This window comes from Cygnus olor, chromosome 1, assembly GCF_009769625.2.
Source record: "Cygnus olor isolate bCygOlo1 chromosome 1, bCygOlo1.pri.v2, whole genome shotgun sequence".
Classification (NCBI taxonomy): domain Eukaryota; kingdom Metazoa; phylum Chordata; class Aves; order Anseriformes; family Anatidae; genus Cygnus; species Cygnus olor.
Genome location: NC_049169.1, coordinates 153,168,600 through 153,745,315, shown reverse-complemented (window position 1 = coordinate 153,745,315; position 576,716 = coordinate 153,168,600). Strand labels below are relative to the sequence as shown.

The following is a 576,716-nucleotide window of genomic DNA, read 5'->3' as shown; positions in this document are numbered from 1 at the left end:
AAAAGAGGTTGGCCAAATCCCTCTGTCTCCCACACCTCAGGTATTTATACACACTGATGAGATCCCCTCTCAGTCTTCTCTTCTCCAGGCTAAACAGACCCAGGTCTCTCAGCCTTTCCTCATAGGAGAGATGCTCCAGGCCCCGTATCATCTTTGTGGCCCTCCGCTGGACTCTTTCCAGGAGATCCCTGTCTTTTTGGTACCAGGGAGTCCAGAACTAGACAGTACTCCAGGTGAGGCCTGACCAGGGCAGAGTAGAGGGGGAGGATCACCTCCCTTGACCTGCTGGCCACGCTCCTTTTAATGCACGCCAGGATCCCATTGGCCCTCTTGGCCACCAGGGCACACTGCTGGCTCATGGTCAACCTGTCGTCCACCAGGACCCCCAGCTCCTTCTCCTCAGAGCTCCTCTCCAGCAGGTCGTCCCCCAACCTGTACTGATACGTCCAGTTGTTCCTTCCCAGGTGCAGGACTCTACACTTGCACTTATTAAACCTCATTTGGTTTCTTCCTGCCCATTTCTCCAGCCGGTCCAGGTCTCGCTGAATGGCGGCACAGCCTTCTGGCGTGTCGGCCATTCCTCCCAGCTTTGTGTCATCGGCGTACTTGCTGAGGGCAGACACTATTCCCTCATCAAGGTCATCGATGAAGATGTTGAACACGAGCGGACCCAGCACTGACCCCTGGGGAATACCGCTAGTCACAGGTCTCCAGCCGGACTCTGTGCCGCTGATCGCCACCCTCTGAGCTCAGTCAGTCAACCAGTTCTCAACCCACCTTACTGTCCACTCCTCTATCCCATACTTTCTCAGCTTTGCTATCACGATGTCATGGGAGACAGTATCGAAAGCCTTGCTAAAGTCAAGGTAGATGACATCCATTGCTCTCCCCCCATCTACCCAGCTGGTGATGCCATAACAGAAGGCAACGAGGTTGGTCGAGCAAGAAAGGAATAATTCAGAGAACTGAAGATGCTCAAGTCAAAAGGACAGATGGGCTGTGCAACTGGAGCAAGGGTCTTTGGTACATTTTCACATTCAGAAAAGGTGCTCTTTGAATAGAGAATAGCAAATGGGGCCTTTTATGCCTCATTTTCTAAGAAAATGAGAAAATATCCTGTTATGGCGGATCATTAGTGTGGTCTCAGTGGTGTATAAGGCTTTAGAATAGCCTTCAAAGGTAAGAACAATGAAAAATGTGAAGAATGAAAAACAAAATTATAAAAAGACAGGTTTATATGAAGTATACACATAATATCTTTCCTTGATGGGACTGATTTTTCAGACAAAGGAAATATATGTATTGCTCTATACAGCCTATGGTACTGTGTTGCATTGGAAACCATTAGTGAAGATTGGCATTGGGACAGGAAATGTGAAGCAGAAGAAAGCAGATAAACATAAGATTAAACCAAAGGAGTGAAAAGAGGACTGCTGGCTGGAGAGAGCTTTTCAATAGAGTTTGTCAAGGTTCAGTCTCAGGACTAAACTTGTTTTCGCTAATGTACTCGCTGCAAAGTCAGAGTGTGCTAATGAAGTGTGCTGAGGACAGTTACATGCAAGGTATTAAATATAATGGGGAAAAAAAATGAATGACTTTGCAGATTCCCATAATAGAAATGGAATTACATGAAAAAGCATGAAAGGTGGGAATAATGGACATCCAGACACATAATGAGATTTTCTGCTATAAACCAATGGTACTATGTAGAAAGGACAAAAGAAGGAAAGGATTTGGAGGTATTTATCATCTTAATTGTGATAAGTTACCAATTTGATGAGGCTGTGAAAAAGGCAAAAGATTGGTATATCTATCAGAAATGGAGAAGTATTAATGCCAACACATTAGGCATCAATGAGATATCATCTCTACTACTGTGTACATTACAAGATATGAGTTCAGGAAAGATGAATGTGAGCTGAAAGATAGACTATTGGGAAGGCAAATAAAATAAAAACTATGTTATAAGTGGAGCTGTTAACACCATTTTTTGCTCAGCCTAAAGAAGACAAGTCTGAGGCTGGGGAGATGTGCTCTGTACAGGAGCAAAGAACCGGGACAGAGAGAGTAGAGAATAAGTGGGGCTAAAGCAGCAAAGAAAAACATGTGGCCTATGATACACGAAGACCAGGCCTGAGAATTTTGATGTTCCCTTTGTCTTATTCACTGCATGTTGTATTTAGTTTGGCCTACTGTGCCAGTGATTGGCTGTGTTCATTGGAGTTGTGCTGCTCCATCTGGCCATAAACAATTAAAACTGCTCTTGCAAACAAACAAACAAAAATTAGACATCACAAAAGCAAGTAAGAAGAGCATTAATGCATGTGGGTCTTTAAAATGTCAGAAGCAGTTCCAGGGAATATATGGACAAATAGATGTGACTGTTTTTCAATGATGAGCTGGGGAACAAGTGATTCTCCTGTAGATGGGATGGGGTCTGTGCAAGAAATCTCATGAGAGATCCAGCATCAGGTACCAGCCAAGAGACACTGAGCAGACCTCAAGGGATCTTGCATTGCGATCTCACCAGTGACCTCAGATAGCAATAAACAGACTTCTCCGCTTACAGAGCTGTGGAGAATCAATTTGGAAGGCCTATGTTGCAGCAGGGCTTAGAGGAGTGGTCGCTGCTAGCTGATGAAAGACCAGGAAAGGCAGAGCAAGGCAGGACAAGACAGGCAAATCCAGCTCTGTAATGCACTCTGGTCTTTGAAGGATGATGTTTTATATGTGGTGTCTGCAATCAGCTATGTTTAAGGCTGGATATATATATATATATATATATATATATATATATTATTTTAAAGAATCAGAAAAAATGCTCTTTTATCTTGTGTTGGTTGAGTAACTGCATGTATCACTGGCACAAATAATATTATTTATCTTTATAGGTAAATAATTAGATATATGAAGAACTATTTTAATGAATTACAGAAAACAAATGCAGGCTATGGAGCTATTTTTTTTGCAGTCACTCTGAAAGGGGAGCTGCCTGTCAGCCCTCCCTTCCTCATGTCAGCATTTCCCTCCACACCCCCTTTAATATGATAGTGTATTGCTGTTTTCCACTGTGCCGTATGTGTGAGGCAGATCCTGCAATACTTCCCCCAGAGTTTTTAGATCCCAGAGCTAAAGGGAGCCCAGAGATCCCAAAATTTGTTTGGCATCTCACTGGAACTGAAAACTAATAGTGCCACAGGAGGAAAACAAAACTGCAACTTACGGGCTTCAAGGATTACAGTTCATTCTGCCTCCAAGGCTGTTTTTAACTATTGTCCCTCTTCAAGTCACATCCCAGCAGCATTTGTTTCTCATTTTTGTATTTACATGTCATGCACAGAATGGGTGCATAGAGAAAAAAATCTTTCTTTGTGGCCTCTTTTCTACAAAGTAAGGCCATGGCACTTCCTCCTGCAAGGAGCTGCAGTGCAAAGGCATAAGGCAAAGAATGGAGAGGGTATCTCTGGGGGTCCTTACCTGTCACTCACCAGTCAAAGAAATAGAGAATTAAGAAGCAAATAAAGCAGCTGAGCTGGGACCAAAAGCAGCCTAACATTTTCTTATTTTAGGAAACGTGGAAAAATAAGAAAAAAAGAGTTAAAATTGTAACAGGGGGAATAAAATCTAGTTCGTTTATAGGTTGCATTTGTCAGTGCTACACTGCATCGACCTGGTTCTGTGCTTTTATGGCTGTTGGGAAGACAGCTGACCACCAAAACCAGAGCTTGCCCAGTGCTGAGTTCAGCCGAGCACTCGCGCATTGCTCAACCCTATCTGATGCACCACAGCTTCTCAGGGTCTGCTTCTGGTGTGCTGTCAAAGACTAATCTGACGAGTAAGCAAAATACTGAATCTCTGAATATAAACTATGAGAATCAATCAACTGCGGAAAAGTCAAGCTAAGTGGGAGGAAAGGGCAGGAAAAAGCATCTGGAGTGTATTTAAAACCCAGAACACTTTAATGTATATAATTGTGGCATGTAATCCACATGGGACAAATCTTGTGGTGATCGTTCAGGGAAAGTTCCCAGTTGCATCATATGTTCCTGTAAGGTCGCAGAGTCTGCTGCCTTCCCAGAGTTCCCAGTTTTTATAAATGTATGCTATATATACACACATATATAGGATGACTTTTCCCAGGGGAGAGCATCTAGAGGTGGTGGGAAAGCTTATGTATTTCAGTGACCCTGAGAGCCGTGCCAGTGGAGGGGGTTAACTCCTCGCAGGGCTGCCCAAGCCTCAGATAGGAAGCTAAATTACAGAAATTTACTCTGTCTAGCTGTTAAGTAGGGATGGCAGATGCCTTGCTCGCACAGCAGGGCTCAGCCTGTTGCATCTAATAATGAATGGGAGAGAAACTTTCTGTCAGTATTAAAAACACAAAGAAAGAGAAAATATGTCCAAGCACCATTTTTCCAGATAACGAACAACAGTACCTTTGTCATATTGGATCAACTCCCATTTCCTTCTCCACCATATTACATGATGAGGACTCTGGAAAAGCACACGTCTTCCTTTTCTTTCCTTCTAGTGATGCCCAAATCTTTGCTGTATACACTGGATCTAAAACCTCCACACACACATATGCACATGGATTGGCATGAAGTTTGTGCAAGTTATTTAGTTGTTAATTACAGCTGGAGGCATGCTTTTATTACATATATCATTGCATAGCTCTGGCTTTGCAATTTCTCTGTTTTCAAACAGTGCATCTGAGCATGTGAAAAAATATGGAAAATTGGTGTGAGTGGATAGACACTAGGAAAGCTTGGCTGATATCTCTTGAGTCTTCGTGCTTGAAAGTGAACAGACAAGTGCAGTGCATCAGGTCGCCATACTATGGAGTAATTCAGGATGAGTTTGTATCCTAAATTAAGTTACAAAGCATTAAGCCAGGAAAGTAGTTTGGGGGTCCAAATTGTTCTCCTTATGTTTTAGAACAATTTGACATGTTCTGTACACCCTGACCGTATAAATATATATGCACACGTGTATATGCACTGTGGGGTTATGAATAGCAGTGGCAGAGACAGGTTTACCAGACATTTATATGAGCCTTAATTGCTGACCGTGAAGCCCTTCAGTTCGATAACTGTGGTCATGGCCAGACTGTGTAAGTGAATGTCCAAAATGTGGCTTTGAGGTCAGCGGGTAAAAAATCACTTAAATAAACTCAGTTTGCTTGGGAGTTTCCTGTAGTCTTGCTGGGAAGCTCTTGGGAGAAGCCCTAAAAAAAGTGAGTAAAACTGACAAGTACGCTGGCGGGGAGGAAAGCTCCCCACTGTTTCAGGCATTTCCGTGGAAGAGAGAGGATGTTGCAACCCGGGAAAACTGGGACAAAATCTGAGGTGGCTGCCGGGCTGAGCCTTCAAAGGGGTTGACCACCAGCAGTGCTGCAGAGCAGCAGGCACTAGAGGCATTTCCAGCCAAAGGCTGGGCTCTGCCTTTCCCCCCGTGTGATGCCCCACATGTGATGCCCCACAAGGATTGCTCCAGAGGCAGAAAGAGTCCTTCACTGTGCAATTGCTCTGTGAGCCCAGGGAATTCAACACCCAAGGCAGCTTCTGGGGGCAGCTACCAGCACATCTTTCGAATCACAGTCTCGTTCCGTTGTTCTCTTCCAGCCACAGACTAGGTTTGATACAAGGGGTTGTAAAGGAAGCAGCTATGGATTTGTTTTGGGCTTATGCCAGCTATCTGCAGATCCGCACGCGAGGACTATCATTATCTCTTTCACAGACCTCCTCTGGCAATAGGGGCGTGTTGTCTCTGTAAGGTCTGCAGGACGCGGCTCCCTGTCATCACACCCCTATCCATATGAATTACTGCCATATCCTCAGGACACCATGACAAAGCCTTTGCACTGGCTGAGTCACTCCCGGGCTCTCCAAGGATTCCGGCTACATATTCAGACTTGAATATACAACGCATGTTATAACAGTGCTGTTCAAAAATATGTGTGCAAGAAGTCTACATGCATGTTTGTTTAGTTAAAGACGAGGGAGGATTCTACCTCTGGGGATGCACAACTCACTGATATCGTTGTGTTTCTGCATTTGGTAAGGTGGGTGCTGCACCAAAGGCAATTAAGTTGACGTGTGTGTTCAATGAAGTCTGTTAGTCAGTCGTCTGAGCAGATGATCTCCTGATGTTCATAGTTTCAAGAAGAAATCCTGTGGTACTAAGGGTCTGGCTGCAAAGTCCCCCACCGTCTCAGAACACCTGCACAACCTCAGCCACTTCATTCAATCCGGCCACATTAAAGTATACTTCTTTTACCAAGGTTAGGTTGCCTCTCTGTGCATTTCCCAATACTCTCACATTCCCAAAGATTACTCAAACTTGGGAAATCAGACCTCACAGCAAAGTAAAGGAAGCATATTCCCGATCAAAAACCACATGATATGGTAGTATATTAGACATGGATGTGCTCTGCTTAAGCTCAGGCATGTGCACATGTGCTGATGTGTGTGTACATGTATAGGTGCGTTTGGTGCCTTACCCATTCATAAAACATGAGCCATCTGCTATGTATCTCAGAGGATGAGAGCAGATTCTCCTCCCCCCACATTGTATAGCTGAGGGAAATGGCTTGGGAGATCTCCTGAATAATAAATAACGTTGATTATGAGGTTGCTGGTTTTAGCATGTGTTCACCACAGCAAAGACAAGCCCTGTGGATTCCTATATGACTTTGCTTGTGTAGCTTCTATACTACCTCCACTGTGTATAGTTGTGGTAGAGTATAAAGCAGCCTCCTGTGGCATGGAGTAAATATATAAAGATGCCATTTACAACAGATCCTGCTCAGACAATAAGATAAAGTAAGAATTGAACTCCGTTTGCAAAAAGAAAGGGACTATTAATAGAAACACAATGTGTATCAGGATGTGTGTACTAGATTGCTGACAACTTATGGGACTCTGGAGCATGGCACTGCCCTGCTGGGGCCAAACACATGGCATTCAAAACCCACACACAGCCCCTTATTGGAGGTGTGCTACCTCCAATAACAGGCCACAAACAAAAGTCAGCTCTCCGTTCCTACAAAGCCCAAACCTCCAACCAACCTGTATCTTCCAGTCTGGGACAGACCTTAAAGCAATCATTTCGCCCTTCATTCCCTTCTCCAGGTGAGTCTGGGGCTTCACTGTGCTGCTCATACAGACTCCACGAAGATCATCCAACTGCTTTTAGTCAGCCCTGTAGTAGACATCCATCCATGCAGTGCTTTGGCAGAGAGCACACAGCCAGTAAAACTCTCATATACTTGTCCTGTTTACAAGCCCTCTCTTTTTTTTACATCCCTTCCTGTTTAATGCTCCCAGCTGCCAGGCATTCCTGTTTTTTGGCCTCTCAGCTGTTTTTCAGGATTGTTGCCCATACTGCTGTTCCTCCTAATGCTGTGGCATCATATCCTGAAGGAAGACTGGTGCAAGACAGTTTCCCATCTGAGTCATCTTTTTGTTTAAGCAGGAAGGATGATTCCTTTCTGTCATCCCTACCAGCTCTCCTCCAGTGACAAAACTGGACCTTTATAGTAATTGTTATAATGACAAATTTTCAAGCAGAGACCATCAGGTAACGTAAATCAATATGGCTTTGCTGGCTTCAGAAAAGCCATGATGGTTTACTTCAACCAATGATGTATTCCTCTCCATCTGCCATAGCAGAGTACTTCTCCCAGAAGCAAATTAAATAGAGTAGGATTTCAGATGGTTGGGTGACTCCTTGGATTGCATCTTTTATTTCTCTTCCTATTATTTTTGTCATTATCCCTGCATTCCCTATAAGGTTTTCTGCCTGACTGAATGCAGTTATGATTCAGGCTTGGTGAAAACTCTTTTAACTTTGACACATACTGCATACCATATCTGTGACTTCTGCACTCCTATTAGTCAGTCACAAAAATTAGCTTTGGAGCCGGTGGTTTCCCACTGACTGCCTCTGAGGAGGCTGGAGATAAGACTTCCTCTCCAGGTCCACCCACTGGGAAATCATTAGAGCAGCTTCCTTGAGGACGTGAGCTCCCTATAACATGCTGTTCCCAGGCACTCCCTTCTCTTGGATTGCCTTGGTATCATGGAAATGTGATCCCCCCCTACCCTCCCATAATTAGTATTTCATTCTCAGGCAAGCTTGTAGGTTGCTGTGGTGTGCTAGAACAGCACATCTTAGTCCTAGACTCCGGAGACTGACCTGACCATAATTCAATCTATATCAAGCCTGCGATTCCTTAACCATACAGCACCACCACTTCTACCATCTGGTGACACGGCTCTGAGAAACAGCAGAGACGAGAAACCTATTTGTCCTTAAGCAGCTATCTGTTTCCTTTTTGAACATTGGCAATAAAACCCCAGCCAAGTGCCAGAGCTGGTCCGTTTTTAATTTTCAATTCAATTAAGCGCCTAAGAAAAAGGATTTGCACTTGGCAGTTGCTGCCTGAAGGTCCTGGTTGAGATAATCACCCCCAGGAGCCACTCGAGTAAGCGAAGGGCAGAAGTTTCATCTGTCTAAAGCCTTCCTTTATTTCCCCCTTGCCTCTCTGTCTGCTCGTTATTTCTCCCTTTGTTTCCCACATCCTCCTGCTGAACCTGTTCTCCAGTCCCTATCCCCAACGGGGATTTCAGCAGCACCCCTTCAGGAAAGCCATCCTCGCCCTGTCCCACCTCCACCCTCCCACTCCTCCACCGACCTTCTCCCCATCGGGCCTCAATCTTGAAATATTTCATCCTAGGTTTCAGATGAAGCAAGGTGCTGGGCTGGAAAGCTCCTCAAGCTTTTATAAGAGCACAGAGTAAGGCTTAACCCTTTTTCTCAGACCCTTTTATTTTTTAACCATACACAATACAGCAGGGCTGTTGGTGACCCTGACACCAGCCCCAGCTCTGCTCATGGGACAGCCCCTGTTGGCAGGACCTGGCCAACCTCGGAGGCCCCACAGAGTCCCGCTCCCCTGCCCCAAAGATGTGGCAAGGGTGGAGATTTGGGGGTTGACAGCCATTTGGTCTCTCTAGATCTTCTTAAAAGTGGAGCCTGTCCAAATTTCCATGCTTAAGTATGTTACTCACACATACCTACAGCTCTAAACAGATTAATAATTAATTGGCACTAGGCACTGATGATCCACAGAAAGCTTTGCAGAGATGTTTGCTCTAAAGAAAAAAAATAAACAACAGATTTTTCCTCATCCTTGAAGGGTCCTCCAGTCTGTTAGAAGCAGTAGAGAAGAGACTGCCCTGTAAGGACAGATAAGGTCAAGAAAGATCATAAGACAAGGGAGGAGCAGGACTCTGCAGCAGAGTGATTCCCATGGGCAGTCTATATATCTCCTGTGACATACAACATATGTAATTGTCACCTCACCTCATACCTACAATTTAAGGGCTCCTGCTATGTGGTTTGTGCTAGCAGCAGTGCAGTATCCTGGTGTCTCCTCTGCAGCAGGACAGGAATCCCTGCATCCTATGGAAAAAAGAAAAAAAAGACAGAAAGACAGAAAAAGAAAGAGAAAGAAAGAAAGAAAGAAAGAAAGAAAGAAAGAAAGAAAGAAAGAAGGAAAGAAAGAAAGAAGGAAAGAAAAGAGAGAGATCAGTGGAAGGACAAATGGACTTATACAGGGAATAAACTATGTGGAAGCCTCTTGTCTCATCCCTGGACTACCAGATGTAAGTCTCAGTTATCTACTCTTCTTTTAAACAAAGCTTCCATATCTGGCATGCAGCTGTGGAGCTGCAGACAATGAATTTACATGAGGAGAGCTCCTAGCAGCTTCCACGCTTCTCTGGCAGATTTGTACAAACTGGATATGACATTACCAGCAGCCAACCACGTCTTGCTCCAATAAACACTGTTATTTACTATTAAACTAAAGGGGACTGGCTCAGCAAGGGCTAGGGGAATGACTAGTGTGTGAAGTAAGTCAAATATGTTGGTTTTACCCAGATATACGCTGTGACTGTAATAAGTTTAAGGTGGGAAAGGACACGAGACAGTTCTGCCTTCAATTCAGAAAGCTGGATTTTGGAACACTAACCCCAAAAGAACAAATACTCTCAATATGCACCTTATACTCGAACAAACTCTACAAAAGTCCTACTCCTGCTATTAGGTTATACTCTACAAGATTTTTCCACATTCTTCCCATTTCCTCACCAAGTAGCAAGACACTGGCTGTGCTTAGGCCCAGGCCTAAGGAACATAACAGCTCTGAACTGTCAGAAAGAGTATCCCAAGTAGGATACTCTCAAAGTAGCCAAGAAGAGGAGCCAAAGGGTTTCTAGATATGTGATTCAAAAGGTGTTTCTCAAGGAGGGGTCAGATAGGGCTGAGTTGCAAGGCCTTACATATGTTGTGGAATACCAGGGAGCTGAGCGCAGTCTTGGGATTAGGAAGCAGATGTTGTGGAGAGTAGCCCATATACACCCGGAAAACTGACCTCACAGGAAGGATAGCCTCATTACTAGCAGGTTTCCCATGAAGAAAATGAGACAAGGTGTTCCCATGTGCCTCAATGAGCCATGCCTAAGCCTGAGACGGGGGATCAGGCAAAGGGGAGGGCTTGGAGGGGGCTTCTCTGGTGGCCACTGAGGCAGTACAGTAGTCCCCATGCCCTTGGCAATTGGGTCCCAGAGTAAACTTTCTGGCCTAGCCTTCACAGAGCTATACATTATTCAAAAGGTGCTTCTTTCTGTAACCGAAAGTTCTCACAATATACAGTACTGTCATTATTCCCAGTCCTTACCTCCCCATATTAAAATCATAATCCCTTCCGTCATCTCACCCTTGGCTCAAACAGGCCATGTGACAAGATATATTTAACTGCGTTTCTATGAAATCTCAAGACCATTGTCCAAAAATTTAGCTCATATCTGCTTTTCAGTGCAGTGGATATTGATGTGCCTGACAGGCAGTGGTTTCATCACAAGCAAGCTCACTATAAATATTTTCAACAATGGCAGGACAGAGCATTCAGAGAGGGAAGACGATAGCAAGCTAGAAAGCTATGACACATGTCTCTAAAGCTTGTACTGAATTTCAGCTTTCCATGTACATTTGGAGAGCAGACTTCAACTCTGAGGCAGAAAAACAGGTTAAGAAAGTAAATGGGCAAAAAGGGATTGAGTGACTCACATGGACCACAGATCTCCTCAAATCATGCTGGGATCCCACTCTCCTTTCCTACTTGTGCTCCCACAGAGCCACCCACTCTTATCCCATGGAAGCACTCCTTTCTGAGATTTTTTGCCTACAAGCAACATTGCCTAATTATCTCCTTTTTTTCCATGAACAAGTCCCAGCTACTTAGTGTATATCTGCAGGGAGATTTTCCTGATTTGAGGGATATCCCCCCCACAAACTCCACAAAGATGCTTCTCTTGAAACTGTTCAAGGTAGAAGATCAAGGCTGGTACCACAGGCCAGTGGGAGGTGATAGTGTACCTTGACGGGCCTTAAATAAGGAGAGTTTCTTCATGGTGTGACATAGTGAAAACAGAAAGTCAATGAAGAAACCCAGAGACTGACAACATCAAAGCATCAGACTGGGAAACCAGACTCTCCCCTTGGAGTCTGGACATAATCCTGGGCAATGTGCTCCAGGTGGTCCTGCTTAAGCAGGAGGGGTTGGGCCAGATGGCCTCCAGAGGTCCCTGCCAACCTCAACCACCCTGTGATTCTGAGATTCTGTGAAATTATCTTAGTAACACTACTTCAGATGAATACCTGGGGTACAAAACACTTGTATTTGTCAAAGCCAGAGAAGTGCTGATTCAGGAATCAAGATGTGATCTAACAAGCCTGTGGCTAAACATTTTAAATAAGTAGATAAGCAAAATGACTAGACTGCAGGCATCTTACTCAGAAAGATCTAGAAAGTGGCTGAAACCAGAGCTGATGACCAGCGAGCAACTCAGTTGCATTTTCCACAACATTGAAGCATGTAAGAAATTCTTTCTGGCCTACTTGACCTTCATCAAATAGCTGAACATCCATAGGAATGTCAAGGAGAAACAGCCTGAGATGTTAGTTTGGACAGGGAAAGAAAGTCTGCTACTGAGAGGGGGTTCTGAGGTGATCCTGGATTTCTGTAGAGAAGGTACTTCAGCTAGCCATGATCACCCATTTTCACAGCAAACTCTTTGCATCTGTTCTTAAAGCAATGCATTTCTGCACATTTCTATGCTACATTTTCTTCCACAGCTGAGTTATCTGGCTTCCATATGAGGATGTCAAATGTAATAGCTCTACAAAAGTCAACAGATGACAGGCACCAATTCTATCTTATCAGCCAGTCCTGTCAGAAAAGATTAGATTGGTTCCACATGAGTTGTTCTTGACAATTTCACCTTAGTTGTACCTTCCAGTTGTTCAACAATAACTTTATAATTTCTTCCAGTAGTTTTTAGGAATTGAAGTTAAGCTGACCTGGCTCTATCTTTTCCCTTTGAAAATTAATTGCAGCATTTTCCTTTTCCCATTTATCTAGGGCATCTTGCACTTTTCCAAAGCTCTCAACTACAGTACTGGCAGGCCCTGAACTGATGGAGGGCTTGAAACACACGTCTGTGAACTTCATCAGACTCCAGAAACTTGAAATCTATCTTATGGACATATTCTCTTTCCCTTTGTTGTCATCTGTCCTTTCTACAAAAAAAGGGAAAAAAGAAGTACCCAGGGAAGTACAGTCTGGTCCACTTTACTTCCATCCCTGCTAAGGTGAAGGAACAAGTAATTCTGGAAATCATTTCTAGGTACATGAAAGACAAGAAGGTGATCAAAAGTAGTCAGCATAAATTCACAAAGGCAGATCATGCTTGACCAACCAGTTAACCTTCTATGATGAAATAACTAGTAGATGAGGGGAGAGCAGCGGGTATTATCTATGTGGATTTCAGTAAGGCTTTCAACATTGTCCAACATTCAACAATGTCAACATTGTCTCCAATAACAACCTCACAGAGAAGCTGAAGAAATATGGGCTGGATGAGGAGTAAGGTGGATTGAAAATCAGATAGAGTCATGCTCAGGGGGCTGTGATCTGTGTTAGCAAGTCCAGTTAGCAGCCCATACCTAGCAGTGTACTCCAAGGTCAATACTGGGTCCAGTACTGTTCAACATCTTCATTAATGACCTGGATGATGAGGCAGAGTGTACCATCAGCAAGTAAAGTCTGGAGGAATGGCTGATACACCAGAGGGTCATGCTGCCACCCAGAAGGACCTGGACAGGCTGGAGAAATAGGCTGACGTGAATACCATGAAATTCAGCAGTGGTTCCCACTGCTGGTTCCCATGCACCAGAATTTGCTGGGGTTCAACAGACTTGGCAGAGAAAAACACAGAATAGTCCCAGAGCAGAAGAAATGCACACAGAGCCTTTACTCAGTCATCCAATACCTGATTTCACACTTCTTTTCCACGGACTCCATGAGTTCAAAAAGGGAAACTAACAGCAGTTATGATGCCACAAGCTTCACAGATTTCTTTGCTGTCCTTTGTATAGTTTCTTCCTTAAAATATTTCCTGCAAAGAGTCTGATAAACTGTTTACTCTCTTCCAGGAGATTCTTTAATCTCTTCCAGGAGATTCTCTTAAAAGGCTCTGACAGTGCTAAGCAGGGTGTTGAATCTAATTTTTTATAATAGGATCCCCTCTTGACTTAAAGACATATACATTATTTGTAAAAGAATCCCAAATGATCAACATACAAAGCCCATAAAGCACATTTTTAAAGCTCTTTTAAGTGTGCAGGTGTTAATGTTGTATTCTACTTTATAAGTTTGAGGTGTTCTCAGGGACTTGTTTCATGCATGCTTCAGGGCAAGAGCACTGCATAAATCTGGTGCCAGGTGTGCAAATACACATAAGAAAATTCAACTCTGAAAACCCTAGAATTGTATAGTTTAAGCCCAGAAAGGCTGAAAGACAGTAAAGGTCCAGTCCCATCCAGTTGAAAGCACTGGTGTGATTTGTGTCTTTCAGCTTCGTGACCACCCAATGGATAGGACTGGTGACTACACTCTTTACAGCTTCAGGCTGTTGAGATGCACAGACTCATGCTCTCAATTATTCCTTTTTGCAGCTGCACACATTATCAATATGGTAATGTCCAGCTGTATGCGAAAATGGACAGTGATATAAGTATACATATAAGAGTTTAACACAGATATCATTTAAAATGGAGCCTGCTTGGCAATATGGTCATCTAGAAGTGAAGGCAAGGAGACAAATAGCTGACTGGAAGCACTGCTCAAATCCCTGGCACTAGCCTGTCTTCTTTATTTGCTTTATTTCAATAGCTAGAAGTATAGCCAGGAGCTTCAGTAGCCAGGAGCTCACCAAGTCTTTGCTGAGACATCTCTTTAAAGGTGATTATCCAAAAATACAAGGGTAGAAAAAATTAAGTGGAGCAGAAAATTCTTGTAAAGTTATAATCAGCTCTGTGAAAGCCTGCTGCAAAAATACAGATCTCCCTCATAAAAGTTTTGCATATCAGATTTACCCACTCTGAGATATCAATATCAGCAGAACTTTGGGTCCAATATATTTTGGAAAACATCCTAGAAACAGGTTTAGGATTTCCCAAGCACTCCATGCCTCAAATATAAAAACCTTAGTGTTTGTGTTCTTTCAAAAATATCTCTTGGATAAAATACCTTATTTTTACAGCAGTTCAATATGCTGTGGCAGTTAATATTTCCTCAATATACCAAACTTATTTCTGATGTAAGCCAAGGTCATAAATTCATGTTTTCTGCATGGATTTGTTGAAAGGTTTTTACAAGTATTTATTAAAGTCCATCTTTCAGTGTCATACACAACTGGTTGAGGCTCTCTGACGTTGCCTCCAAAAATATGGCTAAACAATGACAGATGTAGAGCATGTATCCCAGCAGTCACTCCTGGAAAGGAACCAAGGAAATTAAGGAAGTCTATACTTATCCTGAATCAATTTCTTGCAAAGAATAAAGGCAGTTAAAGCTGATTTGAAGTTTATTTCAGAATGAAATGAACATTGTAGAAAAGCACAGACTGAGCATGACCCTCTGCCATTCTCCTGGGAGCACAGGACCAAAACCAGTCAAGAGCTGTGTCATATGAGATATATCAGCCAGCTACTTATGCACTGCTGATCCATAGCAACTGACCATTCATACACTCTTTAACCTTCACCTGTTGCAAAGGAAAATGCATCCACATAAACCTTCATGAAACAAAGCTACTTATGACAGTTTTGATTATGTGCCCACACCTTTCCTTCTTTCACAGGCATACAATTCATTGAGGCAGCTTCTACTCCTCTGGAAACACTCAAAACTTGCAAGGGACCCTATCGGACTTTTACTGGAGTAGTTTTTTTTTCTTACTTCTGTTTTCCTGACTAAATACCCTCAGGCTCTTGAATGATTGAAACCCACTAAGAAAGACAGATGGCCTTTTGATAATTTCTAATGGAATGTGTAATCTGGGATTCCCTCCTGTGCTGAACTCTGTGACCCAGAATGAATATGTGCAAATTTCAGAATTCTAGTTCAATAATTAAATGGAAATATAATTAAGTAATTGAGCTGTTCTACTGCAAACTTACAGAGAGAGCTACTAGTATTGGAGTAAAATGGATGGTTTTACATGAGCAATGACTTCAGTACAGAATCATGTATAGAACATATGAAAATATATTTATTATTAATATGTTATTAATTATATATTTTTAATATATTCTAGTTTTTAAGACAAAGCTACATGTAAAGTAGTCTCCTTTCCAAAATAGTTAACTAATTGCATAGATTAGCAGGGTCACTGGGATACTCAAATGCATTATGGTCTATTCTTTCACAAGCAATTAGGAGCATTCAATTTAAGAACCAGTCTAAATGGGCTCATTTTACTCCATTATTTCAATCTAGCTAAGAGTAAATCAGTGAATAAATCAACATTTCACCATTAGCTGATTGTTATGGGATTAACAGGAAGCTGATACTACCAAGCAGTTCTTTATAGATTGGCACTCTACTATAATAAGCCTTGTTCTGATTAAGCTGCCAGTGTGCTTTTATATTATTTTATATTTTCAAGTGCTTCTAAAAAGTAATGGTGACTGAAGAGGATACTGTATGTGGCCCACATAAAGCCCATAATGCTTCTTACTGTTCCACACAAGGTATTTGTTGGCTTCTTCAAGCTCCTCTTTACAGTATTTCTACTATGCATGACAAATTGGGCTTACTGGCTGTTTGCAAGTCTTATGAGTCTTTTGGTGCTCAAAACATGACTAGGAGGAATTAGCCACAATAAAGGCTTCAAGCCCCAAAGAGTGGCTTCCTGAGCTAGAAAAAATGAATGCCCTGCATGCTGTGAGCAATAACACTTTTCCCTTTATGTAGATCCACTCATGGAAGAAGAAATAAAACACTTATCCTGCACATTTCACATGTGTAAGCATCTGACAGCATGCTCTAGGCAGGCTCTGACCTGTCACATACAATATAGGTAGGATTCAAGTACAGTCATGGGAATATTTATGGAGGCCTTAAGATGTACTTAATACTTTCAAAGTGTTTGACACTTCAGCAAAGATGCCTCTTGCACAGGAGCCAGATGAGTTAACAAGAATTAGAGTATCAGAGGGCATTATTTGGTTTGCTTTACCTTTTCTGCCCCAATTTCCCCACAAAAGTTACACATAAGCTTTTTTCTGTCAAAAGAGCATCAGATTATGTAAAAAGGCAAAAGGAAATCTTTAGCAAAACCACAAGATGAGCTGCTCAAAAATATTTCAGTCCACAGGTGATGGCACACAGTAATGAACAAAATTACCAAATGTTAACAGCTTTCTTAAGTTTCAGGAACACTATCAGGCCAGTGCAGTAAATGTAAAACCTACCAACAAAATTTCAGAAACATCAGTGAACAAATGTCCCTTAGAACAGGACCATCCTAATCCAAGGGCCTGTGTGCATATACATGTCATCCAATGTCACTGCAAACTATATGAATGAACCCAAATAACCCCCGTAAACCAGAATGAATTCACATACGCAAGAACAGGACTATCTAGTTGCCAGTAACAGTATTTCACAAAACAGCCGCCCCATCTTCAGCCTCTTGGTTTTCAACCTTAAAGAATATCTACAAAATTCCATAAAAAATAAATCCTGGAAACTACTACTCATAACTTCAGTGAGTACTAACAGTCATAAACTCAAAGACATTACTAGTTTTACAATACTTCAGACTCTGGATGGTCCTTCCACAGAAGCTTTCTGGCAGGGCTATTTCTGTATTTCACACTGAAATCTTATTGGGTGCAGATGGGCATCACACCACAACTGCCAATGTGAAAAGAGAGCAACTGCCCAAATTGCAATTTCTGCAGACCTGGATTCTGGGATGAGGGACTGGCCTAGGACCAGGACCTCTGTGGATTTGCACAAGGGAAGCTGAATTACAGATCTGTCTTTGGCTCAGGTGTGAGGCAGGTTATCAAGTGGCTTGGTTCTTTCAAGAAGTGAGCAGATACGGACATCACCAGAGGCACAGCTTAAGAGGCTTTGGAAATTTCAGAAGAAAATACCAAAGTTCTCCTGGGGTTTAGGAATCTTCAAGGCTTACTGATATCCTTCGGCCCAACTGTGGTTCTGAAGGCCAAATCAAACTAACATCCAAGTCATAGAGCCATTTATTGGATCTTGTCCATTACTGCCCAGACTTGCAGCTATGCTACGTGGAAGCTGCCCATAACAATGTGGGCAATGAAAGTGCTCTTTAAAAATAGCACAGACAGGTTGTAGAGAGAGATGTTATCTACACGGGTGTGGTCCCACCTTCAGACGTTCTGAAAATTTGCCACCTCCATCTTCTTCTACAAGGCAGCTGATTCACATGTTTCTTTATCTCCCATATGACACTTTATTGTATCACTATGTAGGATGCAAGGACACTGAATTGCCATTTCTTTATCTATGTTGTGTAATGCAGAGGAAAAAAGCGGTCTGTTTCAAAAACACAACAAAGTGTTCTGAAAGTATTCACTTTCAGAATAGAAATTATTTTGAGGAAAGGCTTGTATGTTTCAGTTTAGAAAGCACTTAGCATATTCATGTTGGCAAGGGAAAGATGGATAGATACCATAGTAACGTAAAATAGAATATACACCCTCCCTAACATGAAACAATTCAAGAGAATATAAAATGCTAAAATAATAGAAATAAGAATATAGTTTATTGTTGCTTTTTCAGTTGGAACAGAATGCTACTTCTCCCAGATCATAAGCTAATTATTACCTTTTTGAAACAATGCAAAAAATAGCAGTTTAGAAACAGATACTGTCTTTAAAGATTAATATAAAAAGGAAAATACTAAGACAGAGGGCAAATATTTGGAATTTAACAAAAATAAGCCAACATAAATGATGCAGTGATTGAGATATACCAGGGAGATTTGTTTGAACCACACTGACCAGGTACACTGCCTTGCCTGCTCTGTCTTCCATAATTAACTATCTTATTAACTAGACAATTGATTCACTACTTTACTGATTGATTGTTGCATTCACTGTCTGTTTCTGCTTTTTGTTTTGCTGTCAAATTTATCAGTTTAATTGCACAACTTTCTCCCTAAGTGATTCATTCCCCAATCAACTCCCTCTCTCCCAGACGAACCGGCTTCTCACCCTGCTCACCGCTCAGCTGCATCCCGAGCCTTCACCTGCCTGATTCCCTTGGCATGTGCGACAAGCTGAGCGGCCCCTCGGGGTTCAGATTACGGGCTCTGTGTGATGTTTTGGACATTAGGAGAAGTGGTATTTATTCTACACGTGCCCGACGCAAAACTCCATTGTAAATTGGCAGCGATCTGCTTTTTGGGGTATGGGGGTGAACTGGAGCTAGGAAAGGCTGCAGTACGGGGGTCATAAAAAGCCAGTGATTCTCTGTTCATATGGATACCTCATTTAAACAACAGGCTTGTGTAGGTGACAACTATGACTGCTGTCATACTGCCCAAGGTAAAACTGCTTTCCAAGTCTTAATTACCAATGACAAGCAAATCTGCTTATTGCAAGTCCAGAGGAGGACACTTTGACAGCCTGGCTAGCTGGCCAGCTAAAAAGGGCAGCAAAAGCCACTTAAAAATTAAATCAGCTTGCTTACAGCCTTGTCCCTTCATGTATCGAATATCTCCACGGAGGGAGGCTCCACCACTGCTCTGGGCAGCCCTCTTCAGCATAATTTATGCCTTATCTCCAGTCAGAGTTTCCTCTGGTACAACTCATGAAGTTGTTCTGCTTTCACTGTGCACTTCCCAGGGGAGCTGGGCTCCACCTTCTCTACAATTCCCCTTCCAGTAGCAGAGGGCAGCGGTTGGATTCCCCCCTTACCCTTCTCCTGTATGCCATGTGTGCCAGCAACATGACAGTAGGAACATTGGCAAGGGGAAGTCCCAGAGGGGATGGAGAATTGACCAAACCTTTCCCATGTGTTCTTTGCCAGGTGCAGGACTTTGTTCTTTCCCCTTTACTATTTGTTATCGCCAACTTTGTGTCCTTTCAGCCGCCCCGTCTCCACTCCACCATCTATATCCACAGTCCTTCAGGTTTTCTTCATTTTCTACATATGGCCTCATCTTCCTCCTCCTCTTTCTATGTAAATTAAATGACAATGTGAGCTATAACAGGTAACCTTTTTCATCCTCTTGTCTACAATAGTCAATACTCCTTATTTCAAAAGAGATAGCTTCAATCACTATATTTTTGTTAGTTTCCTGTCTTAAGAAATTGAGTTTTAGGCAGTTACATTGTTTGCTACTTTTCCCCAACATTCCTTGAACCCACTTGTTTTTTCAAGCAAGTTTGAAGGACAAGTGAATTCCTACAGGTTTTGAGGAAGCCCACAGTCAAGCAAAAACAGGACACAAGTTAGTGCTCCCATTGGCAGAAAAACAGCCCAAGCACACAGATTATATATCATCTGGCAGCCCGAGCCGCAGGCACACTGCTCCCACAGTGCTCCCACAGTGCTCTCTGGTTCCTGCTGAGCAAGAACATCAGAGGGAATACAGAGGAGAGCCGAGTAATTGCAGAGGGGTATCTTAGATGAGAAGGGACACAAGTCTGTGGGAAATTCTGCTGCTTGGAAATGGCTTGGCTTTTAAACCTGTGAAACGCTGCACAAAGATTCAATTGCATGGAATATTTCCAGTGGCAAAGCTACTCCCAGGATTTTACAAATGCCAGATTGGAACTATTTACTTAAAACTTACACTTACACTGTTTCAAATTCATAATTGAATATTTAAAATAATAATAATTTAAAAATGAAGTCTAAAATCATTTAAAACAGCACTACTGTTGATCAAGTGCCTTATGTGAATTTGAGAGAATAGCTACAGGCAAAAGCACTATTGAGTAACACATACATATCTTTACCTGGAGAATATTCTCTCCGAGTTTAGTGGTATTACACTTGGCATTAAAGTTAAGCATGTGGAAATTAGTATGCAGCACCAGAGACTAGTGTTTACTTTTTATTTTAAAACAACCTTTAGAGGCAAAAAACTTAACAGTTTCATTGTGAAGCAGCAGCAAACAAGAACTGCTTAGACAATTCCAACCCACTCAGTCAGTTCAGGTCATGTTGTTTCCAAAAGGCAGCCAAGATCCAAACCAAGCTGTTGTTTTATGCTCATATCTAAGTATCCTAAGGAAGGAGCCCCAAAGGCTCCTCAATGACTTGAGTGCCCCAGCCCCATTGATAGGAGACAGTCAGCGTCCCCTGCACTGGGGGGAGGAACTACTCAGTTTTCCCAGGTGGAGGAAATGCACATACAGTTGGCCTTCTTTGCAAACACTTGCCTCCCATTTTGTTTTGTTTTCCTTTGTTTTCTTTTAGCATAAATGCATGTCTTCCTTATGGCAAGGATGCTGGTGAAACCATGGCATGGACCCAGGCTCTCTTTTTTTACAACATCCGTGAACATTTTAAACTGGAGATTTCCTAGAGCAAAGTCATTTCTCTGTAAAAAGTGAAATTTTAGGAGGTGTTAGGAAACAAACTGAAAATGGAACCACAGGTCTTTCACATTTTAAATTTAAGATGATGGAGTGTGAACATTTACAGACATTTCAACTTACAAATAACTTAATCAGTAAATCACATTTAATTCTTTTACATTTTTTTTTCTGCTCTCTCTACGTTCACACCTGAACCTCCCAGGCACTTCTGAGCTCCTCTTCCAACATCACCCTGCCTTCCCTGGGGAAAACTCCCCAGACCAAACCCTCAGGCCTCTCTCTGAACACAACGCTTCTTCTTTAGCTCCAGCCACCAACTTCAACTTTGGGAACTCAGCAAATTAAAGTGCTTCGAATTACAGTATAAAAGACTACGTGCTTGAAACAGTATCTGGGTGCATATGACTAAAGCAGAGCCCTACCCTTGCTGTACACAGCCACCTCCTTTCTCTAGGTACTGACAGGTTTGCCTTTGGATTACAAACTCTCTGTTTTACGAGGAAGATTTTGAAATCCTAGGGAAGGACCCGAGATCCAGCCACCTCTGCACAATTTCCTCCCAGTGGGGATTTGCCCAGATTTCCCCCAGTTCAGGAGAAACACGGCCGCCCACAGCCCTGGCAGGGGAAGACCTTCCTCCTGCAACCACAGCCCCCAGGCCAGGGGTGTGTGGAAAACATAATGCAGCTCCCAGGATTTATTTTTTAGTAGCAAAAGGGGTCGTTTAAAAGACATTTCTCTGTTGCTTATCTACTCCTTTTGCGAATACAGATCAGTCACTGGAAAACATGTTTACAAGCAAGCTGTAGTGCATCGCAGGCTCTGCAACTTTGGTGGAAAAACTGAGTAAGTACATATGTAACTAATCTTTCTTCTTCCATGGGACCAGCTAATTACCGGAACCAGTAAAAAAGTCATCGTTTTAGGGCCAAGCAATTTTATTTGGTATATTTTGTTTTCCAGACAGAAAACGTATTGTTTCTCTAAAATTAAGGACAGATTGGATGTTGATGCTGTGTGAGGTCTGCACAGGACTGGATGTTAGATCAGATGTGGCTAGGGAAAAAGAGCAATGGGCCTTCTTTGGCTAAGGTGCGCCAGATTATTATTTTTTTTCCTTTTTAATCTCCAGCCCTTCACAAAGCGCATTCGTGTTCAAAAAGAGATGTTTTCATAAGCACGCTTTTTGTGTACGGCAGTGCTTCAGCTGTATACCAGAAATTAACAGTCATCCGTCTGAGATCTGCCTTAATGACTAATTTCCCTACCGTAGAGTTTAAAGTACAAAGAACTGCAACCGAATTGCAGCACCAAGCTTTCAGTTGCTATGCAACACCCCTGTCGCAGGTCTCCCTTCATCTTCCAGCGCTTTTACTCCAGCTCTGTTCTCCACGGATGAAAGTTATGCAATGCTTTCTAGATACTTAGCAGCAGATGTATTAAATTTCTAATCTGATATAAACCAGACTGCAATTTTGTACCGAAAAAGTCACATCGATGAATTTAATAATGTTTTAAATTATAGTCTTTGATAGCAGAGTATCTAGTTTTCAAATTTACATTATGCTGATTTTCCTGGCGTATGAATCAGCAACAACTCCCCTTTGTCTATGTCTTCTTTTAAGTGTACGGGGGATTTTGCCAATGTTTTGTGGGGGGAAAGATCTCACCAAAACTTTGCAAGCCACCTGTTGACATACTAATTGGCAGCAAACGCAAAGCACTTGCCGATGGGGAAGCAGAGAATAACGCCGTGAGTCCTGTAATGATGGAGAGCTGCTGGTCACCCTGTCCCCTTCCTGCTGGCTGGACAGGAGATACGAGCTAATAACTCTCCACTTGAGTTGCCGTAATGATCAGGGGCAATGGGTTTTGCTATCAGCTGAAGTCAGGTTTGAAGCAGCAAAGAAGACATAAATGCTTTGGTAGTGTTCAAAGAAACTGTGAGTCACTGAGTTGTCTATGCTGTTGCCTTTTAGTTCAGAGAATATCTTCCTATTTTGGAACAGAGCAATTTAGCATTATTAGTGAACTGTAACCAAGATTTAGAGTAATCTAGACATGCTAATGCAGCTACGCATTCATGCAAGGCTCCAGAGTAGCTCTGAATTGGCATAGGCAGCCATTTCGAAGCACAACAGACACCAGTCGTCCAGAAAATAGTGCTGTCACATACATAAAGATGATTCCCCTTGCTTCTCCCTATGTGGATGAAAGCATAGGTTCTCTTGTGGTGGTCCTGAAATCTGTTTTGAAAACATGAGTCGAATTCTGTAAACTAGTGGAATTTAAGCAATTTCATGTGGGGTGAAACTGGTGTTAAATTTTGTCTCTGCCATGGTGATGAATATTCATAACTTTTGTTCTGCTGTTTGGGTAATAGAATTGCATACTAGGGGTTTTTTTTTGCAACAAAATACGTTTTTGAAAATAGTCTACTTACAACATTTAAATTATGTTCAGAAATAGTCCAGATATATGCTGCCTACATATTTATTTTCCCTGGTTGTTGACCTGAGATGTATAACAAGTTTTGTGTGGGAATGACGACTCTTTCAAATGAAATTTTAGGCTTTGTAAGGCATAAAGCCTAATAGTCTGAAGCCTTTTTTAAAGGAAATAGCACTTTTAAAAGTTAACATATTATAAAGTGGGATTTGGTTTTTCCCACTGAAAACTTCATTCCGCTGCAGAGGAAAGTGCAGATGAGTCAAGAAAACAGAATAATTTTCATTGCATTCAGAGCTTTTGAGTGAAAGCTAATGTTTTCCCTGGTTCCAAGAAACATCATGTAAATCTTCTCCTGAGCAGGCTTCCACATGAGCCACTTTGTTTTTTCATGAGCAGCTTCTCCTCCTCCTCCTTCCTCCCATCGGTTGCCCAAGACTGGGCCACCCCAAAGCCATCTCTGCGAGCTCCAGCTGCCCCGCAGCCCCACGCGTGTCCCCTCTTTGCCCTTCAGTTCCCATGGAGAAGAAATGTGTTAGGCTCAGAGAGGAGCCCTGCTCAGCCCTGGCAAGGGCGTCATACACAGCTCAGAGCACACCCAACGCTGACTTCAGACCTGGGCTTTGTTGACATTAAATGTTGAGCAGACTGCCCTCAAAGCAATCCAGATCAGAATGGTCCTCTGAGCATTTTGCATCCCATATTTTTCCTCACAACCATTCCTATTTTTTGCATCATTCTTTTTTCGTAGCTAGGCTCTGTAAAAAGTCACAGCTCCCATCTGGGCACATAGGAAAGGTTTCCTCTCTGTTGCTGTGTCATCGCTGCTTTGCTGATCAGTCATGAACCCTGTGCATTATATATTCTTTAAGCAAGTCCAGGGAAGTGCAATCAGTGTTCAGCTGATAAAGTCAGCAAGTCTGAATGTAAAATCTGCAGGAATTCTGACTTCAGTTTGGACTGACAAAATACAGCAGCTAAGAGTATATGACAAGGCAGGCTGAGTATGATACACAGGGGAGAGCGTGATACATAGGCTTTTGTTAAGGACTGTTTAATTTGACAGTGACCACCTATCAGCAGACATTTTCCCTTGCTCTGAAGAAAACCTTTATCCTTACTCTTTTCTTTAGTTTGTTTCCTAAGCCTAGGATTCACTTCTGCAGTTAATAGCCCATTAGGTGGCTCTTAAGCTTCCAGTCTCTGCGAGGGCCACGCCAGGGGTTTTAACTCAGCACCTCCCAAAGCAGCTTTTTGGATGCTGTTTTCCCTGCTCACTCTGTCCGTGGCCCCCCAGGCTTGTGGGACACCTCAGTGCACACCAGGTCTGTGTCCCTCCTGCACTAAAAGAGCCAGGGCAGATGTTTCCACCACAGCGTTCCCCCATGTCCCAGGCCTGGCACATGAACGGGGAGGTGACAGGTATGTCATGCTCGTGTCCTGTTCCAGATAGGAGAAGTACAGCAAAGCACAGCCCCAGGAGCAGCAGGGGCCATCACCTGGATGGATGGGGCCAAACTGGAGCCCATCTTATTGCAAGCAACCCATCGCCTTCATCCTCAATCTAGCTTGCATGAGATCAAATACAATAGCTCTTGGCCCTGTTTTTCCCTGTTTGCACCTACACTAGTGAAAAAGTAGGGGAGGCTATATATGGGCTTTAACACTGACTTTCTGACATCCACAGTTTGTTACCTCCCTTTCCAGCTCCCGTGCAAACCAGCAGTCTCCCAGATGATGCCCAGGTAAGGCTCAAGAGACAGTACGTGCCGTGGAGGCTTTCCATCAGCAGCAGAGACACAGTTTGCCATACGGTTTGACTTCACGGCCAGTGTGAGAGCCCTGGTCTGCCTGGTTCAGGGATGTAAGCAGATCATAAGAAGCTTCTATGCACGGAGCTACCAGGTTTAGAAGCATGCAGCTGCCAACATTTGCTGTTTCCAGGTTGTTAATCTTGACTCAAGAGCTGGCTGCATTCCAGCAATGCACAAAATCTTTTCCTTGCTATATAGCAACGTGACGAGCTGTTGGGCTTTACTGTGGAAAAGGTGCTATCATGTACAACTATGTGCCCCCCCTCAATTAAAAATAGTATTAAAAAAAAAAATCACCGAAAGCCATCATGCCAAAAATATGTACAGCAACCTGGCAGTCATACTGTGCTTCCCATTTGTTTGTGACGCAGAAGCTGTAGTGCAGCACACTGCTTTAAGGATATCTAGGCACCAGTATGTATGTATGTGGAAATATCCACCTGCGTGTGTGCCCATGTGTTAAAGAATAGAGCATCTTGGCAGGCACTGTTGCATATAGTCCTGCCGCTCCTTCCTCTGTCATGCCAATATTGTACCATTTTAAATGCTATATTTCAGCCTACTCTATGCCATTTCTTTCTGGCAGAACCTTAGGAAGAAACAAAATTTCTTGCTCTCTGCTTAATCTCTAACTGGGGCTGGGAAACAAGCATCAGTGTTTCTGCTGAAAATCCTGGCAAAGACAATCACCTATGTGTCATTTAAAACAATCATGTCAGTTTAAACAATTATGGAAAGAAATTAGATCACAGATGTCTCTTCCAGTAGTGAAATAAACATTTAACTTTGGTTAATCTGTTATTGATCAGGTGAGAATTGATTCTGAATGGACAAGCAAGTCCATATTGGCAGTGAATGAGAAACACATCACATGAAGAGATAATAAAATGTGTAGCTTGTGAGACTTTCTAGTGTACATGATGAAGGACTATTTAAGAAAGATGTGTGGATATAATAAAAATATACAATGATTGACAGTACAGAGCCATGTAAGATAATTTTTTTATATAATTATGTTGTGTAAATTAATTATTTTCTTAGTTTGCAGTTACCAGAGCAGACTCAGAGATAAAAAATGATTGTGGATAACTTACTGGAACGCTGTCAAAATTATCCCCAAATCCTGGGAGTCTGAACACCACATATATGCTTGAAGTCTAGTTCAAAGTACCAGTTTTTAAATTTGCTCCAATTATTAACGAAAGACAAGAAGCAATCAGGATTAAGTGGCTAGAATTCCAATTTTATTTTTCTAAATATAGACAAGTAAGAACTAATTTTCTACCTTGGGCACCAAATTAACGCTTCAGTTAAACTATGGTAATGGTGGTAGTCTCTTTACTTAGAATTTTTAAATTTTTGCAATTGACTCATTTATACAAAGTAGTTTTCAGTAGTGACACTGTAACTGAGACAATATAAGTATTTTAATAATGTAATTAATGCAGGCAGTAATAAGGAAGGAAAGCAATTTTTACTTTTCTAGAATGGGCACTGAAATGAAAACTCCTAAGCAAAAATTGACTTTCCTTATTTAAAGAAAAGCACTTCTGATTTCTGGTGAGTGCTCACTTGTTTATTTTCAGCTATAAATATCGAGTTCCAAAACACGCTACATGTCAGTCAAACTATTGTTCCAATGAGTTATATAAATAAATGTAGCAATGTATTATTAAAATTACATACACATATATAACTTTATATGAGGGAAGCATATTTACAGTGCTAGCAATAATCTGACTCATATCAGAGACGGAATACAAACTGGACATGGGATTGCAACACAGGGATTGATTTACATATGCAGAGACACGTCTTTTTTTTGCAAAGATGTTAAGGCCCACCATCCCAGCAATATTACATTTCACTTTGGAAAACACAGTGCCAGGAATTTCCTGGCAAACCACAGAAATCTCATAAATCCCCAAATACTTGTTTTTCCTAGCATGTTTTTTTTTTTTTTTTTCTTCAGAAAGAAATTCAGCTCTGGATGGAGCACAGTCTTCTGATATGGGGCTAACCTTACAAAACTTGCAGTACGGAGAGTCTTGACAACAGACAGCTTCTGCTTTGCTAAATTCAGTGCCTGAAGGTCCTGCTTGCCAGAGACACAAAGGAAGGGTTTTGCCTGTCAAGTTGAGCTTATTTTTGTGGGTCAAAGTAAGAAACAAATGTGCCATGGATAGCTGTTCTTTGTTTATGAATATTATTTTGAAGTAGGAAGTCACAAAAACTGCATATTCTGGTTGAATTATTATTTAAAATATTTCAAAAATGAAGGCCTTGCCTATTCCACAGTTTGGGTGCAGATCAAAAACTTCCTTCCCCAAAGTAGCATCAGTGCCTTCACTGCATGTAATCATAGTGGTACCCAGGCTGTACTGTTTTGGGTCATGGTAACTGTGGTTTGGTTTTTTTGTTGTTGTTGTTTTTTTTTTTTTCTTTTTTTTTTTTTTTTTTTTTTTTTTTTTTTCCGGTGATAGGCGGTCCCAATGTTAGGACCATTGTGGGGCACCTGTAATGGAATACCTTTCAAGCTCTCTCTGTCCTCCAAGGCCCAGCATATTTCATACCATGGCTCCCAGCCTGCTGTCCCACTTGCAAAGTGGCTCACATTGGACAAAACTTTGAGAACTACCAGCCCAGACATGGGCGCAAGAATGTCCCTCACTGCCACAACAGTTTCCAGAGACATTTTTCCTGTATGACCGAAGTCGAAGTCTATTTTGCCTTACTCATGACCTAAAAATGCTAGATGGAGGCACTGAAAAATGTTCTCATTAACACTCAGGCTTGCTGGCTGGAGACAAGCAGGCTCAAGGTTTCTTTGCAGCGTAGTCCAGACTGATCTTTTCTCCACAAATATCTGTGAAGAATAATAATTTCACAGCAGTGGCAGTAGCAGGGTGTGATGAGAGAGCAGGCAGGAACTGGGAGGATGGTTCAAAGGAAGAGGTGAGTGCAGAGCCTTCTGAAACCCTGGTCCTCCCTGTCCACACTGCATATCTACTAGTGCAGGTGATTAGGATTCCCAGAAGTTTGTCTGCCCAGGCAAGCTGCTTAATGACAGTGCAAAAACCGAAGAAAAAATTTCCCATTGCTCTATGTCTCCTCTCTGGGAGCAGATACCCTTGGGCTCTTGGCTTTTGTTGCCAGCTGATTGCATTGCACAAGTTGTAAGCATTTGCTAATACAATATTGGCAACAGCTCCCCAGGGGTATGGACTGAGGCAATTGTTTGATTTATTAGTACCCATAGCCGAGGTGGGCTCTCACAGACACTAAAATCAGACCACTGAAGCTGTCATTCACCCACTGCTGGACATTGCTCCCCCAAGGCAGAGGCATCTGATCTGCTTATGTACCAGCTCCTGAGCTGCCATAGTTTCCAGTCCAGAATTAAGTTAAACTGCTTCATTTTTCCTTATCGTCTGTACCAGAGTAGCGATGTTCCCCTGTGGGCATTCTTCTTTTTCCTCATTGTTCAAAACTTGTAGTTTCTAAGTAAAACTGTTGACAAAATCAAGCAATATTTGGGAGAATCAACCAGGACGGTTGGTTTTCTCTCCTTCTAAACCTACACTGCTACCAGTCCTTGAGTTACCTAAGTGAAAATTAGCTTTGGTATTTCTGCACTACATGATTACACTGGCCAAGTACTCTGACTAATGAGTTCAGGAGCACTTGCTGTGAGTACGAAGCTCAAGACTGGATTGTCTTTTCTGAATGGTGGCTCCCAGGCTCAGCTACTTCTCTTTCCATTGCAACAAAATCTAATGGTATTTTACAATGAATGGCTGATCAGTCCTCTCAAAGGAGGTGCTGCTGTTCATATGTTGAGTACTTCACTTGTTCCTATTTGGTTTTATTTATAACAAATCTAAGAGGCTGCATTCCATTATTTCTAAATTCCTGAAAAAAAATAAAAATCTGCAGTACTAATTAGAGAATAGTTATCCCAGCTGGTAACCTTTTTATCTTTGCTGGATACTTCCATTTACCAGCAAGGCAAAAAAATAGATTACTGCTGTCACTAACATTACAGCAATCAAGTGTTGCAGGCTGCCAAACACCTTTTTTTTTTTCTCCCCGATAAAACTTATTTCCTATAATGAGAATAAATCTTTCCAAAGCACATTTTCTTTCTGATGTGAATAAGTGGTTTGAAACAGAAGCACACACATGCCTATGTGACGTCTTTTTAACATCAGATTTCTGGGCTCCAAGGAAACCAAGCATGCACACAATACACAGAACTGCCGAGGACAAGGTGGTGTGGTGGTTTTTTATTATTGCACTATAGCGACACTCTTTTGTCTATTCTGGGCCGTTAGATACCATTTTGAGATGCCTACTGGTTGCAATAGCTTCACAATGGTCTAAATTTAGGAAAATCATTATGCTGCCATGAGATGTGCTTTCTGAGGTGTCTCAAGGGAGGAAGGCTCACAAGAGGTGTCTCCTTCCATTTGTCACAGGCCATCCAGCTAGAAGGTTAAGAATGGAAGACCACTGTGGACCTGTTCAGGAAGAGTGGTCAACTGTCAGAAAAAATTAATCCAGTTACAAAAATGTTCCCTGAGCAGGTCTGCTACCAGGTTGTTGTCCCAGGACCACAGAGAGGCAGAGACAATCCAAGGCTTCCTGGGCAGGTGGCCGCAGGGCTCCCTGTCCCCCAGGACTGGGGAGGTGACCCCCCTCACTCAGGGGTCCTGCCACAGCATGAACTGGGGTGAAAACCTCCAGAATCACATTTGTTGCACATGGTACCTGCACTGTGAGAGGGTTTTATGAGAGCAAGGACAATGCTCCGGGGGTGCGTAGAGTAGTAGAGGATTTACACCCGAAAAAGCTTTGGGATTGTTGCTTTGCTTTATTTTCTCATCTGGGTGAAGGATAATTTTGAACTCTTTGAGTATGATTCAGGAGCCCAAGTCATTTTCCCTCTGGTTCCACCCATTTGAAAATGGACATTTTTAACCAAGCAACGAGCGCAAGCAGGTCAGCTGCTCCCAACTCCCCCTGCCAGGAGGCAGCTGCCCAGGTTCGAACAAAAGCCTCCTTGCAACTTAAATTCCTAGTGATCGAGAAGAACAGAAGGAGAATGTAAAAGAGGGGTTTTAAAATGAGGAGCCATGCTCAAGCCTGGCCCTACAGCACCCCTGCTAAAGGGCAGCAAGTCATTAATGTGCAGCGCAGGTAGCTGCCCAGAGGTTACCTTTAGCCACCAGTCTAGAGGAAAAAGCTGCAATGGAAATGGAGGGGGGAGGGGGGGAAGCGACACATGCAGAATGTGCGGAGTCAGTTATAAGTATGCCAGGGTACGGAGAGCCAAACAAGGCCTGGTTAGCTCTGTCCAAAGCACAGAAGGGGAAGAAAAAGGGCATTTAAAGATATCGGGTGAAAGTAGTTCCTTAATAAACCCGAGGTGGCAGGCTGCAGGGAGATTCTGCAATGCAAAATATTAATTTCTATATTGGGTGTGTTTTCATCAAGGAAAACAGACATTTAATGCCTCGGCTTAAACGATTTATGATGAGTAAATGAATATACAAATCATACATAATCATTCATTCATTCAAAATAATGAATAAGAAGAATAATGAAGAGAACAGTCTGATCATAGTTATCTGGCCTGATTTCCCATTCAGCACAGTCTGTTAAGCCTTGCTGGAACCGGAGCAGATCGTTAGCTTCTGTATTTAGGGGTCCGACTGCTAGGTGTTTCTTCGTGCACATCTGGAAAAAGTCCTCCTTTCTAGTATCTGGCAACAGAATAGACATACCCTCGTCTTTCCAAAAAAAAACCATAGTCTAGAGAGTGCTTGCTTTGTGAATGCAAACCACTGCACAACCCCTGTAACTCAGTGCTGGTGGGCTCAAAGGTGTGGGGGGAGTCCTTTAGTCCCCAAAGCCTTCCAGGAGCACCCTGGGACATCCCTCGTGCCCCAAGGGACCATGGCAGGAGCTGGGCTGGAGAACATGAATCTTGGCCACATGTTCCCCTGGAAGCAAACATTTCCCTACGAGAAACCCAGTATGAGAGAGCACAGCTCAGATATTCCTGTTAGGCATTTCAAAACACACAGTGCATTGCTGAATGTGGAGCATGTACTCTTCTTTCTTTTCTTGTCTTTCAAGTCTTGTCCGTAATCTTGAGGTTTTTGCATTAAGGAGGCATTTTCTTTGACTCTTTGACAGGAAACAAGTTAGCAGATAATATCTCCTATTTGATCAGTCTGTTCATGTCACGTAGTTGCAGCTGAGGCCCTTCCTTCCAACCCTTCCACAACAGGCCCTGTTTCAATAAGACCAGAAAAATCACATTTCTTCCCAAAAGCCTTTTGGTCTGATTCTCTGACGACCCAAACCAAATACGTTCCTTCAGGATAACTCCAATATGGTGACAAAATATGGTCCTCTATTTGGAGTGAACATCTGAACGCAGTTCAGAAATAGCCTTCCCTGGCACAATGGTCTCTTCTCTGGGGAAGGGAAGGGAAGGGAAGGGAAGGGAAGGGAAGGGAAGGGAAGGGAAGGGAAGGGAAGGGAAGGGAAGGGAAGGGAAGGGAAGGGAAGGGAAGGGAAGGGAAGGGAAGGGAAGGGAAGGGAAGGGAAGGGAAGGGAAGGGAAGGGAAGGGAAGGGAAGGGAAGGGAAGGGAAGGGAAGGGAAGGGAAGGGAAGGGAAGGGAAGGGATCTACTCCATACCCTGCTATCCTTTCCTCCCCAAGTTTGATTGTATTGCAATGGAGTTAAAATCACACCATTACTCTGTAAATATCTAGGTGTGGGTGGGCAAAGCCAGAACCTCCACATTAACAGAATATAGAAATACTACCACACTGACAAGAGGTGTGTGCAAATTTGTTCTCATAATACAGTGAGGGACAAAGGAGTAACAGCAATTTATTAAACACAGACAGTAATGCCTGTCTGAGGCTTACTTTTGTGAACTGCTTATTGTAGGCAAAATGTTAATTAATAGGGTATTTCAAGGGAATAGGCAGGCCTCCAGGAAGCCCTCAAATTTGTCTGACACTAGCTCAGACTTTAGAAGCCAGTATTTGTCATCAGCAGCAACTGCAAATACATTTTCATAGTGGAGTTTCTTGTGCATTAAGTGAATTGTGTTTAATCCCCTGATGACATGCAAAATGACATTAGTCACTATCACTTATATAATGAATCACAAACATATCATTATAGACTCGCCCTCCATGAGCACAGATGCTGGCAGCAAAGAACTACATGCCAGTCTAAATAAAGGGTCATTGCCTGCTGTGATGCGGAAGAGAGAAGAGTTTTGCCATCTTTCATGCTGTCTCACCTTTATAAGAGTTTTCTCAAGGCAGCCAGAACTCCCCAAGAGCTTCTGCCCTTAAACCTTACCACTAAAGCTTTTGTTTCAAAAAAGCTTTTGTTTGATTGTGCCTGGGACCTCTCATGTGCATTTTCTCTCCACATTACAAAGCCTGTGCTGGTGGTACACTGCACATGGGAGCAAGTGCTCTGTACGCACTAGCCCCTCTAGAGCCCCATGGGGACATGGCTGTAACCAGCTTTCTCATGTCTCCTCAGAAGTTCATGTTTTAAGAGCTTGAAGCTTTCTTTTTGTATAGTTCCTGCCTCAGTGTCCCCGACTGATTTTACCCCTGCGTATGGGAAAATGAGACTCCATTTAAAGAAGATAAATGTCAAAGAAATCAGCACATCCGTTAGCTGTCTGACTACCAGCAGCACAACAGCCTCCATCTCACAGATATGTCAACAGCTATAAATTGAACATAGACAACTCCCATATTCTTGCCCAGTGCTCATTACTTTCCCAAGTCACCAGATCAGCTCAGAAATAATTTAGGGATTCAATAAACTCATTAACTACTTCCATTTACAATTTAGGATGCTATAATCTGGTCTTGTTGATTTGCATAAATTAAATCTTTCTGACTCACATTGTACCTGTTTCTTCCAACCTAGATCTTTACTTAGGAGATTTGCATTGCTTCCTAATTGCACATACTCAAGTTTTCTTATTCAAGACAGGTTTTTTGTGAAGTATTAAAATAAGTTTAAAGATATGATTAATGGTTTGCCCTTTCTTATTAATCAGCCAATCTTTCACTTTTTTTCTATTTCTAAGACAAATTTTTAAAGCAAAATAAAAACTTCTTTCATTGCCCTTGGTTAAAGCCCTTGCTGCTGCTGCACTTACACTCTTGCTCGCTGTTAGTAGCTCTGTGCAATGCACCTTCCATCAAAGATGATCGCAGCTCTGGAAGGCTCAAACCTAAAGTGGACAAAGAAATAAAATGAGTACTAAATGAAGGAAAAAATACAGTCAACACAACAACAATTTGCTTCTCTGTAGCCAGGAGGCTGTTTCTGACAGGGGGTCAGTTCCAAAATTCCTCTGTATTCAACAAAGTTCTCAAGCATAGGACGTAGTTTAGCACAGGGTGAGACTTTTATTGAATAAGAATTAACTTGTGCATGTGACTGTCTAATGTGATCTCCTTAATAGAGAACTCCTTAAATAAAGTGTGCAGGATACAACACTTGGAGACTTCAGATACAGAATATCCAAGTCAAGAAACTGGAGATTTGAGGTCTTCACCAGAAACAGGTGAATGCTGACTACCTTTAAAAAAATGAACCAAACAAAGTTCCCATGATGATTAATTAAAGCAGGAAAAATTGGTATCCAAGTTAAGTGGGAACTTGTCTGCACCTTACCTGCACTCAGAGCAGGTATACATGCTCTGAGCTAAGAGCACAGACACTGCCCATCACACTTGAAAAGAACCTAAACATTTTGCTTCAAAGATCATGGGATTTTTAAGCTGCTGCCAAGATTTGGAAGGCTTGAGTCAAGTAGACAGTATATCTGAGACAGGCAGTACAAGAGGAGGAGGTGGGCATAGGCATGAGAGACGCACCTTGGAAGACCAGACTGTGCATCATTGGTCTCCTGTTGGGCCTGGGGACAGACAGAGCACAGTAAAATAGGGCTTCTGCCCTTCTGTTGCTTTCATGGGCACATTCCATGTTTTAAACACCCAGATGTCTATATAGCAAAAAACATAGAGGAGGCTGCAGGCCATAGAGTCTTCTCCCTTAGCTCTTTCAGCTTTGTGGAGAGGATGTGCTCCAAATCTGCTCTGAGTCATGGATCCTTTCCTCTTTGTGCTACGTTATACATAGCTCAAGGGTCCATCACGTGCTTCCGCAGTCTTTTTAGCTCAGGGCTGAATGACACCTTTTTTTTTTTTTTTTTTCTGAAATCCTGATCGTACCCATTCCCTTCCTCTGCAGGGCCTACTCTGGGTCTTCATGAGACTGCAGTCCTTCTAGATATGCAGTTCCCACATATCCTATACACCCCATAAGCTCAACACCTCTGAGCCTTCCCAGTCTCCAGGAGAGGATTATTTCTTGCAGGCTATGCTTCTGGTTCGATATTTGGGTGGGATATCTACCTTTTAGCAGCAGCACATTAGTGCCTAACATCCAGCTTGTCATCTCCAGCAGACCCAAATCTTTTCCTGTAGGATTGTTAACCTCCATTATCCTAAATAATGCTTAAGCCTTCACTGCTAAGTCCTGTTGAAAGGTAATACACAGAACACCCTGCATTATTTGATTTTATGTCACCATTCTATTAAAGTAAAAGCTTGTATAACGTTTGAGGTTTTAAGAAACAATTTCATGGTTTTGTTTTTGTTTTTGTTTTTTGTTTTTGTTTTGTATGAACTTTCTTTTTATCCCTTTTCTCTACAATTTGAATTCAGAAGTTTAAATTTGGTGTACAAAAAGCCATTCCTGTCATAGAGAACAAATTTAGTCCCCCTGAAGAAAACAGAAAACAGGTGCTGCGTTTATTATTTTCCTTTCAGTTCAAGTTCTTTTTCAAATGCCAAAGAAACAGCAAATTAGCATATGGGTGGGCTTGCTGATATAATGGACCCAAGAGCAAATACGCATTTTGCTGCAAGAACTACAGTATGTGTTTTGTCTTCTCCCTCCATTTTTCATGCTGAATTTCACTACCCTTGCACTTAGGGTGGAACCGAGTTATTCAATGGAGCCTTATGTAAGAAGCACGTGGCAGAGCATGCTAGCAGCTCCTGCAAGGACTTTAAAACGAGAGGGCCTCTGCATGAGTAAAACAGTCTGACTGGAAGACCAAACAGAAAGACAAAGATGAGCTTTCAGATGTCTCCTCCTGCATGTGTTGATAATATGTTTATTTTTTGGAATGGGGGTTACCGGCTGTGTCAGGCGTACACAAAGACTGAGGGCAGATCAGCTCCAGTGGGAAAGATTAGCATAGTTTTGCTGAGGTCGGTGTGCTCAGTCAAAAATAAAATGAATAAGAAACACAAATTCGAAGGGTGTCATGAATATATCTTTTGTACTCTCTAGCCCTTAAGCTAATAATGAAAAGCAACTCTAGTTATGACTCATGATATTTCTTTAACAATGAGAATTTATTCTTGATGTCTGCAATGACATTATTTAGTTAGATACTGTGCGGTCTTTAATGTGTGAGACTTTTTTATCTTTTTTTTTTGTAAAGATAAAATTACAGAAATGTACCAAAGGCTATTTAAATCCATTTATTTTGAGATCCATCCATAAACCCATATAAGATACACTGCATTAGCTATTCTAATAAAATGAATTTTCAGGTGCAGTATCAAGACATCAGGGCAGTGTTTCCTTCTACTCAGATTTTCAGCTAGGCTGAGCGAAGCTTAGCAAAGCTAAGTTGTTTGATATTGATTACATAGCACCTTGAATCCATGGCTCAACTGTTTTTAATTTTTTTTTTCCAAGCACTTATCACTATATCATGAAGCTGCCTTAAGACAGAGCATGGAAAGTTTTGGAGGATCTGCACAGTACAGCTGAAGAGGGATAAAACATTAGGACACCTACACATCTGACCCTTTTTCAACAGCCCTTGGCAGATGTGGGTGAGCTGGTTCACGTCAGAAACATAGCGAGGACACTAAATGAGTCGTCATTGTGTGGGAGTAGATGTTGGAAGAGCAGAAACATGACTGAAAAGAAAATGGAAAAGTTTGGTTGCTGGTGAAGGAGGCTTTAATATTTGTGACCTCTGTCAGGCCAATCCAGGTGCATACCTGTTGTCTAGACAGCCCAGCAATGGGTAACTGGTTCAGTCGCCAGGTAGTTCACGCCATTAATAGCAAACATCTATCCAAATTGTACATGTGTATCCCATGCACCTCCCCAGCCCTTTTGGTTACCCTTGCACCTCAGCACATACATTGCTCTACTGCCCATCCTGGTCTGCAGTGGTGATGAAGCCTGCACATCCATAGCAAAAACTTCTCCCTTCTGCCCCACCAGGGGGCCTAATACCTGCCCAAAATGCAAAAGTCCGCTTTAGCTTATCTCCAGCATTTGTGGAAGCAAGCCCGTGCCAGGCTGTGCCATGGCAAACCCAAATCAGCCATTTCTGTCCATTTCAGAGCCACCACCAAGCAGCGGGGACTTGGGGACACTGGGACTTGCTATGACAGCACATCCACTGAGAGTGAGTTCACATGTCATTGGAGCTTGTAGGGTCTTACTGATGACTTCCTGGCTGCCAAAAGCCATGTATGGCTCCATGTACTCTAATATCTAGTAATCCCCTTAGAAATCCCCCAGGATTACGCTGTCCTATGGCTTTACCAGAAAGAAAAAAGTTTGCATGGTGATGTTTTTGATCAAGTTAAGTCATAGCAGACAAGATCTAAAGCCACAAAGGCCTGAAGCTCTTATACCACGGCACAGTAGCTAATGCAAAGAGAGTCCTTGTGTGCTCTGTCAGGGCAGGATGAGGTTTCTCCTCTCAGCTTGTCAGTACAGGAGCTTCACTTGCAGCGAGGGTGACTGCCTGCAGGACAGGCTGGCCGTGAGGTGAGACAGGTAGTTGCTTAAGACAGAAGAGTGCCATGTGTGTAAAAACACAGACCCAGCTACCTGCAGTGTGTAAGAAAACCTACACAGCGTCCTGGAAAGCCTGTCTCTCCTGCAGCCTCACATCGTGAGGCTGGGATGGGAGGGGAAGCCCTTAACCAAACCTACAGCACCTGTCACCTCCATCCTGCAAGCCAGGCTGTCTGTCACAGCTCGCCTCATTCCCTCTGTTTTCCAGAAATAATAAAGCTACAGCCTGATCTCAGCCCCTTAAATCGAGGGAAGTAAAATGTGTGTATTTCTACACAGCTGAGAAGCTCTTTGCTGACTGCACTGAAAGCTTAGAAACAGTTTCCCCAGGTTTCTGCTGAATCACTGAGCCACATGCACCAGGCTGGTGCATCTCCTTTTGGGGCAGAGAACCATGCACATTATTGTCAGGTATTTAAAAGAAAGCTTCTCAATATATTCTGTAACCTCTACAGATGGCAGGTCCTCTTTTGAACAGGCAGCAAAGCAACCATTAAATACCCTGCAGGCATGTGGTTTGGATTTTCATCTTTTACTGTCCAGAAGAATGTGCTTGCCTGTGTCTGTGCTGTGATCTGCAACTGCTCCTGTCAAGAGCTCTTATCACTTAACCGTAGTATAATCAGTTGTCACCTAGTTATGTGTTTATGGCATGTACATTATACCATGTTGGAGATAAGGAATGATTACTGACACACACACCTTCATTAATTCACCGACAAAGGAGTGATAGTGAATACAACTGTCAAGGTACAATGACAGAATATATCAGCATTAGGGTGATCAAACAATGCAGGCAAATACAGTCTATAAACATCAACCTGTTACAACAGCAGTACTTGAAGACTTTTGGCAGCCACAAAGTCATCAATAAGATCCTAAAAGCTCCAGTGACATGTGAACTCACTCTCAATAGATATGTTGTCAGAGCAATTTAATTTGCTTTGTGGTGGTGTCACTCTTTGTTGGAGAAGGACCTTTCTCACCCTCAGAGTTCATTAATGGCAGTGTCAAAAACAGTCTTATTGCCATGACAACAACGAAGAAAGTTGAATGGAGACTACCGGATAGCAGAAAGCAGATATTTCATGTGGATGTACCTGGCAGGCATGCTTATGCCAAGCGAAATGCTGCAGTTTCCAAAATATATTAAGGTGAGTTCAAATGAAATGTGCACAAGCAGCTTCTGCATCTTTGGAATAAGTCTCTCTCTGCAAAAATTTTTAACAGAGACTTTGTTTAATCATTTTCATACCAGAATATTAGGAAAAAACATTCCATGTTTTATGTCTAAAAGCTGCTCAGTTTCACTAGTTAGAGCTGGTAGTAACTTTGGGACCCTTTTATTCCATCTCCTGTTTTCTTTCACAGCAATGATGACCTTGTTTACATTGTTGGGTAGTGGTTTCCGCTGCTCCTTTACTTTGCAGTTTAGTCACACAATCAGCATTTGATAGAGTATAAATGGTAAACACAACTCTGGGTTAATGATTTTTACGGTCTAATTATTTTTTCTGTGGCAACAAGATTCCCTTCTATCACTTTGTAATTTTCTCTCTGTGAGACTCATTGACTGTCACCAATAATGCAACAAGAAATGAAAAAGTAGGTAAGCCCAGATGTTTGGCATCCCAGGCTGGGGCAGTGAATCTAGAAACATACTACATCACCCAAATCAGAAGTGAGCTATTTCCAATTAACTGCATTTCCCTTTGTCTAAACCATTGATTTTCCCTTTTTCTTGTGCTCCCAAGCTCACTTCTCCAGATCATCTGCTGTTTTCCACACTGCTATCATACTCCCACTTCTCCTTGTTTCAAAGGCAAATGATCTCAATCTTGTAAAACACTGTTTCTGTTCAACATTTTTACATGCTCCCAATCTTTCCCATCACCCTGTGCTCAAGCTGACATGGTTCTGCAACATCGCTTAGGAGTGTGAGCACCCAGTCCTGCATGTGGATGTCCCAAGGGAGTCACATCACTGATCAGATAACAGCAACACCTTATTTTTTTTCCCATATGTTCTCCATATCATACCTTTACCATCTATGATCTTGTTTACTTTTAAGGACAGTGGCTATACACAGCCATTCACCACCACATGCAAGTTCCCTTCCTTACTGGATACAGGCAGAACTGAGTAAAGCTAATGAGTAAATCATGTTTTCCCCTCCAACTAGTATTGTTTTGCATTCATTGACATGGAGCTCCACCTGTCATTTTGTTCACCCTAGCTCAGTTCTGTGGAGCTCCAACCAACCTTCCTCACTCATGACTGACTCAGGAAATATTATTCAATAGATCATTGCTCGAGTACTCTACTTGTAACATTTTGCTTTCTTGGAAACGGTTCATCCAATTCTTTATTTGCTATTTCTTGGATTTCGCTCCCAGACAACTCATTGTTTCTCTTAACAGAAACAGGTGATGTTTTTATATCTTCTTCTAAGGAACCTTTCACTCACCTTTTAAAGATTAAAATACGTTATTTTTCTTTTGCTTTTGCTGCTTTACATTTTCACATTGTTTTACTGACAGATTCAAAATATTCTAATAGATTAGTGAGACACAATTTCCCATTGCAGAAATTGGTGGATTGCCTTTTTCCCTTAACACCTCCTTTTTAATATCTTTTTCTTAATGCTTCCTTTTCTAGAGGTATGAGACATGATTGCTAAAGCTATCATTATAATTATCAACAGCAGAAGCCTGAGAGTATTAGAAAAAGAAGAGGTAACTCCAAGCCAGCCTTTGATATCTCACTGAGATGTTATTCTGACACTCTTTGCTGGGTTCATCTATTGCCTGTAAGTTGATTAATTAAATCCCTAAAATATTAAACTGCAATGCAATCCAGTTCTGCTAACTTAGCCTCTATTCAAGCCACATAGTTTAGTCCCTCACACAGGTACACAGGTAGAAAACATTTTCAACATAAAATGCAAAATGAAAAACAAGAAGAAAAATAAGAAACTGCAGGAAAGCATCATTATTGGAAGTGGAGTCATGAGATGGCTTCTAGAACCCAACCAGACCAAGCGGCACAGGTACTTTTTGCATTCATCATCTTCCTGCTTGGACAAAAGCATTTCATCCCTTTTTGCTTTTCTTTACCAACAAAAAGGGAAATAGGCCTGTAAAGCGCAGAAGATACAGCAGCTTGTCTTGCCAGAGACACCGCGTTCACCCCACATTTGCTGTAGGAAGGTTTGTACAACTTGGGTCCCAGTCTCTCAGAATTGTGCTGTAGGGCTCTAAAACTAAAAGCTTACCTTGACTTCTACCAAAATTAGCTCTTCGTTGTTGCAAGCCCTTGGAAAGATTGTCCTCCTGCTGACCCAGTGGTTAAACACCTGTAAGAGACCTATGGTCCTCACTGGCCGCAGTCGTTCATTCCCCATCAATATCCTGCCTTTCAAAGACAAGAATATGATTTTCACTAAATATTAATTGGCCCAGCTAGTGAGATTCAAAAAGCATGATAAATTATTCAGCAGGCTCCTCAGCCACCTTTACTTACTGAAGAGCAGATGCCAAGTGAGCAGCACATGGGGTACCGCTGCTCAGGCCGCCCAGCAGCACACTGGTGGGGCAGGGTGGGCAGGGGGCTTGTGCCCACCGTGCTTGTATGGAATGGGAAAGGAAAAACGTGAGTGTTGGTGTCCCTTCAGCAGAAAATAACAACAGCAAGAGTTCACCTTTTCAACCTGATGAAATTTATTTGCTGTAGGTAGAGAAGCTTGTTTTAGGTTATGGCTGATAATAAATAATGAAGAACTTGTGCTCTGAAACTACCGCGCTCAAGCCACAAAGCCATTGCATTTCCTACTTCTTTGCAGCCAAATATAATCGTGCCCTGTTCGGGGGAATATATTCTGGATTATATGCTTATATATGTACAAATGTCTGAGATCAAAAAGAAACAAAAGACCAGACACCTAGTAATTAATGGTACCGTACCAGTGAAAGGCTCCTTGTGAAATTTTGTAAGACAAAAATTAACACAAATTCCCCTCTACATGGAAAGTCTGCCAAGATGCCTTGCACCCACATTTTGTTGCCTAAAAGGAAAGGTTTTATCGTGGTTTTACCACTTGATTAGATCTGCACCAGGGTGAATGAAGGCACCAGAACAGGTCCAGAGGGCCACAGTCAGGTTGGGGCCAGCAGTGAAGATGTTTCTGTGAAGACATGTTGGGTCAAAGATGAGCCGTTTCAGCTCGCTGTTAGCAAAGAAGGCCCTGTGCCCTATGCACAGCTCTCCCTGCCTTCTGTCCCCATCACTTACACACTTTCTCACACTAAAACCATTTTCAAGCTGGACTATTTTGAGGCAGTGCAAATACATTTGCTGAGCATGGTCCTCTGCCCCCAGAAACTTCCCCTTTGCTACTGAACCACAGCATGGGGTTTCAGGGTCTGTGGAGATGGGAACTTTTATTACAATTTTTAACAGATGGGAGTGGCAAGAGTATTCTGCATGTTCACTTTGCTATGCAACAGCACGTTTTGCTCCGTATCCTCTGTTTGTCTGTACTAATATGGGTAGCAAAAGATGAAAAGATAGCAAAAAGACAAAGAAATGTGACATGAATGTATGAGTGGAGAGATTTAAAAGGTTCTGTGAGGTCAGAGAGGATCATAAGACATGAAGGAGACATTTTTTTCATGCATAATCAAAGTTACGCTCCAAAATTCAGTGAGTGAAGTGTCTGTCACATGTTGCTCACCTTCTGTGTGCAACAGTATATGTGAAGTCCTGTCTGCAACAGAGGATGTACAGGCTCGTGCTTCAGCGAGGCAAATGACTATCAAGCATCTGTATCTGTCTCACTGGGTTTTACAAATGCAAGTCGTTTGGCTTGAGAAATCCTACCAGCTGCCCTCGTATTAAAGTGATACTCCCTGCAATCATTAGCAGGTGGCTCAGACCTGCCATACATCATGGATGCGACTCTCTTCTTTTCTCGTTAAGTATGAACCTCGTTCTAATGATCGGTAGCAGATGGGCCTTTGTGCTAGCCATACAGAGGGAACAGCAAGGCAGGTTTCTCCCCTCTGTCCATACAAGCACACCTACAGGCTCTATGCCTTTTTGTGACCTGATCCAGCAAGCATACACCACCTGGGGTGGGGGTCCATGCACAGGCATCCACGTGTTAGCCTCCAAATGTTTATCTGGAAGGACACAGGTCCCTTGTTGTATCTGTCAGCATAAATCAGACATCTCGGACACCAAAGTGTATCTCAAGTGGCACCAGAAGTCCATACGGGGACAGCTAAACCCAGCCCTCAATCCTGACTGACTCCGATGTGAATTTACACTCCTAGTTCACGTGTAGACACATATACACTGAGGGTAACTTATTGGAGATGTCTGGGTCCCTCTCCTAAGGAGAAACACTTCATTGTTTATTTTAGTTGTGCAACTTGAAATGTTTACTTATTTATTTATTTATTTTTAATCACCAGCCTCTTATGTAAAGGTAATGAAGGTAATGTAGTAGATTTATTCTATTTAGATGTATTCAACACACGTCAGCTGGAGGTTGTAGGAGGGAATACAGGAGCTGCAAGGGCTCTAGAAGGAGATTGAGTGGCTATTTTTTGACAGGGTAAATTTGCATGATTTTTGCACTGTTTTTAATTAGATCCTTGTTTTGGGGTTTCAACAAGTTCCTTGCAGTGGGCAGGAAGATGTTCTTTTCTCTCATTAACATGTAATTTGACTTCTTAGGCTTTTCCTTCTCCCTCGAACACAGAAGACATGGGCTAGCTCCAGAACTGGGATGACAGGCAGGGCATGGTGGTAGCACTGAAAATCTCTAATAAGCTTGTTTATGCATCTTGATGACAGGCTCAGGCTTGAATGGATCACCATCTCCAGGGGTAGGGAGGAATTTCCTACTGAGTCAAAGCAACAGCTCCAATGGGGGAGAGGGTCATTGCTTGTCCCTCCCTGCAACATTGACATAGTCCAATTCTCAGCATCATCTGGGCCTTTACTCCTAACAAATCTACTCCCATTGTAGCAGTCCAAGTCACTGGCTCTTTTCTCTGACCTTTCATTGAATTTCTAGTCCTTCAGCTTTTGTGCTGAAGGCAAGGCTCATTTGCAAGGGGAAAAGGAGCTGTTTCATAGCCTGCAGTATCTGCTCTGTGTGAAATGGGGCATCTGCAGACCCTTATGGATTAAGCAGCTACCAGATAAGAGCTGTTGATGTCAGGGCATCGGACAATGATTTAGGCAGTCCTAGTGCTCTGCACCTGTGAAGACCTACAAAAAAGCACAGTCATAATCCTCCTGTTTGTGGAAGCTGGGAACAAGGGCTTGTACCATGATGCACACAGTAGAAATTGCACAATTAGCTTAAGGCAGATTTTTCCTGAAGTATTTATTAAAATTCTTTCTAAAAAAAATACATGCCTGTAGAAACTTGTTAGGCCAGAGATTTCTCAGCACTGAACAGAGAAAAAATTAGTTTGTCTCAGGCCGAACTTTCTTCACGAGGGTGCCACTGCAGTGTTACATTTACCTTCTTTTATGTCACTGGCAACCCCCATCGGTGATCCTTGGTTGGCTCCTCATGATTTTTTGCTGGAGTTATGAGGCTACAATAACTCTTATCCTCTGCTAACAATCAGAGTGTCACTGAGTTACATGAGTCTAAGATGAGCAGGAGACAAATATGGAGCACACTCGCTCATTAAGTGCGGGGCTCCTTGTAGACAACAAATTTAGGTGTCTACCTAGAGGCCAGGTGCCTGATCAACAGTGTTTGTGCATGTACAGTCAAAGGAGGGTAAAGAGAGTTTGGGCTGATGGGTGCTGGCACTCACGTAAGGTAACTCCACTGCACCAGGCCTCCATGGCCACGCACCTGGTGCAGAGCCAACCGAGATGCCCCACCAGCTGGGACCGGGCAGATATAATTCATGCTTTTCACACATCATGTGGCATCCTTTATGGTACCCCAAATGACACTAGATACCTGCGATGAGGCAGCTGAGCAGTGCTGCAGACTCACACGTCCATACACTGCACTTCTGCTGCGTGATATGTTATACCCTATTGGCCTAAATCCCATCTTAGATGCCTGTGACACATCCAGCTTTCATCAGGCCTGCTACCCTAATAAGCATCAGGAACACAACAAATCTCTGCCTGTTCTTTAGCTAAATGGGGTGTTTCAACACCACACCAGCTGCAGTGCAGAGAAAATACAAAGGAAGGAAACAGGGTAGCTAATAGGTGCCCTGTCCTCCCCGTGTTTCTGGATAAGGAGCACTGGGATATTTTTGTCTCCTCCGTCAGCAAGGATCCATATGGATGCACCAGTTGCTTCAAAAATAATTGTCATCTTTCACCAGCATTCATATGGGCCCTATTTCAGGCCCCACACACGTAGCAAACAAAAGGTGCCATCTAGTGTCTCTGAGCTGCATCCTAAACCCAAAAGGAAATCACTCAAATAATGCTTTAAAGTCTACTTTCTCACTGACAGACAAAAAGCTGATCTTCAAAATGAACAAACATTTCATTTCAGGGAAGTTTAAGCAAGCCAGGGCTTATGTCTTCTTCCTCCCTGCGCTGTCTTCCTCCAAGGTCTGTGCCTGAATTTAGTTGAAGATACAGGTGTCCAGGGACTGGATCCATTGGTTCCTTCGGATTAAACAATTATAAATCGTTATAAACAATAATGATTCATTCATCAACAGGCTGGAGCTTGAAATAAAGTTTTGTAAAATACTAAAAAAAATATGTCCTGAGGGGTTTAATACCATTTAAAGTGGAAAAAATTAGTCACCTCTGAACTGTAAACTCTGAAAATCCACTGAGAACCTAACTACAGCTTGCTGCTGTCTTTGCAGTGCTAAATCCATCAACACAAATGCCAGGCCAAGAGATGCAGAAGGACTTTGCCCACCCTGCTCTGTCCTCAGCCCCCAAAAATTCAGTAGGTCACATCTATCTGGTGCCCTGGATCTCATTACAGGGTTAGAGCAATTCCCCCTATCATGCTACCAATAATAACAATCTGGGCCTGCATTGTCTTTGGTTCACAGTATCTCAGGTAGGAGGAGGACAGGGTGGCACTCTCCAGACATGTTTTTGTGGGATGAAATTGAGGAGGGGAGCTGCAGACTGGCAGGAAGGTAGGTGGGAGTGCTGGGAGGTGGCAGCCAAAGGTTGGGGACAGTGCTGGAGGATGGTGTCCTCTAGCAGAGGTGGCCGGACCCACTGTGGGCAGGTTCATACTGACTTTTGGAACAGACCCTGGCCTGAACCAGCCCCTCCTGGGTCTCATTTCAGAGAGGTTTGGTTTCCTGGGAGTGAGCTGGTTGATATTTGAGAGAGTAAAAACTTCTACCTGCAGCAATAGGTGACATTGCTATATCCAACTACAGAGGACCAACCTGCAGCACCTAAAGGTTTACTCACACATACAAAGGGTAATACAAAGCAAAATTTGACAGCTGTTGCCATCTTTGACTCTGGTTCAACAGTAAGGGACTCTGCCTCTTTTTTTCAACAACAACAACAACAATGGAGAAAACATCATATCAGAGACGTTCTTTGAAAGAAGAGCCATGTATATTGCCTGCCTTCAATTTGCAGGTATCTTTCTGCCTCTTAGACTGAAATAAAGCCACAGAGGATGTGTATCCTATCTGAACATCTAGGAGCTGACATTACTTCTCACCCTTGCAGAGCCTAGGTAAAATAACAATTGCAATAAAACAACAGAAAATGAAAGAAGCCTGCCACAAATTTTACTCCCTTTTTTTTACTCTCATTTTACTCCCTTCAAGATTAACTCCCTTACAAAACCTCTGCCTGCTCTATGTTGTTTGTTGCATAGGCTGTATTCTTAAAGCTAAGTAATCAAGGATTATTCTGTGAGAACAAATGCCATAAATTATACTGATTTTTTTCAAAAGTGTTCATCTTTTTACTTAAGATAAAATCTGAACTACTGGGAGAGCTTACGTGGTTGTTACAGCTCTTTTTCCAAAAGCAAATTATATATAAAGTATTTTACAACACATTTTACTCTGCAGATCTTTTCCTTGATTACTGGGATAGCTGTGTGTATAAATGGAAGCTGCTTGTTTTGCATGCCTGATTCACTCTGCAATGCCACCATCCAGTGTTCACGATGCTTCACTGTCATTGCAATGATTATAAAACCCTAGATATTGAACTGGAATATCACTGAAAATTTCGGAAGAGGCTAGGAGCCGAGAAAATAAAGTTTTGAGAAAGAATGCACCCAAAAGCACATTATAAGGAAAGAAGGTGGTTTTGCACACCAGTGTGAGTCAGATTTACTTGCCTTATTCACAAGCCTAACTCCATAGCAGGAGCCCTGTGGGCTTTCAGCATTCAGTTGCCTTCTTTGGGGAAGTAAAGGTCATGAATATCTATGAATCCCAGAAGGGACTTTCTGGATCTTTGAGCTGAGTCCCCTGGAATCAGAAGGCAAGGTGCAGCAGACCTTCTTAAACTGATCATATTCAGCTTCGAGCCAGTTAGATATGCATTTAATATGGAATACTGTCACTGATGGTTAGAAACTTTCTTCTAAGTCTCAAAATAATTGACACATAGCCAGAATTCACAGGCTCTTTTGTCAATATTTTTCCTTAAAATTATTAATAATTCTTCTTTTCTATACTTTTATAGAGATCAAACATGCAGACTTATAATAATAAAGCTGGAAGAAATTCAAGAACCCATGAGAGCCATTCTGCTGTCCCAAGGTAGGATCATCAGTAACATGTTTGTATCATCCCTGCAAATCCTTGTCTTTTCAGCAACTGAAGGCCTTCAGTAATGGTACATAATAAAACTAATTATGCAACCTATTCCAGACTCTATTCAGAGAGTTTTCTTCTCAATGTCTAATCTGCATTGTCCCTTCCTGAAAAATGAGGTCTTTTCTTCTTGTCCTATCCACAATAGATATGTAAAACTTGCTTTTGCAAGCAGTGTTTGAAGACTGTGAATATGCTTCCTTCTTTTTTAATAAAGTAGGTCATACAAATTATTCCAATCTTTTCTCATTGAGCCACACTTTCTAGACATCTAGCAATTCTGGGCAGCTTCCAGTTGGTCCACATCACTACAAACTGCTGTGTCCAAGAACAGAGGCAGTACTGCAACCAACATCTTACTATGTTGCAGAGTTTGAAATATTCTGCTCTTTTTCATATGTATACTGACATGACACTTGGATTTTTGAATCATGATTACCTTGGGATCCGCTTTGGCTGCTGTATCAATTTCTAAAGAACTGCTATATGGCAATTAGTGCCTATCCTATTCCTTGGGAAGTTACTGCAAATGGAACTGCATCCTATTTTCCACATGATTCCTGAGAAAACAAAACATATACATATAGGCAGTTGCTTTATCTACATGATTCTTTCTCCTATTCCCTTCAATTTTCTCAGAACTCATTTGCCTCTCTATCTGATTTAGTCGGAAAGCCACAAAGGTATTAAGTTCTTTCAAGTTGTGTGAAAATCGATGACTGGATAGAGGAAAAAGATGAAAATTACAGCCCCTACAGAGGGCAAGGCTGCAGTGTGAGCTAACTGGGTATTTATTTTGTCTGGCTGGTAGCACAGAGCAGAGTTGGGGACAAACACATGGTGATGGGAAATGGCACCTTAAAGGGAGGACAAGAGGGGACAAGGAGAAGGGCACGTTCACGCAATGCACAGGGCAGACACAGCTACAGGAAATAAATCCACAGCTCCATAGACTGGCTTGATTTCAAATCATTTCTCCCATCACCAGCATGGCAATTTCTCTCAGGTTTCGGTCACTGGTAAACTTAATAAGCATATCCTATTTCCTCCTCCAAGTCATTAGCAGAAGCACTGAGTCAAAACACACCAAGGACAGATGCTGCTGGGCCCTCGGTGCTGCCCCTTCCCTGCCAGTGGTGTAACAAGCAGAGCACTTCTCCAAATACTATTTTTCAAAACAGTTTTGCTTCTGTTCTCTCTCAGGTTGTTTAAGCAGACCAGGCAAGCGAAGCTTTCTCCATTTCTTGATATGAACCAGGAGATAATGGTCCCGATAGCAATTGCTGCTCATCTTTATTGAGCGTGGGTCATTCAAAACTGTCTTGAACAAGGGTAACCAGAACTGCACACAGAGTGCAAATGAGGTGCCACAGCAATCATCACTGTTGGAAATACTCTGCTTAGCAAGCTCCAAGATCACATTTGCATTTTCACTGTCTCCCTGTTTTCCCATCGCCCTCATACACAACCTGCAAACAACTAATACAGGCAATTATTTCGCAATTCTGCCATTTCTAACTGGTGCATTCATAGTTTACAGGGAGGGGTAATATCAGTTTCCGTTCAGTAAATGACCTGCACTGTTCCACTTTATCACGTTTCTACTGCTGCTTGGGAAGCAATCAGGGAAGTCAGGTTTGGGAACACAAAAGACATTGGCTATTCTAATTTTCCTCTGTAACCAGAATGCCTCTTGCTTTTAAGCCAACAGCAAATTTTGTTTCTATACTACAGACATTTAAAATACTGATAAACTCCCTTCAATCCTCTTTTTTATTTTTAAACAAAGCCTTTTATCATCCTCTGTGTAACTGCTTTGTACACAGCTTTGCAAATGCTCTGCAGAAGCAAAAGGAGAAAAATATTCTCTACTGCCCACCAGCAAGTGATGCCCAGTCATGTCTTGGGAAATAGGGGCTTGATAACATGTAGCAGTTGCTCAGGAAAACCAATGCTTTCAACAAGAGTCCCCCCTTGTCCTTCACCTTCCTCAGCTTTTATTGCTGAGCATGGCAACAAATAAATATATTACTGAGTATCCTATGGTATGAAATATCCGCTAGGTCATCTGCCCTGGAAATGTCCCCTCCCCACCTCTTGCCCACTCAGCCTACCGGCTTTGGGGGGTTTGGAGCAAGACTTGGTGCTGTGCCAGCACTGCTCAGCAATAGACAAAATGGTGATGTGATAGCAGTGCTGCTCTAGCTACAAGTTCGGAGCACAGCCTTGTATGGGCCGCTGTGGAGAAAGTTAACTCCATCCCAGCCAGACCCAGAACAGTTTGTGAGGAGCTGAGTAGGAACTAACTGTATTCCCCATCTTAATTTGCCTCTGAAAAGTCTAATTTTCCTCCTCAACCTGCATTAAACATATATATATTATATATATGTTTTATTTTATTTCTGAATACTATATTTAAATGTTTTACAGAAAAGCAAGTTCATTTATCCACCATGCAATCCTTCTGCATGCAGAAGGTCCTCCCAGGTCCTGTGACGGAGACTTTGCATCATTCCTTTTCACATCAATACATTATGAAAACACTTTTTTTTTCAGGATTTTAAAAATGTCTCTCACAATTGCCACATGGAGAACTGGAGAAACAAACCATTTCATTTAATTATCAAGCCTCCAAAATGTTTTTTCTTCTAAGAAATGCTGGTAGACCTCTCAATCTGTTTTCAAATTGAGACACATCTCCAGTGTATTCACAGAACATATTTCACACCTGCTTTTCATCATTTAAAATTCTTTTTGCTCCAGACAACAAACAGTGTGTAACAGAATTCACTTAACGCATTCACGGGCATGCTGTGTTAGAAACAACAGATCTAAAAGCAGATGCATGAAAATGGAAAGGACACACGCTGCTGCTGGGTTTCATTTTAGGATAAACTTTGGCACCTCTTAACCTGCAGATAAATTCTGCCCCTTTGTTAAAACATGAGTTTCAAATAAAGGAAAGATAACATTCAGTTCTTTTTCCCGGGACCCTGGGAGAAGGTTTGGAGTTCTCCACACCAGACGTGCCCAAAGTCAAGGTGTTCTGCTACCACGGTGCAGAGGGACAATGGCATTCAGTGGAGATTAGATCTGAGACAGAAAGAAGAACAGATGAAAAGGACCTTTCAGGATATACCAGTGTATCTAACAAAAACAGATTCCAAATGTGGAAAAATACATTATGGTTCTGAAATGTGATAATCCCTCCTATGGCAAATTTTTCACATAAAACCTGCATGTTTACTTAAATATGCAAGCTTAGGAAAGGATGTAGAGGGATGGTTCCAAAGGTTCTGCTGCATGAAATGATTTTCTAGAGGTGTACAGATAGCCTCTGCAATCCCACTTTTCTATAGTGCATTGACTTTTCTTTTTATCTTACCAATAATTTCAGTCATTGTGCAAGTGGAGACAATCCTACTGACACAACATAGTCAATTGTTTCAAATAAAGACTTTTTTTCTCTTTCCTATTTCTCCTTTTCTTGGTCTACTTGGAGACAAATGAATATTTGGACTCAGAAATTCATCTGCTTTTCCTTCTTCTCTTGGTGAAATAGATTGTCATCCTTTGAATGCAATATCGTTATTCACTGCAGATAAGTATGATGTCAAGAAGAGAAAAAATTAACTGGAGCAATACTCTGAGGGTAGGAAAGGCATTTTAGGCATCAAATATCCGGTTTTCCTATTTTTAACAATTTAAAAAGCAAAAACATCAGTACACATCTGCATGATGAGAAGCATTTGTAAACAGAATATACATGGCTTAAATCCCTCCAGAGATTCCTTGAGGAATTGTAGATCTCCCTTCTGTTTACTGAACAGCTTGCCTATTAAAATACTAGAAAGCCAATGCCTACAAGCCAAAACTCAGATGCTCTCCTCAGTTGCACTGACTCCACATCTATCTGCACACCCCAAAGAGAATTTAGAAATGCTTTACATTATCTTTTTTGAGAGCTGATATCTGAAATGAACTTAGCTTTCCTAAAATTATAATCTTTTATTTTTTTCAGATGCTTCTATGTGTTATTCAGAATATTTGAGGACTAAGAATTACTGTCCATCCATCTAATAGGATATCTTTTCCTCTCACCTCGCTAACCAAACATTTCAAAGTGAAACTTCAGCGTAACATTTTAGAAAAAGAATGGAATACAATTTTAAAAGGTAAGTATCTTATCTTCAAGGATGTTGATCATTTGAATGGTCCTATCTGTATTGTAATGCCTTGACAAAGTGCATGTTGGGAACATGAGCTAGGTAGAATAAATTACAATCAATGCCTGTGCACTCCGTGGCAAAATCACTGTGAGCTGTACCTCCGAGTATCTGGACTCTCAGAAGTGTGAAGCAGTAGATCTGATATTCTTCTGAGTTCAATAAAAAGAATAGAGGCTTTTAGTGAATACAATACATCAATGAACAATGTCGTTACAGTCTCTTCATTTCATTTATCCTTGATATTAGTTTCGATTAATGAGAAGGCATCTTTAAAACTTCCATTGCTCTGCTGCAGAATCCTGGATAAAAAACTATACTGCAGCATGTGGGAATTAGTTAATTTGTACTTCTGATGTTTCAAAAATATATGAAAGAACCAAAGGCCTAATAAACACACCAAATCTGCATATCTTTAGGGACAACCACAAACTTAGAGTTGTTCAGCCTCACCAGTTGAAGGAACCTCAATATCATTTAAGCTATCCTCTATTATGGGCTATACCAGTATCATCATCTGCTATTAGATTTATGGAATAATTCAGATACTAATGCAAGTAGTGTAGTGTAGTTTGTTCTGGAAAAAGGGTGTGTGGAGGGGGAGGATTACTCTGTGTATCAGTGGTGCTTGTAGGCCCAAACTGCTGAGGGAGAAAGGCTTAACAACCTTTGAACCTTTGGGGAAAAAACAGAAATAACATGCACACTAGCATCAGGAGTTAGGTGACTCTTGGCCACCAAGCTAGATGAGGCCAATGCAATTTTCTGTGAACAACTGCCAGGGTTGCTTGCCGCTGTTCAAGAGTCAGTGTAGTGAAGGTGTTCAATTAACCCAAAACTGTTGGAAAAAGAACACAGCTGCTGCACATAGATCTTGAGATGTTTTGTTTGGTTGGTTGTTTCTGTTTTCCCCAACAGAGGCTAAAAGGAACAGCTAGAGAAAGCTCTTGTAAATTTTATCCTCAGCAGGGGCAGAAAGCATTTGAGAATGAGATATTATTTGTGTAAAGATAACGTTCACATTCCCTAAGAAAGGAAGAGGCTGAACAGGATAATAAAAATGGATTTCAGGAAGGCAGATTTCAATAAGCACAGAGAATTCATAGGTAAAATCTCTCAGGTCACAAATGTAAAGAAAAAAACAAGGCTCTTAGAAGGGCTGTTAAGGGCTCTTAGGAACCTTTTCAGGGTACAAATGCTAGTTGGCAAGTGATAGTTTTCCCAGTGTAGAGGAAGGGAAGAAAATGCAATGAGAAATCAGTTTAGACAAATTTCTGTTGATATCAAATACAGGAAATTAGCATGCACTCATGGAAACTAGGTCAGATTGATTAGGATGTATATAAAATATAGCAATTGCACAAGCAATTAGGAGAAAAATCATGCCCAGGACAAAAAAAAAAAAAAAAAAGAGAGAGAGAGATTCAAGCAGATGAGGGATTTCAAAGCTAACAAGAAATCATTCTGGAGGGATATCAAGTAGCAAGAAGATAACCAAGAAAAATGTTGACCTGTTGCATGATTAAAATGAAAATCTATTGACAGATGTCATCAGGAAGGACTAAACACCTTTCTCGTTTGTCTTTTTGACATTTATCTTCACACTAAATCAGAAATCAATTAGCTAATGAACCAAACAAGAGTGACAAGAAAAAATGTAAGGCCAGTGTTTAGAATAGCGTAAAAACAGATCAGAAAGCATTTAAATCAAAAAGATGTTGTGGTTTGCTGTTGGGTGGGTGTTTTTTTTTTCAGGTCAGCCGGGCCTCATGAATTCTATCCCAATGGAGTAAAAGAACTAACATTAGCACTCTTTGAGCACACTTGGAGGGCAGATGAGTTACTATAAAACATGAAAAGGGAGGCCATGGCACCTGTCTTTAGGAGATAAAAACAAGAGTAAATATGGAAAGACAGCTAGCTGTTTTCAGTTCCCCCAGAACACTGAGACGAACAAATATCTTTAAGCATCTATAAAGCAAGGAGGCATGTAACAGTCAATGCGGATTTGTCAAGGACAAATCATATTAAACTAATTTTTTTTTTCTGTAAGTGGAGGAGAAATAGTGGATGTCATGTAGCTTGACTTGGAAAAGGTTTTGGACACTGACACACATGGAATTCCCATAAGTAAACTATAGATGAAATTACCACAGGGAAAGAGTAAGATTAATTGCAAAACTATTCAAAAAGGAACAACTGGGGACTTCCAGTGAAAGTGAATGAAAATATGTTCCTGCAGGGCTGTTCTAGACCTAGCACTATCCAGTACTGAAGGAATGAAAAGGAAATAATCCTATCAAATCTGCAACTAATAAAAATGAAAATAAAAAATAAAAATATATATTTAAAAAAAAAAAAAAGATAAGGAAGCACAGTAGTTTTAGGGCAGAGTTAGAATTCAAGGTAACTGAAAAACTGAAGAAACTATTCCTAAGTAGTATAAGATTCAGAAAGAACAAATAAAAAAGTCTACATCTGTGCAGAAATAATCAATTGCATGAATAAGGTATGGAAAATAATGGACTAGATAGCAGATCTGAAAAAAAAATACCTGAAGTTTCAGTGTTTCAGTGGATCATGAGCAGAAGAGGAGTCAATGATGTCTAATTCTGTTGCCAAAAATTATATATCCTACTGGGTCATAACAACAGGAGTATAATCCATAAAAACATTAAATGATCCATCTGGACCACCCACAGTGATTAGTTATGACCAGGAGTAATGACTTCTATGTTTAACTCTGCTTTTCAGGAAAAAAATATTGAAGAAAGTCCAGAGAAGATAAATCAGAATGACCAGAGATCTAGAAAGCATGGCCTATGAGGAAAAACTGTACAAACAGAGGTTGTTCAATCTGGAGAGAAGACTGGGGAAGACAACCTCCACTCAGGACAATTCCAAACTGGGGACAGGACTGTCTATAGGGAATACAAGCATGAACGAGCTTCAGCTGCAACAAAGAAAATTCAGATTGGACATTGTGGGGAAAAAAATAAATCTAACACCGAGGATACAGAAGCACAGAGTAAGTCATAGCAGGAATGTGGAAGATCACACCTCTGCAGCATTGAAGAACAAGTCATGTTACTTACTACTTGTCAAGGAATAGTCCTCATAGAGGTGATGCTGCCTTTTGGCAGAGGAATAGACTCTATGACCTCTTGGAGGCCAACAATCAAATTTTATGATTTTTTCCTTCCAAGACAGTATGGGTAATCAAATAAGCTACTTAACATGACTTTCTACATTTTAATTCTAATCTCAGGGTTGCCTCATGTTATTTCTAGAAAAAGAGCTCCAGAAGACTTACCTTGCAACACTAATGCTAGGAATGGTCTGTAATGAAAGCTGATTCTGCAGCACTAGTCTATGCCAATTCTACAGGCAAGTGGTAAGATGCCTACATGGAGGCATAAGGAGATAAGGACCCAAGCAGCCACTGGCAGCTCCAGCCAGCTTGGGATCCTGCAAAAAATTGCTGGTGGAATAGCCCACACTCTATCTAGGCTATCTGAAAGACAACCAAATTGCTACTCACACTTTTTTGTGTACATAACCTGTCATTTTAGAGTCTCATCCTACTATCAGCTGCATACATTAAAAGTGAAAAATAATGTAAAGACATAAAACCCTGGGAAAAAAAAAAAAGTATTAATTTTCTTTTGCATAAAAATAGCCTAGTTACAGGTACAGAATCATGTTTTTGTTTTTCATCAAGTAAATGTGATTCAAACACATTCACTTCTATTTAGAAGTTGTTCATATGTAATTTTTAAGCTGCTCAGAGCTGATCTATGCCACAAGCAAAGCTGCAGTAAAGCCACTCACTCCATGCAGTCATTTCTAGGAATGACAACATGAATTCCTGTAGTCCTTAAAAAAAAAAAAAAAAAAAAAAAAAAAAAAAAAATATTATGGCATGCATGTTGTATTTGCCACTAGGTGGGAGTGGAACATAATCTTCTAGTTGATCTTCATGTAGTAACAATAGAGAAAGTGAAACATAAAGTACAGTTACTCAGCTGGATACTAAAGAATCTTTCTGTCAATAACGAATTGCTTCAGCAATTCATAGGTGTTCACAGGAAGCTACAGGAGCAACAGTGAACTTTTATTTAATAATTTCATAAAGTATTTATAATTCATGAGAAAGTAAATTGACTCCTATTCAAATTTTTTTTTTTTTAGTTGTGTTTTAGTCAACATTAAGAATTGGAAGACTTACTTCTTCTTCTGAAACATATATGCCCAGCTGATGTATTTTCAAGGAGGTAGTACCTTGAATCATATAATAACCACATAATATCACTCAGCCCTATTGCCTATTCTTAATGTTTCGTCTTTTGTTGCTATTGAGAACACTGCTATTCAGATGCATTTGGAAATCAGTATTTATCAGTAATTATATTAAACTACACATGAATCATCAAAAAATAGCTGTATTCAAGAGTTTCAGTCCATTCTTCCTTCTTTAGAAAGCATAAAATTGAAATATATATATATTTTTTTAGGTTTTTACTTAGTTTTCAACTAAAGCTTGGAAAAATATAAAGTTAAAGCCCATGTTAGGAGGAGTACAATGGAGGTTTTTAGCATCACGAATGGTGTAAGGGAGGTGAAGACACAAAGATTTTGCAGTGTCTTTCTCAGTGCAGGAGTTATGGGGCACTCCAGTGAAGTTAGTAAGGAACTGGTTTAAACAAGCAGGGAGCATCTTTTCATGTAACGTGTAGTTAAACCATAGAATAGAGTGTTAAGGACTGTAAAGAAGCCAACATATAATTAATACAAAATTTGATAAGACATATGATTAGTAAAGGTGAATTACTACAAGATGTATTTGTCAGGTTTGGGGGCCTGGGGTGTCTCTTAAGTGTTCATCCTTATTAAAAGCAATTGTTGAGGTGGAAACAACTGTAGCATCTAAACCTGGAACTAGAACAATGTGCAGGAGTATTTGATCCATTTCTTTCGCTTTTTCCCCTTAGCATTAGGAGTGTCTCATTTCTTACGTTTTTGATTGAAGTTTGAAACTCCAGCCATGCTTTGGGGACAGTTCTCCAGTGGCATGCCAGAGGCACGGTGCCAGTAGAGAAAATGTCAGTGCTTTCCTCTGAGGCTAACTAAGTCCAGGGGCTGCTGGGCAGCAGAGGTTTGCTCTCTTCTGAGAGCAAATGCAGAAGTGTATCTCGTTTCACACATATCTGGGGAATCTTTTTGTCATTGTTCAGGGTACAGCCATCTCTCTTGGGGTCATCCCATTCAGCCAACTTTTACCATGTGCAAAGAGGCTCCGCAAGCAAGATATACAGCTTAGCTGGGTATAAACAAAGCAGCCCTTTCTTGGTGAACACACACAAAAGATAGGTGGGATTTAATGAGTTACCAGGCTTTAGGACACTCAGCACCCTGATAAGACCCCTGAGGAACTTTTGCTGGCCCAGCAGACATCAGGCAGATGGGGAAGGCTCAGCCCCCCTGCTCCATGCTGCTGAGCTACCACCTCCTCTCCTCTGGCTTTCCCTTAGGATTTCATACCTAGGTAAAACAACGCTGTGCTCAAACCTTGTGTCTTCTCCAGACAGTTCTAACATAAATTTAGGCATGCTGGGCCACTAGCAGTACTTCTGCAGTCAAAAATAGTAGGGATGACGCACGCTCTGCTGCTCCTCACCTTCCTGACTGCATACCCATGATAGCAGGACTGTGACAAGGGTATATAAAGCTGTTCAGCCAGCTCTGAGTCAAAAAGGGATTCTCTTTGTGATATGGAAATTTCTCTTTATGGTAAAGAAATTCATCTGTGACCATTTCCTCATGTTTTTGAATCCATCTGTCTGCAACGCCGTACAAAATCTGGTGCCACGGAATTGCCTGAGGTGCAAAATCAGTTCCATTTCCAACCAGGAGTCACTAGCAGTAGGTCATCAAAACGGTCTGAGCCCTTTAAAGCAGGTAGACACTTAGTTTACATTAGAAAATGGTTTACACCATTTAGCAGCCAAGCTGCTAAAATACCACCTCTGAGCTCTGAGGACAGCCAGCCCACTGCATAACATTCTGACCGTTACAAATTTTGGCCAAAAATGCTATTAATTTCAATGAAATCAGAAGAAGAGTTTCAAAGCGTGCCCTTAAGAGATACACTGGGTATACTCACGAGCCCATGACTTTCTCCCCGGCACCCTTCACCTCAGGGGTCAGCCCACCCATACGCAGACCCCATACATCCCCCAGCCAGGCAAGTGGCCCAGGATTTTCCTCACCATTTCTCTCCATCCTCTCAAGCAATGCAGGATTTCTCTGGTCTCTTTTCCTTCCCTCCCGCCTTCCCCCTCTCATCCCTTTCTGAGGAAGGATCCAGCATCCCCTCCCCGGCTTTACATCTTAGCCTAATTTTTTTGTGCTTTCTGCTCGCAGCTGTGAGCTAGTGGGAAAAGGGACGCTTCCATAATTAGCAATTTTTAAAGAGCAGGAGCGGCCGCTTCTGGGACGTTGCGACTTCTGTGCAGCAGAGTTCAAAATTATATTCAGGGTGATAGACAGAGAGCCAGGCGTGTCAGGGGACTGCAGAGGACAGTTAGTAGGGCAGAGAATGCAGCGCGTGCTGGCAGGGTCCCAGGGGAAGCTCCTTCTCCAAGGATGTGTTTCATTAGGGGAGGCAGCGTTACTTTGGTGTCAGGAAGTCCAGGTCACGTCAGCGTGGAGCAAGCATACAGGCCTTCGCTAAGAAAAGGCAAGTTCTACCACAAAAGCTTTAAATGCTCATGTTAGCTTATAAAAATATTTTTTTTTTCTGGTCCAGACCAAGAGGCCTGAGTCAACCAACCTAAGGCTAGTTCTCCACTGACATATATTTATACACATTTACCCATATATCAGCCACCTCATCGAACTTACAAGTTGATCTTGCTTTGAGAAGGCTCTGGGACAGGATGGTCTTCAGAGATCCCTCCCAATCTGAACTATTTTCTGACTCTATATCTTAAATAGTTAGGGTTATCATAACTGACCACTTTGCTTTTAATAATAATTTTGTACTTGTAGCTCCTCCTTACAAATGACTCATATGTAGCATAAAGCAGTCCAAAGGTATGCTTTAGTCATTTCATCAGTTTTGACATCTCAGCCGACACCCCGGCAGTTATTTTGGCTGGGTCCATCTGACCGGAGCAAAGGGCAGGATCGGAGGCTGTCATCTCCACAGGGATGACGGCTGCCTCTCGTTTGACCTATCTTCCTCTTTTAACAGCCAAGAGTAACCTGAACTGCATTCCGTCTTGCAGATTCTTTCTGTCAGCTACTTCAAATGAAAAGCAAATGAGGAAGAAAGAAATCTTAATGAACAGTCGAAATATTCTATTTATGGATATGACGTTCATGTGGTGAGCCATCATTCATTTTTAATACTATTTACATTTTTAAAACTTTACTGAGTCTGGTTAGTAATTCCATTTTTGCACTCAGAGGAAATGCCTCTGGTGATGATTCAGCTACCACTAAAGGAAGAATTCAAAGGATTTTTAATATCATAATGCCAGCCAACAAAACACTGATACACATTAGCTTGGAAATTATGGGGTTAGGCACACAATAATTCCCAAGAAGAATAAGCAGAAATTCCAATTAAAAGGAAAATTACAAAATATATCCAACTGAATGATCCAAATGACAGGGAAATAGAATCATATATTTTATCTGACACAGTGACTGCTATAGCTAAAGTGACAGAATAACTTTTCTTTTGACATTTTGAAATAGCTCTGGAGAAAAAAGCTTGTAAGGCTTACTACTTAAAAGGTATTTGGAACAGAGGTGCTTCTGGTGATCAGTGGTTTCAGGGATTTCCATTATTACAAAATAGCAGAGATATAGTGTAAAGAACAATTTAATTTTATTTTATTTTTTACCCATAAAATAAGTGTACACAAGAATCAAACTAGACTAAACAGCAGAAAAGATTATGAACTTTGTGGACTACACATTTCATTTTTATGTTGAAGAAGAGTTTTTTTTACAAGTACAACAGAACACAACAAGAGAAACTTGCCTTGACATTGAGTGGAATAAAGTAAAACTCAGGGGCTGATCTGAAAGCCCGTTGGAAGGATTTGCTAAGTTCCACGTGAGTTTGTATTACATTTTAAGCACTGTTGCAGGTGACTCTTTATATTTAACATCAGAGTGCAAACAAAGTCTGTAATCCTGCCATGGGCAGCACCTCTGTGCTCACAAGGATCCAAGACTTCAATGACTTCAAGGACTTCATCGACCTACAGGGTCAAAACTAGCAAGGAGCATTACATAGTTGAATTTCAGGAAAAACACAAAACAGTTGTGAATGTAAAATTTCCTAATATCTGCACAAGGAACTATTTCAAAAGTATCATTCGGCGTCACAGTTTTTCAGAAACTTTACTGATGTTACACTACTACAGTGTGTCAATGTGACAAGAAAGAAAAAGTATTTTATTTAGAATTTGCTGTTTGAGAATAACTACAAAATTATAAAGAATCTGATGGGATATAGTGTATTTCATAGACAGAATAATAACTCTTCTTGATATTTCCTGCATGGGCCAAAAAAAGTTTTACAGCGAGATGTTTTTTAAAGTTGCCAAGCAGAAGGCAGGCTTGAGTTACTACTATTCTTCTCAATAGAAAAGAGAAATTCCCACAAATCAGAGACAAGAAAGGACATACACACCAGAGGGTTACTGGAGGAGCTAGGTGAAGGCAGACAAAGGAAGGGGAAATCTAACCCTCAGATCAACCAGTGCAATTGTAATGCAGTGGCAGAGCAAGACAGCTTAGCACGGCTGATGTGTACAAAAGACACATACCTTGAGTGTCACGTTTTATCAGCAATGAATGCACGCCTGGCCCTATTCACTCTTCTGTGAGATCGGCCTGCACAGAGTAAATGGCAAAGGTAAGCACACCCCACCCCAAATGAGCCTCACCCGCTGGCAGAGAGCTCCTGCGGTCTGGTCAGCTGCTGTTGCCACCTCTTGCAATGTCCTCCGTATTGCTGCTGCTTTCTCACAGGATTCGATAAAGCTTTAGGAGACGGTGGTGGTTTTTCCACCACTGAAATGACTCCTATAATCCTTGAAAACTGGGAAAGCATCTTTTCCCTGTTTCAGGGCTACCTTTGATAACAAAGAAGGAAGTATCTTTATGGCTCAAATCCTTTCATCTCACACCAACAGAGGGAAAGGGTAAGGACACCCCAGGGAAGTGGCTAAGTCACCATCCCTGGAGGTCTTTAAAAGACGTTTAGATGTAGAGCTTAGTGATACGGTTTAGTGGAGGACTTGTTAGTGTTAGGTCAGAGGTTGGACCAGGTGATCTTGGAGGTCTCTTCCAACCTAGATGATTCTGTGATTCTGTGATTCTGTGATTCTGTGACACAGTTGATTTATTAATGACGTCTCTTCCTCTTGTCCTTTGCCCAGCTATGCACTAAATACCAAGCTCATTGGCTTCCATGGTGATGCTTCTTCCAGGAGACCTGCTTCACAGGAAGAGGGAGAGGAGGCTTTTGCAAAAGGTCCTTAGCATGCGACCACAATGACTGCACCTCAGCCCACAGAGAATCCAGCACGGCCTGTTCAGCAAGACATCCCTCTCCCTTTCTAAGAAGTGGCACTGAAAACCACTGTTGTGCGGACAGAGTTCTTAGCATTTAATTTGGTTATTTCAGTGGAGCCAACTTTACCACCTCAGTTCTCCAACTGATGTCTGAACAGGCACCTCTGCAGCATTTCCTAAATTTGAGCCCCAGCGATGGACTCTGCAAGCTGTATCTGACGTCTACGCATTGATTTCCACAGCAGTGAACCCCTCTGCAGGATATCTGTAATTCTGAGCACATAGACAAGGGTATGGGACTTCAGACTCTCCAGATGCCCAGCCAGAGAAGGAACTTGCCAAATCACACTCGGCATTTCCCAGTCCACCATGGAGCTGGTGACAGTTCTTGGAGGTTGGGTAGGGCCAGCAAGTACAGAGGAAAGCAGCCCTCCTTCTCTCATCTCCCATGCAATTGACAGAGGATCTGGACTCATTCAAGAACCAGCAGTTTCCAGTTCATTGATATTAAATTTGTCTTAGTGCAGATGTGTAGGCTCAATGGCACTGTTTATCTAATCACTAGTTGTTTTCCATTTAATTGCATAGAAATGTGAAGTGGTAGCCATAGTCAAAAGTTTTCTTGAAGTACAACAAAGCAGCAAGCAACCAACACATGCCAGTAAAATCATACCTAATACACCCAAGCTGACAAGCAGGGAGATTTACATACTCTATTTGGCAAATAAAACTGATATTTCATTTGGCATATAAATAAACCATCAGTCAATGCAATCCATAAAGCAAATCTGGCAGAGTATATTTGTGCAGAAGAACAGTCATCACCCCAGGAGCGTCAAACACTTGGCACACCACCAGTTCACCACCAGCATCACCCAAGAGACCCACAGACATATTTCATGCTGTTTGGTTAGCTCCAAAGCACATACACTGGCTGGTAGCTGCTCAGTGCAATTTTCCCATGTGGCATGGATATGTGCACAGCCCATAGTTTTTTACTGGAAGACTTTCCAATTGTGTAAAATCATTTTTGGGGGTTTGATCCATAGGAAAAAAGAAAAAGGGAGGAAAAAGTCTTTGGCTTCAGAAAGGTTTCCTCAAAAAAATCTGGCTAATCTCAAAAGCTGTCTTTGAGGTAAAGACTCTTTTACAGCAGGGAATCATTATGACGGAAAATTAGTCAAGTTTCATAATCTAGAAGCCCAACTAAACAACCCCACAAACTGTTTCAGCCTTGTATTTTTAGCACCTTTATAAGAAAATCCTTTTTTTCTGATCCTTCTCCAAACCTATTTGTGCTGTTTCCCTCTTCTGGGTGTGCTCAGGCATTGCCCAGTTAGAAGCAGGTGTTGTCTGAGCATCCTGAGTGTCCACAGAGCCCAGCACTCCAGGGAGATCATTCAGCTGCTCCATTTGCGATGTCCCCACTCTGCTGTGCAACTGACCCTGGCCATGAAATGTAAGTTGTCTGTGTTTGCCCTGTGTTGCTTGCAAGGCCTCCTCACTCACGGCCCTACTTTTTCATAGCCTTGCTATTGCCTCTTGCTCCTCCAAGTGTAGCATCCCCTGAAGACAACATGGACCCTACGGGTGCTGGGCACCTCCAGGATGATGGAGATCTACTCTTTATGAGCTCCAAAAGCCTGCTGCCAACCCCGAAGGAGGCCGGTTGCCATCAGCCCAGCCAGGCACTGCGAACAACTAGTGGGCTGATAATCAGGCACTTCAAGGAAGGTGGGGACATTGCTGGAGGGAAGAGCGAGCCTGCCGTATGGGCTCTGAGTGGCTTTGACACGGAAATAAATCTCACGTAGCATAAGACATCTAGAAGCAGAGACCAAGCAAGCCAAGCCACAGAGCTGAAGCTGCTGCTGCTGGGTATGAGGCAGGTGTGTGAGAGCCAGTGCTGGTGGCCCTCAGAGCCTCATCATCTGAAGCCAGATGGGTGATGGTTCTGGAGGCCGTGTGTTTCTTACAGGTGGGCTAATGCTCCAGGTGAATCACTGCCAAGCATTTTCATGCCTAAAACATCAAGACGTATGCTTTTAGTCAAAGCAACCACGCCTTGTCTTCAAAGCTGTTTGCTGCTATCACAGAAATTAGGCCGTGTTTTACCTGGAAAACAAACTATTATCTGTCACAAAAATCTTGGCAGACCTAGATTAAACAGGAAAATAATTTTCTTGTGGTTGAATCTTCACACCTTTCTAGATCTAGCCATTTAAAAAGTTCTTGAGACACTCGCTTTACAAGCAGATGCTTTAATCAGACAACTCTCACTGTGGCATGGAAATGACACCTGAGATGTGGGAGCACCACTCCGTGTAACCAAGGCAGAGCTGCTGGTTGCCTGCAGAGCTCTATGTACCAAGCAAGATGCAGTTGTGCCAGCATGCTGATTTCTTGCCTAACATTTCCAAGAATAAGCAGCGATCCATTTTAATTCTTATTCTGTTTTGGCATAAAGAGTGTTTCCTTCAGGAAAATAACTTTAAGGTACCCTCCAGGTGATACTTCCTGTAATTCATAAACAACCAACTCATTATGCTATGCATTTTCTCATTAAGAACCCATTAAGGATTTTCCCATCAAGAAGAAATTGCCATATAGAACTCAGCTTAAAATCCATCTAACCTGACATCCTGCCTGTAATGGGAACAACACCAGACATTTCATGGGAAATCAGGAGAACTTCGTGTTTGGAAGGAACTTTCAGTCATCTACTTTTAGTGGCTGGAGAAAGACTTCTGCCCAAATGCCTCCAGTTTAGAAACTTAGATGCTTTGTTGTCACTCTGTGATGGATATTCCAGATGTGAATGCAGCAGATGCTTGATATTAGAGGGGTTGTGCTCTATGTAAGGAGGCATGCCTTACAACAGAGGAGCAAAGTGTGCTGGGGAGAAGGCAGAAGTGAACGTCTTCGGACTCACATGAAGAATCCAAACACAATTACAGGTTCTTTACCTGCCACCTCTACTTCTGAATTTTCCCAAGGGTACCTCATTATTCTTTTCTTTCTTTTGGATCTTTGTTATTTGAATACCACAGGATTTTCCAAAACAGAATGATATACTCCCAAGGAAAGCACATTCATTCAGGACTATGGCTCCAAGGGAGTCACAATATCGCAAGAGTCAAGAAAATGGCTCAATTCCTGCCCCCTTTTTCCAAACAAGAGACTTTTCAAACTATGCATGGGTTGCTTAGGAAGACTTCTATAATTATAGCACATCCAAGACCTGAAACTTGGATCACAACAGACAAAAAGAGTGACTGTTCATGCCCAGCATACAAATAACAAGCACAGAAAACACAGAGGTAAAACATCACACATCCACTAATTCCATTGATTTTCTCTATACACTATATTGTATGCCTAAGGGGAAAATTCTGGGACAGTTTTCTGATGGTTCAGTGTGTCATTAATTCCCTTAGAGAATTTTTAAGAACAACAGAATGTGCCTGTCGCCACGTTTTTGAAGGATTTGTACCAGCAAGTAAAAAAGTAAAATAAAATAAAATAAAAAGTAATCTCAGGAAACATTGAAAGAAATAATAGGAAGAACCCTGCAGGAGACTTTTCTGCAATTTATCACGCTTTTCTTCAGATTACTTTTATTCAATTTTCCTTCATTAATCTTAAGGAAAAAAAATATGTTCACTCTTTTTTTTTCCCCAAACATTTTATTTGACCATTGTATAGTTGAATTTTAGGGACAGTAGAAATGCTGGAAAATATTAATTTGACTGTATTTACTGAAATGATCAGAATTTAAATACCCTGTCCCATGCAAACTTTCATTAGATAAATATGCTTTTCCCTGAAAGACCTTTATTTACCCATAACCTGATTCTGTCAAAATCAAGAAAATACTGTTCTGTTAAGGACAATCAAAGGTATAGTGATTTCTAAACCTTTTGTTTAGATGGCCATTACTGTTTGTCAGTATTTATTACCTGCAATATGGCTTACTTGAAACAGATAAACCATCTATCAATAGGACATGGCCCTCTGGCAGTTGTTTTATCAACTGTTCCAAGCATCATTCTTTTTCATTAACTGTTTCATCAAACATCTGTCTGTCTTTCATCTTCTTGTTATATATAAAAAAAAAAAAGCTTCACAGTAAACTATGACACATCACCCCCTTTCAAAGGATGATAAGGATGATATTGTGTAAGTTTTTCATAGTTCACATTATTTCTTTCAATCTCTTCCACAAAAAAGAAAACAAGAAAGGGGTAATATGTTTTACGAAAGCATCCCAAGAAAAATCCAACAACTTTTGTGTACTCAGCCCATGAACTGACCAGTAAAAAAAAAATAATTAATAAATAAATAAATCTTTGTATTATTTACATTTATTTACATATGATATTAAAAGAAATATCAGAACAAATGGCTCCTATAACAAGAGAAGACAATTTAAAACATGCTTCTGTTGCTGTAGAAACTAAGCTTGATTTTTTCTGCTACGTCAGTAAGGAAAAATTGACATGCAAACTAAAACCATGGCACCCTGACATTTTAAACTAATTAAGGTGTAAGGCACAACAAAGAGATATTTGAAATGCTTTTCTTAAAAACATAGTCATAAATGTTTACAGGCAGAGCTGGAGGAGGAGAATTTGTTAGAAACTGTAATGGGCAGAAAAAAAAAACAACACATTAGCATAGAGAGAAGAAGTACGCTTCTTCTAAAATAGCAGGTTTGATCCAACAATATATTGCTCTAATTCCAATATTATCTTTTCAGCATGACTGAAGTGACAAATATTGTGCCCTACCCTTGGCATAAAAAAAGAATCACAACTTCAAGTGAATAAACTCAACGGGAAAGCAGAGAATACAGATACCTGTACTACAGATAGCACATGAGAGATTTATTTGATTAAAGAGAGCAAGAGAAATGCAACATTAGAAAGCTAAACAAGACAAGAAGAAAAATAAAGTACTTTCTAGACTTGTAAGATAAGTTTGGTATTCAGGGCAATTAGAACTAAATTAAATCTAAACTAGATTAAACTGAAACTCTTTAGAGCTCAGTATGTCTTGCAGACTGTTCTCGGTCTCCATCCCTGCTAAAGAAAAAAAAAATCTTCTTTTAATTAAACAATTTGACCTTCATTCTTCTTTGGGAACAACTTTCGGTTTCTAAGGGATAATGAAAAGCAAGTGACTGGAACCGATGCCACTTCATACTCTGGGTCTAACAGACACAAGGGCCACAGGCAAGAATGGCATGCAATGGGCAGAAGATGACAGCATTATATGAGATGACATAACTACTTACCTTCTAAACGAAAAGGTAATTAAAGCACGATACAAGCACAGCTGGCACACCTACTAATTTTTTAATTTTATCAGACTCTAAAGCCTATACTAGAATTTTGCATCATTGTATCATCCACATTCGTTAAGATTTCATACAGAAAATGTATGTATACAGAATATATATTGTATGTATATTTTCTGTATGTATACAAAAAATACACAGAGACTTCCTACGATTTTTAAAAGAAAATGTCTTGAAAATGCTGATCATAATGAGAATCCTGTAGCACACAGATGGGCAGGATTTTTGCTCTGCAAAAGCACACCTGAGCTGACTTTGGCCAGGAACAAAGGTCAGCGTCAAATACCCACTCACTAGAAAGCCATGTCAGAGAGAAGACCATACGTTTACAATGGTTTGTCTGAATGTCACATTGTAGATTTTTTTTACTTTTTTTTTTATATAATAGTTTAGAAAATTATCCAAGTTCATAAAGTCATGCACTCAGGATTTGGAAAATACTAAAATTAAGGTTTCCTGTGCAAAGAAATTTCAGATCTTATATCAACATTGCAGCCCAGTTACTTACATACATGACCTCATGTATGGCCAAGGAAGCTCAAGTAAGGTTTTCCCAAAATATAGCCAAATATATATATATACATATTTATTTAATTTGTCCTGTGTGTAAAGATACATAGTATTTCATGAAATTCTCAACAGTGTAATTCGTGTTTGTCATATATACCACAGAAATTGCTGATTGTCTCTTTTAGCTTTTCTTTTTAAATGCATGCTCTCAGTCCCCTAATTCTAGGCTGGAGACTTTACTGTGATAAGCACATTCAATTTTCATCAAAGGGAATGGAAATGCCATATACGCAACCTGCAATCTGTGCTTATATTTACTACTTTCCTGTGATTACAGGAGGTGATGCTTCCACAGCAATGATTGCCTCTGCCCTCAAGCCAGCAACGTTTCTGTTAGAGCAGCCCAAAACTACATTGGCAGTTTCACTACTCTGTCACTTGACAGAATCATACCTAATTTTCCGCCTGTATTGTATGCCTATGTCCTTTCACCTGCTTACCAAAGATTTTGACTCACCAATTGAATTTTAGTTGTTTTTTTTTTTTTTTTTTTTTTTAATGGGTCATTTAATAGCTTTTTTACAGTGGCTCACGCTTTCATGTTTTTCTTAATCTCTTATTAATATTGGTAGTTTTAAATTTTCAATAAATGCTTTCTTTAATTTAATCTGAAGATCTGAAAGTTCTTTCAGAAATATGTTGAAACAGGTTAATGGTAGATCAACTTTACAAATCTGATGAATGTAATATACACAAAAAAAAATAGCAAGAGATGTATGGTATAAAACAGAATAAATGAAATTTTACATTCAAGGCATGTTTAGGGCATGTAAATCTTGGTAATTTGGAAATGCACTGTGTCATAATTATGCACTTACAGAATATGCTTCCTTCCAATAGATTTCCCAATTATAAGTCAGTTAATATGCCAAACCAATTAATTATCTGTCTAATACATAAACAATTGCAAATTTAAGTACTGCTGAAATGTCTGTTCTTCTATCAATATAGCAAAATGGGTTGAATTTTGACTATTTAGCAATCTCTTTTCTCCCACACATAGGGAAGCTGGAAGGAGAAAAGTTGAGCAACACCAAGTCAGAATCAGTTCTGCTGAGCCAAATCTTCAATTCTGGCAAGCCAACCTAAATATAGTAGTAGTGGCTTTTCACAATGTTTTTTATGATTTTGCTTGTTTTCCAAATAATAACTGATAAAATGTCAAACATAAAGCACAGCAGACAGCAAGGAGGCTGTTACAGCCTTAATACAGCATGCAACTTTCACCCTTTTCAGCAGGAAAAGCACAATTTTGGCAGGAGTTCAGCAGGTATTCCACAATATCTTGTTCATTGCCTCAGAAAAATATGTCTTTGTTCTCTGTTTTTATAAAATGTGCTATAAAGTAAAAAGGATAGTGGGTAACTAATAGAAATGTATGAAAATGGCTGTGAATCTGCCTATTCCCATTCAGCATGGCAAGATGCTTTAAGCATAGAGAATTGCCAAATAAGTAAATATGTAATGAGACCTGCCAACATTCACTCATTCAAAACTGCATTCTTCCACATTGAATTAATTTTAAGATTGTCAAACTTTGCCCTGTAGGGATAAAGGACATTTACTGTGGATATTATGAGACATTGACAAAAATCTCACTACTATTTATTCCCTGGAGAGCCTGAATTTGTGACTGAGGAAATAGTGTTTCACCTAATGGCCCACACAATGGTAATGTATTCATTTTGGAGTAATTCTCTTCATCATCATTTCTTGCATCTTAGATCAACGTTCCCTTTCCATGCCAGGAAAATCATCATCCACAGCTCTCCATGTCAAGCACATGGTTCCAGTATTTTACTGTAGTCTGGGCTAACACAGAGAGGGTCAGAAAGTTTCTTTACTCTGCTCAAAGTCTCTTGTGACAAGGCTCTATTCAGACCAACTTGTCAGACCCATGCTTTTGACAAACTGCCTTAATAAAAGCAACAATACCACTGAAGTCATCTACAAATCTTCACGATACTAATTGAATTATATGGTTTTAAACTGAATTCTAAGATAGGAATTCTATGAATGACCTTTTTTTAAAAAATTTATTTTTGGTACAAGCTAATCCCATGTCTTCATCTTAGTCTCTTAGATAATGATGTCTTTCCTTACCACCCCTTGCTATTATCTACTAAAACTGATTTATATTTTAATATTCCATCCTTTTTTTTTCAGTTCAAACCCCATGTTTTTTGCATTTTTCCACACCACTATATTGTCAATGTATTGAATCATGCAGTCCTATAAACACTTGGTTCATAAATGTTGGAAAGGTGCCTCCTAAATTAATGAAATCAGATGGTCTTGTCTTGAACTCAACGGCCTATTTGCATAATGAATACAAACTTCTATCTCTCCAGTGGGATTTGCAAGTGACGTTCAGCTTAGTGACATTCAGCAGGCTATACTACTTGGCAGTGTTCAAGGTGTTCAGTAAAACATCCATCTTGTCTTATGATAAGCCATGCACAGTCTCAGAGTAAAATTTTCTGAAATCCACACAAAAATTTTATCTTCTAGATAAAGTCTAGAGATGTCTCTTCCCAGCTCTACATAATGCTCAAAGCTTCTTGATAAATACTATAGTTTTAAAATCTTTAATGTGTAGGGTCTGCAGTGTAACCTGCTTGTGAAGTCTCTTTAGCTTGTCATTAAGCTCATTAACCATCCCAATGACTCTTGAAGGTTCCCACCCAATAATGTTGGATCTCATTAGTGGTTGATGGCACTTCTCCAGACTCCCAGCACCCTCACCACCCTGGTGCTCCTCTCAGCTCTTGTCTAGGCACAGTGGTATCACCTCCATCAAGCCCAGCCGTGCTTTTTCAATACGGAAAACCAGCAGAAGACCAGGGGTCAGGGCTTCTTGTAATAAAGAGTTGGAAGAGTAGCGTCTCTGTTAGCACCCTTTGTAGTTACACACATCTGCAAGATAGCTTTAAGTGCCCCACTCAGCCTTCCTAGCAAGTCAGTTGGTGACAGGGGAAAGTCACATGCTTTATGCTACCTCTGAAACTCTTAAACAAAACAACCACAAAAAAAGTGCACCATAAAACTGATGACAGAATTTTTCTCACAGAAATGCTGGCAATGCTGGTTTAGCACCCATGACAGCAACAGCAGCATTCCCTGTACCCAAAGCCAAGTCTATTATTGTGAGCAGGAATTCCCCCCAGCCCCGTGCTTTAGGTAAGGGAATCAGACTGCTGTGCCCTTCCTGAGCTCTGAGTGCAAGAAAAAGATGAATGAAGGATCTGTGAAACCTGTAGTCTCATTGCAGACAGTTGTAGTTCTTTATCTTACCCCAAGTTTTGGCCAGCACAATAATCAGATGTCGTGTCCTCTTAGCAGATAGCTCACTCTGTGCCAAGATAGCTTCGGCCAGCCCCCACTAGAGCATAGCTTGCTACTGACATCAGCTTACTCTGTTTGACTGTTGCTGGAAATCTGCCTTCATGAACTTTTCTAATTATTCCCTGGCCCCTCAGGATACCATGACTGCATTTTTTGATATGTGGAGGATTCGGGGTCCATATGGACCATCAACAGGCACTTTACATGAACGGTAGATCTCTTGATACAGAACAACATCTTAAGGACTCTGGACACAGTTGGCCTGTTACTACGCTTAGTAAGTAGGTTTGGATTTATTTTGCTTTACCTTCTTTTCAGGCACATACCTACTCTTCCTTCATCTCATTCTTTGCCTCTGAAAGTTGTAATATATACATGTCAAACCCTTCACATATAAATCAGAATCAGAAAGTGTTTTAAAACAGTCTGAGTCACCTCTCCTCATATTGTCTGTTATTCCACATCTATTACTTTGGCACAAACCTCACGGCATTCTTCAGGTATAATAAAATCTTCCAGCTCTCCCCTTCTTTATAATACATTCATAAACAGAGTTGTGAAGTTGAATGGGCACTCCCCTGAAGTTACCGCATTTTGAAGATTTGAATTTCCAATTTCTTGATCTGTCTGCATAGTTTTAAAACACCAATAAATTTTCTTTGGAATAACTACAATTCAACACATTTCTTGGGACTAAACTGTTAGAAGAGGTCAATGTACTCTGTTTGATTTCTGTTATTTAATGAACACCTTCCTTTCTTTCAAAACAAGGAATAGATTTTGATAGTGGTACTACCTTTTTTCTCAGTTTAATTGAGACAGACTGCAGAAGCTGAGCAACGTCCAGCAGCACCAACACTGCTGCTCAGAGTTTTGTGGCTGTATATGTTTGAGCTCTTCTCAAGTACTTCTTCAAACCATCTTTGGTGCTGATGGCTGCTTCTTTAGCATAGTTTCTGTCTGCTTCCTGTACTTCAGCTTCGAACTTGTCCCATGTGAGAAGGAGCACCTGACTTGGCAGACTCTCATGCTGCATTAGTGACATTTCAAATTCCTTCAGACTCTTTACAATACCTTAGCTACTTCTTACCCAAGTCAAGTTTTTCATCTGCTTTCACCAAACTCTGCAGTATTTAAAGCTGAACAGCACTGATCTGCTGCGTTTACCAGCAAATTCTTCTCAATCCAGTAGCGATTCTCCCTCCTACATTTTGAATATGCAAGAGAAATGTAGTCAAGTGCATCCCCAGGGCATTATACTACCTGACTTTATTGATCATTATATATACTAGCATGGAAGCACATGCACACATGTAGAGAGACCCTCTTGCTAGGCTTATTCTTATAAATCGCATTGGGTTGCTCCTACCTTCATCTTCTAAGGGAGCTCTAACCAACTGACTTGCAACGCTGGCCCTCCAAAGATGATTTGGCAACTGCTTTTTGGCTCTCGGGCAAATTACCAATTTCATTTGCCTAGTTGTTACTCAAAGATGACTGGATAGTTTTTGTGTAACAACCCACTCCCTGCAACCACAGATGGAAAAAAAAAAAAAAACAGAGTGGGTAAGAAAACAGTCAACTGTATTGTACATTTTGCATTCATTCCCCAGTCCCTATCAGATACTGCATTCTTCAGCTAGCAATCCTACCACCTATTTATGGTAAAATCTTGATTAAGACAAGTTAAGATGAAAGCAAATACATTTGTTTGTTTATGTACAGAAAGCTTACAGAAGTGTTAGTAAAGTTTATGAAAAACACAGGTGATAGAAAGACAGGAAAGCCATGCTTATTTCAAGATCAAATCCAAGAGGCCCTTCAGAAACTGACAAGCTGTAAATGCCTAATCCACATAGCAAGGGCCTGAGGAGGTTTACAGAAGAGCACTTCATATTAGAAAGCATGCTTGCTTTCATAATTCATCTTCACTTTGGGTCTTTCTGAGCTTTCAGTCAGCTTAAAGTTATTCTCTAGTTCTGCCCACAATTCTTCCTTAATTCACTCAAGAAGACGTTTCTATCTTTTCCCCACCAGACTGCTGGCTGCTCCCTTTAGATTTTGAAGCCCTCCCATCCCTTGGGCATCGCCCAGCTGCAATGCCTACCCAGATGGCACCAGATCCAGCCAGCAGCTACCTCGCTGCCTGGCGAAACCCCAAACATTTCATTAGTCCACTACCAAGAGCAGAAAGCCCTTTAGCAGCAAGCTGGGCAACATCCAAAGCCTGTAGCGACGCGCATTGTGAAATACACATTCCCTACACACGGGGTTTACCCATTAGGTTTTATTCATCACATACTTAGGATTCATGAGCTACTACTGACCATTGTTTGAGATCAGACGTAACTGATGTCAGTGTAGCAAAATCCATGTGGGGATATGTGAGGGATACTGCGGGTCGTTTGAAGCAGACCTAGCTGAGGGCCTGTATGTGCATATAGCAAGGGCTGCCAAGGGAAGTGGTTGGGTCACCATCCCTGGAGGCCTTTAAAAGACGTGTAGATGTAGAGCTTAGTGATATGGTTTAGTGGAGGACTTGTTAGTGCTAGGTCAGAGGTTGGACTCGGTGATCTTGGAGTAGACCTCCAACCTAGATGATTCTGTGATTCTGTGATGGGCTGATGGTCAGGGTCTGGCACCTTTGTGCCCTGAACCTGCAGTGCAGATGTACGGGTGAAGGTGTTTGTGTACACTCTACAACCGGGCCGAGCCGGGCGCCGGGCTCACCCCAACGCCGAGGCCGCGGCCCGAGCCGGGACTCGAACCCGGGTCCCCGCCGGCCGGCGGTTGAGCGGCCCCAGCGGCTGCGGCCCGCGCGCGTTCAGCCTCGGGGTCGGGCGGGGCCACCCGACGTCACCGAGCGGGCGAGGCGACGCCTGGCGATCTCCCGCGCTTTGCTACCCCTTTAACCCCCCTCCGGCTCCGCCACGGCCCCTCCCTGCCCGCACCGCCCGACCGCGCCTCTGACCAATCCCGAGCGGCCCACCGGAGCGGCCGGCCAATCAGAACGCCGCCCCGCCTCCTCCTCCCGCCCCCGGCCTGGAGACGAACCAATGACAGAAGAGGAGCCAGTATTAATAGCGGGGGGGCGGGGGGCAGTCCCCCCTCCTTCCACCGAGCCGCGGCCGGGACGTCATAAGGGAGGTAAGCCAATGGGAGGCGAGGCCCCGCGTTCCTCAGCCAATAGGAACGCAGCGGGGGCGGCTCCGCCTGCCGGGGCCGTGCTGGCTGCGGGGCCGGCGTCCCCCCGTGCCGTGCCGTCCCCGCCCCCCCCCCTCCCTCTGCCTTTCGCAGCAATGGCGGCGGCGGAGCAGGAGCAGCAGCACTTCTACCTCCTGCTGGGCAACCTGCTCAGCCCGGACAATGCGGTCCGCAAGCAGGCCGAGGTAACGCCGGGCGGGCGGGCGGGCGGGCACCCGGGGGGAGGGAGGGAGGGAGGCAGGCAGGGAGGGAGGGAGGGAGGCGGTTGGTAGCGGGGAGGCGGCCGAGCCCCACGTGTGAGGGGACGGCAACGGACGGACGGTTTGAGGGGGGCGGGGGGGCGGTTGTGGCCGTTGGGCGCCGCGCGCGCCGGCCGTTAGGGCCGTTGGGCTGGGGGCTGTGGCCGTTGGGCGCGTGCCCGGCCGCCTCAGAGCGCCCCCCCCCCCCTTCCTTTTCCCTCAGCCCCCGCTAGCCCCCTTACCCCCGTCAGCGGGGAGGCTTTTAACCAAAGTAAGGTTTTTTTATGACCAAAATAAGGCTGTGGTTTGTTTCCTTTTTTTTTTTTTTTTTTCCCCCCCACCCGGCCGCGCTATCAGCAGAAACTTTGCCGGCGCGTCGCTTGAGCCCCGGCGCTTTGTGAGGGGCTAAGCCGCCTTAATTCCCTCCGCCCTGCCCTGCTCCCGGCTCCCACTGTGGGGCCCCGGGGGGGAATCTCGCCCCCGCTGGATTAAACGCCGGGCGCCCAGCTTTTAGGGCGAGTCCCCCCTCCCGCTGCACGGGGCTCTTATCGCGCTCATCGCTTGGGCGGTCAGCAGAGTTCAGCGCCTCGGCTGACAAAGGATGAAGCGGTTTGTTGGCTCTGGTGCCGCAGTCGGGGTTCCCAAAGTGTGGTTTGGGGAGGAGGATGAACCTCACGGGTTTCCTGAGAGGCACGTTATCGATTACTGCCACCACTTTCCATAGAAGTAGTAGTACTCCCTCATTCCTAAACACAGAATGGAGGCTGTTCCATGGGACCCAAATTTCTTTCATTTTTCCAAGCGCTGGCATGTAATGTAACATTCCTCACAACTTTCTGAACTTTATCATGACAACTGCTACATATGATATGTTAGCTTTCCAAGAAACTTGCTTTGGCTTGTATATGTCATAAAGCCTGTGAAATGAAATGTTCTTGGAAAATGAAGTCTGAAAGTTAGGCTTTTACCGCTGGCTTACTAGAAGCTTGCTTGGAACCAGTTTGGAATTTGTTAAATCTTCATAGATACATACGCACTATACTCAATCAGAGTAAGAGACCTTAACTGTCACAACAGATTACCAAGCCTTGTCAGGTTCATCAGTTTGTATACAAATACAAGCAAGCAGCACAATTTGTACTTATTTAACTGTGCTGTATCTGACACTGGGTTCCACATATTTCCAAGGTGTATTGAAAGTATTTTCATGGCTTAGGATCGCTCAGATCAGAAAGGTCCTCAGGAGGTCTGCAGTGCAATCTCCTGTGCAAAGCAGCATCAACTATCAGGCCAGACCAGGTCACTCAGGGCACATGAGGGCTTTTTAGACAATAGAGAAGTATTGCGTAGGCTTTAGAATATTTGCTTACTGAAATAATATAGGACTCTGATCTTAAACAGAGATAATGCAATCTCATTTTAAAAATCTGCTAACTAGAAAGCAATATTAAATACTGTAGGGATTCAAATAACTGAAGGTAAATGGAATAGCAGGCTTTTATTTCTGTCGAATGGAAAATGACAAGAATGAGAAATGGGTGGGTAGGCAACTGAATGAAACAGACTTGGGCTTTCATTGAATTTAGGACAAGGGGTGTGTTACATAGAAGATGAGTTGGAGATGTAGAGTCATTCCCTGTTTGTTGGGCTGGGGCATAGCAAAAGCTGTTTAAAAAAAAAAGGGCTGGGAGTGAGAAATCTTCACGTATATGCATATGTGTGTGTGTGCATGTACTCTCAACTGATTCTGACCAACTTGCTGAAACATGGTTCCTTCATTTTATCTCTCATTAAAAAATTACTGTAATTTTGTTCATTGACTTAAACAACTATCTTTCTCTTATTTTTATCTTTATTTTCTGATAAAGGTTTTTAATTTTCTTTACCTTGTCTTAGTGATTTTATGCTCTTTTGAATAGGTTTCTCATCTCTGGAAGAACAAGAGTGCTACATGTAGATAAGAGATACTAGTTTGCACGTGTTTTGAAAGTTAGTAATACTGTGTAAGAAACTTGTATCTCAGTCCAAAACTGCTGAGCAGCAGCTACCTTGTCCAGTTTATTCCATCAGGAATGAAAAGAATACCTTGAAGATGTTGCAGTGTCTGGAATACAAGTTAGGGTCTAGCTAAGGCTTGTGGTACGTTGGGCAGAGCCAGGGGAGTGGTCCTCCACCAGCACAGGGGAACAGTTCTGGTTTTGGTCTTGGGTTCCTCTTGCCTGCCTTGCACTGGTGCTCTTGAGCATCCTCTGAATCCACTTTGCTGACTGACAGAATTATTCCAGTGAACAGCCGTATGGGTTGCTGCCATTTCCAGTGAGGTAAAGTAACTCCAGAAAGAACTTCAGGATGATCCGAATTGGCGTGGGGGAAGCCAGCTTTTACAGTATCTATTTTTCAGGTATCTGTGAAACCACAGCCTGAGGTCCACACTGGGCCTGCGTTTAGGGAGCCTTCTTGTTTCTGTATTTCTCTTTAGTTTGTTGTAAATAACAGTGCAATGTAAAATATGTTCATGGAAATGGTTAATGTGAGGAGACCTTCTGTTTTGACCCTCAACCTCATTTAAATTTGCAGTCCCCTAGAGATGATTAGATTAAATGCAATTCATAGGGGATTTGGCCTCATTGATTGTATCTAGAGAGAGTATGAAGTGCGAGTTGTCTCCGTGACTGAGGCCTGCTAGGAAACAGGTAGAGAAAGTGGAGGAAAATGTCTGATATTAAACAGGTGATAAAGAAACAGCATCATTGAAAATAGCAGGTGTAATATCAAGGGCATGCAAATTTACCAGACTATTAGTAAGATCTTGTACAATGGTGAGTATGGGGTAAATAGGCAGGCAGGGAACTGAATGAAATGAACCCGGGTTGTGTGTAGGCTTGCTCACTGAGTTCAGACTAGGGCAGTGGATATTTGGAAAGTGTGGGGTAATTTATCTTAAAACTCACATCCATAAAAAATAGCACTCTGAGTTAACATTCAGAAATAGTTCTGTAGTTGCTTTTCAGCTTGTGGTTCCTTTGCTCTTACCTTACATATATTTAGTATATCAGAAACAAGAATTTACAGTTCTTTAATGCTCACATATGCTGTGCTTCTGGTATCAAAACTTATTTTATGCTCTCACTTTAAGTAACAATCTAACAAAGCCACAGTGCATACAGACAGTGTGCCAGAAGAGTGTAAGACAAGGTAACTGAACTTCTCATTAAACTGCACCTGCTATTAGGGGCATTTCCCTTAAGGGGAGACTAAGTAGTTCCTCTCTGTTGTACTTTGAGAAGGTTATTTTAAAAAGTATGACTTGGATATAGTACATCACTGAAATACAGGGAGGAGTTTTAAAATGAAGAGTACCTGTTCAGTATGCGTAGCCAAGTTGTGCCTTGGCTACCACGTGACATTGTAAAGGCCAAAGAAAAAGATTCAGGAAAAGAACTGAACAAATCTATGGGCTATAGATCGGTCAGTGGTCATTAACCTGTTGTGCCTGGTTTAGTTTCATGCTTCTGAAGTTCTTAATCCTTTGATGTGATGAAAGCTAGGATGGATTCCCAGGAGGATGTGTTCCCTTTATGTTGTTTCTTAACTCGTCTTGTAAGTGGCCAGTAATGCATTATTCCAACATGGCAGGCCTTCTCAAATAATTAATACTTCACTTGTGGCTTTAAAGGAGGCCAGAAATTTTCACTTTGATAGATTTAGTTTTTTTGCAAAATTATTTTCTTATTAACTGGGTGAGTACTGAAGTTGGGTTGTTGAAAAAGAAAAGTCGATTCATACTAAAGCTTTAAACACGTGTTCTAGTAACTGGTTACAATAAATTGCATCTCTTTCCATGCAGGAGACATATGAGAATATTCCAGGTCAATCTAAGATCACATTCCTCCTACAAGCAATCAGGAATACTGCTGCAGCTGAGGAGGTATGTCTCAACAATCTTTGGATTCTGCAGTTTTTCAAGGGAACGTGGAGAAGGACGAGGGAAGACATCAGCGATGGTCATTTTGGGATAAGTTAACAAGTTGGGCATTGAATGAACCATTTTAATTTACTGCACATTTGTAAAGGGACCAAGTTCACTAGCTCAGACTTCTTGATGTAGGATATTCAGTTTCAGAAGTAGTCTTTCATAAGTGACTGCTTAGATCTCCATTGTTTTCTGCTTTTGTATTTTGTTTAATGAATGGGTTCTTTCCTTAAAAAAAAAAAGTGTAATGTATGAGTGTTACTGTGATGTTCCTTTGAGTTATAGTTGAGAAATGCCTTCTGTTCTGAGGTCCTATCCCTAGATGTGTTAAACATTGCTTACATATCATCTGAAACTTCTTGAGCTCCTTAAATTAGAAGGGAGAGATCAGGTAGCAGTTGTTGTATATTTTATTCAGATTACTTTTGCATTTTGCCTGATCTGGAGAAGATATGCTCATTAAATTACCTATCAGTGTTATAGTTTGAAAGAGTAGCAGGCTAAACACTATTTTTTTTGTGGTAGTATAGTAACTGACATTTGGTTATTTGATTTTTGTGAAGGCTCACACTTCAGTGATCAGGTAGTTCTTGCTATGAAACTATTATCCGCTTAGATATGCAGAGTGAAGCACTAAGCTTTCAAGATACTGCAAACTTCAGAGCTACTTAAAAGTAAATACCTTCGACTTTTTCCAAATCTAGAGTTTTACTGAACACCAGAAGGATGTACCATGTAGAATTCCTGAACAATATTGTAAGGAGACTATAACGGCACTGTTCCTTTCTGGATAGCGATCTCTTCTGGTAGATAGTAATCAGTTTAAAGGTAGACGGTGTTTGTGCTTTTTGATGCTCGGAAGGTATCAGCTTACTAATACTGATGCTTGTTTACCTACAAAGCCATATTCTTCTGACAATCCTTCAATATTATACTTGCAACTGGTTGCATAAGAGCTGAGTAGTTTTCCATCGTGCTGCTCTGAGATGTTTCTAATGACAAAGTTGTACAGAGGTCTCTCCTGTATTTAAATTTGCCATGGAAAATAAAACCTACTGCTGCTCCTTTTTCTTCAGAAGGTGGTGTTATGCCCTGAAGTCATGTCTGTATGCACAAGCTTCTGTTTTGTATTGAACACGTTTGATAACAGTCTGAGTTGACAACTGCAAAGTCATGCTTGTGTGAATATATACATGCTCCATATAGTTATTGATATAACTCCCTTATGTCAGCTAAGCAAATAGCTCAAGTCTAAAACTTATTCAGAATCTTGCTGATACCTTGCCTTCCAACTTACTCAAGTGCAAAGTAACTTCTTTTGCCTCTAAAGGGTAACCTCTGCCATCTTTGGTAAAAGGTAACGTTTATAGAATAACTTTGACAATTTAACTCCAATGTACAAACCAAAGAAAGGGTTAGTGTGAGCTTGTACCTGCGTTATACATTAGGTGCTAGACTCAAGAAATCCTGATTAATAAAATCTGCAAACAACTTCTCTTCCCCATAAACCCAAACACCTAACTAATAGTCTAAGTGGAGTCATCACGTTTGATCTAAACATTGCAAATAGACATGCAGGGAAGCATTCTGCGTATGTTTACACAGCATTTCTGTGCATGTTTTCTGTGTATGGTATGAACAGCTAGGCACTTGCGTCTGTACACGTTTTTTGTAGATCCAGATGTTGGGCAGAACAGTGTGTGTCACCGGTGGTTAGGGCCTTGGGCCTAGTGCACCTGCTCTGAGCACACACAACATGCTGGCACCGCTGAGCACAGGCTGCTGGAAGAAGTCTCAAAATCTTGCTTAGGCTACAGGAAGCCTACGTTCAGATCCCTGTGCATCCTAAAGCCTCTGTCTGTATTGCTTTTCCCCATCCCATGAAAAGTGGGTTGAAGAAAATGCTCCATCCAGTTTGCTGGAACTGGGCTGTGCTGTTGCAGGGCAGCAGTTGAGGGTAATCCTGATGGCAACCTAGTCATTTTGGCATTTAGATGGAGCAACAGGGATTCACATCTTAAGGACACCTTGTATCTGACATGGAAAGAAACATTAAACCAGCTCAGAAATAACTCTTACAAACTTGCTGTATAACAGGTTTATCTCCTTCTAACCAAATGCCTACACAGTGGAAACAATCACCTTTTTCCTTCTGTTCTCATATCGTGCTTTCCTGGTAGCAGGGTAACACTGTTCACAGAAGCGGAGTGAAGCACCCAGCATAGCAGTTAGAGTGCTTCTCTGCCAGATGATGAGCGAGGTGGTCCACCTCAGGCGAAGGCACGGCTTGAACCCAGGTCCCTGATGTCCTGAACCTGTAGTCTCACTGTTACAAAGTTAGGATTCTAGAGATGAACAGAAAGGTGCTATATATTCACAGCTTATTTGATGTTTTTTATCCTCAGGATGTGTCTCAAGTGTTAAAGGCTGTTCCTTTTGCAGTTTTGATTTATCACCTAACTCAGAGAGGAGCAGAAGCTCTGCATATTCTTCTGTATTTGTTTTCTTGCTGATTAACTCTAGACTGGCAGTCTTTAATTTTGTCCTAACTTGGAGTTGAGAATTTTCAAGTGCTGTGAAATACTCGAACAAACTCTGTGTGAAGCTGGCTTCTTGCTATACTCACAGCCCTCTTAAAATTTCTGACCTCTCTCTTTTCCATCTCCGTAGTGTCACACACAGCTTGCGTTTCTTAATCTGAAAACTGCTGTGGGCAGCTTCCTCTTCAGTATTTGGAGAAGAAGGCAGGCAGCCTGTAGGCTGTTGATGCACCACAGTTCTCCCTTGGAGTTGTGTGGGAACTTTAGGCACTGTGCACTTTGATTCTACTTGGGGCTGACCCCTCAAATGAAGTTGTGCAAGCCCATTGTCGGATCACATCCTAAATATCAATTGCTTCCATCCATGAGTATTTTTCTCTTTGAGGATGTAAAAGGAACAGTAAAGAAAAAGCAAATCACAGTGCCAGTAGATGCACAAGAGGGTCAGTCTCTTTTATAAAAAGGGCATGGTTACCTACTTTGAATGCCAGTGTAGAACACAGTATCCCAAATCTCTTTGTAGTTCTTCTGCCCTGCTTCAACAAGTTGGCTTGCTCCTTGTGCCGTGGTTCCACCATCTGTAATGTCTTAGAACATCTTTTTTAAATCACCACAGAGTTTGATGAGAAGTAGTGCACTGAAATTTGAATATCAGGACTACATTTTTATGTTAATACCTCTGACATTTCCATTGTATGCGAGCATCTCAGTAATCCAGACATGCAGAAGAATCCAGTTCTAGGAGAGAATTTTCCTATTTGTGCTTCATTGGAAGACACGTTCTTTGGGCATGTAGAGTTTACTGTTCCTCTTCTTATCAAAAGCAATAGTAGCTAAGTTACGCTATTTTGAAATGCTTGTTTGGGTGTACATCTTGTAATACCTAAATATAAAAGGGCCTTCGGTGTGCATTAAAAATATATATCCTTGCTTCTTTAAAGCAAAAGAAACTGTCCCAGAGCTGCCATTGATCCAACCACGTTCATCATAATTAAATTCACAATAGTAGTTTGCATACATAGATGGATGTTTGCTGAGGAAAACTTGCTATTTATTTTTAGAAGTCAGTTGCTTCTGTCACTCCTTCAAAAGTTTGAATTTGCTTTAGGGAATTTGGAATATTTTTTCTAAGCTAGGAACAATAACCAGAAGCTAATTCCCGTAGCACAGATCTTGTGTTCTTCTGTATACCTGATTGCTTGTCTTTTACCTTGCAATCAGTCTGTGTTTGTCTGTCTCCCAGTATTTTAAATTAATGGTTTCTGCCTCTGAAGAATTTATCTTTGAGACTACATGTTTTAAGAAAATGAGCTTTATTCCCTGTCTGGCTACATATGAATTGCTTCAGTAAAGGACTGAATGTAATGTAAGTTCAGTCATTATAAGATGTCAGAATATGCACAGAAACACAATGCTCTGAGAATGGGAAGATGTTGAATCAGAGTTTTTGTGGCCTTGCTTAGTCCCAGCACATTTGCTTCTCAGTCAAGGCTTCTTATATGTAAGTTCACACTACTACTGAGTTGAAGTTACAGTCTTTCACAATATTGATTCTTCTAGGGATGGGAAAAGGGAAGACACTGTTACATTGTAGTACTACTAAAATTGTTGGGCAAGGTGTTAGTGGGATTCACAGTGGCAGCGGGGAAAATCTTTTCCATCACTACCTCATGTCCCTCTGTGTGATTAAATATTAGAGGACCTTGGCTTATGATGGGAGCTACAGCACAGGTAGACACTTTGACCCTCTTTGTTCACCTTCTGTCTTAGATCTAATAAGGAAGATCTACTAATCCTGCATATGTGGTGGCTTTGGTCCTTTCTGATGCTAATGTGGAGGAGATGAGGAAGGATGTAGAGCAAGGTCCAGTTCTGGTCCTTCCCTTCTGCTGGCAAAGAGGCATTTTGGGTGAAATACACATTGACTCTGCAGACTGCAAAGCGCAGCATGAACAGTATCTTCAGTGATTTTTTCCAGCAATACCAACTTTTACATGATACGTTAGAAGTTGAGACTTCGCTCAGTTGAGAGATCTGTTAGAAATCTAACTTCATTAGTTCTGCTACTCAATGTTTTGGAATTCCAAAGGGTGTCACAAGGGAAACTTTTTCATTCAAGTACACATTAAATTAAGAATATTTTAGGAAAAAAAATAGCATGTGTTGCATTAGAGTTCAGTAAATATGAATTTTGTATTTGAAATTTGAAACTAGGGTATTTTTTGTGAGGAATTAACACACAACACTTTGTTACATGAGTTAAACTTCAGAGGCTTGGGGGGTGTTTTTAATTACCTCTTGTCCTTTTAATTACTGCTTGTCCTTCTAGACACACTGGTTAGTGAACAACACATTTAAGTTATTCAGGGTGCTTCATGTATCTTTTGCCTTTACTGCATGTTTTGTTCTATTCATTTGGAATTACTCACCCATACTTCTTGCTTCCAGTTCTTTTATAATTGTAAATAAATACGTAAACGACACTCTTGTGAAATCGCTGTATACAAGCAGGAAGCATAGAGGATTGTAATATGTAGTATTTGAGGTTCCTATGCTCAAATTCAATTTTAAAGAAAAACAGTTTATTATAGATGTGTGAAAGGCTGAAAGCTCTGGCTCTTTTCGGCAAAGTAATCCTGTGCTTTGAACAAAATCTCACTCTAGGTTCTTGAATCTTTAGGGTGAAATTTCCTTGTTTGAGAAAGGGCTTACAGATTAATTTTCTGACAAAACTCTCCCATTAAGTCATCTGTTAATCCAAAAAAACCCTTTTGGATTATAATTATCCCAGTGGGACATTTAAAATAGCAGGAAGATGTGATTTAAACATCTTTTTATAATGCAGCTAAGTTTTTTAACTTGTCACAAAATATGTCCAAGGTTTAGCTCCAGAAAAAGCTTAATACCTTAGAGGATTTCATGGTTATTTCTTTGAATATTTGAATAGCTGTGATAGTTCAGAAACAACAGCTTATAGTAATGTCTCTGACAGTGTTTTTACCTACTATCGTAACTGTCATCTCTTGCTTGAGAGGTATTCCATTCACCAGACAAGTCTATACCGTGAAAACTGATCACTGAAAGCATGATGTCAGTCATCATTCATCAGGAGAACATGATTGTTCTTTTTCATTTCAGTTTGGGGACAGGTGCTACTGAATACAGAAAAAGATTTGAAGCTGTTTGTATGTAGGAACCCTCTAAACAAAATAGGTGCTAAATTTCTGGTGCTTTTGGTAGATTTGGTCAGTGAAATGGTTGCTAGTACTATCTAAATGACACCATAAACCACTTGATTTTAGAAAAGGAACAGAGTGCCACAGTTACTCATGGAAATAGGAGTTTTCTATTCTTTCTTGAATTTTATATCAAAACACTAACGTATGTGCTGTGTCATTCAATAGGCTAGACAAATGGCAGCTGTCCTTCTACGACGTCTTTTGTCTTCTGCCTTTGAAGAAGTTTATCCAGCTCTTTCACCTGATAATCAGACCTCTATCAAAACTGGGCTGCTGTTGATCATTCAGTTGGAAACACAGTCCAGTATGAGGAAGAAGATCTGTGACATTGTTGCTGAGTTGGCCAGGAACTTGATAGGTACTTTATATAAGCTGATATTGTGGCAAAATATTTATGTATTGATAGCAGTTTTATCTCATGTTGTCTAGTGTTGTGTAGACCTCTGTGCATTACTGTACTAACTGATTTCAGGGTTTAAAATAAAATGTAATGTTTGCTTACGTTGTCCTTGACCAGATAAAAATAAGATTCTTTAACTCTGCTTTTTAAATTGCTTGAGTTCAGGTGAGATTGTATGAAGTTCTAGAAATCTAGTTACATTTAAATTCTGATATATGTTACACTGAACATCTGCACCATGTACTCTTTCCAGTACTGGTATATAGCAGTAAATAGAGATCACTGTGTTTCTGAGATGCTGTATCTTATGCTGTGACTTGGATGCATCTTCAGATTAGTTGTTCTGAAATTAGAGTAGTGTGGAACGGTTGCCTTGCATAACTCTTAGTTTGCTTATCCTAAAAACCTTGCGTTTAATCTAGACGAAGATGGAAACAACCAGTGGCCAGAAGTTCTGAAATTCTTATTTGACTCTGTCAGCTCGCAGAATGTTGGACTGCGTGAGGCTGCTCTGCATATCTTCTGGTAAGCTTTCAGACTTTGCCACTTTTTCACAAGTTATCTAAGTAGTAGCCGTAAAAGCGTAACAACACTGTCACTACTTAATTAACAAATGGTCACATACCATAGCTATTTTATTGTATTGTGATTTACTGAATTCTTACATGTACAGTTACAATCTATAGCTAAAACGACGAATAAGGTTAAGACAGTGGTTAAGGTTGAACTGTGGATTTTTGCTAATGTTCTGGTCTTATCTTTTTAGGAATTTTCCTGGGATTTTTGGGAATCAGCAGCAGCACTATCTGGAGGTCATTAAGAGGATGCTGGTTCAGTGTATGCAAGATCAAGAGCATCCATCAGTAAGATCTTTATATTTTTGCTTGTTAACGTTTTTCCCATCCTGAGTATCAAAAAAGTAGCAGCTTCAGACATTAAGGTTAAAACATTAAATTCCAACCCGAGAATTGTGTTACCCAAGAATGATGTATATCTGCAGGAGGTTTGACTATGCCTACAGCAAAACAAAAGAGCCAAACCTTTTCATGGTCCTCAGGCTGGCTGACTGGCTTATACAACACTGCTTTGACCAAGACTCTTCCCTAGAAGTTATGGTTGGAGAAACCTGTACCTGGGGTTGTGGCGATGTAAAGTAGAGCCAGGGGTTTTAGCCAGCAGTGTGGGTGGTCAGAAACACCTTGTTCAGCTCAGTTTCTGGCCCTCCTGTTTAACAGAATAGACACGTTCTGTACTGGTCATGCATACTTAGCTCTGTGGGCATGTGGCAAGCCTCGCTTTTCTGAAAGACTTCAGATTTACTGATTTGTTCAGGGAATTGTACTTTGAGAGTGTTTCTGTTGTTTGGGAGAATACTGGGCAACGATAAGAAACCCTGCTGAGGTATATGGGTTCAGTTTACTGCTCCTCCATGGATTACTTTTTCTGACCTTTGAAACTCAACTAAGTAACATTTTGAAAAGTACCACAAATCATGCCTTTACAGAAGAATGTTTTAAACACTTAAATTACACTTTTTGAAAAATGGGACTTTGACGCTTGCATACATATTTGAAATTGGTAGGGAAATTGAGGACAATAGCTTTTTCTAAAAAAAAAAAAAAAAAATTTGAATAAACTGGAATATTTACCACGTCAGAAGAATAATACGATAAACTTTTTGGTATCGTGGAGGTCATAGGTACTGAGAATCTCATCACTCACTTTGCCTTAATTTGAAGCAAGATGCAAAACTCAATGTTAAAAACTAATTCCTGTGTCTATTAGGAAGATGTGAAAGGGAAATGATAATCCCATGTTAAGTCTCATAATGGGCCTAGTGTTAAAAGAAAACAGACGTTTCATTACCAGTTCTTCATATGTCTCTCTCCAATCTTGCCTTCTAGATCAAGACTCTGTCTGCTAGAGCTGCAGCTGCGTTTGTGCTCGCTAATGAGCACAATCTTCCCCTTCTTAAACATTTTGCAGATTTGCTACCTGGAATCTTGCAGGTAAGAAACCACACAAGTAAGCCTTTGCCATTAGTGTGTCTGTATTGACTGGATCCAAACAGAAATTACTGGTCTGCAAATTTTTGTAATGTATGAATTTTTGAGGAGACCTAGATTGATTATATGTTAGTTAACCTGACATCAGTCACCAGCAAGATGGAAAACAATAAGGAATTTTGTGAACACAAGCTAATTGACAGAGTTTTAAGGAAAATAGTTCAATGCTGATTAAGTTAGTGTTACCTAAATAAGAGTTAAATTTCTTTGTAAGATACTTGACTAAAACTAACTTCTTAATTAACCCTGATATTGAGAAATACCTGAAATCTCAGGGTAGTCCATATTTAAAGTAGTCATTTAGGAAAATCATTTATGCACGATATGCCATACCTCTTCAGTTTAGAGGAAAGCATAGAACTATTCTGCAAAAGATTCTTGAACTAGGAACAATGGTCTGAATAATATGATCTTTGCTGTTTGATAAATTGAACTAGCAAACAGAATGACTTTTTATGCTTCATATTGTGTCTGAGGCTGGATTAGGTCCCTTTTAGGAGGGATACAGTTCAGCAGAAGTCGGTATTGTAATATAAGGTTGTTTACTTTTGGGGAGAACCCTATTGTAAACCAAACCAGAGACAGAAATGATTCAAGCACTGGAGGAATGCTATTTCACAGTCCTGTTCCCTTCCTGTATTAATAAAAAGATGGAAATAACTACGTACCTATGATAAAAGCTGTAGTGAACTTCTTGTGTTTTTTGAATTAGGCTAAGTTTAGGTTAAAGACAGATTTCTTGCTGCAGTTAGTATAGCAGGTTCTTGTTGATAGTGTGAGCTATAAACATTGTTGATGCGGGTATTGTGGCAGCTGAAGAAAAGTTGTGCCAAGTTTACTGTCTTCTGTAAGTATTGGCATTCTGCTTGATCTTAAATGGAAACTGAGAAGAATTTATTAACATGATCTGAATGCTAAACCGTGTACTAGTCTGTACAAGATACGTATTTTGATATTGAGGTCACTATTTGGTGGTTAGTCTTTGTCTCACTTTGGCAATGGCAATTGTATTGTTTAAACATTGTAACTGGCTGAGAGGACCTAGGCTACTGTGTACTGTATGAGTGGGAGCTAGGCAGGATTTGGGGTGGGCATGCCATTTCCCCTGGTGTTCAGCAATTAAATAGTATGCTGTTTTTAGACTACAGACTAATATCACAGAGTGGGCTATAACTCTCAAAGCTACTATTTTAGGTTGTAAAAGCACATGCTAAACACTGTGTTACAGCACTTAGCTTGTATTTTCAAGCTGTTTTGCAACTGTAGAGCACAGAATTATGTTACAAAATCTGTCTTTTAAAATACTTATTGTGAGAAGGACTAGATTCTCTGGCTGTGGTAACACAAGATGGATATGAAAATCCAAGTTTATAAATAGGAGATGGGATGTGTTAGAATAGTGGTGAGTGACCTTTGGAGACAGTTGGATGCTTTTTTGTTGCTGTTGAAGTTCATTTTGCTCAAGTATTGCAGTGGTTTAAAAAAATAAATGAATAAGCTAAAGTTAAAAATCTGACTTTGCAATTCAGTCCTTCTGGTCAAATTCTGTAGTAGTTAAACTCTCAGAACTAATTGTTGAAACTTGTATCCGAGGGACTTAACTCAGTGGTAGTTTTAAAAAAAACAACAGGAAAAAGGCAAAATAAAACACAAAACCCACACCTGGAACTTCAGCTAACTGTAGTTGTTCATGTTCAACACTACTAACAAGTGCATCTGCATTTTAGGTCTCAATTTGATATGTTTCTAACAAGTTTAAACCACAAGTTGAGAAATCTAGCCTTGTTTTAATATAATGTCAAAGTTGTATTGCGTGTAGAGTCCAGAGTTTTAAAGAAACTTCCAGTAAATATGGAATAATTATAAATAAACTTCCAGAGGACAAGTAATATCTACAAGAAAAGATGCAAAGAGTTTTTTCAGAACAGTTTTGATGTTAAAAGATGTTGCTTCTGTGTTGAAAGTGAAGTTGTGGGTTGCTTGAGTGACTTTATCAAAAGTATCGGATTCTAGATTAAAGTATTAAAAAATGCACCTAGCTATTCACTTAGAAAAAAGTTTCTACACTAGTAAGACATCTAATGCTTTGTTAATGAGAATTTCTTTCAAAACCCAGAAGTGTGTCTAAAGACTGCTTTTTCTATAGAGGTCTGGGTTTTTGTGTCCTACTTCTAGAAGAGTTTTAAGCACCATCAAATAACTGTGATCTTTTGGTACTAGAGTATCAACTTGGTCAGTCAAAAGTAAGCTTTAAATTACTTTACAGGATGTGGCTAGGGGATAAGAAAGATCCTTACAAAAACCTTGATTTCTTTTTTTCCTTTCCTGTAATTGAAGACTGAAAGGTCTGCTTTAATTCAGTGGCTCTTCAGAGTTGTCCAGAAAAAATTGAAATTATTAAAACTTGAGATTCCTGGTGTTTAAGTTTAAGCTATTCAAAGCTGTTCTCACATAAATTCAGCCTTTTTTTTAAAAAACTGTTATTTCTCCTTCTGGGCAGAGTTCCTCTGAGGACTCGTTCTTTATATAAAACGCCTTTTTGAACATGTACATGTCAAAGAATAGTGTGGGTTTTTTGTGTGTTGACACCCCTGATTTGTGACCTAAATGTTGCCTGAGCGTCTGTTATGTTAGATTTAAACTAATAATGACAACAATTAATGGTGTGTAACATTGTGAATCATAACTTCCTTACAGAAAGCTTGTTAGGTTTTGGACCCTGTATATGCTTTCTTTATAATCTGTTATACATTGTTTGCTTTTTATTTAATCCTATCTTCATTTTATCTCTTTGTAGGCTGTAAATGATTCCTGCTACCAAAATGATGACTCTGTTCTGAAGTCCCTTGTAGAAATTGCAGATTCTGTTCCCAAGTATTTACGACCACATTTAGAACCTACGTTGCAACTAAGTCTGAGGGTAAAGCTAAGAATTCTTAAGTCACTTTTCTTTTTCTCCCCTTGAAACCTGTGTTCTAACCATTTGCTCTAATCTTCTGGATTGTAGTTGTGTGCAGATGCCAGTCTCAGTAACATGCAGCGTCAATTGGCACTTGAAGTAATTGTGACCTTGTCAGAAACTGCTGCTGCTATGCTGAGGAGGCATACAAACATTGTTGCACAAGCCAGTAAGTATTTTACTCATGTTTTTTGAAATAATTTGTATTCCTTTACGGTATTAAACTGACTTTGCAGGTGTTTAAGTGGCAAAACCATATCTTAACTTTTTTTTTGCTGGTGATGATAACTTTAAGTGACACTGAGTTGGGTTTTATTGAGGAGGAAATGCTTTTTTTTCCTGTTACAACTCTTCATGAATTAATCTGTGCTTATGCCGCCCCCAGCAATTTGTATAAAATTACAGTGGACTCTTCATAAGGTGTTTCCAAAGAAAATACTACTCTCATGCTGCTGGCTTTGGAAATTTGTGCTGTGTTTAAAAAAAAAAAAAAAAAGTTGATGCGTTTAGTTCTGAAGTCCTACGTTTGAAGTTTGGTATGTAGGCCAGATATTCTGTGGTGCTGGCAACTGAATACAGAAGGAATTCAGCATGCATGTTAAGCTTCAGTGTTGAGTTAAAGCTGTGAGTTTGAAAATCAGATGCTTGTATAAGTACTTGGACTAATTAGTCCATTAAACATACAGGTTGTAAATTCTTTGGTGATGCACTTTTTTAATCATGGATTATTATTTGAGATACTAAAAATAACTGTTCTGGACAGGCCCAGCAGCAGTGCTTTTAAATGGATGTACATGCTGGTATTTCTCTGCCTTTTAAACCCTTCTTGTGAGCAGAACAGGGCAGTGACACACCAGTGTGGCCTGTTGTTCAGGAGGAAGTTTCTCACCTGCACTGCCACACTTGTGTGTGTCTAGATTCTTGCTTGGTTTCTGAAACTTCTGCCAAAAGGCAACTTTTTTTTTCCCTCCACTCATATGCTTGGGCCGGGGCAAGTTGTAGATGCCCAGATCTCTAAAGCAATCATAAAACTTCTGGAAAAAAAAAAAGTAAAGTGGATGCGCTATGTGTATAGTTATGGAAAAGCTCTTTAAAGAACAGATTTTAGGATATATTCTAAATTTGATAATGTTTAGAATGCTGTATGTTCACTCCATTCTGTAGTTTGTTGAGAATATTAACTATTAATTAAGAAATTAATATTATATCAATATTGATGCTTGCTGAATGTCCCCCAAATCACTGTCAGTTTCTTATCTGGTCAGGCAGCATAGCAAAGAAGTTGCATCTCGTTAGAGCATATTACTTTTATATTGGGGAGGTAATTGCTGCTTAGGAATGAAACATTTGCATTAAGATACTTTATTAGGATAAGGCACCATGTGGGAATGAAGTACCTTTGGTTTGCAACCCACTGTAAAATCACTGTAGTATTAAATGAATCATTAAGATAAGAAAAAAACATTTGGCAGAGCTCATAAAGCAGTTATGTTCAGAGAATGATAAAGAGGTAGCCAAAAATGATAGCTTTTGTCTTGGTTTTGTGCTTTAGTTTAAAAGGCTTTGTTTTCATTCTACTAAAAAATTGGTAAATTGTTTTTTCACAACTAGAATCAGGTAGGTCTTAGGCAAAACCATCACCTTATGTTGTTTTTGCTGTATGTGATGCTGACTTAGGAGCAAGTCGTGTCCTTTTCACCAATTCTCTGCTCAGAAATTCAACCTGGGTTCAGATTTCCCTCTTTGAGCTCAGTATTTAAGATAACAGCTTTTTATTGCTGCAGCTTTGATTTCTAGAGAAAGTGCCTAGCTTTGGCCATAGTTTTTCCTCAGTCTCCAGGAAATGGCAAGTCATGACATGCTCTAGCAGTAAACCAAGCTCAGTTGTCTCATCCTTAACTTCATTATAAACAAATAATCTATATACTGGCAATAATTAAATTTTGAGGACCTGCTGGGTCAGTGTTGAAACTTTAATGTAGGGTTGTGCATTGAAAAAATAAAGTCTATGTAAAGCTATATTTACCAGCAACCATATTCATTTTAAACATCAAGACTAAACAACTAGCAAGCTTTTGCTGTGTCTAGATATGATAGCTAAACAGCTTTGGGTGACAGTGTGTTCTCAGCCTTACTTGTAAGCAGTAATTAACACTGATGTAAATTTTTGAAATTTCGTAGCAATGGTGGCAGATTATGGTTGACTTCCATCCTTCAGACATGTGACAGTACATCATTTTCATGTGCACCTGATGAGCATCTGTCTGCAACTTCTGGGCTATAACACATTTTTCTTGAGGAAATTACATTCAGTGACTAGTACCTATATATAATTCTGACACATGGATGTCATACTAGAGACTTGATAGAGTTCATTAAATAATTTTTAAAAAGATTAAAAACTTCCTTTTCATTCTTCTGGATTTGAATGTTCTAAAAACTTCTTATGAACTTTCTGCTGATGCAATTTGATGTGTAGACTAGTCTATCTGCTACTAGAAGAGGAGGTCTTTTTCTGTAATGATCTCTGAAGGGAGAGGACTTAGAATTTAGGCTTTTTTGAGAACATTTTAAGAAAATAACCTGAGTTTAAACTTATTTTTTCAGTTCCTCAAATGTTAGCAATGATGGTTGACTTAGAAGAAGATGAAGATTGGGCAAATGCAGATGAGCTTGAAGATGATGATTTTGACAGGTAATTGTGAAACTAGTTGTTTCAATATGCTGTCAAAGTTGCATAGCTTTTAAGTACAGGATGCAAATGACTGCAGTGCATTGCTTTTTCTTAATCAACTCTTCTAATTGTGTTCCCCCAGTCATGAGCAGAATGTAAGACTGTTCAGACACTGGGGGGAGTAAAAATTTTAAAAAGTAATATGAACTGATAACTTGAACAGAAAATGAATGTAGCAGATTTGGAATAACTGCACCTGGTTTCAAGAACAGTTTGTGTAGATTTAGGTACTGTTTAGCAAGTAAATAAATTATTTCAATATTTTCTTATTGCCATAATTTACATCTACAAGTTGCATGTTGTCTTGCTTCCTGTTTTGCAGTGTTTTAACTTTTCAGATTTGTTGTTTCTGTCATTGATGTTAGTTACTCAGTTTGGAATTCACTGCTCTGAACCCTTTAAATTGGGGCTTATCCTGAAATGTGCTGGAACCAAAGCTGAAGGATACCAACCTTTTTTATCACCCGCAACCAATCTGTACATAATTTTCTAGATCTTGAAACGGTACTGATAAAAAGGTGCCTTAGTTTGAAAGGACACTAGATTGCTACTAGATTGCTTAGTGGAATTCCATCCTGGATTCTATCTAGCTCAAAAAATTGTTTTTGCTGTTTTAAATCTTGTCATGGCTAACAGTAGCTTATGTCTTGTCTTAGGTAAGAAAGATCTGCTAAAAATGTCCACTATTTCTAACTTGTTCATTCCTGCATGCTTTGTAGCTTGCTCCAACTTTTCCCTAGAATGCCAGTGGTATGTCTACAGCATCCTCTTACGTCTGCCCTTGTCCAAATACAGGAAGAATGAAGCAGGAGAAAGCAGAAATATGTACAGTGAGATAGTTATCTCCATGCCTTTGTAATGACACTGATGTTCCTTTACCAGGCTAGATGCTTTTTGCAACATCTGACGTTTCCTTCAAAGCTCAAATGTCATTAGTGTTTCCAAACAGTTTGTGACAGAGAACACTAAAATTTTATCATGTGCACAAATGAGGAGAAAACCCTAAAGGAGGAGTAGTGAGGGGAAAATAACTTTTATTGACATGCTCTTACTAGAGCCTCAGTTGTATCAATTATACAACTTGTCCTTCTCTGAAACAGCTTTCCAAACTTGGACGGTTTATGTATAGTAATTTTATATCTTATTCTGGAAATACCTACTGCTGTCATCCAGATCTTTACTCCCTCTCATAAATAAACAGTCTAATTGGAAATCTTCATAGGAAGATGGGCACTAGAAAATATGTTGATTTACTACTGAACTGAATAGCAACTTCTACAAGATACCAGGCATGTCAAGATGCTTGCAAAACCAATCTAAAGGAATTTATGGGAAAGCTTTTCTAATCTTATGCTTAACTTGAATTTTTTTTCTTTCCTCTGGACTATGGAATTGAAAGTAAACTGCCCTCCCCCACCTCCTCCCCTATGACCCTTTTAATTTGTTTCATTTCCTCTACTTTGCAAGTTTTGCCGTACAGGTAGAACTGTCAGATCACTGCATTTGGGTTTGTCAAGTATTCGAATCTTTATTCCATTCAATTTTAAGGGGAAATAGAATACTAGAAAATAAAGCTCAAAACCTTGTCAAATCTCTTAGGGTGTGGAAGTTTATTCAGATGGCCTGTCGTAGGCAGTTTAAGTGCTCTGAATCATCCCCTTGAGGCATGCCAATTTCTTTTTATTGTCAGCAGAGTAACTTAGGTCTTCTCAACACAAGCTATGGATTCTAGTGTGAAATTCCTTCTCTTAACAAGTAGCGAGCAAAGATCTGGAAAACAGGTTGGGCTCAACAAATTTAGCCTGAAGGAGAAACTTAGCTCCTCTAGCCCTCAAAGTAATGGGAGAATTCAAGGCTTTGGTGCAAAACACTGGAAATCAGCTCTGTGGTGATCGTGTTTTTAGTTTTTTCAGCATGTTCACTCATGTTACTATGCATTTCCCACCACTCAAGTTCATCTTTGTAGAGAGCTGTCAATGAGCATGATGTGCATGCTAACCTCTTGTGCTCGAGTCTTTCTAGCTATGTAAGACGGCTGGAATTTCTGTGCCGTCCAAGAAACTGGCTGATGATCACCAGGCCGTAGCCTACTTAGGGTGTGTTCAGATCTGACTAAGGGGGATGTGAGTCAGCCTACGTCAAAGCATCAGGGAATATTTTAGCATTTCCAGGTTTTTTTGTTGCTCTGACTTCATAGAGCAGTGAAATTCTAAAGAAGGAAGATGCAAATCCAACTTCCTCGTTCCCTGGCAAAAGCTTTGCAAATTTTGCAGGGAAGTGTGTGGTCATTTTTATAAGATAACACTATTTCCTCATATTGAATATTATAAATTAATGGTTAAAGGAAAGAACTCAACATCATTTCAGATGAACGTAGCCAATAACTTCAGTGAGTTTGCTCCAATATAAACCTGTATGCCCATGCTCTGTTGACTGGCTGGTGATGCTTCTGTTTGAACATGACTAACCTGGATAAAAACATAGTTTTGTCAGTATCTTTGTGCAAACAGCTTTGTTCACAGCATGTGAATTTCTAGACTGCTTATGGTTTGTAATGAGACTTGGGGATTCAAGCATAACAGTTTGAAGACTTCTGTGTTTCTGACACTGATGGATGATACTTGAAAGAAGAGGGAGATTCATCCTTTTCTGAACCATTGTTCAGTTTTTCCATCAGCACTGGTGTCCAGAAGGTATTGTAATAACCTGGAGTTATTACAGTGCTAGTCATACCCAGACTGTAACAGTAGTTAGCTGTGTCCTGGAAACTTTATTCGCTTTTCCGTAGGGATTAATTCAACTGGGTGGAACAAGTCACTTTACATGGGTAATGTTTGGCTGTTCTCAGTTCTGGAACTTGCTGCAAGTCAGAAATTCCTCACCTGGACTTGGATGTTTTCTGCCTGAGTCGTTGGCCAGGGGATGTGGTACTGTAGTACTGATACTGCAGCCTTGCTGGGAAGTTCTTTTGCATGCTAAAGCTTGAATTCTGCTCATTCACTTGATTTATTGCAAGTCTGAACTGGTTTGTGTTTGTTCTGATGATTTACACAGAAAGATACTGGCCAGTATTTATTAATTCATTGTAAATATAAGTATAGATTTTTAGGTATGTGCAATATTGCAAAATTCAGTGCTAGTAAGGTCCACATTTCTCTGGTAATAGACTGGTTCAGTGGGCTAAAAATAGTAAATGTTAAGTGGAGGATAAATATTTTGTGACTGAAGCATCCGTTATATGTGCTTTTAGATTTGGGTATGCTTTATTTACTTATGGAGGCTCATGGATATTCATATGGCAAAAGTCTGAGAGTAGAACTGCAAGAAAATGCACTTCTCTGCCCTGTTGTACTGTTCATCTTGCTGTAGGTGTCAAACCTTTTGATATTTTTGTAACTGTTATTTAGCAATGCAGTTGCTGGTGAGAGTGCACTGGACAGGATGGCATGTGGCCTTGGAGGAAAGCTCGTTTTACCTATGATTAAAGAACATATTATGCAGATGCTTCAGAATCGTAAGTAACTGCAAGTTTTTACAATCCTAGCCTTTTCAGGAACTTCGATACCTCTCAAATGTTCCTGTTTATCTAAACAATATATTTTATACACTTCTAATTTCAGCAGCAGAAGCTATAAATGCTATGAACTTGGAAATTTTTTACTTTTCATTAGACTGGGATTTGTTAAACTTACGTTCAGTGCATTAAAACTTTTTTTCTGGATCCTGAACAGATGTTAAAAACAGCAATACAGATTCTTAACCTCAGTCTGTAAATTCTTTTCTCATTTTAGGATATTCTCAATCAGTGTACAGTGTCCCACAATACCTTAAGTGTGCCTAAACTGCCACCTGTTGTTCTGTAGCTCAAAATTTTTGTTTCTTCGGAAGTGTTGCATTTTAGTGAACTTTGAATACATTACAGTCTGTAGATAAGAATGTGTTTCTGCGCCCTACCCCCTGGAATTTCATGCATCAAAATACACAACTCTGCGATAGACAAGCTCTGTTTACTTATGCCAATTTTCATATTTGTTTCATGACGTGGTTACATAATGTTCTTATTAATTTCTTTGCATGCTTTTCCACTTGCAAAGACCTGTAATGATTGCTGAGGCAGTTGTTCAAAATAAATGTGCGTTTATTGCATACGCTTTCAATTGACCTATGATTTGAGCCTTCAAAATAGAAGATAATGCAAAGATGACGGTCATTCTGGGTACTTCTGTAATTTAATGTAAAACCCAGTCTGAAAAGGACTTATCCTGTAGGAAATAGACTATAGGACTATTCAAGGTATCACCTGCAGAGTGTAGAAATTTATCAAATCTGTTCAGAATGGTTTTTCAGTAAGGGAAGTTTTATTCTGTGACCAGATTAGTGTGACTCTTCTAATGTTAATAGGCTGTTCTGACACGGGGCGGGGGGGGGGGAAGCTTCCCTGGTTAGCTCATTTAATTAAAACTCAGTTCCCAGTTATTAGTACTATGTACATGCTTCTATCTCCAGTTTAGAATTCCTTTTTTTGGTATAGATTTGGCCTGGATTAGATACGCAGATTTTTGTGCATCACTGAAAGTATGGATAAGGAAAAGCAAAAAGTATTTAACAAATAAATTTGATGCATTAATTTCCCTTCTCTCACCTATTCTTCCCCACATCGCTTTTTTAATTAGTCTTTGAGGTGCTCTGTAGTTTTCAAATTGAATAATAAATATTTTTTTCAATCTTCCGTAGCTGACTGGAAATACAGGCACGCTGGCTTGATGGCGCTCTCAGCCATTGGTGAAGGTTGCCACCAACAGATGGAGGGAATTTTAAATGAGATAGTTAATTTCGTTTTGCTGTTCCTTCAGGATCCTGTGAGTCTAATACATAATTATTTCAAAACATTTTCATTTCTGCTCTTATGACTACTACTTAACCATTTGAGGGTATTACTTTTTCAGCATCCAAGAGTGAGATATGCTGCTTGCAATGCTATTGGACAAATGGCAACTGACTTTGCACCTGGCTTTCAAAAGAAATTTCATGAGAAGGCAAGTAGTAGAACAGTACCAAAAAAAAAAGTAAAATTTTGTCCCATCCAGAAACTTGTTTTTCTGAAAATAAACATTTCTGTTTCAGGTGATAGCAGCTCTTCTGCAAACCATGGAGGATCAAGGCAACCAGCGTGTTCAAGCCCATGCAGCTGCAGCACTCATAAACTTCACTGAAGACTGTCCCAAGTCACTGCTTATTCCGTATTTGGATAATCTAGTGAAACATCTTCATTCCACTATGGTGATAAAATTACAAGAGGTATAATACACTGAACAAACGTAATTGGTAGCGTATGTAGAATAGCTGAACTATGACATCTGATGTAAACCAGTAGTTAGATCTTCTGGTGTTATAAGCTAACAAGAATGAGATACATATAAGAGCATGTTTTTAGATTCTGCGTGCTTTTTAAAGCACATATTTTAATGAAATATAACACTTCATTCTTCTTCTCTTCAAGTTGATACAGAAAGGCACTAAGCTAGTTTTGGAGCAAGTTGTGACTTCAATTGCATCGGTTGCAGATACAGCAGAGGAGAAGTTTGTTCCCTACTATGACTTATTTATGACTTCTTTAAAACACATTGTTGAGAATGCTGTTCAGAAGGAGCTAAGACTTTTACGAGGAAAAACCATTGAATGCATCAGCCTAATTGGTCTTGCTGTTGGTAAAGAAAAGGTAAGATCTTATCTATTGTCTAAACATATTTTGAAACAGCCATGTTTTTTGTGATGTTTGCTTTAAATTGACATGATTACTTGTTAAACGTAGTTATGTTGTTGCTGATTTCCGTGTTTGCATTCCTGTTCTATTCTCTGGTAACTGTCTTTCTGTTCAGGTTCACAAATTCAGAAGTGAATCTTACAAAATACATCGACTTAAGTTATTGTTTTATTGGACAATGTTGAAAATGTGTTTTCTTTCTTTTTGTTTTAAGAGGCATACTGGTGCATCTCGTTTAAGCGGGGTCATAATAGTGGCTAAAATCTATATAGTTAAAAGGAAGCTTAGCATAAGGATTTTTTATTTGTATTTACAGGCAGAGTCCTGGAAAAGTTTGAATGTGCTTGTTATAGAACCGGTAGTAGTTATTTGTCATGATGCTTGATGTATTTGGCAGGGTTTTTTTCTTGTTGATATACTGGTTAAGATGCGTGTCTGTAAAAGTGCCAATACAGCGAAGCTTAAGACTAGAATCACTTGGTGATGCTTCCAGAAAAAAAGTATTTTTACTTGTATCTTCATTTCAGTCTATTTCAAGATATAGCTTGCCTTGGTAGTATGTTGGACATAAACACTCAAATTGTTTGGTGTTAAGATTCAGGCAAGTGCCCTTTTAATTTGCCTTCAACACTGCTTTTTCCCACATCTAGTTTATGCAAGATGCATCGGATGTAATGCAGCTGTTGCTGAAGACACAGACAGACTTCAGTGATCTAGAAGATGATGACCCACAGGTATGTTAAAATTGCCTTTTTTATAGTGCATATCTTGTGGTTAATATTTAAAGTGTTCTTTGTAATGTGATATTCCTTAAAGGGGGGAAAAAAGTAGTTACAGCTTCAGGCTAACTGTTCAGCACATCTCTTAGGAAACTTAAGATTCACTGCCCTGAGAGGTCCTTAGAATCTTTCACAGAAGTGTGTATAGGAGGTCAGGCTTCCAGGAACTGTGTTTCATGAAGAGACTTCATCATGTGAGCAATCATTCCTTGTCTATTAGCTACTACTTTATCTGGCATTGTATGACTTATTCACTTGCTGTCACCTTCTTATGAATAGTTCCACAAGTTTCATTAGACAGCTGTCAAAATGAGCAAAACTATTTTGACTTGTGCAACTGCTAAAAAGAAATCCACTTAAACCACAGTGTTACAGTCTTGTGCTCTGTTTGCTATTTTCAGGAATGAGGTTCAGCAGGATCATTTAAATTCAGGAAATTATTCGTTTCAGAGAGAAAGTCTTTTGATGACAGTCATGATTGCCTTACAAGTACATTTTACACTGTCATATTTTAACATGTATAGCATCTTTGATAAGAGATACTGTCAATGCGTTGTTATGAATATAGTCTTGGGGGAGAGTTCTTCTGAAGTTTTGAATTTTTACATGGCTTGCATATTGAATTTGTTTTTCTTAGTCTTCTCTTTGAAATACATTTTATGCACTGCCAACATTCTCAAAAAAAAAGTCCTGTTGTATAATGTACTTTTATGATATCCTTTTAAATATGCATTAAAATAAAAAAATGGGACATGCAAATTCTGACTGTATTCTTTCTTATAGATTTCTTACATGATCTCAGCATGGGCCAGGATGTGTAAAATTCTTGGAAAGGAATTTCAGCAGTACCTTCCTGTTGTCATGGGACCTTTAATGAAGACTGCATCCATTAAACCTGAAGTAGCTCTCTTAGACAGTAAGTTTTAAGCTAATGTTTTACTTGAAAAACACTGAAAGTAATGTCATATCATTTTAAGATTTTAATTACTTTTTTAATAACAGCACAAGATATGGAGAATATGAGCGATGATGATGGTTGGGAATTTGTAAACCTAGGAGATCAGCAGAGTTTTGGAATTAAAACTGCAGGCCTTGAAGAAAAAGCAACTGCATGCCAGATGCTGGTGAGTAATAGGGCGGTCTTGGTGATCTGTGTATTCCTGGACAATCAAGTCTTGAAACCAAAATCTATAACATCAAATAAATCTATAACTATCGAATTAAAAAGTTTTTTTCTTTTGGTGATAGTGTTGAGTTTGTATTTCAGGCATTAATTATCCTGTTTACTTGATTAAAGATATTTTTAGAGCTTAAGTTTTTAAGATGAATATCAAGTGTTAGCAAAACTTTGACAGAATTGAAGATGTTAAAGAATTGTACTTTTTTTGCAAATACTGATGTTTCTGAATTGTTTTTATTAAAAAAGCATGCTTTAAGAGTGAGAAATGATGTTGCTATCAGGGTTTCTTAAACTGCCACAGTTTGAGGGGGGTAAGTAGATTGCTGCACGTTAAAAAATTCCGATCTTTTAACTGTCTTTCTCCCCATTCTGTAATTTAAAAATGTTAGTAAAGGTATTTTCCATTAAAGGTGACACCTCAATATTTTGTTTCAGGTTTGCTATGCAAAAGAGCTAAAGGAAGGGTTTGTGGAGTACACAGAACAAGTTGTAAAGCTGATGGTTCCCTTACTGAAGTTCTATTTCCACGATGATATCCTATTAATGAATTCGACTGTGAAAATGGAAACATAGTTTGGAAGAATCAGTCTTGGTTGCTATTTCTTAAATTAATTGAAAGTGTTAGTGTTAGAATATTCTGTTGCTTTATAGCAGATTTGGGGGAGGGAATGTTGGTTTACATATGTCTTTAGGAAACAAATCCTAGCTTTCCCCCTTAGTTTCTTTTAAGTAAGCTTATCTGTAACATTAAAAGCAAACAGTACAGAAAGTGTTCTTTGCCTCAACAAACTGAGGCAACTTGAATAGCTTTCCTGTTTGAAATGGGCTTGAAACAACGTCTAAATAGCAAATAGTTTAATTTTTTTCTAATCTTAATATGTATGTAATTAAGAAATTAAATGCATTAGGGTGTAATAAAAAATCAATTTCAAGTAGGAAATTAATGTCATTAATAGTGAGTGGTGCTTGCATTCTAAGGCTTTATGTTGGCCTTGGTCGTTTTATTTCCTTAATAATAAAACGTGTTCGAGTGGCTGCAGCAGAGTCGATGCCCCTCCTCCTTGAATGTGCTAGAGTTCGCGGGCCAGAGTACCTCACACAGATGTGGCACTTCATGTGTGATGCGCTCATCAAAGCAATTGGGACAGAACCAGATTCAGATGTTCTCTCAGAAATAATGCATTCTTTTGCAAAGGTAACTTTCTTTTTCTCACAAATTATGTGGCAGTACTGTTGATAGCTTTTTAAGGTAAGAAAGTATGTGTTTCTGCCTGGAAGAAATGCAAGGCTACGTCTACATTTTTGCTCTGTTTTTTCTAGCTCTACATTGGTATTTTGAATGTTTGGGCAGGGAGGAAAGGGGGGATAAATAAGTATTAACCTAAAATAAATACCAGGCTTGTTTATTTTAATCACAAACCACTTGAAAAATGTAGGTGAAATGTGCAGTGATACTGTGCCTTATTTGATTAATTTGAGAACTGATCACAGCATGACAGCTCTATTAGTGTTATTTCTGCTAATGATCACTTAGTGTGCATTAATTTTCTCTGCATGTTTTAGATTTCATTGAGACTGCTCAGGTACCTTAAATCTGAATAACTGATCATTTTCTTTCACTAGTGCATTGAGGTAATGGGGGATGGATGCCTTAACAACGAACACTTTGAAGAACTTGGAGGAATATTAAAAGGAAAACTAGAAGAGCACTTTAAAAATCAAGAATTAAGACAGGGTAGGTCAGCGTAAATTTCTGTTAATGTAGAATCGTAGTAGCTGTTCTTTAAAGCAGAACTTCCAATCATTTCTGAACACAAAAGTGCTTAGTTGGGATTTCTTTAACTTGCATGTTTATACAAGGCAGTTGGATTTTGAAACAACAAAATCCACTGAATTACATTTGTAAGCTCTGGGAGGATGAAGATAGTGTAATTTGCAGAAATACTATAGTAGATTAATTAAAACTTGGTGGACAGATTACCTGAAGATGGCACTTGTGTCTGTGGAGTTGTCACTTCTATGTCTTTTCATCTGAAGACTTTGCAGTTTTAAAGCAACAGTGGTGTCTTATTTCTATACTTTTTTGTCCTTGTGAACATGTTTCATGTTCTTTTACATGTTACTAGTCTGAGGTGTGTCATTGTATTTGTTTTTCTGTGAAAGCTCTTTGAAGTTTCATAAAGACAGAAAATTCCTGTTGCATCTTCAGATAGTGTTTCCCATTTTCTAAATTTGTTTCTGAATCTGTTTTTCCTTTTACAAGCTTCTTAAGCATATGTAGCAATCTAATTGTTTAACATTTCTTTTTAATTTAGTGAAAAGACAAGATGAAGACTACGATGAACAAGTTGAAGAGTCATTACAAGATGAAGTAAGTTGGTTTGGGTAGTTTTTCCCCTCATAAAGTACCAGGATGGAAATGCATTACACAGATATGACATGCAACTCAGTTAAAGTATAGTGCCTACTCTCAGAATTATTTCTTCCTGGGAGAATGCACTGTTGTCATATTCCTTCCAGAAATGGGTCACGCTGTGCATGTGAGTTGGAAAACACCAAAGGTTTCCTTGTCCAGTATATTGAAAGAAGAATTTCAGGATCTAGCTCTTCACTTCATCCTCTCAAGCAATTCTTCTCATAACTTTTTCTTAAGTAGTCTGTCAGATGCTTTTGTGATAATCCAAGGCCCACCCTTGCTGACTTACTTTCCTTTGTGCCTTATTACCTAGGTGGCTCTTAATCTTTGAGCCATACCTCTGATACATAGACACATGATATCAGGAGCCTGTCTGAAAAAGAGAGAGCCTTAAAATAGTATCACAGGAGGACAACAGAATGAACAGCTGGCGTATTGTTTTCTTAGGAGACAATACCAAAATAACTACTTATCCTCTAAGATACCGAGCCGCCTTTAGGTTGAAGTAAAGGTGACTCTAGAAAAGATACAATAATTCTGTTAATCTCTCCATACTAATGATTTAATAAAGAATAAGTTACTGCTGTGTATAATGAGACACAGAGGATACTCAGTAAATTTAAGAAAGATTTTTGCCACATGATGCATAATTAGATTGTTAAGCTTGACTACCTGAATTTACACTGTTTGCAGACTCCAGAATATATCCTAACAAATCAGGTACCTATGTGTAAATACATTCTTAAATAATGCATTTCTTGTGCCCTTTTCCTTTGGGAACTTTAGGCTTGCATTTAAAAGGATAGAATTCTGGCAACTGCATACAGCTTGGGATCAAAAACAACAAAAAGCCCACAGTTCAAGTCTTGAATCAAAAGCCTTTCCTGATTTTTTCTCCCTTTCTTATTTGTAGTGTTTAGTCTGTCTTCTTAACTGTCACTCTATAGTGATAAGGAGAGAAAATGCTAGCAAACAGAACCATTTCAAGAGAAGCTGTATCCATACTCTGCAACAGAGTTGCAAGGCATTTTTAAAAATGTTTTAATTCGTATTTGCTGTTGTTTTTTGAAGACTGCGAGGAGGACTTGTCTGTGTTGCTTTGTGAAAGGAGGCGTAGGACCAGAATGTCACTTGCCATATGGACAGAATTAACACGTAGTAATGAACAACATTTGGTTATACATCTTCAGTCCCAGAATATGTGTATGTAAGCACTTACCTCAAGGCAGCAGAAATATTAAGGGGTACATAAAGGCAATGACAGAAGTCAAGAAAGAAAGATACTGAAACAGTAATGTCAATCAAATATCCAGATACAGCCCTGGCTTAGGCAGTAGCTTTTTTTTTGATTTGATGTGGGGTAGGAGGAGGCATACATTATGCAAACATAACTCTATCCCTATGCATCTATTATTGGCTATTAGTAAAATAAGTAAATAATTTTTTTAAATCCATACCAGGCCAGATGGACCTTGTGATGTGCTGAGCTGCAGCAGTTCTTTCTCTCTATTTTAATTTGTGCATGTGTTCCAGAGTTACTGCTTAAATTATGCCTTGGCAATGCAGAAGTTGGCTAAACAGTGAGGGCTTAAATATCATGTTGTGGCAGGCTGCCTGTTGCATGAGAGGTTGTTATTAGTTTCTCACTAGGGACCAGAAACTACCCGTGTTCTGTTTTCCCTGCCTGTGAAAGGATAAACTGATTAAGGGAACCATGCAGAGTACAACAGAACAAAGTCAAATGGTTTTCCCAGCACAAGCATGTCTAAGGTTGCAGTCCTCACTTGCAGATATGACGTGAGTTAATAGCTGAATCTGTGCAACGAATGTTTACTTCACCGGTTTGATTCGTTAATTAGGCAAAGTGAAAAATGAAGTTAAAGGATAAGAGGAGAAGATTAATACTCTTCGTATTTTTGCCACGTTCTAGCACAAAGGCAGTTATCTGTTTACTTTTCAATAAAAGCTTTTACAGTATATGTAAGCTCCAGAAGAGGAGAAGGGCCTTCTGTTTTCTGTAAAGGGAATCCACTGAAGCATTTGTCTTAAAACTTTTCCATCCCTGAGACAAACCTACAAGTCCTAGATGATTGAGTCCTAGATGATTGGATGGTCTTAAGTTAAATAGCAGCGGACTTTAACCTTAAAGCAAGAGTTCAAAATATTGGACTTAAAAAGACTCTTTACAAAACCAAATCATTAAACAGCTTTCTTCTATTAGTTTAGAGACCTTAGGGTTTCATGTGATTTTCTGGTATTTTAAAGATCACTGGTCTCAATGTGAGTTGTATCCTTTTCCTATCAGGATGACAGTGACGTTTATATTTTGACTAAAGTATCCGACATTTTGCACTCAATATTCAGCAGTTATAAAGAGAAGGTGCTGCCGTGGTTTGAAAGACTACTTCCACTAATTGTCAACTTAATTGTAAGTACCTAATTTTCCTTTTTACTGTCTTTTTTTTGTTGTTCGTTTTTCTCCTGAATGCGCAGTAGGTATTCCGTGCTGACATCTCAGAGAACTTGGTAGATAGAATGTAGCAGTTGTTTTACAAAATAGAGGCATTTCAAGGTTTAGTCCAGGTCTAATATGAAGTCACACCATGCTTTTTTTAAAAAAAAAAAATGCCCTGCTATGATAATTATAATTTGTGTTGCAAGATCTAGGATCTCTGACAACTATTTTTAGAAATTTAATTTTCCTGGGAGTGTCTGATATTCTCTAAAAGGGATTTTAAGAAAGGAGCCAAAAAAAAGCATGGCAGACTATTGGGAAAAAATGAGAATGGAATAGGTAATGGAGCATGAAATGCAGGTAAAGGATTTAGCCAAAACCATTATTCTTTTAATTAGCTCAGATATTCACCTGGATTTTATGTTAACGATACTGCTGCAACTGTCACTATAGAAATTGGTGTGCTTGTAGAATTACTTTTAATCCAGGAAGAATTTAACAAAAATGCTAGACCACTGTTACTATAACACTGATTGTTTTGTTGATACAATCATTGACTGTACAAAACTACCTGTTTTAAGGTGGCTTCAATATTACCTGTTTTTGCTGCAGTGTCCGCAGAGGCCATGGCCGGATAGGCAGTGGGGGCTGTGCATTTTTGACGACATCGTGGAGCACTGCAGCCCCTCTTCGTTCAAGTACGCTGAATACTTCCTGAGGCCGATGCTGCAATCAATATGTGATAACAGCCCGGAGGTTAGGCAAGCAGCTGCCTACGGTGTTGGAGTTATGGCACAATTTGGTGGGGACAGCTATCGTCCTTTTTGCACAGGTATGTGTGTTCGCTTGATAAAACGATTTGAATGTGTGATCCTGTGCACAATGCTCTCCCCACAACCCTACACATACATACCACCGCCACCACCCCAAAATAAAGTACTGCTCACCTTTGGTTAATGAGGTCTTAGCTCTTTGGCAATGAAAACCTGTCAGTATGAGCTCTGTGGTAGACTGATTATTATTAAAGTACCTGAATTCTGTCGGTTGATGATGCACTTAATAGCATTTCTGTTTTCTGCTTAGCACATTTGATTTACATAGATTTTTAAAAATATAGTCTGTGCAGATGCTTATTTCTTAAGAAATACCTTTCTTGTACATGTCTTTTTAAATTGTCCACAGAAATGCTTCCTAAAAGACTTTTTTGAAAATTCTTCCATAAACTTTTTGTCTTGTCCCAGTACTAGAGGAGTACAAACTGAGGTCAGGACTGTTCTGATTTTGGAGTTTTGGTGGTGTTTTTTCAGCTGTTGAAGTCTCATTTTGTCATTCATTAGACTTCACCTTGGCCAACTTTAAACCTTCTTCATATTTGGACGAACAATTCTTGACTAAGCCCAGACACCTGCCGTCACCTTTAGTTGGATGTTTAGATAAAATAACCTTTTTATCTTACAGCATACAGCTTATTAGCAGGCATCTCAAAAGCATTTTAGATACAACTATACATAAAAGAACTTTGTGATTTATTTTAATAGATGAAGATCAGCTGTGATTAGAAACAAACTAAATCCATGGCATGAGAAGCTATCTACCCCATAGGTTTTACTGTCTTCTCTGAAAACATCATGTTTGTGAGCTCTCATTTATAACTTAATTTCTTTACTGATTAATATATGGTGTTAGCATATCGATTTTTTGCAACTTTGTAGCAGTGTGTTAAAAGCTCGAGACAGTTCAGAAAAAGCAGATTTCAATTTGGATATTTCTGGCACTCAGATGAAAAAGATAGGAATCTCTAGAACTTGTTAATGGCACAGGAGCTACTTTATGGTGAAACTAAGAATTAAAAATAGAGTTAGTAAAGAATAAAAAAGTAAGATTAAAGGGGGAAAAACTACAACAAATCAAGTAGCTAAGGGGGAAAGTAAGTTTACAAGGTTACAATTTATGGGACTGTCAACATTGCTCCTATTTCTTGGTTCTAACCTCATGAAGTTCAACAAGGGCAAGTGCAGGGTCCTGCACCTCGGGAGGAATAACCCCAAGCACCAGTACAGGCTGGGGGCTGACCGCCTGGAGGGCAGCTCTGCAGAGAGGGACCTGGGAGTCCTGGTGGACAGCAGGCTGACCACAAGTCAGCAATGTGCCCTTGTGGCCAAGAAGGCCAACAGTATCCTGGGCTGCATTCGGAAGAGTGTTGCCAGCAGGTCAAGGGAGGTGATCCTCCCCCTCTACTCGACCCTGGTGAGGCCACACCTGGAGTGCTGTGTCCAGTTCTGGGCTCTGCAGTACAAGAGGGACATGGAACTACTGGAGCGAGTCCAGAGGAGGGCTATGAAGATGATGAAAGGATTAGGGCACCTGTAGTACAAGGACAGGCTGAGAGACCTGGGCCTGTTTAGCCTAGAAAAGAGAAGACTGAGGGGAGACCTCATTAATGTATATAAATACCTGACAGGAGGGTGTCAAGAGGATGGAGCTGGTCTCTTTTCAGTTGTGCCCAGTGACAGGATGAGAGGCAGCAGGCACAAACTGAAGCACAGGAGGTTCCAGCTGAATATGAGGGGCCATTTCACTGCGAGGGTGAGAGAGCACTGGAACACGTTGCCCAGAGAGCTTGTGGGGTCTCATTCTCTGATCTTCAATGGTCCCTTCCAACCTGGGCTGTTCTGTGATTCTTATGTTGGTAGAAGGATATAATCAGCTACTTTGTGTGAATACTGTATTAATCAAACATGTGTGTTTCTTCCTAAATCATGTTAGTGGCCTCAAGTCTTTTGGTGGAGTAAGATGACAGCGTAAATAGCCTTTACAAAAAATTATTATAGATGATGATAGTTATAGTTTTATAGTTAAAAGGTGGTGGGGTATTTTGGGGGCTTGTTCAGTTTGACTTGGTTTTTTTGAATTATCTACTGCAAAGTCTGTGTGAGAGAATAGATCTGTTTTCTAGACAGGAAAAAAAAGTCTCCTAAATTGTATGGAGAAGATAACGCTGATTTGGGTGTCTTACTAATCTTATGGCTGCAAGGACACATATGGATGACACAGTCATCCATTACTACTAAGCAGTGTGAGGAAACACAGATGAGATTTAGCTCCAGTAGTCATGATAGCCTGAGGCGTAAAATGCAGACTCAGTTTGTCTGGACATTGCAGACTTCTGTGAAACAAGCTCTGCTTTACGGAGAGTCTCATTATCCTGCATTCAATACACAGGCTCGTGGTTCTACTGACCAATGTTCCTGTGGTTCTGTAATAACCAACCCCGTAAAAGTATCTTCTTGTAGCTTAGGGTTAATATTTTTCCAGAGCTGCTGAATTCTTCAAAAATCAAATTCAGTAAGGGCAGTATACCAAAGTGTCACAGTGTATTACTTAACTGCAAAGCTTCCTGATGAAAATCAAGTAGTGTGAGATCTCACTCTTCAGTAATTGGAGTTATTTTGAAGTGTGCCTTCTGCACAATTCCACAACCTGTTTTCTGTGCTGGTATAGAATTTTACAGGTTTAGGATTGTATTTTTAGCAGAACACCACAGGGACAGTTCTTCCTGCTTTTAGGGTGCTTCTGAAGGCTGCATGGACAGAAGTAACTAAAAATGTGGCATGAATGCTCATTAGAAGTATGTATGTGGTTACCCACATGACTATTTCAAATAAAATAATTATTAACCTTGCACGAAAACGGGTATTTTTCCATGAAGTTTGATTTTTGCGATTTAAACCATGCCAGGTGGATTCACCAGATGAGATTAGTTTTGAGTTTTTCCTAGCGCACCATTTTTTGGGGTGATGGGGGGACAGGGGCATGATATATGTATGTCCATATATATATGTTTGCGTGTGTATGCACATGCGATAGGTGTACAGCAGGCAGGCACTTTGGACATGCACTGCAGTCCAAATTAAAGTGAATATCACTGTTCTAGTGCTTTTCATAATCTATGTTTATAAAAGCTGTTAGATAACAAACAGATGTTTAATCTATTTTTTAACTATAAATTACAATGTCTTGTAGGTTGTGTGAATACAACCGAGAGACTGAAGTTTTTTTGTAAAGCAAACCCAAACTTTTGCAGTAGCTGTTCCCTTGTGTTTCTTTGCATAGCTCTATCTATGTCTTTTACGCAGCATTGAGCAGGGAAGAACGTAAAAGCAGTGGGACATCGGCATGACTGGAGTAACAGGGTGGTAGCGGAGCATCGGGATGGCTGGATTTTGGTGCTTGGGTGACAAGAGAAAACACCACAACCTAGTTCATAGACCTTGTGTAATATATGCAGTTATCTCATGTAGACTTTGTTGATGAAATATAACTTGATTGTGCATTTGTGCATTAAATTTTATTCTTTTGTTGTTTAACAATTAGAAGCGCTTCCTTTGCTGGTGAGAGTCATTCAGTCACCAGATGCCAAAACCAAAGAGAATGTCAATGCAACAGAGAACTGCATTTCAGCTGTAGGAAAGATAATGAAATTCAAGCCAGACTGTGTAAATGTTGAAGAAGTTCTGCCACACTGGTTATCATGGCTTCCACTTCATGAAGATAAAGAAGAAGCTGTTCATACTTTCAATTATCTGTGTGACTTAATTGAGAGGTAAGGTGAACTCCTGATGTTAAGCACAAAACAAGCTTGTTTGCAGGTTGTTTGTTTGTATTCATTTTCTAAAACTGAGAAACTGTCAGATTAACCTATGAATGCTTTAGAGAAGTTAATTTACAAAGTTGTAACTGAGCCTTCCAGTGTGTTATTACTGTTCTATAAACAGTCACTGTTCTCATCCTAACATGTCTTGAAAAAAATCCTGGCAGCTTTTTATATGTACATGATGGGAGCATATCAGCTGGGAACTTATGAAGGAAGTTTCAGGCAAACTTTTGATACTCTGCTTCTATCTCAGCACTGCCCAGGTGTTTTTACTTAGGGACGGCATGTATGCACTTGCAGTCTTGTTTTCATAACCTTTTAAAATAGCTTTGCACCTTTTTGATGTTGAATATTGACAAAACAAGAGTGTGAACTAGAGAAATAATAGATAATTTCATGACAGAATGTGTCTCCCTGAAGTCCGTAGTAATTTCAGTTACTGTTGAAAGCATCTTGTCCCAAAGCTTGTTCTTTATACTTGTGCTTCCTCCCATAGGTCAGGGATGGGGGGCAGGGACTTCTGATGCAGGTGGAAGTTGCGCTTGGTAATTGTGTACAGGAATTTCAGCTTCTGAATCATATAGTAGTCATGTTCTAGTTATTGGCTGATGCTAAGTATTATATCTTACTGGAAAAGTAGAAAGTAAGTCACTAAATAGGAAAGACTGTAGGAAAGCTATGTTAATACCATGTATCTGTCTAAAAATGGGTGGTGGTAACTGAAGGCTCTATACTGATAATAGCACAGTTGTATTGAGAAATCATAATAATATGTGTGTGTGTGTGTTCATGTCAGTACAGAAATTGGGATTTCTAGTACTAGCGCACTTCTCTTGTCCCCAGCTCTGTGCAGATGGCTCAGCCTTGTTACGTACTTCTGCATTCACAGCCCCTGTGTTCTAGCAGTGGTAGGTGGCAGGGCTGGAAGTGGAACATGTTTTCCACCCAGATCCCTGGTTGCCAGCACTCCTCTACTCCAGCACTTGGCTGGGAAAGAGGGTGCAGAACTGTTTACTTGTGCTGTCAGTGAGAGTGCTGGCAGAGAGCTGAAGTCCCTGGTGCTCTCTGACACCAGCAATATAACCTCTTCCCACTTCCAGCACTGAGAGGGAAAGAAAGAGGCCCTTTTAGGCAGGGTATTTCTGTCGCATTATTTACAGTTCCATCTGCATGGAACTCAACAGTTCCATAAAGTACAGAACTTCTTTCTGATAGCGTAGGCTGATTAAAGAATCAGCTGGTTAAATATTAACAGGAGAGGGAACATTCTGTCTGCAGGCAACAAAACTATGCGTACTTACCAAGCTGAATGAAACTTAAATGTAAACAAGCAGCTTAAGAATAAGATGTTTCAAAATGACTCAACCTACATTTGAAATGTTTACCGAACTTTTTTAGTTAAGCACTGATTTATTTGTAATATCTATTTTGATCATAACAGCAACAACCCGGTTGTCCTCGGTCCCAACAACTCTAACCTTCCCAGAATATTCAGTATAATTGCGGATGGTGAAATTCATGAAGCTATTAAACACGAAGATCCATGTACCAAGCGGTTGGCAAATGTTGTTCGCCAAGTGCAGGTAAACACTTGTTTTCTTAGGTGTAAAAGGAACATTTAGGATCTGCTTTTGGATGTAAGCAAACCATTAAACCAGTTTTGAGAGCCTCGTCTCCTTAGAGAATGATGCTTCAACCAGTGATCATGGAGATCGTTGGACATTCCTAGAACTGTTACTGATAAAAATTGTAACTTTTGCACTTGGAAAAGGAATAAAGCCTGTCTTTTAATCTAAATTTCTCAGGTCCCTGTTAATTGGGAAAAAAAAAGTCTTAAGATACATACAGCTAGATGGTTAACATGCTAGCCAGTACTAGGTTTTGGGTTTTTGTTTCTCTTTTTTTTAATTATTTCCTTCTGTGAGTCAGAAATTGAAGTCTGGAGAGGAATCTGCTGATCTGTGTATCAGTGAACTCTACTGCAGAATTTGATCCACCCCATGGTTCCTGTAAGGGTCCCCAGCATCCTGTGGTGATTTACTAATAGAGCAGAGGCTTAATATCTTTGCTAGACGATGAGTGCAAACTACAAGTAATTTTACTGCTGGCCTCTTTAATCCAGAGTAACTATGGGCTTCTGTTCCACACTTCCCTACCTTTGTGGAACCACCTTAAAGTTCACTTCGTTTGTGCTGTACTGAGTACTTACGGTGCTGGGTGATAAGGATGTCGTCATTCTCAGTATTCACACGGCACCTCTCTGCAGTGTTGTAGGTGAGAGTGCGATCAGATCTGATCCAGAGCCAGGTGCTGTCAGGTGGGCTTACTTGACAGTTGCAGCACCTAATGATAGAAAGTAGTGAGCATGACAAGCACATGGCCTGTCAAATGTGTGTGGGATTTGGAGCAGCGGCTATTCAGTCGTTGTCCATTGTACCTGGCATGCTGTGGCATGAACTCAGGTTCAGGAGTTCTAGAAACAGACTCATCCAAGTGAATCCTTCCCAAAATCCTGTATCAGCCTGTGAGATACAGTATGTTTGGTACAAAGTGACCTATTTTATTGAAACTCTGAGTTGAGGGCATGAAAATACAATGAAATGAACAAAAAATTCCAAGTGAAACTGATCTAAGTGGTTGCTGTAGATTCTCGTTTCCAGATACGAATCCTTTGCTGTTAGTATTTAAACTCAGGGTATAGAACTTAGGCTATGCCAGTACATTTGCTAAGTTTAACTTAAATGGTCAAAAGCAGCTAATTTTTCCACAATACAGTGGTATGTATGTGTATATGTTAATTGTGTATTGTTGGTTTTTTTGTCTGTTGCTTTTGTAAAGTTGTTTTGGCCACGATTGATAGGAATGTCTAGGATGGAGATGAGTTCTGATTCAGTTAATTTACCTTCAGCCTGGGGTGGGGGGGAAATTAAAGCTCATGGTATGGGTGGTTTTGTTGGTGATAGTTCTTTGTTTGTTTTTAAGAATTGTAGTTTACTATTACCTATCTTGTATCTCTCCACACATAATAACTTGATTTCAGCAGAGCACTGTAAATGTTTGTACCACGGTAGGGATTTTGAAGGCTGTGTAGTTGCTAACAGTCTCCTAGAATCTGTGAAGCAGCAGCAGGCAGAAAGACTTTCTTCTGCAGTCATCTGAGTGAGCTGTTCCGTTGCCAGCCCCTGACATGAGTAACATTACAGTCATAGTCGGAATTAAATGCGAACTTCTTCCCTCGTGCTTAGGTGTTCTCATGCCAGAAATATTTCAGTGTAATATCAATTTAAAATTCAGAAATGCTGGAAGAGCACACTTAATTCTGCAGTACTCCACTGTAAACTGAGAGTATAAAATGCCTAATCTTATTTGAAACAAACTAAACCTAAAAATAAAAAAATTCTTGAGGACTTTGTCTTCACAGAATTCAAAAGAATTAGAATCCATTTTTATTTTTTTAAATGTGTTAGAACAGGGCGCTTATAATAGCTGAAAGTATATCAAACTTGCAATAAAACAATCTTTTAAAATGTACTTAAAGATCACTGTTATTACAAAGGACAATCTAATGACCTAAAGCCAATCACATGCAATATTTTCTTTCCTGTCATTGTCATTCTAAGCCAAGGGCCAAGTAGTTTCAGCTTCTTTTGATAATCCAAAAAGTACTGTTTTCCAAACATCTTTTAATTTTCAGGATTTTCTGGTACCCTTAGCACCAGTTCCTACTGCTGGTGACTTTAAAAGCTAGCCTGTCAGCAGAGGACTCTGGTAGCGCACACAAGGTATTCTGAGGAAAAGGAGAGTGTGGGTTTAGGTTTACCTGGATAAATGGTGTATACATTCTCTGTGGGAGGCAATTTGCTGTTCTCTCTAAACAGTAATCCAGTGCGTCTGCAGCAGAATTTTACACACATACACACACAGTCACGCTGTAATCACAGTGCTCAGTTTTTCTGAAGGCGTTATTGATGCACCAGTACCTAAAAGATAATCTCGTATTTAAGAATGATTCAGTACTGCCTGAACGTTGATCTTCTAACTTGAGTGCAAGGCAGAGCAAATGGCTAGAATGAGGAGTCAATTTGTAATTTGACCCAGGTAGTTGCAGGGAGTTCCTAGGAGTTTCAAATCAATTACTCTTGGTGCTACTTAACCACAACTTGCCTCCATTGAGCATGTCACAGCATCTCTAATTGAACCTATGCAGAACTGTGTATAAACTGAAGATTTCAGTCTGTCCTTTGGCATATATATTACAGGGATAAGCCCAGTGAATGTTGAGCTCTCTCAGCATGTGAAAGCTTAGTGTGTGCTTTAGAAGTTTGTCAGCCTTCATAAACACAACTTCTCTTTCTTTTTTCCCTAGACATCTGGAGGACTGTGGACAGAATGCATATCACAGCTCAATGCAGATCAACAGGCAGCCATACAGGAGCTCCTGAACTCTGCTTGAAGGGCCTTAATTATCATCTGCAAGAAAACTAACTCCAAATAAATGTTTACCCTATTGTTTAGGTTTCTTTTGTTTCTTTTTTGAGTAAAACAGAACTGTAGTGCGTGTAGGCCATACTTCTGCAACCTACAGGCAGTGGCAGCAGGAAGAAGCATCCTTTCAGAACGGTGTTTAAATCGGTTTCTATCCCACAACACTGAAGAAGTTTCCTGTAAACCCTACAATAGCACTGAAGAGTATTTTTCTAACGGTATTAGCCATCCATATGATGGTGAAAGGGAAACAAGTTGAATTTTCTCATTAGACATAATGAATTAAGAAACAGCTTTAAGACCTTGTATTCAGCAGTAGATGTACGTTATAACAGATAAACATTTCTCTACATCTAGTGTTAATTGTATTAATTGGAGTGTGAGTCTTTGTAGGGTAGAAAGTGCCCTTCTGCCCAACAAGTTAGTAGATCAAAAGAAGAAAAACCGAAGACAAAAACATCGAGCATGAAGACCTCATTGATCGCACTTTCAGATTCCCAAAAACAACTTGTACAGTGACTCAATGAGGAAAGCTGTTCAGCTTCCAGCCCTTGAATGTGAAGTCTCTTTGGCATGTCTGACAGTATCTCATTCACTCCTCAATAAATGACATTGAAACACAAGAAGCTTGTGTAGAAGTCCAGTGATGTGTGGTTCTTTTAATTTCCTCTTGTGAAAAGATGCAAGTGACAAGCTATACAAGTCATGATTTTATATTTGAAACTTTGTATATTGTTGCCTATTGCAGATTTTATGCATTTTTTTGTTTCTTGACTTTTTAACAAATTTTTCACCCACGTGTGTAGAATGGAAACTTAACTGCATTCCTTTTATGACAGTAAACTTACATATCTTGACTTGAAAATGTTTATGTTCAGATGCAATTGCATTTCATAACTTATAAAATGTAGCGTTGTTCCAGCTGCAAATGTGCAACCCAGTGATGATATAGTAGTATGTATTTTATTTAAAGCAATCAGATATAATTGGTAGCCTGACCTGAAAGAATCAAAAACTGTTTCAGGGGTTTTTTAGTACTCCAAGAGCAATACACCATTTACCAGCTAACATGAAGCTAAAATAAACATAGAGTATCTGATTTCTAACAAAAGTCAGTGTGAAGTTTTTGTGCTTATATTAGTTCAAGATGTTAGTATTTGTGTTGATCTTTATAAGCTTCAGTTCTTTACTAGAGCATTTTTCAAGTCAATCTCGACAGTCCCTTAAAACATACACATCTTTTAAAAGAAGGTACAAGTTTCCTTCCTTTATAGCAAGAAAATGCAGAAAGCTACATGTAATAAATTTGTAAGAGTTAGCTTAGTTTTGCCTTTGAAAGTTGTTTGAATGAAGTGACACAGAAGGAGGTGTATCAAAAGCCTTCCTAGATCATTATATCCAAATATTTCTGTGACTTAAAACTGTCTTAACCATATGGATTGATGCTGTAGTTTGTTTAGAGGTAGCTGAAATAACACAACAAAGTACCTACAGCTCCAGTTCCCACTTTGTTAAATATTTTTAATCTTGTATTTGCAAAGTTCAAGTATTCGTACATCTGGAAAATGAATTCAAAACAGATACAGTGAGAGAACTACTAAGTCAGGTTATTTATCTCAAGCACTGATATTACAAAAATCAGCCAATTTCATACCCTTGATTTTTCCTGTATAAAGTATTCTTTGTTTGAATTTCCCCTAAAACATCTATTTTTCTTTCTGCAGCTTTCTTATACTGTTTCCTCAAAGCTTCAGGCAAATTTCTCTTTTCCTTTCTTTAGACTAACAGTAGGTGGAGAAATAGCAGTACGTGTGCTTTTATCCCTGAAACAGCATTGTCTGTCTCTTTCTGTGGAAACATTAGAGTTGCTCTCCTGATGGAACAATTCTAATCTTCCCTGCAGCCCAGATAAAGGGGAAACAGATAGAAGCAGGAGCTGGGGTTGCTCTGCATGCCAGAGGTGGTGTAGAGCAGCTTTGCACAGATGCTTCTGTCTTGTTAATAATAATGTTATCAAAGAGAAGAGCACTGAATCAGTCCTTGAAGTGCACAGAGGTCTCATCTTGCCTGTCCCCAATGAACTTGTTAGGGGTAATCCAAATCTTCTGTAGCGTTTTCTTAACTCATTGAGCCTTAAAAACTCTGAATTCACTTTTCACCAATTTAAAATCTCTGGATCTCAAACTAGTTTCTCAAGTCCCTTAGTTGATGCTTACAGGAATACAGAACTTCCTAAGCTACCAACCATTCTTTATCTTCCACAAGCAGTGAAGTGCTGTTGGCCAAACAATACGTAGTACAACAGAAGCTCTATTTGCAAGCATCAAAAAATAAAAAAGCCCTTCTTAGGAAGGGCTCAAAGGAATCTGGCTGTGGTTATTGATAGGGGAAGGGGCATAATTTTATATCACCCATCTTTCTCGTGTAGAACTCCAGATCGAGCTTCATTAAAATACTCAGCCACTGCATTTGGTAAGAGAAAGCACAACGAGCACTGTGCAACAGCAGCAGTCTGCTTTGGCAGAACAAAGAGGTACGAAACCCACCCAGACGCCCAAGCAGAAGAAGCAGAAGCGTTCCTTGTTTTTAGAAGCAGATCATCTGGAAGCTTAGGTGAGTCCCTGTCTAAGCTCTCATTTTCATTGTTACGAAGGTGAAACTACTTTTGTTTGCAGCTCTGGCTTGTTCACAAAAGCTATTAACGCAGATAAATATCCAGTCTTCTTTGCCTGGCTCTGTCTGAGTTGTAGAATTGGTGTTTTCGACGCAGGGTTTGTGTGCTGCTGGGGCACGCTGTGTTACCTTTTCTCTGCAGAGACATCAGAGTGATCCTGAGAACATGGGTTGGTATTCCACACGGAGCAGTTATGCCAAATGTTGGTTGTTTTCTACAAATCTAGATCTTTTAGTCTCACGTTATGAGTACAGGCATGAGAGTAAGATATATGTTGCACAGCTGGAACTTTTTGATGAAATAAAGAATTAAGGAAGGTGAATTTCGTAATGACTCTGTGTATGCATGTATGTATGGGGTATGCATCTGCCTTTGCTCTTGACATAGAGCTTTACTTTTGCCTTAGTGGTATCCATTGGGGTGCACACATACACCAAGTCTTCCAAAGAGAGTGAGTATGAGTGAGAGTGGTACGAGTGATAATAAAGGCAAGTGTTTGCCACCCAATTCTTTTTTTCAACTGCGAAATATTTCACTGTGCATCTGTGGGAAGCAACCTTAGCTTTTACTGTTTAATTATCCACTCTTAATTTTATTTATTTGTCAGCTTAGCAATTGTGTGTAGTTACACAGGGTACGATCTCTTAAATTCTACGAAATGCATTTGTTGATTTCAAGGAAGCAGCAGACGGGGTCTATGCTTCTGCCTGGTAGAGATCCTGTTTCTTTTTTGATTATCACAAAGATGTTTGTATTGCTCCAAGGAAGAACGTCTCTCAGGACAGTTTATCATCTGTAGAGACTTCAGGGGTCTGGCATAAATATTGGGTAACAGTCGTGGGATTGATCTCATCTGATTCTATGTATCTGTTGCAAAGTTTGTATGCAAGTACTTGTCTGCAGCTCTCTTCAGTGAAGGAAAACAGATGTCTCGAGATCACGCCGTATTTCATCATAAGGAAATGTTTGGTACCAAAGGAGACAAGTATCTGAGGGCTACTGAGTTGGTGCTGATAGACAAGAAGTTGTTAGTATCTCTGGTGGTCCTCAGATTGTGTTTATAATTAGCAGCGTGATGGCTCACTGAATAGCCTCAGTGGCTGGATTTTCTGGAATATTTTTTCCCTACTAGTATAAATCAAAAAAAAATGTTCTCCCTGAAAGTCAGACAGTCCCCCTCCTGCTTTTCACAAGCCATTGGGATGTTTCACGTTGACAAATTATCTGCTAATTAATCCCCATTAAAATGTGTGCTTTAAATGACACTCTTGTTTCCACAAGGTGTGAGTTACCCCCATTGGCATGTCCGTTTGTCATCAGGTTAGTTAGATTTTGGCTTATGTTAGCCTCTTGGTACCGGTAGCAGTACTATACCAAGTTCGTGCCTCCCTGCCACTACTGAATTCATTCTCACAAGAAAGAGGAAAGCTCAGCATACGCCTGGAAGCCATAAACTCTTAGCTGAGGAAGAGGTTTCTAAAGAATCTTCTGATGCAAAAGAGATGTAAGGAATGGGGGGACCTGTTCAGGACATGCGGAAGCTGTACGTTTCATGCCTTTACATACAAAATGCTAAGCTCAGTCACAGCATGGTGACCCCAGTAGAAAAGCTGGGGTTTGTTGCTTGAGTTTTAGGACGCGTTTTCTGTATCAGAGTGCTGGCTTTTCGAAGGCAGCGCCTTGTGCCTTTACAGCCCGTGAGGCCCAGCTGTTTGGTCTTTGTTACGTGTTCTCAGATTTTGCTTGCAAAATTGACTGATCGATTACTTGATAGAGAAGAAACCAAATACCCTCTCAGCTACTCAGGAGCAGCAGCCTGGCGTGACGATCTCAGCGGGTTGTTGTGAGGCTGGAGTTCACATGAAATTCACTCAACTCTTCGGTCTGAAGACAAAAAACAACGACTTCTGCTCTGAGGAGACTGTCCGCAACCTCTGTCTGACCTGTTCCTGTCATTGTGGTTCACACCTGCAACGTAACATTCTCCGTATGTTTACAAGAATGGAAGGTAAGATCTAGTACGTTCAGGTCAGTTTTGATTTCTGCGGCTTTGCCTTCTCACTCAAGGTTGCCCATGACCTTTCTTCAGACTCAGGGAATTTTTGTAGCTGCTAAACCGTGAAATCAGTGGGTTCTTTGAGCTTGGTACCACTCTTGTTTTAAGAATTTAAGCTAACACTAGATGCACACGAGTATTTGTAGTGGGGGTTCACTTATTTAGCATTAGATAATGAAAATTTAACAGCAGTAAATGCCTTAAGGGTTTTTGGTTGGGGATTTTTTTGTTGTTGTTTTATTTATTTGAATTTTTTTGGTTGGTTTGGTTTTGGGATTGTGGGTTTTTTTGTTTTTTTTTTTTTTTTTTTGGAGGATACGTCACCATGTGTTGCTTCTACCAGAAGGAGGTTCAAAGCTCTTCTGAGGCAGCAGAAGAGCAACACTGGTTGCTGAAATGGCATTTTGGATTGTTACAATAAACCTTTTCTGAGTCCTCCAGAAAAGTGTGATGGATATTTGCTGGCAGGCACTCCCTGTGGGTAAATACCGAAGTATTCCTGAGCTAGCAGTGACTGCGGGAAGCTGTGAGTTTGCCTTGTCTGTGTGACGCAGAAGGTCCTTGCTTGTCTCCCATTTTGTCCACACCATTACCAAGGAGCGTGGGGAAGGAGGGAAAAAGGAGGGTGAAATTTCAACTTAATATTTCTGCACTGAAGGTGCGACCATTTATTTTCTAAGAAGCAACAGAAATTTTTGGTCTGTTTGTTTAATATATCCGATGTTGTTTCTTTTGTGTGTGTAATAGATGCTGTTAACAAAACATTGTTCTTTAATAACTGCACGGTACTATACTGAGGTGATAGGATTGATGTAAATTAACAGGTTTAATATTCAGTTCATACATTATTTTAAAACCTAATACTAATTTTCCAGAAGAAAAAGAAAAAAAAAAAAAGCTTTGAATAAAAGTCACGTTTTGTATTCAGACCTGTGATCATAGCATTGTATTTTGAGCTGGGGAAGCTAACCTTGCCAGAATTACTTTGAGTAAAATTGTGCAACATCACCATTTTTTAATATCTACTGAGAATAAAGTGCCAAGAGACATTTTTACTGTGGAGATTTGTAATCGTAATTATTTTGGGTAAAAAATATCATGCAAAAATTGTCTGTTAAGGAGTTGGTAAAGGGGAAAGAAAAAAAAAAGCCACCCCAAAAACTGCTACATTGAGGCCATATTATTTAGCTTGAAGAAGTGTGTGGGTACAGCGGCTGTATTTCGCCAGTTCTGTGCTCAGCTGAAGTTTCTTCTGGCCAGTAGATGGAGATGATACAACTGAATACTAGAGAGCCGTGCTCCGGTACGTGGGAAGTGTGCTAATCCATAGTCCCTGGTTTTGGGGAGGGTGTCTCCAGCCAGGACTATCTTACAGGCAGGTGTTAAACTGCAACTTGTGCTTACTGGCGATGGCACACAGGGCAGGTAGCTCATCTAAAGAGCTGCCCATTGCAACCACGGAGAAAGAAAATGAGAGAAAGGGGAAGTGTTAAATCAGTACAGATTTAACCACATCTTCCCCATATCCCCATCCATAGGGCAAGGAGGAAATGAGTTTCAGCCGAGGTCGCCTGCCAGGCTCCAGGAGCAAGTGAGAAGGAACTGCAGCTGTCTGGGTGAGCTCCTGGGGCTCCGTATTAACATCAAAATGTGTCGGTTCCTGTCCGCAAAATGAGCAGAAGCTTACTGATGTTGCTGGGGGCGGCAGAGTGTAATAAGAAAATGCATTTCAAGTGGAAAGTTAAAAAGGGATAACTGGAAAGAAAATAGATGCGAAATCCAAGACGACGGAGTTCCTTGTTTGCCCTCATTGCTATTAAAATCCTTTCACATAATATTTGTTACCCTGGGGAAAAAGAAAAAAAAAAAGATCAACAAATAAAACAGCCTACCCAAAACTAGCAAGATGCTGGGAACTGGACTCTCCTCTCACCACTCTTATTCCTGAATATCGAATACAGCAGTTGCCCCCTGTAACTTCTTTTTCCTAAGATAATGTTTAATAATGTTTTACAGGTCCTGACATAAGAACAGTGGATGATTTTTGTCTTGCCTCATGTTTCAGCCATCTCATCTGTGGTGTTTGGTCTGCTAGAGCCTGAGTCCCTTGCTGGTCTTATAGAAAAGATGTTCTGTTTTCAGCTGGTGTGCTTTAGGGTTGTTTGTTTTTCTTCTTCTTTAACACAGCTGCCAATATTTTTCCTTATGAAACAGGTATTAAAAATTCAAACAACTTCTAAAAAAACAATTTCTTAACAAATCACCTGGACTTTGTGTGCAAACTCTGAGATTTGGGCACCTAAGTATCTTCTCTTGCCCTTATTCTGAATTACCAGCCCTAACTTCAAAACACAACCAAGCTCTTACTGGATCATTTAAAAGAGAATCACGATTAGCTTTCCCCCAAATCTTAAATTTCTCTGGTAGTACCATAATTATGGTGGAAGAGAATGATTGCTTTGCTTGGAAAAAGGGCACCGCTGAACAGCATTAGGCTGGTGCTCCTTGTAAGAGCTCCTTTTCCCTTCCAGGTGGGAGCTCACCTTCGTCTTGGCTTTGTATGCAGTCTTGATGTCGGTGCCTGAAAAGGGGAACAGCAGAGCTAGAAAGGCTGAGAAAGAGGTGGGGAGTTTAATCCGTGAGCAGTGCAGCCATCTGAGGGGAAACTGAAGAGGTCTGGGCTCTTCAGACTGGAAAAGGCGACAACTCCAAGGGAAACAGGGTGTGTTATCTACGTGGTTATGAACACAGGGGAGTGGGTGAATAGGGAGCAATTCATTGGTTTTCCTAACACATGAGAAAGTGGTACCCAAATGAAGGTATTGGGATATCTAGAAAAACAGGAAGGGTGTTTTGATACTTTGTGATTAAAGCGTGAAAACCATTTCTGATGGGTGTGTCTAGAGAAAAAAAAAAAAAAAGAAAAAAGACAAAAAAGAACTGGAGCAACTCTTTACAGGTAGGCTCCTTGGTGCTTATTGAGCAAGGTGTCCTGAGGAGCCCCCTCCCTCAAGAAGTCCATAAATCGTTGGCTATCAGGGGCTGGGTGAGCACGCTAGGGAGAGGCTCACTCTGCAGTTGTCCCACATCTTTTTGGGCAGACCTGTGTGGTGCCAGGAGTTGGACTTGATGATCCTTATGGGTCCCTTCCAACTCGGGATATTCTATGATTCTGTGATCTTTCTTCTCCCTTCCCGTATCTCCTGCTGGACACCTGGTGCTCTGGTCAGACTTCACGTGTCCATTCGCACCCATGACAGCATTCCTGTCCTCGCTTTTCCCCCCAGTTTTGCTCACACCAAATCCCTGTACACCTCAGATGCTGTTTTCTGTGTTTGCATAAGGCTTTGTGAGACCTGAAGTCTTCTTTGGCCAGGCCCTATAGGAGAAACTAGAATAGGAATCGCTTCACGTAAAATGTACCTCGGTGCTAATATTCATGTAGACATTCGCTCTGGGGTCTGACAAGGACATGAAGAATGCTTTCTTACCTCAGCAGTGCTGAGCGGTACATGGATTCTAAACAAGAAACACAAGAGAAACACATAATCAAATAAAAGCATAATAAAATGTTCTACTTTTTCTTTTCTCTGCACTGTTTTCAAGGAGCCAATGTGTTGAGGTTTCTTTTTAAGGTATTCAAAGGTGGCAAATCTGAAATGCTGAACTTTAGTAAGTAACCTGCAGAAAGGATCAAAGTGCAGCAGAAAGTAAGGCACGCAGTGAGGCTCTCTGCCTTCCCCTGGTAGAAGATTAAACTGTTTTAATGTTGGTGCAGTTTTATGAGAACTGCAGCTCCTTTGTTACTGGCCTGCCTCTTTAGGAGGAGAAATTACAGCAGGAAATAAGGATTAAGATTTCCTCTCCGGTGCCAGAGGGAGATATGGCACAGTACAGATGTGCAGTACCCAGCGCTGTCAGCAACTGTGGAGGGATTGTGGAGGGAACAAGCCAAACGGGCAGTGGAGAAGCAATTAGACATATCAAAGGAAAGAATGCACGTGGGAATTTGAAAGCATGAGATGATAGGCATCTTTAGGATAAAGAACTGGTTAAATTTAGTACAGACTATTATTAAAACTCCCGGCACATTAAAACATTTCCTGCGAACTGTTCTGGTTAAGCCTGCCCTATTTCGGCAGAGTGAATTCAATCCAGTTATGTATTAAGCTCATGCTCCTTTTGAAAACTAATATTTAAAAAACAAGATTCTCTTTTTTTTTCTTTTCCTTTAAATTCTCCTGAGAATAGCAAATGATCGCCACAGAAAATTAAGATGTTTTTAGAGGACAAATGTATCCTAACGATTACTGATAAACCAGAAACTGTAGTTTTCAGGTTTTCATTCTCAGAGCAAACTGTGAATCTCATATTTAAAATAATTACTAAGTGGAAAACCATACAACAAACTGAAAGCCTACAGAGCACTATAATACTGATAGGAATGCGGACATATATGATATGCAGGCCACTGAGGAATCAAATAAAATTATTACTAACAATAGACATAAGGGAATTTTTTTTTCTGTTAAATGTATTAGGAAAATGATCTAATTGGAAGCAGTGGCAATGACTTACAAATGTTTGTATTAGGTGGAAACACCGGGCATGGGAAAAATGCATACCACCTTTGCCTGTACCCTGCATCTCAAAAAAAAAAAAGAGATTATACACAAAAGCCTTCCCTGTCCACCTTCCAGCATCAGAAGCTAGGGAATAGGACAGCATTCATCACTCACGTTAAAAATTCCCAGGAAGAGCCCAAGCTACTAGAGATGCAGGACAGGTTAAGTGGGACCCTTGACAGTGACAGAGCAGACAACACATATTTACGGGGAAGAACATGAAAAACAATTCTGCGTATCGGCATCGGCGAATTGATGGGAGACAAAGCGTAGACTTAATCTACCTGACCTTCTAGGAAACTTTTCCTTCCTGAATTGAAAGTAGAATAGAGCAGAAAGTAGATTTTACCATTGAAGATGTTTTTTCTCATCAGTGAAATGGAACTGATACTTAATATTTTTCAGTCTTAATTCCACTTTTTAGAACGGTTGCTTTATTTTCATCCACTGGAATTTTATTTCTGAAAAAAAAAAAAAAAACCTGCAGTGCATAAGAGATAAAAAGCAGGGAAATAAATGCTTTTCAAGTCTCTAATCATTTGATTATTTGATTTTATTAAATGGAAATATGCAGATCTTGCTAAACTTTCCACAGTGAAATATTATTTCTATAAATTATTTAATGCCTTTCATTTTCTGAACAGAAAGTTTCAACGATTCCTTTTGAAGAAGGAATTTCATTAACGATATTAAACCCAACTATAAAATAGATGGTCTTGTTTCTCTTCACTCTGGTGCGCTTCTCATATGAGAAGCAAATAAATTACAGCCCTCAGAAGACCTGGCTTCTGGTCTGACATTTAGAGGAATTGGCTAATTTCAGAGCCTGCGTTCGGAGATAGCGAAATCATATGCTGAACGGATGTTTGCCTTGACAGGTTTTACAGTCGCTCCCTCCAGCCAGATTTAGATGTTCTAAAAATTAAAGCAGAAGAATACAACGATGGATAAGATGGTAATTAAGTCACCTGTTGTAACTAGCTGATGTAGAAATAAAATGTATGTCTTCCAACACGAAGTTAGAAAGGACCCAGGAGAAACCCTGGATGTGACAGAGCATCAGGTAAGGTTCCCCCACTGCCACTTGTAAGTGGGGATTATCCAGGAAGGATTTATTCGGGCACACTGGTATGTTCCAGCTGTATTATCCTGCAGAAAGTCACAGCAAAAATACCAGCAGGGGGATGGAGGGGAAGAGGAGAGCAAGAGAGTTATTACTTTCATGGGAATCGTCAAGTCTGACGATGCTATGAGCCATTCTGATTTTTGTATTTGCAAGAGGACTCAGCTGTGATTACTCATGGCATAAATTCTGAGGCGCTTTAGAAACAGCATTGTTTTTGCTGTTTTAAAATGATATTTGCTTATATCGGCCCAGGTACTTAAATGGTTCTTCTTCATCACAGCGTTAAATGGTTTCAGAATCATTTAATGAATTTAGTTGTAAAGTCCTTCTGGAAACCATCACGCACACACACACACACCCCTTTTAATAAACAGTTTGCTCTGTCCAAAATGACAAAAAACACTGGAAGGAAATAAGCTATTATGCAGGGAGTTGTACCTCAAACCCTGAATGCTAAGGACATGTTCCCCTGAAATTTCAAACAACAGATTTGGTTTTCCTCTCAAAAGAAGTATTGAAAGATTGATGGGGTTGGGTGGTTGTTTTCTAAAAGCCACGTTCAGCAGGGAGATCACGGGCTTTGATTCCTGCCCAGCACTGCATCTTGCGTGGCAGGCTCAATGACACTTGATGAAGAAGCCAGCTCTTCTTCAGTATTACTTTATCTGCTACTCAACATGTGAAATCATTTCGTATCTGCAAATATTTTCTCTTTCCATTATCACTTCTCTCTCCTTACCATGACAGAGGAGGTATAGTGTTTCTGATGGGAATACTGGCATGGGAGGAATACATATTTTGTCTTGATATACGGTATTCTCTTTCCTTTCTTTTGGGAGAGGAGGTGAAAATGGTTTTTAGGAGGGGAAGCCTGAACAGGAATAGCAAATGGATGTTCACAGTTGTTTTTGTTTTTTTTTTTTTTTAACAAACCTCTGTATTTTTATTTGGTTTCTATTTGCTTGAATGTTCCCATGTTTGCAATTTGAAACATTATTCTTTTACAGATAACAGTAATAAATTATTTTGTTATTATAGTTTTAATTTACATTGCAGTACTTTGGCATTTTTGTCCATTAATGAATGCTTCAGAATTCTCAGAGTCTCTTAAAAAATGAGCCTTTCTTTTCCCCTTGTATGTGCACATGAAGTAAGCATAAGTGATGCAATCGTATGTAGTTTTGAGGAGCATAAATTCTTCATTAATTTCAAGTGAACTTTTTCAAGCTTCAGGGATGATTCATCTATTAACCATTTCACCGGTGATCATCTTAGCACGTATATGCAGCTAATGTAAAAAATGTATTCACATTGAAACAGACAAAAACACTGGACAATACAAGGTAAATGTGAAGACATAACAAAAGTGATGTTGTATAATAATACTGAAGTGTTACTGAGAGAGAGGGGGGCTTGTTCTATTAGCTTGATAAGCAAAAGCTGTATAAATTCTGAAGTACTAGGGAACATTTTGCATATATCCTTGAAAGGTTCTCTTTTAATTTATAGTTTTATATGAGCAGGCAGTAAACAAAATCTGGTAATTAACCGGCTGTAAGGGCTTAAGTGGCCCCCAAAGTTAAGACATGCTTGACTGCTAGGATTATACAGTATTATAAAAATTGTTAATTACCATTGCTTCTAGCTATAGTTTGATGTTGCATTCTGATGTAGAAGCAAGAAGACATGTTAGTTCAACATTACTAACCTTACCAGAAAAGCTAGTGGTATGATAATCTAAACTGAGGACTGCAGCAAAATCATACCGCAAACAAAAGCCAGTGAAGTGGGGGAAGTGTGTATGCTAGGAAACGTGTAATAAAAATAATGGTGAAATGAGACTGAAAGAACCGGATGGAGAATTCTGTCATGCTATTGCAACTAAATTAGCGAAGACATAGGAGTTAACACAAGTTAACTCGCTAGCACAGGTATGTGCTAACGTTATGAGCACTAACATTAAGATATGTGACAGAAGGCCTAAGACTGACTAATCAAACGCCTTAGGTTTCCAAGATTGAGCCGTAAACCACATTTACACAGAAACATACTGATAAATCTAGCACAAAAGTATTTGCTGAAAGGGTCTTTGAAACAAAATTTCAGGCTCCAGGGAAAACATCTGTGGAATGTTTTATGAAAAAAAAGATTTACTTAGGCAAAAGATGTAGCTGAAATACCCAGATTTCTACTAGGGCAGCATCTTAGCCTCTCTCCTTAATAAAACAGAGAAAAATATTTGAACTCAACACATTTTTGAAGTCGTTTAGAAAACAGACACAGATTAAGGCCAAAAGAATCATAGTCTGACATTAGTGTAAACCAGACCAAATAACTTAATCCACACACTTGGATTTTGAGTGCAACAATTTAGTATGACAAAGTACACAGGCAGGCAAACAAGTTATCATATGGCAGGTAAAAATGCGAATTTGCAGGCACTCTGCCATAATTACCTGTGTACATACATGCACCCTAGAACTTCACAGCAAATAGGAGAAAATTTCAATCAAAAAAATAACTGCAAAACATTCCAGCATAGAAGAGCTGTAAAAAGTGAGAGCTTTCCAAGGATCAGTATTTGCATTCCACTGTAGCTGCTGCTATTTTTTTCCTAACAGGGAATTAGGCAGGAGGCACAGAGAGGCAGTCTCTCAAGATGACAGAACCCTTGTAACACGTCTTCCCTTCTCAGGTAAGGCAGAAGTGAACAGTGGCGCCAGCTTGGTTTTGCTTAACCTGAAATTCAGTTCCGGTTCTTCTCTTCTATGTCAGTGGATGCAGACAGATCTTGTGTGTTTCCTTTCAGAAACATGACCATTTTTTTCTAGAACCATTTTTTTTTCTAAATTCACCTTCTTTTCAAGAAACCAGATGCTGTCTCTCTCTGAAATTCTCCTTTTTATTTAATGTCCCAACAAATTCTGTATCTCATTCAACAGGGAAAAAAATGTGACCTTATGTACTACAGGAAGCTAACAGCAACGATGAATGCTTTTCTTCACAATCACACCAGAAGAGTACGAGCTGCTGCCATGTGTAATTTACAAGAGAGAAATCATTTTCAGAGAAAAAAAAACAACTCTGCTTAGAACCGTAGAGAGCGTCAATGGGAATGGATCTGTGAGCGATGACTATGACTGACCAGATAAACACTCTGAGAAACAATAAAGAAGCTTGTTTAGATGTCAGCTGCTAGTTGTGCTTGATATTTCCAGAAGACTCAAGAACAGAGTCAATTAAATAAACCAGACACAAGCTTGTCTGTGGCTCCTGGAGAAATGACCAATGTGTTACCACGTTTGATGACTCAGTAAGCTTACCATTCAAGAGAATATTTTACTGCTGCTTTTTGGAGCTCAGTAGTGAATGATCAAATAGCTGCAGGGCAACCTGCTACTTCTGTTTAGCGGTGAGAAAAGTTTCAAGGTCACTCAAACGTGGAAGGCACTGAAGATGACCTCACCCATGTGACGTAGATTACAACAACTCTTTGTTAGGTGTGAATGAGGCATCAGTGATTTGGAAGTCTACATAAAAAACACCAGGAAATTCTAAATGTTATGCTTGATCCCTGTGGTCCTGCTCTTACTGCAACAGCACCTTAATTAGTGGTTAAAGCTGCTGACAAAGTAAGTATTTGGGGGGGGGGGGGGGGGGGGGGGGTGGACTTATTAATTATGCCAGTGTTTTTAATCATGGATCTTGTTAGAATGAGCAGGCAGCCTTTCCTTTTGGTCTTCTATTGACAGACCGTGCATTTTGTGTGGGAAAAAGTCTGGGGGAATATGACAGTAATTACTATCTTATCAAGTGTTGACAGCTAAGGACAATTTCCAGCCTTTCAGTCAGTAACCCATGTACACGGCTAAAGTTTTGGGACTGACCTAAGAAACGGAGATCTCTTGATCTCACAAGGTTGATTGGCGTATTTTTGCAGATACACCAAGGTATCTGTCGTGAGGTGTTTGTGCATAGAGGCATTGCTGTTGACAGCAGAGGAATCTGTCTTTTGGGGATTTAGCAAGGGCAAGGCTTAGAGGAGAAAATATTTATGGCGTTCACATATCTTTTCTCTTTGCTGCAATGATGAAAATATGCTATCCGGGGATAGCAGTTGGGCTCCTCAAATGGCCCACAGATGCTAGGTGCTCAGAACAGTAACTCTATAACTACACAATTAGTTTACTGCTCCCTCCTGAGTCCCTGAGAGAACTTCTAAGGCCTGAAGTGTTTCCTCTGCATTACTCATTTGTGTGCTCTACCCCCCAAGTCATCTTCAGGAAAAAATATTGGGTAAAAGGCAGGAAAATGCTGAAAAGAGAGGCACATCCTAACGCTTAAAGAAATGGACAGTGGTGTGAGCTGCTGTCTGCAAACGTTTATGCTGGTCCTGGGTGTATTTGGGAACCTCTTTGCCACAGCTTTAAATCTTCTCTGAGGGAATGGATGTGCAGTGGCTCTGGAAGAGGTGTGGTCCCCAGCCTCGGTCCTCGCCTGAATTTCTTTCAGCCCACGTCCTGGAGCGGAGGCTTTTGAGACAGCCCTTGATGCTCCGATTGCTGCTACCTGTTAAATTTTACTGCGCTGTAATCTGCTGATATCTAATGACGAAGCAAGTAATGAACATAGAACTTGAATATGCCACCCGTACACCACCAAGTCCTTTCTCAGGTGTCTCAGAGAAGTGCTTGGAGTACGAGGAGTGTGGAGTGATACCTCTTGGTAAACCCAGCATTTATTTCTCGTTATTTTTAGGGCAGGGAACCAAGGGATCCCAGCTCTGCGCAACCCCCTTGAGGTGACACCCCCGGGGCTCCCCCCGGACCCAGCTTTAAGCTCCTGCCAGCCGGGAACGAGACCACCAGTCCCACACCGGTGGGTGCCGATCCCTAACCCGGTGCCACACCGCGGCAGCGACCCCCGAGCGCCTCCCCTCACGCCCTGCCCGCCTCGCCCCTCAGGCTCCCCTCAGGCCGCCCCCCGGCAGCAAGGAGGCGGGCGGCCGCGGCGAGGCGCCGCCGCCTCCCGTGAACGCTGGAGGGGGCTCTCGGCCGCCTCCTGCCGCCGGCGGCCCCCCCTCCGGGAGGAGGCAGGCTTAGGGGAGGCGCGGCCGCCCTTCCCGTTGCCGCTCCCCCGGGCTGCAGGCGGCAGCAGGGGCTGCCCCCCGCCGCCTCGCCCCCTTTCTGCTCCGCACCCCGGGCGGCCGGCCGGGCTCCCCCCTCTGCGCTGCACAGCCGGACATGGCGACCCTGCTCCTGCGAGCCCCCCGCTGCCCTCCTCCTCCTCCTCCTCCTCCTCCTCCTCCCGCCGCCTTCTCCTCCTTCTCCTCCCCGCGGAGCTTTTAATGGCTCGGACCTCCGGCGGCCGAGCGCCACTGTCCCCGCACCAGCCGCAGCGAGGAGCCCCGGCAGCCCCAGCCCCGCACACGGTAAGGGCGAACAATGGGACCGGGCGGGACCGGCACCGGGCACCGGCGGCGACAACGGGGAGCGGCGCCCCCGGCCCCGCCGCCCTTTCCCCGGGCGGTGACAGCGCCCCGAGGGCGCTGCTCAGCCCGGCTTAATCCCATTAGCAGCGCGGGGAGGCACCGGACGGACCGACCGACCGACCGACAGACCGACGGCGGAGGGGCTTTTGTTCGCCCCCCGGGCTGCCGAGGGAGCCCCGAGGGGGGCACCCATGGGTGCCGGGCGGAGCCGTGCCCGACCCTGCCGGCCCCCGAGGGGGGTCCCCGCGGTCCCCGCTGCTACCGGGGCCCCCCGAGGCTCCGTGGGGCTGCGGGGGTCCTGGCCCGGCCTCCCCCAAACCCCCACCGACCCTCGGGTGGGGTTTGCGAGTTTATGTCCGGAGTGGGAGCTGGTGGGGAGCAGGCCTTATCTTTTGTGCTTCTGCTTCTGTATTTTATTTTAAAGCGCACAAACTCTGTGGAGGTGGTTTTTTTTTTTTTTTTTTTTTTTTTTTTTTTTTTTTTTTTTTTAAAGTTGCTGGGTTGGCTTGGTGGCTGGCGTGAAATAAATGAAGCGGGCGGCGTGTCGCTTCTCCGTGCCAGCCTTTCCTCGCAGGGTTTCCTTCGAGGCGGCGTGTCCCCAGGGAGGGGAAGGACGATCGCCCCGGTGTTGCTTGGTGCTTTTATTCTTCCCGTCTCCCAGCTACTTTGACTCTTGCTCCTTGCGTCGCTTCCACTACGTATTTACAGCGAGCGGCTGACACTGGCTTCGAGCCAACAACAATAAAACTCTCCAGCGGTCCGGCTAAGCAAAGCCCCAAACGTTCTTCTGAATCAAGACACCCCCCCCCCTTTTTTTGTTTGTTTTTAATTTCTTTATTTTTATTTTCCGTTCCCTCAACTGAGGGACGTTTACTGGAGATCTGCGGTGTCTGGCTCGGGCTGGAACGGTTCAGCAGCTCTCTGAAAGCGGGGAATCCTCTTAGCCTCGCCGCACGTGTGCTCCGAGGGCCGCCACCGAGCCGGCAGGGTGCACGCCGGGACGGGTAGTCCATGGGCCGGGATCCCCCGTGGCCTCCTGCCTCGCTAATCCATCACTCTCGTAGCCGTGCTTCGGCTCCAGAGCCTCCTTCTCCCCTTGGTAAGCAGCAAGGATGGGGGGTTGTTCGTAACGCGCCGAGTTACGACTGCTATTTTGGCAAGTTTTGATGCCGGTAAGTCTGCCCAGACGCTCGGTTCGTTTTTTCCCTGCGGACCGAAGCTCAAATTTAGCTGTGGAAGGGATTGTTGGCAGCAGGGCCAGCTGTCAGCCTCGTGGGAAGGGGTTAGAAAACTGGACTGCTCTGCTTGCCTTTTGCAAAGTCTTCAGTATGGCCAACTAAATTGTTTTTTTCTCCAGCGCTCTGTTGTCTTGACTGAGCCAAATACACAAGGAGAGTGGGCAGCATGCTTCACACACAGTGACACGCGGCTTCAAAATGTCAAAAGTTGGTAACAGACCGAATGTGGAACACCAAAGCCTGACTTTTACTTAATGGCTGGATTTCAAATTGGAAATCTTTTTTTTTTTTTTTTTTTTTCCCCAAGTTGACACAGTTCATTAGTCATTGTGCAATCAGTGTCTTAAAACTTGCTACTTGCAACCAATTTTTTTTGGAAAGAAGATTGTGGGTGATGAATGACCAAAGGGGAAATGCTGCTTAAATGTGACGGTTTAAAAAAGAAAAGAAAATGACTCGCTTTAGGAGATTTATTTCTGCATTAAAATTCAGATAGAGAATTCTAAAGTTATAGAACTATTCAGTGATTTTTCCCTGCTGATTTTAGATTAATTTGACTTAGGAAAAAATCCAAGCTTCCACTTAAGAAATTCATCTATGATGAAAGCTGGCATTTCATTTTAAAAAATATAAAATTCTTGATGCTAATGAAGATGAGGCTGCCAGTGCTGGCAGTTTTGTATTATGTATGTTTGGTGATGGAGTTGCACAAAACTTGCTTTTTTTTTCCTTGAAGTATCTTTGCATTAAATCACTGGTGTGCTCTTGGGCTAGGATTTCTAAAAGAGGTTGACAAATGCGGTGACTCCCAGACTGGCTTCTGCCAGAGCAGAAAGCTGGGGAAGGGTGGTCCATGGGATGGGCTTGTTTTCGGTGCTTGCAGTGGAAATCTAATGGCTGGGCAGAGAAACTTCAGGACTGGCAGCCCTGGGTGTGGAGAATCACCTGCAAGTTGCCAGCTGCGCCTGCGTGTTCTGTGTCCATCCCCCTTTCTTAAATTTCCCCTCATTTGAAGCATGTCTCTGCTCTTGCCCAGTCCTCCCTGCTGCTCCTCTTGGGGAAGCGTGGCTCCCTGTCTCGCTGACCGTGTTGGAGGTCTGGATCCAGGACTTCGATACAACCCACTCATCTCATCATCTTCTGCTAAAAAATTAGGAAGTATTTTTTGCAGCTGTAGGATCGGAGTGCAAAACTTGATAGTGCACCTAAATGAAGTTCTAGCGAATATTTTCGGTAGTTAAATCTGTGTTATGAATATTGGTTACATTCTAGTGCACAATTGGCATCGTATTTTTCATACTGTGCTGTGAACTTAGTGGAAGAGATTAAACTTACTGGTTTGGGGTTCTGTTCCCCCCCACCATGCCCCCATTGTTTTTTCATGGTGCATGTCTATGCCAACGTCCTTATTTTATATTGTCCTTTTTTTAGGAAAGCACGATAAAAATCCTGTTTGTAGAATTTGTCCACCAACTTGCCTTGCTTGTTTTGCTTCTTCTTTTAGAAACCGGCATGTTTATCCTAAAGGGGCCTTTCCAGACTTAATTTCATGACCTTGAAAGGTTGCAGTTTGTGTATTTCACATGGTGGGGCTTTTTTTGTTGGTGGTTTTTGTACTTCACTGACTGGTAGGTACTGAGCAGGCTGCAAAGTTTATAGTTTACAGATGGGCTGCTGGCTTAGGCAGAGTAAAGGGGCGACTTGCTTTTCTGGTTGTAGAGGCACAGAAGACTAATTACAGAGGTATAAAAGGTCACCGGGCTCAGTCAGCTTTGGGTTTGCGCAAAATGTCAGTAAATTTGGCCTGCAGAAATGTAGATGACTCAGACAATTAGGTCAGTCTTCGTCAGATGCGGGCACTATCTTGTTTGTAATCAATTGCAGCATTATGAGCTCTTTAGCCTTGTCTGTAATGAAACGGAGTTGATTAAATATTGTGAGAAAGGAAAATGTGATCCGCCTTTTGGGGGGACTTGATACGCAGGGTTTGAAATTCCTTTTTTTATTTTAATCTGGACGTATAAATGGGGGAAATCATTTTGAGGGTTTAGGATGTTTAAAAAAGGGCTTAATGAGAAAGAATGGTGGCTCTGTTAGTTGCTGTTCAAATAAAATAAAACCTTCCGGTGAAATTCATGGGGGTGCTGGAGTACTGTTTTCTCTTGATCCTGAGGGGAGGAATTGTGATTTTTTTGTAACGTGCCCTTGGATGTTAGGTGGTGAATTCTGTACAGTAAAATCTGCTTCGGTGTTGCTTTATAGAGTGGAGCAAAGAGCATAAATCTGAAGCCATGGAATCTGGATACTGAGCATCACAGTAGAAGAGTGCTGTACAGCGCACGTTTGCTACTGGTCGCGAGGAATTCTTGCAAGGGGTGGATGGTATTTTAATGTAGGGCAGGATGGTGTTTGCAGACTGTGTTTTGTACCCCAGGTTATTAAGTGGGTGTCATGAGGAAGCCTGCTGCAAGGTGGGAGACAGTGCTGCTGCTTCCCTCACTGATGGTGCCTTGCCTTGCTCTGCTGCTTGCCTTGAAATATATATATATATATTTTTTTTTCTTTCTTCCCTACCCTAGCACTGAAGCCAGAGTCTGCTATCCCTTGGTGCAAGATTTCTAAAATGAGTAGTACTGTTCACGATGATTTCAATCCCAGTTTCCTTCCTTTGGCTTTGCATCGGGGCCAAAGTGACGTTTTGGAGCTTGCAGGGTGACTGAATTTGCCACAATGAAAGCACGTTAAGAGGTTGTTCCACTCTATTTGGCATGTGATTCGACTGTCTTGTGAGACTCTCTAAGTTGCTTTAAAGTTAACTTTCAAGCTCTCTCCCTCCTTGGGTATGTCAGCACAGAAGTGAAAAGATGTTGTGGGTGCCTTCCCCCCCCTCCTGCAGGACACCCCAGCGCATTTCTGTGTATCCCACCCAAGGTATTACAGAAATTCTGCAGCTGGAGATGGAGATACTTCTCCTCGTTGTGTCTGAGGAGAAGCTGTGACTTTCTGAACGGTGATATTCTAGCAAGATATCAATGCTTGAAGCAACAACTCTGAGTTCAGGCCATGGAGGAAATGCGATCGCTGCTTCTAGGGCAGGCTGCTAGGGTACCTGGATTGTCTGGTGCAAAATACGGCCAGGGAAGAGCACGTGGTTTGTGTTTATTTTTATTTTTTTCTAGGTCAAAAGATGACTTACTGGTAAGCTGGAAAACCTATCAGGAATAGCGAACAATACCAAGTCCCATGTGCTTCCTTCTCCCTCCCAGGGGCTGCTGCTTCTGCTGGCCGCTGCTGGGCTTTCTGCGTCCTTCGCTCCTGATTACTGCAGGACCGGTTGGTTGATCGCTGGTCACTAGTAATACTGCCGACTGCGTCTCCTTAGTCAAGGACCCTTATTTTCAGTCACCTGCACCCCAGGCACAGGTCACGAAGAGATTTGTCAATTTATTCAGGCAGCAGATGTGGCACTGGGCTGGCCATCAAACAGCACAAAGAGGGTCCTGCTGCTCAGTAACCTGTGTACATTTAATTGGCTCTTTCTGCTCGGCATCACGCATTTCTTCTGTTGGTTACTCTCCCTCAAATAATTTTTTTTCCGTGCTTGGATTAAGCGCTCGAGCCACAGACGTCGTGTTTATTTCTTCCATACGTCCCTGCCTGTTATTTTTGGACGTGTCCCAGTCCCCGTTTACCCACTGAACAATACCGAAGGTGTTCTGCGGGGACCTCTGCTAGCCCCGCAAAGGAGCGCGGGCAGGCTGCTCATTAGTCTTTTATGTCTCTTCTTATCAGTTTTACTGTGAAACTCCCTATCGCTTGGGTTGAACATGTTGGAATAATGAGGCTTCCTGTTCAGCAGGTCTGCGCGGCATTGGCCCTGGCCTGAAAGTTCAGGGGAGCGGAAGGTTGCTGTGAAATTATTTGAAATGGCGAGCGTGCTTTTGGTAGCAGCCTTTTTCCCTTCCAAGGTGGGTTTCGGGCTGTCTTGCACAAATTGGGGCAGGGATTCTGAGCAGGCTTTCACACTAGGTACACGTTTTCCCTGATGTTAATAAATAAGTGAAAATGAATCGTAAAAATAAACCTCTTTTAAGAGGAAAGAGAGGCTGGGGGGGATATCCGTCTGTTCTCCTTTGGAACAGGGCTTCCCATCGTTCGGCGGCTCTGGGAACACAGCGGGTATCTGGCGCGCTTGGAGAGTTTCTCTGGCCACCCTGCTCTTGGATGCTCGTGGGGAGGGAGGACGGGGCATCTTTGGGGGTGGAGAAGAGGCTGGCTTCTCTTCTGCTCTTCCATTCCTCTCCCTCATTTCTCTTCCAGCCTGCTTTGAATTATCCCGGAGTTTGCTGCTCGTGGCATACCATCAAAGTGAAATGAGCCCGACTTGTTTTTATTTTGCTAATTCTCTGCAGCCTTATGATTGCAGTAACAGTGATTACAGCTGGGGAGGCTCCGGCCAGCTCTTGCTGTGGTGTATAATAGCGGTGTCTTTTTCAGATTAAGGAAAAGTATGATTTGTTTAGTTTGTCCTGCCTGAGGTTATTTTCTTAAACATCAAGGCTAAAAGGGAAGGTAAAGATTTTGTAATAGTAAAAGTCTGCAGAAGTTACTGGGTTAGGTTTTTCTTTTTTTTTTTTTTTTTTTTTCCTCAGGAGAGTTTTCTATTTTCTAGTGAGCAGTTAGTATTCAGGCCCTTAACAGCATAACAAATATTAAAGAGAAAATGGGTAGGGAGGTTTCGGTTCCCGGACATTTTAGAGATTTAAAAGTGTGTAAAACTTTATGTACCAAGCAGCCTGAGTGCATTATAAAAGCTGCACTTTTCATGTCAACATGTAAGAATAGCCTCCCTGGAGGTAATTTTCAGTCTCTTTGTCTGAAGACCTATGCTCCTATCTTGTCTTCATGGAAATTCCTCCTGAAAATCTCCGTTTAGCGTTGTAAGACATTAATGTCTGTCTCTGATATATTAAATATCCAATATTTTTCTTGCTTTTTTTTTTTTAAACAGAGGCATTGGTATGTGCATCTCGGAAGACTAACTGTATGATTGTGCTGTCGTAACCAGTGTTCATTAGCCATTTTTTTCGGCTTAGCTAAATTAACTGGTGTAATATATAAAATAAAATTGTTTAATGTGTAGTCGCAGAACCATTTTTTCCCTGTGTCCTTTGAAATGTTGAGCACGATTGTCAGTACTGTGAAAAATGAACTAGAAACCATGAAGAGAAATAGAAAAGGAGCAAAAAGGAGAGGATTCCTAAAATATACAGTCAATAAATATTGAACCTGAAGCTAGCAGAAAATATCCTAAAAGTGCCTCAGTAGCAAATAAATACATAAAACAAAGAGAAAGCAGATGGCATGATGGTGTTCCAGTGGAGAGAAGGGCAAGCGGCTCTGCCATTTAAATATAAAAAAGGTTTTAAAAGGCATTGTAATGAAGTGCTGCGCACAGCTCGTCGTTTACTAATAATATTTGAGTTTTGAAACAAGTCCCAAATGGAGCGGTCCCAGGGACACGGGGTCGGTTTGCCTAAAACGAGCGAGTCAGAAGTGAACTTGGAAGAGAGGACATGTAGCAGAAGAGAAGTCGCTGGTGGCGACTTGATGGCGTGGGTTTTTCTACCTCAGTTTTCGTCGTGTTATTTACAATTGAGGCTTGGACGGCAATGCTAGCTCTTTGTTTCCGACTAATTTCTATCTGCAAATTGTTGGGCAACTCCAGGCTTAAATAAGCCAAAGCTTAATTAGTGCTAGATGAGGGGAGATGCCGGTGGCTGTGCCTCAGCTGGGGCATCGTGTCGGAGTCGATATCTTGTGCCGCTGGCTGCGTGGTGAGCAGTGGGATGGTGTCGGGAGGAGGCAGGAGGGATGTGCTCGGGACAGCGGCTTTTTGTAGGGCAGAGGCCTGAGGACGAGGATCACAGAATTGTAGGGGTTGGAAGGGACCTCAAGAGGTCATCGGGTCCAAACCCCTGCCACAGCAGGTTCCCTAGAGCAGGTTGCCCAGGTAGGCGTCCACACAGGCCTTGAATATCTCCAGAGAAGGAGACTCCACAACCTCCCTGGGCAGCCTGTTACAGTGCTCCGTTACCCTCACTGTGAAGAAGTTCTTTCGCATGTTGGTGCGGAACTTCCTGTGCTCCACCTTGTGGCCATTACCCCTTGTCCTGTCCCCACAAACCACTGAAAAGAGGTTGGCCAAATCCCTCTGTCTCCCACACCTCAGGTATTTATACACGTTGATGAGATCCCCTCTCAGTCTTTTCTCCAGGCTGAACAGACCCAGGTCTCTCAGCCTTTCCTCATGGGGGAGGTGCTCCAGGCCCTGTATCATCTTTGTGGCCCTCTGCTGCACTCTTTCCAGGAGATCCCTGTCTTTCCATCGGGTGGTGGAAAGCAGTCCTTGTGAGCTGTGGTGCTCCCCAGCCCTGAGCACTGACTCTGGTGGCTCTTAGTGGGCAGGAAGCAAACATAGCGGTAGCAAAGCCTCTTTGGAAAGTGAAATTTGTGTCAGAAGCCTTGGCCGCACTGACACCAGGCATGAGATCCCATGGCCACCTGGGAATGCCTCCCCTAGCCATGAGCAGGGCGCTGTTATCCCACGAAGCCCCAAAGCAGGAGCTGGGTGTCCACCTGGAGCTCGTCCCTGGTTGTCCAGCTGCTGAAGAGCAACCCAAGGTCCTGAGCCTGCACCGAGAAAATGTCGATCACGCGATACCTTGAACATGAGTATATCTCCCTCAATGCTGAGTGCACTGAGTGCATGCTAAGGCACCAGAGAAATCACTGGAGCAGTTTCTAGTTGTAATAACGCTTCAAGGATCATTGGAAGCAATGGACGAGCAAATGACACTTGATGGTAGCTCTCTGCTTGAGAGAACCAAGCCATCCTGTCTTCCCAAATGAAGAGAAAGTACATGATGGGGGAGAGCCAGGGACTAATAGCAGCACACGACAAGCGTATGACCGAAAAATTAGATCATCGCTGTGATGGAGTGGTGTGTGTGTGTATCTGTTTGTACATATACTGAGAATGTGCGATTCAGAAGCATTTTCTTTTTTTTGGAACCAAGCCATAGACTTCTCGTTTTTTCTCCGATTTTAAAAACAAAACAACAACAACAACAACAAGAATAAAACCCCCATCCTGTTTATATATTGAAGAAATTCAGACATGTATTTGAAAGAATGAAAACTGAATACAGTATTGTCCATAATTGTGTACCTGTTGGGGTTGCGTTGACTCTTAGATCCATTGGTGAAATTTCATGGGACACTAGATAAAACTTGAGAAATTTCCTTCAGATTTTCTTTAATTTAAGTGAGAGTAATGTTTGAAGATTGTGTTTTATGTTGTTCTTTAAACTATGTTAAACAGAAAATAGGTGATGTGATGAGAACAGAATAGCTACAATATGGGCGAAGAATAACCCGATTCAAGCTGAAGCAGTTAACTGTAAATGGTGAGTTGTTTGAGTGGGGATGGGTGGATGTAAATATTAGAATTACTTTTTCCCTTACAGTGTTATGTAAAGAAATAAGAGCAAGAGCTGGGTATACCCTTTCTTCTCAGGGCATGGAATCTCTGCAAAAATCTGTGTTACTGAGGATATTTCTAGCTGCAGGATAAGACGATGTCTGTCCTTCAAGAAATCTCAGAGTTTTTAGCGTAAACGTGACTCAGTAGAAAAAATCCCGAGGAAGATTTCTACTGTTCTACTTCTCTGCCTGTTTCTGTCAGAATAAAATGTCCCCTCAACCCAAGCAAAGTTCCTTCCACTTAAAAGGATTGGAACTGAAGTTTGAGTATGTGCCATGAAGGGAAAATGGTAGCTACACATCTACACAATGTCTACAGGAAAATGTAAAAAGCTTCTAGAAATTGTAAAGCCTTGCTTCGTCAACTGTTCTGGGCTATCCTCGGAGCAAAGTGCCTTTTAGGGATTGCGATTCTGAGAAGGGTTCCAGCTTGGCAAGGAAAATGCGATTTGGATACCTGGAAGAGAAGATTAATCAGAATAATAGGTCTGGCCCTCGCAAGTAGGTTGAGCCTAATGAAATTAATATCTGAACATTAATTATAAAACTCACCTGATAACTTATAACAGGACCTAAGAGGATATTCGAAAACCTGCAGGTAACTCCAGGATTTTTCTGCGGAGGCGTTCTCAGGAGCGCTTTTCTCTTCCCATAGACTAACCGAGTTGCAGTAAGCAGCCCTACTGCGCGCGTGTGCTTCCTTTTGCAATCAAGTGACAGCTTGGCTCAGCTTTGAGGAGGCTGAAATGCCTGAGAGTTGGATTATATGATATCAGCCGGGTAAAAGTTTCCTCAAGTCTTTTGGCACTGCCTGACTCTTGTGAAATAAAATACGCTGCAGCAATTTATAATTTGCGTGTGTGTGTGTGTGTGCGCTAACCAATGACTGAATTTATTCTAAGCATTAGCGTGCTTGCCTGTGACAAGCCTTGGAAAAGCCTGGTCTTTCATTAGACTTCCAGGCTAAATTTAATTGGAATCTCGTCAGGAAGAAAAGCTAGTTTGGTCGCTTTTCAAAGTGTTCAAGGAAAGTTTCATAACTCCTCCTTTGGTATTCCTCCAGTACGGCCTGATCCTGTTTCATCTGCGAAGCTAAAGGCTTGAGGGGACAATAAAGACTCAAATCAATTGGAAGTAATTGCGCCGAGATCATCAGCATAGTTTTGTTTAATTTACAGTGTTTATTTATCTCTCTCCCGTTGAGGAAGCTTAATCAAATTCCTTGTGCTGCAAGGAACAGCAGCAACCAGGGTGCTTGCTTGGAGGGCTCTGCCTCGTGCGCCTTGGCTGGGAAAGAAGTCTTCATAGGAAAGACGTTTCAGTGGAAAAGAAAATTTAATGCTCGCTGCGTGGGCTGGATGGAGCAGCTCCCCTCGGCCGGGCACGGGGCCAGGGCTGCCTGCTGGCTGCTGCTCTCCGTGCGGCTGGACCTGTCCCACCTCAGTGTCCTGAAGCATCAAGAGCAGGGAGATCCGCTTTTGTATTCAAGTCACACGACAGCGTGCGTGAAATGGGTCCGTTGTTAGTACGGGGAAGCTGATATCCTGATGACACCTCCCTGGTCTTCTGGAAGAGACAGGACAGCCTCTGGAAGCAGCTCGTGGCTCGCTGTGTGCCTGCAGCTCTCAATGAAGTTTGGGAGCGTGGGGGTAGCTAGCTTCCTAATGTGGCATGCAGGGAATAAAATCGATGGGGACAGTTCACAAGCAAAAGTTTTGGCCTTTGAATGCATGAAATTGTGTGGGGGATTATCCTTACCCAATATGCCATCAGTTCATGTTTGAGGGAAGAATAGTAGCCCGTTTCTCGTGCTCATTACTTCCATCTACCTTTTATTTTCCCCATCTCTACCCCCCTCAAAATTCATGCAAGTCTGTACTCTCGGTGTTTTAGTAGCACGTAGAAGATAATTAATTTCTTTCTTCTTTTCTTCTCGAAATAAAGGGCAAATAAATCTAACACTTCGCAGTCTAAATCAGTCCTTTAACAAAGGTGGGTTTCTATTGACTCTATTTTTATGAGGTTTTCAGGTAGTAAGAATCGTTTGGTATTCTAACCTGGTGATACTGATTATTAGTACAATATTTACTTGGCTTTTCCTCTTAAATTCTATGCGCATTTTTTGTTTCCAACCCCCATTTTTTTAATTCACTTACTGTCTGTGACTGTATTCTGCAGTATTTATCCGTAATGTCTGTATTAATCTTTTTCACTGATGAGACGATGAGATGGAATGACACACTGTTTATGTTTTGTAAAGTTTTGGTGAGCCTATAGCCAAAACAGTTGCTGATACAGAGACCTGGAACTCGTTAGCTGTTGATTTACATCCTCAACAAAAGTGTAAGCATGCAGGTTTTGAATAATACTAATTTTCTGTTATTCTTCCAGCTTTCTTAACAGTAAGTAAGGAATGCAAATCTTTGGAGGCTTATATGGGGTTTTGATGGCCCAAGAAAACTATTTTATATATATTTTTTAGCAAGATGCCTTTAAATGTTGCAATAGATCTTGTGTGTGATTGGTATGATTTGGATAAACTGGCAATGGCAAGCTTGGGATAGGATAGTTGTCTTGATGGATGTGTTGGGAGCTTTTTTCCTTCCTCCCTGTGGCAGCATAAAGTCAACTGAAGATTTTCTTTGCGATCTTCACAAGATTAAAAGTGTAAATGGCCTTTAAAAGCTTTGTATTGCCATATAAGTTCTATATATACACCTTATTCTGTACTGTGTGATTAAGAAGGAAGAATGCATGCACTGATTGTGAAATAGTTATCAATAGCCAGATCCTTTTGATAGTCACTGTCTCAGATTATGGTTATTTTTTAATCAATCATTCTTCCACAAAGAGAAATCCATCCAATATTTTTGTTGTTTTTTATCAAAGTCAATATTTTTTCCTATCGCTTAACCTTGAGGAGTAGCCATGGATCATTTACTTTGTGGTGGACAGGACGTTATATTCTGACTGGTAATTACCACTGATATTATCTGCTTAAACTTTTGTTCAGTAATTTGTAAAGTGAGATTCCTGTTTCTCATTTCCATTGCCTGCGTAGCTGTATGTTCAGTTTTAGGTAACTGCAGGCTAGAGCCAGTGTTTGTAGGAATTTTGGCAGTTGTCCTAAATTGTCTTTTGTGTATCCATGATCTGATTCAAGGGTACTCCCTATAAGGGCTGATGTTTTTGTTCAGGCTTCTTTCAGATGTCATAAATACCACTGCTTCCATTAAGAGGAGAAAAAAAAAAAAGGTACTTCGTAATTTATGATCTTACTGTTGGGGATTTTTCCTGCTGGTAAATTGGCCTATGTAAAAGTGCTCTAATTCTTCCTGAATCTTCAAACTTCCTACTCAACTTGCAGACCACATCCTTTATATGCCCGTGTGCTTCATTATCCTGCAAATGGTTCGTTCCTTGCTGCTCTGCTGTGGCAGTTCCTGTGGTTCCCCTGGAAGCTTTTGTTCTGCTCCTGGTCGTCCTGCTCCGGCACGGCGTTACCTGCGGGAGGGAGCTCTTCGGTGGTTTGGCTTTCTGTTAACTGGCTTTTGGGACAGATCATGGGTAACCTGGGTACCGGATCATCAGGTCTGTCAGTCTCTCTCTCTGCTTCTGAATGTTAATATTTCGGCTCGAACTACTACTTTCCTTACTCTACAAAATATTCCATACTTTTTTTTTCCTTGAAATGTATTTACGTATCTTTCCGCTGAGCTAAAGCAGTTCGTGATGAATAACCTTGAGGTTGCCTTTTGTTACCATGTACTTAGTCATTTTATCTGCCTTAGTAAGGCATAGATCCATGATGGCCTATTTTGGTTAGTTTCTCTCTGTTTTCAGAGCTTAAGGTTGATAGGAGAAGCATATCTTGTCATTTCTTGGGTATGCTAGAGACCAAAAGGGGAATAAAATACCAAAAATGTTAGTGGAACACAGATATTGCTAGAAATGTGTTAAGACTATGAAAGCTTTAAAACATCAGACTTATTTTTAAAGAACTGCCTTTAATAAGAAGTTCATTTGTATACCTCCGAGAGCCTTCAAGCAAGCTTGATTTTGCTGCAGGAATTTCGGAAGGTGTCACTGTCCCTTGCATCCATTATCAGGTTCTCCACTGCCTGGCTGTATGCCTGTATTCCTTGTTGACTGAGGCAGCCACTAAATTTTATTTTATTTTTTGATTAGATGAATGCAACTTTGAAGGCTCCTCACTGAATGAATCCATTAAGAAAGCTGCCTGAAAGATATCTCGTTTTTGCAGAATGTGCTAGAAGTTGGAGTCACTTTGTAGGGCTGAGGGCTGTGATAACACACTATTTCTCTTTCCTTAAAGCAGTATTGAATCTGGCAGTTCTGCTGGTCTTTCTTGCCTAGAATTCACTAACTTTGGGGAAAAGACTTTAAATGGAATGAATATTCACGTCTCTACTCTTTTTTTTTTTAATTACATTTTCTTCTATTAGAAAGAAAGAAAAGAAATCCTGGTTCTTTTCCTTAACTTAAAAGATCTAACAACTTCATAAATAGATAGTGTTGTTTATCTGTTTCCCCATCTTAAGCACTTCAGACAGATGGGAAGCAAGCCACAAGTCTCCCAAACTGTGCGCATAGTTCATATTCCCCACCTCTGACTAACTACTCACAGCAGTAGTTGCAAGACTTGTACTTTGTTGCGAGAAGGGTGAAAATGCCAGGGTCATGACTGCGTCTGCTTTGTTTAGTAATAACCTCGATGGTTTTTCTAGCAGCTTTATTTAAAGTTGGCTCAGTGAGCAGAGAAGGCTGATTCGCTTAGAAGCTGAACTTTCTGATGCAATGGTACAGGGAGAGCTGCGTAGGCTTGGAAGTGGGGATGAAACACAGGATCCATCAGAGCAAACCCAGGAGATAAAGTGATTGGGAAAACATTGGAGTTTGGCCTTTGACGTGGTGGATAACTGAAGGGTGGGAGTAGTTTGTCCTGTACCCATAGGATGCTCCCGCTGACCTCGCTGCGCTGCGTGGACTGAGAATAGTGCTGTTTTCTCTGGCTGCTGGAGGTGATCTGGGGACATCTCACTGGGAAAAGGGAAGGATTAGGGCTTGCTGGACATCAGCATGTGTGTTGTATGTGGTCTTTTTTTCTTTTTTTCCTGTAGTCCTGTATTGCAAAGATTAAGTGTGTTGGTGGCTGTTCAGTATTGTGGTACGGTCACTGATCAAAATGAGTTCTGCTTCTGTAATCTCTAACAGTAAGTAGGGCTTATCAAAACTATTGCAAGGCTAGAAAACAAATAGACTGGTTTGTATTTAGAGTTTGTTTTAGCATGATTAGGACATACTTCCCAGTGTGAGCCTTTTATTCTCCCCAGGTAAACAGGCTGTCTTCCAACGCGTACTTTCTCTGTGTTTTACTCCTGTATAACCTTCTTTCTTCCAAGAGGGTCTGCACCATAAAACAGAAAGGTTGATGTTCAAGTTGTGTTGTGCAATTTGAAATTTGGTCTCTGCTGGCTGAAAAAAGAGAAATTGAGGCATATTTTCACTTCTGTAACCGTAAACAACAACCAGATGTAGAAGAAATGTGGAAGCCATTACCATTTCTTTCCAAACCAGTAGGGAAGCATCCCTCTTTCTGAAGCGTTCCGCTTTCTTATGGGCAATTTGTGCATAGATGGGTTGGAAATCTCCTGGTTGTAACGCAAAATGTTCATTTGTGGTCTTATCCTGTGCCATCCCTGCTGCGGCAGCACAGCTGCAGAGAGAGCTGGAAGGAGAAGTTGTCAAAGCACCGGAAAACTGGAAGAGAAAATTTTCAACTTCTTGGATGCATTGTCTTGAAATTGTGATGAGAAGATAGATCACACATGCTGGCAGCACTTTTCTAGTATTTCACCAGGATTTCGAGAAAAAAATATTTCAGTATGGAGGCAACACCTTGGAAACCTTAACTTAAAATCAGCAAGGTGAGATGGCTGCAGCATTTGGTAAAGGGCTTGGGAGGAGGCACAACTGTGGACGGTAAGCAGGTTGACAATAAGGTAGATAAAAAAACAAAGTAAACATATTTTTTTAAATGTTAAGAATGAAACTGGCAGATTAAATTTGAACCACAATAATTACTTCTTCAAAGGCCTTACCTGTACCTGTTATTTTCCCTTAAATACAATGCTTTGTATCAGTGACTCTCAAATTAAGTAGGTCAAAAATGCACCTTTTTCAGTGCATGCAATCATTTAAAATACAAAAGGCAGCTGAAAGGGAGATGCCCTTTAAATTTTTAGTGTCTTTATGTTGGATAGAGCTCTGCTTTTTACATTTTTGGAAGTGCAAGTATTTTCATGTTTTGAGATGCAGAAAAGCTTTTGCGTTGTGCATTTGATTTCAGTTTGGCTACCAGACGCAGAGGGAATATTCTCATTTTGAATAAACTCAGGATTGAGAATTCATTTGGGAGCTCAGAAAGCAGGAGAGCTTTCTTCTTCCTTTATCCTTTTTTAATCTATGAACAAGATAATCAGATGGGAGAAAATTAGGATTATGTGCATTAACGCTTGAAGTACGTGAAGAAGTCCGGCTATCTAACTGAAGGCATTGTGCAAATGAGGTATCTCACAGGTTTACTGTTTGTTAGATACCTAACAGAATTTCACAATATTTTGGTAAATTTGACTACAAGTGAATTGAAAAATTAATTATGGTCACCAAACCTTAATCTTTCCGTTGTATAATAAATCATTTTGTTTTAAATAGTAATCATGTTTGAGATACGCATTTTTTCATTTTCTGATGCATTTTTAAGGTGACTTTTAGGGCATCTTAGTGTTTTAAATTTAGTTCCTTCCAAGTGCAGTGTACTGAAAGCCAGAGTAAAATTAGCATCTTGGTATAAAGAAATGAATCAACTGCTAATTTGTAACACAAAGAGTGTATAAAAGCAATAAATGTAAACACAACTATGTAACACTTGGAAATGTGTATAAATACTGTGTAACTGGCTGGTTATGGAAAAAAGAGGTACTAAAGTAAATGTAAAGACTATAATTGCAGATGAATCTTTGTGGGATATATCAGTTGTTAAGGAACTTAGAGGAAGCAATCTGAGTGGAAGTTTTTGTGCTTACTAATACGTTTACTTTTCAATAATGACTTAAACCATCTGTGTTATCCTTCTTTCATTTGGACCATAAACCATAAAGATAATTAAAAATTCTTCAAAAATAGTCTTAGACTGTCTTTTTTTTCCTCTTTTTTTTTTTTTTTTTTTTTTTTTAACTCTTCCAAGTTTCATCTAGTGGTCACGCATATATTTAGTATTCAGTAAGGTGAGTCAAACTGTCAAGGTGCAGACTACAACATAGCATTTTTCTTAAATACTGAAGAACAGCTAGATAAGAAGGCTTTCTGTTGTTGTTGTTACTCATTCTTTGCTTCAGAAAAATATCCATTTATTTCCAAGTGAGGCCTGTGATACTACTTCTACTAATTCTAGTCTGGGAATTTCAGTATCTCATCAGAAGTATGAGCCTCAGACGTGCCTTAGATGTGCTCATCTGTGTGTGTTTTTGAGACTTTCACCTCATTTTCCCCTGCAGACTACTTTGTGCAAGACTGACTGTGTATTCAGGTGAGATTTCTGTCCCCTACACGTGTGAACTTGAGTTTCCTGACATTTCACGTGTTGGGGGGAGAGTAAAATAAGCTACAAGTAGATCCTCCCAAGCACAATTCCTGGAAACCGTAGGCTGTTGTGGGCATGTTTATTTTTTACTTGTCTCCTTGCTGTGATAACCTCAACTTTTTGAGGAAGGGAGCAGACAGTTTATTTAAAAACATGTTATAGCAAAATGCCATTTATATAAGCAACAGCAGATCCATTCACGCTTCTGAGCTCAATTTTCCTTTGTGCAGACTAGGAAGATTTTCTGTGACTCTGACCAAATGATGCTTGGAGTCTAGATCTACTCTACCCTGTGATTTTAGAGAGGCTCCTTCAACAGTGCAAGTCTGGAAATAAGCTTAATCAATCTCATACACACTTAAAGAAATTGAAAAGGCCTGCGAACTTTTTCTGAACTTTCCTTTTCAGAGTGGGCCGGAGCTCAGTCCAGTCTTCAGTCTCTATTTTTCTTCGTAGTCCCAGACTGTTTTTCCTTCAGGTCTTAGTGAAGCTGGAGGATAAAGGAACGCTCTTGACAATGTGAAGAACAGTTTTTTTTAGGTAGGTTTTTCAGTGTTTTTCTCATCCCCTTCTTCTCCTCCCTTCCTCCAACTTCTCCCTTTGTGGTTCCATACAAACCTTGGTTTTACAATAGTGAGACTTCGTAAAATTTTACTAGTGTACTATTTGATACAAGAAGTTGGGCAGCTTAGTGTAACTATGTCTTTTGACTTCTGTTAACAGTATGAAAATTTCAGCACTTCCTCTTTTTGCAGTTGGGTCTGGAAGGGATTGTTATTCTGGTGGCAGTGATTCTCAAAATACTCATCTTTGATTTATAGCTAGTCACAGACCCTCCCCAACAAGTCTGGCATGACAGTAGCGTTCCATCTGGGTTAAAGGAGAGTGCAGTTAAATACCCTTTTGTTTAGGTGAAACAATAGTCTCTGAAAGGTTTTTTTTTTTTTTTTTTTTTTTTCTTAACAAAGGTCTTGTCACACCAAACACAGAGGCTTGTGCTTAGCAGTTGCAGCACTGCTGGTGGTGGGCTTCGCTGTCTGACCACTTGACTCTGAGTGATTCCTGAAACACAGAAAGAAGCATATTTAAAAATCATGTCTTCTATGACAGTAAATGGTCTCTTATTGATACGAAGATGGTTTAGCAAATTTGCCTGGAAAGCATTCTTAGCTACAGTGTTTTGACTTGCTAATTGAACCTGAATACGGAAAAGGCTTGGTGATTGCAGAGACACCCAGTAGGTAGTCTGTGTTGAACCTCTAACAGTTCAGAAGAGCAAAATCTAGAGGCTGTATATAGAAACAAATGGGGCAGGAGGGTCAGTACCCCCAGAATAACTCTCCAGGCAATGGTACATAACACCAAACATCTCAGGAATATGTCTGCCGTTGGGCAAAGGGAACGACCATGGTGGAGTTTCCTGCTGGTGAGGAGGTCTTGCAGGGAGCCGTGAAGCTTGGTGCAGCATTATTTCCATTCCTTCATAGGGTTTGTTTGAAAAATACCAGGATCATAAGCTGCTGAAATTGGAAACATGAAAGGAATTTCAGGGGCTGAAAAAACCCGGGACAGACAAATATATCTTGACATTAACTTCAAAGGGTCTGTAATGCAGAGGAAGTTGTTAAGGCTGATTTTGAATATATATGTTTACTACAAAAGGGGAAGAGTTAGTGTTGAAAGCACAGGAGCATGGAACAAGGTAACTACTGACCTCCTAAGTGGCCTGAGGGAAAAACTGGTCTGTTCTTCATTTTGTAAGGGTTCTCAAATATCTTCTATTTGGAATAAACAGATGACCGTACTAATGAAGTCTGTTTTTCCTAAATCTGTTATACCGGACATGGAAGTGCCTGGTGGTGGATCCTGGAGCAGAAACAGCATGATTCTGGGTGTTTATAGGAAAGTACAGATCACAACATTTAATGGCTAGTCTCTGTCCAGTTGAACTGGTTGGCTAAAAGTGGCCCTAAAATAATAAATTACCTGCTGTTGAATGATCTGGAGTCATGTATTCTGATCTATTCTAACACTGTGAAGTTCAAGCATAGTACCAGTGGAACATTCATGGGGACATACCTCATTTTGCCTATTTGGAAACAAAGCAGCAGTGCTTTTACTTAATCAAAGAATCATAAAATCACAGAATCATTAAGGTTGGAAAAGACCTCCAACATCATCTGGTCCAACCATCCCCCTACCACCAATGTCACCCACTAAACCACGTCCCCAAGTGTACTGGGTCTGGCTGGGATGTTAACTTTCCCTGCAGCAGCCCATACAGTGCTGTGCTCTGCACTTGTAGCTAGAACAGCAGTGGTTTCACACCAGTGCTGTGTCTGCTGCTGAGCAGTGCTGGCACAGCATCAGGACTCCCTCTTACCCTCCTAGGGGGTGGGCAAAAAAGTGAGAAAAGAAACATCACCAGGGCAGCTGACCTAAGCCTACCAAAGGGATATTCCATACCATATGATGTCACACTCAGCAATAAAAGGTGGAAAAAGGAAGAAGAGAGGAGGGGTGGGCTCTCGTTGTGAAAACGTCTGTCCTCCTCCCAAACACCGGCTACGTGCGTTGAGGCCCTGCTTCAAGGACGTGGTCAAGCATCGCTCATTTGTGGGAAGTAGAGAGTAATTTCTTTCCTCTGCACTTCCACACAGCCTTTACTTGTTTTGTTTAGTTTTTCCCTTTCCCCCTCCCTTTTCCCCTTTCCCTTTTTTTCCCCTTTAGTTAAATTAATTAATAATAATCTTTCCTTAATAATTATTTCTTTTTTCCTTTAATTAAATTATCCTTATCTCAACCCGTGAGTTGTTCTTTCCTTTACTTCTTCCCCTCCTCATCTAAGGAGGGGGAGTGAGAGAGCGGTTGTGGTGTTCAGCTGCCTAGCACGGTAAAACCACCACACCAAGCACCGCGTCCAACCTCTCCTTGAACACCCCCAGGGATGGTGACTCCACCACCTCCCTGGGCAACCCGTCCCAATGCCTGACTGCTCTTTCTGAGAAGAAATGTCTCCTCACTTCCAACCTGAACCTCCCCTGGCACAACTTGAGGCCATTCCCTCTAGTCCTGTCACTAGTTACCTGTGAGAAGAGGCCGACCCCCAGCTCCCCACACCTTCCTTTCAGGTAGTTGTAGAGAGCAATGAGGTCTCCCCTGAGCCTCCTCTTCTCCAGACTAAACAACCCCAGTTCCCTCAGCCGCTCCTCACAGGACTTGTGCTCCAGGCCCTTCACTGGCTTCGTAGACCTTCTCTGGACACACTCCAGGGCCTCAATGTCCTTGGTCTCAGAATTAGCGATAGCTCAGGGACGTGTAGAGGGAGATAGAGGAGGTACCAAGAACTAGACTAGAGATGTAGTCCCAGATGCTTTTATGGTTTTGCAGAAATTTGTCGATGAGGCAGAGCATTGTGGTAATGCGGTGCTAGCACAAGAGGCAGGGCAGCAGTTATGTGTTGTTGGTGCTCTGAAAGAGTTGCCCTTTGGTGATATAACTTGACTAGTTATCTCTATAACTAGATGCTGTTTTGAAGTCGAGGAGAGTCACTGAAAAAGTCGTCTGGGTGCCTGGATTGATATTTGTGGGGTAATCACTGAGCTGAGACAACTGAGCCCTCTGACAAGGAGTGTTGACCTCTTCACGCAACAGCATGAGGCACGTCAGTGGCAGAGCTTTGGTGTTTAACAGGCTGCTCAGATGTATTTCAGGTCATGTTAAGAGTTAGGGTTACTGTTATCTTCAGCTCAGGAAGAGGAAAATGTGGGCGACTGCTCCCATGTAAGCCGGTCATAGGAACCAGTAGGAGCCGAGTGTGGTTTTCTGCAGAGGTTTGTGTGGTCAGCATGGTACAGCTGAGAGCTTGGACGGTGGGTGAAGGTGATCCCCTCCAGGCTCTGTGTCTTGGAGTGACTTGTGCAGAACAGGAAAACCACCACCCGCTGCAGAAGCTACAGGGTGGCAGAAATAGCAGCTGAGCCCGACGCAATGTTCGAACAGATCGGTTTGTCGCTTTTGTAGCAGAACTTGTGTGCCTGCATGCAGAACACAATAGGAAAGCGTAAGAAATGGTGTTTTAAACCAGAGAGAGTGCAAGAGGTGAGATCTGGCTGAGCAGGCTGCTACCTGGAAAGAGGGCTCAAGTTGCAGGCTTCTTTTTGATTGATTCCCAGTGTGTTTCAGGGGAAGGATTTTCCATGTGTTTCAGCTCTTGCAGTTTCTCCCAAGAGAAATAGCACACCTCAGCTCCTAATATTTTCTACGTTCCTGAGCCAAAAATGGGTGATACTGAGAAGTACAAATTCATTTCTCTCTGGAAGCACACTTAGTATTTCTGAATGAGAACCAAAGTTCATATACTTTCTTTAGGGCACTTAAAGCGTGTTTTTAACAACAGATGAGATGTCCGTCGGGTTAGCTGCTAGGCACAAAATATAGTTGTATTTGTAATGTGGTGGTAAGGCTGTGCAAGTGGGCATATATCTCACTGTGTGAGTGGCAGCACAAATCTGTTAGCGCTTCATAAATCTCATAAAGAGGCCCTTTTGTTGTCATCTTCCAGGTTCATAGTTTGCCTGCCATCCATTTTAGGAGATTCTCCAGAGGAGAGCTGCGTGAGTGATAGGGGACACGAAGGCAGAACAAGCTTTAATGCTGTCTGTAGTGCCTTCCCTTGCTGATCAGCTTCTAAGTCCCTGCAGGAGAAGAGTGGACTCTTTCTTCTTCCTCCTTCATCTTCCTTGTCCCCTTCAGCTACTGTTTTTCAAAGGCTGTGCAGCTTCTCAAACGGCTTTCAGATTTGCCAGCACAGCACCATAATTGAACTGGGCCAACTGAAGCAGGGGACGGGAGATCTTGTGTAACTTGGCTCTAATGAGGCTTTTGGTGCCAGGACATGAAACAGAAGTTAGTAAATTCTCTTGGTCAATGTAGGTGAAATACCTAACCCAGTCTGGAAACGTGTAGCCTAGCTGTGTTCATGTAACAGGAACACGTGCAATCAAGTGCAGCTCTCCAACGGGACGTAAACCTTTGTCTTGTGGCTTCAGCAGGTGCTGCTTATAGATGATTCCTCACAACCTGGGGAGATGGGCATGAAAAAATGGGCTTCCCAGGGCTGTGCAATCTGCTGAAGACTCCTGGACCTGTAACATAAGATTTTGCCCCGATGATTCCAGCTAGAGATCTGGTTTAGCCCCACATCCTAACTCTACCAGCAGCCAATAGTAATGCTGGGGTGGAAAAGTCTTAGTAAAGATAGCAATCCCTCCCAGCTTTTGGCAGGCTCCAGTTCAAGGACTTAGAGCACGAAAGTCATGTCTGCACCTTTGTTTAAGAGCTCTTGACAGACTTTCCTTTCTAAATTCATCAATCATGCACTAATCTGTTTTAAATTTCTGCCTTCACAACATGCTGTGACAATGAGTTCTGCAAATAATTGTAGTGGGGGAAAAGTACCTCCTTCTCCTCTTGTTTAAAAACAAGTTGCCTGGTAAACTTCATTTTATACTGCCTAATTCACGTACCCTGAGACATGGTTTCCTATTTGTTTTCTCTGTAATACCGTTCATAGTTTCATGACTGCCATCTCTCAGTGGTGTTCCCTGCAGTGCTGGGTGTCCCTGACCTGCTTGCTCCTGATGCTCCCTTTGCACCCCAGCCAGCACTGAGCTTTGTGGTCTACGAGTGAGTCGTTCCTCACCTTAATTAATCTGTGGTGCCTCCAGGGTTTCCACTCACTGCATGGCTATTACTTTGTGTTGTACGTGCATAAATACATGATGAATCTATCTGCAGCTCTTCACAGTTAATTCTCCTGATTCTGTAATCACCAACAAACTATCATCTTGCTGCTTGCTATATTTTCCATGCAAATAATGAATATATTGAGCATCACAAATGCAAAACCAAGTCCATTGTGAAAACTGGCCACTTACTCGTGCTCTGTTTCTTCTCATCTAACCAGTTGCTGATTTGCAGAAGGGCCTTCCATCTTATCCCATGACAGTTCAATTTCTTTAAAAGCCTCTGGTGAGAGACATTGTCAAATGTTTGTTAGAGATCCAAGCACACTATATCATACATACCACACTTACCCATATATGTCACGGGAAGTTTGTGAGGTATGGCTTCTTTTATAGCAGCCATGATAGCACTTCATCAATATATCATATATGTTTGCATACCTGCTAATTCTGTTCTCACAGTTTCTGTCAATTTTCTTAGTATTGGTGTAAATCCATAGCTATTAGCCTGTAATTCCCTGGAGTCCTTTTATTGAGTTTGGCAGCACATCCTCACCTTTTTATCTCTCTCCCATTAAGGGCATCTTAGAGACAAGCTAGGCAACATGGTCAGTAGTTCAGTGTTTGCATGTTCAAGTTCCTTTAAAATACCTGGTTGAATAGCATCTAATTTGGTAGCCTGCTGTTGGTTCTAAAGCCTAATCTGAAGGTGCTGTATTTTAGACATTGTCTTGCTCCTGTACAGCCTTCTTGCTCCTGCATGTACCTGGCATTTTCCTGAGTTTCATGACAGTGGTGGCCAATTTGCCTCCATCATCACTTCGACCAGCTTGGGCAGACCTTCCTTCTCCCTTCTCACCACCCCAGGTGCTTCCTAGATGTGAAACAGGAGCTTGAAACAAGGAGCTGCTGGAAAGCAGGAATATGCAACCATGTGGACGCACCTTTCTGCCTCAGTCCTTATGTATGCTGGCTTAAGTGGGTCCAGAAACCTTGGCAATATTTATAGATAGATAGATAGGTATCAGCTTTTATTGCTTGAATTATTTTCATGGAAGGTGAAGTGGAATGTAGATGCTTCCAGTCCTTATCACTGATCACAAATCTCAACTTCAGTTAAAATAAACTTACATAGATGAGCTTTTCCACAATTTTACATAGATAATGGATTTATGTAGTATTTTAATACATACTTTTCTGTTTCGGATTATGTTCATAACAAACAAGATTTTAATGCAACTATTCAAATATGTAAGACAAATTAGGATCAGAGTGAGGGGAGAGATCTATTTATTGTTCGGAAGAGTTAATGTGCATTTTGGTTTTGAAGCAGTTTGAAATTCAGTTTCATCCTCATTCTTGCAATTGAACTTCAATATTTGTAATGAAAATCCTCCATCATGTGCCATATCTATTTTGGATGTGAATCAGACTTATGCTCATGTCTCTAAGGGAATTCTGTTGCTTTTCTTGTTTTCACCCTGGAAAGGAAGACGTGATTCATTGTTCTAGTCCAAGGATATCTGACGTGATGCAGCAGTACTGTTTCTCCCTCTCTTACCTGTTTCTTTTTCCCCCTTCTTTCTTTGTGTGTAGATATTTTTTATTCTGCTTCAGTTTGTACCTCCTCCCCTCCCTGTTTTCCTCTAATTGCTTTTTGCTCTGCCCATGCAGGATCCTGGCTCGTGTGTGTGAGATCTGCGCAACCGTTTTTATCTAGCTTTTCCCTTTTTCAATGGCTTCTGAATCAACTTCCCTCCCTTGAATCAATCGAGGTAATGAGGAGCGGTGTTGCTTAGCAATGCTGGGAAGCTGATACTGCTTGGGTTATGTGCGTGCTGCAACTGGGCTGAGCAAAAGAGGCTACCGGTCCTCTGTGGCCAGTGCAGGGAATAAAATCTTGTTTTCTACTGTTTTTAGTGTTCTTGCCATTAAGTGTGGTTGTTTTTTTGCCTTTAGTGTTGCTGAGTAGCAGTTTTATGGACTTACAGATGTTCCTCCCCCCTTCTTCCTGATATTTCCAAATGTAAAAAAACTTCACAGCATGTAGAATCAAAATATACTCGGGATGCCACTCTTTAAAGAGTGGGTATCTAATTAACTGTCTTGAGATAGGTATGTTTTCCGTCTTCCTCCTCCACATGCCAGCAAAGCTGTTGTGAAAGTAGAGCTGAGCTTTACAGGATGTTTCAGTCCTCTAAAGCAGCAGAGACTGGCAGCCAATTTGGTGTATGTGGCAAAGGATTAAAAATAGGATAAATGTGATACCTTCAACCGTGTCAGAATATGGAATGGGTTATTTCAGCTGCTGATGTTAAGGGTGTGAATGGAGGTTATTAGCTTTGAAGTGTTTCTCTAAAATTCTCAACGTCAACAATTTTCTCTAAAATTGTTGATGTTGAAATTCTACATTTTCAGTGGATGGATTTTAGTCTCACTTTAAATGGCAAAAGAACTGTTTTTTCCACTGTTTTGTTGTGTTTTGGAAAGCCAAGGGAGTATACATAGAAAGGCTGATTTCTTTCTCTCTTTTCTCTTCTTTTTAATAAGAAGCATTAGAAAAATTACATATAGGTGGATCAGACATCTTTGAGCCACAGTTCTACCAGATGGTTGCTCTCATTCTTCACACAACTTTGAATAGCAGGGGATGATCCTTACTTAAGTCATGGGGTGGGGTTGATGTGGAGCTGGCATTTTCCTCTTTTGAACCAATCAGGATACAAACCCAACTTTTTACTCATAGTCTTGGGGGCACTGAGGGAGTGTCCCCCTGCTGTCCATGAAGAAGCTGTGGATTCTGGCATCTTTTTTTTTTTGATGGCAATTCTATTGCCTGCAGCAGTACAGCAGGTATAAAAACTTCCTCAGAACAAATCTGGGTGCTGAGGGTGCAACCACTGGTGCCAAAATACACCCAGAAGTGGATGGTGGTGATGGGGAGGTTGTGCTCCAGAGGCCGGTCACCCCTAGTGGTGTTTGTTAGGGCAGCACAGGATTTCTTCCTAGGTTTTATACTGAGCACTTGGTCTCTTTGATCAGCTACTCCTACCCCACTCAACCGGCACTTTCCATAACTGACGAATGTGTTCCCAGCTAGTTTGTTTGCTCCTGATTTAGACTATTTAATCCGTAGTACGCGCTCATTTATCCTTGTCTATAAGGAACAAAACATGGAGCTGCTGAGGGGATTTATAGCAGGTTCATTGCCATGGTTTCAGGCAGCCTCACATAGCCTAAAAATAGATACAGGAAAGAATATTCTCTTCCCTCCTCTCCCTCCCCCAGCTCTCTCACTAATTGGAATTTCCTTTTTTGTTTGTGTATTTTTGTTACGGATTCACTGACTCGCAGGTCAAGCAAATTTGTCTGATGTCGCGTTTGAACGAGGAGAGCTCGCTGTGGTACCCGCTGTAGTGGGGAGCGGCCACCGCCATCACGCGCCAAGGCCCTTGCCTACTGCGGCTGCCTCTGGCACCGGGCAGTGGGGGCTCTGGCTGGCTTTATAGCTCTCTGCAAGATGGCACCAGGGTCCAGGCTGTTCAGGGACTGTCCTGGGGAAGCCCTCGAAATGGATCAGCTTGGATTTGTGCCATGCCGGCAGGGGAAAGGCGCAGAGTAGGCGAGGGTGTGCCTTCCGTGCCGGTGCTGTGGCCTGCTTGGCTCCGGCCGGGTGGCCGCTGTGGTGCATGGTGGCTGTCCTGCAGCTGGGGTCCTGCCACCAGCTGAAGGACCAGGGTGGTAACTATGGCAGAACCAGCTCTAAACTACCGCCTCCACCAGCGTTTGGTCTGGCTGTTGTTTGGTGGTGGTGGAAAAATGAAGGCAGAACGCAGGTTGGCACGTAGCGTGGTCTCTTCTGAGGTGTGCCGACTGGACTATTTTTATCTTTGGGTTGGGGAGCTGATTATTATATTTTTTTCCCCTCTTCCACAGAGGTGTTGACTGTTTCTGTTAGCAGGAGGCCCAGAAGCTTTTAGATCTCTCTCCCCAGACAGGAAGGGCATGGACTGGAATCACACCGATGCCGTGGATTTCCTGCATTGCTTCCTGTTGAACTCATGGGCCAAGAGCTAGGAGGGGACATACCGTGTTACAGGGCCTGTCTGCAGCGTGCAATTCCTGAGGTTCGCTGCATGCCTTCTTACGGTGGGAAGCAAGTAAATAGCCCCACAGCAGGCTTATCAACTTGTGTCTTTCAGTGACTGGTTTTGAGGCAGGGGGGAAAGCGTTGCGGGTTGAATTACAGAGTGGGGGGATCCTGTGTGGTCTCTCAGCAGATTGTATGGCAAACGAGGTGTCGGTTTTTGCTTTTTCCTGAGCAAGGCTTTGACTTCGCCCAAGAGGAGCTGCGGTAAGTTTATTGATTTGCTTGTGTTGCCACTGGTGCTGGGCTTTTTTATTCTTTCTGCTGCTGCTTTTGTGGTCAGGGTGCCCTAACCTTTCTCTGTGGGGTCTAAACGTCTCCGTTTAGGGCTAATGTGATGTCCGGGTGTGAGTATGTTAGTGAATGGCTGCAGAGCATTGCTATTTCCTTCTCCTTTTGGCCTATTATGTATAGATTGCAAATACTTTTGAATTTTCCCATGTTTCTGAACTGATCAGGGCTGTGACTTCTTTTCCCATATACTCTATTGGACAAAACTTGTGCGTGTAAGAAGGTGGTTCAGGTGAGATAGGACTGTGGATACTGGTTCTTCTCCAGTACTGGGCAGTATAAAGGTGTCAAAGACAACTTACTATTCAGAGGATGTTAAAACTCTTCCAGGAGAGTGCCTGTATGTAGCAGAGGGTAGAGGGTCAGCAACAGCCTGGTAGCTGAATATTTGATGTTTTGCTGTGAGGTCTTTCTGTTCCCTGCCTGCTGCATTGTGGTCAGTAGCTGCAAGGTGTGTCTGTGCTTTCCTGTACCTCTCTGTGGTATTCTGCAGTATTTATGGGCCTGACCTGGGCAGCTGGAGAGCAGGAGGAAAGCAGCCCCACAAAGGCAGGGACCTGCCCTGGCCTCTTCCTCACAGCACAAAGGCAGAGGGTTTGGGGCTGGAGGCTCAGGGTGGCCGTGTTGTTGTTCTTCATGTTATTCTGCAGAATTGCACCTCTCTCCTTGGAGCAGAGAGGAGTTTGCCATCATTTCAAAGGATGCATGTGGAGATTTCCATCACACACAGAGCTCCCCAGCCCAGCACAGGCCAGCCCAAGTTACAGAGCCAGGCCATGTTAGTGACCCTTTGACATTCTCATCCTGTCTGATGCTAGAGAGGAAAAGTTGCCACACCTGTTTGGCGTTTTCACATTTTTTTAAGTGGACCTCCCTTCTTCTGCTGTAATGATTTAAACACCTGGAAATACTGTATGCATGAGTTTGCATTAAATAAAGCAACCTGCTTGCACAGTAGATGATCACCTCTTTCCACTCCTATCTATTCAACACTTGTGTTTAAAACACTAGTATTTTACATCCACTTGTGTTCCCTCCAGCCCTTCCAGCCACTTCCTTGCTGCCAGACACCACTCCCTGCGCACTGGTGTGTGCCACGGGGAAATTGGGGTCAGGTTGCTGTGGGCATCTACAAGAGTAGAGAGGTTGAGGCGAAGGCAGTGCCAAAAGCATCAAGTTGTGTGCTGTTTGTTTTGTCTGGGTAATGAGCTGCTATTTAAAGGTAGATTGTTTACTTGTAGCCCATGTAGAAATCAGAGTATGCATATTCAGGAGGTATGAAAATTGAGGATACTGTTTTCTGGACTCTCAAGGTAGTGTCAGTCACGTCATTTGCTTTCGGTAATGTTCACTCAAGAAGTCAAGGCATCTTAATACTTCAAATATAGATTAGATACTGTTTAAAGATCACGATTAATATTGCAAAGCAAAAGGCCGTAGTTAAAAGCTCTAATTCTCCCTTTTTGTGATTCCTGACACCATCTTTAATTCTTTAGTTGCGTTTTTCCCCCTCTCTTGATCTCCATCTTGGTTTTTGGGTTTGATAGTTCTCCTATAGCAATGCCCTGTTGTGTGTATTGCATTGTCTGTGAGAAAAGTCTAATTCTTCACCTTTTGCAGTTTGGAAGAGGAGCGTGGCTAAAGCTTCTACAGAACTGGATTCAATTATTGACAGAGGTCCCTGTGTTGTTAGGAAGTAAATTAAACACCCAGAAAATGATTAAACTCTTGATAAAACCTGAGATTTGTGAGCTAATTTTCAGAAAGCCTCATGCTCCTGAATGCAGCCTGTAGTAAAAGGATCTGTAATAATATCTAAGGAAAGCTGCAGAATGTGAAATACTCGAAGAATGATTTCAGCCTCAGAGTCTCGGTCTGGGAATACAGAATTGGTGGATTTACTTTGGATTTCAGTCTGTCTGACCTAGATCAATAAACAGATTTAGACTTCAGACTCCCTCTGGGTCAGTATCTCCGTATCTGGAGGACCTGGGTTTTCTGTCTGTAATTCCCCATATATGAGGTATGGCTAATATCATTCCTTCCCATCTCACAAGGGTATCATGAAGTTAAAGTTAAGTACTTACTGAGAGTAAAACAGCCTGCTATACAGAAAGTGCAGAAACTCGCTTGTTAAATTCTGTCTTAACAGCAGAGTGTGAGTAGTTAATAAGCCTTAATGATGGAGCAGGGAGGGAAGAATGAATACTGATTGCCTTCCCCTTAATTGATGGTGCTATCCTGTACTGTGAATGAGGCAGAGTGGTCTTTGGCAGGGTCAGGGAGGGGAAATCTGTGCAGCGTAGACGTGCAAGAACAGGGACTTACAGTCTGATTGCATGCTTCAAACCAAACAATTCCCAATTCTTAACTCTTCCTTTAAGGCATGCAATTTTCTCTTACTTAAAGAAAAAATGAAAATCCCCACTGTTTAAAAATGAAGGCTCCCATTACAGTTGTAAACGTTATGTCCTCATGCAGGATTTCTGTCTCTCGTTTGAGCAAGGAGACTCGCTTCCACGGTAGGTGGCTGTGCTCCCCCATGGCTTCCCGCTGCGCCAGGAGGACACAGGAGAGTTCACCTCAGTTCCCACCTCTGGAAGCAAATGGCCTTAGACCTTTCTCCCAGGAGCATGGTTTTTTTCAGGCTCTCATCCCAGTCAGCTCCTTTGCCCCCTCGGATCTGGTGTGGGGAGGAGACGATGAGTGACCGGGTTTCCCCACGGAGCCTGCACCTGCACCAGTTGGGGCAATCACGAAAATCCAAAGATGTGACAGGCTCCTCTCTTCACCGGTGGAGATGGGCATGGTCTGGTTGTCACCGGGGAAGCGTGCGAAGTTCAAGCATACTCAGCAAGGAAAGGCTCATGGGAGATATTAGTTATTCACACTTCAGAGGTCTTTGTCTGCCATGGATATGCTCTATGCTACTATCGGATGCGGGCATAAAAGCTTCTTTCCATGTTCAGCATAATCTAAAGTTACTCGAGAGGCAAGAGCCAAGAAAGGAACATGCGTACGTAATATTCTCACAGGGAAGAGCAATCCAATACCCAGTCTTCCTGCCCACGTAGTGCACCAATGTGACCCGCAGTGCTGCTTGCTGGTAGCTGCACCTTGGTGGTGTTGGAAGGCTTTTACTTAGGGGGAGGATCCGTCAAAATCTGTCAGGCAGCATTCGCTTGGAAGACCTGTGTTATTTGCAACGTCCGTCTTTCTGCTTGGTCTTTCTCTGGCAACTTCTATGTCGTAATATCTTAATTGAAAAAAAAAAAAGAATCTGAATCTTAAGCCTCTCCGTTATATTCAGATTGCAAAGACTGTTTTCGGCTGCTACTTCTGACAGTGTTTTAAGGAGGATGGTGCAGACCGATGGGCAGCTCTGGCAGTATTTCTGCTTTCTCTGCTTGCAAATGCTGCAAGGAAGAGAACAGAACAAGAGAATCGATGCTTTCCACTAGCCCCTTCAGTGGTAAAAAGTACAGATGCTACAGATAATGCCTCTTCACACTTCCAAGCAAGTAATTAGTTTTGAAATGTAACAGAATCCACAGGGATGTGATCTGCACTGAAACAGGTTTGCTGATAAAGGTATGATGGTGTGGTTGAACAGGTGCACCCTTCTCTTCCAGATCCTAAAATCTGCAATAACAGTGCTGTGCTTTGGAGTGACTTAAGCCAGCTTTCATTGTGAAGTAAGTTAGGGTGGGGAAAGGAGTTTATTTTGCAGACATAACATCACCTAATGGCATTTTTGGTCTGTCTTTTATGAAAAACAACCCTAGTCTGTCCCCATGAAGCATATACAATACTTACATTTTAGCTGGATATAAAGTGAGGACTTACCTGTGGCAGCAGTATATCTGTATCTCTGTCTCGCAGTATCTCTGATAGCTGTTCATGGAGTAAATGCAGTGTTATCAATTATCTAAAGACAGAGAGGTATTGTATCTTGAAAGATCAGGAGAGCTGTCGTCAGACAAAAAGGGACAGACAGTGTCTAGACGGCACTGCTCAGCACAGGTAGAGTTTCTCCTTGGCTCTTTTAGTGGTTATTCTATTAGAAACAAGGAGAACTGAGACAGAAACCTAAGCAAGTTTGAAAGTTTGGTTTTACGTTTTACAATTATTTCTGAAGGAAGAATAAAGACATCATTTTTGAACACTATAGGATATTTCAATTTAGATACTATACAATCATGCCTCCTGGCCCGTTCATTATATGTCCACCAGGATGCCAATGAGTCTATTAAGTTGTTTTCGAAGCAGCAGTACATAAAGCAATTTATTTTTCCTGATGGTACGAGCATTTCTTACTGGGAGCTGTGTCATTACCATGTGTGGTGTTTTGTTGGTCAAGCATAATGAAGGCTTCTGGTAAAAGAATTATTAAAAAAATAAAATCATTCTATATTCTATTATATTGAGCAGTTCTACAAACACAAAAAGGCTCTTTCAAGAACAAATGTTTAAATATTTAAAACCTGCAGGATTTTTTTTTCCTGTTTTTATAGCAGCTTGTATACCGAGCACACAATTGAGACCATAAGTATGTTTTTCCTGGTGGAAGACGACAGACTGTGTATATATAATAATTTTGTGGGAGTCTGATCACAAGCTCTGGGCAAAAAGGAAGCTAGTCAAGACCATTGTGGCTTCAGCGTAACATGTTTGGATAGGCATCTTCCCCGGATGCATGATGCTGAACGCGGGCGTCGTTGTCCTCTGCGGTTTCGAGCTGCTGGGCCATGGGGTGATTCTGTGTAGTGCATTGTGCATGGTGGTGAGCTCCCAAGCTTCTGCTCTGTCCTTGTGCCGTATATCATCAGCACAACAAATCGTAACCTGTCTCCTTCTCAGTAGGAGGAAGAACGAGGTGTTTGCGTGCTGACCACAGCATCTTCGGCTCGTTGTCCGTGTGCTCAGGGAAGGGGCAGAAGTTCCTCCGAGGGGCTGCCGAACGCCCAGGTTGGGCTTCGGTTCCTGACAGCTCTCTGGAGGAGCCACTGAGAATACCTCTACTGTCTATTTGTACTTGGTTCAGAGAAATAATATTCCCCCCAAGCTGCCTATTTCTCAAAAACAGCACTGTATGAGATTTTCCCCCACCTGCTGAACAGTAGTGTTACCGTAGTGTGTTATTTATTCTTTTGACATGTTTTTATTTCGTGGAAAAACATTTGCGTTATACTCGAGGCTGGGTATGAGTTGCTGGATCCCTTTCAGAATTCTGTTAAATCTGGAAGGAAATCAGATTACTTTCCTCTACTATAAGCACATTCGGCTTGGCTTTCACACGAGGTGTTGTATGGGTGAGTGAGCCCAGAGCACTCCAGCTGGTGCAACAGCTTTATTTATGCGGAGCGATGGCATGAAAGGGTTTTGGAAAATGCTTTTAATGGTTTCAGGAGGGATTTGTGTTACTGTTGAACCACCAGACTGCTTTAAGTTCTTACCCACTTCGCTTGTATTTTCAGCTGACAAACCGTGGGCTCTGGTGGTGACCCCCCGTTGATCAAGAAACTCCTCTAGCTGGGAACACAAAATAAAGAGAGGTTTTCTTAAGCTCTCTTTTGTATGTTCCTAGCATGTGCCATGTGGCAGTAAAGCTTCCACAGTCTCTCTGTCCATAACGAGCTTTTTTACCATAGCTTTCTACCCACGTGGCAATGCTTCTGTACCTCAACTTTAAAATGGTTTAGGTCTTCATGAAGTGGTAACGTGTACTTTGTCACTTCTACAACACATTATGTTATCAGGAAAGAACTAGCCGGCTGACTTCTACATGCATTTCACGCAGTCTATACTCCTATTTTTTAATGGATTTTTTAAAATTGCATTTTGTCACTTGTTAAAGCATATTGAAGTTTTACTTTTTCCTAAGTTTTATTGGCAGAATTGGCACAAATAGTTATGCAAAATAGAAGGGGTGTCAATGAAATCAAATATACGTAGACGATACCAGTAGCTTGCAAATTCCTCCTAAGCATCATTTCTTATGCAGGCAATTGAAATGTAAGCAGGAAGGGTTTGGGCAATATTCAAACTATTGTTTAAAACATCTCCGAAAGCAGCTTGTGAATTTCATAGTAAAGAAGAGATATCATCCCCCCGTAGGGTAAAGCAGAAAAGATGTAGTCTGTTTGGGACAGTAAAGTGTCAGGAAAGTATTTTCAGAGAAAAATAGTGTTGAACTTCACATACAAGTAAGTCATAAACCACTTACGTGGTATGTAAGCAATCATACGATAAATGCAAAGCAAGAAGGCAATATTTCATTCAAATTTTACCCTGTCTAATAGTAAACCGAGTGTTTGTGTAGCAATACCTGCCGCTGGGCTGTTAAGGGATTCATGGCTCCAGGAGCTTGACTGGAGCTCCCCATTTTGCTTCGACTCAGTCACTCGTTTCAAAGGGAAAGCACAGTTGTTGGGGGAGAGTCACTAACTATCAGTTGGAGCTGATCATTCCCATTGCTTAGCAGATGAGATGCTAATTTGCCTTCCAGGAATAGCCGGAATTACCTGTTTGTACAGTGCCTTGGAATTGGTGATGTAAAAGCTGAAGAAAAACTTCAGAATTGTCTGTCTTGGTTTGAATGTGATATTAGCTTTCCTGACTGAAGTAAATAGTATCGATCAGTGGTACAAGGGTACATGGTGAAGAATAAATAGTGGAAGCACGTCCCTAGTGCTTAGGGAATGGTCGCAGCTAGTCCCAAGAGTAACTTGCATGAAGAGTTTTCTGAGGAGTTCCTTTAGGAGGATGAGCTTCACTTAAGGTAATTGCTCACATACATATATGTATGCATATGTATATATGGCTTTGCTTGTGTGAGATGCAGGGGAAAAAAAAACACGTTCCTTGCCTGCAAGAACTTTCTAATGCAAGGTTGCCTGGAAAGTGGAGCACAGCGAGTCAGTATATTTACTGCCTTGTTAATGTTGTTGACAGTCATCAAAAATAATTCAAGCTTTTTTTTTTTTTCCTTTAAATACAATTTGCAGACTAGACTGGCTTGAATCACAGAGCAATCTGTATTTATGCTTAAGGGATGAGATTTTTCAGAGACAATTGCAAAAGCATACAGAAATGTATTACTGCACTTGTTGATAGATCTACAGACAGGTGTGTAGTTGAGGAAAAAGATAGCGTGCATCAGATTTGTGCAGGATGGGACTGCTCTTTGCTGACATCTGGCAGAAGATCTGGAATCTGGGACAGCTGCTAGCGCCACAGAATTGCAAACAGCTTGAGGACCTGAATGTAATGAAGATAAATGAGCTCGAGCGGGAAGCTGAATGGCTCTAGAGGTAGGAGTAGTAATGAACGTGGGTACTCTGAATGCACAGAGTACAGACAGGCTTGCAAGAGGTGTTTTTAATGCTGCGTGTTGTCCTGTGCATACATATACATTCATTATTCTGGTTTTCAGGGTACATTACTGGTGTGCTGAGTGGTTTGAGCCTTTGTAAAGCCATTTATCCCTTTTGTAAAGTTTCTGTGTTCCTTGACCCAGTTTCTATGGTGTAGTCATGTAGATGGACAGACTAAGTGCTCTGATTTCTAGTGCTATCCAGTCCACTTACTTGGTAACACCAAGTTAGCTAGAATACAAAAGCAATGCCAAATTCTGGGACTAGTAACACAGTAGCTAATGGCCTACCAGCAGCTCTATGCCATTGTGTTAGGGTCTGGGAATTTGACATTGGTTTCATATTCTAGCTAATTTGGTATGATCAAGCAAAACAGTGAGATTTAGAGATTTCAGAGTCTGACCAATAGGGGTAACTTTGTGGGCTGTCGTTATTTTCATGACAAGTGATGAATTTTATTCTCTTATAGATACTCTGCCTTATTTGAGGGCTTTCCTTATTGCTGCAAATCATAGTAAGTCTGCAGAATGCTAGAATATCCAGTTCTGAGGCCTGCAAAAAGTAGACAGCCATGGTGGTTTCTTGGACAGGCAGGTATTAAGAGGTTGATTTTTCTGTGTCTTTAGGGGCAGGAATAATAAAAAAATTAATAAATCCATGTTTAAAAACTAAACCCGGTTTAGGTGCTCACTCACCATCCTGTCATCCTGTTCTTCGCTGCCTGTACAGGGGACTAAACATGAGCCTGTAGTGCTGATCTTCTGTACCATACATCATCTAGAAGGTCCCTGCTTCTGACTTCATGAAACAATCATCATTTAGAATGTTTTTGTTTCTTGTTTTTTTGTTTTTCTTTTTCTTTTAAATCCCAGAAAATAGTCCAATGGAACAGGAGAACCAGCTTTTTAATAATATTTCTTTCTCTATCTGAGCATTGTGGATGTGAGCAGGAGCAGACAGCAGTCAGAACAGGAATCCAGAAACCACCTTCTGTTTACAACATTTCCTTTAGAAGCTGAGAAACTAAACTTACCCTGCACCTGTGCCTGTACTACTGCCCTTCAAGCTTGAACTACTTTTCTATTACAAGCTTTTGGTATCACATTTCTTTGCTTCCACAAAAATGCTGGTCCATTAGCCTAATGAAAATTTTCTGGATTTAAGTCAGATTTCTAACGTATATTTTTCTTTGTCAGGGTCTTTGTGTAATTTCAGGTGTGTATGATGTTCTGTGCAGAATAATGTGAAGCATGAACATTTTTTTAATGAGGCAGCTGTTTGTAGTTTTCAGTAGTTCCTTAAGAAAATTGGACTTTAAAGATAAGATTTTCCAAGAAATCTTTTGATATTCTCCCATGAGAAACTGCCAAAGACTCATAATATGATGGTGACTTTAAGGCTTTTGAAAAAATCCTCTCTTCTCTGTTGCAGACTTCTCCTTCCTACCAAACGTGTTTTGTATTTTAAAAAGGATAAATCTGTCATGTCCAGGCATTCCAACACAGATGTCCCACTTGAGGACCGGTGACTCCCACTCAAGAACCAAATTTTGATTATTATTGTTTGCCTTGAACGTAGCTGATTCAGTTGTTTCAGTTGGCATGACTCGAAAATTTGCCATTTATTGCTCTGATGGCCAGCCATTAGCATTGTGGCTGTTAGAAAATGACAGAATGAGTGAGGTTGGAAGGGACCTCTGGAGGCCATCTGGTCCAAACCCTGCTCCAGCAGGGCCACCCAGAGCAGGTCACCCAGGACCAGGTCCAGGCAGATTTTGAAGATCTCCAAGGAGGAGACTCCACAACCTCAACTGGGCTCCATAATTCACACAGCACAGAAGTGCTGCCCAATGGTCAGAGGGAGCCTCCTGTGTTCCAGTTTGTGCCCATTGCCTTTCGTCCTGGCACTGGGCACCACCAAAAAGATCTTCTGTCCTCTTTGCATCCTCCCTTCAGGGACTTACAGACATGGATGAGATTCCCCCCTGAGCCTCCTCTTCTCTAGGCTAAAAAGTCCCAAGGTTTCTCAGCCTTTCCTCATAAGGGCGGTGCTCAAGTCTCTGTGTCATCATCGTTGTGGCCCTCTGTTGGACTCTTTCCAGTATGTCCATGTCTCTTTTGCACTGGGCGGTGCCCAGAACTGGACACAGTACTATGGGTATGGCCTCATGAATGTTGAGTACAGGGTGGTCCCCATCACGTGCTGGGGCCTGGAGTTGTTCTTCCCCAGGTGCAGGACTCTGTCATTCTGCTTGTTGAACTGGATGAGATTCTTGTCGGCCCACCTCTCCAGCCTGTCGAGGTCCCTCTGGATGGCTGCATGGCCCTCTGGTGAGCCAGCCACTCACCCCAGTTTTGTGGCATCTGCAAGTTTACTGAGGGTGCATTCTACCCCATCGTCCAGGTCCTTAGTGAAGATATTCAACAGGATTGGACCCAGTTTTGACCCTTGGGATACACAGCTCATTACTAGCCTCCAACAAAACTTTGGGCTGCTGACCGCTACCCTCTGGGCCCAGCTGTTCAGCCAGATTTCAATCCACAGTTTTTGACTCAGGGGTCACCTTACGTCAGTGGTACACCTGGTGCAGATGAACTGTCACTATATTTGCTTAGTTTGTCTGCCATGGAATTGTGAAAATTAATTGGGATAACGTTTCAGAAAATACAAAAACCTGAGACATATTGGCCCTGCATCCGTTCCTCATCATTTCAGACTAAATTCAATTTCTGTCTTCCTGTTCCACTTTGCTTGTTATTTTATTATTATCCCTTTTAAAATATGGATCCAAGAAACTTGCTTTCCTATTTGATATTTATGGTCATTCTGGTACATTAATGAAAATGTGGCTTTTTTGGCAATTTTTCCTGAGGGTATAGAATTTTTCCTTACTGAAGACAGTACAGATCCATTACGTGTGTTTTGTCATACATTTTTGCCTACTTTGTTGTCCAAGGGAGGGAAACGGAAATAGGAAGAATCAGTGCATCATATGAAAAGTGGTTAATGAATTGGCCTCTGCAGAGGAGCAGCTGAGGATCAGACACGTCCTGCTACCTCTGCTGTGGAGGCATTAATGTCTGGTGCAGGGCTGGACAGACCTTCGGGAGCAGTGGCATCGTCAGCTTCTCTCACAGAGCCCTCCACGTTCAACCTGTGCATATCATCCTGTCTTTCCTCATAACTGACTTATTATGATTTTTTTTGGTGTCAAATTCTGTGTTTTTTCTGCAAGATGAAGGTGCTTAGAACTGAGGAAGAATACTTTACAGGAGTATTTCCATATAATCCTCTCTGCAGCTGAGGCTTTCCAAAAATTTTACAGAAAGCTGAGCCCTACGAGCCCTTGCTGGTAGGCTGCCTGGATCGTCCCTTTTTTTCTTTGCTGCTCCACATTCATTATGCCTTGGCAGGTCTGTTTCAAATTTGTTCTTTTCTAGTCCTCTGGTGCCTTCTTAGTTCTTACTAACAGTTTATAAGTCTTTGAGACAGTTTGAGTTGTCTCATCTGGTATTATATTGACTACATTAATTTCTTTCAGACGTCTCGTTACCGCCTGATCTGGGAGACGGTGGGCCGGCTTCTGAGAGGCCTGGGCTGCAGCTCCGGCCTTGCCGCTGCTCTGCTCAGTAGCCTTTAAGGCCAGTCATGCCACCCCCCTGGGCCTGCTTTCCCCACCTTTAAAAGGCGAATAAGGAACAGTGTGCTTCCTTCTGTTGTGTGCTTTGAAAGCGTGCTTAAACAAAACAGAAGTGGACAGAAGTGGGAAAGGCCTCCACACCTGGCGAGATGCTCCCCCAGCAACAGGAGCCTTCAGGCTTCAGGAGCTTTTTGCATCAAGTGTTCAACCTCCTTGTCTCACAGAAATGCAGAGTAATTAACAGATTAGATTAGCGAATGTTCCAACGGGAGTTCTGCTCGTGTTTCAAACACTGACTTATTTCTTCTTTTATTTCTTCAGTATTTCATAATTTGTTGTAACCTTTTGTTCTCCCCACCAAGACAAAAAGGTGTTGCTTCTACTCCTAGGTCCCATTAGAGTACTGCTAAGTCAGTTTAATTGGTTTTTCTTCCTGCCAAAGAAAAATACGTGGAAACATTATTTGGCCTGAGCCTTTCACATGCTATAAAATGCACCTGTTCAGGCACAGTTTTGAACACCGAGAACCGCATTGACATTAAGCTGAGCCCCATCTTGGCCTTCGTCCAGCTACTGCGTGAGTGTGCAAAGAACTTAAAATTTTCATCTGACCACGCAGTATCTGTGTAACTGGATTGTTAATGTGTGGTTTGGACTAAAACACACTTACTAATTTATCTGATGGCATTTGTACCTTTTTGTAGTTGATGCCCTCCAGGTGTTTTAGGTAGAGTTATGTGAGATGGCTTGAGTCAATCTGCTGGCCTGCCAGCACCTGCAAGAAACACTGACTGGGCTTAGCTCACCCTGGCCTTAGGTTTGCCAGCACACTGAGAGTGGATTTAATTTGCCAGCCCAGCAAAGAACAAAACACTGAATTATTTTCTTTTGGATTAGCAAGGTATATTGGCTCAGTGAAGGGTCCGAGGAGGGTAAGTGTGTATTTATAATTCTCCATCCTCTGTCTAAACCTAAGCCTTCTCCTCATTGTGACAGACATTAGGTATCCTATTCCCCCCTCAGATTTGCTTAATAATTGCTTACTACTGTTCTGTTACATTCTGTGACCTTCTTGGTCATCTAGATCGCAGTGATTTGTGGAAAGGTATGCAGTTTGCCAGATGTGCTGCATTACTTTAGAGTGGGTAATTGTAAGTTTGAAGGCCGCTTTTATGTAAAGGCGTAATAAATACATTGTGCCCACGTTACAACAGCACCATGGTGAGTGAGACTAGCATCATACATACAAAAAGTAATGTCCAATATGACATGCTGATGTTTAGAGAGAGAGAGAGTGAGAAAAAAAAAAAAAAGGAAAGGTCTGCTTTTAATTTGCAAGTAGCAGATACAAGTGATCATCGTGGCCAATGCTTCTTAGGTCTTTGCTTCCAGTGTGAAATGTGCATATGTAGCTGAATGGTTCAATATATATTACAAGAGTTTCTATATTACTCGCTGTTAATAATAATAATAATAATAATAAACCTCTCAGCTGTGTATGTGGAGTGGTTTGGCTTGTACTTTTCCTCCATGTTTCTTTTGGCTCCTAACTTCGGGTCTTTTTTCCTTATTTCACCAAGTTTATTGGCCTGTCTGAATGTGTGTGTGGGCCACTGGATCATCTAGTCAGAAGAACATTCACAGAAAGGTTTGAGCTCCATGATAATTCCTTATGTTGAATATTTAATGGTATCTCTTGAATTGCGCTGGATTGATTCCTACATTTTGGAATTGGTAAGTAGAACAGCTTTCCTCTTTGTCCGCTTTAAATGTCTGTACCTAGCCCAAAACTGCTGTAACAATAAAGCAATTGTAGAGGTCCTTTCTTCAGTACTGGTGCTGTCTGTGGCATATGGTGGCTTTAGGAGAGCTCTTAAAACAGCTTTTGAATTAACAGTATTTGCATCTAGTCGCATTTCCAGTGTTTAAAAGTTCCTGCGTACTTAAATGCCAGGAAAATCAAGTTTATTTGTAAGTTTATTTGTAAGAGTGTTGCTATATAGCTCTCTCTCTTTTCTTCCTGGAATTCCTGCCTCCAACTGCAGTTTTCTTGTTGACACTTCTTGTCTCATAAAAGGTTTCAATTTAATTAATTTTAAAGAATAAAATCAATTGAATCGATTCCATTTACGTTTTAGATCACAATGCCAATTGATGAAAATTTATGAAGTGCATTTGCCTCTCATTAGTATTTGGCTTGTGCTTGGCTGGGTTTCACTAGCATTTCTTCAACCCCGATGAGTAGGATAGTGCTGTTCCATTGCAAAACTTGCTGGTTTGCCACATTTAGCTGTACTGTTGTCCTCTGGGGAAGCTTCTAGGTTTCCTGCTGGTTTTTGTTCTCCTTCACTTGTGCCTATTGAGTTGAGATGTAGAGGTGTGTGGTCCCTGATTTTTCATTCCCTGCCCTCTCAGCTAATGCTTTTTTCTTTTAATCAAAGTACTGTTTTAAAAAATTTTCACTCCGAGCTACTCGCTGCATTAAAGGTCTGTGGGAACAGATTGGTCAGGAAATGGAAGAGTGATGTGCAGTAAATAGTATAGCCCGCCAAAGACAGGATTGTTTTTATTCCCTCCTTATAGTATCTTATTACATGGCACTGGTCTTTATAGTATACGGTAGAGCTGGTGAGACGTTTCACTAGTACATAGGCTGTATTGTGCTCTCTGTTTTTCCCATAGGTTTCTCAATAATTTTAACCTCAGAGTAAAAGCCAGGCTGTGATTGGCAGTACTATTCTTATAGCTCTGTTCAGCTGGAAAGTTACATTTCCATTCTTTCTGTGTGCTACATGTTTTTTTAATGGTCATTGATCAGCATATAAAAGTCACGGGGAATGGAAATGCAGTTACCAAGAAAGACAAATAGACAGTAGCAGCAGGTTTCATCAGAAATCCAGCTAGAATGTCAGATGTGGAAAAAAAAAAAAGTGGAATAAAATTCTGGTATGATGTGTAACACTTGACAAGTAAAACTAATGATCCTTGAATTAAAAAAGAAGGTTCAAAGCTGTGCCAGTTAATGAAAAATCACACTGAATCACTGTTGCAGCTCTGCTCTCTTTTTTAGGACAGAATATTTATTTAGCAGGAAACGCTGTGTAAGGCAGTGCAAAAGCTGCATGGAAACAAAATTAGCAAGCCAGTTTCTGAGGTTTCTTTCCATGGATACGAAGAAGACTTCCCTATTCAGCGAGCTGTGCTGGCGAGCTGGTACAGGTGGAGCCTTCCCTTAGCATGGTGGGGAAGGAGCATGCCTTGGGGTTCCCGTGCTCCTTAAAGGGCTCCATGAGAAGCCAGGTTTGCCTGTGCTGGGAAGCCTTGCTTTTCCCTACCAGTGATGTTATTCTGGCTTTTTCTGGACTTCCTATGGCCTGTTCTCACAGTCCTTGACCCGCCAGTGGGACTGTGTCAGGCTCCACATTCTACAGCACATCTGGTCCCCAAAGGAAACCAAATATTGAGGCCATTTAATTGGGGTCATCTTATACCCCTTCAGCTCTCATGCTTCACAGAGCCTTCAGCACACTGGCAGCTGCGAAAGGGCCAGGGAAGGTTGGAAGGAGCAAAGGAGAAAGTGCTGATAAGGCCAGGAGGGGATGATGGCTGGCAGGTGGTGAGTTGCCCCAGCTGCTTTTCTCATCTTCCACCCATCTCTGGGAGTCCTGGGTTTGGCTGCTAGCAGCCTAATTTGTAAGTACATAAAATTAGCAATAACTCATCGAGATCTGGGTTGTGTCATGGTCTGTTTCCAAAGTGGTCATGTTTCGTTTTTCAAGAGGAATGGAATATTATTCTTTTCTCATTGTGCAGTACTCCAACTGATCTGTCTTCCTTACCCTAGCAGGTGATTAGCCTCTGTATTTTAAAAATTGTAAAGTTCGCCTCGTTTTCCTGCCTTCATATGATATAAAATATATATATATATATGTTCATAATAGTATTACTTTGTGTTAAGGATCATGATGTGGTAGTTTACCAGTTGTGAGTATATTATGTGCAACAACTCCTACTTATTAGTGATACAGTCTTCTTTGCCTTTATTCCCTTTTCAGATATAAGAAACGTGTTTCTCTAAACATGGGTGAAACAGAGCAGAGACCAACAGCAGGATCCCGGTTGGGAGCTCAGGAGAACGCTGGGATCAGTACCTTGGAGCATGGACAGAAACCACCTATGACACCTCCGGGAAAACTTGTCTCCATCAAGATTCAGATGCTGGATGACACGCAAGAAACTTTTGATGTTCCGGTAAGGAAGTGGGCGTCGGGGTGGCTAAAGATTGTTGAGGCATTTATAAAAATGCATGGTTTTAAACCAGTTCTCTTTATATCTCAGCTCTGTGATTCTTTGGCTAATGAATTCATGTTGCAGGGAAAAGGGCTGTTATATCAAAGGTAAATATATGATGGTGCAATAGAAGTAGTTTCTGCTTGAACAGCTTCAAAAGAGATGAAAGGAGATGAAAGTTTTTGGTGTTTTTTTCCCCCTCACATATTACATCAGTGGTTTCCTCTGCTTTCTGAACGTTTTATATATTTCTGTGGTGCTCTTTTGCCCTTGATCTAATAAACATAACACTACACAGATGATTTTTTATCCCTCTGGCAGGTCCTCACAGTGGTAACTTGAAATCATCAAAGTTTTCACCAGTTTATCACTCTTAAAGACACCAAGTTCTCACACATGCACTGAGTGCAAGGGAAGAATCAAAGCAATCCCATCTAAAGTTTCTCTGTACAGTCAGCGCACGCTGATATTAATCTAGGTTTGTACTTGCCAAGTAAGCAAATGGTTACTACTGCTTGTGTGTGTGTGTGTATGTGTGATCAGAAGAATTAGTTTGAATTAGTTTTGATACAAAGAACAATAATGTTTTATACTATCTAGCTGTTAGTAATTTTGATGTTGCACACTTAGGTGATTAACACGTGAGGTTGTTGAACACTGGTACTGTTATGAAAGGGTGCTGAAATGTCTATTTTTCAAAGTTCTTGAGGTTCATTGAATAGGAAACTGGAAACCTGAGTTCAAATTTCATCCTTTGTTACATGCATTTTATGTCACCATGGTAACTTCCATGCCTTCATTGGCTCAATTTTCCCTTCTGTGAAATGGGGGGTAACCAGTGAGATACGTTGATCTCACTCAATGTATACTGTATAAAATGTTACTGTATAAAATTGCTTATGGCAACTGGTAAAATATTATCCCTGTGTTAAAGTGGAAATGATTATGAAAATGCACATAAAAAAGAATTTTCACTTGTTCATAACATGTTTTTCTGTTTGTTTTGTGTGTACACACAACGCTTTTCGGTTTGCTCTTTGCTGCTGTTTGTGACCTGACTAGAATTGTGTGTGCAGTCCCAGAATTTCTAGAAGCAGGAAGAAAGTCCTCTAGACTGGTAAACTGAATTGTTACGAAGTTGAAATACTTACCTATGCAGCAGCTGGTCATGGTTTTGCACCCTTCAGAATGCCTATCAAGTATCTACAGTGAACAGAATGAAGTTAGCAGTCTTTGGGTATGCATCAGTGTCCAAAAATACAGTTCTAGTTTAAAGTATCAGATATGAAACTTGTGCTGCTTATCATGTGTAGTACTAATGTCCCTGTTATCCCAGAGATAATATTTTCTTTTCACAGCTGCTAAAAGCTCCTAAAACTCTTTGAAAATGGTGCATTGAGAGTCCAATTAGTTTTAAAATCAAATCTTGTGAAATTTGCTGTGTTCTTTGATTATAAAGTGTTTTGGAGCAGATTTCTAAAGCCTTTTGTCTTCAAGTTATGCATAGTCAGATGGAACAATACTCATATTTTTCAGTGTCCCCTAAAAGGCATCAAATTTTTATGCCCATCTGACAGAACTAAAAAAAACTTTTAATACATGCAAATTGAGATGTTTATTCATGCTGGAAAACCCATGTTCCCATTTATAAGTGTGCTGGTTTTAGCCAGACTGGTGCAGTATACACAGAAGAAAGTAAGTGACACCATTTCAGCAAAATATTTTAGGAGCAGCAAGTATGGCTGTGGGCAGAAGATGTAAAACATATATGCCTAAGCACATCTGTGGGCTTGATTTTCAGTGGAGAAGTGAAAGCCTTTTGCATGACTGAGGGTCTGAAACTACTCTTTCCAAAACTTCAGTTCCTGGCAGCCACAATTATGAAAAAAACCTTCAAAATATGATATAAGTGCAAACCGAGAAGGTATTGTGTTTCTCACAGTTTCAGGATTTTTGCTCAACATTCTTTTCTGCATTAGCAAATGGGCCAAACTTTGAGTGGTTTTATTGCTGCTTATTCTGTACCTTGTAGGATGGTAAAAAGTGTAAGTTGTATCACTTTACTGTTTGCTCATGAGCTCTGTGCAGAAATAGAAACAGATACTGGTGCTGTGCTATTCCTTCCTCATTTCTGAGAAAGAAATAAAATAATTGGGACTATCCATCTGCCTAGTCTTCCTTCCTTGCTACTCCTAGAACTTCTCTTGATGTAGGTTCAGCCTACCCATTAGCTAACACTGCAAAAAGGTCTTAGGCTGTGGGATGTTTTTATTGTCTTGTCTTTTTTTTTTTAATTATCTTCCAGGGGACAAGACTCAACCCCCTTGCACTTAAACAACCCCCTTCCTCCCACCATATGCAAACGACCTGTTTTTATGAGCGCAAAATCCTTGAGATTTGTGTCTGCTCTGTATATGACAAAACAGCAGAAAAGGATGACCTACTTCCAATCCTCCCCACCAACGTTCCTGCTCTTTGGGCTGGTTAAAAGTGATGTAACTCTGGTATCATTTCTTCTTCGCCAAGGAGAAGTTCTGGCCAACTTTTGGCATTAAAAGGAAGAGGTCCCCATAGCTTCATATGAGTCTGTAAATTATATTTTTTTTTTTACAAGAACACCCGTAAAGTGTATGGAGAGAGTGGAGAGATGTGTGGGAGACCTGAAAAACAGAAGCCCCCTGAAGGCCTTTCCATCAGGCTTTGCAAATGCAATACTGTGAAAGGAAGGGTATGTAAGAAAACTGTTATTCTGTCTTGTTGAGAGAATATAAAATTGCTGAATATCCAAAAATTCCTACACTTCAAAAAGCCAGTAAAACATTGAATAGATAATCCTGGATTACACATCTGCACATCCAGTTTTCATTGCCAGCCCAATTAGCTGTTTGCATGAATCTTTTTCAGGCAAATACAGATGCTTGAAGGGAGACACAGGAAGGGTAGGCACTGCTTCCCCCTCAAAAACAAACAAACAAAAAAAACCTTGGTATTTACTGTCTTTAACGTGAAAGGGAAATATAAGAATTGTCATCAATCATCAGTCATAATCTCTTCGAGCATGTTTTTCTGTGTTCTGCTATGAGAAGATAAAGTGTGTAGAATATCCTCCCCCCTCCAAAGTTATTCAGCTTTTTATGACTAAATTTCTGTACCTTTAGTTTGATTCTGTCCTGAGCTCTCAGACAAGAGCTGGCTTCAGCTGCAGTTACAGGTGGTCAGTGCCTGAACATCAGGCCACGAGTTCAAAGTTAATACCAACAGCACTCACAGCTGTTGGCCGTGGCGTTGGCTGTATGGAAAGGTTGCATGCAAATGTGTAATTGATTTTTGTTCCTTGCTTTTTTCTTCCAAGTATAACTTCCAGTTTGGCTATGTTTGCTGAAGAAAAAGTTAGATATGCTAACTGGAAGACCACAGGGGTCCAAAATAGACCAGTCTCCTTCAGCTAACGTTCAGCTGAGTTATGGCTATGCGATAGAAATGCAGTCCTTTTCTGCTAGGTAAGAGAACAACAGCTTTAACAAAAAATGACTAATGTGAGGGAGGAAGAATATTTTTTCACATTTGTACACATAATGATAATAAATAGATCGGGAACATTTTGAAAGGCTGACACTTCAACCATATGACTTAGGTAACGCAACACTGCCAGTTACAAGTTGTGTTTTATACGGGAGAGGTTGGAGTGTATGAGTTTCAGTCAGTTAGTTTGAAGAGAATGGGGTTAATTGTATAAAAACATAGCAAAACTAATAGATTTCATGTGTTAGTTTTTATCCAGTCTCTCCTGTAGATTCAAAGCAGTTTAAGTCAAAAAGAAAGTAAGTTTCTAAGGACAGGAAAAAGAGCTGATGGTTGCATTTACTGGAGATCATTCTGGGGGAATAATCCCTTAATGTTTATACCGCTGTGCAATTTATATTATGTTTATTTTTATAGTTGTTTCAATGACAGAAATAATCTGCTCGAAAACTGTTCCTAAGCAGGAAGAGTCAGTGCCGTTCCTTTCCAGGTAATGCCAAAGGCCTGACTGATTCTCACGTTAGGCTGCTGTGATGACTCTGACTCAGACCAGGTTTAACCATGACTGACAGGATGCCTGTCAGTGATCATATCCTCATCTGGGGGTGAATGATGCTGATTTGACTGGAATGATACTACTGATACTAAATGGAAAGTCAGAGCTGTTTCTCTCCCATTAGCATCAAAGCTGAGATCAAAGTATAACGCAGGAGGTAAGGATTCTTCTTTCAATTAGGCTCTGGTCTCTTTAATTAAAAACAAACCCAAGTCATCTTTATTGTGTCTGGAAGAAAATAGTTGCTGCCTCTTTGCGGCTGTCTTTTGGAAAGACCAAAACATGCTTGCCTGTCAGATTACCCCAGTTTATTAAACATCTGTTTTCTGTCTCGTGTAAACCTTCTTTCCCTCTGGAAGTGTTCAAGCTTTGTGAAATATGCAGGCTTGGGAAATGTCATTCGCTTTGAGGGATTAACACCTGGTTCCTTAAGCGACAGGAGTCTTTTAATAGAAAGCAGAGTGAGGGTGTAATCCTTAGTAAACATCAGCTGTAAACATTTCATTTCAATTTGCTTTTCTCTCAGAAGAGAGAGACTTCCTCGTCTCTAGAATATCTGAGAATAAAGACCAAATGGTCTTGGTCTACAAGCATTTATCTTCTACTCGAGTTCAGATGTTGTGCGTTGGCAGGGAATTTCTGTGCCTGATGCCCAGAATTTTCATTAAAAAAAGGACCTCATAATCCTGCAGGGGCTGTGCTTTTTAAGACTGATGTTCTGGGGTGGGCTTTCCGTTCGGTTGGTTTTGTTTGTGCAGCCATATAATGGTGGTTCCTACTTCCTTTGTGGGGAAAATGCCTTCTATTAAGGGTACTCCCTGCCAACTTCAGGCCAGTGTAAGTATGCCAGGAAAAGCTTAATATTAAAAAGTCTAACTGCTTACCACAGCACACGTAATCCTGGCGGTTAGAAATTTGTACAGACATTGCGCTATTCTATTAAATCTGAAATTTCATCTGCATTTTTATAAACGTTTAAATTATTTTCTGTAACATTTATGGGCTATGGTAATTGCTTTGTCCTAGCTATTTGCCCCTCTCCTCAATACGCATATTATAGCCATTAAAGTTTCTCGGAGAATAAAACAGTTTTTTAAAAAAGAGCATTAGACAATAAGGCAGTGCAGAAACATGAAACAGTGTTTTATGCTTTCTTAGCCAGCTTCAACTGTTATATGAGCTGCATTTTTTTCCAGCTTAGGAAATGAACAGCAGGTCAAATGTCAGTTATTCATCAGCCTGAGACTTTCTTTTCTTCTCATGCCTGAAATTATTTGGCCATCGCTGTCAGACCATTTCCAATGAATATCAAGCATTTAAATATTCACTAATTGTCACACCAACCCTGCTGGATCTTCTGAAATTAGAAGGAGAAAAACATTTTTTTTTTCTGCAATTCTGAAACAGATCAGCTACACTTTTCTCAGTAGAAGAGTATTAGTAGATACCCAGTATTAGTAGATACCCAATAAACTCTGATTTTTGCTGACATGATTAGAATGTCCTTGGTGAAAGGCTGGAAATTTTGGCTACTGTTGTTAATAATTTATGTGCTTTTCAAAATGGAAGAGAAAATGATCCAAAAGCAAAATTCTGTAACCCAAGGCAGCAGGCTGTTTAAACTGCTGGGTTTTGGTGATTTTTTTTTTTTTTCTGCTTTGTTTTGGTTTTGTTTTGTTACAATGTTCTATAGAACGGACAGAACGAGTGAGAATATAATATAATTGCCAACAGATCCAGCGCCTTTTCAGGCTGGATTGATGTATTTGGAGATGACTGGGAAATGAATGTAATTGCCTTGAACGAATTAACCTCGGCATAGTCAGGGAGGGCTTCTCTGATGCCTTTGCCCCTGGTTTCAGCCGACTCGCCGTGTTGTGCTCGCTCCATCCCAAGGCAGAGCATGGTGCTGGCAGGGGCATGGGCGGCCTGGCCCAGGAGGCAGCACGGGAGCACTTCCAAGCACATCTGTTCCCAAACACAGACCACATCTGTTCCTTTGGGTTGGTTTGCGGGGTGCGGGTGCGATGCTCTGCGTGGGGAGCGTGGGCTCCCGGCCCAGCTGCAGGCTGCTCCCCTGGGCCACCCGGCTTGGAGGCGGCGGCCGTCCCGCGAGCAGCTCAACATCTGCACCCTTCCTCTTGTTCAGGAGCACGTGTGTGGGTGAGTGGGTAATCAGTGGGAGAAGTAGAGATTCAGTGCATTTCCTCCTTCAGGATTATGGGGGGGATGTTCTGACTCTGGTCAGAGGAAGGAGGGGAGCTGGACTGTTGTCTGCTTCCTTCCTCCCCCCTGAGAGCCAGAGTCATCTCTTCTGGCTTTAAAGGTTTTTAAAACTAGATGTCAGTCTCAACTAATCGCTCTTCCATTTGTAGTTAAGGGTGAAAACATGGTACCTTCAACAGGCTGTTCATCATGCCTGACTCGGATTTGTATTTTAGGATGAGATTTAATTGCTCTCTGGAGCTGCTTGTATATCCCTGTAAGGGGAGCACAGGGCAATGGCTTAGCCTTCATTTATCATCTAGGCACCTAACTTGTTGCACAAATTCCTTTGTTTCCTTTTACTCCCCATCCATGTGAGGTGGTGAGTCTTCCCTGCACCCCGTAGCTGGCAAGCTATGCTGGCTGGCTCAGATGTGCTGGGGGGAGCAAATTATAACTGCAATAGTGCTGCTTTTCTCTCTCCTAATTGTTACAGGGAAGCTGCAAAGGAAAGCCTGCTTTGGAGGAGCAGTTCATTAGTGCTGTGGTGCACACGCGTGCCATGATTAATTTACTTAAGCCTGTTCTTTGCCAGCACAGGGTGGTCAAGCTTAGGTTATTTTCCTTAAGCTCTGTATGAAAAGCAGTTGTCTTTGCTTCTGGCCATATGCTCCGGAGGGGCATAACAGATGAGCAAGATAAGCATTTGGGAGAAAATAGCTGCCTTCCTCCTCTACCTGGAGAGTGATTGTTTAAATAAGTGTGTTGTCTGCAGCTAAAGAACTGCAGCGTAAGTGTGCTGCTTTGCAAGAGCACAATCTCATGGCAGGCTTCAGGCATTTCAGTGCACTCCTGGCTTACGCTCCCGCACTAAAGCTTGAGCAGAAGATCAGGGAAATTGGGCTCAGATGCAAAGCATTACTGGTATGTGATTATATCACACAGCGTGATGAATGGCCATTCAGAGCACTGTGAATTTCAGGAACTTAAATTTCAGGTAAAAGCATATTTCCCTGTAACTTATTCTCTCATCTGTTTGAGAGATGGAGGAACCTTTATCACGGAATCCTTTTGCAGTTGCTTTCTTCCATTATTTTGAACAGAATGGAAAGCTATCCATGTAAACAAAGGCTTAAGCAGTACAGGATAAAAGAATAGCAAAATTGTATAAATTGCCCATTCATTTCCCTTTCAGTGCATTGTCTGTTGAATATGGTCGTGTGTTAACAATTTTTGCCTGCTGATAACACAAGCTGTTGAAGTGCCTCTCTCCAGGTTTATTTGTCTGCTGTTGGTTCCTTTTCCTGCATCCAATCTTGCTTTGCCTTTTAGCTTGGGATTTTCTTTTTGCATTGGGATTCATCTCGGTGTGTTCATCGGTGGTCGTCATTTGTGCTTTTTCTTTCCTTAAACCTCAAATCTGCCACAAGCCCTCTCTTTCTACCTGCTTCTGTGGGGCGCCTGTGCTGCTGAGCTGATGGAGCCACAGCCTTAGCAGCCACTGGAGGTGGCACTGGCAGCCCCCCTGCTGCCCTGGCAGGGATGCTCCTCTGGCCCTGTGGCAAGGCAGCTCATGGGGCCAGCCCTGCATAAAAAGCTTTGATTTCCCCGGCTTAGCTGGAACAACCAGCTTGCTACAAGATCAGGTAGGTGACAGTGTAAGTACAACAGAGCGTATTAGCAGTGGTTCAGATTTGAGTGAAGCTGCTGTAAAAGTACAGAGCTGCAGAAGTGGAAGAGAGAACAAGGAACTCTTCTGACCATTATAATGCATAAGAATGTGACTTTATATTGGTTTGCATATTCGTGCTTCCTTGCTTGACACTAAAACGTATCTTTTATAGCTTATCCTCCCTGTGCTCGTTGTCTCTCCGCAGCTCCTTTGCAACTGCTGGTTGAATTCCTTACTATATACTCTTCAGACTAACAGGAGATAGCATTGCAGAAATGCCCTGGGCACATCTCCTTGTAGGTCTTCAACCACCTTCATTCTGACGATGATCTCCTTCCTTGGCACAGTGTCAGGATGTTGGTTCTTCAAGTCATGTGCTGGGCTGTACAGGGGAACAAGTGCCCATCACCTTTAAACGCTGTATCTGCAGTGTAGAACTAGGAACCCTTTCTGTAATGTCAAATGCTCATCCATACCCAAACTGTGTGAGATGATCTATCCAGCATTTACCCAAGTTAATTTGTGGTTTTGAAGTGAAATTGGACCAGCTAAAAAACTGTAACAAGGATGAAGTAATTAAAGCAGTATCTCTCTGTTGTTGCACCTGGGCGCTCTGTAAAGGGGCTCCACCAGCTCCCAGGTTTAGCAGCCTTCAGAGGACTTAGCAATAACTGCATACTTGTCCCCGTTGCTCCAACAGGGTGCCCTGACAGGGCTGTGATTACAGTACGCGTGCACAATTAAACGTTGCCTTTTACGTGACAATGCATAAATCACATAAAATGCATGGCTGGAAGTGTCTGCCAAAGTCTTTGTACCTATTTGAATAAGGCTAGTGTGTTAAAATTGCTCTTGGATAAATATGTCAATTTTTGAATAAAAAGTGATGCATGAGGCACACATCAAGCACAAGATAACTCAGCGAATACAAACAGCAATAGCAGAAGTAGATTACGATATCTCTCTTTCTTATCCCCACCCCCAAAAAGGAGGCTTTGACTGATAGAAATTGCACAAACATAATGCTGCCAGAATATAAATAGCAAATGGTGAGTTATGACTTAGTGCCAATTTGCTTTTTGATGGCCTGTTGGCAGATGCAAATATTCCTGCAGTGCACAGCAGCAGGCAGTTTTTCTCCTTGTTTCTTTCGCTGTTACCTTGTCACCTAGCTTTCCAATTGATCCTGGAGTCCTTTCTTCTTTTTATCTTCAGTTTGCCTTGCTTTTATATTTGTGGGCCTGTTCTCATACTGTAATATCTTCGTATGGTTCTCACTGAATTTATTTGTAATAATCTCCATTTAGTAGATGGTATTTGTGTGTAGATGTTGCATGGTATTCAGAAGCTTGTTCTTCATGCATAGAGGGGGACATCTTTGTTCTTAAAGGACTTCTCATGTTTCAGTGCTTCACTGCATAGTTTTATGATGCTTAGTTTTATTCCCTTCTGTCGTCTGACCCCCATCTCATCTAACCCACATCTAATCCTTTTGGTTTTGTCTTTTCTTAGAAGATAGAAAAATGTATTGCTTTGTTTTATTTTTCTAAATGGACAAACTATGTATCTCTTCATAATACTTTGTTGCAGGGATCTCTTTCGGGTCTTCTACAAGCAGTGCATTTTAACAGAACAGCCGATGCTGGATCTGGGATAACTAAGTTAGTGGAACACCTTCCCTTTCTGATTACTGACTTGGATAAACATCAGCCACTGTACGCTGTCTTGGGTTGACAGGAGTAACTGGAAATATGCTAGGTTACATTATGAGATTATAGGATCCAGGGTCTCCTCAGGGAATGCTGCCTGTTGGAATTAATTTCAGATACCACTATTTTGGTGAACAGAAAAGAAATAAAAGGGATTTAGCAGAATTAAGCAAGTAAATACATGTAAATCTACATGAAAGAAAATGATTTGTCAAGCTTGAGATAAAAAGTTTTCTTACAGGAATATAGAAGAACTTTGTCAAGTGGTTTCCCAGTGAATCCTAGTGTCAAATTCACACTGATTCTTTCTGCAACCTGAAATAAAACTAGCTCAGTGCTGTCTGCTCCTAGATGTTCCAGAGTAGTTCAGAAACAGCTTTGCATCTAAGAACAAATCCTGGTCATTGGCAAAAGAAAATACTTTTCACTGAAGCACCTGAATGCTCATTGAGAGTGTCCAGGCTAGGACAGGCCTCTGGAGGAAGGTCCAACCCTTTAGCTGAAGGCAGGGTGAGCTATGAGCAGATTGTTCAAGGTCCATACAGCAACATTTCAGAAACACTAACTTAGGATTCAGGAGTATTTTAGCATTTTATTTTTCTTTGAGAGACTTAATTGAAGTTCAGACTTAACAATGACACATCTTCTACTGTTAACTCTGTGAATGGAAACCCAGAGGTAGAAAGCTTTGGGTTTCTGTGTGGCAAACTTGCATTTAAGGCTATATCTGTGTGCTAATAAAAGAAATGAGGTAGTACTCATTTTCTAAACGAGACGTGTCATAAGCTTGCTTCTTTTCTAGAGTTCATCATACCCTTCAGGTTTTCTTTTTAATTTTTTACTTCATGTCAAAGAATTACTTTGTGTCTGTGTGCTTTCAAAGACCACGGAAGCTTCTAAAAATAAAATTCAAGTGGAAAGAGGCCGGTTGGAATGGCTGGTTGTGTCACCACATGTTCAACTTCATCTTTTTGGCAGTCTGAAGAAGAGCAAGGTAGAAACATCAAGCTGCAGGCTTTGTGAACAGGGGAGACTTCATATGTGCAGCTGCTTTTAAAAAGTCAGCAAAAAAAACCACCTGAAAATCTCATGAAATCCTTCTGGATTCAACAGCTAGGTTTTCAGACTTTTTATACCAAATCAAATGGGATTGCTTTTAGAGAAACAGAATTAGGAGAGGGTAACCTTGTTGCTTCACATAACGTAAGCTGCGTCCAGCCATTGTTATTTCTTTTTGTATCCGTTTTGTGAAATAAACAACTTTGAAGAGGTATATGCCTTTCAGTGGAAAGGTCACTTCTCTGCAGAGCATTTCAGATCTGTGCTGCCTATGTTTCGTTACAGGGAAGATCGCGTCTACAGAACTTAGCCAGGAGAAGTGGCTAAAGGTTAGGGAGGAAACAGTTCAGCATTTTCTTGGGCTGAGGGAACAAATCCTTTGAGGGGTCAGTTAACACTGCTGCTGTTAGTTTCGCTGAGGTGACTTATTTCCTGTGCAGATACAGCAGTGTTTCAAACAGAAACGTGGTGTCATTCTGAAAATGAGAAGGGCGTATTTCAAAGTCAGAGATCTTTTGGAATATGGACTCAAAAGGTTTCGTTGCATGTCCCACAAAATATTTGGCAATCAAGAGCATACATGATGCATTTGAACCTGTAAAAATCTTTTTGAAAAGGCTGGGGTTAGAGTAAAGAAAAGTTGAAAATGGCAAAATTATAGTAGATTAATATGTTTAGCACAAAGGGCTTTCTTCAGAACTAAGTGGTTGTATGTTTTGATTTTTTTTTTTCACTCTGAGCTGCTTTTATGTAGGATGTTGTAGGGGAAGAAAAAAAAAGATCTTGAGTTTTAGCCATCATGGTAATATTTTACTGAGCATTAAACTGCAAGTTAACTCCTGCAGCTAAGAAGTTCAATAATTCACTGGCCACTGCCTCTTCATTACTCGAAAACTGAAAATTTGGATGAAATGGAGCTTGTCAGCTTGACACTAAAGTAGCACAAAAGGATTACATTACTTAACACAACCTAATACTTTTGCATCTGTTGATGGCTTACACGTTAATATTTACATTTTTCATTTCAAATGAGAACGTTATTTTAGCAAGAGATGCTCATTTTGGGCATGCCTGGCTAATTTGTCTGTAAATTGTAATTATTCCAGCAGATAAATAACTTACACCCCTCTCCCACAGACATCTTAGCTCCACTCAGAGGTAATTCAATTCCTTTTTGGCCATCAGATCCTCCCATTGAGATTAACCAGGTGAACAGAATCGTAGCATGATAGAAGTTACCAATTACCTTTTGTTTTCATCTGGGGACACTTGAAGGCCCCGAAAGGCTGTGCAGTGGTGATGCAAATTCCTTTGGAAAGGTCACACGTGCAGAAGGCGATACCATATCAATGAACTTCTGGAAATGGTCCTCGACTTCCTGGGTCCATGGGTGGTGGTTGCCAGGGGCTGAAAACCACTGCTCTAGCATGTGAAGTCCTTGGTCAAGTATATGGGCGTTTTGCTCCAATGTATAAAGTAATTTATCTTCTTCTTCTTCTTCATCGCTCACAGTTATACGCTGTATTTTGACCCTGAGGATCACTGTGGCAAGGAGTGGAGCCCTCTCTGTAGAGGGAGTGCTTTTGCCTTTGCTTTCAGGTTTCAGTCCAGGAGCAGGTTTCTTTTGCATTCCCGTACCTGTAGCTAGGACCAGGCAGTGAGCTTGCCACTGGGCCCATGTGTTTGCACACTCCTTAGTTGTTAGCTGGGTATCCAGATGTGTTTTAGGCTGTTAGAGTGAGAGTTGTCCGAGATAAATCTGGTTTTGGGTGAGGACTTGTCCTAAGCTGCAAGTCAGGAGGCCTTTGGGGCTGGGGCTGCTCCCTCATCCTCTTCTAGTTAGAACTGCAAGCATAGCCCTGGGATACGGCTGAAGATGTGGCATCTCCTCTGGCAGGCAAGGTAGCAAACATATTGGCTTCATTTTCTTCTTATGTTCTTGTTGTGTACCTTGTCCATTCCCTGATCGTTCTGCAGAAAAATCATTCTGTAGAAACATAAATGCCCTACTGAGTAAGGCTGCTTGTCCCTCTGGCTTAGTAATATTCTGTCTCCCACGCTGGCATGTGAGTGGGCCCCCCTGCCTTTCCCTCCTCATTCCCCAGCATCCCCAGTCCCTTCTGAACCTGCTGATACTTCTGACCTCTACGGTCTTATGCAGCAGCAAGTTCAAGCAGTTTGCTGCTACTTGTGTAAAGAAGCGCTTTATTTTACCTGCTCTAAATTGATCCATTATTTTTAGCAATTATTTCCTTAATCTCTGCTTTGTAAGGTTTGAGCTATTCTATTTAAATTACCTCACAAAAATGACGCAGTTATTATTGGAAATGTTTGTTTTAGTGAATTACAGTTTCTTCAGTCACTGGCTGGAGCAAAGCGCTGGATGAAGAAGAGGGGTCTGATTATTGGGAGCAGATCTGCTTTGGTGACTGCATGCAAAAGGGTGATGGAAGAATGGGGGGAAAGCTGGGAAAATAGTGCTTCTGAAGATGCAAATGTACAAGAAACGAAATTAAAAGAAGGGAGGGAGAACTGTGCTGGACTTGTATACAAGTGTAACTTTCCAGATTTATTACCTTTTTTTTTCAGTACTTGACGCACTGGTGGTCTGATGCATTCGTGCCTTAAACATCATAGCATGACACAGTCACATAAAGAAGCAGCTCTCCAAACCAGCAGTGACTGTACAGCAGAATCAGTGGCAGAACTGGAGACAGGATCCCTCCTTCCCTCCCTCCCTCCTCGGTGTTTAATTGCCTCTTATCAGATGCTTACGCATAGCAGAGAGTTAATGATGTGGCTCTTCAAAATGACTGCAAATTGCAAGTCTGCTACGTTAATATGATTAATTGGAACTAAAAGCTGTAGCTAAGATACTGCTAAGGCACAGTTGTTTATACAGCTATAAAGTTGAATGTGCAGCCATAGCAAAACTTTCTGTGCCCTTCTGTCCCTGTTCTGTGTGCTGGCAGAAAGCGAATGGTTGTCTGGTTTTATTTTTGGTGGGTTCAGTGTAGATATCAGAAGAAAGATCTTTTCAACAACATACTGAATACAAATTGCAATGTTTTAAATTATACAGGAGTGAAGAAAATAAATTCAGTAAAAATACGTAAAATAACCAAGCCAGCACAGGCAGTTACAGATACCCTGAAACAATGGATGCTTGACTTTCAAAACTAAAGCTAAGTGACAAATTTACCACTAAAGTGCTGCAAATGAGCCTAATCCAGCTCTGCACTTCTGAACATTGCAAGCTGCAGAAGTTTAAAAAGAAGCCCAGGCTCTTGAAAAAACAAGTGATCAAGAAAGAACTGTGGTTTGGGTTTATTTTGTTTTTGAACCCATTTGTCTGAGAGGTGGTTCAATGTTTTCTCTTGTCAGCACATGGGAGTTTGTCGACTGCGTGGCTTCACATCTCCACCCTGTCTCTCTCTTCTGCTCCACTTTTCATGCTGGAGCCCTATGGCTCTCTGAGCCCCTTTTGCCCATTTTGGGGTTCAGTTTCTTGTTTTCTAGACTCCTGCTCCTGTTTCAGCCTCCTGCCGGCTGCCCAGGAAAGAGCTGCCACATGTATGATGCCGAGTATTGCTTGCAGCAAGTGCTGACCCTTGGGAAGGAGTGTGCTGGCTGACTCCTGCAGGACAGGCTGCCTTCTCCAGACGGGCCCAAAAGAGAGGCAAGAGCAGCTGGAGCAAGTTACCCAGCATCTGGTTGAGATGACCAAATTACCAGAAAGATAAGTTTCTTGCTGATTTGGCAACAGAAATTCCAGTCCTGACTGGATTTGTGATTCATGGAAAAGATCAAGTAAGCATTGGTGAGGCCAGTCCTGCTTATTCTTCTGTTCTTTCATTTTCAGTTTCTCAGTGATGCAGTGATTGAGATAGAGACATTGAAAGGGAATGTTCGTGTTTAAAACAAAATTGGAAGCGTTTGGGTTTTCTTGCATCCATTTTAAGAGAGTGGAAACATTTTCCTCTTTGGTACAAGAAAGCTTTTATTGAGCCAAGCTTGAGCTAAGTTTGAGAAGAGTCAATAAAAGTTTGTAAGTAGCATGAAAGTTTTTCAAGTTTGCATGAACTTCTGTCACGTGAGCCTTTGTCCCGAATAGAAAATGTTTAGCTTGAAGGTTAAGATGAATTAGGTGACTTTCGATTACCCAAAGAATGAAGGCTGTGTTAGTATCCTCATTCCTGCTCCTTTGCATATGGTTCTTTCATCCATTTAGTCTGTGCTAATAAAGAAAGAGGACTGTTTGAGGAAGGCACTGTAGAGCACTCTGTCTCTCATCCAGCAACAGCTGAATACTTTATGGAAGTATATTAAGTCCCTGACAGGAGAAGGTAGCCAGCTGGCTGCTGCAGCAGGATGTTCTTATTCTCCCTCGCAGCCGAAAAGGAGGAGCTGGCAGAGTGCCTGCCGAGCTTGCAGGGAGAAAGGGAAGACGCAGACTCATGCAGTATTTTAAGTAGGTGGGCCCTTAACCAGAAAAATAAAGGAGAAAGCACATTTTTCAAGTCTGCCCAGGCCACCAGCTGGAAGGTGGTAAAGGGCTGACTTTAATACGGGTAATTACCACCCAAAAGCCTCCATGCTTTGGGATAGGTTAAGAATCTCCTTGCTGAAAGGTTGCAAGTCAAATAGCTACGCCAGTATTTGTCTTGCTTGAGACGGCACGCAGAGTGGTGGTGTCTCGCTGCGTAGAATGGCGATGTGACAGTTCTGCGAGATCCAGAGTTTGGATATTCTTCTACTATCCTCTCTTCCCCTGGTGAGCACACTTCAAGCCCAGATGTCAGTGTGGGCTACCAAGAATGATAATTGAAAAGAAAGAAATTTGCATTATAATTGGCAAGCCGGGCGAAGAGGGAGCATTAGAACAGTACTCACCTTTTCATTATGCCAAATTTTGAAGCAACATGAGGTACTATCCAGTTCGTCATCCATTTTGAAAAAGCAAGCAGGTGAAAACAGCTTTAAGGGATTTTTTCTCCACAACCAATTAGTGCAGAAATAGATGTGCTTGGGGGGTGGATGAGCAAACATGCTGAACTACAAGTGTTTGAACCAAACCAAGCCTTAGGTCATTGTTTACAGCCCGTTCTTACCGGTGTGCTTCCTTGGATGAACTGTCCTAAGCAACGCTGTGTGGGTGCTCCATTGACTGATAAAGTGAAGCTCCTCGTTTAAGCACTGAAGTTGGCAGTCCAAGAGAAGTTTTCAGTAACGCAGCGAAGGAATCTTGCTGGCTTATACTCAGAGGACAAACCGGATCTGGGTTCTGTGTTTGCAGATGCTGTTCAGTGACCTCTACTGTATTTTGGAACAGACTTTCTCCCAGGTTTATCACAAGTCCTGAAGGTAAAGATGATATTAAAAATAAGTGTTAAGGCCTCTATGGATTTTTGATGGAGTTTTGGGTACTCAAAAGGTATTAGAAACACGTATGTCATGGAATTTCAACCATTACACATTATGTATTCAGACAATCACAGATTCCCAGAATGGTTGAGGTTGGAAGGAACCTCTGGAGGTCATCTTGTCCCACCCTACTGCTCAAGCAGGGCCACCTAGAGCAGGTCACCCAGGACTACATCCAGATGCCTTTTGAACCCAACCCAACTAATCCGGGCAAACAGTTCCAGTGCTCAGTCACCATACAGTTACAGTTACTTGAATACGTAGTCATACCGAACCTCCATGTCCAAAAACCAGGTCTCCAATTATATGAAAATGATTAAATATCTGTGTGGTCTGTGTTGATCTTTCAAAAGGCAGGAAGTACTGCTGTGAATTGCTTTCCCTTTTTTTCCTTTTTTTTTTTTGTAATGACCTATTGGGAAGAGTTGGGGAGAAAAAAAAAAAAAACACACTTGAATGCTGCTATCAGTTTACTCTCCCTTTCCAAGCTGGCAAGCAGGCTTGAAGTAAGCTCTGATATTTGTCTGCTCGTTCACAGTGAATCAAACGTTAACTAAAATATTATTTCTGACCCCTACGTGAACTGGTTACAGCACTGGTTTAAGATTACAGGCTGGTATAACGGGTGCTGTTTTTAGCGCTACCTTAGCTGCTGTTTGTCTACCTGACAAGATTAAAGATCATCTGACAGTGTTAGATGCAAATAACCAACCTGCCTCAAAATAGCAGAACTGTATACGGAGGTGGGGGAGCCTTTTGTGCGTCCATCTGAAGTCTGTTTTTCCTTGACTTTAATTAGGAGCAAGCACAGCCACAATGGAAGCATTTAAAAATATGGAAATACCTCACGTGTATAACATGGCTACTAGCTGAGATGCTGAAAGTAACTGATTGTGCCAAGCGTACCGTGTCTTCTCTGCTTGCAAATTCGTTTTGCAGCTTGCAGACCTGCTTCAGCTACTGGTGGAGCTCCGTGGGCAAAGGTTGAGAGGCGGGCTGGGAATTTATGGTGCTTTTTCAGTTGCTTAGAAAAGAGGCAAAGAATACAGCTCAGGTTTCTCTTAGCAAGTTGAAGGAATTTCGGCCCTTGTTTTCAGACTCGCAACTGCTTGAGGCTTCAAAGCCATGTATGTGTGAAAAAGGGGGGAAGGAGGAATACACAGCAGTGCTAATCTCATGTTAACATAAAAGAAAGGGTTGAAACCCCAACTATAGGAAAACATCTGTGGTGGCAGAGAGGATATTCAAAACACTCGCATTCAGCTCTCTCAGAAGCAGGTACTGCATCATAAAGAGCTGTCCTGTTAGGCAGGATATCAATTGCATATTCAGTTTTTTATAATCTGTAGCTATTTTTTCAGTTTTTCTTCCAATAAAGCAGGAAAGCTAGAGGTGTTTTTTATTTTTTTATTACAAAATCTGACCAGCTATTTTGAGACTGAGTAATCTGTATGCGATATGTGATAAGAATAGCCTTTTAAAGAATTTGTCATTGATTTAGGATTCATATATGAAGGCGAGAGGTTGACATTAAAAAATATTACCTCTAGCATCGTTTGGAGGAAGAAAATAAGCAGCTTTAATTGCTTATTTTTACATCTGATCCAAAAAATGGTGAGAGCACTTAAACATCTTTCTCCTGTTTTTTACTGTGTGTGTTCTCAGACTCCCAATGTCTCCAGCTGAAAAAGGAAATTAAGCTGGAATCCCAGTTCCGCCTGTTCTTTTGTGCAGCAGCACTTTCTCACAACAGGGCAGCTACTTGAAACGAAGCAGGAATGCGTTGTCAGTTCATCTCAAACTCGTGCTAGCCACATGGGAAAAGCTCAAGAGCAGAGGGAAAATCTTGGCCTGGTTTGTCCCTTTTTGCATGGGAGCAGAGGAATTCACAAACCTCAGGGAACGCTGGTCACTGGGTACAGGAACTAAAATGGTTGCTTGTTTCTGAGGGCAAGCTAGCTCTGCTATAGACTTCTGCAACAAATCTAGCTCTGCGAGTTGGGTTAAAAAAATCATTTAATAAGCAAAACAAACCTGGTGATTATTAAAATATCTCATTTCTCTCCTACAGTGTAGTAATCTGTTTCAAATTCCAGATCACTGAGCAAAAAAAAGCTAGATTTTATAGCAATCAAACAATAGCGCTATGTAAATATACCATTTAAAGAGAGAGTGAGAGACCATGTACATATTAGTATATAATATTATAGGATCACAGGGTGGCTGAGGCTGGAAGACACCTCTGGAGGCCACCAGGCCCAAGCCCTGCTCCAGCAGGGCCACCCAGAGCAGGCTGCCCAGGGCCATGTCCAGGCGGCTTTTGAAGGCCTCCAAAGAGGAGACCCCACAGCCTCTCAGGGCAACCTGTGCCAGTGCTCCGTCACCCACCCAGCACAGAAGTGCTGCCTGGTGCTCAGAGGGAGCCTCCTGGGTGCCAGTTTGTGCCCAGTGCCTGGGCACAAAATGAGCCTGTCTCCCTCTTCTTTGCACTCTCCCTTCAGGTATTTGTAGACATTGCTAACAAGCAAAATAATATTATGAATGGCATCCTTGGCAATGGCAATGCTTGTGCTTTAAAGCTGTGGCAAAATTGCTTTATATAATGTTTTCCAATTTAATTACATCCATTTATCCATTTTCTTGCATCCAGTGTAGCAATGGCTGACTTCACAGAGCCGACCAGCTCTGTGGGGGTAGCTGCTGTCCTATACCATCTTCCAGGATTTTTCATGCAATCCAAGTAAAGCGAACATCCTGACACAGGAAAGCCTGTTGTTAGATATATGGAAATACGAGGAGAAGCAGTATTTCTAGAGGAGGATCTGTGCAAGACTATGGTTTAAGATTCCTGCAGTGATGATCTGCTCCTTCCAGAGAGATGGAGCCGCACACTTTTAGGAATTTACAAATTTCCAGATCATTCATGCCTGTAGCGACAATTGCTCTTCAGGGCCCCGTGTATGCACTACCACTTCATGGCAATGGCACGAGGGCTGTTGTGCTGGAAAGGAAATCTCACTGAATGCATTAGGTTACTTTTATTACTCCGCCAGTGAATTCTCAGGAGTTGACAACCCGCTCCTGTGAGCCGAGAGCTGAGGGATGAAACTGCATTTCAGCTCCTGCCGCATGCGGAACATAAAAATACAGGTAAATTGGGAGATCAGGGTCTTTTATCAGGAAGGCTTCAAAGGTACCTGTCATCAACAGGATAGGAACCTTTGACACTTGAGCCAGTTCCTCTGTAGAGCTAAGTGGGCTGAATGCCACACGCTGTTTGAAACAAAGCAGAATTACCACCAGAAATCTTTATAGACTTGCACACCTATTGCTGTCTTTCAGATTTTATTTTAAGTGATGACTTTTTTTTTTTGAGAATGTGGCATTACAAAAATAAACAAGCAAACAATTAAACAAAAAAAGCAAACCAGGAAAGGAGATTGTGTTACAGGACTCAGTGTAAGTCATTGGAGAAATTAACGCGTTGTGAGATTTTGCATTTTTAAACTGCTTGGAAGATGGTTGAACAGGCACAGCTTTCGTTGTTGATGCTATTATAAAACATCAGTTTTACAAAATGCTTTTCAACACTTAAGTGTTAGCGTCGAAAATGGTTATTTGCATTTTGAGTTAGCAGTGAAGCATACCGTAAAACTCCTGAACTATGCTGACTTGTGATGCTAGACACAGCAGCTGTGGATGGGGATAGAAAGTTCCTGCTTAATTTTCAGATTTGTAATCCATACAGGGAAGAGGGAATTGTTCTCTCATTACTTGCGTTCACCCTTTGCAAAAGAAAAGAGACTAATGGATATGATTTGAAATGGTGACAAATTTTTATACCAGATTTCTTTTATTAGTGGTTCCTTGGGGCTCAGCTGAGTACAGTAATCACAAAATAACCATTTTCTTTAATATGAGAAATTATGGATATTTCAGCACTGTTCCTTGCAAAAGATTAAGTCTTCACATTCATTTCTAACAGTTAAAGATATCTGGAAGCACTGTAATCCCACGGGATGAGCTTCATAATCTGCAAAACCATCTGACAAATACATATTTAGGCTCAGGTAGTACTTTGTCCCCTAGATCCATACTAAGCGTGGGTTTATCTCATGTGCCCTTTGTTTGGGATGCTTTTATTCAATAAACTGTCTCTGACTCATAACATTTACTCAGACCCACTCTGTTTAATGTGCCTTCAATGCTGCTTTTTTTTTTTTACTTTCTCTTTTTTCCCAGCTAGCAAGAACAAAGTGCTATGCAGGAATGTAAGTGCCTCTTCACTACAGAAATTCTATTCCAAGAACCCAAAGTTGCCCAGCTCAAAGATTTTTGTTGCAAACACTCTGAGTAATGGTTTTAGTAAATCAGAAATGCTGGATTGCTAACTACATTGATTATTACTGACATATTAACCTTGAACTTAACAGTCAGTAGTTGCTGTTTTGAATGCAAGCAGAAATATAGCTGGCATCAGCAGCTAACGTGCTGTTTTGCATTTTCAGTCTGTAGTCAGATTCTTCTGTTCCACTTTGGTACCTGATGGCATTTACAGATGAAAATTCTTGAATGGCAGGTGCACTGTGACTGTCAAAAATGTGCATGCACAGACTTATGAAATGAAGAGCGTACTTACATGCCCTACAAAGGAAGGGAACCAAAAATGCAATCACAAGACAAATTATCTCTCTAATTTGATACTGTTAGCAGCTGTTGTCAACTTATGTCAGACAAGTTATTCAAAGTTAAATGTTCGTAAAGCATTCTGTATCCTTCTACCTGAATAGTTTGCCATTAAAAGTATTAAGAAAATTCTAATACAATTCTTTTGAGTTATCTGTAGAACAGGGTGATATAAAATACTCAGGCTGCTTCTGCTTCTGTGGTTTTTAAAAATGCACACAAATATTTGTGTTTTAACCACTGAGGTGTATACTTTTTCTATTACTTAGGGGACTGGCAAGTCTTTTTTCCCTGTAATTCATACATAGCCCATTTTTTGCAGCTGGGCAAAAGTCTGGGTCTTCTGGTCTTGAGGCATTTCTATCTGGAAATATCCCACAGATTAAGCTCCATGTGAAACAACGTTAATTTCAAGTGAGGGGAAAGTATGGCCTTAAACAGGAATCTTTAGCTTTATCGTTCTTGTTCCCCGTTCCAGTGACTGCCAAGCCATTGGTTTCCCACCACGTTTCTGTTTTTGGAATATCTATCAGTTACAATGTCATGAATTCTCACTGCTGGCAGTAACACACATGTTTTCATTTACTGCATTACGGGTATTCTCTAGACAACCCGTCTGTTGAAAAGAAATTAATCCCAGCAGTGAACTAAGATGCTGAATTCTCAGCAGTTTGTGGATTCATGTTTTTATGTTGAGGCTATTTATATCTGGATTGAATTAATTTGAATATGTAACCAGGTGGTTGTGGTTACGTCTTTTATTATCAATTCTATGTGAAAAGCTAGCAGAATGCAACCGGAGGATGGGAAAACTCAGTAAAAGCAGTTGGGAAATACAGCATTGTAAACGCAGCTTGCATTTCTCTAGTTTCTGTCTATGATTTCAGGCATGACAAGGATCAAGGAATATAATTATACAACATATAATAACCAGAGTATGCTAAGTAAGGCACGCTATATACAGTTTTTAGACCTGACTCATTTTAAAATTTCACTGAAGGTGAAAATCTAATAAAGTGTGGGGTTTTTTTTGTCCTATGGTCCAATCTCACCAACAATAAAAAGTCACAGGATATCCAGGCAACATCTTAGACAACCTCTTTTGAAAGCGAGAAGAGAATTTGTAAGGTAACTTGCAAAGTCTGTTACTAAGCTGCAAATTCATACTCAGCAGGGCTGTGCTTTTTATCTGTCTTTCTTCTCCCATGAATATTCAAATTCGTTGGCTCAAGGAAGAAATGGTCTTCAGCTGCATTTTACAGTGAGCAGAGAAAGCAAAAAGATTTATTTTTACTCCTGTTAGATATTAAGCACTTGAACTATCCGATTGATTTTCTTCGGGATTGCTCCTTTTAGGAGGAAGCTAGCTTAACGTGCAACTTCTGTCTGTAATGATTATCACCTCTATTTCACTGAAACTGAAGATTAATCAAAGTGAAAAATCAAAGGGCTTTTTATCTCAATCCTTGTTTTTGTACAGTTTGAGAGAATTTCCTAGCAAGAAATGGAGAAGCTGAGTACTGTAAAGGCAAATAAAAACTCCACTGGCAAATTCTTTAGTATTACATTAACCCCAGTTCTACCTGTGCCCATGGTGTTGGCTGTGATGATATTCAGTCGTTCTTGCAGGAGCATGGAAACCAAACAGCAACTGTGGCTACGTGGAGTGGGCAGTAATGTCTCCTGAAATCTCTGTCTCTCTGCCCCAAGAAGTAGTGTTCAAGAAATAGCCTTTGGTTGGACATTGCTGATGTGCTTTTTAACACTGAGCAGCGTTAGAAATCCCCAAGCAGGGATTTTGGATGATACACCGGGCACTTTTTTCCAGAGGTTGCACTGAAACTAGTCTTGCTTTCCTCTTGAGGACTTACACTGGAATTCACTATTTATTTATGATGTATTACTGTTAGCAGCAGTCTTTAGACACAGCCTGCCTTTCTCAAGATGACAAAATGCCTAGAATCAAAACTTTTTGAAGTGTTAGTAAATAACTGCAGAGTTTGTTTGCAAAGGACTACTCAGGCAGTGAATTTAAATACATGCGGATCAGCATTTTTAGTAATAAGGGCATGCATAGCTAGAGGATTGGGAAAGTATCTGTTTTAGAAAGCGGTATGTTGGTTTCTCTTTCTGTATATTGATTTTACAAAAGCTTTTTATCTGGTGACTAATATATGCATGAGGAATACTTGTGTAATCCCTTGTGTCTGAGGGGCAGCCTCTCTGGTTGAATGTTTCCCACATCAGTCTCCATCAGAATATTCTCTCCTATCTTGAGTTCATATACAAAAAGGAGGAAAACTCACACAGTTGTAGTTTGTAAGTGGTAAAGAGAAAGAAAACTCTATGATTGTTTTGCTATGGAAGCGATAGGATGACTTTATTCCCTGCTATGCGCATACAAGATACGTGTCAATTAAACTGTACAAATTATTTTGAGAATATCTATCAGGCTGTTTGCAATTTCACAGAAATTTCTGACGTGTATTTGGTTTAGTGAACATTTCAGTGTATTCCGTCTTTCCTTTTGCAAATTGTTGTATTTCAGTGCAATCAGTATCTCTGTTAGTCATTGACCTACCCCTGTGTATTTCTTTCTTAAGTAATGTTCACAGTTTGGGAACAGTGGTGGGGCTTTCTTATGCCACAGCAAATAACATTAAATGGAGGAAGAACTTTTGAAGAAACTTATTTTATTAAGAATAACTGTTATTTCTATAGTAACTCTCTCTCTGCATTGTGGCAATGGAGAGGAATACAACTGACAGATAAAATTATTTGTTTTGACATTTAGTTTGCAGGTGCTTTGACAAGCAGCCATGCCCCGGTGAATAGTTCTTGTCTTGATGGTTGGCCTCCCTCAGTCTTCTCTCCATGAAGAGCATCTCCTTGCGCTTGCTGAGGCTTAGCTCCCTTGGTGGGAACACGGAAGGTAGCTACCGGGGTATGGCCACCCCTTCCACAGAAAACGTGAAATAGAGAGGCACAAACCTTGGCATTCCTCAGGACTCTACCACCAGTGTAAAGCAGCTGCTGTTGACAGCAGCCTTGGCAACTGTCAGATGCTGAAGAGCATTGTGAAATTGTTCTTTGTACTCTCCTGGCATTGCCTTGCGTGCAAGGAGGGCTGCAAGCAGGAAAGCTGTATTAGTTGTGGTATCCGAGACAGACCAAAGGTAAGGAGACCAAAGCTGTGGGCTGCAGTAGGTCACAAGGTGTGGAGAAAGATGTAGGTTGGAAAGTGGGCTTGGGGATGGAAATGGGGGCTGCTGCAGCACATTGACTGACCATGGGCTTCAGTCCGTTTTCCCAGGGGATCCGTGGTCCTGGCATGCTGCTTCAGAGTCAGCGGGTTGGTTAGGAGCTCCTTGCTTGTGTCTAGTCCATCCTTCCCCTTGCAAAGCTGCAAAATTACTCATGGTTGAACAGCAAGCTCAGTAAAGTGATACGCTGTCTTGAGTGCTTCTGTAGCCATCTTCTCTTTCTGCTGTCTTACTTAGTGCAGCGACTTCTCAGAGAACATACGTGAGTGTTTAAATAAATAAATAACTTCTCACTAACTCCTGAGCTTCACTTTGAATTTTCTGGTCTCTGCAGGAATGCCACTAGGCATTCCCATATTCACATTTTATGCGTGAGGGAGTGTAAGCAGGGCATACTAAGCCTCTGCTTGGAAATGCAGTACGATATAGAACACACACAGAGCAAAATTAGGTTATTCTGAGAAGTCAGTTTGGGTTTTCTCACAGCTTATAAAATATGTATTTGGGCAAGGGCCACGGGAAGGCTCGCACAGTAGTTTGTTAGACTTGGTTATAGATATAATTTTGTAAGTATAAAAAACAAATATTCTCTAATAGGTACCTGAGAAATCAGTATCTTTAGAAGTTTTTATTATTATTATTGTTTTCTAGCTAATTCATGTACTTCAGGAAGGGAAAACATGATGTGAAAAAAAAGTGTGTTGATGCAACTGATGAATGACCCTAGGCAGCTCTGTGTAAAAGGCATTAATTGTTTGCACACCAATTAAAAGATAAACAGTGTATATCTTATTAGCCAAGTCTAATTTTGTTTCTAATGGGCAAACTAAATATCAAGGCAGAAAGAGATATTCTGATTTTTTCCATGGCTATTATATATTTCAACACACCTGTCTAGGAAACAACAAATGAGCGGAGCAGTTCTGAATCCTGTTGTTGTTGTTGGAGTCGGTCTTCTTTCCTGTGTTACCACTGTGATTTAGAGGAGCTTCTAACGTCTGAAAAATGTTTAGCAGGTGGGCCATCTAAGTAAAAAAGCATTCAATACGGCAGTAAGAAAAGCTCTGCTCTTTTCAGTACACTGCTGTGCTGTGTCTCTCCCCCAAAGTTAAAATCTCACACTGCTAATGCTATCAGCAGTGTCACTTTTTTCTTCCAAATCAATCAAATCAAGCGTCCTTTAAGAAGAAAAATCAATTTAGCCTATTAATTAGCTGAACTCACTGTAGTGCCTGAAGGCCAGAATGTCATTTCCCATGAGATTTGCTTTAAAAATACAAACTAAAAGGGAGCACTCACAGCTTGTCATCAGAAAGAGCTCCTAAGTATATGCGTAATTTTTATCTCAAAATATCTGTGTAAACTTTATCCTATCTCATAAAAACCTATTCGAATATTCTAATTAAGTATTTTTGGTAGTATCTGTTTAGGTTTCTTTTCTGCCACATGTTAGATATAGGATCTTCAGCCAGCCAACATAGCCAGTGCCTGGGGAAAATGTTACTACAGAGAGCTACCAAGATGTTGCACCCAGCTATGCCTTATTTTGACATGTTACAAGGCTTTTTAGTTCATCAGAAAAAAGAAGTCATAAAATTTAGATTCCCAACTCATAAGTGAAAGAAAAAAGAAAAAAGTTATTCCATGGAAGTGGGTGGAACTGTTACTGCATACTCATAGTCACCAATGTTATTCCACCACGCTGTCTCTCAGAAGCTGTGTGAAGGGGTAGTGCTTCGTAGTGAAACCTGCTCTTTTGCCGTTTTGTCTTTTTGGTGCTGATAAAGAAATGGATTTCAGTGGCCACTGAGAGTGATTTGTCCTCTGAACCCACTATTTGGTACACATAGTGGGGTTTGAATGGCCTTCAGGAGTGGAGACAGTAAACTCAGCTCAGAGCCAAAGCTCTCTACAGAAAATACCAGCAAGTGCTCAGTATCTTATACTCCATGAAGCAGAGGGAATTCAATTACTGCTCACACAAGCCTTTACATTGTCTTTGTGGCTCTGGTTTCACCACGAGGCAGTACTTGAAGCTGATGCAGTCCTTGTGCAGAGACTTGCCAACCTTTCAGTGAGCCGTCTGTATTAAACACCATATTGGTAACGTCAGCAACTCAATAGCACATAGGATTTCTTGTTTGCTCAGCCTGCCAACTAAATGCTGTAGGAAAGGAAACTTCTACATCGTCAGTCCAGAGCAAACTGCAAGGCTGCACTCCGTGGGTTTTGAGTGTTTGTGTAACTGCTCACTAACTAGCAGCTTCTAAACCTCTTACAAGAACTCAGCTGTGTTAACCCAAGAGATGCAATGGGCTTAGCAAAGCAGAAAGATCCTATTTAAAATAATAACAACAACAACAAACAAAGCAAACAAAAAAAAAAAAAACAAACAATTGGTGAGTAAACTGTTACATTAGTCAAGCCACATTACATTTCTTCTGACTTTGGTATGAACTTTAGGACACGTTCAAGACACAGCTCTAAAGATTAACTTAGAATGATCATGAGCAATCAGTTTTTGTTTATCAGGATGGTATGATTAAATTAATAAGCTCTTACAGTGGACACATCAGCGGAATAGCTTTTCATCACTCTCCCTTGTCTACCTTTTGAAGGATTGAGCTTCCTGATTTTTCTTGATTTTTTTTCCAGATGTTCAGCTGGCTTATGCTGTTCAAAAGTATGAAAGAGAAAAAGAAAGCCTCAAGAAATTTTTATCTATTAAGTGTGTGTTAACCACCTGAGGAACTTCCCTCTAAAAGGAATGCATCTGAGCATCGTTTAAGCATAGGTCATGCTCAGCAGCTGATGTGGCCAGGCAGATGCCAGTGGCTTTCTGCACAGCCACTCACCGAGCAGCTGTGGGATTGTGACTGAATATTCATCAAAACCATTCAAATATTGAAATCACATGCAGGAGGAAACAGGAAAAGAAAAATGGAAACCGCAATAATTAAAAAAATGTGAGCTTGTTGTTGCCTTTTCAACTTACAAGCTTTCTTTGGAAAAAAAATAAAAAGCAATTGCAGAAATATTCTCAAATTTGCCAAACCGAAGAGTTTAAACGTCCAGTTGGAAAGACTTAAAAATCATCATGGTAGTTCTTATGTTCCTAAAAATCCTTCTTTTTCAAGCTTTTACACTTTCTCTGACCTTCCTGGTAGGAATATATGACAGCTGTAAAATGAAAAACTCCACTTGCAGCATTTGTGTGAATATTCTCCACCTTTCTTAGGTGCCTTCCCCACCTTGTCAAGGGTCCCAAATGTGGAGACATCGTTCTGTCTCTTGCCTGTGAAAGGACAAGTTGTTACTGGGCTGACTTTTCTCCTCCAACATGGTAAGCGAGGAGCAGTTCAGGTTACTGCTGCCAGATTCAGAGTCGTGTCTACTTCGGAAGTGGTCGGCATGGGAAAGCTATCCTGGTTGCACAGGAACAATTTATACTGGTATCTGTTCAGCACATAGAGCACAGTCCTGTTCTGTTCTGCCCTGTTGGTTGTTTTGTTTTTTCATCGTTCCCTTACTGGGTGATATAAGCTAGAGCAAAGAAGATAAACTTCTACATAAAAAAAACACTGCTTGCACAGAGTGATGATCTGTGGTGGTATGAAAAGTTCATTCCACCTATTATTGAAGTTTCATGATATTTTTCTGCTGTTGCACCATTTTACTTGTTAATGTACCAGGCTTTTTGAAATATGCACAGTTCATTTCACTGAGGCTGTTTCCCTGACCCTGGATTTGTCTCTGAATTTTTTCAACAATAATAGTTCGTGAAGTCATGGAAAATGACTTAAGTAACAAGGTGCTGTGCGTCATCTTAATCATGTTCTTGTTCATCTTCCTAGTTCTCAACAAACAACGTAGATACGGAGGCTTCACTCAATTTTTAACTAACACATTTTATTCTGTTATTCTTTGGTCGTGTTGACATACTAATTCTGAGTTGTGAGCTAGAAGAAAAACGCTTTGCTGTGCCTGTTAACTGTTGCTTTGAAAGCTCCTAGCGTCACAGAGCTGTAGAGCACAGGGCCTTAAAACTTGTGAATGGAGGCATCTGGTTTGGGAAAGGGTTGACTCTGCTGCTTCACAAGCACTAGCTAATGTATCCTTGTTTTACCTCATTGGTGTGGGAGATAGTTATTCTTGCTTTTTTAAGGATGGAGCACACGCCCAAAAGCATGAGCTCTCAGTTTTATTCTTGACATAGCTGAGCAGGCTTTACACGCACTAGAAAACTGTCTCAGTCTTCTCAGGGCAACTGCTCTCAACCTCAGGTAAAGGTTAGGGTGGGAAGGGGTGCTCTAAGAAGATATTCCAGCTCTGTGCAGCCTTTAAAACAACAACATCAAAAAACAATCCCCAAAACCAAATTATTAACTGAGAGAAGGGATTCTTTGTTCCTTCTCCCAGAACAGACTTTGCCTTAAACAATCACTGGATAAAATCCTAAATCCTGAGGAGATATTTCTAAAAATTTACTTGGACAGTAGAAAACAAATATTGTGATTTTAGTGTCTTTGAATTAGTATTACTTTTGCTTCATTTTCCTCGCATCAGGATTGACCATTCTTGTGCTTGGAGGAGAACATCCTGATTGCTTTTCTTTGGAGAAAATCAGGATCTCCTCCTCCAAGCTCAAGAACAACCTATGTCAGTACATAGGAAATCAAACAAAGTTAGACAGGAAACCTGCATGAATGAACAAGAAGCTTCTGACTAAACTCAAACACGAAAAGGAAGCACATAAGAGGTGGAAGCAGTAACAAATGCAGCAGACCTAGGAGGAATAGAGAGTCCAAATCTGAGTAAGCAGGGATGGAGTTAAAAAAGACAAAGCCCACCTGGAATTGAATCTGGCAAGGGACATGAAGAGCAGCAAGACACTCTTCTCCAGGTATATCATCAGCACAAGGGAGACTAGGGAAAATGCGGGCCTGCTGCTGAATGGGAATGGAGACTGGATCACAACAGACATGGAGAAGGCTGCTACTTAGTGACTTCTTTGGCTTCAGTCTTCAGTGGTGTAAGATTTGCCTTGAGGAAGTCCATGAAGTCCCTGAAACCAGTGGGAAAATCTGGGGCAAGGGAGATACACCCTTACTGGAGGAGGATCAAGTTAGGGAACATATAAACAAACTGGACACGCACATGTCTATGGCACCAAATGGGTGCTGAAGGACCTGGCCATTGTCATTGCAGGGCTGTTCTTGAAAGGTCATGGCAATCTGGGAGGTTCCTGCGGAATGGAAGAAGGCAAACGTCTCTTCTGTTTTTGAGAATGGTAGAAAGGAAGATCTGGGGAACTGCAGACTGATCAGCCTCACCTAGGTCCCTGGGAAGGTGATGGAGCATGTGATTCTGGAAACCATTCTGAAGATGTGAAGGACAAGAAGGTAATTCAGAATAGTCAGTGAGGATTTATGAAGGACAGATTAGGCTCGGCCAACCTGATAGCCTTCTACTAGGAGTTGACTGGCATGGTGGATGAGAACAGAATAGTGGATGTTGTTTATCTCAACTTTAGCAAGGCTTTTGATGCTGTCTCCCATAACATCTTCAAAGGCAGACCGATGAAGTACAAGCTAGGTAAGTGGATGATAGGATGGACTGAAAGGACTGAAACCTGTCTGAACTGATATGCTCAACAGTGCTCTAAGATCAGCAGCACACAGTTCAGCTGGAGGCAAGTTGCTGCATAATACTGGGAGCAACATGGTTTAACATCCTTTTTAATGATCTGGACGATGGGGTGGAACCCACCCACAAATCTGACAATGGTGCAGAATCAGGAGGAGCAGTTAATACACCAGTTGTTTGTGCTGCCTTTTGGATTGACCTTGACAGGCTGAAGAAACAGGAGCCTCGGGAAGTTCAGCAAAGGCAAAGTCGTAGCCCTGGGAGGAATTACCCTGCACACCTGTACAAGCTGGGGGCTGACTGTCTGGAAAACAGTTTGCAGAAAAGACCCAGTAGGATGTGGTGGACAGCAAGTTGAACATGGGCCAGCAATACATCACTGTGGCAGAGGAAAAGCTATTTTCCTGTGAGGGTGGTCAAACACTAGAACAGGTTGCCCAGAAAGGCTCTGGTATCTCTACGCTTGGAGGAGATATTCAAAGGTTTAACTGAGCAGGGCCCTGAGGATGCTTACCAAATTTTGAAATGATCTTACTTTGAAATAGGCCTTGCTTTGGAAAGTTGAGCCAGATGATTTTCAGAGCTTCCACCCAACCTAAGTTATCTTAAAATTTTCTGAGTTAGCAGAAATGTTATAAACAGCGTGCCTTTCCCCCAGAAAATTCCTTGGGGATAATACAGGCAGTGGTCTTTCATGTTTGTGCGCTGCAACATAAACTAAATCAAAACATATGTTTCTGTGGCTTGTAGTTTAATGAAGATTTTCCCACGTGTTGAAAGTATTTAGACTAAAACGTACAGTTTACATCAATGTCATCTTCAAAGTTATACAATTTCTTTGCTGCTTTTTGTGTTTAAACTGCGCCAAATGCTGTTCCAGGTCACTTTTTTCCTTTCTCATGGTCAGTGTGTTCTCTTTTCTCTTGTAAATTGCTCTCTTTGGAAGAAATCAGTTTTATGGTTCTCCAGGACACAATTGCTTGAGTTATTATCGCAGTTATTTCTCAATAGGTGCAAAGGCGCTACAGTGCTTCCTCTGCTAAAGTTGTTGTAAACCAAGCTCTCCTCAATTTTTGTTGTGACCTAACTTTAATGGGGAAGTATGGCAGGCTACAAAATTTCCTTTCATGCTTTTCTTGCCACTTTTTCCACCCTAATTGAAGTTGCCGTTTTGATCCCATTTTCACTGTCCAACCTAAGAAAATTAATTCTAGATAGTAACTTGACATTCAGTTGACTAGAGTCTGAAACAGATGAAAGAAGGCATATGTATTCTTGTGGGGCAGGCAGCTACCTTTAAATATTAAATAGAATTATCCTCAGTCCCCCATAACATCATTATCTGAATCTACGAAGTCTTAGACAGTAATACTAGATTTTGCCTGGGTGTGATTCTCACTCTAGGTTTTCTAGGTATCTGAGTAGGTTGGAATTTTAACAAAGAAAAAGAATTGTTGGGAAATGCAGCGTTCGTTGAGTCAGAACTAAGCTCTGTTTGTTTTAATCCAGGAAATTCCAGGTCTGTCGATTTTTTAGCCAGCCTAGATCAGGATGCCTATTTATATATTGGATTTGTGTTGGTCTGTCTGAGGGCTGAATGTGAATGACTAAGATAGAAAAAAATGTATTGAAGCTCCTAATTTCCTATTGATTGTGGTAGATAATTAGGATTATTAGTGTTTCATTAGATTTAAACCAAAATGCCTACCATTTTTCTTCTGGTGGGAAATAACATCAAAATTCCTGAAGTGAAGGGGAAGGGGTTGTAAGGACTTTGCACAGGCTTTCTCTATTTTATTCTTTTTTATACACTTATATTTATTAAAAAGAAGAAAAGGAGAGAAGATGTGGATTCTAGAAGTCTGAAATTATTCTAGTGGAGCAGATGAAATAAGGTTGTTCAGGAAGCAGTAGGTCCTAATTCCTGTCCCTGCCCATGGCAGGGGGTTGGAATTGGATGATCTTTAAGGTCCCTTCCAACCCAAACAATTCTGTGATTCTAATACACCATGAGACATCACCATGAAGATGTCAAACTTTAAACAGTTTGTTTAAAACATGTTTGGTATTCCCCAAACAGTGAATCTCAAGGGTTGTTGGGTTTCATCCACTGTCATTAAAAAAAAACAAACCCCAGGTTTTGCAAATATTAACTCAGAGATTCTATCTTTGCTTGTGAAAAGTTTTGGTTTAATATAAATTCACATAACTCTTTGAAGGCTCTGGGCCAAAAGGTCATGGTTGAAACCAATAGGTTCTAACATTTTGGACTGAAGGGAATTTTAAAATCTTCTGGAAACCTAAGGAATAAGTGATAATAACCAAGAAAGCACTCGCTTTTGTTTAAAGGGAGTTGAAGCCAGGATGTTTTCTTTACCCCCTGACAAGCTAATGAGCAGGAGGCATGCTAAGCTTCCTTGCTCAGTCATGTCATTTATTGTCTCCTACCTATTCATCCACACTGATGTCACCCTAGACAGTAACCTGTTCTGGTTGTGGACCTTGTAAGTCAAGTAATGCTCTTCTGTTGGTATACATAAATGCTGTTTTGTTTTTGACCCTTTGACACCCCATTTTTTTTAGATAATACTTTAAGAGCCAACACATTTTAACATTCCAGTTGGCATTTATGTTAATTTGAGTTCAAGTTGTTCCCTGTGTTTTTGTGATCAGCTATTTTTAGCCTGGTTTCCTGAGGAACTGAAGTTTATAGGGTGGCTGTATCTATCCATCTGTCTTCCAGTGAGCTCTTTGAAGCCAGCGATCAACTAACCCAGTTTGGTTAGTTGAGAATGAGTTCTCAATGGTATTAAGCTCTGGCAAGTTTCATTAATAGCCTTGGTTTGGTAGAGGAGGGACATGCAGATGACTACCCCATCAAAGGGAAAACGTGTAAGGCAAGTTCAGTGGTTGTGTTGTGTATGGCTTGGCAGATAACTGAACCACAAGGTGAACCACAGCCCCATGCTGCTTCTCACTCAGCAGGTAGTGAGAGAACGTGAGATTATGGACAAGGACCTGGTGTTACTGCGGTGAGAAGAATGCTTTGATTCCCATTAGCCCCTATGAAAATGATGTTATTTCTCTTGGGGATATCGGGAACAAGGGAAGAAGTAAGATCCGGAATTTGGATTATGAATGTTGGCATTGTTGTGGGAAAAAAACTCTGAGCTGAGCACTAAAAGTCAGCTCTAAAAGACACCGTACCTAGTGATAATTAAGGAGAAAAAAAAAAAAGTGTCCTAGTAAAGATTGTGCCAGTAGTGTTCATTGTCAGAAGATAATTCTCCGATATGAATGACTGAACTTAAAGCTGATGTAGAGATTTTAATTTTTCAGAAGAAGTTTGATTTGCATAATTTTCTTTTGTACTTAGACACTTTTTGAGAAGCTCAATGTCAAGCTAATCAATAGCTATGATTCGGGTAGATTATGTTGTTTGCTCTTTATTCTCCAGAGATTAACACTGTGGTCCAAGGAGTGGAAAGAGCTGTTACACGGTTTTTAGGCTTCTGCCTTGGTTTCAGGAAGTAAGTGGAGTTTGTAACCTGCAAGACCCGAGTTGAAAGAAATGGAAAGGCTCATCTCCATGAAGCTTTCAAAATCTGCAGGTTCAGGAAAAGGAAGTTGTGGTTGTGGTCCTTGTGGAGATAGTGGCAGGATGAAAAGGCACAGTTCACGGGAACTTCAGCAGATTGGTGTGCACTGCTAGATGATGTGCAAGTGCTGAGCTGTGTTTTAATGCCAAGGGATTTGATTTAATAATGCTGATCATGGAGTTCACACCACAGTTAGATGGTGATCCTCAGCTATTCCTTGTTAAAGGAAGAACATTTTCTCTTCATGGAAAAACAAGTAAGTTTCACATGCTCTTATAAAGGGAGGATTAACACTAAGAATGATCACATGGCCTCTGTAATTGTGCTTACCAGAAAATATAGGATTTGAGTTACAGACTATCACAGCTGACAGGCATTTCAATGTTTCATAAGCTGTGTTACTGGCAAAATCTGTTCAGCTTTAAATCTCTGAAAGTCTTTCTTGGGGTTTGCGATGCCTACTAGTTACATGAATTCTTACAAACAAAAAGCATGACACCAGACCCAAATATTACACTGCATTTTTCTGTCTCCTGTATACAGTATGTATGCATGTATCTAATAGAGGTAAGCTTGTGGAGACATTTCCATTACAGGTGGCCACTCTGTGTTTCAGTCTGGTCTGGTAAATTTTCTGTTACTTTACAGAAGTCATTTCTTAGGGAACAAAACCAGATTTTGTTTACAACAAACTAGAAAATCAAGAAACTGAAATTAGGTTTCAGTTTCTCTTCTTTAAAGCTGATTAAGTCTTCAATTCTCAGAATCCAAACCAAACCCCCTGCTTGTAAGTCTTAAGTCAGCTTGTGTATCCATTAAACTTGAAGAAGGGCTGGATAATTTGTAACGGGGAGTTAGAGATCGCCTGGTAGTCAGCTGGAATGCAGAAAATGAGGTCATGTTTTTTTGACCTATGGTTGATTCTGCATTGCCCTGTTGCATCGTTTAAATGCATTAGTGAAACTCAAAGCATGTATAGTTTCAAGTGTTTGGAGTTTTTGTAATTCTTGTATCTTACTGTTTATTTCTGCAGTCCCATTTGGCCTATTTATCCTGATTGACCTTTGTGTATACCTAAAGTACAAACTCAGATTCTATAAAGCATTAACAAATCAATCTCCTATACAGATCTGTCTGCAGTAACGATCTGTTATTGGGAGCTTATCTTGTAGAAAAGCCTTTCATTTTTGGTAGCGACAGTATATTGGGAGTTATGTTTTTGATGTGCCAGGTCCTAGAGCCGCTACCTATTCTGTTGTGCCAGCAAAGCTGTGAGCCTGATCTCAGGTGGCGAAACTTGAGGACTGCTGAGAGTGGGCTCCAAGAGCCTGGGAGATGAGGGCTTGATTGCTGAGCTTCTTCTGCCACTGCATAGCCTGATTTGTTGGGTGAACGATCTCTGCATCCGTGTGCTGTGGTCCCCTGTTCTGCTGTAGTCGGTAGGCTGGCAGGATGCAGTGGAGATGAAGGGCAGGCAGCTGCGTGGTGAGGGGGAAGGCTGAGGATCCTCATTGCCTGGATGGATGAAGAGCTCAGCTGTGACAGACCAAAGAGAAGCGTAGAAAAATATTGATTGATTTTCTTATTGTTTCTGTTCCTTCTTTCTCCTGTCTTAAAAATAGAGTATGCTGAGATCTCAATTCTATCTCATTCACGTCTGTAAGCCCAGAAAAAAACATGCATTGCCGTGAAACTTGTTCCTGACAGTTACTTTCAGGTACAGCCCCACTGCAATTCTTGAACGTACTGAATGCAGCAAAAGGAATGAGGACACCAAGCAGGAAAGGAGGATTAATGTGGAGGAAAAGGAAAGCTGGGGATGAACAGACAAAGTGTTAAATGTGAGAACTGTTGGTTTTTGCACACTTATGTCCTTCTGCACTACAAAAATGGCTTTCTCGTTGTAGAAGACACCTTATCCTGAAGGGCTGTGCTTTTTTTTTGCTTTTGCCTTATGCCCTTTTCAAAATGTTCTCCTTACCATCAGGTATTAAAAAATTCCATATCGTATTAATAATAGAATTTCTTCCATTGTTTCCTTGTGAAAGCTCAGCTAACTGAAATTTATATTTAAATGCCTATTTGAGAGTTCATTGATCAAATTCCCAGTGTATCAACTTTATTTTTTAAGGCAAATTGAATATGCTGAAATACTAGTAGTTTCTGGACTGCTTGATTACATAAAGAACTGACAAAAACATTTGGCACGTTTTTGGCAGTTAAGTATTACTACAAGAGGAAAAATACACCTATGTCCAAATACATTGGCAGCTCGATATGACAATAGATGACTACTGACTTGTAGGTGCACAGATTGAAAATTATATTTAAATACATGTTGAGAAACAAAATATATGTGGATAGTAGTAGTACATTTGTCACAAAACTTAAAGTCAAGTTAGCAACGTATATAGGCTGTAAATATTAGCAGTTAACACAAAAACGAGCAGAAACAAGCATGACAGGTATGAAAGCTTAACAGTCTTAGCTCCATGTTTCCTCACTAATTAAATCTCTAAGCATGCCATCAGTGCTTTGCTTCACAATGTGATGGGGCTGTCTGTATTTCCAATATTTGATATGCAGCAAATCCATTGCACTGAATTTCTGTTGACACAGTCACCTAAAATGTAATTTGGCCCCAAATTTGTATTTGAAGGCCATAGCTGCACTGAAACCTTAAAAAACAACAACAACAAAACCACTAAAATTGAATTACATTTCAGTATCAAATACATCTTCTGTATCTTACACCTCTGCAGTTCTTTCATACTGGTTTTTGCTCTGAAGCTGTAAAGGCATTTAGCAGAGCAGTGCAATATAAGGAAGAAGTTTTAAAGCTATCAATAGCCCCTACTTACATTTAATGCCATTATTCAAATCTTTACCCTCCCTTCTGGGCTTTAAAAAATCCTTCAGATAACTGAAAGCTCAGCTGATGAAATTAATTGTATTTTTTTCTATTGCAATACTTGCTGGTAGAAGAAGATAAGGAATCAAATACTTCTGCTGATTTTTTAAGAGCTAGGTAGGGTTTGAGCCTATCAATAGCTCTGTATGCGAAGGTAATTCTAATCAAAATCAAAATTTAATCCAAATAAGCCAGGGCATAAAGTAGTCACGTTAAGAAGGCTGAGAAGAAATCTGTGTTTTCTCGGAACCCAAGCTCAGGTAAATCACAGCTGGCTGGGAGGTGGCTGAAGCTTTTGCTGTCCTCTGCACGATCACATCAGAGGCAGGACATTGAAATGGATTGACTGTCGATAGGATTTGCCATACTGGATCAAACCCTCAACTGTGCGCTTCTCTTCAAGCTTGCCTATTACATATTACAGGCAGGCAGACTAGACACAAAGGCTGGATTGAAATATAGGTTAGCTTATATATAGCGCAATAGTTAGGAGCAGCCTCTATTTCATGAGGAGTACAGTCCAAAAGAGTCGCTTTTGTTGTGATCTGCAGCAAGGATCTCTTCAGTTCAGACTTCACGTTGGGATGTTTCACAAGGGGTTTCCACGTATTTCTGAAAATTAAGAATAGCAGCAACATAAATACAAAGGTTGAATGGATACATCTTAGTGTTTGAAGCTTATTCCCTTGCACTGGAGAGTGGATGAGGTTACATGGAAAAGAGAAAAAAAGCTGATACAATGTGTTCAGAGTTTTTCAAACAATATTTGGATTTGCTTTAAAAAAAAAAAAAATCCAGGACCTGGCGCTTTCCCAGAGTTTAGAGATGATAGAATTTATTTCTTTAAACTACCTTAAATTGTTGGTCAGCTTCATCCAGTTCAGCGATTGAAAGAATGTCAGCATGGCAACGCAAAATGGAGTTAGCAAAGCAATGGGGAGAGCAGGTCGGTATGGTAAGGACCAGGAATTTTTGAAATGGATGTTTATATTCCTGCTGCCTGTGTCGTCGGCATCTCAGTGGCGGTGCTCCCTGGGATGATTATGGGAAGTTCTTCATGTAGGGGAACTCTTCCCCAGGTTGCATTTTGCTGTTCTCTGTCCATTCATGCAGGGCACCTCCACCACGTGCTGGCTGCGTTTTTCTTATACCGTATAATTCTTCTGTGTTCTTATAGATGTTCAGTGACCGAATTCAGACATGCTTTTCAAAGTAGTCATCAGGAAATAATTTGGTGGTGATGCAGATATATTCAGCATCTCGAGGCTCAGAGCAATAACCAAAGCTAAAGACAAGAGCAAGTGACCACCAGCAGAATCAGGCATGCCTGTTGGTCACCACTGACACCTGGAAGAGCTGCACGCTGAGATACGGGGCTGCAGCCTGGCCCTGGTCTAACAAGAGGCTCCAACCCTATAGCTCTTGCTAAAATATTAAATAAGATACTAAATACTAATACTAAAATACGATACTTACGGCTGAAAATAACCTGAGTGAAGACAGTGACAAAGAAAAGGCTTTTCTGACAATTCGCTTAAATACCTGGCACATTTTAGAGAATGAGAGGCAGAAATAGCTATCTGAGAGGCCAAACTGTGTGTGATCTGCTTATAAGTTATCTCCCACAGTCCTTGTGGGATCTAACAAGATAACTAGATAATAGGCTTCCAGTAGTTGCTCTTGTTATACCTAGTCACGAAAGAGGAAGTAGCCTATGGCACGTCAAGAAGAACATAAAGGGAAAATCGAAAGGCATAGGACATCGTGGAAAGGAAAGGATTGCACACAACAACTCTTTGATTGCTCAGCGTTATGTTCCTTTTTGTGTCTGACATTTTACTGGAAGACAGGCTGACAAAACTGAGCAAATTGCTTTCAGTCAGGGACCATTTAAAGGCCAGGTTTCTAAGGACATTACAACTCGTTCCTGAAAAGGGGGAAAAAAAAATCTCGTGTCCTAAATGCTTGTGTTAAAGTGATGGTTTTCTGTGTTTGTTTTTAGGAGTACAAAATGTTAGCAGTGCAGATGAGAAAGATCAAGACATCAGTATCTCCTTTCTGCATCTGCTTTGCCTAAATGTCTTACAGAACACTTAATTTTCAGGGATAGGAACAAAAAACATAAAAAATGCAATAAGCAGGTTCTGTTACCTGCTTCCTACCTTTTTTTTCATCAAATGCTGCAGGCTTCCTTAGTCACACTCTCACCATTTAGCTTATTTTTATCCATGTATTAGTTTTTCCTCCATTCCATTCCAAACTCGCGTGCATAATGCAGTCTCTCTGCAGGGCTCTTGTTTTGTCTCTGTTTAAATCTCTTTTTAGTTTGTTGAAAGTTAATCTTCAAATGACATACATACTGCAAATTTGATCCATTTTCCCTTAAATTATTTCTACTTCTTGGCCTAGTTTTGATTTATTCTAAGACAGTAGATCCCATCTTGAAAAACTAGGAAGGCTTTTTCTAAGTGTCGTGAACCTGCACACACTTGACTGCTGAAGCATGGTTGAGACAATGACCGAGTTGCTTCCCGCTGAAGAAAAGGGAATGGCACTGGTGTGCCAAGACAAAGCTGTCTGGGTTACCATGATAATTTTTCTAGCAGGTGGAGTTGGTTGAATAGATTTACCAGCTGCAGACACAGTAAAGGAGGCACAGATCACGGCGCCTAGGATGGATGGCTTCAGGGAGAAGGGTGAAATTTGCAGTGACACTTCTGCATGTATCAGAGCAAAGCTGTCTTCCGTAACAGAAGTGAAGAAATCTGGTCATGGCTCCTGCACTGTGGTGAAAGCTTGTATAAACACAGCAAAATTACAGTTGTCACAGTCTGTGAATTGTCTCAGATATATGACTCTGTAAGTGCATTTGATTCAGATCATTTAAAAAAAAAAAAAAAAGCTTTTTTTAAAATACAAATAATTTGTTATTTGAGGTGGCTGGTGCCTCTGGGTAGCTGTGAGCTATGCTCTTTCCCTGGTGTTTTTACGAGCTTCCTTTCCAGGTCCAGGGTGGGTTTTTTTTGAAGTTTGTGTCTCTGTTAGTGCCTGCATCGTGTCAGTCATCTCCCAGCTGCCTACAGCTGCTGCCAGGAATGACCCCTGCTGTCCTTCGGGCAGGTTCTCTTGTTGATGGACCACTTCTTGTCCAACTTGCTCATACAGTCTCAGGAAATCATTCATCCACGTCTGTTTGCACTGTAAACATTCACACAGCTTTGCCGGGCCGAGCACAGGGGGAACCTTCATCCTCTGTAGCCCATCCTTTGAAAAATGTTCATTCAGAGCAGTCTGGTACGGCTCACCCGTTATCTCTGCCTCAGATCGTAGCTCTTGATTATTTAGATTCACTTAATGGCTGAGCTGTGGCTTCTTCTCTCCGCTCGAGGATTCCTCAGGGAGCCCTGTTCAGTGCAAGTAAGATATACTGCACGCTTTGTAAGAGTCTTCTCTTGTTGTCTGCACGTTGTGTGTTACAGCTCCTGAGGGATTCAGCTGCAATGGTTAAGTATTACAGCAACGACTTAGAGCATCCTGATGTTATGTGTAGATCGTTTAATTACATTTGAATGTTTACAGGCTTAAGAGAGATTTCTCTTTCATGAAGCCACCAGGAGAGAAGAGGTATTTTCATATTAAAGCCCCAATTATTTTTTTTTAACCTACGTTGAACCATACCCGGTGTTGGATAAGTATAATTTGTTTCAAATGTTACTGCGCATACTGAAGCCTTTCTCAAGAGCTGTATGAAAAGATGATGCTTAGTTCTGATCTGAAGTTGGATCACTTGGGAAAACATTTTCTGCATGAAATGAAAAATTGTTCTGCATCAACAAGAGAAAAAAGTAAGAGAAGATTTTTTTTTCCAGTCTCTTTTAATCCATTATACAAGAAGGAAAGAACACTTATTTCAGCTCAGAAGCATAAGATCCAGTCTGTATATTTTGTGAGTTTTGCTAATGTTTATCCATGAAAAGACTTGAGGGAAAAATGTGATAGGGAATACTTGTTGGTGAGATCCTTTTCTCTTGGAGAAGAACTGAGCCAGAGCCTAAAGTAAAAATGTTATTTTCTTGTACTTTAAATTTCTTTTCAGTGCTTAGTAACAAAATGTACTTTTAAACCTGAAAGAATTTTTATTAAACTTGCAATAGCAGGTTATAGTAGGCAGGAATGTGACTTCTGGTTTAAATGTGATGATAGGTTTAAAAAAAAAAAAAACACTCCAAAACTAGAGAATTATTTTGTTTCAAGCTAAATTATTTAGTTTCAAATTAAATTTACTGGCGGTAGGGGCAAAAATCTCACAAGTCTTGCTGAAGCAAAAACTGGCATTGACCTTAGTGTAAATACAGCACTGTTTAAGTGTTCCTGGCTGGATGAATTCCCACTTAGAAGCACATTTAAGGTTGGTGGGGGGAGAGGGGTTGGAAGGAGACAAAAATATAAATAATTGCCTTCTGATCTGGAATTTCCGGCTGGTTTATGGCCAGCTGGAGGAGTGGATGTCTTGAGGCAGGACAGTGTATGTTAGTTTTTCTCATCATTAACAGTCAGGAAAGTTTGTCCTTCCAGTTGCTGCTAACTGAGAAAAGATCTTGGGCAGTTTAAAAATTGAGTTGTCCGTGGGTATGTTCTGTTTATGCAGGAACCACATTTTTTAAATGCATTATTTAAAATAAGTTATTAGAAATTGTTACCTTTGACAGGAGGGAAGCATATTTCATCTACAGTGTTTTATTAAATATGTAAGACATACTTTACTATATGTTTAAATAGTTATGTAGTGTAGTATTGCTATCACAGATTTTCTTAACTGCAGGTGGGCTGCAAGTAGTAAGGCATGTATGGCAATTCAGCTACGCTAGTAGCTGCAGAAAATTCAGAGACTTCTGATGTTAGGAGCTGTGGAGCAGATTGTTCATGAGCGCTGAAATAAATACAAATGATTTTTATTGAAGAAAAATGCATTGCCAGTTTCTTCTGGTGCAAAATTGAGGAATAAGGGGTGTGGTTTGCTGAGGGTTGCAGGGACAGCTGTGTCCAACCCATGGGAACCCAAGTCCTTGTCCCTGTTCCTGGTGCTGGCAAGCATCCCGTGGCTCTTCCCTCCCCACCTGGTCCCTGGTCCCTTTGCCGCACGCAACCTGTGTGGTGCCCCTGTGCTCGCCCCCTCTGCGTTGGGACAGTGGGGCTGGCGGATGGTTGGTGTGCCCTTTGCAACATCATCTCTTCTTTCAGACATTTCTTGCTTCCAGATCTCCAAAGCACCGATGGAGGAGCTGTTCCCATTTTCTTTCTTCGGTGTGGGGTGGCAGTAGGAGGGAGTGAGGTTCTGGAGGCTGTTCGCTGTTGTCACACAGTGCTTTCAGCGCCAGGAGCCCCACTCGGGCTCCCTTCAATTACTCTGAGTCAATGTCTGACTTCCTCCTGATCCATTTCTGTTTAAAACTCCCCCCAACCTTCAGGAAAAAGTTGTCTTTTCTCCTCCGCTACTCACCTCCCCCACACATCTTAAATGAGAACTCATTCACTGCCTTTCCATCTGTAGCAGAACAAAGAGAAGTTTAAGAGACTTAATTACCAAAGCTGTGCTGCTGTAAATACAGAGATCATTGATACCAAAATTAAACCTTGATGAGTAAAAACGCTTGCATTTCATGTGTGGAGAAATGAATGCTGTGGGGATCTCAAATAAAGCCAATTAAAAGGAAATCAGTGACTTCCATGATCACTACTGTCTGCTGCTAATCAAATCTGTTATTTTAGAAGAAACTGTGATTGCACTTATTAAACAAGTCGTTTCCTACATGGCAAGACACTCATATCTTCAATAAACTACTTATTAATATTCCTTATTCAGTTTTCTATTGCCAAAACTCCATGGGTTCTGTGTATCAAAAAACCCATGAGCTCAATAGTGTATTTAAATACTGCCTTGTGACACAACCCAAAACAAGCTATTAACAAGAGGCTGCAATGAGTGACAACCTCAGTGCAAACCTTTCTGTCTTCCTTGTTGTTCAGTCTATGGGAAGAGGAATAATGGTAATTCTTTCTGAAAATACTCACTTGTCCAATACATTGCCATGAGAAAAGACCCTCTATTTCTGTCTGCCTTTTGCCTCCCTGTAGGGCATAACACATGTTTAAGATCCCTGCATAAGGAACACGCACTTTGCTGCGGATAAGATTTAAGCAGTAAATTTCACTTGCACCTGGAATCCTTCTGTTACTGATGATTACAGTCATCAGGGTGCGAGAGCTGTGGCTGCCATTCCTGCAGGCAGCACTCACACACCCCATCTTCGCATCCCCTCGGTAGCAGCATCCCTTCCAGCAGCAAGCTCAGGTTTCCAGGTTTCTTCTTCTCAGCCCGTTCCTTCCATCCCATTTTGCCTTTCCTCTTCCATCTGTGATCCTCACCTTGCCTCTGCCATTGCCCACTGTGTGCTCTCAGCCTTGGCATGGCTGGCACAATGTCAGTTTGCTGGCATTGCAGGGAAGTTTTGAAATGGCTCTCCCTGGCATATTCTCTATTGCTTCCAGCTATTAAAGCATGGGATAAGTAGCAACTGTTTTTCAGTTTATTCTTGGTGACTCATAAGTTCTTTGCAAAGTTGTTTTCAGGTCAGGTTAGGTTTGTTTCAAAGATATCACAGACTTTTTAAAGTGTATTTTAAAGACACAGAAGGTCCTAAATCATTTCCAGTGTTTTTCCTTCAAAGACAAACTCACCAAAACAAGGTTAAGACTTTTTTTTTTATATTTTATTTTTCCTGTAATTGTACACCTTGAGTATATCTTGACTACTCCAGACCCATGATGACAGGTTTGTATCAAAATACTCTGACTGTAAAAGCGTCAAGGAAGATAAGTGCCATTAAAAAATGTTTGCCTGTGAGACAAGTACCTAAAGAGCAGATTTCTGAAGCCTCCAGGAGAAGTCATGAATGGTGCTGCAGGAAGAGATGACTGTGAAGGGGATCAGCTTCTACATGCAGGAATGGCTGACCAGGTTTGCTGTCCTTTAGGTTTCTAATGGAGTAGAAAAATGATTAGTACTGTGGAATTCAGAAGAATAGCAGGTGGCAGCCTTGCTGCTGCTTGTTTACCTGTTGGAAGAAGGGCTGCAGGTACTTCAAGCTTTCAAGGCCATATGTTGTGTTGATAAGCAAAGTGCTGCCTTTTTTGAACATCAGAGGATGTCAACAACCTATGCTCTGTGTGCATAAACAAATCCACACGTATTTGATAGTTCTTCCTCTCTCTCCTGGAAGTTTGCTGCAAGTTTTGAGTGAAAATATGGCCTTCTGAGGAGAAACCAAACCTGTAGTGGCGCAGCCTTTGCTTCTCCCCATCCTTGTCCCCTGGCCCCTCAGAGCAAGCTGGAGCATTAGTGGATGTCTGTCGGGGCCGCGTTTCTCCTCCAAGGGACGCAGCGTCCTCTGGGGAAGCGTGTTGTGAGACAGTGAGGTAATTTTAGCTCAAACAATGGACTCCTTCGTCGCCAATCTGATAACAGCCATCCTGGTTGACGGAGATAGCTATCTACTTTATGCTTCATGCACTGTCAGCCTTTTGCGCCTTAAAAATCAAGTGCTGTATATAAAAAAATACAAAGTGTGGAAAATAGTTTCATCCCTGTTGAGAACATGTCAATTTATGTCACCGTAAGCCGTGTTTTTACTGACGCCATTTTACTGCTCTGTGAGCTGGCCGGCGTCATGGGCGGTGGAGGCCACATGTAGGCTGCCCCAGCCCCGGCGCCTCTTCTGGTGGCCTCTCCTCAGCCTGCTTTTGCTTCCAGTGTCCCTTCCCACCCTGTTACGACATCCCTTCCCATCCCACTTCCGATGTCCCTTCCCACCCGCTGCCCTGCCCTGGGGACATACACATGGGACCAGGAGGTTTTCAGGGGCCATTTGCAGAGCGGCATCAGCAGAGCAGGGCTCTGCCAGCCCTGGTGCACCAGCTGCAGCTTGTACTGCAGAAACAACCTGCTGAGCAGGAGCCATCTCATGCTTTTGCAGCATCTTTCAGTAATTAAAGGCCAATCTTACAGCCGCCTTAAATGGCAAAATGGAAGCGCTATCTTCAGACATTGTTTTTTCAATGTCAATGGTCAGATTGCAGTGCTACATGCCTTGAAAATCCCCCTTTCAAGTATGTTCTCTGCTGTTTGCTTGATACGTATCCCATCGTCTTAATACATGTTGATGTACTGACAGCTTTAGACCTTTATATGATACACGAGCACATTTTGCCAGTGTGAAGCAATGGCAGCTGTGTTGCAGGTCTGCTAATTTGGAGTCTCAAATTGTGTTCCTGTCAGCAAGAGCATAATGTTCCTTCACTCCCCTTAACAAAGAGGAAATTAAATCTCAGTCTTTACATTTCTAATATTGAAAGATGGTAAAGGTCTACTGTGAATTGCCTCGAGAAAAAAAAAAGGCATACAGTTCTTTTTTCATCTACCCAAACATAATTATGTAGATACCTAAACCAATTCTATGTTGGACAAAGACTGCAGATCAAGCTTTACGCTCCCTCATTTGAAAGTCTGCTGCAGTATCAAGGTGCGATGTGATGAAATCAAGACAAAGAGCAGCTCACACTACCTTTTTCTTTTCTTTTCCGCGGGATTTGGTGTGGCTCAAGCAGCACTTGATGTTTCGTGCAGTCTATTCCTCACCCCTCCAACTTCAAGAATAAATTGTAAAAGGTTTCTCAGCCCTGTGAAGGCAATTGATCTCCCAACAGTATGTGGTTTTCATTATTTTCTTCGGTACATTTCAGAAGGTCTGTAGGAGAGGTGGATTTACTGTAATGGCGGCTAAGTAGTTTAACTTAATCCTGAATAAACAAACAGATGCTCTCACCAAGGACCTGGCATCTGGGGCTGTCAACATTTATTACTGCAAGGCTCAGAAGAGATAAAATTATCATTAGCCTTCACAGAAAGACCAGGGATACTTTTTGAAAGGAATGTGCTTCAAACCACAAGCTAGGCTCTCAAAGAAAAGAGTTTAGATATGTAGATGTGCGTGTTAGTAATGGCACAAACAAAGTCTTGCTTTCATCGCTTGATTTGTGGTTCATAGCTTGCATTTTGCATGTTTGCGGTTCTTCCCTGAGGGCCAATGCTGAAATATGTGTGCATTTACAATTGTATTGTATGTGCATTTTCAGCTGTGTGTCTGTATGTCGTGCTATGAGTTTATACTCAAAAGTTTTCTCTACAGTTTCTGCTGTTTTTTTCTGGAACCATCAAGGAAACTGAATGCCATTTAGTAATTAACTGAGTGAGGTTTGGTCAGGTGCAGCCCTATGGCAGCGTTCTGCTCTCGACAAGCAGGCTGGGGTGCAGTGGCCAGGTCCATGGGACTGTGTTGAGCATCTTTGTTACATTTGCCTGTGTAAAATAATGGGGTCTAGGATTGTTCAAGCTTTCAGGCCAACGGTTTTAGACCTGTATCTGTCAAAAACCCTAGATTCACAGCTACTTGTTTAATGTATCATTTCTGCTGGAACCTCTTGATTTATTGCAGTAACGTGGGAGTTTGTTTTCTCTGCGGTCATTGTTCTCATCAATGGTTTTAATATTCAGAGAACTTCAAACCCAGTTTTCATCCCAAAGAAAGATAATCCAGCAAAATTTTTGTAAGTATATGAAAACAAATTTGTAAATAATTGGTTTATAATTGAGTCTAAATGTTGTTTCTCTGAGCGGGAATACCCCCTACCCCAGCTGCCAACAGTACTTGGATTTCAGTAGGTGGACTAAGATTCCTAATAAGTAGGTGGACTAAGATTCCTTACAAGCCTAGGCTTAAGAGCCTAGTTCTACTGTCCTGTTCTGTTCTACTGTCCTGTCCTGTTCTACTATCCAACAGTTCCTGTGGATTAGAAAAAAAAAATTTTCTGAAGACATTTCTTTTCCTCCAACCCATCCGATCTCTCTCTTTGGTAGTAAAACTATTATTTTCAGGACTTTGCCAGGAGTGGTAAGCAGAATTATTGAGTGCCAAACGCTCAGTGGAACTTGATGCCATCTCAAGGTCTCACCTCCTATTTATAGTTGTCCTTCCATAAAAAAAAAAAGTGTATAAATGCATGTCAAAAGAGCACTGTTCTCATGAAAGGTTGGAGAGTCACGTGTAATGAAGTCAGATTGTAACTTACAGTGAAATTCCCCAAAAATATATTAGCTAGACGGATTTCAGAAGGGTCGCATTATCCATAAGACAGAAGGATGACTGGTCAAGCTTGTTATAAACAGCTATGCTTTATAGTCTGGAAAGTACTTTTATTAAGAATTCTTCACCAAGATTGGGCATTGTTTTTCTAAGATAGTATCTGTAGCAGGAGTCCAAATGTTGGAAAATGGATTCAACTCAAAAATGTCTTACTGCATCAGTGGACTTTGGTTCCTGATTTCCTATGAAATTTAAATAAAAAATTGTTTCTGAATTATTTCTTTCAAAGAATGACCATAGAACACAGATTTGGAATTGAGCAAATCAGAACAATTTGGAAGAAACAAAATAAAACACATTTGGAAACTGAATTTTCCTCAGAGCATCTTTTGAGAACTATCCAGTTTGCATTGCTTCTGTTTACTTCTTGCTCACATTTGGCAGTACCTTGTGCCAGAGGTAGATGAATTAAAGTCAATAGGCTAGATTATGTCCTGAGGACTTGACCCCTTGTAATTGTGGGAAGTTGCTGAGCAACCTCACAGGAGTCTCAAGGAATGAACTGTGCTTAGGGAGCCACAATTTACTCATTTGTTTTTTCAAGGGTTTTAGCAATTTGTTGCCAGTAAACTGCTTCTACTTAGTTTTTTTCCAGTACTTGCTCAATTCTCTTAGCTGTTCTCTAGCTACCTAACCTAGGAGAAGCACATGAGGATTCGTCAACCCCACGTGCTTGTGTTCCTACAAGGAGTGGAAAGGGGCTACTTAAAGCTCTTGCTCAGAAGCCCACCACATCATAATCAGTCTTGAAGGGATGGTGTTGCTCATTAATTGTAAAAAGATATACTATGCTCTAGGTTAACATTATAATAAAAAACATACTTTTTAATTTTTTTTCCCACATGACTATCAAGGCAAGCAACCTTTTAGACTTCTTTGAACAAGTGATTTGCATCAAGTTCATATTCTGTGGCTCTTTGTGTTATGTGCTGAAAAGAGAGCCAGTTCTTTCAAGGCCAGATTCACCGCTGAGCTTTGTGAGGGAAATAATTATTTTTAGAATAAAGTGACTTTTATTTCAGATCAGTGTGTCTGCGGGGAGAATGGAGCTATTCCAAAGTAGTTTATTTTTCAATACCTATTCCCATCAATTTCTCCATATAAAGAAGGCATCAGTTCTAGCATTCTTCAGGCCCTGTGCCACAGCCGTGTAAATGCTGCGCTCATCTTGTCCAGGGGACAGTTTGTAGAGCCAACAAGCACCATGATGAGACATACAGAGTTATGGGACAGTTGTCCACAGGGACAAATGGGTCTTTTAAATAGCTTCCGGGGAAATCTTTTCATTGCAAATAGTTTTTAGGCTGTCTGCCTGGACCGAAATGCTAAGGAGAGGAATGGTTTGGCAGCAGAGCCTTAAAAATTTTAAAATAATGTTGCAGCAACCCCATGTTATATGCTACTAATATACAGGGGGGAAAAGAAACCTCTTTAATATTACTTTTTTGTGCAAATTATACCAGTTATGACCTAGAAGTAGTGAAGCTGTTCTTTCATCCCCTTAATGCTCCTTAATGTATCTGGTCTCTGTGTAAACTGCATAAACTTGAAGGAGGTCTTTAGCTTGCAAGAGTAGTTTTATAAAATAGCTGTTTTGATGACAGGTATGAAATCTGCACATGTAAAAAGTGAAATCTCTCCTTGGTGCCTTCCCTGTGAGAAGCAGTGCCATTAAGCAGCTCCAGGTGAGATGTTGGGGGCCATCTGGCTGTATGTGAATTTTACTCTACAGTATGTTTGCTGTGAGTATCAGTTAAGTCACCTGTTGGGAAGATGTAGAAGCAATCTGGGAAAGAGCTTTTGCCACAGAAAAGGTTTGAAATGTATAAACAGTGTTCACAGGCATTCTTGTTTACCGATACTAGAATTTAGTACAAAAATCATTGCTCAGTCTGCTCACTTTTTCTTTGCACCCTTTTGTATTTCCAGGCTGTGGTAAAGGGGAAACTGGTAGCCAATGGAAATGAAATTATGGAAAAGATTGAAAAGGGCATTTTAGGCCCTCAATCGTAGCAAATTGACAGGGTAGAGGCAAGGACTGTAACTGCAGAGGTAGTAGAAACGAACTCTCATTAGCCAGCTCCATTGAGGGAGGACTTGGATTTTCTGCCCCTGCACAAGTTGCTGGAAGTTGAACGTGGTGGCTTTTGTTGCCTGCTCTGATCTGCCGCTGAAGCAGCGCTGTGTTTTCTGTCCTTACAACCTGAGGACTGCCGCCTTTCTGTTCGGCAGCTAGCTGTTAATCATTATGGACTCTTATCAAGTCTGAGTTTGGGAACCTGTAAATAATCAAACCGGTTTTATCTTTAGCCTTGTCTACCAGTTGGTCAGTCATCCCTACTGCCGCACAGAAAACGTGGAGTGGTTGGTCCAACGTTTCTCAGCAACCTGCTGTCTCATTCCAGGGATGCCTGCTCACCGTGGTGCATTAGCAAGGAAGCTGATGCATGTCTTTCTAAATGGATGCAGGATGAAACTGTATGGGTACCCACATAGTGGGAGGAGAGAAAGAAATGGCAGTTCATTGCTCAACTTGAAATCTGTTTACTTAGTCAATCCTAGTATTTATAAACTTCAGACAAATAGTTGGAAAAAACCTGCTTATAGGCTGTTTGCAGGCTTTTTGCTGCTGTGTTGCTTCTCTTTAAGTTACCCTCACCACTGTAGTCTGCAGCAAACAAAAAGCCAACATGACATGATGCAGAATCATGGGTGGTGGTCAGATGAACAGGAGCTGCAGGTGTGGTTCTTCCATCATGGCACCTGGTGTGCTCCATCACCAGGAAAATGCCAGGCAGGCCCAGCCAGGCTGCGCTACATCTGCATGAGGCACTGGAGAAGTGCAGCTGGAATGTTGTGGCCAGCTTTGGTGCTCAAAATTGAACAAGATAGTTGGTTAATTTGCAGACATTTCAGAAAAGAGGTGCAAGAGGAGGGTCAGAGGAGACCTTATTGCTCTCTACAGGTACCTGAAAGGAAGATGTGGGGAGCTGGGGGTTGGCCTCTTCTCGCAGGTAACTAACGATAGGACTAGAGGGAATGGCCTCAAGTTGTGCCAGGGGAGGTTCAGGTTGGAAGTGAGGAGACATTTCTTCTCAGAAAGAGCAGTCAGGCATTGGGACGGGTTGCCCAGGGAGGTGGTGGAGTCACCGTCCCTGGGGGTGTTCAAGGAAAGGTTGGGTGTGGTGCTTAGGGACATGGCTTAGTGGGTGACATTGGTGGTAGGGGGATAGTTGGACCAGATGATCTTGGAGGTCTTTTCCAATGATTCTGTGATTCTAAAGGGCAAAGAAAAAAAAGCTTTTGGTGGAAAACAGGAAGTCCTCTAGCAGGCAAGGCTTGAAGTGGCATTTGGGTTGTGGTAAAAGAGGAAGCGAAGTATTAGATGAAACATACTGCAGTGAAGGAGAGAAAGTGCTGGCGTACGGCTGAAGTACAGGCAGCAGGTGGACCTATGTGAGATGTTGCACAGGGATTACTCAACACCAAGATCAGAGGTAGAAAAGAGGATTTGAGACACCTGTAGAAAGAAGCTGAAGTCTGATGTTATTCCAGACATCCATCACAATTTCTCGTTGTACTTGTTAGAAACCTGTTTCCATCACTCGGAAATGAACCAGACCTTTTCCAGCCAGTGTCAGTCTAGCAGGAGTTCACAATTATATCTGTAAATTCTCTTCCATCTTTGCTTGGCAGAACTCCCCTGGGTTGTCTGGCTTCTACAAGCTTAAAATAATTAATTGGTTTCTTGCTTCCAAGACTTCAGTCATGCTGAAATTCGATGATTTGTGATACCACCAGATACCGAAGTGTGAATCCATCTGCTCACCATGCAGAGGAGAAACAGAAGAAAGTACCAAGGTAAAAGCTTGGCAGCTGAAGAGTATTGGCAGCTGAAGCCTCCTTGGTGGTATTTCTTCTCATGTTCATTCTTCCATGTGTGCAGGTCCTTTCTAGCAGCCCTTTTTTTGTCAGACTTTGAACATTAAAGAGAAGATAAACTGGAGGAGCAAACTAAGTGAAAATCCAGCACTTTTACAAAAAATCAGAATGCTTTAAAAGTAACTGAATTTGCACAGTTTGCAGAACGATACAAATTGCTGTTGGCCATACTGGCTGGAAGCAGATGGTGATGTCCCTCTGAAATCTGCTGCTGGCTGTTGGTTTTGGAGACCTTTCTTGGTGGCCAAGTTTTTTTATTTATTTTTTCATCAGAAAACAATTTGGTAAACTGTTGTCTCCTACTCACAATACAGTGAGCATATCAGCATACTGTCAAATCACACCATGCTATGAATTTTTTGGTACTGTGGCAATCTCTTAAGGCCCGTGCAGTTTGTTCATGAAAGAAAAATTCATGTAAAGCAATAAGTGCACTTAAAGCTAAGGGTAAGGGCAAGCAAATGTTTTAGTGCAGCCTTTCCAGATTTCTTCCTAATTCACATAGTTCCCAAGTCACTGGAGATTAAATTGCTGATACATTTTTGTTTTATTTAACTTTTTTTATGTTGCCAGAGGAGGTAGGGAGAAGGTTGTATTTTATTGGCACCTCCTCTGTGAGTTTACAACAGCAGCATTTAATCAGTTAATTTTTTTCTTTCTTCCAGTATCTGAGATGTAAATATCTTAGGCTGTCTGTGCAAAGGTCCAAGCTGAAAACACCTCTGAAGCAGAGTATGATGCTTCTGCTCTGGTATGCTGTTTTTTAAAGCTGTGGTCAAGGAGGATTTCCAGGGCATGTTCACTTTCATCATTCATAAGCTTCTCTGAATCCAAAGAAGTTAACTTTAGAGAAAAACTTGTACTCTAATACAATAAGAGATATCTCTATCTTGCATTGCTTTTTTCTTAGTTCCTACCGCTTAATCTGGAAGCATCTTAGGAATTCTCCTAATTTTTTTGACTCATTACTCAGTAACTGACGTGTTTTTTGAACTTGTGCCTGGTCTTAATGCAAATGAACCTTCTCACTATAGGTGAGTTCTTTCCGTAAACTTCTAGGTTGCATGAAATCCAGATATGAATGGCACAATATATTCCACTACTTGTATTACTAAATATGGAAATGAATAGAGTAATTTAGTTTTCTGTGGTAATTCTTGGTAAATGGTATGACTTTTTTAAGAATGGACAAAGAATGACCAACTTAATTAATTACCTCCTGTTATTGCAGTAAAAATCATGAATAGAAATTATAGCTTCTCTTTGATTGTTTGGTATATATGGAAAGTAAATAGAAGGTTTTGGCATTTGTCGTTACCAGATTTTGCAGTACAATAGTATATACATTAAGAGAGTAAGGAGTAGAAAGACAGGTTTTAATTAAAACTCTCCCTGCTACTCCATGAAAAGCGACGCCTCTAATAGTCTAGCATTTGGCACAGAAGCAGCTTAATGTGAAAACAAATACAACAGAAAGCAATGCTACCTTGTCTAGGAATGCTCTGAAAGACCTGGTTCACATAGAATACACTAGCAGAAGTCAGATACCATTGTAGAAGCTCTGTACAATATAATCAACACCGATGAACATTTATTTGCCAGTATAACTGGATATAAGAGGAAAAATAATATTTGTGTGTGCAATGCACCTAGAGATTGGGAGAATGCAACCTTGCAGCCAGCTCTTTATATACTGGAAAAATGCAATCTTATAACCACTGAAAGGGCTTATTCAACCAACTGTAGAAGTGCACTGAGCCAGCAGGATGTGTCTTTCATGACAGTTCATGTTTCAAGCTGAGAAAACTTGTGGAGCTCGTTTGAAAACAAATTCCTGAACACTGCTCTAAGCCCCAAAAATTTAGCGTGAGGCCCAACCTTTGTATCCAGTAAAGCTTTTCCACCTGGACCAGAATAATTGCAAAATTGACTTCTTTTCTACGTTCTTCCCTTTCCATTTTCAATAAAAGCAGACAAGCTTAACTCCAACAAAGAGTGGTGAGCAAGTGGCTCTGTAGATACCACTAGGCACATTATTGCACCTGGGCTTTTTGATTTGAAAGATAATCTGATGTTATGAGTTTGAGTGAAGTCCTGTAAACTAGGAAGAGAATGAATTTTTAAATTAATTATGGGACATAATTAACATACAGAATCACAGAATAGTTTGGGTCGGAAGGGACCTTAAAGACCACCCAGTTCCAACCCCCTGCCATGGGCAGGGACACCTCCCGCCAGACCACGTTGCCCAAAGCCCCATCCAGCCTGGCCTTGAACACCTCCAGGGATGGGGCAGCCACAGCTTCTCTTGGCAGCCTGTGCCAGCGCCTCACCTCCCTCTGAGTGAAGAATTTCTTTCTTATATCTGATCTAAACCTACCCTCTTTCAGTTTCAAACCAAAATTTATGTAAAATGTAACTAATTTTTGTCATAATTGCTTGCTAATTTAAAAATTAGTAAAAGAAGAAGGAAGCGTGGTGTTTCAAATGGTTCAGCTTTATCCTGGAATTCCTCCTTTATCTACTGCATGTATTAGAAATATTGCCTTTACTTATGACTTTGCACGTTAAACTTTCTGACCTCAGTGTTACAGATTAGCCACCACTTGAGACACTGGAATAGTTCAGAGGCAAAAGAAAACTGAAGAATGTGCTATTCTCACTCGTAATGGCATGAATGTTGGTGCACGTAGGATGTCTGTCATTGTTTAATACTTTCTCTGTCACTGTAAGAGTAGTTGTCTTGCTATGAACAGAAGCATGTCTGTCCTGCATATAACAGCGTAGTGTAGCCTAGTTGGGTATAAAAATATCAGTAGCACTATGACAGTGGCAGCAGGGAAATCTGCAGAAGGATTCATCCTCCTCAGGAGACTACATCAACCCACACCTCTGTGTTCCCAGTAGTACATCTCTTGGTACTCTGGCGAGCTGGGGTATCACATAGGTGTCACGTTGACTTATCTTTGTCTTCATTTTTTAGTGACTGAAGTCGCTATCTTCCAACCACGTGGGAAAATGAAAAGGCAATTAACGGCAGCGATAAGTTTGCTGGTTGACTCCTACAGGGTCAGCGTAGTTTCCAGCCATTTAGTTCATGTCTCCTACCTTTCATGTTAACGGGCCGCTGCTAGTCTCAAATGTTACGTGTAGTATTGGTGGTTCAGACTGAAATGCTCTACGCCCTTTTGGCAATGACTTGATTTCAGTGCTTCAGTTTAGATGAGGGTGACGAGTCCCCACAAGGTTTTTAACTACGTGAACTACTCATCTTGGGCATATCCTTCCCCTTTTAGGGGGAAGCTAACTTTCTGTGCAGTCCTCCTATATCCGTCTTGACCTTTCCTATATGACACTTTGTACAGAGGATGAATACCTCCTGGGCTCCTGTGATAACAGCGCTGTGCACAAGTCAGTGCTGTGTTGAGGTCAGATGGCACTAAGAAAATTAAGCCAGTTTGCTTTTAAAAGAGGGTTGCCAAGATTTATGCACCTAATCAGTAACATGAATATAACTGTATTTCCTGTGTTTTCCTTCCCAAACTTATTACATATCTGTAGCTCTCATTGCCTCCAGTGACAGTTTATTCTCATATTTCTCCATTTTTCTGTGCATTTTGAATTATAAAGTGAGACACCTTGCTCTGGAATTTTGAGTTGCTCTGATCTTGCTGTGCCTTCCCTGCTCCTCTTGAACTTTCTTTGCAGAAAGTATTTGTGCAAAACTGGTGAACTATCCAGACTGAAAATTGAGATTCTTTTCCCCAGTGCACTGTTAAATTTCCCTGTTCTGTTTTCTGTCTCTGCAATGATTGCAGCGGAAGACAGAGGCACAGTGCTTTCCAATTTTGCCATCATGCAGTAATGCCATTGCTTAGGGGCATGTTGTGGAAAGCTTAGCACCTCCTTGTTCAGTGCATTCCTGCAGCAGAGAGACATTCACTCCAAGTGTAAGCTTTGGTCTGGCGTTTAAATATAGAACAAATATTCAGAAGGATTTTTCCCTTCTCATGCCCTCCTACCCTCAAGCAATCCTCTTGGTTGGTGTTGCTTTCCAGATGTTCTTATGAGAAGCAGAGAAGAATCACTGAGGTCTGCACAATGGGAGATAAGTTTTTTTTTTTTCCATTAGCTCTGCCAGGCAACCTGAAGTGCGACATCACAGCATTAGTGCCAAATTAGTTTGGCATGAAAACGGCGATGGAGGAGAGGGGACAAACATTCTGTCAATAACAGAGATTATTGATGTCACTGGCTTGTTCTGTAAGCTTTTTAGATCATTGCTGTTCTCCATGCAACAATAACTGCTGGTGTAAATGTAAAGGGAATTCTGGAGATGCTGCATAGGTCATTTCACATTCCAGGTTTGCAACCGAATTTCATTTTGCAGCTAAATATAAATGTGAAGATTTAGTTATGCCAGTCCTGAGCCTCTAAGGCATGAATCCAAACCTAGCAGTTTAGTGGCAGGCTGCAAGAGCAGCAAGTTTCTGAGTTCTGCCGTTTCTGAGGTCTTTGAAGGGAGGGGAGGAATACTAACAGTGGAAGAAGGACAAATCCCTTTTCACAGTTGAGGTGTTACTGGGTTCCCTTTCTGGAAAATTGGCCCTTTGAAATACTAGACCCTTTCCTTTTGGGATAGATAACATACCCTGATTGTCAGAAAAAGTCTTCTAAAATAAAACTCCTGCTGTTTGGTTTGTTCCTCCCTGCAGTTTTGGAGAGGTGTAATGGAGAACCTGCTGACCTATGCCATGCTGGCTTTTTCCTTTTGCAGTGTCGTGAGCTTGTACAGAGACTGAATTGCTGCTTTGCTAGTCTCGAGTTTTTCTCTGTACCTAATTGCTAAGGTCAGTGAAGAAGTGGTAATTCCACAGCATTACAAACTAAGTTGATATACAACACACTCATGCATTTTTGCCAACTTTTATAAGTCTTGCAAAGAGTGCCAAGCACCCCCAGAACAAATAAAGCCATGTAAGACTTTGCACTCTGATTTTTACCACAGTTAAAATAGGTAAGATATAAATTATGTATTGAGAACAGGCTGGAAGAGCCTCAACTTGCTGGCATAGATTTTTAGCTTATTAAGAAATGAAAAATACATGACAGACTTTTTTTTTTATGGCTATTATGGTAAAAGTAGATATTTCAGGCTTAGGCAAGTTAGGCACTCTGCAAGAAGAGCATTGAGAGAAATGAGCATATGGGATTTTGCAGATGGAATTAATAATGGACCTGCATCAATAATAACATACGTAACTTGTCTGATCCAGAGGACCTTCAGCAGAGATTCTTTGTGGTTTCTAAGGAGCTTTGAAGATTTCCCTTCCTTTCCATACAGACTCGCAGTTTACATCAGGGTGTTGGAAACACGGAGGAGGCTTCATGTTCATAGAACACCTTTCTTGAAAATGAGGAGTTCTGCACATGCATTCAGTATTGTATAATCATAAAGTCGTTGGTTTTCCTTCCGTCATTTCCAAGGTTTGAGTATTTTCCAAATGAAGTGGTAACATAAGTCAGATGAACACTTCTTCCTTTGGATCTGACCCTGAAAGATGTTGTGCACCATTAGTTTCCATTGACTCTAAATGGGAGCAGAGACAACACATGATCTTGCAATTTTTGGCCTTTTAATTGGAAATGAATGCAGTGCCTTTGATGTTGAGTGCTCAGGGGTATGTTTCTTTTTATAGAGTTGCTAATTACTTGGTTCATTAAAAGTGGTACTAAAGTTGCTGTAAGTGCAAGTCTTCATTTCAAACATGTTGAACTTCCCAAAAGCACAATATTTCATGTCAGACACCTGCTTATTTTGTGCCCAACTCATCTATGAGATAATCTGATGATTCACAAAGGCTCCCCACCCTTCTATAAACTGTATTTGGCAAAGCAGCTCTAATGCTACAGTATGCATACCTAACATACTGTAAATCAGCAATTCAGCTTTATGTAATTTCTTTGTAGTGTGGAAGTGTTAGATGCTGATGTATTTGGAAGATGATGGTGAAATGCCATCTTCCTTCTCTTGTTGTAGGTTTCTGATAAATTTGAAGCTCTACTCCCCTCTAGCTGCTGTTCTGTCTCTGTTTCCTTATTGTTGCAAGAGGGGGACCTACAGGACTTCTGGCTTTCTTCTCACTTGCATGCTGGGTCCTTCCCCTATAGCACTTTCTTGCCACCTACTGTGGCTGCTCTTACTTCAGTCATGCAGCTATCAGTGTTGAATTGACCTAACTCCCAACTAGTTCCTTTCTGACCAAGTGGTCTTCTGTGTAGCATCAGCTACACAGGTGTTTTGATAATCCCATACTGTAGCTCCCTAACAAAGCTTAAAGAAGCATCAGAGCGTTGAAATTATCTCAGACTCTGGAATATGGCATTGCTTTGGTATAAGCTTGGTTGAGTATCTGTAAAGGCATTTTTGCAGCTGTGAGAAACCAAGAGGAATCCTAGGGTCTTTATAAATAAGTGTATTGGGTTGTCTCATACAGCATGCAGAACCTCCCAGTTGTTACCGGTGAGCTGAATTTCCACGCCCTTGAGTGGTTACTGTCCGAGCAGTGCAAGCATGATCTGCGACAGCACGGCTGATCGTGCAAACACTGTTCAGCAGAAAATAACTGTGGTAGTACAGGTGATCTGACATAGTTGGCATTTAGATCATTTCTACTCCGCTGCACATTTACAAATGATTTTTACCATCTCTTGTGTTGTTTTAAGTGGAACACAGAACTTTCATTTGAGCCCAGCCACTGGAACAGTTTGTGCAGTTGGTCTGATTTATCTTCCGCTTGCTCAGCTGCCTACGTCCCTTTCAGTCACAGAGAGTGTGTAGAGTAAGTCTAAAGATTACTCTATAAAAGAATAAGATGTGGTTGTAAATTTCCAGCAGGTGAAGAAAGTTGCACCTTAGTAATACAATGGAAGTTGTAGGGCAGTAAGCAAGCATGTCAGTGTGAGTCAAAACTCATAGATTAGTTTCTGGATTCCTCTGCTGCTAAACATTGTCCAAAGTCCTGATGAAGGCTGCACAGATTACTGATAATGTGTGAGTCTATTCATCACATGGTCATTAGCTGGAATACGATTCATGCTGCTACCATCCCAAAGTGCTGTAGTTGTCTGGTGAATTTAAAAATATTGAGCAAATTACTCCTCTGATTTGCAGGCTTGGTGGAAGATTCAAGATATGATATGTACGTGTATTTTAGGCACCATCTAAATGCTGTGTCTCCATCTCACACATCTGGTCCCCTCAGATAAATGACAAAACATCATGAGAAAATCTGCACCCTCCCTGTCCCTTGTTGATGTTTAACTGGGGGTTTGTGAGGACCTTCCTCCCTTCAGCACTCCCTGAAAGTGTTCCCAAACGACTTTGCTGCTGCACAGCACCACGGCCTCGTGGTTATGACTTTGTCCCAGAGGTCAGGGCGGTAAGCGCTGCTGATAAGCCTTTTAAGCTCGAAAGCATTTTCCTCATTGCTGGGAGGCTGGACGATTATATTTGCGAGGCAGATGTTTTGGCCTGGAGGAGCCGTGCGTTTGACGATAGCAGCGCTGGGGTTCGCTTGCACACCCCACACACCTCCTTCTCTGCAAGCCCTGTGGAGCTGTGCCTGACCAGGTGAAAATACTTGCTCTTCTGGCCACGAGCAGAGCAGCTCGGTGGCTGCTTGGGTTCGGCGTGCCGGCCCCGACCTTGTGAGAGGAAAGAAAGGCTGCCAGCACCTACCGGCACCCTGCTCCCCGGGGACTGGCAGTGAAAAGGATCCCAGCTCCTGGCACCACTGGCAGCGAGTCATGCCCTGAAATAGCTGGGATTTTTAGTGCCACTGCGGCCCCAGGCCTCCCGAAGCTGAAGGGTCGGTTTGTAGAGCCAGGCACGGCTTTGCTGGGCTTTGCTGCCCCTCGACAGCCTGTAACCCTGCCGTATCGTCCAGTGTGGTTAGGTTAAACCCCAAACAGCGAGCTGGCAGTGGTTCTGTCTGCACAAAGACTGTGTAGGAGGGGTTTTTTTTTGGCTCGCGATCTGAGGCCTTGTCCGTGAGGAGCCACAGCCTCCCTAGGCCCTCCCACACAACCGCGTGTCCTCCACCATCCTGGCCACCCTGCCACCATGGGGACCGGCAGCTCACAAGCCCCTCACCCTCCCCAGGTGTGTCCTTTGGTCTAAATAAAAAAAAAAAACACACCTCTTTTTCCCTCCCACAGGTCATGCCTCTTGAGGCAGCTGCTGATAGCTTGCAGCTGATGTGGCATTTGGTGCCACAGCCTGTTGGAGTTACTCTTGTTCCCTTCTGCTTTTTTTCCTCTCTTCCCTCCCCCATCATTTACACAGGGCGATTATCAGTGGGGTCGCTCTGCAAAGGGATTGCAGTCCCTATTGATTGGGCAAAAACCTAATTCCTCCCTGCCTTTCGTGCCAGAGGCAGGGATGAGCCCACTGCTCTCTGCATGAGCCTGGGGTCTCCTCCATTTGGGAGACCTCCCCTGGGAGGATGGATTTTATTCATCAGTGAGAGTGTGTATGAAACTACACCCAGCATGGGTCAGACCACGTGCTTTTGCATCATTATCGAAAGATTTCTTGCTTTGACCTCTGCTGCTAATCAACACAGAAAATTAAACAGAGGTGGCCCAGCTATTTTAGCGCTTCACTGGCGATCGGTAATGCTGTTTGGAACAAAAAGCAAATGAACCCCTTGTCAGATTTACTTTCTATTTACCTGAAGCAGGTAAGTGTTTGCTGAGTGTTTGCCCAGAGCCTGTGAAAACAGGAATGGGATGTGGAAAACATTCTCATCATAGCAGAAGTGCTTCACATGGTTGTGAGAGAGGAGAGGAGCTGCACTGCCCTCTGCAAAGGGCCTGGCCTTAACAGAAAGGTTTTTTTAACATTTTCCTAGCACTGTGTACCTTGTTTTAATATTTTCCCTCCTTCTCTGCCATCATTCCAGCTGCTTTTGTTTGTTTTTAAGGTAAGAGGAGACTTTGACACCTCTTTCACATCTATTTTGAAGTTGTCCACCTGCTCACTTTCCAACTCAGAATTTGAAAAGGAGTTTGTGAATATAGTTACTGTGAAATACTTTTTTTCATGAGAGGTGCTTGTTCTGTGTATTTAAACTACACAGAAGAAGTAATTACTTAAACATACCTTTGTGACCGTCTGTAAACCATGTTTTACACTGAGATACTTCCTTTTGATCTCTTGGATAAGACCCAAATCTCTATTTTCTGTTTTGGTGGGGATGTTTTACTCGATCCCTTCTAGACTCCTCATTAGGAAATAAGGTTGGGGAGTTTAGCTAGGATGCTATCTGACACTTGGAGTTTTGCCTTCCTTCAGAATAGTGTAGCTCTGCATAATTAAAACCCGAGTCTAACACTACCCTATGTCAGCTACCCTACAAAAAGGCTTCCCCACATCAGCTTCAGCAAACATTACTAGAAATTGCAAGTTCATGTTCTCTTAAGCTACTTCTTATTTTTTCTCAGTCACTATGGCTTAGTGAGTGAACTTTGTTCATCAAAGGACTAAGTGCTTTGCAGTCTGTATAAATCCCACTTAAAAAAAAAAAGTGTTATAATTATTACTGGCCATACTGGACAAGGAAAAAGGATCCCTAATGTAAAAACTGCGCTGTTTTTCCCACATCAGCAGCCAAAACTCTTTATTTGTACACCAGGTAGATTGGATGCAAAAAGATGGCAAAGAAGCAATGTATATGGAACCCCATACTGCCTCTCCCAGAAATGCTTTTTAAATATTTCTGATTGTATGCAAAAGCCATCTCAGGTGAGGCGGTGGTGAGAATGGCAACCCCTTTGCTATCATTGCTTCTTATTTGCCCCTGAGATTTTCTTCCATCTGCCTGCATTTCTGCCAGTACTGCTGACCTTTCTGCTTTGGTGATACCTCTACATTTTCTCATAGAAAAGTTCTCCTTGGGGTGAAAAGAGAAATCAGAAGCTCTTGGCTGTTACTAAAAGGGGAAATTTAATTGATTCACATATTGTCTTTCCTTCTCCCTTGATGCTATAGAAGTTTATATGTGGTAAACTGTTAAAATCATCTGCTTTGCTTTTACAGAGTTTATTTGCATTTGTTGTCACTATTGGACAATAAAACTCTCTACATCAATAATTGTATTATATGGGTTTGGATTCTTCAATTGAAGATAAAGGTGTTTCTTTTTGTTCTTTACTATTATTTTGCTTCTTTTTGTCTAAATCTACAGGGGATCATATAAATGCACTTGAATTTCAGTTTTTGTACAGACTATCTTCAAATCAGCACCTACTTTTCCAGTCAGTCCGGACAAATCTGTGTTACTCAATGTTTGCTTGATGGGTCATGTTAATATTATTTTTGTGCTCAGAAGAAGGACTTTTGGAAATACAAGGATTTTATCCTTTGATGATAAATTTGCAGCATTATCTTTATTTCATTAAAAAATGTCAGTACTTGGATCTCAGGTTTTTCTTTATCACTTCTGTTCTAACTTATTTACATTTCTTTCATTTAAGCCGTACAGCCTCTATTTTGCAGCTGAAGGTGGAATACACATCTTGGGAATGGCACATCATTAATTATGAAATGTTCTCTGGTTGGGAACCCTTTTTTTCTGTCATTGAGAAGCAAACAGGAGGCTATACAGGCTTCTGGGCTGCCTAAATAGGAGAGAGCAGCCTTTGGCAGAGGGCTGCTGTTTGCCAACGATAGGGTACTTCCAAATTCAGTGGGAGAAGGAATTTTTGTTTCCTCCCCTGTTGGCATTTTCAGAGAACTGATTTTCTATCAAAGCGGTGAAGTAGCCGAGTCCCCGTGATAAGCATCTCTCTGATGTTTATCTGGTAGCTGATCCTGCCTGGGTGAATACTTCAAGAAACGGAGCCGAGCTCGGACGGCATCGTTTGAGATGCCTCTGGTGTTGTGAGCGCTGCTGTGTTCAGAAGTGAAGGTCATCTTGATCCGGTAATTCTTTATTATCGTTTGAAGTGGTAATGCACCCTGTGCACGTGTGTGTGCAGATACCCATCGAAAGAGTAGATGGCCAGAAGTCTTCGATTGCTGTTCTCCGGTTTCTGGGTGCTTGGAAAATCCCCACGCTCTCCTTACCCTGTGAGAAATAGGGACGCGTCTCTGGTTCTCTCTCCTGCCCCCAGCTTTTATGGATGGCTGATTGCAGTTGCTGATGGTGAAAGTCACAGCAGACGACTGAAGTTGAAGGGAAGTCGCTCAGCTTTCCATTCCAGGGAAAGACAGCGCATTCAAGTTAGCGTTTAGAGTGGGCATCTGCATTGATTAACAGGGCTGTGAGTTGTTCTCCCATGGACGTGCTCCCCACCCCGTTAAGCCCTGAGCACAGCCAGGGTTGTGAGATGCCAAATCAGCTGTTACAGCATGCTGCTGATCAGAGCCTGCCCCTAAACTGTGGGTCAGCTGCCCTTGTAAAGCACTCTTGGAAATCCTATTGACTCCAGGATGGGCCTTAATGGAGTTTTATGACATTTGTTCTGACAGGTCAGTAACTTTATGGAAATTTCTGCTGTGGCAGGTATCCTAACAGCAAGAAAGTTCTTCACTCAGTTGTTCTGAGAAGCCGGGGGCATTTGCCAGAAAGCTTAACCTGGTTTGGTTTGGTTTGGTTTGGTTTCAATATGGTTTTAACTGAGTCGCTTCCTTCCGTGCCGGTTGCTCTTTCTCAAAATATGGAGGCAAGGAGCTTCCCAATGGAGAGTAGCCAGTGGGACTGCAAGTCAGGAGCATTTAAAACAAACATTTTGAATTCAGTGACAAATTCAGGGAATGTAACTGTCTTTACACTAAAATAAGATTTGAAGATTTTTGAAAAAGAGGTAAATTAAAAATATTTATCTCAGAACATTATTTCTGTAGGTCTTGTTGTTGTTTTTGCTTTGGTTTTGTATCATCTACATTTCCCGTAAGTAACAGTCAAAGCTTACATCCCTTATGGAGTGCTTACTGTAGACAGTATCACACCATAATTTCCACTCACACTGCAAGATGTAGAAGTATCTTTCTAGAATAACTTATTTGCCATGCGTCTTTCATTCCCCTAAGAGTTTTAGGTTTGGGAGGAAAGATTTTGGTGATGTTTTTGTCCTGTCAGCAAGTTTTCTCCTTTTTGACATGCAAGTCACGGACCCTTCTGGATTAACTGTTACAGTTCTTTTACTTGTACAGCAGTGAGAAAATAGCATAAAAATCTTCCAAATGTGGATTTTTGTCATCAGTTCTCGTTACGCTGCAGTGCAGAAAGGATCCTGGAAGTTGTCTCTTTTACAGCAGTGAGATTATCTGTGCTACTCTGGGGGAAAAAAAACTTGCACATGTTTATTTAGAGAAAGCTATATTTCTGATATTTTGTGGTACTTCAACCACAGCGCTCAGAGATTTGAAGATCCTAAGCAAACAGGATGGTTGTGTGCAATTGCTACGACTAATATAAACAGCTTTGTTGTATAGCTTTGTTTTTCCACAATCCTCTTGAAGAAATGGAAGGATATTACTGTGCTCTTTCAGACAGTAGGAGTTCACCAGGTATCTTAAAAAACAAACAAAAAAACCCCACAACTATCTTTAGAATTAAAGCCTATGTGTAAACTGCAAGCAGTTAATCATTCTGGGCGCGGAGGGAACACACAGAAATAAGACATTTATCTGTATGGGAACATGAGACGTGCTTTTGATGGAAGTAACTGTGCAGTGAACTTGTGTGTATGTTGCACTGGATGCCAGAGTAAAGCAGCAGTACCAAATGCCTTTCTGCCAGGAGAGCTGATCCAGCCGGCGGCTTGCTTTCTTCTGCCCTCATCTAAGCTCTGCTGGGACTTGTGCAGGGATGGAGCTGTGGCATTATGGACTCCGGCAACCTTCTCCTGGGCTTTCCCCACCAGAAATCCTGGGATGGGAGTGTGACTGCCAAGGCAGACAGCAGGGACGCTTGCAGGAGCCTGATGCTGTCAGGTAGGGATGGCCACACGCAGGTCAGGCGACAAGCACCTCTCTGGTCACGCCACATGAAGGGGCAGGAGCCATGGCAGCCCACGTGCCTCACCCCAAGAAATGCTTTCAGCTCCTTGCCATAGCTGTTATCCCTGCTCTCCTTCTGTTCCTGGTTGAGAGAGACTGGCTTGCACAGAAGAATGTTTGATATTTTTATCTTCTGTTGCTGAGATGAGCCCAGAGCTGGAGTGGTGTTTAAAGCCCTGAGTGGATCAATGCTGATCCTGGGGCATCTGATAAACTCTTATTTAGGTCAGGCCTCTTTGGGGTTACCTGTGGAGATCAGCATCTTAGATCCTGCTGCAGCTATAACACAGTGCAGCTCCCTCAACAGAATAAGCCAACCCTCTGTAACTGGCCTCATTTAAGATTTTTTTTTAGTAGGCCTGACAGCAGACAGATGATTTTTTTATAATGGGTAGACAGCTCTCATGCTAAATCCGTGCTTTCCTCCTTCTTAGCAAGATAAAGAGAACCTGTTGCATACAATTACCGTTCTGCTTGCTCAGAGGTAGTGGAAGGAACAAGGGGTGCTTTGCAATGCAACCTTATCTCTAACTGCAGTCCTGCCTCTTTTCCAGCCTGAGAACTGCGGAAACTGAGCAAGACCAGTGTAGGCAAACGGTGTTAAAAGCATCAGGCATGTAACTGCGGCATCCGTCACCGGAGTACCTACTTGCTGCACATTGTCCTGCTTTGAAGACGATGAATTTTCAAGAGCTTGAGCCAGATTTCCCGGACCCGAGCATCAGGGAGAAATACATTTGCTGTAAAAAGCGAGGGCACCCGCTTCCTGACTGGAACAGATTGAGCTGCTTATGAGTACAGAGCCTCTATTGTTCTGCCCTGTGAGATTGTGCTAAAAGCTTTGAAGCAACGTTTGCATGTAGGTGTCAGTTTTCTAAGCAGCTTTTTTCTTTCCCTGTTTAAAAAAAAAAAAAAAAAAGAACAAATCCTGCCACCCTACTCTCCCAGCCTTTTCTTGGCAGTGGCTGTTTGACTTGGTAATTGTTTATTTTATGATGTGTTGTTTAGGTTTCCCGGTTTTTCTTTGGCCTGGCTATTTAACCTCTTTTCCTTATTGGATCAAAATCAGAGTATACTCAGTGAGTTAGTGCAGGAACTTTGCAATTATAGACGATAGAGATTCATAATGTTGTATTACGCAGGAGTATTACGTGGAGTATTATATGTGATAAACTATAGTGTGTGTCCACTACTTAAATGTCTTAATTCCTTTGTGAAATCCAAAGATTAATAAAATGGCTGCAGTAGAAATATAAATACAAATTGCAGGCAGGAGCTGTAGACCTGCAATACACAAGACTGCTGTTGTGCCTCAGTCACGTTGTGCAGCTCCTGGACTGCTGGAGCCCAGCTCCCATCTATAGGGTTGATCAAAGTTAGAGTGTAGTGAGGAGGCGTCATCACACTCTGCCTGTGTGTAAATATCAGTCAAGTGCTAGAGGAAACAGTGAGACTTTTTTTAATCTAGAGACTCAAGTCAGATTGAATCACATTGTAAAGTTTCAGGGCTGGTGCAGTTAATATAGGATAACCAATAATCTCCCTTCCTGTGGGACTTTCCCCAGTCTGCTGACCTGCACCTGACTCCTGTTATATGGGGAACAGCAATCAGGGAATGTGTGAAAACATCTAGATTCAACCAGTGTTTGAGAAGGGCTGGGGAAGCAATCATCTTCTGCTTTCCTATGTGATAATTCCCTGTTCCCTTTTTCAAAATGTAAGATACTTCCCCAAAGTGGCATAGAGAGACGTCTGTTTACAGATGAAGATCATGAAAATCAGTTGGTGGAGGGTAGGGTTGCTGTAGGAAGAGCCCAGCATGTCACCCTTTCAGAAGGCAGGTCTAGAGTGAATAAGAGCAAGCATGGAAAGAGAAGCCTTTCTTTCTTCAGAGAGCCTGTGGGGATCACCGGGTGACTGGGCACAGAAGGAAGGAAGCTGCTGAGAAGGTATTTGCAAGTCATAGACAGCATGAGATACAGTCACTTCAGTCTGCTCAAGGATATTGCCATACTCAAACATCAGAAAATAAGGTTTAAAAACACTTAAAAAAAAAAAAAAAAAAGGAAAAGAAAAGTCATTCTCCTTTTCTCTCTTTTTGGGAGAGTTTCAGATTGCATGTGGATCTGGCTTTTAATCTGCCACATGAAGCTCTGAACACTAGTATCTATTATTTTATTGAATGAAATATCAGTGTATTGGACACACGATTCCAGATTCCTAGGTCTAGGGAAATCACCAGGACATGTTTAAAATTTTGACAGATGTCAGAGTGGGTGAGGGCTCACCAGAGGAGATCCTGGTTGGGATTTCTTTAATTGAGGAGGAAAGGCTTGACTTCTTTCCTCTTATTCCCTTGGTTGGTGGCTAAATATGATTTTCCCCTGTTTTATTAGCTGCCCTGGTGTTTTGCAAGCGGTGCAGCTGCTCTGTGTGTGTTCCCATTTGCCTGGGTGTGGGTGTTCTGGGAAAAGTAAGGAGGAAAAAAGCGAATGAGATGGCTGCCAGGAGCAATGGGGTGCCCTGTCAGAGATTACGCTGGCTTTCCTGGTCAACCCTGATAGCCTGGAGGAGGCCAGGGAGCTTGTGGATGGATGAGTTGGTAGTGCCTGAGCAGGTGGAGCTGCTGTGAACCTGAAAGGAGAAAGGAGAATCACAGAATAGCCCGAGTTGGAAGGGACCCACAAGGATCTGTGAGGCCCACAAGGCCTGTGAGGCCCACAGCCAGGTGTCTGTCTCAGTGTGTCAGGCAGCTGGGGATGTGTGGAGTCTCCTGGCTTGCTTTAGCTGGTCTCTTTTTTTTTCTTTTTTTTCCATATTTTCATCTTTGTCCAGAAGCTGCAGGCTGTTGCTTGGCCCAGTACTGCCTCAGCTTTCAGCCCATGTTTTTCCAAAATCTTCAACCTGTGCTTATTGATACCGTGCTGCCTTCCCCTTCCTCCTCCAGCTCTCCATGTCAGGGGCACTGCTTGTGAGAGGTAAACATCGTGTCTGGCAGCTGCCTGCTCCACGGGAACAGTGACTGGATTGCCCCCATCCTAGCTGGGATGGATGGATCACGCTCGTGTGTGCAGAGCCAGGGGAGGAGGATGAGAGGTGGAGGTCTCACCTGGGGGGCCTGCTTAGGGAGCCGTCCTACACTGAACAGGTAGAAAGGGGGAGAAAATGCAGTGCAGGTAGGAGCACGCAGCACGTGGGAGAAGGGGCGGCAGCGGAGAAGGAGAGGAGCAGAAGAAAATAGGAAGCCATCCAGAACGAGAAGGGCAACTTGTCCTTGAGCTGGAGCTCCTGCACGCTCCTGGTCACGGTGCGCCTGTGCCAAGTGTTTACTGAAGTGGGATGCACTGCCTTTTAAACTCACTACACAGCCAGCAGAGGTAGCAGGGGAAATCCTTACGATATGCTTTACCAAAGGGGGATTCAAAGGTTTCAACTCTGGGGCAGAAGGCCTGGTGCTTTCCCTCTGCTATTACAGAGGGGAAAAAACGTGTTGAGGGCTTGGGGATGAGGAAAAAGCCGATTTACCTGTTTGAAACAATAGTGCACAACACAGTGGGGAAAAAAACGCAGTGTCCAAAGCCAGTGCATGTGTCTATTGTTTCCCATGTTCAGTGGGCAAATGTGCTTAGAGAAATGTGATCTGGAGAATGGGAGTAGCTGCCCTGGGTTGGGGAAGTGCCACTGGGCTTGGCACGGGTCCCCGAATGACTCCATTAAGGCAGGGGGAAAAAAGCAGTAGTTGCTAGGCTGCAAGGGAGGCCGACAGCCTGATCAAAGCACAGGGAGAGAAAGTGTTTTCTGCAGATGTAAGACACGTACTTTTCTTTTTGTCCCTGGAGCTTACCTGAGTGAGCCGTGTCTGCCTTAAATTGTGAAACGTATAAATCCAGGTTTGCTGAAAATACTCTCTTTAAATTATGCCTTCATACTTCCTTTAATCTGGCTGGTATTTGTGTAGGTTTCAAAACAGCTCTGTAAACAATCTTAAGCCTGTTTAAACTGTAATAAAAGAGAATTTCCTAGTGTTTGTGTCTGTCATCCCAGTCTCTGTCAGGGAACGTGGATGAAGGCTGAGCTGTGGTGAAACCAGATGGCAAGATACAAAGGGGAGAACCTGGGTGTCGGCAGCAGGGATGTTTGGCAATGCACTCCTAAAACAAATTGTGCGTTTGGATGTGGTTTATTTTCTCCCAAAAACATGAAGAAAAAATTGGTTAATCTGTGTATGTCTGAATTTTGTATTCAATGCATCAGAATTATTTTACTTTTTAGGGGGTAGATTACAAGGAGCTAAACTCAAGTGACTTTATAGAACATGCTGCTACTTTTCTTTTTCCATAGGAAAAGGAAGGTGAGATTTCAATGTTCCCAATGTGCCATTCACAATATTTATGTTAAATATTTACCACGTTTTAGTTTAGTTGAGTACTTTTAGGGGGAAGAAAAATCTAGCATACTCCAGACTCAGAAATATTTGCAGTCAATCTTCTTCATTTCTGCTTGCCTAACGTGGCATATTAGCTTCTTTGCACCCTTTCCAAGTGATCTTCATACATCTTAGCAAGGTATGTAACAGTAAGTTGTTTTTTTTTCTTGACAGCTGAGTGAGGAGTAAGTTTATCTCATTCATTATGTTAAATTTAGCGTTTAGAAAGATTCATCTGATATTGATAAAGATGAATATATGATGTTTCTTGTGCCTGTTTCTGCCCTTGTCATGGTGGGTTCCTACTAGTGCTTAAAAGGGAAAGGAAAATAAACCCATAATGATCAAGTGTGAAGAATTTCCCCCCAGCACATCCATGTGGGATCCCGTGAGGTCAGAAGAGCAAGACACAGCTGGGAGTGTTGCTTCATTGGTGGCAGTTCTGAACATCACAAAGCTTGCTCGTGCAAATTTAAAGGTTCGGTGCCCAAAGAATTATAAAATGTGGCTCTGTGCCATTTTCCCTCCTCCTGTAATTGTAGAATAGGGAGGACAAAGCTGCTCGACACAGGAATTTTGTTTTTCGTGTGCTGTAGCTTTCTTGATGAATTAATAGAACTGCAAACAAATACTGGGCTGCTGGTGGTTGCTGTGCAATAGTAAAAGAAGTCGCAGCCGTCTGATTCATTAGCAATTTGTAGTTTGTGTCAGCGGATTTTGTGTTGATGAAGATTTTGCACATTTCTTTTTCTATTATTATTCCCTTTTTTGGAAGGGTAGGGAAGGGAGGAAAGAAGACTTGTGAACCTTGTTAAGAGTAGGGCCTTTGTACGAAAATATATCTGCATTTTTGCAGAGTACCCTGTAATGCTGAAGAAACATTACAGATTTTTGCAACTGAATGTGCAGTTGTCTTTGTATGATAAAAATTGTGATGCTGTACTTTGGAAACAGTGTTTCAAACACACAAAAAGTATGGGTAAGTGCTTATAATTACTTTCCTATCATCTACAAAAATCTCCCTTCAGACTGATGAAGTCACCCAAAATCTACTTTGAGAGAAGTCAGGTCAGAGAGTCGTACAGTGATGTAGGGAGGGTGTCTGCACACTAGGACCACAGAAGAAAAGCTCCACAGAGCAACGGGGAGTGTACTGCCATGAAGAGATTTCCAGTGAAGGCCTTGGCACAGCCCAAATGACAGCCACGTGGAGCAGAAGAGAAACAATGGTTTTGCCAGTGTGAAAAGTATGGCTTGGAGAGCTGCGGAAGGCCAACTGCAGTGTGAATGACTGGGTTGGGGCTTGTCTGCCCTCTGGGGTCACCCCACCACAAGGTGGAAGGTTCGGCAGAAACAAATTGGTGTAACATGTTTAAAAGGACCTACTCGTTTCCAGAAAGCTTGCTCGTTGCAAGTAGTGCCCACGTCCACTAAATCCACTTGACTTCACTAGGGAGCATGCGTGAAAGTGGCCTGGAACAGAAGCATGGGGCTGATGGTGGCCCCAAAGCCAGGTGTTCCTCTGAGGTGCTGCCACTGGCACAGGCATAAGAACAGTGCGAACCCCAAGGCCCATTTCAGGAGCTCCTCTTTTTTTGCCTGGCTTCGGGTCCTGCCATGTTATATGTATGTATCTCCCAAAGGCCAGCACCAGGAATGCTGGTTTTCTGACTCTTGTTTTCATTGCGCGGTGCTTATCGTCTCTCTCTGAGAAGAGTGAGCAACGAACTGCATGCGTGAATGCTCTTCGTTTGCTCTGATAAAGTGTGGTTGTCAAGTGCCAGCCTTTGAGATCTATTTCAGTACAGGAGGAGGCTTCACCTTCAGATGTGAACGTCATCCTGCCGGAGGGAAAGGAGTGTTTTTCCTCCTGACAGATTGTTTCTTCTTACTTAACTAAGCACTGGGCAGTCGCTATTTTGTTCAGTTTACCTCAGAAGAAGAGACCGGACTGTTTAATCCCACCCAAAGAGCATTAACGTTTCCACACGTTGGCTGAGGGCAGGATGCAATCTATCAGGAAAAGGGCGTCCTAATTAATGTTCTTGCTATCCGTCTGAGGAGCTGGAGGTTTGGGAAGAGTTAAATGAAGGTGAATGAAGGTAAATGAAGGCTCATTTTATAGAATGCGCTTCCTCCTGGGTTAGTCAAACCTCAGGACTTTGGGCAAGCCAACTGGCATGGCTTGCGCCTTCAGACCTGGGAGATAGGCACAGGCAAAACCTCTTGGCTCTGATCTGCAGTGCAGGTAAAATCAAATTTAGTCTTCTGTTGAGTACTGCTAAAGAAACTATTGTTATTCTGCTCTTTGTGTTGAGGTCCTGTAAGGAAATTTTCATCTCTAACCCTTTTCTGATGTTAGGGGCGATTTCAGGGTGACTGTCAAACACAAGGACCTTCAGTTGCTGCAGGTGTGGAGACATTCAGATGCCTGCCATCCCAGCACAGCTCCCCCGGGTATTCCAGAGATGATACACCAACAAACTGCAGACCCTTTGGGGAATTGCTGATGCAAGCTTCCCTGTGATTGAAATTACTTTTAATGGGATACAGCAGTGTCGTTGCAGGAAGAGAGAGTTTGAAATGTGGGGACCTCCCGGGGGATTTTGAACAATATCTCAGTTTGATTTTGCATGCTTGCCTGGGTATATGCAAATGACAGCTTCAAAATAATTTCAGTATGTGCTCCTTTCTACTGCCAAACCATCTGATGCCGCAGCAGATTCTGCAGTCACAAAGCTAATTCATACATTAGTTTCAGACTATAAGAAACCAAAATCATTAAGTCCTTCCAGAAGACAGTATCGGAGTCAAAGGGAAAGTGATGATATGATAATCCTTTTTGCTCTGTTCGCTGTTTTAAGGTTTCAGTCATTCTTTTGGATGTTTTCCATTGGGCAAAGGGTGTATGTGTGTTTGTGTTAACTCTTCTATTGTAAAGCACTTTGGTTCACAGGGATGGAGCTTTCACAAAGATTTTTTTCTTAAATAACCTTACATAATTGGATGAAAAAGTCTAAAAGAATCTTCCTTTGCTAAATTGAGCCTTCAGACATGTGCATTGTAGGATTAAGGCTGCAGCCGTGTTCTGGACACTGAGCCAGATGTGTTATGCCATAAATGAGACTTTCTGAAACCATTATAGTTCTTCCTGGAATAGTTCTGTCTTTCAGCTATTCCATGTCCAGATTTTAAACCCTTTCTCATAGCATGATATCAGCTGAACCTTTGCAAAGAAGTACTTGCAAGAGTACTTAAAACGAGGGAACAGTGGATGTTTCCCTTTTTTCATTTTTAGTGGTTTGACTAAACTGTTGTGGCTGAAAATTTCCTAAGAAAATCTGCTTGGGGTGGAACAAGACCTAGCAAAAATAACTCAAAACTGTGTTTAATAATGGAAGGTGCTTGACCAACCCAACTATAGGTGGCACCACCTATTTCTCCTATAGCACGTAGCAAATTTTTCAAGCACTGGCTACTTAAGATAAATTATCCCAATAAACATAGGAGCATTTGGAGTCTTTGCAGCGTGTATCACTATACCAGCCAATTCTGCTTTTGCTTACAAGCATCACTGCATCCAAATTGAATCCAAATTGAAGCGCTAACACTTGACTCTTTCCATCTGTTGCCACTAGCAGTGCCTACCTAGAGTTGCCACCTTCAAATTTTTGTTGATTTATTGTGAAGTCAAAAAATCTTCCTACTGCTGGCCATGTCCTTTTGATTTTTCCAGTAGCTGTTGGATCAAAAACAAATGCTACAGTGATGCTGACACTTCTTCTACTGGAATACAGTGCTTTCCTTCTGTGTCTTAGTCCACTGAGGAAGCTATATTTTACTGGGATTTGAGTATCCCTGTTAGTGTAGGGCTCCCTCTTAATTCATGGCAGAGGAGTCCTGGGCTCAGTGATAGAACAGCACTGTATGGACTTTGAGTCCTGCAAGCATGGGGAATAAATCTGAGTGCTTTTCATTAGAAGCACACATATTAAAATGGGGTTAAAATGATTATTTTATGGAATAACTTTTGGTTTGGGCTGCTTGCAAAGATTTTACATATAGAACAAGAAAACAAGAAAACTGAGTTTGGGAGGAAGACAATGAGATGAAGAAAGAATGAGTACCAAAGTAAAGGCTTCATGAGCTGCAGGTACTAGTTACAGAAAGAGCTGCCAGTGGCGAATTAAATATTTCTTGAAATGCATTTAACTGGCTACTTTTTAAACATGGTTACATCTTTTTACACTGAGTGGGCATGACTCAGAAAATCATTGTACTTATTAGAAATTCACGGCATATGTGTTGCTGAATATTAGGTTTAATGGAGAAAAATTTATTCACAGCATCATCCAATGTCCATGGTGGGTTGAGGAACACACTCAGGCTAATTATTATGGGCATAAATAAAACAAAGTACAATTAACTGGTTGGAGATTGTAACTTTAGCAAATGGTGCTAAACCAACCATTTTTCTAATTTTAAAGGAAAAACAAACCAAACTTATGCAAAAGGCTGCTATTTATATTACTATCTGCTGAATGTAGTGCTATTCCATTAATTTTTCAACTATCCATACCCGGCGTAACTCAGAACTATTGTACCTTTAAAATATAAATGTGAGATGCAAGAGTTACAGACTTTAAAAGTTGTTGACATTAATTATAGATTAAGGACTTCTTGAAGATGTTAACAGATTTTCCTTCTGCTAGCTATATTATAGTTTGCTTTTCAGACTGGAAAGAGGACAGACAGGATTATGTTTGTGCAATTTTCTTCCAACCATGTGTACAGAAACAGTGTTTAAAATATGTGGAAATGGATTTGAATTCTCATCTTCTGGGTTGCAGGCAAAACAAGCTGATGCGGTTGCAGAGATGTGCTCAAGTAAGAGAGTTTATATTACCGAAAAGTTATTTCAGAGTAATTTATGAACAAAATCATGGCCCTTGGGATAATATAAAACTGTTACTCACAGGACAATTTTTTTTTTTTACCACTAAAATATTTAACCTTTTTCATGCAAATTCAAGGACAGCAGCTGCTTCCAAGGTACAAAGCAGCAATTCTGTTACAGCAGTGACAGTGCTGTAGGGAAACTGATGGCTCAGAGTGCTCTCCTAATGGCCTTCTTCCACTTGTACACAGGCAGTAAGCAGCAAATAGCAACTAACAAGTATTTTAAAAATAGTCTTGTTTTCTGCTTTCATAATTATCCTCTAAAATACAAGGGGGAGCCGGAGGTTGAAAACAACTTTATAAATATTTCTGTTCAGGGATGCATCACTGTTTATTGCTGGTTCTTTAGGTGACAGCTCTGCATTACAGATTCGTTGAGAGGCTTTGGCTTTGCTCTGCTGAGCTAGGCACTTGGAAAGGGGTTAACATTTGGAGTTAGCCACCTGCAATGCTGACCAGCAAAAGCAGAGTGCCTTAGGTAAGTGTCATCTCTTTCTCTGAGTGAGGACCCTGAACTCAGACAGCAGAAAGAGCCAGGAGAGTTTCAGGTGCTCGTCTGTGCTTTTGTGGCCTGAAGGAGAGCAGGCTGAGGGGTGCTTGGCTTTGTACCTTCCTGGTGAAAATGCTTCAGTTGCAAGCACGAGCTCTCATCTCTGCTTCAGAGGTCATGGATGTGTTTTCTCATTAAACTTGAATTTGATATGAAGTGTGCTTGGTGTTGGGACGGAGAAAACCAAAGCTGTATGCCCAGGCGGACTGTATTTGTGAAGGGGTTTAGAAGCTGGTATTTGTTACCTCCTGACTCATCTTGCCCATAAGATGGGGTGAAGGTCAAAAAGTTCGGGTCTGACTTGGCATCTTTAAAAAAGAAAACAAGCATAACACAACAGCTTATTTTTTTATTACTGACACACGGAAGTGTTACCTTTTTTGTAGCCTAATTTTAAAGGAATTTTCCAATGCCCTGTTTAAATTTATCAAAGCTGCCTGAAATACTTTCCCAAACATTTCTTTTCATAGTATGTAAGAGGGCTTCCTATGCTCAGTGCAGCACCCTTTGTGCTCATTTTATTTCAACAACCTTTCTCATGGGGTAGTAATGGGTTACTTACCCACTGTCACATGAGTCCAAAATGCCTTTAAATTCATCAAATGTGCACAAAAGCCTATGGTGTGTCACTTGTATTGTACGAAATCCTAAACAAAATACAGTTGTTTGCCACAAGAGAGTGAGAGGTTTGGAGGTTTGATCATCCCTTCAAGAATCTAATCACCTGTCAAAGCCGTTTCTGTCTGTAAATAATCTAGGGCTTACAGCTCTTAGTGTGGTAGAGTGCACTGTTTTGTTTTGTTTTGTTGTTCTGTTTTTTCCTGTAGCTGCAGTTTGTTCGGGGTGTCAAGGTGATGGTAAGGCCTTACTGAGTCCTGAAGCTGTAACCTCTGAATAGATTCCTGCTTCTCTGATGTGTCATGTCAAAGGCAGCAGACGGTACAAAAAGACAGAGCAGTCAAAGCTGGAAAAATATCAGGAAAGTGTGAAGGGATGAGACCAAAGAGCCAAAATAACCACAGAAGTACTGCAGGCAGCACAGCAGGTGGGGAAAGGAGTCCTTCAGGGACCCCCCATTGGAGCTTGAAACTTGTGTCTGCCCACATCTCAAAAAACAAATGGGAAATCTGAATCATCCTCATTATCACTACCAAATCCTTGTGTTCGATGCTGTGTTGAAGGCTGAACAATAGTTCTCAGGAGTCTGTTGGGAATAACTAATAGAAATTAATTTTTGAATTGTAACAAATATTTTTAATATTACTGCAGTGTATTGGTACACTGCACATACATCAACATAATTTTACAGGTTTTTTCTTAATAAGTCCATTGAATATTGCTCAGAAACAGACAGCTTACAGAGGAGGAGGAACTGTGGCTGGCAATAAATCAGGACAAAACCAAGGGAGAAGACCTCAAAGCGGCTGAAAAACAAAAAAAAAAACATTGCGGCCAGGATGACATACAGAGAGAGAGATCATGAGCAACCAGAGGGTTGTGGTCGAAGCTCGTAGCTGCTTGCTGCTCAGAAGCAGCAGCAGCAACAAAGAAGTTCAAGAAGTCTCATTTGAAAGTAGAGTGTTTAAATTAGGCATCTACCCTCTTCCATTTTTAGGCATTCTGGCGCTTTTGTATGCTGAGTTTTGGACTCCTTCACACTTTACTCTGCTTCTTTCAATTGTCAACCTAAGCATTCAGAAATCATGAATCAGCCTCCCTTTGCCCCCAATGGCTTAGAAACCATGAGATTTTAAGAAGTAACAGATGTTTTGCTCTTTCTATTTGCCTTCTGGTTTTTGAGCTTGCAGAGTTCATATTTTAAAAGCGTTTCTCCTCAGTCCCCAGGCTAACACTTTATTTATTCGCTCTTTAAATTTAAAACAGGTTCTTCCCCCAGCCTCAGTAATGGGGGCTTAAAGAGGAAAAATTCCCTCGTCGTGGCAAAATCATGAATTGGCATTGCTTGGTTCCCAAAGGTTCCCCAAATATTCCCAAATGTTGTCTGTGGGAATATAGGATGGGACTTGATATTTTGGGTTACTGAGCACAGCCTTTTCTTATATTAAGCAGTCATGTTACATAATCCCATCCGAAATTTGTCCTGACTCCATCTTAAACGTACTTATATTTACTGCCCTGTATCTTCCCTATGGAAAACTTTTCCAGAGCCTCACTAATCAACCAGTTATGAAATTTCTTCTAATTTCTAGTGTAAACATACTCATAACCAGGTTAAAACACATTTATTCTTGTATTAACACCATGCCTTAGCTATGTGATTCCTTGAGTTTTGTTTCTGCTTTAGCAGAAATAAATAGGTGTCTTTACTGACACCTGGCTTTGTTCAAGTGTGGTCAACATCATCATCGTCATTGAAAGCCATGAGAAGGATTCAACTCAACAGGTATAGCCTCCAGCTATCTTAAGCTTGTAAACCATCCCCAGGGCATAGCGACCCATCTTTCTTTCTGCCCATAGGTCTACGAATTCGTACTTCTTTTAATATTCACCATTTAACTCTGCTGAGTTTTGGCCATTTTTGCTTAGCCTCATTGGTCTAACTGGTGGTGTTATAGTGGAAAAACATTCAGGCAGAATGGGCATTCCCTGGGGACTGTTACAGCTAATCATTATAGATTATTTTACCTCATATTTCGGTCTTTGAGAACACATGAATGGAATCATGGAATCATAGAACCATTTAGGTTGGAAAAGACTTCAGGATCATCAGTCCTGCCTAACCTGGTGTCATCTGCAAACTTACTAGGGACGTGCTCGATCACCTCATCCAGATCATCGATAAATTGGCCCCAGTACAGAGCCCTGGTGAGCACCACAGTCCTGGTGACCAACTGCGTTGAACTCCTTTCACTGTGACTCTTTGAGCCCAGCCATCCAGCCAGTTCTTCACCCAGCGAGCTGTATACCCATCCAAGCCAGGAGCAGCCAGTTTCTCCAGGAGAATACTGTAGGAAATGGTGTCAAACACTTTACAAAAATCCAGGTACACAACATCCACAGCCTTTCCCTCATCTTCTTAGCAAGTCATCTTGTCACAGAAGAAGATCATGTCAGGCAGGACCTGCCCTTCATAAACCCATGTTGGCTTTATCTGGTCACTCGATTGTCCCGTATGTGCTGTGTGATGACATTCAAGTTGATCTGCTCCAAAACCTTCCCATTACTGAGGTCAGACTGATAGGCCTCTAGTTCCCTGGATCTTCCTTCCTCTCTTTCTTGTAGATCAGAGTCACTTTCGCTCACCTCCAGTCAAGTGGGACCTCCCCACTTAGTCAGGACTCATGGTAAATTATTGAAAGTGGCTTGGTGAGCACTTCCACCAGCTCCTTCAGTACCCTTGGATGAATCCCTTCCAGTCCTGTAGACTTAGGAACATCAAAACATGGAGGAGGTCACTTACAGTTTCCTGTTGGATTATAGGAGCTTCCAACTCCACAGGCTGGGTATCCTAAGAACAACTGGCCTTACTAAGAAACAGCGAGGCAAAAAATGCATTAAGTACCTCAGCCGTTTCCGCATCTTTCCTCACTACATTTCCCCTCACATCCAATAAAAAATGAAGATTCTCCTCTTTTTTCTGTTGATGTATTTATAAAAGTGGTTTTTTTATTGTCTTTTTCTGCACTAGCCAAACTGAGTTCCAGTTGGGCTTTGGCCCTTCTACTTTTCTCTGCAAATAATTTATCGTATAAATGAATGTTATTCCATGCTCACCAGCCTGGAATATTTTAACTATATCTAAGTTAATTGCATTATAGTTCACGGTACCGGTTTTTCTGGAATTGATTTGCTGAGTTTTACAAAAATCTTGAACTGTAATAAAAGAGTGGCATTTTTTTGTTGGTTGGCATGGCTTGTTTGCTTTTTGTTGCTAGAGTCTGGGTAATTCTCACTATATTCAGGAACTGCAGTATGTGATCAGACATGCTGGATTTCACCTATATTTGTGGAAGAATACCGGTACCTTTACAAAAAACATGTTTGCTTGGGATACATTGGTCATACTGCATACTGTGTTTTGAATTACTTATCTTAAGGATTTGTTTTACTTTTGGGGGAGATTCCTTCTGTTTTGAATTGCATGTAGAGGATGGTAACAACAGTCTGGAAATTTAGTTCAAGAAGGCATAAAGGTTTTCTTTTTAATTTGTTTTTAGGCATCAATGTCTTTTTTGGGAAAAGACGTATCTACTACTTTGTAGATAAAGTGGCAAGCTAAGCAATAATAACATGAAAATGCATTGTGCATGCTTGTTTTTCTTTTGCTGTTTCCTTCCCACCTCAAATACAGTTTGCTTGGGATGCAACACTCTGCTCTTGTTCAACACAGGTCTTCTCTGAAAGGTGTTTACGCTTCCTTCTCTCCCCTCCACCTTCAGCAAAGAAATACCATTACTTTCACACTCCTTTGGCGCATCTGTGAGTCACTAAACCTTATAGGGAAAAGAGTTCGTGGTGCTTCTGCTGTTGAGGCTTGCCAGCCCTAGTCAGGAAGGATGGCAAGCTGCCCCCTCCTTGCCCTTCCCCTTACAACCCAGCAACCCCTGAAGAAATTTATCACCTGCACAAGGCTGTGTGCCTGGAATTAGTTAAGAGGCTTACTGGAACTTCTGTGGCAGGGTCTGATTTTAGCCTTCGCCTTTTTGTGAGATGGGAAACGTGAACAGAGCTCAGAAACTGACCACAGTAAGTCGGTTTGTGTTCCCTGTCAGAGCTCCAGGTTGGGCTTCTGCTCACCTTTTGGGGAATCTACAGTAAGTCGCTTATTTTTATTGTTTCAGACACTCAAATTTTTGAGGTGAGAATGCTAGGCAACCTCAGGTTCAACCATGAGCAGCTGATGCTGTAGCTGTTCTCTCTCTTTGTTTAGGTACTTGGCTGACATAATCAGAGATAAAACCTTTTTTTTCTACTGGCTGTGAACTTTTAACTGTGAAAAAAGGGCTGTGGAGTGGGAGAAGCTGCTCTTTATTTTTATACAATTTTGAAATATGCTTGGCTTTGATAGTGCATGCATTTCTGTAATGACACTGAGTGCAGGTGAAATACACCAGCACACACATCAGAAACGAACTGCAACAACCATTGCCAAACATGCCTTCGGTCCTCTCACTGGCCTTTTAGACCACAGGGGGAATCTTCCAGCAGGACCATGCCTTGCTCCACCAGTTATTTTCCGTGAGTTATAGTGGACCTGAGGAGCACACTCACTTTCCTCCTCTGCGCTCGTTCTTGACTTCAGGAGACAAGCCAGTTTTACAGCAGGGGTAAGTAACTTCCAGGCAGAGCTTTGACATGAACACTGGTGCTTCTCACACTGCTGCTGCCCTTCAGGCAGGCTGACCGGTGTGCACAAGCGTGCACAGCCTTGGAGGTGGTGGTGGTGTGCTAGAGGAGCATTAGCTGGTGTTTCAGCAGCTGTTCTGGCAATTACCATTGATTAGCATCACAGGTACGGACAAAGTGACCTCGTGCCTTCGTGACCATAAACTGCGTGTTTAAAAACCAGCCATGTGGTGAGCAGCACGATCATCACAAGGATAAAAGAGAAGAGGAAAAGAAACAGACTGACTGGCAGTTTCTGTAGGGCAGAGCATGCTGCTGAGCCTGAGAAACCCACTGCTTGCTGAAAAGGGTGCTCACAGAGTAATTCAGACACCGTGATGCTCTCGAGATGTTGTGGAGGCATTAAGATTTTCTGTTGTAGAGTGCGTGGTTGTAAGGACCAAGGACTGTAGTGTTGTGGTTTTTTTCAATAAGTAGTAAAACTCATCAGATAAATAGAACAGTAAGCATTGAAAGGTGAGTTGGAGCACAACATTTTGTTTGAAATTTTCTAATAATCTTTGTATAGGTAGTTGACACTTTGAAAATGTAATGCTTAGTGCTGGAGGAGTGGCTTGTGATTCTCTATGAGTCATCTCCATTGTTTCCAGGTAAAAGCCATCAGAAATAAGAGCATATCATGTCTGCACAGAGTATTGCATTGATAGATCTACCTGCAGCATCAACCCTCTTGTCTATGACACCTGTTGATAACTTAGTGAGTGATACTTTCCTTTCTGAAGTACGGTTCTTGGTATCCTCGTGTGCAATTGTGTTATCGCATTACTGGGCTGTTACTTCTAAGAATATATAGGGGTAAGAGGTACAGCTTGGCTAAAAGACGTAGTGCTGTAGGATTTGGATAGCCTAATTTTCTTGTCAGCTTTAAGCAGCTTCAGACATTTCTAACAGAGAAAGGAAAGCCTTGTTTATTTGCTTTATGTATTTATCTGTTTATTTACGGTGTTTGGGCTTCTTTGATGTTGGGAATCGTGATTTACAGCGTAGCATTTCCAACCTATTGTGAATACTTTAGAGGGCCCTCCCATCTCTGTAGAGGATATTTTGCTAATAGTGACTGCACAAAACGTTTTAAATGTAATACACAGGAACAGATTTCACAAACCACTTAACTGCAACATAAAAGGTTAGTGGTTTTTCTTTTTTTTTTTTTTTAACACAGGACTGGCTGTTTAGTAAAGTATACTATTGCTTGAAATAACAGTAAGCAGATTTTTGCCTTTGGCAAATACAATCATTAAAACACGGCTATAAATCGCCCCTTGTATAACTGCATGCATTGTGTATGCCGTGGGTATTTTTCAGTCTGTTACTCTGAAGAGGTGAAGGAAAAAGCCATGCATATGTATCTTTTCAGTATAGTTATTATAAATATATAGCTTTCTAATGGTATTTAGAAGCTATATTTTTCCAGAATGCTTACTGATTTGTCGGTGTGGACATGTTGGAATGAGAGACCCACTATATCAGTTACTTAAGTGTTTCTTTTAATTGATAATACCAGTTCTTCATAGCTAGAAAAATGTGGCTATTAGACAGGCATGTTTTTCCATTGTTTGGCATCTATTTTCAGACATTAAGCAGCAGCCTACACATAAAGCACTATTATTGCCATGTTTCACAGTTGAGATTCTTCATTGTTCTTGAAAACCATCGCTGAGCAATTTTCTGCTAGCAAAATTTTGCCTGTGGGGCCACGTACGCTGGGAAATACTGTGAACCATTCAAGCCGGCTGGCCTTGCAAGCTGCTCCGTTCCTGAAGAGCAGCACCACGTGCCTGCAGCAGTGGGGTGGGCACTCAGCACCCGACAGGATGGTTCTGCCACGTCAAAGTTTGATCCTCATTCAGTAGGCTAGGACTGGACTGTGAGTCTCTTTAAAGCCATCACTTGAAGTCTGAAAGAAGACAGAAGCCCTTTTGATCAGGGTGGTGCTGCTGAGTATTGAGTTGTCGAGTGTTGGGTTTCCTTTCATCAGTGCTCTAGATGTTTGGTAGAAAACTGCCCAGTGTTTTTGTTTTATGTAACAAACTTACTGGAGCTTCTTTATGGTATAGGCCACAAGATGATACTGAACAGAATCAGTTATTTTTACAATGCTTAAACATGGTACCTACCTTTTGCTTGTAGTCCTGGTTTGTAAGCGTGCAGCACATTTAGAAAACAAAGGACTTTGCTCATACCCTGTGCCCTAGCTCACTTTTGGGGACCTGTCCTATTTGCTATAGTTACATGTTGTCAATGCTGCCTTCTTTCGTTCTGCTTTTGTTCTCCTAAACCCTTTAGAGACCATTATCCTGCTTAAAGCAAGAGATCCTGTGCAGACCCAGGAGCTGGACTCAATGATCCTTGTGGGTCCCTTCCAACTTGGGATATTCTGTGAAAACAAATAGACAGCTTTGTGAGAATCTGTCTTTTTCTATTCTCCCCTCAAATCACATGCATCCTATGTCGTCCTGGAAAATTCACAAGCAAAAAGTGTGCCAGAGCATAAGACCTTCCAGAGCAAGATCAACCTCACTTGATTTCAGTTGCTTGAACATCTGATTCTAGGGTCGTGGGAGAGGCTTCCTCAAGTGGCAGTGGAATAAGAGAGTGGAATTTAATTAATTAAATAAGTGGAATTGCCTGTTGGGCAATTCCCCGCAGGTGTGTGATACATCTGTCTTCAGGTGGGATGTGTTTTCTCTCATGATATATCTTTCTCATCCGACTAAAGAGAGACAGTGTGGACAATGAGCTTAGGCTAAAGGTATAACTCCTGGGCAGACGGGGTGGGGTGAATTGAATTCCCCCTTGGCCACCGGTGCAGCTGTGGGAGCGCTGAGCCAAATCCCCAGCCCACAGTTCACCCAAAGAGAAATCCATTGCTTTTAATGCACTTATTGCCTAAGTTAAAACTGTACGCAGGAGCATTTGGAGACACTGTTGGCAGCAGTTATGAGGAGCAAAATGAATTTTAAGAGTAATTACTGGGAGCAGAAGAGAGCCTGTCATGCTTTTGTGGAAGAGGCGCAGTTGATGGGGCAAGTTCACGTCTGCACTGCTTTCAAGATGAATGGCTTTTTGCACATCAGCAAGCATGTGGTCTGTGGAATTTGTGAGTATTGGATCCACATGTGATGTCAGAGAGGTGACCTCAGCAGATCTTTTGATCTCTCAAGCTTTTAAAATTACTCGGTGTAATGCTAACCCTAATAGTAAATCTCTTGGCAAGGATGCACATCCAAATCTATTCAGCATCCCTCGAAAATAAACGTAAGCCCTTCCTCAGATATTTGATTTAACATCAGGATATCCTGAAATAGCTGGTGGTGAGAGCAGCTTAATGGGTATGAATTACATTTTTTATTGGGAAATGTTTGTCTTTAGTAGCCCAGTGATTTTATTAATTCAGTTTTGGGAGACAGTTTAAAATATGCTGATGATGTCAGCTATGCATAATATCTTTAGTGTAAGCACTTATCTGGTTCCTAGCAGCATAGCAGACAAAATACCTCCTGAATATTAACGATAACAAGAAGTAAGCATACTACCAGGTTAAAGATAGTGCAGTCCAGGGGGGAAAACAAAGCAGCAATGAGATGAAGGCCAAGTTTGTCTGCTCAGTTTTGGCTGGCCTGAGTTTTCCTCTGAAAGTACCCTGCTACTGCAGAGGAAGTCCAGTGCAACTGGATGCTTAATTGTAGCTAAAAAGGGAGTGAACCTCAACCCAAATGAGGCTCTGAGGGGTCACGGGGGAAAACATTAGTCCTATTAAATAACACGTGCATCTCTACTGATTAACACCTGGATGGAGGTAAAGAACACCCTGTTGCAGTGCCAGGGGATCACGCTACTTTGTGCTCAAGAAGGACGTGCATGCCCTGTGACGGAAAAATTGCTGACCATGATGATCATAGTTCACCTTTTCCTGGCTTTAATAGTTTCCAGCCTGCTTACAGTTGTGATGTGTTGGTTGGAATGAATTATCCAGGAGGCGAAGCCTATGCCATTCCTCTGGCCAAGACCTTGTTTGATATGTGGGAGTAGAAAAGGTATCTCAAGCTGTTCAGCACCAAGTAATTTTAGCCCCCAATTTACTAAATATTTACAGTCTAACAAAGCAAGAGCTGATAATAGCGGCTCCTCCGTGCCAGTCAGAGTAATGGCTCTCTCTGTTTTAGTCTCATGATGTTCTTTGTCAAGCATTAGGAGACATTTTGATTAGAAACGAGTAAAAGGACACCCAAAAGTACGCAAGTATCGTAGAAATATCGTAGTTCAATGCCATTGTGGTCTATTCTGTGTGCAGAAGTTCTTTCCCTATGGCAATTTATCCTGAGTCTGACAGGGTAGTCTGACTTCTCCAGGTAAATTGTGCTGAAGAAAGATAATTTCTGAAGTTGGTAGTGTTTCAGTGGAAATGACCAAAGTGTGTGTATGTACTGACCCAGAACTTCACTTGAGGATTGGTGAGAACATGGATGACCTAAAACGCTTTCTAAATAGGCAAGGGTGAGGGATATTTGTTAAGTCTCATAAAGTGCATATCAGTTTAGAAAAAAAAAACAACCACAAATGTGGGGCAATCTTCTGATGAGCCAATTAATAGAGTAAATGATCAATGGTAAACTGTAAGCAACGTTCATCTGGCTTTTATCTCCATATGCACGTGGTTTTTTAAAAAATTAACATTTAACAGGAGGGGTTGTTGGTACCCGAAGTTTATCAGAAGGTTTCTATATCCTATTAAAGCCGTCCCTAGAAAAAACCTGATATCATCCTTTTCAGAGCTTTGGCAAATCTGATCTCACCAGTGCATGGTAGAAGCAGCGCTGAGCAGGCAGTTCCTTGCCTCTCAGCAGCGGCCCGCTGCACTTCTCTGCCTTTGTGCCAGGCTGGGAAAGGATAATTACTCTCAGATAAGCAATGGATGATACTGTTGAACTCCAGCTGTTAGTAATGCAGCCATCCGTCCACAGGCTCCGTCTTGGTCTGGAGGCTCCTTCAGCAAGCGGTGCATTCTCTTTGCACGTTGATTTGCTGGGTTTTATCTCCCTTTGCTTTCTGCTGAGGAAGTTTCAGCGCCCAGCTAAGGAAGGAGTGGGAAAAATCTGCTTGGCAACTTTCTGAAACATCTCTTTAGCTTCTTGTAGGAGCCAAAATTCTGTTTCAACTAGACCCGAACCTCTATGTTTTAGAGGTTTCTCTGTTCTTTTTCTTTTTCAACTTAAAAACTGTAAAGAATACATTCTATGGAAAATCGTCTTTCAGTACAACATATGTATCAGCTGTAGTTACTCTTATTTACGAAACTGGAGGAAGAGAGACCACCTCCCAGATGATTCAGATTTTGGGTTGACTGATGCATAGCCTGAAAGCTCCTATTTCCCTTCTGTTGATTAGATAGGAACATAAGAAAATTATTCTTCCGCCTTAGGCACCTCAATTAAGTGCTTAGAGTTAGGCGGGGTTAATCTAGATTTACCCTTAAAATAAAAATCAGAGGATAGAGAAGTTTGTTTCTGACAAGTTGCTTAAACCCTGGCAGATAACAATTCTGTGACAGTCTTAATTGCTATACTCTAATGGCATCTCCGAAATAATCACTTGTACCATCCAATTAGACTGTTGTGCTGTAAATAAGTCTCACTGTTGCACAGCCTAGGAATCTGGAAATTACATGAATATTAACAATGAATAAACATATTTGTAAATACGGAATTAAAATGAGATGTGTGGCATGTTTAAGCACTCAAGGGATTGTTTTCATTACTAAGGAAAAAAAAATCACGGATTAGATAGAATCAAAACCTTTCCCAGTTACACGCATTCCCCTTAGGGCCAAATGAATTAAAACTCTGTTTCTGGAGGAACTCAACCTAAGACTAAAAGCGTGTTCAAAATAGTGGTATTGTGTCAGCCTGGTGTTTGACTTCTGATAGCACATCTCCAAAGAGTTCTCTTTGACGTATCCCGAACAGAGGATGCTTGTTTCCCACCAAGCCTGTTGTTCCTGATAAAGCTCTCCTATACCGGAGCGGTACCTAACACTGCACCGCCGTACTCTGGCCTTAAAAGCAGCTTGGTTGCTCCTTTGTAAATCTGCTGTGCCTCAAGATTTATTTTAAATACTCTGTCCAAAGCCCAGATCGCAATATCTAAGTCTGTCCAACATGTGTTTTTAAGCAGAGCGTAACAGAAAACAGGATAGCACGTTAAAACAAAATAGAGGCCATAAAAGCTGTTTCAGAGACTGTGTTAATGCCCTTGTGATAATAACGTGGTGTTACTCTCCTTTGATATTTGAGGCCTCTATCTGAGTGACAAAAAGCAGATATCTTAGGAATCTCCGAGCTTGGACATTTTGTACGGGTAAATGAGCAGTGAAGCAGGAGCACCACGTAAGCTGTTTTCCTCTCAAGGACTGCGCGTTAGCTGCAAGCACAGGTAATTCTGCAAGGCCCACACACGCACATGCAGAAGAAGGGGTGGGAAATCCGATGAAAATTCATCTTAGCTCAAGAGTGCAACCTTGTTCCTAGTCAGGGGGAGGCACCCTGAAGATTCTTCAGAGGCTTTTTGCCCAGCTTTTGTCTGCTTCTAACAGCCAAAACCACGTGCAGATTGGATGTCCTGCTGGCCTTTCTTCCTCCTCTGCCTGCCTCCTCTGCAGACACAAGCACACATCCCTTCTGCTCGTGCTCCCCTATGACTGCTGCAGTTACGTGCCGTTGGCTAGCATAACCAGTCATCAGACTTTGGCCATCCAGAGGCAGTTTCACCTTTCGGAAAGCTGGGCTGACTCATGGCTGGATTTTTCAAAGCCTCTGCGGTGTTAGGAGAAACTGCAAGTTGCAGACAGGCGGCGAAGGACCAGCAGAAAAGGTCCTGAGGATCTTTCTGAAGAACTATGTAGCTGTATTAAAAAGGGAGGTGGCTATTTTTTACCCTTCTTTGCAAGTGCATCTTGACTGTATCAGATGCCTCTGAGATCTGCTGGTAGAAGAAGCCATTACTGTACCACCCACCACCCCAATTCCACTCCTTTTTCTTTCCTCTATGGTTTATGTGCCACCAAAGGCAGCACTTCACAGTGATGCACCTAGCAGAGATGTGCCTTCCCCTGCAAATCCAGTAAGCATATAGGCAGCCATCACTTTTTCCCCTGTCAGGTGTATTCAAAGATGCTTTCTTTGCATGTTTAAAAGGCAGTTCAGACTCCAATATATTCCGTCTTAAATTTTTTTGAAGCTGCTTAGAGAAATGTTGAATGCTTCTTATCATCTGTGATGCAAAGGTCACCAAGCTGTTTGAGTCTGTCCAGTTGGTGTCGGATCTTGCATGACCAGACAAGAAACTTGCATATGGGGAACTTGAGTGGTAAAAGACAACCCCAAACTTCTGCCTTTCAGGTAGTTAAAGGTGAGATAGCTTTTGAGGCTTCTGTTTTGCACTTAGAGCTTTCACAAAAAACATTTTGTGGCTATGAAGTTCATTCATTAGGAATGAACTTGGGACTGTCTCTGGTTTAGGTTCATACATAAAGTACAGTATTACTCCAAATATAATCTGGAGTAATCACAGGATGCTACAGCCAAGCTTTTCCTTAGCCAGTCTACATCAGATGTGCAAAACAGGACCAAGCGGATCCTACAGAAACTCTCAATTGTTCAAATTCAATGCAAAGTTACCCTCCTTACTCTGCCTCATGTTGTAGCTGTAGGAACACGAGATCCAGCTGGAGCAGCAGGCTGGCTGACAGCAAGAGCTAGGGTGAATGCATTAGAGCTAGCAGCAGCCATAGCCTGAAGGCTTAATCGAAGGTTGTACTGTCAAGCTCACAATGTGGTCATGAAAAATTCTGCATCCTATTGTTAAAATGTACCGTCCTTCCCCTGGTAAAGCAAAAAGTAAAATACGTACAACTGGATGATGTCAGGGCTTGCTCAGTTTAATTAAAGGTCATGTTGAGAGCGATGCAGGACTGAAGAAAGATTATGAGAAGCTTTTGGCTATTGCATTTGATTTTGCTTTAGAATTAGGATTTCATATTTTGTGTCTTTTTTTTTCTTTTTTTTTTCTGGGCCTAAGACTTCTCACATTTAAAATCATTTCATCAAAGGGCTTTGTTAGAATCATGGCTAAAATAAAATGCATTCAAATAAAAATAGTAAATAACTACTGTGCATCTCAGTCTGGTTTTGTAGTTAATAACTCCAACATAGCCGTAACTCTCTATATTCTCATGCTTCAGGTCTGCATGGAAGGGTTTTGCTTTTCTTGTTTGACGTTAGAATTGCCTATTCCTTTATTTCAGTAAAGTGTTTGTTCGTAGCTAAACAAGGTGAGGAAAAATGAACAGGCAAAGAAAACAGACCAGAAAAGAAAGTGGCCTGAACAACAGAATGCTTTTATTTTCCTCTCAAAACACTAATTAATGTTTAAAAAGAAAAAAAAAAAAAAGAAAGAAAACCTGAGAAGGTAATTAGATGGTTTTTACCTTGAAACATAGAGGAGTGGAAAAGTAGGAGGCAAGCAGGGGGAGGGGGGTGTCACAGAGATTGGGGTTTCCATCCCCAATTACTTGCTGGCTGCTACACTGCTGAATTACACTGAGAGCACTGAATGGTACCATTATATTCCTTTTCAAAAGTTGTGGCCTATGAAATTCAATCCGAGGTATTTTTAATGAGTGTTCTGAACCTCGGTTTCAGCTCTTCTGAAGAAACAAGGAGCACAGTGTGCTGCTAAATAGCACCGAGGCCGACGGTTAAATTCATTCAGTTTTTTGCTCGCAGGGAGGGAAAGCAATATCAACATTTATTTGACAGGTATATACTTTCTTCCAGAGCCTCAGCTTCAGGAAAACAACTTTCCATAAAGAAAACTTGCTGAAAAATGAGGCTGCAGCAGCTTCACATCGAGTTCTCTGAAAACAAAGCCTGCGGTGTGTTTTCCGAGGCCAGCAGCCGCAGCGCACACGCTGTGGCTGGGCTGCGGGCATCCCTGCACTGCCGAAGGCTGTGGGGCATAACCGTGTGGGCAGAGCTCGTGCTGGGGATGCCACCTACCCAGCTGGAGACGTCTGCTCAACTGCACCTCCTGGCCGTCAGTGAAACATGGGTCGTGCAGAAGCAATCTCTGTCAGAGAGGTGCCTCCCAGCATCTCTGGGTCTCCACGAAAGGGTTTGCTGTTGTGGTTGGGATGGCTTTGGGGTGGCCTCCTCCCTTCTCACACCTCTCAGCAAGCTTCCTCCTAGCCGACGTGGCTTTTCAGGCAAGCTTTCTCAGAGTGGACCTGGTTTTATAAAAGCCGGGGATTGTTGCCTTCATTTTTCTTATGTGCAGTTTGTTTCAGGTGGTAAGGAAGGCACTGCTTCACGCATCTGCCCCGCAACTCACTCCAAGATCTGAAACTCATGACGGGCTGGCTGTGGTTCTTGCAAGTCATCCCCATTTGGTGTCAAAGCTCTGAAGCTGGAGTTCGTTGTGCTGATGACACTCTTCAGAAAGGAGAATAGTCTCTTCCAACAGTGGATGTTTGCCTTGCTAACGGGATAAAGCACAGCCACAAACCACTTTTTAGCTTTGCTAGTAAAATTAGGCAGAGATGACTCAGCATTGGCAGCAGCTAATTTAGGGAGTTAGCTGACATATTTTTAGTAAGTTTTTTCATTGTTCTTTTAATGTCTCAATTTTTCTTGTCCACAGTGTGCCTTTGAAATGATGTTACAGGAAAGTAATTTAGTTTTAGTGACTGTGGCTCTGGCAAGAGTCTCCCACTGGAAGTCTCCAGGAATTGGATGGTTGGGGTGAGAAATTGTGCAGCTTTAAACTGTTAATGGTTTCCCGCAACTATCTTACACCTATCTTTAGAAAGCTACCAATTATGGCTGTAGTACAAGAAACAAGGCTTGGGGATTTTCAGAACTAATTAGTTTGGGTAGACCTGCTACTGCAGTTTGGTGTTTGGGCTGGGTTTTGAGGGAGTTACTGGAAACAGCATTCATGTTTTAAGTGAAGACATGCATTGTCTCCATCAGTAGAATTACATGGAGGGTCTTAAGCCAGACACAAATTAATTTTTTCAGATGAATTTGTTAGCAGAGGAGATCGGAATGTCCCTTTTAAGCTGATAACAGTAATTCTTAGGTACATGTGTGTCAAATGTAGTTTTTTTTTAAATCAGTACATAAAAGTTAAAGGCAGTTGTAATTCCTAACTAAGATGTCAATCAGTTGAATGCTGTAATGCAGTTGAAGGAACTAGAGAACAGGGAAACTACTCAAGACATGTTTTGTTGAATATTGTTTTGGAACAAACAGATGTGTACTTAGCCTACAGTGACCAAAGGATGACTAGTTCCAGGTCTGCAGGGTTAGTGGTGTGTAGCTGATGAGAAGTTCAGATTCTTTTGGCATTGGTGACAGTGGGATGGACCTGCAAAATAAATTGTGCTGTGGGATTTTGTCCCTTGAGTGACCAGATGAGGAAATTCCCCGGTCTGCAGGTCAGCTTCATTCTTCCCCAGGCTCTTCTTCACAAAGGGCTCCACCAGTTTTGCAGTGGTAGTTGCTGGTTCTGCAGTTGCTGATTCCTCATCAGGGAGAAAATAGAGTAATAAAGAGAAATAAAACGACTATTAACATCAGCCCATCTCTTCTTGGTTTTTATCTCCTCACTTGCACAAAGAACTGGCATATATAACACAGTGTGGCATGTATTTGCCCATCAAGTTATAAAGCTATCATTTTATAGGCCAAGTAAAAAGAGGCCAAGCAGAGTCTCCAATCCCAGCAGCATTACTGTACTGTAATTATGGAGGTCTGTGGTTACTTGAGGATTTACTGTAGCTGAATTTTGTGTTGGTCTGGCTCTGCTGCAAGAAAAGGTTTAATCAGGAACAACTGAAAATAGTTTCATCATGCAACTTTACATTAGCTTTGCTAAATCATCTCTTTTCTTTTTCCTTCCACTCTATTTAACTATTAAGGAGGATTATTTAGAAGCAGACGCAATATTTTCTTTCTTTTCCTGTTAAGTGTTTAGTGTTCACCTGAATTTTACAGTTGGCTATTTGTGGTAAAGTTGATTTGGGGAATCAGAAGAGAGTTTAAAGTCTAGTCAGCACAATCCTTCTGCTTTTGCCTTTTTTAGAAAATATCTCAGCATAAGCCAGTTTATCATAGTCAGAAATAAAAGAGCATGACTACAGTAACAAATCTCTGCATGTTCAACTGTAGAAAATTACACGTTTCTTTGAAGAAGGTGCTACAAATGTGAGTGAATGCGATGGTTATTAAGTTCTTTCTCTTTGTATTTTTGCCTCCATAATTGCTTGCTGTGTTGATTTTTGGTGAGTAAACACATACCTAAAATAGTCATTTTTGAAATCATTTTGTTTGTCGTAGCTGATAGGTGAGGAGAAAAAAGAGTTAACTTTGCTGCTGCATTTTTTTTTTAAGGACAGGTATTTGAAGTAAAACAAACCTGAAGTAAAACGCACCATGTTCTACAATCATACTGTTTAAAAAGCCTGTCACCACCAACAAAATCAAGCAAAGGATAAAACTGTACCTCAGTGACTATGGAAGGCAAGCACTGGTATTAAAGGGAACACAGCTTATGTGGAGAGTATAAAGCAGGAAAGCAGTCCACTGAAGTCTAACAAGAAGGGAACACTAAATAGTCTTATTGTACATACACGGCAGATGATCAATTGCCTTTTTAAAGCTGTATAAGAGACTTATTTTGTTACTCCATTTGGCTTCAGTCCTGCCTTTGAGGGTCAGCACGCACTCTGTGCAAAAACATGCGGGATATATGCCAGGAGTGGAGCCTTCAACTACACTATGATGGAAAATATCTTAAAAAGCAATGAGGTGCCTTTAGGTTATCATGAAAACGTATCCCTCCTACATCATCCCTCCAAAGGGGGTCGGTACCTTGTGGCTGTAGGTGCAGAGTGAGGGCCTGCGTGCTTTGACGTACTGACCAGTGTGCCTGGCTTCTCCATTTCAAGGTATGACTTCCTTCTCTGCCAGTACGTGAGAGTGTGCCCTGGGACCCTGATGTGCTGGCTTTTAGTATGAAAAACGTGACAGACTGCAATGATTTTTTTAAATCCTGATTCTCGTGTCCCAGCAGCAACAGGCTGTTACTTGATCCTGGTGTACAGAGGGTGGTGAATCCCACTTCTTCAGGACTTCCCAGCCTAAGCTGGACAGTAGAGCAAAAACTAGAATGCCCAGGTGTAAGAGCTATCTTTATGGTCTAAAGCTATTTTTACAGCCGTCTAATCCTTCCTATAGGATTAACACCTACACTTTGAAAGCGAGGAGAGGAGAAAGAGGGCAGAGCATCTCCAAGTGCCTTGGCAGTATTAGGTCCCAAGCAACAACACCCAGACCGGTCCTTACTGCTTTTAACCCACCTTTTGAGCAATAGACTTTTGTTAAATATGAAATATGCACTTCATTTTATGGTGGAAAGGAGAACTGGATGAAATATGAAATTTCTCTTCAGATGCTAGCAGCACTGTTCTCCTGTGAGTAGTTTTCAAGCCTACTTTGAAGTATAAATTTTTGTCAGGGTTATTTGTTTAAGAACCCTGTTGCTTGGTCTCATCTTTGAGGTTATTTTTATGCTATTTGCTTATCGTGAACACATGTTGGTTTTTCATCCTTTTAGAGCTGAAGATACATACATAATTTTTAACAGCTTCGAATAACTGAGAAAATTCATGCTGTTAGGAATGTGGGGTTGTTATTTTTAGTATTGATTGTGACTGTGTACAATGTCAGAAATACGAAAATACTGGGGGAAGTTTTCACTATCATTTCAATTCAGTTGTTAAACTAAAGTATAAAATAATTTGGGAATCACACTAAACTGAAATACATTTTTTTAGGGCAATTTCTACTGAAAGAGCAAATAGTTTTTAAACTTTGTATTTAAGTGTTGTACAATGTAATATTTAAGTATTCCTAACATATTTATCTTGACCAGGTTGACTTATTTCAGCTTCAAGCACTCAAAATGTGACAGGAACATGACATTAGTGGAAGAAATATCTCCCTTTATATTGTGGCAGGTGTGCATAAATGTAAAGGAATTATTTTCTCTCCTTATCAGGTGTTACAAATGCACTAGCAAGTGCAGAAACAAAACAAAAATTTTTTTCTGGTCCATTTGCAGCAGTTTTGAAGAAGAGAAGCAAACACTATGCTTCCACATGAAGCTATCTCTTACTTTGACCAAAATACTGGTGGTATTTTTCAGATGTTCCAAAGAAGCTGTTTATTTGTTTTTAACCTGGTGTTACTGCTCAGTAATGTAAAAACAAACAAAAAAACTTTCAATGAAAGTGGGCTAGACAGATAAAAAATATTAAAATCACTGTTTGGTCATAAGCTGACACATTGATTTGGTAGATGGTTAGCGAAATAGTTGCTAAATGAATTGTCAGGGGGGTGAGAAGAATATGTCCAAACTCAAACCCCTTATTTTCAAGACTTGGAAGTCTTCCAGATATTGCTGTGGATTTCCTTTTTTAAAAAAATCTGTATTGCAGACTGTGCCAAAGAATGGTCTAAACCAGTATGTAGACTTTTTAAAAAAAGATTGGAGATCTCTGGAACATTAAAGAATTGTTAAATCTATTAAAATATTCACCACTGGAAGATCATAAGCAACTTACTGTTTTGGATTTTAGTGGGAGGAGAAGGAGGGGGAATTGAATAAGATTGAAATAATGAGCAGACAGCAAATACTGAATGCACAATGTGTAAGGGTTGCTACTTTGGGTACCTTCATAGCTTGCAGCTAAATGTGATGCACATTATTCATAATTTAGAAGTTAGTGGCCTGACGTTCCCTGAAAATGTAAAGTGACTTTTAAAATGTAATTTTACAGAGCTAAACGAAAGGCCAGTTCAGAAGGTATTAAGCAATAAGGATGTGTAGCTTGAAATCAGCAAGCTTCTTTTCACTGCAATAAAATTAGAGTGTTATTTTGGTGTAGCTAAATACCACCTCAAGAGAATAACAGTAATTCCCTGCTGTCAGTGTGGCTGGGATTGACCTCGTCTTAACTGAACTCTGTAAAACAGGTGCCTGGGCTACTCGTCATCAAGAGTAAAAGAGCACAGCTGTATCGCTTAGGAAAAGTTCACTGCCAATGTGTGTGGATGGGTGTTTTGGGATAGAAAGCATCACCCTCAGGAGCTGCAGTCTTTCTTCACTGATAAACAGTCCCCATGTTGTGCCAGGGGAGGATTAGATTAAATATTAAGAAGAATTTCTTCTCTGAGAGGGTGGTCAAGCATTGGAATGGACTGCCTGGGGAATGGTGGGGTCCTCGTCCCTGGAGGTATTTAAGAGACGCGTGGATGTAGCACTAAGGGGCATGGTTTAGCGATGGGACTTGGTCAGTCAGGTTGACGGTTGTATTTGATGATCTTGAAGGTCTTTTCCAACCTAGATGATTCTATGATTAAACGTGAATCTGGCTGTCAACAAAAATAGGAGCAGGGGACTGCCACCTGCAGCAGCAGCTTCCCAGCTTCTGGGTGTAGCACATGAACTTCGTCCTCTTGTACTCCACCAATATGCCACGTTCCTGCTTTGTTTTCCTCCCCACCTTCCATATGGGGGGCATCCACAATAGCTAATGGTCTGGAGGTATGGTCTTGCCACCAGCCTTCATCACAGCAGCTTCCATGTCAACATCCCACTTTCATGCCTCGTCCTCCTCCCTCTTAATCTTCACCTTCAGGTCAGCTCTTTCCCTCCCTGGTGCGAGCTCTTACTTGATGAGGCTCAGGGAGAGCAGGAGATAGGTCTTTTGGCTCCCTTTCCCCCTGCCCTCAGTGTTCGGCCACATCGATGACCTTCTGAGCCTTCCCTCTCACCAGCGTGTGAGGCTTTCATGATGGACATCTACTGAGAAGAGGCCTGTGCTTTTGCGCCACGGCAGGAAAAGACCCTTCTGTAGCACACACAGGTGGTCGCACGGCCTTTCCCCAGCTTCACAGCCTTACATGCATACAGAGCTGGACTTGATGATCCTTGTGGGTCCCTTCCAACTTGGGATATTCTGTGAGTCTATGAGCTGTGGGGAGCTCCTGGGGCCTCATGGATCAGGCCCACACCAGAATGGAGCAAGGAAAGTGGCCAAACTGCAGCTTGTGAGATGCAGGTGCAGCCGCAGAACCATGGGACGGGAGCTGATGAAGCTTTGCCTTGTGCTCAGTGCCTGAGGCAGGCGTCTTGCTGGTTGGAAAACGCCTCCCACATTTTGGAGAAGACTTGTGTTGTCCCATAGGCCTTGTAAGCACACTGAAGTCAGACACAAGTGCTGGCTGCAGATGCTGCCCCTGGTGTGGCACACTCGATCCTGAATGCTTCCTCTGTCAGCTGGGGTTTCCTGCGCCTCCAGTAACTGCTGTTTTGGTTCCTCACACAGCAGACTGAAATTTTAATTTATTGTGTTTAAATTTTTTAGTAAGGATGTCATGGGACTGCGCTGAATCAACATCTCTGTAAGGCCAGAGAGTTGCTGCATTTTTGGATGTCGTACTTCTCCTTCTGGTCCTGCAAGACCAGGAGTGTCACCAGGCTCTAAATCTCAGCGGGTTTTATATGCGCAGTGTTTCCCCTCGAATAAACTGCCGGATTTTATTTTGACTTGGACTGATCAAAGCTAAGATGAGTTTAGAATGATAATCTTATTTACAAATACTCGAGTAAGAAGCATTTCATGTTACTGAGACACACTTCAGAGAAAATGCCAAGTGACATAAATGCTACAAGACTGCCGTTCTGTTGTCTAGATGCATATAAGAAAAAAAAAAAACTTTCAGAAAACACCCAGCATGTTTTAATCAGCTGCTTTTACTCGTGGTATGAGATCAGAGAGGCCTGCTCTCCTCAGCTAACCTTATGCAGTGGGGTAGTGCAGGTGGGTTCTGCATTTTCTCCTGGTGGTCCAGTACCTGCCTGTTCCTGGAGGCACCCCTTTTCCTGGGAGGACTGAAGCAGTTTGAGCCATGACAGCCAGGAGTCCATTGGGTACTTCAGTAAGAGGTGTGAGTATTGCACAGTCATGTTTCCATTTCTCTGGTGGTGCACATGGAAGAAAGCGATACCCTCTGACTCTTGCAGTGAGGTTTCTACATCAGTGTATTTTCAGTGCAGTAAACTACTAGAGTTATTACACTAGATCGAGCGTCTTTTTAATAATATTCTCTTGCCTCTAACAAAATGCACTTACTGGGAAGCCTTTTCACTAAAAGGTGACGTATGTTTGGGTGTGCCTATGTACAGCAAGAGATGGAGTGGAAAATGTGGGAAACTTGGTTAGAAGACACGGGGCTCAGGGGCTGGCGCAGGCTGAGTGTCAGTCATCACAGATGTTTGCAGTGTAACCAAGCTGGAGAATATGAAGTGAGCCTATTCAAATATATTTGCACTGGAGTTTTGTTTTACACAGCATTGCATCAGATCCCCTTTTTTTCCTCTCTCTTTCTCTATCCTCGTTCAGCATTTGGGGATGAATTGTTTCAGTTACTGTGAGGTTGGTTGTGACGAATGCTTGGAAAATTAGTACTGCTATCTGATTGTTCTCAGTCTGTTTTCTGACAGCATTCATAAGGCTAGCGTTTGCTGTGGGTAACACGAACAAACAGTTCATAAAGCAATAGGTCTGTTAGAGGTAATGCGAGTACCTGGGGCACAAACCTGCTCAGCAAGTTCCTAGGAGGTGGACTTGGCTTTCCCCTTGCAACTTCGCTCTCAAAACCAGCCAGCCTTGATGGCTCAGGTCATTGCGTCCTGCAGCAGAAAAAGGGCATCCTTTCTATTGCTCTGGTGTAAGCCTCACTACCGCTTATTTACTTCTCACAATTCCTATGCAGTAAGCCTGTTGGTAAGGGCACGGCCAGGAGATGTAGGGACCTGAGCTCAGGTTTGTCCTTCCTGACTCAGCTCACCAACCTGACAGCCTGCCTCACATGGTTTTCTTTTGTTCACTCTGTTTTCACTGTTTCATTTTACTCTAATAATTATTTACTGGGCAGAAATGGAAAGGGCGAGTCTGTAGATTGAGTGCAAGGGCACTTGGCTGGGGTATAATTAGGAACACAGGTCTCTCGTACTGGTGGAGTTTGTGCTGTTTAGTGGGTTATTATTTATTCTCAAGTGAGCGGAGATCTCTTTTTCAGGGACTCTTGAGTTAAAATAGGTGCATTTCTGCAAAGAACAAAAATATTTGATTTCAGTGATTGGCCTTTTTTACTGAAAAAGTGTGGGTTTTCTGCCAAAGAATTGCTGGTGAGCTGTAATTTGCAGTATTTGCTGCAGGTGTGGATTTAACTGATGTGCTGATGAGAAGAATCCTTACAATCAGCAAAACTGCAGCTCTGGGAGCTAATATTGGGCTAGAACATCTGGTCTTTGTAGTGAGAAGACTTTTACAGTGTAGAAGGAAATGCTTGCTCTTGACTCCTCTGATTTACTCATTAACTCTTGCAAGAGTAACACAGAGGAGCCTTGACCAGCCTCGGTGCTTCATAACAATTTTCTATTTTATGGTATTTTTCTCTCAAAACCAAAAATGCTCTAAAGGTTCATTCTTAGCTGCCATCCAGGGATGGGTGGATATTTTCCATAGCTTTAAAATTAGAGTAATTACTTTCAGCTGCCCTGTGGGTATGGTCGGAATAACCACTGATTTTGTAAGCTGTATTGGCAGTGTTGTTTGCTGGACAACTTCTTAGCATAGTAATTTTTCTGCCACTAATTAAAAGCATCTTTGTTAATCTGCAGCACTTAACCCTAGGCTTTGTTTTCTTCTTACAGCAAAGAGCTCCAGGGAAAGTTTTGCATGATGCTGTTTGCAACCACCTGAACCTTGTTGAAGGCGACTATTTTGGTCTTGAATTTCCAGATCATAAAAAGATGATGGTATGTTAATTTTCACCTGGTTTTCATCTACATACACACTGTATTCTCTCTTCCTGCTCCTTACTTACAAGGTATGTTTAATGCTGAATTTCAAAAAAATAAAAATAAAAAGACTAAAAAGAAAAAAACACAATACAGTTCTTGCCTGCTGAAGTTGAAGAAATGTTTTTGAAACGTGATTAGTCCTGTCAGGTTTCATCTGTGTTGAAAATAGCAGCCAATTCCGACAGGAGTTGGACAGCATTTTGTCTTTATCAGGTGCAGTAGAGAAGTCAGAGGCTGGTCTGCTGCAGTCACGCTCTGATTTTACAGTCATGTGTAATTTGGAGCGTGGAGTCTGCAGACAGAGAAGTTAACAATGATTGTGACAGAGTTCCATGAAAAACATCTTGGGACAGGAAGATGATTAGATAAAATATAACGAGGTTAATAAAAAAGAGGGGGGGGGGAGAGAATAAATATATAAGTAAACTGTTGAAAGTCCTGTCTGGGGAGCCATGTAGCACAGCAGGTGTGCTGGTCCTCACACTTTGGCCTCTGAGTGCAGGTGCCGACGACATTCAGATATTGCACTAATACTTCCAGGGTGGGAACAGTAGCAGAGAAAAGCCAAAGTCGAATGACTTCCCAGACTACAATGGCTTTTGTTCTGAGGTTTGTTTCCCTTCAGATTTCATGTGTGACCTCCTGGTATGTGGGCCAGGTGTCTGGGTTGTTTGACCAGTACATGCTGGTGTATACTGGATTTGCTGCCTGTTCAGTGAGTTCTGCACCAGTAGCCTGGCTGACCTAAAGGAGCCGACTTTGGGCAATTAGAAAAAAATCTGTATCAGTCTCTATATAAAATTTCTTTAAGAAGCAATATTTCTTAACCAAAAGCCAAAGACGATTTATCTGCTGCTGCAGTAATCTGTTGTCGTGCCTTAGTGCAGGCTTTCATAGGCACTCTAACTGAATACTATAGGTCATAAAGCTTTTGGCTAACTATAATTAAAGAGGAAATTTTGAAAAATGGACATCGATCTTTAAAAATGATCCACTTCACAGTTTGCTCCTGGATTTGCATGAAACACAACTTACTAAAAAGTTTCATATTCTGCCAAATATCCTTGGCTAATGCTGTAGGTAACTTGAGAGCTTAACATAACCCTTCAAAACAGTGCAACTGTACAGTGCTATTACAATAGAGCGTCCATGTTAATGGTGACATACTGTCATTCCTGATGTATGTATATAAAGCTGAAACAAATCCTAACATCTAGTGTGTGTATACAGTTGCTTTTTAGTTTTCTAGAAAATAGAGAAGGTCACTTGATTGACCTTCTCTACTTCACAGGTCGTTAAGTTTCAAATAGATGACCCTCTGTGTTTTGCTCAGAGACCTGAAGTAAACTAACAGTTTGCAGTCTTGTGAAAACAAAATGGTTTATTTGCTCGAGGCAGAACACAGGAGAGATTGAGGTGCTGCCAGTGCCTGAGGCCCTTGCAGTGGCAGGCTGGAAATACATCCAGATGATCTCAGTGGGGGATCTGGGGCTCTGTGATGAAGAAGAAGGTTGAAAGAAAACCCCAAGGTTGTTCCCGGTTTGACATGCATGGCAATACTTCCATACATCAAGCATGGTAACTCATCCAGTCCCTACCCTTACAAAATGAAGTATTAACCGAGTACCTGACAGCGCTGATCTGTGTGTCTGCCAGTTTATCCAGCCCCTGTTTCTGAAAAAGGGGGAGATCCCCAGCTCTAGCTCACCCCTCGTCAGCTGTGCCCCCGAAATAGTGAAATACAATGGAAGCAAAGACTTCAGCCTGGGATCCACAACATGAAAAGGATGTTGAGGTCCTTGAAAGCATCCAGAGAGGGGCAACAAAGCTGGTAAAAGCACTGGAAGGCATGTCCTGTGAGGAGATGTGAGGACACTTGGGTGGACTTGTCTGGAACAGAGAAGGCTGAGAGGTGACCCCGTTGCTCTCTGCAATGTCCTCAGGAGGGGCAGTGGAGAAGGAGGTGCGGGTCTCTGCTCCCTGGTAACCAGTGACAGGACGTGCAGGAACAGCACAAAGGGGAGGTTCACACTAGACAGAAGGAAAAATTTCTTTACTGTGAGGGTGCACAAACACAAGAACAGGCTTCCTAGTGAGGTGGTTGATGCCCCCTGCCTGTCAGTGTTCAGGAAACGTTTGGATAATGCCCTTTATAATTTGTTTTCACTTCTGGTTAGCCATGAATTGGTCAAGTGGTTGGACTTTATGATCTTTGTAGGTCCCTTCCAACTGAACTATCCTATCCTATCCTATCCTATTTTAAAAGCAGCTCACAGAAGCTCTTAAAGCAAGAGATTTCATTGTGAATCATTGTTTTGGTATGGAGCAGCATTCAGGATGAGAGCAATATTTACATTTAAATCGTAATTACGAGTTTCTGTGATGCAGTTAATGTAAATGTTCCTGTGGGATTTAAACCTTTTTGAGCTTTGTAATGGCCGTAAGGTAGAATTCAAGCATTGTGCAAATAAAAAATTGTGGTTAGCTTCATATCTAAGAAAGAAAACACACATGCATTTTTTATATTCAGATCATCTGAAGAGAATTAATCGCTTGTCAGGTGTAGAACAGAATGTAAAAAGAAAAATAAATATTTGGAGCATATTTGTTTAGATGTGATCATATGTACATGAAGCTATGTATTCACAGTTCAGCTGCATTTGTTTCAACATGCAGGGCTCCAGGCTTCATGTTTCACACATTGCCAGTTGTATGTCATGATGCCTGGCAGCTGGATGTGTTCGTGTGCCGTGTATGTAGCGGAGAAGATGTGCGTGGGAGGTGAACACAGGGTGTGAGGGCTGCACTTCACCCCAGGACAAGGGGAAATGAGGCATTGTTGCCAAGCCTGGGGTTTTACAAAGTTTCATCACACTTGATGTCTGCCCCAATCCTCCAGCTGCAGAAATCCGGTCACTATCATGGAATGCCTGACTTTGTTTAAAAAAATGAAGAATCTAGCCTTAGTAGATGCAGACGAAATGAAAAACAGGAATCCTAAGTGCATCCTCACAGTATTTTTCCAGTTTATAAATCAAGCTCAGATTGACTGTATATAGCTACAGGGTGAGAGCTGCATGGTGTGTAAGTTTTGATTGCTTGGGTTCAGTGGTACTGATGAGGTCTTCATCTTGCCCCACCTTCCAATCTGATAAAGGATGCTGTGACTTGCTTGTAGGATGATTGGGAAAGTGGAGAAAGGAATGACGTACTTGCAGTGCTCATGCTTTATCATAAACTTCCTCTGGGGGAGAGACATTTTTTTATATCAAAAATATAACTCCCATATTCTTGTAAATTGCCTGTTTCATATTCAGGATTTTTTTTTCTCCGCTAAGCTTGGCAAAGATCCCGACCTTCATTGCAGCTTATGTACATGCCAACTTTCTGAAACAAAACAGTTTAAGTTACTGAAATGCCAAAAAGTGTCAGAATGAGTTTAACAGGTGATAAACACTGTTTTCCTATTCTTGGATAACCAAGCTTCTTGAGCCTTTCCAGAGAAAAAGACTTCCACGGGCTGCAAAACATAAAAAGAATTCCATTGAGAAACATTAGTGAGTTTAAAAGGGCAGGAATGTGAGCTCTTTGCTAATTGCAAGCACTCGTATGGTAATTAGGAAAATAGCAAACAGCATTGGCACAGCTACAGCAGCAAGGCAGGCCTGCTTCTGTCAGGCTTCTCAGGTGATCTTCTAAAATGGATATTTTGAGCGTGTTTCAGTCTCTGCGCAACCTAAAATTATTCAAGGTCAAAGGTGTATTCATTTAAATATATATTTTTTCCCTGGAGGAAGACTTGGTTAATTTGTTTTTTAATGGCTTTAACCTTTGTGAAGGCTGTAGGAAGTTCCTCCGCAAATTCCAGAAGTCTCTAAGGAAGGCTCCCTGCAATTCAGTGCGATAACAAAATACAAATCTCGGGCACGGTTATCAGCTGAATTCGGTGAGCTGTCACACTTCCCCGGTTCCTGCGTGTCATTTGGCTTTTATCTTGTGTGTGATTCTCCCTGGGCTTTCTGCAAGCTGCCTCGGGTGGATAGGTGATTCGTCCAGGCCCTTTTGATTGAGACTACAGAGTGGGCTTTTAGGCTTTGAACATGCCATTTCAATCCATTGCTTCTCTTTTGAAATCCAAAGGAAAGATGCATGCGATGTCCAGAAAAAAACAGGCTGTTAAAAAACAGATGAAAATAAGCTATTTGCCGAAGTTGCACTGTACCCAATTAAGAAAGCGTTGGCCTGAGCTTCCCAGATTTGTAGAAAGCAGAAAATGTCACGCAGCTGGAAAGTGAGCTTGCTTTCAGCCACACTCGGTGCTGTGTCTGCCTCGTGCTCTTGACCTGAGAGGACGTTCTTCCTCTAGACAGTGGTGGCGAGAGTCCTCCATCTCCATGGCACCTGCAGGGAGCTCCACAACTGCATCCAGGCCTCACGGCGGGACTCCTGCTGGGTCCCCAAAACCAGGAGGTTGTCGTGTCTTTTCTCTGTTTGCCCAGTATTCCCACATCAAAGGCAAATATCAGCCCCTTTCCCTTGCATTTCTGTAGGTTAATTTGGGTGAGGACCACAGAGGCAGCACAGGACTGTCTTTTTCTCAGTTTCGTTTCACTTTTCCACAAAATGAAGGGCTGCTGACCAAACTTGCTGCGACTGTTGGTATCTGAGATGAATAAAGGGAAATTTTCAGTGTTCTCAGCTCCCTATATTTGTAGTGTTGCAAAAGCTATGCCACAGCAGCAGCTTATTAACAGCGCTCTTTCCTGAGCATCTTCAAGAGTTCTGGGGAGAAAACCCACACTGGAAAAATTAGATAAGTAAATGAAGATCTAAAATCTAATGCAATGAAAAATGCTTTTGTTTAGAGCTTATAACATCACCTTCTTTTTGTTTTCAGGTGTGGCTTGATCTTTTGAAGCCTGTTATGAAACAGATTAGAAGTAAGTACTTCCTTACTGACATTTATTATGTTGGTTCAAGAGCAGACGAGTACGTGAGGACTCTGTCAGTTGGTACCTTTATCTTCTCAACGTCCTTTACTGAATTTTGTTTGGATTATTTCTTATTTCTGTTCTGACCTTGAGAGATGTATGGTGCTTGCTGTGAAATTGTGTCCCAGCAGCAAGTTCTACAAAGCACACAGACATTGAACGCCTCTGGTTTTGCCTTTTATATTGACGGGGCTGAGCCAGCAGCAGATTGAGAAGGTTTTGTCAGGCACTAGGAGTGCTGAGGTAACGAACAGTTTTGCAGAGAAAAAAGCATGCAATAAAGAAGGATTTGAGGGAGCACACGTTCCTGAAGGGTAGCCGTAATCAGGATAAAAGAAAAAGAACTGGAAGAAGTTACTAATGGGAAGGAGCCAGCAAGTTTGTGACAGCTAACAGGGGCACTGCTGCAGCACTTGGAAATGCCTTAGACCCAGAGGAGAAAATGGCTGGGCTAGGGAAGTCAGGGAACGTTGCAGTGGGTGGTGGGAGAGAAAAGAAAATTGTACATAGCCATCAGCTTTGAGAAGAAAAGTGAACAGGAAAGGTTTTGGTGATTCTGTTTCCCTGTCAAATATCAGTAAAGGTCTTCATTTCTTGAGCTTTACCACTGAGTTTTCCTAGGTGCCTTTCTGGTCATTTTAGTATGAGTATATTCTCTGGAAACTCTCCCTCTCACGTGAGAGATGCATTGCTCCTTTTGTCACCGGCCTGTTTGTGACTTACTCTATTTGTAAGAGTCAGAACAAATGTGCTGCTGTTAACACAGAAGTAGTAATTTGCTGCTGGACTTGAAAAACAGACTGTATTTAGCTCCCTCCTGTTCTGAATCAAGGGTAATAGACACATTTAGTATATTTTATTGGATCAACTGATATAATTACTAAAACCAGACTTGGTTTTGGCAGAGTATCCCTCCACCAAGCATCTGTTCTATTTTATTGTGCTTATTCATTGTTCTATTTCATTGTGTTTATTGTTTTATTTTATAAATTTTATTTTGTCATTTCTAAAAAACCTGAAGAGCGTCAAAAATAATGACAAAGGATGGGAGGTTAGTGTGTATATGTATGCACTGCAGATTCCATGTATCCCTTGTGCATCATTCTGTGTCATAAAATTTGGCCAGCATGTTACAAACATATCACTAACTTCCTTTGATGTTTCCCCTAGGACCGAAGCATGTTGTTGTAAAATTTGTGGTAAAATTCTTCCCACCTGACCACGCTCAGCTGCAGGAGGAATTGACAAGGTTAGTAGTTGTGTGACCGTATTTTTTTTCTGTTAAATTGCTGGTGGGCAGAGGGCAGAACATGGGATTTGAGATCATAGGGTGAGATGATGGGATCAATGCCTCCTGCTCAAAATTAACTTGATGTTATTTCCCCACCATTGAGTGACCTGGGGCACTCCTCTATACTGAGGGACACGTGTGACTCTGCACTCACATTTGGGACAAAGTTGTTCTGCAGGAGTTGCCAAGTTGAGGCAGCTGGGGGACCCTATTCATGTAGCCAGTGCAATTGCCAAAGGACTATGTGGCTGGAAGGGGGACTTCAGAGATGCAGAAATGGAAAAGAGAGGGAATAAAACGAAGAGGAAGAGGAAAGTAGCGAAGGGTAGACATGTATTTCTTAAGGATAGAATTCCTTAAGGATGTGTTTATTTTCAGGCTCTTTAGAAACTTGATTTAAGCTCTAAATTTCACGCTGTGTTGGCATGGAGAAATGGATCGTATTTCTCTGTAAGTCAATACATATACGAGGGACCTACTAAGGTTTTTCCTCATTAGCAAGGCCTTTCTTTTTAGTCAAAAACACTCCATTTCATTACAGTATTTTGTCACTGAAACTTGTCAGCTCTTTATCAGGTCTACAGTTAGTAATTAGTTTTGTAATTACATTTTTTTCTGTTCTGATTCAGTATTTTCATTATTAGTTTTTACTTTTAATCTTCCCATAAGGTGACGACATCTTTTGCAAGGAGCTTTTGTATCTGCATAACCTGCTTTATAAAGAACAAGTCCACCTTTGTGGTGTTCTGTGTTTATCTCTGTCTTGGTTTGGTAATAGAGCAATGGAAAGGAAAAAAAATGATTCAAAACTCTTACTTGCTTGGGCAGAGAAAAGTAGAAAAGTAGGAAGAAGGAATATTTTCTTGAAAGACTGAGTAAAAATTATAAAGGAATGAATGAAAATTCACAGTTATGTTACTAATTAAACATTCTGTTTCTGAGTAGATATTCAGCATATCAGTTGCTTAGAATGTACACTGTAAATTGATTTTTGGTGATCTCTTTCTGTGCCTGGAGACGTGTCTCTGAATCTTAATGACTTTTTTGGTTAGATTTTAAATGTGTGTGCTAGGGACCTTGAATGTATGTACACAGCAGTGTGTAAGATGTGAAAGAATTTCCACAGGGAACCGCTTCATCACTTGGAGAACAGAGAATATAATATTATTGTGCTTTATTCTTCAACTAGGGTGAATTTTGTATGGCAAGGCAGGTGTCTGGAGGTTTCAAAAGGATGTTATTTAGATCTGCTATATTATTTCATGTGCGGTGCATGTTAGCTTCCATACTCTCAACTCAGTTCGCAGTTTTCATTTAATTTACCTTCATCTCATTCAGAAACTCACTGTTCAAATGAGAGCTTCTCACTGAATATATTAAAATACAGTAAATTAGTAAAAAAAATAATACAGAAATTAGTAAAAACTGTTGAGATCCTAGTATGAATTCCCCAGAGGAACTGTGGTCATTGGAAGACTTGTTAAGATGCTTGTCCAATTTGGGTTACATACCAAGTGTAGGGGAAATGCCCACTATTAGGTCATTTTTTTTTCTAGGGAAGCATTTGTTACGGAGTGGAACTAAGATATTTTAAGTACTATAGAAGCTAGAAGAAATTTAAATGCTGAAATAGTGTTGTGGACCTGTGATGTCCATGCACATAGGCTGTTGATGCAGAATTGTCCTACGTGGCTTGTTTAGAAGTGAAAATGTTAAATAGGGCTGGTGGTGATAAAGGTAATGGAGCTGCAAAGTATCAGAGCTAGCTAGAGTAGTACAATGAAGATCTTGCTCCTCATTTCCAGGTGAGCGCCAAGGTGGAAACTTTAAAGTTCCCCTTCTGTTCTACAAGAACTTAGTGGTAACTCTAAATCACCGGTTTATCTGGCGTTTCTTCGTAGTTACAAGCAGGTCCATTATCTTGTGCTGCTTGTGGTGCAGTTGCTGAGCACGTAATAGCTGTCACATTTGCTTCCACTGCTACTTCCAGATCTCATTGATCTGGTTAAAATAGAGAGAAAAGGTGAGAGAGAAAGGGGGATACCATGGGTCTGCATAGCAGCGACCATGTAAGACTCTAATGGCTGTAATACAGTACCTGTTACATTTTATTTAGCCTCTAAACTTAGGAAATTCAGATCGCTTCTGTAGATGCCAAAAAGTGAAAGGAACCTGTTGAAAAAAATGGATACTTTTCCATCTTTCCCTCCTGCTTCGTGTAACTCTTTGTTCATGTTTGTTTTGCAGGTACCTATTTGCATTGCAAGTGAAGCAGGACCTGGCACAGGGAAGGCTAACGTGTAATGATACCAGCACTGCCCTCTTAATCTCACACATAGTACAGTGTAAGTGTGCTTCTTTCTTATTTCCAGGAAGATAAACAGGATAAATTGGTTGGGCGTGTTTTGCTGCATTACCTGTTAGCAGCTGGTAGGAGACAGGCTTAAGCCATATGGACATTTATTATATTTCTGTATAATAGCATTAAAATACAGAAAAATTACTCTCATAAATAAAAACAAGCTCCTGGACACCAGATTTGCATTTTTAAAGCACATGTTTGATGGTCTGCCTTGAATCCTTTTAAAAGCAAACTTTGCAAGCAAAAGCAAACAGGATGAATTCTCCTGAATTCCTGCATCATTATTTATATTTAACCTTGTATCATGTCAGCAGAGCATTCAAATTCCTGGAGATCTGTATGCTGTCTAAAGAATGTAGTAAATAAACATGCTTAGAATGCCAGACTAAGGCACAGTCCTACGAGGAAACTGATGGGGGAAAAAAAAGAAGTAGATTTTAAGCTTTTATTTTTAATTGCGAAGTATGCACAATTAGACTGTTCAGTGGAGTCATACATTAACTTTGTTTACCATATGGAAGCTTCTTTTAGCTTCAAAATAAACACTGCCTTTAGAAAGGAAAGGCAGTGTATGCTTTCCATTTCAAGACTTTATTGAGAGAGTAGGAAAAAAACACTAGTAGCATGTGTGATGGTCGTAATAGACCGTTGTTTTGAGTGCTCATTGTACAATTCAGTATTGCATATTTCCAGTGAAATGCTGTTGTGTTGAAATTGCAGTCAACAAAGGTGTTCAGAAGTTCTTTTGTGATGAATAAATAAATTTTGTGATCCTTTGTTGTAGTCTGAGTGTTAGGTTAGTTTTTCATCAAGTGCTGTTGGAAAGGCAGGTATTGCATGGTTTTCTATTTGCCATGGTCATCACTGCCCAGTGTGATTGAGGAGCAATAAAGGGCTGTACAGCAGCCTCTGTGAAATTTTGTATGCCTCAACATTTGAAAACTGAATATTTTTGCAGCAGACTTAAAAATAAATATATAATCCTTAGCTAGCAAGCTTTTTGTGTCTTAGTTTTTCCTGTTACGGTGTCCAGTATGCCAGCTGTAGTTCTTTCCTTGGTTAAGCTAATTCTAACTTTCTCTCATCTCAGGGAAAAAAAAGTCTTGATCGTTTTGGGGAAATTGAGTATCATTTGTTACACTGCATTCTAGGAGGGCGGGTCTTCCTACTAGATGTCTGTGCACATAAGAGATGCTGGGGAGAGGATACCCTAATACACATGTCTGTCATAGAGGTGCTGCTTTATGATCACCCTCTCGTGAACTCTGCTATTCTGTACGTGTTACATTCTGTATGACTTCTACTTAGATCTTAGTTCATGTCTTACTCTTTTTGATTGCTCAGTTAAATTCTTTACTGAGCCATCTACAGTTCTGGTGCCTGAGCTGCTAAGTGCAACCACAAGCTTGTTTTCTTAAAGCAGCAGCCTAAAAGGATAAAATCCCAGGATGTCCTTTCACCTTTACAAGCTTTCTCTTTCCCTTTCCCATCCCTGCATAGTCAAAATTAAGTTTTACTGAGTGTTTTTCAAAATTCCTCCATCATACACTTGGCCATTCCCCCCAGACGTGGCCATGCAGGCATACAAGAATCTTTCATTTTAAAGTGTACAAAAGTGTTGTAAAAAAAAAAAAATCACCACCATTGCTCTTGTGCTGCTGAGATGCATTATACTGTTGAATCAAGTAATTTTGCTCAATTCTTGGAAATGATCATGGTGCTCTTGAAATTGTTGTAGTTCTTTGTCCCCTTTACCTGTGAGCTTGATGTGCAGATTGATTTCTGAATTGTGATTTTAGGAATCAAGTAGTACTCTCCTTCTGGAGAGTAAGGTAAGATACTTCTGTACTGAAAAAAAACAATTTTTCCCTCTTGTCAGAAGGAGAGAGGCAAGAGATTCATATGCAGAGGTGAGAAGGTACCCACAGAATCTGACCTGACGCTTTGGGAAGAGAGGTGTGGTGCCTCGTGGTGTCCCTGTGGTGTTGCTCCCCCCGCCATCTCCTGACTGCAACTTAGACTTTTTTTTGATGTTTTTTACCCACCCCGTTTTTGTGTGACAGTGTTTGCTGGAAACCTGAGTTGGAACTTTGTGACCGTCTCATTTATTCATCCATTTTGTGTCTCATGAACATTTTTTCTATGAAAATTTGCTTTGATAAGAGTCTGTAGCTGTGTCTTACCCACATGGCTGTCTTCTGTATTTATTTTCTCTCTGGCTTATTATTCAGGAGCTAAAAAAATATTGCATATTTGCCTGCAACAAAATAAAACTTGGCAGCTGATAAGAGTAATGATACCAAAGTGGAAGGATTGAGAATGTAGGAGATGAGGTATTGTATGTCTTATCAGTGCTGTGCCTCCTAGTATTTTCCATGGGGGATTATCTGATTCCAAGCACCTTTATATGATGTATACAAGCTTATGCCAATGTTATAGCCTGTTTTTTGTTTTATGAAATCTTATATGACAGCAAATAGGTTTCTGTTAAATTAGCATGTATATTACAGAATGAAATTTTTATTTGAAACATTCTGTTTAAAAACACCTTAAAAGCATTGTAGAAAGTGTTAGAATTGAGAGGACACTTTGATACAGCAAATGTAAAGAAGACAGACTGATTAAAGGGAAAGAGCTGAAATATAAAGCATTAGACACATCAGAAGTTCTAATGCAGACAGAATACAGAGAGTGGTGTAAAGCACTTGCAAGATAAGAAAATGGGAGCATCAGTGGGAATCAATCTTTGGCTAAAACACATAGGAAGATTTTAAAGATGACTTCTATGCAAGGCTGATAATATTCAAAATACAACTCCCTATTTTTCTAGAGGGAGTGCTACTGGAGAGAAATTTCAGATGGAGAAGGAGGTCTGGGGAGAGATGAAGGAAAAGATGCTGAGTACGAGGTCAGAGAGAACAAATTCAGAAGCAATTAGAAAGCCCAGAGGACAATTTTGATAATGGATTTGCAGTTGACAAGTGCGGAGAACATTATAGAAATCATGTAGTGGTGAAATAAGTCATACGTACACTTGGCTCCAAAGAAACCCCTACAGAAGGTGGTATAAGTACATCTATGTACAGAAATCTGCAAGGTGTGAACTGCATTTTAAAGAGTCTAGGTCCATGCCATTTGAGGTGTTGCAAATGTAGGCAGGCTTATGTCCTTATTGAAGAGGAGAAACGTAACTTTTTTGAGTTAGGGTTAAAAATGTTCCCTAAAATTTTGAGTCACTGGAGGCAAGTAAAATTGGAATAGAGCTGTTTCAGAGATGGGGATGAGAGGGACCATTTTACAAAAGAGAATTATCAATTTCTCTGTGGTGTGTCTGTAGCCACATGTCTCAAGACGCAGATGGGATAAGGAAAGGGGATGAAACCGGGCAATCTCAGTTACCAGCTGTTCTCCACCTCTGACCTCTGCAGCTTATTTGGGTTGAAAGGTTACTTCTCTGTCATTCATAGATGCTTTGGTCCTCATCTTCCTTGTCTACATGAGTTTATTCCTTCCCCGTCCACATTTGCAGGTATATCTGCTAACAGGCAAACTTTTGTCAGAAATCAGCTGCAGTGTTTTAAGCATCTTCTTAAACTTTTCTCTAAACTGTCTCATTTTGGACAGAACTGGTATAAGAGATCATTTACACGGGCAGAACTGAGGTGAGGATGAGGCAAGGATCTGAGCTTGGGTCTGTGACATCCTACGTTAGCCATAGAACGATACATCTGACTGCAGCCTGGGTTTAATCTGAGGGAGCTGTGTTTTAATTTCACCAACATTATTAAGGTAGCAGCCTCTGTTGTAGCATCATTCATATTATTCCAGCAGGTCTACAGGCAGCGGCTGCTACCTCATTCTGTGCAAAGGCTAATAGCAAGATTTTTCAGAAGCATTCCAAGAATAGCAGGCAACAAGATAGTAATCTGGCACCCACACATAGATTGCCTGGCCCGCTACACCCTGAAAAAAAGGAAATCTCACTGAATGGGCTGCAAAATGGAAGGTGGGTGTGACATACTGTTGCACACACATTATTGAATAACTGCAGCAGATGGGAGCAACTTTGAGGAGGAAGGAGACAGAATGTGTCTCAAACTGCTGCAAAATTAGTGGAAGACAAGTGTTTCATAACCCCCTGAATTTATGCATTCATTCAAACGTGTAAATAAAACATTCTCTTCAGATTTCCCCCTAGAGATTACAGCACGGGGCATGGGCATGGACAGAAACTTGTGCTTGGCTGCTCTGTGAAAAGGCACCTGAGCACCACCTGCATAATAGAGGCGGGTGGGTTCTGCTGCATTAGTGCTGTTCTCCCTGTCACTCCACTTTATCCTGCACACAAGTCAAGGCAACACTATGATGGCTTCATTTGTTCAACTGACATCCAACATCTGCTTACCTGGTTGTGGTGGATCGGAGGAATCCTTGAGCTGTTTCTCACATCTCAGATATACACACACAGATGAGAAGGGAGGAATGCCTGGAAGATAAAATAGTGGGAGTCTGAGCCATGAAACCATGGCATGGCTTACAGCAACCTGTGATTGCTTCTCTGCCCTCTTCCCAGCTATCTGCACCTTTTTGGATTGCCTGAATAATTGACGTTTAATTGAGTGTTTTAATAGACTTTTCTTAAAATTCTCCATAGCTGAGATTGGGGATTTTGATGAAAACATAGATCGTGAACACTTAGCGAAGAACAAGTATATACCTCAGCAAGAAGCACTAGAAGACAAAATCATGGAATTTCACCGTAATCACATGTAAGACTTTTTAAATTATTAGCCTTCTTTTAACATAATTCTAACTGTAAATACATGCTAGATTGTAAGTACAAAAGAGATTTGAGCTTCTGGGTTTCTCAAAGGTTACTTCTCAAAAAACGTCCAAGCCTGTGAATTTCCTGAAGGTTACAACTGCCTTTATCCCATCATCATAACAAGATGTTTAAAGAGCAATTGATTTTGATATTCATTCAAGCATGTCATTATTTTACAGTCTATTTCATCCAAAATGCTTCACTGATGATTTTGTGCATGCAGGTATGATTGCAAATGATGACTGATCAGTCAGACACTTGTGACAGTAGACTTCTTGATTTCAAGGACATTGAATGTTGTCTTTTCAACTTTCCATGCTGTATTTAGAGATGGATGAAGAAGAGGTTTAATGACAGTTTTAGGAAAAGCACAAAGTGCTTGCGGAATTAGGGATTTGGAGGAACAGCATTCAAGGTGACAATGCTTGGTGTCCCAAGGCCTGGAAAAAAATAGAATTCAAAAAGAATTAAGAATAAGACATATAAAGGTGTTTTTTTTTTTCTATTGAAAATCAAAAACACTTTAAGACTTGAACAGTTTCGTTTTGACCTAACTGGAATTAGAGATGAGTGGTAGGGAGCTCTACTGCAGTAATAATCAGAACTTTTGCACAATTTAGTTTTGAGGAATTTAGTGCTTATGGGTTCCCAACATTTATGTTAAGATACTCATGTCTTCTGTTTTACTTTCATTTTGGTATTGCATTCACTTTTACAATGAACAACATCCTTAAAAACTTCTATTTATTAATTTTTTTTTTTAGGAAATGTTGTTTCAGTGGACAAAAATAGAGTAAGAGTGAATTCTGTTAATGGCTGTAAATCCAACTATGTCTCAGAATTGGAGTGATCAAAATTTCTAATAGAAAATTTCTAGTCTGTAAAATCTGTGGATTTTTTTGTACTGGTCTATACTAAGATAAAGTTGTTGTTCTAGCTGATAAAAAGTGGAAGTAGAAAGAACATAGAGATGTAATACCCCTGACAGGTTTCAGTCTCTGTCATAAAATGTCTCTTTGTTCTCTGGAGGACCTGTTGATCTCTATTAAAAGGTGTGAAGAATCTGTGTGTCTTTTCTGTTTTGTTTCTCAAGGGGACAGACACCAGCAGAGTCTGACTTCCAGCTTTTGGAGATTGCCCGTCGGCTGGAGATGTATGGAATACGCTTGCATCCAGCCAAGGACAGGGAAGGGACAAAAATCAACCTGGCTGTTGCCAACACAGGCATTCTGGTGTTTCAGGTTAGAGCTGCTTGGTGTGTGACTTAGCACTTTACAAGGCAGAGAAATCTCTTACAGCAATAAGAATTCAAGATCTAAATTAAATCGGAAATAATTTGGTTGAGAAAAACGAGGAATTTCCTTTTTTTTTTTTCCAACAATAACCTTAAACATTTTGTAGCTTCATTAGATCCTTATCTTCCAGGGACTTTTACCTTGTCTACACACACAGGCTAGAACTTGATCTTCAACCACGATATGCTATTCAAAATGCAAACTGATCCACGGCTCATAATATGCAAGTTGGTCATGCTGACACCTCCTGTTTAAAGGAGCAGGCAGGTCTTGCAGGCATGGTACACACTAAATGGTTGTGAAGCAGGGACAAATAAAACAGACAGATGGAGCACAAGGAGATGTTGGAAGTAAATACAAGCTTTCTGTAGAGTTATTTTTTCAATTTATTTTCAAAGTTTTTACAATATTCTTAGCCATTCTGCCTTTGCTGAGTCCATGAATCCTACCTCTTTCACTAAAAGACCCAAAGCAGTTTTCCTTAGATTTCTTTCCTCTCCTCTCACGCCCTGGTCAGCCTAGTACATGTTCATGAATTATCATTAACAATTTAATCGGATTTTTGTTCTCCGGTGCCTTTTAGGTAAATAACAAATTGGGCTTTTACAGTTGTGAAGGTACAGATAGTCAGCTGGTGTAAACTGCTTTCATTTCAGATGAGCTTATGTCTACTAACATCCTAAATGCCTCTTTCTGTACTGTGTTAAAAGCAGTAAGTGAACTGTTCTTTAAAATGTCCATTGTTATAAGCATCAAAAAAGACTACTCATTTTGATTTGATTGACATCAGTTAAAATAGTAGTGTTTCCAACCTTGAAAAGTACTTTTAAGTCCTCCTATAAAAAAAAAAGCAACAAATGAACCCAGAAATGTCTGACCCAAATGCTCCGAGATCTAAATTAAAAAATAAAAAATAAAAACCCTGAGCAGCTAAGTGGGTTGACAGTACAGCTACAGAACTGGAGCATAGCTTTAAGCACGGGAACATGAGGATATTGTTAGAAATGCCCACAACTCAAATAATTGTATGTTCAGGCCCTCCCCTGCTCCCCCACAGTATTTTCAACAGTTGAATTAATGAGTTGCAAAGCTTTATAAATTCAGGCTGTCTTACAGCTGAAAGAACATATCCACACAAAACAGTGTGGACCTCGCTGGGTCCCAGCAGACAGCTGGGATCCTTCCTTGGGCTGAAGGCCCAAGGCCTGATTTGTACAGCTCTGAAACTCAGTTGTCTCCTCTTGTCGTGAAGTCTTTGAGACTTTCAAGAGGGTTTTGCTGAACTTTCAGAAAAGCATGGAAATCTTGCTGGATCGAGCTCCAAGACTGAGAGCTGAAAAGGAAGCTGAGGTCGGTCTCTGACCAAGCAATTGGAGCCTGGCACTTCGGCTTAGGGCTTCATTCAGGCAGTTCATAGGGTGCGAGCCATAAGCTTATCTGTTTATCATGGATATGGCTGAGAGAAATTGAAATATAAAGACCTCATTAGAACAACATCAGTATAAAATCAAAATAAAGGTTCGCTCACAAATGGCATAAGCAGTAGGCACACAGACTTACTTTAAAGCCTGACGTTTATTTAGAAATCAGTGTTGGTGCTGCTGAATATTGTAAAGGAGGTTAGTTATCAGATTCTTAGACAGCAGATTGACTTAGCAGAAATCATCACACTGTCACTACTCCTACGTTTGTCTGGTGACGGTACCCAAATCAACATGGGTTTCTGCATTTAGCTATCCTCTAGTCGCTGTTCTTTGAAATGTCTGCACTGTGCTGTAGGCATACATGTCTTGAAGTCTTTGCTGAACAAACTGGTGTAATTAATATTTTAAAACAATGCCTGCAATTCTAACGTAGAGACTCCTTACCAACAAAGAAAGGCTGAGAGAGTTGGGGGTTGTTCAGCCTGGAGAAGAAAAGGCTCTGGGGAGATCTTGTTGCGGCCTTCCAGTACTTAAAAGGGGCTTATAAGAAAGGTGGAGAGAAACTTTTTACAAGGGCATGTAGTGAAAGGGGTAATGGTTTTAAACTAAAAGAGGGTAGATATAGATTAGACATAACAAAAAAAAAATCTTAATTATGAGGGTGGTGAGGCCCTGGCACAGGCTACCCAGAGAAGCTGTGGATGGCCCATCCCTGGAAGTGTTCGAGGCCAGGCTGGATGGGACTTTGGGCAACCTGGTCTGGTGGGAGGTGTCCCTGCTCATGGCAGGGGGCTTTGAACTAGGTGATCTTTAAGGTCCCTTCTAACCCAGACCATTCTGTGATCCTGGAACATGGGGCTATTGATGCAGTGGCTGGGAATTATTAGTATTCAGGAGAAATTTTCTGTCAGGCTTGCAATTAGCTTTTGTTGTGTATTTTTTCTGAAAAAGTATTTTCTGGCTTTCAGAAACAGGTAATTGATTTAGTTTCCTTTTACTTTTGTTGCTCTCTATGAAAGGTCAAAATAGGCTATCTTGTTTTGCAGAACGATACTGGATTGTATACTTTCACATCTAGTCAGTGGATCTAGTCCTATAAATACGCAGGAATTTAACCATAACTTCCTGCCTTTAGTTACACCACCAAATGCTTATGGTTAAGAATGTCTGTGGGTGTTTGCACTACCAAAGGAGGAACGATAAGAAATACCATAACTGCAAGTGAAGTGATAGATGATTAATGTATGGCAAACTTTCTGTAGTGGTTTTGATTTCTCCATTCAGGTCTGTAATGCTTTAACTCTTCTGGCTTTGTCCTCTGCAGGGTCACACCAAGATCAATGCCTTCAACTGGGCTAAGGTTCGAAAGCTGAGCTTCAAGAGGAAACGTTTTCTTATCAAACTACGACCTGATGTGAATGTAAGTTCTTGTCAGGAATGTATGAAGCTGACAAAAGGTTGTTTGATGAATTTCTACTTGCAGATCAAGCAAGTTTTTATCACCTCAAGATAATTTTTAAATTAATTGCTTTTGTTCGTTGCTGGTGTGATACTGCATGCATCAAACTGGCATCTCAGGTGAGCAGTCCCAGCTAAGGAAATGTAAACTGAATGTCAGAGTCTTCTTCTGACTATGCCTATGGTATTATATCGGGGTTCTTAAGTTATAGTATGTAAACCACCTCTTCACATTACTGTTAAGAGCCCTGCTTTATCTCTGTCACAGTTGTCAGAAAAAGGAAGTTTAAGCAATAGCTGTGATATTGCCAGGCAGGCCAGTGATGTCTCAAAAGAGGAAGGAAGGATAGAGCCTGTTAAGCCTGAAAGCCAATGAGTCATGAAAAATCCCTTTTTGTAATATAGCATCTCCGTAACGTGTTTTGCTTGCTTGCTCATATTGCAAATGCTCTCTCAACTTTCAGAGTTCGTTCCAGGACACCCTGGAATTCCTTATGGCCAGTCGAGATTTTTGCAAGTCTTTCTGGAAGATCTGTGTGGAGCATCATGCCTTTTTCAGGCTGTTTGAAGAACCTAAACCAAAGCCCAAGCCTGTTCTTTTTTCTAGAGGTTCATCGTTTAGGTTCAGGTGAGACCTGCTTTCTTCTTTCCAACTTCGTTGCCTCCCCATTTCAAAGTCACATCCATAATGATCAAGGATTAAACCTATCATTTTCAGCTCCCCTTTTTGAAGTTGTAGTTTGTTCCTTTATATTTTCCATTGCATCTTCTCAGCCAGAATAGTGCAGAGAACACTGGGAAAAAAAGCCTGCATTCATTTTGTAGTAGCTGTTGTAACATAGCTTTCTGGAGGTAAGATATGAGCTGTATTGGTTCCAGCTGGTTTTACACAAAAAAATGTGTCCTAAGTAACACCAGCTAGCAACTCTTTGGACCTTCTGCTTTTAGGATAGAAGCTAATGTATCAGCTTCTTTAAGAAGCTGATATAAACTGAGCAACCAGAAACCCTTTCTTTGCTGAGATAAACTGTCAGTACACTATAGCTGCCTTGCACAAATACATGGTAGATATGGCCATTCTAACTCTCTTCCCACTTTGTTTCCTGCTGGCAAAGTAAATTAGTTAAGATAGAAAGACCTATATTAAGGTAAACAAGCTATCAATTTTAAGTTTCTGCCAGAATAAATAGAAAATTGTAGGTGCATTCTGCTTACCTCCTGTTTTGGAGAACAGGTTTTGCCCACATCCTGCATTCACAGTGATCTGTGCTGCATACACGTGGTTACCTTTTTCAGACCTTTCAGTAATTTAGTTGAAAGCCTGTAATGAATAGGAAGGGTTTTTCCTCTATTGAACATTCTTGAGGTGGAGGTTTCCTTTACTGCTGTCAGTTCCCTGTAGAGTTTATATCTTTGCACAATAGGAAGTGCTGGGCTTTCTCACTACATTTTTATGGCATATAGCAGAAGGGGAGAGCGAAAGTTCCACCCTAAATCTCTGCAGAAAAATATATGTACATTTAGTTGACGCAACTGAGCTATGAAATACATTTCAGCAGCTTTCATCTTGGTTGCAAGTTGGAGGAAAGGCTGATGTTTAACTCTTGAAAGGATTCAGTAATGTTTATTTGATCACGAGAGTAAAACTTAACCCCTACTTTGTTCTCTGTTGTGGTGACTTCCCAGTAATGTTGTATTCTATAAAGGGAACAGAACTGAATTTAATCAGATCTGAAATCACATCATAAGGTACCTCCACAGAAAAAAAAAAAAAAAAAAAGAGGTAACATGCAAAAAGGTAACAATCTGTGTGTATATGACCAGGTCTTCTTTCTTACGATCTTACATGAGTTTCTGTTGAGAGTGACAAATAATTTTCTGGTTGCTGTGACATCATATGCAGACCACATACATGTTTATGATGACCAGGCAGTATATTTTATTAAATGTGACAAATTCATTATCTCAGATTAGTAATTTAACTGTGGTTTTCTTCCAGTGGACGGACTCAGAAGCAAGTACTTGACTATGTTAAAGAAGGAGGGCACAAAAAAGTACAGTTTGAAAGGTGAGAGGAAAACAAATGAGCTACTCAAATACATATATATATATATATAAATTAAAGTAGTGGTTTCCAAGTAGTTATATTCTAAGAGCTTAGCACCAGTACAAGTGAAAAATTCCTTCTTTGCTAGTTTGACAGCTTGTCATTTGTATAATATCCCCTTGGTCCTGAGTATTTTGGCAGAAGTTTGCATAACCTATAGTTTATTTAAAATCAATAGTCTTCAATTTGTTTTTCAGCAGTGAATGCTCTTCCACTGCAGGTAGATTCCTCTCATGTTGATTTGCACCCTCTTCAGTGGGATTTGGTTAATATATGTTAGCAGAAAGGGATGTAAATGGTTTTTAAGTAAGCATATTCACCTGAGAATAAAAGAGAAGGTAACAGGAATAGGTATAGCCAACCTCAAGGGAGAACTGAACTCATCTTGCTTGTAGTGAGCTGAAATTCATGGCCAAAATGCCACAAAGACCATGACAACAGTTTATTGCTAATGAGCTGATGACTCATGTTCCAGTGATAGACCACTTCTGCTTCAGTGCCTCTCCCTTCTCTTACAGTGGTATGTTTCCAACGCATAGCATGTTTAAACATTACAGAAAGGAGCATCTGTTTTGGAGCAAACTCTTATGAAAGCCACTATTCAAAGTTTTTGTTTTCAAGGAGGCATGTGTCTTGATTCTTCTTTGTGGGAAAACTGAAATGGCTTCTTACTGTGATTTTCCTTTTATCTCCAGGAAGCACAGCAAGATTCGTTCCATCAGGAGTCTGACAACACAGCCTTCAGAACAGCATACAGAGGTGCCAAAACAAGTCAGTGATGTTGACGAAACCCTTCATCGTGCCTTTTAAATATTTCTTGTTACATTACCCACCACAGATTGGTGTTTCGAAACTCTAGGAACATAGGTTTCTGCTCAGTTGCCACTTAAGTGGGAGCTCAGGAGCCCCAGGTGTTCAGGTTCTTCAGATGGAATATGTTAATTTCCACTGTGGAACAGAGTTGTTTCCAGACAGCAAGACAAGCATAAATGGTGAGCTTGTCTGAGCTGTACTAATGACCACCTGAAAAACTGCAGTCCACTGTGTTACTGCTGGGGTCCCAGGTTGTTGCTGGTAATTGCATTTAGGAAAAGTTTAATTCTTTTCCTTCACTGAGGAGTCTTGGCTGCCAGTGACAAAATATTTTGTTGTATTAACAAGGGATGAGATTAATTATTTCCTCGGAGAAAATGCAGCTTTGACCTTTTAAGCCATTATCTCAGGTAGATACCAAATGTGTTTGTCTTATGTTAATAGTAGTTATGTATTTGGCGTTTACAAATCCGGTAGCCCAATAGAGGCAAGGCTGCAGCAGCTGGATGTTCCCAGGTCCGGGTAGTAGTAAGGTTGAGCGTGTATTTACAATAGACAACCAAACAAACACACATGTACTATATATATATATATATGCACACACATGTATACATGCAGCCAGCCATATAGGTGAAAACAAACAGAAAACGACACTCACACAAACACAGGTAATACCAGCAGCCTCATCATATTCCACCCTGGCTGATCAGGATGAAAGTCCACTAGCGGAAAATACTTACATAATACGGATCCCTCTAGTAAGGGTGTCCCCAGACACACCCAACCATGGAGTGATGGCTCTGCCAGGACAGTCCCCAGAGGAGCTCCATTTCTCTGAGTAGATTATTGGGGTTATTACCTCCCACCTATCACCATTTCTCTGAACTCATCTGTGTTTGTGGAGATGAACCTTTTAGCACATAACTTTACATGAAGTAGAGTAGGTAAATGCCAGGTGCAAGCTACTAAGTTAATATATTCAAGAATGTTACTTGCACTTTACATTCCTTGCATTGCTTCCTTTTGATATTCACAGACCCTTTCATTCCTGAAAATCCTATAAATTCAGCCCATGCCAAATATCTTTTAGTATTTTAATATTGCTAAGACAAGCTCAGGTAGACGGAGCATAACTATTGGTCAGATACTGGCATATTTCTGTTTGCAGAAAAGCCAGCCCCCAAACCAGTGGCAGGTATGCTCCAGGAGTTGAATGCATGGTCTTCAAAAGCCCATGCATGTCCCTTAGTGCTTTTTCAGTATATGGATGTAGGCCGTGCAGAATTTGTCTTACATGTTAATCTTTTCTGTCCATCCAGCTTCTCAGAGTAGTGTGAACAGGTTGATGTTCTTAGAGTATCAGTGGCTGCTGTAGGGTGCAGAAACACCTCAAATCCCCCTTTTTACATATTGCTGCATTTTGTCTCCCTTCTCTTCCCTTGCTCAGCTTACATATTTTCCCCCATCATCTGCTCTTGAGGATCAGAGACCTCTTTTTTTCTTCTAATTCATTTTGAATCTTGGGTTACCTCTTCTGCTTTCAAGAAATTCCTGTGTTGCTGCAAGATGTATTGCAAAATTGTGGTGCATAATTACACATAGCCCTTTCCCTCTGGCTCCCTTCCCTCCCTATCCCTCCCCTCCCAAACCTCTTCCCTTTCTCTACCCCTTGCCTTCCTTCTTTATCTTTCCAGAGCTCTAGCTTTGCCTATGGAGACGACAATGATGCTGCAGCAGTGCAGAGCTGCCGGCAAGGAAAGGAATTGAAAGCTTCAACAGAAGACACTGGACAGCACAAGAGTCCTTCCTTGAAGAAGAGTCCAAAAGAAGGTAGAAAGGTGGATGGAGCAGTGGTGTCAACTGTGGAGGAAGAAGAGGAGGCCTCTAAGGACAGGATGCAGCAGAACAGACCTCAGTCACAGCAACCAAGCACAGGTCCAGCTTCGAGGGCTGCTCATGGCAGCAGCACCTCCATTCCTTTCATTGACTGCAGTGATGTAGATAGCGAGTATGATCTCCTCAGAGGACAAATAACCCGGTCATATTCCCAAACAAATGACAATTATGAGGGTGATTTGACCAGTGGTGCCTATATTCACTATAGAGGTGAAAATCTTAATAGAAGTAGATATAGGGATTCCTCAGCCTCTATAAAGTCTTCCCAGTATCTCTCTGAAGAGTACCTTGATGACAACCCACCTAATCTCTCCTTCTACTCTGGGGGAAGCCCCAGGATGCCAAGGCACAGCTCACTGGTTGACGAAATGTTTAGAGGGCCAGGGAGCCGTAGTCCACTGGCTACTCCATTGCCTCCCAGTAGCAAAGGATCAAGCCCTAACATGAGCCTGAGCAGAACTGGCTCTCAGGGTTATGTCTCAGAAAATGGGCATGACTGCAGGGCAAGAACTGGGGAGGAGGACAGCCATGCCAGTAGCTGCCACGGGTATGGCAGATATTCTCCAAGTTCACAGCGGCCTCATGCACAGAAAATCCTAAATCTCTGCAATAAGTCAGCTACAGACCCGTTTATCTTGAGCCAGATATCCCCAACCCCTGGGCAGGAATACAGATCAGAGAGGCATTGTAAAGGAGGCGGGGTGACTAAGATATCTTCTCCAGAAGGCAAAATGATGGCCAATGGTATGCCAGCGGGGGGACAGTCAAAGCAGAGCCCAGTTATGCAGTCGCTGCATGCCAGTGGCGTGATGGATCACATGGCTGCGATCCAGATGATGGAGGGCTCCACCAGCAGTGGGACAGAATCTAGTGATTCTGACTCAGAGATCATTAACCCCTTCACTCACCCCCTGGTGTTCGGAAATCCCATTGTGCTGAGTTCCTCTCCCATGCCCAGAAATAAATATTCCTTTGGAAGCCTTCAGCTTGATGAGGAGGTGGAGGAGGACGTTTCTGTTGGCCTCAGTGATGAAGATGGTGTGCAGGTCTTCAGCTGTTAGGGAGTGAGGGAGCGAGGACCAGTAGATACCGTGGGGCTCGTGAAGAGTGGCTGGTAATAAACTCAGAGCGTGGGCTATTTCAAATGTTACCTGTATACAAACCAGCCAGAGGAAAGGGGTGCTGGGAATACAGTAAGGATAAGTTTCAGTGAATCTTAACGGTAATTTATCTGCTCTGAAAGGCAAGAGGAAAGGAAGATCGTTACTGATTTAGGTACCTTTGTAAGGCTTTATACACTCAACCTGTATGAAGTCGTATTTTAGGTATGTATTGTAGCTTCTTTGACACTTGACTAGTTATTTTGACAAAACAAACAAAAATGTTATTACATAGGTATGTTGTGCTCTTTTGTATGTCTAGTACATTTTTTTTCCTCTCCTGTATAAGGAGCGCTACTTAAGAGTGCCTCAGTAGAGTTAGGGGAAAAAAATAAACTTACAGCCAAATGCAGGCAGCTTGGTATTCGAGACCAAGGATTGTTGAAATCTTGAAAAATGGTGGCAAATCTTTTCATAGCAAGAATGTGTTTAGTCTACTCATCTTCATAACCCATTTTATAATCTTAACTGATGAGCTGAAGATACAAATTAGTCATCTGTGCAGGAACAATGACTCTATTGGCTCTTTATTCAGTGAATAAAAAACAAATTGCTATTTTCACAGGCTGATTTGGTGATGGAGATTTTGAAACTCCAAACTCCTCCTTAAGCAAGAAGGAGAACAAGATCAAAGATAAAATTCAAGTTAAAAAAAATAGATTGCAACAGCTCTAATTATGAGTGGTATGAGTATTATTTTCCAGGCAATCCTTTCTACCCTTTATCATTGTGGTATAAAGATTAATTGCAAGAGAGTTGGTTTGTCTTTTTTCCCCTCATTCTTTCAGTGGTATTATTCACAGAGACATCAAAGTTCTGTTGTGGGTGATTTTTGGTGGGGTGGTTGGAGATGGTGGCTGTTTGATTATTTTTTTTTAATTAAATTTTTTTTTTTGCTTTGATCATGAAAAATCTTTATCTGTACAATCTGTACAAGATCCAATTAATCTGTCATAGGCTATTCTTTTTAATAGTGCCACCTCATAAATTTTTCATTCCCTGACACAAAGAATGATGGGACTAGCTGTGGTCCAGGCTGGTTGTTTTCAGTAGAGTACGTAGAGTAGCAAGGTTTTGGCACACGTGCAAAAAGACAGGGGGACTAATTCTATGTAAACTTCTTTTCGCAAGCTAAAAGTATTGAGAATTAAGGCTGTATTCTAAAAAAAAATTTGATTCTAGTTTCTCTGAGTTAATTTAAAAAAAAAAAAAAGCAGAGGAAAGGTCTCCTGTATGGAAAGTGTCCTGCAGTTATTAGAGCTGGGAGGCAAGATGTGCTCTTTAACACTGGCCTTACTTTTAACTTTTATATATTGTTCTTGTGGGGGAAGGGAATTAAAGTTGAGCGTGTTAAGTGATGAACAGCGCTTACAGAACTGCAGGTCACTTGCAGTGATCTGCATCATGCTGTACACGAATGCAGCAGTGGTGGATCCACCCACATAAGTACTGATGAACAAGTTACAGGACTTTATAAATCTAGACAGTATAAAGTTTTCAATATCATTTTTAAGAAAATAATAAAATACAAAGTCTTTTTAATTTTTCTAATGCCTTGGTCTATGCACATTTTAATAGAGTTGAATCTGAGTGAAGGATATTTAAAAAGATACCTACAGTAGTTTAGGCTTGTCTTGCTTTACTTTTTTGCAGTAAAATATATCTGTGTAAATGTAACTTTTAATCTGCTCATCTACTTTAGTATGGTCTTTTTTAAAGATTAGATACCTCGTTTTTGACCAGGAATTATTTTAAAGCATCTTTTTAGACAGTGATATTTCGGTGACAAGGAACACGGTCCTTTATTCCTGTAGTTAAAAGCATGACTCTAGAAACAGGGAGATTGATAATTATGGGAAAGCTTGCTAGTGTATTATTCTAACAGAAGGTGTTTTGGATTTAGGATAGCTGTAAAATAATTGCCTTGAACTTTGCAATATTTAAGAAGATATGTAGGTAGTTGAAACCTTCATTAACAGATAGCGTGAGCATGGGGGAGTATGTGCATGAGTCTCCTGTTGATTTTTTTGCTGCATGTACAGCAAAAGAACCAGCAGTTGTATTATACAGTAAAGTAATAGCAATCTGGACACATGCATTAATTGCTTTGTTAGCCAGTAAAATTAGAGCTCAAGCAATGGGTTTGCAACAAAAGGATTTGCAATCTTGTTTCTGGTACTTCACTGAAAAGTGAATAGATTTCATAATGTTTGGATTTAAGTGAATATCAAATTTTATAAGTGATGTTTACTTTTTTGCATCCTTTCAAATACTGTTTTCTGGCCTGCTTTTCTTCTCTCACATGCCTACAAAGGTAATGGATTTATAATTCTTGTAAAATTAAATCTGCTAGTAGCTAGAGATAGCTTAGTTGCTAATAAAGTATCTCAACAGCTTTTTACTTTTTCCTTTTGAATACTATCCTCAAAAATGAATCATGAGGATTTTTCTGCAACTATTTACTGTCATCTGGCATTTTTTCAATTTTAAATGTTTAAGGGTTTGTCATTTTGACACGTGGAATTTTTCCAGTTTGAAGGAATAAAGTTTGTAAATTCCATAGGAAATAATTTAATTTAGGATTAAACATTTTGCAACATTCTTATGTCACTGAAGTTCAGTTTAATATCATTAGACAAGCATTTAATTAAAACAGTCTGTGGGCCAAATTCTTCTCCCAGACATGTGGTTCATATCTTGGGTGTTTGCCAAGAATGGTAAGCAAGAGAAGAGTTTTAAATTGACATTTTCACATAGGATCAGGTTCCTCAGAATGCATCTGGAAGTTTGTTTCTGTGGGACAAAGGCAGAAGGACCTTAGAGTAAAGAACAGAAGCCTCTGGGGCAAGACTGCAGATGAGATGGGGGAACTCTTGTTCTAGTTCACAAAACATACATCAGAAGAGGAGCCTATCAGTTCAGGTTAATCCTTGCAGGCATTGATAATTATGCACACCCTGGTCAATGGCAGTGGTCTAAGCACACCTGTGTCTCAATTCTAAAAGAGGTATTTGGAGGCCAAGCAATAGATTTAATTCCCCTGTCAATTCCAGTAGATTTTGGAGTGCTACTATTGGTACTGTTGATTTACCATTCTAAATTTCGTATTCAGAAGAATTAACTTTTAAATCCCACACTCATAAGTGTCCAGATATCCTCAGGCAGTTGCTACAAATGAGGGAGCTGAATCAGCAAGACCTAGCAACTGCATCTACTATGAATGAGTAGTCCTGAGCTACCCATCCCCTGTCCTTCCAAAGGATGTGGAGAAAGCCTTTGGTTAGCCTGTCCAGGACTGCTGAACCAACTATGTCCATGTATTTGGGTGAATATGGAGTCTAGCTGCAAAAGCAGGGGGTTGTCCCAAAATAACATGCAGATGTAGCTAGCAATTTAGTCTATGGATACAAGGCACCCTGATTCTTTATTTGTTCTTCCAAGTAGTTGACCACATTCAGTCTTCTGCTACAATGAATGAGAAGAGTTGTGTCAGACGATTGTAGGTTATCTCCATCCCACCAGCAGCTCAAACATTCTGTGTCCTCTTGGGAACTTCTGGAGTTTCTTTTCATATCTGCCTTTCCTGGGAACTGGCTTACCTCAGTGACCTGGGATATAAAATTTAGAAAAATTTGGCTAGGTTTAGGGAAAATGTAATAACGGCAAATTGTTGTGGGAGCCAGGATCTACACGGGATTTTGTAGGTATAATTTTGAATAATTGCTACCTGAGTAGCCTAGACTGTACTGTTTTGGGTTTAAGTCTATATCCCCTAGTGAAAATATTCCTTATGCATGACAGAGAAAGAGTGTTCTCTGAGGATGATTTATGCCTGGTACTACCATTGTCTCAAATCACCCATACCTCATAGGCCTGCCTAACAAGTACCATCCCATTAACCATCGTAGTGCATGCTAAATGCAAATTATATCAAAGAAATACTGTAAGAGAATTTTCTATCTATGAAAAACGCTAACTGAACATTTTTAAGTTTGCTAATTTGCATGTACATTACATGAGTTATATGGAGCTGAGATCAGCTATAAAGTAGATGAATGGTCATAATGAAGGAGTTGCATGTTGCTAATTTGAAATATGAAATCAATCTACCAGGTTAACTCTAAAGGGCAGGCAAAATTAGACAGGATTTTCTCAAGCAGCCTCGGCAATGCTGAACATAATCATTAGAACCCAGTGAAGGGTGAAAAAATAATCTTTTGTGAATTAGTTCCCTAAATGGGGCTCATATCATTAGACCAGACTGCTTCAGGACCCGTTTTCTCCCCCTGAATATTTGCGTGACTGGTTTCTGTTTGCACAGATGTTTGTGGAGCAGCTTTTATTAGTTGAAGCAGCCGTATTCCTTCTGAAGCAGTTGCTTTCATGCCAGACGTTCCTGTCTGGCCTCCCTATCTGTACATGCAATTACTTGGTGGAGACTGGAGAAAGCCAAGTGGAAAATGGGGTAGATGGATCTAAAACCTCTTTATGGCTCCTTCTTTTCTTCACTTAGAAGCAGAGATGTTTCAAATTCTCTCTTCTTCTGTCGCATGATAAACACACCAACATGCAGAGCCTCCATAGTCAACTGGAAGTTTCTTCTGGGGAATTTCAGGGATGAGAAGACAAAGGGAAGGAGAAGAATAGGGAATATTTTACATGCACTAAAAATGTCTAGCCTCATTTATTTACAGTTCCCTTTGGAATACCATGTTTTCCAGTCTTTTCCTGAGTTTAAAGCCCCAGTAGTTTCTTAAGGTCCTGCTCAGAGAGTGGGAATTGTGTTAGATAGTTGAAGGGACGAAACAGACCTGATTTTGAATATTGAAAAAGAATGATTCAGATCTCATCAATATGATTTATATGCAATTAGCATGAAGCGTGGCTATTTCTGGAACAGTTCTTCAACACAAGTAAGGATGTCTGGTCTATAAATCGTGTCAAATACCATGTTTGTTTAACTAGTCTCATTTGTCATAATAGGCATTAGTCTGCTGTCAGAGGTGACTTTAGAATGAAATTTTAATTGCAGCAATTTAACCTCTAATGATGAGGAGCAAATTAACAATCCGAGTTTTTCCCAACTTCCACGCGAAGTAGTTGCAGTTGGGTGTTGCTTACCTTTGTGGACGAAGATGTAGACCAAAGACCTTGTAGACCTTGTTCAGGAGCATGGTTGTCAGCAGCTGGAAAGGGCAGTGAGTGTGAAGGAAGGAGGTTCTGTGTTCAGGCGTGCATAAAGTGAAGGAAGCCAAAGCCCTTTTTAGTTTTCCAATAACATACATCTCTCTGAATGATGTAGTTTCTTAAGGCACCTTCCGTACTTTTTAGCCCTTCTCTTTCCTCTCCGTTTAGGGGGTCACTCCTGTTCTCCATACCAGATAAGAAAGACCCTAAGCATATGAGAGAATTTTGGAATTTGGGAACAACTCTTAATATATATGCCTTTCCTTTGTTAGCTGCTATCAAAGACGAGTGGTAGGAGACCGCTCCTTTTGTCAGATACCCAACTGCTTGTTGGTATCTCCTACTTGATGATGACAATTTGGGGGTTTCTGACTGCAAGTGGCTGATGCACAGTGTTACCATCTGGAGGTCCCAAAGATGACACTGTTGTGTAAGTTTTCTCGAATGTGGGTGGCAGCTCACTTGCTTCAGTCAAGCTACACTAGGGAAAATTCTTGCCAGTGCTGTCAGGTTCTGGAAAGGAAGGAAATATAAATTCCAGGACATTAAAATGAACACAGTCTTTCTTATTCTATTTCAGTAATTTGTCAAGTTGCAGAATTATGCCTAGACAAGGGTGTGTATGGTATTTACTTATTTATAAGGGAAACAGCTCTTGTGCAACATGTGGATCCTGAACAAAACCATCTTCTGTGTTCTTCCCTACAGTCAGGTTGTGCAGTGCCATTGATATTTTAAAGTACGAAAATTTGCTTAAAAATCAAAGGCATAATTTGAATAAAAAGCCTAGTTTGGGTGGCATGTAGCAGTTCTTTAGAGTATTTTGTATTCTGTTCTACTTCTGTGGTCCACAAATGTAGAATAAGCAAGATGCTTGTTTTCTGTTTGTTATAAAATGCAGTGAGCACTTTCTTTTAAATGTTAGGAAATCTGGAAAGCCTGTGTGCCTGGCTGAGCTGAGTATTCACAGGCATGTTTTCCACAAGTATGAGTGTAAATAATGTTGTTGTTATTACAGTAAAGGAGGTAAAGACCTTAGGATCATAAATTTGCATGACACGATGGTAAATACTTAGTTTGCTATGGAATTATTAGAGTTTTAAGGTGTAATTTTATTGAAGATTTTTTTGTACAGTTTTGGCCCCTGAGAACCATGAAATTCCACAGAACCTACTGATAAAAATTAGCTCTAAAGCCAGTAATGATACAGCTGTCACTGATTGAACATGGGAGGTTGAAGGAGAATGAATGCTTTCTGATTCAAGAGCTTTCCAGCTTGTTAAAATTAGATTAGAAGCTTTCTTTAAGATGTTGCAAATCTTGTTTTGAGAAGAAAACAGTTGTCCTGTTGCCTTTGATGGTTTACAGCAAGATCAGAGGTAGGTCTCTGTTTAGCTCAGTGAACGTTAGTGCTCATGCCTTTTGCTTTTCTGTGAGGCACTTAAAATCTCTGAGTAGCTGAATTCCTTATTTTTCCCCTTTCCTGCTAAGAAACTCACCTGAACCCACTAACAAAAGTTCATAAGCTTGGCTGCGTTTCACCTATCCAGCCCTTTCTTGATTTCTGTGTGTGCACATGCATAGATTTTTTTGGCAAGTCTCAATAGTCCAAATTAATTTTTAAAAATTGAAAATGCTGGGGACTTCATTCTCATTTTTGTCATTTGTTTAATACCGTTCAAAGAGAAACATTTTTTGTTTCATTGTATGCACTGTTTTGTCAGCATGTACCTCTCTGGGAGAAAAAGCCTTTTCAATGTTCTGTCTTTATCCTCAAAGCATGGTGTATCTTCTGTTCCTTGCATTGTTTGGAGCACTGTCTCGATGTCCTTTTTACTGCAGAAATACCTATTTGTATTGGGAGTACCTAATTCCTCTTATTACAGTGATCCTGTCTCATAGAGCACTCCTCACCTCAGATCTGGAGAAAACAACCCCTCCACCCCCAGGCTGTGAGTTACGAGTTAAGGAACCACAGCACGTTGAGGAGAAGAAGAGCGGAGGGAGGGGGGAAGAAGGACTCTTTTCCAGGGCATTTCAGCTCCATTGAGCACGATTGCATTGCCCTTCATTTCCTAATGAAGGCTGCACCCAGCAGGGACCGAGTCTGCCTGCCGTAGCCTGTAAGCAGGATCACTGCAGTCTTGGGAAGATGTCCTGTGGAAATGGACAGTATCTGCGGCATAAGCTTACATGGGGGCTGCGTGTACCACAGTGTTTTCAGTTCTACTGTAGCAATCATGTTGATTCAAAGACAAACAAAAATAAACTAACCCTAACCCTGGGTACAGTAGGGAAGTTTTCTAGAGGTCGCTCTATTTCTGTCTGGAAAGATCAAGGCCAGAAAACAGTCTGATGCCCACTCACCCCGTGTTCTTCCCAGGCTGCAAATTTTACTCTTTGTCCTTAAGATTTGAGCATGCCCTGATGTAAGCTACCAGCAGTTACTGTCTGATTTCACACTCACCACTAATACTGCAGTATACCAATAAAGCATGGACCTTTACCAACTGGAGAGGTTGCTGGCTACTAAACCTACACCAAGCTTAATGAGAATATAAGCATGTCAAGCCATTTAACTGTGTATGCATGGAATTAATTTTTTATTTTTTTATTTACTTTTACCTGTATTGAAGGCTTTTACTCATTCTAACTGGTATTTTGCTGTAAAACTGTCACTGGTTTAATTGTTCTGTCCATTTGCTGGCAAATGCTTTGTCCTAAATCTGAAGAAATTGGTTCACTGAGAAGGTACACCATTCTCCCAAATCTCTCAATGCCACTTTTGCCATAGGTACGCATTTTGAAGGTGTGAATTCAGAGCAAACCTTTCTCCCTGTCATGTTCATCTTCATGCCAGGCAGGGTTCTTGCTTATTTGTGAAATCACATCTGCTCCTGAGATGTTTTTCCTTCCCGTTCTTCCCCATATTCTTTAGTACTGCATTCAGGGATGTTTGTACATGAATTTCTGATTGATGTATAACCACTTCTCAAGATATTTAATTCTAACAAACTGTATCCAGCACTCCAGCTTTTTCTCTGGGGAAGAGGATGGCAGCCTGATGAACTGGTCCCCCTCCAGTTTTTGTGGAAGTCAGTGGGGGGATATTCTTGCATTGAAGGAGAGCAGAGGAGAATCCCCATCCCCTGCTTATGTTAGCTCAGCAGTTTGTCTGTGCCTGGTTCACAGCCAGGAAGAGAACAGATGGACACCCTCCTTAAACTCTTCTCCAGTCTCTGAGGTACTCTAGTCAGCAGCAAAATACATAGGAAAACTCCTGCTACTTCATCTGGAGCTCTACTCCCCCATGCCGTTTTGGATTATGTGTCTTTCTCTGACCAAAACTTTTAGGTAGAAGTTAGAGGTATGCAACCACTGTGAGTATGGAAAATTAAGCTAGATTTACGGTGGCTAAAGCAGCAGCAGCTCAGGCTGATACTTTCTTATTGAAGAGCCTTCATATTTGTACGCTCAGTAATGCAAGGACGAGGGGCAACAGCTTGGGGTTTCATCTAGCAGACTGGAGTTTAAAGAACACTCATCTGACCTTAAAGCAGAGTAAATGGGATCTGGATGTCAAAATCCTGCAGTGCTTGGCAAAACATCCTTTGACTTAAGTATCTGTGGAGCAGTCCTAAGAGAGAATAAGCCAGGAGCCCTGCAACATCCCAGGTACTGAGAAAGGCACTTTGCTGGCTCTTAATGTATTTTAATTCCTAACAATGAACCTATAAACCTTGAGGAGAATATAACCCTTAACAGATGAGTTTGAATGAGGACTGTAGCAGCACATGAAGCTTTCCAGCAGAATTTCAGTCACTTTCAGTAATGGTTGATGTTTCCATAACTGGGTAATTTTCACTTCTTGGTACTCCACAGAGGAGGAACATAGCTTAACATTCCTGTACTCTTCCTTGCTGCTGAAACACAGCGTGTAGGGATGGGAATTGTCTCATTTGAAGTAGATGCAGAGCACTAAATGGCATGAGCTTGTTACTCAGAAGTTTCAGGAAAAAGGGAATAAGTGAGGAAGGAGTATCTTCGGGATATATTGGACCCCATTTTTATTCCTCACAAAGAGAAGAACCCTGCCTTTTTAGGTTAAAGCCTCTGACTAGGGATTTCAGGGATTTTTTTCATTATGCTGTCTATGCAGTCAACAAAGAAAGGGGCAGAACACAGTTCAGCACACCTATGATTTGAATTGACCTCTGGGAGGGACTGTCTTCATCAGGTGAAAAGAGGCAATATGGACTTCCCTCCCGCCCTGTACTGGGCATATTTTAAAGCAGCATAGCTCAGCCAGCCCAAGTGTCTGTAGGCACCAAACTCAGCACCAGTCCCTATGGCTTAACGTCTGAGTTTGGTGGGAGCCTAGAGCAAAACAGATACTGCTGGTGGGATGGATCGCAGCCAGCCAGCCAAGCGCAGAGCCCAACCTATCCCTCTCCTGCTGGGCACCTGCAGCTTGCCAGTGCTCCCATGCATTCCCACCACCAGACTGCAACAAGCAACTGTGATGTGTGTTTTGACAGAGGTATGTCTAGTAAGCTTTTGATTTTAACCACTGAATTCATTTTGCTTAGCGCATGAAACCTTTATGTTGTTGGGGGCTGATCTGAGACACTTCCAAAACTAGGACAGTAACCCATAGTTTCGTGCTCTGTGACCTTGTGAAATGCCATTGTTGTTCTGCAGATTTTTTTGTGCTCTAGCCATCTTTAGATAAACATCCTTTTGTACCCATCTTTTGGTTTGGGTGTATAGGGCTAGCTCCATTATATCTGTCAGATGACCCCTCAGTTCAAGTCTGAATCTGAATAAAAATTACTTGAAGTACAAGTAAAGACAATTCTATGTTAGCGGCTGCAAACCTTTTAGGCCTCCAATGCACTATGCAATCCCACTTGGTATCAGACAGCTGATGTGCTAATAACTTGCTGATGTGCTAATAATAAAGGATTCTTTGGCGTGAGATGTGAGGAATTTCAGTACCTTGTAAATAAGATTGGTCTTCCTTCTTCTGTTTATATTCTGCAGTATGTAGTTGATGAGTAGAGCCTATATGAACATACTCTTTTGTGGCAGGAGGTCAGAGGAAACACAGAGAAGACCATTTGGTTAACGTAGGTTATTTGGTCCTCACCTCCGTGAAAAAGAAAGTCACCTTGCATCATTGCCTTGACCCATCAGCATGACACGTCCTGATTGGTGACGGTGGAGTGAAAACCTTCAGTTTTCATTCCTTCATGATTTATTGACTTTCTTACAGCAGAGCAAGTTGGCTTCCCACTTTGATCTGAACAACACTCAATGTGGTGGTCTTTATGGCTGTTCTGGTTGTAATTAGGCCCCAGAATGTGCTAATGTATCAGCATTTTGAGGCCCTTTTGCAGCATAGCCACTTTCTTATACCCAACTTTAATTTTGAGTTGTTCAGCATGCTGGCAGATGGGGTCTAGCCTCTTGCTTGTAGGTGATGGTGTTTAGATTTGGTCACTGCTCATGTCCATGTTAATACCAAAAAATAGAATGTAGCATTTTCAACTTGCTGCAAAATAACTCTGCAAATGGCAGTGATGTATTGGTGTGCAAGTCTGTAATCAGTGGGTGCATACACAACCCTGTGAGCCACCAGGCACAGTTTTTCTGGGTATTTTTATAGTACTTTTCCCAAGTCATGTCTTCCAAGTGTGGATTAGGAAGTCTTTTTTAATTCATTGCCCATTTGATATTTTATAGTTTGAAAAACTAAAGTTGTACTGATAAAAATTCCAGTACATACAAAGTTAGATCTAGGATCATAAATAGGTAGGTAGATATGTTGATTTATCTATATCTATCTATCACAGATAGGTGCTATTTAACTTCTAGAATACAATGCCTGTGAACTTCTCACAGAGGTGCAAATCATTTATTTGCTGTCGTATGACAGGCATAGTGCCAGAATTTCTTTGTTTCCACGTTTGAGCTGGTATCACTTTTCTTATGTCTTTTGTAATGTAGAGTGTAGAACTTCTAACCTTACAACCTTGCTATTAATCTGTTTCACTATTTCTCACTGATGAATTCCATTTCTTTTGAAAACACTGTATACAGTTGTGTGCTAGTGTCAATAAAATTGACATTTGTGTAACAAGCTGTGGCATTCTCTCAGATTTCACTGAACACTGATTTAGTGCGAAACTGTTGGTAAATCCTTTCTTGATAGCTGTAATAATACAGAACTTTGATTTATAATAGGCTACATAACTGTCGTGATTACGTAAACTGATAACTGTATTGTTTTTTTATTTCTCTTTTCAAAGGAATGAAATATAAACATGAACTGGTTTGGAATTGGAAAACATTCATGTTCTAGCAATAAATCTAAGCTCTTCCAGAAAATAAATAGGTTTTACTACTGGCCTAATTATGTTTATTGGTGCCTATGTTTACTGGAGTGTCTCAGCTGTGTGTAGTAGCAGAAACACTTACCTATCATAATCTAGGGAGGATATAAACCCATGACAGTACAATGTATTTGGCCTTAAGTATACATGGTGATACATGTTTTACCTTTAATCCTACACAGCCTATTAGCTGTGGTAATCAAGACCTTGTCACATGTTTGGTTTTTTTGGTGGATATTAAGGTATGATGCCAAAACCATACAGACTGTAAATGTTCTTCCACATGAAAGATACATCTTCTAAAACAAATTTAGATTTTCAGAGGTTTGGAGGAGAGGACAACCGGGAAAACAGTGGGCATTTTTGGCAAACTCTCTTATTTGTGCAGTCAGCAGTCTGGCTGCCTTCCAAAAGACAAAATGCTAATTTCAGTAACATTTAATGTAGTGTATATGAATCCATGGAAGTGTAATTAATTGTCTAATTCTTTAATATTTTTCATCCAAAATTAAATGGGACTTTATATCTGTGCTAATCTAAAGTTGTCGTGCTTTGTGCATTAAAAATATTGCTTTTCTTGTGTAAATGTAATGCTAGCATTTCCATCCCAAACAATCAGAGGAGCTTGGAAAGACCTACAAGGTATAATATGCATACTTGTGTTCTGTGTAGCAATTGGGGAGCTAGTAGTTTCCTCCCTTCGTGTTAGATTTGCCTGGTGTTACTTAGCAGCAACACTGCTGTAGAAAGTCGTCGTTTCTTTTTCTCTAGACTTCCACTAGATAAATTTGTTCTAACTTGTGTCCTGTAGCTCCCTCTGAAGTACTGATTTGAGTCCCTGAAGTTCTACGTTGCTAGAAAGAATGGCACTCCTAGGGTGACTCCCTTGCTGTATTTATAATCTTTAATAGAGTGGATGACATTGGTGAAAAAAATGGTATTAATTTAACATTTAGCTGTAAATCTTCCAGTTTAGTCATGTATGCCCTGACCCCTTCCTTACAGAGACAGTAATTTCAGCCAGTTTCATCAGCTAAGAGAACACTCCAGTCCCTTGGTTAATGCAAGTGGATGCAGCTCCTCTGACTTCCAAGTCCGTTTGGACTAGTTTGAGGACCCTGATGGCTGCGTCTTGTAGTGTAATTTCACAGGCTGCAACTTAGGGTTGTAACTTTTTTGTACTTTAGAGAGAGAGCCTGTCCTAACTGATTTCTTTTACCTTTTTTTTAGCAGGTTCTCTGACTGGCAGCCCTCATCTTTCAGAGCTTTCCATCAATTCCCAAGGAGGACCGTCAGTGGTGAATATGTCATTATCTCCAAACTTGAGCCCTGATGCCAAGCAGTCATCTCCCTTGATCAGCCCTTTACTAAATGACCCATCGTGCATCAGGACTGAGGAAGAGGAAGAGGTCCGAAGAAAGGTAAGGCAGAGGCAGTTGGCCTTGGCTCTCTTCTCTGTGCTGTGTTGTGACTACCGCTATTTGTCAAAGCAACGAATATTTACACCCCTTGCAGCTTTCTCATCATAGATTCACACAAATAACTTGAGTTGGGTCACTTGGTGTCTGCTGTGGTCAGTCAGGGTGCATCCAGGAGCATTCCTGGGCTCCTGAGGTTGAACTCCTGGGTTGGAGTGGGTCTGGCCAGAACCACAGAGCTGCTGTAGCTGAGGGCTCAGTGGCCTGGATTCATCCTCCTGAACAGAGGTGTAGGAATTAGGGAATTAACTCCTCTTTAAGCGGTAGAGAGAAGGTAGGTGGCTCCATGCCCCTAAGGTGGGATGAATCTGGACCAGTCCTTTAAGCAGCAACCTTAATTCTGAGCTTGTTTTGACAGGGTTCCTTATAAACCTGACTTGTTTTTAAGGAGAAGCATTTAGTAGTTTGTTGTAACAAAACAGTCAACTTCAATGTGTTATTGGAGAGAGAATTTCCAGGTGGCAGAGAGAAAAGGTGCAGTGCTGAGCCTGTGTAGGAGTATACAACCCAGGCTCTACAGTCTGTCCCTGCTGGGAGCACCACTGCGAGCATTTGGAGTGGAAAATGCTGTCTTTGAACCACAGCCTGCAGTGCTCAGCTGGGAGTGTTTGGCTCAGCCCCATCATTGCAGCGAAGCCATAAGGGAGCATCACATCCAAAACTGTCTTCAGAGACAGAAGAGATTCTGTCTGAGCCAGGGTGCTCTGGGTGTCTGCTGGCTCGTCTCGCCTGTGCTGCAGGGCGAGAGGGGGATCTTGTGCTTCTGTTGCCTGCTTTTTCTCCTGAGCTGGGAGCATCTCAGGAGGAAGGAGGTAGGAACTCAGCTGGCTTTGGTGGAAAGTGGCAGCATGTATAAGGAAGATAAGTGAGAGAAATTTGAGAAGAAAAGCCAAGAAACTGTTAATAGACTCATAATTCTCTGTGTCAGTCCAAGTTACAGCAGCCAGTGACTGTTCTAGCTTATACCAGCTGCTGATGGTTCCCATGGGATTGTACACTGACTGAGAAATGCCCGCACAATCTCGCCTCACATCCCTTTCTGGTGCATCCACTACATGGTTGATCTTCAGGGAAGAAACATAGCAGCAAAAGATTTGTGGATGTTTTGCTCTTCCTTTTTACTTCCTAAGCAGCACGGAGCAAGACCAGTTGGGATCCTTTAGCTCTTCAAAACCACTTTTGCCTCTTGGATAACTCAGGAGGGTTTGGATTGCTTTCTTTTTTCTGGAATTTGAAATCTGTAGCAAACCCTAAAATCCTTCCTCTCTTCCACTGTTAGGTTGTCCGTCTGCATGGGGAAAATCTTCCAGATTTCATTTTTTGTAGAGTATTTTGCTGCAGATTCTTACCCTGCCAATGAAACCCGTAATAATAAGACACTAATTTTTGTAGGATTTGCCAAATTTGATTCAAATAGTTGCCTAGCCTGAAAATGATTTCTTTCTGAACTCCAGAATATATCCTGCTCCAGAGGTGTGGAATAAACTGAAAAGAACATCAGCACCCCAAAGCTATAGAAGTCCCCTTGGCAGAAAGAAATCTCTCAAGAACCCATTGAAAGTGTTTGTTCTCTTCTGTTGGCAAGGCAGAATTGTTTTCAGGGCTTCAGGGCTTATGAACATTCAAGCATGAGTCACAGTAACCACAAGCAAGGGTCACTAGTTTGTAACTCTCTTGGTGATTGTTGTCTGCAGTTCTTTTTTTTTCCTACAGAAAGCAGCTCCATAAAAGCAGACGAAAACCTTAATGTGTTTGCAATTTGCAGAGATTCCCAACCGAGAAAGCTTACTTCATTGCTAAAGAAGTAGCAACCACAGAACGAACATACCTGAAGGACCTTGAAGTCATCACATCGGTATGTTTACTTTAGCATTACTCATGAAACATGTGAAGCTCTAGTCAGCAGCACAATTTCATCTGCTCCATTTAACATCTTCACTGTTCCACGCTACTTTTATGTGCTGCACTGTAGGTATTCTCTGCTGGGCACAGGAGTACAGCTCTAGGGAGGAAATAACAGAAAAAAAGCAGAAACCAGAGATTTGTGCTGTGGTTAGGAACATGCACTGTGAAATCCTTTCAGGTTGAGGAACTTGGAACACAGTTCAGTTATTCTTTCTTGCTCTCATACTTTGTGGTTGCAATTACTAAAAATGCCTGTGGGTTTTCAATGATTTCTCTTAAAACTGAAGTAGCTCCCTAGGGAGGCATAGTAATGTTTTCTCTTGGCTTAAATGCCCTCCATGTAGCATGATGTATTGCAGAGCACCTATTGCACCTCTATGAATGATTCTGACTTTTCAGTAAGTAAAACTGTCTGTTAAATAACTCATTATTTTGTAGCATCTGATGAATGTGTAATTGTTAAAATCAGCGAAACAAATCATGTGCCTGCTTTGCACACACAACAGTTTTGTTTAACTTTTGAGAGCAATGTGTGCAAGATTTGGCCTTAAATAAAAATTATCTGTGAAAAGGATACAGTGGATCCAAAACCTCTCATGGTATTTCAGCAGTCCTGCCAGTTCCAGACCTCCCAGATATTTAATTGCCCAGCGTGTGAACGTCTGTGAGGTTTTGCATTAAGGGTGCATTGCCACCTCCTGCATCGAGTGTTGTGGTAAGGAGGATATGCTGCAGAGAAGAGTTGGTACCAGCAGGGAACCAGGGAGAGACACTTTCTCCCCAGCTTCCCTTCTGTTCCAGAAGCCCACTTGGCAGATGAAGTTGATCTGACACCAGTTTAGACATACCCAATGTAGGCTGGAGCAGCATGGTTGTTGGAGGCAGGAAGATAGCTGTGGCTTCACTGCCTACTGATCCTGGCTTACTGGAGATGCCAGGCTGATGAGGGAAGAGACCAGGCTGTGTGGGACAGATCATTGCTGCAGTCCTAACAACACATGTACTGTTTTCATCGTTCATTTCACCCAGTGGCTTCAGAAGCAGAATGTTTTAGCTCTTCGTAGCTCCCTGCCAGTTTTTGCCTTAGGTCTAACCCCCCACTTCCCACCCAGCCCTTTATGTTTGTAGCAGGCAAATTTGAAGAGAGGCATACAACTAAGCTGATAATCATACTCATCAGTTGTGCCCCTGAGATCTCTGGCCTAGGAGGCCACTGGGAATGAACAAGGAGCCAGTGTCCTTGAAAAAGATAGAGTTTCATGCATGAAGTATGAGCATTGGTATCTGCAGTTCTTCAACTTTCTTCTTAGTGCAGAAATAAAGTGGGGGGAGAGGTAGGCTTGGGATTATCCTAGGTCTGGGACAACACCAGCTGATGCAGGGTCAAGCCTGCTGTAACTTATATATGGTCCCAACAGCCTTCTAGGGCCTGCTGGAAGTCAACCATAGGTAGCTGGAACCCCCTGGGGCAACAAGGAGGGAATACTCTTCTCACGTTGAAGAGAATAGTCTGCCACCTTGGCAAGCCCCATAGTCCTCTGGTTGTACATCACTTGTATGTCTCCCAGTGCAAATAAAGAGAATATGGAGCAAAACTGATCAGGAGCCTGTTGCACTCTTAACAGTGTCTGGCGCTGACCCTCCTATTCCCTGTTCCTCGTGTCTTATCTTGGAAGTGCGATGTGCTGTCCTCCTTGTTCACTTGGCAAAACGCATGGTTTCTCTATCTGCGAGCAGCAATGTGGGCACAAGTGTTTGCTGTACCAACTCCTGTCAAAGGGGTTTCAGACAGGACTCAGCAAAAGAAAATGCAGAGCATATTTTGCGGTCTTGCTGGAACGTTTGCAAGAATTCTCTCGAGAAAATAACCCTTGCACCTACAATATTTGTAAATCCAGTTTGGGCTTGAAGAGAATTTTTGAGGTTTGATGATTGATGGCCAAGGGGAAGGGAGATTTTTTTCACCCACTCAGGGCCTGACCACTGATACGAGCACCGGTTCAGCATGCAGGAGTGTTGGGGTAGCCTGAGTGATATTGCTAGTGCCAGCTAAACGGCTCCATTCTGGGTTAGGTGCTTAAAGACAGCAAATGGTCATACCTGCTGCATTCCACCCGCTTGGTAATTTTGCTTCTGTTTTTGTTTGCAGTGGTTTCAGAGTGCCGTGAGTAAAGAGGATTGCATGCCCGAAACACTGAAAAATCTCATTTTCTCCAACTTCGAACCTTTGCACAAATTTCACACCGGTTTTCTCAAGGAAATTGAGCAGAGGCTTGCTCTGTGGTAAGATTGTTTTTTGTTACTTAGCAGTGTTTTTTCATGCAGTCTAACATTTTTGCACTCCCCTTTTCGCTAATTCTTTGTAATTTGATTGTTGTGATTCATTTGTGAAAGCCACAGATGTCATTTATTAACAGACTTCATACATTGAATCATGCTTTGTTCGTGTTTACTTGACAAACTCTATTGTTCAGATATCTCAGTCAGGTACAGACACATGTAAATGAGATCGTAACACCGGATGAAGCTTTCTTTTGCTAAATGTCAGTGTTTCTATATGGCCGCTCTTCTGAAAAAACACGCTGCAAGCAAGGCTTATGAGTAATAAAGAGGGGGAGGTGAAGGACGAAATCCTCTTTCTGTCAAATAAGGGTGCACAGCACCCTCTACAAATTGACAGAGTATTAGGAAAGGATATTGACCCTAAAATTTATTTATCTTTAGCTTAATAGTGGCAGTAAAACATGGCATTTTTGTGAAATAGCTGTGAATTGAGTAATTCTGCCCAGGCAAGACTCAGTGCATTTGACCAGTGATGTCTGAGCAGAGGCAGCGCAAAGAAGCCCTGTCCTTGCTCTGATTACACCTGTCCGGACTGGATTGTCATGCTCTGTGTCGGCATTTTATGGTGGGTTATCGGTCCTGGGAACCCAGCTTTTCCTTCTCAGTTACAAAAGTGACCATGGAAAAGTGGTGTGAAAGCAATGAATGGGTGCCCTTGCAGGCAGACCTGATGAGTGCTAGTCAGTTTAATACCTGTGTAACCAATGAATCAAAACAAAAGCAGAACATAATCTTAGAGTGGATGAGTTTAGCTCTTGTACTGTGATGATCTAGGTCACTGAATGAGAACACAGCACGCTGCAGACTTGTGCTTTCCAAACCCACCCTGCACAGTTCCAGAATTAGCGGGTATTTTCTGGGGGCAGGGGACTGCCTCTCAGAGCTGACATCCTTGGCCAGGACTTCGTGGTTGATGTTTGACGTAAGCTTACTTCCAAGGCATGTGGTGCACAGCAACCCTGGCTGCATCTCCTTTTCTTCATTGGGCTGCTACTGTTTTAATTGAGTCAGGATTCTTACTTGCTGGTGTTAATTGCTTTTCAGTAAGGAATATTTATGGTGGGTACTTCAAGAAGCCTCCTTTAAATGTTGTAAATAGTGATTGTTTCTCTGCCCATGGTGTAGGATTAACAGTAGTCGGGGTGAGGGTGAAGGGTGAAGTGGTGAGAAAAGGAAGATTTATAGTTCGTAAAGGACCAAGTTCTGCTCTCTATCAGACCAATCTGATCTAGCGAGTTTCATGGGTGCTGATTCCCAGGGCACATGTTGAAATAGATTCCCTCCACACCTTTCCGGTTGCTGGTGTTATTACAGGTGGATGCCAACTTCCTGCTCAGATGGGATGTTTTTCAGAATTGAATTATGCTGCAATAACAGCCTAACCCTAGGCATTAGAGAGTAGAGAGAGTAGAGAACAAATCTCAGCTTTTGGAAACAGCTGCTAGAAATGACTGTGCCTAACTTGAATTCAGCTCCCTGTAGAAGGGCTTGATGAAAAACACACTTTGTATAGAGAGTAATGTGGAAAAGAGATTGGTATGAAGTCAGACTGCCCAGGCTTCTTAACTTGCGTTGATACCCTTGATACATGGGTCTGGAAGCAACAGGCAAATGTTTGGAGCAGAAGTTGTCCCACTCATTTCACGCATTGCCAAAGTAGCATGCAGTTTCTGAAAGCTTCCAGTCAAATGTAACTTTGGCCAAAGATGCTCTGATCCATATGATTTTGGCACTCCAGTATCTCACTTTCAGGTGAGCTGTCACCCACACTGAGACGTAACCTATGAGCAAACAACAGAAAGAGGCAGGGAGTGAGTAACCCTGGTAGTAAGTGCATTTCTTGGATATAGTTTTTATCCAGTATGCTTCTTGGCAATATGTTCTCTATCTCACCTTCCTCTGAGCCCTGCATATCTGGATATGTACTGAAATAGAAACACGGGACTGTTGTCTGCCTTCCTATGCCATATGACACAAAGCATGAGGAAACTGCCAAACTCCTGGGTGCCTGGTGGTAACCACAGCCTCTGAGCTTGTGCACATGAGGCCAAGTGAGCCCACAGCAGCACGTGTAAGCGGACAGTGCATTTCACAGAACCCCTGTTACTCTGAGGCATGTTGCCTTTCAGTTTCCAATGCTTCTTTCCAAGATTCACACTGGAAGATGGCTTTACAAACTTGTGTGAAATGTTTTCAGCTAACTTTGCAGCTGTAGATGACACAAACAAGATGGAGTCATTCTTCAGTCACTTGAGAGATCTTGGTGGTCTCCAGTGTGCTGTGAGGAACTGAGATACAGAACTGCAAATGCCCCCCATCAGTGAGGAGGTGGAACAGTGTTAAGGGGGAGATGACGAATGATTGCTAATGCTGTGTGAATCCAGTTCATTTGCTTTTCTTCAGAAGAAGAGACCTTGAGAGGCAAATCTGGTGACTTTTAGAGAAAATCGAACCATGCAGAACATTTTTTTTTCCTTTTGAAATCCATAAAAGGTTCAAAGACTGCAAATAAAACCTTGTGTTTTTCCAATTTGTGCATTTAAGGGACAGAACTCTGCACCCCCCTTGGAGCCTCAGTTGCTGTGAGGTCCCCAAACACAGGCGCTGAAGTGAGGTATCTGAGGAACTCAGCTAGAGTCACTGGAAAAAGAAACTCGTAATGAACATTTAGGCTTTTTTTTTTTTCCCCTTTTCAGTTAGCTTCTTTTAGAGCTGAGTAAGCCTTTTGTCTTCCAACTTTTCCTTGTCCAGAGGCTATGGTTTCACAGACCAGGAAACCTCACTTTAAGACTCCTAATACCATATTAAAACTGCAGTTTTTCTACAATACAAAGCACTGATCTACTGTGAAGTTACTTTGCAATTCAAAAATATTCTGATGAGGTAACTTTGTCCCAGCTGGGCACCTCACTCTGACTTTGGCAGATCAGCTCTTGCATGTCCTTCCACAGTCAGTGTAGAGCTGCTGTGAATTCTCTATCAGCTGCTCTGATTCGTTTGATGGAAGTGCAGTCACGTTCCTGCTCCTGACCTGGGCTCAGTTGGCAGCCAGCAGCGTGGGTTTACCTAGAGTAAATGTTTGTTTTTAAAGTTCTGGAAGATTTGAATACGTGAAATTGGAAGGGAGGCGGATTAGCTGGCAGGTGTTACTTTGGAGGTGTTGGGTTTTTTGTATGGTGCCACAGATGCTGAGATAAGTTGCAAGCAATAAACTCTATCCTATAGAGATTAGTGTTTAATTAAACGGTGAGTGACAAAAATAAACTGTCCCTCAGTGTGTAGAAGAACAAGCTGGTGGCAATGTGGTAAGGAATTTCTTCAGCAGCATGGTCAAGGTCACTTAGCTCAGTGCCTGTGCTGTCATGATTGTACCGATCTTTGGCCCTAGGTATTTCTGAGGCAGTGGACTTCGACACATTTCACCACCACAGCGCAGAGCACTGCCCAGCCACTAGAGGTAGGGTATAGGTCCTTGTGAGCCTGGCTGCCACCGAGCTCCGTGGCACTGCTGCAGTCAGGGGCTGTCAGGATTCACGCCAACTCATACCTGAATTTTGCGCGTCAGCTCTTTTAGATTTCCAGGTAGCGGGGAATGAAGGTGAGACACAAGCGTGCTCTGCATTCATCAGAGGGTGGCAGCATGTCCTACAAAAAAAAAAAAAAAAAAGGACCTTTGGATGAATGCATTGTAGACTTCAGGCTACTGAAAGCCCCTAACTACTCAGGTGTGTTGTGGGAGCTCCTCTGAGAGGAAAAGCCTCCATCCACCGTGAGCAATCTGTTTTCCCCTGGTGAGTAGGATGCTGGTTTTTATCAGCTCTGTGATAAATAGCAGTTCAGCCTGCTTCCTCTGACTTAGATCGAACTGAAGCTGGTGCTCTGTAAAAGGGCTGTGAAGGGACCAAGGCAAGGGGAAGACCACTCATAACCATTGGTGATGACTCTGTGGTTTTAATTTATTTAAACACCTATAAACTTTTAGTACTTGGCTCAAAGAAGCTCAGATTGTGCACATTATTGAAAGCATTTCTGGCTTGCTTGAAGGCTTCTGAACTGTTTGAATCTGCCTTCGGAGGCAGATCGTTTGCTACCGAACATCTGAAGGGCTAGAAACCCTTTGACCCAGTTATAGATTCTAGCAGGTCTGATTTGTTTCTTTACACAACCCACCCATTTTTCATACTACATTTCCTAAGAGCAGCAGATCTCAGTGAGAAAGTTTTTTAACAAGATGTGAATTGATGCTGACACCAATAGCCAACTGCAGAAAATTGGAATTTACTGCATTTTTCACAGCCAGAGGTTCTGGCCATGAAACTGAGCCGATTCGCAGCGATTTTACTGTGTGGCATCACAAGATCAGCAACAGCATGCTGTGGCCAGTGTTTCCCACCTGCGTGGGAAGCCTGATCCCTGTGCTGTGCTGCTACCAGCTCAGTGAAGCATCCCAGGAATCCCATCAGTTGCCCCAGCTGTGCCAAGCCCTCTGTTGATGGCACTGACCATGTTCCTGGACTGAGTGACAATACCCACCCAAGGCCCTGTGCTTCAAGGACAGGAAGGATGGCCTTGGTGGATGGAGGCAGGCAGGCACGGGGCTCTGCCTGCTTGTGCAGCAGAGGAGGAAGAAGAGGGAAAAGGATCAGGCAGCCACTTGAGGTGGGAGAGAACGGTGCATGTGAGCCTGTCCTGTTAGCGTGAGCCTGTCCTGTTAGCACGAGCCGGGAGGAGAGCATCAGGCACTCTGGTACTGGGTACCGGGACTCCTCGGCCAGGTTGCCCCTCAGCAAGGTTCTGGGTGCAAGGCCAGGAGTTCCCAACCCTTTTTGGTACACCATATGGGAGCAATATCCCAGCATCTTAAAGCTGGCTCCTGTTTTTCAGGGTCCTGAGAGAATTTTTGGTAAGGAGGAAGAGGTTTGGGCAGTGCAGACAGAGCGTGGCATGCTCCATTAGCATCTGCCCAGCTGAATCCAAGAAGTCAGTCACTTTGCTCCTTCATTTATGTAAGCTGTCTAATAGCCTTGTCATGTGGGCGATCACAAGCTATGTTTTCCAGCCAAAAGATTGAGCTCATCTTTCCACGCCCATTTAAGTGTTTGTATTTCGGGTTTCCACACTGGTTTCTGACAGAAATTTCTGACAATTCTGATAGGAGGAGGCAAATGGAGAGCCATAAATTTTCCCCCCTCAGTCGATCACTAAGGCACTGCAGAGAGCAATGCCAGGGTAAGCCAGTATAGCCATTTCTACCCCAGGAAGCCCTATTAAGAAGTGTGAATTGGTGTTTTGGGCCTTATCCATGTGCTGGAAAGAAAAAGCATTACGTACTTTCAAGAAATGTAGGCAGACTCATCTTCTCACCAGGAAGCCAATGATTTGACTCCCTGTTCGAAGGCACTTCTGAGGAAAGCTGCTGCTGCTCAGTTCTGCCAGATGTGGCTGTGAAATGTGTGCCTGGCAATTTGCAAGAAAGCTCTTAGATCTTAGCATATGAAAGGAGGAGGCTTTCTGAGTCCTGATTGAGGATTCATGGGAGCCAGTTTGAAAACCTGTAATAAAAAGCACTCAGAGAGGTGTTAGGCAGATGAGCTAAATGCTGATTTATTAACCATTTTTTGTTTGGGAAATAGTACTTGTGGTCAGGAAGAACAGCCTGACAAACGGTTTGTGTAAACAAAGCTGCAATCCTTATCTGCCTTCTCAAATGCAGCTTTTCTATCTGCCTTCTCAAATGCAGTTCCTTCTCGAGTGCTAACGATTCAGCTGGTTCCTCATGTCTGGTGGTGGCTTGTCTGGGAATGCACAGGTTTGGAAATGTCTTACAAGGTGTGCGAGGAGGTATGTATTTGGGGTACAAATCTCATGGTCACACCATGTGAAGTCCTGAGACAAAGTCCTGGTGACACTAAGTAGGCCTTGGTGCATTTAACTCCATTTTAAGGAGACAATTTGTGTTACTGAAGTCATTTTTGGGTACATCTGAAGATTAGAGATCTGTTACACCCAAATGTGTTTGAAGTGATGGGAAAGGAATAACCAGTCCCTGATTAGTCACACCCAGAGCCCTGTTAGGGTCATTTCAGTGGACCTCCCAACTGGGATGCGCCCAGGATCACCTCTGTGGAGGGGCCACTGCAGGGTGAGAAATCGCATAATCATGGTGTCACAGAATGGTTTGGATTGGAAGGGACCTTAAAGATCACCCAGTTCCAACCCCGTGCCATGGGCAGGGACACCTCCCACCAGACCAGGTTGCCCAAAGCCCCATCCAGCCTGGCCTTGAATACTTCCAGGGATGGGGCATCCACAGCTTCTCTGTTCTCTTCTCAGCCACAATGTCATGGTGTTCTCAGTACAGGTGTCCATGCCAAGGTGTTTCTTGCTCTGATCTCTTCCTGCTTAAAAGCATTGCAAAGCATACTTGATGTGGATTGGGTTTCTCCCACAACAGGGATAGCTTCCCTAAGGCTTGGTGGGGCTCTGGGTAGCTCTGGTAGCTTCAGCAGTACGTCCTCTGCTCTGAACAGTGTCCCTGCAACACTTACTGCCTGGAAGGACAACTGCAGCATTATCTCTAATGGGCAGGGTGCTGAGAGGCACTGCATAATAAGCACTGTGAGAGAGGAAGAGGGTGTTTTGCTTTTACTGACTCGTGTATTTCACCTGCAAAATGTTTGTCTTACGGAAAAGGTAGTTTCAGTGGGGAATGTTTAAGGTATTGCTTAATACTAGAACTGTGGTTAGTAGTGCTCTTAAAATGTCCAAAGGATCTAAGTGCTTAAAGATGAGCTGTAGTACCCAGGAGGGAGATGCTGTTCCTAAGCCTGTAACAGAAGGTCACACACTCAAATATCATTTGCTGCAACTGCTTTTTTTTTTTTCTTTTATTTTCTCCAATTGAAAGGCTGCAATTTTATGTTTTTGTGTTGACCTGGAAAGAAATCTGCATTGAGATACCTTTCCCTCCTTTGCCTTGCCACCACCCCCATCAGATTTTTGTGCCTTCTACTGGCATTTGTGGAGGGCTGAGGATAGTATGGGCTGACCCGAGATATCCTTTCATTCATTTTTCAGTGATGTGCACTGAGTAGCTTGCATAATTGGAAAATCCAACATAGCTGCTTGCATAGGTTCTGGTGGCCTTTTTTAGTATTATATAAGGTACTTTCTGAGTTTCTTACCAGGTAAAAAGTCGGTCACCTCCTCTTTGCTTGCAATTGTACACTTGTGTTATGGTAAAAAGGAAGGGACTGTTTGTAGACAAGTGGGAAATGAGCTTATTATAGAACAGTATCTCCACTATTCAGCCTAATTTTCAGTAGCATTAGACCTCCCCACACTAAATGGAGCAAGAGCACATAATGTGTGGGGAAAACAGCTTCTGCATTTTCTGTAGGATCAGCCCTTGATGAAAATTTGTGGGAATCTATTCCCTGAGCTGTCGCTTGTCACTGGCAGATAGGCATCGTGTCCAAACAGTGACCCATGAAGACAAGGAGTAAGAACGATTCAGCCATCGATGCACAACAAATAAGCAGCTTCTTCCCCCTCAGCAAGCTGAGTGTTGTTATTCAAAACATACCCCGCAGGGAGAGCTCTCTTCTCTGCTTCCGTGCTTTGGGCTTCCGAAGTAGTAAGACACCATCTGATGGGTTGGGTGTTTGTTTTTTTCAATCGTCTGTGTGTTTGGATGCTCTTTGGGCAGGGGAGGTTCTTTTCTTCTTATTTATTTGGGATTTGCACGTAGAGGAGCTGGGGAAAAGAGTGATGTAGTGTAGGGATTGCTGCGGAGTCGAGGCAGAGAGCTGGGGTGGAGTGGAGGACGGGTTTTAGGAGGTAGATGTGAATCCATCCTGTTCCTGCCCTCCTGGCCCCACGCCTAGCTTTAGCTTTCCGCCCTTCTGCTCTGCATCACAGCCCATGTATGTATGCGTCATCCCCAGTGGGAAAAGCATCTCTGTTGCAAGGGGCAGCATTTGTGTGGAAATAAAGAATCAAGCAGGGAGAATGGTTGGAACGAGGGGTGGTGCCTGGCCATCACATTTCTGGATTTTCTTAGGGTTTTACCTCTTCCAGCAGTACTCATCTGCCTATAGCACAGGTTACCTCTGCTGGCCTGGCTGCTATGATTCAGCCAGGTGCTGGAGAGAGGCTGTTGATTTTGGGGATCCCTCTTCTCTCCCTCTTTGTCTCTCTGGCAAGATGCTGAGCAAGATGTAAAAACCCACAAACTGTTAAAAAAAAAAAAAAAAAAAAAAAAAGGCCTTGGGCAGAAGCTAATGAAGGGGAATGTTCCTGATGCCGTGCGTGTGGCTGACGTGATGAGATGCTGTGCAAGCAGCCAGTGCTGGCTGAGCTGAAGAGGGGCCAGGGGGTCAACTTTTAGGAAATAAGGACCCGACTGTTCAACGAGCAACCGCACTAAATATTAGCTGAAGTTCACAAAGTCAGTGGAAGCACTCACTGTGACTTCAGTAGGCTCGGGGTCAGCCGTCGAGTAGCTAGCTGGTGGATACAAGCTTGGCAAGGAGTATTTCAGCCAACTGATGTGTAGCCTTGAGATCAGAAAAGCAATTTTCTATTTAAAAATAACAGCCTGCGATGATGCCTTTAATATTTATCTTGGCACTACAACAGAAAGGTACCAAACTGCTGAACTCCATTAGATTAAATCAAACGGAAAGACATAAAAAAGGGCCGAGGCAATGCCAGAGAGTCAGAGAATAACGCATAAAGCAAGAATTCTCCTAGAGATAATTACCGAACACCACGTCGTTCCTGGCAGCAGCACAGATTCATCTGGCTTTGACGTTTCTGGGATTGTGTGCAAATGCTCAACGTGAACCGTTCGGGATGGGATGCTGCCTGCTGGCTGCACGGGCGGAGGGCTGCTTCCACTCGCTTCCCACCAGCGCAGTGCTACTGCCTTGGACTTCAAATGGTTGTGGTTTTCGGTCGGGGGGCACTTTGATATGTGCCACTTTGAGCAGTGCGTTAGAGGCTGGAAAGTTTTATTTACAGCCTCTCGGAGGAAAGCCCGGTGGGGAGAGCTGCTGGATGGAGAGGACATGGGGGAAGGGGAAGGGAGGGAGCAGTACGGGGGGGCTGACAGAAGCTTCGTGGAGAGAGAAACTGGGCTTTTGTCCTCAGGTAATTCAGAAACTGTAGCCTTGTAATGTCCATACATACATACCTCTGTTGTTCCTGGCAGTATAGACCCTTTCTTAGGTTTATCTTTCATAGTTTTGACTATGGCAGCGTTTATTTAATGTAGTGCTTTCGCAAAATTGGCAATGCTAATTGCAGGTACCATTGACACAGCCTGACTTCCTACCCCAGTGTACCCTTTGGTTTCAGAAAAAAATAAAAAGTCTTACGGAGCGCTGTATTTTTCTTACTTAAATAGCCGTGTGAGTGCCTGAGAGACTTAACACAATAGAAAATAATTAAAGGCAGCCTATGACACTGGATATTGTTCAAATGAACAAGGAACAATCCCTTGTTTATCAGCTGAGACCCTTTGTGGAAAGAAAGTGGAGGATGTTTCTATGTAGCATTCATGATCCGTGCCCTCTGCATTTCCCAGTTAGAAAAGTATGCAGAGAGGTTATCCAGCATGAACATAACCATGTCTATCTTCACAAAACAAAATACGTCTGAATATGTCTATTCATGCAATAATGTAGAGATTTAATACATATATACATGTATTTTCCATGGGTCTTACCAGTGGAAAGTATATCCTAACAACAGCTGCAAATCGCATTCTGTGATTTGGTGAGTGTGGGACTTCTCTGGCTAAATTGCTGCTACTGAGGAAGGCAGGGATTTACCATCTGGTTGTCCATTTATTCCTTCACTGCACACAGAATTTTCTTGAAAGAGTAAACTACTGCAAATGAGTGAAAAAACAATATATCCATTAGCAGTAACACAAAACAGAGGTTCTGTTATTCTTGGGCTCATGGAGAAGTTGCTTATATTTCTGCCTTCTTCCAAGGTAAGTGCATTTCTTTGTCCAAATTGCAATTGCTCTGTCTATAGATCTGTCTCCTAATAAGCAGATGTGGGAATTGCACTGGATTTAAAACAAAGTTGAGGACAGCTTGAAAAAAAGCCACCCTGCAGGAACCTTGGATGCAGTATTAGCAGTTGGAAAGGGGAGGGGAGCAGTGCTTCTCCTCTCACCCCCCTACTGACTTTCTTTTGAAAATCGAACTTAATTGGAACAGATCTGTACCAGTTAGGTTCTCATATTCATGATTTTTTTCCTCTGGTGTTCTCTAAATGATGTGTTTGGACTCATCCAGCATGTGACATCCTGCCTGTCTCGCACATGGGCTTAGAAGCAGAAACATCTTTTTCATCAGAAGTTGGGCTTCTCCCAAAGGGAGCACCCACCCAAGTGCAGCTGGCTGGGTGGGAAGGGAGCAGTTTGCAGTCTTCATACCAAAAGTGACATACTGAAAGTCAGTTCTCTGCCAGTATGTAACACTGATGAGTCAAACCCAGATGCTGGGCAGATTATTTTTTCCCCACTGTCCCTTGCACAAGCAGAAAGCTTTTCAGAGCAGGAGCCTCCTGTTTTGGGTTGCAGTTCTTGTTTCCTAACAGCATCGTCCTTCTGCTCTAAGCCCATGTATCGCAACGGCGTTTTGATGTCTTTTTCTCAAGGCATTTCCAGCCTCCTCTAGTGTGTTTAAAAACCCTGGCAATTTTCTTTAAAGGTCTAATCTTTCTGTTAAGTGCCTGCCCTCGCTATTGTCAGGAGTGCAAGCCAGGCTGGGTGAAGAGCCAGCCGTCCCTGGGAGTCACGCGTCCGTCAGGAAGATGCCTCGCACGCTCCTGAGCCAAGGAGCACGAGGGTTAGGGTTTTGAAAGAAATGAGCTATTGAGTTCCTTTCTGTGTAAGTGATTATTTTGCCTGACTGAAGTGTGCGATCTTTCTGTTGCTGACAGGGAAGGCCGCTCTAATGCTCACATTAAAGGAGATTACCAAAGAATCGGGGATGTTATGCTAAAGAACATCCAGAGCATGAAGGTATGAATGATCCTATAACCATTACGCTTTGACGTGGATTAGAATTAGGCTGCATTTTGTTTTCATGTGATGTTGCCTATTGTGCTGGTTTTCGCCAATTTTAATCAAAGCTTATGCTATACGAGTTTCCTTTGATGAGATATCAAGTGCTGGGTGAACACCGAGGTTGCAGAATTGCAAGACGACATTAAATTGCACAGCCCCTTTCCTCAACCCCCTCTCCAAATTTAGAAGCAATAAACACAAAAGTTCAGGAACATTTCACTTCCAGTTCTTTATTCTCTCAAATAAAGAGACAAAACATCAGAATTTTTATTTCCGAAGAGATCGTTCAAAAGCCAACTGTGCCTACTTGTGCATGCAAATAAAAATGTTAAAATATTGCAGGAGCAGTGACTGGAACCTGGATCTTGATTTGATTTGGGAAACTTCTACTTGTGCGCTACGGTGCCAAGTTAGATGGAAGATTTTTAAATGAGTAATTGCTTTAAAGCTGAAAGCAAAAATATGTGTATGAGCAGTAAATCGAAACGTAATGTTCTGCGGGCTGTGCTTCCGCTCTTGGTCTGCCTGGAGCAGCATTTGTGAAGCCAGGCACTGCCAATAGCTGGAACAAACTGCGTGGAAGGCAGGCACAGGAGCCCTATGGACTCTTACAGTACGGACAGATAACACACAGCTCACCTTATTAATGTGTCTGTGCATCCAGTCTGCCCTTCAGTGTCTGGCAAGGGACAGCACTACACGTTCGGCATGTGGACCTCCAAGTGCTTTCCAAACTACGGGATAAATCCTTCCCTGGTGACCTGCCACTTGTGCATTCAGCAGCCTTGAGTCCTTGGCTGGAGGAAAGGGCAGTTTGGACTTTATGGCTCTCCTCAGATGGTAGTTAGTATTGAGCTCATCTTTCAGAAGGACAGACGGATGTGCAGGGAGGTTAAGTGGCATGGAAGCAATTACAGAGCAAGTGGGAAAAAAGAGAATGTAGAAGCCTTGATTCACAGTCCCCAGCACATAGGTGGCTGTGTCACCAGTAAAGCAGTCTTACCCTTTCTGCAGTAGCAGGAACAGTTTTTTCCCCTCAAGACACAATTCAGATGCATTGGAAGAAATGCAGGGGGACTTTTCTACCCCCAGTCCTCCCCTCTAAAGGGCCACACCTCTTCACAAAGTTTTTGGAGTCTCAGTGAGCTTCTGGCACATTGTCCTGCTCTCAGTACCTTGCAACATTAAATTTTGTCCTTCACTGCCTGCAAGTCCTTCAGTGGCACTAGCCCAAAGACAGTATACAACCTCACTGTAACTTAGACCCATTGGTGTGCTTTCACCTTTGCTGTTCTCCCTTTCCCATTAGACGATTTTGTTCCATTTGCTTCGATAAGCAAATCACTATCACCACTGCTGATAACAACAGATACGCAGAGGAAGGAGGCAAAACCCAGTTTGACTTAAGGAACTGCATAGGAAACAACAAAATTAGTTAAAACTCTACGTCTTTATCATGAGATCTGAAAACTGACACTCCTTGTTTAATTAACTTAGGAGAGAAGTCAAGTAATTAATGGGCAGCCTCTGTACTGCTCCCAGGGGTCTGCAGTGTCTTTGCCTGCTGTCAGAGTTGCAGGCCTGTAGGACAAATACGTAGCCTAGGGATGAAGTGAAGACTGCAGGGAACTCGTGTTTCTGGTGAAGATGTCACAAATCGCAGGGAGAGGGAGTTGATTGGAAATATATCAAAAATCACAAGCTCTAGATTAAGCCAAACTGTCTTCTGAAGTCCATTCAATATACACATTCGATTTTGATTTGTTGCTGGTTAATATTTTACCAGGTGTTTGGAGACCCTATTTGGCTGCTCAGAGAAGCTCTGTGCATCCTGAAGATTCAGGTCACCTTCTGTAAAACACAAACAAAACCCCTACGTTAATTGTTCAATAAAATACTGCTGAATTGTTTTAGATGAGACCCATGAACGAACTGTGATTCTGGTGCCTAAGTGAAGTTACATGTTTCATGCAAACCTCATTCACTTGCTGGTGCATAACTCTCCCACTACCAGTGGGATCATTTTAGAGACTGCACTAAGTAGAAGAGGACGTAAGCCAAGCATGAAGGACTCTAACATAGCCATTTCTGCTGGAGAACTGTATTTGTGTGTCTGTTCAGATTCCCAGGAGATGCAACTTCTCATTAATAACAGGGAAACAGAAGCCAGAAGTCCAGTTGCCTACATCTCAATTCTCCAAAACCACCTAAGTGATCTGGGGCACTTAAATGCCTTCATCCTCCTACAAAATCCTATTTTGTTTCTGGCACTGGATTCCTCTCTCTCCCTGTTGCTCCAGCTTGCACGAGCTATGTTTATGTCATCTCCTTGCCTTTGGACTTCTCCCTGACGTGAGACTGTTAGCTTTGTTCACTCATGTACTTTTGTCTTACAGTGAAAGCAGGGTTGGGGGGAGTGTACATCTCATTAGTAATGACATTTCTTTTCAAGCGCATATCAGAGGCACTGTATTGCACAGCGATTCTGCTTGCAAAATCCCAGCTGCTGTGATAGTTGGATTTTTTATTGGTACAGGTTCGGGATCAATGTTTATGAGTCACATCTCACCGTGTTTGCTAATAGCTCTGCCATGTGCTTGTTCTTTCTTTGTGCCTATAAGCAATTGACAATTCACCTGTGGAAGCACAATGAGATTTTAATGGAGTTGGAGAATGGGATCAAGAACTCTCGCAAGCTGGAGACCTTTTGCAGGGACTTCGAGCTACAGAAAGTCTGCTACTTGCCTCTCAATACCTTTCTTCTCAGGCCTTTACACAGGCTTATGCACTACAAGCAGATAATGGAGAGGCTTTGCAAACATTACCCACCAGCCCACGTAGACTTCAGGGATTCAAGAGGTAAGTGAGGGAGAAGACATCAGTTCCTGGAGCTGGGGAATGTTACAGGTGAATGTGCAAACTAAACCCCCAAAAAAGTAAGCCTACATTCAAAGAGTTGCAAAATCAAGCACTCAGAAGACTAGAAGAGGTAGGACTAAGGTTGTCCTTGTATACACATTATGGCACGCTCTGGACAAACATTTGGAAGAGAAAGCTGCTGGGGGTTATTAAATATGCAGAAATGACATGCAGTTCAGGAAGTCTCTTGAGCTGAAAACAGTCGGGAGGTCGGGAGAGAACACAGGAGACACACCAGATGTGCTTGCCTTGTGCTTGCCAGCTTTCCCTAGATATCTGCTGGGAACACAAAGCGTTGGCAGGTGAACCCTTGGTCTGACCCTGTGCAGTGGCTGTTGTTATGTCTTAAGGAGAGTATTATTTTTCCAGACATACATTTTGTTCTATTACCACTTCCATGATTTGTTTCAAGAACTCAAAGCTGCCAACATGTGTGTTTTTTTTTTTCCAAATGTGAAGAATTTTTCTTCCTGTAGTCTGAGGTCACTGCTTGCTATTTCTTTTCAATGATTTGCTTTCCTCCTTTCATGTACCCTTCCTCCTCCCCATTGTAAGCTGTCTAAATTTAATGATACCTATGTTATCCATACTGTTAGCACTCAGGGCAGATCCACAGAAGGAATGGGCGGGGGACAGTGCCCAGGATGGCTGCCCCAAGCTCTACGGTGTTAGCTGAGCTGGCTGCCTGAGTTCCCTGCAACGAGACCCGCAGGAGGCAGTACACAAAATAGGGAGGTAACTTGACCTATGGCGATAGGAAATGCCACGGAGGTCTGTGGCACTGCATGACACAGATGTTTGCCTAAACGTAGCTGCTGCCTGAAAGATCTCAAGGAGTACAGCGAGTAGTGCCTTCATGCCTCTTAGCCAAGGCTGTGTGGTGAGGGTGATGTGCTCTTTCCCACCTACCCGCAGAGTGCACCAACCATCGAGGTTTGATTCGTGCTCCACTTTTGAAATGGACACTAACACAGGATTCAAAGGTGAAAAGGGACAGTGTGACTTGGGGACACCGTTGCTCTGGGAGCACAGTCTTTTACTAAGGTGCTTGCAGATTTTAGTTAAAGGTCAGGGTGTAAAGGCAGCAAGAAAAGGGGAGATGTGGATGTGAATCCCGCCAAGTGCCAAGCAGCAGAGAACACAGGTCTTTTGTTAATGTGTGGATAAAATGTGCTCTGAGCAATGATACAAGAAGGAGGAACCACTGTTACTCTGCCATTAGCTGTGTTTTTTAAATGCAGAGGGCTGTAACTCCTCTTCCAGTACTAACCTCAGTCAAAGATTATATTCAGCCCATTCAGAGACTGCCTGTCTGTTCAGGTGTATCCAGGTGCTCATGTACATGATAGCACAGGGAGCAAGTCTGTGCGCTGGTCCCCCAGAAAAGATAAAGTGATTTTCAGCCCAGTTGCCTGAGTTAAATACTTCAGTAGAATCTTTTGACTGGTGCCATGAATTGACTCAACTATTCCTACAAAGTTTCTGTAGCTAAAATAGAGCAAGAAACTGACTGTCTTTTCATTACAACACTCCATCCTTAGTAAGATGATGTTCAGAGTTTGTGTGGGTTTTAGTCTGCCCAAGCAGGTTTATTACTCTGTGAAGGAAAAGGGTGTCACAGGGAAGGTGATGTTCATGAATTGCTTGCTGCAGACAAAAGTCTTTCTTTTTGAACATCCTTGTAAGTTTATAATAAGCATTTCACGGTTTTGTTATCTAGCTGCTTTGGCTGAGATTTCTGAAATGGTGGCTCAGCTCCACGGCAATATGATAAAGATGGAGAACTTCCAGAAGCTGCATGAACTCAAGAAAGACTTGATAGGCATAGACAATCTGGTGATCCCAGGAAGGGTAAGTAACAGAATTGTGACCAAGGTTTGATATCATTTCAAAGCATTAGGTATATTTTAGAAATCTGATTTTTTTTTGAGCATCTGTGAAATTGCCTTTCCTCATATGAGCCTTTTTTTCTCACAAAAAGCTATCAAATGTAAACATAATAATACCATAGAAAACAGCGGCCTTTAAAATGGGAAGAAGCAATCATCCTTATTATTTTTTTACTGATTTTATTAGGTTTATCTTATGTATAGATTTGGATGGTTGTAGGCAATTCCAAACATCTATTACAAGAGGCAGTAAAAATGTAATATTTATCGCAGCATTCAGAGCGTGAGCAGTTGCACATTTCCTCATTTCTTTCTGCCCTTATTTTTTTTTTTCAATCCTCAGTGCTAGAGTATAGCAGATTAAAGGAAAGCAAGACATTTGTGCTGGAGGACCTTCAGCCTGCTCACCATGCCTGGCTTTGAAACTCGTGGCCCTGGGGACAAGCAGTCTCTTTAGTCCTACATGTAATGTTAGGCAGTGTTTTTTGAGACAGTGTTGCCTTAAGTAAATACTTTTAATTATGTTATAGGAATGAGGACATCTCTTCCTTACTTGCCATGCTTTTTTAAAACACAGGCTTATTTCAGAATAAATGACCCTCTGCAGAATTTGTAACCTTTTCTGCTTTTCCATGTACACGTATCTGTGCGTGCAAGCTTGTGAGTTGTCTTGTAGAAGTGATTTCTTCCTTATTTCCCTACTCCTGTGCATAATACACAAAGGCACTGCTTGTGGCAACAGAAAATGTATCGCTAGACTGTTCTTGCCCCTCATACATTTCTGGGAAACAGCTAGGAATAAAAGATGAGTTTTGGATTAGATTGCAAGTACGGCAGTGCCTGAATGTGCCCTGCAGCCTGGCCATCCAGCCCGGGGTCTGCTTGCAGAGCTGTGTCCGTGCCTAGAGCCACCACGGGCTCCTGGCAGAGAGGCAGCTTTCTGGCCTCTATGTGCTCTTGTTCGTTTAAGGATTAAAACATTTTAGATAAGGGGGTTGAAGTGGAGCTGAGCACGGGTATTTCTCGATTTGTGGCAGTTCCCCACCCTCTCACTTCGCCTCCTCCCCGTCCCTCCAGCAGCCACTGTGGCTCATGCTTCTTTCCAGTGATCCACAGACCATGCACGTCCCTGGCAAGCCCCTCAGGACGCTTCCCAGCCTGTGCATCCTCCATCACATGAAATTAAATGCTGTCACCGGTTGTTTCTGCTGCCCTATTCTATTTAAAGACAGAGCTGTCTTCCTCTCGTAGGAAGTTCAAGAAGGCGGCAGACGGGGGGCAGAGGCTGTTTGCCTGCCAAGGCGAAAGGTTTTGGCTGCCACGCTCTGGCGGATGCCCAAGACGTTGCTGCTTTCCAGCCCTTTGGCCACTCAGCCTGGAAGGCAGATGCTGCTGAGCAGTGCTGATGATGCCTATGTGTTACCCAGAGGTGGCCCAGTGCCACATCTCGGAGGAGAACCTCTGAGGAGGCCTCTCATGCTAGGCCTGTGGTTCGGCTGTCCTAAAGGTGGCTTTGGGTAACGATCGTCTTCACGTTGCCCCAGTCTCTGCAGCCACCAGCCTGGTTCGCATATTGGATATTAAAGCATCCCACGGTTGGTTCTGCTTGCAGATGGTGATGGCCTGGAGCTCTTCTGTGGGTTTGCACAGTGCTTGCCCTGGTGGAGCTAGGCCTAGTAGTACTGACCATGAGGTAGTACTACATAAATAGTAGTTATGATTAATATTATGTGGTGGCCAGCAGCAGCTTCCAGTGGCCTCTCTGGTACCATGAGCTTGATGTGACAGAAGGAATAACCTTATCTAGGCACTTTTTCCACCCCTTAGCCCTAACTTAATCTGGGTAGGGGGCTGGACACGTCACAGCAACCCTAAGGCAACTGGAGCATCTCTCTGACCAGATCAATCTTCTACAGCTAATTTATTGCTAAGCTGCAGGTGATTCTGATGCTTTATATGCCTTTTACATGCACAATATGAGTAGAATGATCTTCAAAAGACTAATAAATAAATATAAACCTCTTGGCAGAAGCTGGAGGGAGTGACTGAAAAATTATGTTTTGATGGGGTTCAGGTATGTGTACGGTAGTGTTATGTTATAGATCACAATAAATCCAGGAAATCCCAGCGTTTTGAAAGTTCTGGTTGTGATACTCTTCCGATAATTACATCCCTAAACATTTTAAAACAATTTCATATGAAGTAATGCACTGTATTATTTGACATGGACTGTACTAGGATAGCTCACGCTGCCTGACCAATTTCCCTCCTTTCCTGCTGCTGCTGTTGATTTGGTCAGCTGATTTTTCACCTCAGTGAAGAGCTGTGTATGCTGTACACACAACAGAAGCTGACCAGTGTCTAATAAGTAACATACAGACCAACTTATCATTAGCATTTACATCATTTGTACTAAGAATAATACTCATTCAAAACTGATGAAGTAGGTAGCTGTCTGAAAGAATCAATGTTAGGTACAGAAAATTTTGCTTAGCTGAATTTTCCTGAAATGAATGTAAGACTATCCAGCAGCTGATGCTAAAGACGGCTAAGAATGGAAAGAAAATACCCTATAAAGATTTTTAACATATTTAGTAAAGAAAATAAAAAATCTTGGTGACTGATAATCAAGTCAGTCTTATGACCAAGTAGTCATATTTATTCTTGCATACTAAAGAATCATAATCACTTTGGCAAAAGATACATATTTGTTTTGTATTTGCTTCCTACAGGAGTTCATTAGACTGGGCAGTCTTAGTAAATTGTCCGGAAAAGGTTTACAGCAACGAATGTTCTTTCTGGTAAGCAAGAAGGCAGTTTTTCTTTATATATTGAAATGTAACTGTAGGCAACTATTGAGCAAACTGGAACTGTGAATTACAGTAAGTATTTTTAAACAGTTGGTTAAGTCAACAAAATACATCACCTAGCTGTTTGTTAAGAATATATGTTTCTTTCCAAAACCAATATTCTCTTTGTCACTGCTTACAAAGACAAAACTATTTATTTTTATATGACACTGTGAATACCATGATAAAATAATACCTCCTAGCAACATTGTCTTACATATAAGCAGAGTCATTACAAAATGAAAAGTGGCACCAGGGCACCAGGGTTAGTGATCATGTCCAGAAAAGAAGATAAAGAATAACTCTGAGTGATATAAAAGATAATCCACATAATGCTCTCAGAACACATTACAGAAGCAAGTTTCTCCACAAAACATCCAGTTTCAGCCCAGGTATGCCTAGCATGTTGATGGGTCTGCCTTTAACTGGAGATACATTTAGAAGCTCTTTCACTGGGAAAAATTATCTCCTCCCACCATCACTCGCAGCATTTTCAGGTTACAGCAATCTCACCCAGTCTGGAATCCACAAGAGCTGACCAGATGGTTTCTCCTCTCTTCCTGGAAAGCTGACTTGCTCCCAGGACCCCAGTCCTGGTGCAGCTCAGCCGTTGATGCCGGGGGACTGGGATGCCCAGCAGAGTGCACAGATTTTACAGTCTGGTAGTATGGGGCAGAACATTAAAGAGCCAATGCAGCATGACAGGAACACTCTTCCTTGGCTCTTTGTGTGCAAAAGGTGAAGATGTATAGAACAGCTTGCAAGCGTGCTAGATTTTATGGGGTGCTTAGCATTTACTCTCCCAAATGAGCCCAACATGTAACCAAGTTTTACCTTGGTAAGATTATGCTCTGGCTTTAAAGGTGCTAAAGAGGAAGCCTAATGAATATGGTGCATATTTCCTTGCATACCACCATTCTCATTACCAGATGATGCCTTGATATTATACTTGTATAAAATGCTGAAGATTGAGACTAGACTCTCAAATCAATCTCAGTTTTGGCAATTGCTTGCACTCTCGGAGAAGTCTGTCATCTGCCTCAAGGACCAGAATCTTTCTTGGAGATAAAAGCCTGAATCAGTATTCTGTGACTCCAAATACATGTGCAATTATTGGCAAAATCAAATCCCCCTCTAGTGGCCAATGCACATCACTCCATGAATTATTGCTATTCAGTTGGAGAACTCCGTGTTGAGTTGTTTCCCTCTACAGAGTAAGATTCTCTTGATGCAACAGTCATGTTTGAGAAGAACATCTTTTAACCCATGGCCAGGGAAAATAGACAGTTCTTTTTACAGCATGCAACCAAATGCAGGTGGTCATTTGACATGTTATCAACTGCTGTTACATGCAGAAAGTTCTACACATCAAGATATAGTCAGTCACTCCACTTTGACATTTCTAACCTAAAGTCACCTACATTAAACAGGTCTCACAGCTTCCTTCCAAATATGTGGAGTAATAGATAACCACCTGAAGAGTAAAGGTGGACACACCTGTCTTGGGGCATGCTTCCTTTCCACGCAAATCAGAATAATGTATTGATGAAACAGGGTTTCACACAGTGCTTCACACTGCCCCAGACTATGAAATGTCCTACGTGGTTTCACTGCTGTGGCTTGTTAATTTTGACCCAGAGATCATTAAGGGAATATTAGAAGGTATCAAATGGAAAACTGTAGGAACGTGCCTGAGACTAGATGGGAAGGAAGGCAGGGATAGTAAATGATGATAGTACTAGGTATTAGGGATAATACAAGGGATATTGTAGAAGCCAGTATTTTGGATTCTTGCATTAGGACTGCCAGTACTGGATAGTTTTCTTGTATTTACTATTCTGATATTTTTCTCCGTGTGCCAACATAATTCTAATAATGCTTATTCTTGCTTTTTAGTTTAATGATATTTTGTTGTACACAAGTAGAGGCCTGACAGCATCAAATCAGTTTAAAGTCCATGGGCATCTGCCACTGTATGGCATGACAGTAAGTATAATAAGAGCTTGGATTCATGCTTAAATGGTTATTTAAGGTCCCATCTTTATTGCTTGCTCAGTTTCTGCTGGAGCGAGAGCAGTAGCAAAGGGTTGTTCTCTGATTCAGAGAAGTTGTAGTTGTGTGGGTTTTTTCTTCTATTTTTTCAGACCATAAATTTAACCATGATTCTTACAAGTGATTCATAACCGATTGCTAATAGAAACACTGTATGAGGCAAGTAATCAGTAGTGGCAATTTCAATCCCATGAAAAAATGTTTCCTAGTGTTTCTATCTATTTATCTTAAAGCCAAGGTAGTGGGAAACTGCAGGCAGCAATATGTCACCTTGCGCCCTTTTGCAATTCTTCTGGAAAATAGACGATTCAGGCCCAATAGCTAGTAATAGTTCTTCTTATATGATTTAGCAAATGTTCTTGGTGGTTTCAAAACTTCCATTTTCGCCATTATTTTCATTGGAACTTCTCATGTTCTCATATCTATTTTATACTGTTTTCCTGATATTGAATTAGATGATCACTTATTGAATTTTATTGATTATTGATTATTGAATTAGATGATCACTACCACAGTAACTGAATTTCTCGCAGCACTGGTGAGGCTTCAAGTTTTATCTAACGTTTCTAGGAATCTACTCAATTATTGATGTCCATTTGGCATGACTGGTTCACAGCAGTATTGTGCTATGCTGCGTGTCCAAAGCACTCCCATATAAAAATACCATTGCCTTCCTTTCTTTGACAGAAAGCCATGCTTTTGGCTTAAAAGGTTATTGCAGAACTTAATATTTTTTCACCTTTCAGGCCACCCTTTTCTCTAGCTCAAAAAGTTGTCTGTGACCACGTCACGTTTCTTTTCCCTAATGGTAAAAGCTTGTTCAGTTCACTGTTTCAGCTTAAGAAATATGATTACTTCCTATAGTCTGACTGCATGTTGACTTTTCTCTTAGATAGAAGAAAGTGAAGAGGAATGGGGGGTTCCTCATTGTCTAACACTTCGAGGTCAACAGCAGTCCATCATAGTTGCAGCAAGGTAATTCGATGGAGACAACATACACAGTTAATGATGAACTGTAAAGTATATTTCTTTGTGGCTTTCACAGTGGGACACGTAGGTAAGCAAACAGATGTCATTTTGTTTGGATTTGTTTGTTTGTTTGGATCCTAAAACAATTTCAAAGGCATATTCTTCTGTGAAAGTCATTTGCACACACAAACCCCAAAAAAAGTGAATGGGACAAAACAGAGTTGCAATTGTGCAAGTCAGAACCAAAACTAAATTATTAGGAAAAAGCTAGCATCTCATGTCTGTATTTGTTTCTTTAAATTAAAATCAAGTTCAACGTGGGACTATTTCTTAGAGTTTGTTTTCAGCCTGTATGAAAGCGATTTAAACCTGAATTTTCCTTGTTAGTACCCGTTCTGAAATGGACAAATGGACTGAGGACATTCAGATGGCAATAGACCTGGCAGAGAAAAGCAGTGGCCCTGCACCAGAATTGCTGGCTAGTAGCCCACCTGACAATAGTAAGTAAATGCTAGAGAGGAGGTTTTGTTCATTTTAGTCAGTATAGTCGGTGATTGCTTCTATGCAGAGTGGTGATACATGCTGGCCACAAGTCAAATTGATACATTTGAAGTGATTTATATATATTTATATATATATATTTATGTATGTACCATTGTAACGTTTTTGTTGATGTTAGCAGAAAGTTTCACTGAATAGAGATGTGACTTAAGCATAATGATTTCAGGAAGTATTTTACAAGACTTGGGCAGTGCCTGTCCTTGGAAGGTATTAAAAGCTCCGATGAAGCATAGTGGTCTTTGATTCTAACACTTGCAGAAACACGTTAAAATAATCTACTTAACATCTGCACAAAGTTGTCTCTAAAAGTGTGTTTTGAAACTAGTTCACAAGATTGTGAACAGACTTACTTGTTTAATTTTTCCAGTTATATATGTTGTTGCATAGAGGAAGAAAGATGCTTTTTCCCTGCATTTCATAGAGTCTCCTGATGAAACTACTGTAGACCAGGAATCTGAGGACGATCTCAGTGCATCCCGCACCTCACTCGAACGTCAGTCACCACACCGTGGCAACACTACGGTGCACGTCTGCTGGCACAGAAATACCAGTGTTTCAATGATCGACTTTAGTATTGCTGTGGAGGTATCTGCCTCAGAACAATCTGAACTGCAGCTCCAGATGTGCTCTTGAATGACAATTTCCTTTTTGCTCCTCCTCAATAAGTGCGCTATTCCGCTCTTTCCTCTCGGGGATGTTCCAGGCCCACCTGTGAAACTGACTCCCGTACCCTCAAACGATGGCACAAGCCCTCAGTCAAGGCACACACTTTTCAATCCCTCAGTGCATCTTTTCGAAATCAGTTAGAGCAGTAATTCTTACAGAAATAACCATCCAAAAAGTGCTGATGCTCTTGAAAACTTAAAGCAGGTCAAACTGTCTTAATGCTTTCATTGACAGAGGCATTAAGTCATTGCTCGAGCTGAAAGGATATTGTCTTTAGCTGCTGCAGACAGTTTTGATTATGTGTATTACTAACTTACTTTCTTTACCTAGCCATCTTTTCTGGAACCTTGTCTCATTGCTCAGTCCCATCTGCTTTTTCTTTATTTGCATTTTCCACCTCAAAATAAAAATCCTTTTTTTCCCCTGATCACAGCTAAGCCAATCTGAAACGCGTTCCTTAACTCTGTGCTTAACGGACAAGAGCTAGACATTGGATTTTCAAAGATTAAAATGAAAGACTCCTAGTTCAGTGTTTGTTCCAAGTGAGGTGGCAAGTCTGCTTCGGTGTTCCTCCTTCACCAGAGAGATGCCGCAGGGAGCTCTGAATGCTTTATCACAGTCCTCATCACATGGAGGTTTAGGCTCAGTGAAAGTGGTAAAAGGAATCTCAAAACTCTATCAACTTCCACTCACGAGGCAGCCCTAAGATACCAGCTCTCTGTTGTGCTGGAGAAGATGCCCTGACTCAGAACTTAGGGATACGCCAGGACAGATGGCGTTCAGAGTTTGCCTCTGTTTTTAAGCAGAAGAAATTGGAATTTGACAAAGGAAATTGTCAAAATTTAGAAAACTATTAGAAAATGCTAAGTACAGAGCCTCATTTTGCTCCCATGCAGGTGCATTTTTCTGCTCTCTATGCCTTTATATCGTGCAAAGGAGGAATAGCTCAGCGTGGAACCAGCTCTCATATTTTCCCCTAACGCATAGGGCTTATTATAAATTGATATAAAGTAAATTTAAACTGGTGATTTATTCTAGTGAGTAAAACGTTTAGTTAGGAAAATCTTTTTTACCTGAGATCAGGGTTCATTGTTCTTTACTTTTGTTCCTCCCCGTGACTCAAATGTATGCAAACATGGTGGTGAAGCCCAAACACACACCCTGGAGACATGAGTTATTCTGTGACATCTTCAGCTCCGCTGCTGCTTCATGTGTGGCAGGTCACACTCATGCTCACGTCATTCTGTTGGTGCCTTTCACTTCAGCATTATCGTTTATTTTCTTTGTGTCTCTCCCTCCTCTCTGTCTTTCTTGTGGTAGAAGATCCTCTCTCTGTCAGTGACTGTACTTCCCTACCTGCTGGACTGATCAGTGATCAGCGGCGTGTTTCCATTTCATATGTCTGCTGGTACCGAATGCAAAGCCTGTCCTTTTATGATATCCTCCAGAGTAATGAGGTAACAGAAAATTAAGGAGTATGCCTGTAACTTAGGTCACGGCGTCAGCAGCCCTCATAGCAGAGCACGGGATTATCTAAAGCAAAGGCTTTAATGCACAGCCAAGACTGGTGAAAAGAGAGTATTTGCAAGAATATTTAGTTTGTAGTAGATAAATCAAGACCACCAGGCTTTGAATATTAAGGATTACAAACTAAATTATTAGCTTCTGCATTACATAATGAGAATGATGTGCTAGCCCTAATATTCAACAAGGAAGGAGAAGTAATAATTCACTGAGAGCTCCGCATCATTTGCAAGGTACAATGATGCTGGAATTTACAGTAGATGGGTGCAAAGAGTAGTTTCATCAGCCAGCCGCTAAATACTTGTGTTTTGTATTCCTTCTCCTTGTTGTAAAATATTCAAAATCCAGCTAAGAACAAGGCTGATTGTCCTTGCTTTTGAAATCTTTGGAAAGTTACCGCGTTAACTCACTGGGTACTGAGAGCTCAATCTCTATCTGCAATTCCAAAGTATGTCATAATTTTCCTTTACATCACAAATTCATGTCAGACTTTCTGTTTTCATTGCTCTATTTAAGTATCATTTGAAAAAAAAAAAACAAAGACTAGGATAACAAGACTGACTGATGTTTGGTAATATTTTACTGAAAGCCACCTTAATTAAAAAAAAAAAGGTATAAGTGTAGTAGTTTGAAGTTTTTGGAAGTACCCAGCTACAAACAAAAACATATTACTAAGTTAACTGCTGTTTAATAGTAGAAAAATGTGGAAGAAAAATACATCCATTTGACCAAACCACTTTCAAATACAACAAGGTCACATAGGATGAGGTAAAAGCAGCTGATTTTCCTTACGGTAATTAAACTGCAGACAAACCTCACTTAAAGAACGACAGGTATTTCTAGTTCTGAGCTTACAGCCAAACTGAGGGAATTAAATAAGCTAAGCAGAAATGCAAACATCCTTTATGTGGGCTTGGCTACTTTCCACCTGCTTGTACACCTCTGCAATGTGCACTTCACTGTTTTATTTGCCTACTTTTGATCTGTTTCAGAATCAGCTGTCCGGAAATCTCCTAAGAAAATTCAAAAACAGCAACGGGTGGCAGAAGCTCTGGGTGGTATTCACCAACTTCTGTATGTTCTTCTATAAATCGCACCAGGTAACGTACTGCACGAGCTTGTGCGTGAGCAGTTGTTTCCTGACACTTCCAACAGCTAGCTTACACTTTTGTTATTATAGAAATCCTCAATGCTAGGTTTTATGCACTATAAAAAAAAAAAAAAGAGTAGGATATTTTACACATAAGCAGGATAGAGAAATGATGTGTTCATACACATGCCATACTCAGCAAAAGCACTTAAACAGAGAATGCTGCAGGTTGGCGAGTACATTTCTAAAGGAGTGGGTGTTTGCAAGCCTGGGATGAACACGTGTGGTGCTCTGCAGGTGCCAAATGATGGTGCTTTAAGCTTGTCATCTTGAAAGCAGTGAAAGCCTAAGACTTGAGACAACTTTCTTACCAGGAAATACTGGTAGGATTAGCTTGCAGAAGTTTTGTATGATAAGGAACCCTAAAGATGGGCGAACTGAAATTACCAAACAATTCAGATTGTTGCCATTGTATAACTCTGGTACTTCTTCCATGTGAATTCAGAAACACAACTGCCTTGAAATGATTTTATATTTATTTTCCATTTCACTTATGTGCTCTCCCTGCCTGTTAACATTTGATCTCACTGCATTTTTCATCATTTATTTTCAGGACAATCATCCTTTAGCCAGCCTTCCTTTATTGGGATATTCACTCACCATTCCTTCCGAATCTGAAAACATTCACAAAGATTATGTGTTCAAGCTGCATTTCAAATCCCATGTGTACTACTTCAGGGCTGAAAGTGAATACACATTTGAAAGGTAAGTCAGTCTTTTGTGAGACAGAATTTTGTAAAATTCCAGTTTGGTTGGTTTTTTCAAACAAGGTTACTAAGCTCCAAGGTTACTAAATTGATTTAGCAATACAGGCATGTAGTTCAGCACAGTAACCTTCAAATTCTTAAAAGAAATTTTAAACCTGGTAATGCTAGAACCAAGTTAGTTGTTTTTGATAACACATGGTAGCTACAGCAATAATCACTGCAAAACTTGAAATAGGTGCAGGAATTGCACATTCAAAATTAATCAGGCTGGCTGTACGTAGCTCTCTGTGTATCAGACATCAGGAAGCGCGTAAACAGGTCAGAGGACCTTTTTAGTAGTGTGCAGAATGACTTCACTTTCTCTAGTACAACTGGCTGTAAAATCCACACCTGAAATAAAATCTTTTTCCCAGAAGCTGCTCTTCTTACTGTGTTCTGCCACTTCAGCGTATAATTTTTACACATTCCACTGAATTCTAGTTAGATGGAGAGCTGGGAAACAAGCACTACTCTTCCTAAATTATGGTTTGAGCTTACTCACACTGGGAATTAATTTAGTTCTTTTGTATGAAGCATTAACATAACAAAGATCTTAATGTCCTCTCATAGTCAAGAAACCTATAATTAAGTTTTAGCCATGTCAGTCTAAAACTTTAAATAAGGCAAATTGTGGGGAAGAGGTAATTAAATAAATTAGTAGAATTAGAAAAACACAAAAGCCCTTTCTCAGTTCTGGAAGAAGCAGTAACTGCAGCTAAATCACGGTTTTTTCGCAACAGAATCAAGCGGCTGTTTTTAACTGCTCATCACTTGGATGATCGGGGGGGAGGGGGGGAAGAGAGAGAGATTTGGTACTTGCAGAACAAGTTAAACTATTAAGTTAGTGTATTTTGGGGCCCCTCTCCCCCATTCATCCTCTCTAAACCTCCTTTCAGATATGCATTTGGCAGTCATCTGGATCTGTAGCCTCTTGACTTTGGGTAGGGAGCAAAGTAGTAAGCATGACGATGTTTCCATAGACACTGAAAATAAAGTTTTTGTACAACTAATGGCACAGGCAATGACTACGCAGAGAAAAATCTTTCAAGAAATCTTTCTTTAGGAATTTACCATTATTTTGCTTTTGTCTCCTCGTGCCCTCTCACAGATGGATGGAAGTGATCCGAAGTGCCACCAGCTCTGCCTCACGCACTCGAGCTCTGAGTCACAAAGAGCCTCATGCCTACTGACAGCTAAACAAACCACCGTGTCGATTGTCCAGCAGCTGCTGATTTTCTAGAGGACGTTTGAAACATTTCTCCCTCCAAGTTTAGTAAAACTTACGTTTGTTAAAAGAAAACAAAAAGTATGGTTTTGCAGAAACTCACAGTTCCTCAGCAAAACTGTTTTCCGTATGTTGAAAATAGCTTACCATCATCCCAGTGGCTGCGGTTCGTTTCATGTCTTGTATTTTGTCATTCTGTGCTGTTTTTAGCTTGTGCCAGTATTAAAATATTGTCCTTATTAGAGTGCCAAATGCCAAAAGACATTTTATTGCCTCAGAGATTGCACCTAAAAAAAAAATGACTTCACAATCTGAAAACTTTCTCCTGTGAGGCAAACACTATTTCTTTTCTTTACATAAAAATATATTATTTTTTTTTACCATGTTAATCTGTAGACTGCTGAATTTTTAAATGTAGGTGGACTTTCACAGCATAGACTATAATTATATATGCGGTAAGCAGTCTAACAGGAATGAGGTAACTTTCAGATTTCATGTTTTTTTTCCTCCAGTCTTTCTACATTTAATCAACAAGGAATTACTAATTTTCTATCTTTAACAAGGAAACAGTTTACAGCTCACTCTCAGTTCCCTTTGGGGTTACTGCTCCATGTGGTATAAATAAACTATAGGATTCCTATCTAACCATTTTTCTTGGTGCAAGTTGACCAAATTGTTCATCTGTTGGCTTTGAAAAGTGAGTACTACTTGCAAGATGGAAAAAAAAAAAGTTTAAAAATAATCCAGTGCAATATTATTTGGGCTGTTAATGTACTGTGAATGGTATGTACAAGAAGAAATTAAAGGCTGTGGTGACATTCTGCTGTTTGTTTTACAGACTTGAAAAACAAAACCAAAAACACCTGTATGCTACAAGAACCACAGCTATTTGTAACTAATTTGTGGAGTGTTTTGGTAACTAGCAGGGACTAAAGCAGCGTAAGCCGGGCGTGCTACTGAACCCCCAAGCCCTCGCCATGCCTGCTGCACATCCTAGTGTGATGCTTGGTTTTGCTGTTGGATTGCCACCTGCTCTGTCCCTCCTGGTGCTCGGTATACAGAGGGACGGGCCCAATCCGCAGCAGAAATGCCCATTTTGTGCACCTGGCTGTAACGGCTTCCAACACCATTTTTTGATAGCCCTCAGCCCACTCAGAAGGGCATCATCACAAAGTCTGCTGTGAGTAGATGCTTTTCCTTATGCTTTAAGAAACACTTCATCATGAGGCTGGTATAAACTTGGATTCACAGACGTTCAGTGTGCTGGAACCACCTCTCACCACTAAGGGCCTTTGAGCAAGCAGTGCTACGCAGAGGGGCCAGAATATAGCTGAATTTTTTATATATAACTATGAGAAATGAAGCTGGGACAATTCTGCCCCCAACTTGTCTTCTTCTCACTATTCACTCTGTTAAATGCTTACCTATCTGCGATGTATAAAGTGGCTTACAGCTTTGCTCACAACAAAAGGGAACAAAATACTGCTGTTTGAAGACAGTAAATAAAGCCTTCTTTCTATTCCCCCACCCCACCCCAAAGAAAACCTCAGTGAAATTAGAGCTCCTGGTGAGTAGCAGGATATTGCTAGTCACAAAAAGTTACTTAGGACTGTGTTTTATACAGTACACACACATGCACCCGTACATCTATGCATGTATTTTAATGTGCATGCGTAAAATCTTAAGGAATAGGCTGGATTCCTAATTACTTATGACAAGTAGAAGTCCCCCTGGCCAAACCTGAGCCACCCTGACAAAGGAAAATAAACATTTCAGCGTATTTGCTTCAGCTGTGTATAAATCTACAAACCCTTGGGCAGGTAACTGGTTGCAGTTGCTCTTTTCCTTAGGTATTTCCCCTTAGAGAGAAAGCTTTACCTTTTGGTCAGGCAGTTGGACCAGATGATCTGTGAAGGTCCCTTCCAACTGAACTAGTCTAGTCTATAGTGTTTCGTTTTAATGTCAATATGGCTAAAATAAGCACATTCCTCTATAGCACCTCCTCTTTCCATTTGACACGATGAAAGACAAACCCCGAAAGTAGGTAGAAAGAATCGGAAGAACTTTCTCCCAGCAGCAGGTCTCACTAGCTTATCCACGCCGAGCTTGTGGTCACCCTTCTTCATAGGGCCAATGCAAGTGGCCCGATGACGTACATGAACTGTAATGCTTCAAGCCTGACCAGGACTGGGAGCACTGAGCTTTACAGTGACGAAAAGAGGAAATAACTCAGCAGAGATTAACAGCCACAGGCTTGGGAAGATGAAGCTGATGAAGAAACGGCGTGTGATGTTCCTCTTAAGTGCAGTAAGGAACTGCACAACTTCCAGAATAAAAATTTACTGAGATGTAAAATAATACATGCAAACCCTCACCAGCTCTACTTCAGCATTAGAATGGAAAAGAAACCCAAGCCACCATTCAGGACCTTTAATCCCTCAGCTCTACAGTTGTAAGATTATTATGCACCTCTATAAATATTGATGTAATTCCTAGCCAAACTCTCCTCCCTCTAGCTCAGGTCTTTTATAACAAGCCATGCTAAGCACCTCTGGTGGTTTTTGTTTTTTTTTTTAGGGGAGGCAAAATAAATAGGACAACTGCTGGCTACTGAATATACATTACTTTTTTTTTTTTTTTTTTTTTTTTAACATATAGGACAGTTTCTATTTTTTCCTCTAGTTCATTCCAGAAAAGAGGATACAAACATATTTCATCTATTGCAAAGCCTATGGTCTACGCCACTAGAATTTCAAATACAAATGACTGCTGGGTCCCTTCATCCGTCCTTTACAACTGTTATCTATAACAGTGATAACACCCTTTTTTAAAAACTTGAAATTATATGGAGGGTCATGCCCTTAGTTCAGCTAAAATTGAATTTTATTTTAGATCAGTGGGGCTTGTGGGATACACTAATCATCAATGCCAGTTTTTGCTGAGCTCTCAAAAGAAGGAAATCAGCTAACAGCTTTTCTAGTTACGATTCATTTTCATGCAAAGAACGACTGGAAAATATTTTTTCTGTAACATCCAAGGCAAAAAGATTTTTTCCTTTAACGGGATGATGATGCCTTTTTTTTTTTTAATGGAGCCAGTCAAACTTTTGTTATTTAAATAGGAGTACATTTGTCAGCATTTTTCCAGCTCTTTATTCCTAAGGTTACCCCAAAACTGAAATAATGGTAAGAGAATTAAAGCAACAGTCTGGCCAGTCTTATCTCAATGTGTGAACAAATCCATGGCTTACTAGAAAGCTGTGACAGCCGACCACTTACTGTTAGCCCTGACCGACGTCCTAGTACTGCCATTGACCCAGCGAGGCTCAGAGACACGACGGGTTCCCAGCTTCGTACGTCGCCGCGTGCTAGGTCAGCATCGCCAACCAACCACGCCATTCTCTCAGGGCAGCGGTGGAAAAAACTCAAACTGATCACTCCAAGAGACTTACTCTGCTTGTTACTTGTTATTACTTGCCTTGAATAATCAATTCCTAGCTTCAAAAAATGAATGCACAAAAATGAAACAAAAACTTCACTGTCACACTCAGTGGGATCAACAAAGCCTGGACTCCTGTGGATTTTTTTCCCCACAGGGCTAAGCATCTCCATGGTTTCTTTCATTAAGATACGAGTAATACTGATATACTCAGACTACTTATTTTCACAAAATTTTAATTAATTACTTAATTACTGTTAAGACCGCAATCCATGTTCTCAAATAATTGAGCTAAAATCAGTCAAAATATAATAAAGAGACTGAAAGACAAGCTAGCAGGCAGAAACATGCACTGGGGCTGCAGACATCATGGTAAAGGTCTCTGAGTGGAGGAAGCTCTCACAAGGAAACACTCATTTTAGAAACAACCAGGGGCAACATACCACAATTATACCTAAAACAGAGAAACAAACAGAACTCGAAAAGCCCAGTTTTGACCATTTTTCCTTTTCATTCAAGACTAATTATGTGGTCTTCCCCATCAAAAGAGAACAGCCAGCATAATTATGTATGTGCAGATACACTACTACTCCAGTTGCTAGAGCTTCACCACCCCTAGGGGAGGCAAGAAAGAATTGATAGAGGGGGAGGGGAAAAAAGGGCAATGTGGCCCTCGCACATATTTTTAATAGCAGAAAATAGTCATGGAATAGCATTATAGGAGTGCAAATGTTAGAAAGATTGTTATTCAATGATATGGGTAATTAAGGATGCACTATTTGGGGTTAAGGTAATGCAACTTGATGTGAGAACTTCACCAGTTTCACTGGGCTGTTAGGATGAAACATAAAAAGCAGGTTTTAAATCATTGCCATTTGTAAATTGGCATGTTGCCTCACTCTAGGACAAATTGTCATAGAAAACTGCATACAGTAAACCAAAACATTACACTGTCAATCACTTCTATGTGTGTATTAAAAAAAAAACCAACAACTTTATCAAGAAGAGAACTAAACTTCCCACATGGGTAGGCCAGCTGTGAGAGTTAAACTTACTGAATTCCCCCAAATATTCTCAAGTCTTGCTCAGAAATTGTTGTTCCAGCTGAAACAAGAGTTCTCTTGTACAAATTCTGAGATCATTACAACTGAAAACTGAACACCGATTTCTAAACTTCCAGCTTACTGGTACTGACATGCGGACAATAACTGACCTAGAAACCCACAAGAGCATCCCCTTCGGGGAAGGGACCCCGGAATCTCATCTTAACTGACCACTCAGATGGCAAGATTTCATTAAACGTTTCCTTCTTTATTTCTAGGTCATGTAGTTTACAAGGAGCTTTATTACGTTGGTGTCAAGTGACAAAAGTAAAATTTAAGTACATGGTTATAAACAGGCAGCAACGTTACAGAAAACAAGATATACACTTTAATTGTCCTCTGTAATCATGCTTAGAAAGAAGGCAGAAAACCATTACATACAAGTTGTCTACTGCATATGCTCAGTGCAATTACTAGCACATCTGCAAAACAGTTAAAAAGAGCAAGCTTGCAGATTTGTGCTATACTTTAAGCTCCTCCCCAGCAACTTACAAAAATAATTGTGATTGTACTGATCCTTGCATTATACCTGTGCTTATTAACACTTCTGATGATCTTCCAGTGGTGATAGTTTTGAAGGCAAAAATGTTTCCTTAAAAGTAAGGAAAACGTGAAACCTTTACAAATTGGTATCATTATCTTTAAAAAAAATACGTAACGCCACGTTAAGGAGTAAGAGCTAAGCCAGACGTTTCACACGTACATTAAAAGCACAGGCAGATGAAGGAGTTAGGGTGGCTAGGCTAGGAGGTGAACTCAGAACACGCCAGCTTCTTTGCAGCCAAGTGCATACTCTTACCTTACCCCTCGCCTACAGAGAAAGCAAACGCCCCAGTTAAACCACCCCAGAGCCATTGGGTCAGCCGGCCTTACCCATACGGACATACGCAAAACGTTTGGAGTGGCAAGGAAACCATGGCACTTCAGGAAAGCAGTGCTTTGTCATTTTACCGAAAGCATCCTCTACTATACTGATCACGTCTTCGTGCTTTAGTAAACCGGTGATCAACTACAAAGTGCAACTGCAAGGAAAATTAAGTTAAAAAAATAGATTACACATCTGATAGTTACAAAAAGCAAGCCTTCAGTGCAAACGACTGGTTTTATTTTCTCTTTAAACAGAAAGTGAGTTTATTTAATGCTTAATCTTGAAATCCCTGACAAGTAAGCAGTTCTACTGATTTAACTGTTTGCATAAATAGGGATAACCTGTTGCTTAGAATATTCAAGACTGAGTGAAGATGCATTACCTGCAAAAAATAAAAAGTTGGCGCAACTTTATAACAAATGTTTTCAGCGTGAGACAACCTCTCAAAAATATCAATACCCTTATTTTTCTTTCAGAAACTGAGGCCATGCTTCTTTCAAATGAAGCTCTTCTTCTGTTACTGATACAGATCTTATGTTTAAAGCATCAATACTTTCCAATACCAAATGATTGTAATTTTACATTCAAGATACAGCAAACTTTTTGTCAGTGAATCTCACTTTAAGATAGTCTGTAATTAAATAATCTATATATTACATATAAAAATACACATCTCTACCATAAACAAGGTCTTGTCTTTTTGTCAATGATGTCCTAGCCTTTTGGCTAATCAGCCTTGCTGTGTGTCTTACTTATTTTAAGCTCCCAAACCAAAGGATACAACCACCAAGCAAATTCTGTCACAATCTACTCAAATTGAGAAGTATTTCCTCAACACACAATCCTGGAATGCAACAAAAAATGTAACTGAAAAATATAGGTATTTATTACTTTTTAAATGATTGCTCAAAAATAACGTACCTTAGGACTTCATACAATTTCCTGATTGAGAAATTCTTGAGATTCCAGCTACTACCATAAATTTAACATCTCTGCTGAATCTCTGAGGTCTATGCAACTCCAAGTAAGCTAACTTTAATTTCAAGTGCTTACGTTGACATCTTCCATTTTTCTATTTATATTGAATGCAAACGCATCTATTTCTTTCCGTATGCTATAACAGCACGTATTTATCGAATGTCTGACTGTTCTGACATAGAGATGTCAAAAGGTGAATTTCCCACTGCACGGTATTCAGCTGCACGTCTCACAGCAGCAGAGCTGACTTCGTTTCCTCGAGGGTAAGCCTAGCCTTCAAGTTTAAGAGCACAGAAAACAACATGTTTAACGATACCGATCAAAGAGGAGTTACAGAACATTGCTCGAATGTATGCATTGTTCAATTTATCTGAAATTCACTTAACCGTAACAAAAAACCACACTGGCAAATGCGTTGTGTCTAAGAATATGGCTACAAGAATTAAATACCCATTTCTTTGAACTACTTTTTTAGCCTGCTCAGAGTTTCACAGCTCTGTTAGCATAACAGCGTCTTTATCACTGTTAAAATTATTTAATAATTAAGGCTACAAATATGCATATAATAATGGCTAGCATGGTGCTGCGAAGTCCTGCACGACAACCTCACCAGCTTCCAGAACGATTAGAGAGATGGAGTCTCCTTGTACAAAGCCAGGTAGGTAGACATGCCTATGCTTATTTTAATCTTTTGTTCAAAATCTCATATCTTTATTTTTAAAAACACACTTAAACAGATAAGGTACCTCACTGTCTAAAACCTAAAATCATCATTTTTTTTCCATTAAATGAAAAAATGGTCTCTTAGGTACCAGAAGAATAAGCGCCTGCACACAGCCTTGGTGAAACGTAAAACAAGCCAAGGTAAACCTTGAAGTAGTATTATCGGGGAGGGTTAAAAAAAAAAAGACGACACCTAATCAATTGTGTGAATAATGTTACTATTTCCAAGGAAATTTTAAAGCTTAAGTCAGCTATCCAGGAGCTGTCACAGGAATACTTGGAATTTTAGAATTCAAAAAATTTCTTTTTTTTCCCCTAGGGTTAGTAATAGGACATAGCATACAACACCCTTGGCTCAGTTTTGCAGTCCTTCTGTCTAATTTCTATCACTTTCAGTAAAAGGATGCACAGATTTAGGCAGCAAGATGAAACACTGAATACATGGATAATTTTTCTTTTACGCTGCAAGACATTAATTTTAATGACAAAAATAGGCATAATGAAGAGACATTTGCCACTGTCTTAGAGCCAACATCTTAATGAGTTATTTCAGAATAAATGCAAAAAAAAATTGCGTGAGCATTCGAATGTGTTTAGGTGGAAAAGAGATTGTATCTGAATTTCACTACAAGCTTCACAAGTATCTATTACTAAAATTGAACAATACATATGGTTCAGAATTTTCATTGGCACAATTTAAAACTGAAGACATGAAAGAGCTCATTCTATAGGAAAAAACAATAATTTAAATTTAAAGCTTTGAGAGACAAGGTGTGTTCAATTTAAAACAACCAGAAGTAGTACCATAATCAGAAAGTCACACTCTGAATATAGATAAAAAGGAAGAAGTACTGGAGAAACAGAATAAAATTGTGTCTTTGCTGAGGTACGAATAGAAGGTTCCATTGTACAGGATTAACTATCTTTCAATGGCAAATCCTTCACATACAAAAAAAAAATCAATCCAAGATTCACTTATCACGTAATTCAAGATTTACATGTAATAAAGGCAAGGCAATACTCAGTTATGGCCTGTCAAATATTTACCCCACTAACAGTATCTACAGAAGCACTTTACCATTTTGTACACAGTGATTCCTTATGCACGTTGAAAGGCTCTCATTTAAAAAAAAGACATTATATACATATCTGTACACAATTCCAACAAACATACTCCATCTCCCAGTGGAATTCTTAAAGCAAGATACCTGAGGTTTCTCAATATCTTCAATTTCTCTATCACAAACCTAAATATACATTGCAAATTTTACAAAAAGACACCTCCCTGGAATATGTGCATTGTCATTAAAAAAACTATAGCTTTAAGGAGCTGAAAAAGACTGCCTCCATCTGAGAGACTTCATTTTCACTCTTGCACGTTTAGGAACATCCTTCCACCAAAGGACATTCTGGTGACTGAGGGGAGAACGACTTCAGGATGCGCTTCTTCACTGCAGACACCATTGGATCTCCGTTGTCTTAGAAAAGTCAGAAAGAGTACTTCAGTAGGCTGAAGTACTTCCTCCAGCTAGTGAGTATCTGAAGAGGAAAAGAAATCATTATTGTCGTGACTTTCAGAACAGCATTATGTAACAAGTAGCAGCAACTAAAAGTTATTATCCTGTTACATGCTGTTGAAGTTCCAGCCTTTTTCCTTCCAAAACGACATCCACCAGTACTGTCACACTTTAAGGAAACAGCAAAAACAACCTGTGTTCAAGTGTGTTATCAAGAAGTATACGATGTAAAAATTCTGTAGGCTATGGGCAAAATTTAGTGATTCCAGCTTTCCTACTCATTCCTAATCATTCCAAAATATTATTGGGGCAGAAAGTTTGTATTTCTTAGTCTAACCAGCATCTTAAACCATCTAAAGAAAAACAAGCATCTTAATCATATTAAACTTCCATTCAACTTTATGGAATATCAAAGATCAGAACTGAATGGGGAAGGTAAATGGACTCACTCAATTCATTGGGCAGGTCTTCTGAGGGTCCCAACAAACCCATTTAGCCAAACTTGGGAAGTACAGGTCTAACCAATCATAGGAGGAATGAGTATATCAATAGAAACACGTTGTTGAAGAGTCATTTTTCAATAATTTACTATCAAATGGAGAGAGGATATTGCCCATTGCAAGTGGATACAATAAATGATTAAATGATGCAACAGCACATATGTTTTGTAGCTTTCAAATAAGAAGAAACTGTCTTTTCAGAAGCTGACTAGCTCCAAAAATACCTGTCAGGCTGTGGAACAGTTCAAATTCATTTTTAAGGTGGATCCTTCCATTCATTTCTTTATAGAAGGAGTGCAAGCATGTTGATGTACTAGCTTAATACCATCCCTAGAGTAAGAAAAACTTCACCCGTGCATGACCCATCAACAGACACTCCTTATGAATGTTTCTTTCACTCCTTCAAAGAAAAGGGAACGTCTGCTTTGAATGTTGCAATAAGGTATTACGGCTGAGAAAAACAGCAAAAGTCCAAAGATGCAGAGCCATGACAAAAGGAAAAAAAAAAAGCATAGCAGGTATCTCCTAAGACAAAAATAATAACTGTTGCTGTCATGACAAATACAGGTAAGATCATCTCTGGCATCCACAATCGAAGTGCCCAGTGAAAGCCTGACTCCACACGATCATTTTCAGCTGCAATTGCAAGAACAAAAGTCAACCATCACCAAAAGATGGTTGGGTTGTTTGGGTTGTTTTTTGTTTGTTTCCTTTGTACGTCAAAAACACAACTGTAAGCACAAAAGTGTACTTTCCTTTGTTAAAAAAGGAAATCCACTCTTTCCATTTAGCACTAGTCACATGCTTGTAGAATAAGATCTGCCATTTTCTGTAATCCTTAGTGAATTATTTCATTACCTCTGAAGCCTCTGCACAAGGTGTGACACCATGTTATCTGCAATGCCTGGAGAAGCCTCTTCAGCTAAATAAATCGCCTTTCTCAGTTCTTCTATGGAATCTGTGTTACCACCACACACTTCACTTTTCTCTTTCAACTGAAAGAAAAAAAGGAAGTGATACATTAATAATATATTCATAATATTTCCATAAACAATGTAATGCAAAATCTTGCTAGAAAGTGACTGCTAGTGTTCACAGTGTCGAGATTTGACTTTCATTATACACCCTCACATCCTGAAGACCTTTTTCTTCCTGAAGTTAATCTATGCAGTAGTTATTTGGTTGTCATTCATCGTCGCAAGATTTCAATCATTCATATATCCTTTTCACTCAAAATTCATGACACCATCCAACAAAACACGCACTGTTTGGCTGGAGCTGCTTGGTTTCAAGATGTGTTGCATCTTTTGTATACATCTTACTTTTGTATACAAATGTATGCACTTTTGTATACATCTTATATACCTACAGGTTATAATTAGACACCGAGAGCACATTTGTGTGAGCACTGTTAGAAAACGTTTTCACTGTCAACATGTATAACAGAAAATCCTGAGTGCTCTCATCTTCTCCCTGAAACAAAAGATCCCTCAATCAGACAGGAACTGGGGGTCTGAGAGGGAAGGTCTCAGTGCTCAGCTTATGTAGGAGCTGGTATAAGGTGCAGAGTACAAATGGTAAAATAATTTCTTGGAACTCCCTAAAGAGCTTTCAAAAATCTTATCAGGGTCTGGGCTTCCTTAGAAGAAGGTGTCATTTTACTAGCATTAAGGGTGAAAGAAGGCATGGTTGTCTTTCAGGGAGTGGGCTTTCCCCAGCAGGTTGGATGTCTGCATTTACAAGTGTCTCTCCACTTTTATCACTACAACAGTTGTCAAGAGGTGCTTTGCATCATCCTCTTAAATCAACGTTATTCCTTAGAGGGGAAAAAAATGGTGAAAAAATACTCCAGAAGGAGGCTGACTGCATGTAAGTGCTTTGGACCAAAGGGCATCAGAGTTGTTTATACAGAACTGAAGAACAGTGGAACTATTTCTCCAGAAATTATTCAATTGGTTTAAGAGATCCCTGAAAATGCTGTAGCTGGTCTGCAAAAAAAAAAAAATACACATGAGCATGCACGGATGTGCATGCCAGTAATGAAGAAAGCGTCAACACATGGAAACTTTGCGCCATTTTCTGGGATGTAATTTGTGCATGCACACACTTTTGGCCCTGGTCAAGTATAGCAAAGGGTTTGGTTACATGGAATAAGCACGATCCCCATTAATCAGCAGAAAGCAGAATTAACGTATCAGGACACCTTTTGGAGTTCGGTATTAACACAAGACATTCCAGAGGGAGCAAAGTAGCAGTGAAGTACTTCAGAGGTGTCCAGTGAGAAGAGACATCTTCTCAAGCATTAAAGTGGCCTTTCAGGACTTTCTGAAGTAGACTTTCAACAGCTGTCAGCAACTACAGCTCAGGAGGTGCCATCAGCATTGAGGAAAAGCTCTTACTTAAGAGGAATCTGAATCTTGCAAGGGAAAACAGGAAATAGTCATCGTTCTGGTTCCACGTTTAGTGATGGCTTATAGGAAAGATGTTAGGGCACCCTTCTGAAAACAACACAGATCTGGAGGTTTTAAAGCACATGGCTGGGACAACAGGAAATCATGAGGGCACCACCTGTATGACAACTGGCATACAATGGAAGCAGGAACAAGCCTTCCGCACTCTTCTTTGGCTGCTGCTTGTGTTCTCTCTTCATTGCATCCAGGATGCTCAAGGAAGAGATCTTGTATACAAAGCACAGGTAAAGGGAAGACACAAATGCCTTTTTTCCCCACTTAGTCTAAACTGGGAAATCACAGCATGACGACAAGATGATCAAGGTAGAAAATAGTTAGGAACATCACAACAAAGAATACTTTCAGGTCTGCCTCAAAAAGGAACGCAGAATGGGTCACAGCATACAGTTCAGAGCAAGCATCCTCTGATACAGAGGAAGGAACCACATCAGGGTGGTAGCTGGTCACTGAAGATAACAGATAACTGACAAGCATGACTTCATTCATTCCCAGGTTTTTTTTGTTTTGTTTTTAAATAACAGCTTTGCTTAGGTGCACCAAGCTTCAGATTACTACTAGCACCAGAGGCAGGGCCCAATAGTTGAACAAACCTCTCCAGTCACAGCTCCTGATTAAGTTGTACCAGAGTTCAACTGAAAAGGGTTTTTACATCTACAGTCTTCTATGTCAAAAGCTTTGAAGACACCATGATGACAAAAAGCTCTATATACCTAGTTTTGTTCTTTTTGAAGGAGTTCCGTGGTAACTCATTAATTTACCTGGCAATAATTCCTGAAGGTGCAGCTGTGTCTTCGCTAAACAAATGGAACCCTGAAATGTAGCACACTGCTTCTTCCAGAGAGCAGACAGTTGCCACGCTCTTAAGAAAAAGGAAACCCTGCAATGAAATTCTGGAGCAGTTTGGGAAAGTTGTGGCTATCCACCAGAAGCTGCATGGAAGAGGAGTCTGAAGCATGAACCAACAGCAGACACCAGACTAAGACTTCTCCCACTGCACGAACAAGTGTTTGAGGAAGACCTTTCCTGTAGCTTCTACACACTGAGGACATGGAGGTAGATGGCAGTCTTAAGGACTACTGTGACAACAAGCAGCAATAAAAAGAATGGCCTTGAAAACAAGAATGGCAAGCAAGAAAGGGAAAAGAAAAAGAGAGCAACTAGTTAGCAATACCATGGGAAGGAAGAACCCAGAGCAGAGATCTCCAGAAGACATGTAAGAAAGGGCACAGTGGAGAGAAAATGAAAATAAAGAAAGGATAAAAATGGAGGATGGACTGAGGAAAATAGTGGATGTAAGACCCACATCGTGCTTGATAGGGGTGAGGGAGGAAGAAGACCTAAAGGAGATGCAGAGCAACAAGAGAAATATTTGGGAGATGGGAAAGTAGGGAGTATCCTTCCTGAGCAGCATGCAAAACTCTATAATAACCTTCTGAATCATGATTTCATTCATTAGAACAAAATTAAGACAGCATTTTCATTAGAACAACTTTATTTCTGTAATGGTTACAATGGTTGAAAGCATTATTTAAATAAAATCTTTCATAGCAAAGATAGGGCGAGAGGGCAGGGGTTTTTTTGTTTGTTTTGCTTGGTTTTAAGATAGAGTTCTATCAACACTTGTAAATAATCACATATAAATAAATATCTTGCCCTTCATATGATTTTTATTTATCTTAGTATTTGGAAAAACAAATATAAAGCAATATAAAATTCAGAATGGAAACAAAATACAGTTTTCAATCTGAAATTCAAAAGTTAAATTCTTGCTGGGCTGGGCTGCAGCCAAATATTGGAACAGTGAAAAGCTTAAATTTTGTAACAGATAAAATGATACATAAAATAGTAAAGAGATAAAGCAGTGTCAAAATAAAAAATAAATAAATAGGAACGCTCTAATCCAAATATTTACTTACCTTTCAATTTTTCATATTCATTGTTTTCAGCTGTTAGCTTGCAAGCAAGCTATTGCTTTAGTATGGGTGATGTTGCTACAACGTTTAAGTACCACTGTTGGAAGCTAAACTAAGATCTTCACTGACCAACATGAAAGCAACGGCTACAGATAAAACTAACATAGTAAGTTCTAAATCGGTTCTAGAAACCTTTGTAGAAACCCTTCCATCCTTTTTTTTTCAGAGATATAAATCACAGAATTGCTTAAGCTTTAAAGCAATAACTCACCTCTGCGAATAAAGGCGATATAACTGTAGACAGGCATTGGGATAGAGGCCTCTTTGGGATGTCCTTTTCCTTAGAAAAAAAAAATTTGGAACAATTTAATTTCTGAAAAGAAGCATCTTCATTGCATTCTGTTTCTAATCAGTGGGGAAAAAAATAGTTCCAACATGCCACACTTCATGAAAAATGTGTTTCTATGTATATATGAATATGTAAATCATCTTGCAACACGGTGCTTTATTCCAAAGCACTGCGGAGAATGGAGGCTGAACTGAAGTTTAAGGCTCTGGCACTCAAATATCTGCAAACTCAAAATTATGAAGAAAAAAAAAATCCTACCAAGCATTCACCAAATCATACGCATGCTGATATTTACAAAAAGTTTTACAATTTAAATGCTTTCAGAGTCATAAAAAAATAGACTAAATCACCCCACTAAATTATTAAAGCAACTATTATCTCCTTTTACAATACAATAAACACTTTGAGCACCTTATTTCTTTGAAACTCCAAAGGCTGGGCTGCTCCATTCTCTAGATTCTTGGGGTCCTTTTCTCTTATTGTAAAGATCCACTCTCCTGAATCACTCCCACCTGAAGCCTGGCCATCTGGCTCACTGTGAGGAAAGGAAAAAAAAAAAAAAAAAAAAAAAGGATTATTGTTCATGTTCCTTCAACTTAAAACTTCCATTCAAGACCAAAATCAGGATTCTATTGTGCAAACCAATGAAAATAAGGACAATTGTGAAAAGTAATACAACTTATCTTTTGGGGAAATTAATAGCTTTTATAATAGAAAATACTACGATACTTAACTAAATGCTAAATTAACTTCAAAAAGAAATAGAGACATCAGAAGATTGAAAATAACTTTCCAAGTTACATAAACAAACAACATGAAGTGTATTATTTCTATGTGAAATTGGCTTTAGCGTAGTATCTCAAATAGCTAACAGAAGACATGGAAAAAAACCAGAAGAAATAATCCACTTTTTTTCCTAGAAAAACAGCTAAGACAATAGCTTAGAATATCGTTGTAGAAGTCCCACAGGACACCTGGCCACATGGCCAATGTCTCTATGTCCAGGTGGAGGCCAGCGATGAGCGGTGTCCCTCAGGGGTCTGTCTTGGCACCGGTGCCGTTTAGTATCTTTATCAGTGACATAGGCAGTGGGATTGAGGGCACCCTCAGCAAGTTTCCAGATGACACCAAGCTGAGTTAATAGAGCAGAAGGAAGGGATGCCATCCAAAGGGACCTGGACAAGCTTGAGAAGTGGGCACAAGTGAACCTCAGGAGGTTCAACAAAGGTGCAGCACCTGGGTCGGGGCAATCCCAGAGCTGAGCACAGCCTGGGAGAAGAACTCACTGGGAGCAGCCCTGCGGAGAAGGACTTGGGGGTGCTGGTGGACAAAAAGCTCCACACGAGCCAGCAGCGTGTGCCTGCAGCCCAGCAGGCCAACTGCGTCCTGGGCTGCACCACCAGAGGGGTGGCCAGCAGGGGAGGGAGGGGATCGTGCCCCTCTGCTCTGCCCTGGTCAGGCCCCGCCTGGAGTGCTGCGTCCAGGGCTGGGGCCCCAGCACAAGGAGGACGTGGGGCTGTTAGAGCGGGTCCAGAGGGGGGCCACGAAGTTGATCAGAGGGCTGGAGCACCTCTCCTGTGAAAAAAGGCTGAGAGAGCTGGGGGTGTTCAGCCTGGAGATAAGAGGACTCAGGGGAGAGTTTACTGCAGCCTTTTAGTTCTTCACAAAGCTTAAAGAAAAGACGAAGGGTGACGTTTTACACAGGCAGATAGTGATAGGACAAGGCGGAATGATTTTAAACCAAAAGAGGGAAGATTTGATTAGAGGTTAGGAGGAAATTCTTCACTGTGAGGGTGGTGAGGCACTGGCACGGGCTGCCCAGTGAAGCTGTGGATGCCCCATCCCCGGAGGTGTTCGAGGCCAGGCTGGATTGGGCTTTGGGCAGCCTGGTCAGGTAGGTGGCATCCCTGCTCATGGCAGGGGGGCTGGAACTGGGTGATCTTTAGGGTCCCTTCCAACCCAAACCAGTCTATGCTTCTGTGATGCCTTGCTATTGAGGTTGGGGATGAACTGACTGATTTCTTCCTGATTCAAAATATTCAGCTAAAAAAAGTAGGGACACAGCATGGATTTAACATATTATATTGCCAGAAATAAATCTTTTGCCACATTTTTTTGTGGATGGCGTAGTAAACTAGTTTTTTTCTTTAACTCCCGGGAATTCGAAAGGAGAATAATATTTATGCTGAGAAAAACCCATCACAGTGTTACATTTCACTTTGCACTATAATAAATCTCCTTCTCTAAGCTCATTTCTTTATGAGCTGTGAATTAGAGTGATCTGCAAGAAAACCACCAATTAGAATAGCACCTTGTGGATACTGTATGAAAAGTATTTATAGTGCCCTACCAAGCCAAAAAGCATATGATCAGCATAAGAAAATCCTTCAGCATCTCTGCCTGAAGTCACATAGAACTGTCTGCCATGGAAAGGCGCAGATCTGCTTTCCATCTATGATTAGCTCTGGTGAGCTGATCGATTTGGAAAGTTAGCACTCCATTGGATCAGCCCGTCAAATCAATTCACCCTTTTATCACGTCTAATACAAGGGCTGCTGTGGAAGCAGAGGGGAAAACAAGCTCAGATATTATGCTAAATTGTGTCATAAGCACTCAGCAAGCATTTCGGTTCCAAATCCCCATTATCATAGGAGCATTATACCACTAACCCTCTCTTACATAGAAGGATATGCTTCTGCTTGCTTACTGCAGGTGGCCAAAATGAAGGCCAACCTGCCACCAAGGAGACAACTCCTCTCCTTACATGGCCACATGCATGCACAGCACAGTGCACAGGTACACTGCTAGCTGGTTGTGCAGGGTGAGGCCTAACTTTTGCTCACAGGACAGAAGCACAGCTGGCCTTCTGTCTAGAAAAGACCCTAGACCTTACATAAAAGAGAAGGTAGTAAAGAATGGGCCAGGACAATTATTTTCAGTGGTTATTTGCATAAAATCCCTTACAACACTGAAATTAAGATTTCATTAGCTTACCAAGGCTGCTAACCTGAAAATCTGCAAATAAATAACAGAACATAGGAATATATGTGCTAGAAATAACTACTTGCCTCTTTATTTACAAAGAATATTTTACAAATTTGTCAGACTTACGTATCTGAGTCATCAGAGCTGGAGTCATCGTGACTTTGTTCAGATTTCCACCTCTTGTGCCTATCAATAAGCTCAGTCAGGTAGGAAGTTTTCTTTGCATTTCGTAAAATAAATTTGTGTTTTAAGAGTTCCTTTGCAGTAGGTCTCTTAAAAAAAAAAAAGTATTTGAAAGTGTTAAAATGACTCACTATAAAAAGGTTAAGAAAACCAGGCCAATCTTGATGCAAATAAGTATTTATAAAGACATACAGTATATACAAACAAACATTAAGATGCTGGTGAATATGCTGCCCCACTCCATAAATGCTGAATTACACTTCTTCTTATGTAGAGACTTATCATAAAACTTTACAGAAGTGCCAAAACAATATATTAAATTAATTTCCTTTGACGTTCAAATGTAGCGGAGCCTGGGGTTATAACTCACAGCAGAGTTTTCCAACATCCCTACGGTTATTAGAATTGTTGCCTCCACTTTAAAGCTTTCTGAAGAGTTTACATAGTGCTTTACCAACCTAGCTCTTAAACTTCATATATAAAAACAAATATTCACAAGAAAATCTCTCCCTTTTAAACCAGTTTCTGCATTAAGGTTAGGCACAGCAGAAGTATGTTTGCCTCCTTAAAAAACTGTAATTATTTGTTCAAGGATTTCTCAGTTTTCAACTTTATTCTGAATCCCATCTGTAATATATATACATACATACATATATATATATAAATGTATGTACAAATCTTTTGATAAAATCTTATCAAGTTTATCTGTGGGTGGGCTATTTCCTTACCTGTCCTACTCTGCCTGTGCATCTCAAAATGCTTTGTCCATTTTGAAAGAGTAACTTCTGCATGAAGTAAGCTTACAGTCCATTCATTTTTTAAAAAACAGAGTGGTAAATAAATACTGTTGTTATCAGTAAAGGAAAAAGTAACTGAACCTTAAAAGGGCAAGTTGCAACTTCCAGTTAATCTTTCCCTATAAGTCACTAATAAAGATTCCCCCTTTAAACTCCTGTAAACTTTTTTTCCCATAGAGAATTCATATAAATCAGTCAAGTTCTTTATGACATATTGAAAAACAGCTGAAACTCACAAAGCTTGGGTCCTTGTTCAAGCAGGCCTCTACAAATTCTTTGAGGGATTTACTGAAGTTTCCTTCCAACGTTGGTGGATTGTTCTTAGGAATGAGGAACAAAACCTTCATTGGATGTAATTCTGAATGAGGTGGTTCTCCTTTCGCAAGTTCTATAGCTGTTATGCCTAATGACCAGATATCTGCCTGTAAGAAATAATCATTTTAAGATTAAGTTGGAGAAAGAGGAAACAATGTTGCTAGCAAAGGTAGATTTTAAAACTTTACTGTAAATCACTTCATACGTAAATTGTTCTTATTAACATAGTCTGATTATGTGGTTAACCACATAAAATAAAGGACAGAGTTCATCAGTTGTTTTTACTCTACAGCATAAAGCAGTTCTAGTAAGAGTTTGAAAATTTTTAAACATTCAAAATCAGTTGTAACTAACAAATTCTTTTAAAATAATGGTAGAGTTGTTATAAACTAGCACTTTGCCAACTATATTCAAGTTTACTATTTATGTATGAGGCAGGACTCAACAGCGTGATAAAGATGTCATAACATGCAGAAAACACTTTTATTCAATAAGCATTTGCCAGGACATCTACAAGAAATTGAATAAATTAGATTATAATTTTCCTGGGGTTTAAAACTGCCTCATGTATCATTCTTTTCACAGACTAGTGAAACACAATCTAGAACAATATCATGCAATTTTTTCACCCCAATATTTTAACCAGTTAAGTACTTGGTCCAAGTAGCTTCTGAGACATGGAAAGTGTTTTTCTACCAGATCTGCTTTGTAAACCTCCTGAAAGACATGTCTTGTAGGCCAAGAAAGCCTGCTGTAAATGAAACCTCTCTAAAGTCATGCTCATACAAAATGCCAATCCAAAGGCTTACTGACAAGTTAGAGGGACGAGTCAAATAACGCTGCGGAGATCAATGCTAGATCCGGTACCATTTAATTTCAGTGATGAGTTGGATTCACGTTTTTACTGGATGTCACAACATGCAGACTCTTGTTTTAGGGTAGATATATTTGTTTCATTGATTTTCATCATCAAAATGGTCTATTCCTTCCAGGAAATGTAATCTCCCTAGCTCCAAACCCTATTGTCAAATCTGCCCGAAGTAACGCATCCTAATACCTTACGTTCTGGTGAAATAGCATATTGGGTTTACGTGGCAAGGCTTTGGTAGCAAGGAGCTACCAAAAATCTCTGTTCCAAACAAGGACAAGGTATCAATTAAGTACATTCAAGTTTTGGTTTTCAAGATCCATTTCCAGGTACTGGATAGAGTAAAGAATTCATTTATCACTACTGTCCTTATTATGTGACCCTCTAATCCACTCTGTCTCTGCTCTGTTGATATCCCAGGTTATCTCTGACCAACTCACACAGGACTACAGGCTGATAGCTACATAGCATTACTAAAAACAGACTCCTCCTTCCTTGTTCAGACAGTATTCTATTATTAAGAGTGTAGTTACTTAATTTTGTAAGTCAACACGGAAAAAATCTGAGTTAATTAGCATACCATTGAATTTATGAAATGATGCCTTGTTAGCCCATGTCACAGAACCACCATCTCACACTGAATGCAGAGGATTACATACGTAAATGAGCTTTGAGTTCAACTTAGCTGATAATGCTGTTATTAAGATAAGTTCTCCTCAATTCTGAGTGTAATTGTGAGTACATTTCCTCTGGTAGGAAAGCTTTTTCTTGGTTATGAAAGAAAAATATCACCTGTGAAGAAGGTTCTTTGTATTAGCAACTGAGAGTTGTTATTTCCACTTCCTTCTGAATCTCAGTTCCTCAAGAAAAATGTGTTAAAGCTATATAAATCAGTAATTTTCTTCTGCCAGACTTTCAGTCACAGATGGAGCATGTATGTTTATGTACAAAAATCAAGTTCATATACGTTTATGCGTGCACGAACACTTTGGTTTTTTCCCCTCACGTGTTTGTAACCCTCTACTGTTAATGACCTTCCTCCACAAAAAATGAAAAATAAAATCCAATGTCTTTTACCTTTGAATCATATGCAGATTGCTTTATGACTTCAGGTGCCATCCAAAATGGTGTTCCCACAAAGGTATTCCTCTTTATTTGTGTATCTGTTAGTTGTCCTGCTACTCCAAAATCTGCCAGTTTTACCTCTCCTTGTTCAGAGAGCAATACATTAGCCGCTAGAATAAGGAAGAGGAAATAGTGTTAGAAGAGCTCATGCAGTATAAATGAAGACTCTTGCAAAATCACATCTCTTAATTTCAACTATCATGATACAAATAAAAACAATTTACCTTTAATATCTCTGTGGATTTTCTTTTCTGAATGTAAGTAATCAAGTCCTTTGAGTATCTCTCTCAGTATTGTGGCAATCTGGGTTTCATCAAGGGAGCCAGGTTCTAACTAGGAGACAAAAGAAATATTTGTGTGTGTGTATAAAAGGAGAAATGGAGAGACCAGAAATAGAACTGAGCATGAAAGAAATCTTTCTGCCACACCTCAAAACTTCCCGTTTGCTAACTTTGTAACACGAGATACAATCCACAATACCCTCAAGAAAATACATAGTTCTAAACTAAGTTGTCTTGTGAAGAACAAATATTTAAGTTATCTACAATGCTTTTAAAAGTTTGTTAAATGCTCCATAAAGACACAATTTCAAGTTATCAAGTTATTGCTTTGTGGTCAAGTCATAGATATACACAGTCTTTGAAAAGCATCTACATTATAATCTTCTTATTAAGGTTACAATAAATTTGGATGTGCAAGTCTACAGGCCCTATATGGACCCGAATCTCAAAGCCTGAGAAGGAAACAAAGGCATTTAAGGTGCCACATCAGCCATCTTACCCAACATTACTATGTTAGATGAGATTTTGTGAAGCTCCCCAAAACGCAACTCAAAACTCTAGGCTGACAAAGCACTGTCTATTTAAAAAGTTATTTTTACCACATAAAATTGAAGGCATAAGTCTGCAAATCATTAGAATGAGCAGTTCTGAGTAATTTCATTCTGAGAAGAGACAGCAGGGGGAGGATATCTCACAGCTCTCTACATCTGAGATGAATTCTGCAACTGAGTGTGCCACTAACTTTAAAGTGATAGAGGAAAGGTCACTACCTGAAACAGGCTTCCTAACCAGTAAGGGCATTTTGAGAGGAACACAGACTTGGAGAACAATATTGAAAATACTCTCAAGAAGGGGTGCAGAGCAGGACATGTCTATCTCTGCTCTCTGGGGACAGTGACAGGACCCGAGGGAACGGCATGGAGCTGGGATAGGGGAGGGTCAGGCTGGGTGTTAGGAAAAGGTTCCGCGCCCAGAGGGTGGTCGGGCACTGGGACAGGCTCCCCAGGGCAGAGGTCACAGCACCGAGCCTGATGGAGTTAATGTGTTTGGACAACGCTCTCAGACACATGGTCTGATTTTTGGCTGGTCCTGTGTGGAGCCAGGAGTTGCACTCGATGACCCTCGTGGGTCCCTTCCAACTCAGGATATCCTATGGTTCTACTCCAGTATTCTAGGCTACCCCACAAGAACTGCCACTGAAAAACATTTCAGATAAAAATAAAATACTACATCCATCAGAAATCCTCACCTAGTAAGCAGGAAAAGAGGTAAGATTTCAGGTAATCCCGACAACGTATTATTTGTTTTTAATCTTTGTAGCCTTGCTTTCAAGCCTTTTTTGCTTTTCTCTAGCTTTGAAAACATCCTCATAAATTGTTCATCTCAGCATTGATATTATCTCAGTAAAACTAACATTCTGTTCTTATGAGAGCAACAAATAGGCATATACGTGCTGCTGCCACTCCCTGAAGCCCAAAAGACATTCTCAAGGCTTTGCTAGGCTGCAAATGCCAGGTCAAGACTTGGCGACCATGACACATTACATCTAACAGTGGGAACTCTTCTGTCAGATGTTAGCTTACGCAAATGACCAGAAAGTTGTGCAAACAGGCTGTGACTTAGAATACTGGTGCCTCTACCTTCACCACAAGCCTATTAAAATGGAGAGCCAACGTACGTGTAATGGCTTTAAGTGCACTTTCTCTTGCAAGGTGTGACTTTGAAAATAGCCTGTGTATTCAAGCACGGAAGGCACCAGGCTAGTAAGTCATGCATACACTTCAACCACGGAATTTGAGGTCCCCATGCAGCCTTGCTTTGTGTAGAAGCAAGATAAAGTGTGCCAATTCTCGTGCTGGATTCCAGCTGAGAACCATAATGTACGTGTTAGAGCTAGGAAAACATGCAGCAGGACGTGAATTCAAAATGCTTTTCTGTCAGAACAAAACTATCAGAACAACAAACAAACTTCTTTTCTAGCATATTTTTATTAGGAACATTATATATTTCTACATAACCATAGAATTCCTTCTTAGAGGATATGGAAACTAAAGGTATAAATGGGTTCAAAAAGGTAATCCCAATTAAAGTATAGCAGCTCAACTGCAAGAAGTCTGCGTTTACCAGCCTCTCCTCTCCTCTCATTCTCAGGATGTCAGCAGCAGACTGCCACACAGGCATTTATACTTCTACTCTTTCTTCAAGCATTTATTAGTTATCCCAGGTGAGAACAACAAACTGTGCTGCAAACAGTCAGTCTCAGTTGGTATGATAATCTGCATGTACTCAAAACATGCATTCTCATTTTTATAGTATTATTTTCAAAATCCACAATAAAAATACAATACTGCATGTGATTTTTTATCTTTTAGATGGCTGAAGTGAATTGCCAGCATCCAGTCCAGGAAAATGTAATCTACATTGAACCTTTTGAATTATGATTCAAAATTGGGCAATTATTTTGTCAATTTACCTGGTGCAATTAATCTAGTCTTTCAAACATATTGAACTATCTCTATAACCATTCTTTGGTAAGCAGATCTCCTTGGAGGTTTAGATACAGCACTCTTTGAAGGAGAAGAGAAATGGAACGGATACGGTTCACTAAATTTGCAATTTATAAGGTTGTGCTTTTTTTCTCTTCTTTCTTAACACAACCAGGGAGAATTGTGTTAGGAGAATTACGAGACAGAAAATACTGTTTTCAGCCTTTAGTGTTCTCGGGTTGACTGAAGATCAGCATTCGAAAATGTTTATATCCTGCTTCCAATATTAGGTTGCTTAGTTCCCTACCATCTCTATAAATAATCAGTCATGCCTCATGGAAAATAATATTTTCCTGGCATTGACAAGCATTTTTTTCTCCTTTACTGGAATATCCAAATTAAAACAAAATGTTTTGTTTAAGGCATCTGGTTATGCTACCTTCCAACTTAGAAAGTCATAATTACACTACTTGTAAGACCATAATTTTCTGCTATTATTACAAAAAAAGAGTATCAAACACAAATGATACCACTACCGTTTCCAAAATTATAGCAAACGAAAATTAAGTATGTGAGGTAAAGTAACAAAAATCATATAAAATTTACTTACTAGATCAAGAGCAGAGCCTCCACCCAGATATTCCATTATTATCCATAACTTTGTATCCTGCAAAACAAAAAACAACAACAGAAAACACGTTAAGTTTTAAAAAATCAGTTATCATTAAGTTATAATGGGAATCATTCCATTCCTTTTGCTGAAGAATCTACTCTTTTAAATTACTGTAAATGTTTAGCTGTTCCTCTAAAACACCTTTGGATTACTCTTTAAGATGTGATATTATTTTTAGTTCCATCTGATGTGAAATTAATTTAGTCTGCCACAAACTATTTATGCAACTATGTGTGCTCAAAAAAAATAAAATAAAAATTCTGTTCATCTAAATCGACAGGAGAAAAGCTACTTTACATTTACCAGTAGGTAAGAGTGCAGACACTGGAAGCTGATTGCTTCTAAATAACTGATGCATACTCTTTAACATCAAACTCAAGTTCATTTCATGGTACCTCCTTTGTGCCCTGACACTAATACTACTATAATACGGATTGTAACCAGGCAAGAAGAGATTTCTCTTTAATTCCTGCCAAACAGTCATGTAGCAGGACACCTCTTGCCTTTATGCTGAAAATATAAAGAACATCTTCAGTGTCTAATCCAATGGTCAAAGCTTCAGAACTAGGAAACAAGAAAGACTAGAACCAAGACTGGAAAAATACTCTGAAGCTCTGAGTTCACTTATCTATTAACCTGCAGGAGCCACCCACCTACTTGTTCTTATCACCCTCCTGAGTATATTTTGAAAAGTATTTGCTGAGGCATGAAAGAGACGGGACACTCAGTGAAAGCGGAGGACTATAAACTCATACATTTAAAAATTCTGATTATAAACATTCAAAATACCAAATAAACACATACAGTAGATCTCCTTTCCTTAGTATAAAATGTCTTGATTTTATCGATTATCTTTATTCGTACAGATACTGCAAATATTTTCTTGAATAACCTGACTCCTGTCTAGGTTGAATTTCATTTAAAATTTACTCTTAGCATCTCTGCATTGTTTCAGCTTCTTGAAAGGTAACCCACAACTTATCTGTCTCTGACCTAAGGAAGAATACAGGTAAATTTTCTCCACTAATGTTCATGTATCTAATATAGGGTACAGAATTTTGGACAACTATGTTCAAGAAAGATGAAGCAAACTAGTAAGATACAGAATAAGAATTATTTAAGATAACTACTGCCATTTGTTAGCTTTAGATAGTAAAATAAAAGCTAAAGAAAAAAATCAAGCTACTATATTCTCAAGGAAAGATTTGATACATATTACAGGAGTGTTTAATACAATATATACAATACACTGTGAAAGAGACTGGATCCAGTCACTTCTCTCTGCTGTTTGCAGTATTTTATTCTCAGGCACTCAAAGAGAAGCATCAAATCCATCCACCTTACAGTAACATATCTCCTGTAGGTAACAGCACACAGCCCTCCCCACCTACCTCCAGTTTCACACACTGTACCATTGTTAGGTAAGATCTTGGATTAGTTCCTTTATCACCTACTATTTTTAACACAGAGATCCAATTAAATTTAGATACTTGTTCTTCAGGAGTCAATGGTATTTGACAAACATACAATCTTGTTAAAAAACACTTTAAAAGGACCAAAACTTTTTTTTTTTTTTTAGGGAAAAAAGTAATTTTTAAAATACAATCTATCTTATCTACATATAGCATCTGGATAATGCTTAATTTTGCAGACACCACAGACATTCCAAGAATTACTGCTTATCTTGAAAGAATCCCTTAACAATTCTGAAATATATACTTTGCTGCTAAGAGTTTCTCAGATTTTGCCTTAAATGTTCTGGGTTCTAACAGTTCCAGAACAAGCATGCTTCTGAGAGGTGTCTTGCTGTCACTTCACATTCAGAAGACTTCCTCAGCACAATCAAAATTATCACGTATATTTTACATTTTTCTACATATGAAAAACCTCACCTGCTTCCATCTCAAAACTGTTTTTCTAAAGCAGCATGAAATGCCCTAAGTATTCCAATTTTATGTGTCTGCAAATAGTAACTTGAGTACAAACGTGTCAGCTGTATCACTCACTACCTGTTATTTCAATGCAAATGCCTGGGTGGAAAAGAAAAAGGCAGGGCAAATGAACCCCTTGATCCTCTCAAAAAAAGAAAAAAAAAACAAGGAGTCAAGAAGAGATGCATCTTCTTTTTTCTATCTCAAATACCTTGTGGGTTTAGAGAAATAACTTTAATTAAGATATAACGATTTCCCCAGAGAAATTCTCACAAAACTAGATATTAAATTTCCCAGCCTCAGAATCAAAAAACTTTGAAAACAGTTATTTAAAACAAGTTGCAAATTAGAAATCCAGAAGTAGCATAAAATAACTAAAAAAAATAATTAAAGACCGTAAGTTTAATTGTGTAGGTACACAATTGTGTAATATAAAGTTACACAATAATAAATTACAAAAGTCAGTCTTTTTTTTTTTTTAAATCATCACTTATCTTTTCATTTTTTTCCCTCGTTTGCTCAGCCTTTTCTCCTAAAGCTTTCATCATCAACTGCTTAGGGTCATATGTCTGAATTTACAATATAGTAACCATGAATCCAGTAAACTCAGGAATACTAAAGTTTTAAAACAAATCTAAAATTCAGTAAAATGTGGAAATGCTGTTAGGACACATAACTGTATCAATATCCCAGTTTGAAGCTAAGCAGTAGCTATCTATTACAGTTATGGCACCTTTACGTTTGTAGCCTCAGATTAAAAGTGATCTTTAAGGCCCTATAGTTCATCCTTCCCCTTGCCACAGAAATACTGCTCAAAGACAGTATTTATTTCAAGTTTTCATCATTCATGCAAAATACCTGCAAAGAGGTAACTACTGTTGTAGTGAATCTTAGCAGCATCTTCAACTAACCCTTACTGGAAGTCTTTGACGTTCTTAGTTAAAATCTGCACACACCGCTTAACAAGAAAAATTTTTAAATGCTCTTGGTGAAGCAGTTTTAACGAATTGCTTGATACATATTTTATTTTTAGAGCCAGTAACTTGTATACACTTACTTTATGCCATGCAACAACAGCAAAACACAAGTAGAGCACCACTGTCAACTCACTTTGGCATCACCAGAGTAACAAACCTCCCTCCTCTTGCCCTTCCTTTACAAGCATCTCTGGCATGCCTCACATTCCCTAACTTACTGTCGCTTTCCTTTTTAAAGCTGCTGAAATTATTTTTCTTGCCTGTACTTCTTTCTTTGTTGAGCACATATTCCCCATTTTTCCTTTTGAATAAAGCACCAAAATCATTAAATCTTCTATAGCCTAGATTAATAATTACATATTTACACAAAATCACTCGCATTTGCAAAAAGAAGCTACACTTACATACTCAGACTAGGACCATTAAGTGTTCAATTGTAAGATCTGAAGTAAGACCAATTGTCTTCTTTTAAGCATCAGTCCCAACATAGCATTGATTTTTCTTCCAAGTACAGTGGAGCCATGGTGAGTCATCAAGCCAAATTTAGGATTACTATTTCTCTAGATGAGCACATTAATTGAAGGCACACGGTACATTTCCTTTTTCAACGTAGGAACAAGAGGTTTTTTCTCTGATGCCATGAAACTGGGCAAAGGAACAGTTTCGGAATCTAAAAGCTCTCTCACAAATGCAGAGTTTCTATGAACCCTTTCCAAACTAGGTTGCTCTTCTTACCGTTGGACTTCTAACTCTAAAATCACACAAAAGCCTTACAATAGCAGCTTTATTTCTGAAGTATTCACCATTAATTCACTTATATACCATGAAAACAGTTTTAAGACAAGTGCAGTTATAACAAGTAAAGAACTTCTCGTAACATGTAAAATCAAGGACCATCCACTCCCCCCCAGCTATCCACCAAAAAAAACTCTAGTCTCCAAAGCAGAACAGAAATCAGAGTGTACGAGAAATATACAGAAATAAGTAATCAAGATTAAAATGTTTCTTTAGAAGTCATTATGAAGCTAATAAAACCATTTCAACAAACATGGAGACTAGCTTCAGAGATGCTTTGTGTATTTGTTTGTGTATTTAGCAGGAATACGCGTGTTTTAGTGTGTATACGTGTGTTTCTTTGCGGTGTGATATTAAACAGGAGAGATTCACCTATGTACTGGGTCTATATGGTAAGCTTTTGGTAGAAGGGGGGCTACAGGGATGGCCTTTGTGAGCAGAGCCCAGCAGCCGCCCCATGTCAGATCAGAGCCAGGTCCAGCTGGCTCCAAGGGAAACACTGCTGGCCAGAGCTGAGCCTGTGAGCAACACTGGTTGGGCCTCTGGGAGAGCAGAGTTGAGAAAAGGAAAGAACTGCTGCGCAACAGCAGCTGGGAGACAGGAGTGAGAAAACATCAGAGAAGCAGCCCTGCAGCCCCCAAGGTGCGTGCAGCAGGAGGGCAGGAGGTGCCCCAGGCACGCAGCAGCAGTTCCCCTGCAGCCTGTGGAGAGGCCCCTGGTGGAGCAGGCTGTCCCCCTGCAGCCCATGGGTCCCACAGGGAGCAGATCCCCACGCTGCAGCCCCCCCGTGGAGGAGCCCCCGGTGGAGCAGGTGGAGGTGGCCTGGAGGAGGCTGCGGCCCATGGAGAGCCCCTGCAGGAGCAGGCCCCGGGCCGGAGCTGCAGCCCGTGGAGAGGAGCCCACGCAGGAGCAGGGGTCTGCGGGGAGCTGCCGCCCATCTGTGGGGGACCTGTGCTGGAGCAGTTTGCTCCTGGGGGATGGACCCCGTGGTACGGAGCCATGTGGGAGCAGTGCTCGAAGAGCTGCTGCCTGTGGGCAGCCCCCGCAGGCTCAGTTCGGGAAGGACGGCATCCCGTGGGAGGGACCCCACGTGGAGCAGGGGCAGAGAGGGACCGTGAGGGAGCTGCGGAGACGAAGCGTTGGGGACTGACCGCTGCCCCCATTGCCTGTTCCCCTGTGCTGCTCACGAGGAGGAAGTAGGAGAGGGTGGATGAGGGAAGGTGGTTTTCATTTGTTTTCTTTGTTTCTCAATTCTCTAGCTTGTTAGTAATACGCAATAAATTTTATTAACCTCCCTCTGCTAAGTCTGTTTTGTCCGTGACAATAATTGCCGAGTGATCTCCACATCCTTATCTCAACCCTTGAGCCCTTTCCATCGCATTTTCTCCCCCCCTTCCCTTTGAGGAGGGGGAGTGAGAGACCAGTTGTGGTGGAACTCAGCTGCGCAGCTGGATAAAAACACCACAACCTAAAGCAACCAAACCAAAGTATGTAACGATGAAAATGTATCTAAATCACCTTTCTTGAGGGAAAGAGGGGTTGCAGAGTATAAGATAATACAGCGTCATGAACAAGAAGGACCAGAAGAACGTGAAGGACCAGCTGACCTGTACAGCACTTCAGAATTTAGCCAGAAGTCTTAGAACAAGGAAGTCAATTAACGCAGTTTGAAAACAGTTGCACAACCGTGAGCCCGTCTGTTTTTAAGTGAAACAAAATCCTCCACCTATTGCAAGAATATTTCCCACCTTAAATTCATGGTACATAATTAGCAGCAGAATAAAGGGTATTTAATAAATAAATATAAAATATTTTTACTGAAGGCTTGGTTTGTTTTGGAGACAAATGATCTGCAAATTCCACTCATAATCTGTATTTGCAAACATTTTAACATGTCAGTCATTACAAGTCAAAAGGAATCACAAACTACAAGTTACCTATTTGATAGAAATACACATCTGCTAATCAAAATAAGAACTACATTAAATTGATCTACATACTAAAAGCTTTACTATCATTGGATTAGTAGAAAAACCTACAGTATCAAAAGACAGAAGGTATCAAAATACCCTGAACAGAACCTCAATTAATCTGGGAAAAACAAACTAGTTACAGAACTGGTATGCATAGCACAATGTGATGCATGATATTTTGTTTAATGAAAAACAGTTTAACTCATATACATGCTGAAGTCATAAGGGCCAGAGAGATAGACTTATATTTCAATAATGGTATAAATTTAGTGTTAATTTTCATACTGATTCTCCAGCATTAGAAACCAGATTAAAAGCACCTTGACATACACAACCTATACAACAGGATAGCTTCTCTATGTTGCATTCCTGCTACAGGTTGTTACCACTCTTCATGGAGATTTGTCTTTTGCTAACTTCTCATTTATAAACACCAGGGTCAGTCTGACAGCTATACCAAACAGAAATACTATTTCTTAGATGCACGACTTAAAAAACATGATCAGTCATCATGGATCTCACTTTATGCACCTATTTTAATCTACCTTGTCCTCCAACTCCTTGTTTTGGAAGGAAAGAAGGATTTTACAGACACTTCACACTTGTGTTTTTAACTATGCATCTGAAGCCCATGCTCAACTATACCACCAGGTGGCACAATCACATAATGCCAAAGATGCGCTCTCACTGTCCCCCAGCCCCAAAACAAGTTGTGCACCAAACAGACAGAAGTACAAAAACCACCCGTCTAAAATGAATCTGAAAAGACCTGGCACTCCAACACTCTTCATAAAAGGAGGAAGAGATGATTAACCAAACAAATACATCCTATTTCCTCACATTCATCAAGTTCAACTTCAGGCATCTTGTTACTCATTCACCATCCCCTTTGAACATCAGGTCACAGTAGCAGTCCCTGCCTTGTTATACAGGATGAAAAACGGGCACACTCTGCCATACGAATCCTCATTACCGTGTTAACTCAAATGGACATCTGTGAGTTTATATGCAGAGATAAGGTACCGATCAATAGAAAAAAAAATAGGATGCCATAAATGATGCATTGATACACTAACAGAAAATGGTATTTACCTAATTGTGGCACTTGCTTCTCTTAGACAAGCTAAAACCATTTCACAAACAACAATAAATTTTGCCATCCTCTCAAATCTGTAAACATCTATCAAGAAGTATCAAGACCTCCAAAATATTTTACATGCCTTTCCTCAAGAGCATACAACTTTTAGAAAAAAAGAATATACATACAAGAAAATTATTCTTCTAGACTGTTAGAGAGAAGGCACCTATAACATGAAGTATCACCATTAGATCCTTGAAACTCATCAGGATTTGCAATCTTTCTTGTTGTTAGATGACTGTTCAATTTCTAGATCCACAGATGAGTGCTAGAACAGGTACCGTTTGTCAAAAAGCGAGTTATTTATCAGCACATACATAAAGATATCAACGCTATTCAGCAAATGCATGGTTTTGGCAACAAATACATACAGTTCCACCTCACGGCCTCAATTCCTGTCATATCTAGACTAGTTATAAATATTACCCATATATATTACTGGTTCAATTCAGACCTAATCAGAACTAGATCCGGTGTTACCATATGTTAACAGTGCAAAACGCACCATTTGCTTTCATGCCGTTCTTTCCAGAACACGATCCTTGGACAGAGAAGGTAAGGAACGCACTGTTAAACTTCAAACGGCACTTCCACATGCCAGTTAGATTGCTCAATGTCATTTAATAACTTCTTTGACAGATAAAAGGGATGTGACAAAGGATAGAATTCACTGATCACAAAAGAAAGTTATTTACACTGCAGCTTCTCCAAAAGGTGAATACCATGGGCACCCAATTCAGTTAAGTTTAAGTAGTAAATAATCAAGCTCTCCCCCCTACAAATGGACGAATCGATTCTACCACTCCACATCTAGCTCCCGTGGCTGTACAACAGCTATCAAGAAGGGCTATAACATTTTTACAAGCTTTTGGAACTGTCTTCACAGGAGACAAAACCAGATAAAAATCTTTCATCGCCTATTCACACCACCTTTCGAAGACAGTATAGTTTGTTCTTAAACACAATCTCAATAAGTACTGCTGTTTTTCTTGCATATCTGATAAGCAAAAAGCTCTCTAGCCTTATTACGAGGAATAAGGAATTCCACTATCATTCCAAAACCTCCTAACAAGCTTATTGAGTTTCATCATTCACTGAATCCTTCGCTAAAAATTTCCCTTGACAAGTTATTCATCTGCTAATATTCTTCCATCTATTTCCACCTACTACAATACAAGCTTGTACAGATTGGTGTATCATTTTATCAAGAGGGATGTTATTTGTTTACAACATCAGATTCCATTAAAAAAATAAGAGAAAAAACAACCAAAAACCACCATCTATATGAAGATGCTGATACCTGAAGAACCTGAAAATCACATGGCATAAAAAAAAAAAGAGAAAGTTGGCTTTGAAGAACAAAAGTCACTATTTCATGAGAGAACAAGACTAAAGTCACACAGATTGCCTTAGCCACCAAAGATACTCTCTGGATAAACTGTCCTCTCCCTCCCCTTTGCTCCTCATGATCCTGTCACAACTGATGTTCCACGCCTTAGAACAGTGTCTTCAAGGACTGTCCAGTGTTCTCAGAAAGGTGAAGAAACTGAACACCAATTGAAACACGAAACAGCCGCAGTGTCCATCTCTAATCTTGGAAATTAGTGTTCCCCACTTCGGGGTTTTGAATTATAAGACCAAAGGCAGATGTTATGAAATACAGATGAAGATATTTATTCATCAAGAAAGCTGAAGCAAAAATCTGGTCATGCTGAAGTAGATAATCTGGTATACTACTGAAGACCACAGATAAAGTTTACTCTTCTTCTTACATGAATGACTAAATGTTATTATCAATTGACAGGCTCCAAAGAGAAAAAAAAGCATTGCTCTGAACATCAGTTTCCTCCAGTAAAAAATACAAAGACAAAAGAATAACTAGATTTGCCTTTGAAAGGGATTTAAGTATTTCATGAATTCCAGAGCCTCCAAACAACAGAACACCTCCCGCATATAGCTAGGTCTCTCACTTTATTATAATGAATATTCAACAACAACTAAAAAGCAGTGTAGCAATTCTTAACCCTAAAAAAAAAATAAAGCAACATCTTCCACTGACTTTAGAAAGTTACTCAAACAAAGAAAATAAAAAATGCCTTTGTTTCCTTCTCATCCACTCCCAGGAGAGGGTAACCCATTAATAAAAATATATTTGTGATTCTCTTTAGCTTGTCTTACAGGAACAGAATGAACTTGCTAAGATTTACACTAGCTTCAGTGTGGTACCGCTCATTTCTGCATTTTCAGTAATACCTTGTTAAGAAAAAAAAAGTGCTAGAATAACTCCCAGAAGAAAAAAAAAAAAAAAAAAAAAAGGAAAAAGGAAAAACAAAGCAGTTGTGAAAGTTTCATTCATTCAATTTGATTTATATATATATATATATATATATATATATATATATTTGAATATTTTGCCTCTTTGAATACCAGAAGGGGCGAAGAAGTAACACATTGTGGAAAGACTACATATTAAGAAAAAAAATCCTACAGTTGACGAGTATATTTACATACGAAAGGTAGAAGATTACAAAATAATTTTTTCCAGTGAAACTATGAAAGCTGATTACTGCAACAGAAGATCATTTGGAAAAAAAAAAACAGCAAACAATTGTTGAACATAAACAAAAACCAAGCTAATTTAATCTATCAACTTTGCCAGGACATATAAACATTTTACGTCTGGAGGAGCTGCAAGTTCTTCATAAAATCCATAGGTAAATCTACACTTACATATCTTTGGAAGAGAATTAGATGGGTTATTATTTTATAGGATGACCTTAACATATTTAAGGTACAACCTACAAACCTTTGTATTTATACAATACAGCCCAATAAGAAAACCAGCTAGGTAGCAATTATTAGAAGTGCTCTACATAGTCAGAAAGCTCTTGCCTAGGCTTAAAGAAGTCAGACTAACAGCCAAAAAAAAATACCCAAATCATAAAAAGGAAAACAAGACAAAAGTTGTTACACAGGGTACCTGCAGTCATACAGGACATTAGGAACAGATACATCTTTAAAGGTCTGAATGTCAACTATGCTCTCCAAATCCACACCCTTAGACAAAATCTGCTCAGCAAACACACAATTCATTTTTACTAATGGTCTACTCTACTCACAAATATTCTCATAAGAAAAAAAAAAATTGGCAAGATCGTTCCTCCTCATGTTTCCAGCCACATTGCTAGAGGGTTAGTGGGTTTCACATAACGTTTACTGGAATAAGAACAAGAAAAACAAGATCTATAGCTCAGCTTTCCTATGAATGATCTGATGGGGTGTGGAGCAGAAGTCACCCCTGAAAAGTTTGCTTTTATAAAAAATAAAAATAAATAAAAAAGCTAACAGCTAACGTGGGATTATTGTGTTTACATTTCTGATTCCAAGATAAACAACTGTTCATTTTCAATTCATCTTCCTACTAAATAATAATTCTATAGGCATTTAGAATTGTATACAGATTTAAAAAGACATAAAGACAGCTGTGCTATATTTAGGTGGCATCTCTGACAGAAAAAAAAATCCAAAAGATCTATTTCATAGAAGAATGAAATGCAGCATTTTGTTTCTACAGAACTTTCTTCAGGTAAAGCTCTCTAGAAGTCTAAACACAAAGAATTAGGTGGAAATATCTGGGTATGAAATTAATCATTTGGAGATCCATTTAAAAACAAAAAGTATTTTTCTTTTAAAACTGTGTGGAGCAAGCATCTGGTGTTCATCCCCACTCCTCCCCCCAACTTTATCTTTAAGGATCGTGAATTGAGAAAAGCTCAAGTTTTGAATCTCATCCAAAATATGGAAGACAAAACAAGGGATGGAGGTGAGCATACATCTGAGTACAAACCCAGGAAGTATAAAGTGTCTTTTTGCCCTACACTGAGGGCACAAATGGACAAGGGTTACTGACAGAGATGTGTATCTTCACGAATCTTAATGGGGCTGCAACCAGCTGATGAGGCCTCGGAGTTCTCAAAAGATTTCCATGAAGGAGTGATGAACAAAAACCTTTAGGAGATGGTAATGCTGTACTGAAGAATATTACCACGCTGGGGTGCAGGGCTGATGAGCGTATTTTGTCTGGGGAGCATTTCTGAGGCGCTTACCTCCTTTGAAGTCTCTTGGCGTCAGGATGAATGCTAGCTGTCCTCGGGCTGCCATCCCTTTGAGGGGAGGGAGATACAGATGAGCCCAAAGGTTCTCTTCTAAACACAAGTCCTTATGCAAGCTGGCCAAAAGGTCCCTGCAATCAAAGAAATCATTGTGGTTTTGCATGTGGCGCATTTATGTCCTTTAATCAAGGTTTGTCAGCCATCTAACGTTCAACCACAAAGGAAAAAAAAAATAAATGCATCTGCCAGGTAGCCAACGCAGAACAGAGTCTAAGGAGAAAGAAGAATTGTTCATTCCAGATTGGACACTGTATACTCCACGAAAAACACGCAGTATGATTTTTCAGACTAAGCAGAACAGTACCCTCAGTGGACAGTATTATGTATGTATATATGCATAAAAAATGCTATTTGCCTTTGGAATCATTTTCCAACACACTGAAATTCCTGCCTTGTTCAGATCTCAAGGAAAAGAGAATTGTCATTTCTAGACATACGGACTAGTCAATGCATCCTACAACCTAATGCAGCAGTCACTCTTCAACCATGATCTCTTGCAGTTACCACAGCAGTATACAATTGATCCCGAAATGCATTCTTTTTGCTGTACGCTAGTTTAACAGAGCTTGCAGAGCCACTTGCTAGAGGGAAAAAAAAAAAAAAAAAAAAAGCAACAATGAAAGTTCTGTCGCACTGATAAAAGATTCCTTTTGCTCAACATTTAGATTTAGCAGACTTGTGTTAGCATCGCAACATGCTAGAGCCACGAGCTCCTTGTTTCCCTTAGCCTGAGTCATCCCTAACAGTGTCCATATTCTCAGGCTCCCTGGCGTGTTTCCTGGGGACATGCCCTTCCATCACAGAAAAGAATCCTTACAGCCCAGCTGTCACAAGCCTGGGCTTGTCATACTAAGCACATGATTTCCCAAAGCTCCAAGCTAATGGGCAATCTTAGTTCATACCAAACCCAAACTACGTTATAGGAAAAGCAAACAGACACACAATTCTTGCGGTGGCTGCAAAACCAGTTCCTAGCTAATAAGCACAAAAAACTTATACAAGTACAGAACTGCACACATTTCACTTTCTAAAGCAGTGGGTAACCACTTCTATGGAACACTGCGCAATCCCAGAGCTGAGCACAGCCTGGGAGAAGAACTCACTGAGAGCAGCCCTGCAGAGAAGGACTTGGGGGTGCTGGTGGACAAAAAGCTCCACACGAGCCAGCAGCGTGTGCCTGCAGCCCAGCAGGCCAACTGCGTCCTGGGCTGCACCACCAGAGGGGTGGCCAGCAGGGGAGGGAGGGGATCGTGCCCCTCTGCTCTGCCCTGGTCAGGCCCCGCCTGGAGTGCTGCGTCCAGGGCTGGGGCCCCAGCACAAGGAGGACGTGGGGCTGTTAGAGCGGGTCCAGAGGGGGGCCACGAAGTTGATCAGAGGGCTGGAGCACCTCTCCTGTGAAAAAAGGCTGAGAGAGCTGGGGGTGTTCAGCCTGGAGAAGGGAAGGCTCTGGAGAGATGCCACTGCAGACTTTCAATACTTAATGGGGGCGTATAAAAAGACGAAGGGCAACTTTTTACGCAGGCAGATAGTGATAGGACAAGGGGGAATGGTTTTAAACTAAAAGAGGGGAGGTTTAGATTAGATGTTGGGAAGAAATTCTTTACTCGGTGGTGAGGCACTGGCACAGGCTGCCCAGAGAAGCTGTGGATGCCCCATCCCTGGAGGTGCTCAAGGCCAGGCTGGATGGGGCTTTGGGCAGCCTGGTCTGGTGGGAGGTGTCCCTGCCCATGGCAGGGGGGTTGGAACTGGGTGGTCTTTAAGGTCCCTTCCAACCCAAGCCATTCTGTGGTTCTATGAACAGCACGTGTACAGGAGACCATACTCTTCCATTTCCCACTGATCTACAGCCAGTTTTCCTCTTTTCTCTTCAAAAATGGGGGTGGCAGATGAAAAAGCATGTCTCTTACACCCATTACACTTTGAACAGTTAAGCTTTTTTATCGCCTAGTGTGGCTGACAATAGTCATTCCCTTCCTCCCTGTCCACCAGGCAAAAAAATACTTCATAACCATGCCTACCCAGTCCATACTTAATGGGAAAGAATTAACTCCAATCTATGGCAGATTTTTCCCAAGGATCAGTGAGTGAGTGATGTGGTTCTGTGATAACCCCAACATTTCTTTTGTTTACCTCTACTGGATAAAAATGAAATCCATAATCAAATCATAATTTATATGGAGCTGAATTTTACTGAGAAGACCACCAAATGATTATTAATACTCTACAAAGTCCCAAAATAAGGAATTGAAAGCAAAAGTATGTCAACATTAGTTTACAGAGTTCATTCCTCCAGGCAAACTGCATTATAACAAAAGCAAAACTATCAAGTGAACTTTGCATCCAATGAATAAAAAGAATTAGTTTAAAAAAAAAATCCACCAAAATGCCACCCTACTTGCACATAAGTATCTTGGACCTCTTTCACTGCAATAGCTGCTATCAGTTACACTCAGCTTTTACAAATTACTACCTGCTCTAGACCAGAAACAAACTTCCAAGAGAAAAAATGAGGCACAGGAACCCTTTCACCTCCATTGCCCAAAAAACAATTTTTCTAATGCTTCCATCTTTTTCCTCTTTACCACTACGTCAAACTAAATTCCAAATGAAAGGTACAACTCAAGTTTTCTTCTCCTTTGCAGAAATATCAATCCACCCATCAGTTTAATCCTTTCTACTACTAGTGTATACAACTCTCTGGATCTTTTGCATTCTTGCTCTGCAGACTCTAAGTCTTTACTTCTCTTTTCCTTTTCACTCATGCATTCATGTTATTACTAAACCCCACTGTTCCTTTTGCAGGATATTCATAGGCTAATCCTTTTTCCAAACCCTTAACTACTGATGAAGTTTATTTATCAGCCCTAAAACTGGCCAGGATCTTCAACCCACACTTCTGCCAAGCTCATTTCTCCAATCCCTGTAAAACACGTAATTTCCACTTTCTCTCTTAAACAACACTTCCTTTGGCCTCTAATAACTGCTAAAACCACCTTCTATGCACACCCCTCATTTCCATTTTGCCTTCCTCCCCACATTTTCTTTTCCTTCGTACAAACTGCTGTTTCAAGGAGCTGTTAAAGAAAGAAGAGCAGGAAAAAGCCTCAGAATCTCCAAATGACCCTTTTTTCCCCAACTGTTTTTACATAGTAGCTTAAGAATTTCTTAGTATAGTGAAAAAAAGTGGGAAAAAAATAAAAAGAGAAACAAACCTTAAGAATTTAGTTGAAAACACCGGTTCCTAAAAGATCACAGTTCTTTTCATCAGAATTAACACAGCACAAACCTATTTATTCACTGTGGAACTTTCCTTTAGAAGTTCAGTATTTCTGAGTTTCGTATTTCTGAGTTGCTAACCAACTTTTCAAATAACAGTTTCTGGAAGCTATACATTCAAGCATTTTAGTATGTTTATTAACTTGTTCCGTAACACGCCATAATGTTATTCCTTGACACGTGGAAAGAATGTGACATTTTCTCTTTTACACAACTGCCTCCATTCAAACCGCATGAAGACCTAAGCTTCATTTGGCCTGAAGAACTGTACAAATGCCAAAGATACTGAAGTAAAAGAAAATTTACTGAGCAATAAAAGCTTCCTAATGTTAACACTGAAGACATGACACGAACATAATAACTATGTAAGAGCACAAGATTATGGTGGAGAGGTATTCATAATCAACATGGCAAATATTCTAGAGGTACCCAAGAACATCAGATCAACAGATTGGTGGTCATCTGCCAGGAGACCTCTTTAGACAATACACACACCAGCATTATTGCTGGCTGATTTAAAAGGTTTCATAAATAACAACGTGGCAGTGCGTGTCCATAAAAGAGTGCGTGATCTCCTCCACTACCCCCTACTTTAAAAAAAATAAAATAAAAATTAGTTTTGCCTACTCACTGAGCTGAACCTCTTCACTCAAAGTGCAAAAAGGTCCTGGTGCTAGGGCGAGGAAGCGGCGAGTCGCAAGGCAGAGCTGGATTTCCCCTTGCAGCAGCAGACGAACAAAGCTCGCACCTAGATGCCACACTGACATTCCCTTTTGAGATATCTCACAGGCCAGCACTTACCACACACCACAAAAGGACATATGACAAGCAACACTATATGCTGTTAAAAACCACTGCTATGTCATCCTGATCTGCATGGCCAAACTAAGTATGAGGCTTCCTGTTACAGTCTCAACAAGCAACAAAGCTTGTTACCAAAAAGAGTGGTCCCTCTCTCCCTTAGCCTCCCAATTCCTGGGCTCACCCCCTCCACCTTTTTTTGCCCTGAACCCAAACCATCTGTCTGGCTAATTCATAAGAGGTGATTTTGGAAGGGGTAGGAGGAAGTCACTGGAAAAGTAGTTTCCCCACATGAACCAAGTCATTTTGCAGTCAACACATCCAACACCAGCCAAGTGGCAAGAACCTGAAAGCAGGATGGGGAACAAGATGCTGTTGCTGCTTATTTCAGCAGCAACCAGCTGTGAGACCAGCCTAAAAACAGGTATCAAAAATGTGAAATTATGGAGCTTTCAAGGGTTATCACAACAAGCACAACACATGACTTCCAAGAGACAGTATTTTACATTGAGATTTCTAAATTTAGATTTAAAACAACATGGTTAAGTACCTAACTGTTGGACAACATGAAAAACAGTTACCACAAATTCTCAGTTTGCCTTTAGATATACTAGTGATGCTTCCCAATCTCAGTAAGCCAGTATAGTAAGAATTATTTACCCATAAAAGAGTAGCAGTTCAGAACTGATTACGCTGATAAACAAGAAAATTCTTGAAGTCACCATTTACTAGACAGATTTTTTCACAGATTCTGAAAAACATAACAGTCTACATTAGATTCCAAAAATTAGAATCTCTTGGACTGCTAAAAGTAGTGGAACAAAAAGTTTTGAGTCACAATTAGAAATATCTTTGAATAAAGACAACGCAAATGAGCAACTCCTTTCTCATTAAAGAGCACAACAAAAGGCTACAGGCAAACACACAAGTAGTAAAGACTATAGGCAAAGGTTCAGACTTGCAAGGTAATCATCTCTGAAATTAGGGGACCAAACTATTTTCAATATGAAAACAGGGCCTCAGAGCAAAACCACCCCTGCTAGAAACAGACAGAATGTATGGGATCTTGCATACACTCTTGCTTTTGTCTTATTTATGACTGTTATGGGCTGCGTTAATGGAAGCTTTCAACAACATCTTTAAATCGGTACTCCATCCAGACCTGAAATCCAAGCAGAACTGTTCCAGAAACTCCCTTCTACCTCTATCAGGGCTGTCCAGGCAGATGGCATTTTCTCATTTACAGTGGACAAGTGAGGACAGGCACCTCTTCAACTCCTCTGCCAGGAGAGAACCTGGGGGTTTATGAGGGGGTTTGGAAGGAAAGTAAGCATACCTGTACAGGAACCGCCTCACACGGAATCGTGCCTCATTTTGATCCTAACACGCTCGCTTAGGGTCACATCAGTTCAAAAATGCTTGTAAATGTTAAAGTCAACCAGTTAAAGCTGTAAAGCAAAAGGATGCTGACCTAAAACATGTTAAAGTCACATATAAACACTCGCACTCAAAATTACATTACGCAAATAGCCATGGCAAGAATATTCAATATATGCTCTACAACACCCTTGAGTTTAATGAAGTATGCAAGCTTAGGCTTCTTTAAGTTCAGCAAGTACCGATTTAGAAACAACTGCAAGTGCTATAAAATCCACTGCATATACATTTAAGCTATCTTCCTTTTAAAAAAAGTATGTGTCATTTCTAGATGTAATTTGCTTAGCTTGGCCATTCACCCATGCCACCCTGTCCTATTTTGGTACAAAAGGTTAGAAAGCACTGACCTATCAGCACTTTAACAAGGAACAGCTTCCATACGTACAGATAAGCCACTTCCTAACCTTCCCTTGGATGAAAATCAAGGCTGAACTTCAGCCTTTCCCTGGAATACGGGCTTTCCAGAGCTCAAACTGTTCCTGAAGCTCTCCATTGAACGCATTCCAGCCCCGCTGTGAACTGGCCATTGCTATTTCAGGAATGGCCTCGCTGATGCCATCTAAACCGAGGCCCTAGCCAATACGTGATTTATTTTGGCTCAGCCACAGCATTACTTACGGACCTCACATCCATCTGACTGCCTAAAATAAACTATACGTTACTTTCAGAATCACTGTTTTTCAAAAATATTTATTTCTAGACTTCATTTACCTGAACATGTTGTTCTACAGAGCCCAGTTAACCAAACTTCATAGAAGTGGCACATTTTATTTCAAGGCTATATCATGTCATTCATAAAAGTTAACCAGAAGCTATTTTCTGTTTTCTTGCAGTATGTATGAATGACAGCTTGACTTAGAGCAGTAATTGTAGTATAACAAGACATAGAAATAACTACTGGTACAGGTATAAGCTACAACAAAAATTATCAGCAGCTATCCTTTAAGACTCTTACCATTGTCAGTTCTTTTTATAGATTTCTTTTTTAATCATTCTTAAAATAGTTTTACAGAATGGGAAGTTTTCCAGGTAAAAGAAGGAAGAAATAAACCAGAAGTCTGGTTCTCAATGGATCTGGTTTAAACAGTTCAAAAGAGGGCATCTCCAAAGCTACAAAGCATGCCAGAAAAATACATCCAAAGGATGAAAAAACCATGAGCTTAGAGACTTTTTTTTTTCTAAACACATATTATAGAACTAGTTAAATATTGGTTTGCCATCACTAGTATCTGTTTATATTGGATGCTGAAACTACTTGGTGATCGTTTGCTCTATCATTACATTCATCTGTAGAAACGTCTATGACAGGGACTTAAAGACTATATATATGTGCATATATACATACGCACATTATATATGTATACATACATGAACACGTACATCTCAGTTTTTATCCATATATTAAGCTTGGCTTTGAGTAACATACATATATGAAAAAAAAAAAAAAAGGCCAAGATTATCCAAAACTATTCTTCAATCATATAAGGACAAAATAACAGAAACTAATATTCATATATTTCTAAGTAGTAATCCAAGGCAAAATAAATATGAAAATATTATGAAGTTATAATAAAGCAGTGACTAACGTTACTAACACAACTGAAGAAAAAATTTCAGAGGCATCTCCTTCTTGGAATTAAAACAGATTTCAACCAACTTGAACTGAACAGGACAAGCGAAACAACTTTAGAACCAAATCTAAGCTCTTGAAAAACTGGTGAAGCAGAATAAGATGCAGAAACCAGAGCTGACAGGCTCCGAGAGAGAAAAGGGTTTGAAATAAATAGCATAGCAATACTTTTAAAAAGATATAGTGCAGCAAAGCTCAGATGAGACAGTAAAAAACGTGAGAGAATTTAAAAAAAAAATTGACAAGAAACACAGAATCCTTATTCCATTACAGGGGAGGCAGTGGATGCTGTTACCTAAAATCTAAAGAAGGCAACAGACCCAGCCAGGTTTCATAAATTAGCTTTCTAAGGATCTAAAAAGAGTTATACTTCTCTGCATGGAGCATTTACAGATCACAGACAGAGCAGATGAACCTTTCATTTGGAAGAGATTCAAGAACAGATATGGTCCCCACAGCAGAGAAAATGGAGTCATTGCCCATTTCATTAAGCCTACTTCATAAAGGAACACTGATACAGGTTTTTAACACACCATGGCAGATACGGAGTCAGTCCCTTTAGATACATGCACCCATATAAACCATGTTGCTGTGATACGCTCCAAGAGCAACCATCTAGTTATTTATGACCTCCTATGACAGACAAAAACCCTTTGTGCTAACAGAATGGGAACATGAAGACACCATATTTTAAAGTGTGGTCTTTGAAAGGAGTACTTGCATTTCTGTTTTATATAAAGACACTGGGATTTCTGACAAGGAGATGTTCCTGAAATTAACTTATATTCATAACCCACTTCGTTACTACTTATAGCTCTATTTAAACAAACTCAGCAATTACACACAAACCTCCAACAACAAAATCTAGAGAGAACAGAAGACTTGCTCTGTGCAAGCAGAAAGCTGTTTTTTATTTAAGACTTACTTTCCATGTTAAAGTTGTAATACTTCACACATATAGATATGGCTTATTCACTGGATATATATATTAAAAAAATACTATAAAGCAAATACATTCCTGAAAAGATGAACTCAGAATATATATTTTTTAAAAAGTAAGAAAATTTCGCAAGGTACATCACACTGCTCTAAAAAGCATAGCTAAAAATCATTTTTTTAGAAACAAGTATTTCTGGGACGCAGCAACTGTCATTAACTCATTAAAGATAACACCCATTTTTAGTTGTACTTCCACATCCACATTGTTCCGTAGACACCAAAAGCTTGATGAGCTATTCTCACAAACATCATGACACCAGTAAGAGGCCTCAGGCATGTACACCAGTATTATACAAGCCTTTTAAAATTTCACTAACACACTAGCATGTATAATCATGTAGCTTAACTGAAGCAGGCGTGGAGTAACAGAGAATGAAGAACAATACAAGAAGGATTTCTCAAAGACATATGATTCAGATGGTTAAAAACAAAAGAAAAACTACCTAAACATTCCAGCCACCTGGAGAATCTTCAAAAATGTAAGTTTTCATGGTATTGCCCGTTAACCACCTTCGCTGAAAATACAGAATGCTTCTTAAAATCTGTCAAACATTTTAAAGGATGTCAGAACAGGTCTTCTGCAGTTCCGTAAGCGTTCCCTACAAAGGGACATGAAATATTCATCATCAGGTCTGCAGAGTCCCAGATGGGACAGAAATACTTCTTTTCTGGTGTCTTCAAACTTGTTAAAACAATATAAATACCAGAAAGTTCTCATAAAAGCTACTTATTCCTACTTAACAACTGACATGGGAATACTTGGGGAAAAAAAAAAAAGTTATTACATAATAAAAGACACCTCTTCAGCTCACAAAAGGATGTGTAAGAAACCTGAGGAAACAAAGACTGATCTGGAGCATGAAGAATAAAGAAAATGAGAGGGAGAGAGAGAGAGAGAAAGAGAGAGCATAATTGTTATTGGAATCATTATTTGCCTGTCAAATATAATTCACAGAAAACCAATTTAACATTTCTCTATAAAAAGCTCCTCTTTCTGCCCATGATCCACCAGACACATGGCCAGTTCTTACCACACAGCACAGGCTTTAAAGAATAATAATTGCTGCGGTGGCAGGCAACATACCCCAAGATCTTACGTTTTCCTGCTTGATCACATCAAAGAGTATCATTCTGTGAGAAGAAAAACTATTATCTTTTTTGTAATTAGTGCTAAAATCTCATGGACATTGATGGAATTAAAAGATGGTCAGACCTTTCCCTACGTATGGCAATCTCAGCTTGCACAGGCAACAAAGGATCTGAAGCAAATAAACCTAGATTCCCAGCCAAGACAATTAACCAATTCATTTAAACATCAATATGTTCCTTCTTAAGTATATCTGTATTAGTGATGACACATCATTGCTACCCAATAATAGATCCGACCCTTACTTTAAACAGCTAATGCAACTGCATAATGTTTCCTTTGCAAGATTTCATCGCATCAGCATCACCAAAACACCACGTATTAATTTTTGAGAGCATAAATAAAGATGTTTTTTATTTTGAAGACCAAAAGTTCTGTAGCACAAAGCGTCTTGCAAAACGATATAAATTCACAAACAACTGAAGTATGAACATGGGTTACCAGTAGGACATTTAGAAAGAGCCATGTTTTCTTTCAGAAGTAACTGAATCTTATACAGCCAGTGTTAGTGCAGTATCTTGGGGAACTGGTACATCAAGTTGGAAAATTCAGACTACTGCACTTAACAGAAGGGGCACTGAAAGCACATTTTCAGAAGGTCCTCACAACAATAAGCACAAACATCACCAATGACGCCTCATCCCAGCCAAACCCATTCAAGCTGCCAAGCCCTACGGTCTCCTCTTTTCTTCACTTAGTGTGGCAACTATTGCTTTTGCTGTCTTCACAAAATTTTGACATTTGCTCAGTTCAAAACTGGACGCTGGATTCTCTTTGCCACACTACACTTTGTTAAAACTACTAAGTAGCATTCCCATCAAACTTCAAACTATTTTTCTTGCATTCTATTTCACTTATCCTGTAAGATCTTCCTGTTTCTCCTGTAGTAAGAAAAGATTTGAAGCAGGGATACAGTCCAGAAGGAAATAAATAAATAAATCCAATTCCTGCCTTTCTTACAAGACATACTTCACCACTAAACCTGGACCGATAAGTTTCAAAAGAAGTAATAAAAGCTATGATGAAAAACACAATTTACTATACTCAATCACGTGCCTCCTGATATGTTCTGGTTTTGGTTAGGATAGAGTTCGTTTTCTTCCTAGTAGCTTGTATGGTGTTGTTATGATGAAAATAACGTTGATAACACACTGATGTTTTAGTTGTTGCAGAGCAATGCTTGCACAGAGCCAAGGACTCTTCTGCTTCTCACGCTGCCCTGCCACCAAGGAGGCTGGGGATGCACCAGGAGCTGGGAGGGGACACAGCCAGGACAGCTGGCCCAGGCTGGCCAGAGGGACGTCCCATACCGTGTGGTGTCATGCTCAGCAATACATCTGGAGTAAAGCAGGAGGAAGGGGGGACGTTTGGAGTCTTTTAATGGAACCTTTATGCATGATGAGCTTTCCTGGAAGTGGCTGGGCACCTGCCTGTCGATGGGAAGTAGTGAACGAATTCATTGTTTGGCCTTGCTCGCGCACACGGTTTTGCCTTACCTGTTAAACTGTCCTTACCTCAGTCCACAAGTTCTCACGCCCTTACCTTTCTGATTCTCTTCCCCACACCACTGGTGGGGAGCGTGTGAGCAGCTGCGTGGTGCTAAGCTGCCTGCCAGGGTTAAACCACAACATGATGCCTCTGAGATCTAAATTACACATAACTTAAGTACAGTACTGCTGAGAGGTTATCAGGTCTGAAAACATTTACCTTCAGTGACAAACTGTCCAAGCAAACAGGTTCAGAGCACAAGGATGAAAGGACAAACTGTCTGCCCCTTCAGTTATGCATCTCCTGGATTCAGATAAAAAATCCTTTTTCCTTGCAAACCAACTGGTAATCTCAGAAATCCATAGATAAAAAGGGGTCCCACTTCCAGAACCTTCACATCTTTGCTGATGAAGTAGAATGTTTCCACAAAAGCAAAAGCAGACTGAAATTTAATTTAGAAGTATTTTCTGCCTACTCAATTTCAAACCCCTTCAAGAGTACGATCTCTTAACCAGCTTGTCATCTGTTAAAAAAATAAAGAGCTACCCAGATGGGGGACACGAAGTCTGACCACAGAAATAAAGTAGTACCAAAAGCTTCCAGATATTTTCACTACATGCTAGAGGTAATAAACCATTCTATTTGGCCAATTAAAAACACTCCCCGCAAAAAAAAAAAAAAAAAACACCTATTTGGCACACTCAAAAATGAACCCTGAAATCCTGAAATCTAAATTTCTCAGGAGAATCTCAGGGAGGATGGAAGCGGAGCAGATCCAAAAAGCAATTAATGGAAAACCCTTCTATTACCTTCACGTATGGCTAATGTGCCATTTGCTAATGAGTTCGTAGATTAACTTTTTTTTTATTTTGATTTTTAAAACATTCAGATCAAGGCTGGTTCAGCCTCCTTAGAAAAGCAACCTATACTTTGCTACTCAGCAGACCTTGATAGAAAAATTCAAATTTTGCAGAACAGCTGACACTGCATTGCTTTTAATGTTTTGACTATTCAAATACAGATTTAGGTAATAGTTTTCTGAACGTAACCAATGTTTAAGAGGTTGCATTTTCCTAATATTAGGAAAATCTACACATATTATTTAGAAAGAGCTTAGCAAATTGATGTCGTCATTTAAATGAATTCTTTTTGTACAGAAGTGGCAAGACATGCTTTTTTCCAATTAAATTCTGTCACATATCACAAAAATATAGTAACACATTCTTTCTTTAGAAATTGAAGAACAAAAATAGATTTTTCTTCAACTAAGGTCTGCTTGAAACCTCGCCCTTGAAAATAGGCATGATTGGACAACTTGGAAAAGAATTACTGGTAAAATCAAACCACCATCAACTGTGAGCATCTTACCTTTAAATAGGATCCGTAATATTTAGTTACATATGAACTGTCACATTGACTCAGCACTGTGATCTCTTGTTGGATGTCTTCTATTTCGTCTTCTGCTTCTTCCAGATCAATAATTTTTATAGCAACCACTTTCTGAGTCCGATTGTCAATTCCTTTGAAAACTTCACCAAAAGAGCCCTTACCAATTTTCTCCAGTTTTGTAAAAAGTTCTTCTGGATCTGCCTTCAGAGTCTGTTAAAAAATAAGAGAAAAATTACTAAGCATTTGTAACATTAAAATGAAATGTGACGTTTTTAAAGGCAGTAAACACTTTAAAAATTCTACATGTTCCAATTTATCCAAGTACTCTTTTTTTTTTTCCATCTCCATAATTAATGTGTTCTTTCTACATCCTTTGTATGCACATATTGCAATATTTATGCTTCCCTGTATATAAAGTGCAAATTTATCACAGTCCCTGTGACAGAGATTTACCCTATCTGGCACGAGAAAATGGTATTACCTCAATTTCTTTTTCTTGGGCAATAAGCTACACTGAGAATGAAAGATCCTTACAAAGATTTTGTTTCTATTAAAACTAAGGTCGGTCAAATATCATTACCAATAAAAGTAATCCTTTCTGCTGTCCCTTCCTCTTTAAATTGCTTCCTTCCCAGGATGCAGGGACCTATTCCTTTGAATTTTTCACACACCTCATCCTGTAAGGATTCGGTTCCCACTCTTCAGTGCACTCACTATTTCCTTTTGTTTGTTGTGGGAAGCAATTCTCTTCAACTTTCTCCTCCTAAGGATCACCTGCACAAACTGCCATACTTCCTCCTTATTCTTGACCCCAAGCTTTTCCTGGATTTATTTTTTTCTTCTCTCAGTTGAATAAACTCTTTCACTCCTAACACACACTCTGCTCCCAGCTATCTCGAAGCAAGTTGCGTGAGGACTACGAGCACCTACCTAAACACGTCACCCCAAAAAAGAACCCAAGACCTATGTGAACCATTCCGCCACAGCTGGTTTTTCTCCACCATCAAGTATTGTTAGCTACGGCTGCTCTCCAGCTTCGCGCTTCTAGTGCACAGATGCTGAGTTCCACCGTGTGTCTTCTTGATCTACCAGCAAGGGTCTTTATAGCTACTAAAAATACTTAGGTTACAAATACGCTGGATAAATCATGCCTGGAGGGAACAGTCATGATGTGCAGGAAATACAGTGGCATTACTTAGACTCTTCCTCTTAAGAAACAGACACCTGGAAAGGCTTCCTATTGTTCTTAAAAGGATGAGGTTCACGTTAACCAAAGTAGAAATATATTATTGGTATAGAAAAAGGCTCTTACTAGACAAATACAGTAATGTCTAAATAAGCGTTAAGCTAAACAATTCATACTACTTAGACAAACTCTGCAAAAGCATAAACAGGGGTAACAGCACAAATTTCTAAGCTACCACAGACAAGTGCTGAGCCAACATTTTCTCTTCAACAATTAAGTTGAGCTTATCAAGCCTCTCCCACCTATACTTCTGTTTCTGCTCTCCTATCTCAAAGGTTACATAATGAAACCTTGCAGCCCCTAGAGGCAGATCACCCAGAAGACGTTTTAGTTTGCCCAAAGCTATGAACCACGCAAGTTTCACAGCTGAATTAGGCATGTTGAGGACCAGATAGTTGTGTCTGTCTGAGTTCAGAGATAAAGCCACTGATTTCTTCAGGCGGTGCGTTTGGAAGTTCTGAGAAGTTCTGAGAAGCTGGGAAGAATTGGTCCGGTCTGAGTTTTTTATGATCAAAATCTTATGGCCATCTTGGAAAATGAATGGTTCGATAATATCTGGTATTAATACAATATAAACAATATTGTATTACAATAGGATTCTTCTCCAAGCTCCTTGTGAAAATATTTATTACTATATATATATAGTAATAAACATATATATACATAATTGGAAGTAATGTATATAAATAAACATATAGAAAAGGGTATGTACCTACCTTCCAAAAATCAGAACTTTCGTACATGCATTTCTTAGTTTTAAAATTTAAAAGTTACCGTTCCTGAACTTTGTTCTGAGCCACAGGAGGTAGGAGCTGTTCAAAAAGAAGCTCCCTTGCCGTGTGAGAAGGTCCAAATTTTCTTCCCAGGAGACTAGGTGTTTGAAGTGCGAGCCTTAAACTACTGGCAGCCTGTGTTTATGGAAAACTACCAGTTGGGCTCTCTTTAATGATCTGCTCTATTTCAGAAATGGCCAGATCAGGCCTCCAGATACATAATGAACTGCTTGAATTTGCAATTACGAGCGGCCAATTCCCATTCATTTTTCTGAGATAACATCTGGAAAGGATTCTCGCCAACTTTTGTTTTGTTTCCGCAGAGCCTTCCAACAGAGCCAAAATATTCAAATAGCTTTATAAATATTCTCTCTATACAACTGAATACAGAGAAAAATGCTTTCCATAGGTTCTGTCACTAGTCTCTTGCTGACTCTTCGCAAGCTTTCGCTGAGCTTAGAGCATTTTCCTACTAATATTACAAGTATGGGAACTGCTGAAAGCACCTTCACAGAATTGTGACAAACCACAGAACAGAAGAGCAACATCTGCTCCAAAAGGATAAAGCCAATCATCTTGTTTGGCAAGGAGCTAGACTCTCTGCCACTAAAACTTTTACTTCAAAGCATGTCACAGAATCCATACTGCAGCAGAACAGAAACAAACCCAAGGAACGTTTAGGTCTAACAATCACAAAAATCCTGATTTCCATAACCAGTTAGTGGCGGTTTGGTTTCTGTTCGGATGGCTTCTCGCACTTCTCACACCGACCACAACCATCCCTTCTCAGCCTCTGGCTTGTTTAACTACGCAGAACAAAGCCCTTCACTTCTCATCATAAGCAGCGCCGTCGTTCTCCCAATAATTACAGCAACCTCTCTGTACTTGTTCCACGTCGGATTCATTACTTCTGACCTTAATTAGCCAGAAAAATATCTTGCACTTAAGATGAACTCTTCTAGGTACTCTGCTCAGTAATCAGCGTTGCCCACTGCTACAGAATAAATAGAGTCCCAAAAATTCTGAGATCAGATTTGTTCAGCCTGGCCTCCTGGCTCAAACTCACCTCTTCCCAGTCCCCTGCATTTCCAACTCACGAGCACCCAGCCTCTTGCAGAGGTTCTTTGTAGTAATTCATTCTTCTGACACCCTGCACTTCATGCTGGTTTGTTCAGGAATTCAAATCCTCAAGGTCACTGAGTTGTTCAGTAGTAGCCTACTTTTTTTCCTTTTTTTTTTTTTTTTTTTTTTTATTGCCAAGGCCACATCTCCATCACCAACAGTCAAGAACAACCCTGGGGAAACCAGCAGCATCACCCCCTGCCATCACCTGTCCAGTTCTCCCCTCAAAGCCAGCACTACACACATCTCACAATGCAGCTGGGTTTATGTATCTCTCATTCTACCACCCCTGTAGCTCAATAGAAAATGTTACTGAAATTCAAATTAGTTAGATCCAGTATGCACTTCTAACTTCATTCATAACCATTCTGACCTAAGCCATAGCTTTAACAGGAGTCCTTTTCGCATCCCAGTTCTTATTTCTCATCTCCTTTTATGAAAGCTTATTCATTCAGTTATTATTATTCAGAAACTTTTCTCTTTAACCTACAAGAATTCCAAGCCATCTCCTTGTTCAAGTTCTCAAATTATTTGGGTAACTGACTACTGGTTTCTCTATGCTCGCTCTTTTGAAATAGACAATTGTCTTTCGACACCTCTTTCCTATACTTTTAATTTTACCAAACCAATTTCCAATTAATCAGTCCAATCCTCACTCCCTATCAAGCCCAAAACACCGTCACCCAACCAGGTTTAGAGATTTCTGAGGAATATGAAATACCCCGTGGTGACCTGGCTTGTGACTGCTGGTGATTACTGCTGTCTGCTACCACACTTGGAGATAAAAATAATATGGCTTGAACCTTGTTCACACGTGTGCAGGGAAACCTGGATACACGCTGTAATAGAGTGCCACAGTCAATGAACCCTACAAAATCATTAAGGACTGCAGAAACTAATAGAATGAAATAAAAATGAACATAAAGAAATCCATCCACATAATCACTTCTGGCTCTGGAAATCCTTGAGCAGTACAATTTACCAGAAGCTGTGGAAGTATGCCATGGAAGTATTGCAAGTTACCCCATTCTTACACTTTTTTTTTTAGACATCTATTCCTAACCACCACCAAAGACAAAACACTGGACCAGATGGGCCTACAATCTGACCCCATTCAGCTGGTAACACCGTTAAATTATTTGCATCCAAGTCAGAACTTCAAAGACAAGCTGAAAATACACAAAAATATTTTTATATTAAAATAAAAAGAGAAATAAAGGGAAAAAAATCCACAACAAAACAAAATTGTATGCTTAAATGGTTTCACAACATCAGGAACAACTGCTTACAGGAAAGAGAAGCCTCAAATTTTGCTACACAGCATTTTACCTTTCTCAGAAGCTGGTATCAGTTTTTGCTTTCCACGATATATACATACATACCAGATATATGTATAGCTGATACAATATACAAGATCATTTCCTGTAGTTGGTGGGAAACTGAAATAAGACGGAGGCAGGACGCCATAAATTCTGCCGTGAAACTTCAGGGGGTTATACCCAAAGGGTGGGGGACAGGGGTCCTCTAAAGCCTTGCATCTCTCAAACACTTCAGTTGTTGAACAGAAATGAAGACAAACCCATACAGCATGCATCACAGTGGCCTTACTAATACTCACATCTGTTTCACAGGTCAACTCCCTTATAAACTCTGTTTTCTAATTAGATTGGAAGAGGTTTTAAGCAGGGTTAGGGGGAGAGTTGCCTATCATAACATTATTCCTCATCCATCGTACAACCCCCTTTCCACCTACTTCCAAGGAAACTGCATTTGTCTGGGATTCAGAATACGAAACTTTTAGTTCTTTATCAATAACATGGATCTCCAAGACATGCTTCCAAACTCCCAGTGAACTAATGTCATCTTCTGGGTTCAGTGTCCCCTGAAAAAAAGTCAAACCTTAATGTCATGATATTGTTCATTCAGATTATCATTCAGAAGGCAACTTAATGTACACCCTTAGGGGTTCAATGCCAAAATTAACAGTTGCCTAACCATAACCTGCTTTTTTTTTTTTTTTCAAGCATTCAGAAAGAATAAATTTTAAATAAACATGAATTCTAATTCAAATAGTTTCTCAAGTTCATTTGTAATTTTTAATAACATAGCATTTTAATACCATAGCTAGCAGCTTTCAGAAGCTGTACTCCTCCCTCCCATCCATCACACTATTTAAAAGCAGATTGCTGCAACTGAAAAAGTCTCCCCGTGCCTTCAGCATGCAATGAAAACAGCAGATATCACCAGCAGACACAGCACTGACATCCAGAACGTATTTTAGACAGCGAGTGAAAGACAGCTAAGGAAGAGCCTCGAAGAAGAGCTTTCTAACAATGCCTCTCCCTTGTTTGCACTTGTTCAGATCAATCACCCGCAGACACTGCGAACATCACGCCTCACATGCCCTGCTATTGTTCAATGCCAGAAAGTGGTGGCTCTTGCTGGAAATTGCCACCGTTGTGACCAATGGCTGAATAAATCACAGTAGTAGAAGCACTTGGAAACTTATGTTGCGTTAATACTAATTGAGAAAAAGAAGAAAGAATGAGTTTTAGGAGCTACAGCATTCCCATAATTTGAGGGAAGACTTATAGCTATTCTATCATCTGACAAGACACCCCAAATGTCTCTTAAAAGGTGCCTAATAACACAACTTGAAAGAGAATATGAGTACAAGCACTCCCAGAATATTCCTGATTCAAGTCTTATTTTCTATAGAATTATTAATACAGAATGAACACACACGACAGCCTGAAGCCTCTGCAACCCAAATATTTCTTACTCTCAGATCTGCTCTTGTCCACTGAGAGGAAATGATTCCACACATAAATACTTGCAGTAAACAAAGTATTTGTTGGCTTATGAAAGCAATTTCAGAAAAGATGTATATACGTATATTGTCAATTCAAAACACCCCTTCAAAAGAAAACTACATTTATCTGACTTTGCAACTATACATCCTGAATATGAATATTCACGAGTTTGATTTCAGGAGAGACAGCAGGGAGGGACATGGGAGAAAAAAAAGAAAAAAAAAAGATTTTACTGATATCAGTTAACTTGGGAATGCCATCATCACCCTGTACCGATCATGACGCAAAGCTCAATCAAGCATACAACCCAAGCACATCAGCCCAGAAGAGTGCCTAATTTTGTCAAGATGAAATTGCTACTTTTACAGTCAAAACCAAAATGTAAGTTCTTAATAATGGATTAGGAAACCCAAGAAGAAAATTGTTCTGGGACTGGTCATGGAGTATCAAGTCATAGAATCATTTCCTTTTACGTGAAGAAGAAATATACTCTTGAAGAAATATACTCCTTCTCACTCCACATCCCAAATTCAGTAAACTGGTGTTTCCCAATGTATTGTCTCTTATTAATTGCCATGTGCATATTTACGCAAGAAAACGTACCCCAGGTTAAGAGATGCAGATGGACAAACACAAGAGTCCTCAACTTCAAGAGACAGGGAACATGCAAAGAATTTTAGCACAACTTCAGATGTAGCCAGGATAGAAATAGTCATTTCCTATCTCAGAAACACGAAAGACCCCACTGTGTACATCGCAGTCAAAACCCTGTATACCTCTCAAAACACAGGTCCCAGTATTTAAACGTACTGGCTGCATCAGTAGTCTTCTGTCTCCTTGGGAACTAAAATGACAGCTGACTAAAAGGGCACCTTACTCCAACAAGAGACGAGAAACTCGCCGACACCGTTGACTAGACTAAACATACCTGCCAGAAGCAGCATCTGTTTACCTGTTCTGGAAGTCCACCTGATGGAAATGTGCTTTTCCTGTTCAGAGGCTGCTGACACAAATGTTGAGACAATAAGAAGATAAAAAGGTGAATGCAGTAACTGATAAGGACATCGAGCCATCGTGGATGTGACTGATACCAGAGCAGAGATACAAAAACTAGATTTTGTAAGCTCAGTCTTGGGAAATCAGAGTACCTCTCCTTACCCCCTCTACCTCTGTATAAACACGCCACCCTGCCTTTATATAAAAATTTAAAATTAAACAGAAATCTGGAAATCACATCTAAAATGGATCGCTCCAAAACCACAGAAAGGCTGAAACAAAGTAACAGATTCAGGCAAGTAAGGATTCCCTCTTGTCACTCATTATTGCAAGAGCTGTCTTCCTCAGTCCTTCAGCTATTTATGAGGTAATCTGTCACTTCTGGGGCTGACTGCATCAACTACCTCAAACTGCTCCCCAAAGGCAGAGCAGTCCACACATTAGGATTTTTCCACCTGACAGAAAAGGACCTGCAAAGGCCACAAGAAGAGTAGAACAAAGAACTGTAAAGAATAAGAAAACCATAACTCACCTGCTGTCATTTTAACTCTACAGGCTGAGTTTGCAGCACCGTGGTTTAAATAAAATCCAAACCTGAAGCTTCACCCTGCAACAATGACTTCCTAGGAAGCTTCCCCAAGAAGTCATCCACTGCATGTCCAAAGGAAACCAACTCTCACTCCTCCGCTTACACTTAATAGCAAGATTTTGGGGGTGTAGGAGAAAAGAGCTCAGTAGGCACACATTCGCTAGAAGCTGCGACACGTCTTCGCAGTATCAATAGTTCCGCTGTTGGCAAAAGTTGACTTGTCTAGAAAAACTCCAGACAACTGTTGCATAGCCTTGATGGAGCCTTTGACCTAAAAAGCCAGAGGATGCCAACTCTGTTCCTGCAAAATGAAAACCCTTCTGTCCTCGCACTGAAGGACCAAGCTTATAATACGCCACTGAGTCCGGGGCATCTGTCCCCTGGATATTTTACAACAGGTCAGCCATGACCATAATGATCCAAGGATCTTTCATATAATGAACTGCTGCAGGTTACTCTATCAAACTATCACTTAAACAAGAGCAGTGAGCACAAACCTTCAAAAAATTGAAATTGGAAAAAAAAAATTGAAACTCCCATACACGTGCTGCAGACGCAAGGCAGCAGAGGCTGCACAGCCTTTTCAGAGCCTTCAAAACCCAGTGCTCTGTGGTTACCAAACACAGAGCTCACACACAAGACAGCTACAACAGTTTATTGTAGAAGGAGAATGAATTACAGTAGGGAAGACAGTAATATGCATAATGTGTCAGAGCACAAGAAGAGCCATGCTGGATCAGAACAAAGCATCCTGGAGGCCCCAACACTTTCTCCTACAGCAGCCAAGAGCGAACATCCTGGGAAAAGTGCAAGAACACACAAGTAAACATCGGCATTTTCCAAAACACTCTTCCAGTCTCCAGCAAATTTACAGTTCAGACACTCACCGAGTCAGAAGTGGTACCTTTATACTTAGCAGCCCTTCTTCATTTGTCAAGTTCTCACTTAAATCTAGTTAAAGTTTTAGCTAGGGTTTCTTGTGGCAAGGTGGTGTGATTTTTTTTTTATTTAATTAGATTTTGGATGAAGAAATGGATGCAGTTCTCGTACTGAAAATGAAGAATGATTTTTTTTTAATGGTATACTAAGCACTATTATTATTACCAAAAAATGAAAGGGAGGAAGATAAAGAAAAGTTGCATCATACACAAGAGGTTTTGGCTTCAAGATGATGCAATTTTAAAAGCACATTAGGAATTTTATGAATGTGGCATACGGGCACACCTAAAAATACAAACAAAACTTCTCAGAAAATATTTTTTCTGGAAAAAAAAAAAAAAAAAAAAAAAAAAAGAGTTCAGGGCATTTCAGGGCAAAAAAGAAAAAAAAGGAGCGTTTTTGTTTTGGCTGTGTTTTTTTTTCCCTTCAGGAAACTGAAATAGGAAAGGTGAAAGTAACTATTTCTTATCAGTAATTCTGCAGTCCATCAGCATTCACATCCATTATGTCACAGAAATGAATTTGAAGCTCTTAGTCATGTGAAACTCTTTCTCACCTGTACTGCAGAAGCACAGAGAAGTATCATACCTAGATCCCCTCCAACCACTGCACTGTGCTGGCTGAACACAGCTAAGTGCCAAAAAGGCACACACCACCTGTGGGCTTCTCTCACTTCTCCAGGATCTGACATTGATGGAGCCACTTATCTTTCCTCAGCAATAGTTCTTGAAAGCATTCTTCTTGTTAAAACCACAATGTATGGTTCATTTTAAAGGAACTTCACACAGTCAGAATTACACAAAGAGATGAGGTTAAAAAAACCAACTGCTTTTCTAGTTCTCCAACTTCAGAAACAAAGGAAAACAGAAACAAATCAGACATAGCTTAACCCCAAAACCTTCTTAAGTGTGGGAAGAGAGGAGAAAGATGTTTAATAACTATTAATTTTAGCATTTTATTGCTAAAGATTACATTAAAACTGCTTGCTGCCAGATATCTGACAGCTTGATGTACTGCAGTACCGTGTTCTGCAGCTTTAGCCCTTGAGCTTCTCTCTGCAAGCCTACATATCCTGAGCTTTCTGGTTCAAGACACTCCTAACAGGCTTCAAAATGGATTACAGCCCACCAAGCACCCGTACCACTAATTTATGAACACAGTATTTTATCATTTTAAATGGTTTCATAAAGAAACTGTAGAAGCTTACCACAGCCTTGAAAGTGCAAGCCAGCCTGGTCTGAAAGTCCCTTTTACAGGTCACACACACTTTTTCTGAGCCAGCCATGCGAAAATATCACACGTTACAGACAAGCAAGCATTCTTCTTAAGTCAGCTGTGTAAAGCAGAGAGAATGAAGAAGACTTTCTGACAGTTTAGTAGTGATGCCCCTGCATGCCACACACTCAAATGCCTATCGACACAGAGCCCTTAAACTAAGGGCAGTACAAACATCGAGTCCAAACTTATTTGCACACATCGAAAATTAGGTCAAAACCCAGCTCTGTTTCTATTCTGGTTAGAACATGCCCGCTTCGCAGCAGACAGTGAATCTTGGATTTGACAACCTTCCAGCACCATCCTACATTTCCTCCACAGCTTCTCATTCCTTTGGCTTACTCTCTACCCACTCACTTTTCATGCATCACTCTTCAACCATCGATCAGATATGTTGTTCAGAGAGAAATACATTAATCCTTCGTTCCTCTGCCCTGCTTACACACTTCTCTGCTCACACCAAACAGCGTAACAAAGCGCTAGTGAGTTTTTGGGGTCAGGAAGTTCCTCTTGTTCACAGTAGGATACGGATTGGTCTCTTGGACAAGCACAGCGAAGAACGCGAGAGAAAGCTGCCTAACTTTCTCACTGACATTGTTTACACCATTTGTTGCAGAAGCTGGTAGGTGGGGAGAAAGGATCACACTACAGAATGAGAAAACATAGTCCCATGATTTAGACAATTTAATTATACCTCAGAGAACTGAGCTCCATTCCTCTCTTCTACCTAAGCCACAAACCATAAACTTTGTCTTATTTAAGCAGCTGCCACACATAGTACGTACCTTAATATTTGAACATTTATCTGCAAGTAGAGTCAAAAAGAATCGTGTGCTAAAAAGAGACCACTATGAGATTGCAGTATACTCTGACAGAATGAAAATGGATCTAGGCATCTTGAAGTGGGGGCAGAAAATTAGCAAGCAGCTTTCGCATTGCTCATGGATTTTATGCTTCTACCTATCTTCGTTTGGTCTTTAACAACAGTGTGAAAAAGACACAGTAAAGTTCCCAAACACTCAAGAAACTCTAATAATAATACATTAAAATTCATGAGAATAATAACACTGTCCTAAATAAGAAGAGATTGAAGTAAAACCCCAAATTATATGCACTAACAAAAAAATCCTGACAGCCTTACAGATTTAGTACAGCTCACGGTATTACAAACTAAATATCAAATCAAACAAGCCAATAAAAAAAGAAAACAGATCCCTAAATTATGAAATGACACACATGGACAATACATACATATTGCTGGAGGAACCTTCATTCTCTTACTTCCCAGCAACTCCAAATCTGACTTTTTTCAGCCTAAAATACAGATTCTGTTTCAAAATAAGTACCAGAAAATTTAGCATTAATCCAGCCCTACCCAAAGGAAGAAAACGTTACTTCTGTGTGTCTTTGGCCATCAGCAAGGGGCTCACATTTGGAAGGTAAACTCGAGCACTCCACAGCAGTACCTACCGAGCGATAAAGCAATCGGTTCAGGGCGAGGGCCTACATACTCAGTTTGGCATCCAGTGGCAGCCTGAATATACAACTCATGCTGTGCCTAAGAATATAACATTTTAAATTCAAACCCTCGGGTTATGCAAAGACCTGAGATTCACGAGGTAGAATCTGCTTTGCAAAAAAAGCACGCAATCCCAAGTAAATCCATACTTACACCACACGAAGCACAAAACCTTTCAGTCCAGGATTCAAAAAACCTTTACCTCCCATTCATAACTTTTCCTTTTGGAGATCGCGGCAGGCAAGCATCTAACATGATGTGGGAAACCTTAGAATAACATGCAGACACTGATGCCCTTATGGCTTTTCTGCCAGAAGCTTGCGTTGCAAGCAGTTCAACCACCAGAAAACCACATCGGCTGTTTAAATATATATATATATATATATATATATATATCGCTACTGCACAAACCCAGCCAACTCCATCACGTAAGGCCAGCAGCTACCCAGCCCTGAGGGCCAAGCACAGCCCCCAGACATCCATCCACCACCATCCACCCAGCCAGTCCTACAGATGACCACTGCAGCATGGGCTGAAGGTCAACATTTTCGGGCCCTGCTTTCCCCTCGTTAGCATCAGGGGGCTGGAAAAGCCGAGCTGCACTTCGTGGATTAAAACACGGGGGAGAACTACTGGGAGGCTGGAGGGGGAATTTTAAAAAAAAAAAAAAAAGAAGGAAAAAAAGGAAACGAGACACAGCCCTTTGCATGCTTCCAGCAAAGCGGCGGCTCCTAAGGGAAGGACCCAGCAGGCACAGACCTTGCTGGCAGCACGCCTTGTTCCCGGGGGTTTCACGACCCTACACCCACACATACCCCCCACACCCCATACACCCCACACATACACCCCATACAGCCCACGCCGCCATTTCGGCCCCCGCCCGCCCTTCCCCGAGCCCCGCCGGCGGCGGGCGCTCACCTGCATCCCCGGCAGGCCCGTCTGCACCGGGGAGTGGGCCATGGCGGCGGCGGAGGCCTCGGGGAGGGGGCCGGGGCTCCTCAAGCGGCGCCAGGGGCCGGGGCTGAGCTCATCGCCGCGCTCGTACACCCCTCCTCCTTCCTCCTTCCTCCTCCCTCCTCCTCCTCCTCCTCTCCCTCCCCCCGAGCCAGCAGCAAAGGGGCTGTCCCAAGCGCCGGCTCCTCAGGCGCCCGTCACGGATGCAACGGCGGCTTCCTCATCCCTCCTCCCATTGACCCTCCTCCTCCTCTTTCTCCTCCTTCTCCTCCTCCTCCTCCTCCTCCTCCTCTTCCTCCCCCCGTACGCACCGCCTGGGCTTGCATCGTCCTCGGGGCTGGGCGAGGCGCCTCCATCCAGCCCCGTAGCTCCGCACCTGGGCCGTGGCCTTGCGGGGTTTGGGAGGTTTTAGGATTGTTTTTGTTTTTGTTAATTTATTCGTTGTTTCTGGCAACTAAAAGCCCCGCTTCTCCTCTCCCGCAGCCCCGTCAGTGGGGCCGAGCAGGTGAAGCGAGACAGGAGCCAGGCTGGGGGGCCGCCCGCTTAAAATAAGGAAGCCGGGGCGAGGCGGTAGATGAAGATGGCAGAAACCCTAGACATGTGCTGGTGTGTCCTTTTCCTGCCTCCCCTTCGGGCGGACGCTTTCAGAAAGGTCACGGTAACGCTAGAGCTCGTCTGAGGGCTATGGTTTCAGGAAGCACTTGACTTCCTGTCAGAAGCTGCAAAAGCAGCAAGCCAAAATGACGGCCTGGATGTTTTTACAGCGCTTGTGAAGGGAAGAAGAGCGGGTCAGGAGTCCGGGTCTCCCCCGCACAAGAGAAATCCTGGGCCTGTGTAAAACCTTGAAGAACTTGACAATATAATACTCCCTGCCCTTGGCCTCCTGAAGCTGAGATCTGACAGCTCCACCACACATTTTCCAATAGGCTGGTTATGGCCAAAAGGTCCCCTCCTTTTCCCCCACGAACAGCTAGGTAGCTCCACAAGTACTGAAAAGACTGGAGCCTGGCAGACAGTGGGATCTGTGGGACAGTGGTTCATAGTCCTTTCAGCCGAGCTAAAGAAAACCACCTCAGCATAAATTGCTTTTCAGTAGGTAATCCACCAGAGAGAGTCCATAGAAATCTCTTAACTGCAGGAAAAGCTTTAAAATAGAAAAAGATCTCGTATGGTTAGACATAAACTCCCTCTGAAGCTTTTTCTTGTAGCTAAGATATTCCTTGTTGTCTTTATAGGCTGAGCTAATGCTGCATAATCTTATTTTCCTGAAACTTACAGAAACGTAACTCTATGATTTGTACCCCTCAACTGAGCCTGAATAAAATTAGCTAACAGCCTCGTACAGGCACCTATATGTACATACACACCAATTGTTCCCCTTTGAAATAAGACTAAACATAGCAGCTCTTGAGTACAGTGAAAAATGGAAAGGATGATGGATAGGAATTGGGTGAAAACTTGAACTGCAGGATTTTTTTTATTAGTTGTTCTTGAAGGACTTGCTAGTTTCCTTAATGCGGGAATGGATTTTAAGTTATGCCTTTTTTAGCTTCAGAAAATATAAGAGTGCTTCTACTGTTTACTAGCTAGTAATGTTCTAAGAAATATAAAAGCTTTCATTTGAGTTCTGCCTCAGTCAAAATCAAACATGTCATAAGAATTTTTATGAAAATTTTCTACTACATTGATCTCCACCTTAAGGCATTTTTGAAATCTGTTTTTAAAAAGTAGAGCTTTAGTATCTCCATGTTTGCTGCACTGTTTGTAGTAATTTTTTTTTAGCTTGCTAGGAAGAAATCTAGTTGAGATAAAGGTGAACCTTTTTCTTTCTCCCATGAATACCACTGAGCTACATCACAGAGTGTTAAAAATCCTCATTGAGAAATTGCCAGGTTTACCATTGGCTGTGCAGTTTTGATTTGATCTTTTCTGTATAGTTATCACAACACAGATTTTATCAGCTGCCTTACTTTTTCTGTCTGAGCACATTCAATGCAGAGTGAAAAGACAAAGGGTATAAAACTAAGCTTTATCTTTTGTATTTTGAAAGGTATAGAGCTGTTATTTTCTATCCATTAGTATACTCTTTGGGACTTAAATAATTTTCATAGTTTCCTAAGGAACACAAACTTAATTTGCTAGGGTTGTTTATGTTTTATCTTGCTAATTCCCTCTCTACTTTCATTTTGTAGATTCTTTAGCTCAGGGTTCATAAGCACAAAAAATTACCGTGTGCTAGCTGCTCTGAAGTAACTTTCCCCATGTAAGCTCCTAGCCCAGGGCCACTGTGAGGCCTTTTTCTTGCTTGTGTGCTATCACTGAGTAAAAATCATGGATTTACTTTATCTCAAGGTTTTGCAGTTCTGTATTACGTATTCAGCAAGACTGTGCCTGAAAAAGGGATTGTTTGAGCGAGGGGAGTAAGCTCTCTGAGTGATTTTGCTTGTTGGAATCAATGAAGCAAATTCGAAACACAAATTCTACATCATAAACGAGATACTGGACCAAGTTAAATTTCAGTGGAGTAAGAGGAATGTCCAATTTCTGCCAGTTTACGTATCATATAGTGCATTTTATGTTCTGATACAATTCCAAGTACACTCTGGGCTTGGAGAAATTTTAGCCAAAATACTTTTAAATGTAATCTTAAAACAACGATCATGTTTCTGTTTGCTGATAGTTTGTAAATGCTAGTCTTTTGCTTTAAACTTAAGCTCCTTCATTGCAGACTAAGAAACAGAAGCCTTGCATTTTTTTCACTCCTTTTCTCAACCCTACCCGAGAAAAAATGTTTTTGTGTATTCCACTCCAAAGAAGGGCTGCTCTTGCAGAAATCTTTATTAATTATAGAATGATAGCATGTTATGACGGCCTGCCATTCCAATACAATGACAAAGACTTCAAAAATAAACAATTCTTATTAATAAAGTTGTTCTCTTTTGTATCTTTTTGAAGCCGGATGTTTTCAACGTGCAAAGATTCAATCAATTTATGTGTTGACTTCTCAACAGTCGGTTTGCTTTCAACTTGAAGCAACACTTTGAATATGCAAAGAATTTCTGCTTTGCTGGTTACAGAAGATAAATGTTACAAAAGAAGAATATAATTGCATCGTTGCACTGGCAGTGACTGTGAACTTCTTTTTATAAACTACCCATGAAGAAAAAACATTGTCCTTTTACCTTTCTGTCCAAGACCAAAATTTCTTCTCAAATGAGAGATGTAAGACCATTGATGTTTTCCGAAATGAAAGATATACCAGAAACTTAGCTCTTCTAAAATTCGTCATATACCATAAATAAATAACTATTCCTATTTTGAAAGAAAAACACCACAGAAAAAGTACTGTGGGTTATACCAGCTGGGATATTTGTCTACAAAATACTGCACGTGGGAAATGTAGCAGTGACTAAGAAGGAGGCACAAGTTTTCCTGGGGAAGAGAAGTATGAGCAGGTGATGGCATTGCTTGCAGTAGCGAATGGCTGCAGGATCACAGCAGCTCCCAAGCAGATGGGGTTGCCTTTGGGCACCCTGTATGGCAGCAGTGGTATCCTGCCATCCTTGACTTGAGGTCTGAGCAATTAACAAAGTCATAGTACCATGCTGTTCTCTGCTAGGCTTGCTGGTGTTTTGTTTTGTTTTCCTTATTATCTTTATCTACGATCTTCTGGCTTTCCTGTTTTCTTTTGCTACATTTCCTTGACTGGTCAATTTCTTGGTAAGCTCTCGTAACAACTCGTATAAAAATGTAATTTCTTCTCTTAGTTGTGTATACCAGACTCCTAGAGATTTTTTTTAATTACTCTGCTAGTAGCCCGATGGACTGTATACTTACAATGAAATTCTCAATAGCTTGTCAGTAAGGTTCCAGTGTGAATGCTTACATTCTAAAATGGATGACACTTGCCTGTATCAAACAAAGCAAAGCAGCTTTAGCAAGGTTCTTCATAAATAGACCTGAAAGACCTTAAGTGGTCCTGGGATTAAAGGGGAAATCCTCACGTGCATCTATAGCTGATAATAGGTAGGAAAGAAGAAATAAGTGCATTTCACAGCGGAGGGCTTTGCCGGTACACTGCCACAGGAATCCATCTGGGACCAATCTTGCTTTGGCATATCCGTGAATGATCTAGAAAGAAGACTAGAGAAAAATGGCAAAACAGTCTCACGTTGCCAAGAATCATGAGGTAAAACTAAAACAAAGTGCAAGGAGTTGTGGAAGAATCTCAGAGCAACTGGCTGCTGAGTGACACACCAGCGGATAGGAGTTCAGCATTGAAAAATATAAAGGGGGAAAGTACACAGGAAAACAATTTACATTTACATACTGTAGTTCCTAGCAATCAAGAAGGAAATCTTGGCTGTCGCTGATTTCAAAACAGTCAAAAGAAAAAAACTATATTAGGAGTTACTAGGAAAGGAATAAAAAAATAACAGAGACAATATTGTTATCCCTCCTTATAAATCCATACTGCTCCTACAGACTGTTCTGTTATCTTCTATTTCCAAAACAATACTGTAGGGTGGAAAACAGAAATGGAAAAAAAATGTGATCAAAGAGTCATAAAAACTTCTCTACATGGAGAAATTAAATATATTACGTCTCTTTGGCCTAGGAAAGAGACTTTTTGTGGGGGTGGTAGCGTTCTATAACTTCATAAATGACCTGGAGAAAATGACTAAGGAGTGACTGTACATTTTTTCTCATAACAAGAGCTATCCAAAGGAAACTTTAAAATAGAGAAATGAAGGTAGCAACACAAATGAACAGTGGGACTCACTGCCACGAAATGCAGGAGGGACCAAAAGTTAAAATATTTTCATTTTAAAATGTTACAAATTCATGGAAGATTTGTTCCTATGACAGTAACATGTTAGAATTCACTTGTTCCTAACTTCCCAAATGGAAATCTGTAGTCTTTACTATGACAAATTAAAGAGAGTATTAACTTTTGGTAAATCAGTCTACAAGAAGAGAAAAAAAAGTAACAGGACTCTGGAGAGCCCCAGTAATGAAATCAAAGAAAGAAAGGCTTTAAGCTTCACTTGCTGTGTCTGGACAGCAAAATACTAAAATAGCTTACCCATACAGCCAGATGGATCCCATCCCTTCTCACATGATTTTTCACATTGACATCGAGAACAGAATTTCTCTGTATCAGAAATAAAAATCTGGTCTTTTGACTTAGATGAGGACAGGATTAGACTCCATATTATTCAGTTGGTATCCTAATTATAGCTGAATTGGCACATTACCATTTATATTAGAAAAAAAAAGTTTAAATGAAAGATATTTGCATGGTGAAGGTTTATTTACCTACAGTTCACAAACAAAGTGGAGACAGCGGGGGGCTCACGTCCCGTCCTTGTGATTAGGCCTGGTTGTAAGGGGGATCTCCTTGGCCACGAGCACAGGGAGCTCAGCTGAAGCATATACAGTCATAACAGAGGTCAAACTAAGACTTCAGTATTTTTAATTCATTCATGTTCCAGCATCTCTCCTCTTCCTCCCCCCAAATATTTGCAGAGAAGTGTTGTCCAGGACCAACATTTTCCCTGCCTCCAGTTGTGTTTGCGCCACAAGCTCCGTTTCACGCTGTGTGGGGATCTCACCCCTACAGAACTTAGGGTGTGTTTTTTCCGCTTGTCAGTTTTCAATTTTTAGTGGAAAGGATCCCTTCCACAAAGATGACATAGAGCTTTTCTTCCTCTCTGATGACGTGCCAACAGCAACCCTGTAGCCATGTATTTATGGCAGCAGGGCAAGCTACGTGGCTTCAGAAGCACACAGATCAGCCTTCTGCAACTATACAAGGATGTACATTCAAGCTATGGGACAACAATCCATCTTGTCAGAAAATGATTTTGTCTATTACAGAAGCATAGTTTGATGTTAAAAAATGGCCTTCTTCTTTAAGCCTCATAAACACTGATTTGAGAAAAAAAAAATTAATAACTTTTTATGTTCCCCAAAGAAAAAAACAATAATTTGCTAAATTTGTGTAAAACATGCTGTTATTCACAAATTTGGCTTCCTGCAGTGGTATATTTCATATCTTTTATATAAAATTGCAGGTTTTTGAGATTCTTATGAATAAGAGAAAACCCACTTTCTTGTAGTCCTGAGAATCATAATGGACAAGCAGGGATGAGGCAGGAAATGGAAGAAACATCCTGAGCGTTGCATGCCCTTTATTAATAATGAGCAGAATATAAGCGCTTGAAAGTATCTTAGTATTCCAGACAGGCAATTAAAATTACATAGGGAGCTAGAGCTCATTAAGAAACATGAGATTGATTATACTGCATGGTGCCTCTGTCCCCAAAGAGCACCATTTCATTAAATCTTGCTTTTTATAAACTTTTCTCTTACCCCCTTGTCACAGAAGCCAAACATACACAAACAGAAGGCATACCTTCTGTATCTGCCTCATTCACATTTAGTAATGGAGACATCAGTTCTTATCTCAGATTAATGCCTATGTACACAACAGACTAGCAGAATCTCCAGGCTAAATGGATGCATTAAGGGTGACCTTGTAATCATGGTGAGATGCTCTAAACTATAACTCTGTCCCTAGACGGTTCATTTCATCACAGATCTAAAATGTTTGCTTGCAGGCCACCGATGTCCCTGAAGAAGAAGTTGCACTGTGTCTCATTGGTAACTGATAAGTGGTGGTCTTGCAATCAGTGACAATGTTTTCATTCAGGAATTGCCAAAATGTATCCCTTTCTTAAATAATATCACTGTATACCAGAAGCTACCTGTAATATCTTGTGTGGGCAGAAATGTATTGTATTCGTCCACTCAGCACAGAAATACATGCATTCCTGCAAGTTTCAGTTGTCAGTCTAGGGTGTCAGTAACAAAAGAAAATCGTTACAACATGATGATGTTTTTTTTTTAGGGTCTGGTTTCATGTTATGCTTAATCCAGTTTAACTGCAGTCTGCTGCCAAAGTGCTGATCCTGCTCTTCCTTTTTCCCAGCCCTGGCTCCCTTCCATGCCTTAGCAATCACATGCCTGCATGATGATTTGGATCAATTTGCTGATCCCACGGGAAATACATCCACAGCTGGCTGGGCAAGTCTCCCGTCGCAGCACTGAGCTGAGCCCATGTGTCCCACAGCAGGGACACCGTGACGAGGGACGGAGGGAGGCCTGCTCACCCCATCGCTGGTGGCCTGCAGTGGGCTCAGATGAGCTATAAATCCATAGTGCATCCGCGATGTCCTGTGTGGAGTCGGGTGGTGGCTCCGGCTCTTTGATCCCATAAAATCTAGCTTCTCAGCTTGCAGCAGGAACCCACAAAAACGCAGGGCCTGTGCATGTGCTTTGAGCCCTCCCCATCACTCCCATCCCACGGCCTTCTAAAAGTAGCTACCCGGTAAGCTCCTGCAGCACTCCCGGTGCTCTGACAAGCTCCAGCAATATCCCACCTCCTCCTGCAGACCTCCTTTCATTCACAAAAAGCTGCTGCAGCCTCCCACTTGCACCAGACCTTTGGCAGGATCCCAAAGCCTTGCGCTCCTTTGGCTTCTTCAGTCGCCGGCTTGGTTTCCCTGCTATCTTTGTAAAGACGGCAGGCTTCCTGGGGATTTTGCTCTTCTTCCAGCTGACAGAGTGGGTACCTGGTGCCTTACTTGCAAAGAAGAGCAGGTTTTGCTGCACCACAACAGCACTGGTGTTCTTCCCTGCTCTGGAGTAAACTTAAGGGCCTGCAGGCTCACATCAACACTGCCGGGCCATGCGGCGGAGCAGCACCGACTACCCATCCTGTTGTCCCTGATAGCAGGGGGATTTGCCTCAGCGCCAGAGCTGCAAATAGAAAGGGTCAGAGGGACCGGTAGGGGGCCCAAATGCCTGCATTTATTTTCTGATGAGGCTCAGGTGAGAAATTGACAAATTAGCCTCAGTCTCTGCTGCCACAAATTAACCTTACTGACTCTGCATCTTCTGAAGACAGACTAGACTTTCAATTTCTGCTCTTTCTAGGCAGTACATCAGCTCCTCATGGCACGTCTTCCTTTCTCTTTCCTTTGCATAAGGGCTGGCACTATAGCCAGTGACTTATCTCCATGAGCGATTTTCTCACAGAGCAAGCTGGGCTTGCATTGTAATGCAGCTCTGTGCTTGCATTTGTTTTTATTTATGAAAGCAAATAAAAATTTGTAACCTGTTCCTTATTACAGCTCAAGACTTCACTATATGTTTCTGTGTCATTCCTCCCGAAGAAACCCAAAATTGTGTAACCATGTTCTGCAAGTGAAACAAAGAAAGAAGCACTTTCAAAATAAGTGTATCTGTGATTTATATATACCCAAAGTGTTTGTATTTAATGACTTTGGTGTTTAACAAACTTCTGTGGAGATCATTTTAAAGCACTCCAATTCGCCTTTGAACTTAAACTGCAGACCTCCCAGAAATCCATGTGGGTGCAGCATCATTCTGGGCTTTAACTGCTGAAAGACTGCTCCTCCCAGTGAGCATCTCCTCCTGCACGGGCATTGTTTCATATTAACTTAATCCGAGCTGAAGATTCACCCACAGCGATCCTGAACCACAGTTTCCCCTGCGGAGGACATAGCAGGGAGAAGCAGCTCTGGGGAGAGGGATCAGGGTGCAGCAGACCTTGCACACGGGTCCTGAGCCCCAACCTGAAGATCTGGTTGGAAGTGCCTCAGGAGCTGCCGTCCAGTGACTCTCCACAACTACCTAGCATGGCCTCACCAGGCTGCCATCAAAGACGCCTGGGTCTCCCCCAAAATGCAGTGATGGTGACTTTCTTGTTAAAGAAACGGGCTGGGCTGAGAGGTTGTACAACACATCACCAGCATGGGACATCTCCAGAGAGGCAGGAACCTGACATTAGTCGATCCCTAGTCCTTCAGGACTGAGTGTAGATTCAACCCAAGGTTTGTATCCACATAAAAATAATCTGCAGTCTGTTGGTGGAGTGGCTACACACACCTGTATTTAACATGGGGTGGTATTTTCTCTTGGGATGAGTCCGCTGCTCCCACAGGAGCAAACTTTCATTTGTCTGACTGACATTTCTCTGTCACAAAATGGCTGCACCTCCCCAAAGCTGCTTGGGGCTTTGCTTCTCAGGGCAGGGTTTCATGTCTGGTGGTTTAATCCCCGTGATTTTAATCAACGTTTAGAGTAAGAGTGTTGGGTGTTGCAACATGGGCAGCTTTATTCTTCTTTACTCTCCGTCAATATCAAAGTCTCTTTATACAATGCCACCTAGGATTTGGGCTGTTCTAACAGGTTTTTAAAAGTTTTAAGAAGACTGCAAATAAGACTTCAAACGGCACTGCCAGGGGCCATCGCTTGACTAAATCAGTCAGGGTAGTTTTATTTTCGTAAACACGCAGCTGCCCGAGTCTTCAAAAGCAGTGGTGATGCATGCACTAGCTATTTTCTATATCAGATAACTTAGAGTTTGGGATAATTAGGAGTGGAAAATCGTTGCGAAACGACGCAAGAGGGTCTTCTCCGTCTCAGACCCAGTGCCACCACATCTTTTTCAGTCTCTTTCGTGTAGTTTTCTGCCATCTGGTGGCTGGAAATGACGAGTCGGTGCCGGCGAGAGGGGGGGATTTACTTTAAATTAGGGAAGTTTGTGCAAGGAGTCTGTGACAAATGTTAAATAAAAATAGGAAATGATTAAATATTTTATTCCTATTAATACTACCTAGAATCTGTAATGACAACATGCAGATTTGATGAAAAAAAAAAAAAAGCCTCACAAAATTAAACCGGCTCAGAAAAGTGCCCCAGGGCAGGCTGGAGGTGGCTCCGGGCTGGTCTAACTGCTGGCCACCTCTCCCTCCCAAAAAAGCTGAAACCTACCCTGGGTTTCTGTAGCTCAGACAATGATGCTATGGTCAGTGACCATGGTCTGGTCTCACACTAGGGGACGAGGTGGTCTGCAGCAGCCACTTGGGCCATGCTGGGGTGGGGAGTAGCATCACCTTTAGCCCCACGCGCCTGCTTTCTGTAGGGCAGCAAAAGCCCAGGTGTAAATGTAGGTAATGTACGCTTGCATTATGCTGTCCCCCCACGCTCATTTCCATGCTCACATGCAGCCCCTTCGCTGACTCAGCACTGATCCAGGCCTTGCCAGCATGGCTCTGATGTTGGTAAACCCATGCAGCAGTGTTGGCCCCTGCCTGCCCGTGCTTGGGAACAGATTACAGTTTGAAAACGCACTCGGTGTCATTAATTCGGTTAGGTGGTTACAGAATTGATCTCAGGCACCCTGCTGAAGTAAAGTACCAGCCTGGAGCAGCGGTGCCAATTGAATTAACCTTTACTTGGAATGTTTTTTTGTAAGATAAAACCTTTAGGACATAGGACTGCCATCTAAGTAGAAGACATTTCCAATTTTTAATACCAAGGAAGAACAGCATGGCTCCAGGAGCACTGATTTTAAGAAAATAAAATATAAAAAGTTCATCAGAATTGAATAATTTCCCAAACTGTAAGGAATGGATGTTCAATTTGGAATGAAAAAAAAAGCCTATATGGGCTATGATGGAAAGGAACTCTGACAGGGACAAGCACTGCCATCAGCTGAATCTCACAGGAGAAAGACAAACAGATTTTGGCACGAGCAGACAGCTGAGATTTCATCTTAATCTCAAGAGGGTTTTATTTGCCACTAACAGCAAATGCAGGTCAAAGGAGGGGTTGCAACAGCAGATAGAGAGCAAGTGCTGCAAAAGTGCCTTGCTCTGTTTCCCTCCTGGCTCTTGCATCATTTTCATTAATTTTTTATTTAGTTACGCAGCTCCTTCAGCTTCAGTTTCTATTTCCTCCTCACCTCCAAAATGCAGCGATGTTGTTACCCAAGGCAGGGCCACTTTCACCAGAGAAGTCTCCTTAGGACTGTCTCAGAAGGTGTCACGGCCATTTTGGCATTGCAGGGCAAGACAAATGAGCCTTCACCAAAGCACAAATGGTTTGGCCATGTCTGGTCCCGCTGCTGCCCAAGGAAGTAACTGTGAAGTCTACGCAGGGAAGAACTGTGCCTGCTTCTGCACTGGCTTCGCCCGTGACACTGCCGTGCCGACGACACACCTTTCATCCAAGCTCAAGCAGGCCCTGCTGCAGGAGAGCAGCTCCTAGCTCCTCCCTGAGCTCTCTACACTTACAGAACAGCTACCCCAGCCCCTCCTCTCCAAAAAGATCACCTTCCCCTGCCCCCGATCCTGCTGTACAGTCATTGTGCTGTTGAGTCATGATGCTGCTGAGAGCCTCCCAAGTGATGGGGTAGGTGCTGGTGGAGGAAAGCCACTGATCTTCACACAAACCTTTGAATCCATTGTGTTGTAGGCTCCTGTGTCGTCTTTGTAGTGTCCTAAACTCCACAAAATCCAGTCCTGCAGCAGTGTCTCTAGGCTACTGAGGACCAGCAGTGACTGAATTAGGCTGGAAGTGGAGCATCCTTGACTGCCCTGACCCACCTCTTGGTAGAGTAGGATAGTTTCAGGAGCTGTTACTTCCCCTTTGACAATATATCTTTTTCACTTCTTAGGGCAGGACCCCATTATTTTACTATCAGTATTCTGGCCTCTGCAAGGCAGTGGCAGCATTGTGTCAAGATGTGTAATGGTATTTATAGGTGGTGTGCAATTAAGTCCAGGAATTTAATTTCAGAAATTAAAAACAAAAGCACAATTTTGTACAGACATTTTTCCAAAACTATAGGGAAGTTCTAAAAGCATCGTGCAGTGAATAGGCTCACTTTCAAGAACTGCAAGGGGCAGGGACTGGATTCATGCAGTTCACAGAATCTGACCATGAGCAGTTTTAAGTGCCCCGGTCAGGAGTCATTGGGCTGAGCTAACAAGTAATAGGAAACAACGTGGAAGCTGTACAGTATATTTGAAATATTTGCAAGCACACAAGATGTACACACTCCTGTAGCTATCTGGTCAGACAGGTGTGCAAATTTTAAATGCATTTTTTTTAAAAAAGTATTTTTGTCTGAAATAAAGAACCACATTGTTGTCTACCTGCAATGACTGAAGTTAGAATTATTGACTTTTAATTAGATTAATTTAATCTTATCTTCTCTGTAACAGAAGATACGTGAAAGACCATCCTAGCACCCTGGCAGTCTAGACAGCAGCATACAAAAACAAACATACAAAAATAAACAAAAATAAATTAGTACTCTTACCCCACTTTCAATATTTTGTTACAAGACAAGTTTTATTGCTGTTATTCCAAATATCATTTGCCATTGTCTGTTTACCTCAGTGGACACCTCATTAATACATTTAATTAAGAACATACCAGGAGTCAAATGGGTAGTTAACAGGCATACAAAGAACACCAGAGTGCATGTCCAAGTCACTGCTATGTGGAGTGCAGACAACATTTTAACCTGAGAAATCCAGGAGCTTTGCTCCCACAATCCTTAAGGACATACAAAAGAATTTAAGGCACGTGTGACCTGCTGCTTTCAAGTAACAATGAGGGTAGACGGGTCATGCAGACAGTTTGGCTTCAATTACTATTGCTTGGCAATACTTGTTTCTCTCGTGATATAAAATTGAAATGTAGTACAAAAATACAGCTCTTCACAGGGTCTAATAGTGCCAAGTGCAATTCCAACATTTTAATGCTATGGTATTTGAGCTTGAGGTACATTTTAAGAGTGCAAATTCTGCGGGAGTTTCTTCAGGATACCATGTTCTGTACAATAGATTAATCTTTTCCTCTTGATTCAAGAGGCTGCATTTAAAGTCAGAACAGTTTTTTCTTAACATCTCCAATGAGGCATATTATCCAGTGCTGTTAGCAATACCCTGATTCCTCTTACTGCATGGACAGTTAATGGGATACCATGATTTACAAGTGCTCTTGAATACACCTTCTACATCTGAGAGACAGCTTCAACTTCCTTTTCATGGAAGTCTGGATCCTTTTTGACTTGTTTTTCTTCTTCATCGAGTTGGGCTTCAATCTCAGTTGGATCAATATAGGTATAAAAATAAGCCATGACAGAAAAAATAATGCAAACTGCAAACAGCAAGGCAGCAAACAACACATACTCTGCCCACTGTAAAACACAAAACAAAACACAAATATATAATTAAGCCATCAATGGTCATTCCTTCAAAGAAATACACCGTCTTACCATTTGCAAGGAATTAAGTTAATTCCAAATGTGGAACTGAGCACACATAACCAGTAGTGTATGACTTAAAGGAACAAGTATTAGATGTGTACAACAAATATTAAAGCATCTCTAAATTGAGACCCTGTCAACTGTTCTGTCTTCACTGAAAAGTGAAAAGAAAAAGTCCTGTGCATGCTGAAAAGTTTAACAGTACCCTTCTCCTGGAAGTGTGGGAATGGACCAAAAAGATTGAAGAAGAAATTCAGCCTCTCCTTTTGGCCAGAGGGCAAGAGGGTAAGGCAGTCTCATTTTAAACCAGGCTGGCAGGGGTAAAGTTTCTACTGACCTGGGTGGAGAGTGAGACTAGTTCTACAGCTGACTGGTAAACTCTTCTACCTAATACTTCAGCCTCGTGTATTCCAGTTGAAAATACAACTCCACTGTAATAGCTGATATTCAAAAGTTATGGCTGAGGATTATTGGTTGTGACTCCCCTCTGTATTAGGGCTGCTTTTTAGTAGTGTAATATAGTAGTACACCAATTGCCTGTGCGCTTACCTGCTGACTGAGTTTGGATGCTCCAGCCACGATAAGGACAATTATGTTACCGACAGCCACTGTCAGCAGCCATCCGGCCTGCAGCACTGACTTCATGTTAGACGGGGCCTACAGAGACAAGGCACTTAATTTTTAGTCAAACACCGCTAGCACTTTCTGACGTTTACAGCATTCTTTACTTTATAACAAGCACTGGTTCTCTAAACAGAACTAAACAGACCCAGGGAAAGCTTTGAGGAACAAGAGCTTTCTAATAGTGGCTATAACACCTACGTTGTACACACCAAGTAGCAGGCACATTTTACGTTTGGCTCAGTCTCACATGATACACACCAAATGAAGAAACTGAGCACATCATAGTCAAGCAATCCACAACTTATGTTCCCACCATTGCAGTATATAGACTCAGAATTAAGGGAAGAAACACACAGCTAGTAGTACAAATTGAAGTTAGAAGACAGGGCAATTCAGAGTGTATAATTAAACTGCTGCTAAAGACTGTGTGGGGAAAAAAATAATTAAGCCAGTGCAACCCTGAAGATAAGGTACTGTCTCATTTTATAATTGAGAAGTCTCTAATTTGCTTTTACAGCAGCAATACAGTTCCACTTATTTTCAACGGAATGTCACATGTCAGGTAATTTGAGGACTGGTGATCAAATCTTCATGTGATATAATTCAGCATAGCTCCATGGAGAACACTGAATACTTAGTGAAACAAGCCCATTCTGCTCCAGCCTACAGTCCTTCTAGGGGACTCTAAAGATATCACTGCTTTGTTTGAACAATGATGAAACCTCCTCTTAAAACAAGAGGTCACAGAAGATTTTGATTTGTACCAGGGTAAGGACTTAACTCATGACTCTTAGAGGGCTCTGAGTGGCAAAACCTACCTGTGAGTATGAAAACTCCAGCCCAGTTACAGAGAAGACTACTTCTCCACATGTTAGAATAAAATACTGAGGGATCTGCCAAGCCATATGAACTGTATTGGGTGGAATATCTTGACTGTAGTTTAATGCAGCAACATTTCCAGAACACTGAAAATTAAAGTGACACATTAGGAACAGCAATAACGAGTCTGTACACTAAGGGCAATATAAACAGTTCTACATCATTTGTGTAATTATATATACGTACACAAAGTTCTGGGAAAGTAAAAATATTGTGTATGAAGCACCACACAGCAAAGTGTAAAGCAGTAATTATTTTAGAGCAGAATTCATGCAAATCCTTAGTGTACAGTAAGGCTAAGAATTTAAAGCCATTAGTGATGAACACAAATTATTGCATTATATCAGTATCATGCTCATCATTACCTTTGTTAATGAAGTGTTTATGTTCAGACAGTTTAACATATGAGAATTCTACCATACGTATAATTAAAGGCAAGATAAATAATTGTTCAAGTGTTTTTTTAATTAAAGAATATTAAAATGAAAAGAACTATTGTCCATCTAACAGCACCTCACCTCATTAATTATAATTGTATATGCACCGCCAAATCCAAGTGAGTTTGAAGTACCTGTACAGTTAGTTACATTTGTAGAAACCACAATCTTATCTGTTCTGAAGAAAGAAAAGACCACAGTTCAGTCCATAGGTATAGCCAATTGTGTGTAGTACATAAAAAGCTTCTATGTCCTTTTCCAAGGACAAGTATGTCTATTTCTTTAAGTGGTTAGATTAAGGTGCGGGAAATGCTTACCTGCCTCCTGAAAATACACCGTAATTACTGGCAGAGAGAGGTATCAATTCTCCAAAATCCGCATCACCCATAGTGACATTGACTGTCCAAGGCAAATTGTTTATGAATCTGTAAAATAAAAAGTGATGAATACTTTTTTTAGTATTCCAAAGAATAGAGGTTTTAGTTTATATATTAGCAGCACAATGAGTATTAAAGCCTTCCCCTTTCACTTTTGAAAATTAACACTTTTGAAAGAACTGTAAATCTCTTAAGACATGGCTAATGCAAGAAGCAAGCTAGATCCAATATCATCCCACTGCTTGCTTAGGGAAATGTCAGAAGCAAGCATTTACTTCAGTCAGTAACAAATGCATCTGCAAAGGGAAGACGTGGAAGAAAAACAGACAAGTGGTAGGATACTTCTTATCTGAGATTAAAAGGAGGTAGACATCTATATCTGTGCTTGTCAACAACAACAAAAAAAGTCTAGACAGTAGAGTGAAACACTCACTTCCAAGATTTAGCTAAATTATACCCAAAATAGATATGCAAGATAGCTCAGATGAATTGTGTTCTGGAAGTTCCTACACCCCCTAAGCATCTGAGTGAGGGGTCCAGCAAATGGAGATCTCCTACAGTATAGAAAGTGACATTGAGCAAGAGTCCACCCAAGAAGTAGATTGAAGGGGTAGTTGCACCACTGCAAAGCTGAGGAGCAAAACAAAATTTACCTGATAAGATTCTTTCCTTCTTCTGGTTTTGATGTGACATTGTCAAGCAGCTGGTGGAAGAGACCATTAAGAGGCTTAATAAGCATCAGTGAACAGCTTAAATGTGCACTATTACATACAAGCGAAAGCCAATAGAGGCTTCAGGGCAAGACTCCAGACCTTACCTCTAGGTTACTACTAGGATACGTATCTACTAGAAAATGCTGTAAGGCCACATATTTAAGCCTCTTTGAAACTGTCAAGTTAAGCTGGCCAAGTGTCTTTTCGTTTCCTTTGTAGGATTGTTTTGTCCCAGCATCCTGCCCTGCTCTCTACAGCTCAGTCTCACTGGTGCAGTTTTCCCTCAGGCAGCAGAGGGAGGGAGAGGGAAAACAAGACAAAAGAGAGGCTCCCCAGAGCTTGTCCTCTGAGCTTCCCACACTCCACATAGATAGTTGCTAAGACATTAACGTATTTCTTAGGATTTAGGTAGACTTACCCACTGAGTGGCAATGCCCGACATCGTATTTTTAACTGTGAGAGTGTAACGGTTTCCGCCTGCACTGGTGGCATTTAGTATTGCACTGTTACTTCCAGAGGCTACCATTACAGATTGTAACTGGGAAATCTCAAACGTCCTGTAGTCCGTCTACAAAGAAGACAAATTGCTGTGAATTTCCATGCAACTGCATTTGCCTATACCTTTGAGGAAATGCTCGATTCAGTGGGTCATAAGTTTACGGGGATGTTACTTCTGAAGTAACAGAGATCACGAGCATCTCCTAACTTCCATTTTTGTAGTTTTCTATGTCAGACACTAATTTTGTTTGATCAATATTTAACATTTGTGTAAAGGAAGAAAATAGTCGTAAAGTACTACAAACTTCCTACGAGCATTATGGAAGAGCTGTTACATTTTCCTGTGTATTTCTTTATCCAGCTAAATCAGGTTTGCCACCACCAAGCAAAATTCTGTTTAGCAATAGAGACAGCAATGGCATTAAGTAGAGCGCAGCATTTTCCAAATGACCCCTCCTCCTCCAAGATGCTAATCCAAATTGCATCTTTTGCATCTTTTGTCTTTTCAGCATAACAGAAACAACTATTACCAGGATATGTATTTTAGATATTCTAACTACATTTCAGAAGCATAAAATATGGAAAGCAAATATTCTTTAATAAACATGTTAATATATTATAGGTGTAGAGAATTCAATTCAAAACACCTGGATTATAAAACATCTACAGTAGGGAGTAGAACATTTCACATCCTTCATATTCAGGTGATCATCATGGTTATATAAACTTCACATATGGAAACAGGGCAGCAGGCTACCAGAGAATATACTTGTGCTGCTAAGACTTCCTTGCATCCATTATTTAAAAGGTCCATCAGCTCCACTGCATTCTGCTGTCAGTAGAGCTAACAATCAAAACTCTGCTGTAAAATAACCTGAAAAGGTTCTTTGACAGCAAGGTCTGCAGCTTGAACAATGTAGCCACACAAAAATCTCCTTGTTCACATATGTGATCTCTTACAGTAAGCACAGTGACTTCCTAGACATGGATGGATTTCTTTTTATTATTATTATTATTATTATTATTATTATTATTATTTTTTTTTAAGTCCGGGCTGTTCTTACTGTTAAGAAATGGCACCTTTTCAGCAAGAGCAAAGTTATCAATTAGTTGAAAGCCATTACTAAGTATATTACTAGTATATTAACTTGTTCTACTTAGGATATTGAAATAGGTACTATTTCTTTATTCCTGGTATGCTTTCAGTAACAATTTATGCCACAAGAGGAAGAAATGCTTAAAATGGATAGAGGAAAAAAAAATAGAAAAGAATCGATTTTGAGCCATTAGTTAAGAACGACTTTGGCTTGCTCCATTCAGTTTTGTGGCTTGATGTTCCCCATCTCCCCCTACTTACCCCCTGCAGAGGTTCTACGCTCACATTCAAATTCTCAGGTACAAATGTTACTCTTGCATTATCAGCACCTAGATTTATTATTTTGATTTGGGACTGCCCAGCTGCGGGGAAAACTGGAAGAGTTTTCTGTAGGATAGAAAGAAGTGAAATCAGTGCTCTATCTTAAGTCACATGAAAAAGGTACTATAATTACTGCACTCCTATTTACCTCATGACAAAGATTACCATTTACCTGATGATCTGTGGTTATCAGTTGTAGGGATGCAATTTTAATAACTGTTGTATTTGCTAGTCTCACAAGCTGTCTTGCTATCAAGGCCACTCTGCAGGTCAGGGAGCAGTCTTCTCCCACATCCTATGGGGGTCTAGGTTTCTGAACTTCTTTGTACAATGTTCTGACTCTTTTTCCCAGCACTGGTGCTGCTGAACTGGCCAGAAGCACATACAGGCACTGTGTGGTGTGAGAGTCCAAAGAAACTGAGCAACTTCTGGAGACTCCACTTTCCATCAGATCTAACAGTAAGTACTTTCTGCTCCTGCAGAGCCTCAAGAGCTGCAAGAGCTGTATGTATTGCAGTTCTGCCTCGACCTTCCTCTACTTGTCTTTTTCATTCTCTTCAGGTACAACCACACAACAAAAAAGGTCCAAATCTTCCCTTCTGCAGAAAGTTCCTGTGCAACAGTCAAGCAATTTGCCAGCTCTGGCCATGCTTCTGCCCAGTGCAGGTACATATCTATGTTATGTCTGTGGATATGCTCTGGCCCTCTGAACAGGGTATTCAGGATGCATCCATCCCCACTGAAGGCCAAACCTTTTACTCTCAACTTGGAGACAGAGTTGAGTATAAGGCTTATTTCACTGCTGAACTTAGACAAAAAGGAGAGAATTCCTCATTCCTAACTCAAGCTTTTTAAGAGCTGAGCACCTTATCTCAATAGTGCGTGAAGACAGGAGGACAGCTCTGGATGGCAATTCAGATCTTGGGATACCATAATCACTGCCCAGAAGTGTCAGACTCCCCAGATACATGGAAAAACCTACATCTTTCAGGCATGACACCTCCCTTTGAAGCAAGCAAAGCTAGGTGTGATGAGTCCTGCCTTAAACAAGAATCATTTTTACTCATGGTATGATGACACTTTGTGGCCTTTCACACTTCACCTCCAGTTTAGATGTCAGAAGAGATCAGAGATGAAAAGCAGCTCCCTGGTAGGGAAAACCTCTGGTTTTCAGCTTTAAATCTCAGTTTAAAGACCTGAGGTTGCCTTTAATGCATGATTTATGATAACGGCAGATGAGATGTTTTGCAGTATGGTGTTCATAGGTAGCTTTATTATGCTAATCACACTGTATTGCAATATACTTTATATATTGCCTTCCACTACTTCTGTGATCACATGCCTGGTTCCTAGGCTACAAGTATTTTACGCATCATATTTGGCTCATTTTCACCTTAAACAGACTGTTCTGCATTAACAACAAAGTATAAGTATTCAGTACTTGCACAAGGCTGAACTTACATCTATTTGCAGTTGCACAAGGGCAGCAGCAATGAAAGCCAGTCCAGCAAGGAACATGCCAACAGTGATCTTCCTCAGAGGCCTAGTACAGCAACAAAACATATATGCAAATTAAGACAAATATTAATTCAAAACTTTAAGTGCTGGTTTTCCTTTCCATAACGGGAAGCTAAAATGACTACAGCTAGGAGATTGTCACTGTCCAAAGGGCTGATGTTAGATAAAGTATTCAGCTACACCAAGTAGCTCTTAGTGTTAGTTCAGAGTTACACTGCTGGGAAATTAAGTTCCCTGCAGCATCTTAACCTGTTACTCTGCATCTACTGGGCTCATTTCTAGAGTTAACCATCATCTAAACAGACCTGCTGTTAGGTTTCCGTATTTGAGTTGGGAAAATCTGATCTACAGAAAGAAAAAAAAATCCAGTACAGTTGGTAGCTCAGAAACAATGAAAAGACAAAAAGTTACACCTTCTACAAAAGGATAGCAACTTTTGTCTATATTGCTATGTTTAAGTCAAAATATTGAATGGAAATATATTGAATTGGGAGACATCTACTGACATTCAGTTAAACAGTAAGGGTAAATTTAAGGTAGATATTTTATTTATGGCAACAATTGTCTGATTCAGAGTGTCTACAAATGAAGAAAAGTATTTCCAGCCCAGCACCACCCCCCACCCCAAATTTTTCATTACTTCATGGAAAAAGGATTAGTGGAAAACACTACCAGTAGATAGCCTCTCTCCTGCAGTCAAAAGATTTTGCCCTTAGCTTGAAGAAAACTCACATTGTCACTGTGCTATTAGATTCTTCTCCTCTAGGCTGTGGTGCCTTTATGTACCATTTGTAAAGTCCTTTTATTATTACTATTATTTTAAATATTAACCCCACTTTAAATACAGCATTATTTTTTCCTTAGCTGGAAGCTTGCTTTTGTTTAGGGCCAGAAGAGCAGCTTAAAGAAACCACTAAAATGAGCCTCTGCTGAAGTCAGGAAAACACATCAACTTACGTAAAATTTATCTTGCATTTCCTGATTAAAGGATAAATCACAGCATCGACAACTGGCACCATTATAACAATCAAGATCGGATTGACAGTCTGTTAAAGATGAACATAATAAGGGATAAAAGTAAGTATCTTCAAAGTCCTTTTTATGAAGGGCAATAATATATGGATATCATCTTTGGGAAGTACTTAGGATTGTCAGGCAGAAGATTACTATACCTGCATTTGGTCTGGCTGAATCTGAATAGCTCCCTGGTGGAAAAGAAAAAAGATAAATAGGATTTAGTGCTATGACAACAAACCAAACTGATAGGAAAAGGAAATGTTAAGGAAAAAAGGCAAAAAAAAATGGTAACCTACAAAGTTCCCATCCATCGTGGTGGCTTGCAGTGTCCATCTTGACCCCTTGACAGAAGAAGAGAGAATTAAATCCCACAGTTAATCAGTCTCCCAAAGTTCCTCTTGAATTGTTTTAAGTAAAGTGTTTGGAAAGGTGTCTGCCTGATCGCAGCAGAGCACACTCATAGTTACAGCTCACTGGTAAAAAAGCATGATGCAGCCAGGCTGGACCAAACTCAATGTGCTCTGCCTTAGATAAAGCTTTCAGGCACCGGTTCTCTCAGATACCCTCCTAAATTCATACTTCAATACCTGAAACTATGAAAACCTGCTTTCATGGGTCGTGAGCACTCCATCCAACACAATTAGAAGCTTATGCTTAAAGGTGTGAGGTACGTGTGACAAACTAATCACTCTGATTAAGCAGGCTGGCACCCAGCTCATCTCCTCCCTGGGTTTCCAGAGCACTTACACTAGGACCCTGCATTGCATCTCAACTGACAGCGAAGAAGAGTTGGAGCCAAGAAAGCTTTAGATTACTGTCTCATCCTCCACATGCTGGCCTGCACAAGATTTGGAGAGGCTGAGGTCAGAGTCACTGGGAATGCCCAGATAAATTGGGTTTCAGCTGGCTGCTCTTGGACCACAGGACACTGTGTGAACGTTGACTCAGAATAACCACAGTGCATTATAATCAGGGTAAGGAATCTGCAGAGAAGTGCTTTCCACCCTCACACAGGCACCCTTCTAGGTGCAGTGACTCCAGAACACGTAGCAACATGGCACAGCTAGAACTGCAAAGCCAAACCATTTCTGCTTTACCTGCTGGTCGAAAAGCGCCCAGAACATGGGGAGAGGGATGTAAAGGAACAGCACCTTCAACACCATCTTAGTCTGAGTAATCAGTCGGTTCTGCAGCAAAGGAGAATTATAAAAAAAGGAATTAGTGAAAAACCTCAGACACTACCACTGCTGTTCACCGCACAGCAGCAGGTGGAGACACAAGACCTCTCATGCAGTGTTTACCCACATCCTGAACTTTGGATGTTGTGGGTGCTTCTGCTGACTTCTGTTAAAAAGTACAAGGTCTGCTTTTGGGTGTGGGGAGGGCTGCTGGTTAAAGGTGACATTGATAGCAGAAAGGCCTGTGCTTCTTGCCATGCCCACACTGCAACAGCAGCAGGAGGTTTAGCTCCCCACTGCTTTGTTTTCCTGGTAGGTTTTAGCAGCACCGTGTAGGAGGAATTCAAATGATGGGGAACTGAGGAATGCACTTCACATGTGAAAAATACACATAGGCAAAAGTAAAATAAAGGGAAAAGACTAAGGTTTGCACTGCCATTGACAGGAGGGCAAGGTGGACAGGAGACCAGGGAGCACAGGATGTGGTCAGGGAGCAGAGGACGTGGTCGGGGGACTATGGGACACAAGGCCATCAACTTCTACATGGCTGTGAGGCCCAAAACTATTTACATAGCACCCAAAGCAATGGATCAGAGCAGACAGCATAGGAGCTGAGAGTCAGAGGATGCTGAGGCACAGGAGTGCTCACACAGTACTTACACTGTACTTCTCGCTCGCCCAGTCTAGCCAGTGCTCTCTCTTGGGATACTCCTTGCTGCGATGCCGGAACCTGTTTTTGATGGCAAACTGGGGAGAGACCATTAGAACTTTGTTTAATGACATTTCAAACATTTGTAAGACTATCTATCAGCTGTTTCGTAGGTAAAGGAGACCTCTGCTACCTTCTCTAAGCATCTACAGGAATAACGAATGTAAGGCTTCGTATTGCCTATCCAGTGAAGTGTGCACATGGGACTAGGTAAACCAAACAGCTCAGAGCTACTCTGAGTAGCTCTAAATGTGGGTAGCTGTTAGGTCTTGAAGGCCTGCCTACTTAAGGCTAACACATATAGCAATCAAGAGAGAATGTCATCTGCACAGCTCTTCAGAGATGAATGGCTACGAGAACACATTTCACTATAAAAAACTGCATCTTGTAGAAATTCCGTGATACTGAATATACACAAATATAGTCCTGCAGGAATCACAAACTTTCATAACATGCATGGCTGAGCTGGGCTGGGCTCTAGGGGCAGCACTCTAAGAGGCAGCAAAAGTCACACACAGAGATTTGTTTTCGGCAGTGCTTACGAGACAAGCAATGGTCTGGGCTGTAACAAGCCAGCAGATCTGTGTGGGGAATGAAGAAGCTCATAAATGAAAAGTCCCCTGATCTCAGAGTTGAGACACTGCCAAGTGTGGGATGTGCAGTGCTACTCGCGCAGATTTAGCTCCCTTCCTTGCAGGCTTCCTTATATCAGTATTTATTATACTGATACTTATATATCAGTATATACTATATTGAGATATAATCCCCTGACCTCCTTAATACAGTGGCGCTCAATATACCTCTGCATTGTAAACAATGCCTTATTTTCCTAAGCAATATATTTTTGCTGATAAGATATACTAGCACCTCTGTTCTTGACTCAAGTCATTGCACGCTTGCCTGTCTTCCCACAGGGCTACAGAAAAGTACATAAATGAGCAAAAGGATGATTCCCTGAAGTTGGAATAAGCTTTTACATGTGATTAATATCTTGCTTTGTCTTCTGTGTGTGTAAATTCAGATATAAACAAAGACAGATAAATAAAAAAGGCAGTCTAAATCTGGAGGTACCAGTAAGAAGTGTTCTGGAAAGAAGAGGTGAAAACTTCATAAGTTTTCCTCATAATATGAGAGATTTCTGCTCTAGGCAAGTGTACTGAGCAGTTTTGAAAATTCCTGTCAGGCTTTCTGGGAGCACAAGCACTACTTACTCCAATGCATTTGCAAACTTGAACCATTATATTGCCTTGAGGTTGAACTTTTTTGTACATTCCGCTTCCAATCATGAACACAACTACAATAAGCAAACAGAAAGCAATTTGTGATTAACTGAAAACAGTGGCAAAAAAAAAAAGGTATGAAAACCTTAACAATTAAGAAATTGCATCAGGCTGAAAGTAAATTTTTTAAGGAGGAATGAGTGTGACTATTGCCATGCTACTACATGGTAAAAGAAATCAAATTAGTATCAGCAGATTACTATGATTTATGACACAGGAGTAAATCCTAAAACTCCTGGGGTAAGTGACCATCCTCAGTGGGACATGAGTTATGGTCAAAATGAGAACCACTCTGGACCTTCTCATTGGCCTTGATGCATCTGATTAAAAGCTTAATGACTCCTTTTCATGAGCCAAGGGCACTGCATCTCACATCACACAGGGACACGTGAGGTTTCACCTGAACTACACCACTTGCCAGCACTCTCACAGCTCCCACAGACACGTTCCCTGGCCTCACCCTCCCACGTGCTGGGCAAGGCAATGGGCAAACACCCGAAGCTGCCGTCGCCCTGGGTTGGGTGCACTGATAAGATGGGGTCAATGGTAGCTGGTGTCCCACCCTGGGCAGCCTCCTGGTCAGGTCCCTCATGGAGAGGGATACCACGGCATACACCAGCCACTCCATCGGGAGAGAAAAACAAACAAACAAAGACAAAACCTCCAAAAGCTGCTTCTTTAGGCACCAAGTTCTTGGTCTTTGTACTGCAGCCAAAAGGCTCAGGGCGTAATCTGTGGTACAGCTAGTAAAAATGCAATAGCTTGATAAATACTGGCATACCAGTATGGTATTTCACCAGTGCAAGGACAGTTACCTTGCATAGTTCACTGTGCTGGGCTATGAATAATTTCTGGAAACCACATCTTCCCTGAGGTCTCATGCTACATTCAAAAGATCATTTATTTATACAACCCAGTAGACCAAGCAACATAGACGGTATATTACATGACAATTTTCATATCAGAGATTGATATCTGGAGATTTCAATCACTTTCTTATTATTTGGAAATCATTATCATCTAACCATATCTACAGCTGAAGCAGCAAGATGCACAGTTCAACTTACTCAAAGAAACAGCCATGAGGGCAGCAGGAACTCCAAATGCCAGTGGGTAGCATTGCTGTTTGCTGTGAATGCCACATTGTTGAGCTGAAACACAATGTAATGTTAGTCCCAGGGTCTGCTGTCAATGTTTTAAGTAGGGTTTCTACTCTTTCCATTCATTGTTGACTCAAGAATAAGAAACACCTCTGGTGACATTAGCAGGATGGATGACCAGAATCCAATTTGCCTTATAGCACTGGGAAGGGGAATTATTTATCACCAAATTCTTAGAATGGTAGAGGCTGGAAGGCACTTCTGGAGGCCATCTGGTCCAACCCCTGCTCCAGTGGGGCCACACCCAGAGCAGGCTGTCCAGGACCACGTCCAGGTGGCTTCTGAAGGTCTCCAAGGAGGAGACCCCACAACCCCTCAGGGCAACCTGTGCCAGTGCTCCGACACCTGCACAGCACAGAAGTGTTGCCTGGTGCTCAGAGGGAGCCTCCTGGGTGCCAGTTTGTGCCCACTGCCTCTTGTCCTGACACTGGGCACCACCAAAAGAGCCTGGATCCATCTTCTTCACCCCCTCCCTTCAGGTATTTGTATGCATTGATGAGATCCCCCTGAGCCTCCTCTTCTCCAGGCTGAGCAGTCCCAGCTCTCTCAGCCTTTCCTCATAGGAGATTTACATTTAGTTTTACATGGGGAAAGAAGAATCATGTTAAAAATGGCCAAATTCACGTTCTTGGGGAGAAAGGCCCTAGATTATAAAGGTTTTGAGACAAGTTCATAAGTGAAGATAAGTAACATAACAAGTGTAACTTGTGAAAAATATGCACACAAACACACCCCTGGCCAGTAGTTGGTGATTATTTTTCCATAAGCTTCATGCACACATGCTGAAATGATGCTTTGAGTGCAGATGTAGTAACTAACAGGGAAAAGTAACAAAAGACTAAAAGTAATAATTTTCACCACACCCCTACTAAAGGAGAAACGAATCATTTCATTAGAAAAAAATAGCTTGCAGCTAATTAATGTGTTGGTTTGAGTTATATATTATCTTTTTAGTTAAGCTGTCACAGAAAGTAATGGTATCACTTTCCTCAGCTGCTTTTGCCAGTTTTTCCAAGGTGTTTTTCACCCTGTATAAGCATGGAAGCAAGCTGCATGTTGTACCATCTGCATATCTCCTTCCATTTTGAGAAAGAATAGAATTTGCATTAAGCAAGCACCTAAAATGCTCCACACGGTCTGTTCCACTCAGCTGCTGTCAAAGAATCCAAAAGCCAGAATTTCAGTCCAGTACTTTAGGATTATTCCGGAGCTTGCGTTCTATTTTCTTGCTTTTGAGAAAAACAGCCTTCCTCAAACTCATGCCAAGCACATCCCTACCCCATCTACATAAGCTTGCAATGAAAATCTCTGTGCATATGGATCAGTGAATTGGTCTGCTTCTCGTTTGGAATCATGCTGCTCATTACAAGCAGAAAAGAAATCAACCTTCTCCCTGGATCATATAAGATGATTTACTTTATCAAATGGAACAGTGTGTGTGCATGTGCATAAATGCTTCCCTACTTTGTATGGCCACCCTTTAGGATACTCCTCACTTTCAGAGTGGAGCACTCTCACCCTCCCTTCCCACCAAACAATAAAACTTTTAGTTATAGTTTTAAAGGCGTTGGAGGAGGTGCAGTATTTGTACCTCTATGGAATTAAAACATACTTTAGACGTAGAAGTTGTGATGGCTTCAGCGTATCTCTTTAGAAGTACTAGATCTGAAGGCAATTCAGATCTGAAACTTTTTTTTTGCTCATCCATAAGAAGTTGGATGACATAGAAGAAAATGCGAAGACTGATTTGCCTGTTCATTTAAGCCTACGTGACTGCAATCCAACACTCATCCTTTATTGCTATTTAACTATTTTACGAATAAATGACTAGACTTACCTCTGAGAATTGGTGTGATTACAGTGGATAAGAGACTTCCAGCATTAATGGCCAAATAGAAAATAGAGAAGAATCTACTTCTTTGTTTTTCCTACAGTAAGAACAAAAATGGTTTTAGAAAGGATTAGCCAGAGCCATGTTGATAGGCTTAGACTGAACCATCAGCAACTCTTTGCACAGTTCAAGACAAATAGTTATCTACCTTGTTCTTCAGCTATTCAGGAAGCTGTAAAATAAGGTACTTGCCTAAATACGTACATCAGATTACTATAATAGTCAGGCATTAATATGAACATGTACATGACTAAAAATCTGAAATATATTCTTACCTGATGATCTTCAAACTGATCTCCACCAAACGCTGACACACAAGGCTTGATGCCACCAGTGCCCAGTGCAATGAGAATCAAGCCAGTCATAGACAGGGCACTAGGACAAAGTAGGAAAAAATGAAAAAAGAAATCTCTCTGCTGTCTTAGTTACAGCATGTATACAAGGCTGATTGCAAGACAGTTGAAATGCAGGTAGCGTAAGTTTAAGGCTTAAGTTGTCCCCCCACCAACATGGAGAACACACGTGTACAAGGCAACTCACACGTGCGTCGCAATGCTATCCGGAGTGCCGTCTGTGTTGTGGTCTGTCAGGTCATTGATGGAGCTTACAGCCATGACTGCCTGCCCAACCGTGTAGACAATGGACAAGGAGACAATGGTCCTGTTATAAAGAGAGGAGATAAATTTTTATATACATTGACAATTATGTGTGCATACATACACATAATTAATGCAGACTTTTGCTTATTCCAAAGATGTTTAACAAAGAAGCATAATTAACAGATATGACAAGTTATGGACTCAGCTTACCACAAGCTGTTGTAAAAACTCTTTCTGCATACCTCTGTCACAATAATATTTCTACTACAACTATTTTGTTTAACAGAATTATTTTATATAGCCCTGTTTAACTAAGCAAAGCAAGATGACAAATTCTTCTTTCTTGTATGGAAGAACATTCTCCATTTGAACTTTGCTAGAACTTAAGTAGTTGACTATAGCTCATGTTCAGCTGCTATTGTGGCTGGGACTCCATTCAACAGGCACAGACCCAAGTTTGCTTGGAGGATACGCAGGAGAAATAAGATGCAGTGATGCCAGGTTATTTCAAAAACAGATCGCAGAAGCAGCAGTCCCAAGTGCAGAGCAGCCCATGAGAATGAAGGGACCTAGACCAACCCAAATGTGTCTGATGAAGGCAGGAAACCCTCACAGCAAGCTTGGAGCACCATGATACAAGAGCAGCAGAGGAAGCATCACTCATCCCATTGACCAAGTTCTTCTCACTTTAAAACAGGATTCACCTAATTTTGATAAATGCTCTTCATTTTATCAAGGTATAGATCTATACAAAGTGGGGCAACAGTGAAGCTAAATGTGCTATGTAGTGGTACTTACTACCAAAAATTAAAAAAAAAAAAAAACAAAACTTTTTAAAATAGCACTTCCTTGTGGTTTCTGTAGTTGCTTGGCTTAACAACTCAGGAAAAAGTTTCCGATGGAAAAGGAACCTGAGCTGACCAGGGAAAAACTTGTGGTTTTTATTTGTGAGGCATGCTGTGAAGAGAGTACTTTCATGATTGGCACTGCATATATATTACTCAATTAGAGGAAAAAAAGAAAAGTAATTTTTATAGTTTCTGTACTGTTTTCCCCAAGAACTTCACATCTAACGCCATCTGGAGCAGATCCCAGCATGCTCCTTGGCACATGGACTGTGTAAGGACTGAGGCTCTCCTGTGAGTGTTTAACAAAGTTTGGGTAACCTCCTCTGGCTCTTGTCATCATAGATATTTATACAAGCATTATTTCAGCCTTCCTAACGGCACCCTATGGTGTTTTAAGGTACCTATGTATTAAAACCAGCAAGCAATTAGATCATTTTCCAAATGCATGTGTTTTCTTGCTGAGCTGAAGTCCCAGTGCTAAGCTCTGAGCAGTCCTACTGAGCTCCTGCTAGGAGTCTGGCAGCTGCAGCACCAGTGCACAGTTACCAGCAGGGAAGGGATGCAAGGTCTGCAAAGCTCCATCTTGATAAAGCAAGTAAAAGACAAAATAGAAGGGTTTTTCTGTTTCTTTTTGTTCTTTTTTTTTTTTTCCTCTTCTTCTCATTCAGGCCAGCTACAAAGAGCACAGCTGGCAGGGGCTGAAGACAACGCAGCCTGCCTCATCTCTAATCGCTACAGGACCTTTGACAAGACAACAAGCATTCCTGACTCATAACCCTCAATAAAAATCTTTACTGGGCTTTTTCTGGCAAAGTAAACGCTATTAGAATCATGACACCGGTAAAGGAGAGCCAGATCAGGTTGTTAGAAGCAATTTGGCAACACTTTGGAGCACGACATTCAGCATGACTTCGGAGTGACTGCATGCACGCAAAAACAGAGTTTGTCCTTTTAAAAAGTTGCAGTTCAGTAAAACCTCCCACTAAGATGTTAAGTCAATACCGAAATGAGAGGATACTTTAGAATATATTCTAAAAGTTTCACTTAACAACATACAGATAACATACAATTTCACCATTTCGTTGGCTATCTGCATCTGTTAAAGATGCAATCTGGTGCAATTATACCTCCAGTATCTATCTTATCACAGCTTGGTGAAAACCCTTCCTTACTTAGGCTTGCATCTTGTCCAGCTGGGAGAAAAACATGCAAAAACATGGAAAACAGACTAGTACCCTTAACTGATTAGCAGACCTGTAATGTTTGTTAACCCTTAGCGCAGTTTCAGATCTGAGCTAAGAATAGATTAAAACCTCAAGCTTTGGGGACAAACAAAATCTTGGAGTTTTTTTTTGGGGTGGGCAGTAAGCACTCACTTAAACTTTCCCAGCCAGGAGTCTGCTATGAGTGCTCCCAGGATCGGCGTCAAGTAGCACAGAGCAACGAACGTGTGGTAGATGGCTGTGGAAAAGTTGTCATCCCAGCGCAGGAAGTATTTGAAATACAGAACGAGCACAGCTGTAGGGAGAATAAAATAGCAGGTTACAAACCAACATCAGGGCTGGGGAACGGTAGGCTCAGGGAGACCCAGGGCGTGGGACGTACCTCGCATGCCATAGTAGGAGAACCGCTCGCAGAACTCATTGATGACGATGAAGAAGATGCTGAAGGGGTAGCCAAAGCAGTTTGGCTGGAGACAAGAGACAGACAGCGTGAGCTCAATACAACAGACTGACACGGTGTGCTGTGACCTGCTGCACGACTGAGATCCATACAGCCCCTGCAGGAGCAGTTGGATGCTCAGGCATCAGGAGGCTGCATGGGCTGCAGGGGAAGGACGCTCTGTACCCAAATCCAGATCAGTTCCCACCTCCCCTCCCTATCCCCAGAGCTCTACACACTTCTCATCTGCCCTTCGCATGGCATCTTTAGCAAGGCTATATTGGACCTCCAAGCTTGGACCTCCAAGCTCTGTGCTTCATGCATCTGAAATCTTAAGCATCTAACACTTGCAGTAATTTTGACTGGTAACCAAACACAAGCAAAAAGCCAACATTTTTGGAAGAGAAACCCAACAGCCCAAACCCCAGCACCACAAGAGAATTAGAAGCCTGGCACTACTGTTAAATACCTCCAGCTGGGATGAACACATTTCCTTCAAACAAATCTCAGGAAAGCTCCTTATTCTTGCATGTTCTCTGCTATATGAAGAATCCCCCATTTCTTGTCAATAAATCTGATGTTGCTCTTAATCTATGGCACTAACTGCCAGATTTCCTGATCCTTCAGCTGCTGTGATAGGCATCTGCATGATAGCCGTAATACAATTTGTGACACTGCTCTTGCCATTGTGGCGGAGTGGAAAAGCACCCATCGGCTTCAAATTTAGCACAAGTGGTAGGACTGGAAATTTAATTTCTGATCACATTCTTTTCTTAGTGGATGAACATACAATACCATTTCTATAAATATACCAGAAGTACAAGTTGATATAATTCTCCATAACTTACTTTCTCAGGCTTTAATTCTGAAAGTTGCAAAAATCAGTTTTTTAATAAAACTCAGGACTTTGTCCTTAAAGCTATGCCAATTCGCATCCACTTCAGTGACTCACCTAGACTGTTGTTGTGGTTTAACCCAGTTAACTGCAAAGATCAGTCAGCTCTAAGTTTTTAGAAATACACACTAAAATATTTTCTGTACAAGGAAATAAAAGCCATTTTTATCTGTAATTTAAGTTCTGAGAAACGTTTCTAAAACATTATCCAAGTGGAAACTACTTCAGCTAGGAGCAATACAGCCTTACAAGGACTTGGGAAACCAAAAGCCATCTGAACATGGTGTCAAAAAGCCAAGCAAAGCAGATCTTTGGATGTCTCTTACTTTGGTGCTTTAAAATAAATAAAAGTGTATGTATCAACTGTCTAAAAATGAAAGAAAAAGCAATGCAGATTTTAAGGATCGATGATAACTGCTGGGGGGCAGGAGGGATTAAAACATTTCAGAAGTGAAACATGAAATTTAAGAAGTGTGGAGAAGAAAAAGCATGGCATTGTTCGCCTTCACGTTGTGAGGGTTTAGGAACCAGACTAGCCGTATTTTCGGTGAAACAAAGAAAAGTCTGCATACTGAAAAGAAAGAAACCTGGTACGGGGAAACCCTGCCTGGCAAGGGGAAGGAAAATCAGAGAGCTCACATCACCAGCAAAGACTGTGGATAGGGCCTTAATGAAGAGCGCAACACTGAGCGCAACGAAGGCCTTAACGAAGAGCGCAAACCTGTGCTCTGCAATGAACTTCCCTGCTAGGGACCTGGCAGGAAAGGGTCGGGAGCAGGCTGAGAGCACCGCTCCTGAGGCAGTCGATGGGGAACCATCGGGGTCTTTCATGAGGTAAGTTATTTTTTCTCCCCAGGACGATTCTAACAAACGAATATGCTGTTATGCCTTGATAACGTGTCCGTGTTTCACACCATACTGCCCTCCCAAGCCCCTGCTGCATTATACGTGTGCATGCACACGCATCTACTGACACATTTGCTGTTGCCATCCCCATTGTCCAGAAAGCACTAGCTGCCCCACAGAAGAGGTGACAACCCCATTGCATTTTGCAAGGCATCCCAGGTACAGGCCCGGCACCACCCAGCTGCACACCCTCGAGTTCAGCTGCTGAGGAAGCTGTGTGAAAGCTGCAGGGAAAGTCTGCAGAGTAAAGCCTTGCAAGATAAGAAAAGCAAGGCTGCAGACAGATATAGGACTGCTGAGACAGGTGTCATTAACAGTTCAAAGATTCACGAGGAAGACTGCTAACACCGTGAGGTAAACAAGTCCCAGAGGAGAGTCAGCAGATGCTGACAGCTCAGCAGCACCAAGGATGAGCCCCAGGGACCCTTCTGCTCCCAGCTGATGTCTGTCCAGCCAACAAAGGCTCTTCAGACATCTTATCAGGGTGGTGAGCATACTAACGTCTAGCTGGGATGTTGGGAGCTGCCAGGCTATCTTGTGTTTGTGTTGGCCAGTAACGCATTACTTTATAGGTAAAGTATTTTTATCTTATGTTTACAGGATTTTTTATTTTTTTTCCCCATACACAGCTAAAGTTACCCAAAGTAATCCAAAGAGTGAGTATAGCAACTTGCTATAGCATAAGAGAAAGCAGTACTTACCTTTTTTGTGTCCTTACTTTTTGCAGCTGTGGGGAGGGGAAAGAACACAAGTTAATGGAAACTGAGTAAGACTTCTTCAAAGCAAAAAAGAATGGGAAAAACTCAGCTTAAAACAAATCATGAAAAGCAAACATGGTATTGTTCGGTAACCACACATACGCTCAAGATGCGTAAATTTTCGGTCAGAGGGAGAATTCTTATGGTGCAAAAAGGTTATTAGAAAAAAAAACTTGATTTCCTTTTGTTTCTCAGGCTAAGCATGGACTCACATACACTGCCAGGGGAAAAATCAAAAAGGATTGATGATGCAAAGCACCACAGCAGTGTGGTGAGCAGCGCTGCAACTGCAGACAGCGCCCTGCAGCCCCTACAAGCTCTGTCCTTCAGGGCACGCTTGGCTGGGCTCGCACTGCTGCAGATAAACACGGTGCCCACGGAGTGGATGTCAGCATTTCCTACAGCACCACATGGACAAGTTCATTATCGTTAAGATAAGACCAAGTACAAGATGTGAACTTTGAAATCCCTGCCTGCAAACGAAGTGTGCTCATAATAGATCCCTATAAGAAAAATATGTTTGCTAGCATTTAGTCCATAGTTCAAAACAGAGGAGAAGAGCTGACAGCAACACTATGGTGTTTGGCACAAAATGTAATTAAGTTCCTTTTGAAAACTGTTAAAACAAATTGATTCTTTCCTTCAGTGGAAAGAAGTGGACAGCCATCTTCACTGTAAAGACAGGACATATCATGAATATAATTCAAGAATATATCTTCCTAAAAATCAAGTAACATCCAGAAAGTGCTTACATACCAATGTCAGGGCACATGCAAATACCCAGCTCGTTAAAGCTGTTGGCAATGTCCCCCACACAACTCGTGAGCAGATATATGGGATGATAACTAAGCATTAGCAATAGAGATTATCTTCATAACTCCTTGATTATTTCTGCTTTTTGTCATTTCCAGAGCATGTGCACCATGCTGCAAACTTTCTGTAACACACAGGGAACATCTGCTTGAGCAGCTCACGCCCATCTGTTAGCTCAGCCTTGGGGAAAATAATAATAACAATAATAACAATACTACTACTGCTAACAATAATAGTGATGGAACTTTTAGTTGGTTGTTAGATTTTTTGTTGTTACTAGAGGGTAAGATTATTACCTCAGCAAGAAACTTGGCAGAGACATTTTCCAGAGAACATTAACTGACTTTGGTGTTTGAGACACTTGTTGGTCAACCAGTTTGACTTTACACCTTTATTCTTCTTTTACAGGAACGGTCGGCACTGACATACCATCTCACATTACATACACCCTCATATATATATACACACACACCATCGTATATACACACACCATTATATATACACACACATATACGCACACCCCATTATTTTTATAATACGTTATATATTTAAATATGATATAATATATATACAAATCATGTAAGACAGCCAACATTTCAACATGGGAAGCTGCCTGGCCAGCCTTCCCCAAGCAGAGAGCATCCTGCACTTTGCACCAGTTCCAGCAAAAAGACGGGGTTTTGCTCGCGGCGTGCCCCAGCACCCCCAAGGACTGAACTGCAGGAACACCCCCAGAAATCCTGAGGAGCCCCGTGTTTGTTAAACAGGACCCTGAGCAGCCGAGGCACTGCGAGATCCCGCTGGGGACCCCCCTCTTCCAAACCCCCTCGGGGTGGGGGTCCCACTGCCCGCCCCCCCCCCCCCCCAGCACCTACCCATGGGGCCGGCGCGCTGCTGGCGGCCGCGGGGCGACCGACGGACGGACAGATGGACGGACAGACAGACGGACAGACGGGACGGGACAGAGGGAAGGCACCGGGGGCGGCCGGCATTTAAGGGCGGCTCGACGGGGCCCCCGCCCCGGCACCGCCCGCAGCAGCAGCGCAGGTGGCGGGGAGGGGCGGGTGGCCCCGGAGCCGCCGGGGGTGGCGACACGATGCGACACGACACGATAGGACACGACACGATAGGACACGACACGACACGACACGACCCGCGGCCACAGCCCCCCGTCCATCGGGCATCGTTCCGCTGAGGTGCCTGGGGCCAGGGTTGGTTTCGTTTATTTATTTGCGTCTGTGGTTTTCCTTTTATTTATTTATTTTTCTACTTATTTATTTGTTTGTTTATTTATCCTGTTGATGTTCTCAGCGTCAGGCAGCACACTTTTCACGCCGAGTTGTGGCTCGGCTGCGTACCTGAGACGCACGGGTGGGGAGCTGAGGGCGTGAAGGGGCAGCCACGCGCGCGGCCCATGTCAGGAGTGGGCTAGGAAAACTGCAGCACTGAGGTTTGGAAGCACCCAGAGCACGGAAAGGGAGAAATATTAGTCGGCAGTACCAAAAAATAAATGTCTGCTGGAAGCATAAAAGCCTCCTTTGATCCTGGTGTTGAGCGACACTGGGCTGTGGTTTGTGCAATGGGTCTGGTGGCCTCCCCTGCTGCGCGCACGTAGTAATTACCTGGCTGCTGGACAGGTCGATTTCTTCTCAGGTGCAAATGCAACAGGCACTGCGATGTGTTGCAACGTGGAGTATCTACAGGCTCTAAAGAAGGCTGCCCTGGCCTGTGATGGAGAGCTACAGCACAGCCCGGATTTCCTCAGCTGTGTTTACACGGGGGCAATCCGCTCAGAGGAGCTCTCCCCTCTGATCAGTTCCCCCTACTCTTGACTCTTAACATTTATGAATAAATTCTTCAGGTGAAGAATGAGCATGTGGTGGTAGCCAGATGTCTAGCACGTACCCCCTGCAAGAAGCACGTGTCTGGCTGCAGAAGCCCTCCCCAGGACAGGAGCTGTCCCCACATCCAATGCAAATCAGAAGCTGTGGACGCTCTGCTGAGTGGTCCGAAGGGCACAGGGCAGCACCGGTGTCACTGACAGCCCTTCCCGTGCAGAAATGACTGAAATGCCACCACTATTTCTGATCTGTTAAAATACCAAGTTGAAGAACTGCTTTCTTCCCTCAACAGCAGATTTGGGCTCTTCCTCTTGTATAAACGGTGGTGGCGAAGAGGAATTTTGGTGAGTTACCAAGCACGTCCTACATGCGCACGTACACTCTGGAAACAAACGAACAGCCTCTGATGTTTCTTCTTAGAAAGAGATGAATGAGCGTGGAGCAGAGATTAAGGGAGACCACGTGTTCTCCTAGCAATTCAAGATAAAGGGGCTACCTGGGTCACATTGGCTTCCTCTCCCCATATCTCCCAGTATTCAAGGTCTCCCTTAAACCAAACATGAAAAAAAGCATTACACAAATGTCCTAAAAATAAGAGCAAAGAATTCACCCTGATGAGCACAAGCATTTTGATTCTCCCCACAGAGATAAAGGTCCACACAATCACTTCACAGGCTCTTCTGGAGTGGATTGGGCTCTGTGTTCAGTAAGCTGGTGCAACGAGGGTGAGCTCTGTGGGGCGGTTTTGTCACCATCCCGGTGTGAACAGCAAAATCTGTGCTTGGGGGACTTGAGTTTCCTACCCAGACTCACTTCACAGGAGAGCCAAGAGGGCAGCAGGACTGCTAAAAGCAGATGCCCAGCATAAAAAGGTTAAAGGTGCAACCATACTGTCTTCTGCAAAGCTCTGAACTTGGAGGAGGCAAAGTGCATTTGAGGATATAGCAGAAAACTCAGGTGACATCACTTCAAACAGTTAAGTACAGGCCACAGCTGGTGATTAGAAAGTACAGTATGTGACTTCTGCAAACTGTGCAAGTTAAAACTACGAGTTATTTCAATAATGTGTCCTAGCACAAACTGCTTGGCTATCTGGGTGTATATTTTAATTGATGGGTATCTTACTCTGTCGTTAATGAAATGCCTCAAAATAGAGCTCAGTTAAAGGTTTTGGGGAAGTCTGTCTTCTTGTGCCTCACCGGTAGGAAGTGTGCGACCACGTCAGAGAAGTTGGTGAGGTGACTTCCATAAAATGGAATAGTTGATAACAACTATGGATTATTTAAGGACTGACAACCTGAACTGAGAATGAAGAAAAAGAATTAATATTTGTTTAGAGAATGTGCATTTTAAAAAATCTTGGCAGATGCTTTTGGCTCTATTTCAAATTGGAAAAATAATAATAAGCACAAAGAAATTGCAAGCATGTGCAGCATACCATGGGGTAGCTACTATTGTACAGAGAGATGAAAACTGATTCAGGTAGTGCATTAATTCCACTATGAACAGAGACTAATGGATTTCCTTCTATATCCACAATTTATTTGGCTTTCAGGATGGTAGTAGCCCAACACCAGTCACTTGCCAGTAACTACTCCTCCCAAGAGCTGTTTATCCTCACCTCCCAGATAGGGAATTTGAGGAAAAAGTGGTTAGCAATCAGCCAGTGCTTACAAAGCCTTTCTCAGAGGCCCTGCCCTTCTGGATGTAACCGAGGCATCCTAAAGCCGCCAACGTTCAGGTGACAAAGAAAATACCATTAGCTTGCCGTGACCTTTCCCATGGCACCGTGTCCCGTTGGGTTTCTTGAAGGCAGGGTGAGCTAGCAGAGCAAACGCTTGGTTGGAGGCACAGAGGAGACCAGGCCTGGAGGGCACCACAGCAGATGAGTTGAGTGCAACCACAGCTGAGAGCAGGACCGGCAGAATAAAGGACACTTGTTTCCATATCCGAGATGCCCAGTTAATGCAAACTTTGGCCCCGAAGTGTACGGACTTGTTACTTCAGGAGTTTGTTAAAGCGCCCTGGGGCACGCCGTGCTAGGCCGCAGCAGGCCGCCAGCCCGGCTGGGCAGCACGGGCCCAGTGTTTCTCCTAGAACCGTGGAACTTGGGTTGGAGAAGACCTCCAAGTCATCTGGTCCGAGATCATCTTCTGCCTGCAGGAGAAGGAGAAGAGCTTGTCTCCATGGGGTTTGGCTTCCCTGGCATGTCCGTCTGCACACACACTAACACGTGGGCGCAGGGCAGAGGGGGAAGAAGGGAAGTGGGAACCAGAGCCCAGACCTTTATATAAACAAAGAAACTAAAGTAAACTTCATTTACCTGGAGCTACCCCGCACGGAGGCTAAAATCCCATGGCTCATTAGCAGTGTCTCTGGCAACGGACATTTAACAGGGCAGATGCAGACCTAATAAGTTAATGGTACACACTACATTGTAAAATCATTTCTGCCAAAAAGCACTTTTTCATTTTTTTGAAAACACGGCTTGACGTTAACAGCTCATCATTAAGAGTGTTTTATTTCCATCTTGTTTGCTTTTTGATAACATTGTCCTCTCCGTAGAGCCAGCCCCCTTGGCTTGTATCTCACTGATGAGGGGAGAGGGCGGCGGGTGAGTGAGGGCCCACAAGCAGAGCCTGGGAGCGCAGAAACGCGTGCAGTGCCCCCAGCACGGCCACTGAGCTCCTGCCAGGCCTTGGGCAACCCTCTGCCGAGGACGGCAGAGCCTGGTGTGCCAGTCGGGGCACTCCCAGCCGGAATGTGGGGCGTGCAAACAGGACTGCAAGGTATTAAGGGCAGCTGGTGAGGGAAGTAGGGCAGAGCAGAGGTCCCGACTCAAAGCCTTGATGCATTCCTTTCTACTAGAGAGAAACACGTATCTTTGCAATGCCTTAGTGTATTTAAGGAAAAAAAAAAAAAGACAAACAAAGGTGTAAATATCTGGCACCTAGCTCCAACTCAAGCCTTTCACTGTGTTGTGTGTCACCAAGGACAAGGCAGGTTTGAAGAATGTTATTCAAAGCATACTGAAACCTCTGAACCACCTCTTCAACACTCAATTTTTCTTTGTACTTCCACAAGGATATTTTTCTTCTGAAACTTCAGATTCGTGTTGTGAGACCTGACATCTTCGAGAGAACATTTTAGGTTTTCATTGCATCATGTCTTCTAAAGTTTCATCTTCAGCATGTTTTTAAGCAAACTGTACTTTGCTTTTTTTCTTAAGGACAGCTCACTGGAGTCTCAGCAGTGCAATAGCTGCAAGGGCTGTCTGAATTATCTTGTAAACTTATGTAACCTGTCCTACAAAATGAATAATGGTGTTGACAGGAGAATGCAAGTATAAGTGTCATCTCTTGACCAATCCATGTTTTGACACAAGCACATGCGAAAGACTTGACTTAAACTGACCCAGTATTTAGGAACCGCTGTGATTTGTCTCGGAGTTTTGGAGATAATTGTTTATGTGATTGCTGAAGATATTTTTTTTCCTTCAAATAAATCTTATAAAATTGGATGATCACATTTCCAAGGGAAAACATCCTGTGACATTGGAAATGATTTTTGGGGTGGGAGAGACAGTGCTGCCATGCTAAACATATGCAACTGAAGATGACATCAACACCCACAGTGGAAGTAACATATTTTGAGTTTGGGCAATAGGACAAGAGTATATCATTTTCTGGAGATGCGTTTTTCTGGTGTTGAAATTCTGCAACTGAAGACCTGGAGCTGATGCTGTCTGGCTGCTGTGTCCCTGTTAGACGTTTTGAGATGGGTTCATCCTTCCTGAAATGGACTTTCACATTATTTACAGAGACATTCATATTTCCTCATAGAATATTAAGCTGGCTTCTTTCCATTACCTATAGTTCTACTGTGTCTCATTCAGATTTAAATGAAAACTTTAGCAGCAGTATCTGACAGAATTTAATACGTAAATAAATTTCAGTGGATTCACTTATCTCACATTCTTATGAAGTCACTGTGAAGTCATTCTTTGTATTTCTTTTGAGAAATATTGGCCAGCTTTGCTGTTTCTCAGACCCAAGAATCCAGAGCACCATTGGATTATTTTCCTCTGCTTGCAGCCCACATTTTTTTGGAGGGGCCGGTGGAAGGAGAGGTTTGGGTGAAAGGACAATGTGAGCAGAGAAGGGCTGGAAGGGAATTTCATGGTGAGAGTCCCATGCTGAGACCATGCTGGGTCTAAGGAGAGGAGCAGGAACACCCATACCTTGCTCCCAATCACCCAGATAGGCAGGCAATGAGGCACTTACAAAGACAAAAGCTCTTCTTGCTACCTGCAACCTCAGCGAAATTCGTTTGAGATCTCCCAAGTGCTTCATCAGCTGTGAGCACCCACCTCAAAGCCTCTCCATCGCCTTTGTTGAGGAGCATCTCCTAGCCTCCAAAAGCCTTCTACCCATCCTGCTCCTCCTTTCACACCCTTAGGCCGTCCCTTGGATCCCGACTCGGTCATGACTGTGAAACCATACTTGGTCTGGGGAAGAAGAAGAACTGAGATGGCACTGGACGGTATTTCACTGGTGAAGCAACTACAACATCACCTGCTTGCTGCGGTATCTCTGAGGGCTTCCTCACCTCTTTTCTCCTCTTTGGTCTTTTCCAGGAGCACCTCAAACCTTCTTTAGCTGTCCTCCTTATCTTCTTAATTACTTGTCCAAATCAGAAAATAATATGTTGCTACTGACCTCTGTGGTTATATTCTTATTTTCTTCGTTCTTTGCACTTTCTTGAGCAACTGATTTTCAGGAAGCAGCACAGTACAATTTAATTACTTTGTTCTCTCAGCTTTTAAAATAGGGATGTCCCTTTATTTCTTATGGTTGGAAAGCCCAGGATTTGCAATTACATGGATTTGTTTACACTTCCTGCTAACAGCTCAATCCATTTTCATTCCCCTTAAGGGAAGGCATTATTCTGAAGAAAAAATGACCAGCAACAGCTTTTGGCTTCTTGCAAAGGCTTCTGAGTAAAATACTTTCAATACGAAGATAAGGTTAAAATATAACAATACATAAACAACATAAAATTACATAATATATTTACATGCAACATTTCATAAACTGAAACTGCAGCATGTAAATAACCTAGTCCTGCATATCAGCATAATATGTTGCTGGGTTACTCACTGCCTCCCACAACATAATGATTTTTTCCAAGAAACAGAAGGCATTCTTCTGAGAGGAACTAGAGAGAGAAACAGGAAACAAGAAGCATATACACACAGATAAATTATAAATCAAGTTCTGCCGCTCTGATTTCACTTGTTGTCTAGTGGCGGAAGACGTTAGACCAGAAAGCAGCAAAAACAGGTCACCGTGTCCAATTAAATCAAGTGTAAACACCAAATATAATCGTGGAAGCTATATATAATGTTTATTGTTGGTACAGATGTCCCATTTTGAGCATTCTGATTATCCAGTGCTAAAAAACACGTTTGAAGATGTAACTGAAGCTTCAGGAGACTTTGGAAGTTATTCAAAAACATCTGCAGCTAGCTATATGAAAAATAAAATTGTTCAAAGATAATACACTGTCCACCCAAAGGTTGTATCTCACCTCATATATGAGTTGATCAAAACTTGATTTTCACTGCTCTTTTCATTGTTGATGTTTACGGAGTTTGTCATTGTTTCTGTGCTGTAATTTTTTTTTACGAATGAGAGAGTTAACAGAATTTGCTATTGTAATTCTTGTGATCTTGCACACAGGCTACATAAAAATCTTTTAAAAGGTTTCAAATTGCTAAAGCTATACAATAGATATACTATACATACAAGAAATATTTTCTGTAATGGAAACAATCCCTCATGATGCAAAACCAATGCAAAACAACATTGCCCACACCAAAATTTTTCAACAATTTTTGTTGAAAAGCAAAGAAAAAGCTGGGAAAAGGCATACAAGCAGAAGAAATTGTTCTGGTTTTCATTTGTTTGGAAACTTCCGTGGAACAGATTAGCCTGCACTGTAGTGCTTTCTTACATAAACGAGCAATTATACTAGTCGTGAGCAAAGCTCTTTAAATCACTCCTAGCTAGTTATTGATAAAAGCTCTAAAAATAAGTAGCCTAAACCGGAAAGGATAGTTGTTATGGAAAGGCTTTAAGACACCCAAGCACATCAATTACAGGCTCTGCACTGCTCTTCCAGCAAACAAACATAGCATAAGCTACACAAATCACTTGAACTGGAGTGGTTGAGGATCATTTGGTGTGTCAGAAGTTAATTCAGGCTTATCCCTCCAAAACTGCAGTTGCCTCAGATGAAGCAAGTACTCGTAGAGAGCCCACTTTTATCTGACAATACCGGAATTAAAATTACATATTTCTAAGTAAAATTTATGAGTTTAACTTGCACACTGTTACTGGAGAGCAGTCCTTTCTCAATACCAATTTCTAGAACATCCTTACCTTAATTTTTACAAATGTAATTTTGATCAGAAATGCTTTCTTTTCCAAGTCCTGCCACTGTTACTGTAGTCACCTGGGTTCTTTTTGCTTAAGGAAAAAATGGAGTCTGTCCAATCAAACAGAAACGTTTAGCTGCATCCTCACCTTGAGAGACAGGAATACCAGTTCCATAATGCTGTATATATAGAGTAGGCCTGTACTTAGTGACCTCCTTTCTGACAAAATCAGGTTGCCTATTTATTCTTGTTTTCTCATATTACAACCTCTCTAATACTTATTGGCATGTCCTAATGAGAGGCATCCATGGATATGTTCATCCTCCTGTAGAAAGAGCCTAATCTTACTCTCTTTTTGAGAATGCTTTCTGAAAGTGGATCAGAAAACATGGCCAAAGGACAGGGTATCATCCTCTTCTACTTATATTTAGTTCCTGGAGACAATTTGCCGTTCCTGTTTGTTTTGCATGCTACTTCATGCAAGCTAAATCTAAAGTAGCTTCCTTTTCTGTTATCAGATAACATGAACTCCTCATAAAGCCTCTTGGCAATAGCTCTTCTGTATTTTTTTTAGTGTTCAGACTGAACTTTCCTTTATGGTTTGCTTGGTAACAGCTGACACTGAGTATGTAACCGAGACTTGAAATACACAAACCGGTAACCCTGGAGCCCTGCAAAGCCTCCCAGGGAAGGCGTCTTGCACTCAGCTCATACCACAGATTTTTCATAGGGCAAACATTGCTTACTACAAAAAAAATCTAGTATATTCAGAAAGTTTGTATAGAGACACACACTGCTCCGCCAAAGCTCCTGAATGACAGCCCACATTGTTACACGGTGCCATTAACACAAGACAGACCTCTGGAGCAGGTTCTAGCAAAGCCTAGCTGCAAGATGATGACCCTGGTAAGGAAGGACCAAAAAGAGATTTAGGACACCATTGTAGTACATATGCACAGGTATGTTTGAAATATTCATATCTGGCTCACCTTAAACGTGATGAACTGAACCACGTCATGGTAGCAATGGTCAAGAAATGTTCTGTCCAGTACTGACCGTGACTGTTTTCTGAGCCTGAATGCTGCTGACATGCACCGTGGAAGAGGAGCTGAATATAGCAAAGACTTTGGCTAAATGGCTTATCTGCAGGGAAGACGACTGTTTTTTGACCAGAAAAAAAGGCCACGAGACCTGAAGAAAACAGAGAACTACAAAAGAGGCGTGTTCAGAGACTGGACCTTGCAGGTGGACTGCTGAGGAGAAGGGCCAGTAAGCAGCCTGCCTAAAGGAAGGCTTTATCTAAGGGAAGCCACGGTAGAGGTGGGCAGAACCAAATATCAAGAAGTATCTCAGAACACAATGACTGAAAAACAATCAGCACATGAGTACGGTTGAAAGGTTGAACGGTCAGCCGTGGCAGAAGGGACATGCTGCACCTGACTTATCTTTTTTCCTTCTCTTGATCGAACATATATTTTTAACTTCTGCTGTTACGCAATGCAGAAGTCGCACATTACGAAACTGTTGCCACATTCTGCTAATAGGCATGGCTGCATTTTGTATCGGGATGAAATTGGAGTCATACAAAGTGTTTTTAAAATGACTTGGGATAAAGAGGTGTTATTTAATCTGCTGTTTAGCTTTCATAGTAGTATCTGGATTTTTATTTATTTATTTATTTTGACGGGAGTCTGACATATTTTGCAGTCAAGAGAGACAGAACGAATAGAAATGATAAAATATAGTCATTTTTTTATTTAGTGACTTGGTTATGTCTGGTTAAGATGGTTCTCAAGAGTCAAGATTTCATTTCCAGGATTTCAGAGGCAAGGTCAGGAAGCTGTATGCCATTGTGACTAAAACTAAATTTTTCCCTTCTTATATCACTCACAAATATTTTAAATAAAACGCCCATCAATTATTGTTAAAGCCAGGAACTGAAAAATTGTTCTGATGACAACTGTACACATTATCTCCATGCACTGCTTACAAAAAGGGAAAGGAAATTTTAGTGCAGTTTTTGGGCAGGAATTTGTAAGCTTCAATGACGGTAAAATGCATCCTTCTAGGATAAGAGGGAGGTCTGTTCATGTCTTAGTTTACGTATAAATAGCTAAGCATATAGTCAAGATGATGTGTATTAATGCCTAAATAGAATGGAATCAAAATTAACTAAAAAACACACAAAAAAAGTAGATTAAGAAAAGGGGGTTGAAACAGAGGTTGGTTTGAAATGCTTTATATCAGGTATTTAACTGTTTGACCAGTAACTCCATGTAATTTTATCATATGTAGGTGACTTGCACTTTTGTAAAAGAAAAAAAAAAAAGTCCCCAAAGAAAGATTTATGAGCTCCAGGAGGACAATGGCTAAATAAATGACTCTTACATTTAAAGAGCACAACAACAAAGTATATGGAGAATATTTTTATATGCTTATTGATTTAAATGTATTCATTTTTCTGAGAGCCCTAGTCAAATATCTGCAACTTGAGCTGTCAGCTGTCAGCCAAGGAACAGGAAAGTTAGTGGAAGAAGGTTGAGCTTGTAGCTATTCCCAGTGCATCATAAAACGGCTATATGAAATTATAACAGTTTAAAATGGCAAATCAGAACAGAAGACACCTTATATATGAAACTGGATTTGGGAATTTCAGGTTCTAAGAATTTCAACCCAGTGCCTTGTTCCTTTTCACAAGATTAGTCAAAATCCACATTTCAGGCTCTGTGCACCAAATGGTTTACTGTCTTGTAGAAACTGATGTGCACCATCCAAAATCGAGCTGAAAGTAACTTTCCCGCTGTGACCTGAAAGGTGAAGACAGACAAAAGGAACAAGCATCGCAGGCATTTCTTCATTTACAAGCATTTAGAGTAATCTTTTCAAGCACTAGAAATGTTAGCGTATAATTACTTGTCAACTGCTTCACTAGTGGTCGCAGTACAAGCTTCTGCCGTGACTAATAACTGGCTGAACATCTGGCAGCTGAACACAAGTCTTCTGGTAATAACAATGCTCTGTCCTGAATAAAAACCCAGTCAACACTAAGACTACTTCCTAAAATTGTTGTTAAAACTGTTAGAGGCTGCATGCATCTGTTTTTTCCAGAATGTTGTTTTAATAGCTATGAAATTGAGCTAGTTAATAGCAACCAACATAGCTAAAGAACCACCAGTGATATCACCCTACTTTTCAAAGTTTAACTTCAGCTAAATTTAGACATAAAAGATACCATTAAGTTCTGAGTGAATGCCCTAGCCTGAGCTAGGTAGCCTGAGCCAGGTAGCTGACTAAGGAAGCAATAAAATAAATAACATCTCCTTACTGTAAAGAATATCTGACAGAAGACATCCGGATCTTTGGAACCGAGCACCATCAGTAGCATTCAGTGCAGTGATTGAAGGAGGATTAAGAATCTTTGTCTGATTTTCTAATCTGAATTCGCTTGGCTTCAGCATCCACCCTCTGTTGTCTTCCTTAGCCAGATAAAAAACCCTCACACCATCCACTGTACTCTTTGGCATGATTACTTTTGTATTTTACAGCCCTTCTCGATTTTCTGCTTGGTGAGTCAAAACACTCCTGCAGATGTCACGCCATTAAAGATTTTCTCTCTCCCTCAAAACCATCTTTTTTCCTTACTCTTATAAATTCTTGAGTTCAACATTTTAAAACCTTAGCCCCAGTATCTTCCCAGCACACGATGTTTTCATATTGGTTTCACAAGTGCTGTACGGCAGGTAAGCCCACCCTAATACATTCCATTTATATCCACTTGGTGCATCGGTCCTCCTCACCACGGAATTACATTGAGTTTGCTTATGGCAAGCTGTATGTTTGGAACAACCCTTAAATCCTTTTCTCTGTTACCATTTCCCAAGAGACAACCTGCACACTTAATTTTCTTTTAGTATTTCTTGAAGAATGGCTTTGTAGATTGCAATGCCAGTATGCTGTGCGTAAAGGTCCTCATCTGAGAAACATGACCTTCGTTTTCACACATTTTAAATCGTTGTTTTGATATTTTTTTCTTTTGGTCATTTCTGGACTACCAGTGAAAAAGTTAAATAGCACCACAATTACTTTCTAGAAGAATTTCCCTAAGTGTTGGTGTATCAATGTGTGATTTTCCAGCGATGGTCTCTGAAAACATTTGCCAGACTGTACTTCAACACCTGGACACCCGGTATATTATTAGGGCCCACTTATATCAGACTGTCAGGCAGTGCTGTAGGGAGTTGTAACAGAACCACGGAGATTGACGTTTCCGTGCATATTTCATTCAAACCAATACAGGAGCAGGAGAAGTAGCAAGGGTTGAAGGAACAGCCTGTATTGATAACCAAGGACATGATTAACAGCAATCTGTAAACTGGTAAACACTGTGGAATGTGCTGCCTGCATCACGACCAGAAGGCCTGGGCTCCGACAGTGCTACAGCTTGATGATTTGTCAGCAGAAGACCGGAGATAACAGGAAGATGGCAGGGAGGTTACAGCCCACCCCCTGTGCCAGTCAGCTTCCTGCTGTCCCAGCAGGAGGAAAGGCTGTAGCCATAAAGATAGGCAAATGAGGAAACACAGGCACCAGAGAGCAACCTCCCCTAAGGTTTACGTGGGATGAGGTAAGCAGGATTAAGGTGGAAGAGCACGCTGTAATAGCTGAAGGGTATAAGCACCTGACTGGAGAAGGTTTTCATTGCCAAGGAAGGACCCAGATGACTCGGCAGTCGCTCAGCAGTCAGCGTTTTTAATCTTCTGTGGAGCTCCTCAGCCAACCTGGTGCAGCTCAGGAGTACGTGGGTTTGAGAACAGGACCGGGTGAAATCTGTGAGAGTAAACCTGAGCGACCGAGATTAGTTTTCTTTAAAATAAACACCATCTTCCCTTTCCTTGTGGTCTTGAATTTTGTCATGTTAATTTCCTACAGTGCAACGTACTACAAAATATCCTCTAAATTTACAGTCTATGCAAAGAAAAAGGGCATCTCTTCAACCAGACCTATTTTTTTGTATAAGCCTCTCTTTAGTTCCTCTTGATTTGACTCTCATAATAGGCCTTCCAGTGTCTTGTTTCCCACCAGTACCATGGCAGGTGGAACATAATCCTCCCACGTGCTTTTTTTTTTGTGTGACAATGTGAGCAAAATTCTTCACTTTCCATACACCAAGACCTGTTTTAAAGGAACATTAGCATACCAGAATCTTTTGGCCGACTCTTACTACACTTGGTTTCAATTTTTAGGCCTGTAGATACTGAATGCATAATGGAAATAAAATTCCTTTTGGATTACAAGGGAACTATATTTCATCATCTTCATGTGATTTTTTTTTATTTTTTTGACTGTTTCTAAAGATAAAATACAAGCTTTTTGAGCATATCTCCACACTAAATAATCTGACCTTTAACCATGTGCCCAGTAATGAGACCATATCATCACTAGCCAGTATTTCAGCCAAATGCCTTGGTATCTTCAGCTGTGCAAGACAGATTTTTCTAACAAACACCCTACATTCCTCAGCAATTTTCTGTACTTTAATTTCTATTTCTGCTTTCCATTTAAATATTTTTTTAAATGCTAATCATTTATCACTATCTTCAAGTTCATCCAGTCTTTTTTTTTTTAATTGTCTGCATAGATTTAATTAACAATTTTTTGAGATTTAGTCTTTTTTTCTGAAAGCAAGCATAAATTTAATTTTAGGGTAATCGCTGCCAGTTGGTAACATATTATCAAGTTCTGATCACAGGTTTCTAGACATGCATCAAAACCCACTAATTATTTAATTATAATGAACTATAATCCAAAATGGATGTGTTTTGTTAAGATATAATGGTTTTCTAAAAGCCACTGAATAGGTGTATTATACTATTGGCTGTATGATACTTCAAGCAAGCCTCTCAAAAAAAAAGAACTTCTACCCTCTCCGCCCCCTTGCAGTGTGCATGGCAAGTTAATTATCCAATTCTGAGCTTTAACAATAAAGATCTTTGCCAATATATTGCTATGTCATGCTTTATCAATCAGCACATTGCTTCATTTCTTTTCCCGTTCCTATGGTTCTGAGTCACCAGTGTCCCCAAAACAGATATTGCATTTTAGTGTGGGGTGTTACCTCCCCTATTTTGCCTTTCTCGAGCAAATAAATGGGTTTTAAAACAAACAAAAAAACAAGCAAACAAACAACAAGTTACATCATCACTCTAGGCATATTTAAATAGATTATTTCAAGGCTTTATTATGTATTTTTAACAGTCTGCTAGTATGCTGTGATGAGAAGATACTTGTGTGTTTCAAAACAGCTCACAGAGTAAGGGTCCATCACTGGTGTTTTGTTTTAAGTAATCTGAAAAAAAGCAAACAAAACAAAACAAAACAAAACAAACAAACCCACCCACCCCTCAGCAGGCTGCTAATGGATGAACAGAAGTTTTCTTTTTTGTCGCAGGTGAAACAGTTATGTTGACAGCTCTTCCACTTTATTAGACAAATTATAAAAGGTGTTTGTCCCCTTATGCACCGTGTTTACTATGTTTAAGATGGCTACGACAGCTTCACTAAATCAAAGATAGCTCTGCACTCGTCTCTCACTAAGCAACCTTCAGAGATTCCTGAGAGTTATGGAATGAGCAACAAAGTGAACAGTTTCGCTTAACTAAGGTCCTTTTCTTGCAGTTATCTGTATGTCCTTGAAACTTCTTATCTATTCCATTTACAACTCATGCAATTGAAAAAAATTACTTGTTACTTAATAGCTCTGTCAGAAGTTCCAGCTCCCTTAGTAGATGTTGTGCTAAGAACGTTGACTAGCACAAAGAATGCAGCCAATTTCTGTCCAGATTTCTTCTGGGCTTCAAATTCCATTTTTTCAAACACTAGATGCCAGCTTGAACATACTTACTCAGCAGTTATCAGCATCTGCTCGTACAAAGATAGATAACTGTTCCAGACTGATAAACATCTTTTTTTCCCCGCACACACTTGAAAAACATCTGACCATTCACTTTCATTAATTTGAAAATTATGTTGGTGTAAAGCTGGTTAAATCTTACTAATTCTTAAAATATTAAATGGAAACTAAACATAACTGGAAAAAGCAGAATTATCCACTGCCAGGATGAGCTGTTTGAAAAATCTTTCACGTTTAATGCTAACATAAGAATTCCATGCTATGCTAGAGAAAATGACAGTAAACCTTAAATCACATGGGAAAAAAAAATCCTATTTTCATCTGATGAAGAGTTTTGAAGAGTTCTTAATATTAACTGTAACAGTGAGTAACAACCTTTAGTTACAACATGCTACTTGGGTCAAACACAATGGATCCAAAACTCATGTCTTAACTAACAGCCTACAATTCCTTTGTTGTCAAGAAATACGAAAAACACACCAGAAGGTTCTGCATCTAATCTCATACTTAGGCTGCCAAAAGCCTTTCTTTCTTTCTTTCTTTCTTTCTTTCTTTCTTTCTTTCTTTCTTTTTTTTTGATCAAGCTTTCATCTTTTCCCAGTCTTGGGGACAAATCTAAAATAAAAACCAGAGCACACAGTGAGAAAAGTAACTACTTTTTTCCTTTTAATATAGATGTAGTACAGAATGTTTAATTACAGCAGGACAGTGCTTCCAGTTAAATAAAATTAAAAACCTTTATTTTCCCCAAATATAAAATTACTAAATTAATGTCTTAAAAGAATAAGAATATGGAAAAAGCTTTAAATTATACCACCATTTACCACAGTAACCATGATCACCAATTACATACTTCATTGCTTTGGCAAAAAAGTTTTTTTTTTCTTTTAATAAATGCATATAAACCTAACATAGCAAAGACTGTATACATCTTTATATTGCACTTATTTATATACAGGAATAAATGAACTGTAAAGTCTGCATATACTTGGAATGAGCAAATTTTCACAATAAACTGAAAGCATGATAAGAGCTGGTATGAATATTAAAAAATGTTTAGAAATGTAATACATTTATGTACAGACTGCATGGACTGTATTAACAAACAATATGTACATAACAGTTTACTATACTATTGATATTTTAGAATAACTCCGTGTTCATTAATACAGACCTTTGGTTGTATTTAGTTGTTTAGTAAGATCCAAGCTCACGTACTTCCAAAATGCAACAAGGTATAAAATAAAGCACAACAATTTGCCAAATGGTACAAAAACTACTATTGTCAGTTCCATTAAACCCAAAAAACTAGTGTCTCTGTCTAGTCCCAAAATAGTTCTTGTACTTGAAATCAATCTCTATGTGCCATACACAAAAAGAACACCTGAATGTTACATATCTGCAAAATTACATCCCACAACACTTTTTGTAATGTGCAATTCGTTTTAATAATACTTCCTAACAAAAAAGAAAAATTTACTTCAATATTATAATTTCCCAATACGCACTTTTGCGATGACACTGTGAATATTTTAAATGTTACCAGCAAGATTAAAAAATATATGTGCGCCTCCTTTACTTACTCTAAAAAACTATTACCAGTAATTGCTATTTGCTTATCACTGTCTACCTTGATATCTAAGTGTGCTCAGACTTTCATATGAATAATGCAGTTTGTACGTGCCCAACGTTTAGCTTCAAAATCATCCTGAGCTTGCACACAATGAAGCAAATCCACATACTTAAAAAACAAACAAAAAACAAACAAACAAACAAACAAACAAAGCCCCCAACCCCCAAAACCAAACACCATACTTTACAAAACAATCATGCAACTGAAGAAGAACTGGGCATCCCATGAACTGTTGTGCTTGTTGGAGTTCCACTTATGGCGTTGAAAATGTGTAGCGAATTGGGCATAACATTGGCCTTTTCTTCAACCGGAGTAATCTTAAAATGGAAAACAAGCATTTACCAAAGTGTTCCAAAAGGACACGAGCATTTCTAAAACAGCTGTCAAAACACAGCTTTTGATAGTCAGCAAAAAATCTTAATTCTTAACAGCCATATATTTACCGATGCCACATTTAGAAATATTAGATACATCAATTGTGTGATGTATCGAATATTTCTAGATATGTGGCTTTGGCACTAAGACAGCTTTTCTATCACCATCAGTACAACTAGATTCTGTTCTTTCAAAATACTATACATTTTGTGCTCATCATATGTGAGACAGCATTTTCTGAGTTAATGACTACAGACTTGCACGAGATTATTGAAAGTACTACTCTCAGCTGTATGACACAATTACAGACTGGTTGAGTTGGAAGCCACCTTGACCAACTTCCCTGGCTCAAGCAGGGTCACCTAAGAGCACCTTCTCACCTATAGAAAGAATAAGAGGAGAAAGAGCAAACTTGTTTTGAATAAGGTATGCTTTCTATGATGAAAATAAAGATTCATCCTTAGCTAAAAGGAATTATATAAAGATTAGCCAAACTAAGAGCAAAAGTAAAGAAAATTAATTACCATCCCATCTGATCATATTTGCAAGCAGCAGAGGGAAAAAAAGAAAAGTCCATTAAGATTTTCTATATTTTCATGACAACATTTTTGCAATTGTTTAAACACCACACTATTATAAGAGAGCTAATATTTTTTTTTCTTCCAATAACAGAGCAAAACATCGTGAGATTTTTTTTTTTCTTTCTCTCCAAATACACCAACAGGCAGGCATATAAAGTTGCCATTTTTATAGATTTCAGTGAACGCCTTCATGATTCTACGACTTCAAGGTGTCATGAATCTTTTTTTTATCATTTTTTACATAGCATGTTTTAATTATTTACAACTGATTACATCTGTATAAAAAAACACAGTAGAAAACCAGTAGTACACATTACTACAGTCAGTGATGTACTTTCATATTCTGTTCACACTGTCTTACAGTGTCAGTTGTTTGCCCCTTGTCTCTGCTTACTCTTAGCCAATTTGATTTACTCCTAAGGTTTCAGGCATTACATGCTTTTTCTTATCCTCAGTCTTCAGAAACTCACATGTGAGAATTTTTTAAACATACACATATTGCACTGAGTTCAAATTTATTTTCTTATTTTTAATTCTTGTGTTCAAAGCATCATTATATACTTTTACTTTTTCCTTTTTGGGTAAAAAAAAAAAATCTTCTTGGATAAGCATATGGATAACCTGCTACACAGGTTAGCTTTTTCAGCAAGTATTTCTTGGATCATAATAGACTAATTTGGAGATGTCAAAAAATAGTAAGTGGGTAAAGCTGTTGTATGTCTGAAGGAGGTAAACCTGAGAAATGCTGGAAGATTAATAGATCATTTAAATGTCAACTAGACAGAATGCCTCAGGTAGGTCTTGATTTTTCACATAAAATTTGATCTCAGAGTAAAGCCTATTTTATTTGTAAAGATGAAGGAAACAGAGCTCCTCTTTGCATCAGCTGTTTATCCAGACTGGCATGCACTGGTTCCTAAGTCTAAGAAAAAATGCTGTTATGGCCATACATTTAAGGAAGTCTCATAGAAATATGTATTAGTAAGGTAAAATATTTAAGAAAACACAGGTATTTCTTGTGGGCCAGAAATACAAGTCTTGAGGGTAAGACCTATAAGCCACTCTGGGGCTCTAGGAAAAGATTATACAAATAACAGTGCATTAAAAAACAGAACCTGAAGTGATGCATGTGATGAATAAAAACTTAAAGGCAGTAGGCATTAACCAAGAATCTTTTCCCAAACTCCTAGAGATAATATCCTTGCCTCTGAAGTCAGGAGGCATTTCTACCACAGATTCTAGATGCAAGGTCCTTAATCTTGTTTGTAGGAGAGTTCTGTTTTTTCTTTTCCCATATCTCCAGCTTGTCTGTAGTTGGTTCCATCAGGAAAATGTGTAGAAATACCTCTTGCAAGATGGCTTAACTCTTTCTTGCAAAAGTAAATGCTTACATCTTCAAATCTCAATTAAAAGAGTTAAGCTTGCAGATGAAATTACCCTACAGTTATCAGGAAGTATAGATTAAAATGAACTTTCTGGATCACTGAATGAAGATACCTGTAGAAGCATTAAGTATAAGTGACACATGTATTTGTGTCATTAAATTTGTTTTTATCTTTACCGTAATCTTACTCTCCTATGAAAAACAGGCTGGTGCCAACAAGATTAATTTTCTTAATGCATAGGACTTAATTCTGAAAATCAAGAAAGCACCTGCAGAAAATTCACACACAGAAAAAAGAGAAGTTCCAAAACTCCATGATATGCTTAAACTCCAATAGAAATAAAACCAACACAATCTTCTGATGTAAAGCATAATGTACACTTTTCCTACTGGGTTCACATTATAGCTATGTTCTCAATAGTGGTATATATAAATTAATTTCAGGACATACTTGTTCATGCATTATTTCAGAAAGTTCTTTCGCCATTTCTCTGTAGTTGGCTTTCATTTCTTCTTGATATTCCAACTGATCTTCCTTTATAAGTCGCTCATTTACACCGAGAGCATGCCCACAAGCTTCAACAAATTGCCTGATTTAGATAAAATAATAAGAAAGATCTTAAGAAGGAATACAAAATCCAAAGGAATAATTCAAAATGCTAGACTAAACTTTACAAGTATTAAAAAAAATCTTTCATTGAATTCTTATCTCATTTATTTATTAAAAAAAAAAAAAAGTACCTAAAAACTTCCTTTAGGAGCTTCACTTTATTGTCTGGATATCTTTTGGTGTTTGTGTCATCTAAGAAAGCTCTTGCATATGCTAGTGGACCAGCATTAACCTGAGAACAAAAATTACAAAATAAAGTCAGTTCTCTGATATACTGTCTTAGCAATAACAGATGCCACAGGTGAATGCCTGATTTAAATTTCTTAGGAGAACACATCGATTTCAAATAAATAAATAAATAAATGCCCTCCCTTTCTCCCTGCGCATAAAAACCAAACACATCCTTATTTCATAAGAAAACTACTGAAGTTGTAACATAAGGGCACAAGAGGTCTGTACAGCACTCAGAACCTGTCCTGGCACAAAGAAACCACTTTAATGATGACAAAGGCAAAGTAACTGCTGATATGGACGGTATGTCTCCTCTGTTTATGAAATTAAGGTGGGAAAACAAGCTAAATCTACTACACCTTATCTATTGAAATCTACTGGTCCATTTATCCACAGAAAACAAGCTGAAAATTCTGCAATTCTAAATCAGTAAAAATGTAATTGTGCTGTTATGGCAGCTACATAAGAAGGGGATTGAGCGACGTCTGACTCATCCCTATTATCCTTTTATAGCAACAGTAAGAGCCCCTCCCTTCTCCTCATCCCAGATGCTAGCTTGACAACTACCTGATTCTGAAACTTTTTTTTAAAATTCATGCTGAGGGAGCTGGGGTTGTTTAGCCTGGAGAAGAGGAGGCTCAGGGGAGACCTCATCACTCTCTATAGGTACCTTAAAGGAGGCTGTAGACAGGTGGGGGTTGGTCTATTCTCCCATGTGCCTGGTGACAGGACGAGGGGGAATGGGCTAAAGTTGTGCCAGGGGAGGTTTAGGTTGGGTATTAGGAAGAACTTCTTGACTGAAAGGGTTGTTAGGCATTGGAATGGGCTGCCCAGGGAAGTGGTTGAGTCACCATCCCTGGAGGTCATTAAAAGACATTTAGATGTAGCCCTTAGTGATATGGTTTAGTGGAGGTCTTGTTAGTGTTAGGACAGAGGTTGGACTAGGTGATCTTGGAGGTCTCTTCCAACCTAGACGATTCTGTGATTCTGTGACTTATTTTTTCCCTTTTTTCTTCAACATGACAACAGTTCATTTGAGATGACTGTGTTTGCTGCTCCTTTGTTTTGAATCAGTTAAAAATAACAGAACAGCACTTTTATTATTGCATTCTCAAGATCCTTATCATATTGATTTGTATTTGCTGCAGTATACACTGTGTGTACCATAGTTTGGTGGGTCTGATGGTTTCTTTCTACTATATTCAGTTCTTGTTTGCCTTAAGCAAAACAAAATGAAGCACAGTGAGATTTTCTGCTACTATCTTCTTCCTGTATTTTGTCCTCCCCCTTGATCTCCTTAGCTGTCTTACCAAAATATAAAACCAACAATGACCCTGTTGAACCTAATGTGAGCAGGCCTACACCTAGGTGAAATATGTTAATTTATGCTTGGCTGGGAAGTCACTACTTTACTCTAGTTTCAGACCACCATAGCTTCCAGAGATGCAATCTTAGTCCTTTCATGTAACTGTCAAATCATCAGTGTTTATAGGAAATACTTTTACTGCTTTTCCTCTTCTGTGAATAACTGCAAACAAGAAGCATATTTCTAATTTAGAACATTCTTGAATATACAGAATTGAAACTAATAACAAAATACTGTTTATATACTTTTTCAGAGACAGAAAGAAGCGAAATAGCTGAACGGCAAGGTATATGGTCTTACCTGAACACTGACACTTCCTTGTAGCTTCAGCTGCAATTTGATCATATCTACTTCAGCTGAAGCACAGAGCTGTCTGAGTTCTGTGACTTTTTTACTCATTTCATCAATGGCTACTTCAATTGGGTTTAAATCAGTATGGTGCTGGTACATTACTGGAATGCGCTTCTTCACATATGGGAAACAATGTATAGCTATGGACAGAATTGAGTAGTAGTGTAAAAAATGTTTTTGAATAAGGTGTACTTTGATAAGATTTTATGTGAAAAATCTCATTTTGACATAATTTGTTGCCCAATTTATTAACACATTAAATAACTAGAAATACTACTAGCAGTACAGGGAAACAAAATAGCTTAGCTTTACATACATTAAAGCAAACAAAGATTGTTGGTACTACTACTGACAATAACCAAGAAATAAACCATTCAAACTTAATTCACAGAAGAAGTTTAAAAAGAATCGCTTATCGTACACATATCTTAAAGAGTACAAGAACTAAGAACAGGCAAGGTTGTACTTTCTATTTCCTCTCAAGTATTAGCTATGGACAGCTGATATTATTAACTAATGTAAGTTCCATTTACCACTACAGTAAGACAGTGATATACAAGCTCACACTTTCAACAGAGACAAGTCTTTTTCTAAGAACAAGGAAAAGCAGCCACCAGGTTCATAGCTCTTGAAGGTCAAAGACCAAAAAAAAAAAAAAAAAAAGAGGATTATCCCTTGAAGGAACCAGTATGAAAGCCTAGTTTTGACTGAAAACATGGAAAACATTTTCACTGATAGCTATAAGTGAAGAGTAGTAAGAACATAGTGAAATACAAGATTTTACTCTCTTTTCCTAATACTCCAGCATTAAGAAACCATACAACTATCTATGTATTCTCAGATGGTGATTTACAAGCATGCTTGCATACAATATTTCTGAGTCTTATTTTCAAGTACATACTCATTTTAAAAGATGGTTTCACAAATCATTGTCTAACTATGCTCTCAACTACTTTGCAATTCTTGTAATCTCGCAACAGTCGTGTGTGAAATCCTCTAAAGGATTTTTTCAGAAAAAAACATAAAACATACAGAAAGGCCTAGTATCAAGAACTAAGTATATGTATATAAAAGAGCAGTTTTCTTTTAAAGGAAATTTCAGTCCAATGAGTACCTGTCAAAATGGTCCGTCGTTTACACTGTTCTTCTACTCCTCCTTGTCTTTTACCAGCTTGAGTAAAAGGCATCTCAAACATAAAGCGGCGAATGTTATGAGTCCTTTCAAAATCTGTTTTTCTTTCCTGCAACTCTTTTTCTTCAAAGTATGGAATTACATGCGTAACTTGAATATATGCATATTTTGAATCTAAATCCTTTGGATTTACCTTTAAAATGTGGAAGAAAAAACACCAAATAGCTACATTGTGAATAAAGTAGATTTAATTGCAGTTACGCAAATTTCAGGAATTAAATTTGGTCTCTTAATCTGTAAATTACTGCAAACATAGCAAATGCTAATGCTCTCGTGGGACTTCTCCGACAAACCACACTGCAGCGCTACAGACATTAAGTCAACACATTGCTAAGAATTAACATTAAAGAAAACTTACTGCTAAGAAATGACATTAAAGAAAAGTTACTGCTGCCTTAAGGTAGTGTATAAAAGATGAAGAAAAAAAACCACACACCGCTACCATTATTTTCTACATTCAAAACTGCAATAAAAAATAATGCAGTTTTGTCCAAGCTTAATAGTGAATACTGGATTTCAAGAGAAGTCACAGAAATAAAAAATATATTTAAAGCCTTTATTTAGAGTACACAGGAAGAACTGTGAAAAATGGAGTACAATATAACTCTCTTGTCTTCCAACACATTAAATTAAACCCCTGCATATGTTCTTCTCTCCTTTTAAAGTTCCAATTTGAGTTAAGAGTACTGAAAAGCCCACCACTGCTGCACTTTCAAGTGGAGAAGCACAGCACTTTGTGATCTTGCAGAATCAAGGAACAGAAGAGATGATATTATGAGAAAATCAATGCAAAGTGTAAAACCTTGAATTGGTTACGGAATGGAATGAAAGGAATGCAGAGAGGCATCTTGTGCAGTATGAGATCTTCTCAGCCTATGGGCTACTACAGTCCTCTTTTGTTCAATGGCTCCAGCTATTATGATGGCAAACCTTACCTTAAAAGCATCAAGAAGGGACTACAAGAGGTCAAAGTTGCAGTTGGACTTGATCAGCTCTGAAGGTCCCTCCCAATTAACTGAATTATACTATTCTAAAGATATAAATGGCAAATTTTATCTCAGAAAAATATTAAATCAGGCTTTGGTGAGGGTGGAGTGAGGTGGGGGTAGGCGGGAGAAGCACCTTTAAAGCAGATTTTTTGCTAGTAGCGTGTCCCAGGTAAAGATGATTATGGATAAATATCCTGGGAGACCTGCAGTCTAATCCTACACTGGCAAAAGTGTAGTATTAGTAAATACTACTAATTGTAAATACTACAAAAATGTAGTATTTAGCTTTTTGGCTGTCCTTAAGTGTAAGTTTAATAGAAGGTGATAGCTCTTCCATACCCTTCAACCAACAGAATTTTTAGATACATGTTTGCATATTAAACAAATAAAGGAAAGTGATCCCAAGTTATTTCAAATTGATTAGTGGGAGGAAGTTGTATATTGGAATTCTTAAGAGAGAATGAAAAATTACTTTGCCAGAATCCTGAATCATTTTGACATTTTCAGATCCAAATTTGTCAGAGTAGAGTTTTTGGAGTCTCTGAGAAATTTCTGAAAGAGGAGTGAGTTTAGGCTCTTTATATATATATTCCTTTCCATCTTCATCCTCAAAGAATCCCTGTAAAAAAATAAATAATCAAAATCTTGGGAAAAAATAATAACCAACATTGAACAATGATTTCGATTAACATAATATTTATGGTTGAAAAACAAACATTGAACATCAGGATTCAAGCAAATGTAAATAAACAAATTAAGCCTAACTAAAAAGAGGTTTCCAAAGAAAATAAAAACAAACAAAACAAAAACAGAAAAAAAAAAAAAAACCAGAGAAATATAATTATCTACTACAAAATGAATGAAAGATAATGGAAACACACAAAGTTAAATTTTTTGTTGTAATTTTATGATGCACCAAGCCTTTGAGATATTAAAAAAAAAAAAAAAAAAGTATTTTATTTACTTTTGTCTTAAAAAGTGAACTTTTGGTACTGTTTCACTTGCCAAAACAGAGATCTCGTTGCCCAGTAGGACTACCTGATTCACAAGTGAATATTTTGACAATGTTTTCAAAATTTGACAATTGATTGGTTTGAAATTTAATTTATGTAAACATTTTAATTTTGTGTCATACTCTTTTGGCATATACTTCTTCATTTTTATTACATAAAGCATTTGTTTTAAAACCATAACTGAACACACTTTGTAGTACATGGAAAGTGAAACAGGTGATTGATTTAAAACAAAAAACCATGTCTGAGTTCATGTTTGAAATCAAAAAATAAATATTTTTGTCATAAAATGAAACAGAAAATAGGAAAGCACAACATATCATGTGTAAACACAGGCTAGTTTGACAAAAATACCCACATCAAACTACGGTGAAATGCAGTAGTTTTTACTGCATTGTTTGCTGTGTAAGCAATTACTGTAATTACCTCAACATCTGTTTCAGTGTCTGTAAACTGGTATTGCTATAAAGTTATAAAAGACAACAGAATACATGTAAAGTTATATTGCTCAGAGTATTTTACAATTCTCCATGCTCAGCTGAACAATTAACAACTGGGCTATGCATGTAGAAAATGTATTACTTGATACTGCGTGATACCATACTGATACATATGCAGTGTAAACACATATTAGAGGGTGTGAAACCGTCCAATACACAGCCAGAACTCTTGTTTGAAGCATGCAATACTGATGTATAGACAACAGTGATTTGTTCTCTGAATGGAACTTAATGTTATTTTTTCAATCGCAGTGGCTCTTAATGCATACCAATCTAAGAAGCAGCCTTGCAAACCACACTGCAGCGCTACAGACATTAAGTCAATACGTTGCTAGGAACTGACATTATAGAAAACTTACCGCTGCCTTAAGGTAGTAAATAAAAGAAGAAAAAGAAAAAAAGGCAAAAAATTTACTGAGGAAAATGAAGAAGAATTGTACTGGAACTGATAAATGTTTTAAATTAAGTTATTGACAGTATTTAATTATTTCTTAAAGAACACATTTCTCGTGCTTTTTGTCATGGTATCAGCACGAATGATGAGAGTGCACCTTGTAAAATAAAACAAGATTTTTCTTACTGCATACTGCAGTAGTGATAGTTAAATAATACTCACCTGTCCAAAGAATGCTACCCTGAAATAAGTTCCCAGCAGTCTCTTGCCTGTATGCATAACTTCTGTTACTTTGCTGTATGCTCGATGAAGAGTATCATATAAATGAGCAAGCCTCTAAAAATAAAATAAAATAATTATGGGGTAACAGAATAACATAGAACATTCCTATCTTAAAACAACTATGAATTATGTTCTTGTAGTTAAAAACAACTAGAAAGACTATTCTGTTGAACACTAGTAATATGTTTAACACCTGTATCAATGACAATGATATGACCATATACAAGATTAAGTTTTAATAATTTATATTTATTTGAAAGAAAAACATTTTAAATGATTTAAAATTAGTCATTTCAATACACTTATATTTCAGTTACTATTTTGATAGTCTTGTTATGTGACATGTAATGTGTCATGCAGTTAAACTACAAAAAAAAAATCTGGAATTTTTCCTTGCTCAAGTTTACTTATAATGAATTTAGTACCTCAAAATCTCTCCGTTTTTCATAAATGGGAATTATAAGTTTATATATGTCAGCAATCAGTTCATAGCGTTCTGCCTTCCAGAGTCCATCAGCACACTGCTCCAACAATTCCATCAGCACATCCTAGATTTGTACACACATTTGAAAAAGAAAAACAATTTGGTGCTCATTAAAAGCCTGGTAAGCAATTATACCAAAATTCTTCCTAAGGAAAAAAGGAAGATCTTGCTTCAAAACCATGTTCTCTAAATTGATATTATTGCAGCAATCAAAAAAATGCTAAGAGGAAAGAAAACAAAACAGAATGGTCTGAATGTACATATGTAGTCTTTACATTTACCACAGACAGCATTTTTCTTTTAGATACTCCTGACCTTTTAAGTCTACAAATGACACCTGTGTGAAGACCCAAACTTGTCTTACTATACACAATGTTTTTTGAAAGTGCCGTTTCCTTTTTTTTTTCTCCACACAGAACATTTTTTAAACTATCAATAAATAGCATCACCAGTAAAACAAAAAGATACAATACCAAAATCCATACTCAGAAGTGATTGTTAAGGTATACCAGTTAATTTTGTATATTTGAACCAGAATGAAAGGACGTATTAGAACAGTTAGAGAAGCTGAGAAATCCTGAAGGGTCAAAACAAGAAACCACCTTGGCTTTGTTGGGTTGGTCCCAATACCCTGGTAGCAAAAAGATAGTTATTTAAGGTTAAATAAAACTACACTTACTTGTGCATTAGGATGGAAGAATATATTTTGCATATGAGCAACCACCATAATTACAAAGCTCCTTCATTCAGTTTGTCATAATTCTTCGTGTTCCATGAATTTAATTTCTTTTACTTTAATAAGTATAATGAAGAAAACTAAGATCGTGTTACTACTTTGCTCTACTTCTCATAAATTCAAAATCGTACGTCTAACTTTATTAACTCAAATACTACACACAATGTTATAGATATCATGGAACGACATATAGCTTCTATGATGAAGCTGTCATATACTCAGTCACGGCTTGGGCGTGAAAGAGCCACCAAAGATCTCCATCCCCATTCATATACCCTAACACATATCTCAGTCCTCTTCAAGTGTGCTTGGGGATCCAATAACTTCCACTAGAATCCAAATGTGAGAAAGAGAGACACCTTTGAGTACCACTTCTGCACCACAGGGGTCAAGCCAGAAGCCAGAAATAACTTAGTAGTCTTAGAAGGGATCCAATGCTACTGTATTTCCTTCCCCCATTCAGTAGAGGGCTGAGACAGAATGAATACATCATTAAGAAAAGCCAACTTTAATTCTGAGGGGAAAAAAAAAAAGACTGAAAAATGCTATCCTTGTCCATGTGCTTCAATAGTCCCTAAAAATTTCACTTCCCCCAATTATCATGGGGCTGTACAGACTCCCCAGTATCTCCATCCTTAGCAACCATGTGGTGAGAACTGAAAGACCCATGTCACTGCTGGACCACAAGGGATGTCCACAAAGATTTATGACTACCGGAGTGTTAACTCAGACACAAGAGGGCATCCAAATGCAGCAAAATTTAATTTGCACAGAGGAAAAAAATATAAAGAGCAAAAGCTGCATATGGGAAAGCTGACATGAGGAGGGAAAAACACTGTTTCTGGGCAACCTCTCTGTGCTTATCCATCCTCACGGGAATAGTTTCTTTCCGTACATCCAGTGAGAATTCCCCTTACAACATGTGAGACTGCCTCTTCCTCTTTCATTGTTCACTTCTTAGAAGAGCCTTGCTCTTCCCTCAGCCACCTTATTAGTTGGACTTTTTCCAGTTTGATGATCTCTCTCTCAACTGGGCATGAGATTAGAGGTAGGGCATCACAAATGCCAAGTAGAAGGGGGAAAACGTAATTCCCTCCACTTGTTGACTCTTTCTAATATAACCCAGCGTGCAATTGGTCTTTGTTGCCACAATGCTATGCTGATGATTCTTGTTCATCCTCTTGTACACCAGAACTCCTTGGTCTTTCTTTCTGCAGAGCTGCTGCCCAGCCAGTCCATCCCCAGCCTTTACTGACACATTGGGTATTTTTTCCCCAGGTGCAAGGCTTTGTTCTTGTCTTTGCTGAACTTCAAGAGGTTTCTATCAACTTGAGTTTCAGGTCCCTCTAAATGAGATGCTGGGGTCCCTCACTACCCCTCCATTTAGCTTCAACCACTAATTCAATGAAATGCTGTACCCCACGACCCAGATTGCTAATGAAAATGTCAAACAATATTAGCCTGAGTATCTGTGAAGAATACCTGCCTTTACCATCATACTTAAAGTACCCTGTGTGCCTGGGTAAGTACTTATTTCTGATTTTCAAAGAGTGCTTTGCTATATTGAGTTACACTTAAAAGAGCTACAACACTATCCTTTCATTCTGCAGATACCATTGCACTACTGTGCAGTAACATTCAAACATTCCTTAAAATACATATTCGTTCTTCTAGAAAAATTCTTTAATTGTTTGTTCATAACCCATAACATAATTAGAAGGAAAAAAAATAAAAATAAAAAAAATCTACCTAACCAGCCACTCAACAAAGTACCAGGCAGTGATTTGTTACAGGGTATTACTGCAAAGAATATTTTCACTCACTAACTTTACACTATTAAAAGTATTCTCAGTACATTAAAAAGATGATAAAGATTTTGCTCAAGAACTTAGAAATTTGGTTCTTTAGAAGGTAAATACAAAAATGTCAGGATGTTCAGATGGTCTCATAGATTTCTACTGTATAATTTCTATTAATTGTAGGCAAATACTCCTATGATATGGGAGAAGGGAGTAATCTTTCCTACAGCTCTGAAGGTTTCTGAAGCAGTTATTGTCTGTCCCCTTTTTTACTGAAAATGTTTTTTAGCTTTCCCCAAGGATTTTTAAATGGTTATCATCTCGTATTGTTAATATAGAGGGTTAAGCCTTATTCTCTACTATATAACTGAAATTTATAACCCTACCACGCCAATCATTTAATGAGATTCTTGTAAAATGAAGATCTGTTTTTAAACGTCCTGTTTACTCATGTAGGACTCAAGGATAAAAGGGTGAAACTACACCAAGTAAATCTAAAAATATCTTTATTATACAAGTTATTGCTTATATGCTTAAAGTCATTCACAGAATCACAGGATGGATGAGGCTGGAAGCGACCTCTGGAGGCCATCTGGTCCAACCCCTGCTCCAGCAGGGCCACCCAGAGCAGGTTGCCCAGGGCCATGTCCAGGCAGCTTTTGCAGATCTCCAAGGAGGATGACCCACCACCTCTCAGGGCAACCTGTGCCAGGGCTCTGTCACCCGCACAGCACAGAAGTGCTGACTGGTGCTCAGAGGGAGCCTCTTGTGTTTCGAATCCCAGGATGCCCCCCAGACATTCACTACTGTAAACCTGGGCTGTCTCTCTTTGTACTGGAACCTACAGTTTGATAAATAGCTGGCACTTGACAGACATCTGCATAACCATCCTCGATTCTGAGAAACCACCCAGAGTGAGAAAAGGCAAGACAAATGACAGATTTCACCCCAGATTCTAGTACAGTGTGTGCAGATGAATGAAAGCTGAATTGCCACTCCTCTTAAACTACCAAATCACCAGGGAAAAAGGTAAAATAAAATAAACCTTGTCCAAGATAAGGTTAAGCATCTTAGAATGTGTAAATGATACAATTTGAAAGCATTCACTGGCTGGAGAAACACTTCCCCTGGAGCAATACTGCACTACAAATTTATTTGACACATTTTGAAGTTTATGGATTCTGATTTATAAGAATAAAAATCACCCTTCTTGTTTTGGGTTGTGCTATAGTTTTTATTGCATAGCAAGAGCACAAAGATGACAGGATGATTTTCTTCATCTGAGAATCTAAGTTAGTTTTCCTATAGAGAAAGGCTGAAGGGTATTAAATTGTCTCCGTTATATAACACGTACTGTGAAGCTCTCATTTACCAATCTGAAGTTAGAATGATTCATCTCACAGACAGTCATAGCTAACAAGGGACCAGGAAAAAAAAGTATGAAGGCAGATACTGAGTTAATATTTGTGGTGGAGCTGTACTTTGGCAAATTTTATTTTGGAAAACAAACAACAAACCTGAATCAACTTTTTCCAAGTTTTAATCTGCATGGAATCTGGCACCCGACACCGGTCTACTAGCCATAGCTCAGAACCCTCACGGATGAGCTGTTTACAACAAAGTCTAGCAGGGAAAGGATAACAGCTTCCAAGCTTTTGCTTTGCAACTTGTGACGCTCACAAGATTTTAGTTCTACAAGGAGAATCTGACTTGTGCTGCTGAACAGACTCTCTGGCTAAACAACTATTAATGAAATGTACATAGTAACTTTGTTAAAAATGAAACACTATTTTTTTTTCGATGACTAATTTAGGAAATGAGTCAGGGTAATCCTCGCCTTGAAGATAATTCTTTTAAAATGAGAATTAAATTGAGAATTTAAAAAAATGGATTTTAAAAAATAGGAAACTACATAGAGTCTTAAGGCAAATTTCACTGACTTAGGAAGACTTTATATAACAGAGAATACAAAAGACACTTTGCTCCTTTCAGAAACATGAAAGAGCCCTCCCCCACTCCCCATCCTGTCAATTAACTGGTTTTGAGATTTAATTCTGAAGTGACTAGCACCCAGGGAAATCCCAAGTAACATGACTCATATTACCAGGTATAGGAAAAACTCACAGTAGAGGATCATTTAGCTGGGTAGTAGTAAAGTACAGCTTGAAAGATATGTTTATTATACCATCTATCTACCCAACTGTTCTGTTATATAATTTATTTTTCTTAGATTAATACAGATTCCCTTTCATAAGACCATACTGAAGTAGCACTCTACATATGAGTATGTTCCTGTTCATGAAGCAACTAGAATATCTTTTTTGAAGAACTTCTGTTTATAAAGGGTTGCATACAGGGAAAATGAACTTTGCGAGGTTTGAACCCTTTGCAAGATCCACTGGCTTATAATTACACTCTTGGCTTACTTTTGCTCCATGGAAATAATGAGAGATGGAAATAAATCTGGGCAGGGTTCAATGACTCAGAAAAAGCAGCACATTTTTTTTGCAGTGAGTGACTAATCAGAGGAAGAATAAAGACATTACAGTTAAAAAAATACAAAAGATCCTCTCTGACGAATGATTTATCAGGTAGGTGCTGACAAGAGTTTCCAACAGAAGTTTCCATCTACTGTAGGTCGGTAAAAATCCAACTCCCGGCTCACTTAAAACAGTTTACATTTTTCTTTGAGTAACATGCTACATTCATGCTGGATGAGGAGAATCAGTGTTTTAAATAATATAGCATACAAATAATAATAAAAAACGCAATCTGTTATTGGGTATCTTTGGAAACAAAAGGCACTCTCATTTCAAGTAATTCCAACTCCTGCCTTCACAGAAAAGGGGAAGGCTACAATTTTTGTCTTAAAACTATAGAGCAAATTAGTACCAGAATGTGGGAGTAAAACACATGTGCCCTAGCTCTAGCCCAAGGCTTAAAACCACTAAATCTTTCATCTATTCCTCCTAAATCTGTTAGTATAGACTCAGATTGCAGTCAATTTTGCATTTTGTCACAAACTTTCAGCATAAACAAATTAAAACATACACACAAAAATTTGTTGCTACAATTATGTTTACACACCAGGGATTTTTCCAACACAGCTACTGCAACTAGTGGTCTGTCCCTCACTCTATACTGGCAAATATATAGTGTAGTCATAGCAATTTGTATGCTGGTGCTTTATGTAAAATATATGTATATAGCAAATTCTCTAAAGCCTGGACAGCTCATAGAATTTTTTGTTTTATTTCTGTATTAGGATAAGAATAGTGGCTAGGAAAACAATGATAGCATAGGTCATAGCAGTCAGCCTCAGGACTGAAACAAAACTTGGAAAAATAAAAAGCACTTTAATGTGCACCAACTCTAACACACTTATGTTTACTTACTTCGTTAAAGTGAACATCCTGCATTCCGACATCCTCCATCATTGAAGCTTCTTCGTCTATATTAGGTGTGATTACTCTGAAAGCAGTACAGCCTTGCCTAAACATCCCTATCATTGAAAAAGAAAACCAGACAAATTTACCTCAATGCCATCAAGATACATTCCTCCACCAGAATAACACCAGGTCATTTTGTGATGCTGGATAATGCAGAAGACTTATATACTTACCACCAAATTAATAATTAAAAAAAAAAAAAAAAAAAACAGCCTCCCACTGCATGATTAAAAGAGCAGAGCCCACCTTATTCCTTAAATATAAATAGGATTAAAAACCAAAACAAAACTAACAAACAAAACCCCCAACGTTAATATCTAAACTCTTACCTACAAAAGTATGTAGTGTCTGAATCTTTCTACGCTATCTTAAACCTGTACCCAACCTATCCCACCCCAAGCCTACGTTAATCAAGGTTGCTTTTACAGTATTTCATTAAATTGTTCATGCAAGAATGAGGTTTGACTGTCTACATTACTAATAGGACATAACTGGCATATGACAGAAGACAAAAATAGCAAGTTACCCAAAGGAACCACAAATATATACGTTATCACTAGTTATCAGTTGGTTGTTATTAGGCTTGCAAGAAGGTGTAATAACTTAGACAAACAACTCAGTCTCAGATTTGGTCACAGAGAAGTTTCTGAAATCATTGGGGGCAGAGGGGATAGCCTATAACACTGAAAAAGTATCCCGCAAGAGGCAAAAAAGTAACAGAGAAAGAAAAGACATCCTGTAAACCTATAACTTCGGATGGCAGTTCAAGCAAAGACAAGGCTAAAAAGTCATGGTCATGAATTCATATGCTTAAAAAACACTAGTTCAAAACCATAATCAGTCCTAATAGTTTTCTAGCCTACCTTCCATGTATAGGATCAAAAGACTTAAAGTCTGTGGTTTGAAAAAATAGGAGATTATATAGATTTTATTAAGAATAATCTCTAGAAGAAACTTGTAGAAATCTATCTCAGTGGTCTTTTTTTTTCATATATGGACAGCTGCTAGCACAGAACATCAAGATAGGTGAAGCATTCTGAGCACTATTATCACTTAGCATCTGAAGATTTGTAGAATTTATTTTGACTTCTGGCAATGCCAGGCTTCCATATATACAGTGAGAGACTACTCAATGAACATGAATATTCACTGATAAGGTTGCTTAGAAAGGGTATCACCAGCTATTAGCAACTGTAGTGTAAAATTATTATTTATTTTTTATTTATTACTTTCCTAAAAATTTTATTTTATCTTCATGTGAAATGATGACCCTTAAATGTGCAAGTATGTTGTTGTAGGTATGCTATCCACTTAAGTCAGAATTTTTTCCTTGGTGAACACTGAAATGCTTACAACTTCCTCAGGCAAACTATTGTTAAACTATAATGCAACTATAGGGACAAAAAAAACCAACAACAACACACATTTAAGTAAGATTTCAAAATCATACCTTTCCGTGTGAGATATTCTGCAACCAGTGCTGCTACATGGACATAGCACATTGCTGCCTAAAACAGAAACATTTATAAGTTACAATTACAATGGAACTACTGAAAACGAGGTATATAAGAAAAGCCCTAGCCTGAGTCCCTTTTTTTTTAAAAAAAAAAAAAAAAAAAGTAATTTGGTTGTTGCAGTCTGGTAAACAGCGGAGAAAAGATAAGAGGGACAGAGTAGTCTGAGTAGTTTTTTTTTGTTGTTGTTGTTTAAGTTGTCACTGATCACTTTTCTTTACAGAAAAGACAGATTCAAGATTTTTCTTTAACTAAAAAGGTTAAAGCTTAGCAGCAAAATTTTTACATATGGAGGCTGTAGAATCTCAGGTACTGGAGCTAAAGGAGAAAAGTGTCAGGAATTCTCTCTAATTCATACTTTGTATGGGGTTGGGCTTGATTTACAGAGGTTCTCATCTAGCTGTATGGTCAAAGATTTTGTGTTTTTAATGAATAATTAGTCCTTTTTTAGGTCTGTTTTTACAAAGAACTTATATTCTGAAAGTTCTGATCTGGAGACGTTTCCATCAAAATGCAAACTATTAACAGTACTGTGTATGTCTTATGCATTGTTACCATACAGAATAAAAGAAGTACAGTACTAAAACATGAGTAAGATATGATTTCTTGGAGGTATTTACTTGCTTACATGATGATAAGGGTAATAGACATATTTATGAAATTCAGATTGAACAAACTTCCAGAAAGAGACAATATTAATTCTCTATACTGATCCACTAAACACATCAAGACAAAAATCCCCACTTCCACCTCTCCCTGTTGCTGGTATTAAATCTTTTAACAGTCTGGTGAAATCAGAGAGCTTTCTTTTTTCTAGCAACAAAATTGCTATTCATCAATTTTAAGAACATTGGGAGGTTTTTTAGTAAGCACTCTGGAAGAGAATCAAGATAATTCTCTAAGGGCAACTGGAAAGGAATTCAGGGTGTAACTAAGTGTTTAGTTAATTGATAACTGATGGATAGGTTTAAGTAGATGGTCTGATTCTTCTATGGTTTACATTGAGCATTCCTGATTTAGTAGCAAATCAGCTATATTATTTAAACATATGCCTTACATTAATAATGAGAAATGACTTACAGATGTATTTGTGTAGCACAAAATCTTATCAGCCATTGAAGTTAATCTACTAAGAATTCAAAATTAATTAAAATCCATACACGCTTAATAATCCTTACACACTAACAATTACAGTACTTTTGATGTCAAGAAAATTAAGCTTACTAAGAAGCTAAAAACAGTCTGGTCTTCTCTTACCTCTGAAAGATCCCCGTTTTTAACATGGATCCTTGCCATGCTGTCTAACCATGTCTTCCTTAGTTCAGGTGTACTAGCATAAGACTTTGCCAAACTGTACTGGAGGTCTACAAGCATTTCTGGATCATTCTCATGCTCCTTCATCTGAGCTGTAGCCATCAGTACTGTACGAATCCGTTTTGTTAAATCCTTAACGTCAGAAGGGAATGTGGTGTGCTAAAACATGGAAAGTTAGGTTAACTATTATCTTCTTCTATTATTTGCATCATAGAAAAAGTTGAAATGTATTTGTGAAAGACACTGAGAAAGAGTTTTAAAGCAGCGTTTCTATTGTATGGAAAGAAGAATAAAACCAAACCTTAATAATTCTGTCGTGATTGGCACAATTATTGATGATGGAAAGGGACTGCTGAAATCTAGTTCCTCCAATTCCAACAACATCAGCAATCAACTGGCTTACTGAAATAATAACCTTGACACAAACAAAAGTCTGGTTAGTGTATATTTAATATAATACCCTTGCAATGTACCTTTGAAGCAATTACAAAGGAAGGTTTGTTCTTTTTAAATGAAAGATAATTTCTTGAAGTGAAATGGTATTTGAAAGACTTTTTGTTTCCCCAAAAATTATTTGTATGTAACATAGGAAAGAAAAAACAGGCTTGCATAAATTTCATGCACAATCATCCTCTGGTCTAATGACAGACTGCCAGGTAAACTAGTCAAAAGTCATAAAAGTAGTTAACTATTGTTCCCAGCTTCATCAGAATCATTTTATTTCCAGGTAATTCTGTTTTATTAAAGTAAAATTTCTAGGTTTTATTTCTAGGTTTTAGGACTTACAGGTGCTTGTTGCCTCATTCCTTTCTTCTTCAGACACAACATTGTATGCTACTTAACAATCACAGTAACATCTACATAACACAACATTTGCTATTCACAAATAATAATTATCTCCTACAAAACACAAGGCCATTGAATTGTTTTGAATTATTTCCTTGTACTGAACATACTTCTATTGCCATTTTCTTTCTCTTGGAACAGCACCAGCCTTGCTTGAATAAAAAGTGATTTCTTTTATGTCTTTATGTGACAGGACTTTGCACACTAACATGCAGCTGCAAACCTACAAGTACAGGCCACATGACATTTAAAAACACAAAGAAAAATAAAGAAATTATACTAACTTGCAGATGTGTCCTAACAAAAGATTTCTTCCCTGTGTAATCAAAATTATTTCTCATTAAGAAATACAGTAACTGTGAAGCTTCAGTACGAATGGAGCTCAATTTTGAATTACAGTATTTCAGAATCTCATAGCACAGGGCAGAACACATATCAGCTCTACCTTCATAAAACGTAGAAGGAAACTGAAGAAAAAGCAGAAAAGAAAGAAGTTATTCATTAACAAGAACTCTGGTTCTTGACAAAATAAGCAGATCAAGAAAAATACAAGTATATTAATATTTTCAAACAATGGAAAAAAACAGTTATGGAAAAAAATGGAAAAAAACAGTTCAAACAAAATGATTTTTACAGCAATTCAAAGAATAATTATTTCATGTTTTGGGATTAGGCCAGTCCTCCTTATTTACTAATTTAAATTTGGAGTTTTTAGTTCTTAAGCTTCTTGATAGTATATTGCTAGCTAAAGAACTGGATAAGTACCTGAAGATTAATTACTTAAAACTTCTTACCTTATAAATAAGTGCCCTTAAAGCAATGAAGACATTTTTCAGTGCTGTTTCAGACTGATTCTTTTGAAGGAAGCAGAGGTACACGTCAAATACTTTTTTCATCAGTGGGTTATGCCCATGATCAGTCAGCAGTTGATTCTTTAAATTAAAAGTGAGAATATAGGATTTTTGTACTGTACATTCACACTTTAAGAACATACACAAATCATCCAGGAAATTAATAAAAAAATCATATAGTATTACTGAGATGTTTAATAAGACAAGCGTATCTGAACTTTAATTAGATGTTTCTAACATTTCACTAATCTTGTTTTACAAAGAAAGCATTGACTTCTGAATAGACTTATAGAACACAATGTTTTTGTTGTTGTTTTGTTTTGTTTTTAAACAGCTGTTAATTACATTTACTAACAGCTTTAAGAGGCACATGCAAAGAATTAACTCACTTTGGTTACGATGGCCTCAGCAGCTCAAATAGTGGAATTTTCCCATAGCAGTACCTCCTACTACAAGGCTCTTAAAATGAAAGTATTAGTTTTCAGAGTCTTATCTGTCTCAATATTTAAAAAGCTCATTCTAAGGCACGTAATACACACGGTTACTTTTGATTTCTGAATCATCAACAGATGCCTTCCTGAGGGATCTCAGCATAGCCCTTGGCATTTTGGGTGTCCAATACTATAAGATCAAAGGAGGTGATCTTACAATAAAAGCCATGCTGAGAACCAGTCTGATAACATGACTCGCAGACTAGAAAAAAACTAAGTGTGCTTTCAAACATTGTGGATGAATAAATACAAATGCTTTCAGGAGACCAAAAATCTCCAATGTTATGCAAGGAAGATACAGGCAGGCTTATATTTTAGAGGAAGCTAGACATAAATGGTTGGATATAAGCCAGTCAGCATACTTGGTCAAAAAAAAGTATGTCCTGAAACAGAATACAGATGACCCAAACCTATACAGCTAACTGCAAGTCCTAAAAGATGCTAGGCTTACTACTTGCAGATTTATAGCAAAACAATTAAATGTTTTCCAACAAATTTCTATCCTTCTGAGGAAATTGATATAACATCTTTACTTCAGATGTGCCAGCATCATAGGTAGGTAGTTCACTAAAACAACCTCAAGCAGTGGGAATTCACACAGGATCAGTTAAAAGTCTACCAAGAAACAGACGCAACTTGTGATTTCCCTGTTATAACAAGTAACAGAGATATGAGCCTTGCTAGTGAAAGATGACACTAAACAGAAAAAGTTGTCTGGCCTTCTATATAATATGCTTACTATTTCCAAAAGAAGCAGATTGGTATTACACGTATTTTAGTGTAGTTCATTGAACAGCAGCTCCTGATCCTCTTACCTGTTTTACTTCCATCTTGTAGACTATTATGGTCTACTTTCCTTGTAGACTATTCCTAACTACTTTCTGAACATACTACATACAAATAACCTTGAAAGACTGTCATTCCAAGTGTGATTGGCAGCTGATAACTGTAAGATTAGTGATCATTCTTCTGACTTTAAAACTAGGTATCTTCATTTTTCAATTCTGCCATACAGCCTATGGTCAGAGCCAATTCTAAATGCTTTCTAATTAAATTACTTATAAAAGGAATCTCATTATAAATAAGCTTGTGTTTTCATGATTAGACTAAAGGCATTAAATAAGGCATTAAATTTGAATCTTCAAGCAAGGACCTCAATCCAAAGAGGATGTTCTAACCGGGGGAGAAACAAGCTAAAGCTACTATCCCTCCTTTTTATAGCTTCACCTCCAATGTTTCTGAATGCTGAAAAAACAAACAACCAAAAAACCCACAGATAACAAATAAAAACTCACACCCACAGGGTGTGCAAGTGATCTACTGAGATTTCACAGAAAAACTACAGTAGCTCATAAAACTAAAATAGAAGTCTCATCAGTAGACAAATTGAAATAAAATTACAGAAAAGAAATACACACAAATTGCTGTTAGTTACTGAGTGACTTCGTATAAGAAGAGGCCAAGTTCATTATAGAAGTTTGAGTGTATCCAAATATCAATTATGGTCTTGACATAGAACAGACAATTTTACCACTCATTAAGTAAACACTATGGTTTCTAGGAATATTTAGAAAGTTAGGATGAGGGAGTAGCTTTTCCAACAGAATACTGCTGATCAGTAAGGAATGTCTGTACATGTGTAACTGAAGCCAAAGCATTTTGCTGTGACACATTATCAGCTGTCACATGACACAACAATGAAATGCAAAAAATATAGTACTATATTACAATATTTAAAATATTTTTTTAAAAACATTTTAAAAATATTTATTCTGAAAGATAATTATAGGAAATGTTAACATCAAGTCAAGAACAAACCTTAAAAGCCATTGTGAATAATGACAGAGTATCCAGAATTGTAAGGCAAACTTCAGTGGCAATATTTGCTTCAAGTAAAGACTGGTGAAGAACATCTGCATCTGAATGGCCATAGCCTACAGAAATTTCAAATGAAGTGTAAGTGCTTAGTATACTCATTTAAACGTTTCTTATTTCCAAAAGACTTGTTGAACTAGAAGATTAACAAGTAAAAAGCCTTGCAAGAATTAATATTCAATACAGAAAAATATTTCATACGTATTTAAGTATTTGTCAAATATACACATAATTATTCTAGCTTAATTTGCAGAAGATTATAAAAATACATTAAGGATGAATGTCAGCAACAGAAGCATTAAATAGCAATGAAAACATTAAAGTGTCAGATGCTTCATATATATGTATGTATATACATGTGTGTATTTATATAAATATATATACTTACACATATACATACATATATTCCTAAAATAAATACTATGGTAGCATTACAGATGAAAATATGTATTGGCAATTTAGTGATGTTATAATGATCTCAAAGTCAATCATTATAAAAATACAAAACACCAAGAGTTGAAGGAATACAGTCATGCACTTATATGGAGTTGAAGACTGAATGACTGAAGTCATTCTGCTCTGTAGCAATATCATGCAATAACTCCATATTTAAACAAAAAATGCTTTTATGCTTTTAATTCCATATTGCATTCAAATAATTTTAAAAATGTATCATGCTTCAGCACTGGTTAAAATATGTTGTTTATGTTCCTTAATATTGATCTTTCAGAACTAGATTGCAAATGAGTTCTGGTTGCTTTACACAAATTTGGTCTGGACCACATTGATATGTTAGATTTACAGCCAACTTAGCATCACTAAATCAATGAGAAGCATGATGTGAACTTGTTGAGACTAAGAAAGGAAGAGAAGAAATGACATTCTTTTATGCTGACACCCGGCCATTTCTTTCTGCACCCTCTTGCTTCCCTGGCTGAAGTATGCGTGCATACCTGTAAACAGATTTTTTTTCTCTACCCTTATTCAGACTAAGCAGACCTACTCCAATATGTAGGTTAAAAGGAAAAGTCATGGTTTGAAACCTGTATCTGTTTTCAAGAACAAAATTATGAAGCAAAAACTCAAAATGAGAATATAAAATGAAATGTAGGGAAAAAAAAAAAGATCTGTAGAACCTCCACTAGCATATTTTGCCTGCTTTATAGCTCTCCTAAACATTGAAAGGGAGCCAGAATAACTACTAGTTTCTGCGGATTTATACATGCTCTCTGTTCAGAAGTATACATTTCTTTCCTATCTACATTCTCTTTGCCTCCACCTCTTTCTTTTCCCATGTATTTTCTTTATGGCTTCAATCCAATTACCTCTGTAATGACAGAAAGGAACAACCAGTATTTGGAAGCAAGTTTTAGCACAACAGCCATTTGCCAACATTTTTCTTTTAGTAAGTACATCCTTAACCTTCAAGAAATTCAAAGGTAGATGCTTTTTCATAGCAGTCACCTTTGTGTGACCAGAAATCTTGTCGTTTCCATATTGTTGAAGACATCAAGAGATGATCGCTATTTTGAAAACTGCACTGAGGACAGGGGAAATACTCTTTAAAGAGATAATTTGTTTGCTCTTCCAGATTCAAAGTTATTATAAATCCTAGGTTCCAATTTGGTTCCAATTTTCAGGAAGGGTAAGAAAGACGACTCTGGTAATTACAGGCCTGTCAATCTCACTTCAGTGCCTGGTAAAACTACAGAGAAAATTAGCCTGGGAATTATTGAAAAACACTTGAAATATAATGCAGTCATTGGTCATAGCCAACATGGGTTCACAAAAGAAAAGTTCTGTTTAAGGAAATTAACTTCCTTTTATGGCAAGGTTACCCACCTAGTTGGCCATGGTAAAGCAGTATAAGTGATTTTTTAATTTTATTGTAGGAAAGCTTTCAACATTGTCTTTCATGACATCCTTCTGGACAAAGTGTCCCACATGCAGCTAGACAAGTACACCATACGATGTGTGAACAATTTGCTGACAAGTTGGGCTCAAAGGTCTACAGTAAAAGGGGTTACATCAGGCTGGCAGCCAGTCACTAGTAGGGGTTCCACTAGGCTCCATTTTAGAGCCAGTTCTCTTCAAAGTTATTATAAAACGCCTGGATGCAGGACTCAAACTAAATTTGCAGATGATACTAAATTACAAGGAGCTATTGACTCCCTCAAGGGCAGAGAGGCCTTGCAGAGAGATCCCGATAGATTAGAGTGCTGGACAATTGCCAACTGCATGAGGTTCAACAAGAGCAAGTGCTGGATTCTGCTGCACATGGGACAAGGCAACCCTGGCTAAACATGCAGACTGGGGGAAAAGAGGCTGAAAAGCAGCCCCATGGAAAGGGATCTGGGGGTTCTGGTTCATTTTGTTGTTGATGTGAGCCAGTGTGCCCTGGCAGCCAAAAGGACCAAAAGTGTGTATCCTGAGGTGCATCAGGCACTTAGCTAGTTGAAGATAGTTGAGCTCTGCTCTGCGCTTGTATGACCCCACCTTGGGTATCATGTGCTGTTTTGGGTGCTGCAATATAAGACATAAATCTATCCAAAGGAGGGCAACAAAGATGATGAAGTGTCTAAAGGGGAAGCTGTATAAGGAGCAGCTGAAGTCACTTGGTTTGTTCAGCCTGGAGAAGAGGAGACTGAGGGGAGAACTTATTGTGACATACAGCCTCCTGATGAGAGGAGCGGAGGGGCAGGCGCTGAGCTGTGCTCTCTGGGGACAGTGACACGACCTGAGGGAATGGCATGGAGCTGGGACAGGGGAGGGTCAGGTTGACAGAGGTATCGAGAAAAGGCTCTTCATTGAGAGGGTGGCCAGGCACTAGAACAGGCACCCCAGTGAAGAGGTCACAGCAACAAGCCTGCCAGAGTTCGAGAAGCACAATGCTCTCAAGGCACATAGTTTGATTTCTGGAGGGTCCTGTGGAGATCCAGAAGTGGGACTCAATGATCCTTGTGGGTTCCTTCCAACTCAGGATATTCTATGATTCTAAGTAAAAACTGTAGCTAATGGATGGGATTTCAAACGGTTCATTTTTTTTCTCATAAATAATTTAGAATAAACAAATATATAAGTCTGTTCGATTACACTGCATTATTACTAAAGGGAAATTTGGGGGAGTATGCAAACAAAGTAACACTCAGCTGGGCTTAGCTAAAAGGCTGACTTACTACATATGATATGGACATCTGCATGGACATGCATATGAACATGCGTTTAAAACCAACTACAAACACTAAAAATTGATTAATCTTTAATGACTACGGTCTTGACAATGATCATGCGCTGCTATTACAGAATCAGGGTTTATCTCTGTGTACATCTGTGTGTCGCTTCTGTTATACTGAGCTTCCCTCTCTCTTCCAGCCTCAATGATACACATATAGATCCGCCTTCTTTTTGTTTATACTGAAATACTTTTGAAATTTCAATGAAAAACTTAATTTCTTTCACACCTAGGCACAAAACTATACTGACATTCCTCAGAGGTCTGAAATATTACTTATACCATGATATCACTTCTTTTCCTTTGTTAAACGATTAGAAAGGAACAGAGAAATTAGGTTTATAGGTTACACTTATAGACAACTTTACTTGTTTCTAAAATCATGATCCTTTACCAAGATAGGAACTATTTCCACCAGATACATCCTGTCACATAGTGCCCATACAGGATATCTAAAAGATCTATTAAAGTTCTGAAGACTACCCTAGATAAAGCATAAAGTCAAAGTGACAAGTACACAAAACTAAAAGTCAGACAACAAGACCAAAGTTATAAAAATCAATTTAACATTTGACATGGCTTTTATAGCAGCATGTTTTCACTTTACAAAACCATGGCCAATACAAAGTGTAATATCCTGATGTTTATTAAATTTCCAACATTAAAAACACTATTATCACATTACTCAAAGTTAGTTGAATGAGACTTCTATGATAATTCCTTCAAACTACACGAAGAAGAACAAAGCTCATTTTTACATAAGCATGCATTAATTAAAATCTTTCAGCTCACTGTCCTTAAAAATCAGTAAACTTTGAGAAGTTCTGGAAGTATAAAGTTGTTTTTGCACACAGGGCCCAGAAGCAGACATTTCCCAGAGAATCATTTATTTATTTTTAAATCAGTCTTTCTACAGAGTACTTTACCATGCTGTATATATATATTTGCACAGTGTAAAAGCTCTTTCTTTTGTGTATCAAAAAACATGTAAAAATTTACTGCAGCTGTATCTGCTGATATATCATCAGAACACTGCTTACATGAAAAAAAATTTGCACAACTATATAGTTTTCTGAAATGTTTAATTCAAAGAATTGCATTTTTTTTGTATTTAAAAAATACGAGAATGTATTTAAAAACACAAGGCTGTTTTTGTTGTTTTGTACTTTTAGTTTTCCACTAGACTGCACGGTAAGTCTTGTGCAATTAGGTTAACTGTTGCTTTACATTACAGATAATGAGCTAAAAGGTTTTAAGTATCTGTAGGGGGCAGTTAGATATGCTTTAGGAAATAAATGAGTTTAGTGAACGTACAGTTAAGTCAAAAAACTGCTTTACTGCACACAATTCTTTTCAGTCCCAGTGTTGCATTTTACTGGGTTAGTCAACCAGTTTCATTGCTTTTGAAGCTGAAGATTGCAAAATGGTGCTTCAGAATACTTTACGTACTTGCAATTTAAGAGCAGCATATTTAAAAAGATAGGACATAAGCAGATTTCAATACAGCAGTCTTATAGAAGCTGACTTCAACCTGATTAAATCTTACCATTGTCTACAGAAATTCCAAGAACACTTGATATCTTTCTCACACTGAAAACAGAAAAATCACTTCATTATTGGACGCTTTTTCACTTCCAGACAAACTAAATCATGGGCTTCACATTCTCCGTAGAAATTCTAAGAAGCTCATTTCTCCTTAGGAGATGTCAAAACATGGAGATATGGTCAAAGTGCAAATTTTTACTTTTAGATTAAACATCTATAAGATCAATTGGGAAAAAAATGAAGCCTAATGAAACAAATAGAAAAAAAAATAAAGCTTAACGAAGTAAATTCTGTAACTATATGCAGCACAGAGTAGATGTGCCTATAATTGAAAAAAAAAAAAAAACAATTTTGAAATACAGTGTGGTTAACCATGCTCCATGTTATGGCATCAGCCAGCATTGATTGTTTTATCATAAAGGAGGGAACAGACCATCGACTGATTCCAGTTATTCATTTGACCTAGAACAATAAAAGTTATTGAAATGCACTGGTGTGGCTCTGGGACCTGCCTCTGGTGTTGTGGTACTGGTTCAGGATGATGAATGTTACCATGTCATGAGACTTACTGTGGTTAAAAGTGAGAGAGTTATCCAGGCTGCTCAGCTGCTGCAATCTGGCATGCATCATTCCTGTTCTGTTACGGGAAACAGGCAATGTCTGAGATTTTCGATCATGAACTATGGATCCCAACCCCTCCTGGTTCCTGCAAGATGGGTGAAATGGGATAGAAGCAAAAGTTAGACATGTCAACCTGCAGCAAGACAGGAAGTGTTAGTTAAGCAGCTACAGCACAAGAAGTTTTATAGGAGGAATCACAATGCAACCTATTTAATGTTTTACTTATAAAACAAAAATAGGTAGCTTAAAAAAAGTATCATAGCAAACTCCTAAAATCCTTGAAGCACGACAGCAAAAGCACACAAGCAGTCACTCTGGAAATGTTAAATTTACTTCAGAGCTCTTGTGAACAAATATTTGAGAATATGAAGATTCTGAAAATATTCAGAACCCAAAACCAAATCCTCTATTTCGATTGTAAAAAAATTAGAAAAGGGTTAGAAGGACACACAGTGGTAAAATTAGCAGGCATACATGCAACAGGAAAGCAAGAATTAGCTGAGGTATTATCATGGACATCTTACCCAAGCAGGAAGGGAGAAGAGCCATATTTTTTGTTAAACTTGCAGCAATCAAGTGAAGAAAACAGAAAAGTAATCTGTGTTAGCAATCAGTACAGGCTAACTTCCTATTGTGTACCACCACCAGAGCTGATGAAAAATGAAAACCAGTGCTTGAATAATTAATTCCCTGTTCCCTTTCATTCCGTGTTGTTTGGGTATTTTAAGAGTACGTGCATTGATTGTGATATACTTTAGTGTAACAACAATGTGAAAGACTAGAAAGCTACAGTAACTGTGGAAATTCAATACCTCTGCAGAACACAAGATGATTCTACAGCTTAGTTCTTTTTTAGCATAACATGCAGTACACAGACTAAGCAATCAGTAAACAAAAAGGAAGCGCGGTAATCTTCTCTAAAAACTAGTCAAAAGAATTAGTTTAAAGCATTTTTCAGAAGAAAACTGAAAATTACAGATTCCTGTAAATCCAGAGTTTGAAGTACATTAAAGCACAAAGGTTACAATCAAAACATTAAGAAAGCCACTGATTTTTATATATACATATAATTTTTTTTTTAAAGGTGTGTAAACACAGAGGAGATCCTTTTCTGAAAAAAAATCCAGGACGGTAGTCATGTTTGTTGTTTGTAGAAGCAGATTCACATACTATCATATCTAAATTAAAATCTAAAAAGCTAACATCTTAGAATACCTTACTATCTAATGTCAGCAATAACTTTCTCACCAAGTTCAGAAGGGCCAGTATTTCAATGCCATAAGTTTAATTATAATATTATAATTATAATATTATATTATTTTAGTATTATTAAAATTATAATAATATACTTCACCATGTCAACTACAGTGTGAAGTCTAAATGAATTGCTATATTTTATTCTATTAAAAAAGTATTTTGCATTAAAAAACACATTAATGCAAAGATATTCAAATAATTTAGGACATTTCAGAGATTTTCTCCTAAACAGACATCAGTGGGAGCACGCAGGTATCTAGCAGTACTTCAGACATCGAACTGAAAAACAGGAGAACTGGAATGTTCACCACTCACCTTTCAGTAAAATCACTACATTAAATTTCTAAAACATTTCAACTGACATGGTTTTATGGCCAAGTGAATAAACAAAACATTAAAATAAATAATAAAACTTCTTCTCCAAAGACATTATTTCAATGAAAAAAACCTGCTGTAAAAAGATAGTATGAAGGGCAAGTAAACTTTAAAGTAGTTAATTATAAGCACAACACACGTTGTTCTAAAACAGATACCAGACTTTCAGATAGGACACAGAATTATTAATATTAACCAGTTGCTTACTTCAAAATTATATATCATTTTACAATAACTTTTCTACTCCCACACACTAGTGTACACGTTATTATTCCTAATGTACACACTAGTGTACACACTATTATTCTTAGTGGACAAGCCAGCTAAATTAAAATTCCACACAGTACCTGGCTATGTATCGTTTTCCCATGTACTGGAACTGATGTAAGCATACTCTGCAGAGAACACAAAAAGTCAGAGAAACAACACTTAAAACAATCCATTATAAATTTATGTACATTTATTATGTATGTTATAAATTTATGTACATTGGAATTATTTAACTATTATTTTCATTTAAGTTTAAACTCTTAAGTCATAAAACTTAACTTCTCCCACCCTTGAAATTCCTTTCCAAACCTCAAGCCAAGAAAAATTTTCAAAGCAGACACAGCTGCTTTGAAATCAATCATGGATGGTTGTTGTTTTCGTCAAATTGGGATTAACATCAAAGACGTAAGGCTGCCTCAAGAGCACACCTATCTCAACTTATCTGCATCAAAACACCTAGTGGGAGTCTAACAGTGCCAAGCTAGAAGAGCAAACTGTGAAAAAACAGAGCACTTAAGAAAAACATAAACACAGAATCCAGTGCTTCACAGAATCACAGAATGGCTGAGCTTGGAAGGCACCTCTGGAGGCCATCTGATTAAAACCCCTTGCTCAAACTGGGCCACCCAGAGCAGGTTGCCCAGGACCATGTCCAGGCAGCTTTTGAAGACCTCCAAAGAAGGAGACTCCACAGCCACTCTGGGCAATTTGTACCAGCGCCCACAGGTTCACCCACAGGGTAAGGAAGTGCTTCCTGATGTTTACACAGAACATCTTGTGCTCCAGTTTGGGTCCATCTTGTATGGATTCATCTTGTATAGACTTTTAATATGTATAGAGAAGTAATGTTTAGTGTCAATTATTACAAACAAGATTCCATTACATGAAATGAATATATATTATAAGTAATTTACAAATGAACAGCAATGTAAGATGTAAAGAACAGAAAAAGAAAGAAAGAAAGAAAGAAAGAAAGAAACAGTGATAACCAGGTATTACATATATATAGATATATGCACATTTTGAAAAATGTGAATAAGGGTTCAAAATAAGGTGAAAAAATCAAAATGTATGCCCTCCAGCCTAAGTTTCCTTGGTAACAGGTTACTTCATTGTTGTTCTATTTTATTTTATTTATTTATTCCCCATTTTTTAAGGTCTCCAGATTCCAGGACATCAGCAACAGAGTTCTGACAAAACTATTTTCTAAAGGGAATCTTCTTTTACAATAATAAGAAGATAAAGACATATCCTAAAAGACATTTTTTGACATTAAAAAAAAAGTCTACACTTAAACGTGTATTTTTAAGAATCAAAATACTACTGGTTCAGATCCAGTGAGAAGATTGAGAGTATAACCTAATTTGCCAAGCTTATCTTTCTCTACAACTATCTGAAAAGAGGTTGCAGCAAGGAAGGTGTAGGGCTCTTCTCAGGTGCCAAGTGATAGGATGTGAGGAAATTGCCTTAAGTTGTGCCAGAGGAGGATTATACTAGGTATCAGGAAGAATTTCTTCATGTAGAATGTGGTCAGCATTGGAACGGGCTGCCCAGGGAGGTGCTGGAGTCCCCACCCCTGGAGGCACTCAAGAGATGTGTGGCATTTCGGGACCTGATTTAGCATTGGACTTGTAGTGTTAGGTGGATGATTGGACCTGATGATCCTAAAGGCCTTTTCCAACCTAAATGATTCCAACATGGGAATTATATTTTGTATTCCTTAAACTGCTATTGTGATGGAAATCTCTGATAATCAGTAATTTGAGATTACTGATTTGATTACAAACCAATCTTATCCAGCCCTTAAATAAGAGACCACTAATGGCAAAATACTGCTCACCAATTTGGCACAGTTTCCACCTCTTGCTTCAATCTACTACATATGCTCATTTACTTGCTCTGTTCTGTTTCTGGTACAATCAACATAATGCCAGATGTACTCAATGGATGAATTAAAATACTGTCTGATATATATTTCTAAAATGAACTTTGAGTATCACATTCCATAACACAATTAATTACCGATACTACAATGACTGGGCCTGGACTATGGAAACTAAGGAAAACAGTTCAGTGAAACAAGGCATGCAGAAAGACTTCTGTGTTGTCCCACTTCAAGCAGACAGCACCTTCCTCGCTTTCTGTTTATGTATCAGTTAATTCTCATGAACAAATAATACTAAATATGGTTAGGCCTGCTTTGTAGCAGTTGATAACAAATAATAAATTCATCATACATCTTTTTGTTCACAGTATGCTGGAAGACTCAAGAGGAAAGCTAGGAGGACAGTTCATATTCACTTTGTTTCTGAAGTGAAACAATTCAGTCAGGTCAACAAGAGAATCTCTGATCATTTTATATGAGCACAATGATATTCTGAGTACTACTCCCTATTTAGGAACTTCCTGAGATCACTTCTGTATAGACTAATTGCAGAACTATTATGGAATCAGACAGACGTGCAATTACGCACACCAAGTCAAGGATTTATAAACCAAGACTGAAAAGGTATTACTTTTCAAATAAAGAAAGAATAACGCACATACATTTATTTTCACACTCAAGACTTTAACAGCATTGTGAAATGTATGATTTTATGCTAAAGTCAACAAAAATCTTACTCTGTAATAGTGAAAAAGTCCATTAGTTCAGATTTTGTAGCCTTGTTCCAATATGTAAACAATGCATCTAGGAAAATGAAAAAATATTAGAAACAAGACAGTCAGTAAGTACAAAAAAGCATTAATTACAAGAGTTAAAAAGCTCTAAGCTTTCAGATAATGAGGATTTAGAGAATCTAAAAATGGCTTGTGGGGTTACAAATGATGATTACTATTTGAAGTTTTCCTTGAAGCCAATTATAGAATTGCATGTCAATTCTCCATGAATTTCTGCAATATGCTTTTAATTAATCCATAATATTCCCATACATTTTCATATTTTAAAGAGTGATAATTGTGTAGTCAATGGTGACTACGGATTTGCAAAAAAAAAATACGACTTAAGAAAATGTTGGGCTATTATTTCTATAATCTGCTTCCATTTATAGATTGGTCTCAACATTTTTTTTATTAAAAGTTATCATTTCTTCCTTTGTAATTTACAGTGTTTTTCAGCTTTGGTTGGGTTACTATGGCAGCCATAGATTAGTCAGCAAATCAAAGTTATATGCACAGATTTTTTAAAAATGGCTATGCATTTTTTACAAAGTTTGTAGTTGCATAGCCAAGACCTGGTCTCTTGTCAAAAATGTTGCTTGACAAAAAATGACACTTGACAAAAATGACATTTGCTCTTTTCCAGAAGAATCACAACCACAAAACAAATTTAAAAAAGAGCTTGAGCTTCCCAGAAATTATGATTATTTCAAAGTATAAATTAGTGAAAAAGGTTATTTTTTATTATTCTTTTTAGTTGAAAAACATAAAATATCTATGTAATTACATGAAAATCTAACAGTGTGACTGGATATTAAGTACTTATTAACCTTTCAATTCTCATTCTTGATTTAATGGTGTAATAAATTAGAGTTCAAATAGCAGTACATAAGCTTGATTTTTAGAAATTTACATAAAATAGGCACAGAAAATAATTACTGACTTTTGACATTTTCTTCTTTTTTTTTTTTTTAAACCAAGTGGACACCAATCCCTCCCCCTCTTCTCCCCCTCCCCCCCCCCCCCCTTTTTTTTTATATATATTGATCAAGGATAGGCATGATTGTAATGTTAAGGATTTGCCATTCGTGCAGTATTTCTATGGCTCCAGATCCTCCTCCTCCAGGATAGTACAATTCTTTCAAAAATTTCAATGGTTACTACCCCAAACATCCCTGGAGAATGCAAGCACTAATGTCTCCATTCCAGAAATGGAAACATACACTGTGATCAGATAGATCACTTGGTTCTTTGTCATACATAAAGTTCTGCAGAAGGGAGAACTCATCTAGCCCTAAACTCTTTGACCAATCAAGTGTTCTTGACCTCCATTTGCCAAATCAGATTCTACTATCAAACAGAAACATACGCTTGCTTACGAAGTCTTGTAGCCTTACACTTTTCAGGAATAATGAATATTTAATGGCTACAAGTCTTTAGTCAGCTTGAAGGTTGATTGATCACACATTTAGTAAAACAAGGCACAACATGATGTCTATGCCTAAAATATTCTGCAGATTTTTAAAGGGTATTTAAGTCACATGCATAAATCTAAGGCATCATCTCAGATTTATGAAAAATAGGTTGCATTACCTACCCTCTGACATACTTCTTAAGATATGAAGGAAACACATGAGCAGACTCTTGATTTCTGCTTGGTCAAGTTTGTCATATCGAACAACAGAACTTCCTAAAGTGCTGCTCTGTTGGTTCTGAAGAGAAAACAGACGTATTTTGGCTGAAAAGTTCTTAAACTGATAATGAACTAAAATGTTTTAAATTGCCTTATTAATTCCTGCAACAGAAAAAGGATCTCAGAATGAAGACAAAAATGTTTTATGTAGAGACATGTCACTAAAACACACATTGCACACATGAAGCATACAAAATTAAACCTCTTTACCTTTGTTTTGTTTTATTTCCTTCTTTGTACATTTTTTTTCCCCCAGAAGGATGAGTAAGAGGAAAAGTTACCTGACAGTAACTTTAAATCAAGTTAATTACATATAGATACCACAGTGTAGAAATCGGGCATGCCCTTTTTGGTTAGTTAAAATACTTTAAAAATACATGCTACTGTTAAGCTATATATATACACACACACATATATATATATATGCCCCTTTGCTTTTGAAGAGAGTATGTTGAACTGTAGGCAGAGCCTCCACTAAATTTCTTCTCTTTAAAGATAGAAGAATCCCAAGGGATTCTTGTATGGGAATAATGTGTATTTGGTAAAAGCACCTACTGATAAGTAACATGCCATTGCCTCAGAAAAAAACTTTTCCTCCCACTTCAAAATCTAGTTAATCAGCAATACTCAATATTGAAGAAAATCTGTCCAAAAATAAAAAGAAAATCATGACTTTCAAAATATGTACCACAGAAAGAGCTACCAAAAGGAAAAAATAAAACTCTGAGAATATAGAAACAGAGCTTTAGGCAATATCTTGTTTGTAAAAGAATCATTTCCACACAATCAAGCATTATAAAATCCTCAGTCTGAAGCTTTTACAGGTATGCTATATAAATATTTGCTTAAAGGTTATATTATGCCCTTTTTAGTGCCTAACCCTCACTTACTTAAGTGAGGCCACTTATCCCAATGGAAGATGAACCAGGCATTTAGCCAGTTTTCCAGAGAGCTAACGTTCTAGTATAATCGAGCTGTGCAACAGTTTCTACAAAGAAGTTTGATCATCTTGGCCTCATTATCTTTTTAAGGACATATATACCAATCTAGGAGAAAACCCTTTATATCAAAATTAGTAAAACAAAAATGAAAATGAAAACAGACTTAAGGGAGAAAAGCACTTGGTTTCACAAACTACGCAAGAACTGTTTATACTCCAAGGGCAGAACAACCTAGGAACACTCCTGAAAGCAGGAGACATGATAATCCATGACATCTTACAGCACACGCATCAATTGACTACTAAGCCCTTTAGCACACTCCAAAAAAGGAAAGAATCACTATCGTAAAACAATCTGTGCAATCTGTTATATACTAGTCATTGAATGGACATGCAGTGGCATGTGAAACTATATTTAATATTGTAATTTAGGAGGAAATGGACACCTGCATGAACCTGATTACTGAAGATTCTAAAGACCTCACGAACTGTTCATCTTTGAAGTATCTGGTAAATGAGGAAGTGCTACTATACAGCTCTACAGATATTGAAATAGAGCAGGCAATTATAGGGTGGAAGAGCAGAAACTGAATTTGAATTTCCTAGATTTTTTGATACTGTTCAGAAATAAAACTCCCCCTGAAACACTTGAAAACGTACATGGATAAAACTAGGACTACAGCTACTCACAGTTTTTTTTAAATAATCTCACTAGCATATAAAATATGTACATATTAAAATAAAAATAGCTATACTTCAGCAAATTATGTTTCCACAAGCATTGCTCTACAGGCTGTTCTGAAACAAAATTAGAACAAAACCATGGCTCTTCAGTAATTATATCAAACAATGAGAAAAAAACTGAAGATACGTGCAGTGAACAACTAGTCTACTAGAAAGAGTTTGAAAAGCAATGAATTAGAAGCCAGCATTAAGTATTATTCAGGGAAAATGCTAACAGCATGCAAAACATAAAACCTGCACTACCTAAATTGGCAGACCAGAGTAGAATTTTCAAAGGATGGAGACTCCTTTGAAAGCTCTTTTACTTAGTAAAAACACTACACATTAGTAATTAACAACATGAAAGCTAAGTAATAGATGACAGAATTGCCATTTAGCAACAGCATATGTCCAAGATATTTATTTACTTGGTCACTGTCAAAGATTTTTTTAGTCCTATTTATATTAAGTACCATAAGACTCAAACTCTGCTGATATTTAAGCTGATTGGGTATTTCTGGTTTAATTAAATCATGAACTATCACAGGTTTGCCATTTAATGGTATTTTATATGGTTGCTTTGTACATATTTGCCTTCAGATTCAACTGTTGCAAAGAAGTGGCAAAACTGTTGATCACACACTTCACTCAGAAGCTTAAATATACCAAGCACCAAAAAAAAAAAAAATACTTCTTGTAACTGAAGAGGGAAAGCAGCATGCATAATTTTCTCTGGTAAAACTGGAATTGTCAGAAGTGAAAAATCCATAGTAACACGGTTTTTCTTTGCAGGGTGAGAATTTTCTTCTTCTTCTCCATTAGGACGCATAGCATGAGCAGAGTGCCTTCTGAGAAGCTTCTCTCTCTGCCACACGAAGGCATGTCAGGGTCAAGGGGAAAAAGTTAACATGTTGTGACGTGCACAACAAGATCTAAGAAAACGAAACGTGATCAGCATCAATACAAGGTCTAGAAAGACATGACTGAATAACTCATAGCTACTGCAGCCAAAACTCGTACTTTGTAATAGGTTGAAAGTGCAATGATTTAGAAGAGTCAAACATAAGAGAAGTTACCTAGAGAATACATGGCAATTGATTTTAAAAGATTCGATTTAAAATGCTATGTGTACTGCGGGTAGAACAGATAGAGTGAAGATCTCCACAAAAATCAAAGTTCTCCAAACCAGAATTCAGTTCTCTCAAGCAAAATTTACTACACTTCACCTAGTGCATTTACCTAGCGAAAGGAAACCACAACCACCTGCTTATGTTTCTAAATTGAAAAATCCGTTTGCATTTTCTGCAAAACAGCTTAATAAACGCAATGCTAGAAGAGCTCATATGACTCCTGTTCTGGGGAAAAAAATGTAAAACACTGCTCTGCGGTTTTTCTAAAAAGCCCAATTCCAGTAGAGATTATGAAAGTTAACTAGAAATTATGGGTATTTTGTTGTTGTTTGTTTTTATGTTTGGAGGTGTGTGCGCTAGTTTTTGTGTTTGTTTGTTTTTTACCTTGTCAAGGGAATTGCTTTTGTCACTGTGTCTTTCAGGAAGACTGTTTCCCGAGTCTGTACTTATAAGAGAGCCTCTTGAGTCAGCATTCCTCACACAATTAATATTTGGAGTTGATGTGGTGTACGGGGAAGCTAAACAAAACAAAATGATATAAAAATCTCAAACGATACATATACTGAAAAAGTCACTCCATAGTCAGACTTCTAAAACCACCATATATGTATGTATTTCTTAAGAAGGCAAACAATCACATTTAGGACCCGAGGGAATGGCTTGAAGCTGCAACAGGGGAGATTCAGGCTGGATATCAGGAAAAGGTTCTTCACTGAGAGGGCGGTCAAACATTGGAACAGGCTCCCCATGGAAGTGGTCACGGCATCGAGCCTGCCAGAGTTCAAGAAGCATTTGGACAATGCTCTCAGACACATGGTCTGATCTTTTGGGTGACCCTTTGGGGACCCAGGGTTAGACTAGATGAACCTTGTGGGTCCCTTCCAACTCAGATATTCTATGATTCTACATACTTTTAACGAAGGTAAGCTTATTCTATATTTTCAGCAGTGTACGTACACACGCACTTGCAGATTTACGTAGAAATACATGCACACTGATATGTAAAAACATATGTATCAATAGATATATACTTGCATGAAAAAACAAGTTTGTAGAAAACTTCCTCATTTTTCAGATGGCTTTTTTTTAATTGACTAGTAACTGATATAACTAATTACAGCAGATAACAACAAACAGAAAATCATGTTAAGAAAGAGAGGAGGATAGCCACAAGTGCAAGCAGTATTCCACTTAGAGGTGGAAAAATCACAGAATCGCAGAATGGTTTGGGTTGGGAGGCACCCTAAAGACCACCCAGTTCCAACCCCCCTGCCATGGGCAGGGACACCTCCCACCAGACCAGGTTGCCCAAAGCCCCATCCAGCCTGGCCTTGAGCACCTCCAGGGACGGGGCATCCACAGCTGCTCTGGGCAGCCTGTGCCAGTGCCTCACCACCCTCACAGTGAAGAATTTCCTTCTTATATCTAATCTAAACCTACCCTATTTCAGTTTAAAGCCATTTAAACTAAACAATCATTTTATTATTTACAAATCCATGGATTATGGTGCTCTTGCCATAAGTGACTAAGGCTATTCTTGCCTCCTATTTCTCTGCAGCAAGACAACAACTATAAACTTCGATGGGGGGGGGCAGGGAGGGGGGGGAAACAGCTCTCTTCAGGAAATAGCTTTACTTTCAAATAGAAAAACAAAACAAAACAAAAATCCCCAAAGAAAGATCTCGTTTGCAGTCTGAATTCTGGACCTAACAGAATAGCTGATTGCATTAGAGTTCTGTACAAGTGACAACCAAGTACAGAATCAAAAAGCAGCCAAACCTATACACGAAACAATTACTTTTAGTAATTAAAGAAAAATAATTTGTTTCTGTTTTTAAATGCTTACCAATGCCAGAGATAACACCAAACAGATCTTTAGGAAGATTGTTATCCAATGTGTTTACTGATTTTTGTGGTGTTACTAGTTGATTTGCAGTCGGCAAATTAAGTGCATCATCCTTTGCACTCTGCTTGGAAAAAAAAAGAAAAATGTGATTATTGTTTTCCAACATGGGTTTAGTTAGTAATACATATTTTACCTTCTAGTGCAGAATTTGTTATGTATTTCTTTCTTATTTAATTTCTATTGGCAATGCTCAAAAGCATGTAATGAGACGTTCAGGCTTTTGAGCAAGTCTGAGATAGCCTCAAAGTTAAAGTACCTCAGCAAAAGTTGAAAATATGAATATTCCATACAATTTTAAACAATGTAATATAGATGTTGCCAAAACACCCAGACTACTTTTATTTCAAACTTCCAAACATTTCTGTTGTTAGAAGGGTATTGTGAGTTTCTTTCTTAATTAGCAAATGGAACACAGCAAAATATGGAAAAAAAATAGAGATTTGTTTAATCATTAAATCTTGATTCAATTATTGTATGAGACCATAATATATCAATATACTTCTTCACAAATTCCCTTTGAATTCATGCTCCTGTAATCCTCTTCTCCTACAGCTGTTCCAAAAGCATATTTCTTTAAGGCTAAAAACTCTAATTTCTAGAGAATTAACTAAATTTATTTCTGGTCTGTTTATGTCAGTGTTGGACTGAACTGGAAAACTGGGGTTACAAAAAAAAAAAAAAAACAACCACACCTCCATCTACCACCAACATCCAGTCTTTTCTGCTGAACAGCACAGAAGCTAATAAATCCGTTGTGACTTTAGCAAACACAACTAATTATCTGCATTAGACATCAGGGGAGTATTCTCTGACATGAGTATGTACAAGTGCCTCCAGTACCTCTACAAGAGTAGAGGCAAACTGTTTATACAAATTGTCAGGGAAACTAATGAGAAGTTCAATTTCTGTGTTAAAAAAGGAGACATCATAATTTAATGAAATCTTATCTTACAATAAGTTTATCAAAACCTGGGTAATAGACACAAAAGGAAGGCAATGAAATTGCAGAAACAACTGTTGTTTTTCTTTTGTTTTTGCTGTTTTTGTTTTGTTTGTTTTCTACTTTAACTATACTGTTCCTTCACCTTCTTTTTGACTCCTCTAAAAAGAACAGCTAAAGATGCACTGGGAGAAAAAGTAAGGTGTTATACGGTAGTATAAGCAAATGACATTAGAATGATGCTGCAGTAGTCTGCGAGGCCAGACATTCTCCACAGATTTTCTGAAGTCCAACTGAGGATTACTAAATGTACTGTAACTTGTATGTAGGATCAAGCTGGACAACTATGACGTTAGTCATAAAACTTAGCTGGACCAGAGAAACAGCAGCCAAAACCATGAAAGGTAACTAAACTTCTAATATAGTATAAAGCAAAGAGAGCAAACTCACAGAATTTTGAAACTTAAAACTCTTTACCGGAAACATGCGGTATTTTATATACACATTACCAATAAATTATGATAAAAAATAATTCAGAATACCAGCTAGAAACGGTCACTCACATTGCTTGAAGGATTAACAGGAAATGGAGACACATCTTTAACATTGATCCGTTGAACATTTTCTATAAGCAGTCCAAAGAGTGGCAAGTACATAGTGGCTATTCTTGCTTGATGGCTCTAAATAGAGTTTTACAGTTCATTATCAAATTACAGATTTGATTTCTAATCAAAGATTATTTTTTAACACTATTCCTTAATTACAAAAAAGAAGCATTTAACAAATGTTTGTTATGACAGAGTCAAAATTCGTAAGTTCCTAAGTGCCAAAAGCCATGGTCACCATTACTTCATTGTAATTCAAAGAAGGTCAACAAATTTTCTTTACTGTTTCAATATAATGCAGAAAAAAATCTAAATTAATGTGATTTCAGCTAAGACTAGCAAAGTAAATTAACTTTACATTAGCTTGATAAATTCATGACAGTATCTTAATATTTAATGGCTTCTTCACAGCACAAATGAATCCATGTTTTAAAACAAAAAGTCCAGGAAAAACATCACTCAAAATTTACTATTATGCCTTGTAGCTTTCTTATACTCACTTTATCAATAATAGATAACAGAAGGACAGCTCCCAAATATTAAGAGCTAATGTTTAATGAAAATAAGAGCTTTAAAAACAGTTTGTAAAGAATCTAAGCACAATAGTTAAGTTACACTATACCAAAAATACAACAAACAGATGTAAATTATGCTAAAAAAGGTACATTGTGCTCTCATTTGGTAAAAACATTCAGGTTTGCAGATTGAATTTGATACAATTGTCATAACTATTTTCATCACAGACACAACCTGAGTAGAAATAGCATGGCTGCAAATTAATAAATTTTTGTGAAAGAAAAAAAACACTCTTACATGTGTGCACACTATTATTTTGTACTACTAACATAGAAATACACTTACCCTGGAAGCATATCTATCATCAAAAGAATGCTTTATCATCAAATTCTTGAGCACACTAATAGCAATCTGCCGCACTTCTCTGAACTCCTGTAATGCATTTCCCACCTCCCTTAGAAGCAGTCCCACTAAGAAGTGATTCTTACAGAACTCATCTGTTAGTGAATAGTCCAGGTGAAGGTCTGGAGGTAAAGAAGTTCTATGTAAGAAATGGCATTATTTAAACTAATTTATCAATTAACTTAATATTAATATTAATATTTCCAAGGTTATTGGCAGTCATATGTATTCATATTCAGATATTCATTAATATAATCATAAATATGCATGTGTTTGTATATATATATATATATATATATGTGTGTGTGTGTGTGTCACATTAATGCATAATTATGCAATTATTAAACAGTGATGTATATTCAATCAACAGAAGCTGGAAAAATATAAATATTTGAAAATATATATTTTTAAATCATATGTTCTTAAAATATTGTCCAATATTCAAAAGTCTTCCTAATAAAATTTACATGGATCAGTACCTTATAGCTTCATATTCAACTTTTAAATCTATATTTATGCACTGAAATGGCACATAGTGCATAAAGGTTATGTACATCCTATATTTCAGAAATTTAGTTGTATGGCAGAAAGAAGATTTAGGTTTTGGTCTGTAGTTCAGGCCCAGGTTAGTAAACTTGAAGGATTGCAAGCAAAACATGGATTTTACAAGTTTTAGATTTTTGTGCCGCAGTTTTAAGTTCCTTCTTCAATATCTTCCATATGCACCTATTACAAATATAGACTTTAAAGCCTGCTAACAACTGATCTTAGTTAGTTCATAATTTCTAAGAAAATAATCCCCAAAGTTTGCAATGGATAATAAAAGCGTAATGAAGAGACTGCGTTTGCATCACACATGCCCAATTTAAACAATTTCATCTCATCAGCACACAAAAGGACACAAAAGATATTTAAACAAACTAACTTAAATCCATATAAATTAGAAGTGCATTGTAATACAATAAGCATTTTTTGCTACATTTGATTAAATTACTATATATTCTAGAAATATTTACATATTCAGTGTTAATTGCACTAGAAATGGGATTGAAGAACATTTAATTTTAACATTTGGCTTTAACCATTACAATGTAATTTTATCTCACAAAATATTTCATATCTCTTAGTAACTGTAAGTCTATGCTAAGCCACATATAGAGATACATATATAGACACACACAAAAACACACAGCACATCTTAAAGTCAAACTGCTCCCCTACAGGAGTATTTTATGTACTAAAAATAATCCACCTAATTTATGGAGTAAATATATAACAAATTAAGAGAAACTTTAGCTTAAAAAATCTTACTAGAATGTATATAATTTAAAAATATCTACAAAGAAGCTTTTTAAGAATTTCTCACATTCGCTTTGATTGCTCAATAGAATAGTAAAAGCCAGATACTAATCTGAAAACACTTTCATTTTTGAAAGTCCTCCCACTACAGGAATCCATGAAATTGGAAAGAAGCAGAGATACAATGGCACAAACTTGCTACAGTCCTCTTTGTAACTCACATAAGAGCCAATCTCATGTCAACTGAGATCTCCTACTTGGGACACCAACACAGGGCCAGAAACATTTCCAATAAAGGTCTTCTTTCCTGGCCAAACTCCTAGTTCACCAGCGAGCAGGATTTTACACTGTTCTTTACTGTGTAATCAGAAACACTATTTTTTCTATTTTTGCTATTCTTTGAGGAATAAAAGGAAAACGCCAAAGACAAGCACAAGCTCTATGCAGTCCTCTAGCTCTTACTCCCAAATCTTGTTCTATCCCCTTGATGAAAGCTTTAACTAGCTATACCCAAATTTACTAAGCCAGTATTTCAGAAAAAAATTTAATCTAATCCACAAAAATACAATTTTAGTCAGCTTTACTTGTTATCTGTAAAGGTACTTTCCTCATTTCTGTTTATGGTTGTTTGCTGTAGTTCAATGCTTGGAAGACATTAGTAATATCTTCAGAGCCACAAATATAATAACTAACATACTGTTTGTTTTGGCTCAAGGTTTGAAGTACCAGGAGCCCAGATGGGCTAAATAGGGCGCTCATGACTGAGCTACGGTGCAAAAATTCATGAACGTGAGATGGAAGCAAAAACAAGGTACAAAGGAGGAATGGTCACGTATAAAGGGATAGTGCCAGGAAAGCCATAGCTCAGCTACAGCTGAAACTGGTAACAGACTGCAGTGGTGCGGGATCCCCCCTCCCCAGGCCACTCTGTGATCTCAAGGTAAACTAATGTTACGTTCTTGGCATTGTTACAAGTGCAGTGAGTCGGGATAGTTAGGCACTCCCTAACTGTACCTGGAACTCCTGCTACCTGGATACCAGAACCATACAATCTGGAAGGTACTAGATAGTACGGTTGGTTGGCAACACAAGAATTACCCAACCTGAATTGTGGCCAGGATGGAAAAACACTGACTATAGCCAACCATCTCACAGTCCTATAAATACCGGTCCTAAGCAAAGAGCCCTTTTGAGCTCTCCAGAACCAGAGCGGGCTATGACCTAGGATCTCCCCCTGAGGTGGGACACCTCTCAGGGCAAGACTCCTTGAGGTTCAGTGATCGTCCGCTGAATACACCAACGCGGAGGAGGGTGAGTAATTCACCAAAAGAGGAGAAGTTCTTGAGCACGCAACTGAGTTTAGTAATCCCCAGTATCTTGTTGTACAGACATCCCTAATCCCTTACTGCATAGAAATCCCCAGTCTCTTGTTGTATAGAAACTGATTCCTTGCCTTAAGTCTTCTGTGTGAACCTTGCCATTTACAAATCTTTAACTAAGTCATTGTTTTTATTGTAGCAAATACTACCAAACCATTGTGTTAAATAGGCTAATGATTAACAGATGATTAAGTGCTACTAAAGAAAAAAAAAACATACAATCTATTTTTTGACTTACCCCAAAGGAATTAATAATAAACCTTAAACTGCTGATACATCAGATCTGCGTAAAAATGTCATTCATGACACGGACATCAATGGCAACAAGAACAGTTTCTACCACTGTAGTAGCATTAAATGGCTGAACAAGGAAAACACAGGACATTTGCTGAATGGAGATGGTGATTTAAAGAAAGTGGAGTTGGGTAAGACCAAGGTACCTTCGTTACCTTCACTGCCATGGTTCCTAGGCCTTAAGAGTCTAGGGATTAGGTTCAAGAAAGGGATTTATCAGTAGTGGATGAGAATCATGTCAGGGATCTCCTAAGAGACTTCCAACCATGCAAATCCATGGCACCAGATGAGATGCTGAGAGAGTTAGCTAGTATCATTGGAAGGCCACTCCCTATCACCTTTGTTAAGCCATGGAGATCAGGGGGCTCCCATAATCAGTGTCTTGCAATGACTGAAGAAAAGCAGATGTAACACACATCCAAAAAAAAAAAAAAAAAAAAAAAATTAGAGGACTCACATTGGTCCCTGGTACATTCATGGAGTGAGTCCTCTTAGAAACCATTTTTTGACATGTGAAGGAGAAGAGTATGACCAGGAACAGCCAGGATAGATTTATCCAGGGTAAACCATATATCCTGGTTTAAGCTGGGATAGAGTTAATTTCATTCTTAGTAGCTGTTACAGTTCTGTGTTTTGGAGTTAGGATGAGAATAACGCTGATAAACACACTGATGTTTTAGGTGTTGCACGACAGTGCTTACACTTAGTCAAGGACTTTTCAGCGTCTCATACTATCCTGCCAGTTAGGAAGCTGGAGGTGCACAAGAAGCTGGGAGGGGACACAACCAGGACAGATGACCCAAACTGGCCAAGGGGGTATCCCATAGCATACGACAACATGCTGAACATTAAGATGGGTTGGCTGGCTGGGGTGGAGGAGTGCCTGCTGCTCAGGGTCTGGCTGAGCATTGGTCAGTGGGTGGTAAGCAATAGCATTGTGCATCACTTGCTTTGTATATTCTTTTATTATCCTTCCCTTTTCTGTCCTATTAAACTGTCTTTTCTCACAAGCTTTTGCATTTTTTTTTCTCCTTGATTCTCTCCTCCATCCTACTGGAGGTGAGGGGTGATTGAATAGCTGTGTGGTGCTCAGCTGCCTGCCAAACTGGACCTGACCAGTCAAAGCTTTTACATACTGTAAAAGGGGGTAAAGTTTCTGTAGCCAGCTGGAGGAAAGGAACTCATCCATGAGTCAGTATAGAGACAGAGCATGCTTGACTAACCTGCCTTTTATAAGTAACTTATTAGATCTGTGGATATGGGGAGAATAGCACTTGCCAGCATTGTCTCTGACAGCATCATTGAATCTAACCTGGGACATTACAGTCTATGTGAGTAGACACCTAAATGTGCCAAAGAGCTACGTGGATCATTGGGCTCAGAGACTGGTGTTTAATGGCTTGTACTTTACTTGGAGACCAGCTACAACAGGAGTTTTCCAGACTCTATCCTATTTAAAACTACTTCATCCACAACCTGAAAGAGGAAATGGAGTGCACCCTCCTCAGGTTTGTGGACGGCAGAAGACTGAAGGGTACAGTTCATATGCTTGGGGGCAGGGCTGCATTTCAGAAGAATCTAGATAGGCTAAAGGAACTTGAATCAACTCAACAGGGACAAATGTAAAATTCTGCACCTGGGATGGATGAACTCCCTGTAATGATACATGATATCGAACGACTGGCTTGGGAGCAGCTCTGCTGAAAGCAATGTCCTGGTGTACAGCAGGTTAAATAGGAATCAGCAGGGCATCCTGGCAACAACGAAGGCTAACAGCATACAGGGCTGTACCAAAATCAGCATTATCAGTATATCAAGGGAAGTGGTTATTCCTCTCTATTGACATTTATTAGACTTATCTGTAATGCCATGTGGAGTATTTGTGCCTTCTAGTACAAGAAAGATAAGTTAACTTGACTGAGCTCAGTGGAGTGCTGCCAAAGTAGATATAAGGCTGGAGAGCACATGCCTTGCCAGGAGAAACTGAGGGAACCAAGCTCATTCAATCTGCAGAATGAAAGGCCTGAGGTGACTTGAGCAGGAAGGTAGACTACAGACCTACTGAAATCCCTTCACACCTGAATGATTCTATGGAAAAAAAAATACACCAGGCCTCATGCTGCACACCTGCCTAAAGGAATGTTGCAGCTTTTAATTCACTAGCTGTGGTAGTCTAACTCAAAAACAAAACAAAGAAGCAAACATTCATAGCAAGAAAGAAAGGCAAGAGTCAAAGACATAGTTTACCACGTTTCAATAACTAGGTACTTTGCACAGATTACTCTGCTACCTAAACTGTTCCTTTGAGTTTAAAGAGATCAAAACTTGACATTTCCATTTAATAACACTGAGGTTTCTAACACATCATAGACCTGAATTTACACAGCTTATTTGTTTATTAAGAAAAAGGTGACACCTGAGAAATACATCATAGACTTCTTTAGAAGAATTTACCTTGGTATCTCTGAACTCTGCCTTTTCCAAATGGCATTGGTAGATTCAAAGGTATGTAGTGCTCATGATTACAGACTACACGGAGAAATTCAAATTTGAATTCAAAAAGAGTCTGCAAAAATAATTTTAAATTATAAATTAAACAACTGATGCAGCAGTTTGAATAACATTAAAACCAGCTTTCTTACACACAAGGGTGATTTCTCTCAGTTTTGCAGTGTGAGGGATATAGTCCTGTCAATGTTCTGTATGTCAGCAAAAAATACTTTCAGCACAATTCATACTTGACAGCTGGATATAATTCTAATAATTTTGGACAATGGGAACAGGGATTTGGACATGCATCCATACATAATAAGCTATAATATGCTATAAGAAAAGTCTGAACTCTCAGAAGAAATTTTCTGGATTACTGGTACAAGGTCTTCCCACTACAGTAAATTTATAGAAACTTAGATATTGAAGATCCACCTAATGCTTCCAACTTTAACCTTTCACATTTATGCTCAAAATTTCTGCTTAGTGTTGCCCACCCCTCCTCGTTTTCTCAATATACATGCTCTGCAGTTGTGAAGTTGCACCTGGAGATGTGAATCAAAATATGAAAAAGTGGTTTTGTGGAAAAAAAAAAGATCTAGGCACAGTGTACGTACTTACAAGTAACATGCTTGAGTGTAACTAGAAACAAGTCTGAAGGACTCTATCCACATGCATCAAAAAGAAGCAACTCCTAAAACTAATTTGTTTAAAAACAGAGTACCTTTGGATCTCCTGGTGTAAAGCAGCTGATGTAGTTATTGATTTGCTTGAAAACAAAACCTCTGTCCATAAAAGTAAACACCTCTGGGGGAAAAACAAATAAACAAACAAAAAGATGGAATTGATTTAGTATTGCTTCAGTGCTCAGTACTTGTATTTCACTAGTTTATTTTCCAAACATATTGATATTTCAGTCAGTTTGAACATAAAAAAAACAATAAAACAAGCAATTTAAATATACGTATACATATATGCATATCAAATTTCCCCTTATAATCCAGAATGTAAACTGCAAATAAAAGAACTGTTTGAAGATAAGAAATGTATCTTGACAAACAAAAATGACATGTCATTAGCAGCTTTATCTACCATTTTATTCCCCATGCTCTTTTCTCCCTTACTGGTTGAAAAAAGAAAGATACTAAAAGACTATCCACACCAAATTCATGAAAATAAACTTTTCTGGGATTAAAAGATAACTAGATGCTATTTGAAAGGGGGGGGAGGGCAAGGAAAAAATAAAAATTTTGATAAAATATAAATTCATTAAAAATCAAACCTCTGAAAAGATGTACTTTTGATCACAAAAGACAAATTGTATTTCAATGCACCTTAACTTGGACATAGAATTATACTTTGAAAGCATTATGCACGTTCAGTTTTATATGGGTCAGCTTTAAAATTCTTTAAAATCCATGAAGAAACAGTATTACTGCAAAAGTAACCACAAAGCCTGTCACTTGTGTACCTACTTTTATAAAGGCAGCAAGGCTATGGTTGGCATTTTTTGAAGCCTCTGGATTGTCTCTGTACTTCTGAGTGATGTGTGGCATTAGCATATTAACAACCGTCTCAACTGCATGATGAAAGGAAGCGGAAAATCTCTGGTTTCGCAAGAGCTAGAAGCACAAATTCAGATACATATTTAATATGGTTTATAGCACTAAAATATATGAAAACTTATTTTACATTAGATATAGATAACCTGACAGGGAAGGAAGACAAAGCATTAAGGTTTTCAAATTCTCACTGTAGTTTAAAATAACATTTTATTTAAATTAAGATTTTCCTGAGCCTTTTGTAAATTTTCATCCACGCTTTTTTTTCTTTCTTTCTCATCATCCACTTCAAATCTCAGCTCTTCCAGCCTTCAGAATCTTACTCTCCACATTTTAAGTTTTCACAATTAGAACTATTTTCCTTTGCTTTTACATACCTTCTCACTTAGCTTAACAGATCTCCTCCACATTCATGATTTACTTGCTTCTACTCACAATCTATATTATCTTCATCAATTATTTCATACATCCCGACCAGTATTGGTCAGTAAGTTCTCTTCAACTTATTGCCGCTGTAGAGCCTCTTTTATTTCTCTACATCTTACAGTCTTGGATAAATTGTGTTTTGTCCGAAGGGACTTAATGACTGGGGGGGTGAGGCTGAAGGAGAAGCTAGCTTTAACAAAAGCCATTTTAACTGTACAGTCATTATTGCTTTTCTTTCCGAAAACTGTGAAATCAAGATATCCAAGTGCTTTGAATACTCTGTCATTTGCATACCTTTTTGAACTAAATTGAATGCAACATTCCTAGGCAGAACAAGTCATTGGCAGGGCACTACAGAAATCAGTGATTATACAATTTGCTCTCATTGTGTTTGAGCTGTGCTCCGAAGTCTTTAGTTCTATCTTAAGAAAAATTAGCTTTCTAAATATTAAGGTCAGAAGAGATACCCATATAAATATCAACAGTATTTATTAAAGAAGTAAGGCATGCCAGTCAGTGTCCTAAAATATGCTTGGTATTTTTTGGACAGCAATTAAATATTTTTAAAATACCACAAAAATCTTGCTATAGAAATAATTTTGCTGTACCTAGAACTGCAGAATTTTATCAGAACTCCTAAGTAGAAAATATCTGAATGCAGCTTTACTGATTTACCCAATAAGACAGAAAAAAACAAGCAAAATACTTGAGAGAAGATCTGCTCTTTTTCTTTCATATGACAGAAAAGATGACAATGAGGTTAGTTCTAAAAGTGAAAATGTTTTTTTTAACATCATATGTGAAGAAAATAATTAAAATCTGCAATAAAATTCAGTTCAGTAGTTTTCTTTAGCCATGAAATCTACATCATAGTATTGCAGGAGAGTAACAAGCAAGAACAGCAATACACAGCAAAGAACTAGAATCTAAAAGTGTGTGTTAGGAGAATTTATTTCCATTATACAATTTGAACAGTTCATATTTGAGGGTTGCTTTTGAAGATACTATTGAAAACAAATAAGATGTTAACCTGAAACGAATGAGGTTCCTATACAAGAAATATACCTAACATACAGAAGAGAAACAATCCAAACCTGAATGGAGCTCAAGAATAAACTGGTACAGGGAACAGCAGGACAAACAGAAACTAGAAGGGTATTTTCCAGTATCAAGTTTTGTTTGTTTGTTTTTATTTAAGTATGATTACTACACATTTCTATAACAATACCTGTAAGTTCTAATAAAAAATGTGGCAACATTTTGGTAGTTTCAATGTTTCATAAAAAAATCTCTGCACAAGCTGTTACCATCTTAGAAATATTTAGGGCTATAAAACCTACTAAATCGATGAAAAACTTCACTATGCTTCCTTATCTTCTGAAATAGGATGGGAATCAAAGAAGTTAGAAGTGTGATCAGTATTTAGGTCACATTTGTGTGTTCTATTTCTTTCTGGCAACTTGAAATCATAAATAAAATGAAACTAGCAGTTAGCACCTTCTTTGAAAAGTCACAGTTTTTTCATTAACGGCATTTGCTCTGCTTTATTCACAATCATGCTGATACAAGGTAATCAAATCTTTCTCAGTCAGCTGACACACACTTTCTTTACCAACTTTGTTTTCCTCACAAACGAAAATCTTGTTAAAATTGAGTGTCTTCCTCAGATGCATGTGGTCTCCATATTTAATTCGTTATATTTGTTATTAGGATTACATGGGTCAGTAAAGGTTCACTAGCTTCGAGATAATGAGTCAGTATAATTACTATTTCCTTCCTCCACAAGGATAACAACAACAATTAAAAAAAACCACACTTTTAGTAATGTGAATGCTCATCAATGGTAGTATACCATACTTTGCAGGAGATGCAGATTAAGGGAGAGAAAACTAAAATCATGGACAATGGCTGAGTCATTCTGAAAAGTGAATTTCATCTGTCTTTTTGTTTGTTTACACAGACTCCTGCTTTTAAAAAGACTATATTCTACTGTGCTTATTTTATCCACCATCTGATCTCAATTTAAAAATGTAATCACTAGGGTAAGAAAGTTATAATTAAATTAAGGAAATGGGTTTGCATGATAGCAAGTTAGCGGTTTATTTGAAGTGTGTTTTTTTTTTTTTAAATATATATACTTTTTCCATACTTGTGAGGATTTTTGTAGGTTTGTTAGAGTCAGGAAAAATTATCTAAACTCTGTTTAGCTAAGCCAAAACAACATTATTTTGCAGAACATCACCTAACCAAATCCAGCAAACATCCTCAAGCTATACAAGTTTCACACACGTCATGTTTTAAGAAACTTGCCCAGCTATACCACATTATGTAATTCAAGAAGATACTGTTTTTTAAAAAAGTCGAATACTGTAAAATAAAAAGCACTGCTAGGACTGTCAGGTAAGGACTGAAACCAACAAAAATTATTTTATTTCTTTCTTCCAATATCATTTTTAAATGATACAATTTTAATTCAATTCCAGAAGTCTCTGGAAAATTTCAACTTTAAATAAAAATCAATGTTTTCTGCTTTATCAGATTATATGTTCATTTCCATTTCATTTATTAACTAATACAACTAATTTAATTGATTATAATAAACAAAACCACAAAATACAGTGTGGTAAAATAAGAAATACTCCATTCATGGAATGAACAAAGGCACAAACTCCTTCCTCAAGGAATATCAAATCAATAAAGGAAATGTACATTTATAGATCCTCCTGTCTTTTCCTAAACTATTTGAGCAGATACCACTGAAACAGCAAAATACCAGTGAAGAACAGAAAGAAGTCCGTATGAATATTTTTCTTTGGTTTGAATAAACTGCATTTCTATTGTCTAGTAGTATACAAAATCATAAGTTTTGTCTTTTTGCTAGGAATTCTGAGGAATCCCCAATCAGCTGATCAGTTAACACATGAGCAAGAAGTTTGATATCCTAAACCCAGATGGATGCACTACACTGCATGCACAGAAGCCTCCCGATGCATATATTTGTATTCTGAAAAATCCTAAACATGATACCTATCGTAGTTGCCTAGACAGTTTATTTTAAGAAGTCAGTGATAAAGGCTTGCTCTCTTCAGAAGACACCTAAATCTGTAGTATTAGCACCACATAAATGCCTGCCCCACCACCCCTATCTGAAGGCCTATTTCTAGGTTAAACCTTTACCTGGTATTTGAAGGATGTTTATGTCATTTAATATTATACCTACATGACCACATATTTTTGGGTAGTGCTTACATCAAAGTCCAGTGTTGACTACTGCTTCCAGCTTCACTGTAGCATAATATAGCATAGCATAATGTAATAACAATACCATAGCATAATATGGCATACCCAATATTGAGGTGATGCTGAGGGCACGTTGACCTATGCCCTGCAATATGCATACTGGACCCACCTCACAGGGAGGTCTGCTGCCTCCCTGGGGCCCGGATTAGGGACATGAGGAGGAAAGCTTCCTGCCTGGGTTCGAACCTCAGACTATTACCCATTACTGATTTTTCAGGTAGGTGGTGAGGAAGCTTCATAAGGAAGTCCCTTGGGATGTGGTCCTGAAGGGCAAAGGAGTCCAGGAAGGCTGGACGCTCTTCAAGATGGAAATCTTAAAGGTGCAGGAGCAGGACCTTTCCACATGCCAAAAGATGGCTGTAGATGTGGTCTACGTAGACTTCAGAATGGCTTTTGACACCGTTTCCCACAGAATTCTCCTGAAGAAGCTGGCTGCTTAAGGCCTGGATGGGTATACGCTTCATTGGGTTAAAAACTGGCTGGGTGGCTGGGCCCAAAGAGTTGTACTGAATGGAGTTAAATCCAGGCTGGTAACTAATAGTGTCTCCCAGGGATAGGTACTGGGGCAGTTTTCTTTAATACCTTTATCAGTGATCTGGATGAGGAGACCAAGTGCACCCTCAGTAAGTTTGCAGACAACACCAAGTTAGGCGTGGGTGTTGATCTGCTTGAGGGTAGGAAGGCTCTGCAGAGGAATCTGGATCGGCTGGACTGATGGGCCGAGGCCAGCTGCATGAGGTTAAACAAAGCCAAGTGCCGGGTCCTGCACCTGGGGCACAACAACCCCAGGCAATGCTGCAGGCTGGGGGAAGAGTGCTGGTGCCTGGTGGAAAAGCGACCTTGGGGTATTGGTCCATAGCTGGCAGAACATGAGCTGGCAGTGTGCCAAGGTGGCCAGGAAGGCCAATGGCATCCTGGCTTGTATCAGGAACAGTGTAGCCAACAGGACCAGGGAGGTGATCGTCCCCCTGTACTCAGCTCTGGTGAGGCTGCACCTCAGCGTGCAGTTCTGGGTTCAGTTTTGGGCCCTCACTACAAGAAAGACATCGAAGTGCTGGAGTGTGTCCAAAGAAGGGCAACAAAGCTGGTGAATAAAACAAGTCTGACGAGGAGTGGCTGAGGGAACTGGGGCTGTTTAGCCCAGAGAAAAGGAGGCTCAGGGGAGACTTTATCATGCTCTACAATTGCCTTAAAGGAGACTATGAAGAGGTGGGTGCTTGGGAGAAGAGCCCAAACCGAAGTGATAAGGGGAAATAGCCTCAAGTTGTGTCAGGGGAAGTTTAGATTGGATATTAGAAGAAATCTCATTACTGAAGGGGTTGTGCATCATTGGAATAGGCTGCCCAGGGAAGTGATTGAGTCACCATCCCTGGAGGTTTTCAAGAAATGTGTAGATTTGGAACTTAGTAGCTTGGCTTAGTGGTAGACTTTAGTACTAGGTTAAAGGTTTGACTAGATGATCTCAGAGGTCTTTTCCAACCTGAATGATTCTATGATAAATATTAAGAAATCTTACTAAAAAGTCTAGTGATTTACAAGGTCTGCTCTACTATATGGATTTTAAAGGGTTTCTATCCTTTTAGGATGGTGTTAAACCTAGCTCTGTAGATCTTTCTAATATCTCATTTGCTTTCTCCCTCTTTGCTCTTTCCCTCCTTTCCTTACAAAAGAAATTGTTAGAAGAAGGGTTTTTTAATAAAATTATTGATTGGATAAATTGGATAATCAAATAAAATTATATGATTGGAGAAAGAAGAGACTGCACAAATTGCCATTAGAATAACTTTTTTTTTTGACATACCTTCACTTTAGAGTTTTCTATCAAATACTGAGCCATTGATTTTATCAGAACTTCAAAGAAGAACCAGGAATACTGCAGAGAAAAGAAAATATTCTGTGAAATTGCTGTGGGTATTGAATAACAATTTCAATACATTTAATTCCTATACTTAAGTTATGACCAGATAAGACCATACAGTAAAAGCATAGTTCAATATATACCTTAAGTAGCTTGTTGCTTGTAAGAAAGTCAGCAGATGGCTTTAGAATTGTTGTCATGGACTTTGTCAATTCTTCATGTACTGTCTTATATTCAGAAGCAACATAGGGTTCAGCTTTATAAGCATACTTGGGGAGGAAAAACAGAACATAATAGGAAACCATGACATAATATGAAACAGTTGAAATCAAACAGATACAATTCTACTTATATATACCTTTTTAAGAGTTTATTTACTTTTAACTGAAGTTTTTTTATTTAATTGTGCCTACCTTGACATAAGATCTCAAGTAGCTATCCAAGCCTTCTTCATGACACTGTGCAACAATATGGATAATAACCCTAAACAGAAGTCAGAAACCAAAACTAAGCAAGTCTACAAAGAAAGCTATGATTGCAATCACAAAAGTGTTATTCAGTTACACGTTTATGTCATAACCCAGTCATCATTTAAACTCTGTGAAGCACTTAAAAATCTTTACCTTGTCACATTGACTGCAACTTCCTCTTGGGTTGCTCTAGTGAGAACTCTAAACAACTGATTGAGAACAGTTGGCAGGAAGGCTATCATCACATGGCCTTCCATAGCATGAAGGCTCTGAAAGAAAGCAGTAATACTGTCACTCCCTTGAAACAAGGGCATTGAAATCACAAGTTCTAAAACTGCAAAAATTACCACAAGTCTCTTTCCAAAAATATATGCTGCTTGCATTATTTGGTGTTAAGTACCCAAAATACAACTGCACAGAAGGCAACTGAGAAGAGTTTCCAACATAAATGTTTGCACACATTAGGTTGCACACATTAGGTACAGGTTGCACACACACGGCAAGATGTCCATATGCAGGAGAAGTAAAGACTATTTGGGCTTCTGGGAGGCCTAGCTAAACAGGAGTTTGGCCTACTGAAACCGAGAATAGCACTCGTATGTGCCAGAGAAGATAGCATTTGTTTTCTGTTACCTTGAAGCGAGATAAAGTCAATATGATACGTAATCTAGTGGTGTGGAACATGCTCATACTGTGCAGTTAGAGTCTTCTGGTATTTGACGACATGCAAGAGTTTTAAATAAACTGTGGTTGTATTATTCTGACCCAGGGATTTTGGCAAGACATACTCTTGTCACTGAACCTAAAGATTTTGCTAACATGGAATTAATATAAATGTAAGTAAAGTAAGGAATAAGCTATCCAAATATATTACAGAAGCCTTAGGGCAGGGAAGATGGATCAGAACCACGTTTTTGACATAACCAAAATCACAAAGCAAGTTCAGTTCAGAAGTGTGCCACATTCAATAGTTAAATCCTTACATAAATGTCATGGACAGACAAGCCAGTTTTATGAACTGATAATGAATGTGCAAATACAATAATGAATTTTGTTGTGCCTAAGAAAATCAGGAGTTACGTGTGATACCTTAATGGATTTTAAGATGACTGAATTTTGGGTTCCACATTAAAAACATGGCCTACTTGGTTAATATAAAATTGCTATGGAAACCATGCACTCTATTGATCTAGTCCTGGAAGAGAACTTTAGACATGACACTGATGACCTCCTAATCAAAATTTTAGAAAATAGGTCATCAATTCCTCATCATTCCCGTGCAGTTTGAATTGATTAATTTGACACAACAGGCCATTGGTGTTCTGAAATTATCAGCCATAATGCTAACCAATACTATCTCATTATTCCCTTATGGTTTCATCTTACATTGTAATTTTAAGTTTATCTAGGGCAAGAAACATCTTCTTGTTCTTTTTACATTGTATATTACATAAATGAGACCTAGACAATGTCTGAAGCTCCTAGGTTTTACAAAGACATAAAAAAAAATATAATCTGTTATTCACTGACGTTTTATACCTTAAGATATTTTACTAGATCAGTTCCTAGTGCACGAGCTCCAGATTCCGTTTTCTGACAGTACTGAAAAAAATTATGCAAATGCTGGTCCTGTCAAAGACAAAAAGAACCAAAAATTAAACACTATCTAACATGACTATCTAAAACATAACACATTAAAATGTTTATACATAAAAATCCATATATGTCTATATAAATTATTTTTGAAAGTTGAATGTAAGTGTGCTACTCTGAAGGCTAATTTTGTCTCCATGTAACACTTTTTTTTTTTAACCCATATAAGAAATTTCCAGTACTTTTGAACACCTGTTATGCAAAACTTCATCTATATTTGCTTCAAACCAATTGACATGCAGAAAATAGGATAATTAACGTTAGTTATCCCAACTTATCATACCATGTATTTTATGAGCAGCTATAACAGGACTCCTTGCTTTGCAGACATGCCACTAAATAGCTTTCAGACAACTACAATCTCTTATCTAAATGGAAGTCTCAGAATGGAATGGATGAAAATGTTAGACAGAAGTCTCACATTTTGAATAGCTTCACTCTAACATCTGCTGCTTTTCACAGCTGATGTGAAAGACAGAAACCATGCAGAACATCCAAGAGACAAAAAAACAGTAAGATAGCAGCATATTGAGTATTAGAAGCTTCCCCAGATATTGTACATACATATCGGAAACATACATTATTCCTAAAACTTACTCTAATTGCATTTTGTAACTCACCTGTGTATACACAGTTGACACCATATGAGTGGATATTTTTAACAGCTGTTTGCCTCCATCTACCCATTTAATTTCAGGACCAGAATGCTGAACACACACATGCAGAGGAAAAGTAAAATAATGTAGCAGTATACTAGAATAAGACAGTGCTTTCTTTATAGTACCACAAACAACATTTTTTTTTCTAAACAGAAGAAGAAATGTGTACAATGAATAAAGTCATAAAATAAAAAAGGAAAATTATGCAGGCAATATTACCTAAAGCATTTATGAAATTTATTTTCAAAGTCCCACTGTAGTTTCCTTACTTACTAATAAAATTACTTTTCTTTGAAGTCACAGACTTCTTATTTCCCCTAAAATTGTGCAAAGAAATGTTTGGCTACAGAGAAACATGTACTACTTTTCTGAAAAAAATAACTGAAGAATTTCTGTAGGTACTGACACAGTGTAAACCTTAACACAGGTCACCGATAGGTATCACCCAGTACTTGCTTCCCATTCTCAGTTCTTTGCAAATGGGTTGGGAAGGCTCAGCTTTCTACTCTGACAATTAGTTATGGAGAGACTTTACCATTAGATCTACAACTAGTCATCTTGGTCCTAACCTCCTACCCATGGAGGTGAGCAGAGATGGACAGCAGAGGCATAAAAAAAATATACCTACAATATGAAAAGATGAAAGATGTAAAGATGTCAATGGCTGGAAAGCTTACAGTAGAGTTTAAGAAAGAAAAAGTGGTGGAATAGGAGGAGACCAAAGCCTCTAGCTGTTGATTTTAGGCCTCTTCCTCCAAAATGAGTCAATTTTCTCTCTGCATTTCATTCCTTTAGTCAAATTCCCTACCACATTTCACATTTTGTATCCTCCTTGGTATTGTTTTTATTACTATTAATTTTGCAAGCTTTCTGCTTTGAAAAATACAACCATAAATTTTACTAGTGAAGTATAAAGATCACAAAACTCAAGATGTGAGAATAAGACTTTTTCAGGAATAAAGGACTTACTGAAAGGAGACAGCATGAAATGCTAAAAAAAATTTAGTAAAGGACTTCAGATTATTTGCATATTTTCATAAACTGAAAATACTTTAAAACACTTAAAAATTACTAACTTCAATTATTGCTACAAAATGAAACAAATATTTCCTAAATACATCAGCTAAATAATAACAGAAACACATTTAACAGTTTACATGAAAAACTACATTAGGGTAGGTTGATTCAAATTCTTTTGAAGGTCAGAATTTAGTCATAAACTTTGCCTCCAGCTTGTGTTGGAGTTAATTTCTTTCTTTTAAGTCAGATGCATAACTTTTGCAAAGCACTCCATTTCACATATAAAAACAATTTTTCAATAGAAAGTGACTCAATCTTATCGGACTGGGGAATTACAATTAATTCTTCTCTGCATATCTTTTTTTTTGAAAGATTAGAGCCATTTTATATACCATACCTTTCCAACCCCCACTTCTTGATAACTAAGATAGCCTGGTGGAAGATTTGCTGACACTGGAATGTGTTGCTCATTTGTCACCACTCTTCCATCTTTTATTAGCGGAAGCCAAGAATAGCCAACTATGAAACGTGAAAGGAAAGTAATTTTAAATATGTCATGAATCTTTATATAAATGCTTACAAAAGTCTTCCAGTCTTCCAATATGTAATTCATAAACCAGAAAATGTTAATGTAGGGGTCAAATAATTCAAATTCACACAATTAGAAAGAATTGAAAAGGCAAATAAATTCTTATGAGTTTGAAAATATATACATGTTGTAGGCATTCTAAAATATTTAAAACAATAAATAATGAATCTTTCTGTCACTATAATATAAAGCATCATATGGATCAAGACAACAAAATCATAGTTCACCAGATAAACATACTTCATAAGATCTCCCAAGTAGTTACTGAAAGCAAACCATTAGCAGACACACCTTGTGTTTCAACAACATCTTTCTTCTTTGTACTCCCTTTGCTTGAATTGTCACAGCTGACGTGGTAGAAGGTGAATAACAAATGGTGCTTTTCATGTAACTGAGTGGGCAATTCTATTTTAATCTGAAAAGCAAAGAAACACAACCTTTGTAGAAGACTTCAGCTAGAACAGTGACATGCCATACTGGTTGAATAGTCTGACTTAAAAGCAGTTCGAGTTTCTGTTATTTGAAGCAAGAATCAAGAATTACACTTACAAAACTTTCAAAAATATTTAATTACAGTGAAAAGAAGGGTCTGATTTAACTGAAATCATTAGCAAGACCTTCACAATCCTAAAATTTTTGCTAGTATTTTTGAAACGTAGTAATACTTAACACAGTAAAAATCACCTCAGAAAGGTAGCTTACCTCATCATAAAATTCCGGATTTTGGTGGTGATGCAAAACAGCAGCAAATGCACTTCTAGTAAATACTGGTCCGCCTGGTCTACCATAGATACACTAACAATAGAAGAAGGAAAAAACAGAAACTACAACAAATTCTTTTTCACTCTTAGGTAAAAGTTTCACCCAGAATTTGAAATATTTTAACTTGTGTTATATATTTCAATAACAATGAACATTTTGTAATGTAACTTTTTTATGTCAAAAGTGTTGATCTTAAAAAAAAAAATCACAAACTTAACATGGATATTAGCAGTGATTAAAAACTAGAACTGATGAGTTATCTAGTGATCTCCTTTCAACTGCGGAATTTAGATGAATGCATTGTACTAAACAGCAAATCAAATTGCTACAGAGAAGCTGACAAGATGAAACATTGAAGTACCCCTGACTTGGTTGAAAAACTGACATGTCCTTTGAAAAGGAATATATAAGGAAAGTGAATAAAGAGATTACTGCAAGGTCTCTAGAAGTTATCTGTATGTTGCTATGATATTCTGATTATTACTGGAACCTATGAGGTCTTGCCTTTAACTCTTGGTTTCTTTGCACAGACAGATTACATCACCTGTAGTCTGCCTGCTGTGCAGTAGAGTTGACACTGTGGTTTCACCTCAGAACTCCTATATATTTTTCTGCTTCATTTCTTTCAGGCACTTCCTATACACTGTGACAGCTCAGGAACAAATACAGACTTGGTTCTGTAGTTGGTCTAAAGATTTATTGTTTTTACTGCTTAAAAGTTAGAGTAGGCACAAGGCACCCTTGTTTGCAACAAGTTTAATACTGGAATTTTTGTTGATATACGGAAAGAAAATGCTCTTAGTAATCTTTTATCTCAAAAACAAACAAATCTTCTAGAAGTTACTTCTATACCAAAGAGGTATAGAAGGATAGAAAGCTGCCACCTCAAGCTAGATAAAATCAATCAAGTATTAGTGTCCTGCTTAGCTAACTGGTCACTGTTTTCTTTAATCCGTCACAAAAAGCAAAGACTAACCTTTAAAGGCAAAGAATCCTCTTCATCAGAATCCTTGAACTCAATGCATACTGCAATATTTCTAGCCTAAAGCAGCATTCAAAAACAAAAACACTTAATTGTAAGGAACATCACAGAAATACAGTATGTAAACAATATCAGTCCATTGGAAAAAGAAGAATGTATTGTTTGCCTATACTCACCTTTGCAAAAGACTTTTGACTGTCATATTTCAAGTGCTTTGGATAAACATAAAGATGATTGTTGTAGATGGTAAAAGGCTGAGTGTGTCTTGGTATACAGGGAACAAATTCCTCTATTTCAAGTGTTACTAGTGTCTTGGTACTATTTTCAAACTGTTTCATAGGAATGTATGATGAATTAACATAATCTGAAAATATATTAAAAATCAATATAAAGCTGAAGAGAATACAACTCAATGTCCATTTAACAGTGTTTATTAATACTTACTTGGAAAATCTGGTGACACATTATCAATTGTAACATCCAGATTTCCTAAAATAACAGGAAGCTTGGCCATCTTTTCAGGCCTAGTGGAAGAAAAAACAAAACCAAAAACCTCCAAGTCAGGCTAAATGCAAAGCTATCAGAATGCCAGAAAAAAGAAAAAAATGGAGGGGGGAAGAGGTGGGGGAGAGAATAGGAAACAGAGGCAAAAATAACATCCTGAAATAGGAGTATGAGAGGAAAGGTGGTTTGGGGGTGGACAACTTTATTAGTGTGTTTTTTTTTTCCTCTTTTCTTTTTGAGAATTTAAAAGAGAACAATGTAAGGCTTTATTCACAAGTGTGAAAATAAGTAAGAAAAAGCATTATGGTTCCCTTTCTTTATATTGAAGTGAAAATCTTTAAAAAAGACAGGTTTTCTTTGCCTTGTAGTAACTCAATATAATTGTCAGAGGGTATAGCCTTAAATTTAAACGGTCATCAATAAGCATTGATATTAATAGGATAAACTTGGGGGAAGACCAAAGAGGAAGCGAAATCAGTAAGTTAACAAAATGTGTCTTTCTCCCAGTAATTTTTTTCTATGTTGTTCTTTTCCTAAAGTAACAACGTATCCTTCAAAATATTTATTCTTAACAAGACTACAATAAAATTTCTTAGACATTTCCATGTAGCTAATCCAAAATATGATTTGAAGTAGGGGCATTTTCCAAGTTAAAACACCAGTAGAGTACCATTTGTTAATAAACCTAGTCAGCAGTGTGATTTTTTTATCATTAATATATTTTTTTAATTATTGCAAAGGAAACAGTTGCAAGATGTTCCAAAAATACTATCCTGCACTGTAAAACAACTTATTGTGGTTGAAGTCTGGATTCTGATTCCAATAGCTAAGCCTAAGACATTACAATCTCTTTCTCACTAAAATTTCTGTGAAATACCATACACAAATCCACAAACAAGGTGCTGGAATAACCAAAGGTTTTCTTTAATTCACAAAGTAAAGTGCTGTGGTAGGCTAATTTGCTATATTTAATTCAGATTCAATAATATTGTTTATAGCAAGGAGTAGCAGTACACAGCAATTTCAACACTATTTAAACCTCAGTGAAACTTTGAGGAGCTAGCTAAAATGGAATTAAAATACCTGCTACAAACCTCACCTCCTTAACAGATTTGGTAAGTAAAAATCAAATAAAGAAGCTATATCCAAAGCCTTTTAAGATCTGTGCTTAGCAATCATTAATACAATTCCAGCTAACTGTCAAATAACAGAAATGGAAATGCCTTTGCAAAGCAGTAAAAATTTCTCAGTAAATCTAAATATTTATTTAATATGATCATCAGTCAATAGGAGATTCTTAAGCCTTGCACAAAAAAATGATGCAATCTTTAGGAACAGTTTGTAAAAAAGTATGACCGGTATACTGTTGTTTAGGCATTCTGAGCCAGATGCACTCCTAAGGAAGGTAGAGTGGATACTGACTTGAAGTCCCCTTCCCTGAGACCTAGCGTCCTCTTTCCAAGGTCAGTGAATGTGATACTTGCTCATACTCTGCTTCCGTTGAGAGCCAGAACAGTGAGTGCATCATGCAGGCATAACACCTAACATAGAGATACTTCAGTAGAGATACTTCAGTATCTCTGTGTTATCGTGTTTAACCATATGATGGTTATACATGGCATAATACTTCAGTCCTGCTCAAAGCCCTCAAACACTGCAAAGGAAAGATCTGTAGGTTGTGTGAATGCACTGAATGTCTGTACAACTTCCTATTTGAAGTGGAAACATATAAATATATACATCAGAAGATGATCTTCAACTGGAGCATCTAATAAGAGAAAAGATTATTGTTTAATTTTTAGGATAGAGTGAGGAAAATTAAACTTACTTCCGGAAATCTGCTAACGATTTCAGCATGTCTTCATTTGAAAGTTTATTACTGTCTTGTCTGAAAAGAGGTGAAAATCTTGCATTTTTGTCCAGTGTTCCCGAGGCATCTTTAAACAATGTCCTGAAAGTCAAAGTCTTGCTTTCAGATGAGTTAATACAAATGTTGTAATTATCTTCAAGAAACTTCTTGACTACAAAGTAGAACATACTGCACTATCTTTCGTATTTAGCATTTAATATTCCTTTCGTTGTAGGGGAGTTTTAACATATAAATAGCTCAGTGTAACAAACGAAAGAGAACCATTTAATTCTTAGTAAAATTAAAAATCTTGACAATGGAAAACAGTTGTCAATATTCAAGAGCTTGAACAATAATGTGATGAATTTTCAACTTTTTTCCTACTACAAAACTTAAGTCTAAGTTTGCTTTTCAGAAATCTTTGTGTAATTCAAAGCAAAACAAAAAATAATCTAAATAGCATATTGAGATTTAAATGAAATGAGATGCAGAAGATAATCACAGAATAATAGGCTGAGTTGAAGGGGACGATAAAGACCACCCAGTTCCAAACCCCTGCCATGGGCTGGACACCTCCCACCAGACCAGGTTGCCCAAAGCCCCATCCAGCCTGGCCTTGAACACCTCCAGGGGTGGGGCATCCACAGTTCCTCTGGGCAATGTTAAAGAAAAGTGAGGAAAAATTACATATTGGCAAGATTTGTCCTTACCTAGCTGCCCAGGCAAAAGGCATTCTATATTGACCTAGTCTCTGGCATGCCTGCTTAGCATTCTTCAAAACTTTCTGTGCAGCCTTCAAGGGACATAAAAAATAGCCAAGTTTTAAAAACAACCAAACTGCGCCATTAACATACAAGAAAAACCCACACATTGACACAGATATAAATTAAATTAATACCTCTTAACAATTCATTTCAGGTTAAGCAAGGCCTGCTGATCTCACAACATTTCAAAAGTGAAAACAAACCCATCCACACCTCCTGATAACACACTTAATTAAGCAAGAAAAAAAAATGCTAACAAGTCATCTGATTTCTGCCTTCCTTAATTTGTAAATATTCAAAACTGATAACCTAGCCATCAGAAAAAAGAATGAGACAGGACAAATTGTTCTCATTAGAATTTTCAGGTTTTGTTTTTGTAAACTATTAACTACGAATAAACAATTCCATTATATTGAACCAACAAGCAGGGCTAGAAACCCGCTATTTTGAGATGTTCAACACAGTGCTGAACCACTTCAGCTATAGCAGAACCTCCTGACAGAGCAGTAGGTTTCTCTTTTCCAGAAGTCAGCTTCCCATGTGTACCTAACACAGCAAAAAGTATTTTCTAGAGGCAGAAAAACCCAGAGTAAACCTGCCTGAATACTATCCCTGATCTATAATGTTGACATTAGGAAGAGCTGTTTCTATTGGCGTGCCCTTTAAGCCAACTCTCAATTATCCTTTCTTGTAAAAAAGGGAGAAATTACATTTAAAAGCACAGACCCTTGATCAATAATTATCATTAATTCACAATATTCAGTGTTTAATGGGAGAACAAGTGATCTATGTATTTTTTTCTTCCATTTTCTCCTTCTCCTTGACCAGAGCAGCAATTCTGCAGGGAGCTGGAACTTGCTCATTGCACCGACATAAGGGGAGGCCTACATAGCTGGTCAATACTGTTCTGCTTTTGTTTCCAGCTAATTCAGTGTAATCCCAAAGAACAAGAATAGACAAAAATTCAAACTAAGGATTCAATTGTGTAAAGTTACAAGCAAATGAAAACCAGAAACGGGCAGCATAAGTTTATATAACAATGAATGTTCTTATTTGGCTGTTATTGTAACACAGGTCAATATAGTCCAAGCATTCAGCATCAAATTTTGGAACACTTGGGCTTAACTAACTTTCCTGTGTGGCACAGGCCCAAGACCACCAAAAAGCAGTTATTCAGTTCAATTTTGTTTTAACTCAGTAACAATCAAGAACAGGCTCTCAAAATGCAGAGCTGTTGCTTTCTAATGATAGCTGCAAAAAAATCTCAACCATTCCTGGAAAAGCAAATCAGTAGCCTGATCTAAATTAAGACCAAGTGAAAAATACAGTTTTTCGCATTTAACTTAGCCAGAACTAAATCAGTAGGATCAGTCTCTGCAGACTGAGTGTTAACCCTTCCTTCATCCCTTTGACTAGCTGAAAGCAGGAGGAATGTCAACAATACCTGACACTGCTTACAAAAACTCTTAACACCCTCATCCAACTATTTAAACACTACTGTAAGCCAACAAAATTGAAACACTGTTGCTTCACTGACAGACAAGAAACAGCAACTGACCAAGTTTCTTGTTAGATAGGTTTCAAAAAAAACCCGAACATTAAAATGTTACGTTATCCTAGACTTTGAAAAAATTCATGTTTCAGTGGTTTATTTCCAAAGGTGATACAGAGTTCCTTCAAACCTACAAAGCATTTCAAATGTAAAAATGGAGGCTTAATAATATCAGTAGTTCTGAAGGAAAACAGTAAGAATATAGATATGAAAGTCACAGTAAACAATAGTCACTGAAAACAGCTAAAGGAAAAATCAACTACAATTATATAGTAAATGAGATCCATTAACTAATAGAGATATACAGTTAATTTCTGACTTATATTTAATATTTCACCGTTTAACAACTTGCAACTCAGCTTTCACATTGAAGATTAGCATTCTTTCATCAGTTTATTTAAAGCCATTAAAAATTACAGATTGCCATGATTACAAAGAGCTGAATAATTTTCTTAATAATATGCTGGACTTAACTGATAAAGTTTCAATAATAACAGTTACTAATAATAACTAGAACTTACTAAATCAAATCATTGTCACTGGAATACCTTATGAAAGAACCACGTTTTTGATCGATATTTATTAACTCCAAATCAACCCGTCTTGCCTCACTATTTTTTCAGTGCCACAAAAGAAGATAACATACCTTTGAAGAATCTGAACTTTTCATGTATGGCTCAGCGCAATGTGTGATACTTCCCTGTAAGACTTTTTCTATTCTAGCCACGAGGAAAATGTCAGGATGAGGACACGTGACTGAAAATATTCCCTAAAAATGAAACACAAGATAAATATAAAATGAAAAAGTACACACTTCTTACATCACATAATAGAAAACCATTTGAAGCAGGAAGGAAAACTGTCCTCTACTATTCAAAATCCAAGCCACATTTTACTAATTCTTACCTGCTTTGGATATTGTAACATTGTTTCATAAATGTCTTGAATTCTGTGTGAACTATCACCACTGCCATTCATCATTTGTTGAGGTGCATTGGATATCATGTGCCTTACTGATGTGTGGTTCAAATCAACATGGAAATCTGCTGAAATCTTCCGGTTGTTTTTAATATCAAATAGTGATAATGTGACAAAGAAAGGTTCTACCTAGACATTTTAAAAAAATAATGAAATGTCATTGTTGTTGTCTCTATTATTGTAAAAACATGTATGACAGGAAGATGAATATGATATTTATAAACAAAGGACCACCACTCTAGATATTACTGGCAAGGTATAGAAGACAGTACAAGAAAAAATTCACTTTCTACAACACAAAGTTTGTTACAAAGATACTTCCCATAGCATTTAGGCTCTCATTTCAATTTAAAAGAGTAGTAAGACCAACAAACACACATGAACAATGTTTCTCAATGATAGTAAAGAGTTTTGCTATTAGGAACACTGTCAACAAAATATTGAGACATCCGTTACAATATTAACAGAAAATAATTAGATGAATGGTTTACATTTGTTGTTGGTCCTTCTTCATTTTCAGCAACACAGCTTTGCAAATTGAAAGATAAATCATTACACTTCACAAGAATTTTTTTTCCAAACTTCTCTTCAAATGGCTTCACTTCTGGTTCAATACCAGAAAAGTCAAGTTTCTTTAAAAAGAGAAAAGAAAATGAAAATTAAGTATGTTATTTTTCATCCCCAAAAGATCAACGTACAAGGAAGCGTGTTATTTCCTTTTAAAAAGTCTAACCTGCGCATCTGGATCCAAGGCAAAAAGTTTAACTCTGCTTTCACTTTTGATCTTTATTTCTGCTTCTCTGGTACTCTGTCCAAAAGAAGAAAAAGTCTTTGTATCACACCATTAAATGAAAGTGGTTTTTGATCTCATTCCTTTTTCCTGTTCAAAGCTTTAAATATTTTTAATTCATGCACTCTTCTCTCCCTGAACTTTGCAACTGCTTCGTTTAAATCGCTCCATCATGTCCAAGTAAAAAGAAAAAGTTCTTTTCCTCTAAGGGCTTTTCCAGTCTCCAAAACATTAAAAACAAATAAATAAAAAACACATCAGCAACATGTAACCTTCAAAAGTCATGGAAAATATACCCCAGTGTAGCTCATATACCACGTTGTCTCCTTAAACAATAAATAACTTTCACAAAAATATTTTATTGAAAAAAGGAAAAAAAACACCACAAAGTAGTATGAACGTAGGTTAAAACTCAGAGCTATAGCGAGACTATAATGCTGCTCAGGAAGCAACAGGTTAGCTAAATTAAGAAATATAATCAGAGATTGTTGTTGTTGTTTGTTTTGTTTTATTCCTTTTCTTGAATTCTACTGCCAATGAAGTGGATTTTCTGTGGGTAGACAAAGGAAAAAAAAGCCGTACGAGAGACAAAACTCTCACACTGAAAAATTCCTTTGCAGAACTAGGAGGTAGTACACTGATCCTGCACAGTATTTGTGGATACCTACCTCTAACAGTAAAAGAAAAGTAGCACAAATAGAATGTGAAAATTGCTGGTATACATAGGTTATTTTTCCATAAAACGTTGAAAGAGGATTGTATGATTTTTTAAGTCAAGGGAGACAAGAAATGGACACATCCCTGAGCCAGAATTAACAATGTAGCATGGTTGCCATTCCCAAAGTATAGCTAAACAGGGATATAGAGTATTTCGTTTGAGGTGGGAGTCTATTTTTGGATCAGCCTGTACTGGCTAGAAGATGTTACCAACCCAAAATGCTGATCACTGACCATCAGCAGGAAATGGTCTCCTCTCTGCATCTGCTTTGTTAGAGGCTTTAAGAAACTCCTAACATGCCACCAGCTCTAGTAGCTCAGAACTCTATTTTAGCCTAATAATAAAAATTAAAATAAACTTAAAGGATGCATAACAGAAGAGTAACTTTTGAGGTTTGATTTTGAATGTGGATGGTTTAATTGATTTCATTTACTATGATCTTTACTGCACAGGAGAAAAGACAGCAGTTGCTGTGGAAGACATGATCAAGACACTTAAAACCAGCAGTGTTGGCAGGCTTCACTTGTTCAGCAGCTAGCATAATCGAGGTACACACGACTAAACTGTGAAGAAGTTTAAAGATGACAAGAAGTTCCCTTGTATGTTTTGGAAAGGGAATGGTCAGCAGCAAGACCTGAAGAGGAAGAAGACCTAGTCATACGAGCAAGCCAGAAATTACTTCAGCCCAAACGTATTGAATGGTTTTAGATTTGCGTTTTATGCACTGAAGACAAGACAAAAATACACATTTTTTGACAGGCAGATTGCTGGGGAGTTGGGCAGAAGTCAAGAACTGAAAATGGATAGTCAGCAACCCTCTCTACCGGCTGGCAGTGACTCTGGAATTCCATTTCCTCAGTGTAACAGGGTAATGCTTTCCTACCTCAACAAACACTGGGACATGCAATGGTTAAGCAGGTACTTGGCCACACTGATTATGATAGTCACATCGTTATTTAAGCCAGAGGTCTAATTAATTTTTTTTTTTAATGAATATTTAAAAAACTATATTCACACTTTGTACAGGAACAGACAGATTCAGCAGAACTGACAAATTCAACTGTACGTGTGCACATTTGTACATTGAAGTGTACAAAACCATTTTATTTAATGTTATAAATTAACAGCTGTTGACTGGAAAAAGGAAGGCTCAGATGTACTCACAAGGGTTAAACCTTTCCTAGGAAGACACTTTTTCCCTTACTGTCAGGTGGCTTTAATATCACCCCTGAAGGAATTACTCTTTCCTCATAAGGTTATAAATTCATCTATTGTGAAAATCTCCTTCCAGAATGAACAAAAAATAAAAGAGCAACTATAAACTCATCTAAAAGAAGGCTCAATGCCTTAGAAGTCTTCCACTGGGAAAAACAAAACCAAACAACAAATAACAGCTGAAAAGACAATGCAAGAAAGAACAGAGAACAAAAATCTTCAAAAATAAACAGCGTTTATATAAAATAATCAAGTCAAAGCACAAGTAATGTACTAATGCAAATGGGGAGAATTTTTCCTATTCTTCTCTGGGGAAAAAAAGGCTAGAAAAATGCATTAGAGCAAATAGTAAAGATGAACTTGAATGGGAAAACCAAACATCTTATTTGGAAAGAAACAAATTTAAATAGGTTGTATCCACAGAATAAAAAGAGTCAAGGCTTAAAGAGCTGAGGAAAATAACATGCTAGGAAAATATCTAGCCTGCAGAGTTGCAGTGCTTCCTATCAAAAGGTTATAGTAACAGGAAGCAGCATTTGTAGTACTAAAATGGTACGCAGGTGCTACAGCCCTGAATAGAAGTCCACTCCAAAGGTCATGTGGGACGTAAGTATTCTGATAGCTCCAGCTATGAAGAAAGAAAAATCTTACATACAATAAAGACATCTAACTTTATATTTGTTTTGGAAATATCTTTTCCATGGCCTCATGTAACTATGCTTTTTGGTGCTCACAGTTCTTCCAAGGAAAACTTGATTGTACGCACCACAATCCCAATTCATTTCCAAATGCAACTGTAGCTGGAGTTAGCATAATAGTTTTTTGTGTGTACGCGCCAAGTTGATTACAAACAGGTTACAGAAAGAAATGTCAGGCAGCCAGTTTGGGTGCTAAAGTCCTGTTAGTGTATAGTGAATCTTTTGATGTGTTAGCTAATAAATAGCATTTGTTTTACTGCCTGGTCTCAGTTTATAAGCTGTACTCCTTCAGGAGTAGTGACTAGGTCAGGCAGACCCTCTGAAAAGAAGAGGGGAGCATTCTAAAGCATGGTCAAGGAGAAAAGTGTCAAGACTGCAGGCTGTGTGACACAAGAAATAGTAAGGAGTCATGATTCTGCTACTTCAATAGAAAAAGGTCACCAGCCTCCAGTCCTTTGGTAATTCAACAAAAACTTCTCTAGAGAACTCACAAAACTTAAAAGATACAAGTCACTATTTTAACTGAAATCAAGTCTGCAAATTGGCTAGAGTACAGTTACATTTGTTTTCTATGTATTTCTACTCTATTTTCTTCTATTTCTATTTTGTTTTACTTACTAGGTGTTTTCACTATGCAAAAAATTGAGTATTACAGTTCATATTCAAATAAAACATTAGCTGAATGATCTTTCTGCTGTTCTTTGTGGACAAGCAATAATGGAAAGGTCTACAGAATTCCAACTCAAAGACACGGGCAACTCAGGATTCTAACCACACTTCTACAAAAACAAAACTAAAATGCAAGAACTATGTCAATACAGCAAATATTCATGAATTTGCTACCTCCTTAACAAGCACAAGTACATCATCACTGCTATTGAGCTTCTCTACAGTTTTAACTGTAAAGATAAAACTTGAGTATAACTAGATTACTTCTACTGAAGTACTTGAACACTTACTTGTATGCAGTAAAACAATACAAAGTATGTAAAACACGAACTACTGAAATAAAAGTTGCTGCTTTGAGACAACATGCACATTTGCTTTATATAAATCTTTAAGACATCAGCCAGGTTGCTTCCAAAAGCAGAAATTGAGGAAGCTCAATAACCACTCCCATTGACAAGACCTTCCAAGCTTTTAAAGTACCACAAACTGACTGGAAGCCAATATCTTACCTTTACTGAAAGTCCACACAACTAAGTATTATGTTTAGTACTCTATATCCTGAGTAGTCATTCATAATATATATTACCTTGGCAATTTCAGGATAGTAGTTATCAAAGCTACTTGATGAGCTTTCCATTTTGCTTTGTTCATCATCTGCAATCAAAAAAAAAAAAATCAAAGAATGACTTACAAATTTCTGCAGCAAAGGTATTTCTGCTTAGTTTGTTTGTAACTCACATCCCCTCAAAAATGACAACCAACAAATGGGTTATGGTCAACTCCATCACTTCACTTTGTAAGGATGTAAAGTAGCACTTATTCCTAATCTTACCTAGAAAATAGCTATCAGCTTTATTACTAATTTTGATACCTGCATTGGAAAAGAAGATGCTCAATGCACAAATTTACAATACTCTTTCCATTATGCATTGTAACTTGATCTCCAAACTTGTTCCCTCTGTTTGTTTGGGTGTCCAAGACTACTCTCCAATGATTACTGGAGTTGAAACCATTCAGTTAGTTTTAAGAACCATCTTCTGGTTCTCAGGTCATTTGGGGACCACTGACTACAATATCCTTCACAAAGCTGCAGGCTTCTCTTTTTTCTGATTTGCTTTTGTTGCAAACATATCAAGTTCTGACTATCTTCACCAAAAAACCACATCTGATTTTAAACTCTAATGATCCCTTTTGGTATATAGTGATATTTATAAGCACAGTGACCTATAACCTTTTCCAGGTTCTTTTGGATAGGCATGTCCTTAGTCTGATACCAATTTTCTTCCCTATCCACTCTCAGGACGAAAATTGCACAAGACGACATATAGACTCTCCTTTCGTCACCCAGCTATCAACTATACTTGCATCACATTGCTTACAGATGTCTGCCTTACCTGTACTTAAAGGGTTCCAACAGCAAATGAGCTATACCCAAGAAATCTTTAGGGAAATATTTGTGGTCAAGAAAGTTATGTGTAAATTTAAATACCTCACTGCTATCACAATGTCCTGTTCTTCTATCTACAGTAGACACAGAACAGATTATTCCATTTTTGACATATTTTATGCATTTTAAAAACAAGTCCCTCCTCAGTTTTCTCTTTTTCTTAAGCTACCTTGGTCACAATTTTTCCTTCTGGGTTCTATTACCTAGATTTCTGAACAGTCCCTTTATTCTATAATGCTGCCAAAAGGGCATAACTCTTATCAGTTCAACAGACAATGAAAAGACCCACAATTATTATGACCAAACGAAAATAAATTTTAACAACAATAAAGCCTTTATTTCTGAATGCACGTACATAGGCATGGTCACATAAGTGTATCAGCATAGCTGGAAACCCTTCTTACCTTCATGAGACTCTCCGTTTCTCTTTTCTTGCATTGCAGCCTCAAAGTTAAGCTGAAGGATTTTGTTCAGAGTGTTTATCCATTCTTCCATCTCAATTTCACTGTCTGCAGCTAAAAGGTAACTACTCTTGTCTTGCATCTTGAGCTCAAATGCAAAACGTCTGACTTTATTGTTCTATAATAAAATGAAAGATTTTATGACATCTTTACATCTTGTCTACTCACAAATCTAATGATGCTATTCATCTAACACTTTTGTACTTCAAATATTTTAACAAAGGCGCGCACTTTGAACAAATGTATTATTATACTTTTTACTGTCTGACATTTGACCTTCTGAAGTTACACGTACTACTTCACCGAATGGAACTATATAAAATATTAGCCTGTTTTCCATTCTCTCCCATCATTTTGCTTGTAAAGATTAAAAAAATAATAATAAAATATGACAATAAGTACCACATTACAAGTATCAAGTGTTCATGTATTCAGATCACCTGGAAGCGAAACTAACCAAGATCTACTGATAAAAGAGCACGAAACAACATTTGAGCGAGAATCCTTCGTATGCTGGGTTTTTATACCAGAAGTTGTCATAAGCAGTCTCAACTGTGAATACATTGATTATTACAAATTTTAAATACACATGAAGTTGGGAATCAATCATTCCTCCTTTGTTCCTCAACCATTGTCATCCTTTTTCTGTGATTTAAGTCCAGGCCTCACAAATACTACCTAGCTTGACTCATGTTCCTGAGAATAAATTCACAAGTCTCAAATGCCAACAAATGAAAATTCTGTATTATCATCACTTTAATTTAAAAAGTCTGACAAACTCATTAGTTAACCTGTAAAATAAACAACAAGACAGACTTGAGGGTGGTTTTCTTTTAAGTTAAATTTGATGTCAAATTACATTTTGGTTTTCACCAGACTTCAGATTCTTCAATTTACAGAATAACTACTGCTTGGCAAAGCATTCAGCTTTCTACCAAATATAAGTTTATGTTAAAGAGGATACAAAAAAAACATGTGGTCTCCAGATCTAAGGCAGCCTTACCAATTCAAATCAGTAAGGAAGTAAACAACAAATCTTAAGAACAGTAACCCTTAACTTTCACAGTTAAAATCCTTGACATAGGCGGTGCATCTCACCACTTGTCTGCTTTCACAAATCAGTGAATTAGTGATTAAGCTATGTATTTATATGGCTGCATATATTACGTGACTAGACCTTTTGCAATGCAAAAAAAGTCTTAACATATCCCAAGACTACAAGAAACACGCCCCACCACACCCCCTCAAAATAATTTTGTGTATACTCAGCATTCCCCTTACAGAAAGGCTGGTGAAGGAGCATATTCCAACTGCTTTACCTTTAATATCTGTTAGTGAAGCCAGCATTTTTCTGTTTTGTGCACCCTCTGCATTTGAAGAGTAAATAGACTATGTACTAAATGAACTTAAAATAAAAATGGGAAATGTTGTAAGAAAGCAATAGGAACACTAATCGTCCCTCATAAAAACAGATTTACTCTGAAACAAATAGGTTGATTCCTGAGAACAACAGCTTAGAATTATGTTCACCTTAAAAGAACAACTATTTCTGTGAATTCCAAGACAGACTACTGTAAAATGCAGAGGTGGGGCGTCTTTTTATTTATTTTCCACTTCTATTAAATAGAATTTCAATTTTTGTTGTGTAAAGACCCTTTTTTTCCACATATAAGCTTCTAGATGCTAATATAATGCCAATAATAAGTAACAGTAAAAGAATGAATAAAATAGGATCAGCCAGAGGGTATACAAAATAATTAAAAATAAAAAAAAATAGTAATAAAATCATGTATCTCAAATAGGACCATTTGCATAGTATTTTATAATTCAAAGTCTCATTTTCTTGTCCCTCCATCAACAGTTCAAGTGAAGAAAACAGCTGTTTCTAAAACCATTTCTTCTCGCCACTGAATCACTTCTTGGCTTCAGGGAAGTGGAAATTCACTAATCTCAGTTTTGCACCTAATTTTGATCCATAAATAGTCTCAAATTTCTAGATGCTGTTCTGAACACCCAGAGTGCCACAACAAACTAGCTGAAAGTACTGCAGAACACAGCATAACATTCAAGACAACTATAAACTTTAAAAGTCCAAAATATATTTTTACTTAGAAATTACTGTATTAGCCCAAAATCTTACTTGCAGAAGATATATGTATATATATATATACACACATATATATATATGTAAGTTTATAAAAATTATAGTAAATTATATAAAATTTTAAAACTTCTAACAAAGTCTGAGGATATTCCAGGTTACATGAATTGAACTGATGGAACAGAAAATATGACACTACTTCAAGGAAAGATAATGTAGGGGAAAAAAAGGATTTTCAGAATTTAAAAACAAACAAACCAACCTAGAATCACAGAATGAGATGGCACTGGACATAATACCAGGTATGGCCTCACCAGTGCTGAGTAGAGGGGAAGCATCACCTCCCTTGAACTGCTGAAAACACTTTGCCTACCTAGTGCAGCCCAGGATACCAATAGATTTAGAATCATTCATTTAGGTTGGATAAGATCTTCCAGATCATCAAGTCCAACCATCAACCTGACCTACTGCATACCATCACTAAAGCATGTCCCTTAGTGCCACATCCCCATGTCTCTTAAGTACCTCCAGGGATGGGGACTCCATCTCTCTGGACGGCCCACTTCTTTGCATCAAGGACACATTACTTGCTCATGTTCAACTTGGTGTCCAGCAAGACCCCATGTTGTTTTCTGCAGAGCTGCTTCCCACCTGGGTGATCCTCAGCACATACTAGTGCCTGGGGTTGTTCCTCCCCAGGTGCAGGATTTTACACTTCCCTTCGGTGAAGTGCACCTATTGTGGTTGCACCTCCCTTTGCTGAAGGGCCTTTCTATTTGTAACTCCTGAAAATATCAATGTTTTCTGATCATGTAAATGATATAGTATTGCCCTCAATAGCCTGTAACAGAGCCACAGGCTGACAACTAGAAACTAGTCATCACCTAAATGAGAAACAAGAAGAGCCAGAAACAGCCTTGAGATGGGTAATTTATGTTATGAGAGAGAAAGGCACCAAAGCAGAGGAAGCTGTACCAGAAGAGCAGAAGGAAAGATGTAAGATTTGGAAAACAAAGACCACGAATGTGTTTATGAACCTTTTTGTTATTGTTGTTGTTGTTTGATTGTTTTAAAAACATGAATCAAATTAGTTGCAGTGGAATTGGCTAAAATTCTACCCCTAAAGCAAAACAATTTCTGTAAATCTCAATATGCAACTTGCAAGATGAATAAATTTACAAGATTTTTCAAAATTTTACAGTATTTAGAAAAAATAATCCTCTGTAAAGCTGTTGCATCTCTGCATAAATCTTCAAACAACTTTACACTAAGAAATTAAATATTATTTTAAAAATGCATTTTTATTAAACTTTGCCTATTCCTATCAAAGTTAACAAAACCCTAAAACCCGAGGGTTTTTTCCAGGTATGCTGTGCCTAACAAAACAGTTACATGCTGTACTGTAAATACATAGCAGAATCACAACAAAAAACATTCTTTTCTTTGGCACTTGCTACTGACAAACATTTTACCAAAGCCCTTAACTTTTTTAAAATGAAGAGCACATGAAAGTAATATTATAAAGGTCAAATGAAAGCATCTGGAAGGGTGACTGAATTTAATACAATTCCCACAACAAAAATCCCACACAAGAAGCTATGCAAAACATTTTACAACCCATGTAAGAACAAAATGTAATTGAACTTAACTCTAATTTTATGCAGTCTTTACTTTGCCATAATTTAAGAGTGTTATTTTTTGTCTTTGCCTTAAAATTTTGCTTTTAACATTAATACTTGACATCAACTAGTAATTTTTGTTTCTTTCAGAGAAAATTTTCAAATTCGGCCTCCTTCAATTCAGAATCTAGTTCACTGTTTTTTCAAGACTCACCATATGTAGTTGTTCCTCTGCATAACAGATGCTTATCTATGTCTGACAAAAGTTATCTGTATTATTTTTTTTTTAACCCATTTGCTATAAAATACTGAATTAACTGAAAAGCAAGCAGAATAATTATAATTACCTGAACCACTCCCATGCACGAATCTAGAAATATTGATCCTTTGGGTTCTTTTGATATTTTTTCATCTTTGTAGAAATTGAGATTATAGGATCCATCACCAAGTTGGATTAAATGGAAAAATCTTCTTTTAAATGACTAGTGAAAAGAAAGAAGTAAAGAAAAAGAATTTCAACATTAGTATTAGTAAGGTTCATATTTCAAAACCCATAACTGTTATTTACAGCCAGCTAGAGAAAAAAAGCTTTACTTAAACATAACCTAATGGGTATCATTAAAAAACAAGACTGAAATCATTAAGTCAAAAAGAAACTTTTGAAAAATAAAATTAACTGAAAAATCTGCAAGAAGATTGTCCTGTGTTACCTGAAAGTTATTTTCAACAGACTCCACAACATTATATGTAAAATATTTAACTGTGATGCCCACAAAATCAGTCTAAATTTGTTTATAAGTAAAGATGTAGTACAAATAAAGACTTGCATAAGTAGCCCCTTTTCTACTATTAACACTACAAGGGCCCAGTTGAGAAAGCACTTTAAAACACTACACTTCTCTCACATAATGGATTTTTAAACGCTTTTTTTTTTAAATTTAAGTACAGTAAAGAGCAAGAAAGATTTCAAAGCTATAAATTACATATAAGCATCTCTTTCACCCCATGCTATTTTTGTTAGAAAGAAAAGCACATACAAATGGACGTTCTCAAAAACACTGATATTTCAAAGACGCTGATATTTCAACGTTGGTGTTCATTTTTCACCATGCATAGGACATTCATAAACTTACTCTCATTGTCACACTGATTGCACTATTCATGTTGCCTTTGTACAGCCATCCTTGTTTTGTTATTCCCCCCTTCTGAGACCCAAGAGATGCTGCGTCCTGGAGATGATGGCAGGGAGGTGGAAAAAAAGTAAAGTTTAGCATCACGGACTAAAACTATTACATATATTTGCGTATTTCAGAAGTTATTTTTTAAAGATGGAATAGTTATACTCATAATATAATGAAAACTATGCTCTATTAAATTATATAGCAAATACTGTGAAATTATATATCAAATATTCCAACTATTTTAATTAAAGACAAGGAATGTGAGATTGACCTTATTTAATTTTTGATATACAACTTGGCCAGTTATAGAGGCTCTCTCTGTCACCAGCAGGATGATCCAATTAGATAGCTAAATACTAAATATTTAGATAGCTAAACATTAGACAAGATAAATTCTAAATGCTCTGGGAAGGGAAGATGGAAAACTCAGAGTGTTTACTTTGTAAGGTGTATTTTTTTTTCTTGTACATTCTAATCTCCCCATGCAATAATTTTTACTGATTTATATTATCAGATTTGGATAAGCTCATGCTTATCCAAAACTTCAATCAAGATTTCTCAAACCTTTTTGTTTTATATGTATTACCTCAAAGACGTTATTTTCTTAAGAATTTAAAGAAAACTGTCTTGAATTCTTGAATTGTATCTGCGCTTTTATACATCGGAATCAAAGGTTTCTAAGGCAAATAAGACCAAACTCGGCAGTAATGGCAAGTTCAAAAAAAACCAGCAGATTCAGCGCATGTATCCCACATGACACTCACTGCCTGTATACCACTTCCATATACCAGTTCTTGGAATTTGGAAACTACACCCAACCTCACAGCATGTTAACACCTACTAAAAAAGCAGTACCCTACTATTAAAACTGATCAAAGTGACAGATCTACAACTTCCACATAATAAATATTAAATCACCTATTGAAGCAATCATTAACAGCAGTAGCATACAGACAACTCTACCATTTTTTTCAGTTGAGGTAACCCATTTTGACACAACAAAAACATTAACTAGACTTACAGGAAGAATTTCAACCATCTAAAAGAGAAATACTCTTGACAATTAATCACCCAAATCTTCAAAATTAGCTGAGTATCTAGTTGGAAAAAAAAAAAAAAAAAAAAAAAACAACAACAACAAAAAAAAACCTTCCTCAACTGCCACATCTACTTTTTCTAATTCCTTTTCTCAGTTATGAAGACAAAATACAACAGAAAGTAATTACATATGGGTGACAGTCATTAGTTCAACAGCTGAACCAAATTTTGAATAATATTAATTAGTTTCTGGAATTAAATCAAGGAACATTCTGTAAGAAGTCCTTAGCTAATTTATTTACAGCTTATTTATTCTGCCTAGCTTGCATATTCATATGCGTATGAGAACTTCAAAAAAAAAACCTGCAAACAGAAGGCAAATTTGTGTCAATCTGTTCCTTCAAATATTCTAGTCAGCTTACAAGAAAATGAGGTAAAGCAAGGATGACACGGTCACCAACTTTTCAGAACACTTGACAGATGCCCCAGAAGCAAAGAACAAAAATAGCAAATTTTCATATGCCCCATGAGTCTCACTGTCCAAGCAGATGCAGTCTACTTGTTTCACATTTGCAAGTCATTACCTGCCCCTCCGCTCTGGACTCCGTTACCTAGAAAATTTTTCTTGTACCATAATCAAGCTACAAAGATGACAAATCTAGACACCGGGTTTCTAACTATGATTCTCTACCTACGCTGGTGAGAGTTATCCCCAAAGAAAGGATGGTTTTAAAACCACCCTTACAAGTCCAAGGTGATGAGTTGATGATGAGTTATTGTCAGAACTTGGTTCTGTACAAGAAGCTATGTAATCGTGAAATTACATTTTTTCTGTGGTTACATAAACCATAGACAGGATATGACAAGATATGCCTGATATGACAAGAATTCCTTCATTATCTGTATTAACAAAAGATAAGATTTATCTCTATTAAGACTTTGCAATTCATAGCCTCTGAGGTACACTGTTTCCCAGCTCTACTGAACTGCATGATGCTTCCTACCACTAAAACTGAGTATCATTGGGCCTCTCTAGTTACACCATTTCCATCAGGCAGAATTCTTGCCTACTGAGCCAAAAAGCTATTGAATTTATCCAGCCTACCATCTGTTAATACAAAGGAACACGGAGTCCATAGTCATTAACACACAACTTTTACACTGAAAACATACTTCCTGTTTCCAGCCAGTAAGTTAATTTTCTTTTTTATTATTATTAGTGCTGCTGCACATTATGCTTCACTTTTTTTTTTTTTTTTAAGTGATCTTTCCCACAAACTGTGCTCCAAAAATTATTCCAACAGCAACTGTTTCAACAAAAACAGCTCCTAATCTTGATCCTGTACCCCTGGCTGACGTAAAAATTCCATTTATAAACATCAACTTGATGGCCTGATAGCATGAATTACTTTTAGAAAGGTAGTTCTCCCCTGTGTAATAGTGTGAGATTTAGTTTAATCTTTGTGTCTTTTTCCTTCAGTTTTAATCACTTGGAGCTTTTTTGGGTTTTATCATTCTCTTAATAAATCTTCTTTCAAAAAAAAAAAAAAAAACGAAAGAAGACAAAACATTTTTTAATATAAGGTTTGCACATATGGTTTTTGGCAAACAAAGATGCTAATATTTGAAAGAAAAGCCTCTTCACTTTTTTAGATTAGATTAAAACATACAAAACAATTCAACTGTTTTTAACAAGCAGGGTATTCTTCCCTTGAGGAAAGAATTTGTTTCCCCCATCCCCATCCTACTCCCATTAAGCTCCCTCCTCTTCCTAACATGTTTTTTTTTTCTTCTGTTTATCTGTTAAGTTCCTCAGCAAAGAGTAACAGAACTCTTCTTCAGTGACTGTAGCTCTGGAAGAGATGACATTACTGCCTGGTGTAACAGGAAATTGGACAAAATGAAATAGGAAGTCCCCTCCACTTACATTTCCTAGTAAAAGAAAAAAGCTTACCACCTGGCAATAGCAAAACTATATTATTGCAGTATTTAACTAACTGTAGACATAAGCATTTTCCCCAATAACAATCACAGTCAATTCTATCTCCATTTGTTTTTTTCCAAGTTTAACTCACTGTTTTGTAAAACACTTCTCTTGTTAGCAATATTATCGCATTAAATAATGCCAAGTCTTTTAAATTTCAGTATAACAGAGAACATAACTGTTTCCACCATACAAATAGAAAAATTTGCATACATATACATGAAATTACTTGTCCGTCCAAATATTACAGTGCACATTAATAGCAATGTTGGGAAAAAATGGCATCCTGAGACTGTTCAGAGATCTACCTATTCAGACATACTCCTTGGACTACTTTTTCCACATTTAATCTGGGAAAACTTGTAAGGAACTACTTCTATTTCATACACAGCAGTTCTGAATACAAGGAATTTATAAACAAAGTAATTGTCATGGGCAAAGCTACAAAAAGCATTTTATTTATTTATTTTCTGTGATGTAAGAGTTCAAGTACTCATACAAAAAGAAAGCACTAGCTTTTAACAACTTTGTGTTTGAACAGGGTGTGGTAAAAACTAAATAACACAAATAACAGAAGCAGTTATTGAAAAAAAGTCTTTGACATTCAAGACATTATTGAAAATTGCTTGAGACTATAGATAACTGGTTTCCCTAGGCCAAGGACAAAAAAGGAAAACAATTAAGAGTTTTAGTAAACTTTGACTTTTTCAGATTTTCAGGAGTCATCCTACATTCAAATTTATATCAAATTGTAACTCATATGCTAACTCTAATTTTAACTGTATGCTATACTGCCATGTGTTCTTAAGTGTGTGTACTTTCATGTTGGAACAGATTCACCTATGATTTTACTCAGCTTTGCAACTTAAACTACATAAAATATTTCTTTATACATGGCCATCTACAAGGAAACAGTATAAAATAAGATAGACCTTATTAAAACTCAAGGATTATACTTCAACACTGTTAAAAACTTCTTCAGTTTCAGCATCTGTCAACACTTGCTTTACTCATACGACAGATCTAAGGAATACAACGCTATTTCAAAGGAGGTAGGTACAAGTTGCTTTTTCGTTTTGTTTTGCTTTTTTTACCCTCCAAATCAGACTGTTTAATACAGTATCAGTTGTCACTTATTGACATCAACACTTAACCCAACTTTAACCTCTCCTTACCACAAACATTCTTTACTGAGAGCAGGAGAAAGCAAGGAATTATTTTGTTATCTCACCTCATCTTTGTCTGCTTCTTCATCCACTTCATATAAATGCACTGGAAGCTTCTCCGGTTTTGTCCCTTTACTAGGGAAGAAAAGGCTTATAAAATACTAGATATTTCATGATTGGTTACATATTTCATATTGCAAAAATAAAGGTGTTATTTCTCTAGCTGCCGAGGGAAAAGTACAAGAATAACTGGCTAAAAAACGTACTTTTTTCATGAAATCTCTGTTATCCAGTAATTTTGCTCATCTGTATATCTGGTCACAGCCCTTCTGTTGTTCTGCTTGTCACTGTCCTTATGCTTAACTGAAGAGAACCAAGTACCTTCTTGTTCACTGCACTCTCAGTATCTTAGGTGCAATAACTGATACCCATAACAAACTGCAATGCAAACAGTTATCTGGACTTAGGAAGGACATAACATACGACAGCAGAAGCAATGTTGGGTTTTTGTTTGTTTTTTAAGTTGTCAATTTAAAAGCAACATTTTAGAAACCAAACAGTGTAAGTTCCTCCTTCTGATTCTTCTTCCCCACCTCTATCGGAAAACTACGGTGCCTTCCAGAATGTGAAGAAAGAAGTGTAGAAGACTACAGAAGACTGTAGAAGAATGTGTAGAAGACACATCTGTATTATGTGCCACAAATACAGCAAAGCTTTTCACTTATGGGAATAGTATATCTTAGTGAAATCAAGTCTCATTCTTCACAGGAATTTTAAACAAAACTTTTGTTCCAACAATTTCTAAAGCTGTTATCAACTATCAATACAAACATAAAAATGAATACCAAACATCCATAGCATAGCAAAAAACAAATCTGATTAAATATGTACTGAGAACCTAACGTTATCTATGTCAGTTTTTTTTATTTTATTTTTCATGAAGATGTATTTCATCTGCAATTATATTTTTCTCCAAGAACTTCTCAGAACGATGCACATAACATCAAAGTTAATTGCACCTAAGAAACATGAGTTGGTGCTACATTGCATGTCTGTAACAAGGAGGAGCATATGCACTTAAAAAAGAGCTAATCCATTCCAAACTATATGTCATTAAATGCAAGTTTCAAAATGGGAACAAAACAAACATGATTCCAGAAAAGCAACATTTACCTTTTTACTCAGATTTCTAGATAAACCTAGATAAACACTGTCTGCTTGTTTGGGTATACAGCGTATTCGTACAACACTCAAAAATAACTGCATCCACCTTTCTCAGTTAATATTCTATAAATATTTGTCTGTTAGGTTCTATTTCCTAAGCTTCTAAAGAGAGCTCTAAAAGCTGCCTTTGGAGCTACAAAAACAAAGATATCACCATTTAATTTTCATCAAAACGTTAGCGTGTTTTAGTTCTGACATTTACTTTTAAATTGTCCATGATACAAATTCATGTTTCAGCCTCCCTATGAGTAAGGCAATGTAACTAAGGTACCTTCACGGAAAATGGTTTAACAAGATCTTATCCCTTCAAATTCCATATTAATTCCACCCTATAAATCTTCATCATCGCTACTAATAAAAAGTGGTATAGCATATTTCAAAGCACATATTACATGAATTAATACATTTCTGTGATAACTACTTTGATATTAAAGTTCCTTCACAAATTCAGAATCTGTACTATACCAGTGGATAACATACATACTTTGGAAGCTGTCGAAATTCTGCTGAGTAATCTTCATATCTATAGTTAACAACGTGCCAGTCTGAATTGTAGGTTTTGATGCACTATTTAAATGGAAACCAAATATCAGCATTAATTGGAAGAGAATTAACTATAACAACAGCATTCACTAGATGCACACACAAAAATCCTCCTCAGATACACCTTTTATGAACTACTATGATTACACATGGATCTTCAAAAATTCTGTACACCTCCCTTCTTTTGCGACACTGTTCAGTGCCATAAAGCTTTTTGTAACACATGATGTTTCAATAGGGTGTTATCATATAGATGTGTATCATACAAAATCAGAAAATGGTGAGTATATTCAGCATCTGGATTAACCATCTTCAGTTGTCTGAAAAGTTAAAGCAGCATTTCACTGCAGCTGGAAACGTGACTGAGCTTTTAAAAACCTCAGCATTACAATACACATGCATTATTAAAATAGAATATTACATTTTACATTTACGCTTCTAGCCTAAGTTTGCTTAGCATGCTCTCTAGCATAAAGCACAAATTTAAGTGCAGTCATGCTTGCAGCTGTTGAAAAGCAATAGCCCTGGACTAGAACACAGGAAATACCATTTTACTCCACCCATATTGTTACAACATAAAAGTACTGATTTATCTTGGCTTTGACTGAAGTAACATAAAACTGACAAGATCTGTTGTCAGAAATCCTGTGTTAAAAAAAAATCTATTTTACAGGAATAGACTTACGTGCACACATATATAGCATTTAATACTTCAAAAATATTTTTCTTTATATTTCAAAATACAAAGTTAATATTTGCCAAGCAATTGTTTCTACAGAAACTCATTAAACTTCTTGAATTACCTACAGCATTCCTCTCTCCTCGTCTACCACTTCCAAATTTATCTTAGAATTGTTTAGGTTAGGTATTAAGGCTATCTATCAATCACTGTGGAGAAATCACTTCAAGGTTTGAGATAGATTCAGCTATTTGAAGCTCCATCAGTTTTCCTTATATTACAACAGACACTTATTTGTTTCAGATGTTAAAACATCACCTTGAAGTGCATTAGTTGAAAAACAGTAGATAAAGACAAAAAAACTTAAACCTTTTAATCCTAAAAGGCTTCAACAAGACACTAAAGGTAACGTGGTATCACAGTCAGAACCAAGGGAATGCCAACACAAGAAAGCAGTTAAGAGAAACTAAGTTTGAGAATATGTTTCTTCTACATGTAGCACAGAAATTGATCAGCGAGGATGAATTTTGGCCTCTACAAGTGTTAATGTGATGAATACTTCTGTTCCAGCAAGCTACAAGATTATTAAGAACAAACTAAGAATGACTAGGATGAAACACATTAATAAAAAGACAGCCATACTGATTCATTCAGATTCACTATTGTCATCAATATTATGTATATAAGTCACCCATATCCATCTGCAAAAGCCAAAAGCATGAAGGGTAAGAGAAGGTGGAGAGAGAAGCATCCTCAAAATCAGTTACATAAACAGTATCATTCACAGCTATTCAGTAATTCTTCTTTTCCAGCCACTGAAGGAAAAAAAATACTAGTTTTCCCTAGAAATTTTCTTTCCCTTGAGAAAACTAAACAGAACTAGATCTCAAAGCGAAACATTGAGAACTAAGTTGCAACATTTCATAATTTTTCAGGGTTTTATTTGTTTCTTAAACAATAAATAAAGCAAAAGTAATACACTTCAGTTATAACACTGCTATTACACACAACCACATAAAATTCCAACATTACCTCAGTTACAAACAAGCTTTGAGCTTCTTTCTCCGCATTTTCAGGAACTGTTGAATGAATGTATCGACTCTGACGTTTCAATAATGCTGTCTGATAAACAACAACAAAAATTAATGATACTCTCAATTTAAAAAGATGATAAAATATAGCAACACTCAGTTATATCACTATAGCTAGGACAGAAGCTCAGCAGAAAACATCCTGTGAATACAGTACTGGAGAACAGGCACTAATGACAATTTGCTTTCATTCAAACATTAGCAGCTTTATTCTCTCAGAAGAATTCTTTTCAGCCAGATTAAGATGACAAGATCGGAATCAGTAAGAATTAGATGCCATTGAAAAAAAGTGTTTTCCTCTATTTTATTACCATTGCCAAGAAAATACTAGTAAAAATAATTCCCCCTTGACAACATAACTTCACTATTTTGAATGAAGACATTAGGGTAGTGTTGTTGCTACATATAAAAACTATTACTCAAGAAAAGCAACAATTCATACCAAAATAAGAAGAACAGTTCAACTGCAGATTTCAGCGGGCAAAAACATGAGACTTGTATTGTTCAACTGAAGGTGAGAAAGATGGCCTTGATCCCTGGATATCCTCCTGTCTACCAAAGGATGCTTACTAAGTAAGAACTTGCTCCCATTCTATGCCAAAGTTGAGAGAAGAAAAGGAAGGCTGACAGACTGCAGGAAATCTCACTGTGACTGTGAATTTCTGCTTCTAACACCAGTACCAAAGTAAGCCTTAGGCACTTTAAACTCCTACGTGTAAAAAATGAAAATTTCACAGAATCTTCTGGAACACAAGTAATTGCACAATAGAAATGATTTTGTACCACGTCGAAAGCGTTAAAAAAAATCTGAGATTAGGTCAGAGATGGACAAGGCGTTTTCACAACCTGGGCCTGGAAGGGGGTGTGATCGCTCACTTGTTACCTACACTCCACACACTACAACACCAGGAATGATCAGGGACAAGTGTGACAAGACAAAACTCCACATATTAATGGTCCAAAAAAAAAAAAAAAATAAGAAGAAGACATGGCAGTATGTTATCTTAACTTGTCCCTGTTGAGAGATTGATCTATAAGGTGATTATTGTTACAAAGGCCCACCCCATTAGCTGGGGGTGGCTTTTGAAGTTAGAATATTCAAGTACAGTAAAGATTTGATGGAGTAAAATTTCTCCTATTCTCACGGTTGAGTCATTCATCTAGTCCAGAACTGCGCTGAAAAGTGACTTGAAAAGTGTCAGTGTTAACTGCTTGAGTGTGAGAGGTGAGGAGGTATTAAAAGCAAAACACCACAAAATAATATTAAAAATTATAAAAAACACCTCATGGATCAAATAAGTCATAAAACACAAAGTTAAAAAAAACTGCAAGAAGATACTTCCGCATATAGTAACAGCATTTAAGAATTAAGTGTTCCAAATTATAGAAACATGTTCGTTATTAAGAAAATATGCTTTTTTAAAGCCACATAAGCTTTAAAATATTTGTTTTCACTGACATTGAAAAATAAAACCAGGCTCAATTTTATTCCTTTCTTTTGGAATCAAATACAAAATCTTACTCTTGTTTTTCATTAGCAGGTGTTCACCATATTAAATAATCATGAACTCCTTAGTTATACTCAAGTATGATACTTTTGCTTTTTCAGTATTAGGTTAAGAAGTGATTTTAATCATCCACCATCTTTAACAGAAGTTTGCAGATAAAGCTCAGTTTGCTGGCAGTCAGAAAATCAATCTGCTGTTTCTCTTAAAAACACCAGTGATGTTGAGAAAAAGGTAAACATCTCCAACCATCCTATATCCGTGGCATGAATGCATAGGCTTTTTCCCCCCAACATTTGAAATCAGGCCGAAAACATGGGGATAGATATATATGCCCCTCAATTTCAAGTCACTTTCAGGCTTATTCGGTGAATTGAAACAAATCTGAGAGATGTAGAAATGTTATGTATCTTTTAAAATATGGAAGAGAGACTGAATGTCCAAAGTGGGACTGGGGGGGGAGGAATGGCAGGCAACCTTTAGCTTGTCAAATTCACCCACATTATTAATTGACATCATGCATACTGCCTCTTTGTCAAGTCATTCTGCAGCTGCAATAATTCATCTGAGAGCCAGGAAATACACCAAGTGAATATATCTTTATTTACAGAAAACTCCTGAAAATCACTACTAAACAGAACAATACTTCCAGATACAACCATATGTACATATACAGTATAACCCAGAAGAAAAATTAGGAACGACTACAAACATTCCTCATAACTACATTGGTTGAACTGTTTTGTACAAATGAAATGCTGTACAACTATCTGCTAGTGAGATAGAGCATTGCTTCGGATTCAGCAACACATAACCAATTTGAAGTTAGACTTTTCACATTACGTATCTCAGGCTAGAAGGAGTTCTCATGTTCTTGACAGTTTAGCTGTGTTTCTGACACTTAGGCTTAAAAATTACGCTTTTACTAATATTAAAATCTGGCATGCAATTTTCTGAGTCATTTTAGTCCTCCTTCCCCATTCTTCATGGCAAAGTAATAGCAAGATGGCCAGGGTTTTTTAAGACAAACATGCTTTCATGTGGCACTAAAGATCTGTCAAAGACAGCCAAGGATTTTGTAGCAGAGTGTCTTTAACATAATGTGTCCTTAAGCATTTAAAATGAACATAAATAACGTGCAGCAATGGTGACCCTTTTTCCAGGCCACAGTTTATACAGAAGTCATTGTTACAAAGTATAAGTCAACAGAACTCAGTCTTCAATTTTATCAAGATGAAAAGTATAAGTGGATTTTTCATATACAAAGTGTTTTCATATTTTTAATGAGGTTCTTATATACGTTTTAAAATAAACCACACACAAAGAAGTAGCTCTTAAAATTAATCACTTCATTCTGAGGAATAAGGTGTCAACACCTACGTTTCTATAGCAAAAAATAATGGCTGATCTTAAATTATGGTTTTCTCTGGTACTTGAGGTATCTTATGATCTGTTTCTGAGCAATTTCACGCTGAACAACAGGTCCCATGTGCAGATACTTCATCAACTGCAGTAGATGTAGGTGAGACAGAAGCCAGCCAACACAACATTCTTCAAGTCCATTTAGCCCATCTTGAGGCCAACCAGACATGCCCGAGAGCCCTGTTTTTTGTTTTATTTTTTTTATTCCTTAGCTTTTATCTTTCTTCCTCCTGTGTTTTTATCATAGTTGTTACATATTTTTCTCTCCTCTTTGGAGGTGGATAAATACTTCAGGCTATCTGATAAAGTTCTCTTCTCTGTAAATTGGACAGTCTGCCTAGCGACAGTATTGCTATTCTACGCAAGTCTCAGCAGCTACAGCAAACAGAAAAAGCACAAAGTGTCACTGCTGATATATCACTTTTATACTGCAAAGTATAAAAGCTGCAAAGTAGAGAGAGAAAGCAATGGAGGATATCAATAGCATATTGCATCTTGCTGGCAAAATAAGAACTATGCAAAATGCAGGAAAAATGGGAAAAAGACTACAGGATAACAATTCAACAGTCACTTACCCACACATTCCCATACACTTTGGATGATGTTTTATGGAGGCAAATCCTCAAGAAGTAGTGACAGAAATCATTTTAAAAGACAGTCAATTGAAAAGATGGCATGCTGCCTCTTAGATCATGCCCTTAGCTATTAGGTGTCAGAAGAGACACACATGGGGAATGTCAAAGGCTATAGTAATTTCTAAGCTAAATTGAATTCTGCATTTAGGCTACTCAGCTAAGGACTCAAGGAAAAACATAAAACAGATTTTAAAAGAAATAAAGTTAGTGAAATTTCTTTGAACACTTCAAAAATAATTTTTGTATTTTGACCAGTTTGTGCTCTCTCTAAAATGCAGACACTACTTAAATATGATTTTTTTTTTGCTTGTTCCTTCTACTCAAGATGTGCCTTCTTGTAGAATCCTAGGCTTACTTCTATTTCTGTAAAGATGGCATGATACCTATTTCCAGAGCTACTTAACTCGTATTAACTAAAAGTCAATAGCTCTAAGTGAAAGCATTCTAAATCCATATGACTCAAACTCAAAAGGAACAAAGGTGAAACAACAGCTAAACTAGGCTCCAAAATGCCTTCAAAATAACAATAGGGTAACTTTGTAATGGCATAATTGAGTAGGAATGTACCCACGCTGGACTTCCTCCAAGTAAACTTATTCTGTATTGAGATAAATCTTCACTGAAAGAATGGAGATTGTACCCCAAAGGTATATATTTTGAAATAAAAGCATTTAGATATGAGGTGTCTTATTGCAAAGTAATCACTAGTACAGTTTTGGGTTAAGGTTTTTTTTAATAAGTTACCTACAGTGCAGTTAAGCATCACCAATTCCACAGTTATTGACCTTATGTTGTCAATGTGATTCCTGGAGGTAGTCTATTTTAAACTAATTTTACTTAGTTAAGAAACCATTTCATTATTTACTAATTTAGCGAAATGCAAGTGATTTGGATTAATATAATAAGCCATGAAAAGGCACAAAATTCAATACAAGAGTACCCAATGGACCTGCAATAGACTCTTGCTGGGAAGCAAGTATCTAGAAGAGTGACTGAGTGACTGAGTGACAGCACTGTAATTGAGATCAGCAAGAGATTAATAGGCAAATTTCCAAGGAGGGGGAGAAGTGGTTCTATCATCTTAATACAACAAACACATTATATGGAGACCATAGTGAAAATTAAATAACAAAAAGTAGCTAGAAATTAACAGTTGAGTGCAAAGCACAAAGGTACCACAAGGTTGATGAGAACAAGTTAGGGAGAAACCTGATTAGTGATTCCACTGCAGAAAACTCAGAACGTGAGCTTGTGAAAAGCAACTGAAACAATCTTGAAATGGTAAGTTAAAATATGACACAATATGTGGAGAGAAAGTTGCTGATGAAGAGGTCTTCTAGAAACCAGAGAAAAGCAAAGCTTGCTGTTGTTTGAATATGATAACACCAGGGAAATGTAGAAACTCAAGATAAAAAAAATAAATTACAATCCTACTAATTTGTATAGGAAGATCAACACAGAGCATGACCAAAAAAAACCCCACACTTTTCTGAAAAGTAAATGAGCTTCTACCATATACATGTGTACACACACATATATATGTATGTATGCAAAAAAAAAAAAAACAAAAACACCAAGATTCATAACCTCAGCCAACCAAATTTAGGATGATGGCAAATGCATTTAAGTGGAATACTGGAAAGCTTCATGTAACTAGATCAGTTGGCTGAAGACCAATCTTTGAACCTTTGTCAGTTTTCCCAGAACAGAGCATTTTCTGCTCCATCCATGCTCACATATTTCTTTAGCAGAAGCTGAATAGCTCGGGGGGGGCTGCAGTTAGAGCTATTTCTATCAGCGTGTTTGGAGAACAGTCACTGCTGAACACAAACAGGTGAATTACCGGTTTTAGTTCCCCCACCACCAGCACCCACCCTTTTTTTTCCCTCCTCACTAGGGGAGTAACTTTCACTGGGAGAAAGACAGAAGAGCAAGCAATACGTGGTCCGAAGAAGCCTGCCACTGTGCAAGCTTTCTAGTTTCCAATACAGACTTGAAGCTCTCATCAGATGTCCTTTACTACCTAACATCTCTGATGTGGTAAGAGTTAAAAAACTGAATGTGGCATTGGCAATGAATTCAGAACTAGATATTAAGCAAGTCTTACGACGTGGCAGGAAAACTCTTAACCAAAATTCAAAGACATTGCAACTAGAATCTGCTAGAATCAAGACAGGTATACTCTGTTATGATTCCCACAGTTAGCTGATAGGTAGAAAACTATATTCTGTAATTTACTTGAGGAGAACTCACAATAAGGTAGTTACCTAATAATTTGGCAATAAGAATCAAACCAGCAACGTGAATGTACTTAACATATTTCAATAAGTTACACATATCCCAAACACATTTGAAACCTGCAGTTAGCAACCAAAAAGAGCAGAGAAAAGGTACAAAAATATTTTCTTCAATCATTATTTCTTACAAAATACTAGCAGCAGTTAAAGGGCAAGTTGTTGTTACTAATTCTATGGAAAACATGTCCATTAAGTTATATTTTGGTTAACTAAAAGCATTACCTGAAAAAATATTATCCAAATTAAGCATGAACACTTGTCTCTAATTTCTCCCCCAATAATCTCCACTTTAACACAAATTCAACAGTGTTATCAATCCACCTCTGTGAAATACGACTTCTGTACTCTGCTAAAAACTGCAGGAATGGTATCCAGCTGCTGCAGAGTAAGTATTAGGAGAGATTTTCAGTGCCTTTTTAAGCGCTAGTTAAGCTAGCAATGCTGGTAAGAAAATAACCTTACTCAATGTCTTAGAAATTATTAGGGCTTGGCTTCCTTTTTAGGCAAGTGGTTTTTAGATCATAATCGGTTTAACCTAAGCACGAGGAAAAACTTTGCAAAAATAAGATCAGAATGTTGTAAGAGGAAATGGCTTGAACAGGTTTTTAAACAATGGTAGGAGCTTCCACCTATAAGCTGTTCAAAACACACATTGAGGCAGTTCTAAACACTGTAACTCATTGTACTGAAGTCATCTTATGGGGGACGAGGGCAACATCAGGCTTTTGGGTTGAGGCTTACCAAGAGCTGCCCATGCATTATGTAACAGCAACAAGTTAGGAAAGAGGAAGTAGAAAATAGTTGTGAAGTAGAATGGCAAATACAGAAAACATGCCTTCAGTTAAATGATTAAAATTATATTGGCAACCATAACAAGATTAAAGGTTTCAAATCTGTAAATGTGATTATGGTAACCTGCACAGGGTTAAAAGGTTTAAATTGCTAAAGCATAAAAAAGCATATAAGAAGTTTCTGCTCTCTGACAGTAATTTCTTAATATATCAATTGATAGATTTAAATTCATCATGTATTGTTGAAAACAGCCTAGATTGCTCAAACTAGTATTGGAGAGTCAAATGTGCAACAAAAATATTCAGAGAAACAGTATGAGTCAGCAAGTCTTAGGAGGAAATATTTGACAGAAAAATAATAAAATCTGACAGTATAAACCAGTCTTCATATATAACAAGCGCAAAATGAGACTGCCAAAAACTTTATAGGGGAAACCTAGAAAACGCGCTCTGATATTACACTTCTGAGGGATAAAGAAAAAAGAAATCTGACTTTAGTCGTAATTTTAGGTAATTTTACCTGAAAGAAATTATTCTATGTAATACACATTTCAGTGACTGCCCTGATAAATATCTGACCACAGGACCCAAACAGAAACATAACGAGAGACATTAGTTTGTGAATAAAATTCGATCATGCCCTTTAAAGGATCAGATTGAGGACCATGGACAAGCTTCAGTCATACAAGCCTGAAGTTAAGAATTGCAGAATAGGCTATTTGAAACAGCACTTAAACTCTTCAGATATCCCACATTATCCTCAGGCATTTTGTCTGAGCATTCTTGATAGGTTTCTTTCGTCTCTGTTGGTAATTAGGAGCTGGTTACCAGAATGACCCCTGGTAATTGAGCTCTAGTCAATTAGATGAGAGCATGCTTAGCAGAAATATTATTCATTCCTCTTGATCTGCTACAATGGACAGCCACACTGTAGAAGGGGCTGCAGCTAGCATAGCCTACTTACACTTTTCAGTTGCCAAACCAACACCTGGTTATAGGGCATCATCATGAGTGGTCTAGTATTTGAACACTAGTATCATATAATGTTCACAGGCAGTATGATTTCCTTTCATAATAAGTCTTACTTATAGTCCAAACTTACACACATGGTTGAGGATACATGAAGGCCAAGCAATTCTCTAAATACCTATAGTTTGCTGAAAACAAAATTTTTAGCTCTCAATATGCAGTCTACAAGCACAGAATGAGTAATAATGAAGTACACAGACTATATTAAAAGCAGAGTCCAGCTACACTCAGGTAAATAGTTTCATAGGCTACAGAATCTGTAAAAAAAAGTCTGTGTGTAATTTATGGGATTTTATATGCCCTTCTGTAGAAATACACCAACTCATCACAAACTTTCACCATGATAACCACAAGCTTAGCTTCAACTACTTGGCTGAATAAAATACTCAGCTTTTCAGGTAGGATTTTACAAAACAACTCTAAGGTATTCAACTGTAACACAGTCTCTAGAAGTAGCTGATTTAGATGCCTGCATAATTTTAAATACAGGTAGACACTGACTGCAGGCATGCGCAAGAGACTTTCCTTACTATTTTACCCCAGTTACAGTCTCAAAGATGTTTGTGGCTACTCTAACTGGACCTAGAAAGAGACACAAAAAAGAGTATTCAAATATACTACTTATTTAGGTAAATGCAGGAGTTCTACAGAAATACATTAAGATGAGCACAAATCTCAGTTCAGTCTGTCTTAAGTCAGAGCCCTGTTATGCAAGGGGTATTTTGCTAAAACCCAATTTTTTCTAGGGACATACAGCCAAGAATCACAGCTTTCATTTGAACAGATTCTAAGATTCATGCCCTTCACTGCTAAGGAGGAAAACAAAAAGTCAATTAAAAAATTAAAACATGACAAAAAGCAGATCCTTTTTTTGAACAGACATCACATGATTTCCTGCTCCTGAAAGGGGTGAAAATATCTAAAAATGACTGATCACCTACTTCAGATGGCAGTAAAATTGCTGAGTTGCAGAAGTAGACCTTATAATCTGAACAGATGAAGAAGCTGTGATATTTCTTCTACTGTAGCCTGACTGAATAAATTGAGCAATGTAAAGGGACTAATGACAATTTTATTTATTTAAGCTAGAGAGAGTTATGAGAGTCATTTCTTTATTATTTAAAAACTACTGCTAAAAATCTGGTTAAAAAAAAAGAGGGGGAGAAGGGGGAGGGAATCATTAAATTACCTGAAAGTCATCATAAGGGAACAGTAGCATTTCCCGTAAGGCATCATTCAAAATTTGTGTTTTCCTCTGAACGATGACATTTTCATAGTCTATTGGTTCTATGAGCTTTGGTTTTGCCTAGAAGAGAAAAAAAGAAATTCAGGTATATTGTAGAAAAACTACAACTGTTGGCCGCTTTAACAAGTAACTCTTTAAAATGTTGGCAGAATGAGATTTCATCTTCACCAAAAAATGACTAATGAAAATGTAGACTTCAAGTCACGCGATACCATACGGATAAGCACAACTGATATTTATGCAGACAAGCACACTATTTGTATCAGAAAGAAGAAATAAAACTACTTCACAAAAAACACTAATGCAGAGCTTATCAGAATAAACATTTGTATATTTACAGCATAAACAAACAGGGAAAAAAAAAAACTGCGAAAAAAACCCTGCTAATCTCTTTAGTAATTACCTTTGCTTAATGCTGCCCAGAGAGCTCTGATCTGGGTTCAGCAGGGATTAAAACACATAGTCTTAGCTTTGAGCTTTGTTTTAATGCAGGAACCTGCAATAAGGATAGGCTAATTCACATTCCTACTTCTCTATAGTTTTTACAGAATTCCCATAGGCCATTTTTCTTCCTCTTAATTGAATGTGTAGCTTTCTTCAGATACTACGCGCTATTCAACATTTAAAGCACTACACAGCAGTCAAAGCATTACAGCTGGCTGTGCACAATCAGTGAAAAACCTTCATTCACCTCGCCAAGCATTCTGTTCACTGGGCAGATAGCAAAACAGATTTAGAGAGAGTTCTGAGCGATGCAGCGTGCCAAAACCTTTATTTTTTGAGCATGAATCCCCAAGCAACAGAGACTTTTGTCACACATTTTTTCTTTCTCCAATGACTCCAAATTTTGCCCATTTTCAGGAAACTGAAAAGCAGAAAAGGCAGAAATCCAGTGGAAGACAGGCCTCTTTACGGTCACTGACTAATTAAACTTATAACAACTTTAAAGACTTGTGAATATAAATTACTTCAGAAATATAAATAATTTTGTATTACACGATAAAAAATACAGATATACTATACGGTAACAGCTGCTAGTAAAGCTTTATCTATATCTAGGCACTGAAAGGCACAGCAAACTAAAAGAATGAGCTGAAACATTATTTTTGTATGTCTCAGAAACATTACACTATCTTGAAACTGGGATTTCTTTATGAAATGAACTGTATTCAGGACAAAGACTGTTTTCAGGGCTTTTGACGTAAAATATTACTATCATCAAATTATTGTGACAAGTTTCGGAGCGTGAAGAAGCTTTCAAATTCAAATGAAGTACACGAAAACACCATTCAGAAGCCAAGACACCCTCTGCTCACTTGTCTCCCACTTCCAGTGGGGGCACCAGGTCTCCACCTACCCATGCAAGCAAGGTGGGGCCTGTCAGTCACTGAGCCTGAGCTCAGTGCAGTACGCTCTTATATTAAAGGAAGGTTTAGATATCACAACAGTGCTGTGGCCATGTCGGTGTTTGCAATGCTACTACTCCTTCTGAAGACTTTCTCATGAAAAATGATACTTAAGGTGCTGCATTGGCAGGCTGAGTGTCTCTTCCAGGCTGGCCAGCCTTTAGGAGAAACAAAATAATCCATATTAAATAGGGTCCAAGAAACATATAGGGGATCAAAGACCACTCTAGCCATGTATACAATCAATCCTTTTGGTTAGCTGAAGCTTCGGATTCACAACTGGCTTAAATTAATCAAAAGGAGGGCTGACACCAAAATGACCCTCTCTCTCGTGGCACATTCCTGAGGCTTCTCACGCTAGTACCAGACAACTGAATAGTCACATTTTTGAGCCAAATTAGGAGCCGATCTGGCTTTAGAGGGCTCTTCCCAACCAGCCAGCTCTCGGGCAGACTGGTCTGCGGAAGGCTGCACAGATGACGGCACAACCACTGGTGCCAGCGGGCAGGAGCTGATGGAACCCTTTCGGAAGCAGGGCAGCTTCACATCAAACCAGGGCATATGACTCTGTCCTAATTAAATGCTGCTGCAGAAGCATTTTGAATTCTGGTACTTAGTTTCAGTGTAAGTTGCAATTTTAAAAATATCCTAAAAAAAATAATAATAATAATTCAGGACAAATATTCTAATATTCTTAAAATTCAATTTGAGAAGCTTTTGTAAAGGGAAGAAGAAACAACCATGGCCAATACCGTCACAAAGTTCACCCTATCAGGACATCTACTATCCGAACTCGCACGCAGGCAGATCATGGCATCAATTCCAGTTGATTGCAAGGGAAAGCTTGTCACCGCAACTTGGCAATGGATTTTCACGTGGAGCTGCACATGATCATCTTTCTCTTGCTTTTTCTCCCTGGTGCTGAGAAACTACATCCATGCTCCTGCTAATGCTCTTGTGAAGGTGATTGCGGAAGACGAAGAAAGCTAGCTCTGGCTCCTCTCATTTTATCAGAATCAAGAGAGGAAAAGGATTACTTCTAAAAACAACAAAAATTATTTCATTTACATACACACACACAATCACTTCTGTAGCACGCTAATTCAAAAACCAAGGACGCATACACTTCAGCTCCTAAAAGCACCCGGTTCATTGCAAACGCATGACTATACTCTATAGACACAAAACAAGTCCACCACAACCTAAAGCTGATAAAAAAGATCTTTAAAAGCAAATGCTCACATTTTGCTTACGTGTAGTAAACATGACTAAAACCAAATTTCTACTTTACTAGACGCTTTTAAAGAATCTAAAGCTCTCTGGAGCTGATGCCCTGAATATGCATCTGTCCTCGAAGTCTGTGGGACACGGGTGTAGCTAATGGGACCAGAACGCCACGCCATCTTCCTATTTAATCAGTGAAGTACCTGATTTACAGAAATATCCTTTCTGTAAGAACTCTTGAAGATTTTCCTTCTCCTAGTTTTTCCAGAGCATTACTCAATTTTTTCTTTGTCATTTGTCAGATTCAAAAGGAAGAGGATGTTTTATCAGTTTAAACCAGATATGAAAAAGAAAACAATAAACAGCGCACTGCCTTGGCATTTAGCCAGCCCTACAACATCACAAGGAAGCAGATTCTCTCTCAAGCTCTTTTTCAGAAAAAAGATTTTTCCGGTGTATTATTGCGTGTAATATATATTAAAAAAAAGAAAAGGCACTATGTATATACATTGTTATTGAATATGATTTATGAAACAGCTGACACAGATAAAACTCAGCCTGGTCAAGACTGCATAACCAAGCTTACAGATACAAAAGTCAGTCTCTCAGACAACACCTAATTTTTCCAATTAATTTGAAGAAACGATATTTTTATCTCAGTACTCTAAGAAAATGCTAAGAGCACAGGGTTTCATGGAGCTCAGCACTTGACCTAGCCACTGCTGTGTTTGTAGGAAACCAAAACAAAGGAAGTACCTGCTGTACCACTTCGATTTTGGCAGTGTGTTATAGGCACGGAAATTTATCAGAAACGAGAAGCATTTTAAAACAGCAGTCATGACACCCACATAGTGTCACACCACATGACACCCACTGGTTTAATCTGCTAGAATGTCATTTATATATTTGGACAAGTAGTGTCAAAAGAGATCAGATAAAAAGCAGGAGCATTGAGTTAGGAGTTCAATGATTGCCTACATTATGTATTAGAGGAAAAAATAATATGTTTTTTTTTTCCCCCATATGTCTCATGAGACAAATTTGATCTTCCACTCACCTTCCCACAAAACAAGGGATGATCAAGTTTTTCATAAGTGGGGATTAGTTAGCCTCATGCCATGAAACATCATTTGCCTTATAAAACCATATTTAGGATATACTCCTGCACAAGCTTATTAACAAGTCCTCATTAAAAGTAAATTAACCAGATTTATCAACTTTAAGTGTAACTTTTTGAAAATATTTTATCCTAGAGCTTGTTCTTAAATACTATATTACACATTATCCCTTTCTTATGTATGGTTGATTTTGTGACTTGAACTTCGGGGCAGTAGGAGGGAATAAACTTCTGTGGCTTTGTGTAAAGACCGCATTACCACTATGCATATACTTAAGGAACAAGATGCTTTCATTGACAAATTCAAAACTTTTATGCCTCTGGGACCTGAAAGAATGAAATGCATTCTTCAAGTCACCGGTTCTCATGCTTACATAAACAGAGCAGGGCTAGAAAGAATCACCCACGCAAAGAGTAAATGGTTATCCAGGCTTTTTTTGTACCGTGTTTCTTTAAGAAACAGGAATTATGTTTCTATTTTTTCAGTTTAACCAGAAAGCCTGAAAAATCTTGTTCTATTGTTTATCCAAGACTTAAGGGGTCTGTAACAGAAAGGAGTTCCAAAACTCAATGAACACGGCCTAAATTACAAAGCATTGTGCTTTTATTTACAAGAAGTACTTAGTTGACAATCGAGATCCATTTAAACACAAGAACATTTTTCAGAGCTCAAACATTTTGTCAAGACCTTCTGAATTGCCAGTATTTACATCAGGTTTTTAACATGGATGCAGTTCCAATTATTTGATTTCTAGCCTCCTCTGCGATTTGCTTTACCTTCAGACACAAAGCAAGCATGCTGTATCCTGTTAAGTTCTCCTACAAGCACAGAAGCTTCTGACAACAGAAATAGGTGTGGGCAGTGCTCTATTAGACAGAAGAACCCACTTTTATGCTTCAAATCTATTTCCAAGAGAAAGATGGCCTCCGGATGCTCCAGCCTCCCAGAGACATCATCTGGTTTGAAAGCAGCTGCTACTTTCAAACAACTACCAGAGTGCAACTGGACAGCACGTGTGCTAATTTGGTGACTTGTACAACAGCCACCACGAGAGCAGTTCATCCCAAGTGAGGCTCTGGGGCACCACCTAACCAGGGAATAAGAAGTTTGGGTTAAAATCTGTCAGACTTCTGTTTTCTAAACACTTCTCATAGAAGCCCAGATTAACTCATCATGGTGTTGAAAATTATGCAAGACAGCAGAACAATACCTACAGGATCACAGGATGGCTGAGGGTGGAAGGGACCTTGGAGGCTCCAATCCCCTGCTCAAGCAGGGACACCTACAGCAGGTTGCCCAGGACCACGCATTTTATTATTTTTAAGTACTTCAGTTTTACTTTGTTCCCATCTCTTAAAAGTTATTCTCTATTTCTCAACATGGAAAAGAATCCAAATAATTTTTTTTTTTATAGTTTAAAAGATTTTATGAACACAATTTATTTCTCTTACAAAAGTTTGACCTACCAAGTGGCTTCTTAAGGGGACTTAAGCGAAATGAAATACAGCGAAATGAAAATAAGAGTTTTAACACCACAGTTTCAAGTAGCAGGCACACAGTAGCTCAATGTCAAAACTACACAATTCAGACAAATATCTGTATCTTTATCAAAAAAAGCACTTAGCCTCCTGAAAGTTCTGTTGAGGTGAACTACCGCTTGGATTTTTTGCCCCCCTACAGTAACAAAAATAAAAGAGGTGAACCACTAACCTTGATTTAGAGAGTTACACTTTATTTCAAACAGGAATTCATTTGGGAAATTTTACAGCCTGTTTCACGCAGATGATCTAACAAAAAGACCATGGTGATCTTTTCTGACTTTAACAATGATTCTGCAAAATTTATTCTCTTTAGCATCCTACTATAAGCAGAAAAATATAATTCAGGCACAGCACTCAATCAAATAACATAGTTTCAATATCACGTAGTGCTCATAGCTCTAAATATTTCGTTTCCTAAGTATTCTGGCAGACTCGTTGTAAATTGCATTTACTAGACTTGGATACATATTGCAAAAAAACAGCTGATTCTGTCCAACCATTATAAAGACTACTCAAAAAAACCTGTGTTATGTAAGTCACATCATAATCACCCATGCAAGAGAAATGCAGCTACACCTGAAAGAATGTTTTAGGCTACAGCCAACAAGAAGCATTCCTAGAGCAAACCAGAAGCCCTGTTCCAAAAGCAAGTCTCAAAAAGTAATCTCGTACAATTCTATTGTTTTCTGGATTAGAAACTTGAAATTCTGCTGTTTACGTTTTGCAACACCAGTTAGCAATGTATCAGCCTTTCTCGTTACCTTACCACACCCCTACCGGCACGAAAATACCTACTTCCACTATGGCAGTAAAGATCTAGTGCAACACCCCAGCCCAGTGAAACCAAAATGGACCCAAAGACTATTGCTGAGTGAAACACACAACCCTACTTTCTGCTTTCTGTCTAGCAGTGCATACAGCACAGCGTCCTTGTGACATTTCATCTAGTTTTCCTCAAAAAAGGGCAAAAATGGATATCCTGCATTCTATAATTATATGCCATATATACACTTGTCTATATACGTAACAGATTAAGACAAAACTAGCAACTGAAAGGAAAGCAAAGACATTTTTGTGACACCTATGTGGAACCTAAATGTTCTCCCTTAAAATAATGACTTTTGTTGTGAACGCACCCACTTTATCTAAAAATATCAAACGGGAGGGGAAACACTGCTGATATCAACCCATGAATATTAAAACCTAGTAGTTCCTAGAAAATTAAAAGGACATACTTCCTAAATGGTAATAACTAAATGCAGCAACCTTTTATACTTTTTTTCACCCCTTAAAGCACGTAGTGATCGACTGCAGTACTCCGCAGAAACACTAAATATCCTCTCAGAGTACTCATGGGGGAATAAAAACAGTTCTAAATAAAGTTAAACATTCCAAAGGCAGGAAAGCACACACAAGATTAGCTCATATTGTACTGATGAAAATCTGGACCAGAAATGAGAACACACCCATACAGAAAAAACATGTTTTACTAACAATTGCTCTGAACAGAGCGAAACTAAAGAAAACAATGTAAAGAAAGAAAATCTGTCTTGCTAACACACATGTAAGCTTCCAGTTATGTACAGAAACAATTCCCATAAAGCCACAGATGTGTATTAGTACGTACGCCAATTTTTTTTTGAGTCTTAAATGCGTAGCATGGAATTCCAATGGGGCTGGGGGAGGCACAGGGTGAGGATCACAGCCCCCGCTAACTTCAACCACAGCCGGACAAAAAAGAGGAGACCTTCCTCCTTTTACTCAGCAATTAAGTATGAGATATTGTTAAATAACAAGGGAATTTCAGTAAGAATGATTTATGTACCTCTTTCTACTGATACGTGTTTAGCAACCCTCCTCTGTTACTTGAGAAGGTTTATTGTCCTAGCTGCAGCGAGTTGGTGGATTCATTACAGCTTGCTTATTATGTTCTCTTGCTGTCCTGTTGCCATTCCAACAGAACTAGTGTGTAGCAACGGAAAAAAAAATGATTTTATTTGATCACCTCCCTCACATACAGGAACATCGCCTCTCCCCACACTGGAAAGTACTGTAAAACTTTAAATCCCTAAACAACATGCATTGAAGACATTGAAAAATAGACCCTTTAACATATGTACACCTGAATTTAGACAGTTCTTCAAAAATTTAAGTAAAATTTAACCATTACACGCATAGAGAGTTTCAATATATTTGAATTGAAAGGTACACAGGGCAGCTAAAAAAACACAGGTGGATTTTGAAGTGTAAAGTCTTCGCCCTTCGTGAGACTACCCCAGACACAACAGACACCGAAAAGCAGCTGGTATGAAAACTAGATTCCAAAGTCATACTCAGAGGGAACCAAAGACTTGGTAAACCAGAACTGCCAAAATTAATTTATTAATTTAAAAGGCAGAGAACAGACAAAGAACCAAAACCAGATCTGAAATATACCTACACAAGCGAGCTGGAGCTTCTCGTTAGCATCAAATTAAGCAGTTTCAGACAGAACTGGAGTTACTAGAGGGAAGAGAGAGCTTGTTTAAATGAATCTTACCATCACTACTACAGCAGAACTGTCCCCTTCTGCTTCACAAGCACCTGCATCCTTGCGCTGCTGCGGAGACTCTATAACAAGGTCTTTTTTAGGATTTCTGTTTGTTCTTGCCTGCATTCTTTGATTGAAAATACAAAGAACAGCAAAACTGTATGGGTTTTGGCATCAAAATAATTAACATGCCAGTGATCCAGTGAAAACAATAGCTTTTTCCCAGCACAAGCAGCAGAAAAGTACAAACTAGTCTAACTTCTCAGCTGCAGTTTGCTAAATCTGTCATGGTGGGAATGCATGACAGACAAAGGCCAGCCCCTAAGCGTGTTGTATTCCTCCAGAGGAGGGGAAAAAAAAAGAAAAGGTGGATCCACTGTAATGCCTTAAGGTTATGAATCAAACACAGAAGAGAATGCGTCTTTCTAAAATGACCAAGTAAAACTGCCCAAGTTTTTACAGCACTTATAAAATAAAAGATTTGGTATTTTGAAATATTTTTATCATAAAAATTAGCAAGTTTTTGATATATAGACATCTTCTATACTTTAGAAGGATAAAGCTTTTAATATCACTCAGGTACTGATCTTGATCACTAATCAAGTACTTTCTCTAGGACCAATGCCTCAAACAGATAAATTGAACTTTTTTAATTTAATTTTTTTTTAATCAGTTGGAAGGAGAGGGGGGAGAAATGCTCTTTTTAACCTTCGTGCTAAATCCATTTTATAAATTTACATTAACATCACATTATCTTACAGTAAAAACCTTACCTCTAAAGACACTAACTCAAAAATAAGAGGGGTACAAACTCCTCTTTACACCTTCAGTTTTCAAGTGCTCAGTTCTTCAGGTGAACTACCAGTCCCTCTTAGTCTCTCTACTTATTAAGTCACACTCTCTACCTCTGCCGGTTCACTCCTCCCTCTGTGGAACCCTCCAGCATCTCCTACCTGTCTATGACCAAGCACCCTCCACGAAAACACTGAGAAGACAAAGCAACAACATCTCTACACATCTTGACTGAAGTCACTTAGAATCACAGAACCATTAAGGTTGGAAGAGACCTTCAAGATCACCTGGTCCAACCATCCCCCTACCACCAATGTCACCCACTGAACCATGTCCCTAAGCACCAGGTCCAACCTCTCCTTAAACACCCCCAGGGACGGTGACGCCACTACCTCCCTGGGCAACCCGTCCCAATGCCTGGCTGCTCTTTCTGAGAAGAAATGTCTCCTCACTTCCAACCTGAACCTCCCCTGGCACAACTTGAGGCCATTCCCTCTGGTCCTATCACTAGTTACCTGCGAGAAGATGCTGACACTCAGCACCCCTCAACTTCCTCAGCTCTCCAGCCATGAGGAACTGCCAGCCATCACACGCTGGCTTTGGCTTCCACGTGATTATTTTATTTTTTGACAATGCAAGACATTGGGGCTGGGGGTCTTCCCTGTCTCGTGAAGAGTTTTCAGAAGCATCTCTTGGCCCCCCCAATTCAAGAATTCAAGCCCTTAGCGGTCAGTATCTTCCATATCTTCCACCTTACCTGGAATACAAACTCAAGCCATGCTTCAGTCCTGCTTTTGTAAACCAGTGAGGTCTCACACTTTACCACTGCTCAGAGACACCATTCAGCAGATACACGCTCACAAAGTAAGAGGCAACAATTTTTAATCAGGATCATCACTGTACAACCCTTTAGTGTAGTGCAAAGCAAATTGGTATGCAACTGAGTTGATGATTTGGGTAATTTTGAAGGTTCAACTAGCCTAGCTCCCTCATGTAGTAGTTTTAATGTATGATTGTATGCTAAATTCATCCTGAAAAAAAAAATGTGCCATGAGCAGCTTTCTTCAGGTTTTGAGAGAGGTATTTTGGTTTTTCTCTTCGCCTCTTTTTAATATTAATGAATTACATATGATCTCCAAATGCACAAACCTCGGTGGCTATATTTACCTGTCAAAAAGACAACTGAGAGAAAATTTAATTTCCAAGTGAAGCAGGACCCTAACTCAGACTCCCTGTCCACTGGACCAACCGCACAGCTTTGGAAACTAAGCCACTACCTTCATTCACTTCTCAACTCTGCTCCACTTCTTTGCACCATTAGTTATCTCACTTCAGTATAGCAGACATTGTCAATCTGACTTGACATCAATTTTTCTTATCCTCTTATAGAGAGAAATTCACCTTAATCTGAAGAAACCAGACTGAGTTGTGGAGAAGCTCAAATATCCACTTTTTTGGCTAGTATTTTTAAGAAGACACATTTTCAGGAGCAGGTTTCTTGCCCTTCAGGCCTAACTTAAGATGTTAATATTCCTTTCTCTTCCCCTTCTCCACTGCCACTCTCCCTGCTCTCATACCTGCCCACATAACCCTATCTTGGCTTATTGCAATTGTGAAACTGAATTTGACCAACAGTTTGCCCATCCCATCCACTATGCAAGTCCATTTGCAATGAGCGAAGAGAAAGAAACAATAAAATTAACTTACTCTTAATCAAGATAATAATGACTCACTGTGCTCCTGTCTTTCTCTCTAGGAAAAACGATCGAGTTCAATGCATTTACTTTTCAATCAGCCTTTCTAACATGTAGATGCTCTAGAAAACAACACTTTATGAAGCTTCATTAAGAGTTAATAGGAGGAAACTAGCAGTTCAGTCAAATTTACAAAAACAGACCTTCCTGTGTAAGTCAAGGTAGACAATAGTTCAAGAGCATTCAGCTACGCTTAGCTTTTATTTTGCACCAGCTCCTTTTGTTTTCAGAAAACGGAAGTGCACAACAGCTTAGACTAAATTATACCATTACTTGAGGATGCAGCTGCCAAACAGGAATTTGTTTCATTGAGGAGGGCTGCAATTATACTTAACTGAAACCAGCAATGCACAGCCTCCTTGTGCACACAGCACTTGCAAACGCTCACTAAGAAAGAGTTAAAAATATCATACACTTTAAGTAGTTTCTCTTCTGGTTAATTTAACAAAGACTTCTACTTTTGAACTGCAACAACTGTTTTGTCCACTTCAGGTACTCCTCTGGAATGGATCTGAATTACTTTAATTCAGTTTAAGCGTGATGTTCTTTGCCCATCATTCTTCCTATTCTTAAAATAGGAGGAAGGACGAGAAGAAAGCCAGGAGGCCAACATTTTTATAACATCAGTTTAAAGATAACGTTGTTTTTTCTACCAAATGGTTGATGTAATTTCTAGCCTGTATTTCACTAACACATACGCTATCAGAGGAGGTTGTTTTACTTAACACATGCAAGTACAAAGCAGTACCTACAGAGCGACATCCTGCATGAAACAGACCTTAATTGCTAAAATAGATGTGTTTCCAACACTTACTTCCTCCTGAGGACTTCACGATTACCTCAATGATTTAATCTACACAAAAAAAAAAAAAAAAAAAAAAAGAAAAACCAAGCCATAAACATGAGATACTGCTTACCTAGCCACCACAGGCAAAAGAAGGTTACATTATAACAGAGTTATATCAAAAAAATTGCCCAAACCAACTTATGATTCACAAAGTAAAAGACGAAAAACAGGATTTTCAGACACAAAATTTATCACCTCGCTACACGACCTGTAGTTCAAGTCATGGAACTGCAATTCACAAAATAAGATAACTCATTTTTATGAGACAGTTACCTAAGTAAGGATCAACAGATTCCAGGAAAACAACTTAAGTGCAAAAAAAAAAAGTTGCTGTGTCAAACTTATTTATCTGCATTTCCAACATGACTCCCAAAATTGCAGGAAATTACTAGCTAAGTGGAGACCTATCTGAAAAATAACTCAGATCATTATGGAAACAATACATTTCATCTCTTTAAAAACAGAGTGGCTTGAAGAACTTTTCACGGTACCTTTAATAAACAGTACTTTGCATATTACTTCCATTTGCCAAATATTTGGCTCCCTTCTTGCCTCACATTCCCTTGAGGAATTACCTATGTACTTACAAAATTACATGGGTGAAAGAGTTCTCAGTATTCCCAGCATATCTCAGTGTTTCATCCAGCAACTTGCTGCTCAAAAGAGAAGTCCCCACTTACACCTTCTTATTCCTTCAATCACTTTTCCTACCAAGAGCTGACTTCCTAATGTACAATACCACAAAATGAAGAATCAGCAATGAAGAAAACGGGCAGCACACGAGAATTTCCTCTGAACTTGGATGGAGGAAAGGAGTAAAAACTGAGTACCTCCTTTGCTCCACGTCCCATGTACAACTTGCATCAAGATGACTAAGCTCAACCTGGAACAGTCCATTTGGAAGGGACCTAATTCCAATTCTAATCATCTCTGTTGAGTGGCCAGTATCAGCACTCACTATACCTACCAGGCATCAAATTTGTCTGTGTTACCTGTTCTAGGGAATGAAGTGTTGCTTAACTTGTAGCAACAGAAGGCCAAGGGGAAAAGGGGAAGGAATAATCCTGCTTTAGCTTTACTTTGGATATCCTGTACGTGTGAAAATAGAAGAATTTGACAACATCATTTACTAGAACTCCTTATATGCCCTCTACTCCTTTAGGGCACTTTAAATTCCCCTGCAGCTTACAGCATCTCTTAACAGATAACCTTCAAAAATGGGAGGAAGGATGGGCTGCTAGAGGGGTTTTATGCTGTGTTTTCCTGCAGGTTTTTTGTGTTTTTTCCTTTCAAGACATTAGTTCATACGAAAATACGGACCCACTTAAGCAGAATGACAAGCACTATTAAAAGCCAATACTTCTAGCTCTCATCTGTATCAGTAAGAGATACGCTAGCACTGCTCTCCCACACTTGGCACTCTGCCTTGCAGCTGTATTAAAGGCATAACATTTCATGTCAGTGGAAGTCTTGCAGCTATACATATCCAAATGCTGCCAAGTTTTTTAAGTGACCAACAGATAGATGCTTGCCCGGGGAAAATATATTCAAAAGTTCAAGAGAACGGCTGAGCCAGTTGACAGCAAATGGAACACAGCACACAGTTCACCTGGCAGTTTCTTGCCGAGCACATTACATTCAGATGAACTAGAAAAGGTCACACAAAAAATAAACATCAGTTCAGAAGACTTGTTCCTTCTAAGTAAACAGAATCACAGAACAGTGTGGGTTGGAAAGGACCCTAACGATCATCTAGTTCCAACTTCATGAAGGTCACGGCCACGTGCAAGGTCCTGCACCTGGGCTGGAGCAATCCCATGAATTCATGAATACATGAATCCAGGCTGAGTGATGAGTGGATTGAGAGCAGCCCAGAGGGGAAGGACCTGTGGGTATTGGCGGACAAAAAACCGAGCATAAGCAGGGAATGTGCACTTGCATCCCAGAAAGCCAACCGTGCCCTGGGCTGTATCAAAAGAAGTATGGCCAGCAGGTCAAAGGAGGCCACGTTGGCTGCCACCAATCACTTCCTTATTGCCCATATGCCTTAGCAGTTTCCAGGAGGATCTGCTCCGTAAGCTTGCCAGGCACAGAGGTAAAACTGACCAGCCTGTATTTCCCCAGGTCTCCCTTTTCTCTCTTTTTAAAATGGGGACTATGTTTCCCCTCTTCCAGTCAGCGGGAACTCCACCAGCCTGCCATGACATCTCAAATATCATGGACAGTGGCTTAGCAACCATGTCCACCAGTTCCCTCAGGACCCTCAGATGCATCTCATGAGGTCCCATGGACTTGTGCACCTCCAGGTTCCTTAGGTGATCTCAAATCAGATCCTCTCCTACAGCAAGTTCTTCGATCTCCCAGTCCCTGCCTTTGCCTTCTGGGGCTTGGGCTATGCAGCTAGAGCTCTTGCTGGTGAAGACTAAGGAAAAGAAGTTCTTTGCAAGAAGAACCTCACCTTTCTCCATATTCCAGGCAACCAGGTCTCCCATTTCCTTCAGCAGAGGGCCAACATTTCCCCTAGTCTTCTTTTCATCACTGACCTACTTACAGAAGCCTTTCTTGTTGCCCCCAACATCCCTGATCAGATTCAGTTACATCTCAGCTTTAGTTTTCCTAACCTGATCCCTGGCTGCTCAGGGACTTCCTCTGTTGGGATGCATCGCTCCTGAGTTTGGAAGGTGATCACTGAATTAACTGGCCTTGTTGGGCCCTATTCCCTCCAGGGCTTTATCCCACAGTACTCTACCAAGCAGATCAATGAAGAGACCAAAGTCTGCCCTCCTGAAATCCAGACTGGTGAGCTTGCTCTGCACCCTCCTTGCTGCCCTCAGGATCTTGAACCCCACTATTTCATGGTCTCTGCAGCCAAGGCTGCCTTTGACCTTCACATTCTGTGTGTCATACGTGTCATACTTTTGCATTCTGTAATCTATGAAGCATCAACTTCAGGTGCGCTTGCCTGACTCACAGGTGACTGATTCACTTCATGCCATCTAAATAGAAATCCTGTTTTCAGGGAAAACCTGACTGTTCCTTGTGGCCCCACAGGAAAGAAAAAAGTAAAATTTAGGTAGGATAGGAGACTTAAAGGTTAAAACTACAACTCTGCTATGGGATTTAACTTATTGCTTTGAAATATCTCCATATAAACAAGATATGTACAAGCACACTGATAGTGAGAACAGTATTTGACCAAAGATGGCTCTTTTCCTACCTGGACAGTAGCTTGCAATTATCAGAAACTAATGAGACAGCACAGACACTAAATCAAAGACATGAGTGAGTCAAAACCTCAAGTCAGAACATCACTTGAACAGAAGTGGCTCTGTGCCAAGCAAGTATGTAGCAGTCCCTCCACTGCATAATATCAATCTTACAAAGGCTTTTTCCAGGAGCCATTTGATCCTTGAGGTAATTGCTAATTCACCTCCACACTTGGGCAGCAGTAAGAGTGCATGTTGGTTTGCCTATAAACTGAAAGACGTTAATTTGTTCCAGGAATTATGTGCTTGGTGAATTTGTGCTCCAATTTCCCTTGCTCAGAGGCTACAGGGATACTAGAGATGGGCATTCAACTATTCTTCAAAAAGAAAGTCTAAAGAAAAGTTAAAAACAAAAATTCTACAAGAATCATCAGGAGACTTAGCCAAAACTAATAGTTAACAGTTAGTTGGCTTGTAGATACCAGGTTTTTATTACCCAAAGCAGAAAGATGAAAAGAGATTGAACATGCTCTCATACAAGTGACACAAGAAAAGCTATGGAACAATTGGATACTGTACTTGGACATGTCTGCTCCTTCCGTATTAAGAGGTCTAATGAGATCTAATGCTCTGGTTGCTGATGGATAAAAGCCACTTTTCATACAGGTGCAAGTTTAAGCAAGTTATGAGAGTGATCTAAGAGTAAGCCACACAAATTACCTGCCCACCATTAGAGAATTGCTGCATGAGCCGTTTAAGCACATTAAAAAAATATTGCACTTACTCAGCAGTCCGACTTCCTAGAACCTTCCCCTTTCTAAATTTCTACTTCGTTTCTACTGAACTTTTCTACTTTAAATAAACAAGTTGATATTAATTTTTCAAAGTTTACTTTAAGGACATCATACATTAAATCAAGAAAAAGTTGTTTGTTTTAATCAAATTTATTTAATATTATTCTGAAATCAAAATATTTGCTACTGTCTACTGTGGAGTCGTTTGCAGAATGATACAGCTCTCTGCTGCCATTAATCAATCTTCTACTACGCAGACTTTGGTATATCTCAAAGATGTCCCAGTTTATTAAAAAGCACATGACTCATGAGTAGCACAGAACGAGCAGTCACACAAAAATTCAATAACGCTAATAGTGACATTGATGTAAAGTCAACAGGTTACATGGACCAGGAAACTGCAGTTACTGAAACACAAGGTTGGTGGTTCTGTTTCCAGCAAATACCTAAATCTATCCTATTAAAAGTTGGATTCACACTACTGCAAAATTCCCTGCATTTCTTGGAAATTCTGTAAGCACAAATTAAGTATCAGTTATTCAAATTAAGGATATTTTCCACATGGTACTGTAAAAAAAGTGACATATTTGACATATTATTAAGGCTACATCTTACACACACTCCAGTTACTAAACTACCTAAAAGAGAGCTAACTAACTACAATTTTATAATGTTTAATGAAACAGCCGATTTGAGTGAGAAATAAAAAGTGAACCGAGCAGAAAACACTTCAATCAAGTAAAAAAAAAAGTTGATTTTTTTTTTTTAACTTTTCAGATAAATATATACAAAAAAAGTCACTCTTCTTCAGCTCAGTCTGTCTTCAGAATTGATTCCATCCAATTGATATCTCCTCCACCAGCGCTGCTAGTCCAGCCAACTAGCCTCTTCAAGCACTGAAGAAGTTGGAGTTTTGCTAATAAGTTGCTGACTTCTTAAATCTTTTTGGTTTTCTTGTCACCACACCACCGTTCTCCCTTGCTCATTTTCCATCTTCGTCCACCACGTGCAACAGCTATTCAGGCCCCAAATAGTACAATAACATTTTGCTCCTAGGTATTTGTTGGTTATACTATAACTACAAATACAATTCCATCTGAATATAAGAATAAAGGTCATGAGAAAAATGTCTAACCTGAAAATGCCGCAACACAACAGAAATAATATGTAATATCAAGCTGAGAACAGAATTTTAAGAAATAGGAAAATCAAAACTAAGTTACTTCAACCATACAAGCTAGTATTTTGGAACTGTATGGAATCACAGTTCTTGTTTTTGTTGGTGTTTATTTTAATTTTTTTTATTGCTTACCATTGAATCATTTAGGTTGGAAAAAGACTTTCCAGATCAAGTCCAACCATCAACCTGACCTACTGCATACCATCACTAAAGTATGTCCCTTAGTGCCACATCCTCGCATCTCTTAAATACCTCCAGGGATGGGGACTCCTCCATCTCTCCAGACACCCCATTCCAATGCTGACCACCCTGAGAAGAAATTCTCCCAACTATCCAATCTAAACCTCCCCTGGTGCAATTTGAGGCCCTTTTCTTTTGTTCTAGCACTTGTCACCTGAGAAGAGACCAACAACCTCCTTTTGGGTGCTTGTGGAGAGTGATGAAGTCTCCCCTCAGCCTCCTCTTCTCCAGACTAAAGAGCCCCAGCTCCCTCAGCTGCTCCTTGTAAGTCTTATATCCCTCATCCCACTGTAAAAGTAAGAAAAATTAGAATGTTTTCTCAATATTTACCCAAACAAATATACCCCAAGAGGACATCTGAGGAAAATATATTTCCACTAATTTTGATGCAACTTTTAACACCACCTCAAACTAAATCTTTCATTAGAATATTGATTTATCCCCAAGTGAACCTGGAGACCCTAAGAAATCCTGTAAACCCTGTGTTATAGAACAAGATAAAGTGTATATAACAAGCTAAAAATGTTCCTATACCAAAGATACAGTATTTACATTGTAGGTTTGAATAACATCAAATGGATAGAAATAAATTATATTCCTGAGAAGGACATTCTCACCCAGCCTTCATTTCATCTTTGATTTCCTTCAAGCAATCAAAAGAGTAGACATGCTTAAGAGAAAACTTTAATTAAATTTAATAAGACTTCAGATATAGCCTCCTGACCTCTGGATTACAGGTTAAATAGGAAAAACAAAACCATACAGTGTATGCTGAGTCAACTACTGTTGCCTCCTTATTTGTTCGCAGAACAGGAGTTTTTTTTCCTCCTGGGAGAAATACTTCCTGACTGCTTTCTGTTCACAGGAAATTTTCACAGGTTTTCAACACTGGTTTTGCAGAAGGATCAATGTGTTCTTCTGTTAAAGAACTCCCTGAAATTCACTGGTGTTTTGACAACAGCTGTGAATCAGGAGATATTTGATCCAAAATAGCTAAATACCTCAGATAGCAGCAACAGCCAAAGAGGCAGAGTTAAGAAACTGCAGCTAGAATGCATGCTACAGCACAGACAAACAAACAAATAGGTGAAGCAATACACCCACACATGCATCTGTCGCAACAACCAAAATAAAGGAAAAGCCAGGAAGGTGACACGCGCTGTCAATCTCTTTTTGTCTTGGGCATCCAAGTTCTCTTCGAGGAGGATTCCTGTAGTCTTCACCTCCTTGCATGGCTTCTTAGAGAGAAGTGAGGCCATTTCTATTCCTGAAAACCACTCTTTAGAGGAGGAAGAACTGGCCAAATTAGCTTTTAATAGCAAACAGCAGGAAAAAAAAAAAAAACGTTTAGAGCTTATGAGCATAAAATAAGCTGTCACTAATGCCAAGATTGCAGTATCCTTCCCCCACTTCAGAGAATCCTGCTTTCTACCCTTAAGGGGTAGATCAGTAGCAACTGTTCACCAGCCTCAGACAAAGTCCCCAGAAGCCACAGCCAGCGCCAGCTGGTGACCTATCAGTGAAGTGCCAGTTTTTCTCTTGTAAGCTCTAATTTTTGCCCTTATAGACTACAGTAGTTCAGTACAATGAGGAAGAAGTCATTCTGACCTCCCCCCTCCCCATTGTATTAACTGTCAGTACTAGCCTTCAATTATTTATTCCAGGAAGAAAAACATCTTGATCCACTACTTTCAGTTAAACCAAGGTGACAAAGCCATACAGGAAAATATAAATAAATAAATACACGGCATTGTTATTCAAAAGCATTTAGAATTTTCAGAGTAGAAAAAAAGCCAAATCGACAGATCTGGCACTTGAGTTGCAGATGGAAGTCTAAATATATTTTGTGCTTGATATTGCCAGTTTGCAATCCTATTCTGTAGACCTAAATTAAACAGGAATTATTCCTGGAAAAATACCACATGAAACAAAGATGAAGTTACATAATTCAAATAATTTTCACTCCAACCTCTGAGTTACAATAATTTATATATTTAATATTTCTCTATTCACTCATCTATTTGTATAATGTAAGGCCAGTAAAGACCCTGGGTCTTAAAAATCAAAGGACTGTAGAAGTTGTTAAAAGTATTCAGGGTCCAGAGTTTAACAAAAGCCTAACAAGCATCTGTATGAGGCTGACTTTAAAATGTTTAGCAGTGTAAAAAGGTTTCTGATACCTAGAGGAAGCCATTTTACTTTTAATAGCAACCAATATTAAGAACTTATAAAATGCAATACTACCATAAAATATAACATACATACTGTAAGTTCAGATGCTTTCCTGGAAACTTAGTAATGAGTGTATGTATATCTGCACACGTATATACATACATGTATGTATTATATACGTGTATTCTTTCCTGAAAATTTCCTGGTGCGCGTAGACACACAAGTATCAACATCCACATATGTTTTCCTCATATTTCTGTCTAACAAGAAAAGACCTGACCAGCATAAAGGCAACAGAGCTTTGTGAAATTCCTAAAGGCTTTCCTTTTCCATAACTGCAATTGCACAGCAGGGGTATGCCAGCAGGCACTACACCCTTGTCAAAATCTGTCCAGATATTTCAATGTACCACACCCCTCTTGTTCCAACTATCTTGTCAATGACAAAGCAACTAACAAGTAACCCCGAATTATTTAATATAAATATTTAAATCCTTAATTCGCCCAGTTCTGAAGCAAGTGGTGCACATTAGCTATTGCAATTCCACCCCCTCAAGCCTAAATGCAATACATGACGCACATATGCATCATTAACCTGGGGGGTACAAGACGACATGCTCACTCTAAAACCTGTTTTCTTTGCGTCAAGCAACACCTAAAAAAGGCTCTGAGAGCAGAGCAGCTTCAGGAAACAGTTAGTGCTTGCTTTAACCATTTTTTTTTTCCTTCTAGAATGCTCTTGTATCCATTTCGGTAACTCAAATGGAATCAGAATACTTTCCAGAAGAAAAAACAAGTATTCAGATCCATCTAAAAAAATAAACCTTAAATCCTGGGTTAGTGTTTTCCCAACAATGCATTCCTCAGTTTTCCCAAATAACGTAATCATCTGCACTTCATTTGAAGTGCCAAATACATTCTAAGAGCACGTTAAAAAGATCTAACAGCAGACAATCTTCTGTAGCAAGCTTGTTTATGAAGCGCAAATCCTTTAGAGCTATTTATACAAATCTAAGTGATATAATAACTACGAAGCCTATGCTTTGACATTACAGCTCCATGCATACATGTATTACATGTCATATACATGCACTAACATGCTACGGTAGCAAGACAAGGTATATCTAGCCCACACACAGTAGATATTAAATAAACAAGCTGTCCTGATTTTGGTTTAGATTTTAATTAGCAGATGAAAATATTAATGAAACAAGTTTATATTTACCAGGGATGAATGAACCAATATTCCTGAATCTTCATTTGGCAAGCTGAATGCTGTATATTCAAGGGCATTGTTTTCCCCTTGCAGTTTGCAAATATAACCACAGTTTCTCTCAAAAACTGTCCGGATGCCTTTAAAGAGAACCACGCTTGTAGTGCAACCCATTCCAAATCTGTTGAATTTTGCATTTCTAGCAGCCCTGATTGCATTTGCAGAATGTCTTCTTCCCTTGCTCGGCTCGAATAATTTTCCTGTGCTTCACAGAAATATTTCTTTGTACAGTCTTCATTACATCCGACATTTAGTATGTTCCTCAACTAGAAACCATCAGCTACTGAAATGCAATCCTATTTGTTTAAGCCAAACACTGCCAAAAATCCAGCCGCAGAAGACAAAAATCAGAGGGTGATGAAAAGCAAGGGATACCTCAGCTGTAGAAGATAAGAGGCTTTCAGCATGTGCTGTACTCCACAAGAGAGATGAAAAGATATTCCAGAGGGTCTGGGAAACAGCTCCTGTGTTTCAAAGATCCTCAGAACATAATCGAAGATGAAAGGAAACTGCAAAGATACTGCTGCAGTTTCTGCTGCCAGCCACAAAGAATCCTCATCTGCTGCAAGAAAGCACTCTCCCAGAATGCCTAGCACGGAGTTCGTACTAACAAACATTTCTTCGCTTGACCTATATGTGCTTTTTAGGGCTTAAAAGCAAAAAACTCAAAAGCAACAGCTCAAAACGAGGGCAAATTTATTAAATTACTGCTGCTATGAAAAAAACATGTTACATAAATCTACTTCTATCAACTGTTTATGTTATCAGCATGCTGTTATCAGTTCAGGCAAGCCACGAGGGAGCTGGAAGCTGACAACTGTCTTTACGTCTTCCCTTCTCCCTTACAGACAAGGGTAACCACTTGGAAAAATGAGTTCAAGAGCTGACTTCATCTGCTCCTTTAAAAAAAAACACAGCTTTTTTTTCCCCCCATACATGTCTTAGTTGTACAGTGAATCACATCCACATTGATTGATTTTATCGCTAAAGGATACTACGATCTGTACTGGTATCTGTCACACAAGTACGTAACCATCTATAACTGACACTGAGAAAGTATTTTTTTTGACTGTTTTCAACCTTCTTTTGTAGAAGCAACTCTATTTAAAAGGCAAGGGATTTGTAAAAATTAATTGCCCCAAACATGACAATATCAATCACTGTCAAAGATCACAGATTAGCTTTATATTTCTGCTAAACTGATCCACCACAGAAAGCACTAAGATGTATTTACTTAACAAAATGTAAAACTGGATAAAACACTGCATTTAGAAACTCAAATTTGTTGCAATGCAGGTAAAAAAAACCTCTTAATTAAAAGGACTTAAGGGAAGCATGAAGGCAAGGGTGGGGAGAGAGAAAATGCCCCCATACAAATTAACTTGGAGATACTTGGATGCTATAATGAGTGATTCAGAAAAAATATGCAAGATTTATTAGCACGTTTCCCTAACATTTGGCTAGCTAATGCATCTCAGTATTATATTTCTCAGTTAAATACAGTAAAATAATGTGCAAACACATTGATTAAAAAGGGGGGGAAAAATCAATACTTGACAGTGATCCAAGTAGTTCCTTCCAGTCCCATATTCTCAAGGGCAGCAGTCAGCATGTTCCTCACATTGTAAGAAATGCAAACTGTGTTAAGGCAATTTTGTTAATAAGAAATGGCTTAAATTTTACTCTGAAGACAATGATACTTCATATGTAAGCAAGAACCTTGCATAGTGATGTCCCTGTACCTTCTGTCTCTGTACCTACCCCACCCTCTTCAAAACCAAGAACCAGTGTGGTGATGGAAACGCTGGGCTCCATTCATTGAGCTCGGACAAAGACCTGCTTGCAAACGTGGGAGAAAAGAGTCGTGGGAATTACCAGGGTATTTCTGGGGGTGCCTTCTGTGAAGCTAACTGTTCCTACTGCAGAAGCCCACTTCATTCCATCTGAAATGTAGGATTACAGAGACCTGACAAAGTTCAGAATCCAAACGTGTTATCAGAGATTGACGGATAACTAGAAGAAAGCACTGTTGAGAGGGCTGCTCTACGAAGTTTCAGAGGCTTCATATTTGGAAATGCTACTAGAAAATGGTAGAAAAAAACAGCTTGCGCCTTAAGAGAATATGAGAATAGTCTGTTTATAACAATTCACCATGCATTAGGTAGTTCTTTCAAATACCTAGAAAATGACCTCACTTTTAAAGCACCAGGTAGGATGTGGAGAAACAGGAAGACAAAAAGATTTCATTTGGAAAGATAAACAGATGATAGAACCATAGAATAATTCAGGCTGGAAGTGGCCTCGGGAGGTGTTCTAATTCAAAACTGATTAAGACCAAATTTAATTTTGACTACATCTTGAATAAATTTAGCATCATGTTCCTACAGTTATTTTAGGAAAGACAATTGAAACTTGAATCAATACAGTGGTAGTAACAATGACAAGCAATGAAAAGGTTTCCAAATTGAACTTGAAAAGGAGATAAATATGGGGTCATGAGGGGTGGGAAGAATCCAAAGGAAGGAGGAGCTTGACCATGTGCTTAAATATTAATACCATGAGAAATCTGAATAGTATGCAATATAAAGCAGACTGCCAACAAGCTGACTTTTTCTTAAGACATTAATTTGGTGCAAAGTGGAGGCTTCCAGCTTTACTAAGGAAATTCCTGCAATTGTACTGAGCACAAAAAGCAGCAAACATCCAGACAGAAATGTGACAACTGTAATACTGTCCACTACGGAATTACATCTCAAAGTGAAATGGGAGGCTGGAAAAGTTTTTGTAAAGGTCTGACAGAACCTTCTCTACCAACTGAAGAGAGCTAAAGGGCAAGCTTAAGGTAGGTAAAAATCTTAATCCAGTGGTTGGAGAAAAAAAAGAATAGAACAAAAAACAAGACTGGATCATACTCCGTATGAGCGGCAAGCTAGACATTGCAAACTATCTGTAGCTGAGCCTGGGTTATGAAAGGGTATTTTTCCCGTAGGAGAGGTAGACAGGAAGAAAGGAAGGTTGTTGACAGGAGACACTGCTAATGCTACTTCTCTTTGCTTGTGAAGAAAGGTCTGCATGCAAATTTCCAAAGAGTTATTTAAGTTAGCATATATTGCAAATATTACATTCCTAAGCCATATTGCATGGCTTATATAGGGTGCAACAAGCTTCTCCTCGCTATATAGTACATCGAATCTGTCCTGACTGCATTGTGAGATTCCTGACATCCAGAAGATGAAATAATTGCTGTTACCTCCAAGGTGGTTCTTTGGAAAGTCATGTCTTTCTAAGACATGGACAGGTAACAAAGAAGAAGCTCTAGTCATTCTCCAAAAAAAGTTGTTGGGAACTGCTTAACAGCAGCTACAGAATCGCTTTAAGGGTCTAACCATCAGTCCTCCTCTTATTACAGTAAATGCCTAGGAATTCACTTTCTACTCCAGCACTGGAGGACTTCAACACATTAAGCAGCCCTTCTACAGCCAAATGAGTTCCAGCAAGCAGAATCACATAGGTGCACAGTTCTCAACAACGGTTGCACGTTTCAGTTTGGCACTGCTTAGCACTTAAAAGGTAGAAGTCTTTTGGGAAAAATTACCTGGGTCGACTTCAAATCTTCAGGAGATAAAACACTCAGCAACAAAACAAGAGCTTATTAGAAACAAGTAGACAGAAATCAGACAGTTAAGAGAATACAAATCAAACCAGGGAGGGCTTCCAATTGAATACGCTATTGCAAAACAGCACGGACATTCTGTCTTCAGACGCTGCCATAACTACAGCCAAATGTTTCATAAAGACACAGGGCCACATCTGCAAAAGAACATCATTCAGGCAGGATTTAAACATTTAAGCCACAAAACTACTTTTGATCCCTTAAAACATTAGAAGTAGGTAGTTAAATTTTTTACCTACAAAGTTGTCCTTGACATTTAACATACCCAAACTGATGCTGTCTTGACAGGAGCAAACATCTGGTTCTGAAGAGATCTTAACACATACTGACTGAACTCGGCTCTTCACAAAACATGACAGTATCTGTAGGTGGAGCACTACCTTCCATCTGGCAGCTGTCTATATTTCAGCTCAGAATGCTAGAGACGTGGGCCTAAAGCCGCCTCAGCCCCAAAAGATTAAAACCAACATCGCTTATCACTCTTCAGAGTGCCTTAACAACCAGGTGATAGCATACCCAGGTCAGTGTACTTGCTTTTGTCTGATAGAGCTATGCTGCAGGAAAGAGCTGAGATCCAGCGGCCCTGCAAGAGGGAAAAGAAAAGAAATGAATATACAACAGCTCCCACTTACTAGGAATGCTCCTAGAAAAGAAAATTCAGGTTCCGGTTCCTGTCGCAAGGACTGCTTCTGCTATGACTGCCTCCTGCAAATTTCATAGAAGAGCTTTGTCAGTTAATGCTCTTCAAGAGCTCACATTTCTTCAGGAAGAAGGAATCATGCCAAAAAGGCTTTGTGGCCACAACTGAGTTTTATGCTTAAGTTAAAATAAAAGTCTTAAGTGCCTGATTTTTCAAAACTAGTGCAGAGCATCTTGTTGGGTATAGGTTATTTTCAGTGACCCTCAAACACACTTTCAAGACTGGGAAGAAGGGGTATTCAGGGAATTACAGGGTGTTCAGACTCACCCCGGTCTCTGGAAAAGTTATGAAGCAAACACTGCAAGAAGCCACGTCCAGCCATATAAGGGATAAGAAGGCAGCTGTAAGTAGACAAAATGGATTTACCACAGACATATCACACCTGACCAACCTGTTTGCCTTCTGTGAAGAGACAGCTGGCTCAAGTACAAGGACATCGCAGTGGACACTGAAGAATGTTGGTGAAACAAGGCCTCTGACAGCCTCCCAAAGCATCCTTGCAGCCAAACTGGGCAGACCTGATAAGGATGACATCCTGGCGGACAAGTTGAGCATGCTAAGCAGGCTTCTCAATACAAGGAAGATACTGACATACTGCACTGAGTCCAGCTGGGGACCATCATGATGGTTTAGGGGCTGCGGCATAAAGCGTATGAGAAAAGTTATGAGACCTGAAGTGAAGGCCACAGGGAGCTCTTATTGCCGTCAACAGCTACCTAACAGGAAGGTTGAAAGAGGACAGACTTCTCTTGAAGGTCCGGTCACAGGACAAGAGGCAACGGACATGAAATATTCCATTTACATATGATTTTATTTATTTTTAAAAACAAGGGTAGAAAACATTGGAATCAAAAAATTCCCACCTTTGTGGATATTAAAACTAGATCGGCATATTTGCAGTAACCAGACCTGCTTTGAGCAGGGGGTTGGTCCAGGTGACTTTCTGAGATTTTCCTTTCAACCTATGCCCCTGCATGATTCTGTGGCCCTGCATCAGGTAGCCACACACTAACCACGGAAAGAGAAAAGATCCAAGAGAATTCTGTCCTTCAGAAGAAAGCTGCTATGATCACTGCAGAAGGAATCTTGGCAACAGCATGTTTGGATTCCTGTGTAATTTTGGATGAGAATCTGCACACTCAACAAGGCCCTAAGAAGAGATATGCATCAAACAGAAATGAAAAAAAAATACTGTAACAGTAGAAACGCTAACTATAGCGCCAGGCTGAAGACCAGAAGCAGTTTACCACCTGTGCAGGATGTCAAAAAGTCAGAAACAATGCTTACGAAAATTGGAACACTGGTTCTGTCACATCTAGTCAAGGAAGCTGTCAGAGGTGGCTAATAACACAATAAGCTGACCTACAGACAGGGGAATGCTTATGTCTATCATGTCTCTTACACATTTTGGTAAGTGGGAAGGAGGCCTAAATATGATGCAACCCAAGGAATGCCGTTTCAGAGATTATAATCTTGCATACATAGTATCACACACGTGCCGATGGAGCGCACAAATTTACAACCCCACTCGTTACCAAATGCTAAATACCGCAGCTAATACTTTGCAGTCACATCGCGGAGAGCTGCAGAAAGGTCGGTCTTCTCACTAGCCCGTTCTACCTGTGTAATAATACATTTCCATCCACAGGTGAGCACTGGGAACTGCCAGTAAAGCATTCACCCTAAATTCAAGCTTAATTCAAGTCTTCCTTGAGGCAGACATTCCAAAGATATCCCCAAAACTTCAGGAACTTGTCCAAGTCAAACTAAACTGAGCAAATGAACTGTCATTGTTAAGCATGAGACACAAAATACCCCCTTTTAACCATTTTGTATTTCAAGCCTTAACACAGCATTTCTGGAATTGAAATATGCTCACAGGACTCCATCTAGTGGTTACATAACTTTCAGCTTTCTGAAGTTGACATTTTCAATCTGGGCTCGTTAAATAACTGATATGGTAGCCACAATATAAATTTATTATTATTAGAGAGCAATAGAATAAGTCACTAATTACAATTACAGTGTTTCAGAAACACCGATGAAACCATGCCAAAGTAAATGACAGTCAACAGTACAGTAGACTAGAAAAAATAGTTCAAGCCCTGTTTTTGAGCAACCATAGGTTGGGAAGAATATCAAAAGCTTCAGAGCTCTTATATCCTCTTATACTTTTAATCCCTTTATGGAGGTTACTCAGATTCAGGTTTTCCCCCTTTCCTTTGTTACTAGTTCATTCAGGAACAAGTTCCAACTTTCCCTCCAGCAGATCATGAACTGCCAAGATATTATGTTGGAAGTGTTTGTTATTTATCCCTTGAACTCTACCACAAGACTGTCTACGGCAAGTTTCCCCTCCCCCCAATTAGGAACCTTCCATTTCACCTGAGAGAAAGCCTTTTGGATCATGCTATATGCTACGGCCAGGAAGAAATTCATATCCAATATTATTGGACCATCTGAAGCCATCCACAATCCCAGGCAAATAACTCTGAGGTGATAACAAGCCTGGCAAGCAAGACTCCCAGGACAAATCCTGAAGGAAACTAGAATAGCATCCTTCAAATAACTATAATGTGTGTCATTTCCTCATTAACCTGAATACTCTTTTTAGACTGCCTGAAGCTTGAGGTCTAACATGAATTTAAAATCTCCCTTGGACTAGCAAACGCTAAGAGGGAGGCCTCCTTGAACATTCCTAGAGGCAAACATGTTGCTCTGACTTTCAGCTAAGCCACCTACTAAACCAGACGACACTAAGTTGCACCAGTATCAGTGCCAGTGCAAGAGGGTGCAAATAGACCTAGCAGAAGGAGGTCTGAAGCACCACTCATCACCACTGTGCTGTGGCAAGTGAAGAATACACTAGAAGAGGCGACTTAGTCTTATTTTCACAAATCTTCAGCTTCGTATTATTATATTGCCTGGCTGTAGTCACTTACAACCAGGCCTACAAGTAAGCCTAGAAGGGCATAAAGCGAAGAGTAAGCAGACTGTCTGTCAGTATCAACGCTCTGATGAAGAACTGTACTTCTTCAGACACCGACGGGTAAAGGCCACTGTGTAACATCAGAGAACCGAGAGCATGAAATAGCACTGGCAATGCCCCCAAACTCAAAATTAGGTGAGTACCTTTCAAACACCTTAAAAACAAAGCCCTTTTTTTCCTACGTTAAAACCCACAATGCTCGCATTTCAATTTAGATTTCTTCACAAACCTGTTAAAATGAAACCAACAGCTATCTTACTATCCTTTTCCTCTCCCATTGAAAATACCTAACTCTTTCTGTGGCACTTGCGTTGTTCTTATTCTTGAATGTTCCAGTACTCTCTTCAGCAGATGGAGGCACCGAGATCATCTCTCTTTTAACAACGTCAAAACACGGGCATCCAAATACAGGCTCTGGGCGTGCAAGCTGAAACCAAACTAAATTTCTACCAACTTAGAGGCGCTGAATTCTAGACCCCTGAAATCAACTACATTTCACTTATGATTACACACAAATTGCAAGTTACATTCTGCACTGATGTAAACAGAAATCTAAATGCTTTCTCTGCTTAAAATTATGACAGCATTACCCACTCTGAGTATAATGTGTAGCCACTCTTTGTGGGGGGATTAACTCTATAGCAGTAAAAACATAAACTGCTCCCTTATCTCTGAATTCACCCAGTAACTCCTTCCCATCCAAAGAGTACCTGGAAGTAGTAAAAAACAACGTAGCCTGTGCCTCAAATTTCCAAACCCAGATCAGTATCTGTCATCATGCTATCTCTGTGGAAGTCAACAGCTACAGATCAGTATCAAAAAGCATCCAGCTGTACACAAAGCAGCAGCTAAGGATTGTTTATTTGCACGATGGCTCTATACTACAGCCTTTCCTGTTCAGCAGCTCCGGCTCAGCATTACTCTTTCTCAGCTTTGTAGCGATTAAACATAAATCTCAAAGGTTTTTAAGTGTATTTTGGTTATTTAGTTAATTCTACCTGAGATCACTCGAAACTCCCACTGCATGAATAACTATATTTCTTAGCAGAAGAAACTTCAACAGGGACTACCTGATTTCAACTACAGCGACTGTAACATTGTTCATGCACAAACCCACCCCTAAAAATTAAAACAACTTTAGAAGAGTGAGGTATGATTTTAGAAAAAGAACAGTTTTGTTGGTTTAGTGTCCCCTATTTTTTAATTTTTGGTATTTTTCCTAGAATTATCACCAGAAGCTGCTTTTCAAGAGTACTACTAAAACAGTCTGGAGAAAAAGTCAATCTCAACGATTTTTTCTTAATTTTCTCGGTATTACAAAGTTGGCATCTCTTCCAGAACTTCCACTATTGACAATATTGTACATAATAAGGCCGTCTTTACATTTAATGTCTCCATGGAAATCCTGTGAATCAGATTTTTCAGATGATGCTCAAATGACTTATTTTTCCCTCCTTGCTGTCTCAAGATAGTAAAAAGATCCCAAATGGTCATTTTTTTTTGACACTGAAGTATTCAAGGGGCTGAATAACAAATTTCCTTCTTATAATACCTGACATCCTTTCCTTCAGGTGGTGAGTAGACAGAAATTCCAGTAAGTCCTGTAACAGTGCCTTTTTCTTCAGAGAGGGCCCCAAAGCAGAGCTTGGCCTGAACCCAGCAGCTTCAAAGTAGAAATCCAGTTAAAGCCTGGAGTACGTGGTGGCGTCAATGGTATCCAGCCTGAATCAGTCTGCAATCTGCTTCCTTGCTTGGGACACGGGGCTAAGATTGCTTTTTAAGAACAAAGTAATCTACTATCTTACAGAACAAGTATACAGAAGAGTGAGAGAAGAATGGCATCCCTCCCCGCCACAACCCTGGAGATATCTTTCCTGCTGCTTTCCCTTTGCTCTGGATACCCACCAGTAGCCCGAGGCTGACACCACTACCTTAAATACAGCACAGACTCACAAATTAAGGTCACAGAACAACAGGACAGTTGAGGCTGGACTCTGGAAGTCATCTGGTCCAACCCCCTGCCCACGCAGGACCACATTAGCTTCACCAGTCTGAGGGGCCAGATCCAGCCAGAGTTTTCAACAAAGCTACTGGACTGTTTCTTTCTAGTTTTTCCCATTTGAACTGCAAGAGTCTCCAAGCCAGGCAGCAATCTCTGGAGCCAGCAGGAGAATGCAGAAGATAGTATCTGAATGCCCCGTTCCTCCTCTCATACCTGAATCATCAGTCAGATGAGGAGATGACAAAGTGCCCTGACAGATGCAGTAGCTCAGCCTTATACCAAGCAAGAATCCCATTTCCCACCCCTGCAGTCAGATAAGGACTTTCCTTTTCTTAATGTTTCTGCACCAAAGCTGCTATTTTGTTCAACCAGTAATAATAGGAGTGCTGTAGACTACCTCAGCTAGAGATGTTGGATTTTTCTGACCAAATGTTTGTGCTCCAAAACAATTTTCTTCATAAAAATTCCCTTCAGAGCTCCCGCTCAACTTTCTGACAACCTTTGGACGTCTCGTATACCTTTTTCCGAAGCAAAGTCCATTGTGCCAATGAAATTCTGGACCTCATTTAGTACTACAATCTTGTTCATAAAATGAACTAAGTTGTTTTTGTGGCCCAGAAGACTTTTTTTTTTTTTTACAGGAAGTCTCTATTTTGCATTAATGTATGTTCATTTTCATTATCACAAAAAGAACTAAGTATCTTTACAGAAAAAAAAATCCTAGAGCATTCTCACAATACAACATGTACCTACCATTTTTTCAATGTATCTTGAATTTAATCATCAAAGTTATATCAGTGCTTCTGGAGTAAGACAGAATGCAAGCCTTCCTGCACAAACCCATCTATCCTCTACATTAAGGTCTGAAATAAGTTTACATACTCAGAATGATTGGAGTATCTTCTTATCCTTATATAAGATGCCTTTATGCCTTTTTAGGCATAAGTTATTTCAAAAAACTTTCAATGAGAAGAGCACGAGAAGAGCAAGGTAATACCTGGACTACTTAGGCAGCTTTATGCCTTTTACGCCTTACATAATTAATGCTTCTGATGGACTCAGGCACTCTAAGGAGAGGAGAGCAGGGAAGAATGAATCCGTCTTTACCTTCTTCCAAATGAAGCTTGGTCTTCAGTATCTACATCAAGTGGAGTACTTGATATCATTCAGCCTCAAAACCAAAACTAAACGCAAGCTAAGGGAGAAAGATTTAGGTACGTATTTTATAATATAGAGTATTTTTAAAAATCAGTTCATTAGGTAAGTTCTTCAAAGTCCACCACAGATTTCAGGTCTAAAAAAGAGTTTCTTGGACTCCAGTGATGATAATGTTACACCCTTTTGTCATCTCCATAAAGAGCCACCAGCACCAAATTGCCCATCAGTCACAGAAATTCTTAAAGAAAAGCAATACAGGCAATGCATTTCTCAGAAGGATGCGATCAAACTTCCTGTTATCTAGAAAACTCAGCTCCCCCTTAGTTCCTTCAGTGAGTCATCGGCATCTTTTCCTGACTATTTTTAAAGCAAACATGCCTAAATTTTGCTGTCTTGAAGCTACCTCAAAAACACAAACCTGGTCAAAAGGTCAAATTTGCAAATCATTACGCGTGCATAACCATCACATATATGCATGTGTATCTAATCTCAGGCACACACTGCTCAGGGGCAAGCGACCACTCAAATTGCCACTCTTGCTCAATGTCACTTGAACAGTAACACCCATACAACCCCACCACCACCACCCCAGTTCATAATAAAGGTCTAGTTTTCAAAACCAATAATTACAGACCTTTTTGAAACATTGCCACAGGAGCACAATACAGCATAAGCAAGCAGATGACTTGAAGCTGGATATACTGTTTTAAGTTTATTGCATAAGATGTTTAATGTGGGGAAAAAAAATAATCACAGAGTTGTGAAATCCTCAACGTTAATTTCAGGTGTGATGAGTTCTGCTTTTATCAAGATACAAATATGTGATCTTGCTTGGGTTTGAAAGGGCACGAGTAGGAGGATGAGAAGAAGTTATGCTGTGGTATTCTGCACTGCTGTTGCCACCACAGATTTCAAGCCCAATCCAGCATCACTAGATACATGACATTTGCTGCACTAGAACGACTAGCTTTAAAGCATTTAATCCTTTATTTTAAACGTAATTATCTTTAGCAGGCTAGGAAAAGCTCCAACAAAGAATAAAGAAATGAGATGTAGCTAACAAGAATGATCCAGTGCCACTGAATGGGTTAAATAAATTTTTGTTAACACAAAAATTCAGCAGTCCTAAACCTTCCCTCCTCATGTTCCCTTTTCGAAGAAATTCACTGACATTTAACATTTAAGCAAGTTTAAAGGTATTTATTAATAGAAATGTTGGTGCTATAGTCCAGCCTCTGAATCTTCTCAACCACAAAAATGTCTATCATACTCAGTACGTCTTCTCAGCAGCACCAGACCTGCCAGAAACAACAGTTTCCTTACCCGTGTTTTGTATCCAGTTGAAAAGGTTTCCACATGCACTTTGCTAAAGTAAAATTAGCACGTTTATCACAAAGATCATACCTTTCCTGAAGGAAATAAAAATTGGCAGCGTGTTAGTGGTGCATACCATAAACTAAAACAACCTCTTTAGGGCTGAGCATCGCGTTTTTCCCCCCAAGTAAAGAGAAGGTTCAACAGTTCAGAGACTAGCTGAATGAGCTCTACCGTTTGCATCAAGCTCCTCCGAGGTGATATAGATGTCTCACCTTGATGTGAGATAGGATGACGCTCACAGGCAGCCACCGTTTTTCCTTCAACGCCTTTAGTATCAGTTCACATCTCCCTGCTTTCACTCACCCATTCATAACAATTTGCTTCTTCCAGATTCTTTACGTACCTCATTTCCCATTCCAATCACAGAAAGCTCAAGCTTTATCCACGTTTCCATCTTTTCTACACCCATCAGCTCTAGAAGATCCCAGTCCCCATGCCCAGCCTCCCTCCAGCATTATGTATCACTTTGCCAGTTCCCTCTCTCCTAAAGCAAGCCATCGACAATCTCTTTCTATACAAACACAGCAGCTGAAATCTCGCCTTTAATGAGATTCCAAATACTCCTTTCACCATATACAAAGACGACACTTGGCAGAAAAGCACACGAGCCCTCTCTGTGCACAGAATATATGAAAGGATGCACAAATCAAAAAAATATATATTGCATAATCCTCCCAGTAACTGCATTATTGGAAAAACACATTAAAAACATGGTAATAATAGAGCAAAGACCTGGATTGCAAAGACAGACTCGGCATGTTCAAATCAAGAACAAGTCTCCTAAAACAAACAACAATAACAAAAAAAAATTACCAGCCAGTTTGATCACTCATCAAGGATTTGTCAGGAGATCCAAGCACCGTCTTTATGATATACTGACTTTCTGCAACATCTGAGAAGCTGAATTTCTGCAAGGCTTTTAGAACTCTACCAGGTACCTGAAGTTACAAATAAAGCTCCAGCACATACTGAGATGTGACAACTTCAGCCTTCAAACACTCAAACCTGTTTTGTACATCCAAATCAAAAAGGAGAACTGCAAAAGATAATCTAGGAATCATATAGATTTCTTACTGTTCTCCCATATCTCCTGTTTCTTCTGTACAACGTTGGTTTTTATATAGGGGAAACAACTTTTGCAAAGTTATTTGGGATATGCAAACCTTTTAGTTATCTGCATACACAATAAGGGCATTTTATTGACAGCTAGGCAAAAGAGCAGCAGATTCGGGTTGACATTCTTTTAATTTCTTATTTATCCATCCTTAAGTGTAAGCTTAATTTAGCATGGGGTAGAACACATCATTTTGTCACTGAGATCATTTATCATTACCACATCATTGAACAAGGCACCACGTCACCCTTCTGGTCCTACTGATCTATATAGGACGTGTTTTAGTTAATTCATCACCACTTAAACAGGTCACTTCCAGTTGCACATAATAAACCTGGTCTCGCTAAGATTGCTGGTTTAAGAGGCAGACTTGTCATCCCCTCAGTCTTCCTCTCCAGACAGAGGTATTTGTGAGGCTAGAGGAACCAGCATTAAGTCACATGGCTAGTCCAAAGACAAAATAATGACAACGCACAAGAAAACCAAATTCAGCAAGGATGCTACTGTCATGCAGAAAAAAGCAAAACCTGAATGCAAATAATGAAGATATATCTGATATGCCATATACTGCAATGAGAAACTGGTTGCCAAATAATGTTTTCAGCTCTGCCAACTGTACCTGTTGGTCCTATGAACTAAATCAGATGGCAAGAATGCATGACCTCCTACAAGTTGAGGAGATAGCTTGCTTAGTTCTGCAGTTGAAGTTAGCTTGGCTAGCCACACCTGCTAACTATTCAACCAAGCTATTTAGTCTATCACTTGGCTGAAAATCTCTTATTTTTAGCTCCAATTAAGAGCAATCTGAAAGTTTCAGATATGGCACGCTATCCTACCGACATGCTATTTTTAATCCCCTTTCATGAATATGATGCTAGGAACATTTACTCAGAAGAGAAGATAAGCATGCTTCAGAAACGCTGCCTAATAAGCCTCATTTAAACACGAGAGATGCTCTTTTTTTTAAATAGTGCAAGACTGACTGTATTGTTTATGACACAAACGGATGGAATTGTTAAATAGCAGCTCATATAAAAGTTAGAAAATATATACAAGCTTACAGGTATTAGCAGTTCACTTCTGTCTCCTAGTGCACGGATGATCTGCATCACTTCTCAGCAGGTTCTGCTGCAGAGGCATCCAGTCAGAAGCACTATGTGGCTGTACACATCTGGACAGATTATCTAGCAAGAAGTGCTAGCCTGAATTCATTCTTTCCTACCTCCTGATTCTAGACAGCAAGCCCAGTCAATGGAAAATAGGTTCAGCGTTTTGTCAGTATTGGAAAGCTTCAGTGATGAACAAGTGCTGACAGTAAGATCACAGTAGTTACCAGTGCTGAACAACGTTATAAGCAAGGCATTTTGTTGACAACCCAGTCCAAAAAAAATCCAGGGGGCGGGCTGTGCCCTATCAAAGAGCTTTTAGAGGCAGCTTAGGAGAAAAAACAAAAAGTGTGTCTTCTTCACAGCAAGTAATACAGAGTATTCTACAACTGCTTTAATATTGGTAGGAATGCTGTGTTCACTCTAACAGCACAAGAAACTTTTCTGGTAACAGAGCCCAGAAAATTCAACAGCTCAGAAGCCAGTCAACTTGCCAAACAGAGAAGTAAATACTTTTTCAAATTCTTTTAGAGCAAAGAAGAATAGTATCCCACCTAAAATCCTCCTCTTAAAAAAATAATAGTAATACAATTTCATTCCAAACGTCACAATGCTCAATGAAAAGTTACAGCAAATTTAAAGGAGGAAAAAATTAACTCGTAAAGAAAGGAACATCTGGCATCACTAGATTTTTATTACATGATTTAAACAGCGTGTGAGGAGGAACAGAGGAGTTTAGTGATAAAGTAAACAGTACTTGTGATAGTAGGAAGGACATAACAGCAGGGGCAAAATATCGCTGGCACGGGAAGGTGAGCTCCAGCACAAAACTGTACAGGAGAGAGATGAGGACTCTGCTCTATGCAGCAAGCTAACAGAAAAGGATCGCCAACCTGCCCTGACCCTAAGCCATTATTTTTGCTTTCTAAAATAGCGAGGAAGGGCCTTCTACAGAATAACATTGAGCCAATACTCCACACCACCACTTCTTTCACCTCCTTAAAATTCTGCAGAATGTGCTGTTGGGGCAAAAATACCTTGAATATTAATGAATAACATGACCGTATGCATTTGATCTACATGAATGAATTAAAGAATCAGAAATATAGTTTCCAACTCATCTCAATGACACCAGTTATAAGTGAACTGAGGAAAATACTTCCAATGGATGGGGATTTATTGAGGGCTGGGGGGCAAGGATTGCGGATTACTACCAAAAAAAAGAAATTACTTGCATCATGACAATCCCTAAGTCTTCCACTCTTTCCAGGAAAAAACTTCATCCCTGGAGAAGCGTTAATGTATACTAGATGCTTGCTGCATGTACTTGTGCTAGTGTCTTGTGGAAAGCTGTCATTATGCAGGTGGACCCCGAGCTATTCATATTAGGACTTGTATTATATGTTCCTCAAACCACAGTTAAATAAAGAGTAGTTTTATTTTAGAGCTACCATTTGATTTAAGAGAGTTATGCCTTTGAGTTACAGCTACAGCATTTACTATTCTCACACGTTAACTGTGACACAACAAACTACATGCTCTCCCAAGCAGTACAAGTAAAGTTAGAGAAGGCCACACTTAGCATTAACAAGAGTGAAAAGCAAACAACCCGGAGCAGCTTCCACCATTGGGAACCCCAGCACCAAAATCTCTCTACTTCCACAGGGTTAAGAGCTTACTAAAACATTCCCCTCGGAGATAACCAAACCACATGGAAGGCAAACGCATACCACGAATAAGAGCCCCAGGAGGGAAGCTCTGAAAAATCTTGCTGAGGCTGTTTAAGATGTCGTCACCTGAGCGCGGCCGGGCCAAGAAACCATACCTCTCTTGGTCCCGGCTGCCTCAGACACCTTCAGGCTGATTCACCTCCAGAAGCTAAAGTTGAATTACTGCAGCAGATTGTGAACTGGGAAGAACAACTAGCACGGGCACAGTAGGAACAAATAATGTATTAAAGCGGTCCTGCAGTGCTTGCCAGCGCTCATCTCTCCTGTATGATGCACTCTATGAGCACTACAAGGAATTTACCTCGGTTATAAAGCGTTATTTCAGCATACCTCGGTTATTTCAGCAGCGGGCTGAAACCAGATCGCTTCCCCAGCGTTTGCACGCACACCGGGGCGCCCCGAGGCAGGCGAGGCGCCCACCGCACCCGTCCCACACGTGGGGGGGCACCGAGGGGGGGCCTCTCTCCGATAGCATCTCCCCTCCCGGCCACACAAAGGCGGACAACCGAGCAACGACACCCGGGGACGGCGGCCGAGGGGACACCGCAGGGGCCGGGCGGGTCCCCAAGGCCCCGTGTCGCCCCCCCCCCGGCACTCACCAGCAGGACGGAGCCGCGCACCACCTCGGACACGCTCTGCCGCAGCTCGGCCGCCGTGCCCGGCTTGCTCAGCGCCCGCGTGAACTTCCGAGTCTCCGGCGCCGCCAGCGCCATGGCTGCGGTTCCCGGTGCCGGTCCTTGTGACGGAGCCGGTCCCGGTGCCGCCCCGCTCCCCTCAGGGCCCGGCCGTTGGCGGCTGCCGTTGGCTGGCGGCGGCCGTTGGCGGCGCGAGCCCCGCCGCGGGCTCCTGTCAGGTAGCCCCGCCCCCTCCGCCTCGTCACGCCCAGCCCCTCCTCCTCCTCCTCCTCTCCCCCCCGCCCTCTCTACGCCGGGCCCCGCCCCCACCTGTTCCCCGAGCCGCTCGCCCATTGGGCGCGCCGCTACCTGCCCGGCCGCCGCTCCCCGCCCTCATTGGCTCAACGCGGAGCCGGGGGCAAGGTGAGGGGCGGGGCTAGCGCCAGGCGGAAGTCGCCGCCCGCCCTGCCCTGCGGAGGGGCCCCGCCCCTACCGGGCCGCCCGGAGCTGCGCAACGGACGCAACGGCGGCGCCGGGCCGGGCCCTGTCAGGGCGGAGCCGGCCCGTGTCGGGGCGAGGCGAGGCGGTTGGGGACGGCCGCTGATTGTGCCTCGCTGCCGCCGTGCTCCGCTTGGTTATCCCAGAAAGTTGCCGTTATAAGCTGCGGGCACCCGCTTGGCTGCCCAGAGCTGGGAAATACCCTTCGAAAAAACCCTACCAAAAAAAAAATAAATAAAACTTCGAAAAAACCCTGAAAAAAAAAATTTCGAAAAAATATACAAAAATAAAAAACCTTCGAAAAAACCCTTCAAAAAAAGCCCCTTGGAACTGCTGAGCTCTCCCTGAGGGGCTGGCCAGAGCGTGTGCCGAGCGCCCTAACAGCACGTTGCAGTGCACGGAGGGTTGGACACCACTAAACCCACCACGCCCTTATATTGTTGTATTTTAATATAATCTAAACTTCTTTTCTTGGTTGAATTACATACAGCCTACTACTAATGGCAAAAACCAACGGAGTGAATGCAGTAGACGAGGTAGGGGAGGACTTCACGTGACGAAAAAAAAAAAAAAAAAGAGTAATGGTGTGATTGTATCCAATCATAGAACCATTAGGGTTGGAAAAGCCCTCCAAGATCACCTGGTCCAACCACCCC

General features: G+C 40.1%; 5 protein-coding genes and 6 long non-coding RNA genes across 29 annotated transcripts; 6 read left to right on the top strand and 5 right to left on the bottom strand.

Moving 5' to 3' along the window:
- Nucleotides 1-30,792: 30,792 nt before the first annotated feature.
- Nucleotides 30,793-58,283, bottom strand: LOC121060546. Its single transcript, XR_005814859.1, has 3 exons — nt 58,187-58,283; nt 33,488-33,562; nt 30,793-31,572 (listed from the first exon to the last, which is right to left on the bottom strand). It is a non-coding gene; the product is annotated as an uncharacterized LOC121060546 (long non-coding RNA).
- Nucleotides 58,284-58,439: 156 nt separating this feature from the next.
- Nucleotides 58,440-61,626, top strand: LOC121060539. The gene is made up of 2 exons (XR_005814855.1): nt 58,440-58,671; nt 60,745-61,626. It is a non-coding gene; the product is annotated as an uncharacterized LOC121060539 (long non-coding RNA).
- Nucleotides 61,627-72,678: 11,052 nt separating this feature from the next.
- IPO5 (importin 5) lies at nt 72,679-113,864 on the top strand. Its single transcript, XM_040538429.1, has 26 exons — nt 72,679-73,543; nt 77,445-77,525; nt 83,515-83,707; nt 84,172-84,274; nt 84,516-84,612; nt 85,654-85,758; nt 88,613-88,735; nt 88,823-88,943; nt 91,382-91,469; nt 94,916-95,022; nt 96,243-96,367; nt 96,455-96,544; nt 96,633-96,806; nt 97,009-97,227; nt 97,923-98,006; nt 98,835-98,967; nt 99,054-99,175; nt 99,667-99,763; nt 100,254-100,426; nt 100,855-100,966; nt 101,547-101,602; nt 103,953-104,075; nt 104,715-104,934; nt 108,477-108,705; nt 110,198-110,339; nt 113,123-113,864. Exons 1-26 carry the CDS (start codon nt 73,211-73,213, stop codon nt 113,207-113,209), a joined length of 3,537 nt encoding a protein of 1,178 aa, XP_040394363.1. The 5' UTR covers nt 72,679-73,210; the 3' UTR covers nt 113,210-113,864.
- A 14,247-nt stretch (nt 113,865-128,111) lies between these two features.
- On the top strand, nt 128,112-337,358 carry FARP1 (FERM, ARH/RhoGEF and pleckstrin domain protein 1). Of its 6 annotated transcripts, none has more exons than XM_040538357.1 (28): nt 128,112-128,289; nt 129,079-129,153; nt 170,916-171,111; nt 267,819-267,923; nt 272,866-272,908; nt 274,130-274,208; nt 276,498-276,595; nt 281,267-281,381; nt 282,531-282,678; nt 285,481-285,576; nt 286,079-286,242; nt 287,614-287,682; nt 288,417-288,480; nt 290,229-290,469; nt 304,406-304,593; nt 306,416-306,505; nt 308,705-308,838; nt 319,861-319,942; nt 322,609-322,846; nt 324,627-324,757; nt 327,528-327,596; nt 329,541-329,630; nt 330,589-330,671; nt 331,053-331,165; nt 331,648-331,811; nt 334,409-334,516; nt 335,120-335,271; nt 336,421-337,358. In XM_040538357.1, exons 1-28 carry the CDS (start codon nt 128,168-128,170, stop codon nt 336,500-336,502), a joined length of 3,339 nt encoding a protein of 1,112 aa, XP_040394291.1. In that variant the 5' UTR covers nt 128,112-128,167; the 3' UTR covers nt 336,503-337,358. The 6 variants fall into 6 exon arrangements, with proteins under 6 accessions (XP_040394291.1, XP_040394281.1, XP_040394273.1 ...); XM_040538347.1 differs by having other exon boundaries at nt 304,403-304,593; XM_040538339.1 differs by having other exon boundaries at nt 128,113-128,289; nt 288,417-288,492.
- LOC121060528 lies at nt 154,802-158,824 on the top strand. The gene is made up of 2 exons (XR_005814844.1): nt 154,802-155,533; nt 155,609-158,824. It is a non-coding gene; the product is annotated as an uncharacterized LOC121060528 (long non-coding RNA).
- LOC121060522 lies at nt 185,503-235,969 on the top strand. The gene is made up of 3 exons (XR_005814836.1): nt 185,503-185,683; nt 187,170-187,237; nt 235,227-235,969. It is a non-coding gene; the product is annotated as an uncharacterized LOC121060522 (long non-coding RNA).
- On the bottom strand, nt 193,039-198,211 carry LOC121060516. 2 transcript variants are annotated; one of them, XR_005814833.1, is made up of 3 exons: nt 197,856-198,211; nt 196,137-196,271; nt 193,039-195,491 (listed from the first exon to the last, which is right to left on the bottom strand). It is a non-coding gene; the product is annotated as an uncharacterized LOC121060516 (long non-coding RNA). The 2 variants fall into 2 exon arrangements; XR_005814834.1 differs by having other exon boundaries at nt 193,039-195,386.
- A 5,692-nt stretch (nt 337,359-343,050) lies between the features above and the next one.
- Nucleotides 343,051-396,138, bottom strand: STK24 (serine/threonine kinase 24). Of its 2 annotated transcripts, none has more exons than XM_040538397.1 (11): nt 395,801-396,138; nt 383,243-383,473; nt 360,048-360,104; nt 356,895-357,003; nt 356,623-356,780; nt 354,599-354,784; nt 353,509-353,654; nt 350,809-350,932; nt 350,320-350,388; nt 346,523-346,659; nt 343,051-345,186 (listed from the first exon to the last, which is right to left on the bottom strand). In XM_040538397.1, the coding sequence occupies exons 1-11, from the start codon at nt 395,843-395,845 to the stop codon at nt 345,150-345,152; spliced, it is 1,299 nt and encodes a 432-aa protein (XP_040394331.1). In that variant the 5' UTR covers nt 395,846-396,138; the 3' UTR covers nt 343,051-345,149. The 2 variants fall into 2 exon arrangements, with proteins under 2 accessions (XP_040394331.1, XP_040394322.1); XM_040538388.1 differs by lacking the exon at nt 395,801-396,138 and adding an exon at nt 395,454-395,746.
- An 11,233-nt stretch (nt 396,139-407,371) lies between these two features.
- On the bottom strand, nt 407,372-429,835 carry SLC15A1 (solute carrier family 15 member 1). Its single transcript, XM_040538318.1, has 23 exons — nt 429,697-429,835; nt 427,952-427,977; nt 425,393-425,477; nt 425,164-425,305; nt 422,881-423,000; nt 422,616-422,715; nt 422,287-422,377; nt 420,357-420,440; nt 419,221-419,303; nt 417,961-418,047; nt 417,220-417,309; nt 416,419-416,463; nt 416,278-416,310; nt 416,063-416,151; nt 415,049-415,130; nt 413,528-413,653; nt 412,091-412,240; nt 411,613-411,662; nt 410,900-411,007; nt 410,664-410,760; nt 410,085-410,231; nt 409,192-409,299; nt 407,372-408,573 (listed from the first exon to the last, which is right to left on the bottom strand). Exons 1-23 carry the CDS (start codon nt 429,698-429,700, stop codon nt 408,388-408,390), a joined length of 2,133 nt encoding a protein of 710 aa, XP_040394252.1. The 5' UTR covers nt 429,701-429,835; the 3' UTR covers nt 407,372-408,387.
- A 14,829-nt stretch (nt 429,836-444,664) lies between these two features.
- On the bottom strand, nt 444,665-575,771 carry DOCK9 (dedicator of cytokinesis 9). 11 transcript variants are annotated; one of them, XM_040538269.1, is made up of 55 exons: nt 575,548-575,771; nt 538,967-539,083; nt 530,040-530,129; nt 528,270-528,352; nt 526,627-526,696; nt 522,326-522,421; nt 521,540-521,674; nt 517,416-517,590; nt 516,151-516,218; nt 512,208-512,282; nt 511,966-512,106; nt 511,403-511,603; nt 511,143-511,265; nt 508,891-508,973; nt 508,160-508,282; nt 506,272-506,351; nt 506,004-506,191; nt 505,822-505,887; nt 504,786-504,878; nt 504,375-504,498; nt 503,892-504,013; nt 502,436-502,522; nt 501,702-501,791; nt 500,316-500,431; nt 500,106-500,175; nt 499,836-499,961; nt 499,636-499,707; nt 494,018-494,168; nt 493,271-493,353; nt 492,511-492,622; nt 487,028-487,206; nt 486,125-486,241; nt 484,562-484,682; nt 483,100-483,233; nt 479,827-479,941; nt 478,194-478,260; nt 475,649-475,696; nt 473,618-473,685; nt 468,215-468,330; nt 465,849-465,986; nt 465,339-465,521; nt 464,510-464,623; nt 464,152-464,367; nt 462,831-462,888; nt 461,327-461,433; nt 455,338-455,460; nt 454,853-454,966; nt 454,596-454,601; nt 454,163-454,198; nt 453,196-453,342; nt 451,657-451,867; nt 450,492-450,682; nt 448,726-448,826; nt 448,436-448,574; nt 444,665-445,961 (listed from the first exon to the last, which is right to left on the bottom strand). In XM_040538269.1, the coding sequence occupies exons 1-55, from the start codon at nt 575,659-575,661 to the stop codon at nt 445,839-445,841; spliced, it is 6,246 nt and encodes a 2,081-aa protein (XP_040394203.1). In that variant the 5' UTR covers nt 575,662-575,771; the 3' UTR covers nt 444,665-445,838. The 11 variants fall into 11 exon arrangements, with proteins under 11 accessions (XP_040394203.1, XP_040394174.1, XP_040394167.1 ...); XM_040538240.1 differs by lacking the exon at nt 575,548-575,771 and adding an exon at nt 559,052-559,843; XM_040538233.1 differs by lacking the exons at nt 473,618-473,685; nt 575,548-575,771 and adding exons at nt 473,050-473,093; nt 559,052-559,843.
- Nucleotides 489,225-517,533, top strand: LOC121060467. 2 transcript variants are annotated; one of them, XR_005814824.1, is made up of 5 exons: nt 489,225-489,694; nt 507,330-507,446; nt 507,706-507,794; nt 513,435-513,900; nt 517,455-517,533. It is a non-coding gene; the product is annotated as an uncharacterized LOC121060467 (long non-coding RNA). The 2 variants fall into 2 exon arrangements; XR_005814823.1 differs by lacking the exon at nt 507,330-507,446.
- Nucleotides 575,772-576,716: the final 945 nt, after the last annotated feature.

Excerpts from the sequence above, each read along its gene's own strand:
- IPO5 (XM_040538429.1), top strand. The coding sequence starts at position 73,211 with ATGACAGAAGAGGAGCCAGTATTAATAGCGGGGGGGCGGGGGGCAGTC. Across the intron at positions 73,544-77,444 it reads CGGTCCGCAAGCAGGCCGAG|GAGACATATGAGAATATTCC; the intron begins GTAACGCCGGGC and ends CTTTCCATGCAG. Across the intron at positions 100,427-100,854 it reads TAATGCATTCTTTTGCAAAG|TGCATTGAGGTAATGGGGGA; the intron begins GTAACTTTCTTT and ends TTCTTTCACTAG.
- FARP1 (XM_040538331.1), top strand. The coding sequence starts at position 128,168 with ATGGATGTGCAGTGGCTCTGGAAGAGGTGTGGTCCCCAGCCTCGGTCC. Across the intron at positions 274,209-276,497 it reads CTGCAGGAGGAATTGACAAG|GTACCTATTTGCATTGCAAG; the intron begins GTTAGTAGTTGT and ends TTTGTTTTGCAG. Across the intron at positions 335,272-336,420 it reads AGTGAATACACATTTGAAAG|ATGGATGGAAGTGATCCGAA; the intron begins GTAAGTCAGTCT and ends GCCCTCTCACAG.
- DOCK9 (XM_040538205.1), bottom strand. The coding sequence starts at position 559,213 with ATGGGTTGCACTACAAGCGTGGTTCTCTTTAAAGGCATCCGGACAGTT. Across the intron at positions 492,623-493,270 it reads TTACACCAGGAGATCCAAAG|ACTCTTTTTGAATTCAAATT; the intron begins GTACTCTGTTTT and ends TTATTTTTGCAG. Across the intron at positions 479,942-483,099 it reads AAAGCAATTCCCTTGACAAG|AACCAACAGAGCAGCACTTT; the intron begins GTAAAAAACAAA and ends TTTTCTCTTCAG.
- STK24 (XM_040538397.1), bottom strand. The coding sequence starts at position 395,845 with ATGGAGGCGCCTCGCCCAGCCCCGAGGACGATGCAAGCCCAGGCG. Across the intron at positions 353,655-354,598 it reads TGAACAAGGACCCAAGCTTT|AGACCTACTGCAAAGGAACT; the intron begins GTGAGTTTCAGC and ends TTTTTTTTTAAG. Across the intron at positions 345,187-346,522 it reads CTTGTGCAGAGGCTTCAGAG|ATACTCACTAGCTGGAGGAA; the intron begins GTAATGAAATAA and ends TTTCCTCTTCAG.
- SLC15A1 (XM_040538318.1), bottom strand. Across the intron at positions 411,663-412,090 it reads CGGGCATTGCCACTCAGTGG|CTGCTTGACAATGTCACATC; the intron begins GTAAGTCTACCT and ends CTCTTCCACCAG. Across the intron at positions 408,574-409,191 it reads CATCCAAACTCAGTCAGCAG|TGGGCAGAGTATGTGTTGTT; the intron begins GTAAGCGCACAG and ends TGTGTTTTACAG.